The sequence below is a fragment of the Trichomycterus rosablanca genome, chromosome 4 (genome assembly GCF_030014385.1).
Source record: "Trichomycterus rosablanca isolate fTriRos1 chromosome 4, fTriRos1.hap1, whole genome shotgun sequence".
In the NCBI taxonomy this organism is placed as follows: Eukaryota; Metazoa; Chordata; class Actinopteri; order Siluriformes; family Trichomycteridae; genus Trichomycterus; species Trichomycterus rosablanca.
In genome coordinates this window covers 28,515,406-29,070,045 of record NC_085991.1, presented here as the reverse complement: position 1 = coordinate 29,070,045, position 554,640 = coordinate 28,515,406, and the positions used below count along the sequence as shown (strand labels likewise).

The following is a 554,640-nucleotide window of genomic DNA, read 5'->3' as shown; positions in this document are numbered from 1 at the left end:
TTTTTCTTTATTCTAATGCACCTCATCTAACCCACAACGGTTTGAAATAGCTTCCACAGAGGGATCCAGATTGCACAGTTTGTGAGCAGGTTAACTAAGGTAAGTAATTCTGTTCTGTTCATCTGTACAGTTACCGCAGTTTATTACTGTAAACTTAAGTTCAACATGAAACTGTGTTGAAATGTATGTAGTTATTAAAATTGCTTCAAACCAACAACATTATATAAGAGATTTTGTGATGAACAGATTACACGCAATACGATGAAGTAAATACTACTAGGCCTTAATTTTGATTCAAAAGTAATCAATTTCACTTAAATACAATGCATTTAATTTGAGTAGAGGTAATATATGTTAAATAATCCATTTTAATCTATACAGAAGTATTGAGTAGGTTCAAAGTGCTATAGAGGACACAATTAGCCATATTTACTCATAACATTAAGCCAACAGAGCAGTGATATTAATGACATGAATAGCTGGAAATGGGAAACGTGAAAAAAAGAACCCATTCATAGATTAATAAAAAGCTTTATTTAAATACACTTGCAGTAACTTAAAAATAAAGTCATTCAGATTTTAAACAGAAAAGAGAAAAAACTTGTTTTTATCATTTAATATTATTCAATCATCTCTCTTTATTAGGATTAAAAGTACTAAACTGGAATAATTAAACTACAGTGTCATTTTAAAAATGTCTCATAAATGACTTTTGCAAGAAAGAAAATGACTGGGTATGTTGTGGTTAACCAAGTTAACTAACCTGACATGAGGTTTAAATTAAGAAAACTATGTTTTCTCTAGTAAGTGTGGCATGTTTACAGATGTCTGCAAAAGATATAGGGTAATATTTTTTACAGTGTACAGCACAGGTAGGCTAATACTGTAATTAATAAGTGAGTTTGACTGTGAACACCTGTTCATTTCATTAAATCAGCATGTCTAATTTTCCAGCTTCAGATAAAACATTTGACAGCGAACCATCCGTATGTTAACGTTTTAACTTCGTTCTCAACACTGGTTTAAAATTGTTTTCTGAATGCATACAAACGAGAAGAGTTTTTATTAGCTAGCCAACTTTGTAGATATTTGTTACAAAACAGGGCAGAAAAATGAGGTTTAGACAACCACTTAACTAGCTCAGTTAACAAAATGGCAAGCCCAAAGGACACTTAACAAGTTTAACCTATTTTCAAATGAGAAAAGTGAGACGCTAAAACAAATGAAATTAAAGAAAAAGAAGAATCATCACAAAATCTCTTATATAATGTTGTTGGTTTGAAGCAATTTTAATAACTACATACATTTCAACTCAGTTTCATGTTGAACTTAAGTTTACAGTAATAAACTGCTGTAACTGTACAGATTAACAGAACAGAATTACTTACCTTGCTCACACTGTGCAATCTGGATCCCTCTGTGGAAGCTATTTCAAACCGTTGTGGGTTAGATGAGGTGCATTAGAAAAAAAGGCGCGCACACACACACCAGAAGTGCTTGTAAATTAAAAGCAACTTATTTATATAACTTATTATTTTCACACGAACAAAATAAGTAGATGTTATAGCATTTTGAATAAATAAAATTAACTCAAATAATAGCCATAAATTCAAGAACTCAAATAAATACATTAACATAATACATTTATTTAAAATCTACTGGACCACAGATTTATTTTTACAGTAAATATGGCAAGCCATGCAAAAAGTTAACTTGCACCTATTTGTATAACTCTTGACAAAGATGTTGTGTGTGCCAACTTCCTGTGTACTTGAATGGAACAGACTAAACCACACAGCAATAAGGGAATTAAAGTGCAAAACGTTTATCCATATACAACTGTCAACAAATTTAAACAAACACTAAAACAACAAAATGCAAGCTAGTTTATTTGAGCATAGGCAGTTCTTATTTTATCTACTCATAATTTGACTATCAACATTTAAACAGTACAAGTCTAAGTAAATAAATTCTCCATACCTGCCTATTCAATGTGTGTTGGAATGTGAAGGGTTAATTTAAAGAAGCCCCTTTGTCTCCTTATCAGAATGTTGCTACTTTTGCTGTTGCTGGAAAGAATGTTGGTGATTGGTGGTCCAGCTATAAAATTACAGAGGGCCATGCAATTGTGATTTAATTTAATTGAACCAATTTCAAATGACAGTAAACTGACCAATCAAATCTTTCCTTTAAATAGATGGGCTTTGTTATTGTTAACTTGATGAAGTTCTGCCTGCTGTGGAAACACAGGTGTAACAGCAGAATGGTTAATAACAATAGTTCTACATGGACTTGTTTGTGTAAGTCCATCTAAGTTAGTGAAGTGACACACAGACCGGTAGTTATGGCTGTTCCTATATTTACTGAGTAAGTATGAAGTAAGCAAATACAATTATAATACGAATACGGCACACGTGATTACTTGTAAGGAGGATTTGCTTATAAAATGAGCTATTTTGTTTAGATAGCCCTAGCTGTGCTGTTTGCTGGTTGCATTTCTAAGGCTGAACTATCTTAACTTCTGTATTTTATCAGTATTTTAGAAGAGGACAAAGTAAACTGGGTTTTTGTAGATGAGAAAAGGGTTGAAAAGTCATTTCAGAAGCAAAATTACCCAATTAAAACCTTTCTATTATAAATAGTAAATCATGGCTGCTTTTATTGTGCAAAAGCAATCCTAATTACACAATGTGTACCACATTAAAACACTAAATAACAATATCAATCACATAATCTAACAGTTAACCTAGAATATTTTTAAAACATGTTTATAAAAATGGTAAAAGGCTTCTAAACGGAAGTGCTCATTTTCAGGCCTGCAAAAATGTGTATTGCTAATATAGGGCTCTGTGGCTAGCACTTTCACCTCACAGGTGAATCATACCCACCACAACCCTGAATCGGATAAAGTGTTGGTAAAACAGACAATGAATGAATAATTAATATAATAAAGACTACAAGTATAATGAGCAATTATTTTATATTTCACTTGTATTTAAAATGTACATCAGATTTCAACACAAAGTAAGCCTAATGTTCAATACATAAGCATATAAATAAATAGCATAAAATAAGTCAGACATCATATTAGAATAAATGTAAAACTATAAAAAAAAATTACAATTTATATCCATGAATTTTAGTTGTTTTATACATTCAGAACAGAACAGTTGGTTTTTACAATCTGCAATATTTAAGACTTGTCAATACAATCCTTCCTGCAGCTTCATTATGAATTAATTTTGGCACATACAGTGCATGATCATGTTTGACATTCCATTTTTAAAATACATAACTAGATATAAATTAAATGCAGGCAAACACATTATGACAATGTAAAAGCATGCTAAACAGGACACTGACTCTACAGAAAATTAAAATGTAATGAATAAAGTAGAGATGCATGAGTACCGATACTAGTATCGGGTATTAGCCCGATACCGCGCTCATTAACTCGTACTCGTACTCGCAAACGAGGCTCCGATACTAAACATCCGATACCTTGTGCCTAGTGCACGTTACTGCGTTAACGTAGGGATTTTCAACCTGTGGGGCGCGAATTTAACTGACAGCATTAAACAATGACATCTGGTTGATTACTGACATTACTAGCTCTTGTTATGGTCTTTAGTCTAACCAGTACAAATGAACCTCACATGACTGTAAACTGTCATACGTCATCGTGCAAAATGTATAAACAACTTAAGAAACAAAAAAGTCCAGAGTCCCCAGAGAGAAAAAAACGAAACAGTAGCAAAACTCCTAAACCTCGACCCTCTGATCCCCCCTTCTATTATTCTGTTTGAAAACTTTTAACTCTAAGAAAAATGTTTTTATTAATGTCTTTATTCTGTACTTTTAATATATTCTATACTTTTAATAGTATTACGCTTAATTATATCAAAGAGTTCAGTGTAGCTGGGAAGAAATTTTAACCAAAAGAGAGAAATTTTAACCAAAAAGCTAGTGATATACATAAAATGCAAAAGTTCATTGTAAAATTAGTCTTAATTAGGATTTCAGTAATATGTATACAGTAAGTACTATAAATCATTAAATCTTTAAACATACTATAAGTAAACTGTATGCATTTTTGATGCTCTTTGGTGCTATGTCTGATAGTAACTTAATACAATGCATCATTACTTTCATTGAACTCTGCATTTAAATATGCAGCATTATTGAATCACTGATAATGAGGAAAGCCATTTCCTCAGAGCAGGCCTGGCGTTCCATCCTTTCTTTTTGGCGAACTTGAAAACAGTTCGAAAAAGGTCAGGGAATAAGGTCATCAAGTTTACTTCCTCTGCATAATCAGAGCTACACAGATATAAAGAAATCAATGAGCTATAGAACAGCACATAAATAATTATTAATGAATATTCTGTAAGCAACTTACTAATGCTCCTGCAGAATTCGTATGAACCTCAGCAAGCCTAAGAGGTTATTCGGGTAAGGCTTTTTCTTGTCATCCACTTTCTGAACAATTTCTGAGGGTAGCTGTGAAAACAAGTATTATGTAAAAGTGTGATGTAAAATTAGCGAGTTCATAAGTAGCAGATCTAGTAGTTAAAATACAATAACACATTTATCATTGTTAAACCTATTTGAAAAGTTCTTTCCGAACAGTTTAAACCTTTCGAAAACTTTATCTCACCTACCACTTGTTATTGTAGGTCAGTTCGTCATTCTAAGGTTGGTGAGTGACATTGGAATGAGTTGGTGGTCATACCGGTCAGCAGGGAGTCATTTTTGCCCTCTGCTGGCTTGACCTTATTTTTATAAATTGGCATTTTTTACAGCTCGCCGCTGTTTTTGCCACATAGTTTTTCCTATTGCAATATGATAGAGATGACCACACTGCTAAATAAGATCATGGAATCAATTGCTCAAAATGTAACCGTAGCCTAGTGGTTAAAGCCCCACCACTGCCAGGTTGCTGCTGTTGGGCCCTTGAGCAAGACCCTTAACCCTCAAATGCTCAGACTGTATACTGTAACTGTAATGTAAGTCGCTTTGGATAAAGGCGTCTGCTAAATGCCGAAAATGTAAATGTAATGTAAATGTAGAATATGCCTGTGCTGGAGGTCAACAGAGAGAAATAAAAAGGAGTGGTCCAGTTGGTGTTTTCTCTAAAATCCCCGCCAAGAACACATGGTAACTCTTAAGGTAACTGGTTGAATTTCGCCTTAGACAGTCACAATTTTCAGTTTTAAAAATCATATTTTCACATTCATATTTTCAACATATAGTTCTTCAGCCTACAGAATCAGCAGTGGTAGTTTAGTGGTAAAGGAACTGGACTAGTGAGCAGTCCCGTAACCCTCAGTTGCCTGCATTGTATGTTTACAGTAAACTGAAACACATATGCCCTGCAAAAGGTCATATTTATTTATTTTGTAATACATTTATTGTGTTCTCCAGTTACACAGCACACGTGTGATTTTACAAATTCCAAATTCCACAAGTGTGAACTATACCGTCAGTTGCACAACTTGACATATTATTTACTTAATGATATTTACTTAATATTTATGGTGTAGTTTGGAATGTAGTCTGTTTTAATCACACCACTGTATTCATTTTGTAATACATTTGTGTTCTACTAATTCATTTGTGAACTACTGTACCAGTTGCACAACAACTTGACATAGTATTTACTTAAATATATTTACTTATTATTTATGGTGAAGTTTGGAATGTACTCTGTTTTAATCACACTATTAAAAGTCGCAGATTAGCTAATACAATTCAAACTACTTTGGGTCCTGTCCTAGTAGGGTTCTGTTCCTAACCACCCTGAAGAGTGGATTCTGGTAAGACTTACTTTTGCCTTCCAGTCAGAAAACGTTTTTCCCACTGTAATATTCTCCACAGCTTGAAGAAGCTCACTATCAGCATTACGACAGTTTTCCACCTCTTTTGTGTTTCCAAGCTTTCTTAAGTACTCCACCTTCCTGAAGAAAGCAGAACATGTATAAAGCAATACAATAGGCTGTTGTAACTTATTTGATTCTAAACATTCTTAAAGTATAGACACCTCATATTATGCTGATAGGCCCAACATAAGGACCACCCCCTTAAAAATGTTAAATATTTTAAATTAATTGTGCCTGTCATATATTAAACACTGAGCTGATTGTAGATAATCAAAGTGGGCAGACGACTGGTTTGAAATGTCTCTAAAACAACAAGGTGTGCTCACAGGTAGCCATGCTGAAAATTCACTGACGGTGCAAAACCACAAACCCCTGACAGGGTGTTAGATTGCCAAGACTAATTGCTGCCAGGGAACAACAAAAGCTATAACCTGGTATGGTCTGGCACGGACCAACAGAAAAGGTTACAGTAACTCAAATTGTAGATCATTTAATACTGGTGATGCAGGCCATTTTAACTGCTAATACTAACTCCTGTCCACCATCACTTCAAGGGATGAGATGGTACCAGAGGACGATCCTTCTTGCAATGTGCAAGGAATTGTTGATAATATTCTGGTACCAGGACACACTCAGAGGTCTTTTTATAATCAATGCCTCAGCTGGTCAGAGCTGTTTTGACAGCATTTTTGGTGTGTGGTCCTTGTCTTTCCAATTTATCTAAGTGTAGGTTACTAAATGGTGTGGTAATTTTAATAAGCAGCTAATTCTTTATTTTTCAACAACTTGTGACACTGCCTGTATTGGTGACAATTTAAAAAAATAATGATATTTGAAGCACAGCTGTTTATTAAGCTAACGCTGGTTCAAATCTGAGCAGTGCCATAGGCCAGCCCAGTGTGACTGACAGTGGCAGAGTGTTGCTGCTTCGTACCCAGTGGTACCAGACCTGCTGCAGTTGATAAATTAAATACAATGAAATAAACAATATTTGCTAAAACGTCTATTAAAAATGAATTACTATCAATAAATAATTTACTTAAACTATGTCTTACTTTTCATCTGTCCAAAAGAATGGGTGAACCAGGGTGTCCTCAACTTTAGGTCTGTCTCTTGGATCATGGTTAATCATCCACTCCACTAGGTCATTTGCTACCTCATCCTCCACATGTTCCAGAGAGTACTTTCCATTAAAAATGTTTAACTCACATATTAAACCTTTGCCAAATGGATGGTGTCCCCGAGAAAGGATATAATATACTAACATACCTGCTACCTAAAACATAAAAACATTAAAGAATCATTTAGATTTCTTATAATTCAAAGATATGTTCTTTGTATTCATTTTGGATTGCCATTGTTACACGAAACCTGAATGTCAGAACTTCTCTTGTAGCCACTGTTACTCTCTTCTTCAAGAGTCTCTCTAGCTTTCCAGCACTTTGTTCCAGCAGGGCCAGTGCGCAAAGTTGTCTGCTCCAAACTCAATCTCCGACTAATGCCAAAATCAGCTAATCTTGCCTTACCAGTTATATCTGTTAGAAAAAATATTTATACACAAAATGTCACAGTACATTTTTAAAATCATGTTATTATATAAATCTTTAAAATATAATTAGTATGACTCTTACCAATGAGAACATTTTGGGGTTTAATGTCCCGATGCAACACTTTGATTTTTGGGTCATGAAGAACTTTAAGACTATAAAGAACTTCTTTTATAATTTTCCTCAGAACATCCAGCTGCTGAGAATGGTCCCTTGGCAGATGGTGTTGGATGTATTCCTCCAGTGTGTATTCACAAAGTTGAAGGACAAGATATCCAAAGTTGTCATCCTCCACAAAGTCCACATATCTCACAATACAAGGGTCGTCAAGCTGTGGAAGCCGTAAAAACGCCTCCTCATTTTTAAGATCTTGATAATTGGACTTTAGCATTCTTTTAACAGCCACCTCTGTGCCATCATCTCGCAAACCAAGATAAACCTCTGTCCCATCACTTCCTTTAGCTATTTTGAATTCAGGGCCAACCGCAATTGTCAGACTTCTCAATCTGTAGATATTACTTTCTTCTAAGTTAGCAAGTTTCTCCAACTTGGGCTTCCAGCGTTGGCTGACTGAGTGCCATTTTCTTGGCATTGCTTTCTCTGTATGTAGTTCAAATGGTTGCACAATCGAATTTGATTCCTCAACTGACGTTTTGAAGGTACATGGGTCAACTTTCTCTTTTGATTCTCGTTCATCATTATTATTTGAAGAAAGTTCCTCTTGGTCATCTTTTTTCTTCTTCTTTTTCTTCTTTTTTTTACTCTTTGATGATTGGCAGTGTATTCCATCAGTTGAACTGTCTAAAGTCCTTAAGTCTTTAGGGCGTCTAAGCTTTGTGTCCAGAGTTTGCAGTTTTTCCTTAATAACATCCTCTGTCATAATCTCTGCAGCAAGTAGTACCTTATCAGGCACCAAATCTAATCCACATGAATGAATATATTCTGGGATCAACTCATAAAGAGAAGCAAACAAACAGTAAGTAAGAATGCTTATTTCTTGTGAACATTGAGGTTTGGTGAGATGCTTAAGACTAATGCATAGTTTCCTCAGAATGGAATTGTCGAGACCATCAGCACTGGGTTTTTTCTTTGAGGACTTGTCCATGACCACACAGAGAATTCTAAGTGTTAGAGGATTGAAAAGATCTCCCTGAGTGCTGCCAGTGGGCTGTACACATTTTGTGAAAATTGGTACAATCTCATTAAAAAGCTGGGAAGATACTTCCCTCACCATGCGTATAACAGCATGAAAACTGTTTAGTGCACTTATCCAGTGCTTCTGAGGAATCCTGTGAAAGCGTTTAATGAATCCTTCAATGTATAGATCTCTGTTTGTGGATTCTTTTAACCACTTGATGCTAATTTCTCGATATTGTTCTGCTAAAGGACCCTGGACAGTAAAATATTGCTCAAAGAGTACAAGATGGGTGAATGGATGCTCATCTAAAAAATTTTCGCTAAAAAGGTTGAAAACTTCTAGTTGTGATTTTCTGCGAACTGCTACAGCAAAATTGAAAAACATTTTGCATGTCTCCATTTTTTGATTTTCTGAAGGTAACTGGAGTATAATATTCTTCACCTTACTGTCAACATCTTTGTTTTTACCGTAATTCAATTCAATACAAGCACCACTTTCAATTAGCGCTTTGACAATGTCCAGTCTGTCATTACAGGCAGCAAATTGCAACGGTGAAAGCACTTGTTGTGGATGACCATCTGGGTCGGCCTTGGCAGCAAGTAATCTGTTCACAATATTAAGTGAAATTCCTTTTGTATATGCAGCATAATGTAGAGATGTTAGTCCATTTGTTGAGGATATATTAGGGTCAGCATGTTGTTTCAGTAAAAAGTTTATAATATTTTCATGCCCAAGTGCAACAGCTGCTGACAGCAGGGTCACATCATCATTCAGGAGTGCAGAAGAAAATTTTCTATTAACACCAATTCCTCTGAGAAGTTGCTTCAATTTGTTTTCTTTATTGTCAAGTATGCATTGTATTAAGGGATCTGTTTGTCTTTGCACAACTTGAACAGTAGTACCTAACTGCAATATCTGGAGTGCCATAACTTCTTATCTTCACACTACTACAGCAGAAAAAGCTGAAAAACAGGAAATGAAATTAAATGTTGCTGCCTGTGTAAAAATGTATTTACTAACCTAAAAAAATGAAACAAATCTAAAACATTATAACCACCATTAGAGGTCTAAATTTACAGTGATCTTATGTAAAATAAAATACTTACAGGTAAATCACTTTTTTTACAAGATAACACAAAACACAAAGATATATGTAGGGTGAAGTCAGCTAATTTAAAACACTTTTTGGTAGATTACTATTAAAAAACACCTAAAATTCTAAAGACCACCTTAACTGTTACTTTTTCATTTTGCTATGGATCTCTGACTTGAAGTAAAAATAAGTTGTCAAGTAAAATACCTTAGAAAGTTTGGACTCTTAAACACATCAGGAACACCTCACTCCAATGTCATGTTCAGGTAAAATGGGACAGTTTAATAGTTCATTTATTAATTCATTAAATCATAATGCAGCCTAGTGGGAGGCTATAACTGTACCAACTACACCATGATACATACAGCCAAAGTTCATTTAATACTATGACCAAACTAAGTACATAATTCAAGCTACTAGGTTTAATTTTTGCTGGCATTGAATGAAGCCAAACAATGTCTGTAATATGACAGTGTGGCACACTAACCTGTGATTTAATGGCACCTGGTAGCCTAGAAACCTGCCAATTTTACTTCAAAAAGTGTCCCAATTTATCCCAATAAAAAGTAAAGCACATTGTTAAAATATTTAGATTATAAGTCAAATAATGAATGAAATGCAACATCCTGTCAACATTTTTAGTATCATAAACTCAAGTACTCCTATTACCATACAGAGAAAATCAAAGTATCGCATGGCTTACATTGTATGTCCAAGGACCAGTGATTTTTTTTTTATCGTTGATAAGCCAAACCTAGTTATCTCAGCCAATCAAAATGCTGGTTTTTTTCATGTTTCATCATGTAATAACATGTTTGGTGACAAAGTACCATTTCACCATTTTTATTTTTGTATTTTAGACCACCCATGTAAAGATTTGATAATTTCATAAACTCATTCTTTGTTTTACCACTGCTTTATCCTGGTCTGGGTTGTGGTGGAAGCATTTCACTGTGCGAAAACAGGGTAAATATTTAATAAATTGCGTTAAGAAATGCCATTTTAAACGGTTAATTTACTGCTTAAGCCTTGAGCTTAATTTGAGTCTAATACTAGTTGTATTTAAATCATTTTGTTTGGGCCATACCTATTCCTTGGTTGTTAAGATAAAAAAAATATCAGTAGATGATTTTAAGAAAACAGCCTTTCTAACCTATTTGTCAACTTGAAGCTAGCAGCTGAAAATCATTCATGAAAACATCCTTTTTGTGATAATCTGAACTGTTTGGTAGATGCTTATTAATAAAAATACACTATGTGTGCACTAGTAATAATAATTTTAAAATAAAAATAAATCATTTTTAAACATTATTTGCTTGGTGAGACCATTAAAGGGTTAAGCAGGTGAAGCTTAGTCGAAAGAAGCTAGTAGAGAAACTTTTTTGTTTGACCACCGCCCAGTTCGGGAAAACAGGTTGGGGAACAAGACAGTACTTGTTTACAGTACTGTCACTTCCAAATCTGAGAACTGCTGTACCGGTTTACGAATGATTTTAAATGTACATTACTAAAATTACAAATAATTACAAATATTTAAGCAAAAATGTCTTCAAGGATAATGTAATATATATATTATTATTATTATTATTTTTGTTAATTATTAATATTATTATATAATCAGTTTAACTTTCCAGTTCAGCAAAAATCTATACTCCTCTTTAAACTAACTTAAAACATTAAAAATTTCCACTTAGATGTGCATAGGAAGACATTTTGAAGATGAGTTTCAGCATATACAGAACTATGTGTGTGTATGTGTGTATATATACTTACTTTTTTGTTGTAATTGAAGAGAGTTTGAAGTTGAGTATCAACTTGTTCAGAACTGGAAGCTATCTGACTCTGGCAGTAAAAGTAGGAGGAGTTTTGCACACCTGCGTCACTACAGCACAGGTAATGATTAATAGGTGAGGTCGACTGAGATTCGGCTTCACATTGAAAACAAAAGGTGTGATTCATTGGCCACTTTATTAGGAACACCTGTACATTTCATGAAATCGATACATCCATTTGGCGCAAAAAATCTGACATGACATTTTCCGATTGTGCATCCCTGGTGGAAACTGAATTTGAATATGTAGGCATAGCGTCTGGCCTGCTGTTTTACAAGTAAAAACAACCTATTTTTAAATACATTTTTTGCACGTTAGAGGGCACTTTATTTATTTATTTGATGTGCAAAGGATTGGGCATCCTCTTAGTTGCGAAGCCTTAGAACTTGTAATTAACAAGTTGTCCTAGATGTGAATGTGTGTGTGCGTGTGTGTGTGTGTGTGTCTGTGTTTGCCCTGTGATAGACTGTTGATCTGTCCAGGGTGTTTCCTACCTTTCGCACTGTGAATTGTACCCACCACGACCCTGAATCAAATAAAGCAGTGGTAAAACAGACAATGAACGAATGAATAATTAATATAACAAAGACTACAAGTATAATGAGCAATTATTTTATATTTCACTTGTATTCAAAATGTACATCAGATTTCAATACAAAGTAAGCCTAATGTTTAATACATAAGCATATAAATAAATAGCATAAAATAAGTCAGACATCCTATTAGGATAAATGTAAAACTATGAAACAATTACAATTTATATCCATGAATTTTAGTTGTTTTATACATTCAGACCAGAACAGTTGGTTTTTACAATCTGCAATATTTAAGACTTGTCAATACAATCCTTCCTGCAGCTTCATTATGAGTTTTGGCACATACAGTGCATGATCATGTTTGACATTCCATTTTTAACATATATAACTAAATATAAATTAAATGCAGACAAACACATTATGGATCAGATGTGATCCTAAAAGCATGCTAAACAGGACACTGACTCTACAGAAAATTAAAATGTAATGAATAAAGCATAAATAAAGATTTGTGCTTTTAAGGTTCTCCCTGTATTAGGTCTTTTGTAAGCAGAATGATCTCACTCAGTATTGCATGTCTTTTAGTTCAGAAGTTGCATTAGTTGGGTGGTTTTTTAAACATAAATCTGGTAATATAAGGACAGGACTAAAATCCCAGTAGTGAGGATGCAACTACAGTGTTAACCTTACTATATTTCATCCCTTACTTTCTAGTAAATTATCCAATTTTTGATCCAACAAGGCTTATAATTTCTTCTGAAATGATATTGCATTTGTTTTTATTAAGTAATTGTTTTAATGAAGTAAATGTACAATATGTTTTTTGCAGGAAAGACATCAAACAATCATGTGACTAAGGGTGATCCTCTGTCATGTGACTTCAGATCAGACATAATGATAATGTTTGCTAATAAACAAGTTGTAACCAAAAAATAGCCACTACTATAAAATCCTTATTTTCTTTATTTTTCTCTTTACAAAGCAAAAATACCTCAGTCAGAATTTGTCTGAACTAACCACTTTTGTAAGATATTCCTGACATTTTAGAACAGCTGTTAGCAAAAATCACCAGCAGTTTCCAGTGATCTGGTATACAGACAAGAATGGACCACTGTGGCAACTCAAAGGAACAGGAAAGCAGATGAAAAAATGTAACTGTGCAATTGCAACTGTAAACATAGTCCTCTATTTCTGTGTGGTTAGTAATGCAATGCATGAGTAGTGAATAACCAGTTAAAGTGTATATTGTTAAAGGACAAGAAAAAACTCCTTCTACTCCAGATTCTACATTTACTGAGCCTGTTATTGTATTGTCTTGAGGTACTGTTGGTATTGTCCCTCAAGACTGCTGAAGGTTTACTGCAATGCTGAATAGCAGTGGTTGACAATAATGGTAAAATATACAGAATTTACACATTTACAAAGTACAGATACATTTGCACTCTAAAGCAAACCATTGTTAAAACTAGATTCATGATACAAACCCTTTTACAAACTTAGTATGTAAAACTATGTAACTTGTTTAAGCAAACATGTTCTACATTCAGCAAAGTGACAATTATTGTACATACCAGGATAGTCATTATAACAGAGGTGTGACAATCATTTGAGTTTCTTTTTTTTGGCATGCCTGGACTAAAACATTTTTGAAACTCCATCATGCAGAAATAAAAAAAGGTCTTTAAAAGATCTGTAGTTTTACAAATGTGGATGGTTTACATAGAACTGAAGCTGCTTTACTTAGAGCTACTGTGCTTAAGAAATTTGGCTCCAAAACAAACTAAAAGCCATTTTCTGTTTGACTTTTTATGTTATATACAGTCCATTCCATAATAATCGACAACCCTGGTAAAGATGAGCAAAAAGCATTATAAGAAATTCACCTCTTGGTAAATTATCTTAATCTTAGCTTAATTAGATTATTTGTCCTGTTGGAGGATCCAATAATTTTGTACCCTAACAAGGCAAAAAAAAATAAAATCACACAAAGTCATAGACTTTGGGTTTGTTGTGTACTCTCTTCAGAGTAGTCATCCTTCTTCTTACAGCAAACCCACCTGAAATATGTGTTTCCAAAAACCTCATCTTTTATTTCATCTGACCATACAGCATGGTTCCAGTCAAAATCCCACTAGTGTTTAAGCAAACTCCAGGTGGAAAGGAAAACTTTTTTTCCTGGCAAAACTTCCAAAAATCTGTAGGCATCTGATGGTAGTTTTGATTACTTGATGATCCTTGTCCATGCAAATTTGTTACAGTTCAGGTTGATTGGAAAGTTTTAATTTCTTATTTTACTTTCACTATAGATTAGCTACTGGTGAGTAGCTATTTTTATAGCCATTTCTTGACTTGAAGGTCAACACACTTTTCCCTTATTTGAATTATGTTCTATAATACCGTATTTTGAATTATTCTTTATAATAATTGTGAAGGGGACTGTATGTCATTTGGTTTTAAACACCCACACAATATTTAGGTGCTAAATTATAAACAATACTACCATTTAAGTGTATTTTGACAGGATACTGCCAATAAGCCTGCTGCCATTCAAATGTTGTTGAGGCTACTGTAGTCCTGGGGACACTTAAATGCCTAGATATTGTTTTTAATCAAGTCCTGCTAAAATTTGATCACAATGATCCACAGACAGTTCCTTGGACTGTCTCCAGGTGAGTGCCTTTCCAGTCTATGTCCAATCAGTTCACACAATAAATTTATAAAAGGAAAAGAGCTGGTTTAAATAGTTCAGTCACAAAAAAATCTACTTCCTAAACTGTGGGCTTTTATACACTCTCTAAAATAGTCCAATTAATTTAAAATAGAACAGGTTTAGACACATCTGAAAGATAAATAAATCAAACAGATTGCGTCTGACCACAATTTAGATGCATCAGCAAAGGAAAGTGATGTCTGAATTGGTTGCAAATAAAAATTTATGTTTAATAATTGTAATACATTTTAATTGTATTTTTTTTTGTATTAGTAAATACAAACTTTTAAAAACTTTTAGGTTTTTTTTTTAAACTTTTTCTACAATTCTGAAATTGGCATATCCTCTAATATTTTGTTTGCACATACTAAAGTCCGATTTGCAAAACGTACAATTAATGTAATCCCTTCCTTAGCAAATTAAATGGAAAAAAATTAAAGCAAATGGATCAGCATTGTTTTGGACTGAAACTCTTCATACGCTTTAGCTTTTCATGTCATAATTTTCTAATTGGTATGGAGGATTTCTTGCTAAGGTTGTAAAAAAATGGTTCTCCTAAATAAATGTCAACAAATGCATGGAATATCATGCACCATACAAAGAAACCACAAAGCATTTTACAAACTTGCTTCTCAGCCACTTGCAAAATATCAGTTTTTGGATGGAAGACATTGTGAGTGCTGAAATACTTCTGCTGGGCAATCTCCACCCATAGTCAATGTAGAATTTTACAGACTCAGATCAATAATGATGTGCTCGAATATCTGTGTGCTCCCCTTAAAGCTGGAAGCAAATATAAAGTCTCTGCGGTATGTGGAGACCATGGTGAAGGAGCGCGGAGCCTGGATGTAAACCTCCTTGAAGCGCTCAAACACCTGTTTCTCTGCATCCCACAGATAGACCTGAGAGAAAGTGTAGTCGCTACCTAAAGCTAGATAGTAGCGATCTTTGAAGGTGAATGGCTGAAGAATCATGGAACCTCTTGATGGAAGGGCCTGCACCTCAGAGAAATGCTTAGCAGTCCAGTGAAGGATTTTAGAGTCACCAATATATCGTGTCATCGCCAGGTACAACTCCTCCTTAATCAAAAAAGTCTTGACAGCTACAACATCCTCCATGTTGGGGATTTCACCCTGTAACACAAACTTCTGTGAACTCTTGCTCCACTGGTAGATGACTGGAACCTGGGAACGACTAGCCAGAATCAGATGAGCCTTGCCATCCAGATTTACAAACTCTGCATCGGTATCACGGAACCACTCGTGCAAGGATTGGTAGGAGTAGAAGCCTTTGTTGTTCCACTTGTAGAGGGTTGATAGACCAGCTTTAGAACTGTCGGCTATAATAAAGAACCAGTCATCTCCAATCTGAAACGCTTCAATGTCATTGGGCTTGGAGATCTTGGACACTTCAATGTCCTGAAACTTGATGAATTTGCTTTGGTCCTCATCAAACTTATAGATGTGAGAACCACCAAAAAGCTGAGCAACAATCATGAATACCAAGTCCTGGATGATCACTGACTTGCAGCCAACAATGGACTGACCTAAAGTTTGTAAAGCAAAGGTAAAAGATTCAACAGCATAGTACTTGATTTTTAAATATTTGACATGAAAGACTGAATCATGTATTTATTTATTTATTTAATCATTTATTCATTTATTTATTTATTTTTTGGCTTTTTCTTAACTAATCAACCAAAATAAATATTATAAGTGTATGTAAATTAGCTTATTCTACATTGGATGGCTACAACACTGCAAGTTTACTACTGTGTTTCATCACATTTACTTTTAGCAATGTTCTGTAACTGTTTGGGAAGTGGACACAAATGTTGTAATTTTAAAAGTGAATTTTCCCCATTCTTATTTAAGATCAGTAGTGGGTAGCACTGTCGCCTCACAGCAAGAAGGTCCTGGGTTCTATCCCCAGGTGGGGCAGTCTGGGTCCTTTCTGTGTGGAGTTTGCATGCTCTCCCTGTGCCTGCGTGGGTTTCCTCCGGGAGCTCTGGTTTCCTCCCACAGTCCAAAGACATGCAAGTCAGGTGAATTGGAGATACATGACTGTGTTTGATATTACTTTGTGAACTGATGAACCTTGTGTAATGAATAACTACTGTTCCTGTCATGAATGTAACCAAAGTTTAAAACATGACGTTAAAATCCTAATAAACAAACAAACTTTGTATAATGTACAATTTGTAAGTTGGACTAGTCAGACCCTATTATAAATGTTCACTTTGCTCCAATCTATCTTAACTTGCTTATCTGTGCTTTAAATGTTTTAAATGAAATACCTGTAAGACACGAATTTTACAAAGCAGTTCTCATCACTGCTTTCTATTTTATATTATTTTATCTACTGTCCCAGCTGTAAAATAATGTAAATAATTAAAAATCCAAACACTTCAGTAGGTTTTTAATCTCCCACAAGCTCAGTGCAAAAACGTGACAACACAAACACAGCCGGAGACGATCATAAAGAATGTCAGTAGCCTGTAAAACATTAGGTGTAGGATATGTATAATTTGAGCTAGAAGGTATCATACAAGTGTATGTAAACAATTCACCTCTAGAGAATATGAACATTTGAACAGAATTTTAAATAGAACCAACCTGCTCTATGCTGAATACAGGTTTCAGCAGGTGTGTTAAAGGTGACAAAGCATTAAAAAAGTGCAGTGCTTCAAGCTTTCAGGATCGAACATTTAATAAGACATTCTATTCACAAGAATTTTTTTACTCTTTAGATTATAATAACAAAACATTTTGAAAACAGCTTGTTGGCAGAATTCTAGGGCACTTTTATACTTACTTTTTAGTCTAACCTACCTGTTATGTTGTCATAACTCCTGAAGTTCATTTCAATATGGTCCCACTGAAGCACCATGCAGCTTTCTATGTTAGGAGCAGCGATGGCCACATACACGTCATTCTTGTGGGAGAACGTGTCCACAGATAGAGACTCTGTTATCACTGACTGAAGAGGAATGAAATCTGTAAAGCAAAATTTGCATGTTATACAATTATTATATCACTAGCAATAAAATAGTTTTTTTATCTTAATATGAAACATAAATAATATTCCAAATACTAACATACCGGTATCTCTAACTATTTTAATTCAGTCCAGGCCAAATATGTGCGTGCAATATGGTCATATCCAGTTACCCAGTGGTATCTTTCATACACTGCTAAAGACAGAGAAGGGCCACGAAGGGTTTGTACCTAACACTCGCCCCTTCCGACACATGTGCAGTTGCCAACCGTTTCTATTCACCAGCTTGTTGAACGGACAGTCACGAACAGCTCTTATTATTCACCTGCTATGTGCAGGTGCCTTCGACCAGCCAGCAGAGGCCGCAATTGCATAATTAATGAGAAATCCTTTAGAACTTTTTTTTCCCCCAATAATTAGTCGTGTCTGTGCAGGTTGATTAATAGCACATCTGAGATTCGAACACTGATCTCACCAGTGGTAAGCTGGCGCATTTTTTATCCCCTAATCTAGTCGTGTCCAATTACCCTGACTGCGTCCTCTATACTGACTCGACCCTTCACCGCTGACTGAGGACGCCTCTCAACTGACATACGCCCCCTCCGGCATGTACAGTCAGTACAGACTGTATTTTTCACCTGCACGAGTCGAGTTCATACACCGATGAGCACGGTGTACGGAGGGCCACACCCCCATCAGCATTATTCCTTATTGCCTTTAGATAACTTTTACTAAAGTCAGTAGCCGAGATATACTTGTCCTCAACATAGCTCGCTAGCAAAGAGCTTACTACTGCTAATGTTAACAGCCGAAAGATAAAGAGAGCTGGGTAATGTAATACTTACCTGTTTCTGGATATTTAAATAAATAAATATGAACATTAAATTTAAAAGTGAATGTTGTGTGGGTAGGAAAGTGTTGTAATGACAGATGTAGTTTTGACAGAGCTTCAAACCACAGCCCCTTGCACTGCATAATTTTGGTTTCCCTGATTAAAATGCTAGCTAATTAATCCTTTCTAGAGCTGTACAAGGTGTGCACAACAAAGAAAAACACTAAACTCTGGGATCTCACTCATAAGATGTTATGTCACATGAGATGAAAGGGTATAACAGCAGGCTCACTTCAAATAAGATCAGTGTTTATGATATTCCCATAACAAAGAGCCTGGGGAAAAAATAATGATCAGGAGGAACACAAAGGCCAAATAATTATTTGTCCAAATAACTTTATCCCAAAAGCTTTTCCAACAGTGAAATTTTTGGAAGACAGGTCCTGTTGCATCTGGTATGTAGCTAATACAGCATAAATTATTATGGTATAAAAACCTTAACATTAAGGTGTTGTTGAGGCCTAGTCAAAGTCCTGATTTGAGGCCCAATAAGATGATGACTTTAAATAAACAAACAATTCAATGACAAACATGGAAAAAACACCACACTTCAAGAGAAGGCAACTGTTTTTGTACAAATTAAATGGCAATATTTTGAATAAAATGGAACTTATACACATATCTTTGGCCAAAGTACAGGGTACTCAGCAAAGCAATGGTGGCAAATGATTTTGGAAAATGACACACTCTACCTGTGGAAATGCATTCATCATGAAGGCTTGCCATGTCATTGAGCCGCATGCCCTTCATCTCCTCTGGGCCAGCACAAATAATATCTGATACTGAGGCATTGGTGCTCTTCAGCCACGTCATCAGCCATTTAGCACGGCAGTCGCACTCAAACGCATTACCCCTAAGGTCTCTGTGGTAGGGGAAACCATCCAGAGGGATTTTAATAAAATAAATTAAAAGCATGGGACAAGACACCACTAAAATATTTGAATGTGTTTGATCTAATAACATTTACAATAAAAAGTACACATACTGGACAAAATAACAAAAACTCAAAACTGGTTGGACAGCCTATTTAAAGACATGGGTGTTGCAAATCCATTCATCTAGATCCAAATGCTGTATCTAGAGACAAACACACTTCCATTACATACTAAATGAATTTCAGCAATGAAATGCAAGCTTACAGCTCTATAAGTGAATCCAGATCAATGAAGAGATCTCTCGGCAAGGCTCTGATGTTGTTATTTGCCAAAGACCTGAAGGTATAGACATACAGTACAACAACAATGTGTGCATATGCTTTTCAATGCTTTAAAAAAAAATTCATTAAAACTAATTAAATTTTGTTTGATATTTATTTAAAAAGTCAGAGTAGACAAATACATTCTGCATAAATTAATAATACACAAACTATTATGCTGCTTATGACTTTTAATGTTAACATTATTTAATCATTTACAATCTACGCTGGAAAGGTTTTTGAAAACATAATAATTAATCATTGTTTTAATCACTTGTTTAATAGTAAGGATAGAGTATATACTACTGCTAATGTTGACAAAAAGCCTGGTTCTTTCAAACATATTGTAGCAATGTGCACTTTAACAAAAAATGTTTCATTTCAGAACAATAGAACAGGTATTTTGCAAAATTGTGATTTTTGTTCAACGTGCTTTTTTTTTATAGCAGACACATTGACAGAGACTTTATTGGGTTCTGGAGTTTTCTAGTAGTCATTTCTGATTTTTATTATTCTTTAGCATTATATGTGCTCTTTGTGTGAACTTTGTAGTGGACACTTTCCTAGGGAGACTAGCAAGAATGCCAAATGTTCTTAATTTGTAAAAAGACTTTCTAATCACTGTCACCCAGGACTTTTTTCAGCCATTTTTTTTCTAGAGAAGGGTACATCTATAATCCACACCTCCAACATCATCTGATTTATTGTAACAGCAGGCTTTTGTAGAAATCGTTAGAGGTATACTTATTGTCACTTTTTGTCAACCACATCAATGTGTTTAACAAAAACTTGATGACTTTAGCAAAATATATCTAATATTCTAATGTGGATAAACATTATCAGTCCTAATTATAAGTAACCATTATAATTATTATAATTCAGGTAATTCATACCACTAGATGCACCAGAATAAATCTAATAACAGTACTGACAGGGAATTATGATCTAAGAGTTATTAGATAATACTTACAGGTGAGTCAGGTCTCTGAGCCCCCTGAAGGAATATTTTGATGTTGTCTCAATCTTGTTGTTTTCTATAAACCTAAAAGATCACACATGTAGACTGATGAAGCTGAATAGTAGTACTGACTAATGATGGTGCAGAGAAGAAACTACCAGCACTGTAAGCAAATCTGACAGACTATAACAGTTTTAAAATACTAATGTGATACTGCAGTATAATGTAATAGGTGAGCCTGACAGGGAACAAGAGAAAGGATTTATACTTACTGTCTGTCTGTCTATCCATCCATACACCCAACATCTCCATCCATTCATTCATCCACCCATCCATCCATCATATCATCCATCCATCCATCATATCATCCATCCATCCATCATATCATTCATCTATCTATCCATCCCATCCATCATATCATTCATCTATCTATCCATCCATCATATCATCTTTCTATCCATCCATCCATCATATCATCCATCTATCCATCCATCATATCATCTTTCTATCTATCCATCCATCATATCATCTTTCTATCCATCCATCCATCATATCATCCATCTATCCATCCATCCATCCATCATATCATCTTTCTATCTATCCATCCATCATATCATCTTTCTATCTATCCATCCATCATATCATCCATCTATCTATCCATCCATCCATCCATCATATCATCTTTCTATCTATCCATCCATCATATCATCTTTCTATCTATCCATCCATCCATCATATCATCCATCTATCTATCCATCCATCTATCTATCCATCCATCCATCATATCATCTTTCCATCTATCCATCCATCATATCATCTTTCTATCTATCCATCCATCTATCTATCCATCCATCCATCATATCATCTTTCTATCTATCCATCCATCATATCATCTTTCTATCTATCCATCCATCCATCATATCATCCATCTATCTATCCATCCATCTATCTATCCATCCATCCATCATATCATCTTTCCATCTATCCATCCATATCATCTTTCTATCTATCCATCCATCATATCATCTTTCTATCTATCCATCCATTATATCATCCATCTATCTATCCATCCATCATATCATCTATCTACAGTATCTATCCATCCATCCATCCATCATATCATCCATCCATCCATCATATCATTCATCTATCTATCTATCCATCCATCCATCCATCCATCCATCCATCCATCCATCCATCCATCCATCCATCCATCCATCCATCCATCCATCCATCCATCTATCTATCTATCTATCTATCTATCTATCTATCTATCTACAGTGGGGCCAAAAAGTATTTAGTCAGCCACTGATTGTGCAAGTTCTCCTACTTAGAAAGATGAGAGAGGTCTGTAATTTATATCATAGGTACAGGATTTTTTAAATAATTTATTTGTAAATTATGGTGGAAAATAAGTATTTGGCCACCCACAAACAAGCAAGATTTCTGACTCTCACAGACCATTAAGAAGCTCTTTTGTCCTCCACTCGTTACCTATATTAATGGCACCTGTTTGACCTTGTTATCTGTATAAAAGACACCTGTCCACAGCCTCAAACAGTCAGACTCCAAACTCAACCATGGCCAAGACCAAAGAGCTGTCGAAAGACACCAGGAAGAAAATTGTAGACCTGCACCAGGCTGGGAAGAGTGAATCTACAATAGGCAAGCAGGTTGGTGTGAATAAATCAACTGTGGGAGCAATTGTAAGAAAATGGAAGACATACAAGACCATTGATAATCTCCCTCGATCTGGGGCCCCACGCAAGATCTCATCCCGTGGGGTCAAAATGATCATGAGAATGGTGAGCAAAAATCCCAAAACTACACGGAGGGACCTGATGAATGACCTGCAGAGAGCTGGGACCAAAGTAACAAAGGCTACCATCAGTAACACACTACGCCGAGAGGGACTCAAATCCTGCAGTGCTAGGCGTGTCCCCCTGCTTAAGCCAGTACATGTCCAGGCCCGTCTGAAGTTTGCCAGAGAGCATATGGATGATTCAGAAGAGGATTGGGAGAATATCATGTGGTCAGATGAAACCAAAATGAAACATTTTGGTAAAAACTCAACTCATCGTGTTTGGAGGAAGAAGAATGCTGAGTTGCATCCCAAGAACACCATACCTACTGTGAAGCATGGGGGTGGAAACATCATGCTTTGGGGCTGTTTTTCTGCAAAGGGGACAGGACAACTGATCTGTGTTAAGGGAAGAATGAACGGGGCCATGTATCGTGAGATTTTAAGCCAAAACCTCCTTCCATCAATGAGAGCATTGAAGATGGAACGTGTCTGGGTCTTCCAGCATGACAATGATCCCAAACACACCGCTCGGGCAACGAAGGAGTGGCTCCGTAAAAAGCATTTCAAGGTCTCCAGACCTCAACTCCATAGAAAATTTGTGGAGTCCGTGTTGCCCAGCGACAGCCCCAAAACATCACTGCTCTAGAGGAGATCTGCATGGAGGAATGGGCCAAAATACCAGCTACAGTGTGTGCAAACCTGGTGAAGACTTACAGGAAACGTTTGACCTCTGTCATTGCCAACAAAGGTTATGTTACAAAGTATTGAGTTGAACTTTTGTTATTGACCAAATACTTATTTTCCACCATAATTTACAAATAAATTCTTTAAAAATCCTACAATGTGATTTCCTGGATTTTTTTTTCTCATTTTGTCTCTCATAGTTGAAGTGTACCTATGATGAAAATTACAGACCTCTCTCATCTTTCTAAGTAGGAGAACGTGCACAATCAGTGGCTGACTAAATACTTTTTGGCCCCACTCTATCTATCTATCTATCTATCTATCTATCTATCTATCTATCTATCTATCTATCTATCTATCTATCTATCTATCTATCTATCTATCCATCCATCCATCCATCCATCCATCCATCCATCATATCATCCATCTACCTATCCATTCATCATATTATCCATCCATCCATCCATCCATCCATCCATCATATCATCCATCTATCCATCCATCCATCCATCCATCCATCCATCCATCCATCTACCTATTCATTCATCATATTATCCATCCATCCATCCATCTATCTATCCATCCATCCATCATATCATCCATTTATCTTTCCATCCATTCATCCATCCATCCATCCACTCATCCCTATGCTTTTGCTTAGTTTCTGGTGTGAACTGATTTAATGAATTCCTAGGAGAGGAATTAAAAGTTTTTTACAAGGCAGATATGCATATTCAATTACTTTGTCCCTTAAGTAAAGAAAATTAGGCTTTACAAAGTATTCTTTATACACATTACCCTTCTGTACTTAATGATCTGAAATAATGATGTAACAAATAACAGAGGCAATCATTTTTAGAACACTGCATATTGTATTGACCAGAATATTTGTCCACAGTAAGGTGTAAAAATAAAAAAATGATACTTACAAATATTCAAGATGTGGTAGGCCAGAAAATGCGTCATCCCTAATTGTGGTAAGAGCATTTGAGTTAAGTAATCTGTAAAACAACCAGAAAGCTATTAGACATAAACCACTGCATGAATGAAAGGTCAGACTGTATCATATTGGTATTAATGGTACCGTGGTAGCTGACGCTCGGGTGGTACAGTGGTCTATTTTGCTAGTTTTGGAGGTGTTACTGGACAGCCAGGGGTCTACCCAGACTTTTTAGCTATGTCTTAACCAATGTCCGGCCAAAGCGTAGCAATGGGCGAGACTTTGTCTTACGCCCAATGTTTTCCAGTGACATTGTTGGAAGTGGAGGCACATGGGAGGAATATTCTTAACTGTTTGAAACATTAATTTAGCAAAATTTACTAACTGTGTGTACGATTTGTAAAATAAGGCTCATTCATAGTCTACAAAGCAATCTGACGTACATAAGTAATAAACGGTTATTCATTTAATTATATTCAGTAAACAATTCCTCTCGATCTGGGTCACTGTGGACAGGGTGTCATTTAATTGCAAGGCATCACCCACTTACATATTCACTAACTCATTCAAACATTGGGAAAACTTGGACGGGCTAATCTATCCCCAGCTTGCTTTTGGGGGGTTGGATAAAAGCCAAAGAAAAGTACCTGTCATAAAAGTACATGTCAAAATTCTTCACAGTGTTATCAGGGCCGGTGCTGTGCAGCAGCCACACTGTGCACCCCTGCTGCACCACTGTGCCATCAAATAAATTATAGCTTTTATAGTGTTTGATGTGTTTTTCTTATCACAAAAAAATTGGCCTAATTACAGCAATCTATAATATTCAGCCCCCTTCAAAGCCCTTAAAAGGTATTATGGTAATACGTATAGAATTTAATGAAACATATTTAACAAGAAGTCTTATTAAACAAAAGAAAGGATACTTTTGATACATACAAGCAATTTCGATAGGTTGATCATTTGAAAATGAATGACAAACATCTTGTTCTTCTAACAAATGTCCATATACACCGTTATTTAACACCCAGCCTCAATACTTGGTGGTATCCAAACATTCTTTTGGCATGGGATGAGGCACCCACATGACATTGTTATGACAGAACTTGTAGGCTGTCTCAGAAGATGAGAAACACCAAGAATAAGCTGGATTGACAATGTGGCGAAGTGACATTATTAGGCATTATCTAAGTGCAATTAAGGCATTATCTAAGAAGCAATTAAGCTAAGTGATAACAGGCTTTGAACACCTTTTTTGTGAGATCTTAGCCCATCAGTCTCATGCAAAAGCTTCCAGCTCATTGAGGTTTGATGGCTTTCGTGCTGCAACTGCTTTCTTTAAATCCCACCAAAGACTTTTTATGGGAGACTAAAAAGTCCACTCAAGGATATTCCAGAACTGATTCCTTAACCAAGCCTGGGTTAATTTGGATATGTGCTTGAGATCATTGTTAAATTTCACTACAGAAAGCAAGACAATCCTGCTTAAAATGTCTTGGTATTTCTGAGAATCCATGATGCCCGTCACATAGTCAAGACTGCTAGTTCATGCAGCTGAGAAATATACCCACATCATCACCATGGGTATAGCATTCTTCTGGTCATGAGTCTCACCTTTCATGTGCTAATCCACATGGCCAAACAATTCCAGTTTTGATTTGACAGCATAGAACTGTCCCAACTCCAAATGTCTAAATTCTTTCGGACATATTTCGGATTACCCTTCCTGTGCTTTTTTTTATAGTGGAGTACATTCTGGGGACCAGCCTTTGTAAAGTCCTTGGACGTTACATGATCTTCTTATGTTTTCCACTGACATATTTTCCCAGCCTCCATCAGGTCATCATATAATCATTTGAATTAACACTGGGTTTTCCATGTCCAGAAAGGTTTGCTTCTGCACCTTTAGTTTGGAACTTCTGTACAATACTTATAATTGTGTCTCATTGTTTTGATGGATGTTCATAGATCCATTGCCCATTTGGTACAATGAAAGTATCTCCTCTCATAGCATTTGTGACAGCTTCTTAGTTTTACCATGGTTGCAACAATCCTTAAACACATCTCTGAATAGATGTGTAAATAACACATTCTAGCTTAAGCAGATTAAGGGTTGTTACTGAGTTTGCATTGGATTAATCATGTTGTAACCCAACTTTAGGTCATACAGAATAGCAGGTTTTAAGATCAGCAATATAATTTAGAAGTTGGATAACTGTGACATAGCAGTATTAATAAAATATCCTGTTACTCTAAATTACATGATTCATTTTCATTCTTCATGGGGGGGGGGGGGGGGGGGGGGGGGTGTTAATATTTCCTATTGCAACTGTATTTTGCAACTGTACATCTTAAATATATTAAAATATATTACAACTCACCAATACTATCACATTAGTTTTGCTGGATAAATATTAACATTATTAATATTAAATATTAACAGATACAGATTTATTTTTGCTTCTTGAGGTGTAAATCAAACGACTGACGTTTTGTCTACAGTGCCAGTCATGAGAAAGTCAAATAAGTCAATGTTCTCCATAGGTTACAAAAATATAGTTTCATGTTCCCGCTGACAAAGGGATGGGAAACAGACACATGCTATGCCCTTCAAGCAGACAGCTATAAATAATAAATAGGCACTTTAATTTGCATTATTTTTAATTTGTTTTTTAATTGTTCATTAGTTTCACTAATAAGTGCAAAGAACATCTTGATTTCTAAAAAACAACAGCATCAGCCACTATTTTAAATGCTATGCCAACAAAATAATCTTCATATTGGTTAGCTGAAATGACTAGCTTTACGAATACTTAAGCATGGACTAAGCATTGTCATTCTGCTTTGGTAGGTTTTAATTATTGAATTGTCAGTTAAAACAGATTTCTAATAAATTCTAAATGTTCTTTACATTTTTTAGCTGTATAATCTATGAAACAACCTTTCCCTTTGTGTAATACAACAGCAAGAGAAATGACCCTCCGAACATTTTTATCATTATTATTCATTTTAGGCAACTACATGGGGGGTGTACAAGTTAAAAACAGTCAAAAAGGTTTCAAATTTCTGCTTTAAATTTGTCTCTGAAATTAAACAAATTAACAGGCTTTTTATAAACAGACAATATTTTTCCACTGCATTTATTTTATATTGTACTCCACCCTTAATTATTCTATTTCTTACTTATATATGTAATATATGTTATATATGTTTTTATATTAGGTGCTTTTCAGTTTTTATTAACAACTGACAGGTGAATTTTCAGATTGTATGTAAAAATCCTATTAAACATTTAATCAACGCACCAATCTTATTTAGTTTCCCTTTCAATAAATCCTATTTTAAGGTGTAAAACTAATGGGTTTCTTTTTGTAGGGGTAAAAAAAATCACCTTATAGTGGTTTGAGCAGTGTTTAAATATTTAAATATAACTGGACTTACAGTAGTTGTAGAGAAGGTATATGTGCAAACATTGCCTCCTTGACTTCAGAGAAGGTACCATTCACAACGCTCCTACAAAACAGAACATTTACTCATAAGAGACTGTTCAGTTTGATGTTCAGAGATATTTAGCTGCTTCGCAACTCCAGCAGAAGCATAATACAGCTGGCTACCAGATCCACTGCATGCTCTAAGCTGCATTCTGTGCATTGGCATCCAGCAGACAGGTACTAATAAACACGTTTTGTATTTAATCAAACAGATCTGGAGTGTAAATGAGTTAGACTGGGTGAAATAAGCACACTTACAGTGAAGTAACATCGGTCGGAATGATCCGCGGTACATATGATGAACCGACGCATATGATGGACTCCTTGGAGCAGCTGCAGGATGAAGGGCACTTTACAGGCTTTTTGCCAGTATGGCCAGATGGCATCAGGCAGAGCAGTGCGGCTGATATTAAAGTGTAGCGATTCATAAGAGCGAGCATGTTGATGATGGTGTGGTAGCAGGTTGCATGTGGAAGCGAGAGATTGCAGAAACAGACGGTGCTGAGGTGAAGAGACTGTCAGCGGTCCGCCCTGCACCATCCCAATGCAGCACTCAACCAACCACAGCTCCACTACTGATGAGTCGAGAGCCAGAGAGTCGGCTCTTATAGATCAACATTAGGAGCCGATTCGCAAGCAGAGCCACTTTCCCCAAATTATAGAATAAGTCACGAGGTCTTGGCATCCAGAATTAAATATATTGCATTTAAGTTTCATAATATCTTCTGGCGACTGTATGCTGCAAAATCACGTTCATAATTTATTTTTAAATCATGATTAATACACGAGAAACTGAAAAAAAAATAATCTCAACAAAATAACAGCGCTTATATATATATATATATATATATATATAAATATATATTAAATATTCATAATTCATGTAAAAAAATATTTGCTGCACTAAATTGCATCATCTTGCTAACTTAACATATATTTCGTGTTTTTAACAAGCTATGCAAAAGTAATTTAAAATGTGATTAGAAAAATATAAATAGTTAAAATCAGTCAACCATACTGCTGTAGGCTTCAGTATGAAGAGCCGTTTGAATGCTGATTGAGTCGGTTCTTATTGGTGAGTTGAGCCATATGATATGACTCACCAAGAAGAGCAGGGATCCCCTACCAAAAACTCACTCACTCACTGTATGTGACTGGATGATTCAAACACATAACACGTTGTGCCGCTGTCAAAAATATCATACTGCGCCCCATCACCCCAAGCCTCACCAACCCATACATTTTAATGGTTTCATTTCTTTTATTTTTGGTAGCCAACTTCTTGTTTAAAATGAGACACACTGCTTCACTCTTCACTTACAGTTCAGTACTAGCAATTCCCATTAGAGCCTGCTTTGAGGTCAGATGAACCATTTTATGTAAATAGAAGGGAGCAGGATCTCGCTGGCTGTTTTTCCTTTTTGCCAGTTTTAAATAAAATGTCAGAGTACTGGAAAAACACCAATATTTAAATTTTAGGACCCCCTGTCAATCACAGCCCCTTAGAATCTTCCCAACTCCCCCTTCAGAGTCCACCCCTACACATTACTCTTTGTCAGTATGTCTCAGATGTCACAGGAGGGTTGAGAGCCAGCTATGGAAAGAGTTTGATTGAAAGGTTAAAATTAGGTACTTCATTCTAGGTGTTCATTCATACTTGTAAGTCGCTTTGGATAAAAGCGTCTGCTAAATGCCGAAAATGTAAATGAAAATGTAAATGTACTTCAGGACACAGTTGGTTGCTTGTGTTTTTAAAAACAATGCTACCAATAAATGCTGGAAAAAGTGTGGTATGGTTGGTGACCATACTCGTATCTTTTGGGGAAGTCCGAAAATTTAGACATTCTGGAAAAATGTTAAAGAGGAGTTAGAGAAAATACTAAAACTTCACATTCTCCTGGACCCACAATTTTTCTTGTTGGAAGTGTTACCTGATTACATGTTTGCCACTGATCAGTGTTATATAATGCATGTTTTGTTGACGGTTGCAATTACTTTTAATTCGATAAAGCCTGATTTCCCCACCATTGGTCAAAGATGGACACCTGTTATTATTTACCTCAGTTAGCTGGCCCACTTTTTTCTTTTTTGAGTATACTTGTGTTTACATATATATTTATATTTGTATGAATGGATAGAATGTATAGATGGATGCATATGTCTTCTATATCTGCACCATGTATGTAGTGATACCCAATTTCAAGGCAATTTTGTTAAATGTTAATTGCCTGTCAATGTGTGTAAATTTCAATAAAGTTAAAAAAAGAAACAGCAAACCTAATTATCTAACACATTTTTTACAAGCTGGCAATTCGACATAGTAATAATAAGGTTGTGCCAAGCTTTTTTAATTTCAAAATAATTGTGGTCACTGGTCTTTTCTATTTTTGCCTTTAGCTATGTGTTACGGGCCATGGCTGCCTCGTTTCAGAGGTGGCAGATTATACCCTGCACCTGTAAGAATGGGATAAAACAACAAAGTATACAGTTGCAATGAAAATTATTCAACCCATTGAAATTAGGTTTATTAGCAAAATGTATAAACTATAAATAAATAAAAGTAGCAAAAGATATCAAATGAAACATGCAGCCCTAAAGCAGCATATAGGGGATATCACACTTCACCACAACACCAAGTACCACCAACTCAGTGGTGGCAATGCCAACTCAGGCTCTAAAAAAAGAGACCAAAGGCAGGGGACTGGCAGGGTGGAGCCCCACTCCCATCTTTTCCCAGAAGGGGATACAGCATAGCAGCCCAATTCAACAAAAAAAGTCACCAGCTGATTTCACAGAAAAATATTCTAAAGAATGTCAGCATAACCAGTGATAGCTCAGTGGTTAAGGTACTGGACTAGTAAACAGAAGGTTGCCGGTTCAAGCCCCGCCACCACCAAGTTGCCACTGTTGGGTCCCTGAGCAAGGCCCTTAACCCTCAATTGCTCATTGTGTAAGTCGCTTTGGATAAAAGCGTCTGCTAAATGCTGAAAATGTAAATGTAAAAGCATAAAAATTGCCAGAATTTGCACAGCTCAGCATACTGGCTTCAGAGATTGTGCAGAATACACAACACGATGCACCTGCAGTGAGCTGTTCCCAGAAGGTGGTATATAAAGCGGCTCTTAAAGCTGTAATGCATCAACGCTTATTTAGGAGGCAATTGATTCAAGGAATTGATACTTTGAGTCCCCTACACCTCTTCCATGTCACCTGCTGGTCCTAATAAATGGCAGATGAGTATAATATTGCAATCCGTGTCCCTGCCACTCTACACAGCAGGTGGCATTTGACACTAAGCCATGCCACAAGTTGATCAGAGCTCCTCAGACAGTTCCTTGGATTTCATGGATTGATTTTTATCCTGCCAATGAAACATGAATTGTGAGCCCCTATAGACCCAGCTATTGGCCACGGGCATGCAGATGTACTAGATTGAACAGCTACCCAGGGAAAGCTGTACCTGTGTTATCATAAGCTTGAAGCACTGCAGTAAAGCTGATCAATATTACATAACCAGTGAACACAAGCGTTACGTCCGGCTCTTAGCTCCTCCGTACTAAATGCTATCTGTGCAAAGTCAGCAGCAAACTATAGAGCAATACAAAGAGTGAGATGGAAAATAAGTGTATTGACGGTGTGGAAGTGAAAAAAAAAGGTTGACTCAGCTGTGAAGGAGTGGGAGTGAAAGTGAGGGAGAAAATAAGAAATAGAATTCTAGCACTGCAGAGACAGAAGTAAAGAAAGTCAAGATAAATCAGATTTAAAACAAAAAAAATGAAGATAGGAAAGTAGGATAAGAAAAATTACAGGTTTTGGCTCATGAATCATTAATGACAATGTTGCTGCGCCAAACAGAAAAAACCATTACACACTGCTGTACACTGGCTGACAACAGCTCCGAATGAAAAACAGGTGCTGAACATCCCACAGCTCGACCTATCCTGCAAATGTGTTACTATATCTAAACCACATTTCAGATGAGTGTTAGCATTTAATGCAATAAACCTGCTATAGCAAAAGAAAACGATATGTTAATCTTAGCCCGGATATGAATAGCATCAATGTTTCCCTTAATCACTGTTAAAATGTGGTCGGAGAGAAACATTGTGCCTTAAACATTTGAACTTTTTATGCCTCTATTAACACCATAATTAATTATTCACTGTCCAGTTTGGAAAAATTCTGTGAACCTTCTGCAAGTCAGATGTGGATTAAAAAAAACCTCACAAATTCAGTGTCTGCTCTGCGCATGAGAGCAATGCTCATATCAGAACAAGTTTCAAGGGACCTCTAAAATAGAAATATACTTACTGTATGGATTGCAGTGAAGACCTATGTTCAATTATTCACACAGACCTGTGTGTTCAATAATCCACAATAAGTCTGTAAAACTGTCTGCAAATAAAATAAGTACAGTACTGATGTTAATCTCCTCTGGAGTATATGTCCTAAAAAAAACACACAAAGAGCACAGCACACTTACACCGATCAGCCATAACATTAAAACCACCTCCTTGTTTCTACACTCACTGTCCATTTTATCAGCTCCACTTACCATAAATGAGCACTTTGTAGTTCCACAATTACTGACTGTAGTTTCTCTGCATGCTTTGTTAGCCCCCTTTCACACTGTTCTTTAATGGTCAGGACTCTCACAGGACCACTACAGACTAGGTATTATTTGGGTGTAAAAGAACTTTGTAAAAGAACATACACATGGGACAGTGTTTTGTGCAGATTAGTCAAACGCTTTTTGACCAATGCTTTGAAATGTTTTGTCTGAAATGCAGAACACTTACAGTGGGGGAAATAAGTATTTGATCCCCTGCTGATTTTGTAAGTTTACCCCCTTACAAACACTTGAACAGTCTATAATTTTTATGGAAGGTTTATTTTAACAGAGAGAGACAGAATATCAACAAAAAATCCAGAAAAAAAAAATTAAATAAAAGTTATAAATTAATTTGTATTTAATTAAGGGAAATAAGTATTTGATCCCCTACCAACCAGCAAGAATTCTGACCCCCACAGACCAGTTATGTGCACAAAAGGCACACAAATTAGTCCTGTCCCTGTATAAAAGACTCCTGTCACAGAATCAGTTTCTTCCGTTCAAATCTCTCGACCACCATGGGCAAGACCAAAGAGCTATCAAAGGACGTCAGGGACAAGATTGTAGACCTGCACAAGGCTGGAATGGGCTACAAGACCATCAGCAAGATGCTTGGTGAGAAAGAGACCACTGTTGGTGCGATCATTCGAAAATGGAAGAAATATAAGATCACAGTCAATCACCCTCGCTCTGGAGCTCCATGCAAGATCTCACCTGGTGGGGTAAGAATGATTCTGAGAAAGGTGAGGTCAGTCCAGAATTACACGGGAGGAGCTTGTCAATGATCTCAAGGGAGCTGGGAGCACAGTCACCAAGAAAACCATTAGTAACACACTTCGCCGTAATGGATTGAGATCCTACAGTCCCCGCAAAGTCCCTTTGCTCAAGAAGGTTCATGTACAGGCCCGTCTGAAGTTTGCCAATGAACACCTGAATGATTCAGAGAAAGCTTGGGAGAATGTGATATGGTCAGATGAGACCAAAATTGAGCTCTTTGGCATCAACTCCACTCGCCGTGTTTGGGGGCAGAGAAATGCCCGGTGTGGATGGTGTTCTTGGGGTCATATCCAGCATTTCTCTGCTCCCAGCTCCCTTGAGATCATTGACAAGCTCCTCTCGTGTAATTCTGGACTGACCTCACCTTTCTCAGAACTATTCTTACCCCACCAGGTGAGATCTTGCATGGAGCTCCAGAGTGAGGTTGATTGACTGTGATCTTGTATTTCTTCCATTTTCGAATTATCGCACCTACAGTGGTCTCTTTTTCACCAAGCTTCTTGCTGATGGTCTTGTAGCCCATTCCAGCCTTGTGTAGGTCTACAATCTTGTCCCTGACGTCCTTTGATAGCTCTTTGGTCTTGCCCATGGTGGTCGAGAGATTTGAACGGAAGAAACTGATTCTGTGACAGGAGTCTTTTATACAGGGACAGGACTAATTTGTGTGCCTCATGGGCACATAACCGGTCTGTGGGGATCAGAATTCTTGCTGGTTGGTAGGGGATCAAATACTTATTTCCCTTAATTAAATACAAATTAATTTATAACTTTTATTTACTGTTTTTTTTCCTGGATTTTTTGTTGATATTCTGTCTCTCTCTGTTAAAATAAACCTTCCATAAAAATTATAGACTGTTCAAGTCTTTGTAAGACTTACAAAACTTACAAAATCAGCAGGGGATCAAATACTTATTTCCCCCACTGTACGAGTTAAAAAGGTGGTGCACACCAACACACTCATTTCAGCTGTGAAGTGTGGTGGAGGGAGCATCAGGGTATGTAGTCTGGAATCCCCGGAATAATTAAGGAAACAAATTCTAAATGTAACAATACTTTTTTTTTTTTAATTTTCTATTTTTCCCCCAGTTTTTCTCCCCTAATCTAGCCGTGTCCAATTACCCTGATTGCCTCCTCTATACTGACTCGACCCTTCACCGCTGACTGAGGACGCCTCTCAACTGACATGCGCCCCCCTCTGGCACGTACAGTCAGAACAGACTGCATTTTTCACCTGCACGAGTCGAGTTCATACACTTGACGGGCACTGTGTATGGAGGGCCACACCCCCATCAGCATTATTCCTCAGCCCTGTGCAGGCGCCATCAGTCAGCCAGCAGGGGTCGCAGGTACACCAGTTATGAGGACCTATGATCCGACTTTTTTACCCTCTAACCCTGAACAACAGCTAATCGATGTTCATGCTGCCACCCAGCCCAGTCGGAAAGGCAGAGCTGGGATTCGATACGATGTATTTGAAACCCCAACTCTGGTGCACTAGCGTACTTTAGCGCTGCGCCACCTGAGCAGCCTAATGTAACAATACTTTAACTTAGTTGCGCTTCTGTAGCTGCTATAAAAGCTGTTTATGCAGGAAGTGTTGTGTTATTAATAATAATTAAAAGTTAGATTTATATAGCGCCTTTCTCATACTCAGTCGCTTCACAACAAAACTGTATCTGTTTACAGAAAGGAATTGATGAAAATGTTGAGAAAACGGGTATGATTTAAGTTGGGTTTTAAAGAATGGACGTGACGAGCAGAAATGGAGAGATTGTGGTAAAGAGTTTCATAGGTTAGGGGCCATGACACTGAAAGATCTTCCACCTGCCGAGAGCAGTCCCAAGGTTACCATCACATTTGTGCAACTCTGATCTGCAGCCCCAAGAAATATTACTGCTGCATACTGTACTGTACTACTACTGTAATTTTTAACTTAACTTGAGTAAAAAAGCTCCAGTGGTTTGTACAGTCTCATGACCCTAACCCTACTGAACATGTTTGAACTAGCTGGATTGTTTGTTGCACACCAGGCTTTTGTGCAATATGACCTCACAAAAATTCTTGCGATTAGTGAGGTTAGACAGTGATGCTGGACAATAAAGCCTGGCTCACAATTGTTCTCCCAATTCATCACAAATGTATTGAAGAATGCCTTTATAAAAGCCAAATTTATAACACCAACAAGATTAACTACATTACCAGGATAAAAATAAATCATCTTTATTAATAGAACACTCATATTCCAGACATATTTCTGTGGCTTGCTGGTAAGACCTACTTCCTCAACTAAAGACTCAGTAAAGGATACTATTTATAGCTCCTCTCTAGATTCACTTCACAACGGAAATATTAATACGTTCTTTCATTCAATAAGCTTTTTTCAATAAGAAGTGCTCCACAGCCTAATCTTTTGTTTGTTTGTTTTTTGTTAGGGAACTGTTTGGTTATCTGGACTAGACTGTGTTGACACTGACAGATTTTTTTTGTTTGCTTCCTTTTTGAGATCCTTAAGGCACTTCTCCAGTCTTTTGATGAAAATCGCCACATCCTTTTTGGTGATGCCAATAGCAGAAGCAGCATTAAGGTATGGGCAAGGGTAGGCATCCGAATGTGACATGAAGCCACTGAATGTGTGACCGCTCACAGTTTGCTCTACCCCAAGTGGAACAACCCTAAAAAAAAGTGAAAATGGAAACTGATTAAGAAACATTAAAGTTTCAGAGATTATAGTATTAAATAAATGTAAAATTTTCTTAATAAAATGCTATTATAAAGATATAGATCACACTATGTAATATATGTTATTAAGCTGCTTTGTAGTAACTTAATATTCTGGTCATGTTGTGCATGTGATTTTGTGTGACTGTTTTGTTGTTCATCATTTCAGTGTCATTGATGCTGTATAAATAAACCATACTACTGTTTTGATATCTTAGCAAAATACACCCATCAGCCATAACATTAAAACCACCTTCTTGTTTCTACACTCACTGTCCATTTTATCAGCTCCACTTATCATATAGAAGCACTTTGTAGTTCTACAATTACTGACTGTAGTCAATCTGTTTCTCTGCATGCTTTGTTAGCCCCCTTTCATGCTGCTCTTCAATGGTCAGGACCCCCACAGGACCACCACAGAGCAGGTATTATTTAGATGATTTTTAGATGATGATTTTTGGATGATTCTCAGCACTGCAGTGACACTGACATGGTGGTGTGTTAGTGTGTGTTGTGCTGGTATGAGAGGATCAGACACAGCAGCACTGCTGGAGTTTTTAAAATACTGTGTCCACTCACTGTCCACTCTTATGGACACTCCTACCTAGTTGGTCCACCTTGTTTATGCAAAGTCAAAAAAGATTGCTTATCTATTGCTGCTGTTTGAGTTGGTCATCTTCTAGACCTTCATCAGTGGTCACAGGACGCTGCCCACGGGCCGCTGTTGGCTGGATATATTTTTGGTTGGTGGACTATTCTCAGTCCAGCAGTGACAGTGAGGTGCATACCAGCACAACACACACTAACACACCACCATCATGTCAGTGTCACCGCAGTGCTGATAATCATCCACCACCCAAATAATACCTGCTCTGTAGTGGTCCTGGGAGAGTCCTGACCATTAAAGAACAGCATGAAAGGGGGCTAACAAAGCATGCAGAGAAACAGACGGACTACAGTCAGTAATTGTAGAACTACAAAGTGCTTCTATATGGTAAGTGGAGCTGATAAAATGGACAGTGAGTGTAGAAACAAGGAGGTGGTTTTAATGTTATGGCTGATCGGTGTGTGTATTATCTGAATTGATGAGTACTGATTTTAGTAGAAATGTATGCCTTTATTTCAGCAAGCCATACTTGTTGTGAATATTTATCTCTTTGATTTTAATACACATTTTATGTAGCATTGGAAATTTTACTTTTTGTTGGAAATAAATAGTTATAAAAGTAATTTAATATGCAACTCTTGTCATTCAGTGACTCAATAATTATTTTAACTAATTGTAACTTGATGAGAGAACGATGTTAAAAGCACCAGTAATACGTTTACTGGCTTTAAATAACTGCTTTATAAGAGTTCATGTAATTGTATCCTCGTCCATATTTTAGTACACTTGTACTGCTGACTCTCAAAACTGAGAAATCAGCCCAGCACTTACAGAGCAGTGTTATTCATGCCATGACCTTTAATGTCAGCGTCTTATTAAATTACACAGAGACTTTAAGCAAGAACATTGATAGAGTAGATCAAGTTTCGAGACATGTCATTTTATTTGTTTATTTTTTTCCCATTTTATTCATTTATCCTTGCAGCAGGTCTGGTTCCACTGTACACAATCAGGAACACTATTTGTCAAAGGCTTAGAGGCTGCTTGAACAAAAAGGCCCTGCTGCTGCTTTTTCTTTGTGCTGGTCAGCAGCAAACGTCAGCCCAGTTTTAAAGTGCTGATTTTTAGGCAGGGGCTTTTTTCTTGTTAGATCAAGTGCCACTTATTTTCCAGAAGCTTTTAGTGTATAGAATTAGTATAACTTCTCTCAGTTTATGGTGACCGTCTGGGACTTCTATCTGACCTGAGCTAAAAAACTAGATTTGTTTATTGTGTTTTAAGCAAAAAATTTTGTTGACATCCCAAGACTGTCATGTCCCTTAAAAGGGTATGTAAACTTTTGACCTCAATGGCATGACCATACAAAACCTAGGTTCCTAGGTCTTACAGTACATTTCTTAAAAGGAAATAAAACCCACATAATTAAAGGTCCTTTGAGAAGAGCATTACAAAAACACTTTATACATGTATTATTAAATCCATTTGAAGTTTGCAAAGCAAAAAGGTCAGCTCAAAATGCCTCGAGTATGTACACTGAAAACCATTAGGACTTTCTATTTTCAAGATATCGACCAGAGCAACACTTTTTATGTGTGTGATAATACATCTTTAATTAGATTAGCAATTCTCCTGTAGTTTAATGCTGTTCTACATAGGAATACCTAAAGGCATATGCAGCTTACTGTGATTTATAACGGTGGAAAAAAACTCCACCACTGCTACTGCACTGCCCTTCATCAAAAACAGCATCATTTGATTGTACACATACTGCACTGTCACAGAAACAAATTATTTATATTACATATCATTGCATAAGTTACATAACAAAAAGGTACAGTAATTGAATTTATTTTTCCTCGGTGTACATGATGACTTTTGGAATATTTATGTATCTTTATTAAAGCCTCAGGGAAAAGCGTATGATTGAGACATCCATTAGCAGCTATAAAACTGAGAATCAATACTAAATCCCCTTATTAATACTTAATTAACCCTTCCATTAGTGCCAAATTCAACAGTTCATTCATTTTCCAAAGTGACCTGAATTCTGTGCTTCTAACTGTGGGTGCATGTTAGGGGAAAACATATTTAACAATTTATAAGGAAAGAAGAGTGCTGGTGCTGTCAGTGAGGTAAGTCCTGTACATCACAGTTTGGACTGTTTGTGAGGATAGTTTTACATGTTCTCCATGTGTATGTGTGGGTTTCCTGTGTACTAGTTTCATACCACCTTATAGAAACATGCATGGGTAAATGTGTACATGTTACAATGCAAAAGTGTTTAACACCCAGTGACTGTGACCAATTGAGCATTTGTATATATGAATAAAAGAATGCATTCAACATAACAAAACTCTTACCATTATATTATAAAACACAGATGAGTAAAATATAGCTCTTTAGATGTATTATTTTTTCACTGATTTTTATTCTAACCAGGGTCATGGTCTATACTCTGCTCTGAACCCTGTGTGCAAGCCAGGAATACACCCTAAACAGGGTAGCAGTTGCTTATTTCCACTGGCAAGGGGGAAAACTAGAGTACCCAGAAGACACCCATGTCAAGTATTTAAAAAAATTGATATGATGTGATATTTTGGCTCACCTAGCTCCAGACACCTGTCTGGTGAAGAGCATGGAGCCCAGCTGGGTAACAGCTTTATCACAGTTAGCCTGAAGACCATCTAGGGACATTGCTAAAAGGGACAAAAACACACACAAAATTACACAAAAAATATTTTAAGTGTAATTTTGTTGAATTAAATGTTGATAACTTAAATATGAAGCATAGATGAAAGTGATTGGTTACAGTATTCAAATAATATTTAATGATTATGCGCTAGGTTGTTTATTAGTTCATTTAATAGTTCACAGTATGCACAGTATGTAAGGACACACACACACAATATAAAACACATAAGGACACACACAATATCATAGAACACAATTTGCCTTTGTCTTCGTGGTACACACAGCGACTTTAGACTCGACTCGGACTCGTTTCAAATGACTCAGACTCAACTCATGACTCGCAAAAAAATGACTCTTAAACATCAAGAGTCCCTATTGTCAGCATGTGTTACCATTAGTTACGTGTGACAATTATATATATTATAAATTATTATTATATATATTCTGCTCTTTAATAACGCTCCGGCCATCCTAACCGGCAACGCACGCAATGGGTAAATGTTACAGCCAGCTTCCAGCGTAGTGATGAAGCGTCGCTCCCTACTCCCTACACAATTTGATGTTCACTTCATTTGAACATTTTCATTACCTTTGGATTGGAGTCTCACTTAAAATGGTGGAATACCCTACGTAGTGCACTTCACAGGAGCAACTGGGGTGAATGGAACACTCCTACAGAATTGGCGCTAATGGTTGAAAGTGATTTTAATTTTTAGTAAGAAATGCATGTTTGCGTCACACAGATGATGTGTCAATGAAACGCTTGATTGGCTTTCTAACAAGTTAGTATTTTACTTACAACCGGGAAAAGTTTGGAGGTTTTTAATTATAAGCACATTTACAAAATAACGGATTACATTCCTAATGGGACAACACACAGTTATAAATTTAATAGCATCTGGAAGAACATAAGCTAAGGTAAGCAGTGGTTATGATTTTTTTTGCTGTGTTTTGGATTTAGGCCGCTGTGCCGTGATTTATCCCGCGCTTTTGTTTTGCAATGAAAATAAAACGTATCAGTTTAAGCTTTTTAACTGGTACCTTTTTACGGAAATTACATTAATTTGCACAATGACTAGGAAAGTAAAGGCACTAACACGGCAAAATACCGTTGCTAATCTTCTATTGTGGTTTTTTCTTTGTTATCTGTTTATTTCTATGCTACATTTCCAATATATGTTTTGTGTATATTATATTGTGACTTGTGACTTGACTCGGACTCTAGCCTAAAGACTTGTGACTTGACTGACTCGTATTTTGTGACTTGTAAACATCTCTGGTAAGCATATAATCTGCATTCTCTGGATGTGTGTTGATTGTGTTTACAGTGACTGGTCCTTCATTGTGTACTGTGCAATTCTTATTCACATTTATCTGGATTGTACTGTGATGTGTCCTGTTATAAGCAATTTATTCACATCTGCCAGCCAGTAAGTAAGTAAATATTATTTTCATGGTCATGATATAAAAAAGAATAAATGTTTTTTATAGATCAGTGTATGTCTTACCAAGTGATATAGGATTATGTGGTGTGTGCAGCAGTCTCTCTCCATGCCTTTCAGCCAGTGCCTTTAGTTCTTGAGCCAGGTGGGTGTACAGCTCCTTCAGGCAATGATACAATACCAGTTATAAATAGCAGCACAATGATCACCTTTTTTTTCACTGCACACTCTGTTTACTGCTCATGTTGCTATTTTCCATCTGCTGGCCTCCACCCTCCATCTGCTTCTCCATTCCTGATGCTCGTTCTCCCTCTTTTTTTCATGCTCGCTACATGACTTGCTTGGCATCTCATTACCCCTGTTCATGTTCTAGTAGCATCATTGTACCATAAATAGCACTGCGGGCAGTAATACAATTCAACACTGGGATCAATATGTCTATAACATGTGATAAATTGAGATTTTGTGATGCCTTATGCAGCAGCACTGGATAATAATCTATGTCCCAATTGAGCATAGTGAAAAATAAAAGGAACAAAAATATCTGCAGTCTCATATTTCTAAACACAAAAACAAACAATAAGTAATACCCATATTCCATAGACAATGACTTCCACAGTAATAAACTCCTAACATACTATCAAATGACGTTTTAATGTCATGTTTTACACACTTTGGTTACATGCATGACAGGACAGGTAGTTACTGGTAACACAAGATTCATCAGTTCAAGTTTAATGTTAAACACAGTCATGGACAATTGTGTATCTTCAGTTCATCTCACTTGCCTTGTCTTTGAACTGTAGGAGGAAACTGAAGCTTCTGGAGGAAACCCACGCAGACACAGGGAGAACATGCACTCCACACAGAATGGAGCTAGACCGTCTCACCTGGGAATTGAACCCAGGACCCTCTTGCTATGAGGTGACAGTGCTAACCAACAGGCCACCATGCCGCATTAACGTACTAAAGGCTTATGGTTTGTAACAATACTGTAAATGTTAACTTTAACTAGTGACCGAAAACACTGGAAGCAATTTAGGATTAAGGTGCTTACTTGATATTTGGCAGTGGTGGGACTTGAACCAGTAACCTTCTAATTAGTAGTCTAGTACCTTAACTGCTACATTATCACTGATTGTTTCATGACGTTTCATGAATATTGAACCAATAGAAAATCATTATCCATAGAATCTATGACCTAGTTTACTGTTACTTCACTACCCAAACCTCAACCTATTAACCTCAACCTCACACGCATGGTAAGATCCCACCTGATTTAATGAATCGTGTATTAAAAAGAAACATGATTATGTAAGCTCATGTTGAAATATCTAAGGAAACTGCTTTAAAATAGATGCGTGTAGAACTGCTGCATCATAAGCAGTGCACTGACGTACACAACAGCCAAAGCCTTTTTAAATCGACAATCGATATCTCCTAACTGTGTTTTTGTTAATGTAAGCAGGAACTGCAGGGAATACAAACTTTTATTAGATGTGCCATATATTACTTCAGCAGCTCACCTTTCTTTCAGACAGGAGTTTCTTGTAGCCACTGGCCCCTAGGCTGAGCAAAGTGATAAGAACATCCAGAGAAGGAGAAGCTGATGCACGACCTGTTTGAGAACACAAATACAATCATAACTCAGGATTGTTTCAAATGAGATGAGAAGAAAATGTAATAAAACATAGGATTGCAGTAAAATTGTTTGTTTGTTTGGTTTTTATAACGCCTTGTATACTCTGGTGAGTTATTTTCAAGGCACGGCCGTTTTTTCGTATGAAAACATTGTATTAGTTCAGTGACTTGTAGTAAACTAAACTGGTGAGATTACTTAACCATACAGTGTAAATACAGATCAGAGACAAGTCTTTGTAACTAATTACCCTAAACTCCAAAAAACAGCAAAATCAGAAAACAAATGTTTGACAAAATACAACACCTATATAGAAACAGCATTTGAATTAAATATATCAAAAACAATGGCATTTTTTTTTTTTTTTATCTAAATGATACAAAAATACCAGTTTTTATGCAGACATAAACCTTATTTGTTTGTTTTGGTGCCAAAAAATACTGCGTAAATTATGCTTTTATTGTGCAGCATTTTTATTTTTTTATTTCTGACTTTTTTTTTGTAAATGACAGATGCCTTCTTGATGCAACCAACCCCCTTTATTTTTCATCTAGAGGACGTACATTGAGAGCACACAGGAACAATTGCACCTCCTAATGGCTAGGCTGTTCAGCTGTTCATATTAATGTCCATGGTTGTGAAAAGGAATGTCCACCTAGCTCATGTGCAGTTGTCCATATATGCTCACAAACAAATGAATTTAAAAGTGGGAATGAGAATGTGCACACTTACCAGGATACATTTTACTGATATCTTTAATAAAGTCCTCGTCAAAGCCAGCAATAATGGCACCTCCAACAGGAACCATGAAATTTTTGTCCAAGCTTTGAACAAAAGCATCAATCCTCCCCACTCGTGCACCCTAAGAGAAAAACTCTTATTAGCTCACGTTTAAACGTAACTTTTTTACAAACCCTATGTCCATAAAAGTTAGAACATTTTCATCAATGTTCTTTGTAAATATAAACAAATTTGATGCCTGCAACACATAAAAAAAAAAAAAGTTGGGTTAGTGGCAAAATAAGAGTAAAAGAGGCTCATTAATAGGCAGGTAATGGAGTGTGTTACAGGCATCAAATTCAAAATGTGTTTATATTTACAAAATAAAATTAATTTAAACAGTGAAAACACTGGATTGTTCTCTTTGTACATTTGTCAGTTAAAACAAATGAAATTAAAAAACTGAGCATTACCTGCTGTATGAGGTGCATACACTTAGATGACTGTACTCCATATGCATTGTTGACTATATGAGGGATTTTATGTTTGGCACATATAACAGCAAGCTCTTCCAACCTGGTAAACAAGAGGCATAAGAAGGAGTTTCTAGAAGGAACAGCCTGAACTTGCACATTTAGATTTATAACTCGCAAAAAAAGTTGTACCACTATTTAAATTAAAAACACAGCTGTTGTGCAGTATAATTGGTTGTTTACATTTATGGCACTTAGCAGATGCTTTAATTCATTCATTTCATAAAAAGTGGACAATACTGACAAAATGTGGTTCAATGAGAGGTTTGGCAAATTCTTCCTTTTTTTCAACCTCTAAAATGAATTGGCTGCAATAAATTGGCTCCCAGTCCAGGATGTGTTTCTGCCTGTGCCTGTTGCTGCTGAGTGGAAACCCTGACCAGGTTATTGATAACGATTTTCAAAATAAAGGACTCATTCTTTATATGATTCTTACTTGTGTCATCCCAATGTACTCATAACAATACTGGAGTTGCTATATGAAAGATTTGTGTAAAGACTGTGGATGTGCTATGGAAACTTTACCAAACAGTGTAAGGATGGGAGAAATCAAAACAATGCACTACATTTAAAATGAACTCTAAAGCCCTATTAGCACTGACTCCCTTATGATAACAGACACTGATGAATTTATCAAAAACACTCTGGTTCAGAAACTCTTTCTATAAAACTAATTTCTACACAATCTCTGGGACTGTATGTGTGTGTGTGTTAACTGTAAAAAATAGGGTTAACTGGCTATTTGACCTGCCTGTCAGGGACTCGAGGAGCAAAACAGGAAGTGGTGGAATGAACACAGAGGATGTTCTCAGCTCCAAGTTCCACAATTTTCTTCTCCAGGGTATCCAGGTCTGTCCTTAACTCATCCCCTTCCAGAACATTCTCAATCACCACTGGCTCAAACCCTAAGCAAATGACAGACAGCATTTAAATGTAACAAACTGTTTAGAATTGTTTATGTGTTTTATTTTTTATGCCACTTTTGCGCTGTTTAGATAACTTAATAAATTTATGAATCTGATTAATATGTATACATTAATTTTTTGGCCAATCACTGCCATTCAACATACGGCAACCAGTCTCGTGACTATACAGACCCAGTCCATTAAAGAATATCCCACACTCACTCACTCAGATAGACAGTAGCTTATCCACCTTTTGAAACCAACAGCCTGAAAGCAACCTATGCAGTCCTGGCACCTATCAGATCACATCACTGTCTAATTCAGTACTATGCTATCCTATTCCATCACTATCAGATACAGTACTATGCTATCCTAATAATAGTAATTATGTTTGGTGTTGCCCACCAAAGACTGACAAGGTAACATTTGCTATCATAAGAAATTTTGGGTTTGAGGGTTCCAAGTGTCGTTATCTAAAGATTAAGCAAGTTCAAGACCGGTCGATGACAAAGCCATTGAAAGCCAGAAGTTTGAAAGGGCATAACTGGCTTTTCTCTTGGGATAGAAAGGAATAGAATAAAAAAACAATGCTTCTTTTAGGTACAATTAAATCCACAAGACAAGAAATTAGAAGCCATACAAATGACATGATGTAGTTCCTGTACATTCTGTTAATCTAAAGCAACAAGCAAAATTTGCATTTTAAACACAACATAAGCTCAACTTAATCTAAAGCTGTTAGCATCGTACCAGCAGTGACCATGGATTTGAAGCAGGACTTCTGATCAATGCGAGGCCAAAGAATGTAGCGTGCTGATGGCCTCCTATGTCTCAGGGTCAGAAAACACAACGTCAAGCTCATTCCAGTCGCCATAGGCACCACAAAGCATGAAGACAAACTTCTAACACCTGTGAAGAGAAAATAAATACCATGCATCTTAGTGCTTTACAGAGAACAGGACTGTCAGATAGCAGCAGTCCTACTAGAATTTCCTTTTCTAGTAATTAGCTGAACTAAAGTCTGACACATTTGAACTGTCAAAGGCTTTTAAACACCCCCATATAACCCCCAGAGTTTTCTTCTTATGGTGTTGCAGCATAAAGTCTACCAGACCTTCTTCTTTATAATGTTCTGCCTCTCTCCTTTTGCCAACTGCCTTTCTCTGACTATTAAAATAATAATATGCAACATTATATCCTGCATCGCACTGCAGTGCTGACCTAGAGGGTGTAGAAACAGTCTGTTCCAACACCGCTTTTATAAAGGTGTTTTTATATTTTCAGGTTGTTTACTGGACTTAAACAGTTTAAATATCAATAAAAAGGACAAATGGGAATATTCTAAAACTATGGTAGTGTAGGTAAGTCAAAGATTTACATACAGTTTTAACAAGGGTCCTGGCAGTCATAGGATTTAGAAGCTGCTAAAATATAGATGACACTGTCCACAGTCAAGCAAGCATTACAATGCCACGTGCTAAGAGGTCAGCATGCAAGAAAGAAGCAAAAGTCAGCAAAAGTTAATTTCACATCTTGACTAAAGTGGGTTGCTAATTACACAGACAAAAAATAGCAGGGGCAAAAAAAATCTTGCACAATAGCCTTGAAGCCAATAGTGATACATAGCTTGTTTGACTGTGGACAGTGTCACAACTTTTAGTTCATGTCAAACCTGTTGTTTGGTGGTTCTTAAATTACATCTGGACAAATTTCCCTTTATGCATCCGATGCATCCCTTTATTTCCCCCTCCAACTTTGACCACTGTTCCATTTATGTCTGGGATTTAAGTCTGGAGACTGTGCTGGCCACTCCATGATATTAAGCCAACCATCTTTTTCTTGTATTCTAAGGTAGTTCTGACACAGACTGGAGGTGGGTTTCAGGTCACTGTCCTGCTGTAAGAAGAACTCCTGACCGACTAGTCATATGTCAAATGTTTTACAATGATAGAACTTTTTGGAGGAAGTGTGTGTGAAAGAACCGTTGCAATAATGCCAATACAGCAATAAAATACATCTGTCTTACAGGTGTTAGTAAACATTTGACTTCAGCTGTAGAAAGTGAACATCTTAAGTCTAAAATACTCAATCCAAGTCATTAAGTGAAATGCACCTGTAAATCGAAGAACATCCAGCACCACTGAATTGGTGATCTTGTTGAGTAGGCTGGAGCCAGCTGCTTTTGGCTGAACAGCAGCAATATCACCAGATCGGCCAATGCCATGGATTAATCTAAAGAGGAAAGAGACATAAATGATGGATTCTTATAAATCTGAGCAAGATTTGACTTAGAACATGAATGTACCTTGAATAGCAGGACATTAGTTTGCAATAACAAAGTACCATAACATTACTTTCCTTTTTTAGTGTTCCCTTTCAAACTATGACCCAAACACATATCTAATTAGCATCAAAATGTGTTGTGGGTGTGTAAACATGACTGACAAGACAGGACTGAAAATGCAAAAATAAAACAATGGCACAGGGAATAAATGACAGCAAAGTTCAGAAATGAATGTTTTTACTGTTGGGACACTTTCTAAGAATTCAATAAAAACTAAAAACTAAACAACAGCAGTTAAACTGCTTGAATTTTTGAACCTTTGAATTGTTAAATATTTTCTTTGTCATTTTGTCTGTTAAATAAGTGAATCATAACACATATTTCAGTTTTTTTAAATGGCTCAATTTACATGGAATTGGGTTTGTATGAAAATACTTCATAGCCCAGATAAGAAAGATAGAAAGATATCCTTTATTTGTCATATATACATATACAGTCGTACAGTACAATGAAATTCTTTCTTCGCATATCCCAGCTGGTGTTGAAAGCTGGGGTCAGAGCGCAGGGTCAGCCAACTTACGGCGCCCCTGGAGCAGACAGGGTTAAGGGCCTTGCTCAAGGACCCAACAGTGGCTACATAGCAGAGCCTGGATTTGAACCGCCAATCTTCAGGTTGATAGCCCAAAGCCCTACCCACTAGGCTACCACAGGCCCTAATAATAAGTCAGCAGCTCAGTGGTTGAGAAACAGTTACCTGTAGTGTCTTCGAGCCACTAGGTCAGAGGCTACTCGACCCTCTCTCTCTCCAACTCCACAGTTTCCCAAGAAATTATTACTGTCCATGACAGCAAGCTCATTTAGAAAGAGTTCGATGGTGCTTGAACTCCATCCCTCCTCTGGACATTTTCCCTTAGAAGAGAAAAATGACAATACATTTACATACACAGTACGTCCAATGCGTAAAAGTGTCATACATAAAATAATGCAAGTGGTGTGGTGAGTCTGTATTTATATTTCCTAAATAAAAATATTATACCCATTTTTTTACAGTTTGCAATTTTTACCTTATAAATGTAAAGTCTAACAATTGAATGTTATTTACAATACATTAGGTTGGCTCTACAATTAGCATTTGGCAAGTAAAACACAAGTGTGTGTGTACACTGTAGTTTTGTTTGTATTTATTCCGTGAAAAGCTATCCAAAACTACATCGACCAAGGGTACATTTAGTTAACCTAAATTACATAATTTTGCATAATTTAAAAGTTCAGATTTCCAAATTGCTTTAAGCATGTTTTATAAAGCTACTATGACACAGTGTTGGTGGAAAGAGTTGGGAAACCATAGACTGAAACTGGTCCTTTAAAGTTTCCTAATATTTGTTGGTGATTATTCATACATGTAAAACAAAAATCAGAGTCATTATGGAACCCATTATGGAAACAGCATGTTTAGGGTGCACCAAAATTTCACTGTTCATAGAACTACTGCAAATAAGGGTCAAATAGTTATAGAACACAACAACCCTTATTAACCTAAAGTTTTGTGCACTCAAATCTGATAGTAAAACTGGGCTGGCACAAATTTTACTGATTGTTGGGTTTCTTAAAATTTCCCTGATCTTTTGATTGTCTCTATGATCAAACTTTGGTTGCGGTGTGTGTACTGTGCATATACAGTAGTGTTCAAAAAAATAGCAGTGACTTTAAAAAAGTGAATAAAGCACAAAATCATTATAATAACTTTTATTTTCATAAATGCAAATGCACTGAAAATACTACACTTTCAATTCTAAATCAAAACATTAACTAAATGTAGCCAGTTAGTGTTAATCCTTTACAGAAAGTTAAGAAAAATGAATATTAGGCTGTTAAAAAAAAATAGAAGTGCCAGCATTTTTCTTTAAAAACTCAAAAAAATTATCTATAACATGAAAAAATGTTTGAGGTTTCACTTTACTTTAAATTACTGAACTAATATTCAGTGGCATAACAATTGTTTCTGAGATCTGTGTTGCATGGAGTCGACCAACTTCTGGCACCTCTGATCAGGTATTCCAGTCCAGGATGATTACACGACATTCCACAGTCTTCTGTATTTTTGGGTTTTGCCTCAAAAAAACACGTTTCAGATTTCAGCCCACAAGTTCTCTATGGGATTGAAGTCAGGGGATTGGGCTGGTCACTCTATTACCTCAATCTCGTTTGTCTGTAACCAAGATGTTTTGGGTCATTGTCATGTTGAAACACCCATTTTAAGGACATTTCTTCTTCGACATAGGGCAACATGATCTCCTCAAGTATTCTGATATATTTAAACTGATCCATGATCCCTCGTATGTGATAAATAGGCGTAACACCATGGTATGAGAAACATCCCCATATCATCATTTTGTACCACCATGCTTTACTGTCTTCACAGTGTACTGTGGCTTGAATTCAGTGCTCGAGGGTCGTCTGACATACGGTCTACGGCCACTAGACCCAAAAAGAACAATTTTGCTTTCACCAGTCCACAAAATGTTGAGCCATTTCTCTTTGGACCAGTCAATGTGTTCCTTGGCAAATTTGAACCCATTCAGGAAACGTCTTTATCTTAACAACGGGATTTTGCAGGAGTTCTTGCTGGTAAATTGGCTTCACTTAATCATCTTCTGTACTTACTGGGAACTTCAGATGTTCCTTGATCTTTCTGGTGGTGATCATTGGCTGAGCCTTTGCCATTCTTGCTATTCTCTGATCCATTCGAACAGTAGTTCCACGCTTCCTTCTTTCAGGTTTTGGTTGTCACTTTAGGGCATTTTAGCTGAGCAGCCAATAATTTGCTGCACTTCTCTGTATGTTTTTTCCCTCTACAATCAACTTTTTAATCAAAGTACGCTGTTCATCAGAACAATGTCTGGAACAACCAATTTTACACAGTATTTCAGAAGGAAATGAGCTATGACCAACCTGTGCAACATTTGCCCCCCTCCTACCTTAAATAAGGGCCAAATTTGACACACGTTCTTCTGCAGAATGAATGACTTCACCAATTGAACTCCTCACTGCTATTATTTTGAACAAGCCCCTTTCAATCAATGCTTCAATTACTCAGAATGAGTGGGATGCATGTCCTAATTGTTGGGTTTGTTTTGTTTTCATTACTCTACTACACTTTCAAGTGAATTTTTTGCTATGTAGAAATATCACTTCTACTAAAAACAGTGATTTATCAAGTTAATGGTGTTGGACTGCTATTTTTTTGAACACTACTGTATGCATATTAGTTTAACATTAGAAATGATTCATTTTCTGTTATATGAAACAATAATGCCCTAGACAGACTATAATCACAATGAACTGTTTACAAATAAAAACATAGCAGACTCTTTTGCTAAATGTCTTACATCTTATATAATTACAAAATACAGGCAGATTGTTGGGTAATAGTCCTAACGTTTTGGCTCAATAGTGTATAAATACAGCTCTGGGGGGAAAAAACTTAAGACACACTGCAAAATTAACAGTTTCTCTGGATTTATAGGTGTGTGTAAACCTATAAACTACTAAAAACAGTTCTCACAAATTCCAAACACAAATAGGGGTCGCAGGAGGGTGCTGGAGCCTATCCCAGCTTTTCAATGGGCACAAGGCACACAGTAACACCCTGGACGGGGTGCCAGTCCCATCACAGGGCAGACAGACATACACACACACACACCCTGACTGCATGTTTGTGGACTGTGGGAGAAACCGGCGCCCCGGAGGAAAACCACGCAGACACGGGGAGAACATGCAAACTCCACACAGAAAGGACCCGGACCCAGGACCTTCTTGCTGTGAGGCGACAGTGCTACCCGCCAAACCACAAGCCACCCCATACTCACTTTCAAAAACTCAAAATTGCTTTAACTCAGGAGATGTTTCCTTTGGGATCAGTAAAGTATCTACCTAAGTATCTATCTATCTCTTTAGAAATCAATATTAGTTGGAATAACCTAAATGTTTTGTCACAGCTTTTATGCATCTTGGTGTGCTATTTACCAGTCTTTCACATTGCTACTGGGTAACTTGATGCCACTCCTGACACAAAAGATCAAGTAGCTTGGCTTTGTTTGATGGCTTGTGACCATCCATGATACGTTCATACCAGATCAACATTTGATCATGGTATCTCCACAATAGTGTAACTGCAGTGCTGAGAAACGTCCACCACCAAAATTACATCTGGTCAGTAGGGGTCCTACCTTTTAATTAATAAATGACCTACAGTGGTGACACAGTACAGTACAGAGCATTAAATGAGCTTCAATTAGTAATTGTATACCCACAAATTTAATATCTGTGGTAGGTGTAGTTTGTAAAATTATCATGAATGGTGTTCCCAGATAGGTGTGCCTGATAAAGTGCACGGTCACGGTGTGTGTTAGGTTCTTCACCTGTTCTAGTAGGGTTCTGATGAGCTGTTCATGAGTGTGGCGAGCCTGTGTAGCCTGGCGCACGTATGATGAAGATACCAGCTTATGACTCAGTGTGAAGTTCTCCTCGTTCATTCTTGTGACTGCACTTCTGCTGAAGCTCCTGTCTCACCATGTATTAAAAATACAATGAATTATTTTCCAATTTTTTGTAACTCAAACAACTACCACCATATAATTTGACCGTCAAGTTTGACCGTGTTTTTTGGTTTTGGTCACTGAACTTACGAAACGCTAGTTAAACATCTATCAAAATTACTAGTCAGCTTGGCTATGCTCTAAACAGTTAGTTCTTATAGTGCACTACATCGAGGACAGAAGCCACTGGTTCAGAACAAGTGTAGTGCACCTATATAGGGAGTGTTAGGTCAATCGGGATTTAGCCCAACACCACAGTTAGCACATGTATTTCCTGTTTATACGCTCAAATACCTCCCACCAATAAATCGCCGTTTTTTCTTTCAAAATTAAAGTCTTTTTTTTAGTCTCTTGTCTCTGAAACGCCGACTGAAAGTTGTAAGATCAGCTTGGTAGTATTTAGGTGGCCGAGCGAAGCAGGTAGAGTAAAAACCGAACAGCATAAAGGTCCTACGACTTGGGGGGTTGGCCTGGTTTCCTTTTGACAGTGTAATTTCTGAAACATGCCAGGCTGCTCTAGATTAACCCCTAAATGTGAGTAAATGGACAGGTTGATTTTTTAATGTAAAAATTATGTTTGTATTTTCACCAACACAATTTGTATACTTAAATACCATACTACACTGCCTGGCCAAAAAAAAGGTCACCACCTGGATTTAACTAAGCAAATAGGTAAGAGCCTCCCATTGGATAATTACTGCATGGGTGATTATGTTTCAGCTGGCAACAAGTTATTTAACCCTAACTGATGCAGTGAGTAGCTTCTCATTTGTTAAACAACCATGTTGAAAGACACATCCTGTGGTCGTGGAAAAGATGTTACTCTGTTTCAGAAGGGTCCAATTATTGGCATGCATCAAGCAGAGAAAACATCTAAGGAGAAGCTGAAACTACTAAAATCAGGTTAAGAACTGTCCAACGCATTATTAAAAAGTGGAAGGACAGTGGGGAAACATCATCTTCGAGGAAGGAATGTGGTCGGAAAAAAATCTTAAATGATCGTGATCGGTGATCACTTAAATGTTTGGTGAAATCAAATCAGAGAAAAACTACAGTAGAACTCAGGGATGTTTAATAGTGAAAGTAAGAGCATTTCCACATGCACAATGTGAAGGGAACTCAAGGGATTGGGACTAAACAGCTGTGTAGCCTTAAGAAAACCACTTGTCAGTAAGGCTAACCGGCAAAAACTGCTTCAATTTGCTAGGGAGCATAAAGATAAAGAGCAATGGAAGAAGGTCATGTGGTCTGATGAGTCCAGATTTACCCTGTTCCAGAGTGATGGGCGCATAAGGGTAGGAAGAGAGGCAGCTGAAGTGATGCACCCATCATGCCTAATGCTTACCGTACAAGCCTGTGTGGGCAGTGCTATGACTACTGACTACCTGAATATACTGAACCACCAGGTTATTCCATCAATGGATCTTTTCTTCCCTGATGGCACGGGCATATTCCAAGATGACAATGCCAGGATTCATCAGGCTCAAATAGTGAAAGAGTGGTTCAGGGAGCATGAGACATCATTTTCACACATGGATTGGCCACCACAGAGTCCAGACCTGAATGCAACTCTGGACAGAAATAAATGTTGTGACATTGCAGAAGCTTGTGGAAACGATGCCACAGTGAATGCGTGCCGCAATCAAAGCTAAAGGCGGTCCAACGAAATATTAGTGTGTGTGACCTTTTTTTTGGCCAGGCAGTGTATGTGATTTGGGGCCTTGCACAAGTATTGTTCACAGTGGGATGTAATGATCTGCACCTCTTAGCATAATTTATTCAGTATTACTAGTGAAGAAAGTGATAAAGGAATACAGTGGTACCTTGTAACTCGACGTCCCCTAAACTCAAAATCTTTGAAACTCAGCGCCCTTCGTCGAGAAACTTGTACCCTTAAACTCAGGGTGTTAGGTTTGTTTTTTTAAAATGTATTTATTTAATTTCAAATTAACAATGAACAGTCGCTTTGTTCAGTGCTCGGCTTGACTGGTGCGGTAATTCGTCATCAAAGTGTGCATATGAGACGAATCTGCATTTGTGTGGAATAACCGTCAGATTCACTCTGAAAGCTTCCACATGGATGTGTTTATTTGGATTTTCATTAATAGATTTGTTCTGGCTTAAAACATTACCATATAAATTAACACACTACAACCAAAATCAAAAAATGTTAAATTTATTAAAATTACCAATTATACATGATCATGACTGGATCCTTGCACGTGACAATGAAAGTGAGTATTCTTTTATTAAAATAATTATTTGTTAGCTTCTGATTATATAAAGATGATTCTGAACTTTGCTGGTGGTTTAATGCCTCGTCATTAACATATGTATGGTAGCTTTGAAAATAAGGTGGATGAAATAATTCAAATAATACAATGCTAATGTACTCACAACATGGCTCACAGCATGGCTCACAACAGTTTAAACAAGAGGAAAGCTGCAGATACCTAGTTTGGAATGATGCTTCAGGAACTGAAACTTTATTAGACAGACTAATAAAAGTATTACAGTGTGTAAAAGGCACTTTGCGGAATTTACAGACGTACAAATAAGTTCAGTCGAATCACTTGAAACCATACAATGTACACATTTCTAATCACATTATCTGTCTTAAATGTCTAAATCACTGCTGATTTGTGGGTAAACACTTGGTGCCATTATCATGTACAGTATATCTTAACTGTTGAAAATGCTAATAAAAGAATGAAAAGAGACAGCAATGACCTTTTTTTTGTTCATTCATCTTTAGTAACCTTTAGCTTGTTCAGAGTCAAGATGTGTTCAAAAGCCCATCAGGCCCAGTGTGGGAATCATCCTGGAAAGTTGGGCTGTTAACTATAGAGAATAATTTACTCACATTGGTTCTTTTTGTTCGTTTTGACTCATACCTTGAAGCAAATTTATAGTAGCCAATCCACACACAGACATCTTTTATATATGGAAAGCGTACCAAAGGACACCAAAAAAGACATGAAGAAAACATGCCATGGACGGTCGTAGAACGAATACACAGGGAACGAATACATACAGTGTATCACAAAAGTGAGTACACCCCTCACATTTCTGCAAATATTTCATTATATCTTTTCATGGGACAACACTATAGACATGAAACTTGGATATAACTTAGAGTAGTCAGTGTACAGCTCGTATAGCAGTGTAGATTTACTGTCTTCTGAAAATAACTCAACACACAGCCATTAATGTCTAAATAGCTGGCAACATAAGTGAGTACACCCCACAGTGAACATGTCCAAATTGTGCCCAAATGTGTCGTTGTCCCTCCCTGGTGTCATGTGTCAAGGTCCCAGGTGTAAATGGGGAGCAGGGCTGTTAAATTTGGTGTTTTGGGTACAATTCTCTCATACTGGCCACTGGATATTCAACATGGCACCTCATGGCAAAGAACTCTCTGAGGATGTGAGAAATAGAATTGTTGCTCTCCACAAAGATGGCCTGGGCTATAAGAAGATTGCTAACACCCTGAAACTGAGCTACAGCATGGTGGCCAAGGTCATACAGCGGTTTTCCAGGACAGGTTCCACTCGGAACAGGCTTCGCCAGGGTCGACCAAAGAAGTTGAGTCCACGTGTTCGGCGTCATATCCAGAGGTTGGCTTTAAAAAATAGACACATGAGTGCTGCCAGCATTGCTGCAGAGGTTGAAGACATGGGAGGTCAGCCTGTCAGTGCTCAGACCATACGCCGCACACTGCATCAACTCGGTCTGCATGGTCGTCATCCCAGAAGGAAGCTGACGCACAAGAAAGCCCGCAAACAGTTTGCTGAAGACAAGCAGTCCAAGAACATGGATTACTGGAATGCCCTGTGGTCTGACGAGACCAAGATAAACTTGTTTGGCTCAGATGGTGTCCAGCATGTGTGGTGGCGCCCTGGTGAGAAGTACCAAGACAACTGTATCTTGCCTACAGTCAAGCATGGTGGTGGTAGCATCATGGTCTTGGGCTGCATGAGTGTTGCTGGCACTGGGGAGCTGCAGTTCATTGAGGGAAACATGAATTCCAACATGTACTGTGACATTCTGAAACAGAGCATGATCTCCTCCCTTCGAAAACTGGGCCTCATGGCAGTTTTCCAACAGGATAACGACCCCAAACACAACCTCCAAGATGACAACTGCCTTGCTGAGGAAGCTGAAGGTAAAGGTGATGGACTAAACCCAATTGAGCACCTGTGGCGCATCCTCAAGTGGAAGGTGGAGGAGTTCAAGGTGTCTAACATCCACCAGCTCCGTGATGTCATCATGGAGGAGTGGAAGAGGATTCCAGTAGCAACCTGTGCAGCTCTGATGAATTCCATGCCCAGGAGGGTTAAGGCAGTGCTGGATAATAATGGTGGTCACACAAAATATTGACACTTTGGGCACAATTTGGACATGTTCACTGTGGGGTGTACTCACTTATGTTGCCAGCCATTTAGACATTAATGGCTGTGTGTTGAGTTATTTTCAGAAGACAGTAAATCTACACTGCTATACAAGTTGTACACTGACTACTCTAAGTTATATCCAAGTTTTAGTTCTATAGTGTTGTCCCATGAAAAGATATAATAAAATATTTGCAGAAATGTGAGGGGTGTACTCACTTTTGTGATACACTGTATGGGCAATTCAGAGTATTCAGTCCATCTACTTGCATTTTTGATACCAGGGTACCAAAAGAAACACAAGCAGACACAAGAAGAAGATGCCAAACTTTACAATGATAATTTTCTGGAATTGAACCTGAGTTTATTGAGCTATGTGGCTCCAACATCACCTTTCTCACAAGATAAATAAACGGACTAACCTGTCCTTTATACCATAATCATATACTTTCCTGTACTGCAAGTGTAACTATCACATACTGTATCTGTATTTAGACTTTATTTTATAAACATGTTCATGAGAATCATTTTCCATTACACACAAATGTGACTGAAGCACGAGACCGAATGCAGGTGCTTCAGAAACAAAATATGACAAAAAGACGAGGACGGAAGACACTCTTAATTCTCGGTCATCTTGCGGATCATGTAGTTAAGGATGCCACCGTGGCGGAAATACGTAAGCTCCACGTCAGTGTCGAACCGCATTCTAGCCTGAAATGTCTTTCCTGTGTCCAACTGAAATAAAACAAAAGGAAAAGTCATATCTTAAATGTTTTCAAAACATGCTCATTATAAAGTTGTACTTACAGATACTATGTAAAAAAACCTCAAAAGCATCAAAATGATCATGTTTAAGATTGGTCGAGTCACCCTCTGTATGACCAATAACTGAAATCCAATCTGCAATGCATGGTATACAAACCGGATATTTTAACCAGTGGCCCATCTCTATTTATTTACATTGTCTGCATAGGTGCCCAGCCTGCCAGAAGCAAAGCTAAGATTCGAACTCACGAATGTGTTTGGCCGGTGCACCATGGTTGTTGTTGGTGGAAGAAAACAAAAGTATCTGTAAGTATCTACACAGACTACTCGCTGTACCACCATGCCACTTGTTACACACGTATGTTTAGCATGGAATCAAGCAATTCAGTCATTTTATTTTCATTAACTTTTTCATCTCTGTCAGAGTCATGGTGGGCCCAGTTCTGCCAGGAAACACTGGTAACAAGACAGAACACCCTGGTGCAATTTTGTAAGTCTTTTTTCGGTATTGCAAAATATTTATAACAATAAAATAATTTATTTATTTTGCAATTTTTTTTATTATTTAAAAAATGCTCCCCCTTTAGCGCATCCAATTGTTTAATTTGCATCGTGCTTCCTCTCTGTCTATGCCGAACCCTGCCCTGACCGAGGAGACTGAAGCTAACCCGTATCCCCTCCGAAACATGAGCAGCAGCCAGATGCATTTTTGCCACCCGCACATTGATGAGTGTTGTGCCACCTAGCGTTGCATGCGGAGAGACACACCCTAAGGGCTCTCTTCCTCATCTCTGTTCAGGCGCCTTTAATCAGCCGGCAGAGGTCGTAATCGCATTCTGACAGAGAGACCCACATCCGGTTCTTTGTCCCGCCCCCCAACTGAGCAACCAGCCAATCGTTGCTCATATAGCCACTCAGCCTCGAACCGGTAAGGCAGAGCTGGATTCGATACGATGTACGCAGCGTGTCTTTTTATCGCTGCACCACCTGAGCGGCTAACACTAAAATGATTTATTCAACACTTTTATTTTGGTTTTATTTTTTTTGTTTTAGTTTTAAGTACCATTTAAAATGTTTATGTAGCTTTTCTTTGGATCCCTAGCCATGGCAAAAAGTAATAAAGTCTGACTAGGCAACTTTCACCATATTTACTACATCTAGACATATTTATGCTTTTAGAAAGCCACATGATGCCTTTAACCCTGAATGTTGCTTCAGAAGGTAATTACAGCAACGGATATGTATGTACGAGCAGCATCTCGTAAAAATCATAAGGGCCAATAATTGCTTTGCATTATTGGCTGTTACATATCCATGCAATGCCATTTTAACCATTATGTTATCTTGTATGTTAGTCAGTGAGAAATTTTGGGTCTGTCCACCTACAATCTTACATTCTTTCTTCATTCTAACAGCATTCAAGTACTGTACGGTTTTCTTCTAGAGGAACTGTCTAGCACCCCATCACAAATTACTCAGGACTTGAATTAGAACATTCCAAAAAAGAATAAAAGCTACTCTGGAGACAAAGTGGAAATAGTAATATATTGTTACTGGTTTCTGGAGATCTGCTTTAAGCTGCTCATTGTGTGTGGTTCCAAGAATGTGAATCAACCTGTTTGTTGCATTTGCAGAATGTTGCACATTTTGACATTTTCTTTCGAGACCCACATTCAGTCAAAGTTTGTAAGTACTCCTTTTACAATAGTTGTAAAAAAATAGGTGTCAAACAGAATGTACTTATTAAGCAGAATCTAACCGTACCTTAACATCAACAATCATTCTAGGTGTGAGCTGTTCAGGTATAACCACAGTGTAGCGCTCTCGGCCAGTAAGCCCCAGTGTGTCCGCTGTATCTCCTGGCAGATACTCCAGAGGGATGATCCCCATACCCACCAGGTTACTGCGGTGAATACGCTCATAGCTCTCTGCCAGGACAACTTTAATACCCTAAAGAAAGAGAAGCGTGTGGAATGGAGCATGTTAAAATACTGGGTAACATTTACGCCTCCTTTAATCAATGTTTACTGTAGTCAAAAATCAAATGGAGTTTTAGTATTATAATCTTTTTTTAACAGGAAAAACGGTTGTTAGCATATAATCCTTTTTATATAGTACATAGTTAGGGCTCTACTAAATTCACGGGAAAATGTGCTTAATTTCATGGACCTCATTTTTCAAAAATCACAGATTTCACAGTTTTTTTTAAGGAAAAGTGTCACATTTCACGGCAGTCATTAAATAACACTCATAAATTGAATGATTGAATAAATGGAAGCTGCAATACACAGCACAGCCTGCTTTAATGGTTGAATGTAAACCTAAAACATCCAGTGCAAGGCTCTCTCTCAAATATGAAAATTCTCGTCCATGTTTTCACACACCCCCAAATTGCATATTACATGGGAAACGGCTCTTTTCATGATCCGTGGCGTGATTTTCATGGCTGTAAATTAGGTAGGGCCTTAATCATAACACTCTATATACTAATCATATTACCTACAAACTCGTATTTTCGGAATATACCTGCTCAGTGATCATCTTCCTATTTATCTTGGTTGGAAATTCACTTTCACCGCTGTAGTATGCCCTAGTTGTTTTTATAACCTACCCCCCATGTGCATGTTTATCTGTGCACAATTGTGTGTGATGCAGTGTATAACAGTGTTTGCAAGTCTGGCTTCATTTCTGTACCTAAGTTCAGAGTACTACACTATTTCACATAAATCTGTTGGATAACTACAGGTACTCTAAAGCTCTATAAGCAAACATTAATTATCACAGGCAGAAAGGTGACACACTGTTAACGGCGTCATGGTGGCTCGGTGGGGAGCATTGTCGCCTAACAGCAAGAACAGGGTTTGATTCTCAGGTGGAGCGGTCCAGATCCTTTCTGTGTAAAGTTTGCATGTTCTCCCTGTGTCTGCGTGGGTGCTCCAGTTTCCTCCCACAGTTCAAAGACATGCAAGTTAGGTGAATTGTAGATACAAAATTGTCTGTGACTGTGTTTTACATTAAAACTTGAACTGATGAATCCTGTGTAATGAGTAACTACCTGCCCTGCCATAAATGTAACTAAAGTATGTAAAACATAATGTTAAAATCCTAATAAATAAATAACACATTGATAAAGTCTGCTGTTAAAATTCCTGGATCTCTAATTCTCTACTGTTATGATTTATGATATTAAATTTTACTATCAACAGTTTAATAATATTTGAGTTAGCATGACTGCTCTATATGTTTGGGCAATCAAAAAAAGAGATACACACTGACACCAAGATAGCTTTGGACCTCACCAGAAGGAATGGTCCTTTAGCAGCCCAGTCTCTGGAGCTTCCTGACCCATATTCCTTTCCAGCCAGAACCAGCAGCTGATAACCTGCCTCCTGGTACTTTTCTGCAGCATCATATACATCCAACTGAAAGAGAAAATCCCTGTTAAAAAAATTCTACCCTAACTAAAATACACAAATTCTGTAATATTGAACATCAAGCTGGATATGAAGCTGGTCCTTCTCCTACCGTGTCCCCTGTTGGCAGGTAGACAGTGCGAGGGGCCTGCTTGTTGAGAAACTTGTTGTAGAGGCGGATGTTGGCGAATGTCCCACGAGCCATGACGGCATCGTTACCTCGCCGAGAGCCGTAAGAGTTGAACTCTCGGGGTGTTAGTCTAGACGGAGGAGATATAATATGACAGCTATATAAAGTAAAGTAATAACAGAGCAGTAAAAATATAAATGAAAAGACAGGTTTGCAGACAACTGATACTTTCAGATAAAATTATTTGTGCAGTAACATACCCTCGGCTGGTCAGATAGCGGGCGGCACTGCTGTTCCGAGCAATATTTCCAGCCGGTGATATGTGGTCTGTGGTTACAGAATCTCCCAGATTAAGCAGCACATAAGCATCTGCTATTGACTTGGGCTTGGGAAGCTCTTTAGTCTAAAGCATAGCAAAAATAATGTTTTTAATAAGTTATATAAACTAATATATACAGTATACTGTATATCATTAGCATTAACCCATAATTGGTGTGTGAAAACTGTAAAGCATTTACCAGTCCATCAAAGAACGGTGGAGACTTGATGTAGGTGGACTTGGGGTCCCAGGTGTACAGCTTGTCAGAAGGACAAATGAGAGAGTTCCAACGTTCGTTGACTTTCTAAAATAGAATGTGGATGAAAATGCTTTCAGTATTAATAAGTAAGCCCTGTAGAATGAGACAAATCAATCCATAAACTTGGTTCACTAACCTCCACTTTTTCATAGACCTCCTTAAACATGGCAGGAATAACAAACTGACGTTCCACAGCCTGGATCTCCTCTCGCGTGGGCCAGATGTCCCTCAGGAAAACTGCTTTCCCCTCTTTGTTCAATGCTGTACCAACACACCAAGAAGAAGAACCATTACTACTACTGTTTACACACAGATAAAGGTGCTTGAGAGTGTGTAAACAGAGACTTCTGTATTTTTTAGGGGTCGTCACAGCAGATCTGGTCCACATACCAGATTTGCACAGTTTTTATGCAAGATGCCCTGACGCAACCCTCATATTTCTATCTAGGCTTGGGACTGGGACTAAGAGTGCACTGAGAAGTGCACCTCCCAACAGCTAGGCTGTTTCGAATGCCACCGCCCGACATTAGCCAATCATGTCCATGCATACACCCAACTGTCTATTCAAAATCTAAGATTCAAACCCCTGATCCCTGGATTTCAGTGGTAGTGAGCTTGCATACTTTACCACTGCGCCCTGTTTCCTAAAATATAATGAACTAAAAGCCAGGTTAGACTTGTATGCGAAAAGTAAGTGTATTAAAACAAACAGTTCTGCAGTCCTTCTCTATGCACACTTTAGTGACATTGCGGCTGGTGTCCTATTGCATGAACTTCCAGAATTTGCTTATATACCCGGTTGCACCATTAAAATCGGAGGGATCTTCAAAAAGTTTCCGCACTTTTATATTTCGGTTGGAACCGGTGAGGGCGGGAGGAGTAGTTATTGGTCATGTCTGAGAGGCCAAGAGAGAGAGCTTATAGTCTGGATTTAGCGCCATCTGATTTCCACCTTTTAGAACCACTCAAAGAAGCTTTAAAAGGAAGAAGATTTTCATGTGATGATGATGTGAAAGCAGCGGTGCACCAGTGTCTATGTGTGCAACCAAAAATATTTTTGCTGATGGCATTAAAAAGTTGGTACGCTGGGAAAAATGCATCAGAATGTGACTGTGTAAAAAACAGATGTAATTTGTATATGTGAACCAAGTGGAGTATGTGGTGGGAAATAAATCTAAATATTAACTGTTAACTGGAGAATATCCGTCTTAATTGTTCCGATACTCTCTATGATAGAGAGAAATCTCATGTCAAGAAGGCCCTGGGTGAATGTGGTTATCCCAACTGGGCATTCATAAAAGCGGGAAAAATGCCCAAACACGGCTCCAGTGGATCGCAGGGAGGAGAAGAACAACTGCGGTCTAAGCGCAAACCAGTGGTGATTCCGTATGTGGCGGGAGTATCGGAACAATTAAGACGGATATTCTCCAAACACCGTGTTTCAGTTGCTTTCAAACCCCAGAACACGCTACGCCAGAAATTAATTCACCCTAAGGACCGAGTTCCTCGACACAAACAGAGTAACGTAGTGTATGCTGTTAGGTGCCGGGAGGATTGCCGGGAACTGTACATCAGGGAAACTAAACAGCCACTGGCGAAACGGATGGCACAACATAGAAGATCAACCTCTTCTGGCCAGGACTCTGCGGTTTACACCCACCTGCAAGCCAGCGGCCACTCATTTAATGATGAAGATGTTCAGATCCTGGACAAGGAGGAACGCTGGTTTGAACGGGGAGTCAAAGAGGCCATCTATGTGAAGAGGGAAAGACCATCCCTGAACCGGGGAGGGGGCCTGAGAGTACATCTCTCACCATCGTACAACGCCGTAATAGGAGCTTTACCCCAATCATGTGTGAAAGACACACATGACCATTGTAATTAATGGTCATTGTGAATTGCATATGGACCTGATCACCGGTTCCATTGTTATGCAAATCAACTGCATATAAGGTTGGGGTATTCACCACCAGCTCAGACTGAAGAAGTCATTGGGATTGAGTGACGAAACGTATCTCTACAACAAACTTGTGTCCAGATGAACTGATTCAACTTTGTGGAGTTGCTGTGTTTATTTCGTAGATTAGAAAAACAAATTAGGTTGCTGACACGATACTGATCTAACAGTTGTTCATTAGGCAAGCATGAATAAAAAAGGCAGACAAAAAGCAGTGGCACATATTGTGCTTGTCTGCCCCCTGGACTACCATCTTACACAGTGACCTTGTTGCTGCTATGTTGAGCTGTGAATAATTCATGTATTTATTAGCATCTCTCAAGGCAAAATAAAACTCACATGGTTACTCACAGTCACAAATCACACTCACCAATTGGCTCCTTTTCAAAGTCTATCTTCACAGTCCCCGCGATTGCATAAGCTATGACTAAAGGAGGAGAGGCCAAGTAGTTGGCACGTGTGTTGGGGTGAACACGTCCCTCGAAGTTCCTGTTACCCGACAGAACTCCTGCTGCTACTAGATCTCCCTGAGAAAATAAAGGATTATTTTGTGTGGTAGCCTGTAAAAGCTCCTATTTGCACAATTACAAGAAGGATTTAGTATTTACCTGGGTGATAGCTTCTACAACTGGATCAGGAAGGGGCCCGCTGTTTCCTATGCAGGTCATGCAGCCATACCCAACCACCTCAAAGCTAACAGAAGCCAAATACATTGTCAGGTACAAAGTACAAACATAACAGCAAAAAACTTCAGCACCAAATGGGGATTCCGAATAATTCGTGCATCCTAGAATCCGTAGAGGTTTATTTATTTTATTATGATTATATTGTTTATTAATGAATATACAAATTATAAAGCTGACTTTTGTTCCATTGCACAGGTGGCACAGTGGTCTAACATGCTAGTGTTCAAAACAAACAAACAAAAAACTTGGACATGAATGCCCCCTTGTGGAGGTTTTACGTTACATCTTGTAAACCACAGTGGGACCAGATTGGCACCAGTTTTATTAAGTATATTTCGTTTTGTGTTTCGTTTTATGCACTGTTTGTGTTGCCTGGGTCACGATAAAAATCATGGACAAAGAGCGCTCATGTGGCGCAGCAGTAAAACACACTATCACATCAGAGCAGACATTTCAGCCTCGTCATATCAAATCGCCAGGCTGGGTGCCTACACGAACAACGATTGGCTGTTGTTCATACAGGGTGGGAGCCGGTCTGGGATTCCTCATAACTGATGCGATTGCGACCTCTGCTGGCTAAATGATGGCGCCTGCACAGGGACGAGGGATAATGCGTTGATCAGGGTGTGTCTCTCCGTACACAAAAAGCTGATCCGCATATGAACATGTCTCGTTAGGTGAAGAGATGCAGTCGGCTACTGCACACGTGTTGGGGGCGTGTGTTTGTTTTGGCTCTCCTCAAACAGGGTGGAGATTAACATCAGTAGAGAAGAAGCAAAAAGTCAGGAGAAAAAGGGGCCAAAATGCATAATCAAAATAAAAATGGACAAAATATGGATCTCTTATAAAAAGTTTGAAAAACCCTGTGCTATTGGTCCAACATGCTAGCCAATCACTGTTAAGATCTCGAGCTCTCAAGTTTAAATCTCAGCACTGGTATCAGCCAGGTGCCTATACAGACATGATTGGCTATATCTGAGAAAGAGCAATTATGGCCTCTGCTGGCTGGGCGATGGTGCCTGTACACAGATAGGGAATAATGAGAGCAATGAGGGACTCTCCGTACGTAATACTGATCCCTGTGTGTGTTGTAGAGGGCTTGTTTTAGATATGGATCTACTCTGTCAGAGTAGGGGTCTGGAGCAGTAGAAGAGATAAAGAAATACAACTGGATAATTGGATATGACTAGACTGGGAGAAAAGGGGAAAATGCATAAACAGAATAAAATCATAAGGAGTTTTTAAAGCCTTGGTGCTATCATACCCCAGTTGTGCAAGGTAGTCCATCACTCCACTTTCCTTGAGATAATAGGTGACCACTCCACTACCGGGAGACAAACTGGTCTTAATGTAGGGTTTCACACTCAAACCACACTGGATGGCCTTCTTGGCCAGCAGACCTAAAAAAAAAAAAAAAAGGCACATTTAGTTATCCTAATTTATTAACAACATTTCCCCCCCAAATCATACTCAATTATAATGAGGCAGTTGTTTTTATGCACAGTCAGCCCCTTAACCAGGAGATTCATACCTGCACCCAGCATGACAGACGGGTTGCTGGTGTTAGTACAGCTGGTGATGGCAGCGATTACCACCGAGCCATGAGAAAGGGAGTAGTTCACACCGTTATACTGGAATGGGACGCTAACATCATGGCGCTCAGGGGGCACCTGAAACCCCTTAAAACCTTGCTAAAAAGAAACAAGAAACCATGCCACAACCATAAAACATCATCATAAATATGACATTTACAGTCTTCTCTATCATTTTGGCACCCCTAGTAAAGATCTACCTTTCGATGAATTAGCTTCACCTTTTATTTTTATTTTTTTCCCTTTTTCTCCCACTTTAGCACATCCAATTTCTGCTCGTCAATCATCCTCTCACTAACGCTGGTCCCTGCTCCTGATTGTGGAGGACGAGGCTGCTCCACGCCCCCTCTGACACGTGCACAGCAATCGAACATCTTCTCACCTACACTTGACGAGTGCAGTGCAGTACAGCGCTGTGTACGGAGAGCCACACCCTCTACCGCACTCCTTTCCCATCTCCGTGCAGGCGCCACCAACCAGCCAGCAGAGGTCGTAATCGCACTAGTCTGAGAGAGAGTCCCCATCCGGCTTAATCCCGCCCCTATCTGAACAACAGGCCAATCGTTGTTCATGTAGCCACTCGGCCTCAGCCGGCAGGCAGAGCCAAGGCTTGATTCGATGTATTGGAGATCTCAGCTCTGTTGAACAGCGTGTGTTTTTACCGCTGCGCCACCTGAGCGGCAAAATCCTACTTTTAATTTTAACGTTTGTTGCAATTTTTGGCAGCTCTAGAAATTCTAATAAAAATACATTTACTCAAACATTTTAACATTTATATTTTACTTTTTAAGGCTGATCAAGCAATAATCCACTTCCATTTTTACTGGGGTATATGCATGAGGTGACACAGAAGTAAATTTTTCTTAAACATGGGAAAAACATGAGAATACAATTAAAATAAGAGGAAGGTGTGTTGAATGTTCATATCTACAGTTGGGGCAACAATTAAAGATTCCAATCAACTGGAACTGTGACAAATGAGCCTGGACAAGAACCCAGGTTTATTTCAGGGATCTCACCATATTCTCACCATAAAGAATATACAGTAACACAACATCTGCAGAATGGTGCCTAATTTTCCACTAAAAACAAACATTACAGTTAACATCCAAGATAAGTTATTCATTTACAAATGTTTAACTCTGTACTCTGTACAAAGAGCGAATGTGATGTACCTTGGCAGCTAAGCAAGTCTCAAAGTCCTGCTTCATTTCCGACACAGTCACTTTGTCCTGCGGCCTCTTTGGTCCACTGCAGCAGGGAACAACCGTGCCAAGATCCAGCTCAACAACCTATGTACAAAGGCAAAGACAGAAATACAGAATCTATTAGACTGGCCAATATGTCTTTAGTACAGATACAATGTCAACATGAGTGGATGTCACTAAATGAAGTGACTGTCTAAATTGTAACTGTTTTTTTAAAGTACAATAAACTTTAAAAAGGGAAAATTGAAGAGAGAAATTGTGTGTGGGTGTATAAGTGTGTACCTTTGTGAAGTCTGGGTCCTGAGTCGCATTACTGTAGTCTCTAAACATTCCTACTGCTTTTAGATACTGGGCAATGTAATCAATTTTCTCGACATCTCGCCCTACACAAACACACAAACCCTTTACATACAGTATTACACATAGTAGTGTGAAAAATTATTTTTTATGCATGTTATTGCATAGTTAAAGGATTTTAGAACTTTAAACAAAACATATTTCATATACATTTAAATTTTCGGCATTTAGCAGACGCTCTTATCCAGAGCAAATTACAGAAGTGCTGCCATAGTGGACATGATTCTACACAAAAAAGGGCCGCAATTATCAAATAATTATCTAGTCTTGATTTCAGTCATCCCTGTAGAATATACATTTCATTCATCTTCCACCTTACAATTCAAAGTTAGATTGTCACCAAGTTCATAATAGATCACTGTCACAAATTAAGGGAAAATCCAAAAGAGCTGAGAAAAAAAGTTATTTCTTACTTAGGAAGTCTGAAAAATCTACAAAGGCTTTAAGACACCACTGAAAAACAATGGAAGTCTTTATTATCAAAAAATCTGGAGCATCAACCATTGACAAATGAGCACTGACCTTACTTTCGGTTAACAGTGTTTTTTTTTCTTTGCCACTTTCCCATATATGAACTTACATATATAAATAGATATTCATTGGACGGCTGAATTAAAATGTCAAATTTGTCATTACCGAGGTTTCATTATCTTTGGCAAAATCAATTGCAGCATTTGTTTGTTTGTTTATTAGGATTTTAAGGTCATGTTTTACACTTTGGTTACATTCATGACAGGAACGGTAGTTACTCATTACACAAGATTCATCAGTTCACAAGGTTATATCAAACACAGTCCTGGACAATTTAGTATCTCCAATTCACCTCACTTGCATGTCTTTGGACTGTGTGCGGAAACCGGAGCACCCGGAGGAAACCCACACGGACATGGGGAGAACATGCAATCTCCACACAGAAAGGACCCGGACCGCCCCACCTGGGGATCGAACCCAGGACCTTCTTGCTGTGAGGCGACAGTGCTACCCACTTAGCCACTGTGCCGACCAAATACAGCATTTCAAAGTAAGAACATTATACCAACAGTCAGGCATGATTGTGGTATTATGGCTGGGGATGCTCTGCAACTTGCTGTTTTTATGGGAACAATATGATTTAAAAAAAACAATCTAACATAATGTGTCAATGAGCTGAAGCTGAGGTGGATTTTGGGTTATGTAGCAGGACAGTGATCCAAAATCAACTTCAGATTTCATTGGACTAAAATAAACAGAATCGAAGTGTTGGACTGGTCTGTATCAAAAGCAGCTATGTGAACAAGAGTGAGTCTAAATTCCTTCACAGGATTTAAAAAGCCTACTAACAAATTATAGAATGTGCATAATTTAGGTTCTTGTTAATAATAGTGGTGCAATCACTGGTGTTTTACTAATTTCACAAGGGCAATATGGGTCTCTCCTAAATGAAAGAAATAATACTTTTTAAGATTTCTTATTGTTTAATGATATAAAAGTATTAAGCAAAACAATTAAGACCACCACAAAAGTGCACAGGTGTCAAGCAATTGTCAAAAACCAGCATTTGCCTACCAGTCTGTTCAAGATACTGGACACTGACGTGGTCTACAGGGAAAAAGGCAGCTGTGGCACCATACTCCGGGCACATGTTGGCAATGGTGGCACGGTCTGCTATGGAGAGCTGGCCAACACCGGGGCCAAAGAACTCCACGAACTTTCCAACCACACCAACCTGACGCAAGTGCTGTAGACAGAGATTAAAAGAGGAGCCAGCAGATGAGCACAATTTCATTTTACAAGACACAGTTACAAGATCTCATCTGAAGAACAATGTATAAGACTTGCCTTGGTGACTGTGAGGACAATGTCAGTAGAGGTGATGTACTTGTTTGGAGTGCCCTGGAGTTTGTAGCCAATGACCTCGGGGAGGACCATGCTGATTGGCTGACCCAACATGACAGCCTCTGCCTCAATACCTCCTACACCTGCTCAGACAATAAATACAGAATTACTTGTTTGCTGCAAGTAAAGACACTCATGGCAGAAAACCAATGGCAACCTACTGTTAACTGCTTAGCCAAAATATTTACTAGAGTAATGAGTGATATGAGGTTTAGAACCTTAACAGTATGTTTGTTATTCAGTTAGTTAGTTGTTTTAGGTCGTGCTTACACCACATCAAGGAAACCATGGCAACCAAACACAGACAGGTGATGATGACATTGCCATCAGCGATTCGAGTGACTAAAGGCAAAAACATCGCTGCCAATCTAAACAGCGTAATACAGGAGGAACCCCCCTTCCCCCAAGGAGCCCCTTCTTTGTCTACTGTATACACACGATTGTGTAGCTACATATCACTCCAATGTCATCATCAGATATGCAAATGACACCACCATTGTGGTTCCTGACACACTGGTGCCAGGAAAACCATCTTTCTCCTCAGGAAACAGGAAAATACACACATCCCCATTAACATCAATGAGAGTGCCAAAGAAAGGGCCAGCAGCTTCAAATATTTTGGCACACATATGTCTGAGGGCCTTAACTGGTCTGAACACACAGGAAAGGTGGTTAAAAAGCACAACAGCACATTTTTTACAACAGGAAGCCAAAAAAGGAGATGACTTGCTGCACCATTACCTGGTATGGGAAATGTAGTGACAAGGGTTATACAGTCTGTGTAGCAGGTATATTACATGTATACACACTATATGGCAAAAAGAATTTGGACACCTGAACATAAGCTAATTGGACATCCCATTTCAGAAAATAAATGGCATTGAAATAGTGTAACATCTATGTAATTTTATAGCTAGAGTCTCTTCTAAGTAGGCCTCTTACAAGACTATGTCTGTGGGAATGTGTGCCCATTCAGTCAAAAGAGCATTTGTATGGCTGGGCACTGATGTGGGTCAAGAAAGCCACAAGTAATATTCCAGTTAATCCCAAAGCTGTACAGTGGCTCTGTACAAGCCACTACAGTTTCTTTACATCAAGCTTTTCTTTATGTCTTTATACACCTTGTATTATGCAACAGGGCACAGTGATGTTGGAACGGGAAATGGCCTTCCTTAAACTGTTGCTGCAAAGTCAGAAGCATATAACTTTTTTGTATAATTGATTTATTACAGCTCTTAGTAACTGCTGTGCCTAAAACACATGAATACAAAAATTAGAATAGGTGTCTTTCCAACCTTGGAAAAATACCACTGTTCCATGTGCTTTTTAATGGGTGCTTGCAAACTAACCTAACCCAGTTAATCAGAATCACTAAGGAATGAGAAGGCCATGCTACAAGGTTTAATCACCTAAGCATTATGTTGTTCAGGCTTGTAAACATGCATATTTGGAGTGAGAGTCAAATACTCACCCCATCCCAGAACACCCAAGCCATCAATCATGGTCGTGTGGGAATCAGTGCCCACTAGGCTGTCTGGGTAATAGTAACCATCCTGCTGAAACACAACTCTGGCTAGATATTCCAGGTTCACCTGGTGCACTATACCCGAACCTGGAGGAATGATGCGCATGTTCTGGAATGCTTTAGAACCCCACTGTGAAAAAGAATGCACAGATTACCATTAATGCTTAGAATGTGGAGGCACAAACTGTGTGTTTGTTAATGTCAACACAGACATATTCAGTTACCTTCAAAAACTCAAATCGTTCCTTGTTTCTTTCAAATTCAAGTTCTTGGTTTTTCAGGAGACTGTCAGATCTGTAATACATAATACAAAATATAAACACCTTAACAAAAATAATCAATTCATTCCTTTTAAATCAGTGTAAATTGTGAATTATTGTGAATCAGTAAGGCTAGAACATCTTATACATAAACCAAGAAATAAACGTTGTGGGTTTAAAATCCTGATTACAACCCCTATTTCCAGGAAAGCTGGTATAAAGAAAAGATTTTCCAATGTTTTCTATAATCAACTTATATAACCAGTTTTAGAATTCTTAGAACAGTTAAAAAACACTATTGCAACACACTCCAAAATAGTTGGGACAGAAGTGTGTTTAACACAGTGTTAAACACACTTCTGTCCCAACTATTTTGGAGTGTGTTGCAATAGTGTTTTTTAACTGTTCTAAGAATAATTCACAAGTATCATTATTAGAAAAGGTTTTAGATGCAACACAGTGTTGCATCTAAAACCTTTTCTAATAATGATACTTTTTAATGGTTGGGGAACTGAGAACACTCATGGTTGCAGTTTTGCAAGTGGATTTTTTTTACATTCTTGCTTGATATGAGACTTCAGCTGCTCAACAGTCTGTGGTTCCCATTGTGTGATTCTTCACTGGCATCATCTTGTTGAAATAACCACAGACTTCCCAGGAAAAGCCATCACCTTGATAGCAGCATTTCTCTCTAAAATAGAAATATACCCCTTTGCATGCAATGAGCACTGATGCACTCCAATACCATGACAGTTGTTGGCTTTTGCAGCTCTCTCTGATAAGTCTGTATAGTCTATACATCTTTGCCACAGAGAACTCAATGTATTTTTTTTAATTGTGAAGTAGACTCATCTGACCACAGAACACATTTCCACAGTTTTTTAGCCCATCTGAAATAAGCTTGGGCCCAGAGAACTTGGTGGTGTTTCTGTATAGAATTGATGTACAGCTTTCTCTTGGTGTAATAGAGTTTCAGGCTGAATTTCCTGATGCAGTGGCGGACTGTGTTTAGTGCCAACAGTTTTCTGAGGCACTACACAGCCTGTGTGGCTATATTTATCACTGTAGCATGACGGTTTTTCATGCAGTGTCGTCTGAGGGCACAAAGGTCACACACTTTCAACAATGACATTGTTCTAATATTTGTCAGTGCAAAATAAAGCTTTGTAATTATTCTTTTTTACTTTTTACCAGGGGTGCCAATAACTGTGGAGGGCACCGTACCATGTTTGTGCTGAGAAATGCAGAAATGTAAAATAAGTCATGTGAATTACTGGACAGCACACATAATCATTTCCAAACTTACTTTCTGTTGAAGTCCACCTGAATGGAATGGTCAATGACTAGGTCCGCAGGGCACACAGGGTTGATCTTTTCTGGATCTCCACCAAGTTTCTTTACTGCATCCCGCATTGCAGCTAAATCTACCACTGCAGGTACCCCACTGTCAAGAGCAGAGATATGAAGAAATGCAAGCAAGACTATTATTGTTGTTGAGTGTCCAATTTTTTAAAACTTTTTTTTTTATTTTCTTTTTTTTTTTTATTAAAAGGTCCACAGCTACTTGGGAAACAATAGAAAACGAATAGACCAATAGAATTCATTATTTAAACACAGTTTAAGTCAAAGGTTTGCATACACATGTCTGTTTTTTGACATAGTGCTTGTTGTTCTGCCACTAGGAAGGAAAATGCATTCTGAAGAGATTCAAATACAGATGGCAAACAAAGTCAATAAAATCTACAAGTCTCAAAGGGTTACAAAGCCATGCTTATGCCCTGGGACTTCAGCACAGTGCAAGCCATGATCTACAAATGGGAAAAATGTGTTACTGCTGTTGTAAAAGTTGTTACTGCCAAAGGTGGCACAACCAGTTAGGTTTAGGGGCAATTACTATTTCACATGGGTGATAATGGTTTTGAATCAATCTTAATCTTTAATAAATGAAACCGTTATTTAAACAGTTATTTGTTGACTTGTGTTGTATTTATCTTATAATAGTTTGAACATCTAAAACATTGAATTAGCAAAAATAGATCTACAATAGATTTGTATGTGTGTGTAAACATAGTAGTGTGTGTACATTTTAACATATGTTATATATACTGTTATGTTAATGTAGGCATTAAGCATGTTATATTTCATGTTATATCAGTGTAGGCAATAAATCTAGCAAAACTATGATGAAAAGTGGTGTAATAAACCGTACGTAAAGTCCTGCAGGATCACACGGGCTGGTCGAAAGGGCACCTCCACTGTCTGCTTCTGTGTCTCCTTCCAGTTGAGGATGCGCTCCACATCCTCCTTCTTGACCAGGAATTCATCACAGTTCCTCACGGCTGACTCCAACAGCACACGGATTGAGAAGGGTAGACGTTCTGTGTTCAAAAATAAAATCAGTCCAAGACAAATGATCTAGCGCAGTAGAAGCTGTGCCCATTACAAATGGAAGTGCCAATGGCCAAATTACAGGCAGAATAATTAGTTTAGGTTTTACAGGGGTGAGCTAAACAATTAGGAATTAAAACATTACATTTCAGTTTTACCAATGTTCTGCTAAATATCCCCATTATTTAATGTGCAAAAATATGTCTTTGAAATATCTCTTTTTCAATTTGAACTGTCAGCCTCAGCGTCCCTCTGTCCAACACAGCAATAAGTAAGGCGTGCTTATGAACAACAACTCAATAAGTCAAGATTGCAATATCTTACAAATACTCATTTTCTAACCACAGCAACAGCTTAGATTCACTTATCTGCCTTTATGTTTTATATCCTTCTTACAACGCTTTCAAAATAATGCTCTTCGTCTGGTATTTGACCTAAATAAGTGCTTGTCTTTGCTGAAATTACTACATTGGTTTCATGTCGCAACCTGGATCAAGTTAGAACATCTCACCAGGGGCTCTGCTCCAGAGTATCTCCACTACTTGATTTGGAACTGTGACACCTGCACACCAGTTTAAATTTTTGGATGCCTGTCCTGTAATTCCTTCAAATCTTTTCATTTACTATTTTGCTTATGCACATAAGTCAGACTTGTGATTTACTCACATGTTAAACGTCACTAGAGCATTAATTTCTAATTGAGTAATACTGGTAGATTTTGAAGTTTGCTAATGACTACATGGTAACATAAAATGTCCCATTGCTATGTATTTATTAATTCCCACAACTGCTAAGTGTACAACTGACTACTGAGCTTTCTGCTAATCTTCCCTTACAGCTATTTTTATGATAAATATATAGAAAAATCTGCATTGATTCTCTTACCATATCTGGGGTCTCCAAGTTTTGTAAGATTGAAGAACTTATGTTCAGGCTTCTGGGCATCCAGAGATTCAACAATGTGGGTGTAAGGGCTCTTCATAGCTGAAAACACTCTTCTTTGCCCACTAAGTCTATCTTCAAGTTAAAGTTATCTGAAATTTTAAATAAAAAGGTCCAAAAACTATTTTTATATAAAGATCACACAGCTACTAAATAAATAAAACAATAAGCCATAGTATCTGGTTGTGTTAAATGCAGTATGAACAAAAAGCTGGTGCTGGCTAAAACACACAACCAAATATCTAAACCTGGTTCCTGGGCTTATTTATGCAAATTAGCATTTTAGCTTCTTTTAATGCCCCTACTTATCACTAAAGGCTTGATGATCTGCCAAAATTCAGAGGTCGCTATGTGACAATCAGGATTACACCCTCCGAGATAGTTCTGTCCAACATCATTGAGTAAAGTAAAGAAAGGAAGAGCCGTTGATTATTTTGCTGTTCCGGCAAGGTAATGTATATTGAGTAAGGGTACACTGAGACATTTGTCTGCTGTATTTAAAGATAACTTGGCTCCTATAAACTAAGACGTCGTGCCATTCCATTCAGAATACAGATGAATTTTGATGAACAATGAGTGAGCTATTAATTAGCCTCAAAGAGAAGGCAGGATGTTCTGGGAAAACATTATCCACATGGTCGTCAAGAGCTGGAATTGAACTGATGGCACGTAACAATAATATTGGCCATTTTAGAGGTTGTATGTGCATTACAAGAGCTATATTCCTGTAAAAAGTCCAGTCTAGACACTTGTGTATTTGTGAAAGAGCACTCACAAGGTTAAGCCAAGAATGGAGGGAGGGAGGGACTACTCAGGTGATGGTCACACGATGTTGCTAAAGCGTTTGTGACACAACAATTGCAGATAACATCTGGTTGACCAATTTTATCTGATTACTGACTTACTTTTGAGTTAAATGAATGCACTAATCCAACAATGAAGCACTGACTACATTCACAAATGCACTGGTGATCAATTAATGATCACATATTAGCAATGTTCTGAGTTATCTCATTTAAAATTGAAATGAAAAAATCCAAGGTGGGTGGGTAGGTTTGTTTGTTTATTAGGATTTTAACGTCATGTTTTACACTTTTGGTTACATTCATGACAGGAAACGGTAGTTTATCTTCACACAAGGTTAATCAGTTCACAATGTTATATCGAACAATGGACAATTCAGCATCTCCAATTCACCTGACTTGCATGTCTTTGGACTGTGGGAGGAAACCGGAGCTCCTGAAGTAAAACCACGCAGACACGGGGAGAACATGCAAACTCCGCACAGAAAGGACTCAGACCGCCCCACCTGGGGATCGAACCCAGGACCTTCTTGCTGTGAGGCGACAGTGCTACCCACTTAGCCACCGTGCCGCCCGGGTGGGTGGGTAGGTAGGTAGGTAGGTAGGTAGGTACTTTATTTATCCCGAGGGAAATTATTGGTCTCCATTAGTGTAACAAGCAAAAGAAGAGAAACGAATACAAATAAAGTAATTAAGTAAATAGGGTATGGTATGCAACAGAAAAACAGTATGTGCAAATTGTGCATCTGGTACATGTAATAGAAGCAGTAGTTTATCTCTTCTTATAAACAATACATACAGATATATAAGAATAAATATAGAAATAAGGATATTTGTTATAGTTATAAATATATATGTACAATGTATTGGTTATATATATATATATATATATATACAGTGTATCACAAAAGTGAGTACACCCCTCACATTTCTGCAAATATTTCATTATATCTTTTCATGGGACAACACTATAGACATGAAACTTGGATATAACTTAGAGTAGTCAGTGTACAGCTTGTATAGCAGTGTAGATTTACTGTCTTCTGAAAATAACTCAACACACAGCCATTAATGTCTAAATAGCTGGCAACATAAGTGAGTACACCCCACAGTGAACATGTCCAAATTGTGCCCAAATGTGTCGTTGTCCCTCCCTGGTGTCATGTGTCAAGGTCCCAGGTGTAAATGGGGAGCAGGGCTGTTAAATTTGGTGTTTTGGGTACAATTCTCTCATACTGGCCACTGGATATTCAACATGGCACCTCATGGCAAAGAACTCTCTGAGGATGTGAGAAATAAAATTGTTGCTCTCCACAAAGATGGCCTGGGCTATAAGAAGATTGCTAACACCCTGAAACTGAGCTACAGCATGGTGGCCAAGGTCATACAGCGGTTTTCCAGGACAGGTTCCACTCGGAACAGGCTTCGCCAGGGTCGACCAAAGAAGTTGAGTCCACGTGTTCGGCGTCATATCCAGAGGTTGGCTTTAAAAAATAGACACATGAGTGCTGCCAGCATTGCTGCAGAGGTTGAAGACGTGGGAGGTCAGCCTGTCAGTGCTCAGACCATACGCCGCACACTGCATCAACTCGGTCTGCATGGTCGTCATCCCAGAAGGAAGCTGACGCACAAGAAAGCCAGCAAACAGTTTGCTGAAGACAAGCAGTCCAAGAACATGGATTACTGGAATGCCCTGTTGTCTGACGAGACCAAGATAAACTTGTTTGGCTCAGATGGTGTCCAGCATGTGTGGCGGTGCCCTGGTGAGAAGTACCAAGACAACTGTATCTTGCCTACAGTCAAGCATGGTGGTGGTAGCATCATGGTCTTGGGCTGCATGAGTGTTGCTGGCACTGGGGAGCTGCAGTTCATTGAGGGAAACATGAATTCCAACATGTACTGTGACATTCTGAAACAGAGCATGATCCCCTCCCTTCGAAAACTGGCAGTTTTCCAACAGGATAACGACCCCAAACACAACCTCCAAGATGACAACTGCCTTGCTGAGGAAGCTGAAGATAAAGGCGATGGACTAAACCCAATTGAGCACCTGTGGCGCATCCTCAAGTGGAAGGTGGAGGAGTTCAAGGTGTCTAACATCCACCAGCTCCGTGATGTCATCATGGAGGAGTGGAAGAGGAATCCAGTAGCAACCTGTGCAGCTCTGGTGAATTCCATGCCCAGGAGGGTTAAGGCAGTGCTGGATAATAATGGTGGTCACACAAAATATTGACACTTTGGGCACAATTTGGACATGTTCACTGTGGGGTGTACTCACGTATGTTGCCAGCCATTTAGACATTAATGGCTGTGTGTTGAGCTATTTTCAGAAGACAGTAAATCTACACTGCTATACAAGCTGTACACTGACTACTCTAAGTTATATCCAAGTTTCATGTCTATAGTGTTGTCCCATGAAAAGATATAATGAAATATTTGCAGAAATGTGAGGGGTGTACTCACTTTTGTGATACACTGTATATATATATATATATATATATATATATATATATATATATATATATATACAGTGTATCACAAAAGTGAGTACACCCCTCACATTTCTGCAGATATTTAAGTATATCTTTTCATGGGACAACACTGACAAAATGACACTTTGACACAATGAAAAGTAGTCTGTGTGCAGCTTATATAACAGTGTAAATTTATTCTTCCCTCAAAATAACTCAATATACAGCCATTAATGTCTAAACCACCGGCAACAAAAGTGAGTACACCCCTTAGTGAAAGTTCCTGAAGTGTCAATATTTTGTGTGGCCACCATTATTTCCCAGAACTGCCTTAACTCTCCTGGGCATGGAGTTTACCAGAGCTTCACAGGTTGCCACTGGAATGCTTTTCCACTCCTCCATGACGACATCACGGAGCTGGCGGATATTCGAGACTTTGCGCTCCTCCACCTTCCGCTTGAGGATGCCCCAAAGATGTTCTATTGGGTTTAGGTCTGGAGACATGCTTGGCCAGTCCATCACCTTTACCCTCAGCCTCTTCAATAAAGCAGTGGTCGTCTTAGAGGTGTGTTTGGGGTCATTATCATGCTGGAACACTGCCCTGCGACCCAGTTTCCGGAGGGAGGGGATCATGCTCTGCTTCAGTATTTCACAGTACATATTGGAGTTCATGTGTCCCTCAATGAAATGTAACTCCCCAACACCTGCTGCACTCATGCAGCCCCAGACCATGGCATTCCCACTACCATGCTTGACTGTAGGCATGACACACTTATCTTTGTACTCCTCACCTGATTGCCGTCACACATGCTTGAGACCATCTGAACCAAACAAATTAATCTTGGTCTCATCAGACCATAGGACATGGTTCCAGTAATCCATGTCCTTTGTTGACATGTCTTCAGCAAACTGTTTGCGGGCTTTCTTGTGTAGAGACTTCAGAAGAGGCTTCCTTCTGGGGTGACAGCCATGCAGACCAATTTGATGTAGTGTGCGGCGTATGGTCTGAGCACTGACAGGCTGACCCCCCACCTTTTCAATCTCTGCAGCAATGCTGACAGCACTCCTGCGCCTATCTTTCAAAGACAGCAGTTGGATGTGACGCTGAGCACGTGCACTCAGCTTCTTTGGACGACCAACGCGAGGTCTGTTCTGAGTGGACCCTGCTCTTTTAAAACGCTGGATGATCTTGGCCACTGTGCTGCAGCTCAGTTTCAGGGTGTTGGCAATCTGCTTGTAGCCTTGGCCATCTTCATGTAGCGCAACAATTCGTCTTTTAAGATCCTCAGAGAGTTCTTTGCCATGAGGTGCCATGTTGGAACTTTCAGTGACCAGTATGAGAGAGTGTGAGAGCTGTACTACTAAATTGAACACACCTGCTCCCTATGCACACCTGAGACCTAGTAACACTAACAAATCACATGACATTTTGGAGGGAAAATGACAAGCAGTGCTCAATTTGGACATTTAGGGGTGTAGTCTCTTAGGGGTGTACTCACTTTTGTTGCAGGTGGTTTAGACATTAATGGCTGTATATTGAGTTATTTTGAGGGAAGAATAAATTTACACTGTTATATAAGCTGCACACAGACTACTTTTCATTGTGTCAAAGTGTAATTTTGTCAGTGTTGTCCCATGAAAAGATATACTTAAATATCTGCAGAAATGTGAGGGGTGTACTTACTTTTGTGATACACTGTATATAGACTGTGTATCAGATATAAAATATATCAGACATAGGTATGGATATAGGTATAGGTATGGATTAGTGAAATATTTATCTATTATGTGCCTTACTATTTTGTATATTATTTATTTTGTATATTTACTAATGCGTGTGCAGAAACATAATTAACATGGGCAAATTTTAGTTGCTCAAAATGGCATTTGATGCACCCACTTTGAAAACCACTGACAGAGGAACTGTATTCTGTGTAATACACATATAAATTCATAAGGTGCATATTTCATACATGATATGGTCAAAAGCATGTGGACACCTGACTATCAGCTTGGGCACCATGGGCAGTTTGTGATTTGAATATTTAATAGTTCTGTTGTTTGTGATTGAAATAATATAAAAGCATTAAAAAGTTTCCTCTAAAGTTTGAACTGTAGCTAAAAGTTGAGCAATAGGCGCATGCGCATTGAGACTCTTAATTCAGTGAGCGAGTTATCGAGCAGCGCTCTTAATTCAAATTAAGTGTCAGGTGTTGCAAATGGATTTAAAAGGCATTTTACCCGACTGCATTTACTAAACAATAACTTCATATTTGATTATCATTTAACTGATTATTCATTAACATCACTATATGTATGTAGCAAAACATATTTTCACCAATTTATCATGTGGAAAACATTTAGCTGTTTTAACTGTCAAGTTAAATCTGAAAATATAATGGCCAAATATGTAAAACCACATATCCAAATAATGCAATAATATTATATTTTGCAGCCCTAACACTAATATAACTGTGATAATGACAAATGATACTGGAAGATTACTGACTAGATATATACGCATACATACAAAATACAGTTAAAAAACAGACAATTTCTCAAACAATCAACTTTAGCTCTGTACACCTAGACGCAAGATAGCATGCAACCTTCAGCTTGCAGATTAATTCAGTAGCTAACTACCACTAACTCAGCATACAAAATGAACGGTTTTCGTAAAAGACCTTTATTTTTAATGGAAATACTTGTTGCAGTTTCAGCCTGCACAGAGCCCAGCCTTTTACTAGAGACCTGTCAGTGGCCTGCTAAGCATAGCTAGCTAACATCGCTATCGAGGCTCTTAAATAACAAGTATTAATGCAGACATTATAACAACTACGACCTTTTATCCGCACAAGTTAGATTTAATTTACTTCATAGAACTTACCGATCTTATATAGTACTCAATCTGTGGAAATCAGTTATGCATTTACGTGCACTCCCTACCTGAAGCGACAGAGTTAGCTACCGTAATGGACATAATAGTAGTAGCTTTGCATTTACAGCTAAAGCATTTAGCAGACGCTTTTAACCTTTTCTTTTTAGTGCAGCCAGGCATCTTTAGTATTTTAAATATGTATATACAAACAAATCTTATCCTTTTTAAGTTTTGAGATCCCACGCTGTTTTAAAAACAGACATACAAAGAGTATTGTTGAACTGGAGGATGACCTTTACTCTATTTTGTTAATACTATTATATTTACGGTAATGATTCCCTGGAGGTAGAATTGATAGTTTACGTCTATTTACTTTTAGTTTTTACATTAAAAATAATAATATCGATATGATTCATATAAATATTAATAATGAACAATATAGATTTTAACTAAAAATACAGTGTTTGAAATCGAGTTTTAATTCAAGATAATTTTCCCTGTATTGCAACACCTTCACCAGCAATTCTATAGACACATCTTAATGTTTTCTAATTAGGCAAGTAATACAAAAGAAGTAATTTATACGAAACTAGTTGTTTAAAAAAACAAAACACTTTAAAACGTGTCTGTGTAATGTACGTTAATTTTATGTAATGTATTTTTTCCTTTGTATGCTTGTTTAAACATGCTTTTAACTTTTAAGTTTCTTGACTGATTGGTGTCAAGAAAACGGTGGGAAATCATCAAGGCCCTCTAGATATTAAAAATAATAGTAATAACTATTAAATATATTATTATTATTATTATTATTTGTATCATTAAATTATTTTTATTATTATTCAGTGTTTGTTTATTGTTTATTGGGATTTTAACGTCATGTTTTACACTTTGGTTACATTTATGACAGGAACTGTAGTTACTCATCACACAAGATTCATCAGTTGACAAGTTTAAATATCGAACACAGTCATGGACAATTTTGCATTTCCAATTCACCTCACAGCATGTCTTTGGATTGTGGGAGAAAACCGGACCACTAGGAGGAAACCCACGCAGACACGGGGAGAACATGCAAACTCCACACAGAAAGGACCTGGACCACCCCACCCAGGGATCAAACCCAGGACCTTCTTGCTGTAAGGCGACAGTGCTACCCACTAAGCCGCCGTGTGGCCCATTATTCAGTAAGTGAGTGACAGATTACTGGTAAACGCAAAAATTTGCTAACCACCAGCCAATATGTCAAAAAGGCCAAAGCCCTCTGGTACCCAGGGGAGAAAAAAAAGAAAAGAAGATTAAAGACAGCAAAAAGACAAAGATAATGTAATGTGAAGAATGAATACTTTATCAGTTGCATAGTAATAGTTACTGTCAGATGCTTCAGGCAGTTACTATTTAGCTAGATAATGTTTGCTAATCTAATAAATAACAGAATGGGGTGACTGTTATCACTGTCAATGTCAGAACAACATTGGTCTGTGTTTGGCTGCACTTGGACAATGATTGTTGAACGTTGGACAATGGTTGTAAAAGAACATAGTGATCAACATCAGCTCCACATTAATATGTGGTACACAAAGTAATATTCTCATATTGTATTAACATCATAATGCACTGTTTTAGTCCACTGTCTTTTATGTCTACATGATGGGTCATGCATCCTCCAAAGTTGAGACTCGAATCACCACTAATTTTGGCTCCCAAAATGATTCTTTATTAATTCTACTGCATGTTATTTTTCTGAAAGTGAGCAAGTGGCAACAAGTTTCTGAAACAAGAAGCAGTTGCCTAAGGTCGGCTACAATTGGCTACTGCATATGTTTCGGAGGGGGTGTGTGTTAGTTTGGGCCCTCCTCAGGCAGCCTTTTATTGAAATGCCTGTTCGGTCAGTTTTCTATTGAAAATGTATGGAACATCATTATTATTCATTATTGTTTTGTTTTATTTTAATGAAGAAAAATGGAATGAAAAAAAGAAAAAAAAAAAACACCATAAAGAGCAAATGACATATAGTATAAATATTTTGCCAATTGAACCAATGAACCACAATAAACTTTTAACTACAAAAATGTCACATCATGTCAAGGTTTAGTGGCACCCACATCAGTGGCATAAGATTAACACTAAAATAGTTCTTAGCTGTAGCAAGGAATACATATCTGCTTGGCATATAGCTTAGTGGGATCAGATCTGTGGCATCAAATTAATACTTGGATTGATTTTAGCTGTGCATGTCGAGCTTGGCATAAAGTTAAATGACATAAGATGAATCAGTCATCATCGATGAAGTTCTTTGTTTTTCTTGCTGCCCTCTCTGCTTCTGTGCATTCTGTATGTCTTTCTGGCTTGTGCTTGCTCCTTCTCCTGCACTTCAGTATCATCCAGCACCAAAAGACTGGGAATCTGACTAATAACATAGAGCCTAAAGGCAAAAAGGGAACCAATAAGTCCAGGCAATAAGCTTATATATATATAAAACACACACAAATATATTTATTTACTAACACAGAGGCGTATGTTGGGATTTTAAGAAGAAGATATACTTTGTCATATATACAGTACATATACAGTTGTACAGTACAATTAAATTCTTTCTTCGCATATCCCAGCTTGTTTGGAACTTACAGCACCCCTGAAGCAGATATGGTTAAGGGCCTTGCTCAAGGACCCAACATAGCATAGCAGAGCCTGGATTTGAACCACCAATCTTTCGGTTGATAGCCCAAAACTCTACCCACTAGGCTACCACTGTCCCAAGATACAGTGGTAGAGACACATGTGGCCATCAAGGTGACATCTTTGGTTTGTTTGTGTGTGTGTGTGTGTGTGTGTGTGTGTGTGTGTGTGTGTGTGTGTGTGTGTGTGTGTGTGTGTGTGTGTGTGTGTGTGTGTGTGTGTGTGTGTGTGTGTGTGTGTGTGTGTGTGTGTGTGTGTGTGTGTGTGTGTGTGTGTTTATTATTAGTCATACATAATGTGACCACCAGGTGGCGTAGTATCTACAGTTAATCTGAATAAACGAGTGTGCTATTCTTCATTGCACTTTAACACATTATTTGGGTCAGGGTTTCACTAAATATTTACTATTTCCAAAATACTCTGAGCAATTTAGAGCAGTCAATACAAGAACTGATTTTTAGGTGAGAGGAAACCGTTGTACCTAGAAAAAGAATACACAGAGAAAATAACAAGAGACAGGAATTAAACCCTGGTCCTTTACACTATCAGCCACATTATCACATTTGAAACTAATGAAATGTTTGTTGTACATACACTGGGGAAAAACTGGGGGATTTGTATGTTCTTCTATGTTATTCTATAAGTGCAGTGGTAGCTCAAAGGTACTGGAATAGTATAAGGGCCATAGAGCAAAATCCTTATACCTTGGATTGTATTCAGCCTCATTTATAAGTTGCTGTGGAGAAAAGCAACTTAGAAATGTCTTAAGTGTTTTTTTATTGGTAAATTGTATTTACCTGTAGTCAAGGTACTGGGTCAGACTTCCTCCATTAAAGTAACTGGGAGCTGCTTCATTGTTCATCATACTTAATATTCTATAAATGCAGAGGACATTTAACAACAGAAAAACGTACTCCACAAAATTACAAAAAATTAGTTGTTTGTTCTTTGATGAATCAGCAGAATTATTTCCAGGTGGAACTTACTTAATATTGGGGAACTTGCAGCGAATTTCTTCAACTATGATGGGTAGGTTGCTGATTTTGTTCTTGTTGATCCACAGTGTTGTGAGACTTGGCATGTAGGGAAATTTTACATGAGTGCTGTAGTTGTTGCCATCCAGGATAAGAGTGCTCAGTTTCTCCAGCTTTCCAAGAAGAGCCGGGCTCCGTTAATGACAGAGTTAAGTACTTCTGATAAAGGATAAAGGCTACAAAGCAAAGCCTTAGGCTTTCCTGAGAACATGTTATGTGATGGCGGTCGTATGATGTGTGGAAAATTCTTAGCAATATATGATCCTCATACAAAAGACAAACATAAGAAAATAGAACAAGGATATAAAAGAGCTGTATAATATAATAAAACCAGATAGGCTTTGGAATACTTGCCAGGGTGACAGTGTTCTATTCCACCAGCCCACCCCACTGAGATCCGGGTCCGATTCTAAGCAGTGGTATTGGTCAGCTGGAAATCTACAGACATGATACATGATTATGTTTCGGGGAAATGACCAAAGTCCTGATGAATTGGTGCCATGTCCAGGAAGTTCCTGCCTGTGGAAATGGCCTCCTGTGACCCTGACCAAGATAAAGTGGTTAATGAAAAACACCTGGCAAGATTTTTAATGAATAGAACCTGCCATTTTACTATCGATCTACACTAAACATTCATAATGTCAAGAATTTTAAAATCTTTTTCAGAAATTCATTAAAAATCAAAAACTTAAATTCCTTTTTTTATAAATGTATTCAGACCCTTGGCTGTGTCACAAATTGTGGGGAGTTAAGGGTGTATACCAAAGGATACTCCTCCAGCAGGTTGTAGCTGAGGTCCAGGACCTCAAGGGTGTCCCGCTGCTCCAGAATGGTGTCATATGGAATCTCCATTAGACCTTTGTATGCAAAGGAGAGCCTTTTAAGTCCCATCTCTGTGGTGGAGCTTCCTGGGGCCCCAGGCTCCACAATACTGCGTAGACACTCCTCCATGTGGTCAGCTTTCCACCAGCATGGCATCAGGTTAACTTGACCTGACCAGACCAGACTTGACATCCTAGACAAATGATTACACTTACAGACTATTGCAGAAGTAGTTTCTTCTCAACAGACTCTTCCTTACTCCAGTCCAAATAGACAACAGTCTAAGAATACCATTCACACAGAACTTTTATTACAATTATTAGTAGTAGCAAGTGCCAGATTAATGTTAGTACTGTACTTAGTGGAAAGTCAGAGTAAGTCTGTTTTATCATCTGGGTGCCAGTACAGAGAATGGAGTAGATGCTTGTTTTTTCTGAGAAAACCTGAACATTTTACAATACTAACATTCTGAATTCCAAAAGTATCCCAAGAAGGATGGGTGGTGCTGACTCTGGTTCCTCTCAAGGTTTATGTCTTGTTATTTTGAGGGACTGGTCAGGTCAAGCCGCTTGTAGTGTAAAAAAGGTATAAAAAGTGTTTTACAGTTGCTTTCAGGTTGGTCAATTATTATTTTGCTCGAAGTGGTGATAATTTTGACCTCTGAATTGACATCATATTAGAGCTGTGTAATAATCTTACATTTCTATCAGAAAACTACATAATCTAAATTAAACTGCTAAATAAAGTAATCTAAACAAACCCAATGCATAAATTTATTATCTGTCTTATGTCTCAGTCTTTCATATTTTATGAAAATAAACTAAAGCTATGTTCGTCACCCACGAAATCAAAGAATTCCCCTATAATTTCTGTCTTTTTAAATATAGAAATGAATGGTATTACCTATACATATGGATAATCAACTCTGTCATCAGAAATGCTATGCCTGTGAGATAAACATTTTCATGCAACTACAAATTAGACTAAATAAACATACACAACAAATAAAAAGTTTAATACATTTATGTAAATATATTTTGTACTGCAGTGCATAAAATGAGCTCACCAGTATAAGCTGATTCCTCAGTAGAATGTTTGGAGACACTGTCCATGTGCACTAAAGCATTTTTACCCTAATAAAGTCCTTCTTTCATTACTAGAGTCAGGATCACAAGATCTGAATAATCACATTGCCTGTTTCTGTAGGCCAGTGGCTCTTAAGTAGGTCAGCTGCTGTTAAATGAGAATTGTTAGCAGAGCACAAAAACAAAAAAAGTTTTTATTTTTGTGTAAGATCTTATAGAATATTTTTAAAGCTCAATAAAATATGCATGGTAGTGTATTTTCCTTCATATCTTTTCATTGTGGCATAAATAACTTAAAAACTATTCATAATATCATAGTCATGTTCTTTCTGTTGTCAAATTACTAAAAGAAATGTCATTTAACATCAATTAAATACTTATATTCTGAAATACTAATATTCAAGCTACTAACAATATAGAATACTGGTGTTCTAAATTCCAGAATTTAAAAATACTGACATTCTAAATTTCATCACTCTAACATACTAAAATTTCAACATTCCAAAACACTAATATTGCAAAATACTGTATTTATATTTATAGTAAAATATTCTTTATAAAATGCTAACTTTCAAGTTACTAACATGCTAACACTCTAAAATTCATCAATCTAGTAGTTCAAGTTACTAACATTATAAAATACTAACACTAAAAAAAGAACATTCTGAAATACTAGCATTCTAAATTCCAACATTATAAAATTCAAACATTCTAAATCACATTATAAAGTACTAACATTTTGAATTGTAAACATTATGAATTTGATTGTACTAAAACACTAACATTCTAAATTTCATCACAGCATTTTCTAATACAATTTAGATTATGAACCTTCTACATATTCAATACTAGCCTGCTGAATTTTAGCATTCTTAAATGCTTGCATTTTAAATTTAGATATTTAAAATATGAAAATAATAAAATACTTTTTTTATTCCAACATTCAAATTTTAACATTTTAAATTACTAACATTCTGAATCCTGACATTCTAAAATTATCCCAAGAAGGATGGGCCCCGCTGATTCTGGTTCCTCTTAAAGTTTATTTCTTGTAATTTTAAGGGAGTTTTTCCCATGCTACTGTTGTTCTTGGTTTGCTCTACAGGGTTTTTGGTCTGTCGATTCTGAATGCTGTAAAGTTGCTTTGAGAAAAAATTAGCAGAACAAAATTAAAGAAACTGCAAAAGTCCTTCATATGTAATGATTGTCTCAACTATGGTCTTCTCTGTAGTTTATGGATGTGAAGCTGTATATTAAAAAGCAGGACAGTTAGAATATTAATACAAATGGATTCTCAATCAAATCAAATCTTGACACATAATGAGAAGAAACACTTGGAAAAGACAATTATGCTTGGAAAATTAAAGGTAAAAGAGGAAGAGGATGGTCAGCAACAAGATGTTTAGATACAATTAGAGGAATAATCAACAAACCATTAAAAAAAACCTGAGGATCCAAATAGAACACAAGGTGTTCAGGAGAAACACTGTCCATATGGTTGCCAGGAGTTGTAATCGACTTGATGGGAAATAACAAAATTCTAAAATATTAACACTGAAATTTAATACATTGATACTTTAGGATGGTATTTAGAATGTTAATATTTTAGAATTTAAAACTTTAAAAATTATAATGTTAGTATTTTAAAATAGTGGTATTTCTGAAAGGTGGAATTTAAAATGTTAGTATTAGAAATGTGGAATTTATGAGTTCTAACCTTTTCTATATAAAAACATTCTAATGTTCCAAATTACTTACATTATAACATTGAATATCATATAGGGGCAAGTTAGAACAACTTTTCTGTTGAATGACAGTAGTTGTTATGTTTTTTGGCTGGAGACACCCATTGCCCCAGTGCTGTAAGGGATTAAAAACAAACAAATAAAATAATAATCTGCTGTTCGACCATACCACTCGAATACTGATAGATTAATATATCTTAATTAATCTTAATTATATTAGGAAGAAAATTCTACCAAAAAAAAAAAAAAAAAAAAATCTTCTGTTCCACCATACCATTTAAAAATTTAAAAGATTAATCAGTTCACAAGTTGTGTCAAACACAGTTATAGACCATTTTGTATCTGCATGTTTTGGACTGTGGGAGGAAACCGGAGCTCCTGGAGGAAACCCACGCAGACACAGGGAGAACAAGCAAACCCCACACAGAATGGACCCAGGCCGCCCCACCTGGGAATCGAACCCAGGACCTTCTCGCTGTGAGGCGACAGCGCTACCCACCGAGCCACCGATAAATTTTAATTAAATGAGAATCCACCAAAAATTTAAAAAAATAAAATAAAATAAAACAATATTCTGCTGTTTCACCATACCACTCACATATTTATAGATTGATAAATAAAACAGACAGACAGTAATAAAAAAAAAAGACAGTTCTGTTTTGTTTTTAACTCAGTGCAACATGTAGGTGTAGTTTTTCTGTTTAGGGGTTTTAATCAGGAATTTTTTCTCGTTTCCACCAGCTTGTTTTGTGTTTCGAGTTTGTTTTGCTAGACTTTCCATAATGGTGTATGACGCAATGCTATCTCAATCCTCCCCTCCCCAACCCACGTGATAACGAAACCACTGAGCTCTTTCTAGAGAAGAGTGAAGAGGAGTTTCTAGCAACGTCACGAACCATTCAAGCTCACGTGACTTTCGGGTTTGCTTCAGAAAAGAACACGAAGCCCCGCCTCTGTATTTTGACGTCTGCTCTTTCTATATAAACCCCACGGTGTCAGTCACACTGCATTGTTCTATTTACAGTCTGAAAAATGGAATATATGAAATATATGAAATAGGATCCGCGCGAGAGAGACTATAAACAAACACACAGAGGATACCATGGAATTACTTGACTTGGGAAACACGAGAGATTTTGATAATATGATCAAATTCAACTATACAGCTCGAAATATTCATTGGAGTTGTTGTCAAGCGACTGGCTGAGAGCTAAATGGTAAGTTATCTGTTGTGATATCTGTATCCTACTTCGAACAGTATCAACGAATATTAACTTCTTTAATATAACCTATAGCAGCCCGCATGCTAGACAAATGTAGTGTTTATTTTTTAAAGTATTTTTTTTTAAGCAGCTTTTTTAAAACCTGAATGTAAACTCGGTTAGCAGTAGTATTTTTGTTTTGTGAATTTCGAAATGGACAGAACGAATGAGTGTGATATTTAACGCGCCAAATACTAACGTGTGGTCAGTTAGATAACTGTTCAACAGTATTTGGTTTAATTATAATAAAATCAACACACTGTACAATTATGATTAAATAAGGTAGACGTTTTACAGCTATTTGTTTAGACATGTAACGATTTACTCCTGTGTAGCTATTTAGACATGTAAACAGACTGTTGCTTAGGTTACACGTTGCCTACTGTGTAAAACACATGAATCACTTCAGCTAATCAGATGGACAGTCAGTCGTGGACTGTAAAGATCAGAGTTTCACAGCTTTGGTTCCTCTGCTCCTGTTTCATCTTTTGTCATTTTCCAAATACAACAACATTTATAATCATAATCATGGCTTAAATAACACAAAGAATACCAGAGACCTAACTGATAGTAATTTTAAGCATTTACAACTATGCCTATTTGCTAGGTGATTGTGAGTTTTCTTATTTAAAGTTAATAAAAATGAATTATAGATTTGAATATTTTAATATTTTATACTATCTAGAAAGCAGCAATCTTTTCAAACGACTAGACTGAACTGAACTGTTATGTTAAAACCACTTATTATTATTTTTGATTTAATATTACATACTATAATAAAAACAAACAACCACTTACTACTATTATTTAAATTTAATATTACATACTATAATAAAAACAAACAACCACTTACTACTATTATTTAAATTTAATATTACATACTATAATAAAAACAAACAACCACTTACTACTATTATTTAAATTTAATATTACATACTATAATAAAAACAAACAACCACTTACTACTATCATTTAAATTTAATATTACATACTATAATAAAAACATAAACAACCACTTACTACTATTATTTAAATTTAATATTACATACTATAATAAAAACATAAACAACTACTTACTACAATTATTTAAATGTAATATTACATACTATAATAAAAACATAAACAACCACTTACTACTATTATTAAAATTACATACTATAATAAAGCAAACACAGTATAATCAACATACAGAATTACTATCTAAAACCTATTACTAAAAGGCATATTATACAGTATAGTGTTTGATGTTTTTATGGACTCCAGCAAATGTTACTATTTTAAATAACAAAATATTACAATGAGTCCATGATTATGAGAACTAAACCAACAACATTGATGGGATGAATATGATGAGCTGGAATTTGCTCTGGCATTTATATTGTGCTTTAGTTATCAATTAAAAAGTTAATTACCATTTACATCAAACAAACTTGCCAAAGTTTGGCAGAGCAAAGTCTTATTAAAAGTTGCCAACATTTAAACAATGTAGTTAACCTTGAGTTTATTAAGTTTTGGCATTAGAATTAAAGTGTATAAGAAGACACTTTTTATTAATAATGTTAAAATTGTTTAGAAGATTTTATAATAAAAATGTTAACCAAATGGATGTCATGGTTTATCATGAATAATAAATTAAAATGTAATTAACAATGCAGCTTTATATTTATAAAAATTAGCTATACCTGCTTACTGTATGTTTGGACTGTGCCCTGTTTAATTAAACGACATCAACAGATTAAACATCACGTAGAATTATATTACTGAAAATGCAGCATTGTTTACTGAATCTAATTTCACTTTTGTTTTTGTTAGAGAGTGAAAGTCCCTACTATGGCACCATTTACCTCTGACCGTCATCATCCGCTGGATAACTGGTGGTTACCACAGGCAGCTTTGTACTTTCCATCTGTAAAAAAGCCCGAGTTGTCATCCAACATGCCAAGAAGAAGTGAAAGCTGTTCCGTCAACCTGTACAGGGCAATGTCCATCCATCCCATGTTACTGACAGTCAGTTTTTGTCTATACGAAGCCCTGAGAAAAGTTATCCATCGCTGTGTGAGTGTTGCAGAGTTGCTCAATATGATTTTTTTCTTGTGTGCTGAAGAAACAATGCTCATGATGGGCAAGTCAAAGAAAATAGCTATGAAGGCCCAGGAGAGGCCTGGACTAGAGACTCAAAACAGCGAAATGACAGAAACCGGTGTCAATAACTGTCCGGAAAAGGTCACAATGAGCACTACTGATGTGTTTAAACCTGACCAGTCAGAAATGGATAGAGAAGTCATGCTTTTAGACTGGCTTGAATGGGAATCAGATGAAGAGCAGGATGAAAGTGATAATGGTAGTAACAAGAATGATGATGGCATGAAGGAACAGCTTCAGCAAGAGGACGATTGGGAAACAGGATGGAACGGGGAGGAGGATTCTGACTGGTCAGATGACGAACAAGATTCAGAGGCATCAGCAGAGAGTGCTGCGTTATGGGAGTCTTTCTTTAACAACAGCAATCCCTACAATCCACTTTACTTCTCCTGCCCCTCTGGAGTCAAAGCAAAGGTTTCAGATGGTCAACAGAACCACACACCATCAAAGCTCACGGCTGGTGGGGGTGAGAAGCCAGTGTCTGGAGAGGAGCACAGAAATAAATGCAACACACATGAAGGAACAAAGAAGGTAGATATTACACAGATTACATCATATCACATCATCTCATGGCTAAGTAATAAAGCTGAAACACAGTATGGGCAGAGTGCAGTAACTAAGTGCATACTGTTTTGTAGATTCAACTTAGTGTGCAATAAAGAAATCACATTTATCACTGAGGTGGAGTTAATCATGTCGAGACAGAAGTTCTTTCTACACCCTTTTTGACAGTTCTGACACACCCAATGAAAAGGCTCAGACATGATTCATCATGTATGACAAATCAACACATGGTTACAGGGTGGGCAGTAGAGTAAAAAATGCCATGTCAAGATACATCAGTGTCCCCCACCCATCCCCACCCCAAAGGTCTATAGGCAATTTGTGCCAATTTAATAAAAATAGCTTTTATAAGGTCAAGCTCTGATGTTGATGGTCCAATTGGGGATGAGATCAGTGCTTTATGCAGGCCACTGGACGTTTTCCACACCAAACCTGTACTTTTGGACTCTGAGTCATAGTCTAGACAGTAGACAGTTGCCTCAAAGTTGAAAAGCATATTATAATTTTTTTTACACGTTAACAGTGTGACCACATACTTTTGGCCATATGTTAAAAATAGTAATAGTGTAAGTACTTTTTTTTATTTTGTTAACATTTCCTAACCCGTACTTTTGCCATTTCAGGTGCGTTTTAATGACGAGGTGACAGTGCATCACCTGGTGGACTGGAGCATTGCCAGTCAGGAAGCGAGAGATGGATCGTGCTGGATGGAGCAGGCTCGAGACAGGGAGCGTTTCAGAAGGAGAACAGAGAAAGCTGGAGAAAGCATCAGTCCCTGTCTCACAGCTCAGCACAGGGCCAGAGTGTATGGCAGATTGCAGACAGCATATTAGCTACAGCACTCCAAAATTCCCCCATCCTAATGGTGTATTCTATGGTGCTTTACAATTTACCTCAAAGTTGTTACACAGCAATAATCACTTTGCACTGGGTTTAGTTACTTTTACTTGCATACATTGCTGTATGTTTTGTGGTTTCACTAATTTATTGGTTATTTATTGTTTTGATGTGAACATGTTTGTGTTATATACTATATGTGATTACTAAATATAAATGTGTGTATAAATAAACTTTTTTTGTCAAGAAGGTTTTTTTATATATATATATTACAAGCTATTTATAGCTCTGACATGACATATAGTATATTTTGGCAATACTTGTTAACCATTTTCATCAGTACATAGACAATTCCTCACTGTCAGTGACTGGATGCAAGGTTTAAACACGTCTGTTATGTGGCAACCCTAATACCTCCTGTGCAAAAGTTTGTTTTATCCACACAACAGTGGTTCTGAAACATGGGTACATGAAGGGGGGTATACACTATAATGTTGCTTTGTAAAATCATATGGAAGATTTGTCTTAATAATATGTCAAAATACAGGTACATTGTTTTAAGAGTTTAAGGTGATTTGAAGGTGATTTGAAGGTGATTTCATATTAAACAAACAGGAGTAATATAAGGCAAACATTTTATTACATAAATATAATAAAAATGATTACATGCTTCCATTAGAACCAGGTCTGCAGTATTAGAAAAAAATGATTCATTTGATACAAAAGGGAAAACAGTCTTTGTATAGTCACCTTTTAGTAGACATGAAAAAATGTCCAAGAATCTCCTCAAGTACAATTCCTTAATAGCAAAATGACACTTCTTAAGTGAATACACTTAAAAAAAAGTACTGGACATTCTAAAAATGGTAATTATGTTTCAGAAATGCTAATGGGTCTTTCCAAAAAGCGGCAACACTCAAATGTACCTAAATGAAACATAACACTGTGGTTAATTAGGGCAATGACCTGAATGCAAACTGAAAAATTCCCCTCATGTAACACAAGGGTCAATAAAGCAGAAAGACATAACCAGAACATTTGATTATGGGGTTAACCAAATACATTTTCCAGTGAAGATTGCAATACACTGCACCTTAGCACTGCACTTAGCTCAAAAAGGGTCACTTTATATCATTTATGTTATTTGTCTTTAGAGCTAATTTGTGTTCAATTCAACATGTCATAAACACAGAACTTGACATTACATTATTCTACAAAGTCAAATTTGATGTATTAAAACACAAACTGAAATATTTTTAATAGCAACAGTATTCAGCTCCTTTCTTCAGTTTTTAGTAAAAGTTCAGCTCCAAGTCTATGTGGATATCTCTCTATACGCTCTGCAGATTGGTTGGTAAACATAAGTAAACCACAATCTTTATGTTTCTCAACAGATATTCAAAAAGCCTTCAAGGGTAGCACTGTCGCCTTACAGCAAGAAGGTCCTGGGTTCGATCCCCAGGTGGGGCGGTCCGGGTCCTTTCTGTGCGGAGTTTGCATGTTCTCCCTGTGTCTGCGTGGGTTTCCTCCGGGTGCTCCGGTTTCCTCCCACAGTCCAAAAACATGCAGCCAGGGTAACTGGAGACTCTGAATTGTCCTATAGGTACCTAGTCGCTAGGATACATAAACCAGTGCCGGTCCCAAGCCCGGATAAATAGGGAGGGTTGTGTCATCCGGCGTAAAAACTGCCAAATCAATAATGTGGATCATGATCCGCTGGTGACCCCCTAATGGGAGCAGCTGAGGAAATAGAGATTCAAAAAGCTTTTAGTCTAGGATTTGTCAAGGACATTTAGAGAATTGCCTTAAAGCGACTCCAGTGGTGTTTTATCTGTTAAAAGGTAAATAGTCGCCCAGGGTGTGGGGGTGGTAAGAATTGAGCGACTGATGAATGCAGTCAAATAAAAGAACATCATATAGAAAAATATGAAGTTCTTTTATTTGACTGCATTCATCAGTCGCTCAATTCTTACCAATCTCCTTGTCCCAGCTCTTGAGAACCACCCCCAAAACACGATTCGACCACCACTATGTTTCACAGTTTTAGCCAGGTTTTCATTAGCATTCATAGTGCTTGCTTTTCTGAACAGGACATTTGGAGCTCTTTTAGAGTGACCACTGGGTTCTTACCAGCCCTTCTTGCTCAGATGCTCAACATTAAGAAGAGTCAAGGTTGTGCCAAGCTTCTTTGCTTCGCTTTTAAATTGATACCCACTATGGGATAAATTGAGGCCACTATGATCCTGAGAACACTTAAATTAGGGAAAGAATTTAAAACAAGGTTTTATGCCTTGCCACAGTTTGACTGTGTAGTCCAAGGAACTACCTGTGTATCTTCTGTGTTCCAATCCTGAAATGCAGTGTAAATCGTGTGCCCTCACAAACCCAGGTGTGGTGTTTCCAAACCTATTCAAATGCAAATGGATTCAAAGTCTAGACAACACTCGTGGAAAATGAAAGCAGATAAGATGCACCTGACCACAAATTGGAGCGCATCGCTGAATACTCTTGTTAATAAGATATTTCGGCTTCTGATATTTAATGAATTTTTGAAAAACTAGAAACTCATTATGGGTGATATTGTAAACTGATGGGTAAAAATGGCATTGACATCCATTTAAAATCAAATCCACAACACAAAGTGCACAAAAGGGGGTCTGAATACTTCCTAAATAAATATAAAACTGTAATATTAAAATAATCACTGAATCATTGTATTGCAAACAGCCAACAGAACATTTTGTAGTAAAGGGTAGGAACATGATGTATGAGTCAAAAAATAACACCATTAAAGTAATATTTTAGGGTCGTATGGTATTCCTGAATGAATCGATTTACATAAGTGTTACATACATATATTGTTTTCTTATTGTCTGTTTGCATTACAACATTTTGCTGTGAAATAAATGCCTGTAATTAAAAAAGAACTCAAACAAATATCAACTCATTTAAATGTACTATTGTGGATACAACATTCATTTAATGCCCATTTTAATTAGACTTGATTAAACAAATTATTTTAAGCTCTTATAAAGCCTATTCTGAAACTTGTCACTGACCCATTAATACATTTACCCATGATACAAAAGGTTAGAAATTACTATTAATGACAAGAAATTAGACAGATTCTTTATAAAAGTAAAGAGCACATACTAACCATGCCCCACCCAACAATATTACAGAAAGTGTAATATACACTCAGAAAGTGTTCACATTTCTTAGTTAATTTGTTATTAATTAATTGCATTGCTGGTGGATAAGGAAATCCTGCAAAAAAGCCTGTTCGTCAAAGCTTTTAGCTCAGTTACAGCTAAACTAGGTAGCAATAACCACTAAACATCCAAGCTATAAAAGCTTTATCTTTATAGGTTAAACCACCCACACCTGAAACAATTATGTGCATTTTATAAATTATTAATACTTTACGGCATGACTGAATCCTTAGAATTCTTTAGTCTGGTAAAATTGCATTGACATTGCTATCATAAGAACTTTTGGCTGGTCAAGTCACCTTGATGGAGGGTTTGCGGTGCACACAGAGCAGGGTGACGTATGGTACTCCGATGAAGGCCCACTTCTCACTAGGCCAGAATTTAATCACTGGCCCCTGCTCTGGAGCCTCGGTGGCTGCATCGAAGTAAGCAAAGCACACACAGCCAAGGTAGGAGGCCAGGCAGATCAGAATGTGCCTATAAGATCAAGTAAAATGAATCATGAATTAATAAAATATAATAAAATGAATTATTTCATTATGTACATAAACACAAAGATTCTTTTACACCAGAGTTTCTTACCAGAAGATCAGGAAAACCCACTGTGCTACAGAGTTTCAACTAATCCATCCATCCACCCATTCATCCACCCAACCAACCAATCATTGAATTCAAATACAGCATTAGCAGCAACTGAGCAAATATATTACTCACCAGGCACAATGTAGATAAGGAAAGTTGACAGATGACCACATCTCACAAAAGATTCTATCACTGATCCAGCACATGAGTGCTAGCGTCCACCACAGACCAGAAAGGAGTCCAAGCTTAAACACCCGCAGGTTCTCACACCTACTCAACACACACAAATAAACATAAAGAAGCATTTATGAACATACGTAGGCAAGTGTTATTAACAGTTTATTATTTATGGAACTACTTAATGTTTAGTTTAGACTAGAGAAGTCAACCCATAACTAAAATAAATCTGATTCTTTTCTCAACCCACACACACATACCAGACACAAATAACCCAAGCAACATGGACAAAAAGTACACTTTAAAAACAGAAGTTGTTTTTAGCAGACAGTACTGTTACACAAATGGAACAGTCCTTACCTATTGGTTATTTACATGGTTATGTGTTTAATTACTGTCTAAAACCAATGAAATTAAGAATTATTGGTGCCCTTGACAAAAGGTAAACAAAAAAACAGATTGTGCATTTGCTAGGACTACCAAGAAATGAGATTTTGAGAAAATCAAATACATAAACAAATACACAATGGTCACAATGACCAGGTTTACATAAGTGAACAGACAGTAGATAAATCTTGGGTCTGAGTCAGCCAATTCCATTAGTGAGGAAGTAGACTACATTCAGGCTGCATGTCAAACCACTTCTCTACTACATACAGTAGTATGTAAAAATAGTAGATCAAATGACTCACTTTACTGCTACATGATAGCATGTAATAACAGCTGATCTTTTTGGTTGGTTTTGGCAAATATAGAAAAATAAAAATTGATTTAATAACTGAGTAACAATGGTTGGGCTATAGTATCCAAGTATCTTTTTTGGGAGGAAGTGGTATAACAAAATTATTGTCATGGTACACTAAATGACATAGGTTAGTACTTCTCTTCTTCTTTTTTTAAATGTTGCTCCTGTTAAGATTGTTGAAACCCAAACCAAGCTGAGGTACCTTTTCACTACAAACTCTAATTTCATTATCATTTATTTGCAGTCTTCTATATGACATCCTAGTCCTTTACTGGAATACAGGTACATTGTTTGAGTTTAAGGTGATTTGAATACCCTAATCTTGAAACCAAAACTATATTATATTACCTTTCATATTAAATAGAGCAATACACCGATCAGCCATAACATTAAAACCACCTCCTTGTTTCTACACTCACTGTCCATTTTATCAGCTCCACTTACCATATAGAAGCACTTTGTAGTTCTACAATTACTGACTGTAGTCCATGTATTTCTCTGCATGCTTTGTTAGCCTGCTTTCACCCTGTTCTTCAATGGTCAGGACCCCCACAGGACCACTACAGAGTAGGTATTATTTAGGTGGTGGATCATTCTCAGCACTGCAGTGACACTGACATGGTGGTGGTGTGTTAGTGTGTGTTGTGCTGGTATGAGTGGATCAGACCTGATGAAGGTCTAGATGACCAACTCAAACAGCAGCAATAGATGAGCGATCGTCTCTGACTTTACATCTACCAGGTGAACCACCTAGGTAGGAGTGTGTAATAGAGTGGACAGTGAGTGGACACAGTATTTAAAAACTCCAGCAGCGCTGCTGTGTCTTATCCACTCATACCAGCACAACACACACTAACACACCACCACCATGTCAGTGTCACTGCAGTGCTGAGAATCATTCACCACCTAAAAAATACCTGCTCTGTGGGGGTCCTGACCATTGAAGAACAGGGAAAAAAAAGGCTAAAAAAGTATGTAGAGAAACAGATGGACTACAGTCAGTAATTGTAGAACTACAAAGTGCTTCTATATGGTAAGTGGAGCTGATAAAATGAACAGTGAGTGTAGAAACAAGGAGGTGGTTTAATGTTATGGCTGATCAGTGTATAAGGGCAAACATTTTATTACATAAATATAATTAAAAAATGATTACATGCTTCCATTAGAAGCAGCCATGTCTGCAGTATTAGAAATAAATATTTATTTGTTACAAAAGGAAAAATAGATTTATATAGACATCTTTTAATAGACAGGGAAAAATCTCCTCAAGTACAATTATTTCATAGCAAAATGACCTCCAGTTTTTGACCACATTTTGACCACAAAGAGGCTGCTTTAGTAGCATAAAGCAAACTGCCCTACTAAAATGTACTTAATTTTGTGCAGTTTAAAGTTGGTTGACTAGGAATGTGTTGCATATGAAAGTATGAAAAAGTACACATATAACCATGCATTTAGGTCATTTCCATAACTAACCATGAACATAAACTGAAAAATTACCCTCATGTAACACAAGGGTCAATAAAGCAAAAAGACATAACCAGAACATTTGATTATGGGATTAACCAAATCAACTCATGTGATAAATTTTCCAGTGAAGTCATACGTGATGCACTACACTGTACCTTTAGTATACTAGCTCAAAAAGGGTCACTTAATATCGTTTATGTTATTTGTCTTTAGAGCTAAGATATCAGGTTATTATGTTCATGTGTTCAATTCAACATGTCATAAACACAGATACTTGACATTCCGTTATTTTACAAAGCCAACAAAGGTCCTTTTTACTACAAACTGTAATTTTATTATCATTTATTTGGAGTCTTTTGTTTAACATTCACATCATTCACCATGGTTCTTCATTACTTTCAAATAGAGCCACCTGAAGTATTCATAATGAACTTGCACGGTCACAGCTGATTTACATTGCCAAATGATGTATACTGTCACACTGACAAGCTTTAATATCTTACACAGCACCGGCCAATTCACTAAATAGTTTTTTGTATGGTTTAGTGTCATGTTAGAATCTACGACTATGAGGCACTGTTCCATTAAAAGTGTATTTTCTTTAACAGTCCTGGGCATATTTATTTCAGTCATCACTTCTGTTTTGACACATGTCAGTACAGTACGTTCTGAATGAGTGGTTTGATGTTTGATGCAGGTCTCTCCTCATAGCAGGAATCTGTGGGTAAACCTTGTGTGCCCTGTGCAGCACTGCGTGTATATTACTTCATCATTCCGGGTGTCTTCTAGTAGCATTGGTCATGTTCATTCAGTTGTGTTGATGTCATGTACTTTGTTATTTATACACTTGTCCTACTCGTTTTGACAACTTTTCTGTACATATGTTGTTATTATTGCTGTGAAGTCTGTTACTGGGATGGAGCAATTCCTCGTTCTGGTCTTGAGAGCCTTTTATTTAGATTACATCAGTATGCTCATTTCCATCAAGTCCCCTATGCCCTGTGTTCGGCAGAAGATTCTATCAAACCCCTGGTTTGCAGCACATAGTTCTTCTCTGTTACTTTTATCATCATAGGGTGGTCTACTTTCAGTGAAATGAGGGCTTTGGAGAATGCAGGCAGGGAATCTGGTGCCTTCATGAATTTTAGGGCAAACAAGATGACGCAAGCTTCGACTATGAAGGTAGAGCTTAATCCTGGAATTAATATCACTTAGCACCGATTGCCAATTATGTGTGGGACCAGACACATCTGGTTGTCTAACATTCATTCTTGAAAGCTTGTTGCTTTTAAATCGATGAGGACTCCGTCTAGTCATAGCTGGGTACAGGGTTCACAGCTGACATATGTAAATCAATGGTTAACTACCCACACTTGAACAAAATCAAACAGAAACAAAGTCCATGTTTTATCCTGTGTAGCATATACAAAGATCATCCACAAAGATACTACACATGACACTGGGCCAACTTTCATTAATAGTATATTTCAAGGCTAAATAAAATAAGAAGGTACTCTATAGCCTTTGGTGCCCCTAGCCCCTAGTGTAGCACCTTTACAGTCCAGTATCTACTCTAACTGTAGACTTTTTATTAAAGGTTGTTTATGAAAGTAGGCAGGTGACCTATGGCATTCTGTGTGGGTGCTTCACCTTCATGCTAAAAGCCTTTTTAGGCAAAAAATAAAAAATACCACCACCATATGTTAATTCTTTTAAGAAAACCTAACACACGTAGGTCTCTATTCTGACTAACTGGTCTAATGTTCTTCTTGCTTTTTTGAAACCACACTGGTCCTTGCTTAGCTTGTTTCAATTCAGTAAAAGTCTGACTAATGTTGGTTGTACACAAGCTCTGAGAAGACAAGTGAGCTGTGCTTGTTGGAGAGTCAGCTGCTGGAGGACACTGTCAGCATTGTTTAAAGGATTAGTTTACTACACTGAGTGAACTACTGGGAACATGCTGACTTCATTATCATAGCTGTTCAAAAAATGCATGTGCAGTTTGTAAGCAGATCAAATGCACCAGTTTTCACACTAGTAGACTGTGCTCTGTAACAAACACATTTAAAAATCCTGGAAAAGGGTGTTACATTTACATTTTCAGCACTTAGCAGATGCTTTTATCCAAAGCAACTTACAGTACTGTGACAGTATATTGTCTAAGCAATTAAGGGTTAAGGGCCCTGCTCAAGGGCCCAACAGTGACAACCTGGCAGTGGGTGGGGCTTGACCCAGCAACCTTTTGATTACTAGTCCAGACCAGTGCAACTGCCCAGTGTCATAGATGACAGCAATTGTTACTTCAAAAAGTGTATTTACCACACAGAATTAATAATCCCAAACCCACAGATGTGCAAGCTAGCTATGCCATTGGCACCAGTCTTAACAGTCACTCACAAACCTCGACCCATTCTTGAATCAGAATCATATGTTACCTACTGATTTCCAAAACAACTGTTTCTGATCAACTTCCATGTTTTACTGCCCATGTTCCAACTTTTTTGGAATGTGGTGCAGGCATTAACTGAAGAACTTCACTGTATTTGCAAAAATCAATTATTAAGATAAAACATTAAATCACTGCTTTTGGGGGGGGTGCACATTCTATCTATTATTACAACATAAAATGTTTTTTTTTATGTATGTGGTAAGTGCAGCTCAAAAAATGGTCAATAAATTAGTGTTTGGTATTCTGAGACTATAAATTACCATGACAAACCAATTAAAACTGGGGATCCACATCAAGCAATGTCCGCTAATTCATTTTCAGTAACTGCTCTATCCTGGTGAAACGTTGAATTAGGCACAGGTAGGAATTCACCCCAGACAGAACACCAATCTCTCTTAAGGCATAACACTCACTTATTTAAACTCACTAACAATTAAGGGCAATTTAGGCAAACCTATCCACCTACTGGAATTTTTGCAGTAGGAGGAAACTGGAGTACCCAGTGCTACCAGAAAGACACAGACAGTAATTAGAGGTAAAAAGCAAACTAAAAACCCTGAAGCTATGCAGCACCAATATTATCCACTGGGCTATAAGAATAATTACAATAATCATTTTTGCTTTTGATACTATTAATAAACCCCAACATAAGAGCTCTCTTATGCCCCAGATTAGTGCTTAACCATTCACTCCTTTACTTAAATGCAATCACTGATCAAAATACTTTTACACTGAAAGACATTCCAGCACATGACCTTCATAAAATTTCCTTTAAATTCCTCATTGTTAGCTGGCGCCAGAGTATTTCCCACTATCAGTTGATTTACAGGTCTAACATAAACAGAACATGGACATTGTGTTCTGCCAAGCACTGCAACCGTAAGTGAACAGGATAAGGACCTGTAATGTGGAGGAAATAACATAAGGCAATGCAAATTCCAAAGTAAATATAAAGTCAAGAAGTCAAGGTGACCAGTCACTAGAACTCAAAATTAAAATCAGTAGTAAAAATGAACTATTCGAATATAATGTTTTTAGAACTTATTTAAGGTACCTTAATTGCTTGCAGGTAAATGTAATGAATGTAAATGTGATGGGTCATTATTTACTAAAATAATGATTAAGTTTAAATGTGATAAAAAGCACTGCCCAAATTACCTCTAATAACCTTTAACTTAGATTTGATTAGAGCATTTTAAGACTACTTCAAATGTTAAATCTTATCCTAGGTTGGAAATAATACTCACTCACTCACTTTCTTAACCGCTTATCCAATTAGAGTCGCAGGGGGGTGCTGGAGCCTATCCCAGCTTTTCAATGGGCGCAAGGCACACAGTAACACCCTGGATGGAGTGCCAGTCCATCGCAGGGCAGACACACATACACCTATAGGGCAATTTAGTGTCTCCAATAAACCTGACTGCATGTTTTTTGGACTGTGGGAGGAAACCCATGCAGACACAGGGAGAACATGCAAACTCCACACAGAAAGGACCCGGACAGCCCCGCCTGGGGATGGAACCCAGGACCTTCATGCTGTGAGGCAACAGTGCTACCCACCGAGCCGGGAAATAATACTTATTTATGAAAATTTCTTAAATCTCTTGGGTTTACACAAGTAAGTCTGTGTACGCATCACAGAGCACACTTTAGAAAAACAGAACATTTTGCTGCTAAACCAAGCTGAGAAAAGCACATGTTCACAACTACACTTCCTGCCCCTCCTACACTTATTCTTAACTCTGAATCAGTTACAGACTAATACTCTTATTCAATCAATTATTTTTACTTCTTACATGACATTAAGTAATCCAGTTAATCAATAATTAACACTAATATTTCATATAGATAGACAGGACTCAAGACAGGACTGTAAAGCTGCTTTTAAAAACATGCAGGGAGTTATCAATAAATACTGTACCTATTATGTGCTTGTCAGTAACTGCTATGTTCATGTATGTTGTTAGCTTGTTTGCTAAACACAAATACAAATTATGTGTCATAATGTTCCTAAATATATGCATATTCAGTAACATGTATATGTGTGTGTGTATACACCGATCAGCCATAACATTAAAACCACCTCCTGGTTTCTACACTCACTGTCTATTTTATCAGCTCCACTTACCATGTAGAAGCACTTTGAAGTTCTACAATTGCAGTCCATCCGTTTCTCTACATATCTTTTTAGCCTGTTTTCACCATGTTCTTCAATGGTCAGGACCCCCACAGAGCAGGTATTATTTAGGTGGTGGATGATTCTCAGCACTGCAGTGACACTGACATGGTGGTGGTGTGTTAGTGTGTGTTGTGCTGGTATGAGTGGATCAGACTCAGCAGTGCTGCTGGAGTTTTTACATACCATGTCCACTCACTGTCCACTCTATTAGACACTCCTTCCTAGTTGGTCCACCTTGTAGATGTTAAGTCAGAGACGATCGCTCATCTATTGCTGCTGTTTGAGTTGGTCATCTAGACCTTCATTAGTGGTCACAAGACGCTGCCTAGGGGCGCTGTTGGCTGGATATACTTGATTGGTGGACTATTCACAGTCCAGCAGTGAAAGTGAGGTTTTTAAAAACTCCATCAGCATTGCTGTGTCTGATCCACTCATACCAGCACAACACACACTAACACACCACCACCATGTCATTATCACTGTAGTGCTGAGAATCATCCACCACCCAAATAATACCTGCTCGTTAGTGGTCCTGACCATTGAAAAACAGGGTGAAAACAGGCTAAAAAGATATGTAGAGAAACAGATGGACTACAGTCAGTAATTGTAGAACTTCAAAGTGCTTCTATATGGTAAGTGGAGCTGATAAAATGGACAGTGAGTGTAGAAACCAGGAGGTGGTTTTAATGTTATGGCTGATCGGTGTATACACACACACACATACATGTTACTGAATATGCATATATTTAGGAACATTATGACACATAATTTGTATTTGTATTTAGCAAACAATCTAATAACATACATTAACATAGCAGTTACTGACAAGCACATAATAGATGAAGTATTTGTTGATAATTCCCTTCAAAAGCAGCATTATAGTTCTGTCTTGAGTCCTGTCTATCTATATGAAATATTAGTGTTAATTATTGATTAATTGGATTACTTAATGTCATGTTGGAAGTAAAAATCCATATTTGTGTGTGTGTGGGAGTGTGCATGTGTGTAAATCTCCTTAAACTTGAACTTACACAAAAAGATTAATCATATGGCGCTATTTACTTTGCGTGCCAAGGTGGGTTTCAACAAGCTAGCTAATTAGTCAAACGTAAACAGTACAAACACAAAAATAAACAACAGATGTGCTATCTAGCTCAGACTCCTAGTTTTTACCTAATAAATGTTGTAAAAGGTTTTGTCTGAACACTGCAGTACAACAGTTTCACCTGTGTTCACATCAAATATTAAAACATACCACTTTATAAAGTAACAAGTACATTTTTATCAATAGTACTTTGAATTCATAATAAAGTAATTGTAACTTCCTGTACACACCTGATTTCTATTACATGATACTGATTTCTTCCCAACATTTATAACAGTTTTTGAATATCGTCACCTTCCTAAAATAATGGCCTAAGTCATTTTTGGACCAAAATGATATTTTTGCCCAAATCACCTCCTCACCATGCTGTCCACCTCTGGTAAAATCGCCTATGTCCTTAGTTTAACAGATCATGTGATTCTACCCCTGTAATAAAATGGCCTATGTCAAGAGTGTGACTTGGGCAATTTTATTTTGCCTAAGTCAAAAGACAATATGACTTAGGCAATTTTAGATGCTTTTTTAAAATGGCAGCTGCTCTAAACAGAACAAAACTCTACCCAGCCCATGAAGTTATTTCCATTGTGTTCAGTTTTTTGTGTTTCCTGAAAAACCTGAAAAAATGACTTAGGCCATTATTTTAGGAAGGTGACGATATTAAAGCATGCAAAATTTCTCTACATTATAAAGTAATTTCACTTGCAAGCTTTCACCAAGTTTCAGATCCTAAGTGAACATAAATGCTGATAACACACCCTGGAAATGTTCTGCAGTAACAGGACTGACCTCTTAAGCTCTGTGATGAGAAGAGCTGTACATGGGATTCCCAGGGCCATTAATGTAATTGAGTTAATGGCCGGCTTGATAAAGGCAAGACAGGTAGTGATTCCTGACAGGATGCCTACTACCATTTTAAACCTGAACCTGAAAAAAGAAGGAAAGGAACAGAGATGAAGCGACAAAAACGGAGCTATAATTGTGGTATACGTTATACATGGCTCTATATAAGGCTGCATCAACTAATCAACTAAGTGAAAATTATTGCTAACAAATTTTTATTAATGATCAATCGGCTTATTGTTTGTTACATACTAACATGGTAAAATATTAAAGCAGTGTTATGTTCAAAAACGATTTTCAAAACAGATTTAGCTGCTAATGAAAACTACTTTGTCACTAAAATCCACGTTTAATTAATTAGTCCCCACATTACATAGTGACTTCTTGTTAGTGTACTGTAGGATGTGTGCTTTGGCCTCACCTGTTGCGTTGAAACATCTTGGGTAGGTATCTCTTGGGAAACCACATGCCAATGGCACACATAAGCACCCACAGTATTGCTAATTCATCCAGCATTTGTCCCAGGAAACTTAGGGTTGCGTGGAAATAAGTGGATCCAATCCCTGCATGAAAAATACACACTGGGTTTCTCCTGATGCAGTCATTTCTTACAATAAACACAGTTAGTTGACACTGACATTTTTTAGTTTCTTGAGAAAGCAGAATGTGGCAAACTACTTTACATGTGAAAACATGAGTGGGAGTACTGTTCTGGTGGGAGAAAATCTAGTGTTTGTTATGTCTTTGCATTTGACGTCACTATACTGCAATTAATGGGAAATAGCTGCTATGTGTACTAGTTTTTATTGAACAATTTTGTCTTTTATCAGTCACAAAGGTTTGTTTAATATTACAAAATTGCGTACCTTCACATATTTAATCCTAAGGTTTATTCATTTCAAAATAATGGGTGGCACGGTGGCTTAGTGGGTAGTAGGGTTGGGCGGTATGACGGTGTTACGGTATAACGCGGTATTTAAAAATGGTGACGGTATTTTAAAAAATGTGAAGCGCCAAATTTCTGCTTCAGGTTTACCTTGAAAACTGAGACTTTAAGACATTCGCGCATCCACAGTAAGAGAGGGGTGTGAGGGGTAGGCGGTTGGAGCTCACTGATTGGTTGTAGTGATGGGAATTATGGCTCCTTGAAGGGAGCCGGATCTTTTGGCTCGGTTCCTTTTAAAGATCCGTTCCAAAAAATGACTCTTCGTTCCTCGGGAAGCGCTACTGGGTAAACTATAAGACAGCCCCGATATTAATATCAATGATGAACAATCATGAACATTTTGCTACTTTGCCTTAAATGTAGGCCTAATTCAAACAACACTTAAATGGGCAGTTGTAGCCTAGCGGTTAAGGTACTGGACTAGTAAGCAGAAGGTCACTGGTTCAAACCCCACTACTGCCAGGTTGCTTCTGTTGGGCCCTTGAGCAAGACCTGTAACCCCCAATTGCTTAGACTGTAAACTAAGTCGCTTTGGATAAAAGCATCTGCTAAATGCTGAAAATGTAAATGTAAATGTAAATGAGAAAAAAAGATTTATTTTAAAAGAAGAGAAAAAACTACAGAGAAGAGACATACTGTGGTTGCATCGCATTAAGTTTCAGAACAATCCTCTCTTGTGCAGAGATGTGCCTGTGTTTATTTCTGCTTTAAAACATACGCACCATGAAATAATCAGATTTAACATAATTAAACAAGTTTATTTCCTAGTTATTTGTGCTCGTTTTCTGTATGTTCTCTCTGTAGCTCGGTTACGTCTCTCCTCTCTCTCTCTGTGTGTGTGTGTGTGTGTGTGTGTGTGTGTGTGTGTGTGCGCGTGCGTCTCGCTCGCTCTCTGCGATATTAAAAGTGTTTTCGGATTTAAATTTCGACAATAAACAGCTCTTATTATGACTGACTGATTCCTTCTACTGATGCCAAGCTGAATGGGTGGATTACAGCCGATAAGAACTGCGCAGAAATAAAAAATATATATAAAGAGACGCATTTACACTTATGCGTGAAATATTTATTATAGATCAGATAGGATAAGCAATGTTTGACGTTCTGATTGTTTATCCCAGGGTACCCCAGGGTGCCGCGGCACCCCGGTTGAGAAAGGCTGCTCTAGTCAACCATTCCAGGACACTGATAAACCCCAACGTTTGGTCTGGATGGTCCTGTTTGTCTTTAGCACAGAGAACTTAACGTTCGCTTTTCTGAAAAACAACAGCAGTCAGATAAGTTTATACTCTTTTAGACCATCTGAGATGAGAAAAGTGCCCTGCAATTTATACAGTCATTGGAATAGACATTCCAAATAATCTCAAAAATGTTGAATAGAGCTGAGGTCAGGGCTTTATGTAGGCCAATGCAGTTCCTCTACCAGATTTTGCTTTGTGCACAGTAGTGCAGTCATGCTGGAGCAGGAAGTGCCTTCCCCGAAGATACTTCCCAAATAAAAGTTGGAGGCAATACAATTTGTTAGCAAAACAGTGGAACTTAGTTGCCTACTATTGGTCATTTAAAGTTAAATAAGTGACTTTTTAAATAATGACTAATTTAATAATGACTTTTCATCATTGTAGTAACAGCCAAACTCAGCTCTCATAAATAACTAGGTACAACAAAAAACAAGACAAAAATACTGAAAATATAGAACATTTACATGACATAGATGTATATGTATCCACTGGGCTTGAATAATGCAAAACAGGCATTAATCATGCTGCCGTGGTTTTATTTAAATGTCAGAAACTGACATTACTCAATATTATCCAAGAGCAAACACAAACACGTGGTCCAACATTGTTACCCATGTAAATCCCTATACCAACCTGCTAAAATGTACCTGTTTTGTTTTTTTTCCAACAGTGACCGCTCTGCCTGAGAGCTGAGTTTTACCTCATAATGTAACATGTCTGTCATTCCTGTTTCAAAACAGGAAGCAGCCCTTTCTGATCATTTCTCAACTACCTAAAGTCTCGTAGTACTCAGGAAAACAAGCTACCTTAAAGAGAGGTGGAGAGGGGGTGTGTGTTAGTCACGGCTCTCCTCAGTCAGAGTAAGCTTAAACAACTGTGGTGACTTAATCGCCATAATCACTGTCTAAGAAGTGGGTCTAAATAATCTGTCTTATAAGTTCAATGTCTTATTAGAATCCACCTAGGAAGGCAGTAGGCAGCAAGGGAGCTCACTGGGTTTTTAGACAGACCCCATATCAACCAATTTCTTAGTTTAAGTATCTCTAAAACAGCACCCATCAACAGTGGTCTGAGGAGGGACAAGCCATGATGAACTGCCACCAGGTTGTTGGTCTGGACTAGGGCTGGGCGATATGGATCAAAAATAATATCTCGATATTTTTTCGCTGAATACGATATATATCTCGATATTTTTTTATCCCATAAGGTAATAACAAAAAGACACTTCTGAGACCAAGCTACATGTTCCAAATTTTTTACAGGCACTTTTATTAAAATTCATGCTGGGGAAGCTTCACACAAGAACTATTTTTACTTAAACAAAAAAAAAAAAAAAAAAAAAAGAGCTATTCTAAGAAAAAGAAAGTTGTTTCTAAGGTATCTCCTGTCGTGTAATGTGAATTACAAATATATTGTCTGGCCCTTTAAGAATGTTAAGTGCACAATAGGGCGCAGGGAGCGAGTGTGTAGGGAAGGTATCAGAATTTATCGTTTCTGGCTGTGCTCATGTTCTTCTGTTGTTTTGCACTGAGCTTGTGTGGTATTAAAAGTAGTGTTCTCGTTAAACCCCCCTCACATGTTTGGACTTTGAAATATTTTACATCATCGTCGCCACAACATTTACATTAATATTTTCTTTTACTGTGTAGAACTCAGTTCTGTAATACAGGTATAACTAATCGTTAGTGTTACTGTGTATTACAACATTTAATGCATTTTAATCAGCGTTCTGCTTCATGCACTTTATTATTATTTAACAGCTTTATTTGTTGTTTAATTGCTGTTTGCTCCTTGTTTACTGCAGAGTTAGTTCATGCAATTTGATTAATTTTTGGTTGTTTATTGGCCAACAACAAGAAATACTATAAAAAGAAGATAAATAGATAAATGACGACGTCGGGCGATCATCCAGTATAAACTAACATGACCACGTTTAACATCCAGTACAGAAATCACTCCCCATAATGTTTGTTTTTTACAGATATATGCACATCACATACACAAACACACAAGTCAGAACAACAGGAGACGCACCGTTACGTTATTATTACTTTCTCAACACTTGCATGATTTACACTGTATATGAAGTAAATACATGCATGTCAGCGCGTGCATGCGCTTGTATATTTATATTGGTTTTTGAAACGAATAACGACTCGTTTTCTTGTTTTTCAACTTTGGGATTTGAAGTGAAAAACGAATGACCAAAGGTACACGGAGCTGGAGCCTTTTGTATGGACTTGTTTTCAGCATTTGCTACAGAATACATTATTATATAAGCGATATTGTCTTATCTTATAACACGTATGAAAACATATCGATATTTTATAAAATCTCGATATATCGCCCAGCCCTAGTTTGAACTATAGTTATAGTTGGAGGGATGTACAGTGTATCACAAAAGTGAGTACACCCCTCACATTTCTGCAAATATTTTATTATATCTTTTCATGGGACAACACTATAGAAATAAAACTTGGATATAACTTAGAGTAGTCAGTGTACAACTTGTATAGCAGTGTAGATTTACTGTCTTCTGAAAATAACTCAACACACAGCCATTAATGTCTAAATGGCTGGCAACATAAGTGAGTACACCCCACAGTGAACATGTGTAAATTGTGTCCAAATTGTCAATATTTTGTGTGACCACCATTATTATCCAGCACTGCCTTAACCCTCCTGGGCATGGAATTCACCAGAGCTGCACAGGTTGCTACTGGAATCCTCTTCCACTCCTCCATGATGACATCACGGAGCTGGTGGATGTTAGACACCTTGAACTCCTCCACCTTCCACTTGAGGATGCGCCACAGGTGCTCAATTGGGTTTAGTCCATCACCTTTACCTTCAGCTTCCTCAGCAAGGCAGTTGTCATCTTGGAGGTTGTGTTTGGGGTCGTTATCCTGTTGGAAAACTGCCATGAGGCCCAGTTTTCGAAGGGAGGGGATCATGCTCTGTTTCAGAATGTCACAGTACATGTTGGAATTCATGTTTCCCCTCAATGAACTGCAGCTCCCCAGTGCCAGCAACACTCATGCAGCCCAAGACCATGAAGCTACCACCACCATGCTTGACTGTAGGCAAGATACAGTTGTCTTGGTACTTCTCACCAGGGCGCCGCCACACATGCTGGACACCATCTGAGCCAAACAAGTTTATCTTGGTCTCGTCAGACCACAGGGCATTCCAGTAATCCATGTTCTTGGACTGCTTGTCTTCAGCAAACTGTTTGCGGGCTTTCTTGTGCGTCAGCTTCCTTCTGGGATGACTACCATGCAGACCGAGTTGATGCAGTGTGCGGCGTATGGTCTGAGCACTGACAGGCTGACCTCCCACGTCTTCAACCTCTGCAGCAATGCTGGCAGCACTCATGTGTCTATTTTTTAAAGCCAACCTCTGGATATGACGCCGAACACGTGGACTCAACTTCTTTGGTCGACCCTGGCGAAGCCTGTTCCGAGTGGAACCTGTCCTGGAAAACCGCTGTATGACCTTGGCCACCATGCTGTAGCTCAGTTTCAGGGTGTTAGCAATCTTCTTATAGCCCAGGCCATCTTTGTGGAGAGCAACAATTCTATTTCTCACATCCTCAGAGAGTTCTTTGCCATGAGGTGCCATGTTGAATATCCAGTGGCCAGTATGAGAGAATTGTACCCAAAACACCAAATTTAACAGCCCTGCTCCCCATTTACACCTGGGACCTTGACACATGACACCAGGGAGGGACAACGACACATTTGGGCACAATTTGGACATGTTCACTGTGGGGTGTACTCACTTATGTTGCCAGCTATTTAGACATTAATGGCTGTGTGTTGAGTTATTTTCAGAAGACAGTAAATCTACACTGCTATACAAGCTGTACACTGACTACTCTAAGTTATATCCAAGTTTCATGTCTATAGTGTTGTCCCATGAAAAGATATAATGAAATATTTGCAGAAATGTGAGGGGTGTACTCACTTTTGTGATACACTGTACATGGATATAAATACTCTGATCAAGTGTGTTTGTATGTGTGTTTGACAGTGACTCCTCACACCTGTTATTGCTTGCTACTGCAATTCAACAGCTGTGTGTGTGTGTGTGTGTGTGTGTGTGTGTGTGTGTGTGTGTGTGTGTGTGTGTGTGTGTGTGTGTGTGTGTGTGTGTGTGTGTATGTGTGTGTGTGTGTGTGTGTGTGTGTGTGTGTCTGTGTGTGTGTGTGTGTGTGTGTGTGTGTGTGTGTGTGTGTGGAGGGGGGGTGCTTGTAGGTTATGAGAAGCAGACTGGAGACACAAAGCCTTTGTGTCAAATATATTTTTAAAACAATGAATCTTTCATTATCAGTCCAGTACTGCAGGGGTTCTCAATCACTGGGCGGGTGGATGTAAGCAACTGTGGTCCTTCTAGTGGATTGTAGACCTACACTCAGAATAAACCAGTGCAGCTCACTTGGTTTGTAATGGCACATCATATGATTTATGATGTGTTCAGATCATTGTGTAAGTCGCTTTGGATAAAAGCGTCCGCTAAATGCTGAAAATGTAAATGTAAATATGATTTATAAAAGCCTTAAAAGCATAATGTTCAGGTGCTTGGGTCTAACGTGCTGGATTGGAATTCACCTCTTTACTGCTGCAACAGTGAGGAATATGGAGAAAATATCATGTTCCTATGTGTGTACTAAGGCTTTTTGTAAGATCATTTTTATATTAATAACATCATGTTTTTCTTTTTCTCCAGGTGTCGAGGGTTTTCTTTCTCTCTTGTTTTTTTCTGTTCCTGCCTCCACCACCTCTTGTTCATCATGTCTTTCCATAAGGAGATGGAAAAGTATCGGGACGTGGATGAGGATGAGCTTCTGCAGAAACTCAGTGAGGAAGAACTAAGGAGATTAGAGGATGAGCTTGAAGAACTTGATCCTGATGTAAGAACAAATTGTTTATATTTGTAATAGCTGTTAATGTGATGTGATATGATGTGTAAGGTGATTTAGTGTTACTGGAAAGGAGATATTGCTGGGTACAGTGATTAGTTTAACATTTTTAGGGATGTGATGGTGGATTATTGTTGAGTGATATCAGATTGATCTGATTAGTTTAATAGGTGTTGTTAAGTGATGTGATTGGTTGGTTGTGATGCAATTATTAAATTATTAATGCTGTAATTATTTTAAAAGGTTTTGAGTGACATGACTGGTTGGTTGTCTATTTCTAGTAGTGTTATTGGTTGATCAGCATTGATGTGATTGCTGGGTTGGTTATTGTTAATTAGGTCATTGGTTAGATAAATTGTTGAGGGAATTTTTGGGTAGATTGTTCGGAATGGTTGGGTGGGTTGTTGAGGGAATGTTTGGGTGAATTGTTGAGGGAATGTTTGGGTGAATTGTTGAAAACGTTTGGGTAGACTGTTGGGAATGTTTGGGTGAATTGTTGAGGGAATGTTTGGGTGAATTGTTGAGGGAATGTTTGGGTGAATTGTTGAGGGAATGTTTGGGTGAATTGTTGAGGGAATGGTTGGGTGAATTGTTGAAAACGTTTGGGTAGATTGTTGGGAATGTTTGGGTGGATTGTTGAGAAAACGTTTGGGTGGATCTTTGAGAAAACGTTTGGGTGGATCTTTGAGAAAACGTTTGGGTGGATCTTTGAGAAAACGTTTGGGTGGATCTTTGAGAAAACGTTTGGGTGGATCTTTGAGAAAACGTTTGGGTGAATCTTTGAGAAAACGTTTGGGTGGATTGTTGAGAAAACTTTGGGTGGATTGTTGAGAAAACGTTTGGGTGGATCTTTGAGAAAACGTTTAGGTGGATTGTTGAGGAAACATTTGGGTGGATTGTTGAAAGAATGGTTTGGGTGGATTGTTGAGGGAATTGTTGAGGGAACGTTTGGGTGAATTGTTGAGGGAATGGTTGGGTGGATTGTTGGGTGGATTGTTGAGGGAACGTTTGGGTGGACTGTTGAGGGAACGTTTGGGTGGACTGTTGAGAAAATGTTTGGGTGAATTGTTGAGGGAATGGTTGGGTGGACTGTTGAGAAAACGTTTGGGTGAATTGTTGAGGGAATGGTTGGGTGGATTGTTGAGAAAACGTTTGGGTGAATTGTTGAGGGAATGGTTGGGTGGATTGTTGAGAAAACGTTTGGGTGGATTGTTGAGAAAACGTTTGGGTGGATTGTTGAGGGAACGTTTGGGTGGACTGTTGAGGGAACGTTTGGGTGGACTGTTGAGGGAACGTTTGGGTGGACTGTTGAGGGAATGGTTGGGTGGATTGTTGAGAAAACGTTTGGGTGAATTGTTGAGGGAATGGTTGGGTGGATTGTTGAGAAAACGTTTGGGTGAATTGTTGAGGGAATGGTTGGGTGGATTGTTGAGAAAACGTTTGGGTGGATTGTTGAGGGAATGGTTGGGTGGATTGTTGAGAAAACGTTTGGGTGAATTGTTGAGGGAATGGTTGGGTGGATTGTTGAGAAAACGTTTGGGTGAATTGTTGAGGGAATGGTTGGGTGGATTGTTGAGGGAATGGTTGGGTGGATTGTTGAGAAAACGTTTGGGTGGATTGTTGAGGGAATGGTTGGGTGGATTGTTGAGGGAATGGTTGGGTGGATTGTTGAGAAAACGTTTGGGTGGATTGTTGAGAAAACGTTTGGGTGGATTGTTGAGAAAACGTTTGGGTGAATTGTTGAGGGAATGGTTGGGTGGATTGTTGAGGGAATGGTTGGGTGGATTGTTGAGAAAACGTTTGGGTGGATTGTTGAGGGAATGGTTGGGTGGATTGTTGAGAAAACGTTTGGGTGGATTGTTGAGGGAATGGTTGGGTGGATTGTTGAGAAAACGTTTGGGTGGATTGTTGAGGGAATGGTTGGGTGGATTGTTGAGAAAACGTTTGGGTGGATTGTTGAGGGAATGGTTGGGTGGATTGTTGAGAAAACGTTTGGGTGAATAGTTGAAAAAACGTTTGGGTGAATAGTTGAGAAAACGTTTGGGTGAATAGTTGAGAAAACGTTTGGGTGAATAGTGAGGAATTACCTCGTTGTTACTGCAACAGTGTCTTCGATTCCTACTGCCAGTTGTGGTACCTCAGTGACAGAACCAAAATAGGGTATATGTACAGACTACATTTACATTTTTAGCATTTAGCAGACGCTTTTATCCAAAGCGACTTACAGTCGTGACAGTATACAGTCTAAGCAATTGAGGGTTAAGGGCCTTGCTCAAGGGCCCAACAGTTGCAACCTGGCAGAGGTAAGGCTTGAACCGGCAACCCTCTGATTACTAGTCCAGCACCTTAACCACTAGGCTACAGCTGCCCCTGTATACATATACTCTAGACTACAGAGTATACATATACTACATGTATACATATACTCTAGACTACAGACTAGAGTATATGTATGTACAGTACAATGTACTGCTGTTTGGTTCTGCAGACTAGATTTGTCATGATTAACCATTCTATATAACAAACCTATATTAAGAGTAAACTATTTAAAGGCATCATTCAAGTCACGATACTAAAATCAGACCAAGCCAGATGTTTCTTAGATTGGTAGGAAATGAACCACAACAAAAATCAGGTTTTACAAGCTCTGTTTAGGTTTGTTTTTGGATGTGAAGATAAAAAAAGGCTCGAGTTCCTGCTGTATCTGCACCTAGACTCGTATCTAGTGCAAAACTGACTAGCCCTTGTATACTCTCTAAAAGCCAGATTTTATGTCTATACACAGTGGGCTTTGTAGTATAGTATATATGTGTTTTCGGATTTAAATTTCGACAATAAACAGCTCTTATTATGACTGACTGATTCCTTCTACTGATGCCAAGCTGAATGGGTGGATTACAGCCGATAAGAACTGCGCAGAAATAAAAAATATATATAAAGAGACGCATTTACACTTATGCGTGAAATATTTATTATAGATCAGATAGGATAAGCAATGTTTGATGTTCTGATTGTTCAATTTTTTTAAAATAAAACATTTGAATACTGTGATTACACTGTAAAGTTTGTCCCCCCACGGTAATACCGCATACCGCGGTATTTTCTGAAGACGGTATGAAAATCGGCAATACCGCCCAACCCTAGTGGGTAGCACTGTCGCCTCACAGCAAGAAGGTCCTGGGTTCGATCCCCAGGTGGGGCGGTCCGGGTCCTTTCTGTACGGAGTTCGCATTTTCTCCCCGTGTCCGCATGGGTTTCCTCCGGGAGCTCCGGTTTCCTCCCACAGTCCAAAAACATGCAACCAGGCTAATTGGAAACACTGAATTGTCCTATAGATACCTAGCCGCTAGATGCACAAACCAGTGCATTGTAGTGCCGGTCCCAAGCCCGGATAAAATAGGCAGGGTTGTGTCAGGAAGGGCATCCGGCATAAAAATTGTGCCAAATCAACGCGAATAATGATCCGCCGAGAGTCGACCCCGCAACCGAACGGGACAAAGGCCGAGGAAGAACATTTATTTCAAAATAACATTAAATGCATTTGAAGCAGCCTTGTAATAAACCTCATTTTAAAAAATCCCCCTAATAGTGGTTTTATTATTGGTTACTATGGGGTATTTTTTTGCACAGCAGGCCAAATACAGTCATATAGACACTCTATGGGCTGAGTCAGCAAACCTTTTAAAGTGCTTATTTTTGTTTTGGTTCTAAAAACCAGCTTTAAATGAGGTCATTCTAATTCCAGGTTCCATTTATAACCCCTTATGGAATAGATACGAACTACATTCTGTGAACCCAGAATGATTTGTATGAAGATGGATGACAATGTTGTTTACAGACAGGACTGTGTAACATTCAACATAAAGCAGTCCATTCTAACGCCTGCACTTATATAAAGCTGGTTAATACCAAAATAAGGGTAATGACATGTCAACAAGCTAGATGTTGTGCTTTTGTTGACACAATCCTCTTGACTGAAGCAAGTTTCCAAACTGTAAGAATGAGTCTGACATTAGAGGGCACATGTCAGGTCTTACAGTGAGCAGAAAGACAAAGCTGCCCTTTGCTGCCAGTTTACAGCAAACGTGAAATAAGACGAGGAGGGTAAGGAGAGCAAAATGGTGGTGGGTTATGGATTTGGACTAGGGTTGGGCGGTATGACGGTATTTAAAAATAATGACGTATTCAAAAATGGTGACGGTATTTTTTAAATGTGAAGCGCCAAATTTCTGCTTCAGGTTTACCTTGAAAACTGAGACTTTAGGACATGCGCGCATCCAGTGAGGGAGGGGTGGGAGGGGTAGGCGGTTGGAGCTCGCTGATTGGCTGTGGGGTGCTTACTGGTGATAACACAGAGAGACGAGTGAAGAGCCACACTGGCTAGCGTTAGCTGTGAGCTAACAAGCAGAAACTGAATAACGGCTCGTCTTTTAATTTTTCAAAATCAACATTTTTTATCAGTTCAAGCGGAAATGAACACAAGCGCGTGCATGCGCGGACATGTCCTTATTTACCAAATATATCTTCAGTGTAAATCGAGCACAAGTGTTGAGAAAAAGGAGCAAACAGTAATAATAACGTTACGCCCAATCCGCTGTTCTGACTCTTGTCTGCCATAGATTTTCCTGCCTATGTAAGAACTATTTTTTCCTAAATAAAAGCGCTATATTAAGAAAAAAGAACGTCTCACCTGTCGTGTAATGTGAATTATAAAATATATAGTCTGGCCCTTTAAGAATGTTAAGTGCACTATAGGGCGCAGGGAGCGAGTGTGTAGGGAAGAGAGCAGATTTGTACCGTTTCCATGCTCGTGTTTTGCACGGAGCTTGTGTGACATTTAAAGTAGCGTTCTCGTTAACCACTCAAATGTTTGGACTTTGAATTATTTTAACATTACTTTACATCACCGTCATCGCAACATGAACATTTACATTCATATTTTTTGTTACGGTATAGAACTTAATTCTGGATTACAGGCATAACTAATCGTACACGTTCATACACTGTTAAGAAATATCTGTAACTATAAACTAAGCAGTTAACTTTTGAAATATATTGAAGTGTTTAGCCTGCTATTATTCTGTTTTGTGTGGGCAGAGAGAGATTACAATGCCAAAATGTTGTGTTAATGTTTGTGTTAAAGTGTAATTGATACACATGCATTTATACTTATTATAGATCAGACAAGATAAGCAATGTTTGACGTTCAGATTGTTAAATCTTTTTATAATAAAACATTGAAATATTGTAATTACACTCAAGTGTGTACACTGTAAAGTTTGTTCGCGACAAACCCATCCCCCCACCCCCCCGCGGTAATACCATATACCGCGGTATTTCCTGAAGACGGTATGACGGTATGAAAATCGGCAATACCGCCCAACCCTAATTTGGACTGCTGTTTTGTTTGACATGTCTAGTACTTTTGTTAAACAAAAAGACTCAAAAGTTGTCAAAACTAACACTAACTAAAGTAAGTAAGTAACTGATAACAGTGATACACTGATCAGCCATAAAAACAATTACTGACTGTAGTCCATCTGTTTCTCTGCATGCTTTGTTACCCCCCTTTCATGCTGTTCTTCAATGGTCAGGACTTTCCCAGGACCACTACAGAGTAGGTATTATTTAGGTGGTGGATGATTCTCAGCAATGCAGTGACACTGACATGGTGGTGGTGTGTTAGTGTGTGTTGTGCTGGTATGAGTGGATAAGACACAGCAGCGCTGCTGGAGTTTTTAAACATCTTGCTGTCACTGCCGGACTAAGAATAATCACCAACCAAAAATATCCAGCCAACAGCGCCCCGTGGGCAGAGTCCTGTGACCGCTGATGGAAATGATGACCAACTCAAACAGCAGCAATAGATGAGCGATCGTCTCTGACTTTACATCTACAAGGTGGACCAACTAGGTAGGAGTGTCTAATAGAGTGGACAGTGAGTGGACATGGTATTTAAAACCTCCACCACCACTGCAGTGTCACTGCAGTGCTGAGAATGATCCACCACCTGAATAATACCTGCTCTGTGGTGGTCCTTTGGGGGTCCTGACCATTGAAGAACAGAGTGAAAGCAGGTTAAAAAAGTATGTAGAAAAATAAATGGACTACAGTCAGTAATTGTAGAACTACAAAGTGCTTCTATATGGTAAGTGGAGCTGATAAAATGGACAGTGAGTGTAGAAACAAGGAGGTGGTTTTAATGTTACGGCTGATCAGTGTATATGCAACAGATACAGAGAGATTTAAACATTCAGTATTCCCTTCAGCTATTTTTCCCAGCACTCAATGTAAAAAACAAGGAGGCATGCATCAGGGAAAATAACAAAAGGTTATGAACTAGAGTTCCGTCCTCCTAAAAAAACCTAACCCAAGTTCCTCCTGCACAATAAGTTTCCTCTTAAAGGTTACTGTAGGTCAGTAAACTTACCGACCACCACAAGCAGAGTCCATATCAGATATATGCCACTGTTGAAATGTGTGGCATACTGACGGAAAAGACACATCAGGATGGGAGGCAGGACGAAAAACAAAACATTGCTTATCTAAAAGAAAGACAAGAAAAGTAATAACAGTCAGAAACACGAAAAGTCAAAAAGCTAGAAACAAGTATGTTGTGTAGGCTATAATTAACTCTTGCCAACATTTGAGACTACTGTTTATAGTTCTAAAAGATTATACACAAGGTCAGTTTAAGTGCTGATTTGTATGTTTATGTTTGCCACACCAAACCTCATTTCCGGAAAGTTAGGGCAATTTGTAAAATACATTAAAAAAAAAAAAAAAATCAAACTGTTATCTGTGATCTCTTTAAACTTTATTCAACTGACAAAAGTACAAATTAAATATTTCAAAAAATTTCACTGAACAACTTGTATTTTGTAAATTTAAACAAATGTAAAATTTGATAAATGCAACACATATGTTTACCATTGTGTTCCATCATATTTTCGATTAATTGTTTTATAGTTTTCACACCTTTTCACCAATAACAGTCTTGATGTGTTTTTTTTTTTTATTTGGCAAAGAGAATTAAATGTCCATTTTTTCCCCAAAAACAAGACTTATCTGACCACAGCACACATTTCCATTGTCTTTTGGTTCATTTAAGATGAGCTCAGGTCCAGAGAATTTGCTGGTGTTGCTTTACTTAACTTAATATGCCACCACATCAAATTATATTAAATTATATTGCTCTATACAAACTGATTTCTTGATTATATGGGGAAAAGCTTAAATGACTTACAATATTGGATTGATAAATACCTTTTTTTAAATGATTGACAATTCTCTCATCAAGACAATTCTTTTATTACCATACGAGAGGCTTTGTTTTCCCCCTCACATCTAAACAACATGCAAAAAGTAAACCGACTATTCTAAATTGCCCATGGGTGTGGGTGCGCGCTGTCTGTGAGTGATAAATTGGCACCCTGTCCAGAGTGTATTACATAGTTGTAATTTCATAATTTGATAAGTTAACCACTAGATTACAGTATGATCTTGGAAATGGTAAATGCTCCAAATTAAAGTCAATCATTAATGCAGCACTGTACTGTGATGTGTAAAAGGTAATATAATGTAGAGACAAAGTACAAAACAACCAAAGTAAGGCTATCATTATTGAGTAAAAAAAGGATGCCCCATCAAAGGCTTAGTTTTTTACAAGTGTAGATGGGTCATGGCTCACTATTTTGAGAGTTCAAACGGAACAGTGTGTTTTTTTGGGGAAAATGGGCGTCGAGTTCTCTGTGCCAAAGACAAAAAAGGACCATACAGACTGTTCTCTGCAAAAGGTTTCAAAGCAAACATTTGTCCTGGCATGATGGTGCCCACAAAATCGCTGACTTGCATATGTGTAAACATACCAATGACACAAATGTGTTTATTGTGATTTTAGTGAAACCCATTCTGCCTCATTCTACATGTTACAACAGCATGTGTTCGGAGACACAAAGTGTGCGTGTGTTTGACTGGCCTGCCTGCAGTCCATATCTGTCTCCTTTTAGCAAGAATGAGCAAAAATTCCACTTGCAGAACTGCAACAATTAGTATCCTCAGTTCCCAAATAAATAAAAAGTGTAAATAATAGGAAGGGTGATGTACCACATGGCTTTGTATCAACTTTTTGAGTGTTTTGCAGGCATCATTGTGTCATTTATTTGTACTTTTGTTAGTTAAATAAAAGCTTAAAGTGACAAATCACAGATTCTATATATTTTATATTTTATAAAATGCTTTTTTTCATAATAATGATCAGAAAAACGTTGTTTCAACATCTAAACATGTTTTACTTTGACTTTCTAGCTACATCAATACAACGTTGCAAATGCTAAAATTACACGTCGTGCCCATGTACTTCTGTTTGCTGGAAATGACTGAATATAAAGTTAAACCTGAAAATGTCAGTACTGTTGTTAGACACGACTGTTATTAATAAGAAACAAACTCAACACAGCATTAAGATTAAGTCTAAAGTTTTAGTTTAGTTTTTAGCTAAGCAAAGCGGTGCGATGTCGAAACAAACAAAACAAGCAGCGTGTGTCATTAATCTAGCTGGCATCATACCGTGTTATAAAACTCCGCTATTTCTGGATAGATGAGATAATTCCCTTCACACCAGTCCACCTCTGAGCTGCCAGCCTGCAGATGGTTCCAGAAAAGCACATTCATCTCGTTTTCCTGCTCACACACAGCCGCGGACTTCTCTCAGATAAACAACCAGCTCTACTTCTAGTAACCTGAACTGAACTACAGCGCTCTGCTCCAGACTACATTCAAATAGGTTTACACAAAGAAACCCGAGTTTAGCATGAACAACTCCGACCTAAAGAGAGTAAAACTGCTAAACTGTCTTCGCGTCGCGCTCGATAATCTGAACTTAATCCCCTCAATTCGCTTTGCCATTTTGTAGTGGCTTCAAGTGGAAGTGCTGTGTAAGGGTCAGCTTTATCTCCGTATAGAACACCACGCACAATAGCAACACAGTGACATCCGCGCCTGCGCACTGACGCGCTCTGGGCCAGCCTGCAGTTACAGGTCCGTGCAGCAGGTGGTTGTAATGCCAAATTAAACTTGGTATGCAGTTGAATGTGAAATATAACAGCTGTTGTTTCAGCTGTTCAGTGACCGAATATATTTTACACATAAGCATTCCATTATAAATAAACCTGTAAGATGTTATAGCTAAATGTTTATTATACACAGTAGGGCGGACAAAAAGCCTGGAGTGATGCATGGCTTCTGATGCTGAATGCTGATCAATTGTTTTTTTGCTAGTCATAAAAAAAAACAAAAAAAAACAGCGTATAACAGTCATAACAGTACGACGGTGTATTAGGGCCACTTTAAAGAAAAATATTTTATAAGTTTCAATTTCGAGAATAAAGTCGTATAAGTTTCGATTTCGAGATTAAAGTAGAAATGATTTTCAAGAATAAAGTCGTATAAGTTTCGATTTCGAGATTAAAGTCGAAATGATTTCAAGAATAAAGTCGTATAAGTTTCGATTTCGAGATTAAAGTCAAAATGATTTTGAGAATAAAGTCGTATAAGTTTCGATTTCGAGATTAAAGTCGAAATGATTTCGAGAATAAAGTCGTATAAGTTTCGATTTCGAGATTAAAGTCAAAATGATTTTGAGAATAAAGTCGTATAAGTTTCGATTTCGAGATTAAAGTCGAAATGATTTCGAGAATAAAGTCGTATAAATTTCGATTTCGAGATTAAAGTCGAAATGATTTCGAGAATAAAGTCGTATAAGTTTCGATTTCGAGATTAAAGTCGAAATGATTTTCAAGAATAAAGTCGTATAAGTTTCGATTTCGAGATTAAAGTCGAAATGATTTCGAGAATAAAGTCGTATAAGTTTCGATTTCAAGATTAAAGTCGAAATGATTTCGAGATTAAAGTCAAAATTAAAAGTTGAAATATTATGACTATAGCAACCTCCTCGTGTTAAAAAGAGGAATGTTCATGATTTGGTAAAGTTATTCTTTCATATTGGTTCCCCAAAAGATATAATGAAAATACTTACTGCTAAATTGATTTGAAAAATAATTAACACAAGGTGAAGTCAAGTTCCCTTCATGTTCTTTCCAGTCACAAGATTTAAACATTAGTGAAGGTCTAAGATGCAGTCTGGATCGAGTTGGCCACCACTGCAGTAACAACAGTCTCTTTCTTTCTGGGAACACTTTGTAATTGTCTGTGCTCTAATTGTCTATGCTCTAATTTATCCCAAAGATGCCCGGCATCACTGCTGAGATTCAAGGCCCAGATCTCGGTGGCTACCACATACTTTACTGCTGCACCACCCTAGTGCCCCTACCCAGAGGTTTTTTTAGCATTATGTTTGACCTTTTTTGGTCATATAAAACTCTGTATTTTATAACCACTGTAAATATTATCTGTTTCTAAAGTATTGTTGTAATAAAAACAGTTGTTTTTAATTAAAGAAAATGTTACACCTTTGAAATTTTGCAAATAAAACTTTAAAGGAAAACCTCAGTTAACAGATTTTAGTTACTGAAGATGGAATGCAAAAATTAACTATGAAAAATTGTATGAATTCCCCATAACATTGCCAAGAATGTGACTGCTTATCTGAAAGCTATGCAGGAAAAAGTGTCACATTCAATGAACACGCAGCTTGCTGTTTCCATTGTTTACTGTGTCATTGCACTTACTCTTCTGATCAGCTGATACAAGTTCCTGTGAGAAGGGAAATACTCAGAAAATGTGTTGTATTGCCTTGTATGGAGAGCAACAGCATACCAACAATTTAGCACTACTTTACTTAGAAGTAAATATGGTCTTTTTACAGAACATATATTTATTAGCTTTATATCGTAAAAAATAAACCTCCCTCGGGGCTACACAATGACTGATTATGAACAGAAATAAATTGTAAAACATTTTCAGTAAAAACACAAAACCAATTTTCACAGCACAGGTTTACCAAAGCAGGCCTGTTGATAGGACAAATTCAGCATGGTTTGATAAATCCCATATTCTGCTGCAACATACAGATGGTAGTACCAGAATGGTGGTGGTTGTGTGATTGTGTGAAGATGGTGCTTTCTTGGAATGCACTGGCTCATCTAATACCAATTGAGCATCACATGAATGTCTTATTCTTTATTAGTACTGTTGCTAAACGTGTGGATCCTTTTATTGCCCAATTTACCTGTCTTATTTTGGCTGGTTCCAGTGCGATAATGCACCATTCTACAAAGCATCATCATTTCATAAAGGTCCCATGAACATAAATAAATAAAAAATCTCCAGCTTGGGTTTTGGTTGCTCAGCCTATTCAGTTAACCATGCGCAGAAGCTCTTAAGTTAGTATTGAGTTTTACATTAGAGGACATGGTAGTGTTGTTCTCTGCTTTAGCCTAAGAGGGAGATGATTTCTAAGCAAAAGTGCAGTGTGGGAATTGTGATGTAGCTTATTACAAAACTCTATGGCTTCTGTTCGTTCCTCTGTATGTTCTAATTGTTGTTATTTTTCCTATAGCAATTCTGTTACTGCTGGCATTAATCCTTCAATTAGCTGTGATGCTAACATTTGTAGTAAGCACAGTTCTATGTATCTCAAAAGTCTTCCCATACACAAGACCAAAATACAAGAGGGCACCTTGGAGATGTGGTAGAAAGGAAGATTCACAACAAGAATGAGCAGCTGATAAATCTGCATCATTGTTGATATGTCAACATTGGACATAACAGAAACTCTACCAAACTATCATCAAATAAACCAGGTATACATTTACACAACAAACCCATTAGTGAGGAACTTGTTACATAATCAACAATGGCATGAACGCATGAACTGTTAATAGTTGCATCAAATAGGGCCAAATTAATAAAAATGTAAATTATTAAAATATTAGAAAAAAAAGTATGTTTATCGCAGGACAACAGCAAGCTGTACAAATGCATATCCAGCCCAAAGGATGCATGAAGATGTATGAAGAAACATCAAGAAATCTCATACTCATTGAACTCTTACTTCCATTATCAGATAATCCTAGATCAGATCCTAGTATTACAGTGTATCACAAAAGTGAGTACACCCCTCACATTTCTGCAGATATTTAAGTATATCTTTTAATGGGACAACACTGACAAAATGACACTTTGACACAATGAAAAGTATCCTGTGTGCAGCTTATATAACAGTGTAAATTTATTCTTCCCTCAAAATAACTCAATATACAGCCATTAATGTCTAAACCACCAGCAACAAAAGTGAGTACACCCCTAAGAGACTACACCCCTAAATGTCCAAATTGAGCACTGCTTGTCATTTTCCCTCCAAAATGTCATGTGATTTGTTAGTGTTACTAGGTCTCAGGTGTGCATAGGGAGCAGGTGTGTAGTACAGCTCTCACACTCTCTCATACTGGTCACTGAAAGTTCCAACATGGCACCTCATGGCAAAGAACTCTCTGAGGATCTTAAAAGACAAATTGTTGCGCTACATGAAGATGGCCAAGGCTACAAGAAGATTGCCAACACCCTGAAACTGAGCTGCAGCACAGTGGCCAAGATCATCCAGCGTTTTAAAAGAGCAGGGTCCACTCAGAACAGACCTCGTGTTGGTCGTCCAAAGAAGCTGAGTGCACGTGCTCAGCGTCACATCCAACTGCTGTCTTTGAAAGATAGGCGCAGGAGTGCTGTCAGCATTGCTGCAGAGATTGAAAAGGTGGGGGGTCAGCCTGTCAGTGCTCAGACCATACGCCACACACTACATCAAATTGGTCTGCATGGCTGTCACCCCAGAAGGAAGCCTCTTCTGAAGTCTCTACACAAGAAAGCCCGCAAACAGTTTGCTGAAGACATGGCAACAAAGGACATGGATTACTGGAACCATGTCCTATGGTCTGATGAGACCAAGATTAATTTGTTTGGTTCAGATGGTCTCAAGCATGTGTGGCGGCAATCAGGTGAGGAGTACAAAGATAAGTGTGTCATGCCTACAGTCAAGCATGGTGGTGGGAATGCCATGGTCTGGGGCTGCATGAGTGCAGCAGGTGTTGGGGAGTTACATTTCATTGAGGGACACATGAACTCCAATATGTACTGTGAAATACTGAAGCAGAGCATGATCCCCTCCCTCCGGAAACTGGGTCGCAGGGCAGTGTTCCAGCATGATAATGACCCCAAACACACCTCTAAGACGACCACTGCTTTATTGAAGAGGCTGAGGGTAAAGGTGATGGACTGGCCAAGCATGTCTCCAGACCTAAACCCAATAGAACATCTTTGGGGCATCCTCAAGCGGAAGGTGGAGGAGCGCAAAGTCTCGAATATCCGCCAGCTCCGTGATGTCGTCATGGAGGAGTGGAAAAGCATTCCAGTGGCAACCTGTGAAGCTCTGGTAAACTCCATGCCCAGGAGAGTTAAGGCAGTTCTGGGAAATAATGGTGGCCACACAAAATATTGACACTTTAGGAACTTTCACTAAGGGGTGTACTCACTTTTGTTGCCGGTGGTTTAGACATTAATGGCTGTATATTGAGTTATTTTGAGGGAAGAATAAATTTACACTGTTATATAAGCTGCACACAGACTACTTTTCATTGTGTCAAAGTGTCATTTTGTCAGTGTTGTCCCATGAAAAGATATACTTAAATATCTGCAGAAATGTGAGGGGTGTACTCACTTTTGTGATACACTGTATGTACTGCTGTGCTTGTGTGTAATGTTTACTCACTGGATCTTGTTTTATTACCTTAAATTAATCAATAGGACATACACACTGTTGTACATGAACACTGTCTCTTTTATTATAGCATAGGGTTCTCAAAATGTAACTTGCCTTGCCTACAATCTTCTAACCAGCTGCTCTTAGCTATTCCACGTTCTCAAATGAGGTTCAAGGGTGACGGGGCCTTTTCTGTAGCTGGAATAGTCTTACACTTTTCATAAAGCAGTCCCACACAATAGATGCCTTTAAGTTAAATTTAAAAACTCATTTGTTTTCTTTGGCATTTGAGTCCTCTTAATGAATAAGTTTTTAATATTTGTTGGGTTGTCATAGCCATCTTTGGTTTAGTGGCTTTATTTGAGTTATATGTTTATATGTTGGTGCGTATGTACAGTGTATCACAAAAGTAAGTACACCCCTCACATTTCTGCAAATATTTTATTATATCTTTTCATGGGACAACACTATAGAAATAAAACTTGGATATAACTTAGAGTAGTCAGTGTACAACTTGTATAGCAGTGTAGATTTACTGTCTTCTGAAAATAACTCAACACACAGCCATTAATGTCTAAATAGCTGGCAACATAAGTGAGTACACCCCACAGTGAACATGTCCAAATTGTGCCCAAAGTGTCAATATTTTGTGTGACCACCATTATTATCCAGCACTGCCTTAACCCTCCTGGGCATGGAATTCACCAGAGCTGCACAGGTTGCTACTGGAATCCTCTTCCACTCCTCCATGATGACATCACGGAGCTGGTGGATGTTAGACACCTTGAACTCCTCCACCTTCCACTTGAGGATGCGCCACAGGTGCTCAATTGGGTTTAGTCCATCACCTTTACCTTCAGCTTCCTCAGCAAGGCAGTTGTCATCTTGGAGGTTGTGTTTGGGGTCGTTATCCTGTTGGAAAACTGCCATGAGGCCCAGTTTTCGAAGGGAGGGTATCATGCTCTGTTTTAGAATGTCACAGTACATGTTGGAATTCATGTTTCCCTCAATGAACTGCAGCTCCCCAGTGCCAGCAACACTCATGCAGCCCAAGACCATGATGCTACCACCACCATGCTTGACTGTAGGCAAGATACAGTTGTCTTGGTACTTCTCACCAGGGCGCCGCCACACATGCTTGGACACCATCTGAGCCAAACAAGTTTATCTTGGTCTCGTCAGACCACAGGGCATTCCAGTAATCCATGTTCTTGGACTGCTTGTCTTCAGCAAACTGTTTGCGGGCTTTCTTGTGCGTCAGCTTCCTTCTGAGATGACGACCATGCAGACCGAGTTGATGCAGTGTGCGACGTATGGTCTGAGCACTGACAGGCTGACCTCCCACGTCTTCAACCTCTGCAGCAATGCTGGCAGCACTCATGTGTCTATTTTTTAAAGCCAACCTCTGGATATGACGCCGAACACGTGGACTCAACTTCTTTGGTCGACCATGGCGAAGCCTGTTCCGAGTGGAACCTGTCCTGGAAAACCGCTGTATGACCTTGGCCACTGTGCTGTAGCTCAGTTTTAGGGTGTTAGCAATCTTCTTATAGCCCAGGCCATCTTTGTGGAGAGCAACAATTCTATTTCTCACATCCTCAGAGAGTTCTTTGCCATGAGGTGCCATGTTGAATATCCAGTGGCCAGTATGAGAGAATTGTACCCAAAACACCAAATTTAACAGCCCTGCTCCCCATTTACACCTGGGACCTTGACACATGACACCAGGGAGGGACAACGACACATTTGGGCACAATTAGGACATGTTCACTGTGGGGTGTACTCACTTATGTTGCCAGCTATTTAGACATTAATGGCTGTGTGTTGAGTTATTTTCAGAAGACAGTAAATCTACACTGCTATACAAGTTGTACACTGACTACTCTAAGTTATATCCAAGTTTCATGTCTATAGTGTTGTCCCATGAAAAGATATAATGAAATATTTGCAGAAATGTGAGGGGTGTACTCACTTTTGTGATACACTGTATATGTTATTTTGTATGTATGTTAATTATTTGTTAAATGTTGCATAGTTGAGTGGTATTTATACTTGACTTGAATTGTAATTACAGAAAACCCTGGGACAAGACCCTCAGAAGAATTCCATGAGTAAATTGTTCAATTTACCATACATGGTGCGTATTTAGAGTTTTTTATAAACTTAGTTTCTAGCTGGGGGTTTGTTGCACACACTGCTCAGCATTAAATGTCACATGCAACTTTTTTGCTAAATTAGATCAATGAAATACAGTACTAGCTGCAAATCTGGCCCCACCTGCCAGTAAGAAAGTAGAATTGCATGTACAGTATGACCATTTAACCCTTCTTCCACCAATTCCACTTGCAGCTCGACTTTCCACAGCTAGATACTTTAGTTGCAGTGGTGCTTACATTTAAACCAGCTTTGCCTATTTATACACAAATATTTATGTTCATAGATGACAATTTATATTAATTCCATACACAATTTCTATGCAGATTTGTGTGTGCTTAAGCATCAGTGACAAATGAAGACCCTGGATATTTTCAGACGTATATTTTAGTGTGAACATTACTACATACAATGTACAAGGTTTATCTATTGTCTGCATTAAGTAAAGCAACTCTAGATCTGCTATGTATATACAGTTAAACCAGTCAGCTGGTCGTTGGTTTTCTCATTTAGCAAACAGTTTACAGTGGGATGGGTTTGGATTTAGGAGTCTAGAACAATTATTTCTACTCTTTAACATTCATACAGATCACAATAAGCTACGTAGAAATCTATTCATGTACAGGTTGGTGAGCTCACCTTCAACCACCTACACGATATGGCCAAGTTTGTCCTGTCCTAATTATTATGTTTAGGTGTTACAGCCACACTTATTGCTAACAGGTGTATACAATTAATTAAGATTAAAATAAATATGCTTACATTTTCCACCTTTGTAATAAATTAAAATTCTTATTGGAAGGCAGGTCTTTTAGTCTAACTTACAAACCATTTTGACTAAATGGAGACATTCCCAGACACAAAAAAAATATTGTGAAAAACCTTCCTATAGACATGGAAGCTGTTTATTAATATAAGACAATTAAAGTATATATATTACTTTACATCAACACAACTGTAGTTTACTTACTGTTTCTAATACGATGTTGATGTATTTTATGTGGACTCTGCTTTATACAAAAGTATTTGTTTCGTTCTACCCAAAAACCCTCCTCCATTTGAGCAATTGCTTCTGCACTATAAGTCAAATGACAAACATCCTCTAATCCTGATTTGCAATAATCCTCACCCTAGTACTAAGATCATTCTAAATCAGTATTAATTTGCTATATCCCAGAAAGCATGCTCCCAATGCACACATACACAACCAAAGCATTTTATCTCCCCATAACTAATTCTTACACACTCACAAAAAGCTTTAGCTCTTTTCTCAAGCTTTCATTTAAATACTTCACTACCAATGAATAACATTGAATTAATTCTGTTGTATTTATCATTTAAGAAATGTTAGTGAAGTACAAGCAATTGTCCTTTATACAGATGCATAACAAAAAAAATTTGATAATTTCCCCAAAACAAACCCGGATTATTTTACAAGAAGAAAAATATGGGACAATTTATGTCAGATGTCAAATAACTACACATCCATCTAACAGACAGGATAAATAAATTAAGGCAAGTTGCACTCTATAACGTTAATTTATTAGTAGTAAAACCTACCTTCTTTAAGGCACAACTACTGAAACTACTGAGGGCTAATAAAAAGGTGAGCATGTGCATGTAGAAATAGCAGAAAATGTAATATAACAGATTCCTAACAGCTCACACCTGGTCATTTCATATATTGTGTATCGGGATTGTATCCAAATTGAGATGATCCATATAAAAATGCAGGTGAAACGGCACCCAAGACACATTTAAAATCTTATATACAATGTTAAATGAATCTACATCTACAAAACATGACTGACAACCAAACTGAATTAAACTAACAAAATACTATTTAAATGGACATGATACACATTTGTACACGTAAGTGATATAGTAAAGCTGGTGCATGGCCTCACACTTTGAGATCTGGATGTTAAGGAGGTGGTTTTATGTCTTTACAAGGCATAAAGCAACATCAATATGGACAGAGAGCAGTTATTTGTCACCTTATTAAAGCTATACACAAATCGCTAAAGCACAAGCACTGATATATAAACTGATGTATGATGTGGCCCAAAGCGATTCAATTTCTTCTTGTGTTTCCATCATACTGGGATTATAATCATTACCCTTGAGGTTCTGTGCTTGTTAAGGTGGAAAACAAATTTGACTTCTTGTATGAACTGAAAAAAAAAAAAACAATACAGAAATCGATAAGAGTCAGAATCAATAAGTAAATCCAGCTCTGGCAATGTTAGGGTGGAAGCCACATCCAACTCCAACTGCCAAAACAGAGCACGTGCAGAACTCGAGTCTGCAAATTTCTGTAGCTTCATGTAGCAACTTGATGCTGGACTTTATTTTTCCTTCAAAACTGTGCTTTGTTTGTGTGTGCTTAATTCCTTCTACTCAAACTAAACTAATATAAACTGAAAGCTTAAAATCATTGCTTGTGGGTTGTTCAGTACTTATTATGTGATTAAAATCATATAAGGACACGCATGAAAAAAAAGGTGTTACAGAAGTTACTCATACTTGAAAGTACTGTTCATACACATACAGGTTCAAACGGACTGTTTGAGTCTCTGTTAAAGAAACGTTTACTTTCATATGGATGGATTATAAATGATTTCTACACACATATTATCCCCCAATCATCCAAAATTTAGGTCCGAAGGTGTAAAAAACAAAACTTATCTTCCAGTAAAACTATTGAAACGATATCTTTTACAGAAAGACCGTTTCAAACCGTTTTCACAACCTTGCTACCTTAATTGAAACAGATATTCTTTAACTTTTTTTTAGATTAGTAATGATTGTCTGTTGCCACAGTCGTCCCAATGCACACAGAGTCAATTTACACATCTGCCCACACACACTCACTCACACACATTTATCCTTGTACTGTGACACTAGAGCCCCAGGTTGTTGATATAACTTGCATGTAAAACTGACTGAAATAGATACAGATCCCTCACTCAGTAAAAAGCAATCTACTTTAAACAATTTATCATAGAAAAATATATACAAACAATGAAAATGAAAAGAAATGTTGAAAGTGCACATCTAAGACCATTGATCTGAAGGGAAAGCATCTCCACTCTCACTGGACTTCTTCCACAGGTTTGTTTGGAGGGAAACTTAGGACGCAAGGCAGTGTTAACAGACTGACTGGGTTCCCGTCCTTTTAGATGCATTACTCCCACTGGTTCATAAACATAAATATACCAAAGAAATTAATTATAACATTTGAAGACTTCAAAAGCACGATGCAACATATTGGTACAGCCAAACACCGAAGTGCAGGCTCGGACTCAGATGCAAATCTCTGACGAAGGACGATGAGGTACCATTTTATAATAACGATACACAGAGAGACAGTCATTATATTCAACACAATGTCTACATGGACTGTGTCTCCAAAATGTCTTAGGACATTAAGGAAAATATGATTTATGGTCTTATGTCAGATGAAAGGAGCTCCGAAGCACTTAAGGCACCACTGCACTCTGTTGGAGGGTGGTCTGTCAATAGATGAGAGCACTTTCAGCTGCTCCGGACTCAACTTTTCATAAGCTAGCTGATACTCCCGATCGTAGGCCTCTATAGACACAAAGGGAAAAGATGGCATGGATTAGTGATGGGGAACACAAGAGAAAACAGGTTTAAACATATGTATTTTTACATTCAATAACCAGTCATTACTCACCAATATCAATGTCATCCTTTCCCAAGGCCACAAGTGAAAGGAACATAATCTCCCTGTATATACTCCTAGATGTAGGTATAACAATATGTTTTATTACACATATGCATAAAGCATATTCATAATTCATTCTTAATAGCAATGAAAAACACTGGCAATTAAAGATTTGGGAACCCTTAGGAATTAAAATTTTTTCTCCAAAGTGGCTCTTATGCCTAGTTCACACTACATGTACATGATTTTCGCTTGCTGACAGGTTGCTGCTAGATGTGGCAGCTTGGAGACAACTCGGCGTTTACTTGGGCATCGAAACTCGGCTCTCAATCGCTATGTGTGAACTGTTCAGCGACTGAATTTGAGCAGCTCAAGACTCAAGAAAAATATCTAGCATGTTAAATATCTGAACCAGTTGGGGAGTCAAAATCATGTAGTGTGAAAGGCGTTGCGAGCACCCAATGAGAACGCAAGATACGGGGTGAGGGGAAACCCGGGGGAGGAGTTGTAAAAACGTAGGACAGGGGCACAATATAGTTTCTATCAGAATACATCTGCACACACACAAGCTTTACAGTATTTGTGATCTTATCGTCCACGCCAAACCATAATACCAAATATTTATTTATATCCATCTCACTACAGAACAGACAATCCCTGCTGGTCCCGTAACCCAATCCACTCTGATTTATTTATTTTTCCTACTTGCTTTTACGCTGCACGCACATCAGCGCACAAACAATTGTTGCATAAAATATTTTGGAGAAAAGCGGTCATTCCAAAGGGTTTTTCTTTGCAATTATTCAATGTTTGACTAGTTATCATGAAATAAACTCTCACCTTTGCCGCTTGACCTCTGGATGTCTCTTGATCTCTCTAAGCAGCAGGTTAATGGGATCATAAACGTCATTGGTCTGGATGTTTCTGACAATGCTGTTGAGGAGGGTCCTTATCTCCTGGTAGTCAGTGGGAGCCAAAGAGCCCTTCTTCCGCACTGTGGTCGAGAGAGTTTAGAAAACCATGCAAATTCATTCAGATATTGTTTCCTAATCAAGTGGCATCTGTTTCAATCTAATCTAAGTGTAGCAGTACTCACAGAAAAACCTGTACTGCTGATAAAGAGGCTCAGTGGGTTCCTGGTGAAGGTTGACGTTGTCCCACAGCAACTGCACGTACACTTGCTTACTGTCCTGAGCCAGGGACGTCAACGGCAGCTACATCAACAGAACACAGAGATAGCACATTATTTAAACGACTCATCAGAATTAATACATAGCAACACTGAAAATTTTTTGAAAATCAGATTGTCATCGTACACATGCAGTTAAGTACTATATTTCAAATATCAGTTCCAGCACCTCCACAGACATTTCAGTTATAGTCCAATGGCTTTAAAATGTAATATTTAATGTGTTGTGTATGTTTACCTGTGTGTCTTTATGCGTTTCAGTGTCTTCCAGAATTTTGGTAAACTGTGGCATATTCTGCTGCCTAATAAGACCATTCAGCCTGTTGCCAATAAAGTCTCATTGTGCAGTCTATTTAAACCAAATTCTTAGTTGGTAGGTAATTGAGTTTGGATTACTATATCTAAATCTATAACTGGATTACAAGTGTGACTAATAAATGAATATGTAGTTAGTTAATTAGTTAGAGAATTTACCTGTACACCATTGTTGCAGTGTTCAGATGTCAGTATGAGTCCAGGCAGACTGCTGGGCAGGTCCAGTCGACGAAAATACCACACCAGGTTCCAGAAGATGATAGGATGCTGACTGAGGAACTTGTGGGTGTAAATTACCTACAATAATAAAATAGAGACAAACACTTAACTACAGCTTACAGTGGTACAGAACCTATACATTAATATTGTATTACTATATGAAACAAAAGTGTTAAATATCTGATTGGGGAAAAGTACCTGATCACCATCATTTTCTAGTAAGGACTCTAGCTCCTTCCGTAAAACCAGAGGGCTGAGATAAGGAACCGACACTGGCTTTGGGTTAGGATGCTTCTGATCCAGCGTATCCTGTAATATGAAAAAAAAACTTTTGTTGCCAATCTGTCTTCTACCAGTATTCAGGAAAATACTATCCAACAAATAACAAAACAAATAACAACTGCCAGCACTACACACCAAGCTATTTGGCAGACTGGTGGTAGAAACTCCATGATTGGGACGTTGGATGGAATCCAGACTCTGCAGAGGTCCTCCCACACTGTTACTGCGAGTCAAAGACGAACCACGCTTCTCAGCCTGCCTTTTCAGCAGGCCCAGAGGGTCAGAAATCACTGGCTCGGAGACAAGCCTGGGAACACACACATTCAATTTAAGAAACACTTTATATTTATGTAGGCATGTACATAATTATTTTTACTTATACAGTAATTACATTATATTAAGGTAACTAGACAGAAGCTTAAAGCTGTACGGACAAGATTAAACTCAAATCTTAAACTCACAGCAAGAAAAAGCTTTTAAAGCATCTCAGAAAATGATTTAACCAGTAAAACCGGGCAAAAAAATAAATTACACAAGGACAAGCACTGATGGCATTGAACTGAGTAATAAATATACAAACACTCAATAAGCAACCTGTAAGAGCAGAAGTTTTTAGAGGCATGCCAAATGTAGGTATACATATATTTAGTATTACCCAACAACAGTTAAACAATATAACATACAGTTTGGGTTTAACAGCCTCGTCCTTGCTGTCTGGAGATTCAGCAAAGGTGACGAGGTCGGCTGGGTCACTGGGGTTGCCCACCTTCACCTCTGAGCAATCTGAGGCTGTATGCTGTGTATTAGCACTGTGGACACTGTCTCCTGACGTGCTCGGCTTTAGATAGAACCTGTACCAACAGATAGCAAACAATGAATGTGAAGGATCGTACTGCAAGAACAACTAAACAATCAAACGTAACTAAACATTGCTTAATACTAAAAACTACATGCAAACATCTTAGTTACAAACAAATGACTTACAAACAGATGGCCCTAATTTCCACTTGCAAAGTGGTCCAAAAGAACAATTATTTATTTAACAATGCAAAGTTGCCCCATATAAAAATGACCTTTTTAAGTGTCTTGCCAACAGAAAATCATCACACCCCTGTAAAATATTACTTTCGTACCCACAGACTGGACTCCCATGAAAAAGCTTAGACACAATTTTCCTTATAAGTAACAAGAAAACGGTTCTAAATATAAATAAATAAGCTGGAACAGTTGAAAAGTGATCAGGCTCCTGATTGGATACTTTGTAGCTACCGTTTAATTTAATTAAAGCTCCATCAAATATGTTTGGATATGTACCTGTCTGCTTTACACATCTAGATTGTGGAATATCTACAGATTAAATTCCATTAGATTTAGATCAGGGCTGTGACTTGGACTCTCAAGTCATTCAACCTTCTATCTGTAAGCAACTGTGTTTTTTTGGCAGTGTGTTTAAGGATATTACCATGCTTGAAGTTGAACAACCAGTCATCTTTAGCTGTTAGAAAAAGGGAGAATATTTCCCTCTGAAAAGAGACACACCCACAAGAGGGCAGCCACCACCATGCTTCACAGATGATATGGTATATCTTGGGTGGTGTGTGGTTTTTGGTTTTCACCAAAAAGTCCAAATATTGGTCTTGTCTGACCATGAAACCTTTTGCTACAGGGCATCAGAATCTTCCAAGTGTTTTTCCACCAAGTGTAAACAAGACATTTCTTTTTGACCACCCTGCCATACAGACCAACCAAAATTTTAGCCATTAAGACTTTTAAAACCTTCAAAGTTGCCAAACACCACCTGGTAGCTTCTGTGATTAATAATTTCCTGGCAGAGTCACCAAGTTTGAAGGGAAAGTAACAGTATTGGTGGTACCACTCTTTACAATCCACAGTATTTGGAGGAAATGCTACACCGTCAAATGTGACTGAATACAGTGCAAGCAATGTAGGGTTAAAGGGCTTGCTCACTGGCCCAACAGTAGCAATTTGGTGGTGTTTGGGGCTTAAACTAAAAGCCTTCTAATCACTACTCCAGGACCTTAATTACTAGGCATCCACTGCAAAAAGAGGTCTTTTAGATGTGTCCTAACTTTTGTTTTTCAACAACTTCATTTTGAAATGTGACCCCTTTAAAGTCACATGTCAACGAATGGTGAATCCTTTGTATTACCATGCATTACTAGTAGTCGAATCCACAATAAACAGCTTGATCAATTCCTAAGTAGATGTTATGTAATGTTAGATGGGGGCCAATTAGCCTGTTAGCATGTGTACCTAAGCAAGTTTAAAAAGAGGCTAATCACTAATCCAAACCAAGTATTTTACTAAATAACTAATAAACAGGTGGCATGGTGGCTAAGTGGGTAGCACTGTCGTCTCACAGCGAGAAGGTCCTGGGTTCAATGCCCAGGTGTATCGGTCTGGGTCCTTTCTGTGTGGAGTTGCATGTTCTCCCTGTTTCTGCATGGGTTTCCTCCGGTTTCCTCCCACAGTCCAAATACATGCAGTAATGTTAATTGAAGATACCAAATTGCCCTAGGTGTGAGTGTGTGTGTGTGAGAGTGTCCTGTGATGGACTGGCGACCTGTCCAGTTTGTTTCCTACCTTTTGCCTGGTCAGCTGTACCTACTACAATCTTGAATTCAACAAAGCGGTGGCAAAACAGACAATGAATAAGTGAATGAATTAATAAACAATTGTACTAACTGATCAGGTTATTTTACCTTAAAATTTACACTTATTTTGTTCTATTTAGCCAGTAATGTGACAGAAGGTGAGAATTCTAAGAGGGTATGATGATTTACTATAGGGACTGTAAATGTAATTTCTGTATCTGGTGTTAATATTGTTTAATGCAGTGAAATCATTCAGGAACACTACTCATTATCGCAATGTTTACCTTTCCTTTTTTCTAAATCTCTCACATTCTTTAACTTATTGTGCCTCATTTAAGTACCAGTGCAAGCACCAGTGTACACAGCCCTGGACAGCTCACCCAGATGAAGCTCGCAGGTCATGAAACTCTACATGAAGCAGAGGCAGGAATGTGTTTTGGCAGAAAGGACAAGTGGTGTTCAGGTTGGAGTCATCTGCCGTCCATCCTGCCATAATTTCCTCATCATAAACCAGAGCCTCACAGAAGCGACACTGAGAACAGCTCGACATTAGCACCTGCAGAAAAATACAAAACTCATTACTGAATAAACTGACCATGAGGCAACTCTATGCCAAAAATCCCAGGTGAAGCGGTCAGGGTCCTTTCTGTGTGGAATTTGCATGTTCTCCCATTGTCTGTGTGGGTTTCATCCGGGAGCTCCGGTTTCCTCCCACAGTCCAAAGACATGCAAGTGAGGTGACTTGGAGACACAAAATGACTGTGTTTGACATTAAAGACTTGAACGGATGAATCTTGTGTAAACAGTAATTTCCTGTCTCGTCATGAATGTACAGTGGGGGAAATAAGTATTTGATCCCCTGCTGATTTTGTAAGTTTACCCCCTTACAAAGACGTGAACAGTCTATAATTTTTATGGAAGGTTTATTTTAACAGAGAGAGACAGAATATCAAAAAAAAATCCAGAAAAAAAAACATTAAATAAAAGTTATAAATTAATTTGTATTTAATTAAGGGAAATAAGTATTTGATCCCCTACCAACCAGCAAGAATTCTGACCCCCACAGACCGGTTATGTGCCCATGAGGTACACAAATTAGTCCTGTCCCTGTATAAAAGACACCTGTCACAGAATCAGTTTCTTCTGTTCAAATCTCTCGACCACCATGGGCAAGACCAAAGAGCTATCAAAGGGATCCTAGGTAAACACTTGAGCAAGACTAGTAAATCTAACGTGTACATACACTTTACATGTATGAGCAACTAATATCGGTCAGGCTTTAAGGTTGTTTGACTGTGGACAGCGCCACCCATGTTACAGCAGCTTCTTATTTATGGCAGACCTGTTCTTTGGGGGTTCCTGATAACTTCTAACCAGTCAAACAAACTTTATGTGAGTATTTTTCAAATATATATATATATATATATATATATATATATATATATATATACAGTATATATATATATACACACACATACATACATACATATATATATATATAGCTATAGCTGTATATTTATACATATATACATACATATATACACACATAATTATTTTGCTATGTATTTTGCTATATATGTGTATGTGTATATAATTTGTCCTGAAACACATATATTATAAAAACTAAATGACTCACTGATGTCTCACATCCTCTAAGTACAATGCATGAAAGTATTCTTTAAATCAGCAGAGGGAGCTGCTCTCACCTCCAAAGCGTAGTTCTGGTAGATGCTAGAGGTGCTGGCATTCCGAGATGAACTCTGTTCAGAGTCTGCACCCATAACAGACCTGCCAGGAGTCATGGCTACACAAAAGAGAGAGAAGATTATAAACATAACAGACAGACATGACACTGTAATGATGTTTGCATTTAATCTATGAATAACTTATTTCTTTCAGTTGCTTCCGACTGCCACAAGCTGAATGCTGAGCTGCTCCCCTCCCCCAATGGATTTAAATTTTTAACATTTATATTTAATGATGCATCTCACCCATACACCAACGGGCAAAAAGTTCTGTATCTACCAACTAAGTAATGTGCCAGAATACCAACACAACTAGAAGAACTTGTGTTTGTGTCTTTAGTTAGCAGTGAAAAAATCTTCAACCAAATCTAATACACAGTTGGGTAACATTATTATGACCACTTCCTATTTTAGTTAGCGGCAGCACGTAGCTCATAAAGGAAGTCATGTTTCATGAGCTGGCTTGGTGGGTATATAAGGTGTGCGATAGGCTGTCTGCACATACAGTGTATCACGAAAGTGAGTACACCCCTCACATTTCTGCAAATATTTCATTATATCTTTTCATGGGACAACACTATAGACATGAAACTTGGATATAACTTAGAGTAGTCAGTGTACAACTTGTATAGCAGTGTAGATTTACTGTCTTCTGAAAATAACTCAACACACAGCCATTAATGTCTAAATAGCTGGCAACATAAGTGAGTACACCCCACAGTGAACATGTCCAAATTGTGCCCAAATGTGTCGTTGTCCCTCCCTGGTGTCATGTGTCAAGGTCCCAGGTGTAAATGGGGAGCAGGGCTGTTAAATTTGGTGTTTTGGGTACAATTCTCTCATACTGGCCACTGGATATTCAACATGGCACCTCATGGCAAAGAACTCTCTGAGGATGTGAGAAATAGAATTGTTGCTCTCCACAAAGATGGCCTGGGCTATAAGAAGATTGCTAACACCCTGAAACTGAGCTACAGCATGGTGGCCAAGGTCATACAGCGGTTTTCCAGGACAGGTTCCACTCGGAACAGGCTTCACCAGGGTCGACCAAAGAAGTTGAGTCCACGTGTTCGGCGTCATATCCAGAGGTTGGCTTTAAAAAATAGACACATGAGTGCTGCCAGCATTGCTGCAGAGGTTGAAGACGTGGGAGGTCAGCCTGTCAGTGCTCAGACCATACACCGCATACTGCATCAACTCGGTCTGCATGGTCGTCATCCCAGAAGGAAGCTGACGCACAAGAAAGCCCGCAAACAGTTTGCTGAAGACAAGCAGTCCAAGAACATGGATTACTGGAATGCCCTGTGGTCTGACGAGACCAAGATAAACTTGTTTGGCTCAGATGGTGTCCAGCATGTGTGGCGGCGCCCTGGTGAGAAGTACCAAGACAACTGTATCTTGCCTACAGTCAAGCATGGTGGTGGTAGCATCATGGTCTTGGGCTGCATGAGTGTTGCTGGCACTGGGGAGCTGCAGTTCATTGAGGGAAACATGAATTCCAACATGTACTGTGACATTCTGAAACAGAGCATGATCCCCTCCCTTCGAAAACTGGGCCTCATGGCAGTTTTCCAACAGGATAACGACCCCAAACACAACCTCCAAGATGACAACTGCCTTGCTGAGGAAGCTGAAGGTAAAGGTGATGGACTAAACCCAATTGAGCACCTGTGGCGCATCCTCAAGTGGAAGGTGGAGGAGTTTAAGGTGTCTAACATCCACCAGCTCCGTGATGTCATCACGGAGGAGTGGAAGAGGATTCCAGTAGCAACCTGTGCAGCTCTGGTGAATTCCATGCCCAGGAGGGTTAAGGCAGTGATAATAATGGTGGTCACACAAAATATTGACACTTTAGGCACAATTTGGACATGTTCACTGTGGGGTGTACTCACTTATGTTGCCAGCTATTTAGACATTAATGGCTGTGTGTTGAGTTATTTTCAGAGGACAGTAAATCTACACTGCTATACAAGTTGTACACTGACTACTCTAAGTTATATCCAAGTTTCATGTCTATAGTGTTGTCCCATGAAAAGATATAATGAAATATTTGCAGAAATGTGAGGGGTGTACTCACTTTCGTGATACACTGTATATCCCTCATTGCTGTGATGGGTAAAAGTACCATGGGTAAAATTGTCTTCCCTGGGGCGGATGGGATCTTCCAGCAAGACAATGAGACATGTCACATGGCTAGAAATGTCCGACATTGGTTGGAAGAGCATGACCAAGACTTCCAAGTACTACCTTTGCCCCCTAATTCCCCTGACTTGAACCCAATTGAGTATCTGTGGGACCACCTCGATCGACATGTTCACTCCCTCACGCACCCTCCAGCAGCTGTGGGATGCACTGCAGTCAGCATGGCTCCAGATACCTGTGTTAACCTACCAGGATATTATTGAGTCTCTGCCAGCCTGTCTAGCTGCTGTCTGTGCTGCACACTCTGGATATTAGCTGGTGGTCATAATATTGTGACTCGACAGTGTATAACTTCTCACTCCAAGCCCAGATAACTAAAAAGTAAACTGTCTGATACTGGGCACATTATGGGAAGCCCCAAAACACTGTATAAGACAAGACATGCTTATAAGAGTTAATGGAAAATGGAGGAAGAGGACAGCTAGCAACAAGATGGATCAATGAATACAATTTGAGAAACAATGAGTGACCTATTAAGAAGCCTGAAGACTCAAACAGAAGAAGGTGTTCTAGAGAAATACTGTCCATACGGTCTTCAGGAGTCGAAAACGACTTGACAGTGTGTAATAATAATAGAAACAATGTTTTTACTGTGCTGCACATCCATGCAGAAGTATCGAAGTATGTCAGGGCTGACCTAGACTGGGTTGGAACAGTTGATTAGCTGTAATGGATAAGTTGGAGATTTCTTATATTACAAAAAAACACCAGATCAAAAAGTCACTCCTGGTATTGCGTTGTCATGTGGTGTCTTGTTTTTTTGTTTGTGTTTGTTATTTTTAATGCCATGGTAACACGTGGGTCATTTCCATAACAGGAAGCATCAGTGCTAGGTCTGCATCATTGTTTCCACACTACTAATCAGATCTTAATTTATCCCAGTGATTTAGATCTAGTGATCTTGTTTTTAAGTCTGTTGCTGACAGAAATTTGAGGAGGGTGGTTATCTTTGTTAGGGCTAAAGTACTGCCTATGGTGTCTGGCAAAGCAAACTTCAGTCTTTCTTAACGACATCTCATACATTTGGTCAGAATGTGTTCGATTGGTAAAGGGACACAGCAGGGCCTGCAGAGGTGCACTCTCTCTAGTGTTTGCAAGCCCAATACTGCATCTGCTGTATATCACTTGGATCCAACAGCTTATTTGTGGATCCATCTATGGATGGTTTTTTTTCAGTGTTTCACTCCACTTGCCATTTGGCTTTAATGTATTGGGTTACAGCAGCCTTAGCATCATTGGATTTTTGCAGCTTACTGCCCGTTCCTCTGTCTTGATCTTTGCTCTTTGATGTGCTCACTCATTTCCCTTAAAGCCACTATGCCCTGGAATCCAGCAGATGATGATGTCACAGTTCAGTCTTCTAGGATATTTGTAATGGTGGGAGTCGGTTTGGTCATGTGGTTTTGTTAATGTCCGTGCTAGGGCTGAAACGATTCCTTGAGAAACTCAGATAAATCAATTATTAAAAATCATCGATTCAAATTGTTCATGTATTATTGTTTATTATTATTTATGCCTTAGTTTTAGGTTGCCTGTATACATTTTAAAGGTCATTTGATTTATTTTTGATGTATTTGTTTTTGCATTTTAAAAATGTTCTCTTTAAACTGTCCTGTATGCGAGGAATAAAAATGTACAGTTTGTTTTAACCCTTTGATGCACAAGCTAAGCAAACCCCTTTTAATGCACAACATGGGTGGAAAATGACCCATATTCATCCATTCAAGAATATTTTCATACGCACATTAGTCAGTTATTCATGTATTTACTGTCTTAGCTAATAAAAGCTATCTATACTAGAATATGTAAACAGCTAGCAAGCAAATAGTATTGGACATATTCAAGATTCAAGAGCCTAATCTTTGGTTGTCTTTCAAAAGATCAGTAAATATGTTTTTGACTACAAACACTTACAAATGTCAGTAGTTCCTGTCAAATTCCATAGTAAATACATAAGGGTAATTTTTGACCCATGTTGTGCATTAGAAGGGTAGTGATACAAAAATGATTTTTATTAAAAAAGTAAAAAATATAAAACTGAAATAAGGATTTGTGATGATCAAAAACAAGTTAATTGAAAAATTCATGGAAGCTTGAATGACAAAATTAATTTATTGCAAAGATATAGAAAATAAAAACTCAGTTGGGTGACTTTTGACCCAGGTTGTGCATCAAAGGGTTAAGAGACACGTCTTATTAATCTTATGTGTATTTATTTTTGCTCTTTATTAAAGCAAACGTATTTACCTGATTATTCAATTAATCGCTGGAATAATCGACAGAATACTCGATTACAAAAATAATCGATAGTTGCAGCCCTAGTCCGTGCGCCACTTACATGTAGCATGCTGTCCCCGGCCTGTATCACTGCTCCCACTGCTGCTACCCAAGCTTGTACTGCTGTGTGTGAGGCCGTTAGAGGCCAGTCCGGGCATCAGGTTTCTGGGTACAGCGGCTTCTGCTGCTGCTTCTCCGTAGAGTATCTGTTCCTCGAGTCGAGCAGGAAAGCTGTCCCGTGGCTGATTCTGCTCCTCCTGAAACCAGATGTATGATGGATTAATTCTAGTATTCACTTCAATGGCACAAACACTACCTACAGAGGAAGACAAAAGGTCTGTCTGAAAACCTAGTGAGCTCTCTACATAGACAGCTTTCACATCATCCTACACACGCTCCCGAGAAGAAGGCTGTCCAAATTCTTAGATGCTCTTGAATGCTGTGTACTGAGATGCCTTATTCTGAGTGATATTCTGACTGAATAACAGGAGAGCTCTGTGTGCTTCCACATCTGTGTAGGCTATCCCAACATTCAGTGCAGCACAACGTTTCTCACAAAAAAGCTCTATTAAGCTTAACTGAATCTAAAAAGTTATTTATTAGGATTTTAACATCATGTTTTACACACTTTGGTTACATTCAGGACAGGACAGGTAGTTACTGGTTACACAAGATTCATCAGTTTAAGTCTTTACTGTCAAACATAGCCATGGACAATTTTGAATCAATTCACTTGACTGCATGTCTTTGGACTGTGCTAGGAAACCCTCGCTCCCAAAGGAAACCCTCGCAGACACAGGGAGAACATGCAAACTCCACACAGAAAGGACCTGTACCACTCCAACTCGGAATCATACCCAGGATCCTCTTGCTGTGAGGCGATGGTGCTACCCACTGTGCCGCCCTTGAAAACTTATAAAGTATTTACCCTTCCACCACAGAATACATCACAAGCCTCAGTATTAAATCGACGTAATGGACGCAAGAGCAAATGGGTTTATATGGGAACAATTAGTCTCCTAATAATCTCCCTGTTTTCTCCCCCCATTACCCCTGCTGAACCTGCTCACCTCATCGTCCGAGTAGGAGTAGGCAGAAGCTACAACTGTCCAAACTTTACTGGCTACATTGGCTGCCTTGTTCATGCCCGACTTCAGCATATCCACTTTGGGTCCTGAAAGCAAGGCGTCCATCTTGATGCCTGATATGGTGTTGATAACTGAGCCCAGTGATGCACTCTGCGATGACTTCACTAGTGCAGTCAGGGATGACCTTTGACCTGCAGAGCCAGGTGTTTTCAGGTACTTGCTGGCAAAAGTCTTGGAGCGTGTGACAGTGGGACTGCGTTTGGGGGTTTCCAGTAAATCTGGGGTCTTGACAGGGGCTGCAGGGAGGCTGGATCTTCGTTCCAGAGGCTGTTTGCACGGAGGAGTGTCCACAGAATCATTCTTTAGCTGGTCGTCATGGCGCAGCTCCATGCTGGAGGCCTTGGATCCTAATGGGCTCTTCAGGTTCATGTACATCTCTATCTCATCAGCGAGGTTTCGGGAGACCACCGGCGGGACGAAGCGTGCAGATTCTTGGCTCTGAATGGACACTGCCTCCTCGCGTTCTGAGGCCAGTTGGGAAAGAGGATCTGCACCAATTTCTACATCCTCTCTTTCCACTGCCTTAGAGGAGGATGAGGAGTTGCTTACACTCCTACTCATGGCATCATTTCCCTTGGGCGTTACTGCTTCATGGCTCTCCTGGATTTTGTCCTTTTCTTCATTCCTTTTCTCCCCAAAACTCATCAGATCTATTTCCTCCATCTCTTTCTCATCAACGTCCACCAAAATACCTGAGCTTGCTTCAGGTTTGACCTCCAGGTCTTTAAACAAAGAGTCCGAGAAAGTAATAGGGGGTGGAGTCCTGCCCCCAGAAAAAGCAGCGGTAAGGATTTTAGCATCAGCGCCCATGTGGTCCACGCTCAGCTCCAGACTGCTCTTCTTGCGCAGCATGCCGGCTCGACTCTCCGCACTAAAACTGCAGCTGCGCTCGGCGAAGGCTTTGGCTCTCTGCTGCTGGCTGCTTTGCATCAAGTCCGGGTTTGCAGGGCAATCATCCTCTGTCAGAGCAATGTCCCTACTCTTATTGTGAGCAGTGAAGAAATAACCACCTGTGAATGTTTACATAAGACAAAGGTTTCAAAATGATTAATAATATTTTTACCATCCAGAGATTTAGACTATTTAAAAATTGTGACTTTTAATCGAGGAACACGCTGGTTTGATCGTCATGTAGCTGAAGTTAGTTAGGCACATCATGATATTCACACAAAACATAGGACAAAGCCATTCCAGAATAAGACTATACAGAATAAGACAATACAGCCTGTCAATAAGAAGCCTGGAGGTTCAAGCCTCTGCTAAGTTGCCATGTTGGAGAGATAAATGTCTAAAGGTAAAAATTCTTGTTTCTATATAAGTTTACTTCATGACTATTGACTGGCCAGTGGTAGTTTATGCCTAGTTCACACTACACGATTTTTGCCCTGATTTTCGCTTAGTGACTGACTGGTCGGCGCTAGATTTGCAGACTCTGGAGCAACTCTGTGTTCGCTCGGTGATCGAAACTCGGCTCTCAATCGCTATGTGTGAACTACTCAACAACCGATCCGAGCGGCTCTGAAGACAGATTTCTAGCTTGTCAAATATCTATATCCAAGTTGCCCGACTGGCAATGAGTGCTATGTCGAACAGCCAATGAGAACGCAAGATACGGGGTGAGGGGAAACACAGGGGAGGAGTTGTAAAAAAGTGGGACTGATATACAGTATATATATATCAGTATGTAGTTTATATCAGAATACATCGGCACACACACGTTTTACAGTATTTCTGACCTTATCGTTCTCTACAAAACATAACGCCAACATTGCATTGCTAAAATATTTATTAACCTCCACCTCACTATAGAACAATCAATGCTGCTACTCAGATTCGTTTATTTTTTCTTCTTGATTTTACGCTGCACATCAGCACACAAACTTTGAACCCCTCGTCACTTCTCGTGAGAAGCTCGCCTGTGATTCCAGTTGGTGATAGATCGTGTAGTGTGAAACCCCCTATCGCCGATCAGTCGTGTAGTGTGAAAGCCACACCGACTTGAAAGACTCCCGATTACAAGAGATCCAGTTGTGTAGTGTGAACTGTACAGCGACCTGATGACCTGGAAAGTCATGTAGTGTGAACTTGGCATTAGTGGTTAGGATAGTAGACTTGTAATAATAAAGCCTTACTACCACCAAGTTGCCACTGATAAGCCTTTGAGCAAGACCCTTAACCCTTAATTGTTCAGATTGTACATGGCCACAACTGAAAGATCTGGAAAATAAAAGCATCTGCTAAATGCGCTAAATGTACTGTTGACCATAATTATTTATTAATGATTATTTATTATTTATAGAGTTATATATTGACATAAGACTATCAAATAAATTCTAATATTTCACATGACTTCCTTACCTGAGTCTTTTGCTTTATCAAATCCCCCAGGAGACTGTTTTACGATGCTGGCTAAAGGAGGCGTAGGTTCAGCAGGGCTGGGAGGCTCTGATACTGCCAGTGCACTATCAACAGAACCGGCAATGTTCCTCCCTACAGAAATTCAACAACACAGTCAAATGTGAGGCAAGATACAAAACAAAAATAGACCAAGCAATGTTACAGGTTAATACAGATGCCAATAATGTACAGTTACTAGTTGATGATTATCCGATAACCAACAAGCTTTAACTTCTCATCAAAATATAAACACATAACTGAGTTTCATATCAACATGTCGCCCTGCTTTATTTAATGACACAGCATCACAGAGAACATGGCAGTATTGATGAACTTAAACACAGCAAGCAAAACCAGTTCAGTTTTCAGAATAGAGATTTTATACAGTCAATAACAGTTCATTACAAGAGCTAACTAAACATGCTAATCATAGTTAATAACAGTGTAGTCTGTATATTAAGCTCTTCATGCAACAGTACACACAGATTTACATCTGCACAGATTTGCAGTCAGATTCTATACTGACACAAAATAGCTTCTGTTTGTGATTTTAATGCCTAACAGTTCTTTTGTGATTTCATGAATTAAAAAATATTAAAATGGGAATTACAATTACAGTGCCTTTTCTCTGTAAGAAACTGGCACAGCAGCCGGGGGTGAGGCTCAACTGGGCAGTCATTTTTCCACTGTCAGTTCACTTAAAGCATAAGTTTGTTTTTTTTAACTGACAGCATTAATCAAACAATGAGTTATCTGTGAGTTATGGATTAAGCAGTTAAATCACTGACAGTTGTAACAATCAATAAAAAAGGACACTTTATGTAAATAGATTCACAGTTCTGATTAATCAGTAGACAGTACATTACCATTCTGTTGACTCTTGATAGGTTTACTCTTGTGGGTGTGTTTATCAACAGCAAGAGAACATTCTGTTGTTTTAGCAGCATCTAAAGCATCCTGATGAAGCTCATCTTTAGATCCATAACCCTGGTCAGACTGTCCACCTAAAATACACATAAACAAAAAGACTATTTAGAGCAGCTCTGGTGCTGTTTGATTGGGCTTAAAATAAGCATTGAGTGCCGGCTTTGTGTATAAAATAAAACACTGATCAGCCATAACATTAAAACCACCTTCTTGTTTCTACACTGACTGTCCATTTTATTAGCTCCACTTACCATATAGGAGCACTTTGTAGTTCTACAATTACTGCCTGTAGTCCATCTGTTTCTCTACATACTGTTTTAACCTGCTTTCACTCTGTTCTTCAATGGTCAGGACCCCCAGAGGACCACCACAGAGCAGGTATTATTTGGGTGGTGGATCATTCTCAGCACTGCAGTGACACTGACATGGTGGTGGTGTGTTAGTGTGTGTTGTGCTGGTATGAGTGGATCAGACACAGCAGTGCTACTGAAGTTTTTAAATACCGTGTCCACTCACTGTCCACTCTATTAGACACTCCTACCTAGTTGGTCCACCTTGTAGATGTAAAGTCAGAGACGATCGCTCATCTATTGCTGCTGTTTGAGTTGGTCATCTTCTAGACCTTCATCAGTGGTCACAGAATGCTGCCCATAGGGCGCTGGTGGCTGGATATATTTTTGGTTGGTGGACAGTCCAGCAGTGACAGTGAGGTGTTTAAAAACTTCATCAGAGCTGCTGTGTCTGATCCACTCATACCAGCACAACACACACTAACACACCACCACCATGTCAGTGCCACTGCAAGGCTGAGGATGATCCACCACCTAAATAATACCTGCTCTATGGTAGTTCTGTGGGGGTCCTGACCATTGAAGAACAAGGTAAAAGCAGGTTAAAACAGTATGTAGAGAAACAGATGGACTACAGTCAGTAATTGTAGAACTACAAAGTGCTTCTATATGGTAAGTGGAGCTGATAAAATGGACAGTCAGTGTAGAAACAAGGAGGTGGTTTTAATGTTATGGCTGATCAGTGAATATAGCTGTGTAGTGTGGTAACTGGTATTAGGGCAGTATGATTTATCAGCTCATCCACTGACACTTGTACACTTTAAGTGTTTTAAAATGGACTATAGATTATGCTTGACTAAAGTCAAATCTTTTCATACACATGTAAGAAACATGCAATATGGGATTTGAATGATTTCATCAATCGTTCATTCCCTGTGACTTGATAACTAAATTGAAACGTTTGGGTTCCAGTCTGTGTTTAAGCTTTTTCAAATGCTCCATATGACCTAGTCATGTGCTCTATAGATACAACTGGTCGTGACTGAGTCAGGGGAGGCCTAAGGGGAAGTTAGCTCTTTGGTGCAGCAACAGCCATGCCTACTCTCTGGCTGAGTCAGTGTATCAGTGTATCTGGTAAGATTCAAACCTGAGTTTAAACTCTGTGCGGTGGTGCTAGCGCATTAGACCATGTTAAAACAGAGTTTAAAAAATCTTTTGACTTAGTTATTACAGTAAGTGTATATAAACTAACAAGATTTTTTGAACATGTAAAACCATGCTCTTCTTACACCAGCCAATTCTCAAACTGCTCTCTTTACATTTTGAGCAGGTTTTGGTATGTACTGATTATTGGTTTGTTTCCGATACTTCCAAATACATTTCCTGGCTCAGAGTGATTTGCACCTTCACAGGCCTTTGTGAGTATTCATTTGCTATGCTTGCCAATAACCCCCTGATACAAACACGTACATCTACACATGAGCATAAATCAGTATTCAGAATGTGACATTGTGTGGCAGGACCTGTGCTAGAGTGACACCCATCTTTGTCTCCTCCAGTTAGGCGGCGTGAGAACAGTACATGTTCATCTCCGTTAGCTTCACTGGAGCTGTCTGCACTGCAGTGACTGAATCTGTCCCCATCTCCATCTGCTATTGCATCCAGTGACACTACTGCAGAGCAAGAACAAGCAGGAATCTTACTGTAGCATGTTTAGCTAACACAGTTGGTACTTGGTAAAGAAAATAAACTGTCCCACTGTGGTGTTCCACTTACCTGCTGTAATGGGAGGGGTGCCTTTGGACTGATCTCTTTTTATAGCCTGCTTAAACTGAGTCACTCCTCGAACTACATTTCGCACCTTGGTCCACATAAAACGTCCGCTGCGGTTCTGGTTAGGCCAAGGGTTCTCCAGGACAGCCTGCAGCAACACAGCAACACGGAAGTGAGTTTAACCAGAAGCATTTGAAATGCACAAACGTCAAGAGTTATAGCAGGAATGAGCTTAGAGGACTAAAGAAGCAGATGAAAAGTTTGGACAAAAAAGGAGACTCTTTTGCTAGACATGACATTTATACATTTATTTGGGATGTAACTAAAATGATTAACATCAAGTCTCACAAGTGGTGTCAAGGTGGCGCAGCTGTCCAACGCGCTAGCACACCGTTACAAAGTGTTTAAACTCTCGAGTTTGAAACTCAAAGCCTCCGACCTGGCCGGGCATCCACACAAACACAACTGGCCGTGTTTAAAGAAAGAAAGGTAGGCTGAGTTCCCACAGATTCAACAGTGGTCTCTGGCTTTGCCCTACAAAGAGTGTGATATCTCCAGTTTCTCTAAATCTTTTTACAATATTATAAACAGTAGATGGTAAAATACCTAAATTATTTGCAATCCTGCCTTGAGAACTGATGTTTTTTTTAAACTGACTGGCAATTCTCTCTTGAAGTTCGACACAAAGGGGTCTGTCACAACCGATCATTGCTTGTAAATCCTTTGGTGGACCCACCTTTTATTCCCCAATTATGATTCCCTCACCAATTCACCACTATAACTTGAACATTGAATCGACTGTAACTTGACTGTGGGAGGAAATCGGAGCTCCCAAAGGAAACCCACGCAGACACAGGAAGAACATGCAAACTTCAGACAGAATGGACCCGGACAGCTTCACTTGGGATTCGAACCCAGAACCGTCTTTCTGTGAGATGACAGTGCTACCCATCGAGCCACCCTAGGAAAACACTTGCAATCTGCTAGACTAAAATAGCACTGAATGTTGTATGTTTTCTTTTTTCCAATAATTAACACACTTCTCTTACCTTGTTATAGTATCCATAAGTGATGGCATTGGCCTCAACACCAGCCTGCTTCATCTCCATTAAGACAAGAACAGCCATGACTGGCATCCCCCACAGCCCACACAGCTGCATCACCACACGGTAACACACCTGCCACACGCAAAAACACAAACTTCTTGTTGTACATATCTGCTAAACATTTACATTTTCAGCATTTAGAAGACGGCTTTTATCCAAAGCGACTTACATTACAGTTACAGTATACAGTCTGAGCAATTCAGGGTTAAGGGCCTTGCTCAAGGGCCCAACAGCAGCAACCTGGCAGTGGTGGGGCTTGAACCAGCGATCCTCTGATTACTAGTCCAGTACCTTAACCACTAGGCTACAGCTTATATAAATAATATTTGGTTAAAAACGTTTTGAAGTGCAGTAACACCAACCTCATCCAGCAGCTCTATCTTTGAGCTCCTCATCTTGATTAGGACATCAAGGGCTTGCTGCATGGCAGCAGGTTTTGACTGGGCCAAACGCATGCCTGCAGGAAGGCAGATGAACCACAGGCTGTAGCAGTGGCTGAACAGACACTTTGCCCACAGCGGAGGATTTGAATAGTAGCGCTTTGCCATCTTGTAGGCCATCTTGACTTCCTATTGAGTGAAAAACATAATAAAATGCATGAATTGAATTATGTAGTCAATATGGGTTTTATACAACAAACATTTAAACTACTGTTATATTTATGGACACAACATCTGAAGATTTTGATGGATCTTTTTTTTTTTTTTTTGCATTCCCCCCCAATTTTCCTCATTTCCGATTACCTGATTGCATTTCACTTCCACTCTACTGATGTTGACCTCCACTCAGACTGAGGAGAGCCGTGACTAACACGTGTTAGTAGCCAACTGCATCTTTTCACCTGCACGAGGCGAGTTCATATACGGCTTAGTTTCACGCACGGAGAGTCACACACTTATCCCATTATCCCTCGTCCATGTGCAGGCGCCATCAACCAGCCAGCAGAGGTCGTAACTGCATCAGTTATGAGGAATCATATCAGCTCTGGTGTGCTAGCATATATTAATGCTGTGCCACCTGAGTGGCCAAAAGTATTTTATTCTGATCAAAAAATTGTTGTTAATAAGAATGGACGATATTCAGTTTTCAGATGTTTTTTGATCCTTACAATGAACAGTTGCATATTGGTTGGAAGGCGTGAATAGAATAGTCAGTGACAAAACGTAGCCAGTGAAAAGAGCCCGGTCGTCATGCTCCAGCCTGTAACAATGACCCAAAAATATTCCTACACATGGTTCACAGACTCTCTTTATACAGGGACACTTGTTCTAAATATCACCCACATCCTTCAAACACCAATATCCTGTCCTGTCTACATTGGTGGCCCGTGTTTAAACTTTACAACAGCATTAAAACCTAGAAAGAAATACATAAGAAACTACGGTACTAAATTACATTTAAATTATCTTTCCTCATATTAATCTATAGAGGATTAAGACTCAGACTTTAAACGGATGGAGGACTCGAGGAAGCCCAGGAAAAGAAAACAACAAACATCCTCAAAAGCTAGTGGTTGCTGAGCCATGGCCACCACCCAGTCACATTTTTATCTCCGTTTCATTCAGTTCAGTGTGTGTGTGTGTGTGTGTGTGTATGTGTGTGAGAGAGATGAGACGTGTGACTTGCTTTTGAACTGTGTGCCAAAGTACAAAAAGTCTGTACTTCCCACCCTGACCCTATTTTAATGTTTATTTTTAAATTGAATTATTTTCCACATTCCAGACACTTGTAGGAATAATGACAAAACAAACACATACTCCTCTGCAGACCCGATGAACACTTAATGGTTCGGGAACTGAGGACTCTAATTGTTGCAGTTTTGCAAGTAAAATTTTTTCTCCTTTCTTGCTTGATACAATTACTTCAGTTGCTCAACAGTTTGTGGTTGCTGTCGTCCGATTCTCCTTTTCAGGATGCACCATATATTTCCAATAGGAGACAGATCTGGACTGCAGGCAGGTCAGTCAAGCACACACCTTCTGTGTCTACAAAGCCATGCTTTGTAGGGTGTACAGCATGAGGCCTGGCAATGGTACCTTCACATATATGCAAGTCACCCATGCCACGGGCACTGATGCCCCTCATACTATGACATGTTGGCTTTTGCACTTTTTAATCATGGCAGTCTGCATGGTCCTCTTCATCTTTGGCATAGAGAACTTGACATCTGTTTTGAATTGTGGAATCTGACCGTAGCACACGTTTCCACTGTATTTCACTCCATCTGAAATGAGCCAGGCCCAGAGAACTTGGAGGTGTTTCGGCATAGAATTGAGTTTCAGGTTGCATTTCTCGTTGCAGCGGTGGACTGTGTTAAGTAACAACAATTTTCTGAGGTACTCTTAAGCCCATGTGGCTATATTTATTACAGTAGCATGACAGTTTTTTTATTCAGTGTCATCTGAAAGCTAAAAGGTCATGTATATTCAACAGGAGTTTTTTATTTTAGTTCACTAGGATCAGACAGGAATGGTATATGGATAGTGGGTCCAGTGCATTTCCTATATTATTACAGAAATTTGACAAAGTGCTATGGAATAGTGGTTTGTAATGTTGTGCATATGTTACAGTCAGACCTGTTTGGTTCTTTTAGCCAGGAGTGCAGGGCTGTTGGAATCACTGGAACCTGCTACTCTAGTGCTAAGTGCTGGTTTCGGTGTCAGCGGCCGATCAAACAACTCCAGCTGTAATTGAGGGAAGCTCTTGTAGCTGTTGGAAAGCAAGAAGACACAGATAGTTAATAAATAACAATGTAAGCACCAAAAAAGAAACTGAAAAAAAAAATGTATAAAGGAAAATCCCATGACCTATGCGTTATATCTGAAAATAATATATTCCAATATAGTATAATCCAATACAGTTTGTCCAACTCCTACAAGAATTTTACTGGTCAGAAGAGGGTACGGGTACTGGACTGGCCGGCCTGCAGTCCTGACCTGTCCCCAATAGAGAATGTGTGGAGAATTTTGAAATGAAAAATACGACAATGGCGAATGAAGAATGGGACAAAATAAAAGCTGAAACACTAAATCACTCGGTGTCTTTTAAGTGTGGTGAAAAGGAATAGCAACATTACAAAGTGGTAAATGCTTTACTGTCCCAACTTTTTTGGAATGTGTTGCAGGCCTGAAATGCAGGATTGGATGTTTATTAATAAATGAAATGAAGTTGAGCAGACAAAACAGGAAATATCTCAGGTTCATCCTGTCTGCAATGAAATAAAAGTCAAAGGAAATGTAAGAAACCATAAATTCTTTGTTTTTTTATTATTTGCATTTTCCATGCTGTCCCAACTTTTTCTGATTTGGGGTTGTATAAAACGTTTAAAATTGTTCAGACATTTAAAAATCTAAATTCTGTGAGCTTGCTTGAGCATTGGGTCAGATTATGGAATTGTATTTCTCCTCAGCTGTGTGATCAACCAGATACACAATTGGCCGTGTCTGTTGGAAGAGATGGTCAAAAGGATTGCTCATTACTGCTGCAATTGCTGCCTCTGCTGGCTGGTCAAAGGCGCCCAAATAGAGATGGTGAGTAATGGAGTGCAGTGCTTGACTCCCCGTATGTGATAATGCTTTCTGTGAAAACCCTTCTCTGGCAATTGCACACGTCAAAGGGGGCTCTTTTAGGTACAAGCATCTTGGGTAGGGTACGGTGTCTGGAGCAGCTGAGGAAAGATACAACTGGGATACGATTGGACACGACTAGATTGGAAAAAAACAAAATTCTAAAAATATATATAAATCGAAATAAGATGAAATAAAGCTTGAGATTTTATTTTGAACTCTTTTCCAGGTTCATAACCTTTAAGATTACAATTTGATTGCAATAACTTTCATGATTTTTAGGACCATGGGAAACAACCAGGACTGTCAGAAGTTTATTCCTTTATTGTAAGTACCAGAGATAAATAGTGCATAGTCTTTAATGTTTATGACTGCTTTAAAGCAATATATTTAAAAGAAAATACAATAACATGCTCAACAGTAAACATCTAGAGAGAAGAGATGCGCTGAGATATGAGCAAAAGAGAAGTAGAAAGCTGGCACCAGAACTTGCCCACTGGGCACTAACTCAGTGCAATTGCAGTGATAGATGGTCGGCATGTATTGATGTCGGCATGAAAATAGACGACGCTAGCCTTGTGCTAAAGCAGAAAAAGCACTTATGTGCTATTTAAGTACAGTAAGAGGTGTACAGAAAGACTAGTAGCTAAATGAGGCCAGCATGCATTAAAAAGCTTAAATAAATTATCACCATCTGTGCTGTAAATATACAAAAGACTCGTAAAACACACTAAGCTTGAATTAAAATACCCAATTTTATTAGCATTACAAACAAAACTAAAACCACTGTTATTGAGCTGAAAGTAGCGCACAGCAAACAGCTTGCAAGTTTTCAGTGATATTATCAAACCAATCGTTTTAATATGACATGTGATTCCTACAGAGCTTTAATCCTTTTGGTCAGAAGTACTCGCCTACTCTGTGGTCCCCACTGAAGATGCGATTTGAGTGATTGGATCTTTGAGATGTGTTTGAGATTGGATCTTTGAGATGCTCTTAACAGCTTATACCTGGAATTACCACTGATTTTGTGTGATCCTATCACTGAAGCCACATGGGCAACCACACTTGTATCAATGTTAATGTACAGTGAATCAAACATCAGATGTCTTTCCAAGTCTGCTGTTTGTGGTTTTTCCATAATGTCTGTTATTTCTTTGTCTGCAGATTTTGTATTAAGTATATCTGTTTAAAAAAAATTGTCATTGCTTTTAACCCTAGGATGGCGCTTTAATCCATCAAGGTATTTGTTTGTTTATTAGGATTTTAACGTCATGTTTTACACTCTTTGGTTACATTCATGACAGGAACGGTAGTTACTCATTACTCAAGATTCATCAGTTCACAAGGTTATATCAAACAGTCTTGGACAATTTAGTATCTCCAATTTACCTCACTTGCATGTCTTTGGACTGTGGGAGGAAACCGGAGCACCCGGAGGAAACCCACGTAGACATGGGGAGAACATGCAAACTCCACACAGAAAGGACCCGGACTGCCCCACCTGGGGATCAAACCCAGGACCTTCTTGCTGTGAGGCGACAGTGCTACCCACTTAGCCACCATGCCGCCTAAACCATCAAGGTATGAACAGGGTCCCCATAAACTGGGTACTGTGGATACACAGTGGTGCTGACTAATTCAAGGACAGTGGTAGCCTAGTGGGTAGAGCTTTGGGCTATTAATCGGAAGATTGACGGTTCAAATCCAGGCTCTGCTTTGCAGCCACTGTTGGGCCCTTGAGCAAAGCCCTTAACCCTGTTTGCTTCAGGGGCGACGTACAATGGCTGACCCTGCGCTCTGACCCCGGCTGGGATATGCGAAAAAATTATTTTATTGTACTGTACACCTGTATATGTATATAAGACAAATAAAGGCATATTATATTATTATTATTATTAGTCTTGATGCAAGTAAGGATTGAGGAATGGCTAAACACAAAGGCGTTATTCAATTTATGACATCCTTTTCCCATTTCAAACCCATTTCACACAATTTTGATAAACGTTGGAGTTCAGAGCACATTTGTGAAGCTGGCAAAACATAGCAAGACACAAATGTTGTTTTGATAAGGTAAGTCAAGGTAAATATAATGGTTTGTTTACTTTAAACTTAAATGGGATCCTTTTTTGGTTTTTCATTTATTTCTATCGTCAGTTAGTGGGTAGAAGCATCCATGAGGGATACTAATACCAAGGCAAAACAAAAGCATTTTTGCCTTGGTGAAATGTGTCAAGTGCTGTGATAAGTAGGTCAGCCATCTAAAAAGAGTTAACAATAGTTTAGGAAGACGCACCTGTATTTAGGAGGAGGCTCTGTGCCATCATCAGGAGGGGGTTCGGGAGGCATGACAAACACTGTGTGCTCGCTTTTCTGGGACTCATCCAGCTCCACCAGCCTGGTATCTTCTGACAGCTCTCCTTCAACCTGCAATGACGAGTCACCATGACTTCAGATGCTGATTCAGGTACACTATATGACCAAAACTATGTGGACCTGACCGTGATTTTTAAAATTACAGTTGGCATATTTGTGGGTGCTCGGGTGGTGCAGCGGACCAATGCACAAGCATACCACTGTGAAGTGTTCAAACAGTTCTGATAGTTATAGAGATCTGATAGATATTCTGACACAGAGGTCGAATATCAGCAGAGCCACCGACCTGACCGGTTATCCACAGATACACAATTGGCCGTGTTTCAAGAAGGGTAGGTCGGACAGGGTCTCTGTGATATGGCTTTGTGTGGTTGAAAGCGTGTCATTTATTTTACATCTGAGTTTTATACAAGTTAGCAATAGGTGTGGATGCAACATTTAAGTTTAATAATAAGAAGGTTTCGGGTCGCTCAGGTGGCGCAGTGGTAAAACACACACTAGAAAACCAGAGCTGGGATTACATCATATACGTAGATTGTCAGCTCTGCCGGCTGGCTGGGCTGAGCAGCCACATGAACAATGATCGGCCTGTTGTTCATATAGGGGTGGGATATTAAGCCAGATAGGGACTCTCTCATGACTGATGCAACTCCGACCTCTGCACAGAGACAAGGAAAGAGTGCGCTGATCAGGGTGTGTCTCTCCGTACACAGTGCTGATCCGCATATGCACTCGTCAAGTGTAGGTGACAAGATGCATACGGCTGCTGCCCACATGTCGGAGGGGGTGTGGGTTAGCTTTGTTCTCCTCAATCAGAGTCGGGGCCGGCATTAGTGGAGAAAAAACATGACGCAATCGGGCAGTTTTTAGGAGAAAAAAGGGAAGAAAATGCATAAACAAAATATTTAAAAAAATAAATAAAAGATAAGAAGAAGGTTTCTATGGTAACTTAGGAACTAGGAGAAAGGATTTGTCTGAACATGGGTTGGAAAATATTTAACACATCTTTCTGCTTTGGATTTGTGTAAATGTCAGGTTTTTGATTATCTGATTATATTTGGTGGAAAATGCAGGCCACTCTATAACCATTAATAAAAATAACAGCAGACATGTGTGACAAATGTGTGACAGCTGTGTGTACTTACATTAGTCCAAATTAATATTTCCACAAATTAATTTGCAATATTCTTTCTTTAAAAAAAACACACACTTGTAGGTGCACTGGGACTTTCAAATGTAGGTCTCCATTTTCATGTCACAGTGATAATGACACAGTGGTTTAATCACGATGTTAAAAACTGATGGGAGTTTCCATGTACTTTATGACTCATTGTGTTAATCAAAACATTTTGTCAACATTTCCAACAGCAGATGGCAGAGTTAATTATTTACTCTGTTAAACCGATGGTACTGAATCCGAGCAGCAGAAGCCATCTGTGCTTTATCTTGCTGACCAGCTGATCTAAATCCTGTTACATTAGAGAGTCTTAACCTCGACCTTTACAACCTTAATGCCAAACTGTGCCCTATTTGAACACCAAGTACACTAAAAGTACAGCTCCCACTAACATATTTTCCTGTGCTTATGTTTAACATCACTGTTTGATCATTATCATCAGAACAAGCTGTTAGGCTAAAAAGCATTCCAAGGAAATCTTGCAGGAAAATGATGACTCACCTTGGTGCCCTTGTCTGTTCCTTTATCAGATGGAAAAAGCTGTAAAAGAGGAGAAAGAGGAACAAAGTAAATCATAGGAAGTTCTGTTTCCTCGCTTCCTCCCAGTCTGAATAAAGTTATGGATTATGACCGGGGGATGCAAAAAACTGCAAGAAATCAGTGGAACAACAATACTCTTACACCTTTAAATGCACCCATGTATGGTTTGGAATGTAGATTATTCTAAATGTGCCTTGTTAAAATACAAACAAAAGTTTGGACACTCTTTTTCTGAACAACATTCTGTTTTGAAGTGTTTTTTTTTCACATTACATTATCCACAGGGAACAAACATCTCATTTTCTCAACGATATAAAATATTTAATGTGTAATAACTTATTTACATGCCTCGGTTTATGTCCCTTTTTATATGTTAAAATAAAGCAAATAAACAGTATTTGTGCATAAAAATTCACTAACTTATTCTTAATCTAAGAAGTAAATCTGCAAAACAGGGACTTTGACTAGAAGTGTCCAAACAAGTGTTAATGCACTGAATAAGCTGACGACTAGACTACAATTAGACTGGCTTTTTTAGATGACTGAGATCCACCTACCTTAGCCCTACCTTAATTTCAGATACCATAATGTACAGGGTGGGCCATTTATATGGATACACCTAAATAAAATGGGAATGGTTGGTGATATTAACTTCCTGTTTGTGGCACATTAGTATATGGGAGGGGGGAAACTTTTCAAGATGGGTGGTGACCATGGCGGCCATTTTGAAGTCGGCCATTTTGGATCCAACTTTAGTTTTTTCAATGGGAAAAGGGTCATGTGACACATCAAACTTATTGAGAATTTCACAAGAAAAACAATGGTGTGCTTGGTTTTAACGTAACTTTATTCTTTCATGAGTTATTTACAAGCTTCTCTTTGTTTACAGCCATTGACATGTCGCAGAGGTTAACACGTGAGGAGCGGATAGAAATTGTGTTGATGTCTGGTGAACGCAGTACCCGGGTCATTGCAGCAGATTTCAATGCAAGACACCCTACGAGACCACCCATCTCCCATGCTACAGTTAGCAAACTGCTTGCCAAGTTTCGTGAAACTGGTTCAGTGTTGGATTTGCCAAAATGTGGACGCATGAAAACTGTCACTAATGAAGAAACATCAGTGGCTGTCCTAGCTTCATTCAGCAAGAGCCCACAGCGTAGCACTCGCCGCATGTCACTGGAGAGTGGCATCAGTCGAACATCCCTTCGGCGGATATTAGCTACTCACAAATGGCACCCCTTACAAACTCCAGCTGCTGCAGCATCTCAACGAGGATGACCCAGATCGGCGCACTGAATTTGCAGAATGGGCAAAACAAAAATTGGAACAGGACCCTCAGTTTACACAGAACATTTTGTTCAGTGATGAGGCAAACTTTTATGTGAATGGTGAAGTTAACAAACAAAACCACCGCTATTGGTCTGACACTAACCCACATTGGATAGATCCCTCCAAGACTGTTGGAACACAAAAATTGATGGTATGGTGTGGTATATGGGGTACAAAGATAGTGGGGCCATTCTTCATCAATGGAAACCTCAAGGCCACTGGATATTTGAAATTGCTACATGATGATGTGTTTCCCTCTTTATACACTGAAGCTGGAACGTTCCCTGAGTTTTTCAGGCAAGATGGTGCACCACCACATTATGGGTGTCAGGTCCGAGCATTCCTAGATGAACAGTTTCCTGGAAAGTGGATTGGTCGTCGTGGGCCAGTTGAATGGCCCCCAAGGTCTCCCGATCTGACCCCCTTAGACTTTTATCTTTGGGGTCATCTGAAGGCAATTGTCTATGCTGTGAAGATACGAGATTCTCAATATGTTTGATGTGTCACATGACCCTCTTCCCATTGAAAAAACTAAAGTTGGATCCAAAATGGCCGACTTCAAAATGGCCGCCATGGTCACCACCCATCTTGAAAAGTTTTCCCCCTCCCATATACTAATGTGCCACAAACAGGAAGTTAATATCACCAACCATTCCCATTTTATTTAGGTGTATCCATATAAATGGCCCACCCTGTACAGTTTACGTAAGAATGTGAATGATCAGACAATAATGATCAGCATAATTAGTATGCATGTAAATGCACTCATTACATGAAGGACATTTTTGATCTGTTGCTACAAGCATAAAAAGAGCTTTTAAAAGTACCAAAGTCGAGACATATGTGTATATGGTTGCACCTTTTCAATGCAGTAGTCAAAGAAAGCCAGGCCGGTGTCCTTGTCACTGACAAAACTGCACTCCTCAATGAAGCGAATGAAAATCTGGGTCTTCGTGAGCGGTGTATAGAACTTCTGGTGAGCACGATCTCTGCTCTTTAAAAATCCTGATAGAGGAGGGAGTACAGTCAACAATGCATTTAGCCTTGGCTACGTTTCATTCAATAAGTGTTGGTTCAAAGATGGTCATTTCAAACACAGACACACAAAATGCATTTTGGATCTATGCTAAGCAAATCTATGTCTTTAAAACCATGAAGTTTCCACTAAATATATATTTCACTGTAGAAATTCTAGGATCTTTTCAATTCATCCTGTCTAATAGACTGTATCAGTACTGGATTTAATTCTGATTTACCAGCTTGTTTTACGCTGTGCCATGTGTGATGGCAACAAACATACAGACACGTCACAGATCATGTATGTAAGCACAGGCCACATCAAAACTTACAGCGAAATCAGTACTAGTCTTAGCCAGTAATGACATTTAGGAAAAGTGGTAGCTTAGCGGGTAGAGCTTGGGCTATCAATCAAAAGTCTGTGGCTTCAAATCCCAGCTCTGCCAAGCAGCCAGAGCAAGACAATTAACCCTCTAAGCTTTGTGGACGCCATACATTGGCTGGCCCTGCGCTCTGACCCCAGCGTTCAAACAAGCTTTGTTTAGGCATTTTATTCTGCTATATTCGGAGACTGGCTTAACACCACCTAAAAATTTGTAATTTGTTTTACCAATAAATTGTTTATACAGAACTTTTTCCACATCCAATATTTAAAACAAGAAGATTTTTTCCAAGTTTTGCTCTGGCTGGATTAGAATTCTAATTCTAATAACTTTTATTAAAATAACAAAAAAAAAAACACATGTATACCAAACCAATTACATTTTTAAAGAAACGCATGTATAGCAAACTATTTCGTAAAATGTTGTGATCAAATGTTTTGTGACAAAATACATACAGGTTTAATCTGACTTTTCCATCTTTGTGCATCTGATTAAAAATCAACAAAAATCAACAAAACTATGCTCATAAAATAAACTGTTTTAAATGCAGTTACACAAATAGCTAATTAGATACATTTCCTGTTTTTGTTTGAGTGTGCACGTGTGTGTGTGTGTGTGTGTGTGTGTGTGTATTGTACGCTACCCTGCAAGTCGAAGAGGGAGCCGGCAGAGGTGGCTTTCTCTGATGGTGCCTGGGTGATGGGTGTGAGGTAAGAACGGTAGCCTTTTAGTATGGAGGCCATAAAGCGCAGAAAAGCTTCCTGGACCTCCATCTCAAGGCCGGTCATCTTTTTATGCCAGGTGAAGTCCGCCTCAATCGGTGTCATCTCCACTGCCAAATATTCTGGAGATGACTGTCTCACTAGAAAATCATACAGATCGATGTTAGTTAAACAAGGAAATATAATGCTTGAATATTATAGTAACATAAAATAGTAATATAGTATTACAAATGTTAATGTAGAATAGTAATACAGAATTACACATGTTGGGCAGATACTAAATTGTGTTTATGCTCATCCAAAAGTAAGAAAAAACTGTTATGGGTGTAAGACCCAGAGTTCACAGTCACAAAATCCATACTCAAATAAATACAACCCATTGACACAAGTCGCAAATATCACATGACCACATTATTAATGACACTACTTGACTTAAATACAAACTGCCTTTTATGCTTTATGGGCCTCTAAACAATAAGTAAACAAACTAACCTGTAGTTTAAAAAAAGTGGATTTCACTGTTTCACTGCTATAACTAGCTAATTTAATGTTCCCAATTATTTTACTTAAAGAAATATTTGCTGTACGGTAACTTATTTGGGAAGCAGATGTACCAAACCTTTCAGTTGACCAATCATTGCTATGCTCATCTTTAATAAAGAAGAATCTGTAGCACAATGTAACTGACTTATCCCTGGTGGTTTAGGTCACAGGTAAGGCCACATAAATACTGAATCCACTAAGAATGAAGACAGAGTGGTTACTGTAAAAACATAACATAAACAGCATAAACAGTTTTACTTTTCTGCATTTTCTAGCTGATTGTACCACTCTGCCTCTTTCTGCCACAGAACATTCCTTCCCCCTCGCATTCTCTTTCTTGGCCCAACACTGGCATAGTTTCCACTGGTATCATGCTGGCCAACAGTACTAGTGGTGGTCATTGTTAACCTGGGATTTAACCGAACTGGTATGTAAATCTTACTTTGGATGCACATATTTCACATGCCACAGTTTCTATGCTGGATGTCTTGATGCATCCCACCCTCTTTACCTGGGCTTGGGACCAGTACAATTTTTTGCAACTTGTTTGCTTTAGTCGCACTTACCAAAGTAGTTACCAATCAGTAAAAAAAATCAGTAAAAACTAAATATCTTGAATGATTTAGAGGTGCTCGTACCTGTATTAAGCTGTTGGTGCAGATTAACCAGCGAGTTCATCAGGCTCTTGCAGGGTTTTTTGGGAAGATTTTTCCAGCTACAGTTCTTCTTCTCATCAGACCTAACACAAGGTAAAAACTAGTGAGCAATATCATACAGATAACTGAAGAATAAAGTTATTTTCAATGTTGATAACGGAAGGCCTTATCAATAGCTTTAGCTTAAGATCCAATTCATATTATTTGAGAAATCATCTTTTTTTTTTAATGTATTTCATTATACCATTATAATAGTGTAATAACCGATATGATGGAGGGTCATTTAATGCACTATTAAACACTAAAAGGACATGACATTTATATGGCTTTAAGATAGAGGTAATAAGTAGAAAATTATCTACATACAAACAAACCTTTTTAAGGTTCAGTTTGTAGTTCTTAAAGTTGACATCTATTTTTAACACTTAAACCGATCAGCCATAACATTAAAACCACCTCCTTTGTTTGTAAACGCATTGTCCATTTTATTGGCTTTACTTACCGTATAGAAGCACTTTGTAGTTCTACAGTTACTGACTGTAGTCCATTTATTTCTCTGCATTTATTTATAATTAAACAGCTATTCTTGATTTAATTTTCATTTTAATCAACAAAGCACAAATAACAATAAACAGCAATTTATTCAAACTGCTCTGAACTTTTACCTTTTCTGCATTATTGTGGACGAAATAAAAAAGCTGAATTTTTATTTTCAGTAAAGTCATTAATCTGACTGACAATGACAGAAATGTACATTTTGTTTGTGGCAAGATGTACATACAACTCTGAGCTCTGATAATCATATGAGATAACTGAAATCAGGCAGTTATTAGGCAGTTGGGGAGAGAAGGATGATGGCCAAGCGTTCATCCTTAATGGAGAACACCTCTCACCCACTGCATGAGACTGTGGCAGCACTGGGCTGCACCTTTAGCGACAGGCTTCTTCACCCACGTTGCTCAAAGGAGAAATACAACTCCTTTCTTCCTTCTGCTGTCAGGCAATATAACCAGCAGCACGCCAAATGCAGACAATCATCTCTACCACAATAATTCATATGGTTTTAATCTGCTCTCAAGTACAATAACTTCTTAAAATATGTGCAATACCAGCTGTACTTTGTGCAATACATTGTAATAACTGTACAATATTTGCTTAACTTTTTTTAAAAGACACATTTCTTACTTTATTATATATATATATATATATAATTATTATATATTATTATTATATTTCTTGAAGGCTGCTGTAACACTGCAAATTTCCCCCTTGGGATAATAAAAGGCTATCTTATCTTATTAAAATTGTTTAAAATTATGCTGCGTAACATTGCCACACTCACAGGTAAATAGTGCTGGTGTCCAGATCCACACAAACCACATCCGGCGGGGGGTCATAGAGATCAAAATATCTGGAGTCCACACCCACAATGAAAGGACAGGGTGCATTTAGGACCCCAGCCAGAGAAAGAGGACATAGAGGGATGTATGGGCACTGCCACTGAAATGGAAAAATCATCTGAAAGCAGAGAGAAGGGGGTAGAAATAGAAATGTCAAATCACGTCTTGAGCTGCGCACATTGGGAAAATTATATGGTACACACTTCAACACACGCGCACACACGCGTACACACTTCAACACACGCGCGCACACACACACTTACCGCCACTACAGCCTCAGCTACACCAGTCAGTACAGCTGGTCGGAGTGAGTGTAAAAGGATCTTGTTCTCCAGCAGCACCAAATGCAGCAGTGTTGCACAGTTTTCTGAACCCAGGTTTGCAAGCAAAGTGCTATAATCTGCACCACTGTATTGGAGATAAAAAAAAACTGTTTAGGACACTTAATTCTAATTCTAATTCCTCAAACAACAGCTTACAACTTAGTATGATAAAACCTTTCCAACTCAACACTTTAGCCCTTTTAAGAATGCATTAACAAACAGGCTTTTGCACACTTAGCTTAATTATTCATACAGAGAGGACAGTAAATGCTAATCCAGAATTAGGATTGTGTTAAAACTGCACACTCACAGCTTCACCCAATACTGACAGTCAGCAATTCTTTCCTCAAACTTCGGCTAACCTGAATTAGTCACTACTAAAAAAAACCCGCATCAAATACACTGTACTTAAAAACTAGACTGACCCGTTCCTAACACATTGTCAATTCTTTGGCACTGATAGTTTTTAGCAGGAATTGCCAAGCTCATAAAATTAATTTATGCTAAGGGAAAAAAAGTGAATGTGTTTTCCCATTAAGCTTGGTTAAAAAACATCAGTCTTTGCAACAGGCAGATGATCAAAACAGAAAAACATCGGGACCACATCGGGAAATCCACTGTCATCTTACCTTAGTGGTAAAGGTGTACATACAGGCTGGGACAGCATCAAGCTGTCTTGTGGCGAGAGCTGAAGGATGGAAAAAGAACATTTTTGAAAACCTCATCATCATTATTAAATATCATCTCATACTGTATATACACATCGGCTGAAAACCGTTCATTCAGAATAAAGGGTTTTAGTAGCCGTACCTGGACCAGTATTCTGGGTCTCTGGGGGGAAGGGAAGGGCACATTGTTCATAAAATGAGAGATGTGCCTGAAATAGAAAATAAATACATACAGTGAGGCCTTTTCAATGACCTAGATTAACTTAGGAAAAGTTAATGTTAAACAGAGTCTAGAGGTCTGATACTGTGGACTTTGATCAAGACTACAGGAAATATCACTTGTGCTAAAGGAGGCTCTGTAAGTTATACAATAATGTGTTTAATAAAGATGAAGTATTAAACACATTATTCCTTGTTTCTACACTCACTGTCCATTTTGTCAGCTCCACTTACCATATAGAAGCACTTTGTAGTTCTACAATTACTGACTGTAGTCCATCTGTCTCTCTGCATGCTTTGTTAGCCCCCTTTCATGCTGTTCTTCAATGGTCAGGACCCCCACAGGACCACCACAGAGCAGGTATTATTTAGGTGGTGGATCATTCTCAGCACTGCAGTGACACTGACATGGTGGTGGTGTGTTAGTGTGTGTTGTGCTGGTATGAGTAGATAAGACACAGCAATGCTGCTGGAGTTTTTAAACACCTCACTGTCTCTGCTGAACTGAGAATAGTCCACCAACCAAAAATATCCAGCCAACAGCGCCTCGTGGGCAGCGTCCTGTGACCACTGATGAAGGTCTAAAAGGTGACCAACTCAAACAGCAGCAATAGATGAACCAACTAGGTGGACCAACTAGGTAGGAGTGTCTAACAGAGTGGACACTGCATTTAAAAACTCCAGCAGCGCTGCTGTGTCTGATCCACTCATCCCAGCACAACACATACTAACACACCACCACCATGTCAGTGTCACTGCAGTGCTGAGAATGATCCACCACCTAAATAATACCTGCTCTGTAGTGGTCCTGTGGGGGTCCTGACCATTGAAGAACAGGGTGAAAGCAGGCTAAAAAGGTAGGTGGAGAAATAGATGGACTACAGTCAGTAATTGTAGAACTACAAAGTGCTTCTATATGGTAAGTGGAGCTGATAATATGGACAGTGAGTGTACAAACAAGGAGGTGGTTTTAATGTTATGACTGATCAGTGTACATTTCTAAGCTTTGTTTAAATTCAGTTTCAAGCAAAACTACAACTTGTTTGGTGTAAACTGGTACCGTCTTGTAGACTTGTTTACTATCAACATTACATCTAGTCATAAACCCTGCAGTTCTCTTACTTCTCAATGGGCAGAGGGTCACCAGCATTAGTCGAGAGCTTGTAAACGAAGAGGAGGTAGTCCTTAAAAGCTTGGAAGAAAGGCCAGCGGGACAGCACACAGATGCACTTGTTTGCGTTGACTGTGCGATTGGGAATGGGCTTCTTGTCCACAGTGGTGAGGAGTCCAAGTTGAATCTTCTGCTTCTCACTCAAGTTCTCTGCTGGGTAGAGCTCATAGAACTGGATGGCTGCACCATACACCTACGTAGAGTATAGAACAGTGCGACATTATGAGAGGTTTCATACGATCATGCCAAAGATGTAAGTCTTAGCATGATGACAAGCAAACCCAAATACAAACAAAATCTCTCTAAGTAAAGCAACAACATATATGAACATTTTAAACTTTGAACTACAGTAACAAAAAATATTTTAATAGGATTTTAACATCATGTTTTACACACTTTGATTACATTCATGACAGAACAGGTAATTACTGGTTACACAAGATTCATCAGTTCAAGTTCTTTAATGTCAAACACAGTCATGGACAATTTTGTATCTCCAATTTCTCTCACTCCTTACTCCAGAAACCAGAACTCCCGGAGGAAACCCACACAGACACAGGGAAGAACATGCACACTTTACACAGAAAGGACCCTGACCACTCCACCAAGGAATCAAACCCAGGACCTTCTTGCTGCGAGGCAAGAGTGCTACCCACCGAGCCAGTAATGTGAAGTCTTTAAGAAGTTTTGAATGTCATCCAAGGGTCTGGGTGAGCAAAATAAAAATATGCAGGTGGACTGGCTGCATTAACTTACAGCCTAGTTGTGCATAGATAGGTGTGTGAGATGTCAAAAAATGGCTTAGCTTCCTCTCCAGGGTGTATTTCTGCCTTGTGCCAATGTAAAGTACATTTACTGAACCTATTACTCATTCAGCCTGAGTAAATCTGGCATGACTAAACACTGGCGAGACATTGACTGAATTAAAAAGCTTTTTAATTTTGGCTGAACTGTATTGTGATTTTATGTTGGAATGAAACTGGAATCAGGCATAAAATTTATTAAAGCACCTCTGGAAAAAGAGAGAGAGACATGTTTGACCTGAATGGTTTAAGGTTATTGGTCCAAACGATTAAAATTTTTTCCATAATTACATAACCTTAAGCAGTCTAAGCCCGGAAATTATTTCGAATGTGTGGAAAACCTATTACAATACAGTGGTACCTTGAAACTCAACATCAGTTGGTTATGGGAGTGGCGTTGAGTTTAAAAGGCGTTGAGTTTCAAGGTATTTTTTTCCATAAGGATGTATAAGAAACCTGTTAATGCGTTTCATGGTCCCGTGGAACTGCATATATTTTAGGCTAATGTAAAATAATAGATTGTTTTTGACACTTATACACTGAAAATACCACAAATATAATATAAATAACAATAAAATACAATTAAAAACAGTTAAAATTAAAAAAAAAGAATACCATAAAGCCTGCTCTTCACTATTACTTTTTAATTGTTTTCTTATGCTTCTTAATCGTAGAGATGCTTGATCTTTGAAGACCGTATTCCGTTCAGTAAAGGCGCATTCACATGAGAAGTGGCACAATAGCTTTTGCGCTGGCTGTGCCGTTATTTTCTATGAAGTGTGGTGGTGCACGAAGCTTAACGTGACTTATTGTAGTAAAACATTGAGCGAGAAATTTCATTAGTTGAGAGAACTCATGAGCAGTAATAATGAAGAGAGGTTTAGTGTTTCTATGTCGTTCCTTTAATACATTAAGTCACATCAAGCTTAACTATAAGCATTTTAGACTCTCTTGGAAAAGCTGATTCTCACAATTTCTCAGCACCCTGAGCTATAACACAAGTTTAAAAGTGAAACAGGAGAAAAATCCAGCTAAACACAAAGCTTTCAGAGTGAATGTGACGGTTATTCCACACAAATGCAGATTCGTCTCATATGCACACTTTGATGATGTTTTACCGCACTGCTCAAGCCGTGCGCTGAACAAAGTGACTGTTCATTTGAAATTTAACAAATATAAAAAAATAAAAAAAAAAATTAAAAAAAATTTAACACCTTCAGTTTAAGGGAAATGTTGAGTTTAAGGGTAAAAATTTCTCGATGAAGGGCGCAGAGTTTCAAAGATTTTGAGTTAAGGGGACTGAGTTACAAGGTACCACTGTATTACAAAAAGCGTATAGACTAAAATAAACCAGCACATTGTAGCAGGGCTGTTATTATATTTTCTGCTCAGAAAGGTCAGTGCAAGCAAATTCCTGTAGGATCGTGAGTGAAGGATGGAGTGAGCTGTGTTTTCTACCTTTTCCCCAGACGAGTTGGTTAGGACAAACGTGGAGAAGACAGGTGAGGGGTAGCGTGTGTTTGGAGCCCAGCACTCAATCTTGGCCCCCATAGGAAGACAGAACAGAGGCACTGACTCAGAAAGGGGAAAGTTCTCATAATCATCTTCTGGGTAGCGGAAGATCAGACCTGGTAGGAAAAAATAGGTTGTCAGGACTGGGTGAATTTGATCAGTGTGATGTCCTGGCTGTCCGAGGATTCAACAACATAATGTTCTTTTCATCAAGCATGTTTGTTAATGTGTATTTCATTAGAAAGAAGTGAGGCATTGATGTTGATTATTAGATTATGGTTATATTAGGCTGGCAGTAAACTTCAGACAAAAACGTAAGCTATAAAATGTAATGGAAAATACAGATCAAATATTAAATAAAGAAAAAACAGAGTGACCTTTCTCATGAGACTGTGTACCTTTGCTCATTTGATTTTCATTTTAAAAACTATTATTCAGAAATGGGTCGTTTCTCGTTTTTGGTTCTGTTATTGTCGAAGGAAAAAACAAGAAATAGCTTTGCCTTAGTTTCACAAACTGAAAATAAAATCAAATAAACATTTTCTCATTATTCAATAATATATTTTTAAATGAAAATCAAATGACCAAAATGCACACGGACCCTCATTCAATGACTGGGTTATGGTTTAATTGGCTCGTGGTTAAAATAATAATAACAATAATAATAATAATAATAATAAATAAATAAAAACATAAAAATGTTAGAAATGTTTTTTTCTATTTTTGTTTATGCATTTTCTCCCCTTTTTAACACGTCCAATTGCTCGATTGCGTCATGCTTCCTCTCCACCAATGCCGATCCCTGCTCTGATTCAGGAGAACAAAGCTAACCCACGCCCCCTCCGACACGCGGGCAGCATGCCGTATGCATCTTATCACCTGCACGAGTGCAGTGCAGCCCAGTGTTGTGTACGGAGAGACACACCCTGAAAGCACTCTTTTCTCATCTCTGTGCAGGCGCCATCAATCAGCCAGCAGAGGTCGTAATTGCACCAGTCATGGGAGAGAGACCCCATCCAGCTTAGTCCCGCTCATATCTGAACAACAGGCCAATCGTTGTTCATGTGGCCGCTCAGCCTTAGCCGGCAGGCAGAGCTGAGATTCGATACGATGTATTTAAGGATACAGCTCTGGTTCCAGCGTGTGTTTTTACCGCTGCGCCACCTGAGCGGCCCAGAAATGTTTTCATTTAATAGGTGGAGGGTAGATTATAATAATACTCAAACACAAAGGTTTATACAATTGTCTCCAGTATGTTTGTTTGTTTTTGTTGGATTTTAACGTCATGTTTTACAACCTTCGGTTACATCCACGACAGAAACAGTAGTTACTCATTACACAAGATACATCAGGTCACAAGGTTATATCGCACAGAGTCATGGACAATTTGGTATCTCCAATTCACTTCATTTGCATGTCTTTGGACTCTGGGAGGACACCAGAGCTCCCAGAGTAAACCACACAGAAAGGACGCACACCACCCCACTTGGGGATCGGACCCAGGACCTTCTTGCTGTGAGGCGACACTTAGCCACCTGCCGCCCCCCCCCAGTATGTAGATGCTTAAATATTAATAATATTGTTAACACCTTTACATCATTTTAAAAGTTACCAAGACTTTTAGACAAAATATCATTTTATCATCAAGTTTATATCATTATAATATTATACAGTGCTCCAAATCCACACAAAAAACAATAAAGTCAGGTATGTGACAACACCTTACCATGGTTATTACTTATCAGAACAAGTGAAAGGCGAGTCAGGAAGTCTTGCCTTTTCACGATTAACAAGTCCAAACATATCAGCTCAACAGGAAGTAGAGTAGCGTGAAGATAAAGGCAAATGAAAGCTCTAAGAATATTAACATAATAAAATGAAGTGAAAGGACCTGACCATTATGTTAAGTCATGTACAGTAAGACTTTAATTGTTATTATATATTGTATAATGGGGAAAAGTATATACTTTGACTTACTTGATTTGTACAGAATTAAAGCTCTTGAATGAGACAGGAAGACCAGTAAACACATGGCATAATGCACATTAAAAAAAAGTCTTTGAACCCTAACTGATTAAGTGAGTAGCTTCTTGTTTGTTAAACCACTACAGCGGAAGATTATTCCGTGGCCATGGAAGAGATTTTAATGTGTTTCAGAGGGATCAAAGTATTGGACTGCATCCAGCAATAAAACGACCTCATAGGATAGTGGTGAACCGTCAGCTTCTGTAGAACTTCAGTGTAATAGTGACATTAAGAGCATTTCCACATGCCCAATGTAAAAAGGACACAAAAAATGGGACCATGGCCATAAGAATACTAAAAGTTAATGAGGTTAGGCAAGAGTTTGCTGAGGAAGCTTGGACTCTGGAGCAATATAAAAATAGAAATAGCAATAGAAGCAAGCTGAAGTACAAATAAAAAAGCATGATGTGATGAGTGAAGGTGTTTGGTGTTGTGTGTTGTCTGAGTGTTGTTATTATACAGATACTTGTTTGTATAATGTGAATCTCTGTAGTGTGTACTATTACTTTTGACTTTTTGATTTATGTAACTTGCTACTGAGGCCTTAATTTCCTTCGGGATTAATAAAGTGTCTGCCTGTCTGTCTGTCTATCTCATATTGCCCACTGTACAAGCCTCTGATGGCAGGGTTATGGAGCTGGGGTCATCTCATTTGGTCAGGTCTAGTCTCAGAAGAATGTACTGAATGACCAGGTTATCCAATCAGTGGATTTTATTCCATTAAGGAATGGGCAAATTAAAATGTAATTATGACAAGATGTATCATGCTCAAATTGTGAAAAAGAGGTTCAGGGAGCATGAGGAATGAGGAATATTCTCACTAATGAATTGGCCATCATAGAGTCCTGACGTTAAGTACTTAGAAAGTCTTTGGGCGGTGCCGGAGAAGACTTTATGGAGTAAGTCAAGTCATCAGTCATCAGTACAAGATCTCTGGACGTTGCATAAAGTTGTGAAAACAATGCCAAAGCTGAAGGCGGTCCAACAAAATAATAGTGTACAATGTTTAGATAATAACATATGGCCTATATAGATAATGCACATTCTGCCCTTTATCTTTCTTGACATTTAATATTAGTCAGATGTTTCTGTTTTTGTCATCACACAACACCAAAATAAAAGAAAGAATTACTGAGCAACTGGTGCACTTGTAAACTGGTAAGCCTGTAAAAGTCTAATTCCATAATGTGCTACTGCAACTGATATCTTGATCAAACAAACAGATAGCAACATTAACGCGTAAATCTCCTTTCCGTTACGCTCGGCTCGGATGATAAACACCTTGATGGTTATTTGCTGTGAAGGAGGGGCAGAAATTACAAAGGGTGTCAAATACATAAAGATAAGCGCTAACATTTAGCACTGTCAGACTGGGTACTGATAGTTATCTACGGCTCTGAAGAATAAATAAAAAAAAAACAGACAATTTAAAAGACTTACCCGCTTTATAGGCAATCGAGTTGGACGAGGACATTGACTTTTTGTAACACAGGTACACACTGGACCCCCACTACAAACACACACACACACAAATATTATTAGCCTATTAGTCAAAATATAAAAGAAGAAATCATTTTCTAATACATAGATAGATAGATCGATGCTTTATTGTTCCCAAAGGATTCCTTCACTGCTGACTGAGGAGCTTCGGCAACTGACACGCCCCCTCCGACACGTGAGCAGTACCGACTGCATGTTTTCACCTGCACGAGGCGAGTTCATATGAGAATCAGCTTTGTGTACAGAGAGCCACAACCTGATCAGCATTATTCCTCAACTCTGTGCAGGCACCATCAATCGGCCAGCAGAGCTCGTAATTGCACCAGTTATGAGAAACCCTGGTCCGGCTTATCCCACCCTGTGGACAACAGTTAACCGATGTTCATGTAGCCGCCCAGCCCAGCCAAATGGCAGAACTGAGATTCGATACGATGTATTCGAAATCACAGCTCTGGTGTGCTGGCGTCATATACCGCTGCCCCACCTGAGAGGCCCTTCAAAGAAAATGTTGCCAAAATAAATGTAATTAATAGCAGCAATTTGCCAGTAGAAACATAACATTTTACTAGGTAAGTCACATGGTCAAAACTTATTTCCCCACCTTTCGGCTGCTCCTGTATTTTTAGGGGTTGCTAGAGCTGGACACCTTTCCTGACATAACCCTCCCTATATTATCCAGCCTTGGGACCGGCACTAAGAGCACACAGACAAGTGCACTTTGTACTGGCCAAAATTCTTATAGAAATGGTCAATTATGTTCGTGTAGACACCCCACCAGCTATGGTCAAGGGTTTGAATATCAGCTATTGTGGACTAGCATGTTTTATCGTTGCACCACCAAACCCCAAGCCTCAATAGAAACTGTAAGCAGCCAATTTAACAACTAACCAATCAACAATTACTATATTATAATATCAGTCGTCATGACAAATTAGCTAATAACGTTTACTTACACATTTTATTACAAGTAGTAAACGTGTGTTTATTTCTTTTAATGAAATGTGGCATTGTTAGTATCATTACTTTTACTTCAAATATGTATTAATCATTACCTAACATGGAATAAAAGCAAACATGGTATCATTGTAATAGCATCGTACAGCCAGTTTGGTGCACTACATTTCCCCTCCAGCGCAAAATAGACCTTAAGCAAGTACATGACATCCCTAATTGTCATCCCAGTAATTGTCTTCCCTAATTGTCTTCATCTGAAAACATTACATGCCATGTGAGAAGATGCATCTACCCATAAATCTACCCATTTATTTAGCCACCAGGGTCAATCAAGTGTAGATAATTTGTCAATTTGTTTTCATTGCTTATATGTAATTAGAGCACAATTGGGACTATATTGATTTTGTTTGACAAGTAACATTTTGAGAATTTAATTTTAAGATAAAGCATGTCATAAACTAATTTAACCTTTATGAAACACAGGTAGTTGCTTTCAGAAATGTTTGCCTGCTGGATTGCTTAGCAAAGCACAGCAGATTAAAACACTGAAATAAGTAAAATGTTAAAATTCTAAGCAAAACACCACGTTTTTGCTGCTATGACAAAGCCACTGTAAAGAAACACCAATTTGCATTTAGAAAAAAAAAAGAAAAAAAAAAAAACTACATAGAACCCAATCAGGCAAAATAAAATAACGTGTTTATAATTTGGTGTTATAAAACTGTGCTTTATTATACAATTCATGCAAATATTATTTGAAAGATCCAGTGTAGCCTCACCACTCCACAGTTCAGGTTCTTGTCCACCCTGAGAAAGGTATGAGGCGGAGTCTCTCCTTTACTTGTGACTATTACACAGATGTCTGTAACAGCCAGAGAGTTGCGAGGCTGGGCATGCGGCGCTCGCCTGAACGTGATAAAGATGCGGTGAGATGTGGCGGAGCTGTTATTGACGTTAGCACAGCGACCATACGGTGTGGCCTGGATAACCTCGCAGCCCTGGATCAGCCTTTCTTTCCCATCATACATTACCCTAAAAAACAGAACACATAAAACTGAGGAGCTTGGAAGAAAACGCCCAAATTACTGTACGCCAGGGCACCGAAACAATAGTCCTGCAGTAGCTGCCAGCAGATCATGACTCATTTTACCCAAATTACTTTCCGAAATCCCTTTGTTGGATGAATGCTATGACAGGAGTTATTATAACAACCACTCTGTTATAGCAAACATTGTACCATCACTATATACACACTGTTACACACATGGGATCGTCAAAAAGTTTTCGCACCTTTATATTTTGGTTGGAAACAGTGAGGGCGGGAGGAGTAGTAACTGGTCGTGTCTGAAAGAGAACTTATAGTCCGAAATTAGGGCCATCTGATTTCCACCTTTTTGGACTGCTCAAAGAAGCTTTAAGGGGAAGACGATTTTCATGTGATGATGATGTGAAAGCAGGGGTGCATCAGTGGCTATGCGATCAACCAAAAACATTTTTTGCTGATGGCATTAAAAAGTTGGTACGACACTGGAAATAATGCATCAGAAGGTGACTGTGTAGAAAAGTGATGTCATTTGATTTTGAAATTCTTAATAAATAGAGTTTTGAAAAGTGTGGAAACTTTTTGAAGAACCCTCGTATATTAGGTTTAAGAAGCAAGAAGTTTACCTCATGTACATCCAGCAATGACTTTTGGCATTAAAATAACCAGTTGATACCATTACCTGCTTTTACACTACTACATTTAAATCTGATTTACATGTGCCTAAACCGATTATGCAAAACAGGCATACCCTGAGTACAGCTGCAAGAAAGCTTTGTGAACTCTTTGAAATGAACTGAAAAGTAAACCCTAGAGAAGATCAAATCCTTGGTTCTTCTTGTTATTGCATTTACACCGATCAGCCATAACATTAAAACCACCTCCTTGTTTCTACACTCACTGTCTATTTTATCAGCTCCACTTACCATATAGAAGCACTTTGTAGTTCTACAATTACTGACTGTAGTCCATCTGTTTCTCTGCATGCTTTGTTAGCCTCCTTTCATGCTGTTCTTCAATGGTCAGGACTCCCACAGGACCACCACAGAGCAGGTATTATTTGGGTGGTGGATCATTCTCAGCATTGAAGTGACACTGACATGGTGGTGGTGTGTTAGTGTGTGTTGTGCTGGTATGAGTGGATCAGACACAGCAGCACTGCTGGAGGTTTTAAACATTTCCCTGTCCCTGCTAGACTAAGAATAGTCCACCAATCAAAAATATCCAGCCAACAGCACCCCATGGGCAGCATCCTGTGACCACTGATGAAGATCTAGAAGATGACCAACTCAAACAGCAGCAATAGATGAGCGATCGTCTCTGACTTTACATCTACAAGGTGAACCAACTAGGTAGGAGTGTCTAATAGAGTGGACAGTGAGTGGACACGGTATTTAAAAACTCCAGCACTGCTGTGTCTGATCCACTCATACAAGTACAACACACACTAACACACCACCACCATGTCAGTGTCACTGCAGTGCTGAGAATGATCCACCACCCAAATAATACCTGCTCTGTGGTGGTCCTGTGGGAGTCCTGACCATTGAAGAACAGTAAAAGCAGGTTTAAAAAGTATGTAGAGATGGACTACAGTCAGTAATTGTAGAACTACAAAGTGCTTCTATATGGTAAGTGGAGCTGATAAAAATGAACAGTGAGTGTAGAAACAAGGAGGTGGTTTTAATGTTACGGCTGATTAGTGTATGTGAGCCTTTGAATTTATTAACTGATGGAACCTGATAGCACCAATAAAAGCATTTAGCTTGTTTTTGAACAGCCTTCTTTAAATCAGGACATGTGGTTTCGGTTATTGTTTTGTTGCAGAATTGTCTCGTAAACATTTTCATGTATTTTGCACTACATGGTGTTCTCGCTGTGATCTTTGCAGGCCTCCAACACATAGGGAAAGCATCAAGCACAGAATTTCATTATTAGTAGGCGATGTGTCTTATTTGTCTTATTCATTGGAACACGTATCCTGAGCATGGCATTATGCCAAAGGGTTACATACGTTAATGTATTAGGGGTAAATAACATATAAAGTAAAACTGGCTCGGGTTTAGGCAGAATGTGGTTGTTTATTATAATCCAATGGATTATAATAATAAGTCAGATAAACTGAGTATTAATGCAGAATTCTAAAGTAACTGCATTTGCTTAAAAAGGGGTACATGTAATTGTACACCTAGTCCATGTTAACCAATCTTTATTTGGGCTTGTTTCGAAGGTTGAAGTCTTATCAGGACTTCAGCACTGTTATTACCTTGTGATGCTTTGAGACTTTCGTAAAAGCACAACAAAGCCCTGGTGCAATATAAAACCTACTATCAGTGCAAACAATCCCACACAGCAGTCAAACACAGGTTCCCACAGCGCAGGATTTAAAAAGACTTTAAAGATTTACCAGATTAAAAACATTTAATAGGAACTACTAAGAGAAAACGGTTCACTGAAATTATGCTTTTTAATATTTAGAGTCACAACACCTTGTAGTACTCGAACAATGACTGGAACCAGAGTATATCATCGGGCCGTATCAGGTTATATAATACTGAAGGCCGTAATGGAATCTACTGTGTACTGCCTGCACCGAACATAAAGCAAGGCCATTTGATACTTTAGCGATGACTGGATCACATCTTCAGTCTGACATTTAATCTTCTGTTTACACATGGACGAGGCTGCAAATGAGTGGCACCGAGCTGCAAGCCTGACTTAATTATATAAAATTCCTAACAGCAGGCTTTATATAAACAGAATCTGTTCATGTATAATAAAGTAACTGAACACTTTCCATCTCTGTATCAAAAGAAGCTGCTTTTAAGGACCGGAGACTAAAAGTACATGAAGTAAAAGTTCAACGGACAGACTTAGAGAAAAGACTTAGTGAAAGGACTTGGAATGAATGGTGAGTTCAAGTGCTAGCTTGTGCAATACGAGGGCTGTTACTGACTTCCCTGAACGTCTGTAACCAGTAAAGCATGACGCAAATGAAGATGATGCAAGAGCACTCCCAAACCAGTCTGGCCTGCCAAGTCGTGCAGTGTTATGTTTATTGTCAACTGACAAACAGAGAACCAAACTGTCAACACATAAAGAGGCATGGTCACACCAACTATTCACTTCATAAATGTATTACGTACTACACTTCCCAGTTTGCATTGCACTGTGTGTGTTAACTCTACACAAGATATCGAAGCAGTGTATCCTAACTTTGGCCATACACAGTTTTCTAAATTAATTCTTTTTTTTTTTCCCCCTTCTTCTCCCACTTTAGCACATCCAATTTCTGCCAGTCAATCATCCTCTCACTAATGCTGGTCCCTGCTCCTGATTGTGGAGGACGAGGCTGCTCCACGCCCCCTCTGACACGTGCACAGCAATCGAACATCTTATCACCTACATTTGACGAGTGCAGTGCGGTAGAGCGCTGTGTACGGAGAGCCTCACCCTCTACCACACTCCTTCCCCATTTCCGTGCAGGCACCACCAACCGGCCAGCAGAGGTCGTAATCGCACTGAGAGAGAGTCCCCATCCGGCTTAATCCCGCCCCTATCTGAACAACAGGCCAATAATTGTTCGTGTGGCCGCTCAGCCTGTATTCGTGATCTCAGCTCACGAATAATGTAGATATTTAGTTGGAGCCACAAGTTCGGTGTTCAGTGAGCTGTGAGTTCGGTTAGATGTCAGATAACCATAATTTCCATTACATCAACAACACTGCACTTCCTACTAGTTTGTGAGAGGGCAATGCCAGTGTACATTGAAAAATAAGACACAGCTGAAAGTTGTATTGTCTTTATTACTCTTATTTTATTTTTTCGTTATAGTTTATTTTTTTATTTATAGTGAAGCGCCCCACTACATTAGAAAGCATGGCTATATGTTCAAAAGGCTTCAAACCAATAAAAGATTTAGGAGTTTAAGCTCATAAGCTTAAACCTATGTGCACTAAATACAGAATTGCTCCTCTTGATATGTCTTTGGACTTTTAATGATGGGTCATTATAGACAGAGACCTCAGCTTTACATTGAAAAACCCAAGTTAACAGCACAGTAGATGCTAATCGAACATGTACTGTAGGTCACTTAAGCTATTCATCAACATATAACTACTGTTTATCTAAAAAGCCAACCAAGCTTGTGCTTATGCTGAGAGCTTCTCTATTCAGCTGATTTAGTGGGCCATTTCTGTTTGATTTAATAATTTATGAATGTATTTATTCATTTATTTATTAGGACTTCATTAGAACTTCATTGTGTACACACTTTAATGACTGGTAAGGTAATTAAAGGTCATTTAAAGTTATTACTGGTTACACAAGATTCATACATCAGTTCAAGTCTTTAATATCAATCACAGTCATGGTCAATTTTGTATCTCCAATTCACCTCACTTGCATATTTTTGGACTGTGGGAGAAAACTGGAGCTCCCGGAGGAAACCCACAGACACGGGGAGAACATGCAAACTCCACACAGAAAGGACCCGGACCGCTCCACCTGGAAATCAAACCCAGGACCTACTTGAAAAGTGACGGGTATTTTTTGTGTATAAAGATTTTTTTTTAAAGCTTTGGCATTACACACATCAAAATACACTGATTAGGCATAACATTATGACCACCTCCTTGTTTCTACACTCACTGTCCCTTTTATCAGCTCCACCACCTAAATAATACCTCCTCTATGGTGGTCCTGTGGGGGTCCTGACCATTGAAGAACAGGGTGAAAGCAGGCTAAAAAGGTATGTAGAGAAACAGATGGACTACAGTCAGTAATTGTAGAACTACAAAGTATTTCTATATGGTAAGTGGAGCTGATAAAATGGACAGTGTGTGTAGAAACCAGGAGGTGGTTTTAATGTTACGGCTGAAATGAAACTGTTCCCCTATAAGGTCCATGGACAATGTTATTCTTGAAATAAACTACTTTATGGTTGATCTGAATGACACATTATCAGTTGAGCCAGTTCCTCAAAAGCAATATATTGCCGGTAGTTCAGCTTTAATTACAGCTTGCAATATGCACAGATCTGCTGATAAGTTTGATCCATTGAAGTGCATGTTAAAGTTAACCTCATTAAGCAAACGAAAGTATAAAACAGCAAATGTCACCTAGCACACACACTTACCCAATGTCACAGAGGGGGGGCTTTCCATGGCCTCTCTTATAACAAAGAAAGAGTTCGGGACTTTTCAGGCTGCCGTGGTTGAGATTGGCCTGCTGGCCGCTGTATGTGCTTTCTATACATGTAAAACCCTCAGGCACCGTTTCACCCGCTGACTTGTTAATCACTGCTAAGTCAGTGATGGGGGCTTTGGGTCCGCTCGACTTGGTCTCGGACAGGTCCTGCTCCAGTGGTGTGGACTTGTCCGTCAGTCCGGCCACCACAAAGTAGTCCGTCACGCGATGACCCTTGTCTTCAATCATGGCTGGACGTGCCTGGAAGAAATGAAACATGGTTTAGGATTTTAATCTGAGGGTTTACTCACTATCTATATTCAACCAGTATATTGGTTACATGTGAAGCAAGAACAAAACTAGAGAACAGAACTGCATATAAACTCAGAGTGGAAGTGAAAGTGCCCCTATTAGTTACATATCTGGCTGAACAACATTTTCCTGCTGTGTTCATGCTTTCCATGGTGTAAGCAAAGCACTGGAAATAGTGGTCAGCCTTCCATAACAATAAATACTGGCTGGCCTGCATGTTTGGATTATAAAGACAGCCTCAGTTTTAGTAAGCTAGAGAGTAAAGTCTTTTATATCTAGGTGTGAACAGCACACTACATAACTTAAAAACATAAAAAGATCTGTAGTGTTAGTGGTACAGAGAGCCTGAGGATTTTTGTGATCAGAGGATAGTGCACAGTAAGTGACCATGACTGAAGTTTAGACGGCCAGTGGGTGTGGGGTGAGGCTTAGGTTCGTTTTTAAAAACTGAGTTTCAGATGCTACCTTGACCCAACTATCAGAATCGGTTCAAAATATATATACTACTCTTGTGGAAGGGTAACTTTAAGTTTTCCCTAAAGATATTCTTATATTTAGATATATTTAAATAGCAGATGTTTTAGATTTAGAACTGAATATAACCCAAGCAATTGAGGACTACAGGTCTTGTTCAAGGACCCAACACTGGCAACCTGGCAGTGGTGAAGTCTGTATGGCCTAGCAATCCTGATTACTAGTACAGTACCCTTCCTGCTAAGCTACCACTGCCCTGTATCCAATTCGTTACCACAAGCATAAACAATCAGCCAAAAGGTTCATCCAAGTCAGTCTGAAAACCTAGTGAGCTCTCTACACAGACGGCTTTTCATGTCATCCTATGCGCGCCCCTAAGAAGGCTGTATAAATTCTAGACACCTTAAAATGCTGCCTACTGAGGTGCCTTAATTCTAAGTGATAATCTGACCATATGTTGAATTGAATGGTCTGAGGCTAACTGTGTTAGTTTAGTAAGCAGGGATGTAACGATGCACCACAAGACAGTTAATAGTCGGTGCCTACGTGCCACGATTCAAATCGGTTATTCATTTAAGATGAATCGATGTTCACTTTAAACAGCAGAGGGCACTGGCCCTATTCAGCTCGCCTGGTTGACGGCACTTCACAAAGTTGCCAGGTAGGGGATTTTCCAGCCAAATGTATTTATGTAAGGATACTTACTTTATTTGTATTATTCATTTATTTATATAATGTTGTATTTGTATTAATGTTAAAATTTCATTTCAGTTTTTTTACACAATTATAAGCATTATTTAGCATAGTTTGTACCTACCTCAGAAATAAAAGGGAATTCATTATTTAGATAAATAAAAGATAAGCACAAATACAGTATTTCATTTTATTTTTAAAGAGAAATAATAAAAGGAAACTTTGTCATAATTTGTCTTTAATTTCATTTTGTTTAAAAAAAAAAAAATTTGGGAAAAAATCGTATCGTGAACCCAGTATCGTGAATCGTATCGCATCGTGGGTAGAGTGCATAATTATATCCCTATTAGTAAGCAGAAACTGTGGTGACGTAATTGCGTTCTAAGTAGTGCGTCTAAATAACCTGCCTTATAAGTCTTTATACAACAGGTAGTTCCGACCTTACAATCTGATTGGTTGAGAAGCGTTCTAAACGTGCTGATATTCGTGATAACAGCACAGTCTTTTCACACCACAATGGTATTACTCCGCTGACGCGTTGCCATTAATGACAAGCTTCATGCAGAGCAATGAGTCAACATAAACATAAATTAAAAAATTAACTACATAAACTTTTTAAAGAGCACACACACAGACACACAACCCTACAAAGGGCCTTTGAGTGTGCAAGATGGTACTCGCTGGCTTCACTGATTATGCACAAGAATCCCTGCATTAGTGAATATGTCGGAGAGAACGCAAACCTACTAATTAGAAACCCACTTTTCTTATTAGCATGGTTGCCATTAGTCAATCCGTTAATTAAAAAGTGTAAAAGAAAGCAACTCAGGAACTCTAGCTAGCATTCTGACTTACAGAACATTAAATTTTTAATGTAAAATTAGCATAAAAATGAATTGTCTTAATAAAGGTTTAAATAAATACACTATTTGCTCAATAGTATGGAGCCACAATGAGCTTGTTGTACATCACACTCCAAAACCATTAGCACATGACTGATATATTACGACTTTATTCTTGAAAAATTACAACGTTTATTATCAAAGTTAAAAACGACCCTGACACGCGGTTGTATTCCTCTACTACAAAAGTCAAAAAACAAAAATAAAGACAATAGTGTAGCCTTAAAAATGCAACCAGCAAACAACACAGTGAGAGCAATCATAACAGCATTTCCCAGCTTCCCCTCTACTGATGCTGATCCCCTCTTCTGATTGAGGTAAGCGAGACTGACACACGCCCCTTCCAACACAAGTGCAGTAGCCGACTGCATCTTTTTACTTGCACGAGGCGAGTTCATACACGGATCAGCTTTGTGTACGGAGAGCCCCACCCTGTCCACATTATTCCTCGACTCTGTGCAGGTGGCACCAATCAGCCAGCAGAGGTCGTAATTGCGTCAGTTATGAGGAGTCAGCTCTGGTGTGCTAGCGTGTTTTACCGCTGCGCCACCTGAACGGCTAAAACTGCATTTTTTTAAGCAAGATGCAAATCCTCCTTACAAATAATTGCTTTATAGTACACAAGCTACATGTACAGTACACTGCATCCTGTTCTCTTGAACTCTTGTACTCTTAAGAAACAGAACGAATGGTTTAAGTAAATGTATTTGCTTACCTTAAATTTAGTAACTAAAGAACAGCCATAACCAACAGCCATTTCACATGACATTTCTGTACAGAAACCATCACTATTAATGAGTCTATATTACATCCATGTCCACACAGTGGGCAGAACTTAGAAAGTTAGTAATAACAAAGCCCACCTATTTAGAAGCAATAAATGATTGGTCAATTGTACTGTCTTTTGAAATTGGTCTGCTGGGAATTTATAGCTGGACAGACGTTCTTTCTACCAACAGCAGAGAGAGAGACAAAGAGACTTTATTAATCTTCACATTACAACACAAATTGAATACACAGGTATGAAGGATTTATTTGCTTAGATTTGTATTTCTTTAAATGTTGTAGGTTAAATTAGAACTGATCACTTGGTATAAGTATATAATACCTTAAGGGGCCTGACGGTTCCTCCCGGGAACACACACACACACACACACACACACACACACACACACACACACACACACACACACACACACACACACACACACACACACACACACACACACAAACACACACACACACACACACACAAACACACAAACACACAAACACACACAAACACACACAAACACACAAACAAACACACACCCAACTGACTAAGCTGCATTTCAAATTGTACACCATAGCTGAAAATAGTGTCAATTAAACACATTGCAAGGCAGCATGTGGTTTGAGACGAAGCCAGGTATTTTCCCCACACTGTTTCGATTAAATATGAAAGAAGACCAGAAAGCAAATGCTAAGCAATAGAGATTAGTATGTCAAAATGAAGTGTGCAAAGTCATATTATGGGTAGATATCATTGTTATCATATCACCCCCACAGGACCACCACAGAGCAGGTATTATTTAGGTGGTGGATGATTCTCAGCACTGCAGTTAAAATGATATGGTGGTGGTGTGTTAGTGTGTGTTGTGCTGGTATGAGTGGATCAGACACAGCAGTGCTGCTGGAGTTTTTAAATAAGGTGTCCACTCACTGTCCACTCTATTACACACTCCTACCTAGTTGGTCCACCTTGTAGATGTAAAGTCAGAGACGATCGCTCATCTATTGCTGCTGTTTGAGTTGGTCATCTTCTAGACCTTCATCAGTGGTCATAAGACGCTGCCCACGATTCTCAGTCCAGCTGTGACAGTGAGGTGTTTAAAAACTCCAGCAGTGCTGCTGTGTCTGATCTACTCATACCAGCACAACACACACCACCACCATGTCAGTGTCACTGCAGTGCTGAGAATGATCCACCACCTAAATAATACCTGCTCTGTAGTGGTCCTGGGAGAGTCCTGAACATTGAAGAACAGCATGAAAGGGGGCTAACAAAGCATTCATGGACTACAGTCAGTAATTGTAGAACTACAAATTTGCTTCTATATAAGTGGAGCTGATAAAATGGACAGTGAGTGTAGAAACAAGGAGGTGGTTTTTATAAAGTAAACTTGTGACTTCAACTGTAACTGCCGTTTTGTCTTGGCTGACATTCACATGATGAGTCCAAGACCACAACAAGTAATCAGTCGTCCTCTCGAAAAGGGTATTTGTTTAAATCTCGGTGTAAAAACGTACCCATTAACATGCCTAATAAGGTAGTTGCAAACATTTGCACATGCAAACAGTCAATGTGAGTCAGAGGGTTTTTTGTTTGTTTGTTTGTTTGTTTGAAAGTAAGAACATGGGGCTGTCCCAAGCATATATCACAGAGACGTCTTCCTTCTCTCTCAGATAACTTTCCTGCATGTTTAACATGTCTCTGCTACGTTGCCTGGCATTTTGACAGCCTGGCACTGACTGAAGTTTACAGAATCTATTGTAGAATGATATTATGTGTGAGCCAGGAAAACATTTAACAAGTTCCCACAAACAAGAGAACTCGTAAAAACTCTTGACAATGAGCTCCCCACACCTTTTCCCTTTCAGCCTCCGAGGGTGACGCAATGTAACCCAGGGTGGCTGGATAGAGAAGAGTTCTGGCAGAAACATTCCAAAGGAACTCTGTGATCTGTTGAAGGAAGGTGGGGGGTGTTACTGTATGGCAAGGACCACACAATAGTAACAGTGTCTAACTGACGGCCAAGTTTCCTATTTAAACACCCTCTCTTTGATGATCGGGACCAAAACGTCTTTATTTAGTAGACCAACACACTGATATTCTTGAAGTGGTATAATGGACCGGTTTGATCACTGCATATTTATATCAGGACAAAAAACATTATCTAACAGTCAGGGGTAGGGATGTCCCGATCCGATCTCAAAGATCGGAATCGGGGCCGGTCAAGGCATTTTTTAACTGATCGGTATCGGCTTTAAAAGGCAGATCCTAATCCCGATCCTTTGTTTTACATCAGCATGTCCGCTGTGTGGAAATACTCTAAATTGGAAAGTGAAACAAGTCCAACAGTGAAGTGTAACGTCTGCAATGTGAGCGTTTTACGAGGCGGTAGGAGCAGAGCTGCGTTCATTACTCTAGAATTTTACTATTTATATGGTGTGTGAGTCAAGGATCACTCCGGTTTACAAAACAACGTAGTGATGAACTCGTTTAATAAAGAAATAAATACACGGTATATTCACAAATTGTTGGGAGCAGAACACTTTATTAACTTCTTCTGTTACGGTACCGAATAGTGGACAGCTAGAGTCATTGCGTTAGCCAAGCATGCTATTCTATGCACTATGGAAGCCCCAAAGGGTCAAAACACACTCACTTCACATAGAAACGTCCATCAAACCATTGTCACAATACAACCACAGACAGTGGTTACAACACGCATCACACCACACCTGTGAGCATTTTAGGGTTTGGACATTGAGATGGTGAAGGAGTACAAATACCTGGGTGTTCACCTCAATAATAAACTGGACTGGTCTAGCAACTCGGATGCCCTATATAAAAAGGGCCAAAGTCGCCTCCACCTACTGAGGAGACTGAGGTCTTTTGGAGTGTGCCGACCACTGCTAAGATCCTTTTATGACACTACTCCTTTTCCACCAAAAAAAACGTGGTTCTTGAACCGGTTCTGTTCAGGTTTCTCTGAACCTTGGTGTTCTGTAGAGAACCAACGCACGTTTCCACCAGTTTTTGAGAACCAAGCAGCGTCATCATCGGTGGGCGTTACATACTAAGAGTTAGGAGAAGTAATAACATGGCGGAGTGTGTGGATTATGTGCGAGCACTTGTGCTGCTGTTACAGATGTTTGTTTTTATGTAAAAAGCAGCGATCTAACTATCGGTGATAAGAAGACTTGACGTGTTTGTCTCAGTTGTTGTTTTCTTTAGTTTATTGACGTGAGAGGAGTTTTGCGCTTCGCTTTCACCGCGACTCTCGGCGCAAATAGCCGATTTGCTCAGCGCTCAACTCGAGCGGTGAAACATCACCAAAGCTCCACAACATGAACATTAATCTGTGTGAAATAACCATCAAATCCAGTCTAAAATACCACATGTATCTGTGTTTAGCTGGATTTACTTCATGTGTGGTGTTTATGCAGCTCGGGGAGTTGAAAAAGCTTCATGCTTTATTTTCGTTCTGTCTGGGTCACTTTTATCTCGTAATATCACACAGTTCATCTTTTTAAAGGCGCTTTGAAAATATCAGCGGCAAACTGGTTCAAAATGTAATCAGGTGAAGTTTAAATGATAAAAATGCAGCATTAAGCTCCATATGAGACTCCAGCTGCCGCCATTGTTGCTAAACAAACTGAACAAGCTTATCAAGAAAGCGAGCTCTGTCTTGAACTGTCCTCTCCAACCTGTAGAGGAGGTGGGAGAAAGGAGGATGATAGCCAAGCTGTCATCCATCCTGGACATCACCACACATCCACTACATGAGTCTGTAGGAGACCTAACAAGCTCCTTCAGTACCAGACTCCTCCACCCCCTGTGTAAGAAGAAGCGCTACCACAGGTCCTTTATTCCCACAGCCATCAGAGCTTACAACAGTAATAATATATAATAATATCACTCATACCTAATCTTTCATGTTCATGGTGTAATAACACGTGCAATATGTAATTTATTTACAATAAGTGCAATAACCTAATATATTTTGCATATTTCTAATGTATATATTATTTAGATATTTTTTTAGAGTAAATAACTACACACTATATGTGCAATATTTTTTACTTAGTTGTATTTCTTTCTTTCATACTGCTGTAACAAGTTAATTTCCCTAAGGGGATCAATAAAGTCTTATCTTATCTTATACAGACACAACTGGCTATGTCTAAGGGGGGTAAACAAAGCCCTAAGAGGGATAGGCAGCCTGTTCAGGGTATTCCTGCCTTGCACTGAGTGTTTTCCAATGGAAGCGGACCCACCACTCCACCACTCACGTTGGTACCTCAACAAGGCCCGAGGTATAATCACAGTTTCCAGTTGCTGCAAGGTGAAAGCAGAACGTCCTTCCCTCCCTTAGACATAGCCAGTTGTTTCTGCTGGATAACCAGATCTGTAGCACTGCTGATGTTTGAATTCTACAGCTCAGACTACAACTCTGATGCAAGCACTGCTAACAATATTAGTAGCAGTAACTGTACTTGGGAATTGTACTTAGGTTTTAAATACTATTAAAAGGTAACCAAATGTAGTGCTGACTGTATCTAAGGAGTCAAATTACCAGAATTGAAATTAAAGAGCATGGAGTAAGCACAAATAAAAAAAGAATCTGCTGATCCAGTTTTCTCCAGTCTTAAGTGTCTGTGCTGTGATCACTACAATATTTTGCAATTTTCCACACACTTTGTGATGCTGCAGTGTCGATGATTATTAACTTGTAAAGGTTTTAACATGATTTTTCTTCTGTGAAATAAGGTGCAAAACCAGAGTTCTATCCGAATATGTTCCGCCAATCTTTTTGCCTGACTTAATCATCTTTATTACTTGTCTATGCCCCCACTTTTCCCCTTGTGCTGCAATATCTGGGACAGCCACAAGCTTTACAAATACCAGAATTAAAAGTTCCAATATTAAAAGGCCTTAAACAGTGAAGCACAGGTATGTATTAAGCCAAGAGTGGACTTGGCTAAGGGAGCAGCGCTCACAACGGCAGTTTGAAGGTGGCAGCAATGTAAAAGTATGCATGTGAGTGTGGCAAGTTTGGGTTGATGAATGATTGCTACATTTTCTGCTTGTAAGAGCTAATGATGAGATTCAGTGACTGGCTCACAGGGGGAATGAATGACTCAGGTCATGTATTAATACAAGAAGGTCTGAACTCGAACAACTTGTTCAAAGTTCTGAAGAGGAAGGAGTCGTTACCAAATTGCTTAGCTAAGTTTAAGTTCCAGCTTAAGTCCATGCTTATTTGCACTAGTTGTGAAAGATTTGCTATTAAACTTGACTAGAGATGATCACATTCATCTACAAACACCACAAAGGCAATGCTTCACTGATCAGAATGTTTTTTACCTTACAAAACACATGTTTTTACATTTTATCGGTTATTTAGTGTAGACTGATGGGTAAAACGGCAATTTTATCCTTTTAAAATCAAATCCAAAACACAAGTGTCAAATTGAAATTTAGTCAAGGGGTCTAAATTTCTAATGCCACTGCCTCTACACATGTGGCAAAGCAGAGATGCTTATTTTCATTATCACAAACTTTCCTCATGTGCATCCTCGTGTTAAATGGTAGTTATATTAATTTTTAAATCACTTAGCCCTTATTTATTTACAGTAGTTATTTTAAGATAAAAAAACATCAATTGCTTCTAATTTCTACATTTGATTATTTGTAAACATTTGCATTTGTATAGTATTGGTATCATCATATACAGTATGTGCATGAGACATTGGATATCATATTGGTCCATATTTGTATCTATAAACAAAAGTTCTAAACCTACTTGGCTGATCTAAGTTGATCCTAAAGAAGCAAAAAAGTTTAGAGTTAATTAAAGCTTACGTTCTATCATCACCTCTCACACCAGAGTAGTGGCTTATCTCCAGACTGTTTCCTAGGCAACAACACTCCAAACTGACCAGTGATGATTGCAAAAGAACCTATTACCTATTGAACACCTATTCCAGACATTCAATTCTTCTATCTCAACCTTCATAAAATAATGATGTAACGAGTCAGAAGAGAGGCGTCATCTGCCTCAGAATCAACAGCATGCCAGAGAGATTGTTTAAATCAACCATTTAATCTGCCACATTCAAAATCTTAACAATGACGCTTATACCGGTAGGGTCACAAATTTACATTCCACTCACAGAAAAAAGGAAAAGACAAGCTGAGATAAAGAGTCAACAGAAGAAAACCATAGCTCTCCCTAGTCATTTCTGGTAATGGTAATGTCCTGATACCAGACACCACAGGACTACTTTATATGTGTTGTGAAGCCCATGTCTCAGTGGGTCAGAGATGAACTGACTTCATATTAGTCAGCTGGTGATAATGTTTTGGCTCATCTGTGTATAATCATACAGTAGGGGCCAAAATTCTGAGAGCACTAATGTGAATGTTTCTATTTAGCATTTGTTTAGCATTTATATAGCATTTAGCATCTATTTAGCTTTTTAGTTCTAAGGTAATTGATTGTTTTGCCATCACAGACCATAAAGTTTGGGAATTCCCAAGTACTTGATACTACTGAAAAGCAAACAAGCACATTTGTGAAACTGACCATGTTCACACCTTAGTACAAATGGCCAGATGTTCCTCAGACGACTGAGCTCAGATGACTTTGAGCATGTGGATTTGATCTGCTCCTTAGGAACTCAACTACAAATGGTCAATAAAAGGAGAAAATTTACCAATAAAGATATTTAAAGACAGAAATTCAAATACATATTTCTTCCACAATGTGATGCATCGATAGAAGTAATGGAATGTTAGACTTCCTTGACACTATATTGCCATTGAGATGACAGCAGCCGGGTAGCTGGCTCACCTTCACCAGACTCAGCTTGTGTACAGTACCTTACTGTTTATGCACTATGACTCAGTCACTCAGAGCAATGACATATCAGAGCTGAAAGATAAATATCTTTCTCTTTTAGACAGTACACATATGAGAGCTGGCTAATGAGACAAGTTCTGAAATGAGTGAGTAGCAGTCGCGTTTCTTTTTGAGTTGGTGGCATAGAAAAGCCACTTGGATAATTATTTAATCATTCAGGATAAAACATTATATACACCGTTCATTATGATCACTAATATTGTGTTGGTCCCCCTTTTGCTGCCAAAACAGCCCTGCAACTGTGATGCACTGTGTATTCTGGCATCTTTCTATCAGAACCAGCGTTATTTGAGCTTCAGTAGCTCGTCTGAAGCATTCGCTCCCCACGTGCATCAATGAGCCTTGGCCGCCCATGACCCTGTCCCCGGTTTACCACTGTTCCTTCCTTGGACCACTTTTGATAGATACTGACTACTGCAGACTGGGAACACCCCACAAGAGCTGCAGTTTTATAGATGCTCAGACCCAGTCATCTAGCCATCACAATTTGGCACTTGTCAAACTCGCTCAAATCCTTACGCTTGCGCATTTTTCCTGCTTCTAACACATCAACTTTGAGGATAAAATGTTCTCTTGCTGCCTAATATATCCCACCCACTAACAGATGATGTGATGAAGAGATAGTCAGTGTCTCACTTCACCTGTCAGTGGTAATAATGTTATGCCTGGTCAGTGTACATGCTGTAGAAAGTGTAAGGATTGGGAAATACATTCCTGTACTTTATCTTACACAACAAATACCAATGTGTAAGAGGTTATGTTAAAAAGATTTGAATTCTGCATCATACTACCAGCTCAGCAAACATGACTGAAGAATACAGGATGAGACTGTGAATAAAAGTCAGAGTTTAAATAGGCAGTTACGCTCAAGGGGCTCCAACCTTGACAAATGTAGATGGTTATTTACTGTGCTGTTATTTAATAAGGAATATTTAAACTCCAGACTGCTGTTTTACCAATGCATTTATTAAGTGATGCTGTGGCGGTACTGGACTGGTGTTCAGAAGGTCACCATGCCAGTTTAATACATTTCATTTTATCTTGGTTGAGGTGGCATGGGTCCAGTTTCCAGGAATCACTGAGTGCAATGCAGTAAACTCACCAGAGACAGAACACCAATCCATCTTGTTACATTCTAGTAATTTACCGGCAGTAAAAAGGTTTATTGCTTAAATGTTGTGATACAATTTGAGATGACTGTTGAATGAAAACATAATAAAAAGAAATAAAAAGAATTTATCTTCATTTGTTATGCGATATACACTACGCTCAAGGTTTATGAATCAATCTTCACCAGCCAAAATAGTAAACAAACTGTATAATGCTATTTTTTAAACTGCAAAGTCAAAAATAAGATATTACATCTAAATAAAATACACTTGTTTCAGATTTTTATTGACATGCAATGTGTGGGTGGCAAGGTGGCTCAGTGGTAGCACTGTCACCTCACAAAGAAAGGTCCTGGGTTTGATCCCCATGTGGGGTGGTCTGGGTCCTTTCTGTGTGGAGTTTGCATGTTCTCCCACGTCTGCGTGGGTTTACTCCGGGTGCTCCGGTTTCCTCCCGCAGTCCAAAGACATGCAAGTGAGGTGAATTGGAGATACTAAATTGTCCATGACTGTGTTTGATATAACCTTGTTATATGATGAATCTTGTGTAATGAGTAACTACTGTTTCTGTCGTGGATGTAACCAAAGGGTATAAAACATGACATTAAAAATCCAAATAAACAAACAAACATGCAATGTGTAATTTACATGGCAAGTGTTGACCTACAGAAACCATATACACACCAACTTTAAAGCATTCATGACCAGGGATGTAACGATGCACCACAAGACAGTTAAAAATCGGTGCACATGTGGCACGATTCGAATCGATAATTCATGTAAAATGAATCGATATTCACTTTAAACAGCAGAGGGCACTGGCGCCATTCACCTCGCCTGGTTGACGGCACTTACCAGGTTGCCAGGTACGGGATTTTCCAGCCAAATTTATTTATGTGAGGACACTTTCTTTATTTGTATTATTCATTGATTTATATAATGTTGGATTTGTTTATAAATTTAATAAAAAAAAATTTTTTTACACAAAAAGGGAAATGTGCAGCTTTGTTTTGCATAGTTTGTATCTACCTCAGAAATTCATTATTTAGATAAATAAAAGATAAGCACAAATACAGTATTATTTTTTTTAAGAGAAATATTGAAGGAAAACTGTGAAATTTGTCTTCAATTTTATTTTATAAAAAAAAAAAAAAAAAAAAGGGGGTGTGGTAAAAACACATGCTGTTCACCAGAGCTGAGATCTCAAATACATCGTATCGAACCTCGGCTCTGCCTGCCAGCTGAGGCTGAGCGGCCACATGAACAACGATTGGCCTGTTGTTCAGATATGGGCGGGATTAAGCCGGATGGGGACTCTCTCTCAGTGCGATTACGACCTTTGCTGGCTGGTTGGTGGCGCCTGCACGGAGATGGGAAAGGAGTGCGGTAGAGGGTGTGGCTCTCCGTACACAGCGCTGTACTGCACTGCACTCGTCAAGTGTAGGTGAGAAGATGTTCGATTGCTGTGCAAGTGTCGGAGGGGGCGTGGAGCAGCCTCGTCCTCCCCAATCAGGAGCAGGGACCAGCATTAGTGAGAGGATGATTGACGGGCAGAAATTGGATGTGCTAAAGTGGGAGAAAAAAAATCGGGAAAAAATCGTATGGTGAATCGTATCGCATTGTGGGTAGAGTGTATCGTTACATCAGTATTCATGACACATTAAAGCATTTCTACAAGTTTCAATATTTTATTTCGAACAACAGTAAAGCACCCTGGGTGTTTACAGACACACAGATGCGGCTCGTACATACAAACCCTGCATTGCTGTCTGTACACAAAAAGCCCCACACGTCATTTTAAACAGCGCATACTTCTGTCAATCTGCAAATGTTTGAACTGCACTGAATGTGAAACAGAAGGCAAAGTCCTGTCAACACTGACACAGGTAAACACTGCTGCTGCCATAGCAACTGGTTCTATTGCTGAGCCACACACTCAGACAGCTTGTGTGAGGAGGTCAGTACTTTCTGAGTATCCAGAGGAAATCATCCAGCTGTGGGTTTGCAAAGCTAAAGCACTAATCAGGTCTGTCTGTAAGAAGCAGTAATGCATTGGTCTGAAGAATCATAAACTCAGACACTTCAGGGAGGGGAAATTAAAGAAGCCCTTATAAATAACCATGCAGGAACCCCCTTTTTAACCAATAGGTACAGCCTGCAATAGGCCTGCCTCACAATTCGTGTTTTCATTCATTGCAAAGATGTTCAGTGAGGTTGAGGTCAGGACTCTGCAGGCCACTGAAGCTCCTCCACACCAAATTAAACAAACAGCGTCTTCATGGACCTGACTTATGCTAGAACAGTTATTTACACTATAACAGGAAAGGCTCATCTCAAAGTGTTGCCACAAGTTGGAGGTATATTATATAATATTTTATATATTATTGATTTTATACACCTTTCAGAATAAGATTAAGATTTTAAGATAATATTTTTTTTAAAGGAGGAAATCTGTCACAACTATAGGTCAATTACAATGTCTTACCTACTTATTACCTAAATTACTATTATAAGGTTTATAGTAGGGCTGTCAATGATTGAGCAATTAAATGATTACCGACAAAGAAGTCACTGTTTAATTTATTATTTAATAGGATTTATGTCATGTTTTACACACTTTGGTTATTCATGACAAAAACAGTAGTTACTGGTTACACTAGATTCATCAATTCACAAGTTTTAATGTCGAACACAGTCATGGACAATTTAGTATCTCCAATTCACCTCACTTGCATGTCTTTGGACTGTGGGAGGAAACCGGAGCTCCTGCAGGAAACCCACGCAGGCACGGGGAGAACATGCACATTCCACACAGAAAGGACCCGGACCGCCCCACCTGGGGATCAAACCCAGGCCTTTTTTTGCTGTGAGAAAAAGCTGAGAAAAATGCATAAATAAAATAGGAAAAAAAAAAAAAAAAAAAGGAAATCTGGCTGTAAATTGGTTGTTAAATTACAGGTCAATCACAACGTTCTTATGTACTAAACTACTATCAAAAGGGCTTGTAGTAGGGCTGTCAATGATTAACCGGTTAAATGATAACCAACAAAAAAAATTCATTGTTCGATTAATGCCATCAATTAAAAATGTAATTTAAAATCATTTCCAATAGCTGATGCTTGATTTGAACTGAGAGCAAAGCAACAGTAAGGGGTTCAATCTCTCCCTCGCACTGTATTCAATTCTAAACATAAAAATAGTTTTTTTATGCATTCAAATGATTTCTATCAAGAACAGTGGAACTATTACGCATCAAACTCTAGTATAAATGTAGAACTCTTATCTACCACCTGATAATGACACTAATGTTATCAGAAAGAGCTTTGACATACTGGCTGCATCATTATTAATTATGATTAGTATGTTGTCATTGCTTGTAATGAACTGTTTGTTTCTACATTCTGAAAGAAAGTTGAACTGGGTTTTCTTAGGTTGTTTATGCTCATCTTACTGCTTTATATTACAGTCACGTGCACTATATTACACTGTTTTTCAATAAACCGACTACTGTATAAAGACATGATGAAATAAAACTAAGGTGTTATGTAACTCTATTGGATGCTTTATTGGATAACTTTATTGGTTGGAAGCGGTTAAAAGAACTTGGTCAAATTTGCATTTCTAGTTTGTAGCCAACACTGCACAGTCTGCCAGGTCTTAAAGTCTGATTACACTGTTTGACTGGTTAAATTACCTTTTTTATAGAACTAAGTGGAAAATGTGACTGAAATGACCCCAAAATGTACATGTGCTTTTGATCTCATTAGCAAAGTCTTATGTGTCTTCCTACAATGGCGTAATATGATGCCATGTGACTCTCTGTGAACACAGCTCTTCCTAATTTTCAGAACGGGTTTCCCTCAGGTTTGCAGATACAACAGGTCAGGTAATCCTTTAAACAAGCTCTACACTGCAAATTAGTTGATTTTAAGACGTAGCTGGACTAGTAAAGTGATTATTAATATACTATTAAACAGGTCACATTCACCAAATATGTAAAGTAAGCAAAAGAAACAAAATACAATTGTGAACACAATATTATGGGCTAATCAGAGAAGACCAAAAATACCACTGCCGAGATTCCAATGCGAACCTCAGTTGTGCTATCAACTAGCCAGGTGCCTACACGGACACACGATTGTCTGTGACCTCTCGTCTCTGCTGCAATTACGACGAATATTTCACCTGCATAAGGGGTTTCTAATTGCTAATGGCAATGTGTGGCACTCTGTATGCAACAATATAAAAAGTTCTTTGTGAGACCACACCTCTAGCAGGTGAAAAGAAGTGGTCTGTGGCAACGTGTATGTCGGAAGTGGATCAAAGGCTGTGTCATTGTATTTTTAATCAGTAATAAAACAATAAATAATAAGTTTAAAGCTAAAGTCACTAGAAAGAATATATTTTTTAATTTTGACATTATATAAACTTGGCATACACTGATCAATACACTGTATTGAAAATACACTGATCAGCCATAACATTAAAACCACCTCATTGTTTCTACACTCACTGTCCATTTTATCAGCTCTACTTATCATATAGAAGCACTTTGTAGTTCTACAATTACTGACTGTAGTCCATCTGTTTCTCTACATACCTTTTTAACCTGCTTTCACCCTGTTCTTCAATGGTCAGGACCCCCACAGGACCACTACAGAACAGGTATTATTTAGGTGGTGAATCATTCTCAGCACTGCAGTGACACTGACACGGTGGTGGTGTGTTAGTGTGTGTTGTGCTGGTATGAGTGGATCAGACACAGCAGCGCTGCTGGAAATACCGTGTCCACTCACTGTCCACTCTATTAGACACTCCTACCTAGTTGGTCCACCTTGTAGATGTAAAGTCAGAGACGATCGCTCATCTATTGCTGCTGTTTGAGTTGGTCATCTTCTAGACCTTCATCAGTGGTCACAGGACGCTGCCCACGAGGCGCTGTTGGCTGGATGTTTTTGGTTGGTGGACTATTCTCAGTCCAGCAGTGACAGTGAGGTGTTTAAAAACTCCATCAGCATTGCTGTGTCTTATCCACTCATACCAGCACTGCTCTGTAGTGGTCCTGGGAGAGTCCTGACCATTGAAGAACAGCATGAAAGGGGGTTAACAAAACATGCATGGACTACAGTCAGTAATTGTAGAACTACAAAGTGCTTCTATATGGTAGGTGGAGCTGATAAAATGGACAGTGAGTGTAGAAACAAGGAGGTGGTTTTAATCTTAATGGCTGATCGGTGTATATTTAAGTACTCTGGAACACTGGGGGGTCAATTTTACATTTTATTCTTTGACGTACTGTGACTTCACACATGCTGGCAGTATACTTTTTTGCCCCCTTTCATAATGACCGTACATAAACTGCATTACCCAGGGGGCACTATGTGAGGCTTACCTATTCTCTCAACAAGTCTAATACAACACAAGTAACATCAATCCTAATCTAAGAAACGTTAATTCAGAATGTAATACCTAACGATACCAGTTGGAGCACTTGCCATTATGTGAATAAGAGAAGTTCCGGCACTTTCCCCCCACTTTAACCCCAGTTAAAGATTAGCATCTTGCATTTAGCACTGCTGGGGGCCGGTAGGTAACTTAAGCCTTTTAAAGGGATCAATCCACAGCGACTTCCTTTTCTCAAACGGAGAGCAAAGCTCACATTTCCACGTAGTACAACTAAAATGTTTTTACTTCGAGTTTGTTTAATTCTCAACACCATGTCAGCTGCTATGGTTATTATCATGGCTGAATAATAAATTCAGTCTTTAAGCATCAAAGTAGGTTAGATTTGCTTACCTTACCTGTGTGTAGGGCTGTCGCGCTAACCGCAATTTTGAAATATCGCGGGATAGACCAGCCAACCGCAGGGCATGCCAAGCAACCGCATCACCGCGATATTCACGTTTTTTCTTTCTTTCTTCTCCTTTTTTTTTTATTATTTTTTGCAGGGTCCATCTCGTTTTATACGCTTACAATCAGGCGTAATAAATGTTAAATAAATTCATAATGAAAATGAGCTAGGAGCGACATTTTCCCGCAACCTGAACGCATGCGTTGCTGCTGAGTGTCAGGCTTTGTGTTTTAAAATGTAAACAATCGCAACAGGAATTATAGGCAAGTTTATTAATGATTAAATTGAGTTCACACTCAATAAAATACTTGTAATTTAGACTATATTCAAACAGCCTCGGTGTACTAAAACACTTAATGACGGTTAATATGGCATTGCAGCCTGCAAATATTCTCTTGTAGAGTAAAATGTAGTATTATTTTATATATTATATTGTTATGTTAATTATATCTACTAAATAGATAGTTATTAGTGGCGCAATAACCAGGCTAGATTTGCTTTGCTCTGTAAAGTCACATGCAGGATCAGTACACGTGTGTATTAGTGTAACATCGGTAACGCCGGGAACATCACTACCCCACTCAGATCCTCTCTAGACCACATCAGGTGAACATGTTGGTTCTTCTAGCGCGCATGATAACGCAGGTTTAAACTCTTACAGACTTTATTCTTTATTCTATTTTTTTTTTTACCATATTTTGATTAGATGTGCGTTTAAAATATTTAGCCTGAACTCTTTTTTTTTCGTTTCACAGTGCATATCTAGCCTAGGCTAGAAGCTTAATTTAAACCTTTTTTAATAGAGAAAAGACGCGCATCCCTGCTCTGTTCTGTATTTAACAATAAACACGCATTTCATTGGTCTTAAAGCTGTCTCATCTTTGTCATTATAAAGCAATAATATATCGAATCATAGCCTAACAATAAAGCTTGTTTATATAGCTCTAAAATCCAGATTAATTAAGTAATTTTCAAGAAAAAATTTTAAAAAATGGCGATATCACCGCATACCACGATATTGAGACAGGTTGAATATCGCAAGGGGAAATTCTTTCACCGCGACAGCCCTACCTGTGTGTATAGTGACTTACATACAAACTTATATAAAAAAGTCTACAGAATTCTGAGTAGACTGACAGCCATCAACCTGCTAATACTTACTGTGGTCTCCCTCACAGTAAGTGATCGTAACTGGAGCACAAAAGGCTGAGTGCTTTTGTACCGGACAGACACTCCACTATGTAGTGGCAAGGAGGAGGGGTGGAGACATGGACGCTAACCCTGTGCCCTACACCGCCTGTCTCAATTCAATACACTCTTGCCAGCTTTTGTGCGATCTCACGATACTGAAGCCATTCAGGATTGCCTCGCCTGGAGGGAATAGCAATCTGCGTATCTCTCTCTCACACACACACATTTATATTAAAAAAAAACTTTTTATTAACAACAAAAGCCTAAACCAGAATTGCAAAAAAACATCTGAAACACTGAAGTACAACATCATCGTCTACAGCCTTAAATCATTTCCACTAGTTCAGATTATGTAGGTCACATTGACAGTGTGGGGGGGGGGGGGGGTCTGACAGCCTCCCAAACCACATACAGGCCATTTAACAGTATATGATATTTTTAACATCACATATACACTGCCTGGCCAAAAAAAAGGTCACACACTCTAATATTTGGTTGGACCACCTTTAGCTTTGATTACGGCACGCATTCACTGTGGCATCGTTTCCACAAGCTTCTGCAATGTCACAACATTTATTTCTGTCCAGAAGTGCATTAATTTTTTCCCCAAGATCTTGTATTGATGATGGGAGATTTGGACCACTGCGCAAAGTCTTCTCCAGCACATCCCAAAGATTCTCAATGGGGTTCAGGTCTGGACTCTGTGGTGGCCAATCCATGTGTGAAAATGATGTCTCGTGCTCCCTGAACCACTCTTTCACAATTTGAGCCCGATGAATCCTGGCATTGTCATCTTGGAATATGCCCGTGCCATCAGGGAAGAAAAGATCCATTGATGGAATAACCTGGTGGTTCAGTATATTCAGGTAGTCAGCTGACCTCATTCTTTGGGCACATAAAGTTGCTGAACCTAGACCTGACCGACTGCAGCGACCCCAGATCATAGCACTGCCCCCACAGGCTTGTACAGTAGCACTAGGCATGATGGGTGCATCACTTCAGCTGCCTCTCTTCTTACCCTGATGCGTCCATCACTCTGGAACAGGGTAAATCTGGACTCATCAGACCACATGACGACCTTCCATTGCTCCAGAGTCCAATCTTTATGCTCCCTAGCAAATCGAAGCCGTTTTTGCCGGTTAGTCTCACTGACGAGTGGTTTTCATAAGGCTACACAGCTGTTTAGTCCCAATCCCTTGAGTTCCCTTCAAATTGTGTGTGTGGAAATGCTCTTACTTTCACTATTAAACATCCCTGAGTTCTACTGTAGTTTTTCTATGATTTGATTTCACCAAACGTTTAAGTGATCGCCGATCACGATCATTCAAGATTTTTTTCCGACCACATTCCTTCCTCGAAGATGATGTTTCCCCACTGTCCTTCCACTTTTTAATAATGCGTTGGACAGTTCTTAACCCGATTTTAGTAGTTTCAGCTTCTCCTTAGATGTTTTCTCTGCTTGATGCATGCCAATAATTTGACCCTTCTGAAACAGATTAACATCTTTTCCACGACCACAGGATGTGTCTTTCCACATGGTTGTTTAACAAATGAGAAGCTGCATCAGTTAGGGTTAAATAACTTGTTGCCAGCTGAAACATAATCACCCATGCAGTAATTATCCAATGGGAGGCTCTTACCTGTTTGCTTAGTTAAATCCAGGTGGTGACCTTTTTTTTGGCCAGGCAGTGTATTTAGTGTTTATTTATTATTTAGCAGCTATGTGTGTGCTTTTATCCAGCAGTAAGTATCTCAAAAATTAGCACATAAATGTAGATTTGGGACAGCTCCTTGAGAACATTAATCTATTTCAATAAGCTGGGAATCACAGGTTTGCGAAAACTGCTAATGTCAGAAAAAGCTTTAAAATAAGGACAGCATCTTTCTTAATAATAACTGGCATGTTTAGTTAGCACTTGTGTGGACAGTGGTGGCTTAGTGGGTAGAGCTTTGGGCAATCAAACAAAAAAAAAAATTGTCGGTTGAAATCCAGTCTCTGCTATTCAGCCACTGTTGGGCCCTTGAGCAAGACCCTTAATAGTGTCTGCTCCAGGGGCGTCGTACAATGGCTGACCCGGCGCTCTGACCACAGCTTCTACACAAGGTGCGCGAAAAAAGAATTTCATTGCATTGTACACATATACACTGATCAGCCATAACATTAAAACCACTTCCTTGTGGTTTTATCAGCTCCACTTACCATATAGAAGCACTTTGTAGCTCTAAAATTACTGACTGTAGTCCATCTGTTTCTCTGCATGCTTTTTCAGCCTGCTTTCACCGTTCTTCAATGGTCAGGACCCCCACAGGACCACCACAGAGCAGGTATTATTTAGGTGGTGGATGATTCTCAGCACTGCAGTGACACTGTCATGGTGGTGGTGTGTTAGTGTGTGTTGTGCTGGTATGAGTGGATCAGACACAGCAGTGCTGCTGGAGGTTTTAAATTCCGTGTCCACTCACTGTCCACTCTATTGGACACTCCTACCTAGTTGATTCACCTTGTAGATGTAAAGTCAGAGACGATCGCTCATCTATTGCTGCTGTTTGAGTTGGTCATCTTCTAGATCTTCATCAGTGGTCATAGGATGCTGCCCACGGGGTGCTGTTGGCTGGATATTTTTGGTTGGTGGACAGTTCTCAGTCCAGCAGTGACAGTGAGGTGTTTAAAAAACTCCAGCAGCACTGCTGTGTCTGATCCACTCATACCAGCACAACACACACTAACACACCACCACCATGTCAGTGTCTCTGCAGTGCTGAGAATGATCCACCACCTAAATAATACCTACTTTGTAGTGGTCCAGCATGAAAGGGGGCTAACAAAGTATGCAGAGAAACAGATGGACTACAGTCAGTAATTGTAGAACTTTAAAGTGCTTCTATATGGTAAGTGGAGCTGATTAAATGGACAGTGAGTGTAGAAACAAGGAGGTGGTTTTAATGTTATGGCTGATCAGTGTATGTGTTTACTGGTCAGTATTACTGCCACGTTCACTGTGTTACACTGTTGTCAATAAAGCATGAATGCTTGATATGAAACTTATGATACGTTTGGAATTTAATGGGATGCTATAAGCTTGTTAATTAATGGTTAAAAGAAACCTAAAATCTGCACCCCTAATGTAATCACTAATATGTACATTTAAGCACCAACAGGTCACTTGATGGCTGGTTTTGGGCAGCACAAAATGCTATTTTAACATCGGAAATAAAATTAATTTAGTGGCAATTGATGTTGTAGGTTACGTTAATAACAATAGGAAGATTTTGACCCATAAACAAAACAATTAATCATGAATGAGTACACTTTATAACCAAAAGTGTGGACACCTGATCATGAGCTTGTTGGACATGCCATTGGCATCAAAATTAAGTTGTATTTTCTTTGTGGCTAAAACAGCCTTCTTTCTATCGTCCTCCTTTTCACCAGACGTGCGTTTGTGGACTTTTGTTCTCATTTAGTACAAAGAGCATTTGTGAGGTCACACACTGATGTTGGATGCAAAGACCTGGTTTGCAAATGACAAGGTGTTTACTGGGGTTGAGCTTAGGGCTCTGTGCAGGTCACTCGAGGTCCTCCACATCAAATTCAAATAGTGTACAACTGTACAAACAAATCCATTCAAAATAACTCATTTATACAAATAATTCAGCAAACAACATGCTTTAAATCAGCCGACTACTCCTTATCTACTACAACCTGAGCTGTGATATATGTAAGAGTACCTTCAAGTGATCTCTCAGTTCTTAATGGTGGCTAATCAGTGTTGGAACACGGTCCACTTGAAGTAAAAGGCATCAGTAGCAGCGGTCACTGTTGGATATGTAGCACATGCTCCAGCCACCTGTCATCACAATGTGACACTGGCTGTTAAAGAGAGTGTGAACCGAGGTGAAAAGCCTCGCAAAGCTACAAACCTTTCAATTTCAAAAAAAGCTGTTTGCTAAGTAATAATTTGGATAATCATTACCTTAACACACCAATTAATTCCATTTTAGAGCAGATTTTCTTCACCATTCTTTCACATTACACTTGTACACTGTCATCGTCATATTTTGGTCTTGCACCACACATTTCCAGTAAGAGATGTGTCTAGCACCACAGTCACAGTCTAGAAGGCAGTACATGATGCTACAAAATGTATAAATAAAAAAATAATGGCATTGTGTAAATAAAAGATTATAACAAGTTTGTAAGTAGGTGCCTACACATCTATATTCGAGGGTTCTTCAAAAAGTTTTCACACTTTTTGAAAACACTAATAAAATCACTTTTCTACACAGTCTACTTCCAATGCATTTTTTTTCTTTTTAATGCATTTTCTCCCTTTTTTCTCCCCATTTAGCGCGTCCAAATGCCCAATTTGCATCACACCTCCTCTCTGCCTCTGCCGATCCCTGCCCTGACCGAGGAGATCGAAGCTAACCCACATCCCCTCCAACACGTGAGCAGCAAGCCATATGCATCTTGCCACGCACACATTGACGAGTGTTGCGCCACCTAGCGTTGCGTGCGGAGACACACCCTAAGAGCACTCTTTCCTCATCTCCGTGTAGGCGCCTCTAATCAGCCAGCAGAGGTCATAACTGCACCATTCTGACAGAGAGAGACCCACTTCCGACCTTAGTCCCGCCCACCTGAACAACAGGGCAATCGTTGTTCATATAGCTGCTCAGCCTCAGCCGGTAAGGCAGAGCTGGATTCGATACGACGTACTCGAGATCCAGCTCCGGTTGCAGGGTGGTTTTTTTTAACGCTGCGCCACCTGAGCGGCGTCGTACCAACTTTTTAATGCCATCAGCAAAAAAATTTTTGGTTGAGCTAGTAGCCACTGATGCGCCGCTGCTTTCACATCATCATCACATGAAAATCTTCTTCCCCTTAAAGCTTCTTTGAGTGGTCCAAAAAGGTGGAAATCAGATGGCGCTAAATCCAGACTATAAGCTCTCTCAGTCTCTCAGACATGACCAATTACTACTCCTCCTAAATATATATATATATATATATGGTCTGTTTTAATTTCACATTGCAGAACACAAGATTTAATATTTCTGCAAACAATTTCAAAAGCTAACTTGTCAGACCACAAGACACGCTTGCTTTGTCCATGTGTCTATTTCAAGTGAGCTTAACCCAAACAAGTCAGTGGCATTCCTGGACAGTGGTGACAAACAGCTTCAGCCATGCATAGGACAGCCTTATTTGTTTTACACATTTTGGTTATAGTCATGACAGAAATGTTAGTTACTGGTTACACAAGATTCATCAGTTCACAAGTTTAATGTCAAATACAGTCATGGACAATTTTGTATCTCCAATTCACCTCACTTGCACATCTTTGCGTGGGTTTCCTCCAGGAGCTCTGGTTTCCTCCCACAGTCCAGACACAGGGAGAACATACAAACTCCACACAGAAAGGATAGAACCCAAGACCTTCTTGCTGTGAGGTGACAGTGCTACCCACTGAGCCACAGTGCCGCCCAGGACAGTCTTAAATTGCATTTGTGGACATGGCAGCCAACTGTGTCCATACACAGTTTATTAACAGTTTTTACAGTATTCGTAAGCCCATGTGGGAACACCCATTTCAGAAGCATGTAGATTTGTAATTGAATGGTTATCTGTTAAATTGAAGGTTTTAAGAATTCTTACAAAGAGATGTTTTATTGCTTGTTCAGTAATGTTGTTCTGAACATGAAAAGCTCGCTATTCTGACTTTATCCTGGATATGAATCTATTTCAAAAACAAGCATGACAATCTATGGGAACATTTGCTTATAAGTGGGTTAAGCTATTTTAATCACACATCTGCTAGGAGGTGCATAAGCTAAAGTTTACAGCTCAAATCACAAATATTACTGAGAGCAATTAAACATGGCTCTGTTGTTAGTAATGCTACTTTTTTCAATAAGGATGTCCCGATCACGTTTTTTTGTTCCTGATCCAGATCCCGATCATTAATTTTGATTCCGATCTGATACCGAGTCTCAAACTGATACTTGTATTTTCTAGATATTGTCTAGATAAGAACTGGATAATACTGTTCACACAGTGCACACTTCAAGTACATTACAGTTATTCAAATTAATCCAGTGTATATGTTTAACAACTAAATAGCTCTGCAGTGCTGTAGGAAAAAAATGGCCTGCATCCAAGCTATTGCTTAATGTTCTTTTATTTTTACAAGTAGTGCTTAGTAGTAAAACTAGAACACTCAAAATGAAGTGAGATAATTACAGTTTCACTTTGAACTTTACATTCAAAGAACATAATTCTGTTTAATGCAGTGATACACTAAAAATGAACAAAAATCTCCACTCACAAGTGGTGTAGCAGCCTAACTTGAATATAAAAAAACAAATAAGTTACTTAACAGCATTACAGTAAAACCTGAATACCAAAATAAAATGGAAAGTCACTCTTTTGTTATGAAGGAAAGCCAGTTCTTAAAGTGCCTGTATTGTGACAAAGGTCTGATGGACGTTTCTACGTGTCTACGTGTTTTGACCCTTTGGGGCTTCCATAGTGCATGGAATAGCGTGCTTGGCTCTAGCTGTCCGCTATTCGGTACCATAACAGAAGAAGTTAATAAAGTGTTCTGCTCCCGACAATTTGTGAATATACCGTGTATTTATTTCTTTATTAAGCGAGTGCATCACTACGACGCTCGGTTACATAACTAAGCCAATCAGAGTGCTTGATACTGAGATGTCGTTCAGTCTTGTAACACGTAAACTCGTTGCTGTATGTTATGGTCCTGAAGTTTTCATACTCAGATTAAAAGTTATTGTTTTGTAAACCGGAGTGATCCTTGACACACACCATATAAATAGTAAACTTCTACAGTAATGAACGCAGCTCTGCTCCTACCGCCTCGTGAAACGCTCGCATTACAGACATTACACTTCACTGTTGGACTTGTTTCACTTTCCAATTTAGAGTATTTCCGCACAGCGGACATGCTGACGTAAAACAAAAGATCGGGATTAGGATCGGCCTTTTAAAGCCGATACCGATCAGTTAAAAAATGCCTTGATCGGCCCCGATTCCGATCTTTGAGATCGGATCGGGACATCCCTAGTTAGTAGTATTGCTAGAGCTGCACCAGTCAACAGGAAGTGCTTATATTTAGAAAGTGGAAATATCTAAAAGCAACAGCAGCTCAGCAATAAACCAGAAGGTCAGACAATATCACAGAAAAGACCTCCCAGAGTACTAAATGGAACAGCATTAAAAAGGGGGCTGCTCTTAGTTGGTTTCTAGACCAAGCTTACCACAGGAGCCACTAGTCTCGTGTGTAGCTAATCAGCTATGTGGGTCTAGACGAAGACAATCATGTGTGGTGCCAAAAGCTGGCGGGAGTGCTGTGAGACAGGGCATCAGTGAGCTGTAAAGCAATGAAAAGGCATTCTTTAAAGTGGTGAGTCATGCTTCATCATCCAGCACTGAAATCTTAATGTTAGAGATACAAACTACAGTTTCTGTATTCTATAGTCAGTCATTTAAATTAGAGAAGACTCCACTGAGTTTCATGATAAGCCTTTATTAACTGAATAAAGCTTTACATAGCAAACATGTCAGTAATGCAGAAGAGTTATGCCTAGTTCACACTACACGATTTTTGCCCTGATTTTCGCTCGCCGACTGGTCGCCGCTAGATGTGGCAGCTCGGAAGCAACGCGACGTTTGCTCAGGGATCAAAACTCGCCTCTCGATCGCTATGTGTGAACTGTTCAACGACTCGATCCGAGCAGTTCAGCGAGCGCTCGGCGACTCAAGAAAGATATCTAGCATGTTAAATATCTGGACTCAAAATCTTGTCGTGTGAAAAGTGCTGCAAGTGGCAGCGAGTGCTATGTCGAACTACAGCCAATGAGAACGCCAGATACGGGGTGAGGGGAAACCCGGGGGAGGAGTGTAAAAACATGATATGGTTTCTATCAGAATATATCGGCAAACACACGCTTTACAGTATTTGTGATCTTATCGTCCATGCCAAACCATAATACCAACGCTGCATTGCAAAAATATTTATTTACCTCCAACTCACTACAGAACAGACAATCCCTGCTGGTCACGTAGCCCAATTCACTCTGATTCATTTACTTTTCCTATTTGCTTTTACGCTACATATCAGTGCTTATTGCTGACGTACATTTTTGGACATGGTATCACTAAACCCCTTGTCACTTCTCGTGTGTGTTTTCGTGACAAAACATACTTTGGGAGACCAGACAGACTCATCTGAGATTCCTCCTGGTAATAGATCATGTAGTGTGTGACCCCTCTATCGCCGATCAGTCGTGTAGTATGAAATCCACGACGACTGAAAAGACTCCCGACTGCAAGAGACCCAGTTGTGTAGTGTGAACTGTACAGCGATCTGACAGCTCTGAAAGTCGTGTAGTGGGAACTTGGCATAATATGAGGGTGGGTAAGGATCAGATTTAAGGACACGGCTGTTGAATATTATTTTGACAGAATGCATCGAACGATTACTCTACTGCCAATTAGTTAATCAATAACAAGCCTAGTTACAACATAAAACAGCAGAGTTTGGGAAAGTTTGGGACAGCTTCATTTGTTTTACAGCATGATGATACCTTGGTGCACAAAGACAGACTAATGAAGAATCAGTCTGCTGTAAAAAAAAAAGTTGACTAGCCTATACATTGAACAACTTTGGGATGAACTTGAATCCTAACAGTGAGGCAGTCCTAATTGTTTGTTTGTTTGTTTATTAGGATTTTAACGTCATGTTTTACACTTTGGTTACATTCATGACAGAAACGGTAGTTACTCATTACTCAAGGTTCATCACTTTACAAGGTTATATCAAACACAGTCATGGACAATTTAGTATCTCCAATTCACCTCACTTGCATGTCTTTGGACTGTGGGAGGAAACCGGAGCTCCCGGAGTAAACCCACGCAGACACGGGGAGAACATGCAAACTCCACATAGAATGGACCCGGACCGCCCCACTGGGGATCGAACCCAGGACCTTCTTGCTGTGAGGCGACAGTGCTACCCACTTAGCCACCGTGCCGCCCCGGCAGTCCTAATAACATAAAAACGCCAAGTAAAGCATCTTTTCAATTATAAAGGAAAGCGTAAATGTTTGTAATAAAAAATGGGGTGTTCAGGTGTCCACATACTTTTTTTTTTAATGCAATACAGAATTTGTACCTCCAATATATTTATTTATTAGAATTTTAATGTCATGTTTTACACACTTTGGTTACATTTATGAGTTCAAGTTTAATGCCAAACACAGTCATGGACAATTTGTATCTCCATTTCACCTCACTTGCATGTTTTTGGACTGTGGGAGGAAACCGGAGCACCCGGAGGAAACCCACAGACACATGCAAACCACATAGAAAGGAACTGGACCGCTCCACCTAGGAATCGAACCCAGGACCTTTTTGCTGTGAGGCGACAGTACTAGACTTTCAATATACAGTATATAGGAATATAGTCCATCACCTGCCTTTTTTGCAAGCATAAAATTGAAGTTTATTAAATACATTTTGAATGAGTCAATAAATGTTTAAACTCATAAAAGAATAATTCTGATATTCTATAAGTAGCACCTCTCATCTTCAGCATGAAACTGACAGGTACAGCTGCGGTAATTGCCCACAAAAATCAAACCAAAACAGAGCCTGACTGCAGTCAGACGGTAATGATGCAGTGTAGGAGTGACACACCAGTCTGCTGATTGCTAATGCTGCCAGACAGTTATGCAAACATTTTGGAAAATCACTCTCTGCATACTAATAGGTAGTTTTAGCTACTCTAGGGTTTAGGAGAAACAGGGAGGCATACTTTTCCCTCTGCTAATGGAAGATATTCAGAATAAAAGTCATGAGCCATGACCTAGACTGCCAAGAGTCTAAAGTGAGGCTGGTAAAATAGAACAGAACCAGCTGGAAAATAAATGCACTACAAGCATTATTTTTAGTTTTCACTTCATTTTATTCTCCTGTTTTACCATGGCTTTATTCTGGTCAGGGTTGCAGTAAGTCCGGTTTTCCTGGAACCACTGGACGCACTGCAGTAACACACCCTGGATAGGACGGCAAGCCATCTAACCCTAAGGTCGAATCAGTATCAAATAAGTTCAATCTCTAAATCTCTAATTGCTCATCACCCTGTGTTGACAACAGAAGCATCACCATAGCATGCAGGTGTCTGGTTGCCATGGTTTAACCAAGCCAAAAAAAAAAAAAAAAGCAAATACGCCGCTCAGGTGGCGCAGCGGTAAAAAACACACGCTGCAACCAGAGCTGGATCTCGAATACATGGTATCGAATCTAGCTCTGCCTTAGCGGCTTAAGGCCGAGTGGCAATATGAACAACGATTGGCCTGTTGTTCAGTTGGGGGGCGGGACAAAAAGCCAGATGTGGGTCTCTCTCTGTCAGAATGGTGCAATTACGACCTCTGCTGGGTGATTAGAGGCACCTACATAGAGATGAGGAAGGAGTGCTCTTAGAGTGTGTCTCTCCGCACTCAACGCTAGGTGGCGCAACACTCGTCAATGTGTAGGTGGCAGGATGCATACGGCTTGCTGCTCATATGCCGGAGGGGATGTGGGTTAGCTTCGATCTTCTCGGTCAGGGTATGGTTCGGCATAGGCAGAGAGGAAGCACGATGCAAATTGGACAATTGGACGCGCTAAAAAAAATAAATACCATGACAATTTCACCACAAATCACATTCCTGCAGCTCATATTTCAATTTCATGTCTACATAGTGCATCATAGTCTGTGCATTCTACATAACATGGAAACTACGTTTGTTCTAGTGGGGTCAGCCCCGGCTCCCTAGTGAGGTAAAGGTTTTTGTCCTTGCTCAGTTGCTCTGATAGTGGTCCTAATATCATTCTTAAACTAAACAAATCCCCTAGCTAGAAGTTTTTACACTAAATTATGATCTCTCTAGGAGGATTCTTATTAGCTTTACAAATACAGCCCTCAACTTTTGGAACAATGTGCCTTAAACAGATTAATCGAAATGTTTGGCATAAATTAAACAGTAAACCTAATACCAACTGTGAATCATGGGGTGGAAATATCATGGCTTGGGGCTGCTTGGCTATAGGAGAACTTAGCAAGCTCACCATCAAAGAATCCACTACAAATTCTATATTGTATCAGAGGGTGCTGGAGGAAAGTGTGAGATCATCTGTCCAAAAACTGAAGGTAGACCATATAATATGTCAAGGACCCACACATTCCTGCACAATGGTTTGATATGTACCTCTTTGCTCACGTGTTTTCTCACGTCTGCTTATGTTTTGAACATTTCTTCCCATCCGCTTAGAAACTGAAAGGAGACGGTCTGATTATCAGTGAACAATAAACTCTTTACACTAATGTGGTGGAAAACTGCTTTGGGAGGGTTGCCAGGTGGCAAGACAGGACATGTCTGGAGGTGTCTGGAATACATGACTCATTTTTTTTGTCATAAATCTCTTATTAACACAGCTGGACGACTTTCACATCAGTGGTGTATTAAGGTAAACTTGGAAACTGGACTGTCTGGTCAAAAACCAAGGCACATGACAACCCAACTCTATAACATTTGTTGCATTTTCTGTTCGTTCTTAGTGGAAATGTTGATCAAACTGCAATTATTTTTAATGATGGTATATATAAACTATACTATTTTGTTGCTGCTAACTGACCAAAGTATGTATGCCATGACCTGGGGCACTGGCAGGGATTCTGGGCCTTAAGAAAGGGTTTCAAATTGGGCCCAACCACCGCAGGCCACACCAACCCTGAAAATATAACACTGAGCATCATTGTGTACACAGTAGAATTCACTATTTTATGAAAGACTGATACACTCTATATGAAAAGTGCTAAAGGTCAGATTTTACGGTTTAAATGTCATTTCCTTAAAATGAGACATGGTGCTCCACTCCTCACTTGAAGTTCAGTGCTAGCAATTCCCATTAACGTCTGTTTTGGGGGTGAAACGAGCCATTCGCCTTGGCCAAACTGTCGCTACAAAGTTGGAAGCATATAATCGCATAAGCACTCGTCAAGGCTAAAAGACATGAATTCAATAATTATAAGGGGCGTCCCAATACTTTTGTCCATGCAGTGTATATAGTGCCCCTACATAACGAGAAATCACGTGCAAAGTTGAATGGCAGCACTAAGTTCTCCAGACCAGGGGACGACGTTATAAACATGAACATAAACTCTTCTACTCTATAAATACCCTACGCAGTAGAATAACAGCACAGCTGTTGCTAATTATTTAATAACACCACCCATAATTCAATACACTAATGTTTGTCCACAGACATTTGCAGATGTTCTGTTAAACCTAGAAGTACTTTCTGTGGTGTTATCTGATTTAGAGATCTAGAACGATTGTTTAGTTTGTGTGGGTGTGTGAACCTCACCTAAACTATGAAATCATTTATTCAAACACAGTGGCTGAGTGGAAATCTCCCAAAAAGTCCACACCTTTTCTGTATCATCACATGACACACAGGAGGGTGTATGAATTAGGCAATAGTTTAATCATGGGTAAGTACAGTTTTCTCCCACCTCTTAAAAGCCATTGGAACGATCCCGCAGGATTCCTAGGATGCTTCATAAAGCAAATTAACTTGTAAATGTGAGGCACCTGAATGCTATGCGAATGAAAAACGTTAAATCTCTAAACACACATCTTCAATTTTTTTATTTCACAGCAAATTGCATTTTACACAGGAAAAGGCTCATTTCACGACCCGTGAAGTGCTATTCACGGCCATGAATTAGGTCGGGCCTCAGTAATAAGCAAATAGAACAGTAATGGTGAGGGTGTTCATCAAAATTCTGAGCTCTTTATTTGACGTAACTGGTCAAACAATGGTTGAGAACCCCTGTTTCAATGGCGTATTAGGGCGGCACGGTGGCTAAGTGGGTAGCACTGTCGTCTCACAGCAAGAAGGTCCTGGGTTCGATCCCCAGGTGGGGTGGCCCGGGTCCTTTCTGTGTGGAGTTTGCATGTTCTCCCCGTGTCTGCATGGGTTTCCTCTGGGTGCTCCGGTTTCCTCTCACAGTCCAAAGACATGCAAGTGAGGTAAATTGGAGACACTAAATTGTCCATGACTGTGTTTGACATTAAACTTGTGAACTGATGAATCTTGTGTAATGAGTAACTACCGTTTCTGTCATGAATGTAACCAAAGAGATTAAAACATGACGTTAAAATCCTAATAAACAAACAAACAAAGGCGTATCACTGCTTCTAAGGAATAAAAAGTGGTGATTGAGCTCATTGGCATAAAATGCCAGCAGACATTAATCTAAACACTGTAGTATCACATACGTTTGAATTCACCAATGGTTAACCGAGTAGAAGACACATCAAAGACAGCAGTGCCCAGTGGAAGGGACACGCCTACAGAAGCAGTGTCATGTTTCTCTTTCAGGATTCCGGCCATACACGCTGAATCTTGCCCTTCCCACAATGCCCATTTAACTTCTGTCATGAAGTAACTCTTTTTCAATGTTTTAATTCCATCTTTAAGCAACAGCAAGGTCAAAATCTAAATCTAAACACGCACACAAATCTCATAGTAGACTAAACACTGATGTACAGTAGTCTACAATCAGAAATGCAGTCCCAAGGACAGATCTGATAAATCAAAGGTCATTATGATCATAGACCAACAGGTTGACTTCAGCTAAAACATTCAGTGGTAAACTGAACACAAAGTACTGTAGGTGCTTAAAACACTACATTGCCAAAATGCCTCCTAGTTCAGATAGCCACATCCATTTTCAACAAATGTACAAAATCAATTATAAAAAATACCCTGTCCAGGATTTTCCTGCCATACTGTGTACTGTGTACAGGGTGAGAATACAGATTTGAAGCAAACCCCCCAACCTACCTTAAGTGCTCATGTGCCATGAGTATTGAAACAAAAAACAGTAAGGCAATTAGGGATGCACATTTTGCCAGCTTCTTTTAACTGTTAACTGGCAATTAACAGGTATTGATGCATTATTGATTAAAAACAGTGTAATGCAGTGAATGCAACAGTGCCGTAGAACAGTAAAATGAACATAAAAACCTCAGAAAAACTCAGTTCATCTTTCAGAATGGAGATTTTATACAGTTAGTAATGAACAGTTCATTATAAGAGCTAAGAGCATGCTTATCATAACAATACAAGTATATTAAAGCTCTTTCTAAAACATTAATAGTACATTAACACCTAATAATAAAAACATATAATAAAAACATAACACAGTTACACTTCATACTAATGCAAAGCTTCCGTTTGTAATTTTAGAGTAATAGTTTTGACATTGGTTATTCAAATTATACAAAAAAAAAAACACTTCAACTTACTTTAAATGCAGCTGTATACAGCGCAAATAATAGTGGGTCAAGATGGGTCAAATCATGTTCTTACTCTTTACAAACTGTATCTATACTCTCCATTGGAAATGAATTTATATGACTTTTTAATCTTCAACATTAATCAAACAATGACCTGTGTTGAGTAAAGTTGTCACAGAACCAACAGCTGACGGTACTCATGACACATAAATCCCAATATTAATATCATACCATAACACCCAGCCATAAAGTAAGAGGTGAAAGTGTTGATGGTATTAAATGTGATGCAGCATGCCTTTATTGGCATGGTGTCATTTCAAACATGTCAAGTCTTACCGTAAATTCAACTGCATTATTTTAATTGACTTTGATGTGACAGTGAATGTTAGAACTTTTTTTAGCATACGAGGGGCCGTGTTTAAGTCAGTTTTAGTTTTTGAATTGGTAAACCACTTGTTCCACATATGAAAGAGGTTCAAATGAGGTTCAGGATGTGCTTTGCCTGTGTGTCATTATTTTTTAAAATGTTGTAAATCATATCAGCACTTGACAGTGCATAAATTAATAAAACATGTTTACTGCTTATCAGAATGTTAATTCTTTTATTCATTGGGTGCCACAGAGCTACAAGGGTTTTGGGTTCAAGCCTTACCGCCAGTCACTGGCTGAGGAGCTTGGTCTTTCCTTATGGGACTTTAAAGGCTTACTTCTACCAACTTCAGACATGCAGAAGATAAACTAGCTACTCTGTTGATTCCTAGATGTGAGTGTGAGACTTGAGCCAGCAAGTTAAAGGGTAAGTGTGTGATTCCATGTTATGGATTGTCACACAATGTATTTCCTCCTCACATCCAAGATTTTACAGCTGTGCAAACCCACTGCAACTTGGACCAGGATGAAGTGATCAAAAAAAGAAATCACAATGTCATATGTATTGTTTTCTGATTAATGTATTTATGAGCAACATGTCAACATGGCTGGTGGGGTGGCTGCTGTTGACCTGGGTTTGACCCATAGTTTTAGTCACTGTATGAGAAATTTGACATGTTCTTCCCATGTTATGTGTTTCGGCAAGCCGTAGCCTAGTGGTTAAGGCGCAGGACTAGTGATCCAAAGGTTGCTGGTTCAAGCCCCACCACTGGTAGGTTGCTGCTGTTGGGCCCTTGAGCAAGGCCCTTAACCCTCGGTTGCTCAGACTGTATACTGTAACTGTAATGTAAGTCGCTTTGGATAAAGGCGTCTGCTAAATGCTGAAAATGTAAATGTAAATGTAAACAGCCTTTAAGTGTGAGTGAGCTGTTCTGCCATGAATTAATGCCCTGTCCAAGATGTTATACTTCTCTGTGTCCAGTGTTTCTCAGGGGCACCAAACACACCATGAAACTGTTTGTTTGTTTATTAGGATTTTAACGTCATGTTTTACACTTTGGTTACATTCATGACAGGAACGGTAGTTACTCATTACACAAAGTCAGGAGCGGCTCGTTCCTTAGGGCGATCGGGCGACGCACCACCAATTTGGGGGATTTCAGTCTAACTGAAAATCGCCCCCAGATTGCTCTCATAGACTCATGTTAAGGCTCTTTTTTCGAACTGCAGGCGCTGCAATACAATCTGAATGGGTTCCGGGAGGGCTCGCACTTACGTGCTTGCGTCACACGTAACCTGGTGTCGCGATCTCATCACCATGACTACCATCACCTCAGTTCGGAGCAACTCCATCGTGTAATCAGGATAAATGAGCAACTAAAGAATTAGGGCCACCCAGACCAAATTTAAACATCAAGTATCTGGGGGGGGGGGGAATCAAGTTACAAGTAAATTACAAGTAAATAATATAATTTTCAAATTGTGAATTGTGATTGCGCTTATTGTATCTCCCCAATTGTTTAATTGTACTTCTTTATTAATTGCACATCAGCCCCGATGCCAATCTTTATTCTGGAGCTGCTGCACCTAAAATAAAATGCTATCTGATGAAGACTGAATTAAATTGTTAGGGTGAAGGCTTTACTTAATTTTATAATTAATGGTAAAGCTGGTCTCTCTCCATGTTCAAAGTTATTTGTGAAGGCAAACGGACAGATGATTTAAGATGGTAATTATCTAAGCTTTAATTTACCCAATGAACGGGTCACCCTGGCCATCATCGCAACAATTAGACTGCAGATCAGACCGAGACAGGGCGATATGTATGAAACAGAAGGAGACTGCTGCTACCGTGGGAATTAGAAAGCGTTTGGTTATTATTTTAAGTAGTGTTCACTTTTAGTCTTAATAACGCCACGTGTGCGCAGGCATATCAGCATAACAACCTATTTAATACACCGTTGTTTGAGTAGCGCAGTGGGCAGAGCGCATCGCGCATATTTTTTCACCCCAGGTTCGAATCCGGCTTAGGGCGAAACTAAAGTAACACAAGCAGGGCCGGCGCTACGGGGGCGCTACGTGGGCGCTGGGGCGGGCATTGCCCCGACCCCCCAGATTTTCTCACTGCCCCCCTAAGCAACGCAGTCCAGACCCGGGGCTGCATGTCAGTGTGAAGATGGATTATGTAAAAATGTTGTTTGCACTATTGAGAGAAAATGTTACCTATGACGGTGTAAGACCCGTTATATTTTTTATAGGTGCAACCATAACCGCCTACCCCCCCACTCCCGCTCAGGTAAACAACTGCCATCCCACCCCACACCCAATGCCCTCCGCCAACCTGCCAACCCAGGGTGTTCCTTATTTCCAGTTCTGAAAGTTGGCAACCCTACACCCAACTGACCTGAGAAAAGTTGACAGTGGAAATGAAAAAGGTATTAAAATAATATAGTTCTGGTAGCTATTTTTTATTTCTTATGAGGGTTCCTTTGTGACTTCTCACCTCTTTAAAAATGAACTATGATCCCTCACGAAGTGAATGATGGATTAGTCATGGATGGTGCGGCTTTATCAGCAGCCGCCCTGAACTTCCTGGCTGTAATGTGGAGGCGGATGTGTTTGTTAAGAGCTGGATGACGGTGAATGTAGGTAGGTGAGCGACACACCCTGTACCACCTGCAGCACTGTGTCCAAGTGCAGCAGCAGCAGCAAGAACAGGCCTAACGATCAAGCTGCATGCCCAACTGTTGCATCCTGACCATGCTATATACACTCTACACCCGGCCATGTACTGTCTACACTCAGATCAGGTGATCACACCGTACTGTCAGTGAAGACACACCAAGCATGAACGCTTCACTTCTACTTCCATTGTGTTACAACAACCCAAAACAACGCCACGCCATGAATATGCAGCCGGCGCCTTCCAAGGCTCACTAGGTAAAGACGAACCCAAAACACTAAGAACCAAACTGCACGTTTTTCCCTCAGCGCAAATCCTTCCTGTGCAAACTTTGCGTCGAAACAAACTTTTCCACACGTGACCTTTACAAAACACAAACTTTTACAACCAAGAAAGCTGAAGTAGCGTACTTACCAGCTGTTTACAGGTCTGGAGGAAAGCGCGCCGACATTAAGACAACTCAGCGTTCAGCTCGCTCTCTCTCTCTCTCACACACACAGCCTCTGAGCACCGAACCGATGTCCAGTACAGTCCAGAACAACAGCGCAGAACAACAGCGTGTATTCCTGAAAACTTCTCCCCACTTCTCAGCTCACTCCGAGCGCTGTGTGTCGTTGCGAGTGGGCGCCATGTTTGTGTTAGGTTACTTCTCTGAGCACTGAGCAGTGTCGGAGTGCTGGAAGCGGAATGGAGCCGCCCAGAAGAGAGAGCCTCGCTCTGCTGTGTAGTTGTAGTTTTAGACCGCCATGTTTACACGGGTTACTTGTGCCCCCTATCTAAAAGTGCTAGTCAACACTTAACAGGTGTCCCTCTGCTTCACAAAGCACTGAAAAGTTGCTTAATTATTGTATTTTTGTGCGATATTTATTTCAGTTTGTTTGACATATGGACAACTAGTACCAAAATGAATGTTTATAAAACGGATAGTTCCGGTCCTAAAATCTGATTGGCTGAGCCGCGTTCGAAGCCTTTGTAAAATCCCCGATAAACGCACACCTAGGACCACCTCACATCATTCCATATTAATACGCCACTGAATAGAGAAAGTTAATGTTATGTTCGCCCTCATGTTGCCTAGCAACACTGTTAACGAACTACCTGGGGTCGCAGAAGAATGCTTTTTGTAAGTGTTTTTGTAAATAAAAACATTTATAAATTAAACGTTGTATTTTATTATATTTTATGTTTTATAAAAAACTCGAGACCATACCTGTCAAGTCTCCCGTTTTGGCCGGGAAACTACCGTATTTTACCCCTCTTTTCCGCCGTTCTCCCGTATTAGTATTTTCCCGTAAATTTCCCGTATTATATTATAATTTAAAAAAACATTCCTGTGCCTCTCCAAACTGAAATGTCACTAACCTCGCGAGAACTGCCACCCAGGCTGCTGCAAGTGGCAGTTCTCGCGAGGTTAGTGCGGACAGCGGGAACAAACCTGGAACAGGGAGAGATGCAAATGTGTAATGAAAATAAAATGTGTTTCACTTTAAGACAAGCAATGTGTATATATGCTGAAAATATGTAAAATAAATAAATGTGCTTCAATTCCCTTTTGTGTTTTCATTTAGGCTGTATTATAAGAATTACATATGTAGGAATGTTCACAGCATTTCAGTGTCAACAAAGGTAGGCCTATCAGATTCTGATCATCTAATTGTAGTTTGTAAGTGGTTCACAGGTGGTTATTTTAGATTTCTTGTAAACCTGTCTTAAAATGTAAGGGATACTGAACCTCGGTTGGGCTGGTGGGACGGCTCGAAGCACGCGGCGGAAAATTTCCCTTATTTTGAAATCCAAAACTTGACAGGTATGCTCGAGGCCGTGCGTTACTGCTATGATTTGATCACGGGGAAAGACGTTTTAGGCACTCCGCTTCGCAGTAACGCACGGTCTCTCGTGGCTTATTGCTTTAGTATAGTGTATATAATCAGGAACATTTCCCTTTGCGAATGTTTAGTAGAAATGGTAGGTAGCCAAAAAAAACACCTCCTATGTATGTCTGTTTATGAACATAATGACCATAATGTTCAGCAAGACTCAAAAAATTCCATCCATGCTCTCATGAACTGTTTAACTAACAGGCCACAGTGTGTACCCAGCACAGGGAAAGTTCTCACAACTTTTACTAATTTTATAATGGTCAGCAGCATCAGGACACCCTAATAAACTGTAATGTCCCCTTTTCTGTCTTTATATGTTGGACTCCAAGTACAATACTAACCCATAACACCAGCAAAAGTTCTGCTTCTCAATTGTGGGGTGCATTCACACTGGATGAATCTTCTGGCTTACCAGGGAGTCTTCAAAGCAGGAAAAACAATACTATTCCTTTGTTAACCTAATTACGTGCTTAATTTTTATAAGAAAACAATGGAATTTAGAAAAAGCTCTGATATATTTCTGTTTATGAATAGAACATTCAGCAAGAGACTAAAGAAATTAGTCATCCATGATGACTCTTATGAACTATTTAACTAACAGACCACAGTGTGTAAGTCTTTTAGTGGTCAGGAGCATTGGGACTCACCAGCAAACTTTTGTCCCCTTTTCTCTCTTTGTTGGACTTCCAGTACAATACTAATCCATACCACCAGCAAAAGTTCTGCTTCTCGGTTGTGGGGTGCATTCACACTGTGGATAAATCTCCTGGCTTACCAGAGAGCCTTCAAAGCAAGAAAATAGAGATACTATTCCTTTCAAACATCAAATTAAACTTTATTAGCTTAATTATGTGCTGTATTTGTACAAGAAAACAACGGAATTTAGAAATAGATCTGATATATTTCTGTTTATGAATAGAACGTTTAGCAAGAAACTCAAGAAATTAGTCATCCATGCTTTCATGAACTGTGAACTATTTAACTATCAGGCCACAGTGTGTAAGACTCCAAAACCGTCTTACAAGTAGTGGTCAGCAGCATTGAGACACACCAGCCAACTTTAATGTCCCATTTTCTCTTTGCTGGCCTTCTAGTACAATACTAACTGCCAACGTTCTCCAGCTCTGTTGCGTGGTGCATTCACAATGTGGATGACTCCCCCAGAACACCAGGGAGCATTTTATGCCCCTGTTTATTTATGAAAAAGAAATGGAGACAGTGCAGGTCTAAATACCTAGGGTCTCACCTGAATGAAGATTCAACACCAGTGCAGCCCAATAAAAGACCAACACAGATCTTTTAAAAATTATTTTTAATAAAGTATAGGTCCTTTGTGTGCAACAGTCTGCTTATCACTTTATCACAAGAGTGTCACTGGACTCACTGGCACTATATCCAGGAGCACCTTCAGCTACTCATTCCTCTAGGACAAAACACACCCTTCTGTCAACAGCCTCATAGCATGAACAATAGACAGCCTAATCTGCCAACTACAAGTAAACATATACACACAGAGAAGTGTAAATTTTGCAGTTTAGCATGAGTGTTTAATGTTTTCTGCCCTTTGTCGTGCTTTTGCAGTGTGTAAACGCATCAGTGTGTAGTCTGAATGAAGAGCGTATTTAATGCTGGTACATAGACACTGACATAAGCAAGTTGTTCCCTTGGGGATATAGTACATCTACTTTAAATTACCCTGATGCAGTTTATTCTAATATATTTAATTACAGTAAATAGTGTCTGACAGTCTTTGTAAGCATTTCTTTTCATACCAAGATCAAATGAAAACCAATACCATATTGTTTAATAACCTTTTAAAATTTGGACCAGTGACGATATCAAATTACAAGTAACTGGAACATGGTGACGAGCAAGATTTGGGTCACCAAGGAAAAGGCCCCTGCCTCAAAATCCATCACCTTAAAACACAAGAGTAGTGCTGCTAATTTAAAAGAAAAAGCAACAACCTCTAAGCACATGGCAATGCAAAACATGCTTCACTGTAAACGGAATCACTCCTGTTTAGGCAGCTTCCAATTTACAGTTTTGATGGCTCTTAGATTAGACTATCAGAACGCTCTTCCTTTTAGTATATGTTAAGTGTGATTTAGTTCTCAGATATACTCTGTAGCACCCTAGTATCAAGTATAGACTACTGGGCAAAAACACAACCAATAAATACATTTAAAATTCGGTTTAACAAATGATTGGTTAGAAAGTCAAAAAATAAGAAAAATGCACTCCTAACACCACTATTTGCTGATGGGAGGGCAAAAGGGCTAAAACAGGAAAAACATCCAATTGTCTTTTAGCCTAGAAAGGCAAATTCATGAAAAATTAATTGTTTTATAATATGGCTGGGTAACCAACAACTGCACTTTTGTCAAGTATAGATGCAACCCTAAAAGATCTCTATTCTATTCCTTTTCCATTATACACTGATCAGCCATACCATTAAAACCACCTCCTGGTTTCTACACACTGTCCATTTTACTTACCATATAGGAGCACTTTGTAGTTCTACAATTACTGACTGTAGTCCATCCGTTTCTCTGCATGCTTTGTTAGCCCCCTTTTACCCTGTTCCTTAATGGTCAGGACCCCCACAGAGCAGGTATTATTTAGGTGGTAGGTCATTCTCAGCACTGCAGTGACACCGACATGGTGGTGGTGTGTTGGTGTGTGTTGTGCTGGTATGAGTGGATCAGACACAGCAGCACTGATGTGTTGAGAATGACCCACCACCAAAATACCTGCTCTGTGGTGATCCTGACCATTGAAGAACAGCATGAAAGGGGGCTAACAAAGTATGTAAAGAAACAGATAGACTACAGTCAGTAATTGTAGAACTACAAAGTGCTTCTATATGGTAAGTGGAGCTGATAAAATGGACAAAGTGTGTAGAAACAAGAAGGTGGTTTTAATGTTATGGCTGATCTCCAATAATCACTGATAATTCCCAAGAGCAACCACCTTGCAAAATTCCGCATAACCCACTCCATCCAAAAGACTACATTTCAGAAACATTTTTAATGGAATATCTTCTAGAATTCTACTTCTAGAGAGTACTGATTGAATCAGATTTGGGACTGGAATACTTGTAGCCGATCTGTGGTTTAGAACATAACCCGACCTGAAGCAGGTTGGGAGTACTGCACAAGTTACTATGAACATGTTGCATTGTAAAGTGACCCAAGATGGAGACAAAACATTGTAAGGTAAAGAAATAACCAACCACTAAATAACACAGACAGGCTTTTTGGGGTGGTATAAGGGCAGAACTAGGACACATGGATTTAAAATAGAGAGTACTGTCATTAGGGGAGTCAAACAATCGACTGGGCAAATTTAATTTATTACAATTGAGAGACTGCTTACACTTTACATAGGTTATTAGCCTAACTCAAGTTGACTGATGAGACATGTACATTAACCCATTCACTACATGGGTCATTTCTGCAATAGACATTTACAAATATAATTAGTATAAGGTTTGACACATTAAGACAAAAATAAGGCAGGTGTTTAAAAGAGGATCACCAACAAGGGGTGTTACTTCATACTTGTCTGTATCCAAGAGTTCTCTCCACCAGCTCTGATTAAGACAAGGGGGGATCTTGTTTCTGTAGCACAGCTTGTGCTACAAATTAATGAAACCAGGCACTAAATTAGAGTTCATCCATGGGTGAAAATGTGACAAGATTGGGTAGAGTGAGATCCCCTCGTAAAGGAGAAGTGAAGCTTTCCAACTGGTCCAAGTCTAAAGAAAACATCTTCTCCTTACAACTGCCCAACCCTGGGCTTGCCAGTAGTGCTGATGGCACGTAGTCAGACTTGGTCTCCTTGATCCTCCCTGTAAAGGAATCATTTAAGTGTCGGCGAGCCATTTCAAGTGCAGTCTCCGTTTCGGATAAATGTGAAACAACTGGAGGGAGGAGAAGCTCCTCAGCCTCCTGCATCTCACGTGAGCCACCACTGCAGTTCATAGAACCATCGCTCTCTTCGTCTGGGAAGGTCTCATGGGCAATGCTGAAATGGATGATGTTGCTGGAGCTCTGGCTGAGAGCGTCCAGCTGTGAAGAGTCCCAGCTAACAGTAGAGTGAAGGGAGTTCCCCTGCTGTGATGGGAGAGAACTATAGGGTAAAGGGTCAGCCTGTGCTATTGCAGAAGCACTTATGGAGAATAACTCTGGGCTGGGGGCTCTTTTTTGAACTTCAGGAACTGGTGCTACAAGGCAAGACAGGCTATCATGACTTTTTCCATGTTTCTCAGACTTGCCTTCTTCCACTGCTTTTCTCCATGATGTTCTGACATCCATAACTGTAAGAAAAAAGATTTAATGGCTTCATGTTAAGATGCTTGCTGATGCACCATTAGCAAACTACATTTATATTACTAAACCAACATACTTAGACTTTCCGGTGTGCGAGGAATCTGCTTCTTGGTTGTAAAAGGGTCTGATAAAGTGTTGAGCAGCTGCTCCAGCTCCATACTACTGCTCCTCCCATCCACTGGGCTCATAGTTACAGCTTCAGCAAACTAAAAGCCAGATATAGACTGAACTTAAACCATTTAAATGTCAATAATACAATGCATGATTAGAAAGCTGAGGATTGTCTGCTCCGTATCTGTCCGTTGCGATTTCCCTCAGTTCGCCCCGGTCATCAGAAAGCAGGTTTTATCTAGGGAAAGCTAGTGATGAGCAGTGCATAGTTCAGAACTGCCCATGTATCAGTTTCCCACTATACATGCAGCTGGGTACGAATTACATTTAAAAAGGGATTTTGTAGTTCATCTTCAAGCTTTTCTTGACGAGTCGGTGTCTGACATTAAATAAAAACCAGAACACCATTGCTAGAGCACCAATTGGACATGGTTTAGTACAACTGTACAGTTTAGTGTGCGCTAAACTGTTTAGGCTACTATTTAAATCACAGAGAATAGCAACTATTGTTAACCTATTATATAAATGTATTCAAGTAAATATACTTAATATGAAAGAATAAAATCTCGTTTCCTGGAGCAAATACAAAACCCATTGAATTTTCTAACCAATAAAAGATTCACTTGATCGGCTTCATTGTATTTTGTGAATATAAAGACATTTAGAACGTGATGCCTGCACCACACCATAAAAGTTGGGACAGAGCTGTGTTCAGCATTGTGCCACCAAGTAAAGCCCTTCAACCTCATTTGCTTGATTGTATACGATCATAACCAATCTACTTTGAGTAAGTGTCTGGTAAAAGCTGTAAATGTAAAAAGAGCAGTTGTAGCCTAGCAGATTAGTAATTGTAAAATCACTGGTTTAAGCCCCACCACTGCCAGGTTGCCACTGTTGGAAAACTACACATACCTGACTTGCTAGATTCTCATACTCCATTTCCAAAATCTGAGCCTTGGGCTTCAGAGCCGATGTCTTGACTTGTGAAGGAAAAGGTCTCCTCCTGCTCGCCTGTGGATTGAGTGTGTAAATCAAAACCATTTTATACTGAAAGCCAAACATCAATTAATAAAACTTAATTACAAAAGCCACTATGCTGGTGGTATTTCAATCCAGTCTTTGTAAAGCAGATGAGCTACTATACAATACATTCCAACAAAGGACAGCTGACAAAGGCCAGCTCAGCAGAAGTATGGGCAGTTCAAGTTCCACACCACACAAAGTATTAAGATAATTCAGTTCAGCCAGAAGATTAAGAGTTAGTTGATAATTTAAACTTACTTGAAAAGGACTGGGTGTGGGTGTAGCTACTGGCACATCAGAAAGGGCAGCAGGACTTTTAGGACGAGCCACAGATGGTGATTCAGGCCTTGGGGAGACGAGGCAACTGGAAAAAAGTAGGTCTTCAGTTTTGTCCTCAGCTGGAATGGAGCTGGTAGGTAAGAAGTAAAGTTTAATTTAAGTAATAATTAACAAAGCCAAAAAACAGGAATTAACTTTTGAAGGAAAAACAAACCTTAAAACAGCATTCGTTTGGAACTCTTCAGTCAAACAAGGTATTTCCTTAGGTGTCTGATCAGTCGATTCTGAAAGCAAGGAAAAAATAAGTTGTTCCACTAAAGATGATGACTCCAAAAAGAGACATTATGATGTTACAGATGTTACTCACCAGGCAGCTTAGCTGGATACTGGAAGAATATACTAGCCTTGAAGTTAGCGTCCGAGGCTGGTTCAAAAGACAGTGGAGCCATTGGAGAAAGAAAGTTCAAAACCTGCAAAGATTAAAAAAAAAAAAAAAAAAAAAAAATGAGTCCGGCTTCCCAGGTATATTAATATTATAAAAGACCAAGAACTAATAAATAATGAAAAACTTAATGCAAACATGCCCACACACTCCTGCCTTGATATTAGCAATTGTGGACAAGTACTTTCTAATGCAACTCAATTACTGACACCCCAATCTACATATGACTGTGACAAATTATTGCACTACAACCATTAATGACAATATCCTGACAATATCCTCATGTGATGAGACAGCCCAAGTCACATACAAGTTCACAAGCCTGCTAGCAAACACAAACTGAACACCTTTTATTGCATAGGTCACAGGTATAGAAGCAATTATTAATTTACCATTTACAATCGACTTAGCACTGAGCCACAGGAAGTACAGTAGAAAATAGCCTAGTCATTTCACTAAAAACAAGCCCACAAAAAAGCTATGCAATCCCAATTTACCATCCAGAAGGAATAGCATCAGGAGGTAGAGTCACATGAAAAATAAAATTAACAACAGATTCCAAGTAAAGGTTTTGAATGAACAGTCCTAATAAATAATAAGACTAGGAACCAAAACTAAATTAAGAACACAAACCAATACGGCATTATTTCAGATCACAAACATTTTAACCACTTATCTGCCAGCCTTAAATTAAACTTCTTTATTTGGATTTTAACACCATGTTTAACAAATGTGTCATTTTATGGCAAAATAGATATTATGTCTCAGGTTAATTCACACTTACTGGATCCTCATTAAGGAAGGTGATCAGTGAAGTTTGCTGCAAACATTCAGCCCATTTTCTTTCCCAGTCCACCTCTAGCTTGTTAATGGAATGCTTAGTCTGTGGTATATCCTCCTTGGCCATTTTACGTCTAGAAAAAAAACACACATTTTAACACCACAAGAAAAATCTTAAAACACAAAACCACAAAAAAAGCTGCTTCTACATACAAAACCATTTGAGTAATTTTAACTGTTTATCCATGGCTTCCAGAAGCTTGAAGTCAATACAGTTTCAAACCGCCTGGTCTTTTTACTTTTTAAACAGACCAACATCCTTTAGAAAGCTTTGCTAATTGGATATTAAGGTGAATCAGGTGTGCCTAATGAAGCAGAGCATGAACCTAAGCAGTATTGTTAAGGAACCAATGACCGTGTAGAAGCAATCTACTAGCACCTGATTCAAATTAACAGCCAATTAATTGCTTAGCAACTGGTTTGGCCAACGAAAGTGATTGTTCTAACACACTGATCCAGCTATGAAGTGAAGTCTCACCTCTACTTCCACACTTAGGACTAATTGTTTATTAGGATTTTAACGTCATGTTTTTACACTTTGGTTACATTCATGACAAGAAACGGTAGTTACTCATTACACAAGATTCATCAGTTCACAAGGTTATATCAAACAGTCATGGACAATTTAGTATCTCCAATTTAACTCACTTGCATGTCTTTAGACTGTGGAAGGAAACCAGAGCACCCAAAATAAACCCACGCAGACACGGGGAGAACATGCAAACTCCACACCTGGGGATCGAACCCAGGACCTTCTTGCTGTGAGGCAAAAGTGCTATCCACTTAGTAGAACTAATTGTTGGAAACATTTATTACAATAAACATTCAACGATAAACGAGTATTCTTTTTAATACAAACCTGATGTTTTTCAGAGTCTCCTTTGAGCGAGTCATGAATAAAGATTGTTCCTGGAGAGTCTGGTGGCTGAGCTGTGAAGTGGGAACTGAAAGCTTGGCTCTCTCGTCGCACAAGAGATTCAATGCCACATTCAAAAGCTCAAGCAGCCGCAAGATGACAGGCTGGCCTCCCTCATACAAACTTCCAGCTGTGGTCTAATACCACCAAAAACAAACAAAAAAGAATATATGAATAATTCATGAACCAAAACCAACTGTGAACATATTGCTTCAAGCACTTTGATTTGGGAGTGTCTATGTTTTAGCCTACTTGTCTGCTGGAAAAAAAAATTCACAACATATAAAATGTTCAATTTTGTCCATTTCAAAATTGGTTTAATGTGATTTCACCAGTGTATTTGATTTATTGGTTTAGTGAATGGATCACATGCAAATAACATCCAAATGGTCATTTTTGAAACAGCCTAACTTTATAATTCTGTTATGCATGTGTATCATCTGTACATTTTTAAATTCCGACCTCAACTGGAACAGTAAATGAAACCTTTTCTGTCTTACCAGGAGTGGTAACCTTTCCATCCTCTCCAGAAGAACCGCAGGAATCTTCACGTTAATGTTCTTTCCATCCAAAGCGTACTGGTCAACCCTGCCATCAATCACGCTGGCCAATACACACTGCTCTTCTTTTAAACCAGCTAATGAACTGTCGATTTCAGCCCACAAGCTCCGAACCTAAAGTGAAACGTGGCCTTGATTTAGGATGAGATTAACTGCTGCAAAGTTAAATTAAAGTCTATGACTTATAGTTTTGTGTGAGTCTGCATAAGTAATGCTGTGTTAACTCACTAACCTGTAAACATACTTCATTTACATGGATGTACAATTGAAACGATACTCGTTTTACAAAAATTCTACAAACCTTTTGAATCTTTTCCAGCAGGTCTTTTTCCAGGTTAAGGCTGTTTTCATATTTTCTACAGGAAATAATTGAAATAAAACAGTAAAATAAAACTGCTGACACTTTCTAGACCCTAAACTAGAAAAGAGACAAATTTAAGGAAAAAAAACAACAACATAAAGTGTGACGGTTATGTACTGAGCTACCAAAACAACTTCAATGCACCCTGGAATAGACTCCACAAGGCTGAAAGTACAAAACAAATGTTCTTTTAAAAATATTTTATTAATTAGTGTGTTAATGACAGTAATGACAGCTGGGCAGCTCATTTATCAGATATCCAGTCAAAATAACTCTGGATTTATTTGCAGTGACCATTCTAAAAGAACTATACTGTATATGAAATTGGATTAGCTGCTCTAAACTGCCCCTACAAGTTCATATTTCTTTGAGTGGGCAAGCGTAAAGATTTGAGCAAGTTTGACAAGGGCCAGAGCATCTCCAAAACTGCAGCTCTTGTGGGGTGTTCCCAGTCTGCAGTGGTCAGTATCTATCAAAAGTGGTCCAAGGAAGGAACAGTGGTAAACCGGCGACAGGGTCGTTGATGCACGTGGGGAGTGAAGGCTGGTCCGTGCGGTTCGATCAAACAGACGAGCTACTGTAGCTCAAATTGCTGAAGAAGTTAATGCTGGTTCTGACAGAAAGGTGTCAGAATACACAGTGCATCACAGTTTGTTGTGTATGGGGCAGCAAAAGGGGGACCAACACATTAGGAAGGTGGTCATAATGTTATGCCTCATCGGTGTACATTGGTGCACTGTGTAGGGTGTATTCCTATTTTTTTAGGCAGGCTCTGGTGCTGATGGTAATGATGGATGGATAAATATACCAGTGTATGGTGGGCATGTTTGGCCACATTTTCCCTAACGTAAGTGCAGATGCTGGGTGAGGGATGTACACTGTAAACCTTTTTACATGAAGGTTGTGGTGTTTTGCCAGAAGGGCACCAGCTCGAAGTGCATTACACTCCCACTTAGCTGCAATAATTAGCCAGTTCACATACTGTAATGTAATGGGAAGAAACTGGAAAATCAGTACAAAACCCTGAGTAAGTAAATAATCAAACAATGCGAACATGAAGTTGAACTACAGAATCATAACGTAGGCACATTCTATTTATGGCACTTAGAAGACACTTTTACAGAAGCTACCAGTTGTGATCAAATTTCATGCGGGGGTTGAGAGCCTTGCTCAGGAACCCATAGGTGAAACTAGAATAGCATAATGTAAATATAATGTGTGTGTGTGTGTGAGTGAGTATATATTATTGACAACAACTAAAATGACCTTCATTCAACATTCCCTTTTATTAAACAGACAACTGAAAGTGTCAGGACTTACTTAATCAAATCATCATACTTGACATCTTCTGCCTTATGATCCTTCAAAGACTTCTCCAAACGTCTGAAAATGGAAAAAGCATTTTGATTAGTCTTTAATTAATCTAACCCATCCAAAATTAAAGAAACAAATTGTAGAAATTATAGAAACAATACCTTTACATCTACCCCTTTCTCCCATTTTCCCCCAATTTAGCGTAGTCAATTTGTCTTCCGCTGCTGGGGGATCCCCGATTGCAGTCGAGGTGGGTATATTGCTGCTCACGCCTCCTCCAACTTGCACGCAGCCCTTATCGAAGCCCTTTTCACCTATGCACTCTGCACAGACACCTTCCTATCTGCTAATCAGGGTCCTTACACAGTGTTTGAAGACCCCACCCACATAGTCCGGTCATCCCGCCCTAGCAGAAACGTGTCTGCTGCAGGCACTGCCAATTATGCCCACTAGATGGCACCCGGCGGACCAGTGGCAATGCAGTTTCAAACCGAGGAGTTTAGAATCTCTGAGCTGGTGTGCTAGCGGAATATCCCGCTGCGTCACAACAGATCAGATTTTTTACTAATATTATCGAAATACAAAAAAAGGTGAACAGAGGTGTTGCTGTGAGTCCTATAGTTCTCTAGTCGAGGTCTCTGTGGCCATTTATGTATGTGTGTTACTAACCTAGCTCTCTTCTGATAGTCCTGAATAAGACAGTCTTGCCCCACAGTCACTCTCTGAAAGTGTCTCTTCACCATTAGAAAGCGCTTCATTTCCAGCTCCTGAGAACTTGCAGGCACAGCCGCAGCCTCTGGAACCCATGCGTCATCTACATGTAGACATCCAACACCCAATGTAAACAGATGCATCACCATATCATGCAAAAGAAAACCTCAATTCCATACCTGTGGTAAACGTCCTCATTGTTTTTAACATGACATGTTTGGCTAAGTGAAGCATCAGATTGACAAATCTTGGTCCAGAAGGAGAGAGTAAATGTGATGCAACCACCTTAGGAAAACTACTTCCTTCTTCATTCTAAAAAAACAAAGGAAAAAAAGTTAGAATACAGCTTAACCTGTAAAAATTTTAGCCTTATTTTATGATTCCACTGATAAATTCCAGCCTTAATTATTAAACACTAAGTACAATCGACATAAATAATTCACAGTGGTTCGGCTGAACAGCATACCGCTATTTCCTGAAGCCATCCAAATGCACCCTTGCGAAATTCAGCATCTGCTTTGCGATCCAAAACTGGCCAGCAATGTCTAGATGAAGAAAGCAAATAATAAAGTACGATGACAGAAAAAGAAGTCAACAGCCTACTTGCAGATGTCTTGTATATTTAAACAGAAACCCACCTAAAAACATCTTGCACACGTGAAGGGTTCAACTTCTTGAACAAGAAATGGATGACTAGGTAAAAGGCCTCCTTGTTTGGCTTATCAAACATATTCCTGGTGAATATAAAACAAACAGATTAGGACAAAACCATTAAATGTAAAACTCAAGGGTTTAAAACCAAGTAATTTCTTTTAAATGTATTACACTTTATCATTGATCTGATATGGCCCTAAAGTGCAGTATTGGGGGCAGGGGTTGATGCACTAAATGGCAAAAGTATATGGACAACTGACCATGTACAAAGGTCTTTATGGACCTTGCTTTGTACAGCAATGCACAAATAATGTCTTCACTAAACTGTTGGTGCAAAGTTGTAAAGATGAATTGTTTCAATATATTTGATTTAACACCTAAATGTAATAATTAGAAGGAATGTTCACATACTTTCGGCCATATAGTACATATTGTTATGATACTAATACACAGTATTTTAGCAGTGAACTGACATAACACATACCACGCAATTAAAGGACACTTGCTGTTCTAGATCTTGTTGATCATAACAGACACATGCAAACCTCAGTAGACTTAAGGTTTACATTGTGCGATTTCAGTCGTCTTGGAAGATCATTATTTGTCACACTGTATGAGATTTTTTTTAACATATCTATATAATAATATATTGCAATATTGTGTACTGAGTGTGGGATTTTATAATAACATTCTTTACTGACAGTCCTGCAAACACACTGTTCTGTCAATCACAGCAGCAGATTGCCAAAACAGTGGGAACAATACACACTAGATTAAACAGGATTTAAAATAAAGAGAAAGAAGGTTTGGAGCCATTCATGGCTGGCTAAAAGAGGAAAACATGTAGTGTCAATTCTTTAAAGATGAGCATGTGGTCAAAAGAACATTTTCCAATCCATTACCTGCCAGCCATTGTAAAAAAAAGAAAAAAGATCAAGCTTAACAATGTATTTTTTTTAATGAAATAACAGAATCAAACTGGTATGTTAATTCTTATGTTCTGTTTCGAGTCCCTGTGACCCCAAAACCTCTTTAAAAGCTCACAAAAGAACCTTAGCAATTTTTTATCAGCTTGATACTTCACTACTTTTTTATAATTTTATGGAAACTAAAAGTAATCCATGTTTTTATATTAATATTGTGTTCCAAACACCCTCTAATTTATACACTTCTGTTTGCTTCTCAGAGACACCAGCTAGAGTACATGATTCAAGGTTTTTATATAGTTTTAGTTTTGTTTTGAGGGTACAGCTCACTTTGAGGGACAGTGGTAGCCTAGTGGGTAGAGCTTTGGGCTATCAACCGGAAGATTGGTGGTTCAAATCCAGGCTCTGCTATGCAGCCACTGTTGAGTCCTTGAGCAAGACCCTTAAACCTGTCCGCTCCAGGGGCGCCGTACAATGGCTGACCCTGCGCTCTGACCCCAGCTTCCAAAAAACAAGCTGGGATATGCGGAGTTTCATTGTACTGTACAACTGTATATGTATATATGACAAATAAAGTAAATCTATCTTATAAAATCTCCCACCTCTCTCTCTGGTAAATTTGGAACACTGTGTACAGGGTTAAACTATCAAACTATAATATTACTGTATTTGCTTAATCCAGCACTAAATGGGCCATCGGTCTCACGACCAAAAGAAAATGTACAACAATGAACGATTTGGGTTTAATAGTGATAGAAATAGTGCCCTTTGTTATTGTGCGAGACCTGTGGCATGCCAGTTAACATCAGATGTGTTTACAAACCATAACACGCATCGGAGGAAAATATCAACTTCATCCAAGCAGGTTAATTCAGTATCGAACCTCAAGCTGACATTTATTTATTTATTTATTTTAAACGATGCACATAATATCCAGAGTTTTTATACACATACATGTGATGTACACTCAGTTAACACTTAAACTTGTTTAACTTAACTTTAACTTATTTAAATGTTATTTATTTATTTAACTTGTTTAAACTTGTTGCCCGAAGTTTTGACTGATTTTTTTATTTTTTTCTGTGCAATACCTCTTTTAGTGCAATATATTTTGTAAAATAATATATATATTTTTTCTTTAGTGAAATAATTACATATGCTGCTGTTTTTGCCCATGTCTTGTCTTTTGCCTATGCCCTGTTATGTCTAATTGTGTTGAATAATGTCTGTCTTCTCTTATGTAATTTGTACTGTGACCATGCAATTTCCTTCGGGATCAATAGTTTAATATTGTCTTAACTTATTTCTTTCTTCGATTCATTATGAAAGCTTAAACTTTGTGTAAACTTGACATTGAGTCATTTCCCTCATACAAACCATACACAACGAACAAAAATATTAATAAGAGCAAGAACGAAAGTATCGACATTTTCTATCGACTTTATTTTACACCAAATACACAAATCACATTAAGCAGAAGCACATCAAATGATGCCAGACTGAGTAAGACAACACAGAAGCGTACAGAATAATGTTATTGACAGTAGATCACGTAGTATTATCATTAACTATAACATCATGTACTTACATGCCCAGATTGAGGTGCTTGATGTTTGTTTTGTTTCCGATGCTAGCAGCCACATCCTGATGGAACTCCAGACTCTGTAGATACCACCATAAATACTTGCCGCTGCTATCCTGAGGATTACACATCATTTTTCCTCACAAACAGCTGCACTGTGACACAGCCGCTCCAACCATACACAACTAACAACCAACCCGGCTAACGGTGCTAACTAGCTAACAAACGAAATAGAGCTAGCTAACTTTAATACGCGCTACTTTAACCACATAACTGAACAGCAACAGTGACCGCACAAATACTCGCTATCATATATGAAATATATTTAATTACTAATTAACATTTAGAAGTAAAGAAATAATTAAAACGGCTCCATTTTAAACTAACCAACTTCATTCACCACCCACTAACTACAAACCGCCAAATTGTTTGAGACAATCGTAAGACACCGGAACTGAATCCTGACTACATCCGGTAAATTATAGTTGCGAACTAAAACCATATTTAAAGATCTACGCATCATATACTTGCCAAACGTTCTGTGTAGATTATTTGGAGATTAGCAAAAGTAAAGCGCAATTTTGTTTTCCACACACAGCGTCAGTGATTGTTTGTTTGTTTGTTTTAGAATTTTAACGTCATGTTTTACACTTTGGTTACATTCATGACAGAACAGGTTACTCATTACACAAGATTATATCGAACACAGTCATGGACAATTTAGTGTCTCCAATTCACCTCACTTGCATGTCTTTGGACTGTGGGAGGAAACCGACGCAGACACGGGGAGAACATGCAAACTCCACACAGAAAGGTCCTGGATGGCCCCACCTGAGGATCGAACCCAGGACCTTCTTGCTGTGAGGTTACAATGCTACCAACCTTGGTCACAGTGCCGCCCAGCGTCAGTGAATAAAAGACAGGGACTTTACCCAAATCTGCACTGAAATGTATTTTTTCATTCATTGTCTGTTTTACCGCTGCCTTATCCTACTCAGGGTGGCGGTGGGTCTGATTCACTGGGCGAAAGGCAGGAAACACCCCAGACAGGTCGCCACTCCATCACAGGGCAATCATACATTCACAAACACTCACACCTATGGCTATTTTTTCTCTTTTTTTCCTATTTTCCCCCAATTTTCTCCCCAAATCTAGTCATATCCAATTACCCTGATTGTGTTACGCTTCTCCTCTACTGATACAACCCTCCACTGATGACTAAGAAGCATTGCAACTCATACAAAGCGAGTTCATATGCAGATCAGCCTTGTGCACGGAGAGCCACACCCTGATCAGCATTATTCCTCAACTCTGCGCAGGTGCCACCAATCAGCCAGCAGAGGTCGTAATTGCACAATTGTATATATTTATTATTATATATATTTCTTCAATTTATTTAATGTTCAATGCATTATTAATTAATTTAGGCAATTTAATACTTCTAAACTACTGTAATACACTATTATTTTATATTATTATTTATTTATTGTATTTATTCATTTATTTTACATGTTTTTTTAATTATGTTTAATTATTTTTTCTGGGCAGCTCGGTGAGTCTTACTGTGGCCTCACAGCAAGAAGGTCCTGGGTTCGATTCCCAGGTGGAGAGTTGTGGGTTCTAGTCGTATCCAAGTACCCAATTCCATTACACTTCTCCTCTACTGATGCTGACCTCCACTCCTGAGGAGAGCCGTGACTAACACACGCCCCCTCCGACACGTGCAGTAGCCGACTGCATTTTTCACCTGTACGAGGCAAGTTCACATGTAGATCAGCTTTGCGCACGCCACCTGAGCGCACAGTGTGGGTTCTTTATGTGGGGAGTTTGCATGTTGTCCAAGTGTCGGCGTCGTCCGAGTGCTCCAGTTTCCTACCACAGTCCAAAGACATGCAGTCAGGTTAACTGGAAATACAAAATTGCCCTAGGTATAAGTGTGTGTGTGATTGATTGTGTTTGCCCAGTAATGCACTGGCAATCTGTTCAGGGTTTTTCCTACCATTCGCCCAGTGAGTAAAGTGGGGGTAAAACAGGCAATGAAACAATTAATGCCCAATACTAAAAAGTGGCAGAAGCAGGGCATTATGCATCAAAATATATTTAAAGGGCATAGAATTTGTTAATTTATTTTCAAACCATTTACCATATGGATAAATTAAAATGTTTGTGAGTTTGTAAATGGCAAATATTCATGAAATGTAGACTAAAGGAAATTAACCTAACCTGAATTAAAATGGTTTAGTGACATCTGCAGCAATGTCATCATGAGTAAAACAAAGCCCAAAATGTATGTTTTGAAACACAGACCTCAAGACGTATGTATATAATTATGATTTTATTAAAAACGTAGAAAGGCAGTAACACAGTAATACAAGCACTTCATTTTTAAGGACTGATTTTATGTAGTTAAAACACATTTGGTGACTTGGTCTTTTGTTGTGCAATATTTTTAAGTTCACTAATTAATGCAAATAAGCCAAATGATTAATTGAATATTTATATAGTATAATGATAGTTACATGATAGAAACTGTGAGATTTCAATGCATGGAATGTAGATTTTAACATCCCCTCAGACTAAGCCTTAAGTCAAAAAGTACGGTAAATCTTTTGTAGTAATGAACTAATTCTCCTTAAGAATCAGCTGCATCTCCAGTTCAGGCTGGGCACTGCTCTCTTCACTGGACTGCGTGCTGCTAGGTTTTGTAGTTGGCTCAATATGTGGGTAAAATGGACCCACCAGCCAATTGAGTGGAGTGTTGTTGACCAAGTAATCCATGACATTGTCAATGGATTCTTTCATGCGACTCAGCTGAGCTCGAGTGTTGGTAAGAACTGAGTCAGACAGGTCACCCAAAGCTGCAGCCTTGTTGAACCTGGTGTAGACGCCAATAGCCATGTGGCTGATGGAAACTGCTTGTTCTTGGACGTTCTGTGGGAGCCCCTGGAGACTGGTTGCCAGTGCCACACAAGTCGTCTGGAGCTGCTGGGTCAGGTTGCGAGCGATGGTCAGAGTACGGGACTCGATTATCTGGAAGCAAAGAAACAAGTTTAAATAAAGCCAGCGTCTTGAAGTGCTTAATTAATTAAGAAACAGAAAAGAGTTTAACATAGGCTGTACCTCTGCATCAGATTCACTGTTGTTCGCAATGGTACTCTGAGATGTAGACTTCAAGTCCATTACTGTACTCAGCTTTTCATAAATCTTCTGGTTTGCACCATCAATATTCTTCCTTGTGTATTCAATCTAATAAAGTAAGACAGGATGTGAAATGAATGCAATATATGAATCATTAAAAGGTTCATGGAAAAGTTTTACATGTGGGAACATTTTAGATGTCATAATCTGCCCTGTTTAAAGGGTTAAAGGGTAATTTAACAATAAGTGGCACTAACTAATTAAAGAGTTGAATGTATGTACTTTATACGTTTGAGTTTAGATCTACACCGATCAGCCATAACATTAAAACCACCTCCTTGTTTCTACACACACTGTCCATTTTATCAGCTCCACTTACCATATAGAAGCACTTTGTAGTTCTACAATTACTGACTGTAGTCCATCTGTTCCTCTGCATGCTTTGTTAGCCCCCTTTCATGCTGTTCTTCAATGGTCAGGACCCCCACAGAGTAGGTATTCTCAGCACTGCAGTGACACTGACATGGTGGTGGTGTGTTAGTGTGTGTTCTGCCGGTATGAGTGGATCAGACACAGCAATGCTGATTGCAATGCACCTCACTGTCACTGCTGGACTGAGAATAGTCCATCAACCAAAAATATATCCAGCCAACAGCGCCTCGTGGGCAGCATCCTGTGACCACTGATGAAGGTCTAGAAGATGAGCGACTCAAACAGCAGCAATAGATGAGCGATCGTCTCTGACTTTACATCTACAAGGTGGACCAATTAGGTAGGAGTGTCTAATAGAGTGGACAGTGAGTGGACACGGTATTTAAAAACTCCAGCAGCGGTGCTGTGTCTGATCTACTCATACCAGCATCACACACTAACACACCACCACCATGTCATTGTCACTGCAGTGCTGAGAATGATCCACCACCCAAATAATACCTGCTCTGTGGTGGTCCTGTGGGGGTCCTGACCATTGAAGAACAGGGTGAAAGGGGGCTAACAATGCATGCAGAGAAACAGATGGACTACAGTCAGTAATTGCAGAACTACAAAGTGCTTCTGTATGATAAGTGGAGCTGATAAAATGGACAGTGAGTGTAGAAACAAGGAGGTGGTTTTAATGTTATGGCTGATTAGTGTAAATAAGCTACAATGTTTTATGTAAGTTTAAAATAAAACATTAATGGTTTCTAGCTTACTGAGATTGTTGTTCAAATATGTAAATTATGCCAGATTTAATGGTCTCTGCCATACCATTATTTTAATACTTGTCCAACTTTGCAGGTCATATTATGACATGTAGAAGTAGGGACTGTAATGTTTAGCCAAAAAAATCTGAATGTGAATAAATCATTTAAGTTTATGGAGAGTAATATTGGTGTGGAATGGTGAGTAAAGCAATGGTGAGTTAATAACACATATACATGTTCCTGAATCGCATTAAAGGAGAAAGGATCACAGCATGGTATCAGCATGCAACTTACCAGATCCATGGTGTGGTTTAGCTTGGAGATGGACTCTTGGCTGTGTTTCTTGGCATCAAGGACTTTGCTGATAGCTTTCTTGTATGCTCTCTGCCTCAGCTTGGTAGAGAGTGAGCCCAGACGCACATAGTAGCTGTGTTCATCTGCATCATGCTCAAATCCTTTAGTCAGATTTGTTTCATGTTCTGTAAGGAACACAAAAATCAGCAGTGAAAAATGAGCCTAAGCAGATGTTTAGAGATCGAGGATTTTCATGTGAGTTATATAAACAACTGATTGCAAAGGAATGAAAACAAACTGTTTGTCAGATTAGTCTGTCATTTGACTGCTAGGTTAATCATCTTAGAAACTGTTTCTCTCATCACATGAGGTTAATAAGCCTCAAAAAGAGGGTAAACAGCTTGAGAACCTGATGATTTCCGCAGAATTTGTCATGTTTATTGACTTATTCTGGCTTATTCATTTCATTATTAATGATCCACATCTACTTGGCCACTAAAATGAATTTCACTTATTTCAAACAAGTTTAAAGCAAATAGAATTAATGCCAGTTTGCAGGTATAAAATGTTTAATGGAAGGTGAGGTAGGGAAAACATGTAATGGTGTTGATGTTTGATGTATGCCTACACCCTGGAGGAAGGCATGGCAGTTGTTAAAATAGCTAAATGAATCTTTCTTTGGTTTATTGCTAGGAATGTAAAGATTCACCACAAGACAGTTAATAACCGATTCCAAAATTCCACGATTCACATCAATTTGACATATAAAATGAATCGATATTCACTTTAAACAGCAGAGGGGCCGCTCAGGTGAGCGGTAAAAACACATGCTGCAACCAGACTGGGATCTCGAATACATTATATCGTGGTGAGCGGCCACATGAACAACGATTGGCCGGTTGTTTAGGTGGGCAGGACTAAGCCGGATATGGGTCTCTCTCTGTCAGACTGGTGCAATTACGACCTCTGCTGGCTGATTAGAGGCACCTGCACCGAGATGGGGAAGGAGTACTCTTAGGGTGTGTCTCTCCGTACACAACGCTAGGTGGCACAACACTCGTCAATGTGTGGGTGATAAGATGCATGTGGCTTGCTGCCCACGTGTCGGAGGGGGCGTGGGTTAGCGCTATACACCTCGCCTGGTTGACGTCACTGGCGCTATACGCCTGGTTGCCAATTTCAGCCAAATTGGGCTTAATTCAAAATTGTTTTGGATAGTTTGTACCTACCTCAGAAATAAAAGGGCATTCATTATACAGATAAATAAAAGATAATTACAAATACAGTATTTTTTTTTTTTTTTAAGAGAAATAATAAAAGGAAACTTTGCCTTAATTTGTCTTCAATTTCAGTTAAAAAAAATCCGGAAAAAATCACATCGTGAACCCAGTATCGTGAATCGCATCGCATCGCAGGTAGAGTGTTTCGTTACATCCCTATATATTTCTCCTATACATGCTCTTATTTGAACTTGGGTTTGACTTAAATTTAACCCCCTTCGACTCTATGTTAATTGATCTTGGACAATCTTGACTTTAGCTCTGTTTTTAGTTAATAAGTTTAGTTAATAACCACATAAATGCATCATTACACATAATTGGTTTGATTATAAAGAAAGAACAGAATAGCATCATTTCCATCTAGACAACAGAGCCAATTATGCTCCCATGGACTCCCACCCAGGGATGGCTAAAACAGGATCTGTACTTTTGAAAATTCCTGCCACTAACTTAACACTAACACTGATTTAGCAGTAAATAATACTGAGCAAAAACAGCTTACAAAATATGTTTACCTTGAATCTCCTCAGGTGCAGGCAGATATCGTTCCACTAGAGTCTCTGAAGTGCTCAAGGCAGTGTTCACACTGCTGCTTACAATCTTTGCCATTTTGCTTTTCATCACTGTGTCGACCCCATCACTGACTGCCATTCTTGTCTTCTCCACGCTTTCCTGCACCGCTCCTCTGGTTCGGACCATCACATCACCCAGAGTGTGAGACATGCTTGTCTTGGCTCCGTTCACACTTTCAGTGACAGCACCTTTAGCACTGGCAACAATCTACAGGAATGAAAAAGGAAAGATTTCCTAAATGTTACCTAAATAACAAAAAACTTGCAACATAAACCACCAGCTAACATGAGGCATCAATGGAAATTACCTGTTCAGGAGGCTGGTGAAGAATTGGCAGTGAGTTCTCTATCTTGTCCAGGCCCTTACAAGCAAGATCATTGACCCTAGAGACTAAAGAATAGGAAACATTTTAGTAACATTCTTTGTGTAAATCCAGCATGTGACTTCATATATCTTGGTTTAAACAATGCTTACTTTGAGGTTCCAGCTTGCCAATGATGGGCAAAGCACTGGTAAAAGCTGCAGTAGTGATTGTTTTCACTCCCACCTCTGCAGCCTCACAGACTGACTTGATGTATGGATGGTTCTCCTTAGTGTTGCCATACATGTTTAACACCATGTCATACGTTGAGCTCACCAATGGGAGTTGGACAACTCGAGTTACCACATTCTAAACATAAACACATTAACAGACAGTGCTTAGTTTGGCAAAGAAAAGTGCAATATTAACAATATTAACAATATTTGCAGTAGCTGAGGCACAAATTTGTTAATAGAGCCATATTATGGATAACTACAGATGTTAAAAAGGGACAAGTACACTAAATGACCCAAAGTATTTAATCTAATTAATTAGTTCAAGTTAACTCAGTTAGGAAAAGACAAGTTCCAGACAAGGTTTTATGAGCTTGGTGTGGAGGAACTCCATTGGCCTGAATAGAACCCCTGACCTCAACTCCACTGAACACCTCTGGGATAAACTGTTTATTGTGTTTCTTGTCCAAACTTAGTACCTGGCCTCACAAACATAGTGTGCATATAATGTATGTCATGTAAGTCTTGATATTTTAATGGTTCTCTTATTGTCTTTCTGTGCCTAAATGATGGAATATACACTTTATTTGTTTACTGAGCATTGTCTAAAAAAAGATAAGATTATTAATATGATGTTGTTAAAAGTTATGTAATGGTATTTAAGTTATTGGGATTTCTTCTTTTGACTGTGACTGACTAGTGAATTCCCTATATCCATATAAATATGGCCACTGTACCCATTAGCTCAAGTGAAAAATATCACTTAAACCCGAGCAGAATGCGTGCCTACACAGACATCGCTTAGCTCGTCTAAAGGACGGTAGCCCTGGAGAGGATTCCTCATAACTGCTGCAATTATGACCTCTGCTGGCTGATTAGATAGGGGATAATGAAGATTGGTGCACCATGCACAAAACGGATCTCCCTATGAACCCGCCTCAAGCGGGTGGGGAAAAAAGCAGTCAGCTGCTGCACTCATGACGGAAGCCGTGTGTGTTAGTCACGACCTTTCTCGTTCAGGAATGGAGGTCAGCAGCAGTAGAGGACGCGAAATGCAATTGAGTATTTGGATATGACTAGATTGGGAAGACAATTGGGAAGAATAAAAAAGAGAAATGGCTCCAAATGAGATTCCTAATTATTTTTTAATTGAATTTTTATTTTCTAAAATCTGCAAAGAGCTTTCTAGATTTTGCTATTATTTTATTGATTAAGGCTCAAGCTAACTAACGAGCTCCATTTATATGGAGACATATTTAAAATCTGAATCCATAGTGAATTATGAACCCATTCCATAAAGTTAAATGACATTACCACCACCAAAGTATTACTTTGGTACTGAAACATTTCTGGACCAAGAATAAGTATGTCCCAATAATTAAGTCAGAGAAAAACAATAGCTGCAGTTAGTATTTAAACACAGAAAACTTTATGACATACTAAGTGTATTTAAACCTTTAACTGAATAAAAAGTATGTCATTAAGAAAATTAGAAACATTTAAATGGTACACACACAGATTTTACATCAAATTAGTTACCATTGATTACAAAAATAGTAACTACAGTTACTGTTATAACAGTATCTAAGACAAAATATCACAACAGTAATCATACATTTATATAATATGTATAGTAGTGCTGGGCGGTATGACGGTACATTTGGTATACCGTCTTTGATTATATGGATTTTTCAAATACTGCCATACTGTAGCATAGTTAATACAACAGCTGTGGGCTTCAGTAGGCAAATCATATAAAACTGTTCGGTGCTAAAAGCGCTATAGAGCGCCGTGCAAATTAGATACAGCTCACGAGTTAGCCAGGTAGTGTTAGCATGGTGAGAGAGGTTTCCTCAATATTGTAAAAAAAAAAATAAAAATAAACAAAAACAGATGGAGGATGAAGAGAGGAAGACCAGATATGCACCAGAAGCACCTGCCAATAAAATGAGCCGTGTCTGCAGTTTAGAACAGACTAAAACACTATATATATATATTGCACGGTTTGTCGAGCTACGGCTGTTGCAAACAATGACATTACAAATGCAGTGACAATCCATATATGCAAGGACACGATTCCTTTATAGACAGTCGAGAATGAAACTTTCAGAGCAATTATTAGAACAGTGGATTCCAGGTATGTCTTATGGGGCGAAAATACTTCAGGTCAGTTGCTAAACCAGCGTTATAAGCAAACTGGAAGCAAAGATGAATAAAGTTGTCCACTTTTCTACAACAGACCTGTGATCAAGTTGTACAGGAGTTTGCAAATGTTGTTTTATTCATTAAAGGGAGAGCTAAGGGTAATTGTACAATACTTAAATATTAAGTAAACAATAATAATTGTATTTATTGCACCTGTTTCATGCGTACTGATTCCAATAATATATTGTGTCATTTTGTGGGGATAAGCAAAGCTTATAGTACTCAAAACCTTCATTATGGTAAAGTTGAAACTTTTTATATTCTATGTACTTATGTACTAGTAGAATCAGCCACAGACATAAAAAAGTCCCAGTCATACAAAAAACATACAGTGATATACCGTGAAACCGTCAGAATCTTAAAAAATACCGCCCAGCCCTAATATATAGTTATATAATGTTAACACTTTAAGGTTCCTATTATTCTTTCATGAAAAATAAAAAGTATATTTACAAACCTGGGTCATTTCATTGGGAGCCATCTCTGTCACTATAAAAAGATCCAACAGTTAAATTAAAACCATTTTAAACAAAGTAAAATACTTAATCACTTAATATTCAGACTATTTCATATCTAGAGAGGTACACTTACCTGTGTTTTGAGTATATGAGCTGAAGTCTAACAGCAGGTAGGTATAGTATGAACGTTGCTGAAGAAGCTTTGCTGAATGGAGACTGGTCTGGTTTTTATATCCACTCAGAAGTTTCAGACCGTGACGTGAACATGACCGCTCATGACCAGAAAACTAGTACAAAGGTTAACATGACGTCAGGGTTTTTTGTGTGTGACGATGACTCGCTAACACATGATCAGCTTTTTTTACTACTAACTTCCTCTACACTACAAACACTTGCATATCATATTTGTTGACATATTTGTACATCTTTCACCTGTTTTTTAATACTTAGTTGTTTTGTCATATTTAGCCGTGTTAAAATAGCGCAAAACCTGCTGTGCTGGCTACATCAATACGCCATGTCAGAATATAGGCTACTTTCATAATAAATAGTTCAATATTGGTTTAAAATTCACACTGCTGTAGTAAATAATACACCAAAAGATAAATACTGTGTATGCTACTTATCTAAACAAGTCAACATATGATACTAAATAGTACCATTAGTAGACGATATTAGATACACTGATCAGCCATAACATTAAAACCACCTCCTGGTTTCTACACTCACTGTCCATTTTATCAGCTCCACTTACCATATAGAAGCACTTTGTAGTTCTACAATTACTGACTAAAGTCCATCTGTTTCTCTTAGGGCTGTCGAAGTTAACGCGATAATAACGCATTAACGCAATCTCAATTTAACGCGATTAAAAAAAATAGTGCCATTAACGCAAATTCTAGTTCATGTTGAGACTTGACTGGTAGAACAAACGTTTTAATGTCGGACTTGCCACCGTTTTTCATTTGCGGTTTGTTAACAAAATGTAAAAGAGCGTCGTAGCATCTGCACTTGCATAATAAAGAAATAAATACACGCTATATTCACAAGTTGTCGGGAGCAGAACACTTTATTACACTTATTCTGTTACGGTAAAGAATACCGGACAGCTGAGTCAAGCACGTTGTCCATGAACTATGGAAGCCCCAAAGGGTCAAAACACACTCACTTCGTGTAGAAACGTCCATCAAACCATTGGATAGTATTACTGCCTAGTATGTGAGTGAATAAAACTCCCTTACAGTTTTCTCTTGTCCCAGCAGTTTTTAACATCAGTACATTTAGCATAAAATGTGTTCACCATTTTAATTGTAACATTTCACTTAAAAATCCTTGTTTTCTGTAACATTTACACAGATTTTTTTTTAATGCGATTAATCGCGATTAACTATATGAAATTCTGAGATTAATCGTGATTAAAAATTTTAATCGTTTGACAGCCCTAGTTTCTCTGCATGCTTTGTTAGCCTCCTTTCATGCTGTTCTTCAATGGTCATGACTCTCCCAGGACCACCACAGAGCAGGTATTATTTGGGTGGTGGGTCATTCTCAGCACTGCACTGACACTGACAAGGTGGTGGTGTGTTAGTGTGTGTTGTGCTGATATGAGTGGATAAGATGGTATGAGTGGAAATGTTTTTCCTCACTGTCACTGCTCGACTGAGAATAGTCCACCAACCAAAAATATCCAACCAACAGCGCCCTGTGGGCAGCGTCCTGTGACCACCGACGTGGTCTAGAAGATGACCAATTCAAACAGCAGCAATAGATGAGCGATTGTCTCTGACTTTACATCTACAAGGTGGACCAACTAGGTAGGAGTGTGTAATAGAGTGGACAGTGAGTGGACACGCTATTTAAAAACTCCAGCAGTGCTGCTGTGTCTGATCCACTCATACCAGCACAACACACACTAACACCACCACCACCATGTCAGTGTAACTGCAGTGCTGAGAATGATCCACCACCTAAATAATACCTGCTCTGTGGTGGTCCTGACCAATAAAGAACAGGGTGAAAGCAGGCTAAAAAAGTGTATAGAGCAATAGATGGACTACAGGCAGTCATTGTAGAACTACAAAGTGCTTCTATATGGTAAGTGGAGCTGATCAAATAGACAGTGAGTGTAGAAACAAGGAGGTGGTAAACTGTGCAGGACACTAGAACTTTAAAATTACACAGGAATCATATTTTAAGCACAAATATTTCAATTTTTATTTAAAACTGTACTGAAATATTTGAGACGTGCACTATGAAGATTGAGCAAGTTCAGTGTTACATATGGGAAGTTGGCTGAGTCATAACCGAGCCATTTCACCACGACAGGAACAAATCTAGGTAAAAGTTCATCAATTCACTTATCCTTACTTGTAAACAGTATGGCATCAATGTTAGTCTATCTAAACATTTACATATAGTTTAAAGGGACACAAATGTCACAGCACTTTTGGTGATTCCTTAAACAATTCTTTTGCTTTGGCCATAGGCATGGGTTAAGAGGGGAGCTGGTTGCTGAAAAAAGAACAGGAATATAACACTAAATGGATAAAGAGCATCTGTAGCACCTAATATAGACCCATCGCAACCCTGACCAGAATAAAGCGACAATAAAACATACAAAGAATGAATAAATGGGGGCTTGCTCTTAAGACATCAGTATGCAACCCATTGTATTAGAGTATACATGGAGCACAGAAGAGCTATTGTGTCCCAAATAATTGTGTGCTAAATTAGATTTTGACCAATGGCAAGGCTACTATTTCAGTCACTGCACATAACTCTTCAGCTTATTTTCTTTAATTACTTTCCTTTTCCTTCAGATATTAGGCACAGTTGATCTCATTTTGGGACTAGTGCCTTAATTAATGTGGGTATTAAATTTATAATAATAGCTTCTAATATTTAATTGATAGCAATAATTTATGCTACATTCACAAGTGGCACCTTTATGTAAGGATACTCCATTTTTATTGATACCAGAGTGAAAGATACTAAATCTGTGTAGGTACCAAATTTTTCCCCTACAGAAGGTGGGTGTGCTCTTATAATTTATTATTAATCATCTTTAACTTGGACAGTATTGTGGTCAAATCCTAGAAATACCAGGCTGCAGTTACACAACTAGGGGCAATTAAGTGTAGCCAATTCATTTAATGACATGTTTTTGGGTGTCTCCAGGTTCCCTGGTTTGATTTTTACCATTATTAACTGTCTTTAAGGAGTTTGACATGCTTTCATTGTGTTTCCTCCAGGTGCGTAAGTTTATTCCCACATAAACTTACGCACCTGGAGGAAACACAATGAAAGCATGTCAAACTCCTTAAAGACAGTTAATAAAGGTAAAAATCAAACTAGGGAACCTGGAGAGATGTGGCACCTTTACAATATACCCAATAATAATGTTTCAGAACCCATGGAAACAGTGACCTAAAATCAGTGACCCATCATATATTGTAGACAAGGATCAAGATAAGATTTAAACAAAGATTATTCCAAACACTATAAACATTTAAACTAAAGAACAAGACCAACTTAACACTATAAACAAAGGGTATTCCAAACAATATAAACATTTAAACTGAAGAATAAAACCAACCTAATTTACAGTTTAAGTGAATATATACTGCTGTACTGGAAAGCTAATGATGCTGTTTAACTTGTATTGATCTCTTCTTCTCTTATCAACACCACCTTTAGACTATGATCTGAACATTTTATTGTGTTAATAAATGCGATGTGGAGCAAAAGTGGACTCTGACATTTATATCCTGAGATCATGCTATTCTGTATGATGTCATCTAAACAATGACAGATACTTTTTATGACGTTATAAATCATTCTTAAAGAAGTGTTGCATACGACTGTTTTTAACTATAAGCAAGTTGTGATATACAGTGCGGTCAAAAAGTATTTAGTCAGCCACTGATTGTGCAAGTTCTCCTACTTAGAAAGATGAGAGAGGTCTGTAATTTTCATCATAGGTACACTTCAACTATGAGAGAAAAAATGAGAAAAAAAAATCCAGGAAATCACATTGTAGGATTTTTAAAGAATTTATTTGTAAATTATGGTGGAAAATAAGTATTTGGTCACCCACAAACAAGCAAGATTTCTGGCTCTCACAGACCTGTAATTTCTTCATTAAGAAGCTCTTCTGTCCTCCACTCGTTACCTGTATTAATGGCACCTGTTTGACCTTGTTATCTGTATAAAAGACACCTGTCCACAGCCTCAAGCAGTCAACCATGGCCAAGACCAAAGAGCTGTCGAAGGACACCAGGAAGAAAACTGTAGACCTGCACCAGGCTGGGAAGAGTGAATCTACAATAGGCAAGCAGGTTGGTGTGAATAAATCAACTGTGGGAGCAATTGTAAGAAAATGGAAGACATACAAGACCATTGATAATCTCCCTTGGGGTCAAGATCTCATCCCGTGGGGTCAAAATGATCATGAGAACGGTGAGCAAAAATCCCAGAACTACACGGAGGGACCTGATGAATGACCTGCAGAGAGCTGGGACCAAAGTACCAAGGCTACCATCAGTAACACACTACGCCGAGAGGGACTCAAATCCTGCAGTGCCAGGCGTGTCCCCCTGCTTAAGCCAGTACATGTCCAGGCCCATCTGAAGTTTGCCAGAGAGCATATGGATGATCCAGAAGAGGATTGGGAGAATATCATGTGGTCAGATGAAACCAAAATGGAACTTTTTGGTAAAAACTCAACTCGTCGTGTTTGGAGGAAGAAGAATGCGGAGTTGCATCCCAAGAACACCATACCTACTGTGAAGCATGGGGGTGGAAACATCATGCTTTGGGGCAGTTTTTCTGCAAAGGGGACAGGACGACTGATCCGTGTTAAGGGAAGAATGAACGGGGCCATGTATCGTGAGATTTTAAGCCAAAACCTCCTTCCATCAATGAGAGCATTGAAGATGGAACGTGGCTGGGTCTTCCAGCATGACAATGATCCCAAACACATCGCTCGGGCAACGAAGGAGTGGCTCCGTAAAAAGCATTTCAAGGTCCTGGAGTGGCCTAGCCAGTCTCCAGACCTCAACTCCATAGAAAATTTGTGGAGGGAGTTGAAAGTCTGTGTTGCCCAGCGACAGCCCCAAAACATCACTGCTCTAGAGGAGATCTGCATGGAGGAATGGGCCAAAATACCAGCTACAGTGTGTGCAAACCTGGTGAAGACTTACAGGAAACGTTTGACCTCTGTCATTGCCAACAAAGGTTATGTTACAAAGTATTGAGTTGAACTTTTGTTATTGACCAAATACTTATTTTCCACCATAATTTACAAATAAATTCTTTAAAAATCCTACAATGTGATTTCCTGGATTTTTTTTTCTCATTTTGTCTCTCATAGTTGAAGTGTACCTATGATGAAAATTACAGACCTCTCTCATCTTTCTAAGTAGGAGGACTAAATACTTTTTGGCCCCACTGTATATGGTCTCTATACCACAACATACCCAATAATTGAACTTTATTTTTTTTATTTGTCAAAGGGTTTTGAAGATCTCTGAAATAGAATATAAACATTATGGTAGGTGCAAAGATTAGAGTGAAACAAGCTGCATTTTAATAATGTATAAGCCAATCCAATGTCTTATAAAGGCAGAGCTTAAAGTAATATTGGTGATTGAAAAAGACAATGGGTTACAAATCAAACTGCCACTGCCACTATTTTAATGCACTAGCTATTGAATTATTACTGACAAAATGTATAATGTTGTTTAAAACACATCAATGAACTCACACAGGTTATAGTTCATATAAGATATGATGGATGTGTGTAGTGTTACCTGTCACACTAAAGACATACAGAGATCTAGATTTATCTAGATGTAGTAGCAGATTAATGTTCATGAGGGTTTGTAATAAAATCTAGAATCCCTGGTGCAAGCCAGAAATATATTCTGGACAAGACATCAATGCATTGCATGGCAACACACACCACTGCCATCTCTCCCAACCTCACTTACATTTTTGTCATTTAGCAGATGCATTTATTCAAAGCAAAGCAGTACTAGGACAGGATACAGTCTGAGCAATTGAGGGTTAAAGGCCTTGCTCAAGGGCCCAACAGCAGCAACCTGGCAGTGGTGGGGCTTGAACCAGCGACCGTTTAATTACTAGTCCAACACCTTAACCGCTAGGCTACAAGTGCCTACTTACTTTTTAAAAACTTTTTTACTTTATTTAAAATAGACAGTCCAGCTACGGGAATTGTTTGAAACCCAAAACAGAAAAACAAGAGTGAAAGGTTTATAGAATGTTCAAGCTGAAACAGGCAACAAGTTATGGTATCATGATTGGGTAAAAAAGGAGGATCAACCAAAGGTGCAATCGTTATAATCAAAAATGGGCTGTGGCTCACCAATTTGATCCAGGTTTTGTGAGTAAATTGTCTTTCACCATATAATGTACATATTATTGCAAAATGATTTAGGGAATTTGGAGCCATCTTAGTCCATGTAATTTCCTTACAAAATACGCTAAGTTGGTCAGTGAAAACACTGAAAAAAGCATCCACACAAACACAGTTGGACATGTTTGAGGGAGGGGAGTTCAGACAGGGTGTCCTCCCACTGCTGCTGCAAAATATAATTTCCAGTACTGGTCCTGGCACCTGCGCAAGTTGGCGGCACAGTTGGAGGGAAGTCACACACAATACAGCTGTGTGTGTGAGAACCCAACCAATACTGGCAGGTGATAATAAGCATCTGCCGACTGGGTGCATGTCGAAGGGGATGCATGATGGTTTACACTTTTCCTTGGATTTACAATTAGGAATGGGAAATGACTAGATTGGGAGAAAAGGGGAGGAAGATTCAAGACAATTAATAAATCATTGTTCTGCACTTTACTAAATCTTCCAAATTTTCTGGAAATTGAGTTTGTATTACAGACCTGTACATGTTTGTCACCTGTAGTGTGGTGTATCTACAGAATACATGTCATACTGTTTTTCATTTGCCAACTAGATAAGCTTGCCTCATTATATCTTGTATAAATATTTGCTTTATTTGCAGTACGTTGACTGGGTTGATAGGCTACAATCCAGTTTTAATGGTGTGACAGCATGAGCTGTTATAGCTGGTTTGTAAAAGGCATATGACAGCCAGTTAAGAGTTTGATAAATGGCATATAAATGACTCTGGCAACATGAGGAAAAAGATTCTCTAGTCTGACCAGACAAAAAGTTAAACCATATATCTGACAAAAGACTAGTAGGACTAGTAGACTAATATCACTAATACCAGCGAGCTCATGGTGCATTTCTGAACATTGTTCAGAAGCTGCGTACAGGTCTAAAATAAATACAGTGCCTAATTGAACAAAGTGGTCCATGGGGTCCAAAGATGTCATTCTTGTGTTGTGGTGTAGTGAGGTATTTTATGTTATGAAATAAACTAAACACATGTCCTGCTACCGTGTTCTACATATTTTCAGTTCTATAAGAGGGCTGCTCTATATGTTTAGTTATGTTTGGCTCTGAAATAAATCAGAAAAGTATGTTGACTCACAGTGACATCTTGTGGAACAATACGTGATGTGAAGATTTTATTATACTCTACTCCAGGGGTGTCAAACTCATTTTCACCAAGGGCCACATCTGCATTATGGTGGCTCTCCAAGGGCCGATTGTAACGTATCCTGCTGTGATTGCAGTCTGCCTTTTAAGTCTTAGACAATTTGTTGTTTTTCTTGAAGGATAAATTCTGTGTTCAGTGTCACAATGCCAAATTTATACTGTATATTTATAATGTATATCTACATTTATATTGTACTCCTTTACCACAGACACGGCCTCATAACACAAGAGACGTATCGGTTTTTCTTCTTAAAGCACAAACTTGTATTTACTTTCCCATCTTTCATTAAATTATCTCCTTCTGCTTAAATTTTTTCTTCTTGTACATTTTGGGATTATTTGTAATTATTTCTCAACATCACTTGTTGGAAAACCACCTCAGTTAAACACTGATGTGGAAACACTGCCATCTAGTGGCGGGATGCAGTAACTTTGCGAAAATCACAAAATCGGTATGCATTGTGGCAGATGCAGTTTATGTACGATTTTACAGTGTATTTTAAGACAATCATATGTCTTTTAAGCTCTCGCGGGCCACATAAAATTACGTGGCGGGCCGTTTTGGACCCGCGTGCCTTGAGTTTGACACGTGCTCAAATCACTTCAGATTCCCGTGTATGGTATATATAACTGACTTATTTTGAATGAATGTTCTGATTACACAGTGATGACCTAATAATAAGTAAAGACATTCTAGAGCCTACAACAGAGAGAACTCTTGTTTGTTGTAAAGAAACGGCACATTAATTTGTCGTTTTATTTGGCGATGGACGAGTAATCAAGGAATTCTGGCTTTCTGCTGTGCAAAAAGGGGGATGTTACAACTAAATCTGGGCAAAATGGTGCATATGTATTGCAGTTAGGTGTGAACATGTTTAGGATCATAGTGCTTTACAACCAAGTTTTAAGTCACTGTTTAAACCTCAGCAAAATCCTGTGTTGTGAAGGTAACACTTTTTTTTTTACTAGGATTTTAACGTCATGTTTTACACTTTGGTTACATTCATGACAGAAACAGTAGTTACTCATTACACAAGATTAATCAGTTCACAAGTTTAATGTCAAACACAGTCATGGACAATTTTGTTTCTCCAGTTCACCTCACTTACATGTTTTTGGACTGTGGGAGGAAACCTGAGCTCCCGGAGGAAACCCACGCAGGCACGAGGAGAACATGCAAACTCCACACAGAAAGGACCCGGACCACCCCACCTGGGGATCGAACCTCTGCCACCGTGCCACCCAAGGTAACACTGCTAAATGCTTGAGAGACTCCAATTTTTTACACAAGTAATGGCCAGTCGAATGAAGTGCAGTGAAGTCAGTTTGGACCTATACCTTTATCTCAGAAACACAAAGTGAAGAAGCCTCAGTGCTCTTCCCCGACTACCAAGAAGATATAGATTTATGGCAGCTTTTGCAAAATGAGAGAGAACCAAATCCTGAGAGCTCAACCCCTCTATTTGCTAAATCTTTGTGGAAACTGAAACTATGGACATTTTTATGGAGTGGGATGCATTTTACTGCTCATATGGGCTTTATAATTCTGGCAACGATTTAAACAGCATTTCAAAACATTGCTGTCAGGAAACTTTATCAGACAAGCTACTCAGGTAAACAACTAGAACCATGAGCTGAGTATTGAGTATATTAGCACCAAAGCAGGACATAGACAGGACATAGACTACACAAACACTCAGGAAGGTGCTTTTTTTTTTTTTGGTTTAGAAGGTTTTAAGATGTACTGTGTCAACCAATAGTCAAAGGTGGGGTGCAGGCAGTGGCAAACATGGTAGAGCCTCCAGACCCTAAACAAAGATGAATGGGCCCTGTAATAATGGTGTCTTTATCGATGCTCTTATAAATGCAAGAAAGATGGGTTATACATAGAAGGTTTAGCATATCATAAGGTTGCATGAAGTATTTCTAATACAATAACATGATACCCAGTCTCTATTAGGACTTGAAACGCTGGACCAATATGCCATTGCATTTGATACACAGTTGCAACTGAAGATGTTCAACCAAAGAAAATAAGGATTTACAGTAACTGTTTAACTAACTGTTTTGCAGAGTTAATTTTACTTCAAATGAAGCCTTTATCGATTGAGTGACAATGAAACAGCACATAAACAAACAAAAAAAACTAATGATTTATTTTGTTAATATTGTAATGTCTCAACTACTCAATCCCTATGCTAAAGTTGGGTTACAATATGATTAAACCTAAAAAACATGTCACAAATATGAATATTGAATAATAATTCTGATTGCCACTGTATTCAGTACTGTAAATAAGTGTGATGTTCACTGACATGGCACAAATTATGTGTTTACAAATCACTAAATGTCAAATTAAAGCACCATAAGATCAATAGGAATTTCTGTAACTCTCTTGCTAAAGTATGAACTTCTGTACTGCTTTTGTATGGTGGTGGATCATTCTCAGCACTGCAGTGACACTGACATGGTGGTGGTGTGTTAGTGTGTGTTGTGCTGGTATGAGTGGATCATACACTCACTGTCCACTCTATTAGACACTCCTACCTAGTTGGTCCACCTTGTAGATGTAAAGTCAGAGACGATCGCTCATCTATTGCTGCTGTTTGAGTTGGTCATCTTCTAGACCTTCATCAGTGGTCACAGGACGCTGCCCATGTGGCACTGTTGGCTGGATGTTTTTGGTTGGTGGACTATTCTCAGTCCACCAACACACACTAACACACCACGACCATGTGTCACTGCAGTGCTGAGAATGATACACCACCCAAATAATACCTACTCTGTGGTGGTCCTGACCATTGAAGAACAGAGTGAAAGCAGGCTAAAAAAATTAGTATTACAGATGGACTACAGTCAGTAATTGTAGAACTACAAAGTGCTTCCATATGGTAAGTGAAGCTGATAAAATGGACAGTGAGTGTACAGTAGAAACAAGAAAGTGGTCATAATATTATGCCTCATCGGTGTAAATGATCGTCTAACTGCGGCCTTTGACGGCATGAAAGTGTGACCCACACCTTTTGCACTTTGGCATTTCTTAGCAGAGCTGATAAATAGGGAAATATTTAAACAAAGTTTAAAACCACTGCTATAAAGTATTAATATGGTGAAACACAATTTGAAACAAATACTTGATTAAAATTTCTGCATCAGAAAATAATTTATTTAAAAAGTCATATTGCAGGGCGCACCGGGAATAATCTAACAGGAAGGCCATTTCTAATTTCCATAACAAAGCAGAAAATAGGACCCACTTAGGATTTAACATACCTATACAAGTATTCCATAGAAAAAACAGATTTACAAACAACAAAATGCCAACACAGAACACACATTTCAAAAATCATTTGGGCTGTCTGTACCAGGAACCATATTTACCTATTTTAACATAAAATCTTAAATGGTTTCAGGTTTATAAAAAACAATTACCATCAGTAAAACCAGTAAAGTTTTACTAGTACATTTTTTGCTAGTTTTACTTTAGTTTTAATAAAATCAGTTCTAAAACTAGAAAAAAAGAAACATCTAACATTTGCAAGGGGATCCTGGATCTTTCTAATGGCAATGTATAATAAAAAGTAAACAGTCATTAAGGCTATTAGTCATCAAAACGAATGTGTTTGTTTGCTTCTTTGGCCCGAGCAACGATGATTTTCTCAGCTTTGGAAATAAGCTAAGAAAAGAAAAAAAAGAAATAATGGCAATTTTAGTTCATGAACTGATTTTAAAGCTTTAGCACAAAAGTACTAGTAAAAATGTGTTATCTTGCTTACCTTTTCTGTGCCTCGCTTTTTATCCCTGGGCCGATTTAGTTTTGCCTGACGGTCCACTAAGATCTTTTGCCAGTATCTTTGCTCATGATCACCTATTAAGAAATTATAAATACAGTAGAATTAAAACTAATAAAACAGTTTACATTCATGATCTTGAGAAGGAATGATGACAATCAAATCACAACAGACTTTCTTATAGCTTAATACACCGATCAGCCATAACATTAAAACCACCAACTTGTTTTATCAGCTCCACTTACCATATAGGAGCACTTTGTACTTCTGCAATTACTGACTGTAGTCCATCTATTTCTCTACATACTTTTATTAGCCTGCTTTCACCATGTTTTTCAATGGTCAGGACCCCCACAAAGTAGGTATTATTTAGGTGGTGGATGATTCTCAGCATTGCAGTTACACTGACATGGTGGTGGTGTGTTAGTGGATCAGACACAGCAGCGCTGATGGAGTTTTTAAATACTGTGTCCACTCACTGTCCACTATTAGACACTCCCACCAAGTTGGTCCACCTTGTAGATGTAAAGTCAGAGACGATCGCTCATCTATTGCTGCTGTTTGAGTTGGTCATCTTCTAGACCTTCATCAGTGATCACAGGACGCTGCCCACAGGGCACTGTTGGTTGAATATGTTTGGTTGGTGGGCTATTCTCAGTCCAGCAGTGACATTGAGGTGTTTAAAAACTCCAGCAGTATTGCTGTGTCTTATCCACTTATATCAGCAGAACACACACTAACACACCACCACCAGTGCAGTGTTACTGCAGTGCTGAGAATGATCCACCACCTAAATAATACCTGCTCTGTGGGGGTCCTGACCACTGAAGAACAGCATGAAAGGGGGTTAACAAAGCATGCAGGGAAACAGATGGACTACAGTCAGTAATTGTAGAACTACAAAGTGCTTCTATATGGTAAGTGGAGCTGATTAAATAGACAGTGAGTGTAGAAACAAGGAGGTGGTTTTAATGTTATGGCTGATCGGTGTAAGTCACATAGTATTTTGTTTATGTTTAAGCTGAAACAGCTGTTAACCAGTTAAGCAACTTTTCTGAGTATCGGCATTGAAACACTTAAGTATTTGGCTTTCTAACCAGTTAAAATTTCCAGATTCCAGTTGTATTTTTGCTGTAGTTCAGAACGAGCTGTGATGACTGCTTTTGCATCCTCGGGTGACTTGAAGCGGATGAAACCCTCTGCATCTCCCTCGATGATATCCACATACTGCACTGCAGATATCTCAGACAGAGTATCCTACAAACACAGAACATTTCGATTTTATCCAGATCACTCCCGAAATGGTCATTAAGAAAGGCTTTGTTTATCAGGACATACAGAACACACAATGATTTACAACAGTGTGATGCACGTGGGTACACAGGCTGTGTTTCCAACAAAAATGTAGTAACTTCAGTCCTTGTCTAGACCCTATTTATTTATTGTGAGTCAAAAAGTGAGCATGTGTGTTTACAACACTGCAGAACAAGAAAAAGATGCATAACAGGATGTCTGATAAAACACAGACAAGTAAAAGTGTTTATTTCTAAAACCTGTTACTACAATTTGTAGGTCCTTCCATGTATACACACTGCTACTACATTCTCATTTCTTTCTACCTTTAACAAATGTAAGCCAACATAGTTTAAATGTGATTAGCTTGTGTAACCTGCTATAGTGTCAAAATGGACATGGGGGCTTTCCAAATTGCATATCACTAATATTTATAATAGCAGGTTTGTTCCTAGACCATTTTTATTATCTTCTTAAAAATTACAAACAATAACCACATAAATACATGTATTATACATTATTTTTATTTTGTTAAATAGCAGGATTTATAAGAAAAGCAAAATGTCATACCTTGACACATTTTTTGTTCGGCAAAGGCTTGTTGTGGGTGATTTTGACGATGACTCCACTCTCAAACTTAGGTCCAACCGTTTCTTTTTTAGGGTGATTGCCATCACCTTTAAAAATCATATAAAATTAAAAGCAAGTAGCTAAAATCACTAACAATATCAACATAAGACATTCCACCAATGTTCAAAATGAGATTATGAAATCGAAATAAAAAAAACATTATACTAAAAATAATCTGTGACATACTCACATGATTTCCCATCCTCCAAAGTTTCTGGGTTGTCACATGCCATGTCTTTTTGACTGAAGTCAGATATGTTCTTTTTCAGATTTGCCATGCATTGCTTCTGCAGTGATAAATATTCCTTCTTCAGCTTCAACCAGTCGTTTCTTTAACAAATACAAACCACAACACACGTGAGTAAAAAGAATAATAATAATAAAAAAACCACCTTGTTTCTACACTCACTGTCCATTTTATCAGCTCCACTTACCATATAGAAGCACTTTGTAGTTCTACAATTACTGACTGTAGTCCATCTGTTTCTTTACATACTTTTTTTAGCCTGCTTTCACTCTGTTCTTTAATGGTCAGGACCCCCACAACCAAATATATCCAGCCAACAGCAACCTGTGGGCAGCGTCCTGTGACCACTGATGAAGGTCTAGAAGATGACCAACTCAAACAGCAGCAATAGATGAGCGATCGTCTCTGACTTTACATCTACAAGGTGGACCAACTAGGTAGGAGTGTCTAATGGAGTGGACAGTGAGTGGACACGGTATTTAAAAACTCCAGCAGTGCAGCTGTGTCTGATCAACTCATACCAGCACAACACACACTAACACACCACCACCACGTCAGTGTCACTGCAGTTCTGGGAATGATCCACCACCCAAATAATATCTACTCTGTGGTGGTCCTGACCATTGAAGAACATGGTGAGAGCAGGTTAAAAAAAGCATGTAGAGAAACAGATGGACTACAGTCAGTAATTGTAGAACTACAAAGTGCTTTTATATGGTAAGTGGAGCTAATAAAATGGACAGTGAATGTAGAAACAAGGAGGTGGTTTTAATGTTATGATCGGTGTATATTAAAACATACTATAACATCAATGCATTCATCTTAGAACAACATATGACGACTAAGTTCGTTGGCACTAACAATTATAATATAAACTACATTAACGGTGTGATCAATGGTACACTGCCATGGCTCATCATATTAGAGATATTCACTGGCTCACATTGTGATTTTTTTAACGATCTGAGCTTTTAGCCGTTAATTAAAGAAATTAGGTGCAGGACCACCTGTAAACATGATTAACAGGTTGCAATACTCCCCCATCTATCAATTTTGATATGTAATATAATGATACTAAAATGACATATAGCAAATAAACGCATCTTACTTTCAAAAAAATTAATAGACAAATGAAACATCATATTTAAGACAAATTATTGACCCTGAAGGCTCTGAATCTGTACAATGTCTTACAACCATTTAACCAAACTGTGGATTCCCTGGTTAAAAGCAGAAAACAGAAATTTGGAAGTAAAATAAAACGACCTTTGTACATGCCAACAAAAGCCAGTGTTCGTAATACAGCTTACTTTGAGATGACTCTGAGAGGAATGACCTCTTCCTCAATCTTTATTCTCTCCTTATGTTTCTTCTTTCTCTTCCTCTTCGCCTTCAGCAATGAATCTTCCTTGTCATCCTTTTCTCTATTCTCCTTTCCATTACGCTTCTCTTTTTCTATTGTCTCTTCAGATGCCAATTCTAAAAAACAATCAGCATAATATCATGTATCTACACCCATGTCCTATTTCATTGTGTCGATCAGTGTCGATTCTAGTTTAAAGGAAAATGTGAATAAAGTCCTTCTAGGTTGGGAGACATAGTTCAAAGTAACAATTGCACCCTTGTGTACTAAATAGTATTGCTAATTAGTGCAGTACCAGTGGTATAATTACTATTTAGCACAAAGGATGCAGATGGGGCACATCCATAGCACAGACGTTGTGTGTGCTATGTAAACAGTGCATGTAACCCTGAATGTCAGCTTTTATGACTAAAAGAAAAAATAGTATTGTTGTAGCTTTAGCAGAACTCTCAGTACTGGAGGTAGAAGTTGATCAATACACAGGTTCATCAGTTCACAATGTTATATCGTACACAGTCATGGACAATTTTGTGTCTCCAATTCACCTCACTTGCTTGTCTTTGGACTGTGGGAGGAAACCGGAGCACCCGGAGGAAACCCACATGGACAGGGAGACAGAGTGTCACCCCAGAGTTCATACGCAAATCAGCTTTGTGTAAGGAGAGACACACCCTGATCCCATTATCCCTGGTCGTAATAGTATCAGTCACCCTCGCTGCAATTGAGCCAATCGTTGTTCATGCAGGCGCCCAACCTGCCAGTAGAAGAGCTGAGATGTGCTAGCATGTTTTACTGCTGCACCACATGAGCGCCTGTGTGCTGTGTGTTTTAAAAAATCTGTGAGAACAGCTGTTTTAAGTGCAATTCATCACCACATTTAAGAGATATCTTGTTAAAGCTCTTCACTCCACATGACTATACAGGATCCTACCTTCTATGTCACTCTCCTCCTTTTCCACTCTCCTTATTTTAGCTGGCTTGTCTTCTTGACCCTCGTTTTTAGCCACGTCTGCACTGTGAGACCGTCGTCTTTTCTTTTCTGCCTTCTTGTCCGATTTCTTAGTTTCGACCACGCTCTCGGTCTCAGCACCTTTTGAGGATGGCTTTCTTTTCCTGTTGGTTTCCTCGGCCTCACCAGCGTGCTCTTTGACCGTCACATTCTCGGTTGACATTTCTTCCACTGAATCATCTTTCAGATCGCTGTGTGTTCTCTTTTTCTTTTTCTTCTTTTTCTTTCCATCTTCATCTTCATCTGAGGGACGGCAAACAAATGATTACTACAGTGTTACAAACTCATCACCAGACAAATTACTAACCTAGCCTGCACGGTCTATTAATTCACAAATATATGTATGTAACCCGAAAGCCAAGAAAGAACAACACATCAAACATCTAATTGTGCCTACTTAATCATACACACATTGTTACTTGTTTCAAACTAAATCTTTCCTGTAGGTTTACCCTGAAGTGTTGAAGCGTAGTGATTTACAAACACTATTACCTTGTATGCTGTCCTGAACCGCATTAAAGGGAATCGGCTTTCCTGCCGAGGTCTTTGGAAAGATGCCTGCCTTCCTTGGAGCATCTTCAGCAGGGTTATTCAGCATCTATGAAAGAAGCCAATCATGTTTGCAAAAGTACTCCATATACTCCACTTTAACACTACAATTTTCTGGATGGCAGATACTATTTTGAGTTCTTTTTTTATATAAAGGATCTCATACCTCAATGGCTTTTTGTGCTTGTTCTGATGTCTCAAACTCGACAAAGGCAAAGCCTTTTGGATCTCCCGAGGACTTGAATCTGGGGATACTAACGTACACCACCGTTCCACACTTATTAAACACGCGTTCAATCCAAAGGTGGGTAACATCTTTTGGTAAGAGTTCCTGAAAAACACAGGCATTTAAAAGCATCAACACAAATGTTTAAAAGTTGGGATTTAGTGACATGACATCCAAAACGCATTATATGACAAGCTGTTTTGGGTTTAACTGTCATATGGTGTCCTATGTCTTTCATATTTCTGATCATCTACACCACGTGTCAAACTCACGGCCCGCGGGCCAAATCCGGCCCATCTTTGCCCTATTTCTTTTTAAGCGAGAGCATAAAAGACGTATGATTGTCTTAAAATACACTGTAAAATCGTACATAAACTGCATTTCCCACAATGCATGCCGATTTTGTTACCCGCAAAGTCACCGCATCCCGCCACTCGATGGCAGTGTTTCCACATCAACGTTTTAACTGAGGTGATTTTCAACAAGTGATGTTGAGAAATATTTACAAATAATCCCAAAATGTACAAGAAGAAAAAATTAAAGCAGAAGGAGATAATTTAATGAAAGATGGGAAAGTGAATACAAGTTTGTGCTTTAAGAAGAAAAAACATTATGTCTCTTGTGTTATGAGGCCGTGTCTGTGGTAAAGGAGTACAATATAAATGTAGATATGCATTACAAATGTACAGTATAAATTTAACATTGACACCAAACACAGAATTTAGCCTCTAAGGAAACAAATTGTCCAACACTTAAAAGGTAGACTACAATCACAGCAGGATACGTTACAATCAGCCTCGGTGAAAATGAGTTTGGCACCCCTGATCTACACCATGATGCTGCATTCATGACAAGGGAAATTCTATGTTGTTATGTAATCTTTCTGCTTTTTCTTCCAGAAGCGTTGATGCAAACTCAACTGTTTGAATGTGAAAATAGACACAATAAACTGCAACTTGTTCGGCTTTGGTGTCGAAATGAGAACCCATCAAAAAGCTTATAAAATGACTAAGAAATTTGTTTTTTTTGGAGTACAATTCTGGGCTTTTTTGGAAAGAACATTATTTTTTTAGGGTTTAGGATTGTGTTTAAACAGACACAGTCTTTTAGTACCATGGCTTGATTATCCACAAAAGATATGGCATCAAAATGAACTGTAGACGATCCAATTTGCATTGTACAAAAGCTGAAGGATCTGCTGTCGGAGCTGATTTGACAGCATATTAGTTAGGTGGTCCGAATGTTTTGGCATATCAGTGTATTTTTATATAAAATTTTTAATGTGTCTCAGGGTGGTTTAAGGAAAATGATAGGGGTAATATTTACAACATATACTGTGCGGTCATCTACATCTCTTGGACTCTCCCCAAGTGGACGTCTTCGCCTTATTTGTGTTCCTTCAAGATTAACCTAACAGAAACAAAAAACGCATATTAATACACATCTAAGCAAATTGGACAGACTTAAATGTTAAAAGCTAATCTCAAAGCACAAATGTAACTCCTACCTCGACCATGTTAGAATTTTTCAGCGCTCGAGCTATAAGCTTGATGTCTGTGGTCAACTTTTTCATTCGGTTAAATGTCGTTAGCAGAGAGATATCAACATCTACATGACAAAAACCAAACAGTAAATTATTTACTTGGCACCACATGTCCATTCTCATCAATCTAGTGTAAATAAATAAAGATGTTACACAGAAACACACACACTTTCCAAACATTGCTATGATTTAAGGCTGCTGTGGCCTTATGTTTATACAATAACTGAAATCTCAATCGACCTCTTCAGTTTGGTTGGTAAAATGTGTAAATGGGTACAGAATTAGTTTGTGCATGAGTGCACTGGAAGCAGATACAGCATACCAAAACACATGCTACTGTACCAGTAAGTACAGTGTTATGTTGTTTAGGAGAACACCTCTATAAAAGCGCTTGTATAAAATGCAACCGTGAGCAATAGAAAAGCTTACATTTATTGCCAAGCATTCATTCATGTTGTCGTGAGTCAATAGGTAAAAAATGTGCTCCAAACAGTGCAGTAAAATTTGCTGCATCCTTACTAGAAACAGCATAGTATGACATATAAAACTCATTCCACTTAGTAATTATGCTAAAAATGTTACTCAGACAGAACCGTCAGAACAAGAAATCTGGTATCAGTCTCCTAACTTGTGTCTATCTACAGCTTTATTCCTTCAATCCATGGTAAATAATTTGCATTACCATTAACTACTAGTACTGGAACACAAGAAACAGTCGTTTTTACTCTGAAGCAATCAAAACCATGATAGTACATTAAAACACCTCCAAAATAAAACTAACCAAAACTGTGTGTCTACTTCTAAAACTTCCTTTTTTAATACTTGCTTACTTAATTTTGAGAAGTTCTGCATGTGTTGTGGATTAAACTGTTAGTATATAAATACTTGAACTGTGGAAGCGAAATTCCCTTAATGCAATCATTGTTAAAACAAATAATGACTGGCCAAATAATAGCTGAAGTCTACTACACTTCCTCGTGGTTGCATTGTTAATTTTTAAATACAATTAAGAGTTATGTAATAAAAAAGATCTAATCAAAAAGGTTAACAACAAATGAACAAACGATGCCAGTCAGGGCATTTCCTTTAAAGTGCACATTGTTGATTGGAAAGTCTCCAACACCTAAAAAAAATAAATTACTCCAGTTCCTTTTAGTTTACAGTACATTAACACCTACATCCATCTCTTGACTGTTGGATGACCTGCTTCAAAAATTTGTCCTTATGAAGATTAACATCATCAAACCAGAATTCAATTTGTTTCTTCACATCAGCCAGCAGCTGTTTCACTCGAGATCTCTTCTTTTTCTCATTCTCTCTCTTCTCACCCAGCTCTTTAACAGCAGGGTCATCTGCTGCTGATATACTCTTCTCCGCATCCACCATTTCTGTAATTAATAATGAACAAGAACAAGCTATAGGTGATCAAGCTCAGAGTTCCATAGGGTTCAGCTTTATTAGGAGTTTTGTATTACAACCCCAAATCAGAAAAAGTTGGGACAGTATGGAAAATGCGAATAAAATAAAAGACAGTTAAAACCCAAGATATTTCATGTTGTATCTGCTCAACTTCATTTCATTTATTAATAAACATCCATTCCTGCATTTCAGAAAACACATTCCAAAAAAGTTGGGACGGGTGCTAGTAATAAGGTGAAAAAACTAAGTAATGGGCCAGCTGTAGCCTAGTGGTTAAAGTACTGGACCAGTGATCAGAGGGTCGCTGGTTCAAGCCCCACCACTGCCAGGTCGCTGCTGTTGGGCCCTTGAGCAAGGCCCTTAACCCCCAATTGCTCAGACTGTATACTGTAACTGTAATGTAAGTCGTTTTAAAAAAAGGCATCTGCTAAATGCCAAAAATGTAAAAGTAAATGTAAATAATGATGTGATTCCAAACAGGTGATTGTAATCATGGTTTGGTACAAAAGCAGCATCCAGGAAAGGCTGAGTCTTTGATGAGCAAAGATGATCAGAGGATCTCCAGTTTGTCAGCAAATGCGCGAGAAAATGATTAAAACGTTTAAAAACAATAAACCTCAAAGAAAGATTAGAAGGGATTAGCATATTTCTCCCTCCAGTGCATAATATCATTAAATGATCCAAGAAACTGGGAGGAATTTCAGTGTTAAAGGCCAAAGGCGCAAGCTTAAGCTGAACGCCCGTGATATTCGATCCCTCAGACAGCACTGCATCAAGAACCGCCACTCAACAATAGCTGATATAACCACATGGGTGAGGGATTACTTTGGCAAACCTTTGTCAAGCACTACAACACAGAGTTACATGCACAAATGCCACTTACAACTTTACTGTGCAAAAATGAAGCCTTATGTTAACCATGTACAGAAGCGGCGTCGACTTCTCTGGGCTCGGAGGCATCTAGCATGGACCATCACACAGTGGAAACGTGTATTGTGGTCAGATGAATTAGATTCCAGGTCTTTTTTGGTGCTCCGGACCAAAGACAAAAAGGACCATCCAGACTGTTATCAGAAACAAGTCCAAAAAAACAGGGTCTGTCATGGTATGGGGCTGTGTCAGTGCCCTTGGCAAAGGTCATTTACACTTCTGTGATGGCAGCATTAATGCAGAAAAGTACACTGAGATCTTAGAGAAACATATGCTGCCTTGAAGATGTCATTTTTTCAAGGGACGTCCATGCATTTTTCAACAAGACAAAGCAAAACCACATGCTGCACACATTACAAAGAAGAGGGTAAGGGTACTGGACTGGCCTGTCTAAATCACTTGGTATTCTCAGTGCCAAAACGTCTTACTTGTGGTGAAAAGGAATGGCAACATTACAAAGTGTGTGTTGCAGGCCTGAAATGCAGGAATGGACGTTTATTAATAAATGAAATGAAGTTGAGCAGATAAAACATGAAATATCTCAGGTTCATCCTGTCTGGAATTAAATAAAAGTGTTTTTTTTATTATTATTATTTGCATTTTCCATGCTGTCCCAACTTTTTCTGATTTGGGGTTGTATTACTATTACTACTGTAAGGTCTATATGATAATAATCACTGGAATGTTCTCTCATTTTCCTTCTGTATGATACAAACAAAAGCAAGAACTGTTCATGCCTAAATACCACATAACAACTGCAAAACATCTGTCTGCAGTCTTTACGTTTGTGTACAGAACACTGTGCCCTTACTGGCTTTCAGAAGATGAGCTTAACTAAACTTCTAACAGTTTCCTTCTATTTAAATTAAAAGATCAGTAAACAACTTACTTGTTTATCGATGCAAAAATCAAATCAGCACTGTATGCCAGCCAGGAGTTAGCTAGCTAGGTATGAAGGTGGTAAAGCTCCTGTTGCTTCTCAAAACGTATCAGTAGCGTTGTGATTCCCAATCAGTAATCTTAAATTCCATAACCGTGGGATAGTTTTAACCTTATTTGATTAAAAAACACGACATTGAAATGTTACACTAGTTCTCTTCAATCTCACTGTATCGTAAACAAACAACCGCGTCCCAAACGGTAAGGTTTATTATACGCGTGCAAGTATTCAAGGCGCATATTGATGACGTCAACACAAAGCCCGCGCTCACTGGGTCTGTTTGATTTCAGAAATTCTAAAGGCGACTTGATGGGTCGTTTTATGATGAACGTTTAAATGTACACATCTCTTTATGTGGAACTGAACACATGCCCTGTTTGCCTTGCATCCTGTTCTGCAAAAACATATTTAAGAGAGAAATTTAAGGAAACATGAATGCAGGAAACATACACCGATGAGGCATAACATTATGACCACTTTCCTAATATTGTGTTGGTCCCCCTTTTGCAGGCAAAACAGCCCTGTAACTGTGATGCACTGTGTATTCTGACACCTTTCTATCAGAACCAGCATTAACTTCTTCAGTAATTTGAGCTACAGTAGCTCGTCTGTTGGATCGGACCACACGGGCCAGTCTTCGCTCCCCACGTGCATCAATGAGCCTTGGCCGCCCATGACCCTGTCGCCGGTTTACCACTGTTCCTTACTTGGACCACTTTTGATAGATACTATGCACTGCAAACCGGGAACACCCCACAAGAGCTGCAGTTTTGGTGATGCTCTGACCAGTCATCTAGCCATCACAATTTGGCCCTTGTCAAACTCGCTTAAATCCTTAAGCTTGCTCATTTTTTCTGCTTCTAACACATCAACTTTGAGGATAAAATGTTCACTTGTTGCCTAATATATCCCACCCACTAACAGGTGTCATAATGAAGAGATAATCAGTGTTATTCACTTCACCTATCAATGGTCATAATGTTATGCCTAGTCAGTGTATATTCATTCATTCATTCAATTATTTTCTTATCAGCTTATCCAATTAGGGTCGCGGGGGGTGCTGGAGCCTATCCCAGCTTTTTAATGGGCTCAAGGCACACAGTAACACCCTGGACGGGACGCTAAAAATGTTTCACACATATACGTATATAAATCTGTCTGAATATATAAGCTTAGCCTCCCTAATATGTTGTGGTCCCTAAAAAGTACTGAACAACTTTTAAAAAGCATGAGGTGTATACTAATATTTATTTTATGTAATACTGTTTAGTGATTTTGTCTAATCTGCAAACCAAGTTGGAGCCAATATAAGGAATGTGACATTAAAATTTGTTTTTAACATTTAATACAATATAATTTAAATGAAGTGGATAGAATACAGAAGCTCCCTAACACCTAGCCAGCTAGTGTTTTGTCCAGTTACCCAACTGCATTGCACTTCTTCTCTACTGCTGCTAACCTCCTCTCCTGACCAAGGACAGCCACAACTAACACATGCCCCTCTGACACGTGTGCAGTAGCCAACTCCATTTTTTTACCCGCACGAGTTCATACAGGGCTTAGTCTTGTGCACGGAGAGTCATGCATTGATCTCCATTATCCCTCGTCTCTGATCCAGGCACCATCAATCAGCCAGCAGAGGTCATAACTGCATCAGTTATCAGGAATCCCCTCCGGCGTCCAACCCTGACGTACAGTGTATCACAAAAGTGAGTACACCCCTCACATTTCTGCAAATATTTCATTATATCTTTTCATGGGACAACACTATAGACATGAAACTTGGATATAACTTAGAGTAGTCAGTGTACAGCTTGTATAGCAGTGTAGATTTACTGTCTTCTGAAAATAACTCAACACACAGCCATTAATGTCTAAATAGCTGGCAACATAAGTGAGTACACCCCACAGTGAACATGTCCAAATTGTGCCCAAATGTGTCGTTGTCCCTCCCTGGTGTCATGTGTCAAGGTCCCAGGTGTAAATGGGGAGCGGGGCTGTTAAATTTGGTGTTTTGGGTACAATTCTCTCATACTGGCCACTGGATATTCAACATGGCACCTCATGGCAAAGAACTCTCTGAGGATGTGAGAAATAGAATTGTTGCTCTCCACAAAGATGGCCTGGGCTATAAGAAGATTGCTAACACCCTGAAACTGAGCTACAGCACGGTGGCCAAGGTCATACAGCGGTTTTCCAGGACAGGTTCCACTCGGAACAGGCTTCGCCAGGGTCGACCAAAGAAGTTGAGTCCACGTGTTTGGCGTCATATCCAGAGGTTGGCTTTAAAAAATAGACACATGAGTGCTGCCAGCATTGCTGCAGAGGTTGAAGACGTGGGAGGTCAGCCTGTCAGTGCTCAGACCATACGCCGCACACTGCATCAACTCGGTCTGCATGGTCGTCATCCCAGAAGGAAGCTGACACACAAGAAAGCCCGCAAACAGTTTGCTGAAGACAAGCAGTCCAAGAACATGGATTACTGGAATGCCCTGTGGTCTGATGAGACCAAGATAAACTTGTTTGGCTCAGATGGTGTCCAGCATGTGTGGCGGCGCCCTGGTGAGAAGTACCAAGACAACTGTATCTTGCCTACAGTCAAGCATGGTGGTGGTAGCATCATGGTCTTGGGCTGCATGAGTGTTGCTGGCACTGGGGAGCTGCAGTTCATTGAGGGAAACATGAATTCCAACATGTACTGTGACATTCTGAAACAGAGCATGATCCCCTCCCTTCGAAAACTGGGCCTCATGGCAGTTTTCCAACAGGATAACGACCCCAAACACAACCTCCAAGATGACAACTGCCTTGCTGAGGAAGCTGAAGGTAAAGGTGATGGACTAAACCCAATTGAGCACCTGTGGCGCATCCTCAAGTGGAAGGTAGAGGAGTTCAAGGTGTCTAATATCCACCAGCTCCGTGATGTCATCATGGAGGAGTGGAAGAGGATTCCAGTAGCAACCTGTGCAGCTCTGGTGAATTCCATGCCCAGGAGGGTTAAGACAGTGCTGGATAATAATGGTGGTCACACAAAATATTGACACTTTGGGCACAATTTGGACATGTTCACTGTGGGGTGTACTCACTTATGTTGCCAGCCATTTAGACATTAATGGCTGTGTGTTGAGTTATTTTCAGAAGACAGTAAATCTACACTGCTATACAAGCTGTACACTGACTACTCTAAGTTATATCCAAGTTTCATGTCTATAGTGTTGTCCCATGAAAAGATATGAAATATTTGCAGAAATGTGAGGGGTGTACTCACTTTTGTGATACACTGTACATGGCAATCGTTGTCTGTGTAGGTGTCTAGCCTGCTGGTAGCAGAGCCAATATTCAAACTAATGAGTTTGATATGTCAGCTCTGGTGTGCTTGCATGTTTTACCACTGAGCCACCTAGTTTAACTAACGTTAGCAATGTTAATGAACGAGTGAACCCTGTTAAACTCACCTCAACATGTTTTTTACTGTCATTTAACCCACCATGGGCAATAGAGAAGTCACTGTTGGAAAGAATACTGTTATTATTTTTTAGCCCTTTACACAAATACCAGTACCCGTTACACAAATACCAGTACAACACACACATTACCATCTAATCAGCATGCTTGTTTCATTGCAGTGCTAAGAATGGTCCATGCCCAAAGAACATCTGGTCAGTAGTGATCCCTTTTGATTGATAAATGGGGTAGAAGAGGGCAACAAAGTGTAGAGGAACATATGTGCTGCAACCAGTAATTATACAACCATACATCTCATCTGTATAGTAGATGTAGCTTATAAAATGTTCCAATAATGTACACACCAAATAGATCTAATAGTGTTTGTTAAGGCTACATTAAAATGAAGCAGGTTCTTAATATGCCACAAAAAGGCATACACTCATTTTAACAAAACAAAAACACTTTAAACACAATGCACCCTGGGCAGACAACACAAAAAGGATGGTTGTGTGTATCATTTCAAGAGCCTCAAACCCACTGTAAAGCAGAAAGGTGGAAACATCATGAAATAAAATGGCTGTTTTGCAAATGGCAATAAGACATTACGTGTTATCAGTGGAAAATGTCAATGGAATGATATATTAGGACATATCTGAGAAAAATTCAGTCTCACTGTGTTTCAACAAGGACAATCAGTTGAGGAAGATGTAATTTATGCTAGCCCACAAATGCAGAAATCCAGGGTTTGAAATCCTTAGGGGTGCTACGGTGCTATTGGTGATGTTTTCATGCAGACATGATTGGCTATGCCTGGGGGTGGGGGCATGGCCAAGGTCCTGTGGTAAGTTGTCTTAAAGTGGTGGTACAACATATAGCCAAAATAACTCAAGATGTTATGATACGCTACATTAAAGCACATATTGCATTTGTATAAGGATCTGAAACTATATATTATGACAAATATGAAAAAAGGAACTCAAGAAGTGACAAATAGCAGAATAAAAAAAGCAGATGCTTTTATTCAAAGTGACTTACAAATGTTATTTATTACAATCCAAACAAGTGAGAACTAAGAGCCCTAATTAAGGGCCCAACAATGGCAACCCGGCAGCAGTGGGGTTTGAATTAGCAACCCTCTGATTACAGTAACAATATAAAGAAAAATATTGACCAAGACACTTTTACATTCATTTTCATTATCAATGACTAGTGAATGCATAACAGTTTACTCCATAGTTAATGATGCACTGACCTTTTAATGTAAAATGGAAGATACACATAACGTAAAACCTATGCTGTATGTATAGGCATGAATTTAAGCATACCATGTATGCATATAAAAATAAAGCAATATTAAAATAGTCATAAATATACACATACAAATAGAATAATAAACTAACAATGTACATCTTAAAAATAATAGCTATAATAAAGACAGCTGCTTTGCACAAATAAACTAAACAATGAAAAAAAAAAGATGTAACACATTAATTCATTCATTTAATGTCATTAACAATGTACAGCTTACACCACTGGATTAGGCAGGTTGTGTAAAAAAGTTTGTAAAGTTCTGCCAACTAGCCTTACAATAGAATGACATCATTAAAACAACCTTTTATGCCCATTTTATTGTCCATTTTATCAGCTCCACTTACCATATAGAAGCACTTTGTAGTTATACAATTACTTACTGTAGTCCATACGTTTCTCTGCATGCTTTGTTAGCCCCCTTTCATGCTGTTCTTCAATGGTCAGGACCCCCACAGGACCACCACAGAGCAGGTATTATTTGGGTGGTGGATCATTCTCAGCACTGCAGTGACACTGAGTTTTTAAACACCTCACTGTCCCTGCTGGACTGAGAATAGTCCACCAACCAAAAATATATCCAGCCAACAGCACCCCGTAGGCAGCGTCCTGTGACCACTGATGAAGGTCTAGAAGATGACCGACTCAAACAGCAGCAATAGATGAGCGATCGTCTCTGACTTTACATCTACACGGTGAAACAACTAGGAAGGAGTGTTTAATAGAGTGGACAGTGAGTGGACATGGTATTTAAAAACTCCAGCAGCGCTGCTGTGTCTGATCCACTCATACCAGCACAACACACACTAACACACCACCACCATGTCAGTGTCACTGCAGTGATGGGAATCATCCACCAACTAAATAATACCTACTCTGTGGTGGTCCTGTGGGGGTCTTGACCATTGAAGAACAGGGTGAAAGCAGGCTAAAAAGATATGTAGAGAAACAGATGGACTACAGTCAGTAATTGTAAAACTACAAAGTATATATATATATATATCCTATAAGTTTAATAGTGCCTATTATTATGGCCTGTGCTATTTATGCATTTTAAATAAATAAACTTGGCTCTTCTACTTACACTGTTGGGGAACTGTTAAGTTTGCCATAGTAATTTACAAAAAGGAGAACATTACCGTAGAACCCTCTATTAGGGTAATTGTGACTAATGCTGAACTTTATCTTATTTTTGTTACTCAGCACTTTATTTAATTAAAACTTAAGTAAACTCAAATTTAAAGGTTAAGGTGCGCTCAGGTGGCCCAGTGGACCACTACAGCTAAGATCCAGGATTTGAAACCATAGTGATGCTCTCAGGTAAGTCAGGCATCTACACACAGATAAGTTTGGCTATGTTTTGGAAGTGTTGTGGTTGAGGCCCTGTGATGGATTGGCAGTAGTAAACATGAAATAAATGAAACAATAGAATAATAAAAAAATTGGCAATTCCACATCCTACACATTTTACTGGCTCCTTTGCTGTCAAGTCAGTGCTGGACTCCATTGTCATATTAATGACATTATCAGCAGATCTAACTAAAGATACCTCAGACATTTGCTCATTTTCTAAATGAATTTGTGTAAGAGTCCTGCAACTGGGTGCAGAACTTGACCTTAAGCAGATTAAATATAGAATAAATAAAGGTGTGAGAGCAGGCAGAGGCTGAAAATCTGCTTAAAGCAGACCTCTGCTGTGCAGTACCATCACTAAACCAGCACCATGACTCCTGTGTAATCCAAGGACATAAAACAGCTCTACACTCTTTTCTTGTTTACAAAATAGTGAGGAACTGCTTAATCTCATGAGTAAAATAATTACTATACAGTTAGAAGTGCCTCAAATTTTTCCAGTTTCCGTCGTACATCCTCGTCTAAACATTGCTCGATTCGAGCCTTTACCAGTTGTGTCAGGCTACAATAGAAGGTCTTGGCCCAGGGGCTTTCCAGAGTGGAAACAGATATGTCACATACTTTGTGCAGGATGGTCACCAGCTTCTCACTGCTACTGACCTCACATCTTTGAAAAACCCATTTAGCCCATTCCTCCCACATTCTATTTTCTGTGAAAGACGCCGTGAAGCACTGATTGGGACAGAGCTGGTTAAGATGCTTTACTTCTTCATCACTTACATTGTTCCAAATGGCACTAAAGAAAAACACAAATTACAGTTACGAGCAAGATGGTTATATTGATTCGATGTGTGCTCAAAACATGTCTGAAATTACTGTTTAATTTAGTTAGGCTGTAACTAATCACGTACATGTGACCCAGACCACCAAGTAAATGGTTCTAATAGCAGGTCTTTAAAACTTTAAGACTAAGTAAGAAATGCAAGTTCAGTAGCAAAGTGATCTTGAGGGGCCAGACCTTAACCCTGGTGAGATTAAACCCTAAATAATCTAATTATGTTGATTTAATGGTGCATGTGAACCAAGGCTCATTAGGGCAGGATCAATCCTAATTTAAATAGTTTAAACCAATCTGTGTTTCTTGATGATTTTATTTTTCTCCCAATTTAGCATAGTCAATTTGTCTTTCGCTGCTGGGGGATCCCCGATTGCAGACAAGGTGGATACAGAGTCCTTAGCGGAACCCTTTTTCACCCATGCGCTCTGCACAGGCATCTCTCTATCTGCTAATCAGGGTCCTTACACAGCGTTTGAAGACCCCACCCACATAGTCCGGTCAGAAACGTGTCTACTGCAGGCACTGCCAATTATGCCCACTAGATGGTGTCCAGCCGACCCGTGGCAATGCCGAGTTTCGAACCGAGGAGTTCACAATCTTGGCGCTGGTGTGCTAGCGGAATATCCAGCTGCGCCACCTTGTTGCCCTTGGTGCCTTGTCACATCATTTTTTTGAGGCAGCTCAAAATTGAGGTGTCTCAAAAGCGCACACTACTGTACTAAATAGTATGCATTATTAGAACATTTTAAATGGTAGAGTTACACACAAAGTCAGACATAGGGTGTCAGTTCGGGATGCAGCCGGCCTTACAGGACTAGTAGCAAAACATAATAGCTGAAAAATATGTTATAAATGAATATTTGTGTCCACAAATAATAATAAGAATACAGTAAAACAAAATGTTTGTCTTAAAAGTCAGTTATAAATTCCTGCTTTGTATTTAAACTTGCTTTGTACAGTTCCCAACTTCACTGAAACTGAGGTTTGTATTTCATAATTATTGCTGCTTTGTAATTCCACTGTAAGAATCCATAAATGATGACTTTACCATTCATTACTTACACGACTCTCTCCAGAGGAAATGGTGTCAAGACACTTAATGGTGACAGGCCTTCAAACGTTATATTGTTTCCTTCCATCCTAGGCACAGTAAAAAAAAAACAGGCAAATAATATGTGATTGTAATCATCTTTCAAATGCAAAATTTAAGACAATCAAATGAGAAATAATATACAGAAAAGAACTTAATTCCCAGCATTAAGTATGATTTTTAATTTCCTAGAGCATCTTTTCCTTCAGAGAGCTTGTTAAAAATTTGCCCGTTTTTGTCAATAAGCTAAAACGAAGTTGTTGTTGAGTCTTTCAGCTGGACAATATTTAATCCTTACAAAATGGTTTATTAAGCAGAGATATGAGCTTTTACATTGGCCATCCCAGTCTCATGACCTAAACCCAATTAAAACCTATGAGGTGAACTGAGGAGAAATTTCAACTTAAAATGACTTAGGAAAATCTTAAGAAATTCTGTATTCAGGAGTTATGTTGGCAAAGACCAGCTGCACAAAGCACTAAATGCAACAATTGACAGATGTGCAAGGGTGGCGCAGCAGGCTAATATGTGAGTCCATCACTGCAGCTTCTCAGCAGTACCACTGGCTTGGTCAGGCTCCTAACAGTAACAACCACGTAACAGTAATGGCCATGTCTGAGAGAGGAAAGGCCCCAAACTGGGACAATGAAATGGTAAAAATGCAAAAGTAAATAAAGAATAATAATAAATGCTCTTGTTTAGAGGCTTTTTTGGTCGTTGTGAGACTAAACTAATTAAAGAAATTTTTTCATGCCCTTTTACCCATTTTTACCATGTGTGTGAAGAAGTGTGTGTCCCTGACCATAAATATATTTAAAAGAGGAAATACTTTTTCTCAGTTGTCAAAAAAGATTTATCCACTCACCAGAGATCCGTTAAGGTTTGTTTGATTTTAATGGCTTCCGTTAGCAGGAAGAGTTCCTCGTCCCCAATGTCTGTCCATCCTAAACTGTTTAAATAAGATTAAGTCGTTCCTTTTTTTTAATACTGAGAGCTAGAAACCTTTGAATAATGAATATTATAATAGTATAACTGTTGCACATACCCAAGTTCTCTTAACATGTCAGATTCTTCCACTACATTAGCAATGACCTTAATTTCTTCCATGTCCAAACTATTTTCACCCAGCCTGTGACAGATGAGATATCAGTACTTGTGTCTCTGTTTATTTTAACTTTAATCCCTGTTCTATTCATAAAGTTCATAGTAACTCATATATACTACATGACCAAAAATATGCAGACACTATATACTGATGGAAGAAGCCATAAAATACACATAAACGCAATCACACAGCAATTCAGTCTCAAATATTGTAAAAAATGTAGTTGTTGGAATATATACATTTGTAATAAAAAGGGTATTTCTACATGTGCTCAGGTGTTGCAGCAGCCTAGTAAGCAAGTGCTACTGTTAAACATTGGCATTAGCATATTCTGATTGTTTCCTTTAAGTTCCTGACTGCTACAATGTAAATAATTATTTCAAATGTGCTTCTAATAAGGTCCTGGGTTCGATCCCCAGGCGGGGCGGTCCAGGTTCTTTCTGTGTGGAGTTTGCATGTTCTCCCGTGTCTTTTATCAGCTCCACTTACCATATAGAAGCACTTTGTAGTTCTACAATTACTGACTGTAGTCCATCTGTTTCTCTAAATGCTTTTTTATCCTGCTTTCATCCAGTTCTTCAATGGTCAGAACTCTCCCAGGACCACCACAGAGTAGGTATTATTTGGGTGGTGGATCATTCTTCCAATGACAAGGACATGGTGGTGGTGTGTTAGTGTGTGTTGTGTTGGTATGAGTGGATAAGACATAGCAATGCTGATGGACACGGTATTTAAATACTCCAGCAGCGCTGCTGTGTCTGATCCACTCATACCAGCACAACACACACTAACACACCACCACCATGTCAGTGTCACTGCAGTGCTGAGAATGATCCACCACCTAAATAATACCTGCTCTGTAGTGGTCCTGTGGAGGTTCTGACCATTGAAGAACAGCATGAAAGGAGGCTAACAAAGCATGCAGAGAAACAGATGGACTACAGTCAGTAATTGTAGAACTACAAAGTGCTTCTATATGGTAAGTGGAGCTGATTAAATGGACAGTGAGTGTAGAAACAAGGAGGTGGTTTTAATGTTATGTCTGATCAGTGTATCTAAAAACTGTAAACTCAACAATTAAAAACTATAATAACACTTACTCACCATATCTTTTCACACCGGAGAAGGTATGGCTGTAGATCTCTAAGAGCTTCAGCACTGATGTTTGTTCCAGTCAAGTCCAGTTCTGATATAGTCAGCTGGATTCCATTGAGGAAGTATTTGACAGCATTGTAGTCCATAGTAGAGAGTGTGACATCACTCAGATTGATGCGCAGACTTTGTAAGGTGAAATCTTTAAACAGTAGAGCATTCTGTTGCTCTAAAACACAGTGCAAGTGTGTCAGGATGTAAGCTCCATTGCTGCATACCGTTTGAGTATCGGATACAAGCCTCTGCCGGAAGGACTGCATTTTATCCTCCTGCTTTTTAAACCCAATGTTCCTTGAAAGCAATGTTTGGTTCCTATCTGAGAGGAGGCCGGAAAGAAATCTGGTAAACAGATCCATGTTACCTGGCATACTTGTGATGCTATATTCGGTACCAGAACCTAATAACTCTGACAAGGGTGCATCTACCATGGCGCAATAAAGTGCGGCAAAAAATTCCTGAATTGTGAGATGTGTGAAGGAATAAACGTCTTCTGTGCAGCCTGGCTCCTGAACGGACATCTTGTCTAGAAAGGCGCTCACAATGCCACTGTTAACTATTTCATCAGTGGCACTATAAAACAGAGTTTCTTGACTTATTAGTTTTTTATATGCCAGTCTTCCAAGCTTTATTAGGATTTCTTGTAGTTGTTCTTGATGCTTCATGCTACATCCATCGTTAAATGAGTCAACCCGATTTTTTGCATGTGATGTGACCAGTGCCAGAAGGTACTGCACATAAATGTCTGTCATTGTCTTAGGGCTGGACGTGTATAGACCCTTGCTTTCCTTCAGAATGCTACACACAATATGGCAAAAGGCTGGTATGTAGCACAGAGTAAGCATTAGCTCATTTGCTGCCACGATGTCAAACATCTTAGAAGCCAAGCATTCATCCTGGAAGAAACGCTGGAAGAAGTCACGAATCTCGACAGTGGAGAATCCAGTGATGATGACAAAACAGTCAATGGTTTCAACAGGTATGTAGCTGACAGCCATAGGCCGGCTGGTAACCAGCACAGAAGCTCCTGGGAGAAGTTCACCTAACATTAAGCTGGAGAACACTTCAACCACCTCCCCCTGTTCATCAAGGTCAGTTAAAAAATTATCCACATCACAACCTCTGTAGTGCTTAAATTCATCAAAGCCATCGAGTATGATTAGTAGTTTAGTGTCATTTTCAGCAATTGTGTCCAGATGTTTAGCAAGATGTCCATTCTTACGCTGAATCAATTCTCGAAGGCTTACAGGCTTGCTGACAAGATTCAAGTCTCTGAAAGTCAAGTGGATAATAAAGTCAAAGGACTGATGCTCCCTTCCATTGCTAAAATCACAAAGGATTTTTTGGACCAGGACTGTTTTGCCAATACCGGCCACTCCAGTCACCAGAATCTTCTTCCTTGGCTTTATTCCAGTTTCACTAGAAAACAGCTGTGCTGGTTTGATCAGTCTCTGCTCTGTTGCTTTTTGTTGAAGGAAAATGCGTTGCTGTCCAAAAGTTAGTACCTCATGCCTCTTGATCTCCAAACTGTGGTGGCCTCGGACAATCAACAAATTGACATAATGGTCAGAAAACGAGATCTTTTCTCCATGTCGGGTGTTATAGTAGAGCATACTTTCACTTCTGCGTTTTAGGACAGCTTTATGCTTTTCTATTATCTTGTGATATTCTGAAACACAATAAAATGCAAAGTCACTACACATCACAATCTGAAATATGTCAATTACAAAAAAACAGTTACTAATATATTATAATATATTGTATCGAATCTCAGCTCTGCCATCCGGCTGGGCTGGGCGGCTATATGTATGGTTATTTTTCATACAGGGTTAGGGAGCCGGATAGGGACCTCATAACTGATGCAATTATGACCTCTGCTGGCTGGTTGATGGCGTCTGCACAGAGTAGAGGAATAATGCTGATCAGGGTGTGGCTCTCCGTGCACAGGGCTGATTCGCATATGAACTCGGCTGGTGCAGGTGAAAAAATGCAGTCAGCTACTGCTCACGTATCGGAGGGGATGTGTGTCAGTTCGCTCTTCTCAATCAGGGGGCACCAGTGGAGAGGAAGCATAGAGAGAGAGAGAGAGAGAGGTGAAAATGGGCTATATGCATAATTTCCCAAGGTTTTGAATGGCACACACAAGGGCTGTGTGGCTTTAACTCCTACCTCCCAAAAAACTTGAGCATACAGTGAATTGACTCTTCTAATGTACCCTCAGGCATGAGTAAGGGACTAAATGGGGTGTATGTGTTGTGCACTATGATAAACCACCGCCCAGTTCATGCTATTTTTCTGTTTGGGTTGGAACACACGTGATCCTTAACAAGATAACACGGTTATTTTAAAATGACTAAATAAATTATTGACTTATCCGTACCACAACATTACTAAATTGAGTCAAATCAATGTTGTAAACTGACTAAACTCCAAAAGCTTTAGAGTCTTATCTTAATGCCTGGATTTAATTAATTATTTTTCTATATTAGACACAAAGCTATTAGTACTGCGTTTCAGTACACATGTAAACCAAAAGTAAGAATGTACGAATAAAAGTATTACGTATTAATTTATTTACAGACATAAAACTTTAAAACATACTTTTCTACCAATCCACATTTTTAGACCTCACTCGACTTGCATACTCAAGGATAAGTGTGAGTTACCGAGTCCACAAGGGTGTAGTATTGTGTAATTTTAAAGGCCATCCAACATACAGTATTTACACACATGACATTTGATTCATTTGGAGAAAGGCTGGAAACACCCAAAATAGGTCGCCAGTACTTCACAGGGAAGACACATAAATACATACACCAATGAGGCATAACATTATGAGCACCTCCTTGTTTCTACATTCACTGCCCCATTTTATCAGCTCCACTTACCATATAGAAGCACTTTGTAGCTCTACATTTACTGACTGTAGTCCATCTGTTTCTCTACATACTTTTTAGCCTGCTTTCACCCTGTTCTTCAATGGTCAGGACCCCCCACAGGACCAGCACAGAGTAGGTATTATTTGGGGGGATCATTTTCAGCACTGCAGTGACAATGACATGGTGGTTGTGTGTTTGTGTGTGTTGTGCTGGTATAAGTGGATAAGACACAGCAATGCTGCTGGAGTTTTTAAACACCTCACTGTCATTGCTAGACTGAGAATAGTCCACCAACCAAAAATATATCCAGCCAACAGCGCCCCGTGGGCAGCGCCCTGTGACAACCGATGAAGGTCTAGAAAATGACAAACTCAAACAGCAGCAATAGATGAGCGATCGTCTCTGACTTTACACCTACAAGGTGGACCAACTAGGTAGGAGTCTAATAGAGTGGACAGTGAGTGGACACAGTATTTAAATACTCCAGCAGCGCTGCTGCTGTGTCTGATCCACTCATACCAGCACAACACACACTAACACACCACCACCATGTCATTGTCACTGCAGTGCTGAGAATGACCCACCACCTAAATAATACCTGCTCTGTGGATGTCCCGTGGGGGTCCTGACCATTAAAGAACAGGGTGAAAGCAGGCTAAAAAGGTATGTAGAGACATAGATGGACTACAGTCAATAATTGTAGAACTACAAAGTGCTTCTACATGGTAAGTGGAGCTGATAATATGGACAGTGAGTGTAGAAACAAGGAGGTGGTTTTAATGTTGTGGCTGATTGGGGTACAATCACACTGAGGGCAATTTTAGTAGCTCCAATTGGCCTTACTGCATGTCTTTAAACTTGTGGGAGGAAACCAAAGCGCCCAGAGGAAAGCCACAGGTACACAGAGAAAACATGCAAACGCTGACACGGGGAGAACATGCCCCACCTGGGAATCAAACCCAGGACCTTCGTACTGTGAGGCGACAGTGCTACCCACTTAGCCACCGTGCGTACCATTTTAACATTTCATTTTTGCTTTATTTGTTTATGAATTGTAGGACTGTCTCACCAGACAATTTTGATATGATCCAAACATACCTTAAAACATGTTAAGGTAAAGCAATGTGGAATATTATTATATGCCATACAGGAATCTGTACAATTACTGACTGTAACCCATCTATTTCTTTACATCATTCTCAGCACTGCAGTGACACTGACATGGTTTTTGTTGTGCTGGTATGAGAGCTGCTGGAGTTTTTAAATACCGTGTCCCTCACTGTCCACTCTATTAGACACTCCTACCTAGTTGGTCGACCTTGTAGATGTAAAGTCAGAGAACAGCATGAAAGGTGGCTAACAAAGTATGTAGTGAAACAGATGGACAACACTCAGTAACTGTAGAACTACAAAGTGCTCCTATTAGGTAAGTGGAGCTGATAAAACAGACAGTGAGTGTAGAAACAAAGAGATGGTTTTAATGTTATGGCTATTTGGTATATATACATATATATATATATATATATATATATATACAGTGGGGGAAATAAGTATTTGATCCCCTGCTGATTTTGTAAGTTTACCCCCTTACAAAGACTTGAACAGTCTATAATTTTTATGGAAGGTTTATTTTAACAGAGAGAGACAGAATATCAACAAAAAATCCAGAAAAAAAACATTAAATAAAAGTTATAAATTAATTTGTATTTAATTAAGGGAAATAAGTATTTGATCCCCTACCAACCAGCAAGAATTCTGACCCCCACAGACCGGTTATGTGCCCATGAGGCACACAAATTAGTCCTGTCCCTGTATAAAAGAGTCCTGTCACAGAATCAGTTTCTTCTGTTCAAATCTCTCGACCACCATGGGCAAGACCAAAGAGCTATCAAAGGACATCAGGGACAAGATTGTAGACCTGCACAAGGCTGGAATGGGCTACAAGACCATCAGCAAGAAGCTTGGTGAGAAAGAGACCACTGTTGGTGCGATAATTCGAAAATAGAAGAAATACAAGATCACAGTCAATCACCCTTACTCTGGAGCTCCATGCAAGATCTCACCTGGTGGGGTAAGAATAATTCTGAGAAAGGTGAGGTCAGCCCAGAATTACACGGGAGGAGCTTGTCAATGATCTTAAGAAGTTCTTAAAGAAGAAGTTACAGGTCTGTGAGAGCCAGAAATCTTGCTTGTTTGTTATTGACCAAATACTTATTTTCCACCATAATTTACAAATAAATTCTTTAAAAATCCTACAATGTGATTTCCTGGATTTTTTTTTTCTCATTTTTTCTCTCATAGTTGAAGTGTACCTATGATGAAAATTACAGACCTCTCTCATCTTTCTAAGTAGGAGAACTTGCACAATCAGTGGCTGACTAAATACTTTTTGGCCCCACTGTATATATATATATATATATATATATATATATATATATATATATATTTAAAAAACCTGATATATATGGAATGGAAATTATATATATGGAATAAAACTCAAAAAACTAATATATATAAAATAAAACTTGATATATATAAAATAAAACTTGATATATATAAAATGAAAACTGATATATATATATATATATATATATATATGAGACCCACTGTTTTAGATTAAGCAAAACTGTTGATTCTTTTGTATATTAAAATGATGCTTTGTGGTAAACATATTGTGGCGCCGGCGAGCAGGAAGGCGAGCGTCGGGGCCTCGAGTGAGCTGCCCTTGGCAGTTCTCTCAGTGGTTTAGGACATACACTCAGACATACACACATACATTCATACAACAGACAAACACATAAGCTACCTATCCAGCTCTCACCGCAGCCACCCAGTCTCCCACACTGGGATACACGCTGACGGTAAGCCTGGATACCACGGCTCCTCCCACTGACGCTACAATATTGTTAAAATATTTTAAGTGTCATTTAGTAATTTACCTGATGAGTGGTTGAGAGACTGATCACCAGCCTTAAAGTTTGGCTCACCAAGGTGACTGCTGGCAGATAGAAAGATTTTAGCTGCCTCTTCACCCTTCCCCTCCAGTATATCAAGCACTTTGCGGACCTTTCCACGTGGTCCCTTCTCGTACAAGATCTCTTCTTGATCATCTCTACTTAGGATCCTTTGAGCAATTAGTAAATCTATTAGCGGATCAATGTGCCACTCAAGCTTGTCCACCAAAACAACACGGAGGTCCCTGAGCATTTGAAGGCAGGGTTCGGTTGTCGCCGATAATGTCATTACAGAAGTGTTGAACCATCCAGAAGTGAACCGATTATAGTTAAAATTCCTGTGATATGGGTCAGAATAAATCCATGTGATGAACGTTGTTTATTTAATGCTCTCACCAGCGCTCTGTTTACTGTCGCTCTGTAGCCGATGAGTCAGTCGGAGAGATGATGACATTCAGATGAACAGAAACTAAACAGGAAGTTAGAGTTTCTGCACTGACAGGGTAAAACCTACTCACTAATTCTCCTGAAATACGTTTTAGCCAAACACACGTTTAACTGTGGTTCAGTAAGACAATTATTATTAATATTGTAATAAGATTCCAGACTGTATTGGGATAGTTTCACTTTCAAATAGGCGGAAAATGACACTAGACAGTATCGATTAACATCCAGACTCGATGCCTGGGGTAATTACACAACAGATAAAGGTCAGGAATCTATTCAGCAAAAATCATACATGTTGTTAGTTTGGTTTTTTAGTGTTTTTTTTTTTTTTTTTTAGATTTCAGGTTCAGGTGAGTCAAAAGTTATACATTTGCATAACACGTTATTGTCTATACAATGGCTATGGTGATAGCCATTACATTAAAACCACCTCCTTGTTCCTACACTCACTGTCCATTTTATCAGCTCCACTTACATATTGAAGCTCTTTATAGTTCTAGAATTATTGACTGTAGTCCATCTGTTTGTCTACATACCTTTATACCCTGCTTTCACCCTGTTCTTTAATGGTCAGGACCCCCACAGGACCACCACAGAGTAGGTATTATTTAAGTGGTGGATCATTCTCAGCACTGCAGTGACACTGACATGGTGGTGGTGTGTTAGTGTGTGTTGTGCTGGTATGAGTGGATCAGACAGTTTTTAAATACTGTGTCCACTCACTGTCTAGTTGGTAGATGCAATGTCAGAGACGATCGCTCATCTATTGCTGCTGTTTGAGTTGGTCATCTTCTAGATCTCCTTCAGTGGGCACAGGACGCTGTCCACAGGGCGCTGTTGGCTGAATTTTTGGTTGGTGGACTGTTCTCAGTCCAGCAGTGACAGTGAGGTGTTTGAAAACTCCATCAGCGCTGCTGTGTCTTATCTACTCATACCAGCACAACACACACTAACGCACCACCAACATGTCGGTGTCACTGCAGTGCTGAGAATGATCCACCACCTAAATAATACCTGCTCTATGGTGGTCCTGGGAGAGTCCTGATAATTGAAGAACAGCATGAAAGGGGGCTAACAAAGCATGCAGAGAAACAGATGGACTACAGTCAGTAATTGTAGAACTACAAAGTGCTCCTATATGGTAAGTGGAGCTGATAAACTGGACAATGAGTGTAGAAACAAGGAGGTGGTTTTAATGTTATGGATTATCGGTGTATGGTTATTAATTTATTTATTAGGATTTTAACGTCATGTTTTACACTTTGGTTACATTCATGACAGGAACGGTAGTTACTCATACACAAGATTAATCAGCTCACAAGTTTAATATCAAACACAGTCATGGACAATTTTCTATCTCCAATTCACCTCACTTGAATGTCTTTGGACTGTGGGAGGTAACCCACGCAGACATGAGGAGAACTTGCAAACTCCACACAGAAAGGACCCGGACCGCCCCACCTGGTTATCAAACCCAGGAGCTTCTTGCTGTTAGGCGACAGTGCTACCCACTAAGGACCTATGGTAATAAATGTATGTAGGACAGTTTTACTTATTGGTACTTTCAGGACAAAAATGCCTGTTTGTTCTATTCTCTACATGACTGACACATAGTAAAACATTGCAGGTCACAAAATAGATAACTAGAGTTGAAATGTTTCATTTTGACTTTTACATACATTAATACAACATTGGCAATAATAAAATAAATGTTCGTAACATTGTGACCACATATTTGTGTTTGCTGAGATAGTTCTATAAAATAACTGCATAAATGTTTTTTTTTTTTGCATTTTAAGCCACAGTAGCATTTTGTTAGTCCATATCAGACACCTTGCCTTAGTGTCATCTGGCATCAAAAAGACAATGTGGCCACCCAAAAACCTGTCCCTTTCAGATCATGGCTACCAGCGATTTTCAGAGATATTTTAACCCAGTCATCTGGCCATTATCAAGTCACACACACAACATATTTCGTATGAGTAACTAACATTAATATATCTTTAATCATGACATGCACAACTGTTATGGTTAATCAATGCCATGCACATTTTTGGGGGCGGTCCTGATGTTTTGTCTGATATGTGTAAAGCTACTTCATTCTTACCTGCCTGTGACAGCTTAATGCTAAGTTTAAAAGGTCTTATAAACTAGCAAATACTTTTTTTCTGGCTGGGAAAATGTGCTTGAATGGTAAACAAAGTTATATTTACAAGTGGTTAACCCAGTCTATGATTTTTTCAGGAGACATACAGTTTACTATTTTCTGCTAGTAAATTTCCAAAATTAATCCAACATTTTGTCAACAGTAAAGTAGAACTGGAAACAGAAGTTAAATGAATGGGAATTACTGATGCATTGTTTGCTGTTCCTATATGTGTGATATGTGATACAGAGGGAGGAAAAAGAGCTAAAACTTACAATAAAATCTGTATAGATAGATAGATAGATAGATAGATAGATAGATAGATAGATAGATAGATAGATAGATAGATAGATAGATAGATAGAAGATTGCAAAATAGTTTGCAGAAATTTTTTTACTGAGTACCATGAAATTCACATATCTGTGTAAAATACAAAGTGCTAATTTTCACATACTGCACACTGTAGTAGTATTATGTTGTATTTACTGGGGCACTGTGTACTGTAGTAGAATGTTGTAATGCATTGTGTTGTGGAGATAAAAAATAAGTTATATTCTAATAAATCATGAATACTACCATGAATACCGCCATGAATACTGAACCTGTCTGTACCAAATCCAATACACATTCACAACAGTAAAATAATCAAACACATTTAATTTTAAAGTTGACCTGTTATCAGCAATGAAAGATGGTGAATAAGAAATAGGATTGGACACTTGCATGCACAGAATTGATTAGACCAGAGAAGTGCCTTGACAGCTGAATACATTTACAGAACAATTGCACTTGTACAAATCAAACAAAGTAATAAATAGTTCTATCAATACAGCCTAGTAATGTACAAAAGAAAAGAAAAACACTTGTACTCCTTTAAAAAAAGTATTTCCAGCAGTATGTTCAGCACATGAGTGATCATTTTAAAATGTCTCATTTAAAGGCTTAGTTTTTAGGGACCATGCTAAAAATGTTAAACGGTATAAACAACTCATTACTCATTACTAAAAGTCTTCAGTATTTCACCTGAATATTTTATGCACATGATTTTATGATTTTCTTAGTTTTACACACAATACCTAACAGTAACACTGCTTTAGGAAGGGAAACATAGCTACACTATTTTGAAGTGGTTAAATCTTGGACAAAAATAAGCACAAACCAATGATTACAATTGATAAAAATACAACACAAAAATAAATCCAACCAATAAAAAACTATAAAGCCATATTTAAATGGCCATGGCAATTGTGCAAACTATAGAGTTTCTGTTTATGGTTTTAATTACAGATTTTAATACTGGGCCACTGAAATATAAGATGACTACAATAAAAGAAATCCAATTATGTTTTGACTTTTTAACCATACAAAAAGCTGCAGTATGTAAAAAAGTGCATTAAGGTATTAAAGTTGTACCAATGTAAAAAGTTTAAAATAAAGACAAACACTTATGAAATACATGTATGTATGAAAGCATGGAATTTGACTTTCTGCATTTGTTTTTTAATGACAAAATGGTTGAAACAGACACTTCCGTCCCCTCCGAAACACTTTTGCTACTTTAAAATGATCATTCTTGCAGCTGTCAGCTCAAATAGGAAAGCTCAATTTACTGTACACAATGTAAAACATGTTCCATTATGATATAATTTATAGGAGACCAGGTTTTGGTGGATATTGGATTATATCTGACTGAACAAATAGAAAAGACTATTGTACTTTTTAAGAGGTGCAGACCAATTAGACCTGTTTGTATAGACACAAAAGTCTTAAACAATCATAATTACTAATACGGAATGAGAAGGCAATGCTACAAAGTTAAATAACATTATAGCACCACTTACATTACTGAATAAATGTTCTGCGTTACTTGCAATAGACTCACAATTTTTGTAATATAGTATCTATCGGGCCAAAAGTATGTAGTCATACCTGTTAGTGCTTGAGTTTTGAGGTTTCTGCCACACCCATTTTTAGCTATTTATAATATCAGTAACATAAAATAAAGTATATTCTTCCAACATTGTCAAGACAGTTTGGTAAAGGCTCTTTTCTTTTTCACCATGATGTGGAGGTACTCCAGTGGTCTGACCTTAACCACATTACGACATTAGTGCCCGACATAATAAATGCCCTTTTAATTGCACTGGCACAAATTCCCACAGACACAATCTTGTGTAACTCTTTGTAGAAAAGTTAATACTTGTATAGTTGCAAACAGGAGCCCAACTTCATATTAATGTTACTAGTTTTGCAATGGGATGTCGAACAAGTTTGGGGTCTCGGCTTTGTGCTTGTCACTGGAGTTCCTCCACACCTAACTTGTCAAACTATGTCTTTATGGACCTCACTTTGTGCACAGGTGCCAGTGCTGCCAAGTTAATAACACTTGGCTTTTTTTTTTTTTAAAGAGAACACCTACATTCTGCAGTTTTTCAATTTAAATTGTAATTTTAATTTAAATCTGTAATTTGTTAATTCTTTATTTAACTGACAAAAGTTTATAGAAAAGATTTCCAATGTTTTTACTGACCAACTAATTGTATTGTGTTAGTATAAACAGATTTAGAATTTGATATCTGCAACATACTCCAATAAAGTTGGGACAGAGTCATGTTCACCCCTGTGTTCCACCATCTTGCCTATTAAGAAACTGAGAACACTTGCAATTGTTGCAGTGGAATTTTAATCCATTCTTGTTTAATACGAAACTTCAGCTACAGTCCATGGTCGCTGTACCAAACATTTTCAATAGAAGACAGATATTTTATATAATTTTATCTTCATTTAATTTTCCCATCCTTTTGTGTTGCAAGCATCAAATACTAAGTTTGTTAATATTTACGAAATACATACAATACCAAGCTGGTCAGCCAAAACACTTAAAGTTATTTAAACAAATGACAGATTTTTATTTTTAATAAAAAAAATTATTCTAACTAAAAAATTTGCTTAAATTGGTAAAAAAATATTATAGATGATTCAGTTTATACAGGCTTAGGTAACATACTGTAGGGACATATTGTGTTTCCACTGTCACTGTGCAAAACAATATTAAAACTTGTGCTTGGGCTTATATGTTGTGGCCAAATTGGCTAACATATTTTCAAACTGTCTGAACACAGCTGAGATCCTAGGCTCTAGCAAACCCCTGTAGACATTTCCTTGTAAGTAAAGGCCATTGTGGTTTTATGAAGATGGAATCTAAAATGTGTAATCCAGTGAATTTCAAAATATCTCACATCTCTCTGGACTGTCAGAAAGGCACTTAATGCAAAACCAAGAAAAGAAAACAAAAGCACATTTAAATCAAAGCCTTCACTGAAGTCAAATTACGATCAATGTTCATTAGTTACAGTTTGCATCCAGTCTGTTCCTCATGCACCCTTATCACAGGGTTGAGTAATAGACTGAATCACTGCCAGTCTCAGACATCTGTTCACCCCTAACCCATTACACACCTTGACACTTGAGACACATCATGTTTTGGGTTGTGTGGTGGGTTTAAGAATGGTCCTTTGTGTCTGGATTAGTCTTTATTAGTTTCTGTTTTGGCTAGAGTCTCAGGTGTCTCGGCAGGACCGGCAGCACCGTGCTTTAAACTGGGGTAAAGAGCATAGTTCCAGCTGTCGGACCTTCTCACAGTACCTGCTGCTGTCTCTGCATTCGCCTGTTAAAAGAAAAAAAATGACAAAGACTCACTGGGTAGTAACAACAGTGCACTGAAATGCCTTCCATTTAGCTATTAGGGAAGTCCAACATGTTTGCATTAGAGTGTAGGACTGTGGTCGAGTAAAGCGTTTTAGAATGTCTATAGGGCCCTACTAAATTCACAGGAAAATGCTTAATTTCATGGACCTTGTTGTTCAAAAATCATAGATTTCACAGATTAAAAAAAAAAAAAGTACCACATTTCATGGCAGTCATTAAATTACACTAATAATGATAGTATAAATGGAAGCTACAATACACAGCACAGCCTACATTAATAGTTGAATGTAAACATAGAACATCCAGCGACAATGCAAGGCTTCATGTTCTAAAATTCTTGTCTGTGTTTTGAGTGCGTCCACAGAATTAGTTGGGAGTTTTACAAACTAAGTCATGTTTTTATCTGCTTTAGACTTTGACATAATGGACATTTTGACTAACCGATTGCTAACTTAATTGCTGTAGGATTGCTTGTGTAACCAAGCATCTTTAGAGTTTGCTGAGCCTATAAAGAAAAAAATAAACTGGACATAGACAAACTATCGGAAGCATAATACTTTACTGGTTTGTTCTTTTGAGGCGCAGCACAGACTACAGAGAGATGATCACGTGTGTAGAGAAGCACACTTTTCCGTTGATTATGGAATCCTCAAAGGGACAAAATGCACTCAATACGCGTACAGACACATTATTGTGAACACACTACACCACAGAAAAGTCTGTTACACTAGGACTGCCTCATATTGCAAATGAACCAGTAAACGTGAGGCACTTAAATGTGACATGAATGAAAAATGTTAAATCGCTAAACACAAACCTTACATTTTGAATTTCATGGCTGTGAATTAGCTAGGGCCTTATCTATAATAAGACAAGCCGGAGAAATGTAAACAAATTAGAATTGTGTGTGGTGCCCACACCACCTGCAGTACCAGTATGCTGCCTAGTTTTAGTTTTACATTTAATATATAGTGCTTTATCCGTATTTGTCAATATGATGTGTCAGGTTTTAGAGCATCTCATGGACCTAGATGGTAAGTTTCTCATCTACTCACAGTTAGCAGGAGGATGTTTCTCCCCAAAAAGGTGCATTGTATATTTGTGTTGGGTCCACTGCTTGTTTAACTGACAGTTTTCATATATTGGTCTGACCAAACTTAATTAAGATCCTAAGCTCCAGTAGATGGTATATGAGTTTAATAAGGATGGGACGCATCTAGTACATTCTTTGGCAACCAATTCTGTATGTAAATCTGGGTGTTTGCACCAGTCATTCATTGAAAGGGGAAATATGACACTATTGAATGGGTGTCACACACATTGTTGTTTAAAAACACTGCAAGTGCCTGCAGGTGGATAACTTGATTTACAACATTACTGTCTTTTGTACCTTTACCACAAGGTTGAATGTTGCATCGCTGCCAGCTTGCAGGTCGAGGCCTCCAGGCACAGTGAAACTCTTGAGCTGGCTTTCCAGTACGCTGGTGCAAGCATGCAACATGTCTTGACTGAAAACCATGGCGACCGCAGGTGGCGGTGCACAGTGTCCATGGCCCAATGCGCCATTGCAGAACACAGGCCTCTGTGGTGCAGTTTCGATGTGAGATGGGTCTAAAAGAAGGAAAAAAAAAGCTTTTGTTTGGCAATTTCAGTAATTTCAGCAATTTCAGTTTTTGGTACACTGCATTCATTTCTGCATTAATTATTCATAACATGTGGTCTGATCCTTATCCAAGTCATGAGTTTTGCCCAAACTAATTAAATTAAAATGTAAACATTTGATGTCTTTAAACATTCATTAACAATCCAGGCTGAAAAATTTATGTGAACTAAATTTCTGGGTTGATTGAGATCTACATGAGGTCTACAAGAGGGAGAGAGGTGCAATGCTATTTTATTTTTTTTTGTTTTAGCGCGTCCAATTTCATCCCGTCAATCATCCTCTCACTAATGCCGGTCCCTGCTCCTGGTCAGGGCTGACGAGGCCGTTCCACGCCTCCTCTGACACGTGCACAGCCAGTCGACCGTCTTATCACCCACACTTGACGAGTGCAGCGTGGCAGAGTACTGTGCATGGAGGATCACACACTCCGCCGCACCCCCTCCCGTCTCCATGCAGGCGCCACCAACCAGCCAGCAGAGGGCGCAACCGCCCCAGTCCTGAGAGAGCATCCCCTCCGGTCTCAAATCCCGCCCCCCCCCCACCTGAACAACAGGCCAATCGTTGTTCATATAGCCGCCCAGCCTCGACCGGTGAAGGCAGAGCTGGATTCGAAACGACGCACTTTCGAGATCCAGCCCTGTTTGCAGCGCGTGTCTTTACCGCTGCGCCACCTGAGCGGCTATCCTCTTCCTTTTTATCTTAAACTCCTCCAAGCACAATTGTCTTTTCCAATTAATTGGTTTTTCTCATAATGTGTCCAAAATAAGAAAGCTTCAGTTCAGTTCTGGGCTTTGAGTGACAGGTTAGGTTCGATTTGGTCAGAGATCCGTTGGTCGGCCTTTTTTGCTGTCCAAGCTACACCCAAAACAGTTTGCCAGCACATAAGTTTAAAGGCATTAATATTATTTCTGTCCTGCTTTTTATTGTCTGGAAAATTCTGATCTTTGTTTAAAGAGACATATCTTCACATCTTATGATCTTTTCCAGTTCCTTCATTCTTGTTTAGGCAAAAGCTGTCCATCACTGTGGCAATCTGTCCATCAATGTTATGCAACACTAAATAACAGTTTCTATCATACATATATAAATACAAGGGTTCACATATGAATAATGTGTTCAATAAAGATGGACTTTTTATACAAAGCATATTACATATACATTAGGGGCCAAAAATGCTTTGCAACAATTACTTGAAGACCGATATATATATATCAGTGATTTAACTATTAACCAATAACCAGCAATTAATAAAGGTTTATTGCTATTGATTAAAATAGTAAACTAAGCAACTGTCTGCTTTTGTGGCAGCTTCTTAGTTTTCACCATGGTTACAGTACACCTTAAACAAACCTCTAGGTGGTGTTTATATAGGAAATCACTGCTGAAGCAAATTAAGTGTTGTTGAGTTTCCAATGGTTTACTCATGTTGTAACTAAACTTTTATACAGAAAGGTCATTAAGACAGAAGGTTTTAAGACCAACAATACTGTGTATCAACCGTGATCCTGACCAGAATAAAGTGGTGGTAAAATAGACAATGAATGAATGAATTAATTAATATTATGTAGGGGTTGATTAATTGTGAAATATATACAATATACTGTATATAATGGCAACATCTGAAAATATCTTGCCTGGATTGATTGTTGCAGAAACGGTGGGCGACTGTGGTGCCGTTCTTATCCTGGCAGAAGACATTTCTGTATTGCAGTGCCTGACCTGAGCCAACACACTTTCCATGGCACTGCAGAAAGGACATAATTTGTATCATCAAATATATCACAAGACAGTCATACTCTTGAGCTAAATGTAATTTTTATTGCTTCTTGATTCATTCTGGATTTTTTACCTCTTCTTCTTTTAAAATAATCTCTTTCAATTATTGGTATTATTTAATAAGGACATACACCGACCAGGCATAACATTATGATCACTGACAGGTGAAGTGAATAACACTGACTATCCCTTCATCACGGCACCTGTTAGTGGGTGGGATATATTAGGCAGCAAGAGAACGTTTTATCCTCAAAGTTGATGTGTTAGAAGCAGGAAAAATGGGCGAGCGTAAGGATTTGAGCAAGTTTGACAAGGGCCAAATTGTGATGGCTAGACGACTTGGTTTATGGCGCATTATGGAGAGGAGAATCAGACAATGGTGACCAGAGTGTTAAACAACTGATGTCTTGTATTACACAAGAATGGGCAAAATTTCACTAACAAAACTGCAACAATTAGTGCTCTCAGTTTCCAAATAATTAAAAAAAAGTGTAATTCATAGGAAAGGTGATGTAACACAGTGGTAAACATGCTGCTGTCCAACTTTTTGGAGTATGTTTATATTTACAACTTGCCAACACATATATAATTTCACTTTTTATTTTCTTTTTTCATTATTACATGATTTAATTGTAATATTACATTTTAACCTAGAAATTATTATCAAGAAAATGTATTGCCTTGATTTTCTCTGAAAATTAGTATAAATTTCAAATTAAAAAAATAAATTTAAAAACACAACAAAGTAAAACCTAAGACTGCCAAAATTATAGCCAGTTAGGCAAAGAGAAAAAAAATATAATACACTGTCATTATTATACTGTAGTTTAACTGGCAAATCTCCCCAAACGTCTTAGTTCCTCTATAGTTAGTTATTCTTTTTATTCATCATCACATGATAAAGTTATGACTACTTGCATGATATTTTACTCACAGGGCTCCACAATGTTGTCACCCAGCTAGTACAGGGTTTGGTATTACAGGCCCTGGTTTCTAATGGCCTTCTACCAACACCTATACAGTTCATTTCTTCATCTGCAGCTCCTATACAAGTCACATTGCGTGTCTGTATTCCACTACCACAGCTTACAGAGCAAGATGACCATGAGGACACCTGCCACCTGAAGAAAGATGAGGGAAGGTGGTTAGAAAGATAGCAGAATGTTGAGACAAGTGGTAAAGTTATTACTATAAACTATGCTAGGAATATACACCACAACCGCATGGAATTTTACTTTCACTCACTCACACACACACACAGATCTCATACATTAATGAAAATCGAGTATTTGGTTGCTTCCACAGGAAGGCAATGACTGTCCTGACTAGACAGGCAGCTTGATATAAGTCTAAGGAGAGGTAAGTTCAGTAAAACCTGATTCCATGACCTTTAATTAAGGTCCTTTGAGTTAAGTCTGCTATCTTGAATTCCACCTTACCAACTCTCTAAGGTAGTTGATTCCAGTAAAACAAGTTTAGGCTAATGGGGAAAGAACAATAATATTGAAACTGATCAACAACAAATATGAAAGAATTTTTGCCTCCTCTATCTTAAATAAAAACACAAATACCATTTTTAGTTTTTGACACTGTGTTTTTTTTTTTGGTTCTACATATGTTGAACCATGGTAGCAATGTAAAAGTTGTTCAGCACATTATTTACATTGGCTGGAAACAGTCCCAATGTGGGCTGGTAGATGAGGGGTTTCTTCAGTGGTAGCCTAGTGGGTAGAGCTTTGGGCTATCAACTCAAAGGTTGAGAGTTCGAATCCCAGCTCTGCCATACAGCCACTGTTGGGCCCTTGAGCAAGGCCCTTAACCCTCCCTGCTCCAGGGGCACTGTACAATGGCTGACCCTCTGCTCTAACCCCAGCTTCCAAATAAGCTAGGATATGTGAAGAAAGAATTTTGTTGTACTATACATGTGTATATGTATATATGACAAATAATGGTATTCTATTCTATTCTGTTCGTGCGCGGGGGTGCTGGAGTCTATCCCAGCTTTTCAATGGGCGCAAGGCACACTAACACCCTGGATGGGGTCCAGTCCATTGCAGGGCAGACACACATATACACACACCCATCCACCTTCAGGGCAATTCAGTGTCTCCAATTAAACTGACTGCATGTTTTTGGACTGTGGGAGGAAACTGGAGCTCCCACACAGACACGCATAGGAGTCCTACATGCACAAAAGGAATCAGAATTAAGCAGTGGGGAATTGGAGATGACAAGAAGGCGAGTGATAGATGTAAGTGAATAAATGTGTGTGTTGTCCTGTGATAATTTGGTTTCTGTCTAGGTGTGATAAATAAATTAATGTTAGTATAAATTGCTATGGTTGACATTTGCATTAAATTTAAATAATTATTCAAGTCATTATTAATCTTTTTTATTTATTATTTTCTTTTGCTTGCTGTGTGTTAGCAATAAATTTGGCCCCTGTAATGTGTTCCCCTCTCCTATGACATCAGGTATTTAACTACAACACGTGTGAAGTCAACGACTGGGAGCGTCACCCTGCTCCATGTAGTAACAGGGTTGTACCTGTGGCGGCAGTATTGTCCATGACAAGAGTGGGGTAGGTTTTTTGAACAGGACGAGGTGTTACTGGCAGCAGGGCTATTCATACAACTACCTGTAAAACAAAAATGCCACCGTTATTAAACATAAACACATTACTGACAATATTAGTTTTTTTTTTAGTTTTTTTTTAATTTATTTAATTTTTTTTTATTAAATAATTTAGCGCGTCCAATTTCATCCCATCAATCGTCCTCTCACTAATGCCGGTCCCTGCTCCTGGTCAGGGCTGACGAGGCCGTTCCACACCTCCTCCGACACGTGCACAGCCAATCAACCGTCTTATCACCCACACTTGACGAGTGCAGCTCGGCAGAGCACCGTGCACGGAGGATCACACACTCCACCGCACCCCCTCCCGTCTCCATGCAGGCGCCACCGACCAGCCAGCAGAGGGCGCAACCGCCCCAGTCCTGAGAGAGTATCCCGTCCGGTCTCAAATCCCGCCCCCCCACCTGAACAACATGCCAATCGTTGTTCATATAGCCGCCCAGCCTCGACCGGAGAAGGCAGAGCTGGATTCGAAACGACGCACCCTCGAAATCCAGCTCTGGTTGCAGCACGTTTCTTTTACCGCTGCGCCACCTGAGCGGCCGACAATATTAGTTTTAATGGATAATGATGATTCTGCAACCTATCCTGGAAACACTGGTTGCAAGACGGCGGTACACACTGGACAGGGTACCAATCAGTACAAAGTATCACAATCATTCACAAATTTAGGCCCATAGTTATGGGTAGTTTAAAGCAGTCACACCTCCCAGTGTGTTTTTGGTAAATGAAAGGAAACAAATTGATGGAAACCCGATTCAAATACGTGGCATCAAAATGACCAGCTGTGCCAACATGCTGCCAAAGAAACTAATTCTTTTTACCAATAAAAACTTTTTGAGCTTTGATTATAATAACCTATTGGGTCTAGCAGCCATAAATCATGTAGATAATTATAACTAAATGAGACAAGGTTTTCCACATACTCCCTCCAACAACCTTGTGAAAGTAAGTCGAACATGACTCACAATTACAACGCGGGCGGATTTGGATGCCCCACAACAGTTAATGTCTCTTATCCAATCTGCTGGAAGGCACATTCTCCTGGTTGTTTTGAAATACCTTCTGGATTTGCTAATTGTTGACGGATGCTGGGAGAAAGTCCAGCACTTCAGGAATGGCGGTGCTTTGTTCTCTAAACTCACAAGGTCAGTAACTAATCAAAAGTGGCCTTGGCTGATGGCTGACCCCTACTACATGTTCTAGCCATTCCCAGCAACGGATGCTTCATACAGAAATGCCAGCAGACTACTCGCAGCGTCAAGTACATTGGTGTACAGATTATATTATTTACTTACTTTTTGTATGGATAATTTTAGATCATTTTTGAACAAATTAGGAAAATATACACACAGCTTCTCTTCATTAATCAGAAGATGGAAATAAAATCAGTGTGGGTCCAGGAAAACATGAACATGCACACATTCACTCAGATTACTGGAGGCGTAACCAGTGGCGTAACTAGGAGCTCATGGGCCCCAGTGCAAAAAAATTTTTTGGGCCCCCTCAACAAATCTCATATATTTATTTTATATTATATAGATAAGCAGGTTACACAGATTCCCATAATCCCTTGCTGTGCACTCACTGTATATTTTGATTACATGTATTCTGATATTTCATTGTCTTTTAGTTATTGTAATATTTTACTTAACGGAAATATTGTCGTGTTTTTACTTTTGTTATCGGCGCACTTTACCGCTAGCATTAGCCACTTGCTACTGTAGAGGGTCGGCTCACCTAGCCGTTGCGAGTGCTGCTCGTCTGGCGGGGATGCTACGGGACTTTTGCTGTGTGCGATGGTGGAGGTGGGTGAATAAAGGCCCACGACAAGGTAGAGTTCACTTTAACTGTTTAGTCAGGATTTCAATGAGTGTTACAACACTTTAGACTGCCTAGCTCCAGCACCTGAACTACCTATTGGGTTCAATGCTGGAGCCATACGGCGAGTCTCATATACAAAACTAACTAACTGCAGAACGTCCGAACGCACATGTATAAACCGGGTGCTGCATTCTGATTGGCTGAGCTGAATGTCACTCACATATTGTAATATAATAATAACGACCTGGCAAGTGCAGCCAATGGGGTAGAGTCGTGGAGGCCCCAAACCCACCCCCCTCCTCCCGCCATGGGCCCCAGTGCACCTGCCTTCCCTGCCCCCTGGTAGTTACGCCCCTGGGTGTAACATGATGCATCAAAATGCAAAAAAGAGACACTGCACTGTGAGGATTAACGATTATCAGGTTCAATAAATAAATCTTTCATTTCATCAACTGCAATTACTCTATTTCACCAACAGAGGTCTCATTTAACATGTGAATCTTTTACCACATACTGTAACATGCACTACATCCTCCTGTTCTTGTAGTGAAGTAAAATATATTTAAAATAATTTATATTTACTTTTACATACTCAAACTTTAAGAGAAAACTGAATAGTAAACTCAGTACTCAGTACCAATTGTATCAAGAGCAAATAAAAGTATTGTTATACTTCAAACAAGTTACCCACAAATGTTTAAACATGTCCATGCATTACAGATCAATAGCTTTATAATAGTGCTTTCCTGCCAAAAAATTAGCTGGATATTTAAAGACAAACACATGTCTGATTAGGCTATTTTTCCATTCCCCCCAAATAACATCAAGCAGCCAATGTGCTTAATTATGCTCTATCATACTTTCATAATATCAGACATGTTAATAATTAGGAAATTGATCACATATTACCTAAAATTTGCATATTTATATAAAAATACTCTGTCTAGTCAACTCATAGTACAAACCCCATTTCCAAAAAAAGTCAGGACATTTTGTAAAATGCAATTAAAACAAGAACATGTGGGGCTGAGCGGACACACGAACAACGATTGGCCTGTTGTTCATATAGGGGTGGGGTATTAAGCCGGATAGGGACTCCTTGTGACTTGCAACTACAACCTCTGCTGGCTGATTGATGGCGCCTGCACAGAGGCGGGAATAAAGTGCGTTGATCAGGGTGTGTCTCTCCGTACACAAGGCTGATTCGCATGTTCACTCGCCTAGTGTGGGTGAAAAAATGCATATGGCTGCTGCCCACGTGTCAGAGGGGTCGTTCTCCTCAAATCAGAGCGGGTCGGCTTTAGCGGAGAGGATGCATGACGCAATCTGACAATTGGACGCGCTACAAAAGTCGTGAGAAAAAGGGGAGAAAATGCATAAACTAAATATAAATATAAATATACAGTATATGTATAAAAAAAAAAAACCAAGAATATGTGATTTGTTAATTCTCTCGAACCTTAAGGTTTATTTCGTTAGTATATTTCTTTGTACAAAAGTACACAGAAAAGTACCTATTTAAAATAATTGCATATTAATTGCACCTACTCACACCAGGTGGCAATTTAGAGTATCAAACATACAGTACATGCTGGTGTTTTGGGGAGGTGAGAGAAAACAGGAATAATTGGACTGAGGAAACCCAAACTCTGAAAATCAAACATTGGTTTCTGGACCTGTGCAGCAATTTATGACATTTATTTATTTATTAGGATTTTAACGTCATGTTTTACACACTTTGGTTCCATTCATGACAGAAATTATACTTACTGGTTACACAAGATTCATCAGTTCACAAGTTTAATGTCAAACACAGTCATGTACAATTTAGTATCTCCAGTTCACCTCCCTTGCATGTCTTTGGACTGTGGGAGGAAACCGGAGCTCCCGTAGGAAACCCACACAGACAAGGGGAGAACATGCAAACTTCACACAGAAAGGACCTGGACCGCCCCACCTGGGGATCGAACCCAGGACCTTCTCGCTGTAAGGCGACAGTGCTACCACTGAGCCACCGTACTGCCCCAATTCATGACATCCACTCTGAAAATCAGCACATACCGTCTCTGGAATATGCAGAAAATATACATGCATTCTTATGTCACATTTTACTTTTATATAGGTCATTATGTTGCATCCTTTTATGCATAAGCATTTTTTCAGAGGAGACAGTTACTTGAGATTCTAGCATTTCTTCCAAATTAACTTTTCAGGAAGCCGATTTACCCATGGACATGGAAAAGTTAGCCACAGCCAGGACAGCCCTATCTAATCTTATGTTTAGACTAGCAGCAATGCGGCGTGACAAAGTGACCGGCTGTCATACATTTTCAATTAAAGTCAGAAATTTCTGGCGGCAGGAGGTGGAGCAAATGTTAGTAATGTGAAATGGGCAGAGTGAGCAATGCAAAAAGGTTGAGCAAAGCAATATGGTGATTATCAATAGGATTTAAGCATTAAAGCATTTTGGTTCCTAGTTAATAGTTCCTACTAGAAATGGAAGAGAAACACATTGTTGTCACGACATGTTGACAGCACAGACCGTGATGCACTATGCAGGGATGACATTTACAGACAAGTGAATTTCTTCCATGATTTTAAATTGTAGCAAGAATACATCTGATTTGTGTTAAAAACTGGGTGGGAAAGTATCTGATTTGTGATTATATTGTTTTTTCTATATGCTCTATAGACACTAGCCAGTAAAGTACGCTGTACTGCCATGGCATTTGTTTTTTTTTGCTTGGTGCTATGGGAACCAAACATCCTAAGGAAATGATGACGCTGGCGATGTGAACACAGGGCGATGAGCAATCAGTGATTCAGGCAACAAGAGGCGAAGAATTGCTGCTGGGCAATTCAGAGTAAAAAAAAAAAATATATATATATAATATAAAACTAATGACTGTTTAAGGAGAATTACATTCACCTATCAGCATGAAACTCTCTGTATCAAGCTGTATAGAGAGAGAGAGACAGAGAGACAGAGAGACAACTGGGACAGTTGTGGCCTAGCGGTTAAGGTACTGGACTAGTAATCTAAAGGTTGCTGGTTCAAGCCCCACCACTGCCAGGTTGCCACTGTTGGGTCCTTGAGCAAGGCCCTTAACCCTCAATTGCTTAGACAATATGATGTCACTGTACTGTAACTCGCTTTGGATAAAAGCATCTGCTAAATGCTGAAAATGTAAATGTAAAATGTTAATGTATACAGAGCATAGGAAAGCTGCTGTATTCCAAATACCATCTTTTATACTAAATAGTGTGCTAAATGTAATTTCGACCATTGAATCTACCTATCTCTGTAAAAATACCCTCTTTTGCTTATGCATTTTCTCCCCTTTTTTCTCCTGACTTTTAGTGTGTCAAATTGCCCGATTGCATCACGCTTCCTCTCCACTAATGCCGATCCCCGCTCTGATTTGAGGAGAACTAAGCTAACCTACGCCCCCTCCGACACGTAGGCAGCATACGTATGCTTCTTTTCACCTGCACTAGACGAGTACTAATGCGGATCAGCCCTGTGTACGGAGAGACACACCCTGATCAATGCACTCCTTCCCCGCCCCTGTGCAGGCGCCATCAATCAGTCAGCATTAGCTACGAGGAGACCCTATCCGGCTTACTACTACCTCACCCCTATATGAACAACAGGCCAATCGTTGTTCATTTGGCAGAGCTGAGATTCGATACGATGTATTCGTTTTTTACCGCCGTGCCAGCTGTCTCAGTAATGTTCATGCCCTTATCCTGGTCCTGGTGGGTTTGGAAATACACCCTGCACAGGCCACCAATCCACTGCAGGACAACACATACCTAATTGTCACTCACTTACACATAGGGGCAATTAAAAGTAGTTGATCTACCTTTTTCCTTTTTCATGTGGAGGCAAGTCAACACAGACATGGATAAAACATGCCAGACTGTGACAGGAGACAAGGTTTGAACCCATGTACCCAGGATCCTGAACCTGCACAGTACTCACACTACCACATACTTACTGACAGCCACTGTGCTATCCTGGCTAGGTATGTTTGAACTACATATTAACATTCACTTGCAGAAACATATAATTGGACTTCTCTGTTTAAAACAAGCCTTTAAATAAACACATGCTTTTCCAAAAAAAGTGTTGGTGTTGACAGGTCTGGAGTTAGATATAGTCTACCTGCATTTTTCACTTGAAACGACCGTGAAGTTGACCCAAGATTATTTGTAGCTTGGCACGTGTAGATTCCAGAGTCTGTATCCCTTAGACCTTCGATGTACAGTGAGCCATCCTGCATCAGGCCTGCTCTGCCACGACAGAGAACAACAGAACTACTAAAAGCAACCCAAAACCATACACTGAGCAACTCAGATTTTGTAATTGTGTACAAATGGGATGCAAAGTCTTACCTGCTGCTATTTTCCAGCTCTATTCCATCCTTTGTCCAAATCATCAGAGGTTGTGGGTTGCCTTGTGCTTCACATTTAAGCTCAACTCTGATGGCTTGTTTGGGGATCAAAACAAGACTACCACTTTGTGTCACTATATCTTGAGAAGGCTTGTAGACTATTGACAACTTTCGTATAATAACAGGACTTCCTAAAACTTGTCCTGTCCTCTGTTTGTTGGAATGGTATGTCAGTCTTGTATCAGTTCTTTGAGGCATGTATTCCTGTTTCTCATGGGGTTCCAAGGTGGATTCATTGTTTTCTGAAGAATTCTTAATTAGCTCCTCTAACAGTTGGGTAATAAGCTCATTCTTCTGCAGAGATTGGAGACCATCAGACAAATTACGGGTCACTTCATCAAGTTTCTGCATGTCCGCCACTAGAACCTGTGGGGTCTGGGAATCTGAAATAGAATCCTCCTCTAGAAGTTCGTTGGAGAAGTAGGTCTCTATGGACAAACCCTTCAGGCCAAGCAGGTGCTGCACGACAGCATCATAGCGATTAAAAGTTAGCATCTCTTTGGCGGCTTTATCCTTAGATGTGGTTGATATTTCAGTCTTTGTTGTGCCCCAAAAGTCCTGTTCTGAGATTGGCATCTTTTGTTTGCTCCCAATAAGCTTCAGGACAAAGTTTTCTTGCATCTGGCCAGCAACACAAGTATACATGCCTACATCTGAGGCACGAACCTGCTGGATTTTTAAGTAACCCATGTGAGATATGGAAACATGGGGCAAAAATACCAGTTGCTTTCCATCTTTAAGCCACCTGACATAGCCTTTACGAAAGTGGCGAGTTGGGCAGCGAAGCACAATAGACGTCCATGGAAGCAAATAAGCAAATCCACCCACCACAAAGTGCAGTTTTGGGCTTTTCTTCCATTGAATATAAACCTTCCTCTGAGTCAATATGACAGGATCTGGTTTTGCAGCTACTGGCTTGGAAGTCTCTGAAAAGAAATATGCAGGTCTCATTACTGTGAGCCAAAAAATCATCTGCAGATTCACTGATTCACCTCTACCAATCAAAACCAAATGGAGGGAAAAAATCCCAAGGGCGCTGTTAAAAATCAGCTTAGAGTTTAGAGACCTTGGTGGACATGTTTTCTTCTCTGGCAAAGTTTTTTTGGCAAGGCTATCTAATAATTTCATTTGGTCTATCAGGCCTCTGGATTGTCCTTAGGTTGCTCCCTCAGTGCTCAATCGTCATTGTATATACATTACCCACAATCTACTGTCCGAATTTAAGAAAAAAAAAATCTAATGAATAACATATCTGCTGGGCTTGTAGAACACTTAGATAAATTATGTTATGTTGGGCTATAGAATGATTATGTTTTAACTTCAGGATGAAATGCTTAATGTGTGCTCGATTTCACATAAAAAAATTCTCTTACTCTCACAGGGTCCAACGGAACACGATCGAGCCGTGGATGGCTTTGGAACATTAGCGCAGGCCTCCGGAATCAGAGTTCGGTACTGTCCAGTCTTCCCTAGTCTCCTGCACACCACTAGCAACCTCTGGGTCCCTTCTCCACAGGTTGCTGAACACTGGACATGCAACAGATACTTTCAGTAATTTACTATGCACAGATGACCGCATTCAGTAACTGGGCTGTAGATAAATTGTGGCCAGGAGCTGTTATGCTAACCCTGGCATGAACTACGCTCTTGTTCGCCAAGGGCTGTGAGCATTCCTCTAACCTGATGAGCAACAAGTTCACATACAGCTGCAGAAAAAGTTTGTGAAGACTTTGGAATTATTTGGATTTCTGCATTAATTGCTTATAAAATGTGGTCTAATCTTTATCTTGGTCATAATAACTGACAGATGCATTCATTCTGCCTCAAGTAATAACACACAAACAGTTGTACTTTCCCTGTCTTTTTTCATTAAATTGAATAACGATTTCCAGTTCATGCTGGAGAAGAGTATATATTTGTTAATATTTTCTCTAACTGCTGATCAGGATTTCTTGCATTAACGTTTTCAGGTCATGCCACAGCATTTTAAATGCCACAGTCTATTCCAAAACATAATTTAATTGAGTCTATTCCAAAACCTTTTCCTCCACTGCATTGTTCAAATTCTGTATATATTCCCTTATGCACTCTGGTGACCCCAGAGCTTGCATGACACCCTCACTAGCCGAAAAGAGGCACAGGCTAGCACCAACTTTGACACGTGTGAAGTTTCTTTACATCGGCCAGTGGTGGATACATATAGAGAGCCCTAAAACATGTACTCACACTGACCTCTCTGTATTCTGCACCTATTGAGCAGGCGCCTCATCTAGAAAGGTGGAACTGCCGTAGCACTGTAGCAGCGGCAGGGAAGGAATCCGGATCTAGCCCTACTTTCCTCAGACACAGCCAAATTGGTTTGGTTAAGTGAATAGTCAATAGTGGATGTGACAGGCTAGCGTAGTAGATGGCTGCACTACAAATGTGCCCACAAATGAGTTGTTGATATACTCATTCTATTTTAGCCATTGTGTTCATGCCTCATGTAACTTCTATGCCCCAAACAGTGATGATTCCTTAACTGTCCTTCATTGTTGGGATAAGGTTTTAGTGTGGGATTGCAGTGCCTCATTCTATCTAATTCCAAAGAGTCCAAAGAACTATTCTTTGCAGCAGTATATTAGCTTAATGTAATTTTTTCCAGAGGAAAGAGTGAGAAAATATGCTATACTCTCAGAAAATAAGTTCCACCACTCTTTAGTGTAAGCCTTAAAGAATTAGTCTACAAACCCCATTTACAGAGAAAAATTGGAACATTTTGTGAACATCATTTAACTTACAAATGTAGATCTAAATGACTGTTAATGTTTTGTCTGATCAACTTAATCAGTTCAAAATGAACAACAATTTGGGTCTATCACCATCTACCATACATGATATTGTAAAAAAACGGCATGGCCAGAAACCACTCCTAAATGTACGTGCCTTTGAGGCCTCAGCATGCTACTGTGATAAATATAGCCGCATGGGCTTGGCAGCACTTTGAAAAAGTGTTTTTACTTAACACAGTGCCAAGGATAAAACAGACAATGTACTGTATATTCCTGGGAAGTTCATGGTTATTTTGAGACCATGCCAGGCTTCATTCGGCATGCTGTACAACAGTCTGCGTAGACACAGAGTACATGTGCTTGACTGGCCTGCCTGCAGTCTATATGTCTCCTAGCTTGAAATTCCATTTGGAAAACTGCAACAATTAGTGTCCTCAGTTTCCAAACTATTAAAACAAGTGAAATGAATAGTGTAATTAGATCAGAATCTGAATGTGGTTCTTTTTACAAATATTGATGTAGATCAATGAAAACATTGGAAATCCTTTCTTTGTCCTTTTGTTAGTTAGAAAAATGTTCAAAAGACAAAGTACAAGCACAAAGTACAAGTTCCATCAGTAAATTTTTTTTTTAAATTTAAAAGAAAACAATCAAATTTAAAGGGCAGTTGTAGCCTATTGGTTAAGGTATTGGACTAAAAATCCAAAAGTCGCTGGTTCAAGCCCCACCACTACCAGGTTGTCACTGTTAGGCCCTTGAGCAAGGCCCTTAACCCTCAATTGCTTAGACAGTATACTGTCACAGTACTGTAAGTCGCTTTGGATAAAAGCGTCTTCTAAATGCTGAAAATGTAAAGAAAAGAAGAAAAGAATCAAAAACGATACTTTTATATGCAAAGAACCCTTTTTTAAGCTACAATTAACTGTTTTTTTTAAATCGTCAAGTGAAAATCGCTCCACCTACTGTGATACACCAGGTTATATAGCTAGAAGTATGTGGACACCTGATCATGAGCTTGCTGGACATCCTATTCCAAAACAATGGGTATTAATATGGAGTTGTTGCCGCTGTAACAGCCTTTACTCTTTTATGAAGGCTTTCCACTGCCCATTCGGTAACAGCAGCATTAGTAAGGTCAGGCACTGGTTTTGGACAAGAAGGTCTGGCTTGTGATCATCCAAAATGTGTTCAGTGGGGTTAAGGTCAGGGCATCAAACTTGTCAAACCTTGTCTTTATGGACCTCACTTTGATCACAGGGGAAAATTCATACTGAATTACAAAGGGTCTTGTTTGAATTTTTGCTAGAATTTCAGAAGCATATCATTTATTTAACATCACTGGTTTTATATGCTTGTTTGCAATGCTTTGGCAAATGAACTCAGTTATTAAGAGGGGTGTCCACACACTCTTGGCCATATGGATTAATGCTGAAAACGGTGCTCAAATTTTCTTATGCAACATGTGAACACTGTTTGGCTACTTGAGTGTGAAGTAAAACTACAGAACATTTGAATACACTTGTGCTTTATACTACACTAACCAAACCACAACAGGGCCAGTGAGGTCACCTTGAAGCCATAAATCATTTACCAATAACCTTGCCAAAAGAGTTTAAGTGTGACATAGAATACACAAAACACACAATAATACAACATGAGCCCTGTGGCTGAATAAAAAGTATGAAGATTAATAACAGGGTGGACAGATTTTTGAAACCTGACCAGAAACATGAGATCAGTTGCCCTATGGGACAATATGTGTCTGACCTGAGTCCAATCTGAGAAGACCCACTGAGCTGGGCAGTCTGTTTGTCCACAGAGCTGAACTGTTGGCAAGCTTGGCAAGGGACAGAAGGTTTCAGGTAACTCCAGCACACTTCCATCTGCCATGCGCTGCTTACAGAAAACCGCCCTCTTCTGACTGCCACCTCCACATGTGTGAGAACACTGCATGAAGACAAAGCAAGGACTTCTTACTGAACTTACCTTGAATTGGCTGCCAGGGCTATGACCTACACAAAGAGCCAACATTCTGTCATACATTGTGCTCTGGGAACTTACAAGGAGCGTACTGTTTTTATTAATAAGTTGCTTGATATTACTTCGGGGTCAGCTGGAGTTTGACCGAATAAACACATGCGACGCATAGATCATTAAAACTGCTAACTGTGTGTATCATTTAAAGACATGGTATGGTCATTTTAATGTCAGAGTAACCAAATTAAAAACATGACACATTTCTACACACTATCAAGAACTATGCAAATACAGAAGCTTTCAAATGTCACCTGACTCCATTCCTGGGCATCCCACATGGGAGGGCAATCAAAGCGATTACAGGCCTGAACGGAAGAGGGCTTGAGCTGTCGACACATCTCATCTTTGACCTTTTCTGTGTAATTGCTGTGTGCGCTTCCTTTCAGCATGCAGGTTACTGCTCGAGTCTGAAGGCCAACCCCGCACGTTGCTGAACAGGAGCTCCAGGCCTCCACCTCCCACCTGGACAGACGTACAGTACAGGGATTTATTTATTAGGATTTTAATGTCATGTTTTACACACTTTGGTTACATTCATTACAGGACATGTCATTACTGGTTACACAAGATTAATCAGTTCAGAAGTTTAATGGACAATTTTGTATCTCCAATTAACCTCACTTGCATGTCTTTGGACTGTGAGAGGAAACCGGAGGTCCCAGAGGAAACCCACACAGACACGTGGAGAACATGCACACAGAAAGGACTCAGACTGCTCCATCTGGGAATCAAACCCAGGACCTTCTTGCTGTGAGGCAACAATACTACCCACTGAGGCACCATGCCGCCCTTACAGTACAGGTAATAATTTGGAAACATCTGATTGAATCTATTAGAAGTCATTGTGATCTAACAGATGGGCATTTAGATTATAGCCATTAGGGTCTGGCTCTTTCATTGTCTGCCCTCCTTTTAACTAAAGGCAAGTGTGATGACAAGGTAGCCTAATAATTTGGATTCAAGGTCCAGATTTTAATGGTTCATATCTAAAAGCTGTTTTTGAGGCCAATATAAATAACAAAGATGGTGCTTGTATGAATAACAATAACATACACCGATCAGCCATAACATTAAAACCACCTCCTTGTTTCTTCACTCACTGTCCGTTTTATCAGCTCCACTTACCATATAGAAGCACTTTGTAATTCTACAATTACTGACTGTAGTCCATCTGTTTCTCTGCATGCTTTGTTAGCCCTCTTTCATGCTGTTCTTCAATGGTCAGGACTCTACTACAGAGCAGCTATTATTTGGGTGGTGGGTCATTCTCAGCACTGCAGTGACAATGACATGGTGGTGGTGTGTTAGTGTGTGTTGTGCTGGTATGAGTGGATAAGACACAGCAATGCTGATGGAGTTTTTAAACACCTCACTGTCTCTGCCGTGGGCAGCGTCCTGTGACCACTGATGAAGGTCTAGAAGATGACCAACTCAAACAGCAGCAATAGATGAGCGGTCGTCTCTGACTTTACATCTACAAGGTGGACCAACTAGGTAGGAGACACTGTATTTAAAAACCTTAGCAGCGCTACTGTGTCTGATCCACTCATACCAGTATACCAGCACAACACACACTAACACACCACCACCATGTCAGTGTCACTGCAGTGCTGAGAATCATCCACCACCTAAATAATACCTGCTCTGTTGTGGTCCTGTGGGGGTCCTGACCATTGAAGAACATGGTGAAAGCAGGCTAAAACAGTATGTAGAGAAACAGATGGACTACAGTCAATAATTGTAGAACTTTAAAGTGCTTCTATATGGTACGTAGAGCTGATAAAATGGACAGTGAGTGTAGAAACAAGGAGGTGGTTTTAATGTTATGGCTGATCGGTGTATATCTGGGCTCCTAAGTAAAATCCTTCACCCTGCTGTCACAGGTTTGTATCCAGACGATGCTGTTGATGGCTAGAAGTTCAAAAAGGCAATATTTTGTATAGCTCATGTATCTGATAAATAGCAGCTGGCATTCTAGTTGGGTTCAGCTACCCAGTTACATTGCACAAGTATATTGTACCAGCTGCCCAGTGGAAAAACCTATAAAGACAAACGTTTGCCCTGTACCGTTCCTGCGCAATCTCATGTTTTACTTGCCTGGATACTTTGACATTTAGGCTATAAATGTGATTTAAAAAACTCTTTACCGGCACTCAAAAATATGTTATATGAGTCGATCAAATAAACAACTCAGACTTTAGCTAAAATGTTAACCAAAGACCTGTTGCTATTTTGTTGGAAACAGGATCAGCTATTAAGATTCCTGGTCCCAAGTTGAAATTGTGTTTAGAACTAAGAAATTACGCCAACAAAAACCCACAATTACATCGAGAACCCAGGTAAACATAAAGCTTTTTAAAAGATGAAGGAAAAATGATGTTCAGCCCTACCTGGCTCTATGTAAAAAGAGCCATTTAGATATAAATGTAAAAAAGTCCCCCCCTAGCTACTAAATCAACCAGTTAACTAAATTCATTTGACCACTGGGTTCATATTCACTAGTCACACCCAGGCATGATTACCGCCAGACCTGTGGTATGATCATTTAAAAGCTGCATTTAAAATGGATGAGGGGCAAATACTCTGACACAGCACTGTATGTGGAAACTTTAGCAAGACTGCTGGAAAAGCATGCCATTTGGTTCTCTATAAATCTGGCTGAAAGAAAGCCCAAAGCTTCATCAAAAACTTTAAAAATATAACATGTAAGATATACATACTGAGCCAAAGTGAACCAGGCACTAATCAACATGTGGATAAAATCTTCAAAGAAAATGTTATACAACCCCAAATCAGAAAAAGTTGGGACAGTATGGGAAACGCAAATAAAATAAAAACAGTGTTCCTTACATTTACTTCGACTTTTATTTGATTACAGACAGTTGGAACCTGAGATATTTCATGTTTCATCTGCTTAACTTCAATTCATTTGTTAATATACCTCCATTCCTGCATTTCAGGCCTGCAACACATTCCAAATAAAGTTGGGACGGGCACAATTTAGGGCTAGTAATGAGGTGAAAAAATGAAATAATGATGCGATTTTAAACAGGTGATGTCAACAGGTGATTGTAATCAAGCGGCATCCAGGAAAGGCTGAGTCTTTGATGAGCAAAGATGATCAGAGGATCTGCAGTTTGTCAACAAATACGTAAGAAAATGATTAAAATGTTTAAAAACAATGTACCTTAATGAAAGGTTGGAAGGGATTTGCATATTTCTCCCTCTACAGTGCATAATATCATTAAATGATTCAAGGAATCGGGAGGAATTTCAGTCCGTAAAGACCAAGGGTGCAAGCTTAAGCTGAACGCCCGTGATCTTCGATCACTCAGACGGCACTGCATCAAGAACCGCCACTCAACAATAGCTGATATAACCACATGGGTGAGGGATTACTTTGGCAAACCTTTGTCAAGCACTACAATACAGAGCTACATGCACAAATGCCACTTAAATCTTTACTTTTTTTTATTATTTGCATTTTCCATGCTGTCCCAACTTTTTCTGATTTGGGGTTGTACAAATAGATGTTAAATGTTATGTAATGTTAAGTGATATGGCATTTATTCACGCTTCCACAACAGCCACCTTACTGGTTGTGTAAATAATCATAGTGCATATAGAATTTACCAATTTCTCCCCATTTACATTTTCAGCATTTAGCAGATGCTTTTATCCAAAGTGACTTACAGTACTGTGACAGTATATAGTCTGAGCAATTGAGGGTTAAGGGCCTTGCTCAAGGGCCCGACAGCAGCAACCTGGCAGTGGTGGGGTTTGAACCAGCAACCTTCTGATTACTAGTCCAGTACCTTAACAACTAGGCTAAAATTGCCCTATTTACCCAAATTTACACTGGTGAACTGCAAAGATTTTATATTTAAAAACTATTCTATGACTTCTATGAATGGTAAAAGATTTAAAACCTTCAGCTACAATGAAGTGTACATGTTCACCATTGACATTGAAAAAAACATGAAAAAGGTTCCCAGGGACCTGAATAAATATCCACATGGTCACAGTGTGGTAAATATTACAATCCCACTGGTGCCTTTGAACCGAGGGTCACCTCTTCAATGCAGGTGGTGGCAACAGCTGAACTGGAATACACTAGCACCTCCAACCTTTTGAGACCACCAGCGTTTAGCTCAGCTCAGCTCAGCTCAGTAGGACACCTCCGCTGTATGGCAGCCACTCTGAGCCCCCCTTCCCATTGATATGACAGTTCAGGATGGAGGAAAAAGCTGCAGATTCTCTTTTACAAGGCAAGTAATTTAAGCATTTGAGATGGTGTTGAGGCCCAGTGGAGGGCCACCAGCGGCCAAGGGCAACACGCTCAACACAAAGTTTGTTGTGCTTGAAAATAAAAGAAACACTTGGAAAAACAAGCTGGTGGAAGGCAAAACGCTTCTAGGTTTTCATGTCTGTGGTGTGATGTGAGGAACTCCAGCACATCAGGGTACAGTGTATGTGGACAACATAATTGCTATATTACATTCTGCAAATGGTTGAAATATTTCACACTGGGAACTTTAATGCCTTAATATATTAACACACAGCAGCTGCGAAATACAGGAGACAGTCATTTCACGCTTCACAAATAGTCTCTCCAGTATTTCTTCTTTATGGTTTGGCAAGATCATGGTCTTTGCATTAAACGTATTAATCTGAGCTAATAACTAATCAAGGTCACACATGTTTATGACTACGCTTTGTCTATTCTTTATGTATTACTTTCTCAGCCTTTCACTTGGAAATGTATTATGAATTATTTCACAACATAATATTGAATATTTCTGACAGATGATGCTCTGAGAGAACTACTGTTCATTCTCCAGCTCGTACATGTGTAGATCATGAACCATCCTGACATCCCAGCAGTCTCTTTAACACAGGCAAACTGATGCTGATAGTCTCTATCCCAGACTGCACTGCTACAGCAGGGGTGTGTGGGCTTCATTTCCTGACCTCGCAGGGGGAGCTCCATTTGATTCCAAAAGCTTAGCATGATAGCAGCTTTCAGCCTCACAGTGTCAGAGGCAGGAAACCCGTGTTTGCAAGTTTTTATAACCAATTAACGGCACCGCACCATGAACCGCCACTCAACAATAGCTGATATAACCACATGGGCAAGGGATTATTTGCCCACAAATGCCACTTAAAACTTTACTGTGCAAATAAGAAGCCTTATGTTAACCATGTCCAGAAGTGGCGTCGACTTCTCTGGGCTCAGAGGCATCTAGGATGGACCATCACACAGTGAAAACGTGTATTGTGGTCAGATGAATCAGCATTCCAAGTCTTTTTTGGAAAAAATGGACGCCGTGTGCTCTGGACCAAAGACGAAAAAGACCATCCAGACTGTTATCAGCAACAAGTCCAAAAGCCAGGGTCTGTCATGGTATGGGGTTGTGTCAGTGCCCATGGCAAAGGTAATTTACAGCATTAATGCAGAAAAGTACATTAAAACCTTAGAGCGACATATGCTGCCTTCAAGACATCATTATAGACGTCCATGCACTTTTCAACAAGACAACGCAAAACCACATGCTGCACACATTACAAAGGCATGGCTATGGAAGAAGAGGGTACGGGTACTGGACTGGCCTGCCTGCAGTCCTGACCTGTCCCCAATAGAGAATTTTGAAAGGAAAAATGCAACAACGACGACCCCGTACTGTTGCACATCTTAAGACGTGTTTGCAGGAAGAATGGGACAAAATAAAACCTGAAACACTAAATCACTTGGTATCCTCGGTGCCAAAACGTCTTTTAAGTGTGGGGAAAAGGAATGGCAACATTACAAAGTTTATGCTTTACTGTCCCAACATTTTTTGGAATGTGTTGGAGGCCTGAAATGTAGGAATGGATGTTTATTAATAAATGAAATGAAGTTGAGCAGATAAAACATGAAATATCTCAGGTTCATCCTGTCTGCAATCAAATAGAAGTCAAAGTAAATGTAAGAAACTCTGTGTTTTTTTTATTATTTGCATTTTCCATGCTGTCCCAACCTTTTGGGTTTTGGGATTTAGGGTTGTACTTTTTTGTCGCTAAATGGCTGAAACTCATGTCTATGTCCAAGGTTTATTGTGGGTTTCCTGAAAATCTTCTGGATATAGCAACTCAATGTTTATATCAATAGGCTGGTTTGACTGCACCTATTACAGTGATCCATAAGCAAGCATTAAAGGTGAAAAGTCTTGAAGTTTCTTATCAATTACTGCTTCCAATATTAGCAGTACAAACTAGAGGCTGCCCCTGAGTCTCTGAGCCAAAACACTGTAAAGCTCAAATACATTTTTTCTCTGATCATATGGACTAAAACCAAAAAAGCAACAACAAAAAATAAATAAATAAAAGCTTCTTTCTTGCATGGCAAAATCCTAGCGAGTTAAATCCTTGGTGATTTAAAGCTGGCTAGACTGTAAACAGTGTCTCCTGTGTTCCATTCATGCCAAGAAGCCACTGTTGAGCCCTTGAGCAAGGCCCTTAACCCTCTCGGCTTCAGGGGTGCTGCTTTGATCCCAGCTTCCAAGCAAGATGGGATACAGAGAGAATAATTTAATTGTACTATACACGTGTACATGTATATATGACGAATAAAGGCATTCTATTCTATTAAGATGTTTTTGGTGGTTATTGGTTTATACCTTACCATTCAAAAAAAATCCTCTTAGTATAAGGTGACAGGTTTTTGGGTTTTGTTCCTTACCTTGGCAATGAGCTGTTTATATATATCTATATCACATTGTCATATTTTCAACAAATCCATAATAACTGTTAAGTTAAAACTGTAAACTTTGACTTAAAACTTTATACATAATAAAGAGAATAAAAAAAAAAGATCAACTTATTTAGTTATTACCGTGGAGGACACGCTTCAGTGTTGCAGGCCCGTATAAGTTCAGGAGGTCGTTGGGCACTCACACATTCACTTTCATCTGCGGTTTCTCTCGTCTGCTTGTTCAGGCAGATCGCCACCGCCTCTTTCATCCCTGAGGCAGAAATTATAAACTCAAGTCAAGCAGGACGCTGTGTATTATATTACATACCATCAAGTGAGTGACACCATCAACTCTGAGTGATGTTTCAGATAGGTTTATGGTCATACAACTAGATAAACATATTTAATAACCCTAGAAACATGAGTGCAGATACAGAAATCCTGCATAACGAACGATGTTTCATCATCCAAGAATCTCATGGATTAGGTAATTACATGCCGCACCTACTGTGAAAGAAGAGCAACTGATTTCTATAGTGATATACTGTGTACTGTGTATAGTGATATATAGTGTGTACTGTACTATACATCTGTATTGCACACTTTATCAGATGCTATACTGTTGTTATTGCTGCTGTGTTGTTTATTCTTTGTTTATATACAGTATACATTTCTATTATTTAACTGCGTATCAGTGTTTATTTCACATGTTTTATTAGTCATTTATCTTCAGTAACTGCTTTATTTAGCTAATCTCCCAAAACCAGGTGTAAACAATAAACAACCATATTGCTGACAGTTAATGTCAGCGTACTAATGGGCATTGGTCGATTTTTTTAATATGATAAATGTAAATGTAAATTAACAACTAATCAAATTGATAGCTCAGGGTTCAAGTGACCCACCTTTTATCCATGATTTTTTATGCGACCCAGGCAACACAAACAATGCATCTTACTCTTTCTGTACAATCTGGTCTCACTGTGATTTACAACAGTGGTCCCCAACCACTGGGCCGCGGACCGGTACCGGTCCGTGGGTAATTTATTACCGGGCTGCACAGAAAGAATAAATAAATAGAGATCAGCAATGAAAACGCTACTTTTTTTTGCGGGAGCGATATCTCCAAACACCCCTAGGTGGGAGCAGCATCTCGTTGCAGCAAAAAAACCTCATTTGTGAGTAGTAAAGTTATTCTATTTTAAATCCCCCAACCCCTGCCGGTCCGTGAAATTACATCTTATATAGCCGCTCAGGTGGCGCAGCGGTAAAGTACGCTAGTGCACCAGAGTTGGGGTTCTGAATGCATTGCATCGACTGGGTTGGGCGGCAGCATGAACAACAATTGACTGTTGTTCAGGGTTAGAGGGTAGAGAGTCGGATCATAGGTCCTCATAACTGGTACAACTGCGGCTCCTGCTGGCTGACTGATGGCGCCTGCACAGGGCTGAGGAATAATGCTGATGGGGGTGTGACCCTCCGTACACAGCGTCCATTAGTGTATGAACTCGACTCCTGCAGGTGAAAAATGCAGTCTGTACTGATTGCGTACCGGAGGGGGCGCAAGTCAGTTGAGAGGCGTCCTCAGTCAGCGGTTAAGGGTCGAACCAGTATAGAGGACGCAATCAGGGTAATTGGACACGACTAGAATAGGGGAGAAAAATTGGGGGAAAAATAGATAATAAAAAAATAAAAAAAGACATCTTATATGAAACCGGTCCATGGTGCAAAAAAGGTTGGGGACCACTGATTTACTAGATGTAGCATAAAACCTCCACAAGGGGCATTCGAGTACAAGTTTATTTAATGATTATTTTTCTCTGCGACCCATATTTTCACCCAGGGCTTGAACAACCCTGCATTAGCTAACGGCCATGTGAATTTTATCATATTCTCAACGCTCTTGTATCGACATATTCATGTTAGTCAATAGGTCCACATATTTCACTGTTTTCAGTCTAGACCATTTGGTGTAGCATTTTTATTGAGCTGCTTTTTGCAGTCCTTGTTTAATTTATATCTGACAACCTGGATCATAATGGCCTAAAAGATTACCTAAATGTGTAATAGGAATAAAACAAACATAACAAACAAACAAGAAACACCCACAACTGAATGAGCTACAGCTTTGCTAATGCCAACCACAGTGTGAGCAGGATTAAAGAATTTGCAAATATGTAATTTATATTATTGTTAATAAGCCTTTAGTGACACTATGGCCTATTAATACAGATTTACAGAGACAAGATAATGTATAAATCATTGCAGAGGGTAACTATGGGGTGTGGAGTATGGAGAGGAGTGTTAGCTGAGACAGAAGCAGACCGTTATTAGGAAAGGAAGTCATAACTCTTATTTCGAGTATGTTAAGTGAGATATGGAGACAGGAAAGGAAAAGCTTTGACATTTACAGGCCCCAAGATAGCAGAAATATATCTCTGTATGTCAGAGCAGGAAGACAAAGTGTCACAAGGTGAGCCGCTCTGTTAAATTATTATTCTCACTGTAGGCTTGATGGGTTTATTGCACCCACAGAAATGCCCTGGATCACCCTGCACCACGCCAAATGTTGGCTAAGTGGTATAAAACACACTGGACTCTGGAGCAGTGGACATGCGTTTTCTTTTTTTATATTTTGTTTATGCATTTTCTCCCCCTTTTCTCCCTTTTAGCACATCCAACTGCCTGATCGCGTCATGCTTCCTCTCCACCAATGCCGATCTCATTTCGTCATCTACATTTTGACAAGTGCATATGTGGATCAGCACTGTGTATGGAGAGACACACCCTGACAGCACTCTGTTCCCGCCTCTGTGTAGGTGTCATCAATCAGCCATCAGAGGTCGTAATCACATTAGTGATGAGAGAGTCCCTATCCGGCTTTAATATCCCACCCCTATTTGAACAACAGGCCAATCGTTGTTCATGTGGCCGCTCAGCCCAGCGGGCAGGCAGAGCTGCGATTCGATGTATTCGAGATCCCAGCTCTGGCGTTCAGCGTGTGTTTTACCGCTGGACCACCTGAGCAGCCGACATGTGTTTTCTTCAATGATGAACTATACATCGTGCTCTGGATTTTTTTTTTTTACAGACAAATCTCGATTTAAAAAAGGCAAAAAATAGTACCTACCTAAATGCAAGTCAGGGATCAAATTTGATGAAAGAAATGAGGAATAACAAGGTGGGGCTGGAAATGGTAATGTTACAGAATTCAATATTGTATTCTAAAAGACAACAGTTTAAGCAAGTCCTTGTTCAGTGTAAGCATAAACATCTACAAACAACATGAAGTGCATAAGATAATCATGGTTTGAATGATGGGGGAACTGGGGAGTGTGACCTCCAAATGAATACTTGGATCCCAAAACCCACCCCCAAAAAACTGCTTGTGGGGTTATTATTTAAAATATAAAGTAATACATGCATTTCTCGCTGTGTATATATAAGGCAGTTGTAGCCTAGTGGTTAAGGTACTGGAAAAGTAATCAAAAAGTCACTGGTTTAAGCCCCACCACTGCCAGGTTGTCACTGTTGGGCCCCTGAGCAAGGCCCTTAACCTTCAATTGCTTAGACAATATATACTGTCACAGTACTGTAAGTCACTTTGGATAGAAGTGTCTGCTAAATGCTGAAACACCGAAAATAATTCACACTCTGAAAATAATGGTTCAATAAGTGTGGTGTGAAAAACCTTGACTAGGCTACATGGAACCTTAAAATTATTGCCAGCATTTTTGGCATTATTGTTAACTGAAAGTGCCCAAACACATGTGGATGAATAGCAGTGAATGCATACAGTTATGTTCCAAACTCTAGTGAAAATTCTTTCAAGATGAATGAAGGTTGTAACAGCAGCGAGGGGGAAAACAAATGCCATATTCATTCTCCATGGTTTTGGATGTGGTTTGGATGTTATATATAGTGTGGACAATTCACAATTAGCAATACTTTCTAAAGCAAACACAATCGAGCAAACAAACGTACAGCCTAACCCCAAACAAACACGGAGTGATAAAACGTAATTAGTAGTGCTCATAAAATGTCTCATTTAGTCTAATCTAAACACCCTCTTGATTACACCCAATGAGCCAAAGTAACATCAAAACACTCAAGATTTTGGGGAAGGTTATCCAAACAGTGCATACCCGTTTCTAAAAAAATGCAATTATTGTGAGAGCCCCAGACTAATGAGTTATACAGCGCTGGGTCTGTCAGTGGTGTCAGAATCGATAATGAGGTTAAAAATGTCTCCTACATCAAAGAGCCAGTTAGAATAATGTTACACAGGACTCCTCTGAGAATGTGTGTACAAATGTAACACACAAGAAAGAGGAAATGAGCCTTTTGATCATTGTGTAAAAATATGTGTAAAAGAACAGTATAATCACACTGCATTGATGCATTTACCATTACAGCAAAAATGACGCAAAGAGGATTTATCTAATACGTTTTATCTAATCTAATTTATCTAATACTTGCTTGCCTAGTCTAACACACTGCGAATAAATGGTTAACACTGTATGGCCATAAGTATGTAGCCATCCATTCTAATTCCTGAATTTAGGTGCTTTATCCACATCTGTAGGTTTATCTGTTTTGGCACAACTCTCTCTTGTATACAATGCAAAGTCAATATAGACAGAGTTTGACAAGCATGATGTAACTCCAGTGGCCTGTAAATAGACCTGACCTCAACCCCACTTAAAACCTTTGGCCTTCCTCAAACTGTAGCCACAAAACTGATACTGCATACTATCTTCTGGAATGTTATTGTATGCTTTAGCATTGCCTTCTCTGGATCAAAGGGCATCGGCCCAATGAATAACATCCCCAGAGCATAATTATTCCTCCACCTAACCTTAAATTCATCCAGTAATGGTCAAGCATAATATACCACTTTAGAAAACTTAATGCCACTGCTTAAAAGTCCAAACTCATGATTTTTTATACCTATTTTTCCAAAACTTATAATTTATAGTGATCCTAAGTTCATGTAAGGCCACTCAGTCATAATAACCAATTCATAAAGCTTCAAACGGAGAATTCTTGCATGTAATAAATGTTGAAGCCAAAAATCAACCACAACATACACCAATCAGCCATAACATTAAAACCACCTCCTTGTTTGAACACACACTGTCTATTTTATCCGCTCCATATAGAAGCACTTTGTAGTTCTACAAATACTGACTGTAGTCCATCTGTCCATCATTCTCAGCACTGCAGTGACACTGACATGGTGGTGGTGTGTTAGTGGATCAGACATAGCAATGCTGATGGAGTTTTAAAACACCTCACTGTCCCTGCTGGACTGGGAATAGTCCACCAACCAAAAATATCCAGCCAACAGCCACCTAAATAATATCTGCTCTGTGGTGGTCCTGACCATTAAAGAACGATGTGAAAGCAGGATAAAAAAGTATGTTGAGAAACAGATGGACTACAGTCAGTAATTGTAGAACTACAAAGTGCTTCTATATGGTAAGTGGAGCTGATAAAATGGACAGTGAGTGTAGGTTTTAATGTTATGGCTGATCAGTGTATTTTTACATACTTTTTCAATCAGTAGTGCTGTTCTGTAGCTTGCTGACTTGTAGGGAAGAATTTTGACCATGTAACGTATCTTAACACATTAGAATCAAGGCACCAAAGAAAGAAAAATCTAGAAAGGAGAAAAAGCTATTTGTAATGCTCAATGGCAGCCAAGCCAAGTTAAAATGAGCACAAAATACATTGTGCACTAGTGGACTTTAGGCAGTTTTTGGCTTATGGACAGATGTGATAAAGGTTAACCTCCAAAGTAATGGAAAGAAAAAGGGTTTTAAAAAAACGTATTCATTTTGCAAAGAATAAACATCACATCTATAAACATGGTGGCATAAAAACAATGAGTCTTAGTAAAACTTGTCTTTATTATTGATGTGCCTGCTGACAGTGGAGCAAGAGAAATTCAGAAGGGAAACAGAAGCATCTGCTCAAATTCAGCCAAATGACTCAGAATCTGTCAATAGCACTTCACTTCACAGCAGAGCAAACACCCAAAATATAAAGCAACTCTGTCATTTTCAGAGCCAAATCCTAAAATATGTTTTGCCAAGTCAAAGGCAATCACTTTACCCCACTGAGCAGCTTATCATTACTCATTATTATTCCATTTATTTTCACTAAACTCTTCATCCCGGTTTGGCTTACAATGGGTCCGCCACCGCCCAGACAAGAATATTCACAGTACAGGGCTCCAGTTTATCTAAAGGACACACATTTACTTACTTGCTTACACAAAGAGCCAGTCAGCCCTCCTTCTACATGTTTTTTTGGTTAAGGAAGGAAAACAAAGTACATATATGATACTCATGCAGAAGACTTAAAACCTATTACACATAGTGATCGGAGACGGTGATTAATAACATGTCAACAGCACCCATGTTGCTGTGCGGCACCAACTCTAACAGCTCTGCCAACATTCACTAGGACTAGGAATTGTTTTCTCTGCCACAATGTTTGTAATTGTGTAGTTCTATTACTGAAGAGAAAGTAATGCCAACGCAACACCATTAGAGACATCATCAGAGAAGATACCTGACATGGTTTTGGCTATAGGTCTTAGATGTCGGGCAGTTATTGACAATAATATAAGTAGTAATAAACATAAAAATTAACATCCAGTATACAATAAAAAGAACATGATTAAACTCCACACAGACAGAAACAAAAGAAGGTTAAACCCAGGCTACTCAAATCCAGACCTAGTAACTGGCATTAATGCTCTTATGGCAACAATGGCAAACCATACAGACATCAGCCTACATAGACTCTAGGTCATTCACAGATAAACCAAAACATCTGGACCACCTGGTAAACAATGCCGTTAAAACAGCTTTGACCCACTGAGATATGGACTCCACAAGACACCTGAAGTCCTGTGGTATCTGGTACCAGGACATTATCAGCCGGCCCTTTCACTTCTGTGATGTACAGAGCATCCTGATGCCATCTCTTTTACAAGTAAACAGTATACACATACATGGCTTTCCGTTGGACTGACAACTTCCGTTGCTCTAATGCCCAGTTCTGATGCCTGTGTGCCCATCATATGTTCTTTTTTATGCATGTTCTCCCTTTTTCTCCCGTTTCTTTTCCGCGCGTTCAATTTTTACCCAATTGCGTTATGATTCCTCTCCACTGGTGCTGACCCCCGCCCCGATTGAGAAGAGCAAACTCACACACGCCCCCTCCAACACATATGCAGTAGCTGACTGCATCTTTTCACCTGCATGAGGCGAGTTCATAAGCGGATCAGATTTGTGCACGGAGAGACACGCTGATCAGCATTATTTGTGTAGGAGCCATCAATCAGCCAGCAGAGGTCGTAATTGCATCAGTTATGAGGTCCCTCTCCGGCTCCCTCCCTGTATGAACAACAGCCAAACGTTGTTCATATAGCCACCCAGCCCATCCGGATAGCAGCGCTGAGATTTGATACGATGTACAGTATTCGAAATCCCAGCTCTGGTGTGCTAGCGTATTTTACCGCTGCGCCACCTGAGCGGCATCATAGGTTCTTTTAACGGTGGACACAAGTTAGCATGGGCACTTTGATTGACCTGCAATCATGCAGTCCAACACACAGAAGGGTTTAATGCACTGTATTGTGACACATTCACTTGATCCGAGCATAAGCCAAGACAGCCCTTCTGTTTGTCTGTACCAGATGTCCTCTGGTATCAAAGAATCTTGGATGCCCAACAACCTATTTGCGTTTTGTGGTTTTAACTTTCCACTCTCGGTGAGCACTTACCATGGCTGCCCATGATCACCCCCTGTTGTTTCAGAGATATTTCAATCTGGCCAAAACACTTTGGCCCTTATCAAAGTCATTCAGGTCTAGTACTAGTACGAACTACTCTTCGCCCAACATTTAATATATCCTTGACTATGACATGCACATCTCTCATGAAACAGACATTGGCATGCACATTTTTTTTAGCTTATCAGTGTATACACTGGTAAATTTTTGTTTTTATCATGTTGGGTATTTTTATCTGAATTAAAATCTATTAGTTTCCATTGGAAAATCACCATGACAATGATCTCAGTGGGGCAACATTGTACAGCAATGTGAGTCCTGTGGACCTAGGTTTGATTTTCACCTCCAGATATTTTCTGAAATCATCACAAGACCTGCAAAAGGTGAAGTAGTTGCTATAAATTAAGTGATTGTACAAAGAAACCTCGATTTAATGGACCTCCATTTAACAGATTTTGGATTTAAATGACAATTGTTCAGTCTGATTGTTTACATTTCGAGCGAGAAGCATACCAAGACCAGTAGTTCAGTTATTGTACGCTAACCGGCGCACTTCTCCCTGTTTACATGAGTGATAGGCTTTATTTTGTTGGGAGGCTCGCTTTGTTCTCATATTTTCTCTGTGTTTTATGCTTAGTTATGCACCAGCACTGCTCCAGTAACCACCAGCAGTGCTTTAGACTCAGAATAAGTCCCCACTATACAATTTTGGCAAAAAACTTCTCCTCCACCACACAAAGTAAATACAATTTCTTCCCAGTAGTACAGTACACCAATTTTAATATTTATTTAAGGATTTTACATCACATATTTACATATCTATTTACGCTGTTAATTTTACTGTTTATGTGCATGTAATATGTACATGTTTTGCACTTTTGTGGACCTTTGTGCTGTGTTTTTGTATATTTTCGCACCCCCTGGAAAAAAAAAACTTGCTGTTTTGGACTATCGCATTTTACAGACCAGTACACCCGCCTTTCAGTCCATTAAATCAAGGTTCCATTGTATTTGCATTGCACTCTGTCCATTTTTTTAATTCTGCATATTTCTGCACTTTGTTTTGGGTGGAGCCAAATCCTGACCAGAACAATGCAGTAGTAAAAATTTATGAAAAAGGGAAGCAAAGCTTTAGTCATAGTTTCACAGAAGTCTATGATACTGGTGTTTAACAAATATAGTTCTCTCATTCCTTTCAAAAATGATTGCACAGTTTAAGGTAAAGACTGAAGGCAATCAGTTACTCACCTCCACCACATGTCTTGGAACACTCAGTGAACCCATCATATTCCCAGTCATGTAGTTCCTCTCGCTCTGTAGTGCTGCTAACCCTCTCACTCTCATGCTCAGCCCTTACTCCTGGACAGGGGGTGCGATAACAGGGCTGGATTTCAGTCGGCTTCTGTCCTTCACATTCATCATCTGGAAGATCAGCGACTGTCTGGGAGAAGGGCAGTAACACCTGACACTTCACTGTTCGCTTTTGTGTGCCAGCACCACATGTTCTGCTGCATGGCCCCCACGCTCCTCGAATAAACCTGACAAAGAACACAAACGGATCAGTAAAATCTGGAATACTACACAATTCAGTCTTAGCCAGTTCTTTCCTAGTAGCTAATAATTCACCATCAGACACCCTGGATATCTCATTCCAAGTCGAGAGACATTAATATGAAGTTAACCCCAGCTTCTTTTTGCAGTTATAACAGCCTACACTTCTCTAGAAAGGTTTTGCATAATACTTCAGTGTTTCTGTGTACATTTGTTCCCATTCAGTTAAAAGAGTATCTGAGGTGAGGCACAAACATTGTCCAAATAATTTTGGCTATCAAGTCGATATTGCAAACCAAGCAAGAACACAATATCTAAGATAATCATCATTTATCATAACTAGGGTCCTACTAAATTCCCAGTAACATGTGCTTAATTTCATGGACCTTGTTTTTTTAAAGAAAAGTGTCACATTTCACGGCAGTCATTAAATAACAATCATAAATTGAATGATAGAATAAATGGAAGCTACAATAGACAGCACAGCTTAATAGCTGAATGTAAACCTAGAACATCCAGTTCGGTGCGAGGCTTCATATTTGAAAATACTTGTCCATGTTTTGACACACCCACCTCTGCTTCCACAGAATTGCTTGGGAGTTTTCCAAACTTAGTTACCCTAAAAGTGTTTGTAGCCTAAAACTGCTTCAGATTACGACATCTTGGACATTTTGACCAACAGAATGCTAACTGAATTGCCGTTGCTAGTGTAACAGACCTTTCTGTTTTGTAGTGTGCTGACAATGTTTGATGAGTGTGTTTATGTATTAAGTGCATCACTTTGGGGATTCCATAATCAATGGAAAAGTGTTCTTCTCTACACACATGATCATCTCTCTGTTTGTCTATGTACAGTTTATTTCTTACTTTATACACTCAGCAAACTCTAAAGATGCTCGGTTACATTAGGACCGCCCCACAGTGCAAAGTATCCAGTAACCATAAAGTACTTGAATGCTGCTCAACTGAAAAACGTTAAATGCTAAACACAAACCTTAACTTTTGAATTTCACAGCAAATTGCATTACACGGGAAATGGCTCAATTTATGGTCCGTGGCGTGAATTAGGTATGGCCTTAATCATTACCACTATCATAACACTGCTGATCTGTGTAGTTCTAGTCAATATCACAGTTACAGAATGGTGCTCTCAACTAAATGCCACCCGAGAACTGACCCAGGGCGATGGCTAGCGCCTCCTCCTCCTTCGCCTGACCGCAAGGCCTGTTTGGCTTTCTTAAACTCCTGGACACAGATGGCAATGGCAATGTTGAGAACTGAAACTGCAATCTCCCCATGGAGCTCATCTGGGTTCCTTCTGGCACCATTCTTACTATCCCATATTTTAGTTATTTACAGTTATTTACAGTTAAATTCAAAACCCCAATATTTTAAAAACATCCAGCTGTACCTGCAGTTCATTAAACAGCTGTAAAGCATTAAGTCCCGACACCCTTAAATAAACTGCTTTTGATACATTTTTCCTGTTCCTCAGTGGAAAAACTGAAATACATTTTGATCAGTGGTTTCTGGTTTCTCTTAAAAGTAAACTTTTTTGAAGTCAAAGTGTCATAAGGATGGGTTTATATTCTATTTTAAGCTGTTAAGAAAATAATGTTGCCAGTTGAAGAGCTGAGCATGAATGAATACAAATAACAGATAATAAAAGCTTATGATTAAGTTTTAGTTATATTTAATACAACTTCAGTATTAGTTGAATAAAACAGTTGACTATAATACATATTTTACACATTGTTTTATACCAAGTGTTTTTTTAATTTCACATTTTGCTTGATATTTTTGGTTTATTATATTAAAATGCTTTAGATTTATATTGAAATGGCAACACAGTGTCCCTCCCTGATTGCCAATGATTGTTTTGTTGTTGTTTGTTTATTAGGATTTTAACATCATGTTTTACATTTTGGTTACATTCATGACAGAAACGGTAGTTACTCATTACACAAGGTTCATCAGTTCACAAGGTTATATCAAACACAGTCATGGACAATTTAGTATCTCCAATTCACCTCACTTGCATGTCTTGTGGACTGTGGGAGGAAACCGGCGCAGACACGGGGAGAACATGCAAACTCCACACAGGAAGGACCCAGACTGCCCCACCTAGGGATCGAACGCAGGACCTTCGCCAATGATTGTTTTCATGAACAAACATACATGTAGAACTGGACTACAGGACAAACCAAAAAGGCTTCAATGTTGGTTCCCACTTTTCTATGCAATAACAATGGTCCAGGGACACTAACAACGTCACTTTTTTCAGAGATCTCTTTATATTTAAAGTATGGTGACATTATCCCTATATAATTTCACAGTCCAACATATCAGCCATTATGGCATCTGCATAGGCAGCAAACATTAAGAAGAGTCAATGAAAAGTCTACAGAATTGTCTAAGAAAGGCAAATATATCCCATCCTTACATTTGGCTTCAACTATCCTGCAAAACGCATCATCTTTAAACAGATTTGTAAGACGCTCTCCAGCACATGCTATTCTGTTTGATGTTGGCTAAAGCTTTTCATGATCTTGAAACAGTCTGCGCTTGGAATCAGGTCTGTGATTTAAAAATATAGTGAGGGATGATAAGAGCACTTTAACTGTCATCAGCTCATCAAAACATAAGGCAATGCCCTGCCATCTGTAGAAAATGTGTGATCCTGTGAAATTAGAATATAGTGGAAAGCTAGACAGACTTTCTGATGTTCTCTAATCTAATGCTTCATTGTGAATATGCCTCTGAGGCTGTGATGGATATTTCTTTACTTATTGAAACTGTAACACTGCAGCACAATCATGGATCAAGTTTGTATGAGCCAATACAAACCATCTATCTATCTGTCTGTCTGTCTGTCCGTCCGTCCTAAGAACATTACTTACACAAATTACTGAAGGTCTATCAGTATAGTAAAGACTGTACAAAAAACAAATCCTAATAAACTTGAAGAAGCATTCAAAGCAACTCCAATTAAGAGTCCAAAGAAGGGTATCATTCTGGAGAATTTATATGGTACCTTAGTGTTCAGTTAAACTCTGAAAAAATATCTAACTATAGCCACACTGTCAGCCACCCTTTTAGGTTAGTTAACAAACTAGAGGGGCACTTGTTAGAATAGTTATGGTAAGTGTCACGTGGGAGAAAGGAGGACTCAAACGCAGAGATAATATAAATTAAAGATCTTTATTTTTATTTGATAAACAGAAATATAACAGGAAAACAAAAAAACCTAAACTAAAAAACCGATCGGAACCTCCGACGGAAGCCGCCGGTGAAACCGGCAGAAAAAAGGCAATAAGAAAAACTAAAAGAGAGCGGACACGAACCCCGGTCTTTTGGGTGAAAACCGGGGACTTAAACACCGCGCCAACCAGGCACGGAATGAAGATACGCGTGAGCGCAGAAAGCGCTACTGAAATCGGCAGCGGAAGCTACAAGCTCCGCTGAGCGTTGACCCCAGCACAGCGGTAGGCTGGCGGGGAAGTGATGCGGAGCGCACGGCTTACGGTCGCGGTGACAGGGGCACTCCGATCTAAAAAGGGGAAAAAGAGACAAGCACAGTTAGGAAGCTCCACTTGCGGATTCGAACCGGGGTTGGTGGCAGACCGGCCAAGCGCTTAACAAAGTCGCCACCCAGCGGTTACCGAATCCAAATATAATGTTCCATAAGAGATACTGCAGCAAGGTAGCACCAGCGCCACACAGTGGTCCGGTGCGCACCCGCTAAGCTAATGGCTAACGAAACAACAATAGGCAGTTCAAAGACTGCGCGGCATCGCACCACCCTATTTCAATGAAGACAAAAGAAAAACCTCAATACCTCAAACCTTGCGGTTTCTACATGCCCGAATGGCCTTATGCCACCAGGGCTACCACCTAAGGCTACGAGAACGGCGTGGGCGAGCTACCACCGGCAACAGGAAACAAACAAAAGGTGCGACACCCGCCACTGTGTGATGCTGGCTTAAGTAGTCATCGCCACAGCTGCGGGTGATCAGCCCTAATTGGTGACCCACTACTTATGGCCTTGTTTACTGAGCTCTGTAAGACCTGTTTCGCTGGGAACCCGGGGCACGTTCACCAGCTACTACAGGCTTCGTTATAGAACCCCCTCCTCTAGGGACAGCTCCTGAGGTCCCAAGACCCGCAGCTAGGTTCCGTCGGAACTCGCGGATCAGTTCCGGGTCCAGGATCTGGCGAGCCGGTACCCATGAACGTTCCTCAGGGCCGTAACCCTCCCAATCCACCAGGTATTGGGTGCTACCCTGAACCTTCCTGCTATCCAGCAGTCGGCGAACCGTGAAGGCAGGGGCCCCCTGGATGATACGAGGGGCGGGGGGTTTGGGAGGGGGTAAGACTCCCCCGCACATAAATGGTCGGAGATGGGAGACATGGAAGGTTGGATGCACTTTCATGTGGGGAGGAAGCTCCAACCTATACGTCACCGGGTTTATCCGCTTTACCACCTTGAATGGACCAATGTACTTGGGTGCCAGCTTGTGTGGGGCACCTCGAACGGGGAGATCCCTCGTCGAGACAAGTACTCTTTGGCCCGGCCGGAAGGTAAGAGCCGGCTGCCGCCTGCGGTCAGCCTTGCGCTTCATAGAGCGCTGGGTGGCTACAAGGGCCTGCCTAGCTTTCCGCCAGGCGGCGCGGCAGCGGCGGACATGAAGCTGTACAGACGGGACCGCTACCTGCTGCTCCTGCTCAGGAAAGAGCGGCGGAGGGTACCCGAACTGAGCTTCAAACGGTGACATACCAATCGCCGAATGATGCAGGGTATTGTGAGCAAACTCTGCCCACATCAGCTTATCCGACCACGTGGTCGGATTCCCTGCCGTCAGCCGACCTGAGCATCTTGCTCAGATCCTGGATCAGCCTCTCCGACTGCCCGTTGGACTCCGGGTGATACCCGGAGGATAAGCTGACCGAAGCGCCAATAAGTTGGCAAAAGGCCCGCCAGCACTGGCTTACAAACTGCGGGCCCCGATCTGACACAATGTCTGATGGGACCCCATGCGCTCTCACCACATGTTGCAGAATGATTTGCGCGGTACCCATGGCGGATGGCAGCTTGGGCAGCGGAACAAAGAGGCAAGACTTGGTGAATCGGTCGACAATTACCAATACAGCCGTGAACCCTCTGGACTTTGGCAAGCCTGTCACAAAGTCCAGGGAGATGTGGGACCACGGTCTAGCAGGTATTGGTAACGGATGAAGAAGGCCCCTTGGGCGTTCTCTGGGGCTCTTGTTCAGAGCACACACAGAGCAGGTACGGACAAGATCACGTACCTCATTCTCCATCCCCGGCCACCAAAATCTTCGGCGCAACAAAACCAGGGACTTAGTCACGCCTGGGTGCGCCGCAAACGGGGAAGCATGAGCCCATTCAAAAACCTGACGCCGTACGGATGAAGGTACGTACAGTCTGTCAGGAGGTCCCCCATCGGGGTCGGGTTCGGCCCTTTGGGCGTCCCGAATGACCTTAGAAATGCCCCAGGTGACTGGGGCCGCTATCTGGGTCGAGGGGATCACGGGATCAGGTCCGGTCTCCGACCTAGTCGGCTCCCACTGTCTAGACAGGGCATCCGGTTTAATGTTTTTGGATCCCGGTCTGTATGACAGTGTAAAGTGGAACCTTCCGAAAAATAAGGACCACCGGGCCTGACGAGAGTTCATCCTCTTTACTTGTTGGATGAACGACAGATTCTTGTGATCCGTCCAAACAAGAAAGGGATGTTTGGCCCCCTCGAGCCAGTGTCGCCACTCCTCTAATGCCAATTTAATGGCCAAGAGTTCCTTGTCTCCAATCGGGTAATTCCGCTCGGCTGGAGTCAAGCGGTGCGAGAAGAAGGCACACGGATGCAACTTCTTCCCTGGCCCCACTCTCTGGGACAGCACTGCCCCTACTCCAACCTCAGAGGCATCCACTTCGACCACGAAGGATTCCTCTGGGTCAGGTAACTGCAAGACAGGTGCAGTTGTTAAGAGAGCTTTGAGCTTATCAAAAGCTTGTTGGGCCTGCACCGACCATTTGAAAGCGCCCTTACCTGTAAGGGCCGTCATTGGAGCAGCGATAGAGCTGAAGTTCTTAATAAAACGCCGAAAAAAATTTGCAAAGCCCAAAAATCTTTGCAGTTGGCGTAAAGAACCTGGAGTTGGCCACTTCTCCACAGCAGATACTTTAGCCGTGTCCATGCGCAGGGTGCCCTGGGAAACCACGAACCCCAGGAATGAAACCATGGGGGAGTGAAAGACGGACTTCTCCAACTTGACAAACAAATGATTGTTGAGCAGGAGCTGGAGAACTCGTCGGACATGCCCTATGTGTTCGTCGATGGACCGACTAAAGATAAGAATGTCGTCTAAGTAAACATAGACGAATTTACCAAGAGTCTCCCGCAAGACCTCATTGATAAATCTCTGGAAGACTGCGGGGGCATTCATTAACCCAAATGGCATCACCAGATACTCATAGTGGCCAGTGGGCGTAATGAACGCAGTCTTCCATTCATCCCCCTGCCTGATCCGGATCAAATTATACGCGCTGCGAAGATCGAGCTTTGAAAAAACAGATGCTCGCTGAAGGGCTTCGAAAGCCGTGGCCATCAGCGGCAGCGGGTATCGATCCTTGATCGTTAAGGCATTTAGACCGCGGTAGTCGACACAGGGGCGCAGGGTGCCGTCCTTCTTACTTACAAAAAAGAACCCTGCCCCAGCTGGGGAGGACGAAGGACGGATGAACCCCTGTTTGAGGGCCTCACGCACATACTCCTCCATAGCGACCTTCTCTGGACCGGAGAGCGAGAAAAGGCGCCCTCTAGGGGGAGTAGAGCCGGGCAACAAGTTGATGGCGCAGTCGAACGGTCTATGGGGGGGCAAGTCCTGCGCCCGGGACTTGCTAAAAACCTCCCGTAAATCATGGTACACAGGAGGAACTGTGGTCAGATCCGGGGTCTCCATTCTGAGTACTGGCGGAGTGTGCCTCGTGCCAGCCTGAAGCAGGCACGAATCCTGGCACCGTGTTCCCCAGATGAAGATTGACCCGGTGACCCAGTCGATCTGGGGGTTGTGTCTTTGCAACCACGAGTGACCCAAGACCACCTGGAGGTGAGGAACGTGAGTCACTAAAAAGGTGATCCGTTCCTCGTGGTCATCTAGGCGCAACGTTAACCATTGCGTCCGATGGGTAACCGGGCTGCCCGCTACGGCTCGACCATCCACAGCATGGACCGAGACCGGCTTGGTTAGCGGTTGGACCTCTATCCCCAGCCTGTGTACCAGATCAACATCTATAAAACTCTCCACCGCCCCCGAATCAACACATGCCCTAAGGCTTGTGCCCCCCGAACCCCAAGACAACCGGGCCGCAAGAAACAGGCCCTGAGTAGGGATGTTAATTGGGCCCTCTCTCGTGTCCCTGGCACGAGAGCGGCCTAGTTGTTTAAAGGAGGCCTAGATCGAAAGGTCGAGCCCGATGCCGGGCGGGCATCGGGTCTTGACGATCCAAGCTGCATGGGTTCGGGCTCTGGTTCGGGTGGAGGGGCAGTGGGAGTGGCTTGCGCGCGAACAAACTGAGGACAGGTGTTCCGCTCGCGCGCACGCTGGCGAAGGCGAGTGTCAATGGAGATTGCCAGTGTGTAAAAAGCCTTAAGTGTGGTGGGTGGATCCCTAGTGGCTAGCTCATCCTTGACTTTACCTGCGAGGCCACGGTGAAAAATGGCTGTAAGGGCCCCCTCGTCCCAGCCGCACTCTGCGGCTAGCGTTCGGAACTCTACCACAAAATCGGCTACCGATCGATTACCCTGGGTTATGTCGAGCAGGCGTGGCCCTGCCTCACGGCCCCCCAAAGGGTGAAAGAAGGTCTCCTTGAGAGCCTCCTTAAATGCACTTTCGGAAGAGCACTCGGGGGCGTTCTGCTCCCAGAGGGCGGTAGCCCATTCTAATGCTCTTCCGGAAAGCAAGGAGACGATGTAGGCGACTTTAGAGCGTTCAGTAGGGTAGCGAGAGGGTTGTAGCTCGAACGCCAGCGCACACTGCAGGAGAAAGCCGCGACACCTCTTAGCGTCCCCCGAAAACCTTTCGGGGGGAGGGATAGGGGTGTCGCGGACTACAGGCTCCGCAGGTTGGGCTACGGGATTAGGAGTGGGCTCCAAGGTAGGCGGGTGCCGGGTAAGTGCTGCTACCCGTTGAGCCAGCTCATTGAGGGCCACCTCATGTCTGCCCAACGCCTGCCCTTGGTGGCGTAAAGCGTCCGCGAGGGGTCGGGGCTCTGCTGGGTCCATTACTGGTCGCACCTTTCTGTCACGTGGGAGAAAGGAGGACTCAAACGCAGAGATAATATAAATTAAAGATCTTTATTTTTATTTGATAAACAGAAATATAACAGGAAAACAAAAAAACCTAAACTAAAAAACCGATCGGAACCTCCGACGGAAGCCGCCGGTGAAACCGGCAGAAAAAAGGCAATAAGAAAAACTAAAAGAGAGCGGACACGAACCCCGGTCTTTTGGGTGAAAACCGGGGACTTAAACACCGCGCCAACCAGGCACGGAATGAAGATACGCGTGAGCGCAGAAAGCGCTACTGAAATCGGCAGCGGAAGCTACAAGCTCCGCTGAGCGTTGACCCCAGCACAGCGGTAGGCTGGCGGGGAAGTGATGCGGAGCGCACGGCTTACGGTCGCGGTGACAGGGGCACTCCGATCTAAAAAGGGGAAAAAGAGACAAGCACAGTTAGGAAGCTCCACTTGCGGATTCGAACCGGGGTTGGTGGCAGACCGGCCAAGCGCTTAACAAAGTCGCCACCCAGCGGTTACCGAATCCAAATATAATGTTCCATAAGAGATACTGCAGCAAGGTAGCACCAGCGCCACACAGTGGTCCGGTGCGCACCCGCTAAGCTAATGGCTAACGAAACAACAATAGGCAGTTCAAAGACTGCGCGGCATCGCACCACCCTATTTCAATGAAGACAAAAGAAAAACCTCAATACCTCAAACCTTGCGGTTTCTACATGCCCGAATGGCCTTATGCCACCAGGGCTACCACCTAAGGCTACGAGAACGGCGTGGGCGAGCTACCACCGGCAACAGGAAACAAACAAAAGGTGCGACACCCGCCACTGTGTGATGCTGGCTTAAGTAGTCATCGCCACAGCTGCGGGTGATCAGCCCTAATTGGTGACCCACTACTTATGGCCTTGTTTACTGAGCTCTGTAAGACCTGTTTCGCTGGGAACCCGGGGCACGTTCACCAGCTACTACAGGCTTCGTTATAGTAAGTAGTCATGTCCTTTCTGTGCAGCCTAGTTTGGCTGACAGATGGGGTACAGAGGCTCAGTTGAATGTGATCTGTCAAGCTCTCTTTAGATTAATTTGCTTCAGGTAGAAGGTCTTCTATACACTACAGCTTCTCTCCGTCAGCTCCATGGTTGACACACTTGCATTTCTCTGAAGCAGTGATGCCGGATCGCTCAATGTCAACATTCTGTTTATTTTTGGAAACTCGCCTGGGTGTCACGGTTTGTTGGACCTTACGAGGGAGACGCCCTAGGAGAGCGGTACATCCCAGTGGAATGTTTCCTGTGTTGGATTCACCCATAAAACCAAAAAAAGGGCAGTCTTTGCCTAGTGGTTAAGGTACTGGACTAGTAATCCAAAGTTCACTGGTTCGAGCCCCACCATTGCCAGGTTGCCACTGTTGGGCCCTTGAGCAAGGCCCTTAACCCTCAATTGCTTAGACAGTATACTGCCACAGTACTGTAAGTCACTTTGGATAAAAGCATCTGCTAAATGCCAAAAATGTAAATGTAAAAATGATTATGCACAGGGAAAGTGTGAATTGTTGTTGTAGTGGTTCCACTCACATACTGCAGGATCAGCAGGTTCGATCTTTCCTGTTATTTGTGATTGCCCCCCGCACTTTTGTTAGTGGCTTTTTAGCTACAGTATCATTAGCCACAGCTTGATTAAATATCTTTAAATGGGTTCTATTTCCTTTTATTGCAGGTGTGTGGAGATCCAGATCTGTTACACTTTCTTGTTCCTTTTAAAGAAAATAATTTTCTGACTTAAAAATCTAAAATATTAATGTAAATTAAAAAGGAATATATTTTATCATGTGATTGTGTTATTCAAGTACAATATCTGGATTTTCAGCAAACTATATATATATCCTTACTGAACTTTTACTGTCATGGCAATACTGGCCTATTTTTTCAGTCCGAACTGTAAAATGCAAATGGTCAAATTCAAGCAATATGTTCTCCCCTTGATCTTTGCAAGTAATTGCTACAGTGGTTTGGAGTGCATTTAAAAAAAACTGCAGGCTTAAATTTTGGCAGCAAAGGTGCAATAAGTCTAACACAGGAATTTCCTTCTTCGTAGGCCTGTGCTCATATGGCAGGCAGATATTGTTGTTGGCTTCTGGGCTACAGCATATATGTCGTTATTTATGTCATTTGAGAAGAAGATATGCCTCTTGCAAAGAAAAAAAAGCATATGCTTTTGCAACGGACAATTCTCTGACACTGTCTCGTGTTCAAAAACAGGTTAGTAATGCTAAAATATATGAACTATGATCCAGCATAGTTCAAAGCAGTGGTCTAGCAGGGGGACTATGAAATTTGCTTGTTTATTTAAAAAAATTACAGTCAGATCCAACATTTTTGGCACCCTTACTAAAATAGGTAAAAAGGTCATGAAAAATGTGTTTGCTTTCAAACTGAAAATATAACTTGTTTGGAGTAACTTGTTTGTTCACAAGGTAGATAGCAAACAGTGCTGAATAAATCAGTGTAAATAATTATGATTAACTTGCATTAATTACAATGGTTCGTATTGTTGAACTTTCAGTGCCTTAAAAAATCACCTCACCTCTATGAAGTCATACCATAACATTTCCAACCTACGCCTAGGATTTAATTGAAAACTGCACAAATAAAAGATCAACTTCAGCTATTTTGTAAATAGAGGCTGATTGCTAATGTGATGCCTGTTATGCATTCCAAAAAATATGACAGGATCAATGTAAGACTGTAAAGTTTATGGAATGATTAAAAGCAGTTGTTTTTAAACAGTTAAATAGGCAACAAACAATGTTATCACAATTGGGTAGAAAAGATAATTAAACATTTACAGTTCATAACACCCCTAAAAGCAATATTGAATGCTTGTGATCTCTCAGGCACTGTATTAAAAACCCTCTGACCTTTTTTGTAGTTAATAAAATCACATGGGCTTGAGAATACTTCAGAAAACCGTTGCAAGCTAAGCATATGCAAAGTTATATACATATATCAACAACATCCAGAAATGCCTGTTAACCTTTTTTATGCATTTTCCCCTTTTTCCTCAATTTGTTTGTTTGTTTGTTTACTGGAATTTTAACGTCATGTTTTACACTTTGGTTACATTCATGACAGGACAGGTTGTTACTTATTACACAAGGTTCATCAGTTTACAAGGTTATATCAAACACAGTCCTGGACAATTTTGTATCTCCATTTCACCTCACTTGCATGTCTTGTGGACTGTGGGAGGAAACGGGAGCTCCCGGAGGAAACCTACGCAGACATGGGGAGAACATGGAAACTCCACACAGGAAGGACCCGGACCGTCCCAACTGGGGATCGAACACAGGACCTTCTTGCTGTGAGGCGACAGTGCTACCCACTGAGCCACCGTGCCGCCCCTTTCCTCAATTTAGAGTAGCCAATCTGCTGCTGGGGACCCCAATGACGTCCAAGGAGGGTGTATATTCGTAAGTTTACTTGCTTGATAAGGACACACCCTTACTCCCCTTTTGATACAATATTAATAAAAGCTCTAAATTAAGCCCACTCAATGCTGATCCAGTAAAACATCAAAGGAATGACAACATGTTTACATGAACATTTATGTTGTATGAGTTATTAATATGGGTGGCGCGTTGGTGCACCTTACGGCAAGAAGGTCCTGGGTTCGATTCCTCGGCCAGGGTCCTTTCTGTATGGAGTTTGAATGTTCTAAGGCAAACTGGAGTTACTGCTTGCCCCTGGTTATGAATGTATGTGTGTGTGTGTGTGTACTATGATGGACTGGCGACTTGTCCAGGGTGTTTCCTGCCCTTCGCACAATAAATCAGACCCACCATGACCCTGACCAGCATAAAGCAATGGTAAAACAGACAATTAATGAATGAAAGATGGAATGAGTTATACATTTTCAGTAATAAACTTGTGCATTGAATGTCAAACGTTAAATGTCAAATTTTCTATTGATGTACTTACAGGGTAACATTTCTGTCACTCAGGAGAACAATAATGAAATTCTTACTCTTCTTTGGCTGAGTGAAAGACCTCAAATGAATGGTTTTCACAGTGGTTTTATAGCTTGAAGCACTTACATTGGTTCCTCAGACACAGCCATGTCTTCCTCCAGTTCAATGGCTTGCTTAAACCATGGTGGTTTTGCTTCAACTGGAACCTTTTCTGAAAATGGTCCAAATGGCAAAACATTTGCATTAAGTATGTTACAGTATTGTTAAGGTAGAAATCACTGCAAAGAGATTGATGATCTGAATGGGCACTTAAGTCAAGCATCACACATCAGAATCTGATTAAGTACTGGTAAATGTAGTAAAGTGAAGAATGCCTACCTACGGGCTTGTAGCAGGGAACAGGAACCAGACAGTCTTCCTTTATGTGTGGTTTGGTGGTGGGATTGCAGCCTCCAGCATGCAGTCCTCTGTGATCAATGCACAGGACCACTCTGTAGCACAGACCTTGTCCACAAGTCACTGTGCACTGTTTATTAAATATATACACAAAACATTGTATGAATTTTACAGATATACCACACACATACAGGTTTTATTTGAACAAATATAACAATATAGTACCCAATACATAAGCACTTTAACCACTTGCACTTCACGAGGACATATGTTGATTTTCTGGTTGGCTTTTTCATGTACTGGAAACTGCATGTTAGGGATTTTTTGTACATTTTTCATTTATTTATTTATTTAACCATGCAACGATTTTCACTAGCTGTTTTGTCTTGGTCAAGTTCATTGAGGGTCAGGTACTACCCCCAAATTATACATCGAACTGGGGGCAGATCCATTGCAGGACATGTTCACCTACTTTCTTTACTTCTACTCTGTAATAGGTAGGCAACAGCTGACTGCATCTTTTCACCTGCACGAGGCAAGTTCTCATGCCAATCAGCCTTGGGCACGGAGAGCCACACCCTGATTAGCATTATTCCTCTACTCTGTGCAGACGCCATCAACCAGCAGAGGTCGTAACTGCATCAGTTATGAGGAGTCCCTATCCGGCTCCCTACCTGGATGAACAACAGCCAAACGTAGTTCATATAGCCACCCAGCCTAGCCGGATGGCAGAGCTGAGATACGATACGATGTATTCGTGATCCCAGCTCTGGTGGGCTAGCGTATTTTACCACTGCGCCTCCTGAGCGGCTAGTTTCACATAATTTTTTCCCACAGTATATACTCATTTGCCACACTATTTCCACAACAAACATGCTATTTGGCTGAAAATGCTTTCAATTTCTTGTAATTATAGTAATAATAAAGCTAAGTAGTAGGAATAAAGCTAAGCCATGAGTTATGCATATATACAACTCTCTGTCACTTATTTGACTGTGGTGGAACTGATGTACCTAGTGTACCACACCATGATGTACTGTACATGCAGAGGTGGAAAAAGTACTCAAATATTGTACTCAAGTAAAAGTACTATTACTTTAATGAATTTTTACTTAAGTACGAGTAAAGTTACTAGTCTAAAAATCTACTCAAGTAAAAAGTAACTCATTTAAAATTTACTCGGAGTAAACGTTACTTTATTAAAATCTAATAGAAAAAACATGTTGATACAACATGTAAAACATTTAGGGATGTGTAATGTGTCATTTTAGTACAGACCATTCCATAAAACTTTATAACTTTATAACTACTAGTGATGGGTCGTTCGTGAACGATCCGATTCTATTGAATGGCTCTTTAAAATGAACGAAAGGAACCGAGTCGTGCCTTTGGGAGTCATATATATATATATATATATATATATATATAGGAACCGAGCCAAAAGATCCGACTCCCCATCGCAGAATTTACTGCAGCAGTTTCCCAGACGCGATTTTTTTAGCGTTTATTTTACTCAGTAACGGATGTGATTTAAAATGTAGTGAATTACAATTCTTAATACAAAACATACTTAAGTAAAAGTAAAATTACTGGTTGTAAAATCTACTTTAAAAAGTACAATTACACAAACAAAAATACTCAATTACAGTAACGCAAGTAAATGTACTTCGTTACTTTCCACCTCTATGTACATGTATACTGATATGCACATGTAGTCACAATGGCTTGGTTTTTCATTAATCAGGAAGTCCCATGTCAATAGAAAATCAAGGAAAAAATGCTGGCTGCTTATAGAGCTTTACATTTTCTGCTGCCAAAATAAGCATTTACCAGAGATTTAGAAAAGGAATGCTTAAAGTAAACAAAATCTAGAGTTTTCAGAAAATAACAATTCTGGGACACTAATGTATGAATAAAACCTCAAAATAAAGTAATAATAAACCCTTGAAAAAGTACTTAGCCCTCTAAACTATTTTTATATTTAATGCTCTCAGACTGCAGTTATAAATGTAATAACATAGTTTTAGTTACTTTACATAAATGTGAATTATATTAAGCCAAAAAGCCTAAGCCCCACAATGAACTTAAATGAAAATAATAAGACATAAAACACTTCTGTAAAAAATGATGTTGATCAGCTGTTTTAAATTGCTTAGCAGGAATATTAAGCCAAACTGTTTAGTATAGACTTTACACACAATGAATCAACATTTAGTCAAAGAAAAAGCCAAAATAAGTCAATGATGTAATAACAAAGAGGCAGCAATCTCAGAAAGTTTACAAAAGTACTAGGCATATCTTAGAGACGGGCACTTATTACAATAGCTACTGTGACACCATGAGTTCCAAATGTCAACAACTGTGACCTAAGTCATACCAAAAAACTTCACAAAAAGCAGCAAACAGTGTGATGATGCAAAGATGGCACATTTCAGCTTGAATTATAATCAGTATGTGTAACCTAAATCCAACAAGATCAGTTAAGTAACACCACCTTTACTAAACAATGTGGCACAGCAAAAGCATCATATTATACGGATGCTATTTAGCAGCAGGGACTGGCATTCTAGTCAGGATTGATGAAAAGATTTATGGTGGACAGAAGTAAGATCTTGAAACGAAATCCTGCTCGCACCTCGAACTGGAAAAAACCAAACCTTGACCCTAACCCAACCCCAAACCGCAAAGCCAATAATAATGGGGCAAAACTGCACCAACATATTGAGCAAAAATTACTGAGATTGAGATAACCAGAAAAACCACTGTCTTTATTAGCTGCCAAAGCTGGCTCAACCAGGTATGTGCTTTGCCATGTAGGTGCAAGGTGTAGCCCCCAACCAGTGATGTTATAGAGAAATGAACCCAATTGCAGGATAAACAATGGTAGAACAATTTTGTGGCCAAAAGTAAAATAACTAGAAGTAAAAAAAGAACCAAATCATAAACCGCAGCCTGAAGTGATGTAAGTGGATAGAACAAATAGGTGAACATGTTTATTGGTGCAGAGATGACCACACTCTACATTAGTGCCAGGAAAGACAGAAAATGAAAGACAATAGATCATTAGCAGCCTCTTCAGGGATTGTCCAGCTAAGATGAACATAGCATAAACAGAGATGTGCCAGCTACTCAATCCACCAGCAAATGACAAGCCAAGCTCTTAAAAGGGAACAAAGAAAGAGAACTTAGTAAACCCAGCAGTGGTCATACAAAAAAACAACAACACTTTATTGGCTGGACGCATCCAGGATGAACTTCTTGTGGCAACCACATGCAAGAAAAGCAACCACACCTCCACTAGAGGTAGCTCGCATCTAGGGTAGTTTCCTTGTGACAGCTATATTTAAACATGACAACAAGAAGGAACACAATTCTGAATTCCTGGAGACAGATAAAAAGAGCGCCACAAAAGAGCCGGTGGGAGAAGTATCTCAAATCAGACCTTCAGTCCAGCATATTGGCCTAATAAACATATTTAAGACATATTTAAGGAACCAGCACTGTCAGTCATATGCACCTCCTTGTCCCCTGCTGTCCCATAATGGCATATCAGGTGGACACATTACTATAATCTGTGCCCCTGTCGGCCTGTATGGCAGGTAGGCACGTAGCAGTGTTGTCAGAGACGTCTACCCCACTACTGCTAATAATACACAACTGTAAAGTGTAGTGTCTGGTTATTTTAGCGATAACTTGTAGCGTACAATGCTAGGAATGCTGCTTGCTCTAAAGTGTACTGTTTGAGTGCTGTTCATTCCCTTTAAGAACCAAGAAGATGAATTACAGCATTTTTTCATTTCAGTTCAGTAATTAGCACATTGTTAGTGCTGGAGTGCTGTGTGGGATCAGTGATAACAGAGATTAATGAGCTACTTGCTGATGCATAGTTGTAGGGATAAATGCAAAAGAGAAAAAAAAAAAAAAAAACATAAAACCTAAGCACATGACATTTTCAGTCTAAAGATCTTTGCAGCAGAAACTCTGGGATTTTTCTTAGTTACCAGAGGCCCACAGCAATTATGGGTATTTAACAGAAAACAGGACAATGCCCAAGGGTGAGAGCAATTAAGCTCTAAATATACAAAGGCTGTATATTAGAGTGACTATTTCTGTTGAAAGAAAAAAGGATTAGGTTTGAGGTTATGATGGTTCCAAAACTTATTGGAGACGCAAACGTGACAGCACTGAGTGGACGTTCTCAGGGGTGATAGGCTTACTAGGTACATTGGACATTTGCAAATAGTTCAGGTCTAATTATGTTAATTACCCTAAAGGGGGGTTCACCACAAGTTCAGCTAGGGGAATTACCAGAAATTTTGGATTATTTCCGATGATGTAATGGTAAAGACATTGTTTTTTTAAATTTTCCCAACAGTAAATGAGTATTTGGGTGCTTGATGTGAACTTACAATGATAAATTTTTATTTTTTTTAATTATTTTGTTTTTTTTACCCCTTTTTCTCCCCTTTTAGCGCATCCAATTGTTCAATTAGCATCGTGCTTCCTCTCTGTCTATGCCGAACCCTGCCCTGACGGAGGTGATTGAAGCTAACCCATATCCCCTCCGAAACACGAGCAGCAGCCAGATGCATCTTTGCCACCCACACATTGACGAGTTTGGCGCCACCCAGCGTTGCATGCGGAGAGACACACCCTAAGGGCACCCTCTCCCATCTCTGTGTAAGCGCCTCCAATCAGCCGGCAGAGAACGCAATCGCATTCTGACAGAGAGAGACCCACATCCGGTTCTTTGTCCCACCCCCCATATGAGCAACCGGCCAATCGTTGCTCATATAGCCACTCAGCTTCGAACCGGTAAAGCAAGGCTGGATTCGATACCACGTTCTCAGAATCCAGCCCTGGTTGCAGCGCGTCTCTTTTTACCGCTGCGCCACCTGAGCGGCTACAATGATACATTTTTAACAAATATCAAATAGTATGAGGGTTCTCTATTTATTAAGAATTTCAAAAACAAATTACATCACTTTTCTACATAGTTACCTTCCCATGCATTTTTCCCAGCGTCATACCAACTTTTTAACGCCATCAGCAAAAAATGTTTTTGGTTGAGCGTGTAGACACTGATGCACCGCTGCTTTCACATCATCATCACATGAAAATCTTCTTCCCCGTACAGCTTCTTTGAGCAATCCAAAAAGGTGGAAATCAGATGGTGCTAAATCTGGACTATAAGCTTCGCTGCTTTCACATCATCACACCAAAATCTTCTTCCCCTTAAAGCTTCTTTGAGCGCCCAAAAACGTGGAAATCTGATGGCGCTAAATCCGGACTATAAGCTCTCTCAGTCTCTCAGACACGGCCAATTATTACTCCTCCCACTCTCACCGTTTCCAACAAAGAGATCCCTCATATATACTTTGATCCTTGTAATGCACAGTATGTTTGGAAGAAAAATGCTACTTTACACCCACATCAAAAAACCTCACCCCAGCTGTGAAGAATAGTGGAGGAAGCATCATGATTTAGGACTGCTTGGCTGTGAATAAATACTTACCCCTTTAATGGTCTGCTCAAACATTTGGTTGAGCTTACAGTGGTACCTTGTAACTCAACGTCCCCTAAACTCAACACCTTTCGTCAAGAAATGTGTACCCTTAAACTCAAAGTTTCCCTTAAATTTAACGTGTGCGACTGCTGCTTTGTTCAGCGCTTGGCTTGAGCGGTGTGGTAAAACGTCATCAAAGTGCAAACATGAGATGCATCTGCATTTGTGTAAAATAACCATCAAATCCACTCTGAAAGCATCCACATGTATCTGTGTTTAGCTGGATTTTCCTCCTGTTTCACTTTTAATTTTGTGTTATAGCTCAGGGTACTGAGAAATTAGAGTATCAGCTTTTTTGAGAGACTCTAAAATGCACATTGTAAAAAAAAGCTTAGTGTGACATTGTATTAAAAGTACAACATAGAAAGACTAAAACTCTCATAATTATTACTGCTCATAAGTTCTTTCCACTAATTAAGAAGAATAATGAAACAATAAAGAAGTAAAGGTAAAGAGCAGTTGTAATTGTATATATATATATATATATATATATATATATACAGTATATGTGAATGTTTTTTTCAGTGTATAAGTGTCAAAAACAAACCCATTATTTTATATTAGCCTAAAATATATGCAGTACCATGGGACCATGGAACGCATCAACAGGTTATCCATACATCCTTATGGGAAAAAATACCTTAAAACTCAATGCCACTTCCAGAACCAATTGACGTTGAGTTTCAAGATACCACTGTACCTAAATTCTTGGGTAAAAATAAGCTGTATTTAAATGATCTTGTTTGGTCTGTATTTACTCCTTGGTTTAGGTGTTAAACTTAAACTTCATACTGACTTAAACAACCTTTCTTTTATTTTTTTTTAATGCATTTTCTCCCCATTTTCCTCCCAATTTAGCGCACTCAATTTAGTCTCCCGCTGCTACCAGAGATACCAGATTGCATTCGAGGAGAGCACATCGCTGTACATGCCTTTTCCGACACATGCACAGCCCTCCTCTTCTCGCTCCTGCATTCTGCACAGGCATCTCTTCCGCCAATCAGGGTCTTTACACAGCGTATGAAGACCCACCCACCCACACATAGTCTGGTCCCCACCCTGCAGATACGGTGGCCAATTAGTATCTGCTGCAGGCACTGCCAATTATGCCCGCTAAATGGCACCCAGCCAACCGGAGGCAACACCGAGTTTCAAACCAAGGAGTTCAGAAACTCGGTGCTAGTGTGCAAGCGGAATATCCTGCTGCACCACCTGGGTGCCTGAAAACAGCCTTTCTAACCTATATGTCAACTTGAATCTAGTAGCTGCAAAGTCATTCATGAAAAGCATCCTTTTTGTGATCATCTCAACTGTTTGGTAGAGGCTCATTAACAAATACTGTGTGTAAACATTAGTTTCTTGGTGAGACCATTAAAGGGTTAATCAATGTCTTTAACAAAGACAAAAAAGTCCATGTTTGTATTATTGATAGTTGATTTTGTCTTTAGTTCTGACTTGAATAAAAATAGACCACATTTTCTAATGCAGGAATCTGGTTTGCTGTAGATAATGAAATGCATGCACAGAACAGAAAAACTGTTCACAATTACCGGTGACCATTCCTGTGTAATCCACGTCGGACAGTCGAAGGTGTTGCATGGTTGTAGAACGGATGACTTTGATGCGTACAAACACTTCCACTCATCAGTGGGAGTGATGTTTCCCTGCATGTCTTCTTCCACACATGACACCGAACGGCTCTGGATTCCCCCACCGCAGGATGTTGAACAGGCCGTCCACGGGCTACTCTCCCATCTGACATTACACATTTTAATAGTGTAAGAGGAACTTGAAAGTGTTCTTTTATCTCTTATTAAAAAAGTGATTTCACATTTTCCACACTGACAATAAGCATTATATTTTTATTAAACACGTATTTATTAAAAGTATAGTAAAGTTTAAGGCAACACAGGCATGGAGAAAAAAGCCAAAATTTTCCAATCAGTTCATTTCTGAACTGACATACCAAAGTTTCAGTTGCTAGCTTAAAGCGAGCGTACCGACTCCAGCATGAGGACTGAAAGCTTTCACTGTCTCAGCTTGGCTTTTTGCCCAGCCTGTGCTTCACTGGAATAAAATGAACCCCTGACTCTCTACTATTGTGGTAGAGTTACTCAGCAAAGACAGGCTGAGGTGGACTGGAAAACTGAACAGGACTCTGAGGCTTAAGGCTGGCTAAAAATAAGACACAGATGAAAAAGGAAATACGTACCGGGGCAGTGGATGGTAGAGGTCATAAGGCATGATTTGCTTGTAGCCGTCACTGAAAATGGGGGATTGGAAAAACAAACTTAAAATCATGAATCAAATTCTAATTTACAAAAGATACACAGTGTTTAAAAAATAACCAGTCACTTACATGAGAACTTTACTGAGAATAGTAACATTTCAACTGTGAGAAGATTTTTAAGCAACGGAGGGTTTTAATTAGTGCATTTTTACACATGAATTAATGAGTCTGTAGTTGATTGATTAGTGTTTTCTACTGTGAAGAACATCATAGGTTTGCTTTATACATTCACATATACACCGATCAGCCATAACATTAAAACCACCTCCTTGTTTCTACACTCGCTGTCCATTTTATCAGCTCCCCTTACCATACAGGAGCACTTTGTAGTTCTACAATTACTGACTGTAGTCCATCTGTTTTTCTGCATGCTTTGTTAGCCCCCTTTCACCCTGTTCTTCAATGGTCAGGACTCTCCCAGGACCACCACAGAGCAGGTATTATTTGGGTGGTGGATCATTCTCAGCACTGCAGTGACACTGACATGGTGGTGGTGTGTTAGTGTGTGTTGTGCTGGTATGAGTGGATCAGACACAGCAGCGCTGATGGAGTTTTTAAACACCTCACTGTCACTGCTGGACTGAGAATAGTCCACCATTTAAAAACATCCAGCCAACAGTGCCCCGTAGGCAGCGTCCCGTGGCCACTGATGAAGGTCTAGAAGACGACCAACTCAAACATTTACATTTACATTTTCGGCATTTAGCAGACGCTTTTATCCAAAGCGACTTACAAGTATGACTGAACACGATTTGAGCAATTGAGGGTTAAGGGCCTTGCTCAGGGGCCCAACAGTGGCAACTTGGTGGTGGTGAGGCTTGAACCGGCATTACTGGTGAGGCTTGAACCGGCTTTTGATTACTAGTACAGTACCTTAACCACTGAGCTATCACTGTCCTAGTCAATCAGCAGCAATAGATGAGCGATTGTCTCTGACTTTACATCTACAAGGTGGACCAACTAGGTAGGAGTGTCTAATAGAGTGGACAGTGAGTGGACACTGTATTTAAAAACTCCAGCAGCGCTGCTGTGTCTGATCCACTCATACCAGCACAACACACACTAACACACCACCACCATCTCATTGTCACTGCAGTGCTGAGAATGATCCACCACCTAAATAATACCTGCTTTGTAGTGGTGCTGGGAGAGTCCTGACAATTGAAGAACAGGGTGAAAGGGGGCTAACAAAGCATGCAGAGAAACAGATGGACTACAGTCAGAAATTGTAGAACTACAAAGTGCTTCTAAGCAAAGTGCTGGTAAGTGGAGCTGATAAAATGGACAGTGAGTGTAGAGCAAGGAGGTGGTTTTAATGTTATGGCTGATCAGTGTATAAATATTCATTTTAAGCATCATGTCATCATTTAACTTCCATGATGTTGGACACATCTCTAAATTACTATAAAATGACATTATTTCTTATACATTGTTAGCTGTACTAACACTAACATATTTTGTGTTGTTTGAGTCAAACTCTGAGCATAAAAATGGTACTTGTGGCACAGCGCTCACCACATTTGAGGTTTGACTCTTGAGTTCAAGAGTCAGGTGGTGCCACCGGCCTGGCCAGGCACTTAACAGATGTAACTGACTGTGTGTGAGGAAAAGGATGTTAGATGGGGATTCACTTCTTTGGATCTGCAGCAGCTAATCCTATTGTCTATCTGAGGCAGAAATGCAAGCAGTGAAAGATAATAAAGGAAGTGGCATAGATTTTTGGATGTGCTGAGACAGCTGCTTTCCATTAATCTAAGCATTTAGAAAATGAGCATACCACCTCAGTAGATTTTTTCAGTCATTGTCAATGACCTCTTTATTCTGACAAAAGTAGAGGTTAGTCCAAGAAACACTGACTGCAAGAGAGACATACCTGCTGGACAGGATGCCAGTTCAATGCATCCACCCAATTACTCACAGCAAGGGGCAGTTTAGAGCAGCCAATCAACATATTGGGATATTTTGGGAGGTGGAAAGTACAAAAGTAAGACAGTAATGTTTATTATGAAATTATATACCTACCTATCAGGACAAGGGTCCATGTTACACTCCTGCAGTCTGGGTTTGGGTTTGACATTCTCAGGATAGTAATGGCAATACTGGTCCACCACAACACGATTGCTCCGTATGTCGAAGCACTCGGCTGAAGTCAGCTGATACCCTGAGTACATTGAAAAGACATGAATTTAAGGATACCCAGTGTAATACAAAAGCAAAAAGTTCTTTTTGTAATATGTTTATAAAGAATACATTTCTTTACCTCCACCACAGCTTACAGAACAAGGGAAGAAGTCAGTCTCTCTCCAGCGATGGACAATAGGCTGGTAGAAGATAAACTGTGCCACACTGTCCATGCCACTGGCATGATTGACCTGATTAGACAGAGCAAATGGTTTATTAAAAACTGATTCTTTTCAGAGGAAACATGTTAAGCCTATGACATATTATATTGCATTACAGCCCTTTTATAATGATAGTAAATTTTGCAGGTACAATAATGCAGAAGAACATGGCCATATCCATATCCAAAATACCTCTACATAACCTTTTATAACCTCTACAAGCTATGACTATTTTCCTCCCGATTTAGCACACTCAATTTGTCTTCCGCTGCTGAGGGATACCCGATCTTTTTACTGCCAGAGTTAGTAAATAAAGACTTATTGAATATAAGTGTTATATAAACGTGTTATCAATCTATGTAATTAATTTTCCTTTTTAAGGGTTTCATATATCTCTTGCCATAAACACAATAAATCCCTCCACTTTTGTGGGCCAGCTGATAAAAAATCACAGCTTTGTACAAAATTACAATTTTGCATTATCACTACATATGATTACAGGACAATAAGGTAGATCCATAAATGTGTAATCCACCACGCAAACTAAATTTGGGCAAAAATGACAACATACGCTTTATAAATGTGCTGAAAATTGTTTGAAGTAGTGCTTTATAATGAAACTAGTATTATCCCGAGGCCAGTTGTCATCAATCAAAAGAATAAACCATCTCAATTTCACTGAGTGGGATTATGGAAGTGTTGGTGCTATGACAGGCTAATGTCTTATGAAAAGGGGGATTCGGCCCACGGCCAGCAGGGCCACAACACACTCTCACAGATTTTATGTACTCTTTCTTCTTATGCTACAAATATAATGAATGTGGATACAATGCCTCGAGAGGTAACGGTGCTTCGGATCTGTTTAACGTTATATAAAACAGCTGGATTTATTTCCCAATCATCCCAAACCTCTGTCAGGAGCTAAAGCTATTTCCAGAGTGCCATGGGTTCCTCCTGGTGCAAAGGCATTGATGCCATTGACTGGTCCTCACATTCACCAAACCTAAATCTAATGGAGAACCTCTGAGACATGTATGCCCTGATCCCAGGAGGAGATCAGGAGCTTGCTCAGACATCGTCAGGAGTGCATACAGGAATGTGGGGGCCATACACACTACTGAGTCAAATAATGAGTTGATTAAATTAACACAGATTGGATCAGCCTGTGATTTACATTTTTTACTTTGATTTTCAGTGTGATTTTAAATTCAGTTTCCAATGGGTTGATGATTTTGGTTTTCATTGACCATTATGCCAATTTGTTCTTAACAAATTACACAATTATGGCACATTATTACTTCTTGTTTCATTTTCTCCAGTAGTTTACTTTCAGCAGAAAAATAAAAAGAGTGTAGGTGCTTTGGTTTCCTCCCACAAGTCCAAAGACATGAAGTCAGGCCAACTGGAGCTACTAAAATTGCTCTAAGTGTGTGTGTGTGTGTGTGTAAATGTGTACATGTGTGTGCCTGTTGACAGGCTGGTGACCTGTACGGAGTGTTTCCTGCCTTTCGCCCTATGAATCAGACCCACAGTATTCATGTATTTAGTCATGTAGTTAAGCTAGGTTCACTTAACAATTCACACAAAAAACTTGAACAGGCATGTCTAAACTTTTGCATAAGATTATGTATGAATTCTAGTTTGAGATATTTATATATTTAGATAGTTTAAAACATTTAACTTATTGTTTACTGTTAACAAATACACCGATCAGGCATAACATTATGACCACCTTCCTAATTGACTGGTCCAAATGCAACAAACTGTGATGCACTGTGTATTCTGACACCTTTCTATCAGAACCAGCATTAACTTCTTCAGCAAATTGAGTTACAGTAGCTCAACTGTTGGATCGGACCACACAGGCCAGCCTTTGCTCCCCACGTGAATCAATGAGCATTGGCCGCCTATGACCCTGTCGCCGGTTTACCACCTTCCTTTTCTTGCTTGGACCTTCCTTTTGATAGATACTGGCCACTGCAGTCGTCTAGCCATCATGATTTGGCTCTTGTCAAACTCACTTAAATCGTTACGCTTGCCCATTTTTTCTGCTTCTAACACATCAACTTTAAGGATAAAATGTTCATTTGCTGCCGGATATATCCCACCCACTAACAGGTGCCATGATGAAGAGATAATCAGTGTTATTCATGTCACCTGTCAGTGGTCATAATGTTATGCCTAATTAGTGTATATACTTCCAATTCAATTTAGGTTTATTTGTAATGCATTTTTCCCAAGTATTTCATTATAAATCAACATTTGAGTGAATTGTCTATGACCTAAAACCAAACTTGAGTTTGAGAAATGCCTAAACTTGAGTTGAGCTGTGCCAAAAGTACATATACCAAAATACATGTGTGCTGTATGTAGATTTGCTTTTCTTGAGAACACTTATAAAAGCAAAAGAGCAGCACTTCAAATAAAAAATTACACATTTTCTCAAAGAGTAACATGATACTGCAAAGAAGCTTCACAGATGCAGAGATTTTCTTCTTTTTTTTAGGCAGCACTTCCAGACAAAGCGTTGCCGAATAAAACTTTCAATGCTTGCTGAATTCCTTAGTGGTGACAAAAGTGTTTCATAGAATGGCAAGATATTGTTCCTGATATATCCACACTGAGCCAGGCCTGGGGCTGGGTAAAACGCCCACCATCTCCTGAATTTCATACTAATAAAGCCATCAATTGAAAACATACGCTTGTGAAACCTCTTACCAAAATGCATTCGCTTCCTCTCAGAATGTCTTAGTCCCAGATGGGTTTTGTGACATTCTGAGAGTTTATTACGGCCAGAAATAAAGTAAAATAAATGTGTTTTTACAAAATATGACATTTGTAAAATGGAGATACTGTACTGCATTGCTTTCTATTTTTCTTATTCTGCTACTCTGTTGATTAAATATTACCCTATTGTTGTTGGTAGCTGAGTTTACCAACTGCCTGATGTCATTATTATTTGTCAAGTTGTTTTCCTGTTTTTTTTTTCTTTAAGGGTATACACTGATCAGCCATAACATTAAAACCACCTCCTTGTTTCTACACTAACTGTCCATTTTATCAGCTCTACTTACCATATAGAAGCACTTCATAGTTCTACAATTACTGACTGTAGTCAATCTGTTACTTTGCATGCTTTTTTTTTTTTAGCCTGCTTTCACCCTGTTCTTCAATAGTCAGATATTATTTAGGTGGTGGATGATTCTCAGCACAGCAGTTACACTGACATGGTGGTGGTGTGTTAGTGTGTGTTGTGCTGGTATGAGTGGATCAGACACAGCAGCGCTGCTGGAGTTTATTAATACTGTGTCCACTCACTGTCCACTCTATTAGACACTCCTACCTAGTTGGTCCACCTTGTAGATGTAAAGTCAGACACGATCGCTCATCTATTGCTGCTGTTTGAATTGGCCATCTTCTAGACCTTCATCAGTGGTCACAGGACGCTGCCCACAGAGCGCTGTTGGCTGGATATTTTTGGTTGGTGGACTATTCTCAGTCCAGCAGTGAGAGTGAGGTGTTTAAAAACTCCAGCAGCGCTGCTGTGTCTGATCCACTCATACCAGCACAACACACACTAACACACCACCACCATGTCAGTGTCACTGCAGTGCTGAGAATGATCCACCACCCAAATAATAGTTGCTCTGTGGTGGTCCTGGGAGAGTCCTGACTATTGAAGAACAGCATGAAAGGAGGCTAACAAAGCATGCAGAGAAACAGATGGACTACAGTCAGTAATTGTAGAACTACAAAGTGCTCCTATATGGTAAGTGAAGCTGATAAAACGGACAGTGAGTGAGTGTAAAAACAAGGAGGTTTTAATGTTATGGCTTGAACTATTTAAAATAGCCACATGTTAAAGGTCTGGTCGAACAATTTGCCCTTAGAATTGTGTGAATAAAATGACATTGATTTTATTGGGACTTGCAGCAATCAGTGGTGGTTTCGGTTTATAATCTTAATTCACAGTGGAACTGGAACTGTGATTTGTTTTAATGACTTTTCCCACTTTTCCCAACATTTTCTCAAAAAAACTTTATATGAGTTGGAGATTTTCCTGGTATTGGATCGGAGAATTATGCATTTTTACTTCTCGGATTTCTGTCTCGGACATTCCTATTTATTGTGTTATGCTGGATGGATTTTAGGAGGAGGTGAGTTGTTTTTACTGGCATTTTCCATCTGTTGGCTGCTTCATTTTAAATGGTTATTTCCATTAAGAGTGTGACAGCCAGCACATTAATCTGGGGAGCTACTTAATGAACTGGGTAAAAGCAGAGGCGTTATAATTGGTACATGGCAGCTAGCCAGGAATCTAATTAGCTTTTGGAAGGGGTTTGGGGTGGGATAATATGCTGGTTGACTTGCATTGAAATAAATTCACCAGAGTGATAAGTGAAACCTAAAATTATTCATGGTGTAGTATCCTTTCCTTCTGCTGAGACTTAGCATGTGCCTCAACCTGGTATAGGGTGTGTTGTGTATAAACGTTTACTTTTCTACAAAGGCCTAAGCTGAGTCTATGTCAGATTGACTGATGGCATTCAGTCACGTTTTTCTTTAATAGATCAAACAACAGAATGCCTAAAAATACAGTAGGTGGAATCATGAGCAATGGATTTAGACATTTCTTACTTTCACAGTAAAGTCTGCTTGTAGAGGTCCAACAATTCTAAGGATTGCCTTCTCTGGAAGCTTCTGGAAGTCGATGGTTGTGTTCTCTAAGATGTACTGCTTGGTTCTTTCCAGAGATAGCTCACCCTTAATTCCCTGTAAGGTCTTACTCTCCAAATCTACAAATGACAAAAAATATATTATTGGCTACCATAGCATATTATTTCTTTTGTTTACAAATCATTTAATATAATACATTTTTTAAATTTTATTTATGCATTTTCTCCCATTTTCTCCCGATTTTAGCGTACTCAATTTGTCTTCCAATGCTTGGGATCCCTGATTGCATTCGAGGAAGGTATATTTCCTGCTCAAGCCTCCTCCGACCCGTGTGCAGTACTTAGCGAACGCTTTCTTATTTACCCATGCTTCTGCACAGGCGCCTCTATCTGCTAATCAGGGTCCTTGCACAGCGTTAGAAGACCCCACCCACATAGTCCGGTCATCCCGCCCAAGCAGACACGGTAGCCAATTAAAGTCTGCTCCAGGCAATTAGAGTCTGGACTCTGCCAATTATGGCCGCTAGATGTCGCCCAGCCGACCGATGGCAACGCCGAGTTTCGCACCGAGAAGTTCAGAATCTCGGCGCTCGTGCGTTAGCAGAATATCCCACTGCGCCACCTGGGCGCCAACGTAATACAATTTAAATGACAAAAACATACAGTGAGGAAAGTAAGTATTTGATCCCCTGCTGATTTTGTAAGTTTACCCCCTTACAAAGACTTGAACAGTCTATAATACAAGATCACAGTCAATCACCCTCACTCTGGAGCTCCATGCAAGATCTCACCTGGTGGGGTAAGAATAATTCTGAGAAAGGTGAGGTCAGTCCAGAATTACACGGGAGGAGCTTGTCAATGATCTCAAGGGAGCTGGGAGCAGAGAAATGCTGGATATGACCCCAAGAACACCATCCCCACCAGGCATTTCTCTGCCTCCAAACACGGCGAGTGGAGTTGATGCCAAAGAGCTCAATTTTGGTCTCATCTGATCATATCACATTCTCCCAAGCTTTCTCTGAATCATTCAGGTGTTCATTGGCAAACTTCAGACGGGCCTGTACATGAGCCTTCTTGAGCAAAGGGACTTTGCAGGCACTGTAGGATCTCAATCCATTGATCTCAATCCATCTCAATCCGAAGTGTGTTACTAATGGTTTTCTTGGTGACTGTGCTCCCAGCTCCCTTGAGATCATTGACAAGCTCCTCCCGTGTAATTCTGGACTGACCTCACCTTTCTCAGAATCATTCTTACCCCACGAGGTGAGATCTTGCATGGAGCTCCAGAGCGAGGGTGATTGACTGTGATCTTGTATTTCTTCCATTTTCGAATTATCGTGCCAACAGTGGTCTCTTTCTCTCCAAGCTTCTTGCTGATGGTCTTGTAGCCCATTCCAGCCTTGTGCAGGTCTACAATCTTGTCCCTTACTTATTTTCCTCACTGTATGACCAAAAGTATGTAGAAACCACTTCTAACTGGCCATTTCATCATATCCATTGGTAAAAGGTGCATGAGCCAAGCATACACCCATGTATCTCTGTAATGTATACCATGTATCATCTGTAATATCCCACCTGCCATGATCAAATTGGCTGTTAGGTTGGGAAGGGGGGCCAATATTAAAAAGACTGTAATTCACAGCACCTCATCAAAATTCACTTGCTACACCTGTTACTCACCACTAAATGGAAGCAATTTTAGCAAAAGAGGTTTATCAGAAGCTTAATGGACTGGGTTCCCATGGCCATATGGCACACATTTTCAAGATCACCATGTGCAATGAAAAGTGTCAGCTGAATTGGTGTAAAGTAGACCATCACTCCCACTTAAAAAAAAAATCCCACTTTTACCTCTAGCAGTCTGTCGAAAGTCCGGAGAACAATACAGAACTTCCATAGTATGGTAATGCTACACCATACAATAACATTGTAGAGAATTCTGCATGTCAGTATAGCTGTCCACAAAGCAAGATCAATAAAGGACTAGTTAGTTAAGTCTGTTATGGAAGAAAACGGTCTGCACAGACTCTTATTTAACCCCACCCAACACATTTGTGATAAATGAAAAGGCAAGGTCTTTTCGTCCAACATGTGCAGACTAGACCTCAGTAATTACTGTAGATAATGCAAATCCTCACAGTCATGTTGCAAAACCTTGTAGAAAGCCCTCCAAGAAGAGGGTTTGAATAAGATGCAGGGACAGGATGTCCACAAACATTATAATGCAGGTATAAATTACATGAGTAAACAAATGCCGGTGCCAATTATGTTTGTCAACTAAAATCATAAACCATTCATCCTAAAGATCTAACAGATTTTGATTTAGGCTTCCACATCCCATATTAATTGTAACTGGGAGCCACAAACAGCAACAACATCTTGTACTTGTGATGATGTTTGTATTACATTCAGTTGTGCTTGGCTGTGTTGACAGGGTGTGGGCTTTTCTGGCAATGGCAGATCTCTACAAGTTTGTGTTGCCTTGCTTTATATCATAACATGACCCAAAGTCAACCTCCAAGTAAAAATGTGTCATCCTAATCCAGTGTGGGCATTTACAAAATGCCAAAGGGATAACTCTGACACATCTAAGAGCGCTATTCACTGCCAACCACCAGCTGGTTACTATTTAGTTGCCCACATTAAGAAATTGAGCCAAAAATTTGCTCATGAGAAAAGTAGCTACATGCATCTTCAGATAGAAGCTCTTAGTTGGCTGTGATGAGAACAAAGAACGGATAGAAGACATTTGTTTTAGATTTGTTGCCATATTTTGCGGAAGCCTGCCAGCATCTTGACATCACTGATCCTGTCCCTGGCTTTGGGTTTGAGTACACTGCAATGTAATGGAAAAAATATCTCTCAGGCTAATTCGATTCCAATTTCAGGGTCAAAATACTCGGACTGTTGGTGCACAACAGAAACAATGTATTATTTATGGTTATTACTGTAAAAACCTTCCACTGGAAAAATCCATCCCATGCACCACCCAGGAATTATCAATAAGATGAGAGCTAATTCATGAGACTACCTGACTGGTTTTGCTGGGAATGTAATATAATTCATACAGTATGCAAACCAGAAATAGAGTAATGCAATTATTTTCCCTTATAGGCATTACTGACATCTGATCATTCAATAATTATAAGTGGTTAAGTGAATTTCTATGTGCTATAATAACATGACCATCATGAAATCCTCTTATATGTCCACTGCATTCATAGTTGTAAGTAAAGTTCATTCACAGTCCAGGCTGAAATACAACCTTTTACACCCTTATATTTCATGACTAGTGGGGGGTCCTTTAATAGTAATAAGGCTACAGTACATGTAGCTGCTAAACAGACTTGCACAAGAGTTAGGAGGAATTTTGGGCATTTTTACAAAATACAGCCCTCCGGTTATACCACAGCATCTCAGCTGAATTAAGGTCTGGACTCTGACATCAACATTTCACCACTGATTTACCTACACATTTTACTTACACAGTTTCTTGTACACTATAACAAGCTTATTATGGTATGTTCCAGTGTCACAATATTCTCTGGTAAAACTTCAACAATTGTTACGTGTTACATGTTACAACTGTTACATGCTACCTGTCAACAATTGCATTTAGTAATAGCCCTATACCATTGTACTTTCTTTACCCCGCTTTACAGTTGGTGAAGTGAAGCAACATGTTATTGAAAGAGCAAGACAACACACACTTCTAAACAATTGTCATTTTAAACTTGGTGTAATAATACAATAATAATTGTCTAAAACTCTTTTTTTAAGCTGCAAAACACATTGCTTCCTCCACCATGCTTCACAGCTGGGCTGAGGTTTTGGCGTTGATGTTCAGTACCTTTCTTCTTACAAAAACCGCATTGTGCATTTGTCAAAACATTCAATTTTTATTATATATTAACAAAAAAAAACTGTTCCAGAAGCTTTATGAAACTTCCAGAAGTATTTTGCATTTTTTAATGAAGAGCAGTAGCCTTTTCTGCAGGTCTTTTGCTGTTATCCTTTCTGTTTTCATTACCATTTAGCATTTAGTGTTCAGCCTTTGGGTTGAAATTTGAGGGATTAATTATAGAGAATTAACAGTACTGAACTGATGTAAATTGTTTACATTTATATCATTTCAACATCTTTATCATGTAGACAGTTTGTCTAAATGATAACTGATGAACACCCAGGTCTGTAGAAAGGCTTTTGTAGCATTTGTTTGTGAAGGTCTCTGTAATTTGTTTTATTGGGGAACAGTTCATGCTTGTTTAACCTAGAATCCAAATAATTACTTAGTAAAGACATGAGAAAATATAGTTTTGGGGTTAGAAGTTCTGACAGAATGTGTTTGTCTGTTATTACAATTGTTAAACTGTTAAAAAATAATAAATACTAAGAAAAATTAACTAGTAAAAATTCATAATAATGCTGAAACCCAAATGCTTTACAAACATTTTAGCGACTGCACGTCATATCACTATAATAAAACAAACTAAATAAACACACTCTGTATCTTCTCAGTTCTAAATGGAAGACCTACCAAAACTTACACAAGTGATTTGGGCCTTTTAGGACCAGACGCAGATGACGACTTCCATAAGGAATAACAATCACAGTGTCCTCAGCTGGAAAAGGAAGAAAAAAACAGAAGGCAATGATTAAAGAGAATACAGAGCATTTCATTGCAGTCAGATGTGATCATTAAAGTGATCTAAGCTGTGCAGAAACATTCAAGGAAAACCAAAAACAATAGAAAACCAAACCTCCACTATGCATGGTGAGTGGAATATGGCTTTACTTGGGATGTGTTATGCTGCTTGCTGTTTAATAGGGCTGGTTTGGCTTAAACGCATGTCTCACACTTTCTTAGATTTTGTAGTCATACTTAACCATCATAAAAATTTTAATAATAGACTGATTTGGCTGTGTTAAGCCCATTGACTATTTTCTACTCACAAGAATGCAATGTTATTTATATAAAAAACTAAACAGCTCGACAGAATGAAAGCATGTACTTAATTCACAACACTGAACTTAACTGACAGGTAAACCAGTAGCAGAAGGTATGGACATTAATTGTGGTGTAGTTTTAACAGAACTCAGCAGGATTTGAGGCAGCAGATCAAGTGTAGCGCAGGTGCACAGGGATTTTAAATGAATTACAGGTGCTTGATGTCGTCACTTAGCAAACTGCCTAAAAAAAAAAAACCCTAAAATCTCTAGCAGGTTGTAAAGCCGAAGCTTTTGACCCTAATGCTGGATTTAGCAACTATATTACAACCTCAAATCAGAAAATATTGGGACAGCATGGAAAATGCAAATATTAAAAAAAGCACAGAGTTTCTTACATTTACTTTGACTTTTATTTCATTACAGATAGGATGAACCTGATATATTTCATCTTTTGTCTGCTCAATTTCATTTCATTTATAAATATCCATTCCTGCATTTCAGGCCTGCAACACATTCCGAAAAAAGTTGGGACAGTAAAGCATTTACCACTTTGTAATGTTGCCATTCCTTTTTTACCACACTTAAAAGACGTTTTGGCACTGAGGATACCAAGTGATACCAGCTTAACTTGGTAATTCCTTGAATGGCTTGGTAAATGGCTTGAATGGTTTAATGATATTATGCACTGTAGAGGGAGAAATATGCAAATCCCTTCCAATCTTACTTTGAGGTACATTGTTTTTAAACATTTTAATAATTTTCTCACACATTTGTTGACAAACTGGAGATCCTCTGATCATCTTTGCTCATCAAAGACTCAGCCTTTCCCAGATGCTGCTTTTGTACCAAGCCATGATTACAATCACCTGTTGACATCATCTGTTTGGAATCACATGATTATTTAATTTTTTCACCTCAATACTAGCCCTAAATTGCCCCCGTCCCAACTTTGTTGCAGGCCTGAAATGGAGGTACAGTTCAAACTGTCTGCAATCAAATAAAAGTCAAAGTAAATGTAAGGAACACTGCATTTTTATTTTGTTTGCATTTTCCATACTGTCCCAACTTTTTTTGTTTTGGGGTTGTATGTTCTAGTCTATTTTGAAGTCTGCATTTTAAATATTAATGTATGTGGTAACTGGTGAACAGCTTGTTTTTCAACTGACCTTGTGTAATGAGTAGTGCAGTAGCTTTTGTACATTTATAACAAAATACTGTCTTTTGAATAGTCACAGCAGGTTTTACTATGAAAATAGCCTAGAACACATGAGAATGTTTACATTTGACCTGCAGATGTTAGCCTGCAACCAATTACACACATTCGCTACTGTTCTAAATTCTTATAATTGCAGTGTACCAACAGAGATTTAATGCTACATTAGCCCACCAGACTATTTATCTAATGATAAATACTATCACTGCTTTAAATTTTTATGTTTTATAACATTTTTACAGTAGCATGTTAGCTTAGCTTACTAATAACAACCTGGTAAGTCAAGGCAGATTTCCAAACTTAGGCACAGCTAAAACGCCCAGCCAGAGCTAAACTGCCAACACCAGCACAGTGGTCACCATTTTAGACTGAAATCTCCCAGTCTCAGACCTTCTATTATTCTTACTTGTCAATAGTTTAGGAAATATAGGAAAGAGTTCTCCTTACTCTTTCCACTGGCCTGCTGGGATTTGTAGTGTCCTCTAACAAGTCTGCAAGAGGAGCTGTCTCCATTGCAAACTCCACAGTTATCCTCTTTAGCAGTGCTTCCTAACTCATGATCGCAGCCAACAATCTGCAAAAAAGGAAAAGGAAATGGTTTCAAAGGTTGGTTTTTACCAAGTGATATACATTCTACTGCTAAACAAACTAAGATTTAGAATGTAGCCTATTTTCATTGGGTAAATCATTACCAGAATAAGAATTAGTGGCTTTGGTGACTGGATTTGAACTTATACATCATACATCATGATTCGCCAGGCACTGTAAGGTTAACTGTAGTTCTTATGTGTTTTAAATAAAAGACAGTATCTATTTAAGTGTAACTGGAGCTGCCTTCAATGACTCCCTGTGTTTGCAGTTACATTTCCACACCCTGACAGTTACCACAAAATCCATCAACTGACTATAAACATATAGAAATGTGAGAAAAACTCAAAGTTGTTTTTAAATTGTTTGCAAACCTGACAGGCTCCACTGATACACATATCCAATGACTCTGTGTAGCACCGTGTTCCATCCAACACCTTTGGTGCCAGCTCTACTACCAGGTCTATGCTTTTTGCCTTGCATTTTAGAGCGCATGGGTTTTCAGGGTCGTTGTCTACTGGAAGCCACTCGTGGTAGCGGCCTTGGAATCGCACATCAGCATGGGCTGAGCACTGCTGGGCTCGGAAGTCTCCAGAATCTAGTGGGCAGTCCTAAACAGCGTTTATAGAAGAAAAAAACATATTACAGTGTCATATAAACATGCACAAAAATGTAAATAACAGGATATGAAAACAGTTATCATTTAAACATGGAGCAGTCAGTGAAAAACAAGGTGTGGATTATTATTAATTTACTATGATGTAGAAATTGCCGAAAAAAAGCAATTAATGTTTTTTTTTAATGTCAGTTCATTTACTCAGTCATTTAATTTCACTAACTACTAGACACAAGACATTACACATTCTTTTTTTTTATTATTTATATCCCCCCCCCCATTTTTATCCCCCAGTCTAGTCGTGTCCAATTACCCTGAATGCGTCCTCTATACTGATTCGACCCTTCACCGCTGACTGAGAGCGCCTCTCAACCCCCTCCGGTACGCACAGTCAGTACAGATAGTGCATTTTTCACCTGCACGAGTCGAGTTCATACACTTGACAGGCACTGTGCACGGAGGGCCAAACCCCCATCAGCATTATTCCTCAGCCCTGTGCAGGCGCCATCAGTCAGCCAGCAGGGGCCGCAGTCGCACCAGTTATGAGGACCTATGATCTGACTTTCTTACCCCTAACCCTGAACATCAGCCAATCGTTGTTCATGCAGCCGCCCAGCCTAGTCGGAAAGGCAGAGCTGAGATTCGATACGATGTATTCGAAACCCCAGCTCTGGTGCAACAACACACATGCAGACACAGACAGACCATGTGAGACAGTGTGTAAAAGAGAGGATTTATACCAGGTGTCAGGTGAATGTGTTCATTTTTTCTATTGGGAAATAAAATTTTGTTACTAAAAACTTTTTAATATCATAACTTAATGGTAAACTAATAATGGTAATCATAGCATCCAATGAAAATATAAAACATCACATATACACTGCCTGGCCAAAAAAAGGTCACACACTCTAATATTTGGTTGGACCGCCTTTAACTTTGATTACGGCACGCATTTACTGTGGCATCATGTCACAACATTTATTTCTGTCCAGAGTTGCATTAATTTTTCTCCAAGATCTTGTATTGGAGATCTTGAGATCTTGAGATTTGGACCACTGCACACAGTCTTCTCCAGCTCATCCCAAAGATTCTCAATGGGGTTCAGGTCTGGACTCTGTGGTGGCCAATCCATGTGTGGAAATGATGTCTCATGCTCCCTGAACCACTCTTTCACAATTTGAGCCCAATGAATCCTGGCATTGTCATCTTGGAATATGCCCGTGCCATCAGGGAAGAAAAAATGCATTGATGGAATAACCTGGTCGTTCAGTATATTCAGGTAGTCAGCTGACCTCATTCTTTGGGCACATAAAGTTGCTGAACCTAGACCTGACCAACTGCAGCGACCCCGGATCATAGCACTGCCCACACAGGTTTGTACGGTAGGCACTAGGCATGATGGGTGCATCACTTCAGCCGCCTCTCTTCTTACCCTGATGCGCCCATCACTCTGGAACAGGGTAAATCTGGACTCATCAGACCACATGACCTTCTTCCATTGCTCCAGAGTCCAATCTTTATGCTCCCAAGCAAATTGAAGCCGTTTTTGCCGGTTAGCCTTACTGACGAGTGGTTTTCTTAAGGCTACACAGCTGTTTAGTCCCAATCCCTTGAGTTCCCTTCGCATTGTGCGTGTGGAAATGCTCTTACTGTCACTATTAAACATCTCCCTGAGTTCTACTGTAGTTTTTCTATGATTTGATTTCACCAAACGTTTAAGTGATCACCGATCACGATCATTCAAGATTTTTTTCCGACCACATTCCTTCCTTGAAGATGATGTTTCCCCACTGTCCTTCCACTTTTTAATAATGCATTGGACAGTTCTTAACCCGATTTTAGTAATTTCAGCTTCTCCTTAGATGTTTTCTCTGCTTGATGCATGCCAATAATTTGACCCTTCTGAAACAGATAAACATCTTTTCCATGACCACAGGATGTGTCTTTCCACATGGTTGTTTAACAAATGAGAAGCTACTCACTGCATCAGTTAGGGTTAAATAACTTGTTGCCAGCTGAAACATAATCACCCATGCAGTAATTATCCAATGGGAGGCTCTTACCTATTTGCTTAGTTAAATTCAGGTGGTGACCTTTTTTTTGGCCAGGCAGTGTATAAAACACATTACTAAGTTTCACACTGACAAATCACCCGTTTTACTGATTAAAAACATAGCAGAAAGTAATGTAGAAAAGTAAGATGAACATAAACAACCTGAGCAAAACCAGTTCAGCTTTCCGAATGTAGATTTCAGTTCATTACAAGTGCTAACTAAACATGTTATCAAATTTAATAAAGACGCAGTCAGTATATTAACCGTAGTGTTTTTATTATAAGAACATAAGCAGATTTTTTACATCATATAACATTATATGTCCATGACTGTGTTCGATATAACCTTGAGAACTGATGAATGTTGTGTAACAAGTAACTGTGTCTGTCATGAATGTAACCAAAGTGTGTAAAACATGATGTTCAAATCCTAATAAACAAATAAATCTTAAATCTAAAACTAGCATTTAAAATATCCACAACAAAGTTACACAGAGATCTACAGTATATGTGCAGAGAATACCATGCACTCCTCACTCCAGAGTGACAAAAACTGACTGTACTGTACATCTATTATTATAATGCTTAATTGTTCATGTGTTCGGTTTGTGGTCTTTTTAAAGACATAAAAACTACAATGATAAGGCTCCAGTATGCTTTTAACTTCATTTCTCCACCAGTGGCCAACTCTACCCTATGTTCCTGCTTCCAATTAGGGTGTTGCCAATCTCGATCCTTCAGTTGCATCCCCAATGTCACGCAACAGCTACCAACCTGGGAGGGTACAGGTTAGCACATGCTTCCTGTGAGAGGAAGGATGCCACTGCCCATTTTCAAACTGCTGCTCAAGCAACATTACTGCACAGATCAAAGTGTTGGAGTGAAGGCACTAACAGTCCCATTCTGTACACATGACCAAACAAATCACTATGATCAGCTATTGTTACTTTGATTAACAAAAGAGTATACCCACATAAATTATGCGCATTATTTATATATAATACATTTTCACTTTATACATACAATATATGGGCACTATATGTGCCCTACTAATTATTACATTTATGTGTTTCAGCCACAACAGTTGTTAACAGCTGTAATGAATTATTTATATAAGGGAAATTATATGCTTTAAACATGCAGTTTAGGGAAGACCCTTTCCTGTTCCAGCATGACAAGACATAAAGACATAAAGAAAAGCTTGGTTTAAACAAACTCCTGTGGCCTGACCTCAGCCCCACTGAAAAGCTTTGAAATCAACTGGAGCATCAACTGAAGCTTTCTTTACCAACATCAGTGCCCAGCCATACAAATGCTCTTTTGACTGAATAGGCACAATTTCCCTCAGACATACTTAGAAGTCTTGTGAGAGGTCTTATCAGAACAACTTGAACAAGGTTTTGTTATAGCTGAAGGATGCATTTACAGATTTAACAAATATATACATACTTAATATAACGAGGTCTGTGGTAGCTGGTGAACGTGCCCCGGGTTCCCAGCGAAGCAGACATTACAGAGCTCAGAAAACAAAGGCCTCTTATACCAGGCCTCCTAATTAGTGCTGATCACCCGCAGCCGTGGGGCTGACTACTTAAGCCAGCTCCACACAGCAGCGGGTGTCGCACCTTTGTTTGTTTTCCGGTCCGTGGTGGCAGCTCGTCCACACGTTCGTAGCCTTAGCTGGTAGCCCTGGTGGCGTATGCCATTCGGGTAAGTAAAACCGCAAGGTTTGAGGTAACTGGTATGTTCTGTTGGTCTCGTAGATATAGTGTGGTGCGACGCGGTGCAGTCCTCGAACTGCAGTTCATTTTGCGCTAGCAGTTAGCGTTAGCGGTTTCACTCAGCGCTGTGTTAAAGCGCTGAAGGTAGTCTGGCATCAGTGCCTTCAGTTATTCTGAACATTGGATTCTCCAACCGCTGGGTGGCGACTCCGCTGAGCAAGCGGTTGCCGTGCTAAAGACCCCGGTTCGAATCCGCAGTCTAGAACTGCCTAACTTTGTTTATTTGTTTCTTTCTGGTTTCAGATTGGTGTGTCAGCTCCGCGATCCAGGGCGCGCCGACCGGTCACTGCGATTGTTAGTCGCGGTGTTGGGTCTAGCGCTCCTCGGAGTTCCCCTCCTCTCCCTTCGCTCCTAAGCGTATTAGAGGTTCTCGCGCTCCCGTTTTCCAGCTCCACTACAGTGCGGTGGTAACGCTCCCGGCTGCCACGCGGCTGACCGGGGTTCGCGTCCCGCTTCCTTCTGTTTTGGTTTCACTTTGTTTATTTTTCATTTAGTTGCGCCAGCAGCTCCGTCGGAGTTTCCGATCGGGTTTTTTGTGTTCTGTTTTTCGTTTGCTGTTTATCTTTCTGTTGTCCTTATAATTAAATAAAATATTATTATTTTATTTACTTCTGCATTTGCGTCCTTTCTTCCCACGTGACAGAAAGGTGCGACCAACCATGGACGCAGCAGAAACGCCACCCCCTATCGACGTATTACGCCACCAGGGTGTGGCGTTAGGCAGGCACGAGGTGGCCATTAGCCAATTGGCGCAGCAGGTAGCTGCGCTTAGCCAGCAGTCTCCAGCTTTAGGAGCCGGCCCACACCCCCCACCCCATTCGGGAGGATGCGGAAGCCGCGACACCCCCATTCCTCCTCCTGAAAGATATTCGGGAGAGGCCAAGAGGTGCCGTGGCTTCCTTCTCCAGTGCGCGCTAGCCTTCGAGTTGCAGCCCTCCCGCTACCCCACAGAGCGGTCGAGGGTTGCCTATATCGTTTCTCTCTTGACTGGCCGAGCCTTGGAATGGGCTACCGCCCTCTGGGAGCAGAACGCTCCGGAATGCTCATCCGAAAGCGCCTTTAAGGAGGCCTTAAAGGAGACCTTCTTCCACCCCTCGGGGGGTCGCGAGGCAGGCCCACGCTTACTTGAGCTAACCCAAGGTAATCGGCCAGTCGTAGATTACGTAATCGAATTTAGGACACTAGCGGCGGAGTGTGGGTGGGATGAGGGCTCTCTCACCGCCATCTTTCATCGTGGCTTATCGGAGAAGATAAAGGATGAGCTGGCCACCAGGGACTGCCCAACGACCCTTAAGGCCTCCTATACGCTGGCCACAGCCATCGATACCCGTCTTCGCCAGCGGATCCGGGAGCGGGGTACCTGTCCCCCGTTTACCCGCTTGCTGGCGCCCCCTAAGTCTCCTCCACCGGCCCTGGATCCCGAACCCATGCAGTTGGGCTCAGCCCGTGCCAATGCCCGTTCGGCATCGGGTTCGTTCTCCCGACCCCGGCGGTCGGAAAAACATCTAGGCCGCTCTCGAGTCAGGGACTCGGGAGTGAGCCGACCTACCATCCCTGCCCAAGGTCTGCTTTTGCAGGCCCGGTTGTCCTGGGGCCTCGGGAACACAAACCTTCAGGTTTGTGTCGATTCAGGTGCGGTGGAGAATTTCATTGACAGCGATCTGGTACACAGGCTGGGGATTGAGGTCCAACCGCTAGCATCACCAGTGTCGGTCCATGCGGTGGATGGCCGACCTGTAGCGGGCAGCCCGATAACCCAACAGACAAGACCTCTCACGTTGCGTCTGCAAAACCACGAGGAACGGATTACCTTTCTTGTAACTCACGTTCCTCACCTCCAGGTGGTTTTGGGGTATTCGTGGCTGCAAAGACACAATCCTCAGATCGACTGGGCCACCGGATCAATCTTCATCTGGGGAACGCGGTGTCGCGACTCGTGTTTGCTGCAAGGTGGCACGAGTTCTGCTCCGACGGAACCGAAGATGGAGGTGCCGGATTTGGCAGCTGTTCCCCCTGTGTACCATGACTTACGGGAGGTTTTTAGCAAGTCCCGGGCGCAGGACTTGCCCCCCCACAGACCGTTCGATTGCGCCATCAATCTTTTGTCCGGCACTACTCCTCCTAGAGGGCGCCTTTTTTCGCTCTCCGGTCCAGAGAAGGTGGCTATGGAGGAGTATGTGCGTGAGGCACTTAAACAGGGGTTCATCCGTCCTTCCTCCTCCCCAGCTGGGGCAGGGTTCTTTTTTGTGAACAAGAAGGACGGCACCCTGCGCCCCTGTATCGATTATCGCGGTCTGAACGCCGTTACGATCAAGGATCGGTACCCGCTGCCGCTGATGGCCACGGCTTTCGAAGCCCTTCAGCGAGCTTCTGTTTTTTCCAAGCTCGATCTTCGCAGCGCGTACAATTTGATCCGGATCAGGCAGGGGGATGAGTGGAAGACTGCGTTCATTACGCCCACTGGCCACTATGAATACCGGGTGATGCCATTTGGGTTAATGAATGCCCCCGCAGTCTTCCAGAGATTTATCAATGAGGTCTTGCGGGAGACTCTTGGTAAATTCGTCTATGTTTACTTAGACGATATTCTTATCTTTAGTCGGTCCATCGACGAGCATATAGGGCATGTCCGACGAGTTCTCCAGCTTTTGCTCGACAACCATTTGTTTGTCAAACTGGAGAAGTCAGTCTTTCACTCCCCCACGGTTTCGTTCCTGGGGTTTGTAGTGGCCGAGGGCACCCTGCGCATGGACTCGGCTAAGGTATCAGCTGTGGAGAAGTGGCCAACTCCAAGTTCTTTACGCCAACTGCAAAGGTTTTTGGGCTTTGCAAACTTTTTTCGGCGTTTCATTAAGAACTTTAGCTCAGTCGCCTCTCCGTTAACGGACCTTACAGGAAAAGGTCCGTTCCGATGGACGGTGCAGGCCCAACAAGCTTTTGACGAGCTAAAAACACTCTTGACAACTGCTCCCGTTTTACAGTTGCCCGACCCAGAGGAACCCTTCGTTGTCGAAGTGGATGCCTCCGAGGTCGGAGCTGGGGCAGTCTTGTCCCAAAGAGTGGGGCCAGAGAAGAAGCTGCATCCATGTGCCTTCTTCTCGCACCGCCTGACTCCAGCCGAGCGGAACTACCCGGTTGGAGACAGGGAGCTCTTGGCCATTAAGTTGGCGTTAGAGGAGTGGCGACACTGGCTCGAGGGGGCCAATCATCCTTTTCTTGTCTGGACGGATCACAAAAATCTGTCATTCATCCAGCAAGTCAAGAGGATGAACTCCCGTCAGGCCCGGTGGTCCTTATTTTTTGGAAGGTTCAATTTTACACTGTCTTATAGACCGGGGTCCAGAAACGTCAAACCGGACGCTCTGTCTAGACAGTGGGAACCGACCAGGCCGGAGACCGGACCTGATCCCGTGATCCCCTCGACCCTGATAGCGGCCCCAGTCACATGGGGCATATCGAAGGTCATTCGGGATGCCCACCGGGCTGAACCCGACCCCGGTGGGGGACCTCCTGACAGACTGTACGTACCTTCATCCGTACGGCGTCAGGTTTTTGAATGGGCCCATGCTTCCCCATTTTCGGCGCACCCAGGTGTGACTAAGTCCCTGGTCTTGCTGCGCCGAAGATTTTGGTGGCCGGGGATGGAGAACCAGGTACGTGACTTTGTCCGTGCTTGCTCTGTGTGTGCTCTGAACAAGACACCCAGAGAGCGCCCGCGGGGCCTCCTTCATCCGTTGCCAATACCTGCTAGACCGTGGTCCCACATTTCTCTGGACTTTGTGACAGGCTTGCCAAAATCCAGAGGGTTCACGGCGGTATTGGTAATTGTCGACCGGTTTACCAAATCTTGCCTTTTTATCCCACTGCCCAAGCTACCATCCGCCATGGGTACTGCGCAAATCATCCTGAATCATGTGGTGAGAGCACATGGGGTCCCATCAGACATTGTGTCTGATCGGGGTCCACAGTTTGTAAGCCAGTGCTGGCGGGCTTTTTGCCAACTTCTTGGCGCCACGGCCAGCTTATCCTCCGGCTACCACCCGGAGTCGAATGGGCAGTCGGAGAGGCTGATCCAGGATCTGAGCAAGATGCTCAGGTGCCTGACGGCAGGGAATCCGACCACGTGGTCGGATAAGTTGATATGGGCAGAGTTTGCTCACAACACCCTGCATCATTCGGCGATTGGAATGTCACCGTTTGAGGCTCAGTTCGGGTACCCTCCGCCGCTCTTTCCTGAGCAGGAGCAGCAGGTAGCGGTCCCGTCTGTACAGCTTCATGTCCGCCGCTGCCGCGCCGCCTGGCGCAAAGCTAGGCAGGCACTTGTGGCCACCCAGCGCTCTGTGAAGCGCAAAGCTGACCGCAGGCGGCAGCCGGCTCTTACCTTCCGGCCAGGCCAACGAGTACTTGTGTCAACGAGGGATCTCCCCGTTCGAGGTGCCCCACATAAGTTGGCACCCAAGTACATTGGTCCGTTCAAGGTGGTAAAGCGGATTAATCCGGTGACGTATAGGTTGGAGCTTCCTCCCCGTATGAAAGTGCATCCAACCTTTCATGTCTCCCATCTCCGACCATTTATGTGCGGGGGAGTTTTACCCCCTCCCCAACCTCCCGCCCCTCGTATCATCCAGGGTGCCCCTGCCTTCACCGTCCGCCGGTTGCTTGACAGCAGGAAGGTTCAGGGTAGCACCCAATACTTGGTGGATTGGGAAGGTTACGGCCCTGAGGAACGTTCATGGGTACCGGCTCGCCAGATCCTGGACCCTGAACTGATCCGCGAGTTCCGGCGCAACCGAGCTGCGGGTCTTGGGACCTCAGGAGCTGTCCCTAGAGGAGGGGGTTCTATAACGAGGTCTGTGGTAGCTGGTGAACGTGCCCCGGGTTCCCAGCGAAGCAGACATTACAGAGCTCAGAAAACAAAGGCCTCTTATACCAGGCCTCCTAATTAGTGCTGATCACCCGCAGCCGTGGGGCTGACTACTTAAGCCAGCTCCACACAGCAGCGGGTGTCGCACCTTTGTTTGTTTTCCGGTCCGTGGTGGCAGCTCGTCCACACGTTCGTAGCCTTAGCTGGTAGCCCTGGTGGCGTATGCCATTCGGGTAAGTAAAACCGCAAGGTTTGAGGTAACTGGTATGTTCTGTTGGTCTCGTAGATATAGTGTGGTGCGACGCGGTGCAGTCCTCGAACTGCAGTTCATTTTGCGCTAGCAGTTAGCGTTAGCGGTTTCACTCAGCGCTGTGTTAAAGCGCTGAAGGTAGTCTGGCATCAGTGCCTTCAGTTATTCTGAACATTGGATTCTCCAACCGCTGGGTGGCGACTCCGCTGAGCAAGCGGTTGCCGTGCTAAAGACCCCGGTTCGAATCCGCAGTCTAGAACTGCCTAACTTTGTTTATTTGTTTCTTTCTGGTTTCAGATTGGTGTGTCAGCTCCGCGATCCAGGGCGCGCCGACCGGTCACTGCGATTGTTAGTCGCGGTGTTGGGTCTAGCGCTCCTCGGAGTTCCCCTCCTCTCCCTTCGCTCCTAAGCGTATTAGAGGTTCTCGCGCTCCCGTTTTCCAGCTCCACTACAGTGCGGTGGTAACGCTCCCGGCTGCCACGCGGCTGACCGGGGTTCGCGTCCCGCTTCCTTCTGTTTTGGTTTCACTTTGTTTATTTTTCATTTAGTTGCGCCAGCAGCTCCGTCGGAGTTTCCGATCGGGTTTTTTGTGTTCTGTTTTTCGTTTGCTGTTTATCTTTCTGTTGTCCTTATAATTAAATAAAATATTATTATTTTATTTACTTCTGCATTTGCGTCCTTTCTTCCCACGTGACACTTAATATACATACATACCAATTTTCCTCCCAATCTAGTCGTAACCAATTACCAGATTGCATTTTGCTTCCTCCCTACTGATTTTGACCTTCACTCATGACTGAGAAGATCAGTGACTAACACACGCCCCTCCGACATGTATGCAGTAGCCGACTGCATCTTTTCATCAAGTCAAGTTCATATGTGGAAAATGACTGGTTTCTTTATTTTTAAACGATATTTAAAAAGTAAAAGTTTAAAAAATGAAAAGTCTGGTTGTTAGGTTTAAAAAAATTGTGAATATTATGCTAAATTAATACCCCATTATAAACATATATTACAAATGAAGTATATTCATAGGTCCAGTTCTTGACTTTAATCACTATCTGTCAGTTCTCTTTGTGTCTGCTTGTGATACATCTGGGTACTCCAGTTTTCCTCAAGCTCCCAGCAAAAGATAAATTGATTACCATAAACTGCCACAACAGGTGTGAGAGAGTGAGTAAATGAGTAATTGTGTAATAGTCTATAAGGGATCATTGCCCAGGTTTTACTCTTGTCCTGTCTTGCACCCAGTCTTTCTGGGTAGCACCCCTTCTACAGTGATGATGATGAGAACTTACAGTAACATTTATGCATTTAACAAAATATTTAAAAAAAATAAAGGGTACTGAACAATCACTTGTTCATAAACACATTCTTAATGCACAAATGTTTACTTACCACATTGCTGCATGTGCGGTATTTGATATTCTGTCCCTCACAAGTCCTACGCAGGGAAAGAACATAATCAAAATTAGTTGGATTTTTACCAATTAAATAACTTGAACCCTCCCTAAAGAAGTCTATTAATTAATGATTATTATTAGAAGGACTCAAGTCACATACAGCCTATTGCAAGAAATTTCCATCTCCAAGTAGCTTAATGTTCTTTCAAGCTGAGGTTCCTTACACTTTGAAGCTTAAAGCTGATAAGTGATTGATGATAAGTGAAGGATTATTTCACGGATGTGCGAAATTTCATCACTGACTTCAGTAACATAAGTGAAATTCCAGTGTCACAAGTGTCACAAGACCTCAGTAGATCTGGAGCTGTGATTAAAGGGGACATGGCAATATTATGAGTCACACAGTCACAGAGGATTAAGGTCTACAATATATTATTTCAGAGGATACCATGGACTAGATTATAGGAGGCAAATGCCTTAGGGATTGACAAAAGCATTAAGACTATGATATGTCCAGACTGGGCTTGTCTATGCCAAGTCAAATAATGAATCGTGGGGCCTTGACCAACAGTGATGGAAGATGCCTGAAAGACACACACGCACAAATATATAGAATGCCACGTGAACATAATGCACAGGTGATTTATTTCAGGTCTGTCTCAGAATTAAAGAGTCTACCACAGATGAGATTAAGTGCTATGGAAATCTTTATGATATCAGTGTAAAGCTGAGTTTCATTTTAAAGGCCTTAGGAGGACAAAAAGCACACAGAAATGCAGCTACCACAGCCTCACCTCATCTATGCTTTCATTATAGAGTGACGGTAACATTTGGCTAGATTTTAAAGCAGTAAAGGCCAAGTAATTTCAGTGATTTAAAATAAATCATTGTTTACTCATAAAACCATTATGAGAAATAAGAAAGAGAACAGTGGACCAATGATGTCATCGTGACTGTATCACGCAGGGAATGAGCTAAACTTTCAAAAACCAATGTGGCAGCATAAACATTGAGATGCATGATTTATCAGTAATAAGATCTGGGAAACGTAGTTCTCACTCTGCATGACATCAATGGTCCAGTTTTCATTGGCTTTTGTTTCACCTCATACAGGGTTTATTTTTAAGAAATGCAAATTTTGTAGCAATGGATTTAAACAGCACTTTTTGATATTAAAATCAGTTTAATATCAAATGTTTCCTTTCAAAGGAGCATCTCTGAACAGTAGTATAATATAAAAAAAATGCCAGATTAGAGAAACTGCCACTATAATAAATCTGTGATTTTTTTTCAATGTTTACCTTTATTTGTAATCTGTGATGAGAATATATTATAGTTTTACACAAAATAATACACTGGACCCTTGACTTACGAATTTAATTGGTTCCGAAGGGCTGTTCTTAAGTCAAAATATTCGTTAGTTAAACCTATTTTTTCCATAAGAAATAATGTAATAGAATTAATCCGTGCCAGACCTCCCAAACCACCCCCTTACCTAACCTTGCTAATGTTTTATATGGTCTTTTTTGTTTTAAATTCAAGTATATTTTCCCTTAATCTTAAATTATAGAATAGATAATACTGTAATAAACAATAATAAACAACAATACACAGTAGTACTGTACAGTACATAAACACACATCACATATCAGTACAGTACAGGTGCTGTACCATACACCATAATACATTGTATCTACCAGAAACAACAATAACTCTCATATTTCTCTATTATTTCCTTCTTTATTTCAACAGCGTTGTATTTTGTAGGTGTAATTTCACGAAATAATAACTTCCTTCTTCTCTCTTACTGTCCCCTCTGTCTGATACACAGTGACAGCTACTGGCAGGAGTAATTATACAACAACAAAAAACTGCGCTTTCTCTGCACCTTCCCTGGGGACATTTTAATATAGAATTTTACAAAATATAAAGAAAACACCGGAACAACACCGTCCGCTGTCTGAATGTTCGGTCACTGTATATATACGTATATACATATATATATATATAGAGAGAGAGAGACGGTCAGAGTCAACTTGTTCGTGACATCATGTGTTTCGCAAATTTCGGTTCGTAATTCGAAATTTGTTCGTACGTTAAGTTGAAAAAGATCGTTCGTAACCCAAAATGTTCGTATGGTAAACCGTTCGTAACTCAAGGGTCTACTGTAAATCCCTAGTGTGCACTAAACTGGGTAACCACATGAAAGATTTTTCTTGTTAAAGAAATTCGTCCTTAGTACAATGAAACAGTAGATGTTCCATATTCATTGTCATGATATTAATGTAATAACGAAAGTTAAATGTCCATAATTCCATAAGAATTGCAATTTCATTATGGACTCTTGAATCTAAACTTCTAAAATATGGTTCACTAGGCTGGCTGCTAACACACCAACAATTACAGAAAGTTTGTGACCTCTAATTAAACATATGTGTAATTACAGCACATGCACCCAGGCAGACCAATACAACACCTACCCAAAAACATAAGTAATTCGTAAATAATTTGGAATAATCTAGTTTTTTGTATTAAATACTTCTGAAACACAGTCTGGTCTTTATTTAAGTCATAATAATAGACAAACACAATGGCTGATAGTCCAAGATAAAAAATAAGTATGCAAACCTCTGGACTAATGACTTTACAGAGTCAGATGTTCTGATTTACATTTACATTTTCGGCATTTAGCAGACACTCTTATCCAGAGCGACTTACAGAAGTGCTTCCGTAGTAAACATTACCTTACTCTAGTTTAAGTAAAGAACAGTCCAAGAACACAAATCTGCTAAAACTCTGTTAGAACCAAAGTTAGTGGGGTTTTTTTTTCAAGAAATGAATGAGTGTTAGTAAGTACAAGTCAGCTTAAGTGCTTGGTAAAGAGGTGGGTTTTTAATCGTTTTTTAAACACAGCAAGAGACTCAGATGTTCAGACAGACAAGGGAAGTTCATTCCACCACTTGGGTGCAAGTACAGAGAAGAGCTTTGATGCTTGTCTTCCTTGAGTCCTGGGTGGAGGATTAATGATTAATGGAATCAGGTTAGAGGTGTTGGTTGTAAAGACTCTTTTAAAGAAAAATCTGTTCAAAGCACAATTTAAAGAACCAGAATCAGAATCACTGGTATGTTACACATACGAGGAATTTGTTTTGGTGATACACATGATAATACACATAATAGCACACACAATACACATGTATGACATGTAACATATTTAACAGACCAGACAGCACACGGACTGTAAACAAGTATTTAACCAAGGGAACAGCTGTGGTTAAGAAGTGAAAGAGCCTTAGAGCCTTAGAAAAGAGTAGGGTTGAATATTCTAAAGGCATGGGTTGTTAAACCATTTACAATAAGACATAACCTGAAAAGTATGTAATGAGTGAAACTTCTGCAAATATCACACAAGAAATATTTTGAAAAGGTAAAAATAACCCCAAAAAACCTTTAAAGATCTTTGTTTAAAAGAATAAAAGACATTGGCTACCAATACTAAAACTCCATGCCATGACCAAATTCAGTTCTCGTTTTGGTTGATTTTGTAAGTAAAATAACGATAAATCACTCCTAAGAGATAAACTTATAAACATTTTAATCCACTAAAGTTAAACTAAAGTAAACTAAAATGAACTAAAGCTATGGCACATTTATTGAATAAAATCAGCAGAACATAAAACCTAATCAGGGGTATCCAAACATTTGCTTCATATAGATTTATATTCTGGTTGGAAACGGTGGGGGTGGGAGGAGGAGTAATTGGTCGTGTTTGAGAGCCTGAGAGAGAGCTTATAGTCCGGATTTAGTGCCATCTGATTTCCACCTTTTGGACCACTCAAAAAAGCTTTAAGGGGAAGAAGATTTTCATGTGATGATGATGTGAAAGCAGCGGTGCATCAGTGGCTACACGCTCAACCAAAAACATTCTTTGCTGATGGCATTAAATAGTTGGTACGATGCTGGGAAAAATGCATGGGAAGGTGACTATGTAGTAAAGTGATGTCATTTGTTTTTGAAATTCTTAATAAACAGAGTTCAAAAAAGTGCGGAAACTTTTTGAAGAATGTATAAATAAGTAATAAAATAGATTTTATGGCTTTAATAAAATACCACTTTCTTTAACCTGCCATAAATCCTCTATGACTGTTTCTTTTTTTAATTTACTGCTAGTCAGCAGACCAAAATAAAGAGTAGAGAAAGTTATTTAAGGGATGATTATAACATTTATGTGGTGGTTAATTGTAAATGTGTGGTTGGTGGTGACGCTGTTGGTGAAGGGTCTGATTTTATTTCAGCGTATCCGACATACTTTAAAAGCATTTCCATAAGTGTGCGTTCTCACGAGACCTTCCGATGTGTCTTTGTGTGCATATGTGTGAGAGTGTGTTTGCGTATGTGCCTGCATGGGGGCTGCGGCTGAGGTGTTTTTAAATGAATATTTACAATCTTCCCTCAGTAGCACGTACGGGCCTTGTGAGGTTGGTTAAATAGGGCTTTGATCTGCTACCAAGACCAAAATGACTGAGTCCTTTTTCTATGCCATGGCTGTCTGCTCAATCCACATTCCAACCTACAGACCACCGATGAGGCCTGTCAGTTCACACAAACAACCCCATGCACTCCCAAATGTGACCGCAGCGGCCGTAAAGAGCCAAGCCTCAAACAACTGTTAAAATCGCGGGGGTCATTTTTACTGCCACTTCAATTTGAGGTTTTCTCATCTGAGCTGCTCTTACTCACACACTGAGGCTTTAATGAAAAGTGTTACGTACAATGAAAACACAAGCTAAAATGCTTCTCCGTTTGAGAGTGAGAATGGATAAGAAACATTTAAGGTTTTGAAAAGAGACTACTTCTCTTTTTAGATACCTTCACTACATTAACATTTTTGGCATTTAGCAGTTGCTTTTATCCAAAGCGACTTACATTGCTGTGACAGTATATTGTTTAAGCAATTGTGGGCCTTGCTCAATGGCCCAAAAGTGGCAACCTGGCAGTGGTGGGGTTTAAACCAGCAACCTTTGATTACTAATCCAGTACCTTAACCGGTAGGCTACAACGGCCCTAAATGCCCAAGGCTTCAGTACATTTACATTTGTGGTATTTAGCAGACACTTTTATTTAAAGTGACTTACGCGTAACACTAAAACAGTTCAAGCAATTCAAGCAATTGAGGGTTAAGGGCCTTGCTCAGGGGCCCAACAGTGACAACTTGGTGATGGTATGGCTTAAACCGGCAACCTTACGATTACTCGTCCAGTACCTTAACTGCTAAGCTACCATTGCCCTACATTTGACTGTGTCCATACTGCTTCATTTCAATGTAAAGTGAAAATTTGAAATGTTGTTACTTTGGTCACTGGAGTAATATAATCCTCTGTGTATAGAGCATAAGTATGACTTTGCAGTATTATCGGCTCACATTTAACCTCAGAATAATTGGCGGTAATACCTTGGTCCATAAGGTGTAGTGCATCCTACCTAACTGAGCTTGTCACATTGGAAAGACTGTGTAAATTTCAAGACATAAAAAGTGAAACATATTTGACCCAAGGTCTTATGGATCATTTTTGCAGAGCCAGGCCATATACATATCCCAAAGCATGAAATCCATGAGTTCACAACTTAAATATTCCCCAGCCAATAAAAATGACAATCCTTTTATGGAAAACAGTCCTACACGCCACAGCAATAGCCCAGTAATTGACTTTCTGATAATGCAACCCCTCCTTTCCCCAATCCCCTTAGAGAGTATTTATTAAATCACCACTGTATGATGTGGGTTATGATTTGTTGGATGTGCTATAAGCGCTGTCGATAATTAAGACTGTTGGTTTTACATTGCCATGTCATCTGCTGACATACAGACGATGGCTGGAGCTCATTTGCCTGAGAAACATAAGCAATAGAGGGTCTTTTCTTGACCCACATGGAGTCTTTAAAAGTCAAATAAAATGTATTTTAAGAACTTCTATTACAGCCCCTGGGAAAAGTGTTCCTACAGAGATTTACGTGCACCATTACAAGCACGTCCACGTCAATTCATCCAACACTAAACCGTGCGGTAAGAAAGACGTATTTCCATCATGAAGGATAGTAATGAAAACCAGTTGGGCGCTCTTAAAACTAAAGGATTACACCTGACTCCTTTAAATGCATTCTACAATTTGTCCATGGATGTTTTCATTATGGAGTTATTTTCAAGGGACTTTAGGGACATGGTATGTGCCAGGCATGAATTTATTTCTCTAGAGATGAGTTAAAAATATTCCAGGAATATTTAAGGATACACACATACTTTCAGTTTGATTACTAATCATTAAGTATTTGAAACATCCCAGAGAAATTTTAATATTAGGTGACTAGAACCTATTTGTTAAATTATATTCAGATTTTCATTGATGTAGGGGTTATTTGGATGAAAGGTGTTTCTATATTCATAGTGTAGATACCAGAGATGTTCACAAGTCACAAAATATGAGTCCGAGTCAAGTCACGAGTCTTTAGGCTAGAGTCCGAGTCAAGTCACGAGGCAATATAATATAAACAAAACATAGACTGGAAATGTAGTGTAGAAATAAACAAATACTAAGTAAGTTCAGATAAAAAACATCAACAGATTAGCAACTGTATTTTGTCGTTTTACTTAGTGACTTTACTTCCTAGTGATTGTGCAAATGAATGTAATTTCCATAACAAGAAGGTACCAGTTAAAAACTGATTTCTTGGGTTTTATTGCAAAACAAAAGTGTGCGATAAATCACGGCACAGCGGCCAAAATCCAAAACACAGCAAAAAATCCATAATACTGCTTACCTTAGCTTATGTTGTTCCAGATGCTATTAAATTTATAACCGTGTGTTGTCCCATTAGGAATATAATCTGTTATTTTGTAAATGTGTGTTTATAATTAAAAACCTCCAAAAACTTCACTGACATATCATCTGTGTGACGCAAACTGAATAAATAACAGCATTTCTTACAAAAAATTAAAATCAGAAGGTCTGATTGGTTCCGAAAGCGCTCTTTCAACCATTAGCGCCAATTCTGTAGGATTGTTCCACTCATCCCAGATGTTTCTGTGAAGTGCACTACGTAGGGTATTCCACTATTTTAAGTGAGATTCCAATCCAAAGGTAACGAAAATGTATATATGTATAATTGTCACACGTAACTAATGTTAACACATGCTGACACTAGGGACTGTTGTTTACGACTGTTGTTGTTTACGAGTAATTTTTTGTGAGTCATGAGTTGAGTCCGAGTCATTTGAAACAAGTCCGAGTCGAGTCTGAAGTCGCTGTGTGTGAAAACTCAATTCATTTTAACACACTACTGAAGAATACCAACTTCCCAATTAAATAGTTCAGTTTTTTTTGTGGAAACAACATCTCCCTTTTTAAAGGAGAACAACAGCTCATTCTTGAAGGGTTTCACAGAACAAACCTACAATCAGACACCCTTAGTTGTGCTATAAAAAATCCAAACCTATTTTACTTGCTATTTACAAATTGTAAGAAATGAAAATAATGGGGATCTGTTAAAATAAATACTCCAGATCCAGAAGAGCAGATAAAATATGCTTCGGGAATATGGGGTAGCCAGTGCCAGAGAAAGTCTTGTGCAGATATGAAAAAGAATAAATAATATGAAGTAGCAACAAACTGTGAAGAAACTGAAGCTTAACGGTTCTTTGATATTACAAGACAGAAATCCAAAACAAACCTCAAAATCAGCTATTTTACAGCTATTTTACATTCTTATTATACAAACTTTATTTTTAAAATATGTGGATTAATTTAAGTAAGTCTTTCAGTCAAAAGAACATAATAAAATGTCTGATCTTAAAGGGCTTTGCATAAAAGATAGGAAGGAATTTCTACATCAAAAACAAAAAAATTGTCCATATAAATGTATGACAGCGCTGATTTGTGCCAAAGGAACTGGAGAGAAATACTTATTCAAATTGTTTATATTTATTTATTCATTTTTTATGCATTTAGTGTGTCCAATTTTTACCCAATTGCGTTATGCTTCCTCTCTACTGGAGCTGACCCCCGCCCAGATTGAGGAGAGCGAACTGACACACACCCCCTCCGACGTGTTCTGCACGAGGCGAGTTCATATACGGATACATATACAGCTTTGTGTATGGAGAGCCACACCCTGATCGCATTATCCCTCAACTCTGTGCAGACGCCATCAATCAACCAGCAGAGGTCGCAACCGCACCAGCTATGAGGTCCCTATCCGGCTTTTCCCTCCCTGTACGAACAACAAGCCAAGCATTGTTCATGTAGCCCTTCTTGCTGTGTGGCGACAGTACCTACCGAGCCACCGTGCTGCCCTGAATAGCTATAAAGCATCAAAAACAAGGGATGCAGTTGGCATGAGATATTCAATACAGCTCTGTTATATAGGCCTCTGATTGGCCCTTGGGTGGTAAGATACAGTGGTAATATACACTAGCTCACTGTCTGTGAGGGGGGGGTTGTGTCATGAAGCACATCCGGCATAAAAACTGTGCCTAATCAGGAATGCATACCAGAATGATCCACTGTGGTGACCCCAGAATTCACTCTTCAGGTATGGTAAATAAAACTACATATCCACTATATATGTAGCCGCCCAGCCCAGCCAGATGGCAGAGCTGAGTTTCGAACAATGAGTTTGAAATGTCAGCCCTTGTGTGCTAGCGTGTTTTACCGCTGCGCCACCTGAGCAGCCCAAATTGTTCATATTTATGTTTGTCAATTATTGTTAATCAATAAACGATTACTAGATAATGACCAATACATACAGATTCAGACAACCAACTGCCAAGTCTAACAAGAATGAGTATGCAAGAGAGAATGAGCTACTAAGATCACGCTCAAAAAAACAACTTACTTGGAACTGAGGCAACGTCTCAGCGAATATGAAGCTCCTCCACCGCAGCTGCGTGAACATTCACTCCATGCACCCCAGGCATCCCAAAGAGTGTCCCTGTCTTCCTCAGAACGTGCTGTCCTTGAGTTCTACAGATTACAGTTGGGATAGACAAGACTGTAAGTAAATATTACATTTAACCTTTGGATTAGTACTGTCTATTTAAAAGCGCCAGCTTACTTAATCTAGGGATGTAATAGTAAGTAATAGTAATTGCTTGATTAATTCAAATGGAATGTAATGTTGTTTGCGAAGGCTGGCAGTTGATATTTAAAAAAAAGAGTGAAGCTAAAACTGCAAATATAAGACTTAAATGCCTGATGATAAAGCTTTTACCAAAATTTTTACCTATTAGTGCTGGTCTGATGTTAAACAGTCTTTCTTAACAAAAACTGAATCATTCATTGTCTGTTTTACCACAGTTTTATTCTATTTAGAGTTGCGATGGGTACAATTTACTGGGCGAAAGGCAGGAAGCACCCCGGACAGGTCGCCAATCCATCACAGGGCAAACACATGTACACACATTCACACTCATACCTAGGGTGATTTTGATATCTCCAGTTAACCTGGAAGAAAACCAGATCACCCATAGGAAACCCACACAGACACGAGGAGAACATTGAAACTCCACACAAAAAGGACTTAGACTGTTCCACCTGGGGATCGAACCCAGGACCTTCTTGCTGTGTGGCGACAGTACCTACCGAGCCACCGTGCTGCCCTGAATAGCTATAAAGCATCAAAAACAAGGGATGCAGTTGGCATGAGATATTCAATACAGCTCTGTTATATAGGCCTCTGATTGGCCCTTGGGTGGTAAGATACAGTGGTAATATACACTAGCTCACTGTCTGTGAGGGGGGGGTTGTGTCATGAAGCACATCCGGCATAAAAACTGTGCCTAATCAGGAATGCATAACAGAATGATCCACTGTGGTGACCCCAGAATTCACTCTTCAGGTATGGTAAATAAAACTACAACACTACATAAGTCTTTTTGCATTGACTCTGGCTTGACTTTGTAATCTTGAATAGAAATAGACCAAATTAAATATTAATTAGGGCAAAATCTGGAAAAAAAAACATTTAAAAAATGCAATCTGGCTTAGGTCCTGTTACTGAATGAGCTTGCAGGTTTTTTGGTTGGTGCACGTTTTAACATGTAAGCTGTTAGGAAATCATGGCCAGGATGTTTACGCAGACTATTAAATATTTGCAATTTTGTCCATCATGCATTCTTATCCTCATTCTTTTTGTAATGTACTTTGGAAGCCGTAGTGTGATATTCTCTCTAGCTAGTCTAGCTCAGCAATACTCTACATTAAGGCTGTCAGCACTTACAACTCACATCTTGATTGGCCGTACAAACCCAGAGTGAGGATAGATGAGCTATTGAGAGGGCACAGCTTATCCACAATAACTTCCTTCACAGCGCAGCCCATCTCTGCCAGATTCAAACTGGAACTGAAAGGGGCTTGGGTATGTGAAGGACCAGTATGAGGTCAAGCACTTAAAGCCACTGCAATTTTGCTGTTCTAGAAAGCTAGATTAGTAATCAACAAGCCAGTCATCCTTCGTTTCTCAGCACTGACCCATTGTTAATGATAATTATTAATCTTAATCACATTTCATTTGACTTTATCTCATGGGAATGTTCCGAAATGCACCATAGTTACTGTAAACTGAGTCCAGTATTAGTCTATATACACCGACCAGGCATAACATTATAACCACTGCGAGGTGAAGTGAATAACACTGATTATCTCTTCATCATGGCACCTGTTAGTGGGTGGGATATATTAGGCAGCAAGTGAACATTTTATCCTCAAAGTTGATGTGTTAGAAGCAGGAAAAATGGTCAAGCATTAGGATTTGACAAGGGCCAAATTCTGATGGCTAGGTGACTGGGTCAGAGCATCTCCAAAACTGCAGCTCTTGTGGAGTGTTCCCGGTCTGCAGTGGTCAGTATCTATCAAACGTGGTCCAAAGGCCGCTCAGGTGGTGCAGCGGTAAAACAAACGCTGTTCACCAGAGCGGAGATCTCGAATACATCGTAACGAATCTCGGCTCTGCCCTGCCGGCTGAGGCTGAGTGACTACATGAACAACGATTGGCCTGTTGTTCAGATAAGGGCGGGACTAAAGCCGGATGGGGACTCTCTCTCAGACTAGTGCGATTATGACCTTTGCTGGCTGGTTGGTTGCGCCTGCACGGAGATGAGGAAGGAGTGCGGTAGGGGGTGTGGCCCTCCGTGCACAGCGCTTTACTGCACTGCGCTCGTCAAGTGTAGGTAGGTGGTCATAATGTTACGCCTAATCGGTGTAAATTCACTGATAACTGATAATGAATCAGATTTTACTTTAATTGGTGATAACTGGCAGTTCAAGCAAACTAAATTGGATAAACCCCACAAGCCATGAGCATTTTGGCAGCAAAAATCATTGACATGTCCCATGAAAGGAAGCTAAGCCAGAGAAAACAGGCAGGTGTCTGTCTCCAAGTAAATGCAAGAAGACAGGAAATAAGCAAGACGCTCGTGTTTCCTCCGGCATATTTCTGTCAGATGTCAGAGTCCTCTATTTTAATATGAAAAGCTATGCCTTTCTTAACAAGCTCAAGCCTATTTTCCCCTATCAGAATTGTTAAGTGAGGAGAATATCGCTCAAAGGAGATATGAGATCGGATTCTGGTTCCAAGATCAATATTATGAGAACTTGAATTCAGCACTTGCAGGGACAGTGTGCAACTCAGGCATGCCGTAACAGCCAATGAAGCAGCAGCCTCATAACTGGGACAAGGCCAAAGACTACAGATCAAAATCAAACGCTGTTTTTGCATCGCGACTCGCCAAAGCATCACTAAAATAATATCTCACCTTGCGTTTGGTCAGATGTCCGACCAGACCTACAAATTAGAGTAGAGCGGTCATATAAATAAATAGCAGCAAGGCGCTTTTAATGGCATGCACTGTGCTTCGAGAATTGTTGGTTTCTTTGATCACTATGGTGACAGTAGACAGCTATGCTACACTGAGATCCAGAGAGGACAAAGAAATGCTTTAAACTGTGATTAATCTGAGACAATGCTACTCATATGTGTGCTACAGAGTGTGTAAATGTCCCTGGTGAAACCATTGTTAGTTACAAGTTCTCACAAGAATAATAGGTATTTCAGCAATGGCCAACCTTACAAATGGGGCCATTCAAGTACACAAAAGACCAAGGGGAATCTTAAGTCAGCTGTCTTGGCAGTATTCACCCATGAAGTGGTGAGGTCAGCTCTACTTTTCTAGGTTTTAGTTTTCTAAGGTTCTACAACCATAGGATTTTCCCTGAAATCACAAGTTATAGAGCTGAATTGTCAACTTTAGGGATAATTTGATGCAGATTCCTAAGAAAAAGTCAAGAATGACATGCAATTTCACTGCTTCAATGGCAGATTGCACCTATCTATTTATTGTAATGCGGTTTTCTCAGTGGTGCTATGTTTCCCAGGAGGTATGGTTCTTAGGTGTTGCCGTCTTTGTTGCCGTATTTCTGATGCCTCACAAGCTACCCGAAACAAATGACCACTCAAAAGCTTTGAAATGTTTTGTGATTTTTTGCATTGTTTTTATCTGGTCGCTAGAAATGTCTAGGTTGGCCGCTCAGGTGGTGCAGCGGTAAAAACACACTCTGGAACACCAGAGCTGGGATCTCAAATACATCGTATCGAGTCTCAGCTCTGCCTGCCGACTGGGCTGAGCGGCCGCATGAACAACGATTGGCCTGTTGTTCAGATAGGGTTGGGATATTAAGCCAGACAGGGACTCTCTCATAACTAATGCATCTACGACCTCTGCTGGCTGATTGATGGTGCCTGCACAGAGATGGGGAAAAGAGTGCTGTCAGGGTGTGTCTCTCCGTACACAGTGCTGATCCGCATTGCACTCGTCAAAGTGTAGGTGACAAATTGCATACGGCTGCTGCCCACGTGTCGGAGGGGGAGTGGGTTAGCTTCGTTCTCCTCAATCAGAGCGGGGAACGGCATTGGTGGAGAGGAAGCATAACGCAATTGGGCAATTAGACGCCCTAAAAGGGGGGAAAAGGGGAGAAAATGCATTAAAAAAAATGTCTAGGTCCACCTGAGCAGCTAAAGGCTGGGAGGAGTAGTAATTGGTCGTGACTAAGAGACTGAGAGAGAGCTTCTAGTCTGGATTTAGTGCCATCTGATTTCCACCTTTTTGGACCACTCAAAGAAGCTTTAAGAAAAAGAAGATTTTTATGTGATGATGATGTGAAAGCAGAGGTGCATCAGTGGCTATGCGCTCAACCAAAAACATGTTTTGCTGATGGCATTTAAAAGTTGATATGACGCTGGAAAGAATGCATCGGAAGGTGACTGTGTAGAAAAGTGATGTCATTCGTTTAGCAAAAGACAGGTTCTAATGCTCACTAAACTGGTACATATAGTTTAATTGAGTAGCATTGGACTAAAACCTGTAGTAAATGGTTAGCAGAGTCTCTGGGAAAGCCACATCAAAGTATTGGCTCCATTCCAAATATATGGGAACCCACTTAGCAATAGAAAAATAATAACCCATGTGATGAAAGTATATGCAGAGCAACAACAGTACTAGTTTAGTTTCTTTAGGGCCATTAGCAAAATGGTTCATTGTCCATTTAGGATGAATACCATGCAATCCCAGTAATGAGAAGTAAACATATTTTATAAAGTTTGAAGTATGGAGGACTTTGAAAGGACATGAAATAACTTTAGTTGGGAGAAATCCGAATAAATAAACCTCAGGCCTGATTTGGGTTTTCTTCTCCCTCCTCCCTTTGAAGCAATCACAGGATTTGCACTTAATTACTAAAATGCTGCTCATTTGATACATGTACGAAAAATCAACTGCAGGCTAAACGTAGGATGAAAATGATAATGAGCTACAAACTGCTGAACTTAGAAAAAAGGCAGGAGGTCAAACCTATCAAAGGAACATAATAATCAAGGACTGGCAAACTTTCAACCTCCCAACATTTCTAAAAGTAAATAATGAATACAATAACATATGCTTTCCGAGATGTCCCAATATAATATCAATATCATGGCTCTGAATATTGACCATTAACAAATACTGATGCAATACAGACATAATCACAGTAACCAAGCAAACTCTCAGCAAGTAAAAACCAATATGGACAAGCTTCAGCTGGTCGGGTGTACATGGGTGTACCTCTCCAGGGCTTTCCAGGTCAACTCCAATACTGATCAGGATAAAGCAGTACTGAAGCTAAATAACTGATTAAATGTTAACTCTCATGGGTTTAGAGGCTGCTGTGCAAAGAAAAAGTAATTGGACTTCTTCCCAACCTTGGCAAAGAGATCAGTGTTTATTCATCACTGTTTATCATACAGTGATGTAGGGGTATAATGAATACTGAATCTGATTATAAGTGTCTAGCGGTACAGTAATAGCATTTATACTGCTATAAATATATATCATAGGAGTTATGTTGTAAATTCTCAGAAAAAGTGTTTGCAGACCGCTCAGGTGGCGCAGCAGTGAAACATGCTAGCACACCAGAGCTGACACCTCTGCCATCCGGCTGGGCGGCCACATGAACAACGATTTGCTGTTGTTCATACAGGATGGGAAGCCGAATAGGATCCTCATAACTGAAGCAATTACAACCTCTGCTGGCTGGTTGATGGCGCCTGCACAGAGTCGTGAAATAATGCATTGATCAGGGTGTGTCTCTCCGTACACAAAGCTGATCCGCATATGAACTCAGCTCATGCAGGTGAAAAGAGGCAGTCTGTACTGCACACGTGTCGGAGGGGAGGTGTGTCAGTCTCGCTCTCCTCAATCAGGAGTGGATATCAGCATCAGTAGAGAGATAGCATAATGCAATCGGGTAATTGGATACGACTAGATTGGGAGGAAAATTGGGAAAAATATGTACAAACCCCTGTAAAATTTGCAGGCATCAAATTCTAAATGTGTTTATATAGTGTGATTTAAATAAATCTGCCATCAGGTAGAGAATTTATTGCAATCCTATCAGAGAAAACTGGACCTATGACATTATCATGTCATAGATAGGAACAATTGTGGATTTGTTCTTAATCCAAAGATCTAAAAAGATTTAGATTCATTTAGTTATTCTTTCACACCTATGTCTTCAGAAACAGTTAGCTATTTTAAAAAGCCAATCCATCTCCTGATAAAATTTTAGGAACACCACAAATTCTAGTCCCTGGAAAAGCCAAATCCAACCTACTGGGATTTTTTTAACACACAATAGAATAACATTTCACACTCCAAGCACACAATATCTATCTAAACTAATGCTTGTCTAAGATGGTTATGCTGGTCATTTGGTGCTTTGGTCATACTGGTTGACCAGCTAAGTCATACAGGTAACTTAGATCAATCTGGTTGGTCATGAAAATGCTGATGCTGTTTGCCCAGCTGGATCAGCTGGTCACCCACTTTGGCTGACCCACTAAATTGGTGAACACAGACCACCTAAACCATCAAAATAACCAGCATAGGCTTAAGACTACAACAGCTACAACATCAACTGAACTACAGATATACAATATACTGTTCCACAAACCTTTAAAAGAAAAATGAAAGGTTTTAAATAGTCTGATTTAACTCTCAGAATTTCATCATTTTGATGTGTAATGATTTTGGTCCACCAGCTGCCTGGGATTTCCTATTGCTCATGTTATTTTTTTTGGAAGTAGCTATATGTGTGCAACTGATGAATGACAGCTTCCTCTTATTATTTTAGAGTGGTTTTACATTAAGGCCCTCTAACCTACAGCATCACGCCCATACTGAGATGTGTTTGATAATTTTAATCCATTAATAATAATTAATATAGAAACAATAACTAGATTATTCATTTTGAATCATACATAAATAACAACTCAAATCTTATTGTGTCTCTGGACGTTTACCCTCAATAAAAATCCCAGGCTTTATAAATATTTATAATTATACTTATTTAAAAAACATTTAAATGTGGCATTAAAAAAAAAAATCATCCAAAATAACCACAAGCTTGGCTGCATTCCAACTGAGAAAACCTATACCAAATGGTTTTCTAGCAACAGTCTCATTTCAGACCTGCAACACATTCCAAAAAAAGTTTGGACGGGGCAATTTAGGGCTAGTAATGAGGTGAAAAAACTAAATAATGATGCAATTTTAAACAGGTGATGTCAACAAGTGATTGTAATCATGGTTTGGTACAAAAGCAGAATCCAGGAAAGGCTGAGTCTTTGATGAGCAAAGATGATCAGAGGATCTCCAGTTTGTCAACAAATGTAAAAGAAAATTATTGAAATGTTTAAAATCAATGTACCTCAAAGAATTATGGGGGGATTTGCATATTCCTCCCTCTACAGTGCATAATGTAATTTAATGATTCACGGAATCAGGAGGAATTTCAGTGCATAAAGGGCAAGGGCGCAAACCTAGACCCATCATTTTTTAATGCCTTTGCACTACAATGCAGAGTTGCATTTAAAAATGTCAGTTAAAATTTTACTGGTCGAATAAAAAGCCTTATGTTAACCAGATCATGTCCAGAATTGGCTTCAAGTTCTCTGGGCTCTGAGGCATCTGGATGGACCATCACACAGTGGAAATGCATACAATCTTGAATACGGATTTCAGACAAATCAATATTCAAGATCTGTTTTTTTTTTAAATGGATGTTGTGTGCTCTGGACCAAAGACAAACCCAGACTGTTATTAGCAACAAACCCAAAAGCCAGGCTCTGTCATGGTATGAGGCTGTGTCAGTGCCCTTAGCAAAGGTAATTTACACTTCTGTGGTGGCAGCATTTATGCAGAAAAGTACATTGAGATCTTAGAGCAACATATGCTGCCTTCAAGATGGCATCTTTTCCAAGGACAAGACAATGCAAAACCACATGCTGCACACATTCCATTTCTGTGGAAGAAGAGGGTACGGGTACTGGACTGACCCGCCTGCAGTCCTGACCTGTCCCCAATAGAGAATGTGTGGAGAATTTTGAAATGAAAATTGTGATGACAACCCTTTACTGTTTCACTCCTTAAGACATGTTTGCAGGAGGAATGGGACTCGAACACCTCAAACACTTCATCACTTGGTATCTTCTGTGCCAAAATGTGTTTAAAGCGTGGTGAGAAATTATATTAACAAATGAAATGAAGTTGAGCAGACAAAACATGAAATATCTTGGGTTCAAACTGTCTGCAATCAAATAAAAGTCAAAGTAAATGTAAGAAACACTGCACAATCACTTTTTTAGATTTTCCATACTGTCCCAACTTATGCACTTTTGCACATTTTATTCTAAGTAAGACGCCTTGTAGCATAATCAATAATAAAGTGGTTACATTTTGCGTATTACCAAATCATGGCTAAATACTTTAGACTTGCCTGGGCAGGACCTGCTGTTAACAGAGCTGCAAATCTGATTTAGCAGATTTACTTGGGCAAAAAGCTCCCGTTGACAGGCTGAAGATGCCAACACAGTGCTCACTTTCACAGACCCTGGGTTACATCAATATACACAGTATGAGCTCTAGTTAATTGGAGGTCATATGATCACCTCACATCTGGTTAAATCTTTGTCTCCCTTCAAATGTCATATACCATAACCGTCCACATTCCCAATGGAAATTTCAATAGTCTGCCCGTTTTGAGCTCCAGAAGTCCCTAAAACCTCACTTAAACGTTTAATCTGTAGGATCTTACTTCAAACATGATCTATGCCCGAGGAAAGAATAAACGTAGTTACACTTAATTATAGAAAATAACTCTTATACCTTCACAGATATAAAATTGACCATACATTTTGCATTTGACAGACACACTGACTTATAGGTATTACAGTTAAACAGAATACTGTCTAAAGGGTTAAAAGCCTTTGTTTAAGGGCTCAACAATGTTAGCCTTGAACACTGGCTATCCCAGTCATGTTACATTTGCCCTATCTATACAAACGACCAATCATACATTTGACTATACATCAACCAGTGTTACAGTTTAGATTCTAAAAATATAAAACATAAAGGTAAATGAATTTAACTAAACCATTATTTAGTGTTTAAACAGTAGTTAAACATCCCAAGGTGGCACAGTGGCTCAGTGGGTAGCACTGTCGCCTCACAGCAAGAAGGTCCTGGGTTCAATCCCCAGGTGGGACGGTCCGGGTCCTTTCTGTGCGGAAATTGCATGTTCTCCCTGTGTCTGTGTGGGTTTCCTCCCACAGTCCAAAAACATGCAGTCAAGTTAATTGGAGACAATAAATTGCCCTATAAGTGAATGGGTGTGTGTATGTGTGTCTACCCTGCGTCCAGGGTGTCACTGTGTGCCTTGCACCCAATGAAAAGCTAGGATAGGCTTCAGCAATTGGATAAGCGGTTAAGACAGTGAGTGAGTGAGTAAATGAACATCCCAACAACACTATTGCACTTGATACACTAATACCAGAACAATACCATAGTAGTAGTAGTAACATCTTGTCAATGTGGGGTCTTAAGTGGGTCCCTTTCAATTGTTAAATAAGGTACAATGTAGTGACAAAGTACCAAGCCACAGATGGGCTACAGTCAGTAATTGTATGCTGACAAAGTTCATTTCCACCTTTAAAGCAATCAGCCCTAATGAGCATATGTATAAGGAAGAGAAGCACATAAATATAAAACAACAAAAATATTTTAAATAGATCATTTAAATGTGAATGTTATTTTAATTACATTCTTTTTAGCTCTAGAAATACATTTATATTTAGGTTTTTAGCAGGTGCAGTGCAAAATACAAACAGTGCAGTGCAAAGTGTGGTTTAATGTGGCCATCCAATCACTGTGCATGGCACCACATGCGTTTACTAATCATAACTGGTGATAATTAGGATGACTTTGAAAGAGGAGTGTGCTAGTCAGTAGTACTGCTTGGGCAGCAAGAGGTACTTGTGAGAGGGGTGGATCCAAACAGGGAAAATGCTAAATAACTAAACAAAATTACAAAACTACAAAGCTGTAAAAACCAACAAGGTGATAACCATAAATCAAATTAATTAAGAATGGTAAAAGTCTTGTCAGAACAAGTAAACATCTTTGAAGATCCAGATGTCAGACATCTGTGCAGGCTGCTATGATCAGGTCCCTTTCTCGAATAATTCTTACATTTTCTAAGAAATTATTTAACTCTATGTATCCAAATCTCCCAAACACTAGTTTTGGAAAAATAAACTCTGGCAAGATGCGAGTAATTTAGTCTCAAAAAAGTGGCATAAATTTTACAGAATGAATGTGTATGTACATTAACCAAGCACTTTATTAGGTACACCTATATGTTAAGTCCATTCATTGATTATTTTATAAGCTACATCTAACATACAGATAAACTTTGTAGGCATACAATTACTGACTGTGGACCACTTTTACACTTTACATTTTCACTCTCCCTGTGCCCATTTCTTGATTAAAAGGAATCCCAAATGGTGCAGCGGGATATTCCGCTAGCACACCAGCACTGAGATTCTCAACACCCTGGTACGAATCTCGCATCTGCCACTGGTCGCCTGGGCACCATCTAACGGGCACAATTAGCAGTGCCTGCAGAAGACAAAATTGGCTATCAAGTCTGCTGGGTGGGAAAAGACCAGACTAAGAGTGTGGGGTTCTCAAACGCTGTGCAGGGACCCTGGTTAGCAGGCTGAGGCGCCTGTGCAGAAGTGGATGAGCCTCATGTGCGAATCCACTGAAGCAAGGGCGAAAAAGAAGGGGTTGAGGGACTGTGCACGTATAGGAAGGGGCAAGAAGCAGGCAAATATACCCCTCCTCAAACACAATCGGAATCCCCAACAGTGGAAGACTAATTGGCTACACTAAAAATAGAACTCTTGTAGGACCTTCACTGACCATATGTTATTTGGGTGGTGGACCTTTTTTTTAGCAATGCAGTGACACTAGCATGGTAATGACATGGCAGTGTGTGTTGTACTTGTATACTAATATGATGTGCAGCAGTGTCAATGCTGGGATGAGAATAATGCTTTAACAAAAAATATAAAGCCAACAGTTATAAGTGAACACTACCAAAAGACTTAAATTACATTGAAAATAAAAGGTTAACAGCTCTCGTCTCTGTTCCTAAAATACAGTATTTAAACTATACTATTGCACCTAATACACTCATACCAGAACATTACCACATAAGTGTCATTACACTGCTGAGAATAGCCCACTAACTTAATAACATCTGGTCAATAGTTAAAAGGATTGAGGGTGGCGACAAATTCCACAGACTAACAAATGGGCTACAGTCAGTAATTGTATACCCACAAAGTTTATTTTTCCATAAAAGAAGCAGCTAATACAATAATCAGTGAAGGTATATAGCACATACACATACCTAATGTACTCAACACTTCCATATGTACCCTCAGGTCCTGTTGTTGTACTGTAGAGTGTTGTCTGAGTGTTGTTATTATACAGATACTTGTTTGTATAATGTGAATCTCTGTTGTGTACTATTACTTTTGACTTTTGATTTATGTAACTTGCTACTGAGGCCTTAATTTTCTTCGGGATTAATAAAGTATCTATCTATCTATCTATCTATCTATCTATCTATCTATCTATCTATCTATCTATCTATCTATCTATCTATCTATCTATCTATCTAAAAAAGTGCTTGCTTAATATACACGTATAATCTAATGAGCCTTATAACTAATGCAAACATTCCACCTTTAAAGCAATCAGTCCTTATAAGCATATGTATGAGGAAGAGAAGCACACTTTCTGTTTTGCCAAGTACATGACACACAGACGGCGCCTTAAAGCTTGTGTGCCAGCTTTATACATCAGACGTAAAGTATTTCACACAAATTGGGGTATAATTGCACCTGGAAAAATGTGCAGATTACTTAGTATGTCTCGACCTCAGTTTTTCTATATTTAAGTTTCAGATTCAGCATTGTTTTATTTGTTCCTGGAACAGAAGGTTTTTTGTGTATTATTGTAAAAAAAGATTGCATTTATGCAGAGATCCTGTATCACATACAGTGTAAATATGCTTAAGGAATCATTCATTAGTGAATTCATATAGCTAACACATCTCCAGCACAGGGCTAGACCATAAGGATATACAGTATAGTTCCTGACAATAGAAAAGTGTCTATTGGAGAAGAACTGGTGCTACTGTTTATACAGCAGGGTAGACTGAATATTAGAGCTCTGATGTAATCTGATGCTGGTGCTCATTTGCAATCCTCAAATTGACTAGGCAGAACTTTTTAATTTCTCTCACACTATTTCCAAGTGAGAGAAATCAAGAGAGAAAGAGGAGAGAGATTTCATTCATATAGGACTCAAACTAAACAAATCAGAGTTTTTTTTTTAACATAAAGGGGCACCAAATCTGTGAACACTGTTTCATTTGTAAATATAATCTGATGCCATTTGTCTACAAAAAAAACACATCACAACACTAACCAATTTTACTATTTAATTTCAGTTTGCTTTGGTGTGAAGATTAGTTTTTGGTTTTAACTTAATGTGTTATTTTACATGTTTTTTTTAATTAAATCTATTATCTACAGGTCTGTTCAGGTTTCAACAATGCAGGTGTGAAATCCTTTATATTACAAGATCATTGGTAAATACTTAAGACCTGCCTGGACAGGATATGCTGTTAATAAAGCTGTTACTTAGATTAGCTTTAATAGAAACATAAACCTTCCAGAGCGCATTAAAAATTAAAATACAATTTATTTATACCTATCAGTTCAACCAATTATAGGAAAATGCCCTCTGCCTAAAAATCCTATTAGATCAAAGATAAAAAGCAGAATAATGTGCTACATAATAAATGTTAACCTCCCATACACACACACTAATGCTCCTGACTATAAATCCCTGAACAAATAGAAAGTAAACAGCACTGTACCAGAAGCATGAGGGCAGCCAGTAGCAGGGCAGCAGCCGTGGGTTGGTCCATGCCCACAGGTACGCTGGATGACTGGCCCACGTGTGTCAGTGTGAGCCGGGTCTGCAGAGCTCTTCTCTCAGTGCCTGACTGCTACTCCCTATTCCAGCTCTCTCTCTCTCCCTCTCTCTCTCTGCTTCCTTGCTTACTTCTCTGCCTCTTTTCCACAGGAGTCAGAGGGGTGCTTCGAGCCCCAAGAGCCTCCAGGTCCGACCTGCCAACCAATCAGAGCGAGCCCAGGCCGAGTATGCTAAACCAAACACAAGACTCGGGTCAGCTGTAGTTTCACTCACTCGCACACTTTCTTCTTTCAGTACTTCATTTCTTCTGACGCTCTACCTCGTTTGGTTTTCCTCTCCGCTCTACCTCGTTTGTCTTTCATAGCCCCGGCCACTGTTTTTTTTTTTTTTTTTTTTTTTTTTTTATAAATCTCATTCATTCTTCATTGGTGCACCTTTCTCTCTCTGTGTGTGTCTCCCTCCCTCTGACTCCTGTTTTTCTGACTGCAGCTAATCTTCGTTCTGGCCTGCCCTCTATTATCCACAGCCCACTTACAACGGTCACCTTGGAAAAACTAGAGGATGACTAAATCACAAAAGATTTCCATATCCTGATCCACCACCACAGGCATTCTCTCTCTCTCGCTTTTTTTTCTCTTTGTTCTCAGATCTGACTCTTACGATCATCTTATGTGATCCATTAATATGAGAGAAAACTGTCATCAAAGATCAAGGACCAAACCACAAAAATCAAGCTTTTTTTGTGTGAAAAAAATCTGGGATAAACATATGTCGGACGTTCATTGAACTGGTTTTATTCCCATATGTGCCTCCTGTGGATTTTAATATGTGTTTTGATTAAAATGAGGCTGTAAAAATATAATACTAAAAAGATAACGTCTAACGATAACCCCTGATATCATATTTCTATTAGATTCTGAGTTCTGTATATTTTCTCATGTAATTATTTTAAGTAACAGCTTAATTCTGATCAGAGACACGGTGGGTCTGATGCAACCTGGAAAAATCTGGACTCTCTATAAAATGACTTTTGACCAAGACCCTTCTTAAATTACAGGCCCCAGAGCAAGCTGCCCCAACTCCACCAACATCACATCACACCTAGGGGAATATCTGGAGTAGTCAATCAACCACTAAGTGGGAGGAAGCCAGAGTACCCCTTAAAAAAACCAAACCAGAGACAGGAAGCAGCTTTAAGCCACAACAATCATAATTAAATGATGTTATTATATTAGTGATTAAATACTCCAGATTTAGGAGATCGATCCACTGAGTTGAGACTCAATTCTTTTACAGAGTATTATATTAGTAATGTTTTTTGTCTGGGATCAGAAAGGTGTGATGAAAGTCACGCTTTAACGTGCAAATCCAACCTTCTGTCCATTACAGCCTAGCCTTTCCACAACACAGCTAAAGTGGGAGTATAAAATGTATTGACATGATATCTGATCAACCACATTGGTCTAGAAAGCTCATTAACTTTCCTTCAAGTGAAATGATGTCATGGACAGATGTTTGATGTCACTAGTGTTTGAAAAGCAGCTCATGATTTAAGATCTTCTAATAAGGGGAATGGTCACGTTGGCTGCACAAAATGCTGTATGATGCCAAAGTTTTGTATAATTCACATCATTTACTCTCAGAATCATTAACAAAAAAGGGAAACAGACAGATTACATCATTGTGCCTGTACTATGCAGTGAGTCAACTCCCCAAAATCAACTAAGCAGCAATAATAATGTGTCTTGCATGACTGCTCAAAAACAGTAGTAATAAAATGTACCCTTTCTAGTTGCTGTGGTGGTAGACTCTTGACTATGAGCATGTTTGGCAACCCATTCCAAAACACGGACATTATTTTAAAGTCTCCCTACTTTGCAGCTAAAACTGTCTTTCCTTTCACTTTCTGCTACAACAGTCTGCAGATTTTATACACCTTATACACCTGGGTGTAGCTAAAAACAAGCTGAATTTTAAAAGTGTCATTTCTGAAAGAAAAAAAATGACCTTGTGAGGTGTTGTTTTGAGAAATCAAGTATAATCCACTGTCCAAGTATCATTATGATTAGCTACAATGATGAACTGCCTTGGAAGCCTGGTGTCATCCAAATGCTTGGCTGATCCAAAATTGGGATTAAGTTTTGGATCACAAGCCAAAGAAATGTAACAGCTATAATAGCTGGCAAAGGCAAAACAATGCTGCACATACAATTATGTAGACAGCCTTATTAAAGTGGATTTAAGGCACCTATTGTCTATTAAAATAGCCCAGGCAATGGAGTTCACAGATTAAATGTATGCATATCTTTAGTTTAACAACTGAGTCTCATGTTTTAAACATGGTTAGGGTTATAGTTTAGTCATTTTAGTTAATTTCATTTTCATGTTTTACCGCCACTTTTTCATGGGTGCAATATACACACTCTGGAAAGGGTACCAAATCTATCACAGGGCTTTGGCCATCCTTCTTAGACAAAGCCAATCACGTCTGTATGTAGATGTCTAACCGACCTATAGCACGGTTTGGGATTTGAATCCTGGAACTGAGAAGTAGTGTGCTGGTTTTATTTATCACTGCTCCATTTGTGAACCATTAACATTACATGCTAGACATAAAGTTAAAAAGATATTAGCCGTAAAAACACGTTAGCACACCAGAGCTGGGATCTCAAATACATCATATCGAATCTCATCTCATGTCTGCCATCCGGCTGGGCTGAGCGGCCACATGAACAACGATTGGCCTGTTATTCATATAGGGGTGGGGTAATAATCTGGATAGGGACTCCTTGTGACTGATGCAACTACGATCTCTGCTGGCTGATTAATGCCGCCTGCACAGAGGCAGGAAAAGAGAGTGTTGATCAGGGTGTGTCTCTCAGTTCGCTCTCCTCAATCAGGGGCAGGGGTCAGCACCAGTGGAGAGGAAGCATAATGCAATTGGGTAAAAATTAGACGGGCTAAAAATCAGGAGAAAAAGAGAGAAAATGCATAAAAAAAAGATTAGGCTAAACTACTGGTACAGTAGACCCTTGAGTTACGAACGGTTTACCATACAAACATTTTGGGTTACAAACGATGTTTTTCAACTTAACGTACAAACAAATTTTGGATTACGAACCGAAATTCGCGAAACACGTGACGTCATGAACAAGTTGACTCTGACCGTCTCTCTCTCTCTCTCTCTCTCTCTCTATATATATATACAGTGTATCACAAAAGTGAGTACACCCCTCACATTTCTGCAGATTTTTAAGTATATCTTTTCATGGGACAACACTGACAAAATGACACTTTGACACAATGAAAAGTAGTCTGTGTGCAGCTTATATAACAGTGTAAATTTATTCTTCCCTCAAAATAACTGAATATACAGCCATTAATGTCTAAACCACCGGCAACAAAAGTGAGTACACCCCTTAGTGAAAGTTCCTGAAGTGTCAATATTTTGTGTGGCCACCATTATTTCCCAGAACTGCCTTAACTCTCCTGGGCATGGAGTTTACCAGAGCTTCACAGGTTGCCACTGGATTGCTTTTCCACTCCTCCATGACGACATCACGGAGCTGGCGGATATTCGAGACTTTGCACTCCTCCACCTTCCGCTTGAGGATGCCCCAAAGATGTTCTATTGGGTTTAGGTCTGGAGACATGCTTGGCCAGTCCATCACCTTTACCCTCAGCCTCTTCAATAAAGCAGTGGTCGTCTTAGAGGTGTGTTTGGGGTCATTATCATTCTGGAACACTGCCCTGCGACCCATTTTCCGGAGGGAGGGGATCATGCTCTGCTTCAGTATTTCACAGTACTTATTGGAGTTCATGTGTCCCTCAATGAAATGTAACTCCCCAACACCTGCTGCACTCATGCAGCCCCAGACCATGGCATTCCCACCACCATGCTTGACTGTAGGCATGACACACTTATCTTTGTACTCCTCACCTGATTGCCGCCACACATGCTTGAGACCATCTGAACCAAACAAATTAATCTTGGTCTCATCAGACCATAGGACATGGTTCCAGTAATCCATGTCCTTTGTTGACATGTCTTCAGCAAACTGTTTGCGGGCTTTCTTGTGTAGAGACTTCAGAAGAGGCTTCCTTCTGGGGTGACAGCCATGCAGACCAATTTGATGTAGTGTGCGGCGTATGGTCTGAGCACTGACAGGCTGACCCCCCACCTTTTCAATCTCTGCAGCAATGCTGACAGCACTCCTGCGCCTATCTTTCAAAGACAGCAGTTGGATGTGACGCTGAGCACGTGCACTCAGCTTCTTTGGACGACCAATGCGAGGTCTGTTCTGAGTGGACCCTGCTCTTTTAAAACGCTGGATGATCTTGGCCACTGTGCTGCAGCTCAGTTTCAGGGTGTTGGCAATCTTCTTGTAGCCTTGGCCATCTTCATGTAGCGCAACAATTCGTCTTTTAAGATCCTCAGAGAGTTCTTTGCCATGAGGTGCCATGTTGGAACTTTCAGTGACCAGTATGAGAGAGTGTGAGAGCTGTACTACTAAATTGAACACACCTGCTCCCTATGCACACCTGAGACCTAGTAACACTAACAAATCACATGACATTTTGGAGGGAAAATGACAAGCAGTGCTCAATTTGGACATTTAGGGGTGTAGTCTCTTAGGGGTGTACTCACTTTTGTTGCCAGTGGTTTAGACATTAATGGCTGTATATTGAGTTATTTTGAGGGAAGAATAAATTTACACTGTTATATAAGCTGCACACAGACTACTTTTCATTGTGTCAAAGTGTCATTTTGTCAGTGTTGTCCCATGAAAAGATATACTTAAATATCTGCAGAAATGTGAGGGGTGTACTCACTTTTGTGATACACTGTATATATACAGGTCCTTCTCAAAAAATTAGCATATTGTGATAAAGTTCATTATTTTCCATAATGTAATGATAAAAATTTAACTTTCATATATTTTAGATTCATTGCACACCAACTGAAATATTTCAGGTCTTTTATTGTTTTAATACTGATGATTTTGGCATACAGCTCATGAAAACCCAAAATTCCTATCTCAAAAAATTAGCATATCATGAAAAGGTTCTCTAAACGAGCTATTAACCTAATCATCTGAATCAACGAATTAACTCTAAACACCTGCAAAAGATTCCTGAGGCTTTTAAAAACTCCCAGCCTGGTTCATTACTCAAAACTGCATTCATGGGTAAGACTGCCGACCTGACTGCTGTCCAGAAGGCCATCATTGACACCCTCAAGCAAGAGGGTAAGACACAGAAAGAAATTTCTGAACGAATAGGCTGTTCCCAGAGTGCTGTATCAAGGCACCTCAGTGGGAAGTCTGTGGGAAGGAAAAAGTGTGGCAGAAAACGCTGCACAACGAGAAGAGGTGACCGGACCCTGAGGAAGATTGTGGAGAAGGGCCGATTCCAGACCTTGGGGGACCTGCGGAAGCAGTGGACTGAGTCTGGAGTAGAAACATCCAGAGCCACCGTGCAGGAAATGGGCTACAGGTGCCGCATTCCCCAGGTCAAGCCACTTTTGAACCAGAAACAGCGGCAGAAGCGCCTGACCTGGGCTACAGAGAAGCAGCACTGGACTGTTGCTCAGTGGTCCAAAGTACTGTTTTCGGATGAAAGCAAATTTTGCATGTCATTCGGAAATCAAGGTGCCAGAGTCTGGAGGAAGACTGGGGAGAAGGAAATGCCAAAATGCCTGAAGTCCAGTGTCAAGTACCCACAGTCAGTGATGGTCTGGGGTGCCATGTCAGCTGCTGGTGTTGGTCCACTGTGTTTTATCAAGGGCAGGGTCAATGCAGCTAGCTATCAGGAGATTTTGGAGCACTTCATGCTTCCATCTGCTGAAAAGCTTTATGGAGATGAAGATTTCATTTTTCAGCACGACCTGGCACCTGCTCACAGTGCCAAAACCACTGGTGAATGGTTTACTGACCATGGTATTACTGTGCTCAATTGGCCTGCCAACTCTCCTGACCTGAACCCCATAGAGAATCTGTGGGATATTGTGAAGAGAAAGTTGAGAGACACAAGACCCAACACTCTGGATGAGCTTAAGGCCGCTATCGAAGCATCCTGGGCCTCCATAACACCTCAGCAGTGCCACAGGCTGATTGCCTCCATGCCACGCCGCATTGAAGCAGTCATTTCTGCAAAAGGATTCCCGACCAAGTATTGAGTGCATAACTGAACATAATTATTTGAAGGTTGACTTTTTTTGTATTAAAAACACTTTTCTTTTATTGGTCGGATGAAATATGCTAATTTTTTGAGATAGGAATTTTGGGTTTTCATGAGCTGTATGCCAAAATCATCAGTATTAAAACAATAAAAGACCTGAAATATTTCAGTTGGTGTGCAATGAATCTAAAATATATGAAAGTTTAATTTTTATCATTACATTATGGAAAATAATGAACTTCATCACAATATGCTAATTTTTTGAGAAGGACCTGTATATATATATATATATATATATATACAGCATATATATATACATATATATATATATAGTGAACAAACATTCGGACAGCAGACAGTGTTTTTCTGGTGTTTCCTTTATATTCTGTAAAATTCTATATTAAAATGTCCCCAGGGAAGGTGCAGAGTAAGTGCAGTTTTTTGTTGTTGTATAATTACTCCTGCCAGTAGCTGTCACTGTGTATCAGACAGAGGAGACAGTAAGAGAGAAGAAGGAAGTTATTCTTTCGTGAAATTACACCTACAAAATACAACGCTATGGAAATAAAGAAGGAAATAATAGAGAAATATGAGAGTTATTGTTGTTTCTGGTAGATACAATGTATTATGGTGTATGGTACAGCACACATACTGTACTGAAATGTGATGTGTGGTTATGTACAGTACAGTACTACTGTGTATTGTTGTTTATTATTGTTTATTACAGGAATGTCTATTCTATAATTTAAGATTTAAGGGAAAATATACTTGTATTTATAACAAAAAAGACCATTTAAGACATTAGAAAGTATAGTGTAGCATTTATAATAAAAACAGTTCAGGATCACAAACAGTCATGTAACAGTATTGCTAAATGTCTTGTCCAGTAAAGCTGACAATTAATCACAAAGCTACTTCACAAAGCAAGTCTGTTTCTCTTTAATCAGACCCACAATTTTATTAGTTTTTTTCTCCTGTAAAGTCTGAACTTTGTTTATTGTCTTAAATTTGCTAAATTTTTAAAGTATGTCATGTTGATTATTCCGGTTTCTCTAATGTGAAGAAAACAAAGAAAAGCTAGTCAACTGTGAACAGATCAAGACCACAGCCAAAGACACCTCAAAAGTCTTCCAGGGTACTTTTTAAAATCACAAGCCACAGACTTATTAAATTAAGGGTAAAAAAAATCATTACTCATTCCCAAACGAATATTTAGCAATTCTGTTCACAATGGAGGACTGGATAACAAACTCTTTCATGCCAAACATACTCCCACTCGGTTTACTATCCAAGAGGACTACTGCAGACCTGCTAGTGTGCCAAAATAAATGGTTTAGAAGTAAACACTATTGAAAGTATCAGAAGGAAATTAACTTTGTGAATGCCATGTCCTGTTGACAGGTCCTCATTTAAGAAATTGCCAAACTAATCTGAGCTTTAATGGTTTCTTAATGTCTGTATAATTTCAGCTAAATAATATCTCAACATCTCACATGCCATTTTTAAACAATGTATGAAATGTTGTTTAGATAATCACAGAGGCTCAAAATAACAAAAGAAAACAGGAATTGTTTGAAATTGTTTTTCAGACGGCCTGTGCTTCATTAGACCTGTGTGGAAACACTCTTATGCACGGGAATAAAAACAAGCCCCATGACACAAAGACAAATTTCAAACATATTTATACAGTATGTGCAAAAGAACCACTTCATAGCCATCAATTTTTTGCACAAACGTCATATAACAGTGAAAACGATTTAGCAGATGATTTCTGCAGGAAGCAGAGCTGCTGCACAAACTCTAGGACTGAACATAAAATAAACAATGCCACAAAGTAGGAAAATGATTGAGTTATTTTTATGCAAGAAAGACACAGGAGATAATGATGGTATAGTGAGGTCTACCCCAAACCCAAGCACAAAAGGACAACTGCCAGCTGAGGCCTTTTACCATTTCCCAGGTCCAAGGAAAAGAAAAGGAACATATAGCAGGCAAAATGAATAAAAAAGTTTCAGCTAGACTTTGGTCTGTGGCTGGTTAACCCGGGACTTGTCAAAGATGTTATTGGCTATTTAATATTGTCTGGCATCACTACAGCTGGTTTTAAATAAAGGATTGCCTTGCAAACTATGTTTGACAAATGGGGCTACAACAGAAAGCTCTCGCTTAATATAAAATGGTTTTCATCATTTGCAGTTTGTATAAATGTACAACATTAAAACATTTTTCTAATTACAGCAAATGTTCCTATTTGCACCGATTTGCCTGCCTGCTCCAACCCACGTGCTAGCCTAGGAGAGGTAAAACTGTCACGTAACCCCTTTGACACACATGTAGTCAGTCAGCCAAACCTTTATACCAGCCAGTGGTGGCAAGTCTCAGACAGAGCTGTACCGCATGCGAAGAGCCATGCTAAGCACTCTGCATATCGTCCATCATAAGGTTTCAGATGAATTAACCAAACTGCACGGGGTGCAATTACACAGCATCACCCAAACTCCTTAAAAATGCAAATCTTAATTATAATTCCAAATCAGAAAAAGTTGGGACTGTATGAAAAATGCAGAAGAAAGAAAACCTGCAGTGTTTTTTTTACATTTACTTTTATTTAATTACAGACAGTATGAACACAAGATATCTTGTCTGGTCAATTTTATTTCATTTGTTATATACATCCATTCCTAAATTTCAGGCCTGCAACACACTTTAAGAAAAGTTGGGACGTGGTAATTTAGGGCTAGTAATGAAGTAAAAAACAAAATAATGATGTGATTTTAAACATGTAACTGTAATCATGATCTGAAACAAAAGAAATATCCACAAAAGGCTAAGACTTTGATGAGCAAAGATGATCAGAGCATCTCCAGTTTGTCAACAATTGCATGAGAAAATTATTGAAATGTTTAAAATAAATGATGATCAATAAAGATTGGAAGGGATTTGCATATTTCTCTTTCTATCATACATGATATCATCAAAACATTTAAGAAAATGGAGGTATTTCTGTGTGTAAAGGGCAAGTGTGCCAGTCTAAGCTAAACACCTGTGATCTCCAATCCCCCAGAAGGCACTGCATCCCCCACCACATGGGGAAGGTATTACTTTGGCAAACCTTTGTGTTACCTAAATGCCACTCACAAACTTCACTGTGCAAAAAAGAAGCCTTATGTTAACCATGTCTAGAAGTGGTGTTGACTTTTCTGGGCTCTGAGGCATCTGAGATGGACCATAAGGCAATGGAAAGACAGTGGAAATGTGCATTGTGTTAAATGATTCAATATTTCAGATTTTTTTTAAAGAAATGAATGCCATGTGCTCTGAACCAAAGACGAAAAGGAAGAATGGGACAAAATAACACCTGAAACACTTCATCACTATGTGTTGTGAGAGGGAATAGCCCCATTTACCATTCTAGGTTTTTTTGGAATGTGTTGCAGGCCTGGAATGCAGGAATTGTGTATGTACAGTATATTACACATAAAATAAAGTTGACCAGAAATAAAATGAAATATCTAAGGTTCATACTGTCTGCAATGTAATAAAATCCAAAGTAAATGTAAGGAACACTGTGCTTTTTTATTTGCATTTTCCATACTGTCCCAACCTCTCCTGATTTGGAGTTGTAATATACATACATCAGGAAAACACTTATCATAAAAAGCCTTACAGTAGCTACCACTTCTGAATTGTTAGACACAGGCTGGTAAAAGTAACAGCAAACCATCAAGGGAATGTTAAAGAATATGGATCTCATACAAGTCTTGAATCATTTGTGGCAAAAGGTTGGACCCCTATTCATCCTGTTTTTTCAGTTCTTTAAAACATGAAGGAGATAGAGCTCTACTTCCCAGTCTGTACCCTAGAACTTCTAAAATGTCAATGTTTAATTATTTTTCTATTCCCTTGTGTCAATTATCTTAAAAACTGCTAAAAAGACCTGGCTGCACATCCTTATTTTTGTAATATTTGTAATTTTTACTTCTGGTATAAGGTATGTGAGTTCATGCATGTCTACATTACTGGTGTAATCAGGTCATACAGTTCACCACTAGAGAAAGGAACAGCTCATATTACAGGGTTCTGAGACCTGACATTACACTGTACATCCAGACCTCACCTCCTGTGAGAATGGTAAGATTGTTTGAGTGGGATAAGCGGTGCCTTTCCCCCTCACCCTCAATAAATGGCGCATGTGCTCAAGACATGATTTACACATAAGTCAAGATCCAAACTCTTTTTTGCTGGGATATGTTTTCCCAGGAAAAGAATTTTACAGCCCATCTCTTAAACTCAAGCACAAGTCCTAAAAACCAAGGATTAAAATAAAAACTTAATTTGACACAATTTACCATTTATTTTACTTTTACAGATTGAGGAGAATGAAACAGATAATATTTAACAGAACATGGAACATTAATCCTAAACACATACAATAAGCTTTTCTTTGCTTGATATTTGTTATGGCCCTATGTAGGAACTTAAATCAACAGAAATGTTACATTAATCAAATGTCACAGTTCAGAACAATGCAATACTTCAATTTAATTCAGTTAAGTGCATTGTATCTTATTTTAATGTGACCACTACCTATTTACTTATTTATTTACACATCACTTATCCATCCATCCTCCCAAGCATTCTTTTATTTACCCATCCATCTACTAACTGACCCCATATCTTTTTTACACTTAAACATCGATCCATTTAAACGCAACCACCCAATCCATCCATCATTCCAACAAACTCTTTATCCATGTATTTACTCATACATTCATCCACCATCCATCACTCCAATCCATCCATCATTCCAAGCAACTCTCTATCCATTTATTTACTCATACATTTATCCACCATTTACCAGTCTATTCACCAGTCCATCCATCAGTCCACCATCTACTTACACTGATCAGCCATTACATTAAAACCACCTCCTTGTTTTTACACTCACTGTCCATTTTATTAGCTCCACTTACCATATAGAAGCACTTTGTAATTCTACAATTACTGACTGTAGTCCATCTGTTTCTCTGCATGCTTTGTTAACACCCTTTCATGCTGTTCTTCAATGGTCAGGACCCCCACAGGACCACCACAGAGCAGGTATTATTTAGGTGGTGGATCATTCTCAGCACTGCAGTGACAATGACATGGTGGTGGTGTGTTAGTGTGTGTTGTTCTGGTATGAGTGGATCAGACACAGCAGTGCTGCTGAAGTTTTTAAATACCGTGTCCACTCACTGTCCACTCTATTAGACACTCCTACCTAGTTGGTTCACCTTGTAGATGTAAAGTCAGAGATGATCGCTCATCTATTAATGCTGTTTGAGTTGGTCATTTTCTAGACCTTCATAAGTAGTCACAGGACACTGCCCACGGGGTGCTGTTGGCTGGATATATTTGGTTGGTGGACTATTCTCAGTCTAGCAGTGACAGTGAGGTGTTTAAAAAAACTCCATCAGCATTGCTGTGTCTTATACACTCATACCAGCAAAACACACACTAACACACCACCACCATGTCAGTATCCAAACAAAAATCAATCATTCTAATTATTCCTCCACCCATCCATGTTATCATTCTGTCATCCTTACGTTCACTTAACCATTCAATATTTTAAAAATCCTTTCAGTGAACTATCCATCCACCCAGCCACAATTGAGCCTGGCCTCATTTCCCAATATTTATCTATCATGCACTAGTAACAACGTCTACCATTAACCAATTTTATGTTAAAATGTCACATTATTAATATCATGAACTCATCAGAAACAGAACTATCGCTATAACTCTGCTTTGGCACACAACCTTTGGTTGGTCTTTTAGAAGGTAAAACATATTATATACTTCTCCCAAGACATGGTGAACCTTTTTTTTTTGCTCAGTGGGAGCGTGCTGGTATTCAAGAGATGATAGATTTATTCACTCATGAACAACTCAGCAGAGAACTCACTCTGAGTCTGAGTTTTGTGGCTAGCCCATTCTGGGTAAATAAATGTTCACATGGGAAAGACAAATGCCAGACTGACTGATTTACCTATTGACCTTCCCATTATCCGTTACTGCTCTAAAAATCCTGTACATTGTACTCATAAAAAGCTTGGTGGAAATAAGAACTAGGAGACCTAAATTTGTCATTTGTCTTGAGCACAGAGGAAGGACAGCCATGAAATTAACAATAGGGGACATCAGCAGGTGCTGGCTAAGTAATACAATACCTCCTAACAGTAAATATACCTGGTCTTCTGTAGGTCAAACCATTCATCAAACATTTCATACTTGTAGAGTTCCAGCAGCTTTCTTACCATCAAAAGGAAACACTAAATCACCAAAAGTATGTGGGCACTACTGATGGAGTTGTCTATTTAGCCACATTTACTGCATAAATTTTGCATTTAGACATGCACTAAGCCATGCTGTTTTCTACCAATCTCATTAGAATATGTGTCCAACAAGTAGGTTTGTTAAATTAAGCCCTTAGTGAGCTGTTTTAATCAACTGTGAGAGCTCTTTGTGTGAGGTGGATATGTGTAAGAGAAACAACACAAGCTTATAAATGTGACCAGAGACGTGATGAAGAACGTGTAGCATACAAATATTCAGTGGAATTACTCAGCTTAAAGCAGCTTAAAGCTTCCCCTCAAGCAACTTCAGAACAAGTACTGCACATCAGGAGCTGAAGTAGTGTTACTGATAGTGTATACACTGATGGTGAATTTAACATCCCTTGAAAAAAATCGAGCCCCATAACATATGGATCCACTACTTTTGTAACAGGGCTGGACGCATCTGGCTAAAGAGAGAACGGGACTCAATCCACACACATCTGCAAGGTAGGACAAAGAACCTTTTTGCAGATACTTAATCAAAGTAGAGTAATACTGTGGCTAAAAACCCACTAAAGAAAAGGAGGGACAACCGCTAATACAGTGTAGCAACAGTACATTCGCAACCCACAAAGGAGAAAGTCTTGGAAACAGAAAAGATCAAAAACCAATGGTTTTTGGGGCAATCCACTCTACCAGGGCGATTTCAACATGTGTCCCTGGTTTTAGAAAAATGCAGGTATGCCAACAAAGACGCTGGCGAAGAGGACAGTGAGAATCCTGAAACCTTCCCATAGGGCAGTGGTAGCTCAGTGGTTAAAGTACAGGACTAGTAACTGGAAGGTCACTGGTTCAAGACCCACATCTGTCAGGTTGCCACTGTTGGGCCCTTAAGCAAGGCTCTTAACCCTCAATTGCTTGCAATGTGTAAAGTCTTAATTATAAGTCGGTTTGGATAAAGGCATCTGCTAAATGATGAAAATGTAAATGTAAATAAAGCAACTTAACGCTTATGAAGCACAAGAGAGATTTAGAGATCAAAAGCAACTGAAAAGTTAACAGATCAGCACTCTATTACACCTCTGTGTCTCCAGCTGCTGGTCAAACTAAACCACGAAGAGGGACATGACTGTAAATGTGACACAGCTTTTGTACGGCTCTTACCATGTTACAACTATGCTTTGAAATAGGGGTGATGCACTCTTTGCATGGCTATTGTGTCTGATCCTGGTATGTGCTACAAAAAAGCTTGCTTTTCATCTCATCTGACTATTTGGTAAATTGTAAAGACTTGATTTGTTGGAGGTGTTTTTCTCTTCAACTTCAAAACTAAATATACGTGGTAATAAATTTTTGTTACATTTTACTCTTAAATCTCAATGTGTTAGGTTTCAGTTTTTTTTCTTTTCATGATAAAAGTTCCTTTTTAATATTTTAAATGAAAGATCAAAAGTATAAGCAATAATAAATGTTTTATTCATAGGAGAGATCTGAGGAGAACTCCCCTTATTATCCTGACTGCCCCAACAGTGACATAGCAATGTTGTGAAGGAAACCCACCATGAAAGGAGACATAAATTATCTGGGTTAAGTGGTCTGAGTCAAAAACATAGCTGCAAAATGGCCTGAGTGTAAGATTTATATTATATTCATTTCCTGGTTTTGGACATCTTAAAGAGATTTAATTTTAACACATACTTTGATATAGCTAGTCTTTTCCACTTCGACATGGTTGTATTTTTAAATGTTAGCAGGTGTTGCTGGTGCTACATACGAACCAAAATGCCAGTCGTATATAATTATTTTATTGTCTGTTTTATTTTTAATCTATTATTAGGCTCAAAATATATGCTTGTAAACTGATTAGTTTAACAATGAGTACATAATGCAATACCCTACTGAGGTACAGTTCTGCTGAAATGTTATACATGGCCTATGTAATAAAAAAACTCATGAAAAGAAAATGGCCTATAAAATAAAATAAAAAAAATTAATAAATTAATAATACTAAAACAACAATAATAACATTAATAATAATAATATTAACAATCATAATACTACTACTACTACTACTACTACTAATAATAATAATAATAAAACATGAATCAGAAAAATGCTTACATGGTTAAAAAGATCCAGAATAATTATTCAATTCTTAAAGGCTAAAGCAAATAATGTATTAAATAAACTGACTTATATTAAATAAATTAACTGCTTCATACTGGTCAACATTGTGGTGAGTTTAGTGGCACACCAAAACACTGGGTGCAAAGCAAGACTAAGTCCATTGCAGGACATAAGACAATTACATCTTAATTCACTCACTTTATTTACTCTAAATCACACCAAAGGGACTTTTATTTTTTAGGAAAAAATCATTTTTAGGATACCAAAAAACCCATAGGAAACATGCACAGCCAAAAAATGAACAAAAATATAAATCTCCTCACAGACAATGAAGAGAGGTGAGGATAAAACCTAGGTCACCAGGACCCACACTACTGTGCAGCACCCACTCACAAGAGACTTTTATTTTCCCTATTACAACAAGGAAAAAACATAATCAAGCTACACCATCTCTCATGGTATGGGTGTGTGCATCAGGGTACCATTGACACCGAGGTGTATATTAAGTTTTTAGAGAAACAGATGCTGCCATCAAGGCAAAGTCCACAGTTATTTCAGTTAAGACAAGGCAAGAATTCATTCTGAACATGTTACAGCAGTGTGTAGTGTGTGTTATAGATATAAAGTTAGTGTACCTGACATCTGTCTCCTATTGAAAATGTGTGGTGCTTTATGAAAAGCAGAATCAGACAACAGCGACCATGTGCTGCTGAATAGCTGAAGTCTTGCAGCAAGCAGGACAAATTCCACTAGTAAAACTGTAATAATTACTATCCACAGTTCGTCCATTTCTCTCCATGGAAGCCACTCATATTCTTGTCCAGTCACTTGTAATCTCACGGTTGGACTACTGCAACTCCCTCCTGGCAGGAGCTCCTATGTCCACTATTGAACCCTTACAACGTATCCAAAATACAGCTGCCCGTCTGTTTTTTAACCAACCTAAACACTGCCACATCACCCAACTGCTGTGTTTTTTTCACTGACTTCCTGTAGCTAATTGTGTTCAGTTTAAAACACTGATGCTCGCCTACAAAGCCAAAAATCTACCAGACCCAAGTTACCTTCAAGGTCTAATCAAACCCCGCTCTGGACCATGCAACCTTCGAGTCACTAGTCTCGCTCGACTTGATCCTCCACCCAAAACTCAAGGAAGACAAGCATCAAGTCTTTTCTCTGTACTTGCACCCAAGTGGTGGAGTGAGCTTCCCTTGTCTCTCTAAACATTTGAGTCTCTCACTGTCTTTAAAAGATTATTAAAAGCTCATCTCTTTACTAAGCACTTAAACTGACATGTACTTACGAATGTTCTTACTTATTTTTGCATTTAAAAAAAACTTCTGGTTCTAACAGTTTTCAGCAGATTTGTCATCTGGAACTGTTAAACTAGAGTAGGAAATGTTTACTATGGAAGCACTTTTGTAAGTCGCTCTGGATAAGAGCATCTGTTAAATGCTGAAAATGTAAATGTAATGGAAATCCTGTCTAATATGTTTGTCAGTTAAATAAATGAGATTAATCAAATCACAGATTCCTGTTTTCATTGGGTAACAATTGTAGGCCTGTTGTTTGAATTGTATTTCTATCTTATTAGAAATACATATTACCATATTAATAATATTTTAGGAAGAGTTGGGGCCCTTTTATAAAGGCATTACATTGCCCACTGCATGGGCAATAACTGGCTTCAAGTATGTCAGAAAAAGCCCATACTAGCTGTTATACTCTTAGATTGGCAGCTGCAAGAATCGGTTAGTCGGTGGATATACAGAGCACCTAATTTTGAAAAAAGATTTCCAAATAGGATCTCAGTGTCCTCTATGCATTTATATGTCATTTTTTTCATTAACCTCTTTATCAAAGCTGTGATGGGTCTCCGTGGCTTAAAAACAAAAAAAGTACAACCCAGAAAAAGTTGGGACTGCATCATTATTTAGTTTTTTCACCTCATTATTAGCCCTAAATTGCCTCGTCCCAACTTTTTTTTGGAATGTGTTGAAGCCTGAAATGCAGAAATGGAGGTATATTAATTAATAAAATGAAGTTGAGCAGACAAAACATGAAATATCTGCAATCAAATAAAAGTCAAAGTAAATGTAAGGAACACTGCATTTTTATTTTACTTGCATTTTCCATACTGTCCCAACTTTTTCTGATTTGGGGTTGTAAAATACACTATAGACAGGGTACCTTTTGGACAAACTGCTCTGAAACTTTGTACAGTAATAAAATGTCTCTTAAATATTCCTCCATTTGGTTAACGGTGTGGGTTTCAACTCTGCTAAGGCTATCCAAGAGCTTTTCAATCGTGTTATAAACACAAAGCTGTCATTTGGCCCATACACACTTAAACACCTGTGAGCCAGTAAGACCTGTAAATTCAATCAGTGAGGCAGAGTTTGGGTAGTTGGACGTATCCAGCTGCTCCTAGCAGTCAAAATCCATTATGTTGCCAAGGAGCTTGTTTGATCATAGACTAACGTTTAGAATAAGCCAATTCTGACAGGACAAAACAGTTCAGTTTCTATTATTTATCAGCTATTTTGTAGGCCTTTTGTTTTGCATGTGAAGCAACCAACAAGCAGTTTTTATTGGCATCAGCGCTTTAGTATCTGCAGTGAATAGTTTCAATTGTTTCTATATGCAGCTTCAGTTCAGAACAAACATTTGCATGCACTTCTGAGGGACGTTAAAATCATGGTGGCATCCTGTCCAGGGTACATTTCTGCCTCAAACCCAATGTTTCCAGGTAGCACTGGACCCAAAATTAAATAATTAATTTATTTATTTACATTTTCAGCATTTAACAGATGCTTTCATCCAAAGCAACTTACAGTATATTGTACAAGCAATTAAGGGTTAAGGGCCTTGCTCAAGGACCCAACAGTGGCAACCTGGGAGTGGTGGGGCTTAAACCAGCAACCTTTTAATTACTAGTCCAGTACCTTAACCACTAGGCTACAACTGCCCTATTATGTGTCCTGTTATATGTTTGATCAATGCTTTATCGTATTCAGGTCTGCTGTATAAATGGTCATCTACAAGGTGGACCAACTAGGTAGGAGTGTCTAATAGAGTGGACAGTGAGTGGACACGGTATTTAAAAACTCCAGCAGCGCTGTTGTGTCTGATCCACTCATACAGTGGTGTCAAAAAGTATTTAGTCAGCCACTGATTGTGCAGATTCTCCTACTTAGAAAGATGAGAGAGGTCTGTAATTTTCATCATAGGTACACTTCAACTATGAGAGACAAAATGAGAAAAAAAAATTCAGGAAATCCCATTGTAGGATTTTTAAAGAATTTATTCGTAAATTATGGTGGAAAATAAGTATTTGGTCAATAACAAACAAGCAAGATTTCTGGCTCTCACAGACCTGTAACTTATTATTTAAGAAGCTCTTCTGTCCTCCACTCGTTACCTGTATTAATGGCACCTGTTTGACCTCGTTATCTGTATAAAAGACACCTGTCCACAGCCTCAAACAGTCAGACTCCAAACTCAACCATGGCCAAGACCAAAGAGCTGTCGAAGGACACCAGGAAGAAAATTGTAGACCTGCACCAGGCTGGGAAGAGTAAATCTACAATAGGCAAGCAGGTTGGTGTAAATAAACCAACTGTGGGAACAATTGTAAGAAAATGGAAGACATACAAGACCATTGATAATCTCCCTTGGGGTCAAGATCTCATCTTGTGGGGTCAAAATGATCATTAGAACGGTGAGCAAAAATCCCAGAACTACACGGAGGGACCTGATGAATGACCTGCAGAGAGCTGGGACCAAAGTAACAAAGGCTACCATCAGTAACACACTACGCCGAGAGGGACTCAAATCCTGCAGTGCCAGGCGTGTCCCCCTGCTTAAGCCAGTACATGTCCAGGCCCGTCTGAAGTTTGCCAGAGAGCATATGGATGATCCAGAAGAGGATTGGGAGAATATCATGTGGTCAGATGAAACCAAAATGGAACTTTTTGATAAAAACTCAACTCGTCGTGTTTGGAGAAAGAAGAAAAACCCAAGAACACCATACCTACTGTCAGAGTCAGAGTCAGAGTCAGAGAGGTTTTATTGTCATTTCAGCTACATACAAGTACATATTGAAACGAAACAGCGTTCCTCTAGGATCACGGTGTAACACGGTACAAAAAGTGCAAGACAAAACAGTGTAAATACAAAACAGTGCAAATACAACAATAATACAAAAAATCCTATAATAAATAACTACAAAAGATATTCCTAATTATCCCTAATCTAAACAAGTAATTAGAAGACAGGACTAAAGACAAGTGTTAGTACATGATGGTGAATAGATGGTACAATGGTTCATGAGGTAGTGACATGTTGTACATTAGCAGCGTAAAATTGGCAATGCAGATAAGGTGCCTAAAAAGTAAATAAGGTACAAAATACAAGTAAGGTGCAGAAATTATTGTGCATTTCCAGGAGGTGTGCAAAAATACAAGTAACATAGTCAAAAATGCAAGTAACATAGTCAATACAGATCAGTGTGCGGCAGCAGAAAATTTCCGGAGGAAATTGTTACAGTACTGAGTTTAGGAGTCTGATTGCTTGAGGGATAAAACTGTTACACAGTCTGGTTGTGTTAGTCCGGATGCTGCGGTATCGTCTCCCAGACGGGAGCAAAATAAAAAGTCCATGTGATGGATGTGTTGGATCGTCCACAATGCTGAGAGCTTTGCGGATGCAGCGGGTGTTAAAAATGTCCGTGAGAGATGGAAGAGCGACCCCGATGATCTTTTCAGCTGTCCTCACTACTCGCTGGAGAGTCTTGCGGTCCGACGCAGTACAATTTCCGAACCAGACAGTGATGCAGCCGCTCAGGATGCTCTCGATTGTTCCTCTGTAGAACGTGGTGAGAATGGGGGGTGGCAGATGAGCTTTCCTCAGTCTTCTCAAAAAGTAGAGACGCTGCTGGGCATGGGAAGCATGGGGGTGAAAACATCATGCTTTGGGGCTGTTTTTCTGCAAAGGGGACAGGACGACTGATCCGTGTTAAGGAAAGAATGAACGGGGCCATGTATCGTGAGATTTTAAGCCAAAACCTCCTTCCATCAGTGAGAGCATTGAAGATGGAACGTGGCTGGGTCTTCCAGCATGACAATGATCCCAAACACACAACTCGGGCAACGAAGGAGTGGCTCCGTAAAAAGCATTTCAAGGTCCTGGAGTGGCCTAGCCAGTCTCCAGACCTCAACCCCATAGAAAATTTGTGGAGGGAGTTGAAAGTCTGTGTTGCCCAGCGACAGCCCCAAAACATCACTGCTCTAGAGGAGATCTGCATGGAGGAATGGGCCAAAATACCAGCTACAGTGTGTGCAAACCTGGTGAAGACTTACAGGAAACGTTTCACCTCTGTCATTGCCAACAAAGGTTATGTTACAAAGTATTGAGTTGAACTTTTGTTATTGACCAAATACTTATTTTCCACCATAATTTACAAATAAATTCTTTAAAAATCCTACAATGTGATTTCCTGGATTTTTTTTTCTCATTTTGTCTCTCATAGTTGAAGTGTACCTATGATGAAAATTACAGACCTCTCTCATCTTTCTAAGTAGGAGAACCTGCACAATCAGTGGCTGACTAAATACTTTTTGGCCCCACTGTACCAGCACAACACACACTAACACACCACCACCATGTCAGTGTCACTGCAGTGCTGAGAATCATCCACCACCTAAATAATACCTGCTCTGTGGTGGTCCTGTGGGGGTCCTGACCATTGAAGAACAGAATGAAAGGGGGCTAACAAAGCATGCAGAGAAACAGATGGACTACAGTCAGTAATTGTAGATCTACAAAGTGCTTCTATATGGTAAGTGGAGCTGATAAAATGGACAGTGAGTGTAGAAACAAGGAGGTGGTTTTATTGTTATGGCTGATCAATGTACAGTGTATCACAAAAGTGAGTACACCCCTCACATTTCTGCAAATATTTCATTATACCTTTTCATGGGACAACACTATAGACATGAAACTTGGATATAACTTAGAGTAGTCAGTGTACAGCTTGTATAGCAGTGTAGATTTACTGTCTTCTCAAAATAACTCAACACACAGCCATTAATGTCTAAATGGCTGGCAACATAAGTGAGTACACCCCACAGTGAACATGTCCAAATTGTGCCCAAATGTGTCGTTGTCCCTCCCTGGTGTCATGTGTCAAGGTCCCAGGTGTAAATGGGGAGCAGGGCTGTTAAATTAGGTGTTTTGGGTACAATTCTCTCATACTGGCCACTGGATATTCAACATGGCACCTCATGGCAAATAACTCTCTGAGGATGTGAGAAATAGAATTGTTGCTCTCCACAAAGATGGCCTGGGCTATAAGAAGATTGCTAACACCCTGAAACTGAGCTACAGCATGGTGGCCAAGGTCATACAGCGGTTTACCAGGACAGGTTCCACTCGGAACAGGCTTCGCCAGGGTTGACCAAAGAAGTTGAGTCCACGTGTTCGGCGTCATATCCAGAGGTTGGCTTTAAAAAATAGACACATGAGTGCTGAAGATGTGGGAGGTCAGCCTGTCAGTGCTCAGACCATACGCTGCACACTGCATCAACTCGGTCTGCATGGTCGTCATCCCAGAAGGAAGCTGACGCACAAGAAAGCCAGCAAACAGTTTGCTGAAGACAAGCAGTCCAAGAACATGGATTACTGGAATGCCCTGTGGTCTGACGAGACCAAGATAAACTTGTTTGGCTCAGATGGTGTCCAGCATGTGTGGCGGCGCCCTGGTGAGAAGTACCAAGACAACTGTATCTTGCCTACAGTCAAGCATGGTGGTGGTAGCATCATGGTCTTGGGCTGCATGAGTGTTGCTGGCACTGGGGAGCTGCAGTTCATTGAGGGAAACATGAATTCCAACATGTACTGTGACATTCTGAAACAGAGCATGATCCCCTCCCTTCGAAAACTGGGCCTCATGGCAGTTTTCCAACAGGATAACGACCCCAAACACAACCTCCAAGATGACAACTGCCTTGCTGAGGAAGCTGAAGGCAAAGGTGATGGACTAAACCCAATTGAGCACCTGTGGCGCATCCTCAAGTGGAAGGTGGAGGAGTTCAAGGTGTCTAACATCCACCAGCTCCGTGATGTCATCATGGAGGAGTGGAAGAGGATTCCAGTAGCAACCTGTGCAGCTCTGGTGAATTCCATGCCCAGGAGGGTTAAGGCAGTGCTGGATAATAATGGTGGTCACACAAAATATTGACACTTTGGGCACAATTTGGACATGTTCACTGTGGGGTGTACTCACTTATGTTGCCAGCCATTTAGACATTAATGGCTGTGTGTTGAGTTATTTTCAGAAGACAGTAAATCTACACTGCTATACAAGTTGTACACTGACTACTCTAAGTTATATCCAAGTTTCATGTCTATAGTGTTGTCCCATGAAAAGATATAATGAAATATTTGCAGAAATGTGAGGGGTGTACTCACTTTTGTGATACACTGTATGTGTTACGTGTATTACAAATACTAGGCTATGCAAACACACTTAAACGCTTTAAATATGCGTTCAAATCTTCACATGAATTCTTCACGAGTTATTCTGATTTATCTTTCCAAAACACAAGAATCTGGTTTGATCAGGGAGGTAATTGGTCTAAAACATTTGAGACCCCCTGCTTTATGGTAATCTCTATGTGCCAAAACCTCTACACAGTTTTCAACAGCTTTCAATCAACCATTAAACTGTAACAGAGACGAAAAAAAGCAGAAAAAAAAAGAAAAAAGGTAAAGAACTAAAATCTGAAATCTATTTTACAATGTAATGCTATAGTTCTGGGCATTCCTATCCAAGAAATATGACCACAAGATAGTCTAACAATAATAGCTGACATCAGACTGAACCAGGGGTAAAAGCTGAGCAAGGTGGAAGAAAACTCACGCCTCCATCTCCTACTGGTTTACGCTTGATTTGTCAGGGTCACTCCTGGTTCGTGTGTAGCTAGATCATGAACAATATTAAACCTGTAGAAATTTCTGAATAAAAGCTGAAGTGGTAAATTTTGAAATAAGCAGTTTCTAATGCAAAATGTTATTTGCATTGTATGTACTAGATGATAGTTTAATTTTTAATATAATATACACTGATCAGCCATAACATTAAAACCACCTCCTGGTTTCTACACTCACTGTCCATTTTATCAGCTCCACTTTGTAGTTCTACAATTACTGACTGTAGTCCATCTGTTTCTCTACAAACTTTTTTAGCCTGCTTTCACTTGGTTCTTCAATGGTCAGGACCCCTACAGGACCACCACAGAGCAGGTATTATTTAGGTGGTGGATCACTCTCAGCACTGCAGTGACACTGTGTTAGTGTGTGTTGTTCTGGTATGAGTGGATCAGACACAGCAACACTGCTGGAGTTTTTAAATATCGTGTCCACTCACTGTCCACTCTATTAGACACTCCTACCTAGTTGGTCCACCTTGTAGACGTAAAGTCAGAGGCAATCACTCATCTATTGCTGCTGTTTGAGTTGATCATTTTCTAGACCTTCATCAGTGGTCACAGGATGCTGCCCATGGGGCACTGTTGGCTGGATATTTTTAATTGGTGGACTATTCTCAGTCCAGCAGTGACAGTGAGGTGTTTAAAACTCCAGCAGTGCTGCTGTGTCTTATCCACTCATACCAGCACAACACACACTAACACACCACCACCATGTCAGTGTCACTGCAGTGCTGAGAAAAGATCCACCACCCAAATAATACCTGCTCTGTGGTGGTCCTGTGGGGGTCCTGACCATTGAAGAACAGGGTGAAAAAAGTATGTAGAGAAACAGATGGACTACAGTCAGTAATTGTAGAACTACAAAGTGCTTCCATATGGTAAGTGAAGATGATAAAATGGACAAGGAGGTGGTCATAATGTTATGCCTGATGTATTAAGAAGTTTAATATCAAATAAATACTATGTTGTTTAAACCTCAAGGCAATAGTTTGGGTGAGTTCATTTCTGCTTTCTTCATGAGTGTCCCTGTGCACAAAGTGAAGTCCATGAAAATACGGTTCGTGATATGGAGAAACTCCAGAGGCCTGCAAAGATTCCTCAATTGAACCACACTGAACACCTTTGGGATGAACTGTAATGTGGATTGCAAGCCAGACCCTCTCACTGAACATCAGGGCCTGGCCTGACAAATGTTTTCTTAAATGCATGGCGACAAATTCCCACAGACATACAAAAACCTTTGGGAAGTTTTCCCAGAAGAGTGAAGGCTGTAATGTCTATAAAGGAGTAAATTACAAATTAATGCCTATGGTTTGGTAACAGAATGTTCACTTACTTTTGGCCATTTGGTGTATCATTATTAATAGCTTAGGACTGATAAACTACAGTAACTACTGACTGTAGGTTATTAAATTACCAGTGTACTGACAGGCTTGTTTGAAGTTGCCTGGTAGTACATGAAATTTGCATTAACCTGAGTAGTTCATAGCACAGTAATTGTTTTGGAATTCTATTGTTTTATTAATTACTGTACTAGTTTACGACTAATTACGATTAATTACATTCATTGTCTTTCCAAATTAAATTGATTGATTATTAAAATTTTAACGTCATGTTTTACACTTTGGTTACACTTATGACAGGAACGGTAGTTACTCATTACACAAGATTCATCAGTTCACAAGGTTATATCAAACACAGTCAAGGACAATTTAGTGTCTCCAATTTACCTCACTTGCATGTCTTTGGACTGTGGGAGGAAACCGGAGCACCCGGAGGAAACCCACACAGACACAGGGAGAACATGCAAACCACACAGAAAGGATCGAACCCAGGACCTTCTTGCTGTGAGGCGACAGTGCTACCCACTTAGCCACCATGCCGCCCAAATTAATTTGATTATCTTTACTACTTGTATACAGTGCTATAAAATGCTGTGTTAAAATAATGGTTATTTTCTTTTAGCATAAGATTACAGTTTGGGATTTCCTCTAAACCTTGGCTAAAAGGTCATGGTTCCACATACGTACGTAATCAGGACCACTAATGAGCAATCAATAAATTACATTATAAAACTTTCCACACCATCAAATGAATAATTAAAGTGCTGTAGGTATTTTTGCTGGATGTGTTTTAGTTACATAGTAACAAGAAAAAACATTAATGCCAAGAAATGTGATGTTATTTAAAATGCTTCACAATAATAATGATTTATGTTGACTTAAAGCTATTAGGTTGGTTTGCTCGCAGGTAATTAGCCTGGCTTACAAAGTTTAGAGGTACAAATCTGTGTCTCGATTTACATCATAGAACTTGTATTGGGCCCACCTATCATTTGGACGGTCTACCTGCCATACCATTAAGGTCTAACAGAGGGCCTGAAGGCGCAGATGACTGAAAGTGGCAATTCTTTTATTTGGCACTTAAAGTGCAGTCTCTGTGCCTCATTGAGTGTTAATTTGGTGCAGCTGATCTGGGCCCTATATATACACACTGGCCTTGTTGGCCAGATTGCTGCTGCCTTCTTCTATTTCCTGTCGGACTGAAGGTCGTGTGCTTAGACCTAATTACTTTTGCTGGCACTCTTTTTCTGTATCTGGGACCTTAGCCATTTGCTTAGTATTTTTGTTGCTTTTTTGAATATTGCCCAGACAAAGAAACCTGGAAAGCTTCAGTCACTGTGGTTGTGGCGACATCCCTTTCATGCAGTCAGAGGTTCAAACAATAATAGTTGCTTTTATTTTTGTATTATCAGCAATTTACAATATATAAAGGAAAAGACGAGTCTCCAGAGCTCATGCTGCTGTGCGGCACCTAATAACAGCTGTTTTACTAAGCATTCATCCTGGTTAGGTTCCGGTGCCACCCAGAACACTGGGTGCAAGGCAGGAATACACCCAAATAGAGTGTAATTATAATACAAGGGATGACACAGTCACCTATTCAATCACTCACTAATTGTCTCACTTTTATTTATTGACTATTAAAAGCAGGCAAGGCGGCATGGCGGCCTCACAGCAAGAAGGTCCTGGGTTTGATTCCCAGGTGGAGCAGTCCAGGTCTTTTCTGTGTGGAGTGCATTGGTTTCCCCCGAGTGCCCCGGTTTCCTCCCACATTCCAAAGACATGCAGTCAGGTTAACTGGACATAAAGCTGCCCTAAGTGTGAGTGTGTGTAAGCGTGTTTGACCTGTGTCCAGGGTGTCCAGACTGTGTCCAGACTGGTGTCCAGGGTGTCTTGCCTTTTGTCCAGTGAATCAAACTTATTGCAACCCTTAATAGGATGAATGAATAAAATGAATAAAAGCAGTCAGTTCACCTTTTGCATGTTTTTGGGACATGGCATGAAATTATACACTAACTACTGAAGTGAATCAGATCAACAAATATAAGAAACCGAATCAGACTATTTATACAGTCAAACAATAGTATCAGATAGTGGCAGAACAGACCTTGACCATGTGATATTACGCAACAAATAATGAGGAATGAGATGTAGCTAGTAACCTTTCATCTTCATTGTATTGAAAAATGACCTGGTATGCCACAGTTGCCAACACACGACATGCCCAAGCCATTGTGCCTAATCTGAGACAGCAGGACCACCCTGGTGCCGAAAGCATGAAGAGAGGAATCATTTGGCCAAAGCTGAAACCAGATATGACACATTCATCGCTACTGACAATGGAACCTTCACACTTTAATGACCCGGAGACGACAGCTAGCCATCTTGGCAGTAAGTGCTGAATAGTTTCCTTTACTGCATTATTCAACATGGGGAGGGTGGATAAGGGCCAGCTCTTTATGCTTTGGCATAAGCTATGTGCCCAGAAAAAAACAATTATTATGTTTTACATGCAGTTTACAAAAAATACATGCATATCTTATGGGTTTATTTCTGAGGTCTGTAACATGAAGGCATCTATCTGTAGTAGTAGTTGCCACACAAATAAGAGCAGAGCAGCCAGATCAGGACAGAAGCTTAGATTACCCATACCCAGAACTAATCCTGTCACTAAAATACTGGATGTAAATGCCACTTAACAACGGGTCAGCTTGGATATTCATGCTCAGAGAACCACATAATGTTTTATTACCATAAAACCACATATAAACACTATGCCACATAGTCATCTCTATTCCCAAACATTCACACATTATCCATGCCAGTAGTATGCCACAGGAATTAGCTATAAAGCGATATAAAAAGTTTAACAATTACAATACGTTTACGTTTATACAAAGAGACTTACAATGATGACTAAATACAATGTAAGCAATCGAGGGTTAAGTGCCTTGTCCAGGGACCCAAGAGTAGCAACTAGGCAGAGGTGGGGCTTGAACTAACAACCTTATGATTACTAGTCCAGTACCTTAACCGCTGAGCTACCGTTGCCCTAACACAAGTAATATATATTCACTGATTTTAACTTTACTAGCTGCTTAAATCTGGTCAGGTGTGCAGTGGATCCCATGTCACCCAAAATCTCTGAAGAGGCCGATGCAGGGCACCATACATTCACTCAAGGCAACCAGCATATCTCCATGCATATCCAAGAATATGCAATAGCACTGGACTGCTCTTGCATTCTTTAGCTATTTAGTAATAACAGAGATAGACACTATGAAAGCTCATATTCAATAAATACAAGTAGATTTCGGTATAGAAGTGGTGCAGCTGGTAGTGTGGGTGTCACACAGCTCCAGGGTGCTGCAAACTTGGAATTAAGCCTTGTCTCTGTAGCGTTTGTTCCTAGAGTCTGTGTAGGTCTCCTCTGGGTACTGTTTTATATCTTACCTCTCAAACATGTAGAAGGTGGAGTGAATACTTTACAATTCAGATTTTATTTAAGAAAAGACATGAATACCCAGAACTCATGTTGCCTTGTAACATTCAATACCAAACACTGGTCAGGGTTTAGCATCACCTAGCACACTACAAGGCAGGAATGTCCCCAAATAGAGCACAACTCCATCACAGGGCACCACCCACTAGCACTCAGATTTATTTTTTACATGTTTTTTTTTTCTTCTTTTTTCTCCCACTTTAGTGCATCCAATTTCTACCCGTCAATCATCCTCTCACTAATGCTGGTCCCTGCTCCTGATTGGGGAGGACGAGGCTGCTCCACGCCCCCTCTGACACGTGCCCAGCAATCGAACATCTTATCGCCTACACTTGACGAGTGCAGTGCGGTACAGCGCTGTGCACGGAGGGCCACACCCTCTACCGCACTCCTTCCCCATCTCCGTGCAGGCACCACCAACCAGCCAGCAAAGGTCGTAATCTCACTAGTCTGAGAGAGAGTCCCCATCCAGCTTAATCCCGCCCCTATCTGAACAACAGGCCAATCGTTGTTCATGTAGCCTCAGCCGGCAAGGCAGAGCCGAGATTCGATATGATGTATTCAAGATCTCAGCTCTGGTGAACAGCGTGTGCTTTTACCGCTGCGCCACCTGAGCGGCTTTTTACATGTTTTTGAAGGTTAAATTATGAAATAATTATGAAATGAATTATGAAATAAATAATGAAAACTGTACACAGACAAAATTTACAGACTACTGTACCAGATGTGCCACTGTGCCTCCCTTAATTATAAAACTGCATTAAATATCAATGCATCTTATAAAATAAGTCAGTTTGTAACATTTAGTGTAATTTGGCATCAAACTATAAAACTCTATGCATGTTAGGGTTTGATAATTGATCAAATTGGATGTGATCTATGGATATTTAACTAAAATCACAATATACTTTTGGTGACATTCCATTAAGGTGAAAACAGATTCCAGACGGCTGGTTTTTTCCTGCTCATACGAACACTGACATCTAGTGTTCAGGTTGATGTGCTGTAAGTTGCTTTGTGATGGCTTAGATGTACTTTTTAAACACTTTACTATAAAATACATTCATTTGATAAAAATGAATGCTTCAGCAAAGTTTTGACTTGCAAATGATAGGAGTTTCCACTTCCGTTAACACACCCATTTAAAGCCTGCTTGATTATAGAGGCAACAAGAAGTGCAGATCAGAGAAAAATCCAGAACAAGAATGCAGTGGAATTCTTGATGGTTTGTTTTACCCAATAATCTCATTTCCAGACATTAATTATACTGTATTAGTTTAGTCACATGGTGCCATTTGACATTTGTGCCCAGATAATTGGCTTGAGTTCATGTCAAGAAAACTGGCCTATAATGCTGGCCTCACAGCAAGAACGTCCTGAATTCAATTCTTAGATGGAGTGGTCCAGGTGCTTTCTGTGTGGAGTTTGCATGTTCTCCCCGTGTCTGTGTGGGTTTCCTCCGGGAGCTCCGGTTTCCTCCCACAGTCCAAAGACATGCAAGTGAGGTGAATTGGAAATACAAAATTGTCCATGACTTTGACATTAAACTTGTGAAGTGATGAATCTTGTGTAACCAGGAACTACCTGTTCTGTCATGAATGTAACCTGATACCATGAGATACCATGCGTTTTAATATGGAGTTGCCTCTGATCACACCTTTGTGGCTTTATTAGCTCTAACTGTTTAAGAGAGCTTCCATAAAACTGTGGAGTGTGTCTGTGAAAATGTGAGTTTAAAGAGCATTTGTGAGGCCAGGAACTAATGTGTTGGACTTGAACCAGCAACCTTCTGATTATTAATAACCCTTAAACACTGAGCTAGCACTGCCTTATACATAAACATAAAAAAAACATCAAACAGGATGACACACAGTGCACCAGCTCTGGTAAATGTGTCCCAGAGACATGGGTTCTAGACTCATTTTACTGACTCTGATCAATTTGGCATGTTCTTCCGACATCCACTTGAATGAATGTTAATCAAGATAACATGAAAATGACTGTGATTAGTTCATAGTGTAGTTCATAGTGACCCAACCTTTAATGACTGTTTGTTGTATTAGTTACAGGTTTCCACGCAGGAGACCCATATTCTGGATATTTCTTTACCAAATAAAGGCTTCAATTTGTCATAATTTTTGACCTTCTATCTAACGTTTATTTGTCATGAAGTTACATCATAACCTTCTTTAGGTCTTTTTAACTAATCACAGTGACCCGACTAGTGCTAGCTCTGTCCTTACTATAATCCATGTTCAAAGTCAAAGAAAAACACTGATGAAAAAAAGCACAGATAGATGAGGAAAGTCCTTGGAACACCCTTGATCCACTGGCTTTAAAAGAGGAAGGGAAGTGGTAGCTAAGAGAATCCACATCTTTGTTGTTATACCAAAGGAAAGTCTGTTCTTTAGCAACAGATGTGATCGCTTTTAATTTTACTGGATGCCAGGTGAAAGTGGAGCGTGCACTAATCCCTTCTGCGTGATCAAAAAGACCACCCAGCATCAGACCATGGAGTCGGTTTCCATTTTTACATTTTGTAAAATTGTTCGGAAAGACTAATCTAGCTGCCATTTTTTATCCTTACGGGTTATAAATAAAATGGTGTAGAATATAATAATATAGAGAATTGTCTATTGGAATGAAAAGTATTACATCTTGCATGTTGGTAAGATGCTGTTAACAGCATTGGAACACCTTCTCAACAACACCAGAATCAGTGGGAGTAAGCTACAGTGTTCACCAACATACCAACAGTAAGTAACCACTCTTTTAGAATGTCCTTTCAGAAGATTTTAGAGTATGTCTGTGGGAATTTAATTTATAAAAAAAAAACATTTGTGAGGTCATTTAATACACAATTGTTACACTTTTACTTCTTTTTTAATATATCCTAATTCCTGTGATCTGACGAGTCCAACTTTCAAATTGTTTTTTTTTTTTTTTTTAATAATAGACATTGTGTTTTCTGTGTCAAAGAGAAAAAGGGGCCATACAGATTTGTGCCAAGGCAACCCCCAAAAAAAAGTTGGGACAGCATAAAAAAAAAAAAAAAAAAAAAAAAAAAAAAAGTTTCTTACATTGACTTTTATTTGATTGCAGACAGGATGAACCTGAGAATTTTGTCTTGTCAACTTCATTTTATTTATTAATAAACATCCATTCCTACATTTCAGGCCTGCAACACATTCCAAAAAAAGTTGGGACAGTAAAGCATTTTCCAATTTGTAATGTTGCCATTTCTTTTCACCACACTTAAAAGACGTTTTGGCACCGAGGATACCGAGTGATTTAGTGTTTCAGCTTTTATTTTGTCCCATTCTTCCTGAAAACATGTCTTAAGATGTGCAACAGTACGGGGTCGTTGTCGCATTTTCATTTAAAAATTCTCCACACATTCTCTATTGGGGACAGGTCAGGACTGCAGGCAGGCCAGTCCAGTACCCGTACCCTCTTCTTCCACAGCCATGCCTTTGTAATGTGTGCAGCATGTGGTTTTGCATTGTCTTGTTGAAAAATGCATGGACGTCCCTGGAAAAGATGACGTCTTGAAGGCAGCATGTGTTGCTCAAAGTTCTCAGCGTACTTTTTTCTACATTAATGCTGCCATCACAGAAGTGTAAATGACCTTTGCCAAGAGCACTGACATAGCCCCATACAAAAGACAGCAGACAAAACATGAAATATCTCAGGTTCAAACTGTCTGCAATCAAATAAAAGTCAAAGTAAATGTAAGGAACACTGAATTTGTATTTTATTTGCATATGTTGGAAATATGAAGTTGTAAGTACCATTGTACTTACATAGGTGTAAGTATGCTTTTCAGCCCCACAAAGTTATTTGAATTATTTTATTTCCTGTCCTTCCTTCACTGCCTGCAGAACTGCTGCTCACTGGATGTTTTTATTTTATTTTTTCATTTAGTTTGGCACAAACCACCTTGTCTTAATTAAAGACACTTGGACCACTATTTTTTTTATTCTGATGTATGAACAAGAACTAAAGCTACTGGCCAATATCTACGATTTTATTTTATTTTATTTCTTGTCTCTCCTTCACTGCCTGCACAACTGCTGCTCACTGGAGTTTTTTTTTTTTTTCATTTAATTTGGCACCAACCACCTTGTCTTAATTAAAGACACTTGGACCACATTTTTTTCCTGATGTATGATGCGAACATTAACTAAAGCTGCTGGCCCATTTCTGTATGATTTATGGATTGTGTTATCTAATATATTAATGTCCATAAATATCCTTCACTTATTTCTGGCCACACCAGTTATAATTTTAAAACATACATTTTGGACTCAGAGGTGGGAGTTCAGAACATTAATCTACATGCTCACCTGATATCCCTGCAGGACTTTAAAATCAAGAGCCAAGCCACTGTGTAAGACCACCCTGCTAAACAAAAAATCCTCAGATCCTCAGAAAGGTGCAGGAGGGGTCTGATTATCTCTAGGAACAGGATGAAAAATGCTAATTGAGATTCAGGAGTAACCCAAGACTGAGTAGGGATTTGTTTATCTATGTAACTTTTCATTTTGTTCACAGAGCATGTTTTAGCTTGAAAGCATATCAGGCTATTATTCAATTTTGTGGTTGAGAGGCGAGAACATTACACAAGTGAGAGGTGTTGCTTTGCCGAATTCTCACCGTTCGGCTCAGTGAGTTTGTGTGGCCTGATTATGCACACTCTGCATGGACCTCATTTGTTTCTGTTTACGCTCTGTGAACCCACTGAATAGTTCCAGTAAGCGAGGAAAAGAAGGGAGCATCCTTCCAAAAGAGGGAAATTTAATTCCAGACATAGTGAGTGACAGTGAGAGCCAGATTTTGTAACCTAGTGGAAATGAGGTTTTGTATTCTAGTAGCAGAGAATCTACTCAGGCAGATCTTTGCAAATTGTAAGCAGACACTCTATATATATACACTGATCAGCCATAACATTAAAACCACCTCCTTGTTTCTACACTCACTGTCCATTTTATCAGCTCCACTTACCATATAGAAGCACTTTGTAGTTCTACAATTACTGACTGTAGTCCATCTGTGTCTTTACATATTTTTTTTTAACCTGCTTTCACCCTGTTCTTCAATGGTCAGGACCCCCACAGGACCACCACAGAGCAGGTATTATTTAGGTGGTGGATGATTCTCAGCACTACAGTAACAATGACATGGTGGTGGTGTGTTAGTGTGTGTTGTGCTGGTATGAGTGGATCAGACACAGCAGCGCTGCTGTTGTATTTAAATACTGTGTCAACTCACTGTCCACTCTATTAGACACTCCTACCTAGTTGGTCCACCTTGCAGATGTAAAGTCAGAGACGATCACTCATCTATTGATGCTGTTTGAGTTGGTCATCTTCTAGACCTTCATCAGTGGTCACAGGACGCTGCCCATGAGGCGCTGTTGGCTGGATATTTTTGGTAGTGAGGTGTTTAAAAATCCAGCAGCGCTTCTGTGTCTGATCCACTCATACCAGCACAACACACACTAACACACCACCACCATGTCATTGTCACTGCAGTGCTGAGAATGACCCACCACCCAAATAATACCTACTCTGTAGTGGTTGAAGAACAGCATGAAAGCTAACAAAGCATGCAGAGAAACAGATGGACTACAGTCAGTAATTGTAGAACTACAAAGTGCTTCTATATGGTAAGTGAACTGGACTAGTAATCAAAAGGTCACTGGTTCAAGCCCCAACACTGTCAGGTTGCCACTGTTGGGCCTTGAGCAAGGCCCTTAATCTTCAATTGCTTAGACAATATAGACAATATACTGTCACAGTACTGTAAGTCTGCTAAATGCTGAAAATGTAAATATAAAGGTCACTCTGTTTTAATACTATTTATTTTAAAAATGGGATGTCCAACAAGCTTATGGTCAGGTGTCCTAATACTTTTGGCCATATAGTATTTTTTTTTGGTGCATTTTTTCCCAATTTCCCTCAATCTAATTACCCGATTGCATTATGCTTCCCGTTCATGTTGTTTATATAGCTGCCCAGCCCAGCCGGATGGCAGAGCTGGGTTTCGAACCGATGTGTTCGAAATGTCAGCTCTGGTGTGCTAGTGTGGCTGAGAGACAGCCATATCGTATTTTTTAAATACTTATATATAAAGCCCTACTGAATTCACAGGAAAATGTGCCCAATTTCACAGACTAGCTAAATGTAAACAGTCCGTGACGCGGTTTTCACAGCCGTTACTTTTATATATGGGCTCCCATATCACAGGGCAAAACACAGACAGTCACTCACACTTGTTTATTATTAGGATTTTAATGTCATGTTTTACACTTTGGTTACATTCATGACAGGAATGGTAGTTACTCATTAATGGACAATTTAGTCTCCAATTCACCTCACTTGCATGTCTTCGAAACCGGAGCACCCAGAGGAAAACCACACGGACACGGGGAGAACATGCAAACTCCACACAGAACTCTTGCTGAATGCAACTTGGAGTTGCTAATGATTCTACTGGAGGACCTGGAGGACATCCATAGAAAAATCCCATCAAAGGCAATGTCCCAAGATTGGGCTTAAAGTCAGTGTTTTAGGTAAGCTCTGGACCCACCATAGGTCTAATCAGGATAAAGTAGTAAAAGGTCAACAGACCGATTTAGCTATTTTTGTATTAAATGGTGTAATCAGTCCTCCCTAAAATACTATTCATGAGAAAGTAACATAGAAAGCTGAAATATGATGTCACTTTGTCTGTATGAAGCAGATAAAAACACTATTTAACAGTCTGTCTTTCTAGTTCATGCCCACACATTGATTCTTGGAAATTAAGTTTCTCCCTTTCATGATAAATACACAGTGAGGTCATTATTTTGTGTTTCATAAACATCTTTCCCACTTAAATGGTTTAGTAAAAAAATGTCTTTTATTTTAGTATATGTTTTTCCAAAAGACATAAAATAGCCAAATATAATAAAGAATGAAAATAATGAATGAATTAATGAAAAAAGTACAACAGTACATAAGCTTGTAGGTCACTCCTTTCCAAATCTATGTACAATAATGAGGAATTGCATTGCCTCTTGCAGCTGTAACAACCCCCGCTATTCTGTAAAGGCTTTTCCTTACAACTTAAAGTAAGCTGTAATGTTGGAATGTGTACCCATGTAGTGTCATGAAGGGTGGTGAGGATTAAACAGACTGGGTGATTTTTACACCCAAAAACAGGTGGTGAACAAAATCAGATTTTTTTTAAAGCCAAAAAGGAGCCAAAAAGACAGAAACACAAACCCAAATGCCTAACGTGGGACTCCAGATTGGATTCTAGAGTGTCAAAGGCAAGTGCTGTCAGGGCGAAGTGGCCACCTGGCAAGTCAAAAGGGTTAAAAAAGGAGTCAAAATCAAAATAAAAACGATGTAACTCTGTTTGAGAGGACTCGCCCAGACAACACTATCCTGAGATAAGAACTGCAGCTACTCAGTCCACCAATGTGAAGAAATGTGAAGAAAAATATTCTGGTTAACAAACTGATTTTTTTTAAATCTAAGCTTTAAACAAAACGAAAATAGAAATAGTAGAGATCACTGCTAGGTCTAGATACATCAAGAAAAACCAAAAACAGCTGATTAGAGGGCTCTCTCTTTTTAGAAAGATGGAACGCTACACTGGCCGACTACCTTACCTACTGAAGTTAGTTAATGACTCAGCAAAAAGCTAAACTTCGTGCTTTGTTAAATAGTGCTGAAGTCAACTTTAGCACATTAGAGCTGCAGTTTCTGGGGTCGGTGGTCTGCTTAGGACTACAGCAGATCCTGCCGCAGGAGAAAGCTGACAAGGCAATCAACCCGTTACATTTCGTCAACAGACCACTTCTGAGGACATACAATGATACTGGAGAACAAGGCCTGGGTTGAATCTCAAAGGTGTTCAGTTGGTTTTGAGGTCAGGGCTCCATGCAGGCTACTGTAGTCCCTCCACATAAAACATGTCTTTATGGACCTGGCGTCATGCTGTAGAAGGAAAAAGCCTTCCTTAAACTGTTGTTACAAAGTTGAAAGATGTTAATTTATATTTATCTTAGATTTAATTCACCTTTAAGCATTGGGTGTGGCTAAGAAAACACCTGAACTCTATCTCTAAAACTAATTATTAGGAGTGTGTAATATTTTGCAGGAACAGAATCTACACAGCAAGCAGAAATATGTGAACACAACAAATACAAAACAGATGCTATCAGGTTAACATAATGCTTGACAGTAAATCCAGAAAGCTGCACTAGATCAGTACTTGTCAGTGCTGGCAGGCTGATGTGGCGTGTCTTTGGTGCCAAAGAAAGCTGAAGTGGGAGCTGCCCAAATGTCTGTTCATTAAAGCATAGAGAAAAACTATTAAGAGTAGTGGTGTTTCAGTCTCACATACCACGGTTATCTGGACTTCCTGTGCAACTTTATCTATGGAAATAAAAGGTCTTCTGATGGGGATGTCTCAGATTAGGGTTTTGCTTGGTGTTATCTGTATAGTGTTACTCACGGCTACAACAGACAACAGCTTCCATTATACAACTACCATAGACATCAGTCCCTAATACTGGCATTGAATTTCTTTTAAGATGCCCTGGTTTTGAGCTGTATGTATTTTACATACCACATTTTGACTAAATGATTTAATACTTTTTAAGATGAGTTTTTCAGAGAGCAGATGGGCCAGAACTTGAATTCACTTGCTAATTTTTCCCACAAGAATGTCGTTTATAAAGACAACTAATCCATTACTGCTGTTGTATTATCCGTGGTGTTTTAATGGCAAACAAAAGGCCACAGGAATGTTATGATTGCCATGGTGATGGTGGACGCTGGCGCATTTGGCTGCCGCTACCGTTACCGTATTTTACCGTATTTTACCGTATTTTATTGTATTTTTATCGTTTTTCGTTTTCATCTTTTTACACACCTTGTGGATCTATTTCTTTTATGTTACTTTTGATACTTTTATTTGTGCTTTTGATACTTTTTGTTCTTTCTACTGTACATCGCGTCTGCGGCCGGTGGTGAACGGTGGATGAGTTTTCCTGGGATCGGCACGATGTTGAACTATTCCGTTGACCAGCTGAGGAAGTTCAACAACTGCACTACTCCATCGTGTATTTCAGTCATCAAACAGCTTGGACTCCTTCGCCGGCCTCGTTATATTCACAGGGGCTCCCGGAGAAAGCTTGTTTATCTTCGAAACGGTAACGCTATTCCATCCTTCTGGTCAGCCGTGCGCACTGTCGCTCCGCAAACACGTCATCAGAGCGCTGCTGCCTTGCACACCAGTAGCGGTGTAGTCTCCATGACAACGCTGTCCACGGAGTGGGATAGGAAACGCGGAGTGGCCTTAGCAAATCTCCGTTCTCTTCCTCGTTCCTCACAGCCAACTACACAACAATACCACTTGAAAATGGCATTGCTTAATGTTCGTTCACTCAACACAAAAAGTACTGTACTCAGTGAATTTATATCTGACAGTGAACTAGACTTTTTCTGTCTCACTGAAACTTGGCATAAACCCTTGGATTATTTTATGTTAAATCAGACCACGCCAATGGGATACTCGTATATTGATGAACCTCGTATGGAAGGGCGAGGTGGTGGTGTTGCTGCAGTCTATAGGGATGATATTAAAATAACCACTTTGTCTTTTCCTGCTGCTCTTTCTTTTGAACACCTGGCTTTCAAGTTGTCAGGGCCTACTCCTCTGGTCACTGCTGTAGTTTATCGTCCGCCAAAGCCAAACGCTTCCTTTCTCTCTGATTTTTCAGATTTTTTAACCCAGCTTAGTGCCCTCTCATCCTCTGTACTGCTTATGGGTGATTTTAACATCCATATTGATGACAACAACTGTAAATTTGCCAGGGAATTTTTGGAATTGTTACAGTGTTTTAATTTCACACAACATATACATTTTCCAACTCATAAAAAAGGTCATACTCTTGACCTTGTCTGCTCTACTGGTGTCCTAGTTCATCAGCCGTCCAGCCATGACCTTACTGTCTCTGATCATTTGACAATCATCATGGACATTGAGGTCACTAGGCCCATCACTAGAGCTAAACGTAAAATATCCTTCAGGAATCTTCAATATATCTCTCCCTCTGCTTTCTCAGATTCTCTTGTTAAAAAGATGTCTGTCTGTCCTGTACTGTCTAGTAATTCATCTGACCTTGTCGATTACTATAATGACATACTCGCCTCATGTCTTGATGAGCTGGCTCCTTTGAGAACCAAATTTGTTTCATTTAGTCATTCCGCACCATGGTACACAATTGAGCTTCACCAAATGAAATCCCGTAAACGCCAGCTTGAAAGACTTTATAAGAAAACCGGTCTAACAGTACATTATCAGATTTATTCTGATTATCTTCAACATTACAAAGACGCTCTTACGGCAGCCCGATCCACTTACTATTCCGAACTCATACATGCTGGATCAACAAATCCTAAGACTCTCTTTTCCACAATAAATAAACTTCTCAAACCAATTGACAATACTACCAATTCCTTTACAGTTGACAAGTGTAACTCTTACCTCTCATTTTTTCAAACAAAAGTTGAGAATATCCACAATTTTCTGACAGTTTCCCCTGTCATCTCTGTTTCTCCGCCTATCTCATCTCAATTTATTACCCAGCCTCTGTCTCAGTTCTCACCTGTGTCTCTTTTGGACCTATCTGAGATCTTAACAGGGATGCGAAGCTCCACTTGTGTTTTGGATCCTGCTCCATCAAAACTTGTTAAGGGTTGTTTTCCAGTTATCTCATCACTTATCACAGAGATAATCAATTCCTCTCTTAGTTCTGGCTCAGTCCCTCAATCACTCAAATTGGCTGCTGTTACTCCCATACTTAAAAAACCTGGACTTGACTCTAACATTATGAGTAACTTTCGGCCCATTTCCAATCTTCCATTTCTGTCGAAAATACTGGAACGTGTTGTTGCCTCACAGCTCAAAGATCACCTAAATTCCAATAATCTATTTGAATCATTTCAGTCTGGTTTCCGCCCCCAGCACAGCACTGAGTCAGCCCTCCTCAAAGTCACAAATGACCTTCTTCTTTCCTCAGACTCTGGACAAATTAATATTCTCGTCCTCCTTGATCTTACTGCAGCTTTTGACACCATTAATCACTCCATTCTTCTGTCCCGCCTTGAATCCTCTGTCAACATCACTGGTACTGCCCTTTTGTGGTTAAGGTCATATCTCATAAACAGACAACAGTTTGTTAATATCAACAATTGTAGTTCTGCCATTGCTCCACTGTCCCAAGGCGTTCCCCAAGGCTCAGTGTTAGGTCCCCTTTTGTTTATTCTTTATATGCTCCCCCTTGGTGACATCATACGTCGGCATGGTTTACATTTCCACTGCTATGCTGATGATATTCAGCTTTACATCTCCTCCAAATCCATTAATACTGAACTTCACTCCACTCTGACAAATTGCATCACTGAAATGAAATTGTGGATGAAAGCTAATTTCCTCAAATTAAACTGTGAAAAATCAGATATGATCATCGTAGGTCCTACAACCCTGGCAAAAACCACAAAAAATTTTCAAATTACCATTGATAATGACACTTTGTCTCCGTCTTCTAACATCCGAAATCTTGGTGTAATTTTTGATAGCAACCTCTCTTTTGACCGCCATGTAAATCACATCACCAAAACTGCTTTCTTTCATCTAAAAAACATAGCACGTCTACGTCCATCACTCTCCTTTTCTGCCGCCGAAACCTTGATTCATGCTTTTATTACATCCAGAATTGATTATTGCAATAGCATCCTTTATGGTACATCTAACAAAATCCTAAAAAAACTTCAGTATATCCAGAATTCAGCTGCTCGCCTCCTTACTCATACTCGCTCCCGTGATCATATTACACCTGTTCTACAAAAACTTCATTGGCTTCCCGTTGCTCAACGCATTCAATTCAAAATTCTTCTATTCACTCACAAAGCTCTCCATAATCAGGCCCCATCCTACCTCACCGACCTGCTCCATCAGCACATTCCCTCCCGTAGCCTTCGCTCTTCTGAGGCTAACCTACTGTCCATACCCTCTAGGACCAAGCACCGGACCTGGGGTGACAGGGCCTTTTCCATAGCTGCTCCATCTTTATGGAATGCTCTCCCCAAACACCTACGAGATTGTCCTGACCTGTCCAAATTCAAGTCACTTCTCAAAACTCATCTATTCAGAGTGGCATTTAACTTGTAACAACACAAAATAAATGCTTTTATTTTTGCTATTCTTTTTAATAGTTTTTATACTTAGATCACGACAGAAATGTGAAGTCCTAGATCCTAAAACTTGTAAAGTTTTCAGTTTCCTGATTGCATGTAAATCTGTCCTGTTTCTGTCTAATTTTAAGAAATTGTTCTATATTTGTTGTTCTCTCTCATAATTTAGCTAATTTTTAATGAACTGTCTTATGCTGCTCTCTTTGTTTTTATCTTAATTATTCTTGATGTTGATGTACTATTTTGATTTTGTACTATGATTTGTATGGTGTATGTACGTATTTGTTTTGATTATTTGTCTTATGTAAAGCGTCTTTGAGTATCTTGAAAAGCGCTATATAAATAAAATGTATTATTATTATTATTATTAAATTTACTCAAGACTATTGGGAACCCTAAGCCAGGTAGGATGTTGTAAACTTCGTTTTTCCGTCTGCATTTCTCTCTGTGAGAATTGTAGTTCTGCCTCATTCTCTATATTTACACATAGTCTTGGTAAACACAACGTTTTGTACAGTCGAGTAACCGCCGTGTGCAGCACGGACAGTAGCTAGACGGGCTGACAGTGACTCAGTAAGGTCCTGGTAGGTTGTCACAGGTATTTGGAGCCATGCTGACTGCAGTGCATCCCACAGCTGCTGTAGGGTGCGTGGGGGAGGATCCATAGAACAAACACAATGATCGAGGTGGTCTCACAGATACTCAATTGGGTTCAAGTCTGGGGAATTAGGTGGCAAAGGTAGTACTTGGTCATGCTCTTCCAACCAATGTCAGACTTTTTTGCTGGAAGATCCCATCCGGAGGACAATTTTACCCATGGTACTTTTACCCATTACAGCAACAAAGGATATGTGCTCAGACAGCCTATCACACACCTTATATGCCCACCAAGCCAGCTCACACAACAAGACTTCCTTCATGAGCTACACGCTGCCGCCATCAAAAGTAGGAAGTGGTCATAATAATGTGACTCGAATGTGTATTATTATTATTAGTTATTAGTATTTGGGTTACATTCATAACAGGACAGGTAGTTACTGGTTACACAAGATTCATCAGTTCACAAGTTTAATGTTGAACACTGTCATGGACAATTTCGCATCTCCAATTCACCTCACTTGCACGTCTTTGCACCGTGGGAGGAAACCGGACACAGGAAGAACATGCAAACTCCACACAGAAAGGACCCAGATCATCCCACCTGGGGATAAAACCCAGCACCTTCATGCTGTGAGGCGACAGTGCTACCCACTGAGCCACCGTGCCGCCCGGATGCTGAAAGCCTATTTAGAGAAGCACCCTGTTTAGAGACGTGCCTTTCTCTGCAACCTAGTTTGGCTGGCAGAGGAAGAACGGAGCTGTCATTCCAAACAAACATCTGCGACTCGTGAGTGCTGATGTGCTTCAGGTGCAAGTTTTTTTTTATTTATCATTACTACTTTTTTATCCTCTTTGTCAGCACTTTGTCTTAAAGCAGGACCAGCCGTGATGCAGGACCTTGGGCTGCAAGGTTCACTCTGGTTTGCTCTGGTGGTTTGGTGCTTCGGTGGTTTGGGCCTTGTGCCATGCTTGTCTTGGGAAAGCAAAATGCCCCAAGCTGCTGTGCATTATCCCAGTTTAGGGAGGTGAGACTCGACCCAAAAATGCACCACGGTGACGCGAGGGAAGAGTGAGTGGTCGGCAGGCTCACCTAGGACCTAACCGGGAGATGCAGAAACCTCTCCTGACCTACTTTCTGAGAGTTTTGTTGAGGTGCGTTAATAATAGCAGAACTTAAGCCTGTCCCCCATTTCTCTGTAGCAGGTTATGGAACTTATATTTTGTATTGTTATTTCCTTTGTTACTTTGTTTTTACTTTCCAAATGCAAGAACAACCCTTTTTAGTTTGTGGTATTTACCAGCAGTATTATTTTACATTGACTTGAGATTCTGCATTATGGATTAAACTTCTTCTTTACTAGGTGCGTGGGGATTCACCTCGTTTTCTCTTCAGCGAGTCTTTCCCATTACAGAGCAGATTATAGCTACAGGAATACTATTGTTTTTGGAGAGTGACACCCACCAATCTATTAACTGATCTGCTATTTAATCCAGTCAACATTAATGGGTGTGGGTGCAGTTCCACCCTTCGCTCCTGTTGTATCAGCCCCGCCTGGCTGGCTTTAAAAGACCAGTTGGGACACAGTGTCATATGACCTTCTGAAGTTCTGTCTTGTATTTGTCATCTAGCTGGTGTGGCAAATAAATTGCTTTCATGACAGTGATGTTATTGTTGCTGCTAAAATATGAATTGTGCTTGGATTTAAGTGGTCATGTGGAATCAACTAAAATTCAAAAAACAGACGTTGCTGAAATAAAGACATATTGGCAAGTGTCTTGGAAATATTTACAAAACCTGACTGCTCACTACAGTACTGATCATCTTTTCCGTTATAATGATCATTGTGTTTTAAATTTTTGCAGCTCTTTATAAGCTTTTTCATAATAAATCAACTATATATGCATTCACTAATGCCTCATTCTGTCAGATTTTACTTTATGCAGAGGTGTAAAAAAGCATGCCTGTTCATGACGTTCCCCTCTGGGGACTATCCCTCCCATCATAAACATTTCATAGTCACAGCCAGAGGATGTCCTTTGCACTTTAGAGATACAGTGCCACCCATTCACCCTGTCCAGTTCAAGCATAGCATAAAGGATGCACCTGTTTTTACCTGATAATGCTCTTAGAATAAACAAAATAACATCACAGTGTATATGCAAAACATTCCTCGACCACAGGAAAGAGAAAAAAACATATAGTGGAAGCTCTCTGATAGCAAATAAGGCCAGAAAAGTAAACACATGTACAACCCCAATTCAGAAAAAGTTGGGACAGTGTGGAAAGCGCAAATAAAATAAAAATGCAGTGTTCCTTACATTTACTTTGACTTTTATTTGATTGCAGAGAGGATGAACCTGAGATATTTCATGTTTTGTCTGCTCAACTTCATTTCATTTATTAATAAACATCCATTCCTGCATTTAAGGCCTGCAACACTTTCCAAAAAAGATGATCAGAGGATCTCCAGTTTGTCAACAAATGTGTGAGAAAATGATTGAAATGTTTAAAAACAATGTACATCAAAGAAAGATTGGAAGGGATTAGCATATTTCTCCCTCTACAGTGCATAATATCATTAAACGATTCAAGGAATCGGGAGGAATTTCAATGCGTAAAGACCAAGGGTGCAAGTTCAAGCTGAACATCGTGATCTTTGATCCCTCAGACAGCACTGCATCAAGAACCGCCACTCAACAATAGCTGATATAACCACATGGGTGAGGGATTACTTTGGCAAACCTTTGTCAAGCACTACAATACAGAGTTACATTCACAAATGCCACTTAAAACTTTACTGTGCAAAAAAGAAGCCTTATGTTAACCATGTCCAGAAGCTGCGTCGACTTCTCTGGGCTCGAAGGCATCTAGGATGGACCATCACACAGTGGAAACGTGTATTGTGGTCAGATGTATCAGCATTCAAGTTTCAAAAACGAGAAGGACCGTCCAGACGTGTTTGCAGGAAGAATGAGACAAAATAAAAGCTGAAACACTAAATCACTTGGTATCCTCGGTGCCAAAATGTCTTTTAAGTGTGATGAAAAGGAATGGCAACATTACAAAGTGGTAAATGCTGTACTGTCTCAACCTTTTTTGGAATGTGTTGCAGGCCTAAAATGCAGAAATGGATGTTTATTAATAAATGAAATGAAGTTGAGCAGATAACACATGTCTGCTCAATCAAAAAACTGTCTGCAATCAAATAAAAGTCAAAGTAAATGTAAGAAACTCTGTGTTTTTTTTACTATTTGCATTTTCATGCTGTCCCAACTTTTTTTGATTTGGGGTTGTGGTTTTCCTCTCCAGTACAACACATTGCAGTGACTCCCTTTATTCCTAACACATACTTTTTTACACTAATTCTCTAGTTCCAAAAACATTCCATACCAAATGGTCATTAATGTCCAGTTTGAACCAGACTGCCAACAAAAATGTTTTCTCTTTCCAGGACCGCTTCCTCCATGTCACGCAAAGGTAACACGCCAAGGTTAAAGCAGCTGCTAGCCTCCTCTATAACAACTTTACCCTAGGAACAACTCATGAATCAAGACAGGGAATACATACAGCAAACAATTTTTAAAGAAACAACTAATTGCTTTGGCATTGTGGAAAAAATTTAATTGAGTTTATTTGAGGTTAAGGATTTGTGGAAAAATAACTCTTTACCCCTTTCATACATTTTGGTTTAGCCAGGATAATATTGGTGCTGGGTTAAGCTGCACTTGTACTTGAGTAAATGTAACTTGCCTTTTTGGAAAATGACTCGAGTAAAAGTGTATGTAAATCACAAGAAAGTAACTTAAGTACAAATATGAGACAAACATTTTACTTAAATATCAAAACTTATATTTATTCACATATATATAGTTATTTATTAAGATTTTAACATCATGTTTTACACACATTGGTTACATTTATGACAGGACATGTAGTTACTGGTTACACAAGATTCATCAGTTCAAGTCTTTAATGTCAAACACAGTCATGGACAATTTTGATCTCCAATTCACCTCACTTGCACGTCTTTGGACTGTGGAAGGAAACTGGAGCTCTCAGAGGAAACCCATGCAGACACGGGAGAACATGCAAACTCCACACAGAAAGGACCCAGACCGCCCCACCTGGGACCTTCTTGCTGTGAGGCGACAGTGCTACCCACTGAGCCACCGTGTTGCCTACAGTAATAAACTGTAAGCCTGTTTGTTCTGTTTGTAATGATACATTTAGTGTATTCACCATGTAAAACCTAATGACTGCATTTAATGTGTTATTATGTGTACTCAAAAAAAGACGAACTATTAAAACAGGCCATATGCCAGTTAGGATTCAGTATCTTAGTATCTTCCTGTCTGACTCATTTATGCTCAGCAAGTAAAAAAAAAAACGTTATTAAAATAATTTGTATAATGCATTTTCTCCATTTTTCTCCTGATTTTGGCACGCCCAATTTATACCCAATTGCATTATGCTTCCTCTCCACTGGAGCTGACACCCGCCCCGATTGAGGAGAGCGAGACTGTCACACGTCCCCTCCGACATGTGAGTAGTAGCCGACTGCATCTTTTCACCTGCACGAGGCGGGTTCATATGCAGATCAGCCTTGTGTACGGAGAGTCACACATTTACATCAGCATTACTCCTCAACTCTGTGCAGACGCCAGCAGATGTCATAATTCGCTCAGTTACGTGAAGTCCCTATCTGGCTTGTCCTACCCTATGAACAACAGCCAATCGTTGTTCATATAGCCACCCAGCCTATACGATGTATTCCAAATACCGGCTTTGGTGTGCTAGCATGTTTTACTGCTGCGCCACCTGAGCAACTATTACAATAAAATTTAAATAAAAACCCCACTTTGACTAGGTATGTGTGTGTGCACTTCACTGTGTAGTCCACTATAGAAATTGACAGAAACAATATGTAAAAATTAAATGCATTTACAAATTTGGGCAGTGGTAGCTCTGTGGTTAAGGTACTGGAATTATGATCAAAAGGTTGCGAATTCAAATCACACTACTTCTAAGTTGCCACTGTTGGGCTCCAGAAAAAGGCCCTTAACCATTATTTGTTTGTCTGGTATTCAGTCATAACTGTAAGTCACTATGGATTAAAGTGTCCACTAAATGCCATAAATGTAGAACATAAATAATTAGACTGTTGGCCATTCAGGTTGTTGTTGGCCTGTAATGAATTCAATCACCTGTGAGTTAAGAAATCAATCAGGTAAAAAAAAACTAGTGTCAGTAATGTAAATTCCAGTAAATTAATGGTTTGTGAATTTTTTTCTCTAATGTTTCATCAAGTGTAATGTGACTTTCAGCGATGAATGATGGCTGTGAACTTGTCATGCTACCCTGGGGTGACATTGATTAAACAATCCTGTTATGAGAAAATATTTTTTGTTGTCTTGGTCAAACTAGACATTAATGGCTATTTATTTTGGAATGCTGTCGTCACAAAAGGATCATTCAAAGATACACAGAAAAATGTTTGGAATCTATATTAACAAATTTTTATTCACTTTTTATTCAGTTTTATTCAGTGCCATGCACATGAAATGCTTTTTTATTTATTAGGCTTTTAATGTCATGTTTTACACACTTTGGTTACGTTCATGACAGAAACGTTAGTTATTCGTTACACAAGATTAATCAGTTCACAAGTTTAATGTCAAACACAGTCATGGACAGGCCGCTCAGGTGGCGCAGCGGTTAAAACACACGCTGCAACCAGAGTTGGAATCTCGAATACATCGTATCGAATCTCAGCTCTGCCTTGCCGGCTGAGGCTAAGCGGCCACATGAACAACGATTGGCCTGTTAATATGGGCGGGACTAAGCCGGATAGGGACAGTCTCTTATGACTGGTGCAACTACGACCTCTGCTGGCTGATTGATGGCACCTGCACAGAGATGAGAAAAGAGTGCTCTTAGTACATGCAGCTAGGCTGCACTGCACTCGTCAAAGTCACATGCCCATGTGTCAGAGGGGGCATGGGTTAGCTTCGTTCTCCTCAGTCAGAGCAGAGATCGGCATTGGTGGAGAGGAAGCATGATGCAATGGGGCAATTGGACACGCTACAAAAAGGGGGGAAAGGGGGAGGAAATGCAAAAAGAAGAAGAAAAAAAAAAAATTATATGTATATATATATACAGTATATATCCATGAAATCCATGCAGACATGGGGAGAACATGCAAACTCCACACAAAAAGAACCCAGGACCGCTCCACCTGGGAATCAAACCCAGGACCTTCTTGCTGTGAGGCTACAGTGCTACCCACCAAGCGACCATGTCGCCCCACATAAAATGTAAATAATTACAGATCCCTTTTTTTAAAACTTGGACTTACAGTATAAAAAAATATAGGTGGACTCCAGTTAAAAAGAAAACAACATAAGTAACAATTCAAAAACTTACTTTACTAATAAAACAATCTCCCTGCTGGAAAGAACTTGACTACACATGCTAATGCTGCAGAAAGAATTGTTACTGACTGGCTTTGCATTTTTATATTGTACATGTGATCATGTTCTGGTTACTTAAAGCATAGGGCTAACAGATGGATTTAGGAAACAGCTGGTCTGGACAGTTCCCAAGTACAGCCCTCAGAATGGTATAAAAGTACCAGGTTACACATGTCAAACCCACAACTGTATAAGCATCATACATTTCCCTATCTCCACTTATCCAATACACTTATAACCGTGTCATGCTGTGAAAAGATACTTATCAGTTTGGGATCCAAAGTGCCCTGATATATGATGGGTGACAAGACTATACAACTATGCAAAGTATCTAGCTTTCGGTTGTCCTTAAAATAACTCAAACCCAAATGTTGTAAAATGTAATAAAACAAGAATCTGTGATTTCTTTAACCTTTGTTTAACTGACAAATGTACAAAATTTTTTATTATTTTCAATGAATGTATTTTGTGTATATATACAGCGGGGGAAATAAGTATTGAACACATCAACATTTTTCTCAGTAAATGTATTTCTAATGGGACTATTGACATGAAATTTTCACCAGATGTTGGTAACAACCCAAGTAATCCACACATATAAAGCAGTCAAAACAAATAAGTCCAAAAATTAAGTTATGTGCAATAAAATGGAAAGACACAGGGAAAAAGTATTGAACAAATGAAGAAAAGGAGGTGCAAAAAGGCATGGAAAGCCAAAACACCAGCTGAAATCCGTCAGTATTTAGAAAGCAATCCTGCCCCTATCAGTGCAAATTAATATCAGCTGGTTTAGTCCTAATTGATGGCCTACAAAAAGGTTTCTTATTACCAAGGTGTCACACAAGAAGCATCTCGTGATGGGTAAAAGCAAAGAGCTCTCTCAAGACCTTCGCAACCTTATTGTTGCAAAACATACTGATGGTATTGGTTACAGACGTATTTCTAAACTTCTGAATGTTCCAGTGAGCACCGTTCGGGCCATTATCCGGAAGTGGAAAGAACATCATTTCACCATAAACCGGCCACGGCCAGGTGCTCCTCGCAAGATATCTGACAGAGGAGTCAAAAGAATAATCAGAAGAGTTGTCCAAGAGCCAAGGACCACTCGCGGAGAGCTTCAGAAAGACCTAGAATTAGCAGGAACAGTTGTTTCAAAGAAAAGTATAAGTAATGCACTCAACCGCCATGGCCTTTATGCACGCTCACCGCGCCAGACTCCATTTCTGAAGAAAAAGCACGTTAAAGCTCGTTTAAAGTTTGCTGCACAACATTTGGACAGGCCTATAAAATACTGGGAGAATATAGTCTGGTCAGATGAGACCAAAATTGAACTCTTTGGATGTCATAGCACACACCATGTTTGGAGGAGAAAAGGCACTGCACATCACCCCAAAAACACCATACCAACAGTGAAGTTTGGAGGTGGGAACATCATGGTGTGGGGCTGTTTCTCAGCATATGGTACTGGCAGACTTCATGTAATTGAAGAAAGGATGAATGGAGAAATGTACCGAGACATTCTTGATAAGAATCTGCTGCCATCCACCAGGATGCTGAAGATGAAACGAGGGTGGACATTTCAGCAAGACAATGATCCCAAACACACAGCCAAGAAAACACTCAAGTGGTTTCAGAGAAAGAAAATAAAGCTGCTAGAATGTCCCAGTCAATCACCCGACTTGAATCCAATTGAAAATCTATGGAAAGAACTGAAAATCAGAGTTCATAGAAGAGGCCCCCGGAACATTCATGGTCTGAAGACAGTTTGTGTGGAAGAATGGGCCAAAATCACACCTGAACAATGCATGCAACTAGTTTCTCCATACAGAAGGCGTCTTGAAGCTGTCATTACCAACAAAGGCTTTTCTACTAAATATTAAATCAATTTCAGTAAGCGTGTTCAATACTTTTTCCCTGTGTCATTTTACTTTATTACACATAACTTAATTTTTGGACTTATTTGTTTTGACTGCTTTATATGTGTGGATTATTTGGGTTGTTACCAACATCTGGTGAAAATTTCATGTCAATAGTCCCATCAGAAATATATTTACTGAGAAAAATGTTGATGCTTTCAATACTTATTTTCCCCGCTGTATATATATATATATATATATATATATATATATATATATATATATATATATATATATATATATAAATCATGACCCATTTTGATAGATACTGACCACTGCAGACCAGGAACACCCCACAAGAGCTGCAGTTTTGGAGATGCTCTGACCCAATCGTCTAGCCAACACAATTCGGCCTTTGTCAAACTTGCTCAAACCCTTACGCTTGCTCATTTTTCCTGCTTCTAACACATCAACTTTGAGGATAAAATGTTCACTTGCTGCCTAATATATCCCACCCACTAACAGGTGCCGTGATGAAAAGATAATCAGTGTTACTCACTTCACCTGTCAGTGCTCATAATGTTATGTGTGGTCAGTGTATATAGACTGTGAATACTGTGCATGATCAGGGCTGCACTGAAGATACAAATGAACAAATTATCAACAAAATAATTACAATCAATGTAATAAAGAATAAGGACTGTTTTTACAGAATGCATACAATAACTGAAGATTAAATATTTTGTTTTAGTATGTAAAATGCACTGTAGCAGGGTGTAAACAGTGCAAAAAAACACTGCTTAGCAGCAAGCTAGAGGGCTGTGTCTCAGTCTGCACACAAAATCCTATATAACAATCTTGGACGAGTTGCCTTGTTTTTGGACAAAAACAAATTTAGCATGTAATATATATACAGGATGGTACCTGGAACCCAACAGCTTCTGTGTGTCATACTGATACATGATGTGCATGTGCATTTTATTAGTTTTATACTTTATTTAACTCACTCAGACATTAGGGGGAGCTGCTGAGCGAATGATTTTTAGGATCGTCCATCTTTCACCTGAGATGTTTATTTTTAGATGAGCACATGCTACATGAGCACAAACAGACTTCTGTTAGGTTACTGCGGTCTCAATGTCACAAACCTTAAAACCAAGTGTGGTAATACTGGCATCAAGAGGACCAAGCAAAAAATGCAACTCACTAATAAATTGGGTTCTAGGTGAGGAATTCTCGTCATGCAAAGTCTGTGTCAGAACCTCCTTCAGCAGAGCGGGGGTAAATTCTGTGTTAACCGAATCCATGAGCGTTTCGTCTTTTAAAAATGAAACAAAAGACCAGGGACACTTGTTTATTCAAATAGGAAAATTAAGAAAAATGTGTGTAGCTGCTCCCTGACCAAGAGAAAAGGGTGATAAAAAATATTTAAAATAAATTGAAAACAATATACATTGCATTGTACAGCATCTATGAGTCTGCCATCTTGTGAAGGATAAACAAATCAGAGTCTGGAAAATGTAATTAGTAATAGATAATGGTATCTGTGTATTTAGTGAGTTGACAGATCATTACACATATTTAAATCCATGACTATGCCTCTGTTGACACTTTTATCTTATTACACAGAAGAGGTGTAATAGGTGGCTAACATATTTGGATGTTTTGATTTCTAATACATTCCACCAATTCAATGCAAATATGAATCAGAAAAACAAAAACAAAAAAACAATATAGAGGGTTTAATTCAGGCACTTACAGAGTCTTCAGACTTGTGGCTTCCTGGACCTTCATTTAAAAAGTCATCAAGAAAATCATCATGGCGACTCAGGGTGAACTCGCGGATAAAAACAGCTTCTCCATCACTAGCGTTTACCCACACCTAAGAATAGAAATAAACACAAACAATAGCAAGAAAGTTTTATTTATCCAGTTCACTGTAAAATGTGGTGATGGTAGCATCATGGTATAAAGGATGCTTTTTAGCAGCATGGGGATCAGAAAATAAGATCATTTAAATTCTTGTAAAATGAATACAAATCCAAGGTGATAGATGTTTTAGTGCACCATTCTCACTCACCCAGCTCATGACCCCCATCTGGCAGGAGCCTTAGAAGCATTTAGTAACAAACAAATAAAGAACTGTTTTTATTTGCAGACAAAATGGACTACAGGTCAGTACCTGACCATTTCACATCAAGCCACTTTATTAGTCATATGCTACACTAAAAATAATAAACAGCACTTTTTGGTATTACCACATTGTTAATCACTTTAAATATGCTACATTGGCACTGAAATTGCTAATTTTCATATCTATGTCAATATAAATCTGCATAATTATTTAGTATATTTTTTACAATTAGGTTGTGTCCTCTGTGCACCGAGGTTGTCAGTGTCTTACTACAAACATTTCAATGTACAAATGTCTCTAGCATGCTGTGTGCTGTAATAAGTACTTGAGAGTGGATGCTCTTACCACAGCAAGGGGGGTTCACTATTAATCCTTATAATTTTACTATAAGTTATCCAACAAGCTCATTATTATATGGCCACCAACTTTTGGAAATACAGTGGAACCTCAATTTAACGGACTAAACGGTGGGTGCACTCGTCCACAAAAATGCTAAACATGCACATAAACAGTAAAATGAACAACATAAATATATATGTGAATGTGATGTAAAACCTGTAAATAAATATTAAAATTGGTGTACTATACTACTGGGGAAAAATTTTATTTACCTTTTGTGGTGTTTTTTTTTTGCCGTGAACGTATAGTGCGGACTTAGAGTATATATTATTCTGAGTCTGAAGCACTGCTGGTGGCTACTGGAGCAGCGCTGGTGCTCAACTTAGCACTAGAACTATCAAAAATTAAGCATAAAAGACAGAGAAAAAGGGCGAGAACAAAGCAAGCCTCCTGACAAAATAAAGCCTATCACTCATGTAAACAAAGAGACATGCACCAGCTAGTGGACAATTACTAAACTACTGGTCTTGGTTCACTTGTCGTGGGAACAAACGGACCAGGCATTTGGTTTTCCAGATTTTGTCAGTTAAATCCAAAATCTGTTAAATGGAGGTCCGTTAAATCGAGGTTCCACTTTATAGTGTACCTGCAGTACCACTTATATACTGAAAGTCGGCATGAGACCAATGTAAGTTAAGTCATCCTGTTCAATGTAAATTAAGCCATCTTACAGTTAAATGGTGCAATTTCATGCCCTAGTAAAAATTCAGCTCTGGCCAGTTTTTATTTCTGTGGTAGATGCCTCAGAAATAACTTAACACCACTTTAATTCTGTAATAAATAATGCAATAGTTTAATCACAAAAACAACTGCTTTATTTAATGGCCACATGATGATCTTTTTGGTCTGGATCCAGTAAGGAAAGCTGAAGAAAACTGGCAGGGCTATAGCTTCTAAAAAATGACAACTGACTTTAAGAAGCATGAATGGGAAAAGATTGCAACTATGCAGCTAACATGTCTGGGATTAATCATGCCCTGTCAAATATTTACCCAATGCCCTTTATAGACTATGAAAATATGTTAATTGTCCATCAGAGACCAAGACCACTACTTCTGTCTTCACTTCTCAAATGTACCAAAAACTGTGTGTTGTTTCCAGCATTTCATGCACATTCAAGCAGATTTTCAGGCTGTTTGCTTTACTTAACGGTTTATGTAATGTGGTCAGCGCCTGTTGTGCCATGTATCCCATTCGTATTAGAAGTCACACCAGGGAAGAGCTCGGACATGCCCCATTAACAACAGCACTCATTCTTAAAGATGCACAAACTCATGGGCCCCAGCCACAGCTGTTCTCTTTGGGCCATAAACACCCTATAATGAGGGAGGTCAAACCTAGGGCTTAGAGTTCCATGCCAAGCTAGAGATGGTGGGAACTACATGGCAGCATAGTGAAAAAAAAAGAAATCTGCCTAAAAAATATGGGCATTAGTATGAGAGCAGAAAAGTAACAAATCAAATGTGTCAAAACCCAAAAACTCAACACTGCTGAAATGTATCATTTAGTGTAACAGGGTAAAAAGGGTGTGGTTTAGGCCAACGCATGCATCCAAGAGAGAGAGTTCAAAAGTACACTTTCCACACACCTGAGAGGAAGTAATTAAACCCATGACGCAGAATTAATTTGGAAAGTAAAACAGCCAATTAATAAATACACATAACAAAGTAAAGAACAATACAATGTACAGTGGCACCTTGTAACTCGATGTACTTCATTGAGAAATTCGTACCTTTAAATTCAACGTTTCCCTTTAACTCGACGTGTGTACGACTGCCACTTTGTCCATCACCAAGTGAGATGAATCTGCTTTTGTGTGGAATTACTGTCAAATTCACTCCACATGTATCTGTGTTTAGCTAGATCTTCCTCCTGTTTCACTTTTAAACTTGTGTTATAGCTCAGGGTGCCTGAGAAATTGTAAGAATCAGCTTTTCCGAGAGAGTCTAAAACACTTATCATTAAAAAAAGCTTAACGTGACTTAATGTATTAATAGAATGACATAGAAACACTAAAATTCTCTTAATTATTACTGCTCAAAAGTTCTCTTCACTATTGAAATTCCTTGCTTGTTGTTTTAGTACAATAAGTCACGTTAAGCTTTGTGCACCGCCACACTCCATAGGAGATAACAGCACAGCCAGTGCAAAAGCGGTTTTGTCGCTTCTCATGTAGTTATTGCATGATCAAGCATCTCCATGATTAAGAAGCATAAGGAAACAATAAAGAAGTAAAGGTAGTGCAGGTTTTATTGTATTTTTAATTAATTTTTAAATGTTTAAATTGTATTTCAATGTTTTTATATTATACTTGTGTTATTTTAAGTGTCTTTAAGTGTTAAAAACTACCCCATTATTTTACATTAGCCTAATATATATGGAGTTCCACAACGGGAACACGGAACGCATTATCAGGTTTCCCATACATTTTTATAGGAAAAAATACCTTGAAACTCAACACCACTTCCAGAACCAATTGACGTCCAGTTTTAAGGTACCACTGTATAAGATACTTAAACCACTACAAAGAAAAAGGACAGTGAGTGTATAGTGCAGATTGAGAGCTGGATGCCGCAGTATGTAATGAACGTTTCTTCCAAACTCTCAGGAAGAAAGACGAGAGCTTTCTGCGCCTTCCAGGTCAAGATGCATCCCAGCTTTCTGGGAATCACCAGGTGCAAGGCAATAACACATCACATACAGGACATCAATCAGTCATGGGGCCTCAGCCACCCCTGCCCGCTAGCTCTCCAAGAAATTGCCAATAATATCTTTATGTCCATACACGGTCAGCCAATTGCACTGTTGGGGAATGGAACCCTGGATCCCAGATGTAATGGGTTAGTGTAATTTACTGCTGCACCACCCTAGCACGTGGTTTAGTTATCTCTGTATACACCGATTAGGCATAACATTATGACCACCTCCTTGTTTCTACACTCACTGTTCATTTTATCAGCTCCACTTACAATATAGAAGCACTTTGTAGTTCTACAATTACTGACTGTAGTCCATCTATTTCTCTACATACTTTGTTAGCCCCATTTCATGCTGTTCCTCAATGGTCAGGACCCCCACAGGACCACCACAGAGTAGGTATTATTTAGGTGGTGGATCATTCTCAGCACTGCAGTGACACTTACATGGTGGTGGTGTGATAGTGTGTGTTGTGCTGGTATGAGTGGATCAGACACAGCCGTGCTGATGGAGTTTTTAAACACCTCACTGTCACTGCTGGACTGAGAATAGTCCACCAACCAAAAATATCCAGCTAACAGCGACCCGTGGGCAGCCTGTGACCACTGATGAAGGTCTAGAAAATGACTGACTCAAACAGCAGCAATAGATAAGCGATCGTCTCTGACTTTACATCTACAAGGTGAACCAACTAGGTAGGAGTGTCTAATAAAGTGGACAGTGAGTGGACACAGTATTTAAAAACTCGAGCAGTGCTGCTGTGTCTGATCCACTAATACCAGCACAACACACACTAACACACCTCCACCATGTCAGTGTCACTGCAGTGCTGAGAATGATCCACCACTTAAATAATACCTACTCTGTAGTGGTCCTGTGGGGGTCCTGACCATTGAAGAACAGGGTGAAAGCAGGCTAAAAAAAAGCATGTAGAGAAACAGATGGACTACAGTCAGTAATTGTAGAACTACAAAGTGCTTCTATATGGTAAGTGGAGCTAATAAAATGGACAGTGTGTGTAGAAACCAGGAGGTGATTTTAATGTTATGGCTGATCAGTGTATATAACAATGTATATATCCCATATTGCAAAATGTATATGGATATCACTTTTGACCTCTGTATGTAGTCATTAATGGACTGTTCTTGCATTCACATTTTGGGGCACTGAAAGTAGATAGTTGGTCGTTTACTACTGAGTGTCTCTCCTTGACTTTTCAAATGTTTCACATTTTGATCTTTGGACCTTGCTAGACCTTGGACACCCAAGTTCAACACTGGTAGTCCACTCCGAGCCCTCTTAACTCTTTACCCGCATTTGCATGGCAGTCTTTGTACTCTCTGCAAGTTGGATACCGACTCTTCAACTTCCTCCACAACTACAACAATGATCTCTGCTAAATTAGGACTTCTAACCATTCAATTACTAATAAGGCATTAAAAAACATTAACAAACTGATCATCCACGAAAATCTAGACATACTTTTGGACATACCTCCACTTAAACTCATCTGCGCCTGAAGTTTATACTCATTTATCTAAGCCACGTCTCACAGGGAAAGGTGGTGGTTTAGCTGTTATTTTCCACAGTAGCTTGAAGGTCAAAAAAGCGGTCTTTCATGTTATTCTTTGGGAATACTTGGCTCTTAAAGTTTCCTCCCATACTCCTTTGCTACTGTTGCTAATCTATCGTCCTCCAACATCTTGTTTTCACTTCTTGTCTGATCTAAATGAACTGCTAACAATGGCATATTCCATCTGCTCTGCTGTTATTTTACTGGGTGACTTTAATATTCATGTTGGCACCGACTGCTCACTTTCTACTGAGTTTCTGGCAGTCCTTGAATATTTCAGTTTTACTCAGCATATTGATTTTCCTACGCATTAGCACGGTCAAATACTAGATCTGCTCTGCTCCACTGATCTGAATACTGTTTCTGGTACTGTTTCTGATGTTGGCCCCACCAACCAAAAGCTGATTAAATACCCCCAGTACTAAACCTCTTGAGAAAACTTCTATCTCTTTACACAATCTTAAGTTTATTGATCTGCAGATGTTCTTTAACTCCCTTCAGTCATCTTTTACTTCAAACCTTTATGAATTCTTCTCCCCTGATGACACGGTTTTACCTTACAATGATATTACAATAAACATACTCAATATTCATGGTCCCTGCTCCTAGAACCTCCCCATGGTTCACCCCTAGACTCAGGACCATGATGGCAAATGGAAAGAGCATTAAGTGTCTCTACAAAAACAACAAAAATTACTCATTTTTTACTCTTTAGGGAGCATGTCTGCTTGTACAGGGATGCCCTAAACACTGCCTAAGAAGTGGAGGAATGTGGAGATTAGTGTGTGACTCTCTATGCGCAAGACTGGCCTCATGCGCAAATCCATCGAAGTATGGGTGAACAAGAAGGGGTCGGTGTGAGGCAAATATATCCTAATATATAAATATAAACAAATACGCGATCAGGGACCAGCAGCAGAAAACTAATTGCCTACACTAAATTGGGAGAACCAGGGAGAAAAGTGATGGAAAGAGTTGTCGCTTCACAACTTCAGGACCTCCTTAGCAAAAATAATCAGTATGAACCCTTTCAGTTGGACTTCCATAATCTGCATTCCTATCTCACAAACAGGAAACAGTTCATCTCTATAGGTATTCACAACTCATCTACCACTAAGTGCTCAGGGAGTACCCCAAGGTTCTATCATCTGACCAGTTGTATTTATGCTATACATCTCTCTGCTAGGCCAGATCATTCATTATCATAGCCTTAAGTTTCACTCTTTATACGGCTTTACTTAAGCACTACATACAACATAGTTTCATCTCAGTCACTAACCATGTGCATTACTGACTTAAAACAGTGGTTAACTAATAATTTCTTTAACTCAACACTGACAAAACTGAAATCTGGCCCAAAAGTGCTGGTTTCTCATTTCTCCAGTCTCACAGTATACGTGGATGGTGAACCTGTTAAACCTGTTCAAGAAATTAAAAACCTTGGCTTCATTTTTAACTCACCACTGTCATTTGAGCCACACATTAAGTCTATTACTAGGACTGCATTTTATTACTTGAGCAACATTACACGCCTTTGCCCTCTGCTCAGCGATGATGATGATGCCAAAATGTTGGTAAATGCCGTCATTTTCCCGCCTGCAACTCCCTTTTAATGGTCTTCTAGCTAAACTACTGAACCAGCTACAATGCATTTAAAATTTAGCAGCCAGAGTCCTGATAAACTACTGAATCAGCTACAACGCATTCAAAACTCAGCAACCAGAGTCCAGCTAAACTACTGAACCAGCTACAATGCATTTAAAATTTAGCAGCCAGAGTCCTGCTAAACTACTGAATCAGCTACAATGCATTCAAAATTCAGCAGCCAGAGTCCTTGTTTTACTAAGTGCTTTGCTCACATCAGCCTCACTGGCTACCAATATCCTCTGGTATCAAGTATAAACTTATCCTGCTTACTTTCAATGCCCTTCATGGGCTCGCTTCTATAGATCATAGTGAGCTCCTTCATCCTTACTGTCCCTCCCACTCTCTTAGATCCTCTGACAGCGGACTTCTGTTTGTCCCACTAACCAGACTTGCATCAGCGGGTGGCAGGTCTCTCATTTCTTACTTCAAAGCTCATTACTGCTCACTATTCTTCTTCTCCAAGTCTTAGTTTTTTTCTTCTCCACTATTATTGTTTTGCCTCAAATGTACAGCTTGGGTATGTGAAAGACGCTTTATAAATAGAACTTTAGAAAAGCGATAGGTAGGATTACTATTCTAAATTGTCCAAAGGCATAAGTGTTTTTGTGCCTAGTAATTTTAGAGGAAACTGAATCCATTTAGGAACAATAAGTGGAGAAAAATAAATAAATAGACTTTCGTCACTGCTTCTGTTGAAAAGTTAGCCAAGTGAGAAGTCTGTGACTAAATCTCCTGTCATTCATGCCCCTGCAATGAACCCTCTTTAAGAGACTGGGCCTCTTTAACATTTTATACATTCCACAGAACATGGTAGGAGATTAATTTAATATACATATATAGGTTAATATATAATATACATATCCAATTACCCAATTGCATTATGCTTCCTCTCTACTAATGCCAATCCCCACCCTGATGGAGGAGAGCAAGATTGACACACGCCCCCTTCGACATGTGTACAGTAGTCGACTGCATCTTTTCACCTGCACGAGGAGAGTTCATATGTGGATCAGCTTTGTGTACACAGAGCCACACCCTTATCAACACATTATCCCACGACTCTGTGCAGGCACCATCAATCAGCCAGCAGGAGGTCATAATTGCCTCAGTTATGAGGAATCCTCTGTCCGGCTCCTACACTGTATGATCATTGTTTGTGTAGGCGCCCAGCCCAACCAGATGGCAGAGCTGAGTTTCAAACCGACGAGTTCTAAAATGTCAGCTCTGGTGTGCTAGCGTGTTTTACCGCTGCGCCACCTGAGCACTTCACAAGCTTGTTTTTAAACTGTTGGCCTGAATATAAAGTTGTCCAACACCCACAAGGCTTTCCACATGATTTTGGAGTGTTTCTGTGGGAATTTATGCACTCGTGCTGGATATGAAAGGCCTGTCTTTCAAGCAAAATTCTGATTTATTACAAAGATGTTTAATAGGGTTTATAAAACAGATAGTTCTGGTCCTAAAATCTGATTGGCTGAGCCGCGTTCGAAGCCGTTGTAAAATCCCCGATAAACGCACACCTATGACCACCTCACATCATTCCATATTAATACGCCACTGAAAAGAAAAAGTAAATGTTATGTTCGCCCTCATGTTGCCTAGCAACACTGTTAACGGACTACGTGATTTCGTGGAAGAACAACCTTACCCATGATAAAATCGCAGTAACGCATGGCCTCTCGTGGCTTATTGCTTTATTAGGCTAGGGCTTCGTGCAGGCCCTTCTTCTTTAATTGCGAAACAGGCTAACAATAAACAAAATTACACTTAGGCTTGAACATTTTATACATCTGGGATAATCATGCTGGATAATTATCACTTAAAGTTAATAAAAAAAATGTGTAATTAAACTTACTATTTGACATTGTGCTTTTCCCTTGTGTAACATTATGTTTTGTTTTAAAAAAACTGAAATCCACGCTCAGGTGGCACAGCGGTATGATGCGCTAGCACACCAGAGCTGACATCCCAATCTTGTCAGTTTAAATCTCAGCTTTGCCACCCCGCAGACTGGGCGCCTACACAAACAACGATTGGCTTGTTGTTTAAAGGGCGGGGGGTTGCCGGAGGGGAGTCCTCATAACTAATGCAATTATGACCTCTGCTGGCTGATTGATGGCGCCTGCACAGAGACGGATAATGTGATCAGGGTGTAGCTCTCCGTATACAAAGTGGTCCACATATGAAGCTGCCTTGTGCAGGTAAAAAAAGATGCTGTCGTGTCGGAGGGGGTGTGTGTTAGTCACGGCTCTCCTCGATCAGGAGTGGAGGTCAAAATCAGTAAAGAGGAAGCATAATGCAATCGGGTAAATAGATACGACTAAATTGGGGGGAAAATTGGGGGAAAAATGCATGAAATTAAGCAAATGTTGGAAAAATGTCCAACCTGAATCTGGGGGAATTTATCAAAATCAACAAGTGACAGCATTCCAGAAGTTCTTTGTAAAATAAATTGTACCTGGCAACCCGATGTTGAGCACTGTACAAGCAAGACAGTCATAAATAATCTGCTAAATCAGTGAGTAAATACATTTGCTTTGATAACCTAATTTCAGGACATTTTTTTAAAGGCCATAGATAATAATCCTAAAATGGTTGCCCATAAAAGTGTCTAGTAAACTTTGTAGTTTATCCACATCACACTGCAACATCAATCACTGTTTTTATCCTCAAAAAGGCTGCAGAATGAAACCTGGCTGAACTGAAGCCTAACAGAGCACAGCGGCCAAGTCTTCTCCTGAGTGTTTAAGACAAATTTATCAAATTCCCTTCTTAACGTCTTGCTAAAGAAAACCAACCGTCTGTTAAAGTCAGTTGTCAAGGGGCCTGAACTCCCACAGGGGCCAGACGTTAAGTGCTGGCAGGAATCTCTTCTCTAAAGTCAACAATGCTCACCATGGAAGATTGGGTTTTTCTGATGTGCTTCTTTTATGTCATCATTATGAACATACTGATAATTAATTATGCAATAGTATAATATTTAATTATGCTATATTTAAGCTGTAAATATTTTGGCAGGTAAATAAATTTTAATTTAGGTCTACTGTGGGGTGCTTGGGTGGTGCAGCAGTAAAACATGATAGCCCACCAGTGTGAGATCTCCAGCTCTAGAGGTCAAATCTTAGCTCTTCTATCAGCCAGCCAGGCACCTTCACAAACGCACAAATGGCTGTGTGTCTGTAGGGAGAGTTGCTTGTCACTGCAGATGCAGACACTGATGACCTGTTGAGGTGCCTGCAAGGGAGACAGCTGATAATGGATGGCAATGTGTGGCTCTCCATACGCGATGCTGTGCTCTGTGAGACCCCACCCTTAGAAGGTGTCAGAAGGGGCCCTCCTTGACCTAGGGTGAAGGTGGCAGTGGTAACAAGAAGAGATAGAGAGAGCTCTAACTGGAAATTCTCAGGCAGTGATCATCATTTGGGGAGATGATGAAAAGTAAATGAATTAAATGACACATTAAATCTGATTAAAAAGCTACTGAGCCATAACAAGTAATTTCAGGATTAATAAATGTGGGCCAGTCTTCAAATTTCAGTTTGCTAGTTGCCATGTCAAGATTCGTGTCTCTGCCATGTGTGTGCTTTGCTACGGATCATATAAACAATTCGTCTCATTGGCAATGCTTTGAAAAGGTCCAGTGGCAAACAACAGTAACAACAGCAAGAACCACAGGTCAACGAGGCATATCAGTGGCAAGGTAAACGGCACCGCCTTACTTCAGGAGAAACAATGGCACTGCCAGAACAAAAGCGGTTTTGCTCATATCATGTGATCAGCCTAACATAGCAGTTGTACTTAAGAAAGTCCCAACAGTTAAAAAAAAGATGTAACTGCATGTTACCTATTCCAAATGAGTTATTTCATTCTGAAATTTTAAGGTCAGTTTTATATTTCTGTTTATGCATTTTCTCCCCTTTTTCTCTCTTTTTAGCGTGTCCAATTGCCCGATTGCGTCATGCTTCCTCTCCACCAATGTGATCCTTGCTCTGATTGAGGAGAATGAAGCTAACCCACACCCCCTCCAACATGTGGGCAGCAGCGGTATGCATTTTGTCACCTACACTTTGATGAGTGCAATGTGGATCAGCACTGTGTACGGAGAGACACACCCTGACAGCACTCTTATCCTGTCTCTGTGCAGGCGGCCTCAATCAGCCAGCAGAGGTCGTAATTGCATTAGTTATAAGAGAGCGACCCGATCCGGCTTTAATATCCCACCCCTATCTGAACAACAGGCCAATCGTTGTTCATGTGGCTGCTCAGCCCAGCCGGCAGGCAGAGCTAAGACTCGATACGATGTATTCAAGATCCCAGCTCTGGTTCCAGCATGTGTTTTTACCGCTGTGTCACCTGAGCAGTGCTATTTTAGGGTCAGTTTTGACCAGACATAGATGAATATGAAAAGACTGTGAAGACTATGAAATGAACTTTGCCAGAATCTGGCCAGTACTGGTTTAGAATCAGCACCAACACCTGATCAGTGATAAACGTCTGTAAGTACACCAACTTAGTGATGGGTCACGACTCTAAAACCCTAAGTGAGAAAGTGGTGCATGTACATGGGTGTGAAAGCATGCGTGTAACAGAAAGGGTGGGCCATGTGCCCCGTTTTTGCAGCATGATTGGATTTCAAAGAGCAAGTGACGTGAAGCGATCCCATCCTACATTAGGCTCTAAGTAGAACATAATCAGCAACAATAACACTAACCTGATATTATAATCAGTCATTGATGATGGAAGGTGCCAGCTACGAGGCCAGGGGAAACGAAAATATAGTCTACACCTTCCGAATGCAAGCTTAACCAGCGCTTCTGTTTCACGCTTTGCTTCCTTAGATTAATACGATTTCTTGAAGTGTTTTGATAACGACTTGCTGTTTTTCCGTCTGGATGAAATAAAAGAGGAAATGGTATTTGGCTAATCTCTTTAAGGGATCAGTGCAAGGTTTCTCATAATGCATAAAAGCCGATCATTTTTGTTCTGGTTCTTTTTTTTATTTTAAGCCCATTGAGTTTTTATTCACTATAGATTTTATCATTCCTAGCTTGGATCGTATTTCTAGGGGAAAATTTCGGTCACACCACTGTTCTCCACACCCATGCTGTGCAAAGACGCATTACAATACCATCTCACAATCACTGTTTACATACAATGGGCTATTTAGGGCAAAGGTACAAAGCCTGCCTAAAATATCTAGAGTATGTAGAGTTGAAAAAAATCAAGGACACCAAAGATTAAAGCAATGATGAAGGGATACACCGATCAGGCATAACATTATGACCACCTTTCTAACATCGTGTTGGTCCCTTTTTTGCTGCCCCATACGCAACAAACTATGATGCACTGTGTATTCTGACACCTTTCTATCAGAACCAGCATTAACTTCAGCTATTTGAGCTACAGTAGCTCATCTGTTGGATTAGACCAAACAAGCCAGCCTTCGCTCCCCACGTGCATCAATGAGCCTTGGTCGCCCATTACCCTGTCGCTGGTTTACCACTGTTCCTCACTTGGACCACTTTTGATAGATACTGACCACTGCAGACCGGGAACACCCCACAAAAGCTGCAGTTTTGGAGATGCTCTGACCAAGTCGTCTAGCCATCACAATTTGGCCCTTGTCAAACTCGCTCAAATCCTTACGCTCGCCCATTTTTCCTGCTTCTAACACATCAACTTCGAGGATAAAATGTTCACTTGCTGCCTAATATATCCCACCCACTAACAGGTGCCGTGATGAAGAGATAATCAGTGTTATTCACTTCACCTGTCAGTGGTCATAATGTTATGCCTAGTTGGTGTATGTCTTAAGGAAATAACAGGATTTTGACTGGTTTAAATCAACGTTACATCTTTTACTGTAAAATTTTGCTGAATGCAATTCGCCAGAGGAAGAAGCAGCATAGCCCAAAAGTGACTAGCTAATAAAATTAAAAGGGACACATTTCATCACTTTCTCTAATGTCTAACATGTTTATGTTCTTTTTTACATATTCTTGGATGTCATACCTGTTCAGGCTTTTCTTGGCTAAATATAAAAAGATTAATAAGCCACTAAGTAAGCCGAGATCCTAAAATAACAGGATCTGTTCACTAAAGCAGTATTGTACGTCATCAGTGGGTCTATTGAAGTTGATTTACTTTGGATTACTGTGCTAATGACAGCACAAAAATGCAAATAACATCCAAACTATGAATTTTAATGGTGGCTAACATATGAGGATGTGTGAGTTATATAATGTTCATCGGCAGTTTTAAAAGAGCAATGACTATTAACACTTTGACTATTGATGAATGCAATGACTATTAACACTACTGATATAATTGTATTAAGAGAGGGTATACAGTACACAGACTAGATACAGTGTATCACAAAAGTGAGTACACCCCTCACATTTCTGCAAATATTTCATTATATCTTTTCATGAGACAACACTATAGACATGAAACTTGGATATAACTTAGAGTAGTCAGTGTACAGCTTGTATAGCAGTGTAGATTTACTGTCTTCTGAAAATAACTCAACACACAGCCATTAATGTCTAAATAGCTGGCAACATAAGTGAGTACACCCCACAGTGAACATGTCCAAATTGTGCCCAAATGTGTCGTTGTCCCTCCCTGGTGTCATGTGTCAAGGTCCCAGGTGTAAATGGGGAGCAGGGCTGTTAAATTTGGTGTTTTGGGTACAATTCTCTCATACTGGCCACTGGATATTCAACATGGCACCTCATGGCAAAGAACTCTCTGAGGATGTGAGAAATAGAATTGTTGCTCTCCACAAAGATGGCCTGGGCTATAAGAAAATTGCTAACACCCTGAAACTGAGCTACAGCATGGTGGCCAAGATCATACAGCGGTTTTCCAGGACAGGTTCCACTCGGAACAGGCTTCGCCAGGGTCGACCAAAGAAGTTGAGTCCACGTGTTCGGCGTCATATCCAGAGGTTGGCTTTAAAAAATAGACACATGAGTGCTGCCAGCATTGCTGCAGAGGTTGAAGACTTGGGAGGTCAGCCTGTCAGTGCTCAGACCATACGCCGCACACTGCATCAACTCGGTCTGCATGGTCGTCATCCCAGAAGGAAGCTGACGCACAAGAAAGCCAGCAAACAGTTTGCTGAAAACAAGCAGTCCAAGAACATGGATTACTGGAATGCCCTGTGGTCTGACGAGACCAAGATAAACTTGTTTGGCTCAGATGGTGTCCAGCATGTGTGGCGGCGCCCTGGTGAGAAGTACCAAGACAACTGTATCTTGCCTACAGTCAAGCATGGTGGTGGTAGCATCATGGTCTTGGGCTGCATGAGTGTTGCTGGCACTGGGGAGCTGCAGTTCATTGAGGGAAACATGAATTCCAACATGTACTGTGACATTCTGAAACAGAGCATGATCCCCTCCCTTCGAAAACTGGGCCTCATGGCAGTTTTCCAACAGGATAATGACCCCAAACACAACCTCCAAGATGACAACTGCCTTGCTGAGGAAGCTGAAGGTAAAGGTGATGGACTAAACCCAATTGAGCACCTGTGGCGCATCCTCAAGTGGAAGGTGGAGGAGTTCAAGGTGTCTAACATCCACCAGCTCCGTGATGTCATCATGGAGGAGTGGAAGAGGATTCCAGTAGCAACCTGTGCAGCTCTGATGAATTCCATGCCCAGGAGGGTTAAGGCAGTGCTGGATAATAATGGTGGTCACACAAAATATTGACACTTTGGGCACAATTTGGACATGTTCACTGTGGGGTGTACTCACTTATGTTGCCAGCCATTTAGACATTAATATCTGTGTGTTGAGTTATTTTCAGAAGACAGTAAATCTACACTGCTATACAAGTTGTACACTGACTACTCTAAGTTATATCCAAGTTTTATTTCTATAGTGTTGTCCCATGAAAAGATATAATAAAATATTTGCAGAAATGTGAGGGGTGTACTCACTTTTGTGATACACTGTATATCATTATGACCACTGACAGGTGAAGTGAATAACACTGAAAGTGCCAACAATGGGCACGTGAGCATCAGAACTGGACCACGGAGCAATGGAAGAAGGTGGCTTGGTCTGATGAATCACATTTTCTTTTACATCACGTGGATGGCCGGGTGTGTGTGCGTCGTTTACCTGGGGAACACATGCCATCAGGATGCACTATGGGAAGAAGACAAGCCGGCGGAGGCAGTGTGATGCTTGGGTCCTGCCATCCATGTGGATGTTATTTTGACACGTACCACCTACCTAAGCATTGTTGCAGACCATGTACACCCTTTTATGGAACCGGTGTTCCCTGATGGCTGTGGCTTCTTTCAGCAGGATAATGCACCCTTCCACAGAGCAAAAATGGTTCAGGAATGGTTTGAGGAGCACGACAACGAGTTTGAGGTGTTGACTTGGCCTCCAAATTCCCCAGATCTCAATCTAATCAAGCATCTGTGGGATGTGCTGGACAAACAAGTCTGATCCATGGAGGCCCCACCTCACAACTTACAGGAGTTAAAGGATCTGCTGCCTAACATCTTGGTGCCAGATACCACAGCACACCTTCAGGGGTCTAGTGGAGTCCATGCCTCAATGGGTTAGGGCTGTTTTGGCAGAAAAAAGCGGACCAACACAATATTAGGAAGGTGGTCATAATGTTATGCCTGATTGGTGTATGTGATGTATATACCGGGAATGCAAAGAAAACACATTTTGCTCTCTTTAAAAAAAATCAGCAAACGTGATTATATTACCCACCTACAGGTCATAAACCTCAAAACGCAAGATTGTTCATTTTTATTGGTTGGAAATCCGGATAGAAAAAGGTAACGTCAATACAGAAATGAAAAAAATAACCAAAGGTAAAGTACATAAGTTTTAAAAGCTGCAAAATATATTTTGCCCAAAAGGAGCGTCTCACTCAAAGCTTTTGTCATTAAGTATGTTGTGTGGGCAAAAACTGGCAACCAGAAAGAGCTATCACACCAACTTAAACAAAAAAATCTTCCATCACCCTCTGATATTTCAAAAGGTCTCTGAACGAGACATCTGTCTCCCTGTCCAGACTAACCGTCTGCATTCGGAACAATTTATCTTTTTCCTCCTGTACCTTTTATAGCAGAGGAATCTCGACCTTATAGCCAAGTCATGTAAAACAAGCCTGTGTGAGATCTGTGGATGCACTGCACAGTGCCAGTTAAAATTCAGCACAGAAGTAGCTGTGATGGCGTTGGCGTTTTTGCCTCTTAAGGAAAAGCGAAGCCATCAGGCTGAAGAGAGAGGTGGCAATGTGAAGTGGTGATTGAAATCTCAATTGCACTTCAGCCCACAACAATCTCACAGCTCGTTCGTCTTGTTCTATTTAAAAGTCAACATTCCTGAACCAGTTTCCTTGTGTAAACCAGGTCTTCCATGCAAACCTCGAACTGTCTATTTGTCCTCCTGCAGCTCTTAATGCTGGCATTTGTAGTATTTTATTTAGACGATTGTAAAAGTAAATTGCTGTGCTTAATTCGGACATCCATTCTACTTGGATTGGGACCCTCATGCCAAAATACGCAATAAAATAGAATTAAAAGTGCCACTCTTAATCCTGTTTACATTTTTATCTGCTATTTAACACATTAACCACAGAAAAGTAACTAAGCTGTAGTTTAATAACTGCTGCAAGACATTTTTTATATTTTGGTGTTAAGTAGTCTGAAAATTTCCAAATGTATATATAGTAATATTTTGGGATATTAATGGCAATACATTATAAAATAGTTTACTTCATTGTACTGTAACTAGGGCTGGGCAGTATATCGCAAATGTCAGTATATTCGATATTACTTTTTACACTATACTAAAAATGACCTTATTCGTTATATCAAGTATGCCTAGGATAAACAGGTTACCATTTGAGAACATTTAAAACAAATCACAAAAACACTGTGCTGCATGCTCTCGTTTGCACATGAGCAATAAAAACAAGTCAGAAACAACTTTTTTCAAACGAATTATTCATTGGAATTGAACCAGGAAGCTGTGCTCTTATCTATGATAAAGATTCATTCATTTTGCTCATTGCTCTATTTCATTATGTTGTGAGTAAATAACTCCATGAATCAGTTCATTTGTTCCAGTAATTTTGTTGTGGTTCAGGCCTTGATAAACAGCTGTATGAACCAATTAGAGCTTCCGCATTCAGATTTTGGGATTTTCATTTGTTGTGGATTTCTTCAATGTGTGTCATTTAGGTGAGCTGGCAATAATAAAAAAAAAACTCTAGAGGTAGAGGTATAAGCGACAGCTTAGTTAACGAAATACCACTTTCAGCTTTTAACTGTGAAATCTGAGAGAATAAATTATCCATTATATATGGATTTATATATTCTGAAAATATTCTGTAAACGTGAAGGAAAACATTTACAAAAAAGTGGATTATATCCCTAATAGAAAAACACATGGATATAGATTTGGTCTTAATTTAAAGAAGAGAAGCTCAGGTAAGCAGCGGTTATGATTGTTACCACCACAAAATTAAAAAGCTGGTATCTGTCATGGTGTATTAGTGCCAATGGCATGGATAACTTTCACATCTATAATGGCATCATCAATGCTAAGGAGTACATCATACACTGCAGCTTTGTACCAGACAACAACATCGTCCATGGATTGTTCAGCTGCTAAGTGTTATATCAAGCAAGAATGGTAGAATTATCCACTTTTACCATTAGAGGTTTACTGCAAGAGGTTTTCACTTCCCAATGTATTATGTAAAGTTGTTTAAAAAAAGACAATCCAAGCCAATGATGAACATGCTCCTGTCCCAACTTTTTAAAGATGTTGTAGCCATCAAATAAAAGAAAATGAAGTTCATCAGTTAATTGAAACATTAAATATCTTGTCTTTGTATTATTATTGTACGATTTAAAATTAATTGACTTTTTGTTTTCATCAAATTTATCCTACAGTCCCAACTTTTTTGAATTATAATAAAGATAGGACCTTATCATGGATCATGCAGATCCAGGTCATTCCATTGGTTTCACAAACCTCTACTTCAAAGAGACTAAAAAAGCATTTGTTTATAAAAGGGTTCTTCAAAAAGTTTCCGCACTTTTTAAAACTACTGTATTTATTAAGAATTTTAAAAACAAATCACTTTTCTACATAGTCACCATCCGATCCATTTTCCCAGCAATGTACATTAGCAAAAAATGTTTTTGGTTGAGCGCGTAGCCACTGATGCAGCGCTGCTTTTACATCATCATCATCATATGAAAATCTTTTTCCCCTTAAAGCTTCTTTGAGCAGTCCAAAAAGGTGGAAATCAGATGGAGCTTAATTCAGACTATAAGCTCTCAGACATGACCAATTACTACTCCTCCCACCCTCAATGTTCTCAACCAAAATATAAAAGTGCAGAAACGTGTATAAGGATTAGAGACTGTGGATTCCAAATGTGAACTATTTATTTAGTTGCATGTGCTGACAGGCTAGTTATTATGTTTTAAACATGCATCACCACTGACGTTAATTAAGTCACAGTTAAACAGTCTTGTAGATCAATTGCATCAACAAGTACTACTAACTGTAAGTACTACAACCAAAGGTTGACCACAAACAACTACCACTCAGGTAAAATAAACATGGTCAGCTACACAGTACAGTACTTTTACACATTACGCAACCTTTGTACAAAAATAAATCACTGACACTAATTGCTGCAAATAGCAAATTATCAACTACTCCACTCCTCCCTCAAGCACATACCAGTTCTTTCAGTCGTCTATGGAGCAATTTTTAATCACATGTACCAGGAAGCTGGCAACTATTTACCTGGAGTGCTACAATAAAATGACGTCAATGCTCTAGGGCAGAGAGGAGTGGAATCTTTCAAAGAGCTTTGTAATCTTGTGCTATGCAGTCAGACCTCTACAACAACAACGTTTACAGGAGCGACAAAATACAAAAAAAAGAAAATGAGGGATGTAAATTATAATTCATCATATTCTGGAGTAAAGAAGAACCCCAAGCATTACAACGTCATGACTGAGAAGATCATTGGAAGCAAAGAGAACCAAAACCTGCAAATGAATCAAAAATGTCGAGCACATAAGCATGTGCAGAGAGAGCACTCCAAAGAGCTGATTGGAGATTTTGACCACAGCAACTTCATGGAATAAGGCAAGTAACATTAGTTGTGTGTCTGTACTTCTTATTTTTAGTTTAATGACTTCTCTGTATTGTACAGTGTATGAGAAATTCATAATGTATGACAACTGTATCTAAAAGCTAACTTTAAACAAGATTTTGTTCACATCTGCACAACAGATTTGGTATATGAACTTTTGCATAATGTTATTTTCTAATATATAACTATACACCGATCAGGTATAACATTAAAACCACCTACCTGTTTCTACACTCACTGTCCATTTTATCAGCTCCACCTACCATATACTGTAGAAGCATTTGTAGTTCTACAATTACTGACTGTAGTCCATCTGTTTCTCTACATACTTTTTTAGCCTGCTTTCACCCTGTTCTTCAATGGTCAGGACCACCACAGAGCAGGTATTATTTAGGTGGTGGATGATTCTCAGCACTGCAGTGACACTGACATGGTGGTGGTGTGTTAGTGTGTGTTGTGCTGGTATGAGTGGATAAGACACAGCAGCGCTGCTGGAGTTTTTAAAAACCTCACTGTCACTGCTGGACTGACAATAGTCCACCAACCAAAAAAATATCCAGCCAACAGCGCCCCGTGGGCAGTGTCCTGTGACCACTGATGAAGGTCTAGAAGATGACCAACTCAAACAGCAGCAATAGATGAGCGATCATCTCTGACTTTACATCTACAAGGTGGCCAACTAAGTAGGAGTGTCTAATAGAGTGGACAGTGAGTGGACACGGTATTTAAATACTCCAGCAGTGCTGCTGTGTCTGATCCACTCATACCAGCACAACACACACTAACACACCACCACCATGTCAGTGTCACTGCAGTGCTGAGAATGATCCACCGCCTAAATAATACCTGCTCTGTGTTGGTCCTGACCATTAAAGAACAGGGTGAAAGCAGGCTAAAAAGGTATGTAGAGAAACAGATGGACTACAGTCAGCAATTGTAAAACTACAAAGTGCTCCTATATGGTGAGTGGAGCTGATAAAATGGACAGTGAGTGTAGAAACAAGGAGGTGGTTTTAATGTTATGGCTGATCAGTGTATATATCATAAATTATTGGTTGATTGCTTGTGATCTGAGTGTTCATAGGTATTTTTCTGTACCTTTTAGGGATGCTCTACACCTGTGATGTGTAAGAATGCTGTATGACTGTGCCAGTGGTACATAAAGCTGCCCATAAATGGCTCTAAAGTAGGCTAACCAGCTCTTAACAGACTCTGAACATTTATCTGTGATATACATGGAATACAGAAGCATAAGAACTCTTGGCAGCACAGCTGTATGATTTTGGTTTAATCCTCATTTTTGGATGCCATGTGATGGACTGACGCTCTGTCAAGGGTGGAGTATTGACCTGCAACCAGTCTTTCTGAGATCTGCTACGACTCTAATCAGGCAAAATCAAAGATCAAAGATAAATGAATGAATTAGTAGTTTAGTATTGTTAAAATATATGCTATTCTTTCATATAGACAGGATGTATCCCTATATTTGATACTTGTCACCAGCTTGTACCAGAGATGGGGACTCAAGACAGCGACTTCAGACTTGACTCTGACTCGTTTCTAATGACTCGGACTCGACTCGTGACTTGCAAAAAATGACTTGTAGACAAAAAAAGTTAGCAGCATGTGTTAACATTAGTTACGTGTGACAATTACATTATATATATATGATCCGACATTATCCAGCCATCCAACGCTCCAGCCATTTTAACCCGTAACGCCCACAATGGGTAAATGTTCCAGCCAGCTTCCGGCGTAGCAATTAAGCGCTGCTCCCTACCTTTGGAATCTCACTTAAAATGATGGAATACCCTTTGTAGTGCTTGATTGGCTTTCTAACGAGTTAGTGTTTTACTTCACAACCGGGAAAAGTTTGAAGGATTTTAATTATAAGCACATTTAAAAATAACGGATTATATTTCTAATGGGACAACACAGTTATAAATTTAATAGCATCCGCTTTTGTTTGGCAATGAAAACAAAATGTATCAGTTTAAGCTTTTAACTGGTACCTAGGAAAGTAAAGGCACTAAGTGAAACGGCAAAATACAGTCGGTAATCTGTTGTTTTTTATCTGAACTTACATATTATTTGTTTCTACCAACATTTCCAATATATGTTTTGTGTACATTATATTGACTCGTGACTTGACTCGGACTCTAGCCTAAAGACTCATGACTTGACTCGGACTCTAGCCTAAAGACTCGTGACTTGACTCGGACTCGTATTTTGTGACTTGTGAACATCTCTGGCTTGTACACGTTGCTAAAAAAAGGCGTGACACCCATAAGGAAGCTTTTGGAATCATTTTACATTTTAATTCAACTTCGCTGATCCTACTCCATTATCACCAGTTAAAGGTAACCTATTAAATAATAAGCTTACACCTCGATCCTTATCAGGAAGCCGTGAAGTGAACAGATAATCAATAACACTATACAACTGGTACGTGTTTCTACACCTGCCTTTACATGTAATCCTGTACACACACCCACACAAATTAATCACATAACATGCAATAATAGAATGCAGCAGCAAAGTGAAAGCAATTTACTGCACAATGATTTCCATTCATGTGTGAAAAGAATAGTGAAAATACTTTTAGTTCTGCTTGTCAACAGTGTTGATGATGACTCTTCAGCTTGTAAATAAAAATACTAGCCAATCATCCAACAGATAAAACAGATACAAAAATGAATCATTAACTCGCCACCTTTTGACCACACAATTACTCCATAAAAATAAGTCATTTTTAAAACTATTAACTATTTTCTATGACAAATAAATAAACAAAAAATAGTCATATAATGCCAAGTTCACACTACACGACTTTCAGGGTGTTCAGATCACTGTACAGTTCACACTACACAACTTGATCTCTTGTAATCAGGAGACTTTTAAGTCTTACGTTTTCACACTACACGACTTATCGGCGATAGGGGGTCACACACTACATGATCTATCACCATAAGGAATCACAGACAAGTCTATCTGATCTCCCAAACTACATTTTGTCACAAAAACACACGCAAAAAGTGACAAGGGGTTCAGTCATACCATGTCCAAAAATGCACGCCTACAAGAAACGAGTGATCAAAGTTGTTTGAGCGCTGATGTGTAGCGTAAAAGCAAGTAGGAAAAATAAATGAATCTGGGTGAAGGAGTGGGTTTGGATACGCGGCCAGCAGGGAGTGTCTGTTCTGCAGAGAGAATAAATAAGTTGGAAGTCCAATAAATATTTTTTGCAATGCAGCGTTGATATTATGGTTTGGCGTGGAAGTCACAAATACTGTAAAGCTTGTGTGTGCCGATGTATTTTGATATAAACTATATTATGCCCCACACATTTACACTCCTTCCCGAGGGTTTCACTTTTGTATCTTGCGTTCATAACAATTACAACCTGATCGCAACACCTTTCAGACTACAGCATTTTGAGTCGCTGACAGGTCCAGACATTTAACATGTTGATATTTTTCTTGAGTCTGCGAGCGCTCGGCAAGCCGCTCAGATCGAGTCGTTGAACAGTTCACACATAGTGACTAAGAGCCGATTTCCGAACCCTGAGCGAACGCCGAGTTGCTGCCGAGCTGCCACATCTAGCTGCGACCTGTCGGCGAGCGAAAATCAGGGCAAAAATCGTGTAGTGTGAACTAGGCATAGGTACGAGGGCAGTGATAGCTCAGTGGTTAAGGTACTGGACTAGTAATCAGAGGGTTGCTGGTTCAAGCCCCACCACCGCCAGGTTGCCAATGTTAACCCTCAACTGCTCAAAGTTGTGTTCAGTCATAATTGTAAATCGCTTTGAATAAAAAGCGTCTGCTAAATGCCGTAAATGTAAGAGATTCTTTATGGTCATCCATTGATTGATTATGAAGATATACACAATGTGTATACAATATATAATATGTATATAAATATACAGCCTAGTGGAGCCTGACAGATGTAGTTGGTGACTCTCACACATTAATGGTTAATTCTTTAACAGGATGTTATAATATTAAATGTGTTTAAGCATTTCTTTAAGATTTTTGCTTTCTTGCTTAACTGAATGACAGGCAAACAGCCATGATGCTCACATATTGTTGGGCTTTGTTGGAGTGCAACTGTAAAAGGCCACGACATGAGCTTCTGTTTAAATTGTGTTTAGTATAAAAATGAAAATCAATGAATGTATTCAAATAAACAATTTAATCATGCTCAAGTGTGCCGATTGTTTTTTAATATCATGTTAAATACTTATTGACTTTGACCCAATCTTATGACTGCCAAAATCATGCCAATTGCCCTTTTATTGCTTCTTGGAAAAATTAAGGCTGCCAAATTATGCACCATAAAACGAAACAGTGTTTCCCAATGGTTAATATGTTATATCAAGACTGAATCACCATTCAACACCAGTCATTTGTTTACTGGGTTCACTTTCCTTGTACAATCACTAACCATTTTATCAGGTATGCATACCATATAATTGCATATGAGAGTTTTCCAGTTCAGTTGTTATCAGTAAAGCTGGGTGATATGACTAAAAAACTCATATCTTAATATGCTTTTGAGAAGTGGCGATATATGATACGATATAATGTAAGCTTAAAGTACAATGGCAGGCCACTGCCCGTATTTTAGCTTAAATACACAAAACATTATAGTTCTGATAAATTCTGACTAATTACATTGTTTATATTTTGTATTATTAAAGGCTGTATTTGTATTCATATTGAAATTATTTATATCAAACCAGCAGAATCTCACAATCACATTTATGCTGTCTGTTTTCCTTCAAATAAATAAGCATAAATATATATATATTTTTTTAACTTTATCATTGCAAAATAAAAGCGCACGGTAAACAGCAGCACCGCGACCCAGATCAACCACACAGCAGCATTAAAACATAACCGCTGCTTACCTGAGCTTCTTTTCTTCAAATTAAAACCAAATCTATATCCATGTGTTGTTCCGTTAGGGATATAATCCACTTTTTTTCTTCTTGGAGGCCATCTTGTATGTTTCCATAATATTTCCAGAATATATAAATCCATTTCCAACAGTGTTTGTCCACCTAACTAACAATAACCGTCTTAGATCATTTATTCTCTCTGCTTTCGCGTAAAAAGCTGAAACTGGTAATTCGTTTACTAAATTGTCACTTATACATCATTAAAGAGAGAGATTGAATTTTTACCCAAAATCTGAATGGTTTATACATCTGAATCTCTTTAACAAATAAACTGATTCATGGAGTTGTTTAATCTCTTTAACAAATAAAGTGATTCATTCGTTTACGCAAAACGAATGAATCTTTACCATAGATAAGAGCACAGCTCACTGATTCGATTCCGATGAATAATTAGTTTAAAAAGAGTCGTTTCTGACTCGTTGACTCAGTGATTTAGTTTCCATGTGTGTGCGCCCACCCGTTCCGCACAGTTTGTGCTCTGTTTTAAATGTTCTCAAATGGTAACCTGTGTATCCTAGGCAGGTCTCTGGCAGGTTAAAACAAGCACTTGGCAACTGCGCCCGTGATAGTCTGCGGCTTTTTTTGCTTGTGGTGTCGGTCTGCAGAGATGGAGGAAAGTTAGAACTGAGGAATTGGAAACGACTAGACTTAGAAAAAAGATGAAAATGTAAAAAGTAGAGTAATAATAAAACTCTTTTTTGGAAGAGTGAAGGCTGTAATACCTGTAATGTGAGTATAACCATGTTTTACCAATCTCTGGTCATTGCTGCTGAACTGCATGCTATTGACCCTGCCATAGTCTGCACACTTACGTTTTATGATAATTGGAATACAACAACCAGAGCAAGTCTTTTACATCCACTGCCTGAATAACATTCACACAAAATCAAGCCTGTATGTGTTTCTAGCCCTTTGGCACCAGTTTTCTGGGTTATGTCCACCACCCTGACTACTGTCCATGACTGTGGGCTTCCTGCAACTGACAGAATTGATAGAGTACAGAGTCGTGGTTAACTCTGTTTCTTGTCTGGGCAACAACAAATTACACTTCAGTCAAATCAAAAGTAAAAACATCACCCACAATGCTTAAAGCTGTACTGGTCAGTATTTTTTGTTTCATTTTTACTTTTACAAATAGGATGGACACATTTGGACAATGCAATAGAACACAATAATAAATACAACACATCCAAAGCAAGCATACTGGGAACCTAAAAAAGTGCCTCCTATCAGTCAAGTTACAGACTATTCCCAAAGGACCTGTAATTCCACATAAAAACACAAACATGTTAGACTCTGGGGTTAAATAACTAGCATCTAGTTAAAAATTCAATCATGACCACTGTGAATATACTAATTTAAATGTGTCTTTTGCAGCATTCAGCATAATTTTGTGCCTTGTAGTGTTGTTTATTCATTTTCTTGCTTTTTTGCCAGGTAACTTTTCTTGTTTTTTTCTGTCCCTTATTCGGTTAGCTAGGGCAGTGTTTCTCAACCTTTTTTCCGTCACGGCACCCTTTGAAAGTATGCAAAATCTCAAGTCACCTCAGTCTAAAATGTATTAAAAAACGTACACTCTGCAAGCCCTTGGACTGCTAACACACGCACACACACCATAAGGTGTCATTTCGGGAGGGAGGGGTAAACGTGACTTAATTTTAACGAGAAACCTGAGCCTGGGATGATGCACACAATCGCCCTATTCTGGCAGGGATGGATGAGAGGCAGAAACGGAGCTCCTGGTCCAGAGCCCCCAGTCGCTCCCTGTACTTGTTCTTGATGTAAGTTAGGCTCGAAAAGCTCAGTTCGCGCCATGAACGAATCAGATTTAACATAATTAAACAAGTTTATAGTTTATTTCTCAATTATTTATCATTATACTGAGAGCACAGCTTCTTTTCTGCATGTTCTCTCTGTAGCTCGGTTACGGCTCTCTCAATTCAAAAGAAGCTTTACTGGCATGACAAATAAGGACATTCGTATTGCCAAAGCAAGTTAGAGAGAAATAATAAAAATAACAATAAGAAAGAACAAATTTATACAAAACAGTTACATGTGCAAAAAAATATAAAATAGAATAAAATATTATTAAAAACAGTGCAAAATAATAACAATAAAAATTATTATATTTACAGTAATGAGGTAGTAATAACGATCAGTTTGTGTGTGTGTGCGTCTCTCTCTCTCTGTGTTTGTGTGTGCGTGCGTGTCTCTCTCTTTGTCTTTTGTGTGTGTGTGTGTGTGTGTGTGTCGCTCGCTCTGTGTGTGTGTGTGTGTCTTTATATATTAATAATTTAAATATTAAATTATTAATATTTTATTCTATTTTATATTTTTTGCACATGTAACTGTTTTGTATATTTTTGTTCTTTCTTATTTTTATTTTTATTATTTCTCTGTAACTTGCTTTGGCAATACGAATGTCCTTATTTGTCATGCCTATAAAGCTTCTTTTGAGTTTGAGTGTCTCTCTCTCGCGCTCTGTCTGTGTGTGTGTGTGTGTGTGTGTGTCGCTCGCTCCCCGCTCTCCGTTTTCGGATTTGAATTTCGATAATAAACAGCTCTTATTATGATTGATTCCCTCTACTGATGGAAGCGGAATGGGTGGATTACAGCCGAACTGCGCAGAAATAAAAATACAGTATATATAGCCGCTCCCAGAGGCGCGACTCGGTTCCTTTTGTTCGGACGAAGCCAGACGGCACCCCAGGGTGCCACGGCACCCGGGTTGAGAAAGGCTGAGCTAGGGTATGCAGGCACCTTCGCTTTCTTAAAAAGGTTATTTTGGCTTTATGTTCAAGGTTTTTTCATGTTAAAAAAATTACATTTAGTTTCTTGCCTGATGAGATTAAATTCTCTAACGTCCATATACACGAGTGATCTTCAAAAAGTTTCTGCACTTCTATATTTTGGTTGGAAGTGGTGAGGTCAGGAGGAGTAGTAATTGGTTGTGTCTGAGAGACAGAGAGAGCTTATAGTCCGGATTTAACAGCATCTGATTTCCACCTTTTTGGACCACTTAAAGAAGCTTTAAGGGGAAGAAGATTTTCATGTGATGATGATGAGAAAGCAGCGGTGCATAAGTGGCTACTCGCTCAACCAAAAATGTTTTTTGTTGATTGTAGTGCTAGGCAATATGACGGTACATTCAGTATACCGTCTTTGATTCCTCGGATGGTATGGATTTTGTCATATATCACCATACCCTAGCATAGTTCATTTTAACAGGTGTAGACTTCAAAAGGCAGCAAATCATATAATATTTTACGCCGTTAAAAGCGCAATGGAGCACTGTGCGGATTAGGTACAGCTTACTTGTTAACCAGGTAGCGTTAGGATAACAGTGTTAACAGATGAGAGAGGTTTTCTCAATATGGTGGAAAAAACAAACAAAAACAGCAAAGGAATGAGCAGTGTCGGCAGTTTAGAAGTTTTTTTTTGTTCCGACACAGATTAAAACATTGCTGTACGGTTTGGCGGGGCAAACGGTGGAGCGACGTTACTACAGAGGCGAAAGTAATTCAGTTTAAGTCTATACCAGTGTTATACAACACCAACGCAAGCTGGAAGCGTAGATACAGTGTATCACAAAAGTAAGTACACCCCTCACATTTCTGCAAATATTTTATTATATCTTTTCATGGGACAACACTATAGAAATAAAACTTGGATATAACTTAGAGTAGTCAGTGTACAACTTGTATAGCAGTGTAGATTTACTGTCTTCTGAAAATAACTCAACACACAGCCATTAATGTCTAAATGGCTGGCAACATAAGTGAGTACACCCCACAGTGAACATGTCCAAATTGTGCCCAAAGTGTCAATATTTTGTGTGACCACCATTATTATCCAGCACTGCCTTAACCCTCCTGGGCATGGAATTCACCAGAGCTGCACAGGTTGCTACTGGAATCCTCTTCCACTCCTCCATGATGACATCACGGAGCTGGTGGATGTTAGACACCTTGAACTCCTCCACCTTCCACTTGAGGATGCGCCACAGGTGCTCAATTGGGTTTAGTCCATCACCTTTACCTTCAGCTTCCTCAGCAAGGCAGTTGTCATCTTGGAGGTTGTGTTTGGGGTCGTTATCCTGTTGGAAAACTGTTTTCGAAGGGAGGAGATCATGCTCTGTTTCAGAATGTCACAGTACATGCTGGAATTCATGTTTCCCTCAATGAACTGCAGCTCCCCAGTGCCAGCAACACTCATGCAGCCCAAGACCATGATGCTACCACCACCATGCTTGACTGTAGGCAAGATACAGTTGTCTTGGTACTTCTCACCAGGGCGCCGCCACACATGCTGGACACCATCTGAGCCAAACAAGTTTATCTTGGTCTCGTCAGACCACAGGGCATTCCAGTAATCCATGTTCTTGGACTGCTTGTCTTCAGCAAACTGTTTGCGGGCTTTCTTGTGCGTCAGCTTCCTTCTGGGATGACGACCATGCAGACCGAGTTGATGCAGTGTGCGGCGTATGGTCTGAGCACTGACAGGCTGACCTCCCACGTCTTCAACCTCTGCAGCAATGCTGGCAGCACTCGTGTCTATTTTTTAAAGCCAACCTCTGGATATGACGCCGAACACGTGGACTCAACTTCTTTGGTCGACCCTGGCGAAGCCTGTTCCGAGTGGAACCTGTCCTGGAAAACCGCTGTATGACCTTGGCCACCATGCTGTAGCTCAGTTTCAGGGTGTTAGCAATCTTCTTATAGCCCAGGCCATCTTTGTGGAGAGCAACAATTCTATTTCTCACATCCTCAGAGAGTTCTTTGCCATGAGGTGCCATGTTGAATATCCAGTGGCCAGTATGAGAGAATTGTACCCAAAACACCAAATTTAACAGCCCTGCTCCCCATTTACACCTGGGACCTTGACACATGACACCAGGGAGGGACAACGACACATTTGGGCACAATTTGGACATGTTCACTGTGGGGTGTACTCACTTATGTTGCCAGCTATTTAGACATTAATGGCTGTGTGTTGAGTTATTTTCAGAAGACAGTAAATCTACACTGCTATACAAGCTGTACACTGACTACTCTAAGTTATATCCAAGTTTCATGTCTATAGTGTTGTCCCATGAAAAGATATAATGAAATATTTGCAGAAATGTGAGGGGTGTACTCACTTTTGTGATACACTGTATATAGTCGTCGACTTTTTTACAGCAGCCCTGATCAAGTTGTTCAGTAAAGTCATATGACCTCAAAGGTGACTGAGAGACTGCAAACATCATTTTATTTGTTAAAGGAAGAACTGAGGGTAATTGTATAATATTTAAATATTAAATAAACAATAAAAATAGTATATATTCCACCTGTTTCATTCACACTGATTCCATCATATATTTTGTGGGGCCAAGTAAAGCTTATAGTACTCAAAACCTTACATGGTGACATGAAAATGTTTTATATTCTATGTACTTATGACTTATAAATTAGCCACAGACATATAAAAAGTCCCAGTTATACAAAAAAAAACATACCGTGATATACACTGATCAGCCATAACATTAAAACCACCTTCTTGTTTCTACACTCACTGTCCATTTTATCAGCTCCACTTACCATATAGAAGCACTTTGTAGTTCTACATTTACTGACTGTAATCTGTAGTAGGTATTATTTGGGTGGTGGATTATTCTTAGCACTGCAGTGACACTGACATGGCGGTGGTGTGATAGCGTCTGTTGTGCTGGTATGAGTGGATAAGACACAGCAATGCTGATGGAGTTTTTAAACACCTCATTGTTACTGCTGGACTGAGAATAGTTCACCAACCAAAATGTGACCACTGATGAAGATCTAGAAGATGACCAACTCAAACAACTGCCTTTACATCTACAAGGTGGACCAACTAGGTAAGAGTGTCTAATAGAGTGGGCAGTGAGTGGGCTTGGTGTTTATAAACTCCAGCAGCGCTGCTGTGTCTGATCCACTCATACCAGCACAACACACACTAACACACCACCACCATGTCAGTGTCACTGCAGTGCTGAGAATGATCCACCACCTACATAATACATCCTCTGTGGTGGTCCTGTGGTGGTCCTGACCATTAAAGAACAGAGTAAAAGCAGGTTAAAAAAGTTTGTAGAGAAATAGATGGACTACAGTCAGTAATTAAGTAAATGGGCCTGTGGTAGCCTAGTGGGTAGGGCTTTGGGCTATCAACCGGAAGATTGGCGGTTCAAATCCTGGCTCTGCTATGTAGCCACTGTTGGGTCCTTGAGCAAGGCCCTTAACCCTGTCTGCTCCAGGGGCGCCGTAAGTTGGCTGACCCTGCGCTCTGACCCCAGCTTCCAACACCAGCTGGGATATGCGAAGAAAGAATTTCATTGTACTGTACATCTGTATATGTATATATGACAAATAAAGGATATCTTTCTTTTCTTTCTTTCTTTCTAATTGTAGAACTACAAAGTGCTTCTATATGGTAGGTAGAGCTAATAACATGGACAGTGAGTGTAGAAACAAGGAGGTGGTTTTAATGTTATGGCTGATCAGTGTACAGTGAAACAGAATCTTAAAAAATACTGTGATACAAATCTTTGGTCATACCGCCCAGCCCTAGCTGACAGCATTTAAATAGTTGGCATTAAGAAGTAAAAAAAAAAAAAAAGTGCATAAACTTTTTGAAGAACCCTCGTACCTACTTAGGTAGCAGCATTCTGTATATTAAAAGATTCTTTGTAATCAAGCATGACTACTAGATCAAACGTAAAACTTTTACCCTGCTATATACTTCATTGTTTGCATCACATTGACCTGAATATTATTTTTTCTTTTCTATTATTTATTCTCCCTTGTACCCAAGGCCTTTTAAAGTACATTTCAAACAAAACACAAAACAGGATTTATTGACTGTCCTCATAGCAAAGCCATACAATCTAGTAAACTGACACTTTTAAATGATACATCCGTCAATCCTTTGGTTTAAACAAACAATAAACGATGGGTAGTGATGTGATTGATGGTGATAGTGAAGCGGGAATTTCATACAGAGGTAGTAGTTATCTCAGTAGTTAAGGTACTGGTGTAGTAATAAGTAGATTGCTGGTTCAAGCCTGAGATCTGCCAGGTTTTGTCTAATAATAAAAATATTTCTTAAAAAAACAAATATAAAAGTTTCAGGTTAAGGGGTTAAGTAAGTAACTAATGCCAGTACAAATGATCATTATCAGGTGCGACCATTAGCTTAAAAGCCAAGTATTAACACTACACTAACAAAAAGCCTTCCAATAGCCTTAAATATGAATCATAAACCTGTCAACATCTTGCCATATCAAATTATGTATTACCACATAACTTAAAAAACATGTTCTGTCAGCACAGTTTCCTGCACAGGGGTGTTCATATCATTTAGATTTAGAGACTAAATTGCACAGTACTTTACTGATCTCTCCTAAAATCTCTGCCTGTTGAGTGAGCTACGTCTATGCTTATTAGGACACCACTAAAATACAAGAACTGAACACTGCAGAGTATGAAATTCAAGATCAGGACTGAACTTTAATCATTCTCATGGGATAATAAGTGCAAATGTGAGTGTAATAGCTGTCAGGTCGCTTGTTTTGTGAAATCTCACAGTCCAAAGCTGAATCTTTGTTCCCAGGCTGGATGCAGAGCTATGCTACACTAAAGGTGCAGGGGTGGCTACCGGTTCAAAGATGGTGATTGTTTAATATTCTATTAGCACTATCTACAGATTACTGGAATGATGGCACAACTCGTGAAGTGGATACTACACAGCAAAGGTACTTATGGTCTTTAAAGGCATTTAGCATGGTTTTTGCATGGATTTACTTAATATATAGTTTAGGTTTTAATTTAGACTTGTTTGCCATAAAACTAGAGAAAGCAAAAACAAAGCCACGGTGCAGTTTTTAAGAGCTGTTGTTCCCCAACTTTACATTAACATTTTGTAATAACATGCCTAAAATACTAAAATATGGGCACCAAACCATGTGTCACGGTTCACTAGTGCCTCACAGGCCATAGGTTTCGTATCTTCTAATGTGGAATTTGGTGTACCAACTACCACTGCTCATGCCTGTTCTGCATTAAAGCGGAAATGTTGGCATGTAGACATTATCAGGTTACAGTTTGACAGATCACAAGATTGATTGCACCATAGCTTCAAGAGTTTACAAACAAGACTAGTGTTTACTTCCTCCCAGTTTAAATACTGCACATTCTCTATAGATCAGTCCATGCAGAAGATATTGAACAAATTACATATGGTAGATATTTAAATTGAATTGAAAAAAAATGAAGCTAACCCACAACCCCTCCAACACGTGGGCAGCAGCTGTACGCATTTTGTCACCCACACTAGGCAAGTGCATATATGCAAATCAGCCTTGTGTACGGAGAGACACACCCTGACCCGGACTCTTTCCTCGCGCCATCAATCAGCCAGCAGAAGTCGTAGTGCATCAGTTATGAGGAGTCCCTATCTGGCTTAATACCCCACCCCTATATGAACAACAGGCCAATTGTTGTTCATGTGGCCGCTCAGCCCAGCCGGATGGCAGAGCTGAGATTCGATACGATGTATTCAAAATCCCAGCTCTGTGCGTTTTTACTGCTGCGCCAGCGGCCGGGTAAAATGTTTTTTATTGTGCTTAAAACTTACTTTATTTAAAAAAAAGTAAATAAAAACAGAGCAGTGACATACAAATCCTGCTTTAATTGGTAACAATACAAACACAATTAAAAAAAAACTTTTTTAACTAATTAAATTTATTGTTTTAATGTATGTTTTTATTATCATTATTATTATTAATCCCTGCAATGGATTGGCACTTATTGCATCCAGTTATTCCAAGGTAGCTGAACACACTGCAACCCTGACCAGGATAAAGCATTGGAAAAAAATTAAAATAAAATAATTATTAGTATTATTATGCATATTATTATAAATACTTTATATAATATCAAAGGCTTATCTATGATAAAGCACATCAAATAAAAAAGGTAATTAATATAAAATTGACTGTTAAATCGCAAATTATAAAATAATAATAAAGTTTTTTTAATGAAATAAATTTTTATTACTTTTAGTTAATTTAAATAATTAAAGTTTTGGCACAACATACAACAAAAAAAAAAATCCACCAGCTGAGCAAGTAGCTGGATTGAATAAAGGCTGATTTTGGATGGGCTATACTTCTGTTAAAGATCAGTAAGATATGAAGGGCTTTATTAGCATTTCATTAGCAGCACTATTCAGTCAATACAGGACAGTCTACCCTAAGTAAGTCTCAGGTAATGTGACCTGTTAGAATTATACACTAACTTAATCTTATTTTAAAGATTATGCACAGTAGTAAGCCAGCAACATGTCATAGTGATCTAGAGGTTATAAAATTTACTTGCAATAAAAGATTTCTACCAGAAGGGTCGTTAAATCCCTAAAGCCTAAATTAATGTCCTTGAATATTTGCCTAAATTCTAAACCATTTCTTTCAGAATACTGTTTCATGGGCTGTAGTTCAAGACCTCCCAGAAGCCCAGTTCCACAGACCCTGTTTTTCTTTTTTGAAAGAGATACAAAACCAATCTGGCAACCAAGACATTTTTGAAGCCAAACATTTTTAGAGACAAAACCAGACATACTTTAAGTTAAAAAAACCCTGATACAGCACTGAGCTAAAATTCATACTTTTTGAGAGCAAAATACCTTCCCTTTTAGTTGTTGTGACTATAGACTATAGATAATCAGTATCGACTTTTAATTGATTATTCAAGAAGTCTTGCAAATTGTCAATCAATTTTAAATTTATAAGATCATTAAAAACACAAGAGGTTTTAAACAGAAAGATCAAAACATACTGACACATCGTAATAAACCAGCAAAACTAATTGCTGTATTGAGCCACTCCAGTGTTTAGCATGTTTTATCTTAGCGTCAGGCTGTGGTCACTTAGAAAGACTGAAAGCATGCACTACACTGACAAAAAAGTTCTGGTCTTGATTATCCGTCTGGTTTACATCCTCAATCTCACTCACTTAGAACATAAATGACCATTTGTTTTTCTGATGGCAGCTGTGACTCCTGACAAATGGCTAGTTTGTTTTGAGGATTAAAATGCTTATGTTTATGAGCATACAACCAGAGTGAAACAGTCAGGGACCTCTAGGCCCTCAGAGAGGTCCCAAGATATTCTAAAAATAGTTCTAATTTTATACTTTGACAATCAACATTTAAACAAATAAAACTTCAAGGAAAGAAATCCTTCATACTTAACTATTAAATTTGTGCTGCAATGCAAAGCGTTCAATTTAAAAAGCCACTTCGTTGTCCTCTGCTGTCTGTTGAAAGAATGTTGGTCCCTCTATAAATTCTAAGGAGGACTGAGAATTTTGAATTACAATAAAATTGATCAATCAAATCTTCCCTTTAAATGAGTGGGCTTTGTTATGGCTAATTTTATGACAGATTCCACCTCAAAATACTTTATTTTGAGAATAAAGTAGTAATATTAAAGTCTAAATATTATGGCCAAAGGGTGTGTAACAAGAATACAGCAATTAACCTCCTAGTGTTAAAATGGGGATACATTTATAATTTATTATCAATTTTCCAAATAAAGAAATACTCAATCTCCTGGCACATCAGTATCCAGTCAAGATGAGTCAGGTAGGTTTATATTGTCATTTCAACCTAACCCTAACCCAGCATTCCTCTAGGACCTACAGGTGCTACATACAACATACAACACCACAGAAATAAGTACAAGTCAGGTAGTACAGGAACCAGCAGAGAGAGGTGTTCAGATCCAGCAAGCTTAGCTTACCAGTCAGGTGCTAAGGAATGATGGTGTTAAATGCTGAGCTAAAGTTTTCGAACAGCATTTAAGCATACATTGAAGAGTGCCAGATGAAGAGTGGTGGCAATGTCATCATCTGTAGAGTGGTTGGGACAATATGCAAACTGCAGTGAGTCCATAACGGGTGTGACGGGATGAAAGACATTGAAACTCTGAGGACTGTTTTGGCACAGGCACATTGGATTGTTGGAATGACAACGCTGCTCAGAGAGATGTTGACGATGTCTGTGAGGATGTCTGCCAGCTGGTCTGCATATCCTTTGAGCACTCTGTCAGGAATGTTGTCTGGTCCATCAGCTTTCCATGGGATGGCTCTGTATAGTTTTCCTCACGTTAGCCATGAGACGAAGCACTTGGTCATTGGGAGGACGGATGGTCTTTCTCGCCACCATGTTCTGTGCCCCAAACCAACCGTATTAGTTGTTCAGAGCATCTGGAAAGGGGGCATCACTGTCACAGGCAGGTGGTGTAGTCCTGAAGTTGGTGATGGCCTGGACGCTCTGCCACATGCTCAGTGTGTCTCAGCTGTTCTGTAAATGGCTGTGGACGATCTAGCCGTGTGAGCGCTTTACTTTTCTGATCACCCGGACCAGTTTGGCCCTCGCTGTTTTTAGAGCCGCCTTGACGCCTGCAGTCTCAGACCCTCAGCAGTGCGTTCCCTTCCACAGTCACCAATGGCTTCTGATTGGGTCATGTGGTATTTTTTCTTGGAGACATTGAGGTCATTAATGCACTTTAACCTAGCAATGACCCCTGTCTGCTTGCTGAACTTCCGATTTCTCACACACTGCTTGCAGTGTCCTCTCCCCCACCACCAGCATCAGGTTATGTAGAGGACTGGAGACCAGGGTTTGTAACATAGAATCGAGGTTTAAGAGTTACGGTTCGCTACTGCATACAACGCTATCTATGTAGGGGGTGTTAACACAATATACAGTGATGTAATTTACAAGACCTTCCTCTTAACGATGCAAATTAGTGTCTATTAGAGGTTATTAAAATGTAGAACTGACCCACGAGTTAAATTCTTTCCCAGAGCAGCCTAACTCACAGTGCCTACTGCCAGTTATGCTTATGCAAGAAAAAATGTCATTTCACTCATTCTTCAAAATGGATTTGTTTAAACGGGTGGTGTTTCCCAAAGGCAGATGTGGTGGACACCCAAGTCTAGAGAACAGGGTGTTGGCGTGAAAAATGGATTACACTGCATTGTCCCAGCTTACACTCTGTGATCTGGGGAGCCAGACAGAGACTCCCTCAAAGGCACTCCGGCTGTAAAAGCTTTAAAATTGATGAGTAAAGATGAATATATGAATACTGGGTCAAAAGTCATGTACATTGTGTCAGCATAAAAAAAACATGGGTGAGGCAACATTCAGAGGTGTTCACCACCCATTCCACATCTGATCCACATTACATTTCCCCTTGAATGAAGTATTACTTACCTCTGCAGCTGGATCTTGTTAAGTAGTAGAGGCCCTTCATTACCCACATAGGTACAGGACAGTTGGGTGGATTTTTTTTGTTTGTTTATTAGGATTTTAACGTCATGTTTTACACTTTTGGTTACATTCATGACAGGAAACAGTAGTTACTCTTCACACAAGGTTCATCAGTTCACAAGGTTATATCGAACACAGTCATGGACAATTTAGTGTCTCCAATTTACTTCACTTGCATGTTTTTGGACTGTGGGAGGAAACCGGAGCATCTGGAGTAAACCCACGCAGACACGGGGAGAACATGCAAACTCCACACAGAAAGGACCCGGACCGCCCCACCTAGGGATCGAACCCAGGACCTTCTTGCTGTGAGGCGACAGTCTACCCACTTAGCCACCGTGCTGTCCAGTTGGGTGGAACCAACATGATAACAGATACATGGATGTTATGCTTGATTGTGGCTTACAAATGTGTACAAATCTGTTAAGCTGGTCTACAAGCTCAACTGGAATCAACATTTTTGTTTAATTGCATCACTGATCGCATCCCTTTTTGTTGATCAGGACAGAGGTTTTATTTAGGAGGAGGAGTTGGAGACTAAGAAAAAAGAGACTAAGAGCCTTGGTTGGTGGCTACCAGCCATTGTAACAGCACTGAAACACTAAGCATGTGGCAGGGCATCCATTCCATCACCAACTTCAGGACTACACCACCTGCCTGTGACAGTGATGCTTCCCTTACAGATGTTCTGAACAACTAATAGGGTCAGTTTGAGGCACAGAACATGGTGGCGAGAAAGACCATCCGTCCTCCCAATGACCAAGTGCTTCGTCTCAAGGCTGAGGTGAGGAAAACTCTATACAGAGTCAACCCATGAAAAGCTGATTGACCAGACAACATTCCTGACACAGTGCTCAAAGGATGTGCAGACCAGCTGGCAGACGTCCTCACAGACATCATCAACATCTCTCTGAGCAACGTTGTCATTCCAGCAATCCTGCGTACCTTTGCCAATAAAGTCGTCAGCGTCCTTCCTCAATGTCTATCGTCCCGTCATGCTCACACCCGTTATGGACCCACTGCAATTCGCGTATCATCCCAACCGCTCTACAGATGATGACATTGCCACCACTTTTCATCTGGCTCTCACCCATCTTAGAAAGAATGTATGTTCGTAAATTTCAGCTCAGCATTTAACACTATGATTCTTTAGCACCTGATTGATAAGCTGAGCTTGCTGGGTCTGAACACCTCTTTCTGCAGCTGGATCCTGGACCTCCTGACTTGGAGACCTCAGTCTGTTTGAGGTTATTTCTGTGTTGTCGTATGTTGTATGTAGCACCTGTAGGTCCTGGAGAAATGCTGGGTTAGGATTAGAATTAGGTTGAAATGACAATAAAAACCTACCTGACTACCACTAATACAGTAGTTGCAGTTTTGCTAAAATAATGATTTTCCATTTTTTTAACAGTTCAACTGCTCAGCAGTCTGTGGTTTCTGTTGTCTTTAATGGAAGCATATGTCTTTAATATTTAAGTACACACTTCCACATTAATAGTACATTTACACATATACCAGTCACTTATTACATGGGCACTGATACACCCAATACAATGGCAGATGTTGGCTTTTGCATCTTTCACTGATAACAGTCTTGATGGTCCTTATTGTCGTTGGCATGGATAAAGCAACACCTGTTTCTTCTGAAAACAAACTGACCACAGTCTTTCGGGCCATCTGAGATGAGCTTGGGCCCAAAGAACTTGGCAGCATTTCTGCATAGAATTATTGTATGGCCTTCTTGTTTACGTAACATAGTTTCAGGTTGCATTGCTTAATGCAGCAGAGGACTGAGTCAAGTAACAACCATTTTCTAAAGTGCATAGTCCATGTGGCTATATTTATCACACACATATAACAGTGATTTTTGGATTTCTCTGCAATCTTTTTACAGTATTATTTATGGTACACAGTGAAAGTTCAAAATTATTTGCACAATAATGATCTTTTGGACTGAGCCTTTGGTGAATACCCAATAAACCTTTTACTTTTTTGCACTAATGTTTTTCAGTGTGTTATAGGCATCAAATAATTTTTTTTTATATATTTACAAAATCCAATTAAGTTGTCAGTAAAAACATTGGAAATCTTTTTTGTACTTTTGTTAAGTGATGTAATGATGCACCACAAGACAGTCAAAAATCGGTGCACATGTGCCACGATTTGAAGCGGTTATTCATTAAAAAAAAAAAATTGCCCACTTGCATCATGCTTTCTCTCTGCTTATGCTGATCCCTGCTCTGACCGAGGAGATCGAAGCCGTATGCATCTTATCACCCACACATTGACGAGTGTTGTGCCACCTAGCATTGTGTATGGAGAGACACACCCTAAGAGCACTCTTTCCTCATCTCTGTGTAGGCGCCTCTAATTAGCCAGCAGAGGTCGTAATTGCACCAGTCTGACAGAGAGAGACCCATATCCGGCTTAGTCCCGCCCACGATACGATGTATTTGAGATCCCAGCTCTGGTTGCAGCGTGTGTTTTTACCGCTGTGCCACCTGAGCGGCAGTTATTCATTTAAGATCAATCGATATGCACTTTAAACAGCAGAGAGCACTGGCGCTATTCACCTCGCCTGGTTCACGACACCTCACAAAGTTGCCAGGTAGGGGATTTTCCAGCCAAATGTATTTATGTGAGGATACTTTCTTTATCTGTATTAATCATTTATTTATATAATGTTGGATTTGTTTTAAAATTTCATTTCAGTTTTTTTACCCAATAAGCATTATTTGGCATAGTTTGTACCTAACTCAGAAATAAAAGGGCATTCATTATTTAGATAAATAAAAAATAAGCACAAATACAGTATTTAATTTAATTTTTTAAAGAGAAATAATAAAAGGAAACTCATAATTTGTCTTCAATTTCATTTTGTTTGAAAAAAATCGGGAAAAAATTGTATCGTGAACCCAGTATCGCGAATCGTATCGCATCGTGGGTAGAGTGTATCGTTACATCCGTACTTTTGTTAGTTAAAAGAGAATGAAGAAATTTAACAAATCACAGATTCACGTTTTTATTGCATTTCTTAAAATGTGCCAACATTTTTAAAAATAGAGTTTAAATCCAGCATTAAATCAAAGCAACATTATCTATAGTTCAAATAAAGAACTCTGGCCTAAAGGTTTTGTGAGTTCTTAAGCTGCAACACTTTAAATGTGTGATTTCCCAACACATTTGCTTTTAATAGCTATGGCATTAACAAAATATTCAGAAGCAGAACTAAAATCACACGTTCTCTGCAAGCAAAAGCACTCTGGCACACTTATTTTACAAAAAAAAAAAAAAAAATCAAACATGCTCATTCAACTGCATGGGCAATAGCGTGACAAACATTGCCCTCCGGCAGAGATTATTGTCAGCAAGTGCTTTGACAGTGATGCCAAAAAAAGGCAGAGAGAGGTTGGGAAAAAAACAGCCAAAAGCAGACAGGTTCCAAATGCCTGGCAGTACTTCTTTGGATTCTTTCAACATAATTTACAGTTACCTGACATGCTAATTAGCAGAAGTCAAAGCAAAAGCTCAAAAATTAACTAAAGTATCCTAAATTAGGCCACAGTAAATTACATAAATGCCTAATTACATTGTGCTCAAGTGCACATTTCATTGGCAGCACATTTTCTCAGCACATTACATAGGCTGTCAGTAAGGCCTCTTTGCCATCTCATGCAGCGCTGGAATGGTACGCTGCAGTTTCAAAACCCTGTTCAAACATTTTAATTAAAGGAGAGTTGAAGCACATGGATTTGAGTCAGTCCTCGTTTATCTGTCTAATTTCATCATAGGGAGATTGGAGAGATTAGGCTTTTCAGCATGGCGTTTTGATGGTACAGGGCCAGAACATGAGGTACATGCATGGATTAAATAAGCACTGCACGCTGTACTAATCTAAACTGTCTTTGCAAAGCAGATTTAATGACATGATAGATGGACCCTGGGATAAAGTGGCACCTTGCCAGAATTGGTAAGGCACAAATAAATGAATGAATTAATAGAAAAAATAGTGGAAAAGAACCTGATCAGCAAAAAGCTGACCTTATTTCTTAAGTATATATGGGATGAGGTGCATTAGCTGGTTAAATGTAGACTAATGTCACAGTTATGATCCTAAATACAGAGCTACATTGTAACTAAACTCAAAATCTTTGAAACTTCCATCAAGAAATGTGTACCCTTAAACTCAACGTTTCCCTTAAACTCGACGTGTGTGCGAGGCTTGGCTTGAGGGGCGCAGTTAAACGTCATCAAAGTGTGACTATGAGACGAATCCGCATTTGTGTGAATTAACCGTCAAATTAACTCTGAAAGCTCCACATGTATCTGTGTTTAGCTGGATTTTCCTCCTGTTTCACTTTTAAACTTGTGTTGTAGCTCGGGGTGCTGAGAAATTGTGAGAATCAGCTTTTCAGAGAGAGTCTTAAACAAAAAAAAAAGTGACAATGTGACAATGTATTAAAAAAACAACATAGAAACACTAAACCTCTCCTAATTATTACTGCTCATAAGTTCTCTCCACTAATGAAACTCATTGTTGTACTACATTAAGTCACGTTAAGTTTTGTGCACAGGCACACTCCATAGGAAATAATGGCACAGTCAGTGCAAAAGCTATTGTGCCGCTTCTTATGTGAATGTGCCTTTAATGAAAGGAATACGTTATTCCAAGATCACGCATCTCCATGATTAAGAAGCATAAGGAAACAATAAAAGGTGTTTTTTTTTGTGTGTTATTTTTAGTGTATAAGTGACCAAAACAACCCCATTATTTTACATGAGCCTAAAATATATGCAGATCCACCACAGAACCACGGAACACATTACCAGGTTTCCCATACATCCTTATGTGAAAAAATACCTCGAAACTCAATGCCTTTTAAACTCGCCACTCCCAGAACCAACTGACGTTGAGTTTTAAGGTACAACTGTAGAGTAAAAAGCCATTTGTTATTGCAGTAAATGGGTAACCAAATGCACAATAATGCCTATAGATAAGGAATGCAATGTATATGAGATGTTTAAGACATGTAGTGCATTGCTGTCACTTTTATCTGCATTCAATAATTGGTCATTTAAATAAAGCTGTAATTCAATCCTTTCTAATACTGTGTTTCAAGGGCTAATGGTAGAAGTGCTACAAGTCCTCCAAGAAGTCCCATTCCACAGCCACTGTTTTCAACTGACAGTGACACAAATTCAATATGACAGCTGAGCATTTTACTGAAGCCACACGTCTCTAGAGAAAAAGCCAATCAGGCTTTAAATAGCTGATGTGGCACTGAATGTAGGCTCACAATTAATCCTAAAAGAGAAGCAAGATGGCACAGCTAATCTTCTGGTAAGCCAATCCAGAACATTCCACTATTAAACCAGTACCAGGATTTTCCAGCTTCTTACTGGCATGTGCTGCTTAATGTGGAGGGAAAAGTGTCTTTTTTTACAAGCCAGAGCACTGATGCCATTGTGTGAAACCTCCAGCTGTTATTTCTGTAATTACATTCATTTTATCCATCAATGTGGGCTTCAGATATTCCTCAAACTTCCATAGCTGCCACATTATAAGAAATAGTGCACAACCTGCAGCTGCTTAAAAGTGTGGCTGCAGTTGCATGAAATTGTTTGTAAATTGTCTGTATGTAAGCAATAATTGCTAATAAACTGTGTAGTTTTGTATTTAATGGCTGGTAGAAGCATCTTTGATTTAAAAAAAAAACACAACTTTTCCTGTGGCTGCTGGTCAGACATGCACAACGGTGAGGATACATTTAGATCATTCCAGAATTTACTGCTTGAACAGCATTTTCAGGGTCATGTAATTAGGGCTGTTTGACCTGACAACATTTCTTCTTATTAAGCTATTTTGTTGTTGTTGTTACATAAAGAGGTTAAGGACTGTTACTTAGGGCTGGACGATATGACTAAAAGACTAAAAAAACTCATATTTCGATATGCTTAAAAAAGGTTGATATACGATACAATACGATACAATGTAAACTTAACAAAGTACAATGGCAGACCACTGCCTGTATTCAGAGTGTTTATATTTTGTATTATTACAACACACCAGCAGAAACTTACAATCACATTTCTGCTGTCCATTTTGCTTCAAATAAATGAGTATCAAAAAATCCCAAAAAACTAACCCTAACCCTAACCCTGACCCAGATCAACCACACAGCAGCATGAAATTATAACCACTGCTTACCTGAGCTTCTCTTCTTCAAATTGAGACCAAATCTATATCCGTGTGTTGTTCCATTAGGGATATAATCCTCTTTTTTGTAAATGTTTTCCTTTATGTTCCCAGAATATTTACTGTACAAAACTCTACTCTGTTGTGCATTATCCCTACATAAACAGAACCATTTCTAGACAACTGAACAACTGATTAGTTATTAATGAGGTAGACCTGAATGAGCTTAATGAACGTGGGGAAAACATGCAAACTCCACACAGAAAGGACCCAAACTGCTCCACCTGGAAAACAAATTCAGGACCCTCTTGCTGTGAGGTAAAAGTGCTACCCACCGAGCCAATGTGCCGCCCTACCAACAGCAATAACATGAATAATAGACTAAATAACATAAGTAAGTAATGCAGGAGCCTCTAGGGGTATGCAAAAACAATTATACATTTAGCAGTGATTTACAAGCTGGCCCAGTTTCCCAGAAAGGAATGAGCCATTTGTCAAAGTGCACTGTAATGTCTTGGTTATGACATTGTTTCCCCAAAAGAAAACGGCTATGCTTCACCATGGTCCATTAGCTGGTGTTAAAAACAACACTGTGACTAATTCTGTACCTCACACTACAGATGGACTTTGGCACACACGACTCTGTACAACAACTGCATATTTTCTGTCAACAGCATAGAATTACAGGGTCTTGCTTTCACCCAAACTGCTTCTCTTATTCATAATGTTGATATTATTTGTGAAATAAAAACGAAATAAAGTTTAAAATTAGAGATCTCTAGTACTATAAATAAGGTGGCTGCATCACGGGTCTGTGGGTAATTCTGGATTGAAAAGAGGGTCCGATTTGGCTCTTGGATTTGTTGGAGTCTTACATAATTTCCCATCTAGGTAGGAGCTCAGGCATTAGATAATGTAAGCAATGTTTAACCCCAGGCAGGTGTGTGAGATTGTTATTGTACATCTATCCAAACAAACTACACACAAACTTGACAGGATTGTGTGCTTATTGGGTTCCAGTAAGAAGACAGATCAACGCTGTCATGTCCATGAGGCTTGGTATCTCCCAACAGTATATTTCTACATATGAGGGTTCTTCAAAAAGTTCCCGCACTTTTTAAAACTCTAATTATTAATTTTATTTTCCATAGTCACATTCCGATGCGTTTTTCCCAGCGTCATATAACTTTTTAATGCCATCAGCAAAAATGTTTTTGGTTGAGAGTGAAGCCACTGATGCACCGGTCCGATGCCTCCGAGCCCAGAGAAGTTGACGCCGCTTCTGGACATGGTTAACATAAGGCTTCTTTTTTGCACAGTGAAGTTTTAAGTGGCATTTGTGCATGTAACTCCGTATATAGTGCTTGACAAAGGTTTGCCAAAATAATCCCTTGCCCATGTGGTTATATCAGCCATTGTTGAGTGGCGGTTCTTGATGCAGTGCTGTCTGAGGGATCGAAGATCACGGGCATTCAGCTTAAGATTGCGCCTTTGGCCTTTACGCACTGAAATTCCTTCCGATTCCTTGAATTGTTTAATGATATTATGCACTGTAGAGGGAGAAATATGCAAATCCCTTCCAATCTTTCTTTGAGGTACATTGTTTTTAAACATTTTAATCATTTTCTCACGCATTTGTTGGAAACTGGAGATCCTCTGGTCATCTTTGCTCATCAAAGACTTGATGCTGCTTTTGTACCAAACCATGATTACAATCACCTGTAGATATCACCTGTTTGGAATCACATCATTATTCAGTTTTTTCACCTCATTACTAGCCCTAAATTGCCCCCGTCCCAACTTTTTTTGGAATGTGTTGCAGGCCTGAAATGCAGGAATGAAGGTATATTAACAAATGAAATGAAGTTGAGCAGACAAAACATGAAATATCTTGGGTTCAAACTGTCTGCAATCAAATAAAAGTCAAAGTAAATGTAAGGAACATTGCATTTTTATTTTATTTGCATTTTCCATACTGTCCCAACTTTTTCTGATTTGGGGTTGTATTTCATGGTCATATTAAGGCCCCTGGGGAGAAAACACTGACTGACATATGAATGCACAGTAAAAGAGGCAAGCATCAGATGTACCTCTAGCAATCATTTAATGCTTGCACCAACATACTTAATGCTAAAGCAGTTCATTCAGTTTGTTAATCTTCATTATAAAGCAAAATGCCGTCTGTTCCCCATCATTACTAATATTACTCTTACCATATGTCTGGCCAATTAACTTTATCTAAATTCCACATATACTGCAATATCAAAGGCAACACACCTCCACACTTCATAAATAAGATAATAAAATTCCTGGCATGGTCTGCGGACCACATTCCAGCCATCCTAAAGAGACAGCTCCCCACTTTTATTTCAACCTTTTATAATAACAGAGAAGATTTATTGGGCACCATGTGTCTGATCTCTGCTCGGTAGGCTCTACAATACACCGTACGTCACCCTCACTCCCTCCTAGTATGCTTGCTCAGTATATGTGTTCAGTAACGTTCTATCAGTAGCTGTGTTTGCTCAGTAGATTTTCAGCACCGCTGTTTTGCCCACAGTTCGGGGTGCTGAGAGACGGACCCTGTTTGTTTTTACTGTAATTGAAGCAGCATGTTTTGCTGGTTTTTCTCACTGCAAAAATAAGAACCGGACCCATTGTCTCCAGAGATGGATCTATGTGGATGAACAATTACTTTCCCTAATTATTTACTGTCCTTGAAGGCTCTAGGAACAATACATCAACACAAAAGTATTTCTTCTGAAGAGAATATGTTTTAAAAGCACCCCGTTGAAAGCTCCTGTTTTTGTTTAGACTAAATCATCCAGAAAATCCCCTCTTTTCAGCAGTTTCCCTAAAAAGCTTGCATTCATCATCGTGAGTGTTGCTGTGTGGGATTGAACTGCTGTTGGTCCGCACACAGTTTGTGATCCCCTTTTGTGGTTATGAAAATATGTTAACAGTAACTGACAAATTTGCTTCCAGCAGCTTTAAATTAGTGTCCATTTATGGTAGCTAAAATAAGCAAGGCACTTTAAATCCAAAACACACAAAATATACTCCAATAAAACGGAACACATCAGGGTCGGGCAATAATGGAATACAGGAATTCAGAATACAAAATGAAAATATGTTTTCAACACAAGATACAGTACATTTCGAAAGTAATTTGATCTAGCGGGCACAATTGGCAGTGCCTGCAGCAGACAAAATTGGCCACCGAGTCTGCTGAGTGAGAAAAGACCGGACATAGTGGGTGGGGTCTTTAAACCCTGTGCAAGGACGTTGGTTAGCAGACCAAGGTGCCTGTGCAGAAGTGGATAAGCCTCATGTTCGAAAAAGAAGAGGTTAAGGAGCTATGCAGGTGTTGGCAGTGGAGCAGGCAAATATACCCTTCTCGAACGCAAATCAGGATCCCCAGCAGCGGAAGACTTATTGGCAATGCTTAGTTGAGAAAAAAAAGGGAGTAGTTTATTTTGACCCTTTATTTAATACTGTGTAAAACTCCTTTGGATGCAATTACAGCTTTAGGTCTTTTTAGATATTTTGCTACAAACCTTCCACCTATATTTGTGCATTTTATTGCATTCTTCATGGCAGTTTCTCTCAAGCTCTGTCAGACTCGATGACAAGCATCTATGAACTGCCATCTTGAGGTTTCTCCACACATGTTCAATGCATTTTAAGTCTGGGCTTTGGCTGGGCCAAGTACATTTAGTGTTGTTGTGGCTGTATGCTTCAGGCCACTGGCATGTTGAAAGGTAAACTGTCACCCCAATCTTAGTTAGAGTGTGCACTTGAGAGGGTTTTATTCAAGTGGGTTAATCCTTTTGATCCTCCCTCTCCCTGCCATTGAGAAGCACCAATTACATCCATTCAATATCAAATTCACAAAATATTGCAGCACACAGAAAGTGTCTACATACTTTCTTTTAATCATTTTTAAAATACTTTCAAAATATTTTGTCATTTAAAATATTTTCAGTACACTGGTTTAACACTGTTAACTGGGCATGTCATTGGGCTGAATCGTTTTGTGTCACGGTGACCATTATGTTGATGGAAAATACACCCAAGGTTCTCATTTTATTGCTTGTTGTTTGGGCCAGCTCTTGTTTTAAGCATACAAGACACAATGCAGTACACTAACAGAAAGGAGTGTAGGGGGAGAGGGTGTTGAGATATTCACCAGCCCAACATACCATTAACATGTCATCTGCTGTCTAAAATCAGAGAGGTCTCTAAAGCCTGTCAAACTCCCATGAATTAAAATCAGATCACTTTATTAATCTGCCATGTATATCTTCTCAACATTCTCAACTGACTGAGCACAGTAACAGAACCCAGTCTACATGCTTACCTGCATAATGGCTTAGCAGCTTGTAGCAAATCAAGTAATGACGTCCAGTATTTTTACTAAATGAAACTGATATGTTTTATTAATCTCTTATTACAACTGGCATCAAGCACAACACTTTGCTTGTTGTTTCTTTTTATCCTTGATGTACCTTTGAAAATAAAGTTGCTGCTGTAACAAACCAGCTCCTGTGTATAGCGGCCATGATAAACACTGAGGGAACTTGTTTGCCTGCAGTCTTGGCTTACAAAAAATGGACCGCCAATTGGCCGGCAAGTTGACTTTCGTGACTTCGGCAGCAAAATGTCTTTGCTCTAATTCTTGGACTTGTCATTAAAAATGATGAAGAAAAAAGTGAGAAGACTTCAATAGAAGCTCTGTATGCATGCCATGCTCGGTGGTCAGGGCTCGAGATACAGATGTGAACATCTGAAACTGGTTTAAAGGTAAATAGATTAATTTAGCTGTCCACGGCATGTGTACTGAGAGTACAGAGTTCTGAGTGTACTGCGTGATTTTGTTCTGTTTACACAGCTGAATCAAGGTTATATCCATCTCTGTCACAAAGTACCTCTACCATCATTACAAGCCATTCATATTTACATGGTAAAAAGTGGCCAATTAATATCTTTACAGCTTTGCCATGGTCCATGCCATGAAAATATGGATGAAGCAATGATACGTATAGGGAGTCAAGCTTCGCACACCAGACTTTTTTAAATCCACGTGAATGGCCCAGTTAATATTTAGCACTGCAACGTCTCTTCTAACTTAGTGTCTCTCACGTACGTTTTTAATAAACAAAGACAAGAAACGTTTTTTTTTGTCGGTTCGAAACTCAACTCTGCCATCCGGCATTGGCTGCTGTTCATTGGGGGTGCCGAAAAGTACCTCATAACTGATGCAATTACCACTGCTGGTTGATTGATATCGCTTGCACCGAGACAAGGGATAATGGGGATCAGGATGTGTCTCTCCGTACACAAAGCTGATCCACATATGAACTAGCTTTGTGCAGGTGAAAAGATGCAGTCGGCTACAGCACACGTGTCGGGGGGGCGTGTGTTAGTCACGGCTCTCCTTAGTCGGAGTGAAGATCAACATAAGTAGAGAGGAAGTGTAATGCAATCAGGTAATTGGATACGAATAGATTGGGTAAGAGGAAAATGAAAAAAAAAAAAAACATTGCTCATTGACATGCTCAGGATTGTGAGGTGAGGATATGAGGTTACTGACCTTCATAGGCTAATACAGTGGTTCCCAAGTGGGGAGCTATTGCAAAGGGGGCACAGCAAGGTAAAAAATAAGGCATGTTTGAGCACTAATTTTAATGACATTCACGACAAACATCTTGAAGTATAAATACAACTTGGTTAAAATTGTAAAATTTTGATTTCTCATTAAGCAACAATACAGCTTTGCTTTTTCAATTATAGAGGGAGAGATAGAGGCTGTGCCTGCACTGCACTCTCAGTACAGAAGAGACGGAGTTGCATTTCCTCACCCAATGTACCAAGTACCACCACATTCGGGCCCAATTCTTCCCCAAAATTAACAACATCATCCACGACTTTAACTCCCTCCCAGACCCCTACCTCCTGGGGGAGCACAGAGAGAGCTGCACACTAGCAGCACACACACCTGCCACCAGGTGAGGGACAGTGGGTGACCACGTCTCTCTCTCACATACACACACACATATGAGAGGCCGTGGCGTGTAGGCCATAATTCTGAGATGAATTCTCTCACACACACTATCATACTCTCTCACACACGCCATCCTACTCTCTCACACACACCATCATACTCTCTCACACACTATCATACTCTCTCACACACACACCATCATACTCTCTCACACACACTATCATACTCTCTCACACACACCATCATACTCTCTCACACACACCCACACCATCATACTCTCTCACACACACCCACACCATCATACTCTCTCACACACACCATCATACTCTCTCACACACTATCATACTCTCTCACACACACCATCATACTCTCTCACACACACCATCATACTCTCTCACACACACACCATCATACTCTCTCACACACCATCATACTCTCACACACACTATCATACTCTCTCACACACACTATCATACTCTCTCACACACCATCATACTCTCACACACACTATCATACTCTCTCACACACACTATCATACTCTCTCACACACACTGTCATACTCACTCTTACACACTATCATACTCTCATACATGGATTACTATACTCTTTCACATATACTACTATACCCTCTTACAACTAATCACACTTTCTTTTATTTACTATCATACTCTCATACACACAGCACTATTCTCTCTTGCACAGATAACTATAGCTACTTAAACATGCATTATGTGCTTTCATGATAATCTGTGTAACAGAGAATAGTAGTATATGTATGTAAGTTTGGTAGCCTGTGTAAGGGACGTTAACACTGTATGTAAAACAAAATCTACTGTATGTGTAAGAGAATATTATTATATGTAAAACTGAATAATAGCATTGGTAAGCATAATAAATAGTGTATGTGAATGCAAATAATCATGTTTATGGAACAGAATGATAGTGAATACAAGACAGAATGATAGTGAATGTGAATAAGAATAGTTGTATGTGTGAGAGAGTTTGATTGAAACGGAAACGAGTTTGATTGAAACGGAAGTAATATTAAATTCTCAGTACCTGATTGGTTAATAGAAGACGCGGGATTTCACAGACATGTCCCGCCTTCCTCATTATACTGATAGGAGAGGATAGTGGACCGAGAGAGGATCAATGGAGCATCGGCCTGTTAACAACATTTTAAACTTTTCCACCGCTGCCACATCCATGTCAGAAATGTGGGTTTAATGTGGACAGCCCGACAGGAGTCTAAACGCGGCCGCGGAGGAAGAAATGCGGTGAAGCTTTATATCCGAATCATCAGCCAGGTGATGCGAGCTCCATATCAGCCTCAACCACAGAGAGCAGAGGCTTCAGAGTCAGGGGACAGGTGAGTTCACTACATATCATTCAACTCTTCATTTAGCTTCTGATAGATTCGGGTTTAGATTGGGATATTTAATGAATATTCATCTTTGTAAGGGACCGTCTGCAAATTACACTTTTTAAACGTTTTAGTAATGCCAAACTAAGTAAGTGAGTTCTCATAAAGCACATTTATAAGAAACTCTGTCTTGGAAGCTTTCTTAAAGAACAATAAATACATTTACTTTATCGTTTTAATGGCTATAGTTGCTCCACATTAATGTGTCACTACATTAGAGTGGTTTTTTAAGTCGAATTACATGGAACTTTTGGACTCTTCCCTATGTAGGTTATCTTGATAAGTAAAATAAAATATAGATTCATTTTATATACACAATCATAAACAAGCTGCTGCACATGGAAAGCTACAGACTTACAGTCTAACATTTCAAAATCTGTCTCAGTGGTCATTCTAACTTAGTCACTTGTACTATTAAAGTTTGTTATATTTATTTTATTACAGAAACGTTATGTAATTCATTATAGATTGAGACCAAGCTCTTTTGAGTAACTGTTCTCTAAATATTTGATTGTATTGGGTGAATTGCTATAGACTGGTTTTGAAACTAAATTAATTTTTTGTGTTTTCAGTATTGAACTTTTGATGGCATGTGGAAACAAACTGGTTTCACCAAAGTTGCACAAGGGCCAGAAACTAAATGGCTTCATGATTCACAATACATTTACATCAAAGGCAGTGTACAGTAGACCATTACACATTTACGGTAAGTTATTTAAAAATAATGTAAGCAGTATGTTTATATTGCATATTAATAATAATAAGTAAGCCGCTCAGGTGGCGCAGCGGTAAAAAGAAACGCGCTGCAACCAGGGCTGGATTCTGAGAAGCGTCGTATCGAATCCAGCCTTGCTTTACCGGTTCGAAGCTGAGTGGCTATATGAGCAACGATTGGCCGGTTGCTCATGCGGGGGGTGGGACAAAGAACCGGATGTGGGTCTCTCTCTGTCAGAATGCGATTGCGTTCTCTGCCGGCTGATTGGAGGCGCTTACACAGAGATGGGAGAGGGTGCCCTTAGGGTGTGTCTCTCCGCATGCAACGCTAGGTGGCGCCAAACTCGTCAATGTGTGGGTGGCAAAGATGCATCTGGCTGCTGCTCGTGTTTCGGAGGGGATACGGGTTAGCTTCAATCACCTCCGTCAGGGCAGGGTTCGGCATAGACAGAGAGGAAGCACGATGCTAATTGAACAATTGGATGCGCTAAAAAGGGGAGAAAAAGGGGGTAAAAAAAATAAAAAAAATAAATAAATAAATAAATAATAATAATAATAATAATAAGTAATTTGTAGCATTTACATTTCATGGTTTGGCAATAGGCTAACCCCCAACATTTTCTAAATGCATTGTGTGTGTGTTTGTTTTGTTTGTTTTTAGTTTGTCACCACAGATTTAGAGGACAGTGGTGTGGAGGTTGACACGACAACAGCATCTAGTGACCACAGAAGTACCACACCAGTCATTGTATGACTACAAGGGCTAAGGATACCTTAATCCACCTGAGTGACAGATTATTTGCTGTTGAGACTGTTCTGAAATATTTGGTTTCTGCATGCAACAATAAATAAGAAACATTTGTTTGCTTGGGACAAGATCTTTGTTAACCAGTCTAATAGTGATTTCCTGACCTGTCCATAACTTGATAATAAATATCTAAATATTATATGGGGTGTCCTCATTTTTTTACATTACTGCATTGTTTCATTTATCAGAAATACTTTATGAAGTTTTAATTACTATCACAAATAACTCTAATAACCATAACTAATTGGGAATTTGAGCATTGTAAATTCTTTGGCCAGTTGCACGCCCGTGACTGAAGGCATGTCCATTTGGGTCAAGCACTTGCAGCGCATGCCAGCGCTGTTTTCTGATGTTGCAAGACTGTAGTCCTCCTAGCACGTACCTTTCATCTGCATTTGGGGTGGTTTGAAGAATCTTATTAACAATGTCAGCCAAAGCCGCATCAGACATTGCTGTATACGTCAGTTAACCAATTTGAAGTTGCTGTCTGTGCCTGTATAATTTCCTCCTGATGATTCCAAAGCATACAGCTATTCTTTAGCAACGAATTTCAAGAGACAAACCGAAGGTAATTTGTTTATGTAGTATATTGTACTGATGGCAACCAGGATGACCAGTTCTGATTGTTGGAGGTACTCTTGGAGTAAATATATCCCTATGTCTAATTTCTACTGATCTTGAGTTTTCATATGAATTTTTTAGGGAACAAAAACATGCATAAAGTGCCTCCAGTGCACCCAAACTTCATTGACTGTCACCTCATTCTAACTGCTGGCTAATTAAAAGAAAGTAAAAAGTTGTCAGTGTTTATCCATTAAGCTCACAAAATAATATTTCCAGAATCATGCTGGTATGTCCCATGCTGTCAGTTTTCCTTTCAATGCATCTCATTGTGATAGACAAAAATAGTAAAACATGTCCTTCTCATTACCATTTATATCCACAAACCAAAGTGACCTTGTAAAAAAAAGGTAGAAAGTAGAAATATCATGGCTAGCTCAACAAAGCTCAACAAAAGTGTAAAGTCATTGTTAAAAGGTCTGCTGCCAGATTTAAATGTTTTTTTGTAGACCAATTTATGTACAGGCTCTGTACTTACAGCTGTAAGCCAATCAGGTAATCTGACTTCCTGTCCTCCTTCCTCCTCCTTCCTGTCCTCCTTTGAACACCTTGATGGTGTGCGAGAGAGTATGATGGTGTGTGTGAGAGAGTATGATGGTGTGTGTGAGAGAGTATGATGGTTTGTGTGAGAGTATGATAGTGTGTGAGAGAGTATGATGGTGTGTGTGAGAGAATTCAACTCAGAATTATGGCCTACACGGCCTCTCATACACACACACAAACACACATTTTTGTTCTTATTATTGCTTAAATTTAGTTCATGTCAATTTAGTTAATTTTTATTTCTTAAATTGTTATATGTATATGTGTAATTTTTATATATTGTATATTTTCTATTACTATTATTTTTATTGTTGATTTCATTTTTATTTTACTTTTAAATTATATTTCCTAAATATGTAACTAAGCTTTGGCAAAACAAATGCCCATATTTTGTCATGCCAATAAAGCTACGTTTAAGCGTACAAAATAGGAAGCACACTTTAGGAAGGAAACCTTAGCAGCTCCTTTGTTGAGATTCTACACAGTATTAGCAACCAAAACTATCCTTAATTTCATGAATTCAATCAGTCAGAAGCTATGCTTAACAGCTTACAAATAACTCACACCAGTCTTCAAATCACAGATTGACGTGCTAATTTTAACTAGTTAATTCAAATAACTTTTAAAGTTACTATGGATTTACATTTTTCAAAACATACCAGTCTATACCAAGAATTTTTATGGATAAAAATCAAATGATATTCCATATACTCTTGCTATTGATATATAGCAGGCAGGCATCATCATTGCCATCATAATACTTCAAGCAAATTATTATGTCAAAGTATACTGTACTATAATAATCAAGACTGTAATTTCAAATCATTAGCACAAAGAAAACAGACTTTCTCACGAGTGATTAGCCTTACTTGCATATGAAAGGGAAAAATGTGTCCAATTGCCTTATTATATTTATTTACATGTAGTCATACTTCACAAAATATCTGGCCAACATCTAATAGACCAGATAATAATAGTTAATAGTAACCAAACATGTCAAACTTTAACCCTTCAACCACAGATTTATGTAAGTAATGTAAGAGTGTAGCCTGCTAGTTCAGTGTTAGCCCAGCAGGTAAGGTACTGGACTAGTAATTAAAAGGATGCTGGTTTAAGTCCTACCACTGCCAGGTTGGACTGTCCTTAGTCACAATTGTAATTTTCTTTAAAAGCAGCCAAAAAAGTCAAAAATGTAGTCACATCCTTTTTGTGTGCTGCGTTGTTGTGTACTTGTACAAGAGAATTGAAATGTTTACTAAGACAGCACTGCTGTAAACGCTGTAAAAGTAAATATTAGAGCTAATTAGCTTAAAGTTATAGCACTCTTAAGCTAATAAACCAAAACATGTACTGTTCCATACATACAACCAGATTAAACATGTTCAAACCATGATGTCATGGATGTTTTAGAGGTCATGGGACTTTAAAATCCAAAACACCAGTAGCTCCTTTGTTAAAGGTCAGTGCACATGGTTACTGGGTCAAAGAGCTCTAACTTATGTGACCTTGAAGGTCACAGTAAATTGTGCAGATTCTTGAGGTGCCAAGGAAATACACTTTCCAGATGTGTTTCTTGGGAAAATATCAGTTGTCATTTACAGCTGCTTTGGCTGATAGAATGGGCATTATGGGTCCCGGACATCTGGGACAGAAGGTAAATAAAACCAGTTGTTGGTGAAATTGTGAAGCTGCATGAAGAGCACAGCATTACTAATGAGATTTTAAACAGGTGTGCTATGTAGCAATTCATGCACTCCTCTGCATCAGTGTATCAGTGGTATTTATGCTTGGGTTTCATGGCTTATACAGGGGTACTTAGCATTTTATAGACCTTACAGCTTATTTTCTTTCGGAACTCTGTGCCACTTGCCAAACCACGAGTCACTGGGTGAATTCAATGGGCACCATTATCTGTCATCTGCTTCCCAGTACCACTTCAAGCTAGTGCAAAACCTTTGCAAAGTGATGTTAACTTAAGCATCAGTGTTTAAAATACATTAGTAAACCACAGTGAAAATATAAGCAAATAAGCTAAGATATTTTATGTGTATTTATTCTAGCATGACCAGCATCTTTTCCTGTTTATGTATTTATATAATTGCTTAACATTTTTGGTTAGACCCAAAACGTGCCACTAAAACCTCCTTAAACTTAAAAACATGCTTTTCATATGGCTAGCTTCTTTTGGATGGCTGGTGTTTATTTAATGAAATTCGTGTAGGGACAGACATTTTATTTAAACTACCAGATGCAGGCAGAAAATCACTTGTACACATGTCCACCTGTGATCAACATGATGTAAATATAAAAAATATTAATAAAATATAAATTATGTATTAGTTTTGAACATTGATTTTTGAACACCGATACCTTTACCTCCAACATAAATGCGCAAATCACATTTATCAGATGAATTATGGTAGTATGGCACCAATAAGTGGCAACAATGAACAGCTAGCTTCTACAGACTAGTGGTAAAAAAATAAGTATGCAGGCACCCAGGTGACACAGTGGGATATTTTGCTAGCACACCAGTGCAGAGATTTTCAACACCTCGGTTCAAATCTCGGCACTGTCACCGGTCGGCTGGGCACCATCTAATGGGCACAATTTGCAGTGCCTGCAGCAGACAATAATTGGCTACGTGTCTGCAGGGTAGGATGATCAGACTAAATGGGTGGGGTCTTCAAACGTTGTGTAAGGACCCTGGTTAGCAGATAGAGGTGCCTGTGCAGAAAGCATGGGTAAAACAATGGGGTCTGCTAGGACTGCAAAGCAATATACCCTCCTTGAATGCAATCAGGAGGGTATATTCTGGATCCCCAGAACTCTTGCGACTCCTTTGGTTGTGGCAACTGAAGTACAATACAATACTCTTGAGTATGGCTTTTAACCATTTCTGCTTCAGTGGCTTCATATCATGGCTAACTCTGTACTCTGACTCCAACTTCCTAGCAAGATCGCAATTAAAAACCCACTTCTCATTTACCTAGCAAACTGCTTAACATAAATTAAATCCTTAACAAACTTCCTCATGTTAAGTAGTGATAAAACAACTCATTTTTATAGGTTCCAAATCAACCCTAGTCAAAACTCTCCCTATCTCTCTATTGACAATGTTACTGTGTCTCCTTCCCTCTGGTATGAGATCTGGGTGTCCTTTTTGACTCAGGTCTTTTATTCAGTGCTATTATCAACTTTAACAAGTTAAAACCTCTTTTTTCCACCTCCGTAACACTAAAAAAATTCAACCCTCTCTCTCTCTCTCTCTCTCTCTCTCTCTCTCTCTCTCTCTCTCAGTGTGCCACAGAAACTCTTATTAATGCATTTATTTCTAGCCGGGTGGACTATTATAACTCCCTACTCACTGGTACTCCTCTCACTTTTATAACCTTTGGATCATACAGAACTCTGTTGCTCACCTCCTCACCCACGCCTGCTTACATCACATTACACCCGTCCTGCATCTCCACTGGCCTTCTGTACAATATCCCATACAATGCAAAATTCTTCTCCTCACTTACAAAGCTCTTCATAGCCTTGCTCCTTCTTAATTGTCTAATCTATTTTTTCCCTACAAGCCGACTCACACTCTCAGATCTTCCTCTGCTGGATTATTCATTATCCCACCATCCAACCTACATGGGTATGGCAATCACGCCAGTCATTGTCTAGGCTGGTTCTCTCACTCTAAAGCTCTTTTTCCCCACACATGTCCAACAGACCAACTATATTTGCACATTTCAATCCACATTTCTTCAAAAAGTTTCTGCACTTTTTAAAAAAATAAAAAACCCTTCCTGACATCACTTTTCTACACAGTCACCTTCCGATTCATTTTTCCCAGCGTTGTACCAACATTTTAAGGCAATCAGCAAAAAATGTTTTTGGTTGAGCGTGTAGCCACTGATGTACCACTGCTTTCACATCATCATCATGAAAATCTTCCTCCCCTTAAAGCTTCTTTGAGCAGTTCAAAAATGATGAAATCAGGTGGTGCTAAATCCAGACTATAAGCTCTCTCAGTATCTCAGACACGACCGATTACTACTCCTCCCACCCTCAATGTTTACAACCAAAATATAAGTGCAGAAACTTTTTGAAGATCCCTGGTAATTGTCCCTAACCTTAAATTAGCCCTCTACCAAGTCCTGTCATGTTTCTGCCTGTGATGCTGTTTTCAGATTTCCCATTTGTCTGTAATCAGTGATCCGTTTTAAAAATCGTAGAGTCTTTAGGTTCTTAAAAAAACTATATTATTATTCTTATTATTTAATAAAGGGATGCAATATCACATAATACAGTACTTATTTTACAAATCACATATTACAATACATTTCTTTTTTTCAGTTTATTATTAATTCAATAACATTTTAATTATTGTTTTATTACTATTTACTTTATAGTTATATTATAACCTATGATCTACCCCAATCGACTTTTGTAGTCTTGTCCAATTTAAGACTGTAACCTCCTCACAAAGAGCTGTATCACGTATGGAGATTCAGACACTGCCCCTGCCCATTCATCATACATTTAATGCCAGGTTGACAGCACAGATAAGGTTCAAACTCCACAGCTCAATTGGGTTTTTACTATTAAGTTAAAAAATTGACAAAAACATGAGAATGATTAACTAAAACATGATTTTTAGTTAAGAATTAATAAGATTTGTGTTTAAAATATGCAACACACACACACTGGGGGGAATGAACTTAAGGTTCTGTCCACAAAAATGTGATGCCTGTCGCATTAAAAGTTTTCTGGAAACCTCTCTTTCAAACAAGAAAACTAAAAACTAAAAAAATCCCCACACACCCCAGTTTTAACCAGACAATGTTATGGTGTTTATTGAGCTGCCAAGTATTCAAAACGTTACAGTGGCTACTTAACCATCACACATAAAAAAGGCAGTAAGACTGCATTAAATTAATAGCAGGGAGAATCATACATGATCAATCACAAAGTGAAAACGCAATAAAAAGTGAATCATCACTGTACTGTAGGGATTTCTAGCACTCTTATCATTTCCACTTGTGTGCATTAATTTAGCTTTTAATGCAAGCTTAGGTGGTTAGGTGTTGTGTTTGATGTTTCTTCACCTCAATTTGAACCCCCCGTGAAAAAGGGAGTTTGCTCTCCTTTCTTTAAAAAAGTGATAATATTTGACTGGATGAATATTCAGCCCTTCAGAATATCAGTGACTACTTGGTTTTGCCAAGTGGGATTAGAATGTATTTAAAAGAGCTGGTCCTGAAGATTTTACTAACCACTGGATATCATATGGGAGACAAAAGAAGCACAGATGAACACTCATTTAACATAAATGCCCCCTCTGGAAACCGCATTAATATGTCACCGACAGACACGCAAGCCTATCCCATTACATAGCATATTAAACTCTGTACACCTACTGAGATAATCCTCTTAGACCACAGGATTTGAACATGCTGTCATCCTCGCAGTGCAAAGCATGACACAAAAGTAAAGGTTTTTAAGAAGAAAAAAGGCATTGCTAAAGGCAGCTAAAAAAGCTAATGCCAAGTTCACACTACACAACTTTCCAAGTCGTCAGGTCGCTGTACAGTTACACTTGTGTAGTCACTGGATCTCTTGTAATCAGGAGTCTTTCAAGTCGTTGTGTATTTCACACTACACGACTGATCGGTGATAGGGGGTTTTACACTACACGATCTATCACCAACTGGAATCGCAGGCGAGCTTCTCTTGTCACGAAAACAAACGTGAGAAGTGATAAGGGGTTGAATGATACCACGTTCAAAAATGCACGGCAACAAGTAGTGAGCGATCAAAGTTTGTGTGCTGATGTGCAGCGTAAAATAAAGGAGAAAAAATAAATGAATCTGAGTGGATTTGGCTACGCGAACAGCAGGGATTGTTTTGTTCTGTAGTAAGTTGGAGGTTAATAAATATTTTTACAATGCAACATTGATGTTATGTTTTGTAGAGAACGATAAGTTCAGAAATACTGTATAAAACTTGTGTGTGTGCTGATGTATTCTGATATAAACTATATTATGCCCCTGTCTCCCCTGCGTTTCCCCTCACCCTGTATCTTGCGTTCTCATTGGCTGTTCGACATAGCACTCATTGCCAGTCGGGCAACTCAGATCTAGATATTTGACATGCTAGGAATCTCTCTTCGGTCAGCGAGCCGCTCGGATCGAGTTGTTGAGTAGTTCACATATAGCGATTGAGAGCCGAGTTTCGATCGCCGAACGAACACCGACTTGCTCCCGAGCCGGCAAATCTAACCCCGACCAGTCGGCGAGCGAAAATCAGGACAAAAATCATGTAGTGTGAACTAGGCATAAGCAGATTGTGTTTTAATCTGATATCTATTAAAATCATTGCTCATCATTTCACACTCAACAGTGTTAGGGGGTCTGCGGCGTCTGATGGACTTACCACCTGTTCTCAGCGTCGCAGATCTTACAGAACAAAGAGCAGCGTGGCTTCTAATAGAGAAGCCCGCTGATTAGTGCGAATGACCGGCACCTGCGCGTCCACTATATAAGTGGGCGTCGCCCGCTTACCGGCGTCGCACCGTTTGTTCTCTTACCTGGTTAATGGCTGCCTCGCACCAGCCTCTTTCTTTTTATAGCTTAGGTGGTTCTCCTGGCGCCGTATGGTGGCAGGATGGGTAGGTCGTAAGGCCGAGGTAACTAGACCTAGCATTTTCAGTCTGGTGCGACTGTCGTGCAGCCCTCGCGCTGCTGTTCATTTAACCAGCGTCCTCTCTTTGTCAGCCGGTTAGCTGCCGGCTAAGTGCTAGCGCCGCAGCACTCGCCCAGCAGCGCTTTGAGCGCTATCTACTCCCTGGGGTATTCAGTAGCGTTATTGGCTCCCGCCTAGCGAGCCGCGCTCTCCCCGGAGCGACCCAGGTTCGATACCGGGCTCCGCTATTTTTCTCTATTACTCTTGTTACCGGCCGCTTCCCAGCCTTACGCTGGTGACAGTGCCGTTCGGGCTCCCTGCTAGCCCGTCTTTTGTTTTCGCCCTTTTTCCAAGTCTCGGTGGTTTTTCCCGAGCGCGTTCACGCTCGGCGCCCCTTCATAGACGCCTGAGTCCCCGCCTCCTCTAAGCCTCGCTGTAGCGAGCTGTGTCGGTGCGGCTCCCGCGAGTGAGCGACCAGGGTTCGCGACTCGCGTTTTCCGTTTTGTGTGTTTTTGTTTTCTCTGTTTATTTTTCAGTTAGCCAAGACGATTTCGGCTTTATTCGGGATCCCCGGATTGTTTTTGGTTTATTGGCCTTTGTTCTCTGTTCGTTTCGGTTTACCTTGTGTACCTTTTGTTAAATAAAATCTGTTATTTTTGAATTCTCTGCATCTTGGGTCCTCTCTCTCTGCATACACATAACAAACAGACTTCCAAAATCATGTATGACTACATTCTCATTGCATACTTGGGAGCAAGACTACTTGCATTTGAATTTAATTGTTTGTATTGTACTGTATTTGACATTGCAGTTCTGTTTCTGACACCAGTCTGACCAGGTCATCTAAAACAGAACTACTGTCTATACCAAATATATTTCCAATAGTGCTGTCAGAATCAACTGGACAATTCAAAAGGTGGCATGATGGTGCAGATGGTGGAGTGTAACATGATTGGCAATGATGTTTGATGTGAATACCTGTCATACTGAAACAATTAAGGTCAACTGTTTTCGGACAGTTAGATAAATACTATTTAATTTGTATAACAGTTTTACATGTTAGAAATATAGCTAAAACTCTAATAACAAGTGTTCACATATATCTGTATAAAGAGTATGTAAAAAGCCCAAACTGAAATTGAAGATTTTTATTCATTGTGTCAAGTGTCATTTAATGTTATTTCACACTGTATCTTGCTGAGCGTGAACTCAGATGGTGCAGCAGTCTCTTACACTACCCCTGAGATCTTAAGCTCCAATCTCAGCTGTTCTATTGACCTGGCTGGGCATGCAACAGGCACAATTGGCTGTGCCTGAAGAAAGGAGGTTGACAGCATGCTGCCGCAAACTGTGCTTCTACAAACTGCTGGCTAATCAAGAAGCCTACTCGAGGGGAAGAAGAGTCTGTACATGATACAACTTTCTGTGGAAGACTTAAAGAAACTGTCGCAACAGCTCAAGTGCTGAAAGAGCGGGTGATAATCTGCAGATCTCCTTGTTCAGGACAAGGATGGTGCAAGCAAATGAGTAAGTCACAGCTAAGAAATTGGAAATGACTATATTGGAAGGAAAAGGGGGGGGGGGGGTATCTTACATAGCATAACAATTAATGCCACACATTTCAACCACATGTATTGTATGAACTTTAAATGACAACTAAATTGAAGGAAACACTGTAGAAAAAGACAAATGTGTAATCAATATGCATATCATTTAACAATCAGACCTTCCTGCTAGTGCAATCTGCTTAAAACCGAATCCATATAAAAGCCTTTCAAGTAACTGTAAAAGGAACACCAGCATTTCACAGCCTGTAAAAGTAATGCCTTTAGCAGGTGTACGGCTAGTGAATGCACTGTTAATCTTTAGGCGTGAGATGAACAGGAAAGAGGAAATGCTGGGTCATTTAGAGGGGAAGAGCCTTGTACCAGGCAGGTGCTGAAAATGCATACTGTGCAAAGTGTACCACATAAAGGAGAAACTCCTGCCTCTTGCCTAAATGCACACACAATGAGAGCAAATTAAAGCAAATACAGGTCCTTCTCAAAAAATTAGCATATTGTGATAAAGTTCATTATTTTCCATAATGTAATGATAAAAATTAAACTTTCATATATTTTAGATTCATTGCACACCAACTGAAATATTTCAGGTCTTTTATTGTTTTAATACTGATGATTTTGGCATACAGCTCATGAAAACCCAAAATTCCTATCTCAAAAAATTAGCATATCATGAAAAGGTTCTCTAAACGAGCTATTAACCTAATCATCTGAATCAACGAATTAACTCTAAACACCTGCAAAAGATTCCTGAGGCTTTTAAAAACTCCCAGCCTGGTTCATTACTCAAAACTGCAATCATGGGTAAGACTGCCGACCTGACTGCTGTCCAGAAGGCCATCATTGACACCCTCAAGCAAGAGGGTAAGACACAGAAAGAAATTTCTGAACGAATAGGCTGTTCCCAGAGTGCTGTATCAAGGCACCTCAGTGGGAAGTCTGTGGGAAGGAAAAAGTGTGGCAGAAAACGCTGCACAACGAGAAGAGGTGACCGGACCCTGAGGAAGATTGTGGAGAAGGGCCGATTCCAGACCTTGGGGGACCTGCGGAAGCAGTGGACTGAGTCTGGAGTAGAAACATCCAGAGCCACCGTGCACAGGCGTGTGCAGGAAATGGGCTACAGGTGCCGCATTCCCCAGGTCAAGACACTTTTGAACCAGAAACAGCAGCACTGGACTGTTGCTCAGTGGTCCAAAGTACTGTTTTCGGAAATGAGGTGCCAGAGTCTGGAGGAAGACTGGGGAGAAGGAAATGCCAAAATGCCTGAAGTCCAGTGTCAAGTACCCACAGTCAGTGATGGTCTGGGGTGCCATGTCAGCTGCTGGTGTTGGTCCACTGTGTTTTATCAAGGGCAGGGTCAATGCAGCTAGCTATCAGGAGATTTTGGAGCACTTCATGCTTCCATCTGCTGAAAAGCTTTATGGAGATGAAGATTTCATTTTTCAGCACGACCTGGCACCTGCTCACAGTGCCAAAACCACTGGTGAATGGTTTACTGACCATGGTATTACTGTGCTCAATTGGCCTGCCAACTCTCCTGACCTGAAACCCATAGAGAATCTGTGGGATATTGTGAAGAGAAAGTTGAGAGACACAAGACCCAACACTCTGGATGAGCTTAAGGCCGCTATCGAAGCATCCTGGGCCTCCATAACACCTCAGCAGTGCCACAGGCTGATTGCCTCCATGCCACGCCGCATTGAAGCAGTCATTTCTGCAAAAGGATTCCCGAACAAGTATTGAGTGCATAACTGAACATAATTATTTGAAGGTTTACTTTTTTTGTATTAAAAACACTTTTCTTTTATTGGTCGGATGAAATATGCTAATTTTTTGAGATAGGAATTTTGGGTTTTCATGAGCTGTATGCCAAAATCATCAGTATTAAAACAATAAAAGACCTGAAATATTTCAGTTGGTGTGCAATGAATCTAAAATATATGAAAGTTTAATTTTTATCATTACATTATGGAAAATAATGAACTTTATCACAATATGCTAATTTTTTGAGAAGGACCTGTATATACACCGATCACCCGTAACATTAAAACCACCTCCTTGTTTCTACACATATTGTCCATTTTATCAGCTCCACTTACCATATAGAAGCACTTTGTAGTTCTACAATTACTGACTGTAGTCCATCTGTTTCTCTACATACTGTTTTAGCCCCCTTTTATGCTGTTCTTCAATGGTCAGGACCCCCACAGGACCACCATAGAGCAGGTATTATTTGGGTGGTGGATCATTCTCAGCACTGCAGTGACACTGACATGGTGGTGTGTTAGTGTGTGTTGTGCTGGTATGAGTGGATAAGACACAGCAGTGCTGATGGAGTTTTTAAACACCTCACTGTCACTGCTGGACTGAGAATAGTCCACCAACCAAAAATATTCAGCGTCAGCGTCCTGTGACCACTGATGAAGGTCTAGAAAATGACCAACTCAAACAGCAGCAATAGATGTGTGATCGTCTCTGACTTTACATTTACAAAGTGGACCAACTAGGTAGAGGAGTGTCTAATAGAGTGGACAGTGAGTGGACACAGTATTTAAAAACTCCAGCAGCGCTTCTGTGTCTAATCCACTCATACCAGCACAACACACACTAACACACCACCACCATGTCAGTGTCACTGCAGTGCTGAGAATGACCCACCACCTAAATAATACCTGCTCTGTGGTGGTGGTCCTTTGGGGCTCCTGACCATTGAAGAACAGGGTGAAAGCAGGTTAAAAACAGTATGTGGAGACACAGATGGGCTACAGTCAATAATTGTAGAACTACAAAGTGCTTCTATATGGTAAGTGGAGCTGATAAAATGTATATATATATACAGTGTATCACAAAAGTGAGTACACCCTTCACATTTCTGCAGATATTTAAGTATATCTTTTCATGGGACAACACTGACAAAATGACACTTTGACACAATGAAAAGTAGTCTGTGTGCAGCTTATATAACAGTGTAAATTTATTCTTCCCTCAAAATAACTCAATATACAGCCATTAATGTCTAAACCACCGGCAACAAAAGTGAGTACACCCCTAAGAGACTACACCCCTAAATGTCCAAATTGAGCACTGCTTGTCATTTTCCCTCCAAAATGTCATGTGATTTGTTAGTGTTACTAGGTCTCAGGTGTGCATAGGGAGCAGGTGTGTTCAATTTAGTAGTACAGCTCTCACACTCTCTCATACTGGTCACTGAAAGTTCCAACATGGCACCTCATGGCAAAGAACTCTCTGAGGATCTAAAAAGACGAATTGTTGCGCTACATGAAGATGGCCAAGGCTACAAGAAGATTGCCAACACCCTGAAACTGAGCTGCAGCACAGTGGCCAAGATCATCCAGCGTTTTAAAAGAGCAGGGTCCACTCAGAACAGACCTCGCGTTGGTCGTCCAAAGAAGCTGAGTGCACGTGCTCAGCGTCACATCCAACTGCTGTCTTTGAAAGATAGGCGCAGGAGTGCTGTCAGCATTGCTGCAGAGATTGAAAAGGTGGGGGGTCAGCCTGTCAGTGCTCAGACCATACGCCGCACACTACATCAAATTGGTCTGCATGGCTGTCACCCCAGAAGGAAGCCTCTTCTGAAGTCTCTACACAAGAAAGCCCGCAAACAGTTTGCTGAAGACATGTCAACAAAGGACATGGATTACTGGAACCATGTCCTATGGTCTGATGAGACCAAGATTAATTTGTTTGGTTCAGATGGTCTCAAGCATGTGTGGCGGCAATCAGGTGAGGAGTACAAAGATAAGTGTGTCATGCCTACAGTCAAGCATGGTGGTGGGAATGCCATGGTCTGGGGCTGCATGAGTGCAGCAGGTGTTGGGGAGTTACATTTCATTGAGGGACACATGAACTCCAATATGTACTGTGAAATACTGAAGCAGAGCATGATCCCCTCCCTCCGGAAACTTGGTCGCAGGGCAGTGTTCCAGCATGATAATGACCCCAAACACACCTCTAAGACGACCACTGCTTTATTGAAGAGGCTGAGGGTAAAGGTGATGGACTGGCCAAGCATGTCTCCAGACCTAAACCCAATAGAACATCTTTGGGGCATCCTCAAGCGGAAGGTGGAGGAGCACAAAGTCTCGAATATCCGCCAGCTCCGTGATGTCGTCATGGAGGAGTGGAAAAGCATTCCAGTGGCAACCTGTGAAGCTCTGGTAAACTCCATGCCCAGGAGAGTTAAGGCAGTTCTGGGAAATAATGGTGGCCACACAAAATATTGACACTTCAGGAACTTTCACTAAGGGGTGTACTCACTTTTGTTGCTGGTGGTTTAGACATTAATGGCTGTATATTGAGTTATTTTGAGGGAAGAATAAATTTACACTGTTATATAAGCTGCACACAGACTACTTTTCATTGTGTCAAAGTGTCATTTTGTCAGTGTTGTCCCATGAAAAGATATACTTAAATATCTGCAGAAATGTGAGGGGTGTACTCACTTTTGTGATACACTGTATATATATATACATTTTTAAAAAGAAGCATTAAAGGGCATAAAGTTCAAATAAAACACTGTTTTAAAGAAGGTTCTTCTATGGAATCACTCCAATTTGGAACCACCTTGGGTGGGTCCAAATAATATCTTTATTTTTAAGAGTGCTTGTTGCGTAATAAAAACACAAGTGAAGTTTCACAGACATCTTACATTATGTCCAACTTGGCACAACTGAAATCCAGCAACCCTTACTGGGTGGTACTTATTGAAACCGATTACCAGAAGTTAATGTGAGTCAAAAAAACCTTAGAGGTTGTATGACATAGTACAGACTTTTATTAGATTAAACACTAAATGTTACAACTGAACCATGCACGCTAGTTGTTTAACATGGACAGACTGGTAGCTGATCCTTCAGATGCAGATGTGAGATGCAGATGTGACTGTGTCATTAGTAAAACATTTTTCACTAGACCTTCTTGGCATTTTATGTCTAATATTGTAAGATTAGCATTATTATGTTTGTTATATATAAAAACAAAGGATCTGTATAGCTTCCTCTCTATATGCAGAAAAGAGGTGATAAGCATGACCCTCACCATCTTCTCATTCCTGTATTATCTTGTTTTTGACCCTGGTATATCTAATCAACCTACTGTTAATATGATGCTCAGTAGTAAAACAGTGATTAGGTAATAATATCCTCTGTATCCATGGTGCATAAAAACAAAACTTTCTCTTTTTCTGTTTAATTCTCATGCTTGCACGCACATACGCTCCGTGCACAAAGGGGCCCATTTATACTCGGAGCTTCCGTAGGTGGCAATGCACGCTCCCAGTTTCAAAAGTAAAATGGCCTTGGCTGGTAGTAAGGCAGAAGATTGGCAGAGTAAGTACATATAATTCCCACCCTTTCCCTGAGGTAATTACTCTTTAAGAAAAATAACAAGCTTACCGGCAGGGCACAGGCTACTTCCCACTCAGTTTCTCTTTCATGACTGAGTATACGTAAATATCTCATCCATACTCACGATAACACATGCTCACACTTGCTAGATGCAGGCTCATCAAGGAATGATTTGCTAATAATAATTACTTTTACCACTAAATGCATGTTGAACTTTAAGTGCACTTGGCTCTATGTCAACAGAAGACATGTACAGTACATGCACCCTTCATAAACCTGTGTCCTTTTTACACAAATCCGTATTCCCGTTCCACTGCTAAATGTTAAGCAGTGCCAAAAAACTGCAGCAATAAATTCTTTCTTTCATGTAGTTATATTCCTGTAATTTTGTCCGAATAAAACCCACATTAACCTATGAAAGAACTTGTGCCATGACATACACTGATCAGACATAACATTAAAACGACCTCCTTGTTTCTACACTTACTGTCCATTTTATCAGCTTCACTTACCATATAGAAGCACTTTGAAGTTCTACAATTACTGACTGTAGTCCATCTGTTTCTCTGCATGCTTTGTTAACCCCCCTTTCATGCTGTTCTGTAATGGTCAGGACCCCCACAGGACCACCACAGAGAAGGTATTGTTTAGGTGGTGGATCATTCTCAGCACTGCAGTGACACTGACATGGTGGTGGTGTGTTAGTGTGTGTTGTGCTGGTATGAGTGGATCAGATACAGCAGCGCTGCTGGAGTTTTTAAATACCGTGTCCACACACTGTCCACTCTATTAGACACTCCTACCTAGTTGGTCCACCTTGTAGATGTAAAGTCAGAGACGATCGCTCATCAGTTGCTGCTGCTGTTTGAGTTGGTCATCTTCTAGACCTTCATCAGTGGTCACAGGACGCTAACCACGGGGCGCTGTTGGCTGGTGGACTACTCTCAGTCCAGAAGGGACAGTAAGGTGTTTAAAAACTCTATCAGCATTGTTGTGTCTTATCCACTCATACCAGCACAACACACACTAACACACCACCACCATGTCAGTGTAACTGGAGTGCTAAGAATTATCCACCACTCAAATAATACCTGCTCTGTAGTGGTCCTGACCATTGAAGAACAGCATAAAAGATGGCTAACAAAGCATGCAGAGAAACAGATGGACTACAGTCAGTAATTGTAGAACTACAAAGTGCTCCTATATGGTAAGTGGAGCTGATAAATGGACAGTGAGTGTAGAAACAAGGAGGTGGTTTTAATGTTATGGCTGATCGGTGTATACATCCCTTACAAGTATGTGTAAACTTTTGACTTTAACTGTACCCTGTAGAAAAACCACAAAGAATAACTTGAAGAAATGCCATCCGTGTGCTGTGCCTGTCAGTGCTGAGGCCAAAAAGATGAGCTTAGCTGCAGTGCTGTCTCCAGATGACAGCTAAACCCACACTGAGCCAAACTGCCACATGATAACAGCAAATTGCTTTTCCACATCTGAAAGACTGATGTTCTTTTAGTTCTGGTGGTTTTTTTTAGTAAATCTGACTGAACATGTGAGGGAGAAACACATTCCTGTAATCAGTTCAAAGTCTCATTATCTTCATATCATCAAACACATTAATCGGTCTGTGTGATGGATGTCCAGCTTGAAGAGATATTTATGTTACCCACTAAAGTATGTAAGGTATGAAATACAAACGTGTAAAAAATTGTAAATGCCCTCTTTTTTCTCAGTTCTTGCATTTGCGTCCCACTGAATATTTACATGCTAAAAACTCGACAAAAAATCAACACATATTTCACCCACATTAAGCCAATTTAGATAATTAAACAAAGCTGTTTACTTATCATATTAGTTTACCAGTACCTTAACCACTAGGCAGTTGTAGCCTAGTTGTTAAGGTACTGGACCAGTAATCAAAAGGTCGCTGGTTCAAGCCCCACCACTGCCAGGTTGCCACTGTTGGGCCTGCTCAGAAAATATACTATCACAGTACTGTAAGTCGCTTTAGATACAACCCCAAATCAGAAGAAGTTGGAACAGTATGTAAAATGCAAATAAAATAAAAATGTAGTGTTCCTTACATTTACTTTGAATTTTATTTCATTGTAGACAGTTATATATATTATATATTTCATGTTTTAACTGCTCAACTTCATTTCATTTATTAAAAAAACGTCATTCCTGCATTTCAGGCCTGCAACACATTCAGAAAAAATTTGGGACGGAACCATTTAAGGCTAGTTATGAGGTGAAAAAACTAAATAATCATGTGATTCCAAACAGGTGATGTCAACAGGTGATTGTAATCATGGTTTGGTATGAAAGCAGAATCCAGGAAAGTCTTTGATGAGCAAAGATGATCAGAGGATCTCCAGTGTGTCAACAAATGCGTGAGAAAATGATTGAAATGTTTAAAAACAATGTACCTTAAAGAAAGATTGGAAGGGAAGGCATATTTCTCCCTCTACAGTGCATAAGACGTGTTTGCAGGAAGAATGGGACAAAATAAAACCTCAAACACTAAATCACTTGGTCTCCTCGGCGCCAAAACGTATTTTAAGTGTGGGGAAAAGGAATAGCACCATTACAAAGTGGTAAATGCTTTACTGTCCCAACTTTTTTTGGAATGTGTTGCAGACCTGAAATGCAGGAATGGATGTTTCTTAATAAATGAAATGAAGTTGAGCAGATAAAACATGAATTATTTTAGGTTCATCCTGTGTGCAATCAAATAAAAGTCAAAGTTAATGTAAGAAACTCTGTGTTTTTATATTATTTGCATTTTCCATGCTGTCCCAACTTTTTCTGATTTGGGGTTGTAAAAAGTGTCTGCTAAATGTTGAAAATGTAAAACATAAATGTTATCAAATTACAAAGCCGTGTTTTCGACTCCACCGAACCACAGTAAGAGCCATTGACTCCAAACTAAATAAAAACGTAATCTTAAGAAACTTTTTTTTCCCCTCTTTTTTTCCCCAATTTTCTCCCCTAATCTAGCCGTGTCCAATTACCCTGATTACGTCCTCTATACTGATTCGACCCTTCACCGCTGACTGAGGACGCCTCTCAACTGACATACGCCCCCTCCGGTACGCACAGTCAGAACAGACTGCATTTTTCACCTGCACGAGTCGAGTTCATACACTTGACAGGCACTGTGTACGGAGGACCACACCCCCATTAGCATTATTCCTCAGCCCTGTGCAGGCGCCATCAGTCAGCCAGCAGGGGCCGCAGTCGCACCAGTTATGAGGACCTATGATCTGACTTTCTTACCCTCTAACCCTGAACAACAGCCAATCGTTGTTCATGCAGCCGCCCAGCCTAGTCGGAAAGGCAGAGCTGAGATTCGATACGATGTATTCGAAACCCCAACTTTGCGCCACCTGAGCGGCTTAATCTTAAGAAACTTAAGTAAATCTGTAATGCGTATGATCTATTAAAACTCTGCACGTGTGGATATGGGTGAAACGTTTTAGCCTAATCACACAATATATACAGTGTATCACAAAAGTGAGTACACCCCTCACATTTCTGCAGATATTTAAGTATATCTTTTCATGGGACAACACTGACAAAATGACACTTTGACACAATGAAAAGTAGTCTGTGTGCAGCTTATATAACAGTGTAAATTTATTCTTCCCTCAAAATAACTCAATATACAGCCAATAATGTCTAAACAGCCGGCAACAAAAGTGAGTACACCCCTAAGAGACTACACCCCTAAATGTCCAAATTGAGCACTGCATGTCATTTTCCCTCCAAAATGTCATGTGATTTGTTAGTGTTACTAGGTCTCAGGTGTGCATAGGGAGCAGGTGTGTTCAATTTAGTAGTACAGCTCTCAAACTCTCTCATACTGGTCACTGAAAGTTCCAACATGGCACCTCATGGCAAAAAACTCTCTGAGGATCTTAAAAGACGAATTGTTGTGCTACATGAAGATGGCCAAGGCTACAAGAAGATTGCCAACACCCTGAAACTGAGCTGCAGCACAGTGGCCAAGATCATCCAGCGTTTTAAAAGAGCAGGGTCCACTCAAAACAGACCTCGCGTTGGTTGTCCAAAGAAGCTGAGTGCACGTGCTCAGCGTCACATCCAACTGCTGTCTTTGAAAGATAGGCGCAGGAGTGCTGTCAGCATTGCTGCAGAGATTGAAAAGGTGGGGGGTCAGCCTGTCAGTGCTCAGACCATACGCCGCACACTACATCAAATTGGTCTGCATGGCTGTCACCCCAGAAGGAAGCCTCTTCTGAAGTCTCTACACAAGAAAGCCCGCAAACAGTTTGCTGAAGACATGTCAACAAAGGACATGGATTACTGGAACCATGTCCTATGGTCTGATGAGACCAAGATTAATTTGTTTGGTTCAGATGGTCTCAAGCATGTGTGGCGGCAATCAGGTGAGGAGTACAAAGTTAAGTGTGTCATGCCTACAGTCAAGCATGGTGGTGGGAATGCCATGGTCTGGGGCTGCATGAGTGCAGCAGGTGTTGGGGAGTTACATTTCATTGAGGGACACATGAACTCCGATATGTACTGTGAAATACTGAAGCAGAGCATGATCCCCTCCCTCCGGAAACTGGGTCGCAGGGCAGTGTTCCAGCATGATAATGACCCCAAACACACCTCTAAGACGACCACTGCTTTATTGAAGAGGCTGAGGGTAAAGGTGATGGACTGGCCAAGCATGTCTCCAGACCTAAACCCAATAGAACATCTTTGGGGCATCCTCAAGCGGAAGGTGGAGGAGCGCAAAGTCTCGAATATCCGCCAGCTCCGTGATGTCGTCATGGAGGAGTGGAAAAGCATTCCAGTGGCAACCTGTGAAGCTCTGGTAAACTCCATGCCCAGGAGAGTTAAGGCAGTTCTGGGAAATAATGGTGGCCACACAAAATATTGACACTTCAGGAACTTTCACTAAGGGGTGTACTCACTTTTGTTGCCGGTGGTTTAGACATTAATGGCTGTATATTGAGTTATTTTGAGGGAAGAATAAATTTACACTGTTATATAAGCTGCACACAGACTACTTTTCATTGTGTCAAAGTGTCATTTTGTCAGTGTTGTCCCATGAAAAGATATACTTAAATATCTGCAGAAATGTGAGGGGTGTACTCACTTTTGTGATACACTGTACATCTGAACTGCTCACTTATGTCATAACAAATGTTGTCATTAAAAGCTTTGAAACACCAGCTAATCTATACATTACTTACATAATTAGCCTATTTAGCTGTACTTGACGGCTAGGAGCTCGCTTTGTCTAAAACATACCTTCACTAAACTAGCTCTGGTTAAGATATTTATGTTCATTGTACTATAAACATTACTGCCATTGTGATGGGTTCACCTGCTGTAGAGATTGCCAGAAGGAGGGGGATTACAGAATTATGCCAATCTGCCATGCCATTAGTATCAAAAGGGGCACCTCACTAAGCGCAAGTTCGCTCCAGGTAGAGATGCCTCTATTTAATCAGTGGTATTCCTTCCCCTAGAGTTGCTAGCTCCTCTGTTGGCGACCTGTTTTTCACCATTATCAGGCTCAGTTTCCCACTAATGCAGATGTCAGCACCAACTCTTGTAACAATTCAGTTTATGCTGCAGCATTTTCGGCTGAGACAACGAAGCCACCCTGAAGCTTCGTTTTATAGCCACCCATGTTTTGTTCAGAGTTTCCTCTCTTATTTATTTATTTATTCACTTCCTCTTTATTTCTGTGCTTCTGCTCTTTTTTGTTTGTGGCTTTTAAGCCATAGTACTGTTCTACCTTGGTTAAGAATCCTGTAAATTAGCTATCTTTGTCCAAATATCGCAGTTACAGGGCTTCACCTGGAGCCTCAGTGATGGGGTGCAACCTGCCCTGTTATAGCCATGTTAAGTATTTAAAATCAGAGCAATTATATGATATATTAATTACTGTAACTAGACGCCATGCAATAGTCTGTAGGCATTACATGACTTAACTGTTTTTAACATCAGGTTCAGCATTCAGCATACAAATGCATAAAATTCAGTTTGGACCTGTAAAACCTTCATTTTTAGACCCATAACTCTTTTTCCTATGTCCTAGAGCCAGTTTAAGTGGGCCACACAAGTGCAGTGGCCTCCTCTGAGGACCTGTATAACTAGCAGAAGGGGAAGAACCAAGCCAGTAGACACTGGACACAACACACTACATCATGGACAGAAAAGAAAGACTGGCCAGTTTCTAGCTCCTGTCTTTAAAACGGCTAGTGGAAGGACAGAGCTCTGATGGTCAGTCACAGAGGTCATGAAAGAGAAAGAGTCAGTCAGTCAGTCAATGAAGTTAGCAGACAGTCAACCAGTCAATCTAGTAAATGCAAAAAACCCAATAGAAGTACAGAAAACCTGGAAAGGGCAGATCACCAAAATGTGTACAGGTGTAAACAATAGATGTAAATGATTAATGGGTTGCGACGGCGGATTAAAGCCACTGTAAAAATTATTTTTAAGTTTCAATTCCGAGAATAACATCAAAATGATTCCAAAAATAAAGTCGAAATGATTAAGAGAATAAAGTCAAAATGATTTCAAGAATAAAGTCGTAATGATTCCGAAAATAAAGTCTAAATGATTTCAAGAATAAAGTTGTAATGATTCAGAGAATAAAGTCTAAATGATTCCAAAAATAAAGTCTAAATGATTTCAAGAATAAAGTTGTAATGATTCAGAGAATAAAGTCTAAATGATTCCAAAAATAAAGTCTAAATTATTTTGAGAATAAAGTCGAAATGATTCCAAAAATAAAGTCTAAATGATTCCAAAAATAAAGTCTAAATGATTCCAAAAATAAAGTCTAAATGATTTCGAGAATAAAGTCGTAATGATTCCGAGAATAAAGTTGTAATGAATCTGAGAATAAAATCAAAATGATTTCGAAAATTAAATCGAAATGATGAGAATAAAGTCTAAATGAGAATAAAGTCTAAATGATTCCGAGAATAATTGATTCCGAGAATAAAGTCTAAATGATTCCGAGAATAAAGTCTAAATGATTCCGAGAATAAAGTCGAAATGATTCCAAAAATAAAGTCTAAATGATTCCAAAAATAAAGTCTAAATGATTTCGAGAATAAAGTCTAAATGATTCCGAGAATAAAGTTGTAATGAATCTGAGAATAAAATCAAAATGATTTCGAAAATTAAATCGAAATGATGAGAATAAAGTCTAAATGAGAATAAAGTCTAAATGATTCCGAGAATAATTGATTCCGAGAATAAAGTCTAAATGATTCCGAGAATAAAGTCTAAATGATTCCGAGAATAAAGTCAAATGATTCCGAGAATAAAGTCGAAATGATTCTGAGAATAAAGTCTAAATGTTTTTGAGAATAAGGTCGAAATGATTTCGAGATTAAAGTCGAAATATTATGATCGTAGCAACCTTCTTGTGTTAAATGAGGGATGTTCATGATCTGGTAAAGTTATACTTTCATATCGGTTTCACAAATAAAGAAATCCCCAATCTCCTGCACATCAGCACCAGTTTGTTATTAGCATAAGGACGATGAAACGGCTTTGAAACAAACTGTGTTTATTTAGAAAAAATAACCAAACAGACTTATGGCCTTATGGCATATGGACTCGTACGATAAACTAAAGCCGTATGGCATCGCTATAAATGATTGCATTGACGGGTTTAATCGTCATGTCATGTGGATGGATGTGTACAATACAAACAACCACCCAAAAGTAATCGCAGGTTACTGGATAACCACAGTAACACACATTGGAGGCTGACGTCTAGGTACTAAGACCCGTGCTTCTCTGAACGGACAAGCCTACGACGGCTGCACACTCTTTGGCCATAATATTTTAACTTTATTCTCGAAATCATTTCGACTTTATTCTCAAAATTGAAACTTTTGCGACTTTATTCTCAAAACTTGAAATTTATGACTTTATTTTCAAAATCAAAACTTTAAAAAAAATTTTAAATACGCCATCGTAATCGGTTAACCAATAACCAACAAAGATTTTTTAAACAAGAATGATGCAACAAGCTCCAGTATAAAGGTAAAACTCTGCTTACCATTTTACAATAGCTATACACTTATGTTTTTTCATGAGCTTGGTTAGTTAGCACTTTTAGGGTGCCCGTGTGGCGCAGCAGTAAAGTAAGGTAGCCCAATACAGAAGATTAGGGTTTTGAATCTGAGCAATGCTATCAGCCGGTCAGGTGTCTGCATGTACATGATTGAAACAGGCTAGCCACTGTGATGTGCTGTAACACTGTCAGTGCCAGTCCCTAGTCCAGATAAAAAGGGCTGCATCAGAAAAGGTATCCGGCATTTAAACAAAGACCAGATCCACTGTGGTGACCCCTAAATACAGGAGCAGTCAAAAGTAAAATACATTTTAAGTTAACTTTCTATTGTCACTACAAACTTCTAAATTTTAAATGCTGAACTGTTCCTGCTCATGTTTATTTTTATATTACTGTTTACTGATCAAAAAATTACACATTTGTTTACTTATTTTGTTTGTCCACTGTGAGCAAAATTTACCCCATTTAAGCAAATTTAATGTACAAATGCTTCATACATTATACTAAACATTCTGCCAACAAGCTTCTTGCTTAAGCTTTTAAAAGTGTGAAGTACAGCAGCTGTCAAAGCTTCCTGGGCATGTGCAGTCTGAAAAAAATTCAAGCATGTCCTGCAAGTGTGCGTGAGAACCGGCACAAAAAGCCCAAGCCTTTCCTTTTGCGTACTGCCATGGAGCTGTGTTTAGAAGCACATGTGAAGGTGGAAAGCAGATGTGCAAACCACAGGAAACATCATTAGCCTCGCAAACATTCATCCCAACGAGGCATGGAAACCCTGGTCAGAGCACAACTGGCCTTTTCAGCAGCACCACCACGACCGTACCTTTCTTCTTTTCTTCTCTCTCTCTCTTCTGTACCTGAGTCCACTCCAATTTCACTATCCATTTCTATTACTTACTTATACCATCTTTGCTTCTCTGCACATACTTCTCTTATTCCAGATCTCTGATTTCAGACTGTTATACGTCTTGTTTTTCCACTGTCCAAATTTTAATATCTGCCGCATCTCCACCCACCGTATTCATCTTTGCCCGAGCGCTGAGTGATCCAGCTATTCAGGTCTTTGTTTGGTGTTTTTCAAGGTCGGCCTCCTCCTCCTCTTTCCCCCCTCTCATTCTTTCTCCTTTATCTTTTTTGATGAGCCTTGAGTTCAGTTCAGGGATGGGGCAATGAGTGCAGCTCAATCTGTGAGTCATATGACACCCTCTTTTTCTTCTCCTTTCATCGTCATCCTCACTTTCATCATAGCTTTTATAGTTTTGAACTTTTATCCAGGAACACTCCATCAGGACAGGACAGAAAAAGTACAAAACAAACCAGTTTTACTTGGATGAAAAGAGGTAGCACTAGTTTAAAGTTATCCATGAGATTCAGACTTCAGACATGAGAGACAGACTTCAGAAGCTACTGTGTTGTGAAAAACGAAACAATATTTAAATTTTTTCCTGCTTTCCATACCCAGTTTCATCCAACAAATCACCGTGCCAAACCAATTAACTTGGTAAAGGCCAACACCTATGTTTGGATTAGAATTGTCTGGACCAGTTATTTTCAATTAATGCAGGATAAATAGCATTCATTGTGAGGTCCATCAGTGTGGTAGAAGCTGTCCAAACAAATCTTCTTCCTCTTCTTGTTCCTCAGCCTTTGTCCCATTTTTTGGTTACAGGGTCGGCATTTCCGGCTTCTTCCCGTTAGCGGTCGCCGGCGGGATTGGCACAGTTTTACGCCGGATGCCCTTCCTGACACAACCATCCCTATTTTATCCGGGCTTGGGACCGGCACTACAATGCACTGGTCTGTGCATCCCAGTGGCTAGGTAACTATGGGACAATTCAGTGTTTCCAATTAGCCTAGCGGCATGTCTTTAGACTGTGAGAGGAAACCCACGCAGACACGGGGAGAACATGCAAACTCTACACAGAAAGGACCCAGACTGCCCCACCTGGGGATCGAACCCAGGACCTTCTCGCTGTGAGGCGACAGTGCTACCCACTTAGCCACCGTGCCGAAGCTGTCCAAACAAATAATTGTAATAAAAGCAAAGAAGCATTAAAAACTAAGAGTATTGAAACACAGATCTAAACAAAAATAACAAGACCAGTAACAAGACCATTTAAAACAGCCACACTGCCAGGGTTGAGATTATTTTAAAAACAATCAGGCTCTTTTATTTACATCAAGGCATCAATTAGCACTTTTCTAACTAGTGCAAAAAAGCAGCACTAAGACTTTGAACTTTTTCACTGGCTGTCTTTGCTAAAATAAGTTTGGCGCATTGTGGGTTTTAAAGACCATCATCCTTACCTACGACCATCAAAAATCTTTTACAACAAGTGACGATGCCTGTAACAGCAAAATCAGACAGATGATTGCACAGTGTAATGTTGGTTTTAATCAAAGCACTAGAAGTTCAGAGATGAGATCTACTGTGACAACAGCTAAATGAAATATACATGAACCAGCTACAATAGAAATGTTATACCAAAGAGGTTTGTCATAATGTATAGCTAGAGACAGACTTTAGCATTAATACTAAACTTCCTTTTGTTGTCAGACTTTATAATTAAAACCGTCCCAAGCACAGACAATCATCACCATCACAGTAATTTATGTGGTTTTATATCTGTACTCATTTATTATAAACCTGAACCATGTGCAATACCTTTATTCATTTAGCAGATTGAGGTAACAAGTAAAAACTGGAAGCACCCAGAAAAAAAGACAAAAATGAGGATTGAGACCTTCCAAAATAATAAGGAAAATGTTCAGAAGTGAATAGTAGTTTTTGGGCCCTGCCTGCACATTAGAAGTTAAAAGCTTTATAATAATAATAATAAGAAGAATATAATTATTATTAATATTAAGAATAATAATATAAGAAAATAAAGGTAATGTGGTACTAATGGTGATCACAGGAAAATCAAAATCCAAGGAAGGCAAGCAAAACCTCACAACCATGTTGCTGTGCAGCACCCACTACTACCTACCTGGTCAAACGTGCCACCACAATTTTAAATTTAGGTGAAGAAAGTATTTCACCTTCTGTTGTTTCAGTGCCCTCTGCTGGTCACGGATAGTTAATAATGACAATTAATTATGGGACAGAAAATTAAAGATAAAAAAGCATGCCTATACTTTGTTTCTGAGGGGTGTTTAGTATCCTCAGTTGGTCCTTAGTTAGTAAACTGTTCATAAATCAGGCCTGTTCATGTCGGTGTATGTTTACATCAGTTCATCAGTTCATCCCAAACCACACCATAATCACATCATTAAATCCACTAATGTGTTATAATCCCAAAATACTTTGTGTCCTCTCATATTGCACTTCCCTATGACTGGAATTAATTTCTACCACTGTGTACTTATTGTGTCCTAGAATTGTAAACCTTATGATAATACCCATTCTGCTGGCTAAAGTGCCTGCTGAGCAACCAACATCATAGCCAGCATGACAATGAACAAGTACATAAAATACATAATACATATACTTTTGTAATGCTTGTTTAGCTTTTAGACTAATCATCCTGACAACATGCTGTATGTATCATCTCATCAAATGGCAATTATTTAAATTAACTCTTGGGAAAACCATTCAGTCACTCACTATTTAGACCAGTGACACAAGATTCTGTCTATTAATAATAATAAAAAAAAATCATCAAAAATGAGTCAGATGGAATCAGTGTTGCTGTTGAAAACATGAAGGAGTTTAGCTCTCCCTCTCAGATGAGCTTTCCAAACCCATGTTATTTTTATATTCATTACAGAAACATGTGGGGTTTTAATGCGGTGCTGTCTGAGATCTTGGGCATTAAATATTGGAGTAATAATTCATTTCAGAGTTCTCAAAATATGTTGTTAAATGTTATGAAGTGAAGGTGTGAAATTATAACATTTCTAGCAATCATGCTGAGAAAATGGATTATGAAATATTAAATTTGGAAGAAACTCTTCCCAACTCCTAATTTCTGGGAGTTTTGCTTGTTTAACAGGGTTTTTTAATCTGTCGGTCCCTGGATTCTGTAAGGTTGCATGGAGACAATGTCTATTGTAAAAAGCACTATACAAATAAATTTGATTTGACTAATTGATTGCCAATATATTTACCTATTCTTACCTTCTCTTATGCTCAATGAATCCTTGCACCCACCTCATCCCCAATTACTTTATTAAATATACAGTATATTAAGGGAGTGGGGCTGGGGGGCTGAACTCTAGCCCAAAATTCTAAGTTCTCCTCCCGTCTCTTACAGTCTCATAAACACTTATTTACTGCAGTTGAAGGTGTGGCCTGTACTTGTAAACTGTTGGGCTCATAGCTAATGCTAAAAACAATAAACCTCAACGCATCCCTGCTTGTAGATGACAGTTACATTTGAATCACCTGTGTTGCCATAACAACTGTGTAGCATACACCAATCAGCCATAACATTAAAACCACCTTCTGGTTTTTACACACACTGTTCATTTTATAATTTCCACTGACCATATAGAAGCACTTTGTAGTTCTACAATTACTGACTGTAGTCCATTTATTTCTCTACATACTTTTTTAGCCCCCTTTCACCCTGTTCTTCAATGGTCAGGACCCCCACAGGACCACCACAGAACAGGTATTATTTAGGTGTTGGATCATTCTCAGCACTGCAGTGACACTGACATGGTGGTGGTGTGTTAGTGTGTGTTGTGCTGGTATGAGTGGATTAGACACAGCAGCGCTGCTGGATTTTTAAATACTGTGTCCACTCACTGTCCACTTTATTAGACACTCCTACCTAGTTGGTCCACCTTGTAGATGTAAAGTCAGAGACGATCGCTCATCTATTGCTGATGTTTGAGTTGGTCATCTTCTAGACCTTTATCAGTGGTCACAGTGCGCTGTTGGCTGGATATTTTTGGTTGGTGGACTATTCTCAGTCCAGCAGTGACAGTGAGGTGTTTAAAAACTCCATCAGCACTGCTGTGTCTTATCCACTCTTACCAGCACAACACACACTAACACACCACCACCATGTCAGTGTCACTGCAGTGCTGAGAATGATCCACCACCCAAATAATACCTGTTCTGTGGTGGTCCTAAAAAGTATGTATAGAAACAGATTGACTACTGTCAGTAATTTAGAACTACAAAGTGCTTCTATATGGTAAGTGGAGCTGATAAAATGGACAGTGTGTGTAGAAACAAGGAGGTGGTTTTAATGTTATGGCTGATCGGTGTAGTTTACAAATTGCTGTTTTCTATTTGGTTTGCATTTGTTTTAGCTTTTTTGCATGGGTTGTAAAATTTGTGAACTAATGGTCTAAGCTTTCCAATACATCAAACATGGTTTCTTTAGACCCAGAGAAACTCTACATTTAAAGGGAAATGTGTTGTTACTTGCTGATGTAATATCTGAAGACATTGGCTGTTTAAATCAGAGGTCTGTGTTCTAGTGTTCACCACCCTAGAGAAAGAATATAGGTAACTGACTAACTCCAATAAATAGAGGCTTTTTTCTAATGTCCCATTATATGGAACAGGTCTTCACTGGTACATAGATTTTTTTTTACCCTGAACATTTTATATAGAAATTTGGGGCAGAGCATGGAGGGTGATGTGATGTGTGCCTTAAACATAAGCTCATGATAACACAGATTTCAAATGAAAATATAATATTTGTGTAAATGTGTATATATAGCTTGTTCTTTATACCTCTAAATTGTAAATTTTTTCTATTACTTTTTTGTCCAAGTAGAAAGAGTTCATTTGTTTAAGCATTTTGGGATGATAAAATCATGCAAGGAATATAACTGTTAAACTACTGCTAACCAAACAAATCATTGTGCAGGTCCTGTTGAACGTCTAAATCCAAAACCATGGGCATTTCATTCTCCACTATTCTGGTATAGCTTTTAACACGATTTTGTACTGCGTCTGTGCCCGTTCAGTCAAACAGCATTTGTGAGGTCAGGCACTGATCAGAATCGGCATTACAATTCCTTATTCATCTGCTCTTGGATGGCTGGTTATAATTATTATTTTTGGATTAAATTAGTCATCATAGCATGCGAATCACAGTTTTCCATTTAAAACAGAGACTTTTTATGTAGTCAAAAAAATGGGAGTGTATTGATTTATCTAAAGTGACATTAGAAGCTTTAAAACTCTAATACCATCTGATATTTAAATGATTAAATCTCTGAAAAGCACACTGGGTGCATGACATAATATTGAAAAAGTTAACATTTTTGGTACATTCACTTGTACTATTAGAACTGCAAAAAATGACATGATTACTAAAAAACAGTTATAAACAAATGACATTATTATTATTTTCAACATTTCTGAAAATGAAGGATTTCTTAAAAATGTAATTACTGTTAAAAAATATAAATTCAAAGCTGGTGATCAACCGGTTACAATAAAACGTTTTTTTTAATTATTATTTTTTAAATAAATAATTATCAACAACAACAAACATGAAATATATGTTTCAAAAATTATGTTAATTATACAGTTTTTTTTCCTTTTTCCTTCACTTTTTTTAACATGTAAAACATGCTTTAACATTGTCAGGTGGTTCCACCAAATAAAAAACTAGGTGCAAGGCAGAAAAAGCTAATCTAGACAGAAAGCAAATTTATTGCAAAACTTCGACCATTTCCCTAGATATAATCAACCATATCTGTGTAGATGCCCGGCTGGCAGATAGAACAGATTCAAACCTGAATCACAGCAGTAGTAAGCTAGTGTAATACACCTTTGTGTAACCCGAGCACCTTCTTTAAATGCTTTAGATTATACTAGCGGCCCACTGGCGGTCCAACAGTAATAAGTAAGATTCACCTGGTATCTTAAAGCTGATTTATTTGCAACATTTCTTTGATGGTGGTGTTTTTTTGAATGTGTGAGAGTAAATTAGGTAGGTGTGAATGCATGTGCGAGAGTGTGGGTTAGAGAGATAGAGAGAGAGAGAGAGAGAGATAGAGAGAGAGAGAGAGAGAGAGAGAGAGAGAGAGAGAGAGAGATAGTATACGTAAGACACAAACAGGAAAAAGGAGGGACCCAAAACACAGAGAGAGCAAAAATTAGAAACAGATTAGAAGATAAGAAGACAGGAATTAGGGAACCAGCAGATAGATATGAATGCTAGCATGAGGGTCTAAGTGTAAAAAAGGCATGATATATCCTGTACACTAACTGTACACTAAAACATGAAAGCCGCATTACTTTAAGATAACTGTACTTTCTTAGCATATCATATATGCACTGATCAGCCATTACATTAAAACCACCTCCTTGTTTCTACACTCACTGTCCATTTTATCAGCTCCACTTACCATATAGAAGCACTTTGTAGTTCTACATTTACTGTTTCTCTGCCTGCTTTCACCCTGTTCTTCAATAGTCAGGACCCCCACAGGACCACTACAGAGCAGGTATTATTTAGGTGGTGGATCATTCTCAGCATTGCAGTGACAATGACATGGTGGTGGTGTGTTAGTGTGTGTTGTGCTAGTATGAGTGGATCGGACACAGCAGCGCTGCTGGAGTTTTTAAATATCGTGTCCACTCACTGTCTAAATATCATGGACTGTTGGTGAAATTTATTTATTTATTAGGATTTTAACATCATGTTTTACACTTTGGTTACATTCATGACAGAACAGGTAGTTACTCGATACACAAGATTCATCAGTTCACAAGTTTAATGGACGATTTTGTATCTCCAATTCACCTCACTTGCATGTCTTTGGACTGTGAGAGGAAACCGGAGCTCCCCACACAAACACGGGGAGAACATGAAAACTCCACACAGAAAGAACCCAGACCACTCAACCTAGGGATCAAACCCTTGCCATTCTTGCTGTAATGTGTTGGTGAAATTAATAAATAAAATAAATAAATATGTTGAAGCTTAACAATAAAACAGATTAAAAGCCAATCTGTGTTGGTGTGTCTGGTGGGTCTCATCCAGCTTAATCCAACCACTATTAGTTTACTTAATGGATCATCACTTAATGGAGCCTCAGAAAACCTTATGTAAGCTCATCTCCTCTCTAACAACAAACATCACAAATTTCTGTTTCTAAAGGTCTCACTCTTTTACCCGCACTGGACATTTCAGGTCCAATTTCTTCCACTTCATGAGCACCCCACACATTTTATCCATAGTGCTACTTCATACCTGCAAAGAATTACAGCACTCTATTGAGTATGTTCCCCACAAAAACACAGAAATGCATTACCATGGAGATACACAATGTTTATCCGGATTGGGTGATTAATCAAAGCGTATACCAGCACCAATGTCGCCCTGCTACAGTGGCAGGTGTGGAGGTGCCAAGCCAAAAGTCCCAGACAGAAAACAGCAGACACAGTGTCGTCCAGCTGTCCGAAAGCATATCATCTTTTAATGAGTCCAACAGATGGGTCTGATCTGTCCGAAAGCCAAACTCTGTGGTGACGTTTAAGTATTTATTAGTTCAAACATTCATTAGCGAATAGCAAACTTAATCAGGGTTTTCATGTGTTCTATGTTTGGGGGTTTTATGAGAACCATGCAGCAGCTTATACGCTCAGTGATGCAGTCTTAAATTTTATAAAAATATTAATAAAAAAACAGAAAGCTGGCAACGTAAACTAAGAAACACAATCTAGAAGTGAAAAGAATGCCTGGGCATAGTAGTCCTTCCCCTAACTGATACAGACACAATGATGCAACATCCATTTTTCAGCATTACTATTTCTGGGTTTGTCAGAGATTTTTAAATGGTACACGAGCAACAAAACAAGACAACATTTTTGATCCACACAATGCAACTTTAGACAGATCAACATGCTAAAAACATGCTGAAAGATGCTAACTGGTTGAGTCATTGCTAAAGATAGAGAGCAAGGCGAATCTGGATGTTGCAATGACATGCTAAATTCTCTAAAAGAGGACATTAAAGGGAACTTTCTGCGCTGTCCGGTGCTGGCCCTAAACAGGTGGACACCCCTACTGTGCTGTTTGCACTTCCACTGTGGATTTACAGGCGTCTCACCTCAGAAAACAAAAACGTCACAGCACAAGTGGGGCATTGTGGACTAGATTTTAAATGAATATAATTGCTATTTTACCATAAATCTACACTTTATAATCCATAATGAACTGAAGTCCACCTGCTACAAATTGATTTGTTAGGATGTTGTTGCACACACACTGTGGCACACTGGGCCCACAATTTACACTGCATTGCCAGGACTAAAACCAAGCCATGAATGACCAGTACCATTCCCTAAACCCATGCTTCACTACAACAGTCAGTTGCTTTTCTGATCCTGCTACTTTGGCCCCAGAAGGCTGCTCTAAAACTGGGCGCCATCTAGCAGGCATAATTGGCAGTGCCTGAAGCAGACACTAATTGGCCACAGTGTCTGCTAGGGTGGGATGGCCAGACTATATGGGTGGGGTCTTCAAATGCTGTGCAAGGCTTTGCAAAAATTAGCAGACAGAGGTGCCTGTGCAGAATGCTTGTGCAAAAAGAAGGGGTCCGCTAGGACTATGCATGTGTCTTCTCGAATACCCTTCTCGAATGCAATCAGGGATCCCCAGCAGTGAAAGACAAATTGACTATGCTAAATCAAATTTGAAAAAAAAAAAGCATAAATAAATAGAAAAAAACAGGTAGTATCAATTAAATAAGGTGGCCAAAATCTAGAGAAACAAAGTAACAAATAAAAGACAAAAAAACATCTGCAGCGGAAAAAACAGGGATAATGCAGAATTGAGAACTGTTTGTTACAATGTGACAGGCTACTCTGGCCACAGCATCAACTCAGTTCTCAGAAAAAAAGAAATATAAAAAACCCTAAACACAACCCAGGGATGGTGAGGCACAGGCAGTAAAACCACTACTGGCACAGCCTGCATCCAGCATGGTTCCACTATATGGTGAATTCTAAAAATGGGTCATCACATCGCATCTGGGGCAGCTTACTTATATAGGGTGATTCCAAATGTGACACCCCAAACTGCCACAACAACAGCTGAGTTCCCTGAAAATAGGTAAAGAGTGCTGGCCCCATATGCCAGCAGAAAATCGGACAAGACTGAACCGAGTCCTGCATCACAGTTCTAGAGAAAAACAGATTTGCCAAACAGAGGAACTGACAAATCTGTGAAAAAGATTCTATGATATATAGAAAGCAAATTTACGCTAACAAAGCACAGATGACTATTGTTAATTAAAATTAAATAACAACAATCATTTGCACCTCTGTACCTGCTCATTCACTCAAAAATGGCAATTCAGAAAGAAACGACTCCAATGTAGCTCACTGTTCAAATCATTCTGCAGTTGAGCCATGTTACACATAACTTTCATTTACAACAGTAAACAGTAGCAGGAAATAACAGTTCATGCTGCATCCACATGCTCATTGGCCCGATGGCTAACTAGTAAATATAACAATAATAATATGCTTTTACTTTTACTTCATATAGTTTGTCCTTAATGGTTTCTATGAACAAAATGCTTCTAAAATTCTTATTCACTTATGTTTAGCCTTCACCGTAAGCACAGCAATAGCCGATATAACCCCTATAAACTTTTTCACACACTGACAAAGTGCTGCATTGTTTTCAGTAAATTTAAATGTGTACACCATTTCTATTTTCTCAGGCAAACGAAAATATGAGTTCCGTAGTTGGAGAGTACTCTTTCCATTTCCAAGCAAATGACAATAACGATCACTCATCACCAATTTCCATTTCTGGCTAGAGGTTCCAATGAAAACATCTGCTCATCTGCTCCATCTGTTCATCGGCTTCTAAATCAGCTACTGATCAACACTAAAATGTCATCATAATAAACATTCATTAACAAAAGTGAAAAATCTACTAATCAAAAATCTTCCATGTTAAGCAACACACATCTTTGTCTACAGAAGAGAAAATGTATGTAAATGTAATGTTCAAATATATATATATATATATATATATATATATATATATGTATACAGTATATTAGGGCTGTCGAAGTTAACGCGATAATAACGCATTAACGCGATCTCAATTGAACGCGATTAAAAAAAATAGTGCCGTTAACGCAAATTCTATACAGGAAAAATTTACCTATACAGGCAGTGAGTGACATGTAGAATTACATCACGAAGACCCGCATTGTTATGTTTTGTACTTAACCACGAAATACAAATGACACTGGTTATGTGGAGAACGAGTTGTCTTTATTGCTTAATCCACAACTTGGAGCATCACACTTAAACATAACACGCCGTTACCCGCTGGTCACCTGATACACATATCAGCTCAGTGACGTACAACACACAGTGGTAACGTGATACGCAGATCACGTAAATGATATACAGTATATCACACGCATGATAATAATAAGCTTTTTTCTCTCTTAATTTTCCCTGACAAGTGAAAAACCAAAATATAGCAACCTTAACATTATGAGGAAGATATTCCTTTGCAATACTTTATCATTTCAAGAATATGATACAGACTGACCAACACTAAGCCAAATCAGCATTGAAAATTGACTTTACTTTTAATAGCCTTCTACAATGCTGGTGCTTCTTAAAACTGAATATTTTCTTTTAAACAGAAGTGTTATTTAAATGCTATTAAATTGTTTTCCAACAAAATCCGCCCAATCTGGCAACACTGGAACGCGTTATTATTATCGCGTTACCTTCGACAGCCCTAATAAAAACGTATTCTGATATCCAGTTAGCAGTGTAGGGTTTATATAGCAGCAGGTAGAATAAGGTGAGAATAAGGTGCAAAAACAATGCAATATTGTGCAAAGATGCAAATAATATAGTCACTACTGTAGTATGAGTTGTCAGAACCCAGGGAACAAGAATGTTGATTGTGAATGAGTTTTTGTGTATGTTAGTGTATGTACACCGATCAGCCATAATATTAAAACCAACTCCTTTAAAAAAAAAAAAAAAAAAAAAAAAAAAAGTGATTAATCGAGATTAACTATATGAACTTCTGAGATTAATCGCGATTAAATTTTTAATAGTTTGACAGCCCTAATATATATATATATATATATATATATATATATATATATATATATATATATATATATATATATATTATTCTGCCATCAGAAATATTCAACCCCCTCACCTTAGAGGCTATGATGGTGATGTGTGGTATGATGGTGATCTCCTATCTCAGCTTTTGTGACAGCTCCTTAGTTTTCCCCATGATTGCATCATACACTGAACACATTTCTGGGTGGTGTTTTTATAACACATCATCAAATTAAGAACCGTTATTGAGTTCCCAATTGTTTAATCATGTTGTAACCCAACTTTAGATTAAACAGACAAGAGTAGGTTAAGATCAGCAATAATATGTAGAGTTTTGAACAAAAATAGTCTTTGTTCTTTGCTGTATCAATCAGCTGATAAAAAAAAAAAACTTTTTAAAAAGCAAAATCTAGTTCAGTAAAATTTCAAGATAAATCCTTGCTTTTGTTTAAGGGGGAGGTTGAAAATTCTGATTGTAACTGTATAGTGCGTTTTCTAAAATTATAACCAAACATGAAATATGTTGTTTAAAAATCATACCTACAGCAACTTAGATTATTAGGTTGGTGGTGTAGAAAGTTTAACTTTTAAACATGTAAACTGTGGCATGGCTTCCTATTTTATTTCTAGTTTACTGTAGCTGGCAGCTTTTTATAGCCATATGAATAGCACAAGCATGAATGCACCAATTAAAACAAACATGAAACAGTGGTCTCTGCCAAGGTCAGAAGGAAAACCCAAAATATCACTTATTGCTAAGAGGAAATTTGGCCATATGATAAAATGTAACTCAAGAACAAGCAAAAATGCATCAAAGGTCATATTTGTACATTTAATTTGCTATGGGCTTCTAAGGCTGCAGCACAAGAAAGAGCAGATTACACAGATAAAAACTGTTTGCTAATATTTTATGTAGTTATTTATGTATTTAGTTATTATCTATAGGAAGCAGGGCTCCCTGTAGTTTTAAGATGAATAAAACATACCTGGAGGTGTTTCGATTATCACTTTCACTGCAAAAGTGAGAATTTTAGGTTGGATAATCTGACTTTCATTCATTTCGGAAAACATGCAAAAGCTTGACTGGATACTTTAAATTTCCCAAAGGTATGAGTGTGTAAGAACAGTATGTGAATGTGTGAGTTTGGTACCCTGTGATAGACCCTGTGCAGGGTGTTTTCTTGACTTGTGCCCAGTGTTTCTGAATGGTGACAGACCTGACTGGACTAGAATAAACTGGTTAAGGAATATGAATTAATAAATAAATTATTTTACTGACATGAAAAATAAGAAATGAAGAGGTGAATTACAAAATTGTCCAACACTGTGTTTGACATTAAGCTTGTGATTTGATGAATCTATAAATTTACAGAGCAAAAGACCAATTTAAAATGACAGTAAATTGACCAATCATAAATTCCCTCCAAATGGATGGGCTTTGTTATCGCTAACTTTATGACAAGTTCTGACCACTGGGCAGAATAGAACACGGTGGTTAATGAATATGAATTAATAAATAAATTATTTTACTGACATGAAAAATGAGCAATATTTGACTGCTTAATTTTTATTTAAAACCAAGTTGCATATTTAATATAATTAAGATACATTTAAACATTTGTTAATCTATTAATTATTGCATTAGAGTACAATAATGAAATATAGCCATAGTCTTTCTGTAACCTTCAAATACTTGTACATAACATTACTTCATCCTGAGCCAAGCGCCACTTGGCACAAGGCAGGGACTGAACCATCGCAAAAACCGACGCACATTCATTCATCTCCAAAAAACTGCGCCAACCTGATCAGAATCGCAGTGGATCCCACGCTACCCACAACTACAGGACCGAACATAGAACCCATATTAATTCTGGCGACCACTTTACCAGCCTGACTTATTAGTTACCAACTTTAAAATAGTACCAAGCATGCGTGTAGTCCACTTTACACAAACAAACCAGCTACAGTTCACTCATTTATTACCACCGGAGTTCTTATCCTACCTTCAACATGATTAAAATCCACATGAAGAGCTTCCACGCTGTTCCACTCATGCTGTATCAGATGAATGAAGCGCGGCGGTGGGTTAAATACACTGAGACTCTCTTACAGTGTTGAAGGGCGCTGAACCTCTCAGCGTTCTCTCACAGTAGCAGAACACATGTAGTTTCTCCCGGCATGTCTCTTCATATTTCCCTCACAGCTGTAAGAACCGCTGCACGCTGAAGCTTACTGTGTTTCCCTTAGCAGCAGCGAACCAGTGAGCTCTCTTCCCTCCACACTCTTAAAGCAACAGGCTGGCCAGCTTCAAACACCACGCTGGGTTCGAGCATGTCACGCTAGAACTACCATGATGCTCCCACTCCCACTCCTTTCACTTATTTCTCACTTAGCCTGTGACACCTGACAAGAACATACAAGAGCTCACATTTTAACCTGCCAACTACTGACTCTCATCTCTCCTCACCCCTCAGGGTAGATGATGAAAAGCAGACATTCCTAACTCAATCAACAACAATTTTCCATCTCCCACGTCAAAGCTAGTGGCAGGCAGAGGGGAACATGATGGCCCTCTTTGACCTCAGAGAGTGCCTAAGATTAAAAAAAAAAAATAATGTGTTATATATAAGTCGTATATATAGGCAGTTGTAGCCTAGTGGTTAAGGTACAGGACCAGTAATCAGAAGGTTGCCGGTTCAAACCCCACCACTGCCAGGTTGCCACTGTTGGGCCCTTGAGCAAGGCCCTAAACCCTCAATTGCTTAGATTGTACACTGTCACAACTGTAAGTCGCTTTGGATAAAAGCGTCTGCTAAATGCCGTAAATGTAAATAAAAGTGTGCAGTTCTAATCAGATTTGATCTACTCATAATTTGATAATCAACATTTAAAGAAATACAAATCTAATTCAATCAATCCTTCATACCAGCATATTTAATTTGTGTTGGAACATGTTAAATAATTTAAGAATTTCACCGGGCAGAAAGGACCGGAAAAAGAAGGAAATTAATTAGTACCAAATTGAAATACACAGGACATTTAAAAATAAAATGCTGTCACAGCTTTATTGTTTATACCACACAATGTTAAAACATGCCACAATAAAGAGTAAAAGATCAGTTTCATTGATTTAACATTTCTCAATCTTACAACAGAAAAAACTTTTACATGTAGGTCTGCGTTAAAAATAATTAAATGCTGGCCACTCAGGTGGCACAGCGGTGAAATACACTATCACACCAGAGCTGGGATTTTAAATACATCGTATCGAATCTTGCCATTCGGGCTGGGCTGGGCGGCTATATGAACAATGGTTGGCTGTTGTTCATACAGGGTAGGGACCTCATAACTGGTGCAATTACGATGACTGATGGCGTCTGCACAGCGTGTGGGAATAATGCTGATCAGGGTGTGTCTCTCCGTGCACAAGGCTGATTCGCATAAGAACAGATGCAGTTCGGCTACTGCTCACGTGTCAGGGGGACGTGTGTCAGTTCGCTCTCCACAATCAAGGCGGAGGTCAGCACCAGTAGAGAGGAAGCGAAAAGGGAGAAAAAGGGAGAAAATGCAAAAAAAATGTAAATAAATAAAAGCAGTAAAAAGCAATAAAGTTATGCCTTGATTTTATTTCACAGTCACTTATATACAATTCAGCATCATTTTACAAATGCAAATCCTCGTGTATCATTTTTCAGTTAAGAGGTCAAGCTACATGAAAACAATATAACAGAGGTTTTGCTATTCATTTTGGCACATATTCTGCATGTGCTATGAAAAAGCAATGACGTGTATTGCATTTCCCATTTTTTCACTATAGTGATTGAATTTCAATTTGGCATTAAATCATCTCAATAGAAAACGGCCATTATTTTTCATTTGTGTTCTTCTTCAGTCATTTTTCTGATGTGTCTGTCGCTAATGGCTGCTTGGCTGTGTACATGGTGTGGTGATGTGAAGGCTTGATATGACATTTTGTTGGTTTTGTGTGATAGGAGGACAAGACATGCATTTTTACCCCCGGCTTATGTGATGATGTGATAATTTGGATTTGCATTTTGCTTAAGAAATTATCTAGCTGATAATCATTTCAGAGCTGTTTGCTTGTTGCATTTCTAAGGCTGAACTATCATCTTAATTTTTGTTTTTTAACAATTGCGGTACTTTAAAAGAGGACTTAGTAAACTAGGTTGGGTTTTTGTTCAGACAAGGCAAGGGTGGTCTGAGATCCACTGTTTAAGAATCATGGTTCGCGACTGGTGGCAGGTCCACATTCCAGAAAAAAAGACTATGCAAAATGACAGGTTTGGGTTCTCTGCTCTCTTGGGGTGCTACTAAATACTGATTTGGAAGGGTGTCCAAAGCTCTGAACATGTCACAATTACTATTATATATTAACTAATTTATTTTATCATTTCAAATGTTTAGCAAATGTGCTTTATCAATTGTAAACATAGTTTAAATAGGTTGCTGCAGTGAGGCTATGTTAATTTCTGTTTACTTTAAAAGTAAACCAAATATGTGATATGACTAAGGGTGTCCACATTTTTGCCTATATCTCTCCCAAGAGCTCCCAACTTCACTCAAATATTTACAGCTTAGAAATGAAAACATAACGTCTTTACTAAATGGCCAGAATATTGTTTAATATACAGACTGGGCCAAACATATTAATAATAATCCCCCTTTCTTAAATCCCCCCTTTTTAAATTTAAATTTGATCTGTATCCAGTGTTCTTTATTTTATATACAATATGTCATTAAACAACATGTCATTAAACAAAGTATTAGCCTGAGCTTAAAATTTTGTACTTTGTTTACCTTGTAACCAATAAAGCCAACATACACCGATCAGCCAAAACCAAAACCACCTTCTTGTTTTTACACTCACTGTCCATTTAATCAGCTCCACTTACCATATAGAAGCACTTTGTAGTTCTACAATTACTGACTGTAGTTCATCTATTTCTCTACATAGATTTTTAGCCTGATTTCACCCTGTTCTTCAATGGTCAGGACCCCCACAGGACCACCACAGAGCAGGTATTATTTAAGTAGTGGATCATTCTCAGCACTGCAGTGACAATGACATGGTGGTGGTGTGTTAGTGTGTGTTGTGCTGGTATGAGTGGATCGGACAAAGCAGCGCTGCTGGAGTTTTTAAATACCGTGTTCACTCACTGTCCACTCTATTAGACACTCCTACCTAGTTGTTTCACCTGGTAGATGTAAAGTCAGAGACGATCGCTCAGCTATTGCTGCTGTTTGAGTTGGTCATCTTCTAGACCTTCATCAGTGGTCACAAGACACTGCCCACAAGGTGCTGTTGGCTGGATATTTTTTTGGTTGGTGGACTATTCTCAGTCCAGCAGTGACAGTGAGGTGTTTAAAAACTCCATCAGCACTGCTGTGTCTTATCCACTCATACCAGCACAACACACACTAACACACCACCACCATGTCAGTGTCACTGCAGTGCTGAGAATGATCCAACACCCAAATAATACCTGTTCTGTGGTGGTCCTGTGAGAGTCCTGACCATTGAAGATGTTATAAATTACATTTATAAGTTACATTTCTGTGACACCTTCCCATAATACACTGGAAAAGATCACTGTGCCAACTCTTTTTCCCACTATACCTAGTCTCTGAGTTGTTAGAAGCCTATAGGTCTAATTTCATTCATTCATACATTCATTGTCTGTTTTATCACCACTTTATCCAGGTCAGGGTCACGGTGGGTCTGATTCTTACTCAGGGCAATTTTTGTGGCTTCAGTTTGCCTGGCTGCATGTCTTTGGACTTGTGGGAGAAAACCAGAATTCCCAGAGGAAACCCACACAGACACAGGGAGAACATGCAGCCTCCACACAGAAAGGACCCTGGTTGCCATGTCGGGGAATCGAACCCAGTCCTTTTTTGCTGTAAGGCGGCAGTGTTACCCACTGCTCCACCATGCCCTTATTCTGATTTAATCAAATCAATCCAAGCTTTAGTCTCAGGTTTTGTTAGTCTGCATTTCAGTATACTAGATAAGAGATAGAACTGACATTTTTCTATATGCTATAGCTTATAAAAGCATAGGCCCACAGCTATGATCATGTTTGAGTAAAACACATCTGCCGGTGTACAGGTCCATGTACGATGCACTCAAAAGAACACAATAGAGCAGACATGCCTGGTATGAGCTCCCTGAATTGTTGGCTGACACGCAGGCTTCAATTCAGCTTAATCTCTGCAAGAGAGGAATTCAAACATCTACACTTGAACTGTCTTGTACACTGTTTAGCTGCAGAGGGTAAATGCCCTGAGGAACAAATATATAGTACAGCGGTTTAAGAGCATACCGTGGCTATTAAATACATGTAGTTAGAGGATGGCTTTCAGCAATGAATGATATTAAATTAGTTAGAATTTAGGGAATGTGTTTTCTTTTTGTAAAGACTTAAGTAGCTTAAGATCAGAGAAACATAATGAATTGTCAAGATATACATTGCAAATCAAGCCTGTAGTCATGTACTGAACATTGGGGTGGGTCACGTCTGGGGATGGGGGGATTGGCTTTCTGCAATTCTATTTAAAAATTTTACCATTCACTAACACATGAAATAAACTTACTTTTTTATTTATTTTTAAATCTCACAGTTATGGCTAACAGTGTATTGAAATCGCAGAGATAATGTATTAATAAAGTACAACCATAACTATAATAATACAAGGGTTCTTCAACAAGTTTCCTCAGTTTCTATTTATTAAGAATTTCTAAAACAAATTATGTCTCTTTTCTACACAGTCACCTTACAATACATTTCTCCCAACATTGTACCAACTTTTTAATGCCATCAGTAAAAAATGTTTTTGGTTGAGCGTGTAGCCACTGATGCACCCCTGCTTTCACATCATCATCACATGAAAATCTTCTTCCCCTTAAAGCTTCTTTGAGTGGTTCAAAAAGGTGGAAATCAGATGGCGCTAAATTCGGACTATAAGCTCTCTCTCAGTCTCTCAGACACGACCAATTACTCCTCCTCCCACCCTCGCCATTTCCAACCAAAATATAAAAGTACGGAAACTTTTTGAAGATCCCTGGTATAAACAGAAATCTATGCATTGTTATATGAAGCCAAATGCAGCTATAGTTACCAAAGTTTAGGACATTGTTGTTTTAATTTATGTACAAGTACACCTGGATGTGTAGCATACACATCTGCATTGTTCTGCTCTCCTATCCATTGGACTCACTTTCCATTTTATCAGCTCCACTTACCATATAGGAGCACTGTGTAGTTCTACAATTACTGACTGTAGTCCATCTGTTTCTGTGCATGCTTTTTTAGCCTGCTTTTACCCTGTTCTTCAATGGTCAGGACCCCCCACAGAACCACCACAGAGCAGGTATTATTTGGGTGGTGGATCATTCTCAGCACTGCAGTGACACTTACATGGTAGTGATGCATTAGTGTGTGTTGTGCTGGTATGAGTGGATAAGACACAGCAATGCTAATGGAGTTTTTTAAACACTTCACTGTCACTGCTGGACTGAGAATAGTCCACCATCCAAAAATATCCAGCCAACAGCACCCCATGGGCATCGTCCTGTGACCACTGATGAAGGTCTAGAAGATGACCAACTCAAACAGCAGCAATAGATGAGTGATCGTCTCTGACTTTACATCTACAAGGTGGACCGACTAGGTGGGAGTGTCTAATAGAGTGGACAGTGAGTGGACATGGCATGGTATTTAATATATATATATATATATATATATATATATATATATATATATATATATATATATATATGTATATATATTCTAATCTCACTCACTTCCATGTCACCACTCACCACCCTGTCAGCATTCTTATACTTATCAGTAATTAACTGGTAATGTACAGTAACATGATGTTATGTATGTGGGAATTTGTGCCTATTGAGTCAAAAGAGCATTTGTATGGCTGAGCACTGATGTTCAAGAAAGCCTCAATTGATGTTTTTGTTCTTTCCAAATCTGTTCAGTGGTGCTAATGTCAGGGGTCTGTTCAGGTCACCCAGGTTTTCTTAATGTCTTGTTTACAATGCCATGTTTACAGTACGACTGCCTTTGCCCAATATTTGATAAAGCAACTATCCTTGGCATAAATTGGCAAGACCCTAAACATTTCTAGAGGCACTATTGGGAATATTGTACTGAAGTTCCAAAGCAAACATGCTTGGCAGTGTGATAAAGCCCAAAATTTCACCCAGAGCAATCTTATCAGGATGACCTGATGAAGGCTGGGACAAATGTCAAAGTGGCAACCATAAGAAGATCACTTAACAACCAAGAACTGCATAGTCTGCACAGATGCACTACAATCTTGACCAAGAAGCACAGGAAGTGGTAGCTGGAATATGGCAGAAGGAATTTGGATAGTCCTGCAGAGTTCTGGGAACCATTGCATGGAGGGAAGAATCAAAACTTGATTAGTGGTCTGTCTGGCCCAAGCAAAGGCGAGGCTTATGACCAAAGAATATTATCCACATGGTCAAGCATGGAGGTGGATCAGTAATGATGTGGGGATGTTTTTTCTGCTGCAGGAACTGGCAATTTTTAAACACTGGACTGGAATCATAGATTCACAGAAATGTAAAGGTTTTTTTTTTACTGAAAATTGAACTTTCCAACAGACCAATCCCAACAATAATTCTAAGCACACTTCCACGCCAACCAAAGCTTGGTTGCGGAATCAGTCCTGGAATATCCTGGGGTGGCCTTTTCACTCTCCAGACTTAAATCCCATAGAAAATCTTTGATGGCATTTAAAGGAAGCAGTTGCAGTATAGAGCGTCATGGTGGTACAGTGGCTAGTGCTGTCACTTTACAGCAAGAAGGGCTTGGTAAGTTGCTATCTCTATTTACTGAGACTTTTTGTATTATATTGTTCAGTTATATACACATCACAATAATACCTTTTATTGTGAGGGGGTTGAAAATTACTGCCTTCCAGTTTGACCACAATAATGCATAAAGAGTCTAACACATTTTTACAATGTTCTGTTGTAGAAATCCCTGTTTATCTTGTTTGTTTATCTTAACAGGCAATATCTGTATCATTTTACATTCTGAGGGGTGACCAAATTCAGCCAATGAGAAAAAAAATTTTCTGCTTGTAAAGCAGTGGCTCAAGTAAAGGAATGACTAACCTGCTGCTGCTTTTAGAACTGGGAAACTGACACCCATGATCTACATTAAAAAGTCATGTCCTTTGTGTACATTTCACTGTTTGGGCAGCAGTAATTTATAAGTCGTTTAACCCTGAAGCCAATTACTAGTCATGTTATCGTACAATCAAATACTTAATAAGTCCTTAATAAGCAAAAACCCAGGAACAATTTAACTTCTTTTATTAAACCAGTATGAGTTATACTTTGGTTAACCAGCACCTTCTAAAATCAGGTTTTTGTTTTAAAATTGGCTACACTACATTGCCATTTAAAGTGACTAAATATGATTTGTTGAATATAATAATAACTGAAACAAACAGCTGCAGGCCACAATGAAGCATGGTGGAGATTCCATGCAAGTTTGGGGCTGCATTTCAGCAAATGGGGATTTGGTCAGGATTAATGGTGTCCTCAATGCTGAAAAATACAGGCAGATAATTATCCATCATGCAATACCATCAGGAAGGCGTCTGATTGGCTCCAAATTTATTCTGCAGCAGGACAATGATCCAAATATATTATTAAAAACTATCTTAAGTGTAAAGAGAAAGAAGGAGTCCTGGAAGTGATATGGCACACACAGAGCACTGATTTAAACATCATCGAGTCTGTCTGGGATTATATGAAGAGACAGAAGGATTTGAGCAAGCCTACATTTACAGAAAATGGATGGAACAACCTCCCTCCCGAATTTCTTCAAAAACTGTGTGCAAGAGTACCTGGAAAAAGGCAAAGGGTGGTCACACCAAACATTAATTAGATTTAGATTTCTCTTTTGTTTATTTTGTTAATTGACAGAAATTAACTATTTTTAAAGCTTACTTTTGCACAGTACTATATACGCCGATCAGCCATAACATTAAAACCACCTTCACTCACTGTCCATTTTATCAGCTCCACTTACCATATAGAAGAACTTTGGAGTTCTACAATTACTGACTGTAGTCCATCTGTTTCTCTGCATGCTTTGTTAGCCCCCTTTCATGCTGTTCTTCAATGGTCAGGACGCTGGTATGAGTGGATAAGACACAGCAGCACTGATGGAGTTTTTAAACACCTCACTGTGGGACTGAGAATAGTCCAGCAACCAAAAATATATCCAGCCAACAGTGCCCCGTGGGCAGCCACCAGTGACCGCTGATGAAGGTCTAGAAGATGACCAACTCAAACAGCAATAGATGAGTGATCGTCTCTGACTTTACATCTACAAGGTAGACCAATAGGAGTGATAGGAGTGTCTAATAGAGTGGACAGTGAGTGGACTCGGTATTTAAAAACTCCAGCAGCGCTGCTGTGTCTGATCCACTCATACCAGCACAACACACACTAACACACCACCACCATGTCATTGTCACTGCAGTGCTGAGAATCATTCACCACCTAAATAATACCTGCTCTGTGGTGGTCCTGACCATTGAAGAACAGGGTGAAAGCAGGCTAAAAAAGTATGTAGAGAAACAGATGGACTACAGTCAGTAATTGTAGAACCACAAAGTGCTTCTATATGGTCAGTGGAGCTGATAAAATGGACAGTGAGTGTAGAAACAAGGAGATGTTTTTTATGGTCTTACATTTATTTATTTATCTCATGATGTGATGTATCATTTAATTATACATGCACCTTAACCGCTAAGCTACCACTTTTTAATGTGCAGACAAGCTAATTAACCCCAAAGTCATCAATATTTTTTCACCCCTCTTCACCAAGGGTGCCAAAAATTCCTGGGCTGGCTCTAAGTTGTGCCAAAAAAGCGAGAGGTGCATTAACATTACAGTTAAATAGCAAGACTTATGCACAAGCACACACAAGCAGACGTGTATGCACCAGCACAAACTGGTGCATAGAAGCTGTGGAGGACAAGCAACCTGAAACCTCAAACATACACACATACCTCAGCACTATTGCTCAATACAAACTCATCCTGACTGCCACAATGATTAACAGCCATACTAGTGGCTCCACTCATCTGTTTATGTTCTGATTTACCCCCTTGGGAATGTGGCAGCTTTCCAATGGGGTTTGTAAGGAGGGGTTTAGTGGGGGATCTGTGGCTGGAAGGAAAGAAACCTCTTCGCTTTCCTGTCCAAGAAATGCTAGGCTTGCAGCCGGATACTTACCTGTCTATCTTTCAGTAGGGGTCCGTTTTAGCACGGCTGCGCATTCCGTTACTTCTAGTCAAGCCACTTGAGGCAGAACCCAGTTCCAAAGCTACACTCTCAGATCACATCATTAGTCCAACATTAGACTGCAACTGCTTCATTTAAATCTCATCAAATATTTTCTATTGAATTTAAATTTAAAGACCGACAAGGTAACTTCAGAATATCCCAGGACTGATTCCTCAACCAAGCTTTGATTGACTTAGAACTGTGTCCCAGACATATGCAGGACTATCCAAATTTCTTAAGGCATATTTCACCTCTTCCTGTGATTTTTGGTCAGGTGGCATGCATGGTATAGTCCAGTCATGAAATCCTTGGTTGTTAAAAGATCTTTTTATGGTTGCCACATTTGTCACCACCTCCATCCTTTCTGTTGCAGTAACACAACACTTCCTTTATTGTTCTAATGAGATTGCTAAGACTTCTGGATGGCATTTTGGGCTGTATGACATGGCCAGGCAGGTTTGCATATGCACCGTAAGTCAACAATACTTCCAATGGTGTTGCTAGGAATGTTCAAGGTTTTCGAAAGCATTGCCATTTTTGTACAACGTCTTCTCTCTACTGTATTTTTGACAGATCCTTAGATTTCAACAGAACTTGAACACATCTCTGGCTGGTGTTTATGTAAAGCATCACAGCAAAAGCAACTTAAGGGTTGTTATTGAGTTCCAAATGGCTTAATCAACTTTAGGACATCTTAAGGAGTTCTGGGTATCTGGTAGCAGGACATTACACACAGGTTCTTCAACTGTATATTTTGTGAGGTGGTTCATCTTACATTGCATCCGGGTGCCAAACTCCACATAGCTACATTGCCTGCTGTGAAATTTTGCTGCCATCATTTGCTTTCACAGGAACATAAATCACTGAGCTCCCACTTAATGTACAACCTCCTCACTGCCATCTCAGAAGCAAATCATCACATGCATAGGAGAAACCTGAACTAAAAACTTTATCTGACCCTAGAACTGCCTTGCATTGTGAAACCCAATTACTTAGTTTGTAGGCACTTCCAACATCTCTCTGAGAAATATCAGTTCATCACACAGCTCAGGATTCCAAACACTCAATCTGAGATTAGGTGTCTGAAAAGAGAAACTGTGGGCAAAGCTCCTGGGCTCCTTTGCAGCCTATTGTTACAGAAAAGCCTTTGTTCAGAGACCTGGCAGAGGATGGAGCGGAGCCAATCATCAGAGGACTAACTGTTCCCCCAGATTGGTTTCTTAGTGCTGTGTAAACCCAGTGAATACAGAGAAATAGAGCAGAAAGGAACTAATCTTAGTTCACACAGAAAGACAGTCAGACAGACAGACAGACAGACAGAAAGACAGACTGATAGACAGACAGACAGACAGACAGATAGATAGATAGATAGATAGATAGATAGATAGATAGATAGATAGATAGATAGATAGATAGATAGATAGATAGATAGATAGATAGATAGATAGATAGATAGATAGATAGATAGATAGATAGATAGATAGATAGATAGATAGATAGATAGACTTATAATGTTTCAGTAGGTTAGTACCGCCCATAAATGAAGGAATCCCATCTGGTACTTCTCTATTAGCCTTAATGTAATCTGGATTTGGCCTCATTGAGAAATTACAGAACTATTCTAAATAGTTTCTGGACCTCAAGTGCAGAAAAAAGCCAACAGTTCCCCTGCTGTCACATCTTTGCAACTATTTGTTTTGGTAGTAGAAAATGATGGAGTTATGTTTAAATCATGTTTTAGTCCAAATTCCACTGCAGTGCTGCTAGTGATACTACTCTACACTCTGTACTCTGTACATTATTCTATCTTAACTTAAAGTCAAAACTACAAAGAGGAATATACAAAAATCTTTATCTTTATTTTAACAAAAGAAGGTGTTAGCAAGCAGATTTACTGCCCTTCATAAGCAAACCAAATGCAACAGTACTCTTTAAGATGTTTGTTTGTTTATTAGAATTTTACCGTCATGTTTTACACCTTGGTTGCATTCAAGGTTCATCAGTTCACAAGTTTTAACGCCAAACAATCATGGACAATTTTGTATCTCCAATTCACCTAACTTGCATGTCTTTGGACTGTATGAGGAAACTGGAGCACCCGGAGGAAGCCCACGCAGACACAAGGAGAACATGCAAACTCCATACAGAAAGGACCCGGACAGCCCCACCTGGGGATTGAACCCAGGACCTTCTTGCTGTGAGGCAACAGTGCTACCCACTGAGCCACCTTGCAGTAGTAAGAGACATGTATGTCAAAAAGTCTTTGGATTTCAATGATTTCTGCAATTGTTGTCTGTGATTAAATGAATCTTCTAGTGATAATAATTGATTACAGGTTTTTTTTCTCTTTGTGCTAAAAAAAGAAAATGAAACAGCTGTATTTTTGCCAGGAACATGAGCAACACCTACCTTATACTGAAAGGAAATGTGTAGGATTACCCACATGTAATGCAATGACCATCAAAAAACAGGTCTGCCATAAATCAGAAGCTGCTGAAAAATGGTGACACTTTACACAGTTAAGGAAAAGTCTTAGTAAACCTATTGTATGAAGCTAGTTAAAACTGTAAATGTCAATAGGTTATGTATATAACCCCTTAAAACAAAAGTATAGATAGAAGTTTCTTAGTAAAGAGCTGGGTCTTAAGATTTTGTTTGGAAATGGCAAGAGACAGACAGGAAATGTAATTCCTGTCTTTCTTGAGTTTAGATTGGTTTATCAAAATGAGCCAGACTGTGGCTTAAAGGCATGTGCTACAGAGGTTTGAAAAGTTTTGTAAGGTGGGTCAAGGCTGGTCCATTTTTGGCTTTGTAGCTAAGAATCAGTGTTTTACATTTAATGTGGGCAGCCACAGTAAGCCAGTGAAGAGATCACAGACGTGAAGTGTTGTGGGTTGTGTTGATTGTGTTGATTGAAAACCATGCGGGCCACTGCATTTGAATCAGTTTCAATGGCCTGCAAGTAAAAATGGACCTGCCAGGAGGTACTTGCAGTAGTTCTGCCTTAAGATGACAAGAGAGCTGGACAAGAATTACTTCCACAGAGAGGAATTGTTGAATCTTTTTGATGTTCTGTTATTGGGGTTTAAGTGTGGGAATTCTCAACTAAAAGTTTGTCTTCATGACTAAATAGTAATACAGTAGACCCTTGAGTTACAAACGATTTACCATACAAACATTTCGGGTTACGAACGATCTTTTCAACTTAACGTACGAACAAATTTCGGATTACAAACAGAAATTCGCGAAACACGTGACGTCACGAACAAGTTGACTCCGACCGTCTCTCTCTCTCTATATACAGTGTATCACAAAAGTGAGTACATCCCTCACATTTCTGCAGATATTTAAGTATATCTTTTCATGGGACAACACTGACAAAATGACACTTTGACACAATGAAAAGTAGTCTGTGTGCAGCTTATATAACAGTGTAAATTTATTCTTCCCTCAAAATAACTCAATATACAGCCATTAATGTCTAAACCACCAGCAACAAAAGTGAGTACACCCCTAAGAGACTACACCCCTAAATGTCCAAATTGAGCACTGCTTGTCATTTTCCCTCCAAAATGTCATGTGACTCGTTAGTGTTACTAGGTCTCAGGTGTGCATAGGGAGCAGGTGTGTTCAATTTAGTAGTACAGCTCTCACACTCTCTCATACTGGTCACTGAAAGTTCCAACATGGCACCTCATGGCAAAGAACTCTCTGAGGATCTTAAAAGACGAATTGTTGCACTACATGAAGATGGCCAAGGCCACAAGAAGATTGCCAACACCCTGAAACTGAGCTGCAGCACAGTGGCCAAGATCGTCCAGCGTTTTAAAAGAGCAGGGTCCACTCAGAACAGACCTCGCGTTGGTCGTCCAAAGAAGCTGAGTGCACGTGCTCAGCGTCATATCCAACTGCTGTCTTTGAAAGATAGGCGCAGGAGTGCTGTCAGCATTGCTGCAGAGATTGAAAAGGTGGGGGGTCAGCCTGTCAGTGCTCAGACCATACGCCGCACACTACATCAAATTGGTCTGCATGGCTGTCACCCCAGAAGGAAGCCTCTTCTGAAGTCTCTACACAAGAAAGCCCGCAAACAGTTTGCTGAAGACATGTCAACAAAGGACATGGATTACTGGAACCATGTCCTATGGTCTGATGAGACCAAGATTAATTTGTTTGGTTCAGATTGTCTCAAGCATGTGTGGTGGCAATCAGGTGAGGAGTACAAAGATAAGTGTGTCATGCCTACAGTCAAGCATGGTGGTGGGAATGCCATGGTCTGGGGCTGCATGAGTGCAGCAGGTGTTGGGGAGTTACATTTCATTGAGGGACACATGAACTCCAATATGTACTGTGAAATACTGAAGCAGAGCATGATCCCTTTCCTCCGGAAACTGGGTCACAGGGCAGTGTTCCAGCATGATAATGACCGCAAACACACCTCTAAGACGACCACTGCTTTATTGAAGAGGCTGAGGGTAAAGGTGATGGGCTGGCCAAGCATGTCTCCAGACCTAAACCCAATAGAACATCTTTGGGGCATCCTCAAGCGGAAGGTGGAGGAGCGCAAAGTCTCGAATATCCGCCAGCTCCGTGATGTCGTCATGGAGGAGTGGAAAAGCATTCCAGTGGCAACCTGTGAAGCTCTGGTAAACTCCATTCCCAGAAGAGTTAAGGCAGTTCTGGAAAATAATGGTGGCCACACAAAATATTGACACTTCAGGAACTTTCACTAAGGGGTGTACTCACTTTTGTTGCCGGTGGTTTAGACATTAATGGCTGTATATTGAGTTTTTTTGAGAGAAGAATCAATTTACACTGTTATATAAGCTGCACACAGACTACTTTTCATTGTGTCAAAGTGTCATTTTGTCAGTGTTGTCCCATGAAAAGATATACTTAAATATCTGCAGAAATGTGAGGGGTGTACTCACTTTTGTGATACACTGTATATACAGTGAGCAAACATTTGGACAGCGACAAAGTTTTTGTCATTTATGCATTTAATTGTTTTGTAACTAAATGTACATGAAAAAATTTACAAAATTTGAAAAATAAATTGATAGATTGTTATAATTTTTATAATCATATTTTTGTCTGAATGTCTGTCTCAAGTCTACAAGTTAATTTTGTCTTTTTGACAAGGCCCAAATCACTGTGAAGGATTCATAGAATCCATAAAATATGCTATTTAACCAGTGAGTGTTAAATACAGTGGGGCCAAAATGTATTTAGTCAGCCACTGATTGTGCAAGTTCTCCTACTTAGAAAGATGAGAGAGGTCTGTAATTTTCATCATAGGTACACTTCCACTATGAGAGACAAAATGAGAAAAAAAATCCAGGAAATCACATTGTAGGATTTTTAAAGAATTTATTTGTAAATTATGGTTGAAAATAAGTATTTGGTCAATAACAAACAAGCAAGATTTCTGGCTCTCACAGACCTGTAACTTCTTCTTTAAGAAGCTCTTCTGTCTTCCACTTGTTACCTGTATTAATGGCACCTGTTTGACCTCGTTATCTGTATAAAAGACACCTGTCCACAGCCTCAAACAGTCAGACTCCAAACTCAACCATGGCCAAGACCAAAGAAAATTGTAGATCTGCACCAGGCTGGGAAGAGTGAATTTACAATAGGCAAGCAGGTTGGTGTGAATAAATCAACTGTGGGAGCAATTGTAAGAAAATGGAAGACATACAAGACCATTGATAATCTCCCTCGATCTGTGGCTCATCCCGTGGGGTCAAAATGATCATGAGAACGGTAAGCAAAAATGCCAGAACTACACGGAGGGACCTGATGAATGACCTGCAGAGAGCTGGGACCAAAGTAAAAAGGCTACCATCAGTATACACACTACGCCGAGAGGGACTCAAATCCTGCAGTGCCAGGCGTGTCCCCCTGCTTAAGCCAGTACATGTCCAGGCCCGTCTGAAGTTTGCCAGAGAGCATATGGATGATCCAGAAGAGGATTGGGAGAATATCATGTGGTCAGATGAAACCAAAATGGAAGTTTTTGGTAAAAACTCAATTCATCGTGTTTGGAGGAAGCAGAATGCTGAGTTGCACCATACCTACTGTGAAGCATGGGGGTGGAAACATCATGCTTTGGGGCAGTTTTTCTGCAAAGGGGACAGGACGACTGATCCGTGTTAAGGGAAGAATGAACGGGGCCATGTATCGTGAGATTTTAAGCCAAAACCTTCTTCCATCAGTGAGAGCATTGAAGATGGAACGTGGCTGGGTCTTCCAGCATGACAATGATCCCAAACACACCGCTCGGGCAACGAAGGAGTGGCTCTGTAAAAAGCATTTCAAGGTCCTGGAGTGGCCTAGCCAGTCTCCAGACCTCAACCCCATAGAAAATTTGTGAAGGGGGTTGAAAGTCCGTGTTGCCCCAAAACATCACTGCCAAAATGGGGCCAAAATACCAGCTACAGTGTGTGCAAACCTGGTGAAGACTTACAGGAAACGTTTCACCTCTGTCATTGCCAACAAAGGTTATGTTACAAAGTATTGAGTTGAACTTTTGTTATTGACCAAATACTTATTTTCCACCATAATTTACAAATAAATTCTTTAAAAATCCTACAATGTGATTTCCTGGATTTTTTTCTTCTCATTTTGTCTCTCATAGTTGAAGTGTACCTATGATGAAAATTACAGACCTCTCTCATCTTTCTAAGTAGGAGAACCTGCACAATCAGTGGCTGACTAAATACTTTTTGGCCCCACTGTAAGGCTCTGGTCATTGGATCCTACACTAAGCTAGTGAATCTAAAGAGTAACAGCAGAAAGCAAGTCTCATTTCCCACATTGTTTTCGCCATCGGTTTATCCTCAGACTACCTCATGCTAACAGCCAAAACAAAGATATAGTCTGTCAAGGAGCCTAAATATCTCTTTTGCTTGCTTTTCTACTCCTGTCACACATGCACAAGTATGCACACTCGGAGCACCTTTTCAAACACCTTCCTAATTTTCTATGTTTGGTCTCCTGGTTTCCAGTTTCTTTTTTTATGATTACCACGCCTCGTACAGGTTGTCAGTAACATAACCCTAAAATACTGTATAGTTGTGAATAGTTTCTCCCTTACCAGGACAAAAATTTTCACTGCTAATCCCAGTATGGCTCAGTAAAGATGGCATACTGATCCTCAGTCACCCAAACCGTGTTTTGGAACATTTTCAGGAAACCAGCTACACTTCCTGATTGTGAGTAGTTCAAATAGTGTTCTTACTGGTGTTGGAAAATACTTAAACTTCTGTCAAATCTTCTTTGAACCTCATAAACCGACTAAGACTGGTGTATGATCTCTATATGATTTGTCAGTATGATGTATAAAATGTAATGTAGCAAAAAAGCCAAAATCAGGCCTTTTACACCGTTCAGTTGTGCCTTGCTGTGTTTTGCTAATTGTTACCAACTTGAAACATCTCATTTGTTAATAAACATCCATTCTTGCATTTCAGGCCTGCAACACATTTTCAAAAAAAGTTGAGACAGTAAAGAGTTTGTAATGTTGCTATTCTTTCTTACAACACTTAAAAGACATTTTGGCACCAAGGATACCAAATGATGAAGTGTTTCAGGTGTCCAATATTTCTGCAAACACATCTTAAGGTGTGACAAAACACAAACATTTTGGGTTGAAATTCTGCAGTTATTTAATCAGCGTGTGTTGGTGTGCCTTAACACTTGGTGACCGTGCTCAGTAGCTTTATGTGGTTTACATGGTTTCTAAATGTAGTTGCTGTGGTTCCACTTCAATAATATTACCCACAGTTGATCATGCAATATCTAAGAGGGAAGAAATTTCATAAACTGATTGATGCAATTAATGGTGGCATTCTATTACAGTACCACACTCAAATTTAGTAAGCTCTTTAGAACCACCCATTTTTTCCACGAATGCATAGCTAGCGATGTCCCAATATTTTTCTCCATATAGTTTATATGTACAGTGTATCACAAAAGTCAGTACACCCCTCACATTTCTGCAGATATTTAAGTATATCTTTTCATGGGACAACACTGACAAAATGACACTTTGACACAATGAAAAGTAGTCTGTGTGCAGCTTATATAACAGTGTAAATTTATTCTTCCCTCAAAATAACTCAATATACAGCCATTAATGTCTAAACCACCGGCAACAAAAGTGAGTACACCCCTTAGTGAAAGTTCCTGAAGTGTCAATATTTTGTGTGGCCACCATTATTTCCCAGAACTGCCTTAACTCTCCTGGGCATGGAGTTTACCAGAGCTTCACAGGTTGCCACTGGAATGCTTTTCCACTCCTCCATGACGACATCACGGAGCTGGCGGATATTCGAGACTTTGCGCTCCTCCACCTTCCGCTTGAGGATGCCCCAAAGATGTTCTATTGGGTTTAGGTCTGGAGACATGCTTGGCCAGTCCATCACCTTTACCCTCAGCCTCTTCAATAAAGCAGTGGTCGTCTTAGAGGTGTGTTTGGGGTCATTATCATGCTGGAACACTGCCATGGGACCCAGTTTCCAGAGGGAGGGGATCATGCTCTGCTTCAGTATTTCACAGTACATATTGGAGTTCATGTGTCCCTCAATGAAATGTAACTCCCCAACACCTGCTGCACTCATGCAGCCCCAGACCATGGCATTCCCACCACCATGCTTGACTGTAGGCATGACACACTTATCTTTGTACTCCTCACCTGATTGCCGCCACACATGCTTGAGACCATCTGAACCAAACAAATTAATCTTGGTCTCATCAGACCATAGGACATGGTTCCAGTAATCCATGTCCTTTGTTGACATGTCTTCAGCAAACTGTTTGTGGGCTTTCTTGTGTAGAGACTTCAGAAGAGGCTTCCTTCTGGGGTGACAGCCATGCAGACCAATTTGATGTAGTGTGCAGCGTATGGTCTGAGCACTGACAGGCTGACCCCCCACCTTTTCAATCTCTGCAGCAATGCTGACAGCACTCCTGCGCCTATCTTTCAAAGAGAGCAGTTGGATGTGACGCTGAGCACGTGCACTCAGCTTCTTTGGACGACCAACGCGAGGTCTGTTCTGAGTGGACCCTGCTCTTTTAAAACGCTGGATGATCTTGGCCACTGTGCTGCAGCTCAGTTTCAGGGTGTTGGCAATCTTATTGTAGCCTTGGCTATCTTCATGTAGCGCAACAATTCGTCTTTTAAGATCCTCAGAGAGTTCTTTGCCATGAGGTGCCATGTTGGAACTTTCAGTGACCAGTATGAGAGAGTGTGAGAGCTGTACTACTAAATTGAACACACCTGCTCCCTATGCACACCTGAGACCTAGTAACACTAACAAATCACATGACATTTTGGAGGGAAAATGACAAGCAGTGCTCAATTTGGACATTTAGGGGTGTAGTCTCTTAGGGGTGTACTCACTTTTGTTGCCGGTGGTTTAGACATTAATGGCTGTATATTGAGTTATTTTGAGGGAAGAATAAATTTACACTGTTATATAAGCTGCACACAGACTACTTTTCATTGTGTCAAAGTGTCATTTTGTCAGTGTTGTCCCATGAAAAGATATACTTAAATATCTGCAGAAATGTGAGGGGTGTACTCACTTTTGTGATACACTGTATATAATTTCCAGACTTTACATGTGCTTGAGGCTTGGCATATGCCTTTTATACATAAAGCTACACTGCCACTGAAAATTGTGATTCACTGAAATGTGATGATGACTAAACAAGGTCTGGGATTTTCGAAACTTTTGGTAAACCATTGCCATGTCAAAAAGTGTAACATTGCTTATATTTTGTAAAATCAATACTCAGACAAGCAGAATTTTCCAGAATTTTTGGCAAAAAATGTTTTTTTCACCAGTAAAACAATATCCTGTTTTATTTTAATGGCACTGTCATTGACTGGCCATTTTTTACAAGAGCAATGACCTAAATAATAATAATAAAAAAGAAACTCGCTTCCCAAACTTGCAAGTTTAAACTAACACAACTTTTAAACTGAGGAAATTTGCCTAAAAAAATAAACCACCCAGCTACTTCAGCCTATATTTTCATAATTTACAGTTGCTCTGCGTTATGTATCTGTTCTCAGCCAATGTTAGTAATGATCTCTGCTATTAGTATAAAAGGAAAATCTGATGAGGGATATGTGCATCAATGACTTGCATATGCATTAGGTTACCATTGGCGTGGAAGTGTATATTGGGATTTTAGAGAGACACATGCTCCCATCAAGGCGACCTCATGATTATTTCAGCATGATAATGCCAGGCCTCATTCTTTACACTCTAAAACAGTGTGGCTTTGGAGACACAGAGTACATGTGCTTGACTGGCCTGCCTGCAGTCCAGATCTGTCTCTTATTGAAAATGCATGGTGCAGTGACCATGGACTGTTGAGAGCTGAAGTCTCGTATCAGGCAAAAATAAACAAAAATTTCACTTGCAAAACTGCAACAATTCGTGTCCTCAGTTCTCAAACAATTAACAAGTCTCATTAATAGGAACAGTGCTGTAACACAGAGGTAAACACGTCTCTGTCCCAACTTTTTTTGGAGTGTGTTGCAGGTATCAAATTCTAAATGTGTTTATAATCACAAAACATATTAAAGTTGATCAGTGAAGCATTGGAAATCATTCCTTTTATCAGTTAAATAAAGCTTCAAGAGAATTAACAAATCACAGATTCATCAATATCATATTTTACAAAATGTCCACACTTTTCTGAAAATGTGGTTTGTAAATGTAAATAAATTAAAACATCAATCATCAATATATAATGAATCGACAATTGTGATATACTGAATTGTAAAAAATTTTTAAATATTTAAAGCAAATTTTGGTTGACTGTATTGTAATCCGGCGGCATGGTGGCTAAGTGAGTAGCACCGTCACCTCACAGCAAGAAGGTCCTGGGTTCGATCCCCAGGCAGGGCGGTCCGGGTTTTTGTGCGGAGTTTGCATGTTCTCCCCATGTCTGCGTGGGTTTCCTCCGGGAGCTCTGGTTTCCTCCCACAGTCCAAAAACATGCAGTCAGGTTAATTGGACAAACTGAACTGCCCTATAGGTGAATGGGAGAGTGTGTATGTGTGTCTGCCCTGCAATGGATTGGTGCCCCATCCATGGTGTTACTGTGTGCCTTGCGCCCATTGAAAAGCTGGGATAGGCTCCAGCCCCACCCCGCGACCCTGATTGGATAAGTGGTTAAGAAATTGAGTGAGTGAGTGTATTGTAATCATGTATTTAGTCATGTTTGTGGTAATATTTTTTTCAAAAAACATTTACCTTAGCAAGTTTCCTAATAGCATTTAGGGAGACAATTAGTGGTTATATGACCAACAGTATGTGGACACCACATTTTAAGCTTTTGAAACTATCTCAGCTCTGCTAAAGGCCGGCCAAGCGCCTACACACAAACATGTTTGGCTATATCTCTCAAGTAAAAGGAGCTAAAAGGAATTCTCATCACTGCTGCATCTGTGGCCTCTGCTGGCTGGTTGATGGCACCTGCTCAGAGACGAGGTTCTGTGCACCCTACCTTCAGCAGGTAAAAAGAAGCAGTTAATACTACACGTGTTGAATCGGGCAAGTGTTAGGTACGGCCCTCTTTGGCCAGGGTAGGGGTCTGCAGTGGAGGAGATGACTAGATTGTGAGAAAAATGGGGGAATGAGAATGCCTTGCTTGCAAATAACATTCCAAAGGAGTTCAATGGGGTTGGAGTTGCTTCACACCAAATCTGCCAAACCATGTCTTCATGGACCTTGCTTTGTGTACAGAGGCCCAGTCATGCTGGAGCAAGAAATGGCTTTCCAAACTTTTGCTTGTATTACTCTTATTGTTCTATATTGTTATAACTGTTATAAACTGACAAGAATTAAAGTAAAAGCAATAAAGTGTTATATCGGGGCAGCTCGTTCCTTAGGGCGATCGGGCGACGCACCACCAAAGGGCGAAAGGGGAGAAATTTTTCTATCACAGCTGTGACTGTTCTGGAGTCTGTCTTGCCTCGGAATATCGTAGTCCAATCAGCGTCGAGTTGTGTTGCGTTCAGTACCGGCCCTTTTTTTGAACTGCAGGCGCTGCAATACAATCTGAATGGCTTCCGGGAGGGCTCGCACTTACATGCTTGCGTCACACATATCCTGGTGTCATGTCACCATGACTACCATTATCTCAGTTCGGAGCAACTCCATCTGGGCCACCCAGACCAAATTTAAAAATCAAGTATCTACAAAGGGAGGAAATCAAATAAGTAACAAGCAAATTACAAGTAAGTAATGTCATTTTTAAATTGTGCTTGCGCTTATTGTATCTCCCCAATTGTTTAATTGTACTTCTTTATTCATTGCACATCAGCCCCGATTCCAATCTTTAATTGTTAAATTGTTAGTGTGAAGGCTTTACTTAATTTTATGATTAATGGTAAAGCTGGTCTCTCTCCATGTTCAAAGTTATTTGTGAAGGTAAACTGACAGATGACTTAAGATGTTAATTATTTAAGCTTTAATTTACCCAATGAACGGGTCACCTTGGCCTTCATTGCAACAATTGCCCCCCCCTGAGAGATTTGGCAGGAGCCGCCGCTGTGTTATATTAAACACTCTCCACTTTTACCTTACCCTTCAAAATGCATATGGTTGTTTGCATTCCTTTTTCTATTTATTGCAACAATGATCTGCACCTGATTGTTAAACAAACTTAAATGACATGTTCTAGAAAATCTTAAACTATTAAGTTATTAGTTATTTTAGTTTACTGTACGTATGTATTCCATATAGAATTTTTTTATTTACAGAACAGAAAAAAACATGGTCTGAAAGTAAGTAGCACTTAATATATAAAACAGTTATAAATAAAATAAGTTTCTGATTCTGCAAATGACTATACTTGCTTTTTTCGTTTATTCGTGTATTGTCACGTTGAAGTTAATGTGCAATGACAGTCGCACAAAACATTACAGCTGCTTTTGGTAGGTGGAAATAATTTAGGTATATAATGCCATCTAGTGGTCAGAATAAAGACTTACACCATTCTGTACAGTGATGGAAAACGCATGAAGGGAAAGTCAAATGTATCAAAAAGTATTTTATCTTTAACCAAGCATTTGATAAACTCAGCCTATGACTTTTATGTTTAATGAGGCAAAATGAACCCTGGAACCCCTCATTTGCTCAGTTACTTGTGCATACAGCCAGTTTAGAGCTGCCAATTCATATTTGGGAATGTACCAGTATAGAAAACTGTAGATTGAGGGACAGTGGTAGCCTAGTGGGTAGAGCTTTGGGCCTTCAACCTGGAAGACTGGCGGTTCAAATCCAGGCTCTGCTATGCAGCCACTGTTGGGTCCTTGAGCAAGACCCTTAACCCTGTCTGCTCCAGGGGTGCCGTAAGGTGGCTGACCCTGCGCTCTGACCCCAGCTTCCAAACAAGCTGGGATATGTGAAGAAAGAATTTCATTGTACTGTATATGTACAGTGTATCACAAAAATGAGTACACCCCTCACATTTCTGCAGATATTTAAGTATATCTTTTCATGGGACAACACTGACAAAATGACACTTTGACACAATGAAAAGTAGTCTGTGTGCAGCTTATATAACAGTGTAAATTTATTCTTCCCTCAAAATAACTCAATATACAGCCATTAATGTCTAAACCACCGGCAACAAAAGTGAGTACACCCCTAAGAGACTGCACCCCTAAATGTCCAAATTGAGCACTGCTTGTCATTTTCCCTCCAAAATGTCATGTGATTTGTTAGTGTTACTAGGTCTCAGGTGTGCATAGGGAGCAGTTGTGTTCAATTTAGTAGTACAGCTCTCACACTCTCTCATACTGGTCACTGAAAGTTCCAACATGGCACCTCATGGCAAAGAACTCTCTGAGGATCTTAAAAGACGAATTGTTGCGCTACATGAAGATGGCCAAGGCTACAAGAAGATTGCCAACACCCTGAAACTGAGCTGCAGCACAGTGGCCAAGATCATCCAGCGTTTTAAAAGAGCAGGTTCCACTCAGAACAGACCTTGCGTTGGTCGTCCAAAGAAGCTGAGTGCACGTGCTCAGCGTCACATCCAACTGCTGTCTTTGAAAGCTAGGCGCAGGAGTGCTGTCAGCATTGCTGCAGAGATTGAAAAGGTGGGGGGTCAGCCTGTCAGTGCTCAGACCATACGCCGCACACTACATCAAATCGGTCTGCATGGCTGTCACCCCAGAAGGAAGCCTCTTCTGAAGTCTCTACACAAGAAAGCCCGCAAACAGTTTGCTGAAGACATGTCAACAAAGGACATGGATTACTGGAACCATGTCCTATGGTCTGATGAGACCAAGATTAATTTGTTTGGTTCAGATGGTCTCAAGCATGTGTGGCGGCAATCAGGTGAGGAGTACAAAGATAAGTGTGTCATGCCTACAGTCAAGCATGGTGGTGGGAATGCCATGGTCTGGGACTGCATGAGTGCAGCAGGTGTTGGGGAGTTACATTTCATTGAGGGACACCAACTCCAATATGTACTGTGAAATACTGAAGCAGAGCATGATCCCCTCCCTCCGGAAACTGGGTCGCAGGGCAGTGTTCCAGCATGATAATGACCCCAAACACACCTCTAAGACGACCACTGCTTTATTGAAGAGGCTGAGGGTAAAGGTGATGGACTGGCCAAGCATGTCTCCAGACCTAAACCCAATAGAACATCTTTGGGGCATCCTCAAGCGGAAGGTGGAGGAGAGCAAAGTCTCGAATATCCGCCAGCTCCGTGATGTCGTCATGGAGGAGTGAAAAAGCATTCCAGTGGCAACCTGTGAAGCTCTGGTAAACTCCATGCCCAGGAGAGTTAAGGCAGTTCTGGGAAATAATGGTAGCCACACAAAATATTGACACTTCAGGAACTTTCACTAAGGGGTGTACTCACTTTTGTTGCCAGTGGTTTAGACATTAATGGCTGTATATTGAGTTATTTTGAGGGAAGAATAAATTTACACTGTTATATAAGCTGCACAAAGACTACTTTTCATTGTGTCAAAGTGTCATTTTGTCAGTGTTGTCCCATGAAAAGATATACTTAAATATCTGCAGAAATGTGAGGGGTGTACTCACTTTTGTGATACACTGTATATATGACAAATAAAGTATATCATCTTCTATTACACCGACTAGGCATAACATTATGACCACTGACAGATGAAGTGAATAACACTAATTATCTCTTCATCATGGCACCTGTTAGTGGGTGGGATATATTAGGCAGCAAGTGAACATTTTATCTTCAAAGTTGATGTGTTAGAAGCAGGAAAAATGGGCGAGCGTAAGGATTTGGGTGAGTTTGACAAGGGCCAAATTGTGATGGCTAGACGACTGGGTCAGAGCATCACCAAAACTGCAGCTCTTGTGGGGTGTTCCCGGTCTGCAGTAGTCAGTATCTATCAAAAGTGGTCCAAGGAAGGAACAGTGGTAAACCGGTGACAGAGTCATGGGCAGCTAAGGCTCATTGATGCATGTGGGGAGCGAAGGCTGACCCGTGTGGTCAGATCCAACAGACGAGCTACTGTAGCTAAAATTGCTGAAGGAGTTAATGCTGGTTCTGATAGAAAGGTGTCAGAATACACAGTGCATCGCAGTTGCAGGGCTGTTTTCGCAGCAAAAGGGGGACCAACACAATATTAGGGAGGTTGTCATGATGTTATGCCTGATCAGTGTTTGGAACCCATACAGAACATGTGAAGAAAATGACAAACCTCTCAATGACCTAATCAGAATCAAAATTCAAATCAAAGTATCCAGTACCCTGCTGCTGTATGGAATTTAGCTTTTTTTGTTTGCTTTAAATAAATGACAAAACAGTTGTAAAACCACATAATCATTTCTACGCATAAAGTTAAAATCATTTAAAATGTTTATAGTCACCACAATGTGATCTCAAGCTTTTTGCTGTTTTCTTAATTAAGTGCATTATTAATATGCAGTAGGTAGTACAATTCCAGGGATAGACACAGATTCTTTTTTTCCCCAGTGAATTAATTTTTTTTCTTCTAGGTACCTTGCTTTCCTCTCATCTTTGAAAAGCATGGAGGCAAATAAATCGTCTGATTTAACTTGCCTCCAGCAGCATGGACGCACAATAACCCTGTTTAGGATGAATTAGTCACTGAAGATGAACAATTGAATAAATCCAGAAAAATAAAAATGTGTTTCATAGAATAAACCCTATATGGAAAACTTCACACTCGACTTGGCACATTGTGAACACTAGAGTGCTGTGTTGGCATATGATTGCAACAGAAAGATGCACCCTTAAGTACAAACTGTGCTCATTACAGCTGAGCTGCATGGACAAAATACCATATTGCCATTACACCGTTACATACACAGATGAGCCAAAACATTAGAACCATCTGCCTAAATGCTGTGAAACAGCTCTGGCTCTGAAGGAGTCATGTGATATCTGGTACCAGGACGTTACCAGCAGGTATTTCAACTTCTGTATGCTGCTAGGTGGATTGTTCTACAATGTATCCTGGTGCTATCTCTTCTACATGTAAATGATGCACACGTACCCAGCTGTTCACATGATCTTGGCGAAAGCAGGATTCATCTTATCAGTCAACCTTCTTTTATTGCTTTGATGCCTGCATGCCCACCATAACTACCTTTAACTACCTGCAGCAATGCAGCCCTTTACACAGCAGGGGTTTGATGCAGTGTGTGTGGTAACACATTCAGCTCATTACCAGTGTTAAAATGATCTGCAATTTGAGCCACAGTGAGCCTTCTGTTGGTCTGTACCAGACACCATAGCCTTCATGCCCTTCAACAACCTGTCGACAGTGTGTGTGTGGTCCCTCCTTGGGACTTTTTTGGTGGGTCCTCACTACAGCTGGCTCAAGGCACATCTTACTGCTTTGGATATGCACTAACCCAGTCATACGGCCATATTGACTGGGCCCTTATCAAAGTCTCTCAGGTCTTTATGTTGATCATATCTGCTGCATGTAATACAAGTAACTACCATAAGCCCAACAGTGAATATATTCCTGACGTGCACAATTATTATGAAACAGGCATCACCCTGGACATAATGGTCATAATGTTTTGGCTGATCATTGTATTGTGATACAGATAATCATTTGTTAATTTTTAATAACTTCTTGATCCTGGTCGAGTCATGGTGGGTCCAATGTCACCTGCAAACACATCCTTTAGAGGGTGCAAATCAATCCATGGGTAACACACATATTTTCAGTCACCCCAAACCTAGAGGCAAAATTAGAACAGTCAGTGCTGCACCATTCTCTACCAGATATTTCACAATGCTTCCCTGATTTAGATTAACAATGCGACATGTTGAATACTGCTTAAAAGGTCTTTACATAACGGTTCACAAAATTTTGTCAGTTTAGTTGAATCCCACCCACAATCTAAACCTACTTATTTCACAAAAGGTAATGCCTACAACCATTTTCCAAATGTTTGGTTTTCAGGACACAGCCCATAACTTGAAAAATGGTCATTCACATGGGTGCCACTGTCCCTTCTGAACTGTCCCGTCTGAGCAGAACATTGTGCACTGGGCAAGTGTTTAAAGGACAGTGTGCACTACCCAATCTGTACATATGAGTTCAAATAGATCTTGCTATTTTACAAATTGCTATTTTTGTTGTGCCTGTGGGGATTCGTACATATACACCAAACATGTCAAACCTTGTATTTTTCGTTTTGTGCATAGGGGTCAAAGTCATGGACTAGGAAAGAGTTGGAAGCATATTATTTTAACATAAATGTACCATTTAAGGTGCATTTTAATAACTTTCATTTATAAGTAGATGACTCCTTGACAAGAATGTGATTTATTTTAATCTGTAAATATTGTGACAGACTTAATACCATAATTGCTTTGTTCAAGTATGCTGAGAATGGCATAGTATTTTTGCTAGTATACATAGGAGTCACATATGTATATCACAGGAAAATTTACATTTAGCATCTGCAATCCTCAATATATGTTTAACCGACTATAACATCTATATTTAGAATATAATAATACATTAACAGGCATGTCTAAATTCAGGCTTGGGAGCCAATTGTGGCTCATGGCCAGATTTAATACAGTACAATCATCCTAGCATGCACTATAAGAGCTCAGCTTTTATAATTACTGTCTTATGTAGCTGCTACATAAATGCAACACAAATATCTCTATACGAACCTGTTACAAGCTTAAAGGTTCACTGTTAATGGTTTGATTTTTCCTCACTATTGCAAATAAGGTAAACCAATCTTGAGAAGACACTAAAACAGAACTGATAGTTGTCATCAAGTTATGATAAACCTGAGAAATATTCAAAGACACACTCAGGAGCTCTTTTATACACATACTTTATTTACAGTGATAAAAACACAGACTGCGATTCTTTATTTTTTAACCACCAGAGCCAAAATTCTACACAATGTACCTTTAAAGAACTGATGTGGGTCCAAACGTAAAGAAAATCACCTACATGATCTTCTATGGGTTACATCAGTTGTACATTTTATGCAGAATGTGGGTGCTACAAAACATTTGGGTCAAGGGATTTGGAAGTAAGTGTATGAATAAGTTTCTGTATGTTGCCCTGTGATGGATTTGTGCCCAGTCCAGGTGGCCCAGTATTTCTGGGTGGTACCAAAGCAATTAGGTAAAAGTTCTGTTTACCCATGATGAAACCTCCCTGAAACATACGCCTTAGTGTGAGTATGTGAGTTATCTGCAGTGGATTGGTGCCCTGTTCAAAGTGCATTTCAGCCTTGCGTGTAGTAGAGACATATGATACTGGACCTGCTGGGATCCTGTCATGTTTTAAAAAAAGACTTTATTGTGCAATATTTTTTGCAAACTTACTGTGTGTCCAAAATAGTGTGCCCTATTGCACTGCAATAGACTAAAAAGTATCTTTGAAAAATATAAGGAACTTTATATGTTTTGGGTTTATTCATGTTTTAAATGTAAAAAAGACGGAATTTGTCTTGGCTTTGAGTAACCGTCCATTAGTTATTTCAATATGACAAACTCCAGGCCTCTCTGAAATTGCTTTGGATAACCTGCCCTTGACCAATTTCATTTGTCTTGAATTCATTACTGTGTTCAGCACAGAAGCGTTTTTAGTAGCCTATGCTCAACTGCAGACCAGGACTGAATAACATTGTTATATAGATAGATAGGTAGGTAGGTAGGTATATATTGGTCCCGAAGGAAATTAAAGTCCCAGTAGCATTATACAGCATTAAAGTACACACTATAAAACTGTTATTAATTTATTATTAATTTATTAATATAAATCACAAAAAAACAGCACAAACATAACAACCAAGATTGAAAGTAATCTAATTTTACATATATTGCATAACTACAGTGCAGTTATTAATAATGAGACAGAATTAAATGAAAATTGAATGAGTGAAAGTGGGTAGGTGCCGTTTTTACTATAGCACTATGAGAATCACAATGAAAAACAAAAACACTTGGGGTAAGGCAGAAATACACCATGTACAAGTCGCCAATCCATCTGACTAGGTAAACACATACTCATTTACTGACATCCTTACACCTATGGGCAATCTAGAGCCCTATTTTTTTTTTCTCTGTGTTTTTTTGGGGTTGGGAGAACACTGGATTGTCCGCAGTAAACACATATGGACAAGGAAAGACTACAAAATTACAAACATTGACCAAAGTAAAGGATTTGTACCTCAGTCCTATAAACACGCTTGTAGTTAATACTAGTAGATAGGCTGGCTACACTATTTTGGCCCCAAGGTAGATTTACCAGTTTTAAAAAACTCTCTGTATAATAGCTTTACCGTTTTAAATACCATGTCCACTCACTGTCACTGCTGGACTGAGAATAGTCCACCAACCAAAAATATCCAGCCAACAGTGCCTTGTGGGCAGCGTCCTGTGATCACTGATGAAGGTCTAGAAGATGACCAACTCAAACAGCAACAATAGATGAGCGATCGTCTCTGACTTTACATCTACAAGGTAGACCAACTAGAGAGGAGTGTCTAATAGAGTGGACAGTGCTGTGTCTGATCCACTCATACCAACACAACACACACTAACACACCACCACCATGTCATTGTCACTGCAGTGCTGAGAATGATCCACCACCCAAATAATACCTGCTCTGTGGTGGTCCTGTGGAGGTCCTGACCATTAAAGAACAGCATGAAAGGGGGCTAACAAAGCATGCAGAGAAACAGATGGACTACAGTCATTATTTGTAGAACTACAAAGTGCTTCTATATGGTCAGTGGAGCTGATAACATGGACAGTGAGTGTAGAAACAAGGAGGTGGTTGACATAATGTGTGCTTGTGTTTAACTTAATGCGCTTTAGAATAAGGGGTTACCAACTTCTTAGAAACACATTAGTGTGACCAGAAGTGCCAAAGTAATTGGTTTAAAGGGCTCCTAAATTGACTAGAAGCCCTGCACAGAAATAGCCTAGAATAATAAAAATTGTTCTGGTTAAAGTGTGAGTGTGTTTAAATTAACATTTAGTAAAAAAAAAATTAGTTTAGCTAATAAAATTGGATGAATGAATGATTGGCCAGGATCTTTTTTTTGTGGAGTTTGCATGTTTTTCATGTGTCCACATGGGTTTTCTCTGGGTGATCCGGTTGCCAAAAACATACAGTCAGGTCAACTGGAGCTACTAAAAATTGTGTGTGTGTTTGCCCTGTGATGGACTGGTGACTTGTCTTTCTCCCAATAATGTGACCCACTACGACCCTGAACAGTAATAAAGCATTGGTAAAACAAATAATAGATGAATAGATGAGAACCCCTCACTTTATTCTTATCAAGGTGAGACAATAACTGAATAAATGACTAAATAAATACATTCACAAAACAACTAATAAATTAACAAACTGATTAACTGTCATTGATAGATTTGTGTGGACAGTGGTCGCTCAGCGGTTAAGTTACTGGACTTGCAATCATAATGTTGCTGGTTGAAGCCCCATCATTGCCAAGTTGCCACTGTTGAGCTCGTGCAAGACCCTTTCCCCTCAAATACTCCATTTGTATTCAGTGATAAATGCAAGTCGCTCTTGATAAATGCCTCTGCTGAATGCTGTAAATGTAATGTCAAATATCACCTTCTAGTGATAAAAAGCTCTTCATTGCGGGTAGGCTTTTGCTTGCTAAATGTGCATAAGTGACTCATAAGTAAGCGAGCAACTGAGTGAATAACAAAATTACCAGACGTAAAAGGTGCTTTACTTCTAAAAATAAATAGAATGTATTAATTCATTTAGTTTTTATTTGTTTTACCACCACTTTATCATATTCAGGGTTGTGATGGGTACAATTCACTGAGCGAAAGGTAGGAAACACCCTGAACAGGGCAAACACACCCACACATTCACACCTAGGACATTTTTAAGGCACCAGTTAACCTGACTGCATGTTTTTGGACTCTAAGAGAAAACTGGAGCAACTGACCAAAACCCACATGGACATGGGGAGAACATGCAAACAGGACCCGGACCGCTTCTACCTGGTAATAGAACCCAGGACCTTCTTGCTGTGAGGTGACCCACTGAGCCACCCTGAATAGAATTTAAGACACCTCTAATTAAGTTTAGTAGTTGATTTTACTCTGTTGAGTCTACATGGGCAGTGGTGACATAGTGCGGTTAGGCTCAAGTTAAGTTGACTGCATGTCTTTGGACTGTGGGAGGAAACCAGAGCAATCAGCGAAAACCATTATGGACATGGGTAGAACATGCAAACTGCACACAGAAAGGACCTGGACTGCTCCTACCTGGTAATAGAACCCAGGACCTTCTTGCTGTGAGGTGACAGTGTTACCCACTGAGTCACCCTGAATAGAATTTAAGACATCTCTAATTAAGTTTAGTAGTTGATTTTACTCTGTTGAGTCTACATGGGCAGTGGTGACATAGTGCGGTTAGGCTCCAGTTAACCTGACTGCATGTTTTTGGAGAAAACCGGAGCAACTGACCAAAACCCACATGGACATGGGGAGAACATGCAAACTCCACACAAAAAGGACCTGGACCACTTGTACCTTAGAATTGTACAAACCTTCTTGCTGTGAGGTGACAGTGCCACCACTGAGCCACCCTGAACAGAATTTGGACATGGGGAGAACATGCAAACTGCACACAGAAAGGACCTGGACTGCTCCTACCTGGTAATAGAACCCAGGACCTTCTTGCTGTGAGGTGACAGTGCTACCCACTGAGCCACCCTGAACAGAATTTAAGACATCTCTAATTAAGTTTAGTAGATGATTTTACTGTTAATAAGTCTACATGGGCAGTGGTGACATAGTGCGCTTAGGGTACTGGAGTAGTGATCAGACGGTCGCTGGTTCAA

The 554,640-nt window shown here is 39.4% G+C and overlaps 13 protein-coding genes, 1 long non-coding RNA gene and 1 other non-coding gene across 16 annotated transcripts; 2 read left to right on the top strand and 13 right to left on the bottom strand.

Annotated features, from left to right (window-relative positions):
- Positions 1-2,708: 2,708 nt before the first annotated feature.
- On the bottom strand, positions 2,709-11,484 carry LOC134311535 (uncharacterized). Its single transcript, XM_062993164.1, has 7 exons — positions 11,431-11,484; positions 7,511-9,526; positions 7,251-7,414; positions 6,935-7,155; positions 5,828-5,957; positions 4,400-4,500; positions 2,709-4,320 (listed from the first exon to the last, which is right to left on the bottom strand). The coding sequence occupies exons 2-7, from the start codon at positions 9,489-9,491 to the stop codon at positions 4,179-4,181; spliced, it is 2,739 nt and encodes a 912-aa protein (XP_062849234.1). The 5' UTR covers positions 9,492-9,526; positions 11,431-11,484; the 3' UTR covers positions 2,709-4,178.
- A 3,613-nt stretch (positions 11,485-15,097) lies between these two features.
- Positions 15,098-28,222, bottom strand: lgi2a (leucine-rich repeat LGI family, member 2a). The gene is made up of 8 exons (XM_062993165.1): positions 27,955-28,222; positions 27,647-27,718; positions 24,195-24,266; positions 20,790-20,861; positions 19,764-19,835; positions 19,317-19,486; positions 17,567-17,731; positions 15,098-16,281 (listed from the first exon to the last, which is right to left on the bottom strand). Exons 1-8 carry the CDS (start codon positions 28,134-28,136, stop codon positions 15,464-15,466), a joined length of 1,623 nt encoding a protein of 540 aa, XP_062849235.1. The 5' UTR covers positions 28,137-28,222; the 3' UTR covers positions 15,098-15,463.
- A 7,067-nt stretch (positions 28,223-35,289) lies between these two features.
- On the bottom strand, positions 35,290-51,356 carry sepsecs (Sep (O-phosphoserine) tRNA:Sec (selenocysteine) tRNA synthase). Its single transcript, XM_062993163.1, has 11 exons — positions 51,046-51,356; positions 47,379-47,533; positions 46,454-46,572; positions 45,091-45,249; positions 44,187-44,340; positions 43,376-43,478; positions 42,915-43,044; positions 42,070-42,161; positions 40,610-40,703; positions 39,016-39,106; positions 35,290-35,757 (listed from the first exon to the last, which is right to left on the bottom strand). The coding sequence occupies exons 1-11, from the start codon at positions 51,157-51,159 to the stop codon at positions 35,514-35,516; spliced, it is 1,455 nt and encodes a 484-aa protein (XP_062849233.1). The 5' UTR covers positions 51,160-51,356; the 3' UTR covers positions 35,290-35,513.
- Positions 51,357-55,952: 4,596 nt separating this feature from the next.
- On the bottom strand, positions 55,953-73,362 carry aco1 (aconitase 1, soluble). Its single transcript, XM_062993162.1, has 20 exons — positions 73,236-73,362; positions 72,172-72,340; positions 71,269-71,406; positions 69,927-69,996; positions 69,649-69,832; positions 68,121-68,260; positions 67,848-68,019; positions 66,228-66,328; positions 65,913-66,029; positions 64,677-64,836; positions 64,410-64,545; positions 63,068-63,152; positions 62,830-62,986; positions 60,639-60,763; positions 60,443-60,547; positions 60,185-60,327; positions 59,907-60,054; positions 59,681-59,803; positions 58,146-58,331; positions 55,953-56,351 (listed from the first exon to the last, which is right to left on the bottom strand). The coding sequence occupies exons 1-20, from the start codon at positions 73,330-73,332 to the stop codon at positions 56,235-56,237; spliced, it is 2,673 nt and encodes an 890-aa protein (XP_062849232.1). The 5' UTR covers positions 73,333-73,362; the 3' UTR covers positions 55,953-56,234.
- A 7,445-nt stretch (positions 73,363-80,807) lies between these two features.
- Positions 80,808-85,083, bottom strand: LOC134311531 (leucine-rich melanocyte differentiation-associated protein). Its single transcript, XM_062993161.1, has 5 exons — positions 85,043-85,083; positions 83,927-84,169; positions 83,107-83,286; positions 82,918-82,995; positions 80,808-81,866 (listed from the first exon to the last, which is right to left on the bottom strand). Exons 2-5 carry the CDS (start codon positions 84,166-84,168, stop codon positions 81,722-81,724), a joined length of 645 nt encoding a protein of 214 aa, XP_062849231.1. The 5' UTR covers position 84,169; positions 85,043-85,083; the 3' UTR covers positions 80,808-81,721.
- Positions 85,084-87,830: 2,747 nt separating this feature from the next.
- Positions 87,831-91,844, top strand: ppp1r15a (protein phosphatase 1, regulatory subunit 15A). The gene is made up of 3 exons (XM_062994131.1): positions 87,831-88,023; positions 89,881-90,741; positions 91,398-91,844. The coding sequence occupies exons 1-3, from the start codon at positions 88,021-88,023 to the stop codon at positions 91,605-91,607; spliced, it is 1,074 nt and encodes a 357-aa protein (XP_062850201.1). The 5' UTR covers positions 87,831-88,020; the 3' UTR covers positions 91,608-91,844.
- On the bottom strand, positions 89,759-120,438 carry acer2 (alkaline ceramidase 2). 2 transcript variants are annotated; one of them, XM_062994132.1, is made up of 7 exons: positions 120,047-120,435; positions 117,909-118,023; positions 104,792-104,933; positions 104,317-104,454; positions 95,538-95,675; positions 95,123-95,300; positions 89,759-90,691 (listed from the first exon to the last, which is right to left on the bottom strand). In XM_062994132.1, exons 1-7 carry the CDS (start codon positions 120,149-120,151, stop codon positions 90,662-90,664), a joined length of 846 nt encoding a protein of 281 aa, XP_062850202.1. In that variant the 5' UTR covers positions 120,152-120,435; the 3' UTR covers positions 89,759-90,661. The 2 variants fall into 2 exon arrangements, with proteins under 2 accessions (XP_062850202.1, XP_062850203.1); XM_062994133.1 differs by lacking the exon at positions 89,759-90,691 and having other exon boundaries at positions 95,114-95,300; positions 120,047-120,438.
- Positions 120,439-128,212: 7,774 nt separating this feature from the next.
- dennd4c (DENN/MADD domain containing 4C) lies at positions 128,213-215,062 on the bottom strand. Its single transcript, XM_062994129.1, has 34 exons — positions 214,695-215,062; positions 178,586-178,896; positions 173,186-173,438; positions 171,393-171,462; positions 167,874-168,043; positions 165,564-165,805; positions 164,365-164,431; positions 164,184-164,242; positions 163,495-163,639; positions 163,174-163,349; positions 161,814-161,914; positions 160,554-160,772; positions 159,370-159,515; positions 157,140-157,178; positions 155,382-155,512; positions 152,096-152,228; positions 149,882-150,088; positions 149,463-149,591; positions 148,417-148,561; positions 148,164-148,313; positions 146,290-146,427; positions 145,385-145,516; positions 142,949-144,036; positions 141,940-142,135; positions 137,361-137,458; positions 136,035-136,210; positions 133,723-133,890; positions 133,175-133,346; positions 132,956-133,066; positions 132,698-132,835; positions 132,131-132,248; positions 131,875-132,028; positions 131,044-131,108; positions 128,213-130,937 (listed from the first exon to the last, which is right to left on the bottom strand). The coding sequence occupies exons 2-34, from the start codon at positions 178,882-178,884 to the stop codon at positions 130,801-130,803; spliced, it is 5,772 nt and encodes a 1,923-aa protein (XP_062850199.1). The 5' UTR covers positions 178,885-178,896; positions 214,695-215,062; the 3' UTR covers positions 128,213-130,800.
- Positions 215,063-219,496: 4,434 nt separating this feature from the next.
- haus6 (HAUS augmin-like complex, subunit 6) lies at positions 219,497-230,473 on the bottom strand. The gene is made up of 16 exons (XM_062993160.1): positions 230,220-230,473; positions 227,690-227,785; positions 227,518-227,596; positions 227,231-227,363; positions 227,010-227,154; positions 226,347-226,409; positions 224,967-225,021; positions 224,606-224,779; positions 224,049-224,242; positions 223,134-223,263; positions 222,275-222,377; positions 222,122-222,191; positions 221,887-222,037; positions 221,518-221,616; positions 220,571-220,700; positions 219,497-220,481 (listed from the first exon to the last, which is right to left on the bottom strand). The coding sequence occupies exons 1-16, from the start codon at positions 230,345-230,347 to the stop codon at positions 219,829-219,831; spliced, it is 2,403 nt and encodes an 800-aa protein (XP_062849230.1). The 5' UTR covers positions 230,348-230,473; the 3' UTR covers positions 219,497-219,828.
- Positions 220,773-220,903, bottom strand: LOC134313006 (small Cajal body-specific RNA 8). Its single transcript, XR_010011913.1, has one exon. It is a non-coding gene; the product is annotated as a small Cajal body-specific RNA 8 (non-coding RNA).
- Positions 230,474-232,551: 2,078 nt separating the features above from the next.
- On the bottom strand, positions 232,552-240,065 carry plin2 (perilipin 2). The gene is made up of 8 exons (XM_062993159.1): positions 240,013-240,065; positions 239,879-239,910; positions 237,157-237,352; positions 236,990-237,072; positions 236,625-236,889; positions 234,830-235,014; positions 233,334-233,459; positions 232,552-233,243 (listed from the first exon to the last, which is right to left on the bottom strand). The coding sequence occupies exons 2-8, from the start codon at positions 239,900-239,902 to the stop codon at positions 232,836-232,838; spliced, it is 1,287 nt and encodes a 428-aa protein (XP_062849229.1). The 5' UTR covers positions 239,903-239,910; positions 240,013-240,065; the 3' UTR covers positions 232,552-232,835.
- Positions 240,066-250,633: 10,568 nt separating this feature from the next.
- Positions 250,634-261,648, bottom strand: larp7 (La ribonucleoprotein 7, transcriptional regulator). Its single transcript, XM_062993158.1, has 13 exons — positions 261,372-261,648; positions 259,312-259,521; positions 258,098-258,198; positions 257,917-258,000; positions 256,531-256,695; positions 256,308-256,413; positions 255,738-256,058; positions 254,754-254,922; positions 253,387-253,526; positions 253,137-253,243; positions 252,371-252,530; positions 251,259-251,350; positions 250,634-251,158 (listed from the first exon to the last, which is right to left on the bottom strand). Exons 2-13 carry the CDS (start codon positions 259,517-259,519, stop codon positions 251,084-251,086), a joined length of 1,728 nt encoding a protein of 575 aa, XP_062849228.1. The 5' UTR covers positions 259,520-259,521; positions 261,372-261,648; the 3' UTR covers positions 250,634-251,083.
- A 6,182-nt stretch (positions 261,649-267,830) lies between these two features.
- LOC134311907 (NACHT, LRR and PYD domains-containing protein 1 homolog) lies at positions 267,831-277,834 on the bottom strand. The gene is made up of 6 exons (XM_062993556.1): positions 277,558-277,834; positions 271,668-273,381; positions 270,504-270,587; positions 270,324-270,407; positions 269,431-269,508; positions 267,831-268,326 (listed from the first exon to the last, which is right to left on the bottom strand). The coding sequence occupies exons 1-6, from the start codon at positions 277,832-277,834 to the stop codon at positions 267,999-268,001; spliced, it is 2,565 nt and encodes an 854-aa protein (XP_062849626.1). The 3' UTR covers positions 267,831-267,998.
- A 5,765-nt stretch (positions 277,835-283,599) lies between these two features.
- On the bottom strand, positions 283,600-522,966 carry LOC134312294 (ADAMTS-like protein 1). Its single transcript, XM_062994128.1, has 26 exons — positions 522,902-522,966; positions 434,706-434,828; positions 371,252-371,379; positions 362,358-362,403; positions 351,770-352,006; positions 351,255-351,381; positions 349,192-349,266; positions 344,607-344,764; positions 339,887-339,998; positions 339,649-339,787; positions 337,549-337,599; positions 336,887-337,091; positions 329,753-329,900; positions 329,501-329,585; positions 316,794-317,083; positions 307,880-308,009; positions 301,260-301,470; positions 300,739-300,918; positions 297,574-297,727; positions 296,142-297,126; positions 295,912-296,039; positions 289,833-289,923; positions 288,220-288,406; positions 287,144-287,253; positions 285,237-285,457; positions 283,600-283,805 (listed from the first exon to the last, which is right to left on the bottom strand). Exons 1-26 carry the CDS (start codon positions 522,950-522,952, stop codon positions 283,699-283,701), a joined length of 4,479 nt encoding a protein of 1,492 aa, XP_062850198.1. The 5' UTR covers positions 522,953-522,966; the 3' UTR covers positions 283,600-283,698.
- On the top strand, positions 485,112-486,061 carry LOC134311527 (uncharacterized). Its single transcript, XR_010011444.1, has 2 exons — positions 485,112-485,192; positions 485,862-486,061. It is a non-coding gene; the product is annotated as an uncharacterized LOC134311527 (long non-coding RNA).
- Positions 522,967-554,640: the final 31,674 nt, after the last annotated feature.

Bases quoted from the DNA above. Each gene is read 5' to 3' on its own strand.
- LOC134311535 (XM_062993164.1), bottom strand. From the start codon at position 9,491: ATGGCACTCCAGATATTGCAGTTAGGTACTACTGTTCAAGTTGTGCAA. The intron at 7,156-7,250 runs GTTTCGTGTAAC...TTTATGTTTTAG, and splicing joins AGAGAAGTTCTGACATTCAG to GTAGCAGGTATGTTAGTATA. The intron at 4,321-4,399 runs GTAAGTTGCTTA...ATATCTGTGTAG, and splicing joins CGAATTCTGCAGGAGCATTA to CTCTGATTATGCAGAGGAAG.
- lgi2a (XM_062993165.1), bottom strand. From the start codon at position 28,136: ATGCTCGCTCTTATGAATCGCTACACTTTAATATCAGCCGCACTGCTC. The intron at 20,862-24,194 runs GTAAGTATCATT...GTGATCTTTTAG, and splicing joins CTACCACATCTTGAATATTT to GTTTATAGAAAACAACAAGA. The intron at 17,732-19,316 runs GTAGAGTGTGTC...TTTGCTTTACAG, and splicing joins TGATGAATGCATTTCCACAG to ATTTCATTCCTCTTCAGTCA.
- sepsecs (XM_062993163.1), bottom strand. From the start codon at position 51,159: ATGAACGAGGAGAACTTCACACTGAGTCATAAGCTGGTATCTTCATCA. The intron at 42,162-42,914 runs GTAAGTGTGCAC...GTTCTCAAACAG, and splicing joins TATCAGTAAAATGTATCCTG to GTCGTGCATCAGCTTCTCCT. The intron at 35,758-39,015 runs GTGAGCCAAAAT...ACTTTTTTTTAG, and splicing joins AGACAGGTGTCTGGAGCTAG to GGTTGTTCCACTTGGGGTAG.
- aco1 (XM_062993162.1), bottom strand. From the start codon at position 73,332: ATGAAGAGCCCTTACACCCACATTGTTGAATCTCTGGATGCCCAGAAG. The intron at 66,030-66,227 runs GTACACACTTAT...CTTTGTACATAG, and splicing joins AGGACCCAGACTTCACAAAG to GTTGTTGAGCTGGATCTTGG. The intron at 60,548-60,638 runs GTTAGTGAACCA...ATTCTATTTTAG, and splicing joins AGGTCTATGAAAAAGTGGAG to AAAGTCAACGAACGTTGGAA.
- LOC134311531 (XM_062993161.1), bottom strand. From the start codon at position 84,168: ATGTCAAGTCTGGTCTGGTCAGGTCAAGTTAACCTGATGCCATGCTGG. The intron at 82,996-83,106 runs GTAAGTTCCACC...CTGCATTTATAG, and splicing joins TGCAAGTTCCCCAATATTAA to AATATTAAGTATGATGAACA. The intron at 81,867-82,917 runs GTAAATACAATT...TTTTGCCTTTAG, and splicing joins ACCCAGTACCTTGACTACAG to GCTCTATGTTATTAGTCAGA.
- ppp1r15a (XM_062994131.1), top strand. The intron at 90,742-91,397 runs GTAGATATTACA...TTGCCATTTCAG, and splicing joins CACATGAAGGAACAAAGAAG to GTGCGTTTTAATGACGAGGT.
- acer2 (XM_062994132.1), bottom strand. From the start codon at position 120,151: ATGAATGTGCTTTTCTGGAACCATCTGCAGGCTGGCAGCTCAGAGGTG. The intron at 118,024-120,046 runs GTATGATGCCAG...TCTTTCTTTTAG, and splicing joins TAGCGGAGTTTTATAACACG to ATAAGCAATGTTTTGTTTTT. The intron at 90,692-95,122 runs GTGACTTGACCA...GCTCCTCTCCAG, and splicing joins ACCGCAAACCCTCCATCAAG to ACACTGGCTTCTCACCCCCA.
- dennd4c (XM_062994129.1), bottom strand. From the start codon at position 178,884: ATGATTGAAGACAAGGGTCATCGCGTGACGGACTACTTTGTGGTGGCC. The intron at 149,592-149,881 runs GTTGGTGTTACT...TGCGTGTGGCAG, and splicing joins AGATAGAGCTGCTGGATGAG to GTGTGTTACCGTGTGGTGAT. The intron at 133,347-133,722 runs GTATGTTATATT...GTGTGTTCCCAG, and splicing joins GAGGCTGTTAAACCCAAACT to GCTTGTCTCCGAGCCAGTGA.
- haus6 (XM_062993160.1), bottom strand. From the start codon at position 230,347: ATGATGTGTAATCCTCAGGATAGCAGCGGCAAGTATTTATGGTGGTAT. The intron at 222,378-223,133 runs GTAAGTGTGAAT...TAATCTTTGCAG, and splicing joins CCTTCCTTAATGAGGATCCA to GTTTTGAACTTTCTTTCTCC. The intron at 220,482-220,570 runs GTATGTTGGTTT...TTTTTCTTACAG, and splicing joins TCGCACACCGGAAAGTCTAA to TTATGGATGTCAGAACATCA.
- plin2 (XM_062993159.1), bottom strand. From the start codon at position 239,902: ATGGCTCCCAATGAAATGACCCAG. The intron at 237,073-237,156 runs GTAAGCATTGTT...CCTATTCTTTAG, and splicing joins TGGCAAGCTGGAACCTCAAA to TCTCTAGGGTCAATGATCTT. The intron at 233,244-233,333 runs GTACAGCCTATG...CTTTGCTTCCAG, and splicing joins ACAGTGAATCTGATGCAGAG to ATAATCGAGTCCCGTACTCT.
- larp7 (XM_062993158.1), bottom strand. From the start codon at position 259,519: ATGGTGGATGCGGAGAAGAGTATATCAGCAGCAGATGACCCTGCTGTT. The intron at 256,414-256,530 runs GTATGAGATCCT...CTTCTTTCATAG, and splicing joins AAGCACAAAAAGCCATTGAG to ATGCTGAATAACCCTGCTGA. The intron at 253,527-254,753 runs GTAAGCTGTATT...TATTTGTTAAAG, and splicing joins CCTCTCAGAGTCATCTCAAA to AAACGACTGGTTGAAGCTGA.
- LOC134311907 (XM_062993556.1), bottom strand. From the start codon at position 277,834: ATGACATTATCGGCGACAACCGAACCCTGCCTTCAAATGCTCAGGGAC. The intron at 270,588-271,667 runs GTGAGTAAGTGT...CATCTGTCACAG, and splicing joins CTCCGGTGTGAAAAGATATG to GCTGGGTGAAAATAGTTTGG. The intron at 268,327-269,430 runs GTAAGTAATGAA...GTTTTTCTTTAG, and splicing joins TTTCCTCTGGAGAGAGTCGT to TGCCATTTGGAACAATGTAA.
- LOC134312294 (XM_062994128.1), bottom strand. From the start codon at position 522,952: ATGAGTGGAACAGCGTGGAAGCTCTTCATGTGGATTTTAATCATGTTG. The intron at 344,765-349,191 runs GTAAGTTTTGGT...TGTCATTTGTAG, and splicing joins AAAAGGCCCAAATCACTTGT to ATTTGGAGAGTAAGACCTTA. The intron at 329,901-336,886 runs GTAATTGTGAAC...TTTAATAAACAG, and splicing joins TTACACAGGAATGGTCACCG to TGCACAGTGACTTGTGGACA.